Here is a 563,965-nt window from a genome sequence, read left to right on the forward strand (position 1 = left end):
CACCGCCCTCAACTCTTTCCTTGGCAGACTGTCTCCATTTCACTTAGTTCTTTCTTCTGAGGTTTTATTTTGTTCCTTCATTTGGAACATGCTCCTCTGTCGCTGCCTTTTGCCTGACTGGCTCTTTTGATGTATCTGGTGGTTTGGTTACATTTCCCGACCTTGGAGAAACGGCTTTTTGTAAGAGACACGTCTGTGAGCAGCGCACCCTTCTTTCATCACCAGACCTATCACCTCTGGGGGCTCCTCCTGTGAGGGCTGGTGGGGCCCTGTGCTGTAGGGCTACTGCAGTAAGTGTCTGGTAGACTTGGCTGCCAGGCCCTGCCTTGTGCAGAGGGGGCTGGGTAACAAGGAGGCTGACTGAAAAAGCCCGGAGAGACCTGGAGTTAGTGTCCAGGAGACCCCAGGGCTGCAGCCTGCCCACTGGTAGGTGAAGCCAGATCCTGGAACTCACGCACCTACTAGTGGCCAGAGCCAGGTCCTGGGGTCTCATTCCAGGGCCCAGGAGTCCCAGAGCTGGTGTTGGATTGCTGGTGGGTGGAGCTCGTTCCTGACACAGCCGGCCAAGGGTCTGGGATGGCCGGTAGCTTGTGCTGCTCTGATAGCAGGCGGGGCCAGGGCCCAGCCAGTCTCAGGGCAGGATCTGTCCTGCTAGTAGGTGGGCTGGTGTGTGAGGCTGGTCCTGAGGCCAGAGCAGACTGGCTGATGCACAGGGCCGGGGCCCAGGGTCTTTTCCTGGAGGGTCTAGCGCGTGGGGCTAGGTTTGGGAACTTCTGGGGGGTAGGGCCACGTCTAGGGGAACTGTGGGCTCACAGGTTCTTAAGGCAGCCTGTCTACCAGGAGGTGAGGCTGCGCCCATGCTCATTTAGCTGTTTGGCCTGAGGTGTCCTAGCAACGGTTGCCTGCAGGCTGTTGGCCTAGGGCAGGCACGGGTCCTGAGGATAACAAGGTGGAGGGCACTCACCAGCGTCCACATTGCAGAATGAGCTCCCCAAAATGGCCGTGTCCCCAGGGTGAACTGCAGCTACCCACTCCCTCTCCTGGAGACTCCAAGATCAGCAGGTAGGTCTGACCCAGGCTCCTTTCAAACTACTGCTTCTGCCCCAGGTCCGGGAACATGTGAGACTGTGTGCGCCCTTTACGAGAGAAGGCTCTGAGGCTCCTAAAAGGAAGCTCTGCTGACCTTCAAAGCCGAATGCTCTAGGGGCTCTTCTTCCCAGTGCGAGACTCCTGGGCTGGGGAGCCCACTACGAAGCTTGGACCCTCCACTCCAGAACTTCTGCAGTTATAACTGCTCCTCTGTTTGTGGGCTGCCCCCCTGGGGGTGCGGGACTTCACTATGTTGCTACTCCACCCCTCCTACCTGTCTTGTGGGTCCTTCTTTGTATCTTTAGTTGTAGAAGCTCTTTCCTGGTAGGTTCCAGTCTTTTCCATTGATGGTGGTGGTTCTGCAAATAGTTGTAGTTTTGTCGCCGTGAGAGGAGGTGAGCTCAGGTTCTTTCCACGCCGCCATCGTGGCCGATCTCCTCTGTGCTTCCAAGGCACCCGCGGGGCCCAGACTTCACTCCCAGAGTTGCGGGCCTTCTGGCAGGACATCTGACAACACTCGCTGAGGCAGCACAGACGTGAGCTAAGGTCAACTGTATTACTTTACATTTAACGTGATTACTGATTTTGTTGTGTTTAAATCTTCCATCTTGCTTTTTGTTTTCTATAGGTACCATCTGGTCTTCAAAACCGAATTACAGATAAAGTGTTCAGTATATAGATACAGAATATATTATTCTCTGAGATGTTTCCAATATGCTACTTAAACTGCTTTGTGGTTCAAGAAAACACCCTGTACTATGAGACTATGTCTGTCTCCTCTGAGATGTAATTTTGGTGGAAAAAACCTCACTTTATATTTTGGCATTTATAATATATAAAGATGATTCCTAAATTTAGATCTTTAATTGAGGTATTGTCTGAAATCCTGACCTCTGTATCCAAATACCTATTTCACAACTCTACCTGGAGGTTTCACAGGCAACTTCAAAGTATCCAAATTCACATGCCTTCAGCTTCAAATTTACATAGTTCAAGCTAAGAAACTGAAAATCGCTAAGGTTAGTTCTGCTACCTCGTGTACTGGTTCATCAGCCGAATCCCAGGGCCTTTCTTACCATTTAGCATGTACGCAGGGCGACTCACACCAGAGGCCCCAATAGAAGATGAGAGAGCAGACAAAAAAAACCCTAGTAAATAATCAAAAGGCTCCTTTATTGTAAATGTAGATAATACCATAATTCATCAAAATAATTTATAATAGCTAACTGCCTCTTAAATATAATCTTATAAATGATGCCTTCTGAAGTTAAAAGTAATGTGGATTCATTTGAATTAAAACTATTTAGAACATGGTAATAAAAATAAAAAAACTGTCACCTATGAAATGTTCTAAGAAAGGAAATCATGACAAGTTCCTGATGAGACAGACGCTACTCCATTATCAAAGAGGATTAAAAAGAAGCATAAATAACTTTGAGCAGACATGTCAATTTCCTGGGCTTTATCCTGTACAAACCTGACTCTTCAAAAAGTTAAAACTGTATTCTGGTTTCCTACCACAAGCAAGAAATTTCTTAACAGCAGCTCGGAGAGGACCTGAACGCCCTGGAGAAACATACTTCTTCACCTCCTGGTGGTCATCTGGTCCTCCAATCTCTACTGTGTATGCTGTCTCACCTCTGCTGATCTTCCTAGGCATCTCCACGTTGCAGGTGAGCAGGACAAATCACTCCAGACACGGCACCAACCTTAACCTTCCAAGTGCCACTGCTGCGAGGAGGAGCCATCACAGATTGCCATGGCAACAGACCCTCTGTGACTCAGCGGATCAACCACTCCCAGGCACTGTCCAACTGACACCTGGTACAGTCGATTATTCCTCTGAGAAAGAAGTGATACCAAGAAAAAAACACCAGTTATTTGCTTTCACTTAAAAAATGTATTGTCAGAATATGGTAAACAGACAGAAACCTAGAAGAGATGTGGGACATTTAAGATTGTTCACAGGACACTGCAAACTCAGGAGCACCATCCACAGGGCAGAGTGAGGCCCTCGGCCGGGCTCCCTCACTCAGCCTTCTCCACACGTCCTTGCATCACCACTGAACAAGCGCCTCACCCCAAAGGTCCACTGCTGGGATCCTCCTGACCCGTGGCACTTCATGAGCCGTGGTGGGTCCGATGAACGGGTTTCTGACATATCCAGGCAAAGGAGATTATTTAAAACCAACTCATGCTCTTCATTATAAATCCAGACCTAAGGAAGAAAATAAAAGATCAAACCCCAGGTTCTGCTTTAGATTCTGAAATTCAGACTGCACGACGCTTCACACATTTGTGGAACAGTGGATTTATTCTGTATGGCCTCATACAGCAGGAACAGACCAGTGTACTGGAGTCACCCGGAGGCGTATCAACTCAGTCATCTGAAATGGAATGAACTAATAACACAGGAGAAAGTGAGGCGCAGTCAGTCCCAGGAAGAGATGTAAGCAGTGGCTGAATTAACTGACTGAACTGAACTGAGCGTGTGACTCCCGATCTTTCCTAGTTCCAGGATTCCACAGTCATACAATGCTTTTAATTCCTGACTGCCTAAGACCTGAAGGAGCCCGAAACGAAGCTGCTGGTCTGACTTCTGTAGACAGAGCACACGTGAGGCTCTGGGTTTCGCGTCTTCTCACCTGCTGGGCGGTGGTGACGTGCGTGCGCTGTTACGCCACGTCCTCCTGCGGAATGTCACACGCTAACCTGCTACCCTGTGGGACTAGAGGTCACAGTATTTGGACTGAGATTATGATTTCATCCTGACAGCTCTGAAGCACAATTCTCCTTAGATGTACAAATGATCTTTCAGGATAGACTTCTTTACAGTCTCTCAGATTATTTTCAGGAACAAAGGCCTGAAATTAAGTGCAATGAATAAATTGATTCTCCCCAACATGCACCATCACTAAATCCAAAAGGAAACATTTTCTTCTACCCTCTGGATTATTTTATTCACTGCCACTTCTACCTACAGCCCCAAAACGTGTGTGCGCTACCCCTGGTAACAAGAAGGGAAGCCCAGCAGTGCCGTAACAGGGCCTCCTGTGACGACTCTAGCGCTTCGCAACCTGCGCTGGCCTAACACGGGAGCCACCGGCCCACGTGCGGCCACGGAGCGCTGGAAATGCGGCAAGTGTGACTGAGGGAATGATCTGTTTATTTCATTTCAATTACTTTAACTAGTTTAAACTTCAACAGCCACACGTGGCTAGTGGCCAGGGTGTTAGTACAGTTCTGTACGGTCACAACACAGTACAGACAGGAGAGTGTAACTCCATCTCCTCAAACTTCCTACATTTTCTGGAATGAATTTCAGCAATCTCATCCCACTACGACCTAAACCACCAGTTCTGTGTCTACAACACTGACACATCTCCTACCCACATACGGCATGGAAACCTTTTTAAACCATGTTTTCCAGCGTGTTAACATCTTAGTGTACACGAACTCTCCTAGAAGTAAAATGTGTTCTATGAAATTTCAAAGGACACACTATTCTAAAAAGGCCAAGTGTTCTTTACATCTTGAATGACCCCAGCCCACCCCTCAGAGGGAAACGTAAGCACATAACTGGAGCTTGCTTACTGGGGGCATCTGCACTGTAGGCCTGAGGCCCTGTGGCCCGAAGAGCAGGCCCCTGGGGGCTATGGTGTTTTACCAGACACAAAGCAGTCTGCAACAAGGTTTCTGCTTATTTTTAGGATCACTTAACACCACGGAAAGGACACATACAACCTGACAATAAATTATGTGAATGAAATGAACTGAAACTGTGTTGTGGTTCCTCTGATGAACTACTGATAATCAGTAAAACTTGATTGCGGAAAAACACTACAAAAGATATTCTGACTCTTCCAATGCAGATTTATATATGTATCTCATATATGATATATATGTTCTTGGCCAGAAAGAAGGTACACTTCCTTTGCCATTTCTAACAAATTCATATGGCTTTCAATTCATTCTACATAATTCAAATTCATTCTGTATAATTACAAAGTACAGATAATGCTCTAAAGAAATGTGACTATGACAGTGAGCAGAGGTAGGGGAAATAAACGAGACGAAAATAGTATTAGATGACCTTTAAAATCATTCCCAATAATATAATTTAGGAAAAGACAGTCCACCCATCCCTCCTCAAGGGGGGGGGGGTGCCAGCAGCTTCCCCTCACCGCAGGACCCCTCCCGAGGGCTGCTGTGAGCCCAGAGGCACACTCACCTGACTGGCGTCACGGTAGTCGCACGCCTTAAGCACTACCAGGCCTCCTTTCTGACTTGGGCGGCCCTGGGCCACCAGACACTTGTTGGTCTGGAGGTGATATAGCTGTAAAAGAAGAGACTGCTCTGGGCAACCTGGCACATTTAGAGAGACCCAAGTCAAAAGACACCTTAGCATCCCAGAAAAGGGGGTTTCAGATGAAACATGAATATTATTCCAGAGGTACGAATTCTAAAGGTAAAAAAATAACTATCTTTTACTACTGAATTCTAGCTTCAGTCCTAAGAGCATCACAACAGAGGCTTCAAGGTTTAGGCAGTTTTAACAACATACGCAGGCAGTGTCAAGGAGAAATTCTACCTAAAGGTACAAGTTTACTAATCTACTACAGGAGAGGAATGAAAATACCATCTCTGCACTAAAGCACCTTCAAATGAAGCTATGGAAATAAGAACAAAAGGTATAAACCAGACAGTACAAAATTAAATGTAATGTACATACTACACTGGACGTAAATATAGGTTATAAACGCCACAGGGTGAGACACATAAAGAAGCAAAGAGCATCTAGTCTGCATAAAAGGATCAGTTTATATTAAATGAGATCAGTTATGCAAGGCAGGAATAATCATGGTAAGGGATTTCAACTATGTGAACATACACAGGCACCTATTTTCACTCAAAGAGAAAACACCTAATTAATAAACATCTTGATGACATTTTTAACCTTACAAGGCAGAGACAAGAAAGGGGAAAGCTCTAGGCTTAGCTCAAGCTACTTAAGAATCACTGGCATTGTGAAGGAACCCTAAGAGGTGTGTCTCCGTAACACGAAAGAGAAATCCAGGCAACTATTAAATATCTACACTTAACTTTCAGAAAGCCAATTCTAAGAAATGATTTTAAGAAAAAGGTATGATTTTATGGCTAGACCCCTAAAATTGAAGTGTGATTATAACACTGAAGAAATTAAAAAAAAAAGGGGGGGGGACCATCTAAAGAATTATGGTTGATCAGCGTGTGCTCTGTGAAGCACAGATGACCGCTCGGAACATTGGGTGTAAAATCTGACTTCATGCCACCACGCAGACCCTACCACTGTCCTTCACTTCCTGTCTGCAGTCAGTGCCCAGAGCTGAGGCTAACACTGTGTGGCTGCCCCATTTCTCCTTTTGTTTTCCTTTTCACACTGGTCTCTGCCAAATGATATTTCCACTTGCTTATACTGCCAGATTTGTACATTCACATTGACATCTGCCCTCTCGGAGGCTAGCATATAATTTAGAGAAGTCATGTTCTCTTTAACACTGGCAGGTAAAGAATTTTAATATGAACAGCAAAGATACTAACATTTCTAAGGTCTTACACCTGAACAGAGGAAATTCTCATAAAAAGAATATAATGGAAGGCACGTGAAAGCCTATCCTTAAACATTCCGTTAAGTCTACGATGTCATTGATCACATCACACAGCACGTCATGAGATATTTTGATAAGATTACTTCCTTACCCTTCCACGCTGAAGGACTTTGGGGCGTTTTGGCCCTCTATTGACAAAAATGGGTTGCTGGGGTTTGGCATTGGGCCCAGATATCTGCATCTCTGGGTAAATATTATCCAAGTACCATTTAAATGATTTACAGTCTAGCTTCTTCCTCAGTTCAACACGCTCGCTGATATTTCCATAGCTTCTGGTCCTCAGATCAGGTCTTAAGGAAAAATATTGCTCCTGAGTTTAAAAAAGAAAAGTGAAAAATGAGAGGATTTTTTTGTTTAAGCCGAATATAATCAATTATACAAGAGGTTAAAAGAACGGAAATAAATGGATTAAGAGCAAAAACGTTTTTCATGCCAGTGTTTTCTTGATGTTGAATATGTGACTGCAAAGTTTTCACACAATTAGGTCCATCACTGACAACAAGAAGACATCTTAAATTGTACGATATGCCCCAATTTCAGAAATGGAAAAACATGTAAAAATGTGCATCGTGAACTCAGTGAGACAGACTACACTTGAGATCAGCAGTTCTCAAACTCCTTGGTCTCAGGACTCTATATTAGTAAAAACCGCTGAAGACTCCAAGGAGGCTCTGTTTCTAGGAGTTAAATCTCTTTAGATATTTACTGTATTCGAAGTTAAAGTTTAGAAACAATAAATTATTAAAAATAACAAACTCATTACCTATTAGCATAAATAACATGCTTTGAACAAAAACAAAATTACTGAGGACACTGACACTGCTTCATATTCTCAGAAATCTTTCCAATGTCTGAATGCCGTCTTCTGAATAGAAGTGAGCTGAGTTCTGGTACCTGCACTCAATCTGTCACTATATGTTGTTTGATTAAATGTGTTTTAAAAAATACGACTTCATGAAAATATGTAGTTTAAAATGGCAGAAATATTTTAATAACTGTCAAGTAATTATGGCTATTCTTTTCTGACACTATACCAAAACTCAGTAACTTTTAAGGTTGGAATAGCTTCCTATTGTTGCACAAAACTCCGTACTGCTCTTTAGATGGATCTTGCCCACACAAGATTTTTTAACATCACACATTAAGCATTTAGAAAGTACTGGCCCACTGGGTTGTGATGTTCTTCCAGATACCACCAGTGTCCAGAACAGGCCCATCTACGGAGCCAGAAGGCAGCTCAGTGGCTGTCCAGGGCTGCGGGATGCTGGGAAAGGATGATGGCTGAAGGACTCGGAGCTTCTTTTGGGGGCGACAAAATGTTCTAAAAATTATTTATGAATCATACCTCAATAAAGCTGTTACAAAGCTGCATACGGCAGAAGAGGACGCAGGAAGGAATAAGACCTGTGCAGAGTCTGAATGGGGAGGCAGTGGGACTGGGTCAGAGCGAAGCCCAGTGAACACAGGAGAGAAGCCAGGTTCTGTGGGAGTCACAGGAGAGGGACGGGAGGGATAAAGAAACAGAATTTCTTCTGATGTTGGGTATATTACCTCTTATAGACGGGTCACTTGGAAAATCAAAAGAAGAGTGAGAACCAAAAATGAGGGGAAAACTGGGTGAAGAGAAGGGAGAAAAGAAATCTGGAAAAGAGGTGGCTCTAGAGCAAATGTCATCAAACCGAAATTCCTAAACAGAAACAGGAAAGAGAAACCAAAGCCATCCCCAAAGGAGCGTCTGGCCTTATCACTCATCCTTCTCAACCAGAAACTGAATCTCACCTTGTATTCATCTAGCCAGACATGTGCCAGCCTCAAGGAGTTGTGTGTCATGGTGTCCTGGCCCTCAGGGGAACCATATGGTCGCCTTTTCCGGAAAATGTGTCCGACTCTAGAGCAAGGGATGATGAAGAGTTTCCCTCCACACATCCAAATCTGGCCAGAAGCAAAGTATGTGTTAACAGTCCCTCACAGCGCTGTGAGACCCATGTATGAATCACCATGAAATTAATCTTTCTTAAACAGGTGCTTGTGAAACCTTGAAAGATTTTTATCTTATAGTATATACCTATTCAAACATACTAAAGTCAAAGGGTATATTTTAAAAAATTATGTCTTTATGAATAAAAAGAAAACAAAACTCTAAAACGTAATACTCTTTTCCTACCTGTTGTCTAAAATTACACTTTACCAGACATTTGTTTTAACAGATAAAGGAAGTTGACCTTCAGAATTTAGGTACAAAGAATATTTACGAACTGGTCCTTTAATCTCACTTTTATGGGTACTTCCTCATAAAATACATATATGCACTGTCTTTTAGGGAAAAAATTTTAATAAAATATACAGAATAACTCTAAATTAAGATTCAAAAGATTTTAGTTCTGGTCTAAATTTTACCTTTTACTTTATACAGTTATTTTACTTTTTATGGGACTCAATTACTTTATCTACAAAGTAAGACTGAACTAAAAATATCTATTATACCTTTCAACTTTCAAATTGTTAAGATTATGTAGGAAAATTGCCTTTTAAAAACACAGTGGTCAGTACATTTGCAAAAACACAAAATGACATATTCACGTGGTATTACAGTATCTGCACAGGGGTTCGTAACACAGACCCGGCAATGGGAGGTGGGGAATGAGGACACCTGCTAAGAGGGAGAAACCTGAGTTCTCCCTTGCCCTCTTTCTGCCTTTTCCAAAGTCTGTCTTAACCACCACCACAGCAACCTGAGCCAGAGACCCCACCCCTAATTGTTATCTTTCCAATCTTAGCAATTAGAGAAGAAGAGACTATGAAAGGTGCATTTCTTCCTCAGGTTGGAGGCACCTGTATTTAAAGGGTTTGGTAAGCTATACATGGGGTGTTGATATAAGCTGTCAGATAAACTAGGCTACACCTGAAAGTGAAGTGGGGAGCTAGTAATAATTTCTCAAGGAGAACAGGTATGAACCAGGATGGTCTTGGGCCATCAGGAAAATCTGATGACCCTCAACTATAAGATTAATAAACAAAGAAAGAACAGAACTCTAGACTAAATGTACCCTAAATACGAATTTATACCCAAATATTCATTACAACTAGCCCTTTTAAATTCTTATAAGGTAAAGGAAAGCTTCTTATAGGCTTTTACTATTTTGAATGGGTTTTACCCACATCATAGATTATGATAAAGTAGTCTTCATTAAGGACAATTTGTTAATAAAGATAATCAAAGAGAATTTATTACAAAATATGGGATCATAGATAGAAATCATAATCTTACTGCACACAAAGCTAACAATTAAGCATGTAAAAAAAATTACCCGAAATGATATTTCTAAGTTTTCCCCTCCCCAGATATCCATGCCACTGTCATACTGTCCAAGTTCATTGAAATAGTTTCTGTTCATGGCAAACAATCCTCCAGCCATTGTCGGTGACCTAGGAAAAGAACACAATTACTGTACCAGTTCTATAGATTCAATTACCTACTGTTTTTGTTTTAAAAAAAATTCAGTGCTGCTTTGGAACATAACTAATAAAAACTAGATTAAATATTATGAAACATTTGATTTAATTTATTGGGAATGAGCTGGGCCACATAACTGAATCTTCTATACTACTAGATACCGGCAAATGAAGGCTACTTTTCTACGCATCAAAATTGCTTTTTAAATAGCTGTAACTACTGTTGACAGAAATTCACCTGAATTATTTAATTCCTTTTGAGTCTGTCTCGCAGAGCCACCGGGGTAAAAACTGGACTCTAGGGCCTGCCAAGGAGAGACCAGACAAACCCCACACTTTGAATGGGGCTCAACATGTGCTAGGCGAGTAGCTTTCAAGCAAACATTTCATGAACTGTCACATGGAGACATTTTCAGCTGTCACAATGGGTGGGGGGGTGTGCTACTGCATCTGAAGGGTTTAGGCCAAGTATGCTCCTAAATATGCTAAAATGCACAAGAGAGCCCCCACCATGAAGAACTGTCTGGCCCAGAAGGTTAACAATGCCGCATCTGAGGAACCCCGTGTCGGCGAGACTCTGATGCAGACCGGCCCTTGCAGCGACTCAGGCTCGGCTTCCGGTCACCTCACTTCCTGAAACTGCATCAGGTGGTCACAAATTCTAGTGTCCAGAATGAAGCAAAATTCTCTGCAGGGAGAAAACATCACCCCACCTATGAAAGTACGTCTATAATTTTTCATATACAATGTCTGGCATTGAACAAAACTAAGCAAGCCAACTAACAGATGACCAGGCAGTCAGGGTAAAGATAAACCACATGGAAGTAAAGAGAAAACAGTCTACAACAGTGACAGACGTGCAGGGTTTCAAGTAGTGGAGTTCTCAGGCAGAGACTTTAAAATAACTGCTCAATATATTCAAGCATAAAAGATAAGACTGAGAATTTGGCAAATAATTAGATGCTATCAATAAAGAAACCAAGTTTATGCATATCTGAAAAACACTTCTGACACAGAAAAAAAATGTAAGCAGCCAATAAGAGAGATTACCTTCAAAAGAAACAAAAGTAAGATAGTTGATGACTTCTCACCAGAAACAGTGGAAGCCAGAAGGTTCTTGAATGGTATCTTCAGTCCTGAAAGAATATGAACTGAAATCCAGAAATGAGTATCAATCTAGAACTGAGTATCTAGAATCTGAATATCACATAAAATCGATCTAGAACTGAGCACCAATCTAAAGCTGAGTATCAATCTAGAACTGAGTGTCGATCTAGAACTGAATAATAATTTAGGACTGAATTTCAAATCTAGAACTGAGTATCAAATAAAATGATTCTTCAGAATAATGGTGAAACAAAGGCATTTTCAGAAAAAGAGAGCAGTAATCACCTAAAGGTCCAACCAAAAGAAATACTAAAATGTGCTCTTTAGTAAGAATGAAAATAAATCCTAGGTGGAAGCTTGCAGATGCAGAAAGGATAAAGATAACATAAAAGGGGAAATGTATGTAAGAATCCATAATGTTTAATAATGAGGTGGCAGTTGGGAACAGAATAACTGGAACTCAGACCAAAAGAGAAGAGAAAAAAGAATATAACAGATACAAAGCAAATAGTACCACTGTAATCATAAACACAAAAATGTAAGTAATATGACTGAATATAATTAACTAAATGCCCTAGTTAAAAGACAAAGTTTTCCACATTGTTTTAAAAACAAAACAAAGGCAACTACATGCTGCTTACAAGGGACACATCTAAATATGAGACTATAGAAAGACTGACAGCAAAAGAAAAATTACACAACCAAATACTAATCAAAACGAAGCTGGAACAGCCATATTAACGTCAGCCTATAAAGCAGAAGTTTCACTACTCTGGAAGTATAGAATGAAAGATTCATAATGGTAAATGGTATCATTTACCAGAAGATTTAATAATTCTATATTGTCATGCATCTATTAATAAAGCCTCAAAATATATGAAGAAAACATATAAAGAAGTACAAGGAGAAACAGACACATAATTGCAGTGGGAAATTAATACACCATTTTCAATAACTGATATGTAAATTAAAAACTAATAAAAATGTAAAATATTTGAATAACACAATAAACTCGACCCAAATGATACAGAATCCCATCTTTAACTGCAGAAAATACAGATTCTGACCACAGTATAATTAAGCTAGGATTAAATAACAACTATAAAATTTCCATATGTCTATAAAATAATAAATGCACTGCTCGGATTTCAAAATGTAGAATAGATAAACAAGATTATACTGTACAGCACAGGGAAAGATATACAAGATCTTATGGTAGCTCACAGCAAAAAAAATGTGACAATGAATATATATATGTTCATGTATAACTGAAAAATTGTGCCCTACACTGGAATTAGACACAACATTGTAAAATGACTATAACTCAAGAAAAAAAAGTTAAAAAATAAATAAATGCACTGCTAAATAATCTACAGGTCAGAGAAGACATGACAATGACAATATTTTGAAAACAATGAAAATATTTTGAAATAAATGATAAAAAATGATGTATCATAATTTGTGGGAAGCCACTAAAGTCCTGATTAGAAGAAAATTTATCATCCTAAATGCCTATTAGAAAAAAGATGGGAAATTTACAAAATCTAAACACCCAACTCAAGAAGTTAGCAACCCTGATACCATGCAATAGCTTACCGAAGAAAAAGTGGGGAAAAAGTAGAAGGGGAAGGGGTACTCACATCCTCGTCATACAAGGAAGTGTCAAATGATGCTGTCAAAAGTCAACAGATAAAGAGTTTTTTTTAAGTACCAAAAGGAAGTAACACAGTAACTGAAAATGAGCCTCCTACAACACTAAGCAATAAAGAATACGCGGGAGTGATGTAAATGAGCCAAACCTTCACTTTTCCAATAGAGAGGGTTTAAAGTTGGCTAGACGTTGAAAAGAAGACTCTGCATATCAGAGAGCTCAGGAAGTAAGACCTGGAAGACCAAAACTAAAAACAGTTAAAAGAACTGGCCTCTGGGGAGAAAGACTGAGAACAGGGAAGAAAGGGGTAGAGTTGGCCACTTTTCACCCTAAGCTGTTATGTATGGTTTGACTTATCCCTGGATCCACGGAGAACACAGATAACAGTCTGAGGCCCTCTCCTCTCACACCAGCAAAGAAAAGCCCAAAGTGGAGTCAGCACTCCCGTCTGCCTCCCATGTGCGGTCGTGGGGACCAGAAACGCAGGCGGGCAGTCCCAGGGCAGCCCTCCTTCTCCTGAGAGACTTGCTCCAGCATCTACCTCCCACCTGTGGCACCGGGAGGGAAGCGAGACCCACACCAAAAGCCCCCGGAAGGTAACGAGGAGAGCTGCAAGTCTGTGAAGACAGGAAGGCGACTGGGAGCTGGGTGTGCCTTTTGCATGGAATCACAAAGAACTGCAACACAAAGCCTGAGAGCAGAAGGCGACCCTGCCCTGCCAGCAGATCGCCTGGCCGGGGCCGCCTGGTTTGGATGAAAGAAAGCAGGCAAACACCCAAAGACGAGCTGAGGAGCCAAAGCATTCTGGTCACCTGAGGTGCTGGGAAAATGTTTTTACGAAAGGTGAGGAGAGGTGTGCCTGTGCCTGGGCAGCTGCACTCATAAACTAAAAAACAGGAATAAAAATGCTGACAACGGCACCATGTGTAACGTTAAAACAGCAGCAGCTGAAAACAGCCCCACTGCCTCACCAACAGTAAACTGGATAAACTTAACGATACATTGACAGAGTATTATACAGCAATAAAAATGAACTGACTGCAGCAGGGGCCTTTAAGGCAGTGTTGAGTGAAGGAAGCAGGACAGTAATGAGTCCCACGGTGTCATTTATATGAAGTCCAAGAGCCAGGGAAACTGGACTACACTGTTTAGATCACACACAGTTGGTCAGACTCCTCAGGAAAGCAAGGCAATGGTGAGTGGGTCAGGGAACGACACCTCTAGGGACGAGGGCAGGGGCTGTGACCAGGGAGGGTGCACTGGGGGCATGCAGGTGCTGTTTCTTGACCTGGGTGGTAGTTTCACAGGTGTCCACATTATAACCATTTATTAAACTGTATGCATGTATACATACAAATGTGTACTTTTCATGTATGCTATTTTTCTAAAAAGAGTAGGTCCAAGAACTTTAAAAAGTAGAAACACAGACAAATCTCTCTGAAATCTGTATGAGAAATTTAAAAGAAAGCAAAAGCAAGAAAGGAGAAACAACACATAAGAGCAGGTTTCTAATACTAGACAACACGGATGAGACCTGAAAGCAATTCACACACTCTGACTTGGTCACTGTACTGGGAGGAACCCATCCTAAACATCCTAAACACAGAGGCGGCTTGTGTGTTACGTGTTCTTCACAGCATCACCCACATGAGCCAAGAACTGAAAATACGTCAGTGACCCATCAATAAGCCATGTTTTGACATAAACAACACACAGGGGGTCCTCCCTCTGCAACAATTATCCCAGGACACGGCTGACTTCTGCCTTTCCCACAAAGACATAAATCCTTGAGGGCAGGGACAATTTCTTATTCATAAATCTTTCTTTAGGACGTGGCAAAGCACATAAAATTCACTAAGCACTCAAGAATTTTTAATGGACAAACAAGTTAAGCCAACATTTCTGCTTCTTGCAAAGGAAAAGGAATTCTCTTTGAATGTGTTTCTCTTTTGAATACACACTGGCGGGAAGTTCCCAACACTCAGAGGATCTTACTTTATTGGCGTGGTAGCTCCTTCTGGCCCCCCGAGCTCAGCGAGTGGAACAAGATCCCACTTGAAGTGCAGCCCCCAGTTGAATCCTCCCCGCACCACAGGGGATGAGCTGTAGGCGAGCGTGTCAGCACTGATGATGTCGATCACCGGGCACACCACCGTCTGCCCGTCCTCCTGGATGGCGGCCAGCAGGGGCTGCAGCCACATCACGTTTACTTCACAGTGGCTGTCCAGGAACACCAGGACTTCTCCTGAGGAGGCAAACAGAGCTCCGAGAGCACCACAGCACTGGATTTAGGTCCGGCCGCCAGTTCGATCGGATGATGCATTTACAGGGTGTGAACATAACTGCCATCCTTTCAGCCCAAACAATTAAACCATTACTTCACTGCCAATCACAACCAGGGGGAGTCTTCTGGCCAGGAATTCTGCCTGGAGTGCACTGCTATGATTGAATATCAAATACAAACAATATGTACAACTCTTTAAAAAATTTACAGACAATTCATATCCTCCCCAATAAATAGATTCCAAGTCTCACAGAACAAGTCAGTCCTTTGGACAGCCAGGTGCAGAGTGCAGTGCAACGAAAGCGGCCAGCTGTGTGTAGATACTTCTATTGCAATTATTGTAATGGAAATGTTTATAAATTGAGTATCTATCTCCCTGCCTTAGTAAATAAACAGAGAACACAGCTCATCTTCACTGGTGACTCAGAACATGGCCTCATTTATCAATTACTGCTACGATGCAGGGATCCCCAGGAGGCAGAGAAGGTGGACACCTCTCATCAGCCACACAGCCCCACCCCCACCCCAGATTCACCACCTGACTGCCCCACGCTCAGTTCTGTTCTCCCATTTCCCACCTTTCCTAATTACCCCAGTCGTGCTGGCCACAGTGGCTCTCACCAGCCACGGGATACACTTTTCTTCTAGTTAGTAAAAAGACAAAAATCATAAAGACTTTATCACGCATTTTTAATTCCTCTTGATAAATGTGAGCAGGAATGAGGGACTGACAACAATGGCTGCTCTGAACAACTGAGAAACTTAGAATCTCATCATCAGGTAACATTATTATTCTAAAAGTTTAGCCATAAAATAAACTGACAGATTTTACATGAATTGCTTAAAGCACTGGATGCATCCTATTTCAACAGCAGAAATATCTCAAGCAAGAGAGTGACAGTGCCCGAGTCTTGCCTTTCAATATCTGTGAACAGGCCTTGGGAGGATGTAAAGAGTTTACAGCTCACCAGATGTCATTTAATGCAGAAAGGCAAACCATTCGACCTGTACACTATTCAATTCAATCAATGTTCCTTTGAGGAGAAAATGTATTAATAGCTTTTCTTAATTGTAAAAATGTTACTTTTTCAATTAAAGTCAAATTAACTAAGTGAGGTTAAGATTATACACAGTCGCTGAACCTCAGACTGATTTCCCAGAAGCTGGCTTACTTTTTTCATAGATTCTGAACTATATCTGAACAAGGACTGAAAGGTCTGAAAAGAAAAACTAAATGACTATTGTTATCTGGAAATAACAGACTCAGTAACACCACACTCTACCAGGACAATGTTCTGTGACATCATCTCACCATTCTCCACGAACACTCACAACCTTCTCTTTCTCTCACTCCTTCAGGAAGCCAAGTCAGTAAGTCTTTGACTAGACCTCTAGCGAAGGAAAATCATTAAGTCTGGAATTCAATTTGCATATGACTGCAGACTGGATGGAGGCGAGCTACTTCTCATTTTTTGTTAACTGCTCCTGTTCTGTGCAGGTTTAAGAGAATGGAGGGAAGAAGTAAAATTCTAAAAATTAAATCACAACTAACCCAGCAAATGGGACAGTGGGTGGTGACAGCAAGCGGTGCCAACCACCTTGTACCCCAGTGACTGGTTATCTTGAGGAGGGCAGTGTTCAGGAAGGTAGGAGAGTCTGTCTCTACTAGGGAACACCCCTCAAAGTTCTGGGATTCTCAGATGTGCTTCATGATTTTCTGTTATTTGCCACACCCAGGCACTACCTATAATATTAGATACCTAATATTTTCAAGCAAATTCATTTATTTTAAGTTAAATGCATTTTAAGGAAATTTTTAAAATCAAGATCATAAATGAAAATCAGGATCACCGACCTTCCATAGAGGTAACCATAAAAAGAAACACATCTGAACTGATACAATGTAACTGAGTAAAAACCAGATATATTTTCTGCAGAAGAGTCTAAATTTGATACTTGTTCTTTCTTTTTCAAAGGGAAGACTGTGTGTTGGCAAGGTTTTAAAAAGACACTAGCACTAATGGATACTTTGTCCTTGATGAAATCGGAAGGATTAAGAGGAAATTTTAAAATACTTTTATAGTCACGGATGTCAATTTATAATATTATGTCCATCTACCCAACTAAAACCATGATGCATATCACCAGTGGTATGCATTGATACATTAAGAAATGTTGGCAGAATTCAAATCAAACAGTTTGGGTACATATATTTTAAATTTTGTATTAAAAAAACCCCACAAAAGTTCAGTTATATTATGGTTTGGACTCTTCTCCTCATATAAGTGAACAAGATAAAAACCCATTTAAGAGGCAGCAGTTCACACTATCAGGGACCACTATGAAAACAGACCAGTGAGGACTCAAGAGTTTACCACCCTGGAGCCTGTGCTTTGGGACAACAGGGTCGGAGTTATGAAAAGTCCTTTCCCAAACTGAACAAGCTTCATGTCTCTTGTTGGGAATGCCCACTTAAGACACTACTTTTCACAGACCTCTGCAGAAATCAGGAACAGCTCCAAGGACAGAGAGAGCCCTCATCACTCAACACCCACCAAGAAAAATCAATGGGTGTTCTACCTGTTGCGTGGGCTGCTCCGATCATTCTTCCTCGAATCAATCCCTCACGCTTTGTATTTCTTATTATTTTAATTTTCCCAGGGATGTATTTTTGGATGTATTCATCTAGTTCTCCTTTCAAATCATCTGAAAATAAAGACTCCCATAACTGTTCAAATCACATGAGACTTAAGCACAGACATTTTATTTCTCAAGGTGTATCTGGTACTTGCAACAACAAACTATCAGGTAAATATTAGAATCTTCTGCTTTATTTTAAAAGAAGATCATAGCTTATCCTGGAAAGAGGGAAAAGGAAGAAAATTAGGGGTAAGAGCTGAAACAGCAGCCTAGAAAACAGTTACCTCAGTTATAGACTTACCTGTATTTCCACAGCAACTAGCACAACGCTTTGCCTGAACAATGTTTGAAATGAGTATCCTGAGTGAGTCAATGTCCAGCTGACTGCACATAAACCAGATTTAAAACAAAGAAAATGACAAGACATTTACATAAGTCTTACTCCATTTCAGAATAGCTGAAACAACTATGCTCCTACTAAGAACTATGTAATAGCAGCAGTAAATGTGACCTTTTATTAATTTAGCACCTTCCAAGGACATTAAGTATTTTTTTATAAATTCTAGCTCATTTACCTTTAAATTTCTTAAGAACTTCAAAGATCATGTAAGATAATAACAGTTCTTTCCATAGTTAGTATATAAACTATTGTAAATGATCATGAATTTCCCCTTTTAGATAAAATACCCACAAAGTAAAAACAAAATATAGGTTGACTTTAAAAAATTTCAACACCATAAATTCTCTTCTTCTTTTTTAATGGAAGTGCTGGGGACTGAACCCAGGACCTGGTGCATGCTATGCGTGCGCCCCAGCTCCTGAGCTACACCCTTACCACTTCAACACCATAAATTATAGAATTTAGTATTTAGCCAATCTTCTAATTGGTACAGACTCAAATTCATTTTTTTAATCATTCATTTTTCAAATTAAATTTTGTTTTCTATTTCTCCTGTGAGCTACAATACCCACACCAAGGTATGAGAACTTCCTGTGCACATTTCCTGACTATCGTGTATGTAAGTATACTGGCATACCAGTTCTGCCGCTGGTATTAGAGATGCTCAATAAATACCTGAGCTGTGAAAACTATGTGACTGACATACAGTTATCAGTGTGTCCCTGCAGCTGACTGTGCTGAAAAGAGAGGCAGGCTTGAGTTACGTGGACCAAGGGTCTAATGTCAACTCTACCGCTTCACAGGTATGGAATCTGGAGCAAATCACGTAGTATTTCCTCCTCTGTAAAATGGTGACACGACCTGTCTCACGAGATAGAGGAGAGCTGCATGAGTAGTGTAAATAAAAAAGCCCTCTATCCTGTTGTGTGTACACAGAATCATTCTTAGAAAGAGTCTACACTGAATTAAAGAAAGGTGTATCAAGTATGTATTGAATCATAAAATACTGGCCTTCAGAGATCATCTAAGAGCTTTCAGAAGGCAATCCACTTTTACCTGGGAACAGTGGATGTAACAGACTTACTAGATAAACCTAAGCCGAAGAATCACATCAAGTGAAAAAAGTCAGTCCTTACAGGTCACATGTGCATGATTCTGTTTATGTAACATTCTTGAAATGACAAAATCATAGACACAGAAACAAAATCATAGAGATTAGGGTCGCCAGGTATTAGAGACGGTGAGGGGAAGGAGGTGGGTATGAATATAAAGTGGTAGCACGTGGGAGATCTTCAGGGTAACAGAGGAGTCCAGCCTGTATCTTGATCGCAGTGGTGGTTACAGAAATCTACTCATGGAATAAAAGGACAAAGCACTGTACACGTAACACATTGTACCAATGTTAAATTCTTGGTTTTGAAGACGTAACCAAGAGGGGAAACTGGGTGAAAAAGTACACAGGAACTCCTTGTAACTTCCTGTCAATCTATAGTTGTTTCAAAATAAAACAATTTTTTTTAAAAGGTAAGCCAAGGAAAAAATTTCAAGGACCAAATCTGAGTAGCAGTTTGTAAACAGATTACAAAGATAAGGCAATTTCTTCAAAATAACCCTATAATCAGGCATTTAATTGTGGTTAGCCCTGTTGCAACTGCATGCAGGAGGGTCCTCCTAACCATTATGTACTGAATGGTCAGCTCTGCTGATGTGCTCAACACTCTACAACACTCCTCACCGAAGTCACTGTCATCGTCCACGAGGATAATTTCATGAAGAAGCCGGGCTGGCGTGCGGTCAAGGACGCTGTGCACCGTCCGGAGCAAGGCAGACAGGGCTTCATTGTAGAAACAAATAACGACACTAGCGACTGGCAGATCCGTCGGGTAAGACTTGTCTTTACATCTGTGAAGACAAATATGGGGACATTCTGACATTTTAAAAGCTCAAGTGTTCTGGGTTGTTCTTCACTAAATATTAACTGCCCCCTTGTGCAGACTTTCTTACATTTTACCAACGTTTAAAAAAGCATTTAAGAAACCAGTGTGGTTTCTTATTCAAGAGTTTTACATTTATTAATTTCTCCTTCCAATACCTACTACTTCGCTTATTGTTTAAGTCAACTTTTTAAAAGCTTGCATTTTTCTCTTTTTTGGTACAGAGGTTACATAAAAGTGTGTCTACTGAAATCTCTACAGTTTTTAATGCAGCACTCATTAAGCTGATGTTCAGTTTCTTCTCCTTGATGAGGCTTCAAAAGGAAGTAACAGAAGTATGAAATTTGGTATTTGAAAATTTTATTTTTTGCCCAATAATAGAAAAAGATATTAAGTAAACTATGACACGTATCAGGATAATGGAAGAGCTTCCATGTAAGCAACTTTTGATAAAAAGGGGTAAGTGGCTTTAAGCCATCACAATAAAAAACCCACTGATTAAAGAATCAAATCTGAAATTCCGCGCTCTTTTGAACAGCACACAAAGCCTTCCAAGGTCTGGGACCCGCCCACCTTCAGCCTCCTGCCATTCTTCCACCACAGCCCAAGTGAAGTGTCTCAGTCCCTTTGACAAACAATGCAACTTTATGCCTCAATCTGTTCCCTACGTGGGGAAATCCTCCCTGATCACTCTGGTCTGGAGGCCCCATTTCCTCAGTTCCCACCGCAGCCCTCACTCTTGTGGTACTGCATTCACTCATCTTCTTATCTACCGCCCCTTCCAGACTCCAAGCCCTGTGAACCAGGGACTGTGTCTTACTCTGGTCATTCCCTGGGCCTAACGGAGTGTCCAGCAAACAAGGAATGAACAGCTGATTGACCAGAGGAATGAAAGCCTCTGAAGAAACAAAAGCAATGAAAACAGAAAAGTGAGATAAATAGAATTCTTCACTGATTTTAATTTCTTTCTGTCATGAATCCAATAATAAACATTTATTTATGTGCGGAGGGTTATTTAATCACATGCAGTTAGCACCTCCATCCTTTCCCCCACATGATTTTAAATTTCAAAAGAAATACAGCAAGCTCTGGAACTTTGTTAGTACAATCTCAGACCACATGGCTTCAAACCTAAGGGTAAAAACCTGCCTTTAAGTGTTCTAGTATGCTGAATAATGAAGCCTAATTGCAAAATGTTAACACCATCCCCATGACTAATTACACTGGCACTAAAAGTACTGTTATTAAAATGATGAGCAGAAACTAATAAGGAACATACGCTGCATTCCTTGTATCCGGCACGTCTCTATGGTAGCCCAAGCGGTTACTAATAAGCATATTGAAGGCATGTTTCTGATACCCCAAGTCTCTCAACTCCTGATCACGTTCATTAAAAATCATACCTGCAAAAGAGTGTAGTTACAGTCAGTGCATTAAAACTGGAAAGGAATGCTGCAATTACTGTTATTATATTATGATCTTAAAAAAACATCTTGGCTCATGCAGGCATCTCTCATCTGTGTGGCCTGCTGTTGTCTATGACAGTGCACCCTAACAAACCCCTTTCTATTCCCATAATTTACCTCTGGTAAATTCTTTTACCAAACCCACATCACTATGTCCCCATACGGGCCGCGCCACTGTGGCCCACAACATTTGGTGGCCCATACGTGGCTAGGACTCCAGGGGAGCCCTTTGGGCTTCTATGGAAGTCTCCTCCTGGCTTGACTGAACGCTCCATTCTGGACACCAGAATCATCAGGGCAGGCTTCCCTCTTCTGCTTTCCTTTCCTCTCTCAGACCTTCCTGCTGCTCCCTAGCATTCGGAAATTCCCTGAAGTCTTGCCCAGGATTGACGAACCTTGGCTGGGCTACTCTCAGAGGGCCCTGAAACTCAATCTGACTGATGGAAATGACCCCAGCCCATAGTGGTGAATGTACATGAGAAAGGTGTCTGTTCTTTCCCAAATACTCTTCTCTCCATCTCCCCTTCCTCCATCTCTCCCTTCTTCTGGCTCTGGCCCAACCACATGGTGCACCTCTGTGCCTTCTCTATGCTCTTTGCAGAGCACGCCTCCAGACTGGCCGTGCCTCCTGCCTTCCATCACCGCACCAGGTAGAAGTCGCCAGTGGAAGAGTCCCCCACTTTTTCCCTTTTTGGCCTCTTGTGCCAGCTTTTTAGCCCTTGCGCCGGCTGGCTTCTCCTTCCTAGGGGACACCCAAAGTGTTAGAGCAGGCAGATAGCTAGATATGAGCAGAGAAAGGGGGACACAGACCAAATGGCAGGAATTAGGCAGAAAGGAGGGGCACAGGCCAAATGCAGGAAACCACACATCATGTGAGCAGCAGGGATCCTTGGGCAGAGAAAGAAAAGCTGGAATCTTTGGGCTGATAAGGGACCACACCTTTCGGCTTGAAGACCAACAAAGAAAGGTCAGAAAAGTTAGGAATTTCCAGTGTCTGAATGTAACCTTTTACTCATTACGCCCTCATTTCAATAAAATTAGCCTTGCAGATCAGAAGTACCCATCATGCACCGACGCCATGACACTTCCGATCCAGACTAAATAAGGACAAAAATCCCTCCTCCCTTTGGGAAGGTGGAGTTGGGATGATAATCAGGGAATACGACCCCAAACCCTTCCCTCCCCAGTGACTATTCTGCTCATTCATTTTTATACCCTATGTAACCAACTTGCCAAAGAAACTCAGGGCAGCCGCTCACCTGAGCCTGCCCGCTCTCCCCTGAGAGTGTACTATCCATCCTTTAATAAAATCCTCACCTTTACCTTTTTAACCTCTAAGTCTTGTCTCTGAATTCTTTCTGGGACGGGACAAGAACCTGGAACACCAGTTGCACCTATTGGCGACAAAAGTAAGAGGATGCCGGGGGTTTAGACTTTCTCTTTCTGGGCAATACTCCAGAGCAGAGTCTGCGCTGATTTCCTTCTCTTTGCTTCTTCTATTCCTTGGGGCTCACCTTTGGGTTGCATTTTAAAACACTGGTTTAAGTTTAATTCCCAGACGTTAAAGAAAAGCAGCTTATCTTTTTCTGTAAGGTTGCCTGGCCCTAATACCAACTTCCATATCAGGAGACCTGGCCCCTTCATGGGACTCTGAGCTATAATCACCATCTTCCAGCTTGATTCTTTCTGTCGCAAACTGGGCAAATGGTCTGAGGTCTCTTATGTCCAAGGCTTTACGGCTCTCTCTCAAAACTCAGATCTGGTTCTAGAAGGGACTGTCTGATGAGAACTCATACTGGTCAGTCTGTGGCGGCCATGCATGTATGTGTTTTGTACCTTGTGTTCTGTCTTGTGAAATGGCAAATTCTGGTTCTGTTCCACCACGGAGACCTCTTGGGCAAATTCTTGTCTGACTGGAAAGATTTTAGTTAATAGCTTATGACTAAGAAAAAGATGGTATTAAAACAATATTTAGACACCAGAAAAAACTGGTGTAGGGAAAACTCTTAAACTGGTTCTTTTTGCATATGCAATTAGAAAAAACTAGATACTTTTTCAAAATTCTGACCCTGAGAGAAAATCTCCTAGGAGAGAAGAGATGAGAAAAGAGACAACAGGCAAGCCAGATAAGTGGCCACCACTGTTGCTCATTGTGACAGGACCAGAGGTGTGGCTCCAGAAATAATCCAAAACCCACCAAACCTTTTACCACTCCAAAAACCTCCCCTACTTATCTTAAAGAGACTTGTAAGTATCTTAAAAAAAACCAACCAAACAAAAAAACCTTCCTGATCCTGAGGGAAAACTCATTCTAGGAGGAACTTGCCTTTGAGATGCAAATATTCTACCTGGTCTTCTCCAGGAACCCTTATCTCACCATCTTCTTAAAATGCAAATTTTGAGAAAGAGGGCAAGGCACAGCTAACAAGTAGCTGTCCTGCCCTTGGGGATTTTTACAAAGTTTAATTAAATTATTACAAAACTACTGTAGGTTAGTTTCTAAAGCTCAGTAAACTAAATGTATTTCATGATCCTGTACAGAGTTAAGTTAATCTCACTGTTAGGTTTATGGTCAACTGCCTCTACCTAGTACTTCTGAGTTACCTTTCTCCACTCTAAGGGTCTGTTCAGGCCCCTAGTGATAATACTAGCTGGGATTCCTTCACCAGGTCAATTATTACCTGCTCTAATTTTGACCATAAGTATGAATTTTCTTCTAAAGTAACCAGATATACAGTTCTATAGAAGATTTGTGATATAATGGTGTAACTCTAGATATGGGAAGAAGCAACAAGAGGGATATTTTCCTGGGAACAGACTAGTAAGACAGGTGGTCTGCTGTTAATAAGGCCTAGTCCAGTAACAGCACATTGAGTGGTCTATCAATGAAATCCTCGCCTGCCCTAGGAATGAGCACTCCTAGCACCATGGGTCAAAATGGTCATGAAATGCCTCCCAAGCCATGGTCGCCAATTTATGACCATGAGGACACCTTCCATCTGCCTCTACAAGGATTAAGTTGCAAGCCACTGAAGTGGCACCGTACTGAGCTCAGGGCGGAGATCAGGAATGAGGCACTCTGCTCTGGGGAAACTAGCAAAACAGGCCTTCAGACAGTTAGATATTTTCAGGAGATTCTATGAACTCAAATTCTAGCATCTCCTCATATCTAGAAAAGCACTAAGATCATTAATGGTGACATCTACTTTGGCCATTAAGGAAAGCTGTCTTACAAAACCACATGGTTCTTAACATCCCACCCAAGGTGCCCGTTCACAGTAATACAGACTGAGTGCTGTACTTTTATCCCCAATGAGTCAGGTATGTCAATGCTTACAGGAAAGTAGTCACTGAACAGGTCTCTGACATTTTCTCCAATGCCTTTTCCTAGATCTATGAAGGGATAAGGTCCTTTTAAGACATTCTCAAATTTTTTGTTTTTACTGGGTTTAGCTATTTATCTTGGTATCCGCCTACTTTTGTGTTGTATTCCTCTCTTACAAAAACAATTGTCTCTGAGCTCCAAGATCTGTGATCTTAGGAACAAATACACACCACCTACCAAAACTGCTGCCACAAACCAAGCCAACATCCCTGTGATGCAGCCCTTGGACACTGCCAGGGTCTCCTTCCACTCCCACCTCTAAGGCTGCAGGGATGTGTGGGCCCCATAACCCTGGACAAATTAGCACGCAGGCAGGAAGTAGATATGGAAGAGACCTTTGCCCCTGTCCCAAAGACTTGTCACTGCCAATCTGTCAGGGGGAATGTTGGACCAACTGACATCCTTCAAAGTCCAATGACCCCCATTTCTGGGCTCTCAAATAAAGTACATTCTTTACTGGGCGTGTTTCCCCTAACAAACTGATAGCCCCAGGTAATGTCTACCTTATCAGAGTCAAATCCCTTGGCCCTTCGTAGACCCTAAACTTGTCACCTACAAACAATCAGAGATTTGTGCACAAGCCAATCAGGAACCTTGTGACCCGAACTTATAAAACACCCCAACAGCCGGCCCCTGCAACAGCAGGCCCTCAGTGCTCATGCAGGTACCTCTCGCCTATGTGGCCAGATGTTGTCTGTAGCAGTGTGCCCTAATAAACTCCTTTCTGTTTCCATTTTAAAAAAAAAAAATCTTGACTTTTAACTTCTTATAACCAATTAGCCATGTTTCTCAAATCTAGTTTGTCAAAAAAAAGTAAACTGAGGTTAAAGTCAAATTTTTATCAGTCTAGCTCAAAAAGCAAGTGTGCCTTAGCCATAAATGACACCTGCTCACTAGCCATAATCTTAAGAATATTTTCAGGAGAAAAATTTAACTATGATCAAGAAAAAAGAGACAATGATGATTTTTTTCCACGAAAGCAATAGATTATAGAACCCATATGAACAATAGGCCCCAATTAAAGGCAAGGTTTTTTGCTTTGTTTTTATTGAAGTATATAGTTGTTTTACAATGTTGTGTTGATTTCTGGTGTACAGCATAGTGATTCAGTTACATATATATATATATATTCCTTTTCATATTCTTTTTCAATAGGCCATTACAAGGTATTGAATATAGTTCTCTGTGCTATACAGTAGGACCTTGCTATTTATAAAGGCAGGTTTTTATATAAACTCCTCCCCTAAAAAATTAGAATACTGGTAAACCTTTCTATAAAAAGTCTCTCGTTCCAGACTTTAATCAGCTTCAGTCAAGAAAGTCTTCCACAGAGCTAATCAAAATCACTGTAATTTAACATCCTTGCTCTAATATCATCAGAAACCTCACCTTTATCTAGAACAATAAAATCTCCTTTTGCTCTTTCCCATATCAGAACTTTATAGCCTCTCCTCACAGAATGACTCCCTTGTAACAGCATTTCCCAAAGTCTGGTCATGGAAAACTAATTCCACTGGACATTAACAGATGTCAAAAAGAAAAAAAAAAAAAGACTTCATGGTCAAACAATTCACAGGAACACTGGCTTTTAAAAGTCGAGTAGGGTTTTTTAAATGATAGGGTAACTCCGACCCTTTAATAATGCTGGGTGTGAGGGGATGGGATACAGAATACAGTGTCTCCCCAATTCATTATTTGATTTATTCCTATGATTTCTTCTAAGGGTTTTAGGGTTTTAGCTCTTACATATAGGTCTTTGATCCATTCTGAGTTAATTTTAATATATGATATGAGGGAAGGGTTCAACTTCATTTCTCTGCATGTGGGTATCCAGCTATCCCAACACCATTTGTTGAAAAGACCATTCTTTCCACATTAACTGCTCTTGGCACCCTTTACGAAAATCAAATGACCACAAACGTTACTTGCCCATAGATGTTACCTGACCACAGATGTCACAGGTTTATTTTTGGACTCTCAGACTATCCTCTGATCTACATACCTGTTCTTATGCCAGTACCACATTGTTTTGAATACTGCAGATCCATAGGAAGTTCTGAAATAGAAGTTCTCCAACTCTGTTATTTTTCAAGTTTGTTTAGGCAATTCAGAGCCCCTTGGAATTCCGTATTAATTTTAGAATTAGTTTTTCCATCTTTTCAACAAAGGCCATTGGGATTCTGATAAGGTTTACATTCAATCCATGGATTGCTTTGGGTGTTACTGACATCGTAATAGTATTTAGCATTCCAATCCATGAACCTAGGATATATTTTTCATTTATTTAAGTCTACTTTTATTTCTTTCAATAGTATTTTATAGTTTTCACAATGTCGAAATCTGACACCTCCTTGGCTAAATTTATTCCTATGTATTTTATTCTTTCTGATGCCACTGTAAATGGAATTGTTCTTCCAATTTTATCTTCAAACTGTTCATTGTTAGTGTACAGAAAGACAACTGGTTTTTGTGTTGATTCCCTGCAACTTTGATGAATTAATTTATTAGCTATAATCATTTTTTGCATATTCTTTAGGATCTTTTTATAAAGAATTTAGCTTTTCTCTTGGCCATTTAGGTTTGGCACTTCAAATACCTATAATTCTCTTAAGGCTTCTTTCAAAGGCAAACACAAAGTCCATTCAAAATGGTAAACCCAATGTTACTTCTTTATAAAAGTTTTATCAAAATAATTGAACAAAAATCTAGAAATTTGGCATTAATGTTTCTTAAAATGTCCAAATGGCTGTTTGAAAAATATTAGATGGTATTTTTTTACAAAAACTAAAGGAAGCACTAGCTCTCATTTCCTCATATAATTATAAGTACTTTTGACCTCATGTATTAGAAAATGATTAAGTCCTAAAAATTGATTTTATTTCTTTGAAACTATGATGAAATGAAAAAAAAAATCTGTTTTAACATTTCCTTTATAGTCTGTGGATCTTTCAATCTCTCAAAATCTCTTACTATAGGCTTTTACTCCTAAATTACTTACTATTTGATGTTTCAATGAGGATCAAATTTTTTTTTAAGTTTTAAAGATAACCAACATGGCTCATTTACCTCTTAAAATTGCTGAAATCAGGACTCTACAACTATAGCATTTGAAGATTCTTGCTTTGAAATTCAATAAAATACAATTTTTGAAGAATAAATGTTTCTGTTTTATAAACTATATTTAATACATAGTCCAGCACCTTAATAATTCTTATAAGTAGAAATCTTATTAGATATAAGTAATCTCAGCTTATTTCTAAACCCAATGGTTTGTGTTCTGTTTTAATTAACTGCCTTTCAGAATATATTAAATATAGTCATCTTTCAACCATTCTTTCCCTAATTAAATAATACTTGCAATTAAAATCTTCCCCCATAGGTTCCATTTTTTTTTCCAGCCACTTAATTTTTCATTTTTTTTTTTTTCTATTCTGGACCTTATGAGTTTCTCTCAAGTCTTCATGAAATATTGAAGTCAGAACTGGACAAAATAGAATACAACTCCCCACTGAGTCTGCAAAAGTCAGAGGACCTCAGCTAGCCCATGAATAAAATAAATTGCTGTGGGGAAAAAAGTCACATTTCTAATCCTCTGAGCAATACATGATTTAAAAAACAATTAAATTTAAGCTTCCAATGATTAAACACTTTGAAATGCTGCTAGCAAAAATCAAATACACTTACCCAATTCAGAAGAGAATTTCATGTTGCCTTTTTCTGGATCTTCAATATGATTATCTACCACATCATCAATTTTGTTTGCTTTGAATTGTGATTCTAATACTTGACTTGGACTTCGAGTGAAACGGGGATAAAATTTTTTGGGGAATGGTCCGTGGGGTCCAGACCCCTTGATGGGCACATTCTTAAGTGGCTGAGTCACTTCACTGAAGTTGAAATAAACAAAAAGCAAAACTGTCCAGGTTGCAGACGTAAAAAGGCATCCATAACAGAAATACCGAACTGTGACACTTCCCATTATAGACCTAGCATAGCTGAAGGGCCATTTTCAGTTTCCTAAAAGAGAAGGACAGATATGTTAGACACTTCAATACACTTATAAATCAACTACCAAGTTTGTATTCACTGTTGTCCACACCATCAAGTGGCACTTTAAACTATTTACTTAGGACCCCTGTGCATACCGTTAACCAAGAGTCAAGCATAAGAAGATACATGGATAGCACTGAATGAAAAAAATAAAAGGATTCAACGGTTAAAACTGCAGGCCAATGTGTTAGTGTTCAGAAAACAAAACGGCAGCAAAATAGCTGACTTATTCATTTGCTCATGTTAATGGATACTTCTTCACCTCTGTTCTGGATTGTTTTCAGTTTGGTAATTTTTTTTAGGTTCTAACTTTTCTTGATGAAAATACAAGTACCACACATGTCATGACAGTACCTCTAAGGTTCCATCTAACTGTAAAACTACAAGACTATATCTTTTAGTCCAAGGATATTAAAATTTGTTATTAAAAACCAGCAACTTGAAAAAACAATTTTACTTTCCAAAGATTAAACTTGCCCTACTACCCACTCTAGATTCAAGAGTTACATTTCAAATTTAAACTGAAAGAGTTCAAATAATTCTACGTTCCCTCTCCTTATGTCTTATAAACAATATGAGATTGAACAGCATTTTTTCCCTAAGCTTTCTGGTAATATCTAGTTTTCATGGAGGCCCCTCACAACTTCCAGAGGAATTATTTGTAAAGAGCCCAAAGCACATCTGAAATACTTCACTGAACATTAGGGCAGAGAAACCCTATTTAAGTAATGTACACAAAGAAGAAATCTACAAAGCAATACTACTTACACACTACTTCTTTATTTCTACAGTATGAAATAATATAAAAACTATTATCATGCTCCCCAAATCAGGACAAAGCAAATCAGCATCAGTAGGCTCCAACATTCAGCTGTTTTGTACAATGTTATGCCATATGCCCAGAAGACAGTAAACAGCTCAATTTCCTAACTATCTGCCAACCAAGAACTGTTAGTTATTACACTACATGTCAATTCAAAAGCTTAAAAAAAAAAAAGAAAACAACACCCAAACAAACAAAACTCCCAATACTGTAATACCAAAGGAAATGACTACAGCACAAAAGGCAAGTCAGTACCAATGACAACGTGGTCATGTCAGCTGTCAGCACTTTTTAAATTAAAGACATGTACAGAGAAACAACCACTTTATTTAGAAGTGGAAGAAAATGTTCTCTAAGCAAGGTGAATGGAGCCATCAGGACAAATGAAAAGACAAAAAAGGTGCAAATTTGCAACCCTGCAACAAAAATGTTGAGAATAGGGTAGGAACATTTAGGTGAAACATTAGGTTTCAACTAAAACAATCACTGTAACTTCCTAAAACATTTGCTTAGGCATAGGTAAAAAGCAAGCAGACAAATATCAAAAATTAAAGGACTAATTCCTCAAAAGGCCATGAAATTCTGAAGTTCAAGACTAACTGCACAGGCTGCTCTGATTCCATAAAGGACTCTGCATCCACGGAGCCAATCCGTTCTTCAACTGTATAAGGAGATTTATATTTAGATTGTTTTCCTCAAGCCACTCCAGGCCTTCCCGCTTACACCTTAGCCTCCTGGACCCTGAACCCAGAAGGGAGCCACGCAAAAGCGGCCAAGAGGGAAAGCCAGCTAATCCCTTCTCCAATCACAAGGAGCCAGAGGGCACTAATCAAGGCCTGTTCCGTAAAGCAGCTCTAGACAATGGGAGACACTCTGACATGTGGTCCGCATCCTTTTCTTTATCCCAAATCCCACCAGCATGTTGGGCAATGTCCAGAATCCTTCAAAACCACAGCTCAAAATGCCTTGATTTGTAACCTTCCCCCACATTCTACCTAAGTGACCCTGCCCCCACCCTTGATCTCATCATCATCCAGAACAGATCAATGAATCTCTTAAACATTAAATTAAAAACTCACTCTGACAGAATCTTAACTCCCCAGCTGTGCTGTTCTTACCTATACTAGCAGCCATCCCTTGGCATAAAGCAGTGAGCGCAGCAAGTATCTGAGGAAGAGCTACCCATGAGAGGGCAGAGCAAAAGCAAGTCTTCAAGAAGTGTGCCTAGTGGGGTCAGAGTTTGCATCTTATAGACCACATGCTCTGACCACAAGGCAACTAAGTTAAAAACTAATCAATGACAAAAAGGTAACTAGGAAACTTCGAAAATGTCTAAATGAAAATTAGAAACTATCTAGAACAAAACAGTAAAAATACTACTTTTCATAATCTGTGGGATATAGCAAAAGCCAAATTTATAGCCTGGGATGCTAATGTTGGAAAATACAGACCACAAAACAATGAATTTTGAAAAATAGAATAAGCCCAACAAAAATAAAAGGAAACAAAAAGAGTTATATAAGGAATTCACAGAAAATGAAAAGGAAACTAGGTAACAAAGCCAAAAATTGATTGTTTAAAAGATCAATAAAATTAACAAAGCACTGGCAAGACTAATCAAGTAAATAGAGAGAAAGCAGAAAAAATTACACAGAAAATGAAAGAGGGCATAAATACAGATGTAGACTAAAAATAAAAGTACTGTTCATAAATTCTGGTGAAATGGATAAATTCTTAGAAAAGTATAAATGCACAACAGACTGGAAAATCAGGAAATCTGGATGGCTGTAATAGTCCTTTTGAGTATTAAACCATTGCAGAAACACTGCTAGACTAAAAAGACAGTTCTAGCAAACATGTGAGGAGCAGATGAATATAGTCTTATGTAACAACCTCCAAAGAACAGGAAAAGAGGAAAAGTTCTCTACTCACTTTCTGAGGCTATTATCCTGGTAACAAAACAAGGACAGTATAAGAAAGGACATTAAACACAATTTCAGATTACAAAAATCTTAAAGAAAACATTAAAACTGGAATCAATAACATTCTAAAAAATGAATACATTTTTTACAAGGCTGGTTCAATATTTGAAAACCTATTATCATTATCTACTACCTTAAAAAAATGAAGGGAAAAATGCACATAATTTGGTCAGTTGAGTTTGTAGAGATTACTAAACTTCAACACTCAATTCTTAGCAAACTAGGAATTAGGAAATCCTTAACCTGACCAAGAACACCTCCAGATACCTTACAGCAAAAATGATACTCAATGGTGAAATGATGACAACCATTTTCTTTAAAAATAGAAACAAGATAAGGATGCCCACATCACCACCATAAATATAGTATTGACAGCAACAGTGCCAAACTACAGGAAACTCTAGAATGCTTATTAAAAATATAGATTCCTGGGGCTCTGTGCCAAATATGGTAAACCAGAATTTGCAGAGGTAATGTTAAGGAATCTACAGCTTTTAATAAGCTTCCTAGTTAACTAGGATGCATGACCAGATTTGGGAACCAAACAACAGTGTAACAAAAAGACAAGATTAAATTCTAATCCCATTCTGTCATACTTGTTATGCAACTTTAGAAAAATTACCAAATTTTCTTATTCTCATTTTCATCAACCAGATTCCAAGTTAACAATACTCTCTATTTTACTGGATACTTGGAATTAAATGAAGTAATAAGAATTATAAGAGATAATATATGTCATCAGGCACAACGATTAACGCACAAACACTATGATTCACACTAGACCAAGATAATCTCCATAAAAACTGTGACTACTTTTTCTTGTTTCTTTGTTCACTGTATTCCCTTCACCTAGCACAATAAATGGCACATAGAAGATGTGGGAAAATATCTACAGAATGAAAGAATAGAGTATAAATTCAATGAATGTTAACTTTTTCCTCTTTCTCATTAGGTCTAAATTTAAAATATGATATGGAAAGGTATTTGTGACCATTTGTTCCCTATAATGACCTACAAGCCCCTACCTGATGGTCTGACTGTATTTCCCACTACTTCCCTCCTCATTCATTCTGTCCTAGACACAGGGCTCCTTCTGGGTCACTAAGTATGTCAATCGCACTCCCACTTAGGGATTACGCATTGGTTCTCCCCTCTGCCTAGAATACTCTTCATCCCAGCTAACTTCACCTCTATTGAATCTTTGCTCAAATATGACCTTCTCAATAAAGCTCTATCTAGACTATTGTATTTAAAACTGCAACTCAACCACCGAAGACTAGCACTTCCAATCTTCCCTACTCCATGTAATTTACCACTTTTATTACATAATTCCTTATTCATTATGCTTATTATTTATCTATCTCCCCCTGCTAGAATGTAAGCTTCATCAGAGCAGGAGCTTTCTGTCTACCTCCTGAAGTATCCCGAGATTATAACAAAACCTGGCACAAAGCAAACATTTAATAAATATTTGTTGAAATTAATGAAAAAATTACTGTAATATGGTTAACAATATGCTTGCAAAATGCTGGGATTTCAAAACAAAGGTATCATTATCCTGTATGAGTCAAGCAACACCTTATTACTATGCATGGAGAGCATGATTACCTTATTTCAACAACAGTATGAAAACTAGGTATTAAAAAACAGCAGGCTCTCATTTTCCAGTTTCATAAATTAACTAAAAGGTCATTGTGATAAAAACAGGAGGCTACTTTCCATTTTGTTTGCTGCATGATTTTAGGCTACCTCTTGGCTGTCAGCACTTAATGGCAAAATGAAAAAGGTCTTTCCTAAAAGTCTCACCCATAGGATCTGGGTAACGCTGTCCAGATTCTTCACAGAACACCTCACACTCATCCTCTTCACAACAGCTCAACATCAACAATCTTTGTCCTGAACCATAAAATGTAGTAATTCTCAACAATCCCATCAGATAAATATTATTTTTTCAAGCTATATTATGATAATTTTTAGAGAAAAATTTTAATGTAATGAATCATCATACTAAATTAAAGAACCTATAGAAATGAGAGGAATTTACAGAGTTAGGTCACTTTCTTTTAAATAATTAATCACAAATCTTCAGAAGCAAAAGACTTTAGAAGTCTTTTAGACAGGTCAAAAAGTTAACACCCAACTATAAAGAAGTGGAAACTTAATCAAGTGTCTGTAATACAATAAAATAACAGTTCCTTAACTGCTTAAGGAAAGAAATTAAAACATCCAAACAAAAATCAAAAGCTGAAAATTTAATCTAATCTATGCTAACAAGTAATGAATCCAGCATCTATACAATGAAGGCTTTTTGCTTCGTATTCTTTGCTATCCCTTCTATACACTCATGGCTTCAATTTCCAAGGCTGAAAGCTTTTAAAATGAAGGTCAAAGCAAACATTAAAGGTTAGTTAATAAAGAAAATAGCTAGTGACCAAATGCTTTCAATCATAAACTTGAATAGTTAAGAAAACTAAAACTTCAGCAGTTAGGTATCAAAGTAACACATTTTGCAAAAGTTAAATGAATAAAAGGCTAACCACCTGTGTACATGAATTTTCTGTGAGACTAGAGAGATGGTTTCATGCTTTCCTCTAGTCGTGGTCTGGTAGCTGCTCAGGAACAGGTGCCTTTAGTAAGCTGAGAGTCAGGCTTTAGCCAGGGACATACCAAAGAAGAATGGGGAAAGGTACGTGCAATGTGCTGATTAGAATGACAGACCACAGATTTAAGACAGACAAGGAGAAATGGGAGGATGTGGAAGAATGAGGCAGGATGAAAAAATGTGGATGGGCCAATGGTGGGGCTCAATGATTGTTGGTGTCATGTTACCGGAGAGTGACCTGGAAAGACTGAATGTTATGGTTGGAAAATCAGATGTCAATACTCAGACTTTGGAGACACAGTTAATGAGAAGGATCCTTCCTAGATACACAGCTGGAGCTATCCCAATAAGCAATTTGCCTGTAGTATAAGCACTGCTATACTTACTGTAAGCAAACCCCGAGGACAGGATCACTTCCATCTTTTCAAATCCTTTATGTTTAATAAAGTATCTAGTGTTAACAAGTAACAAATAATTGTTTGTATGATTTTTTAAAGTGCATTTGTGCTTCAAAAGAAGTTACAGGACATTGTTTAGATTCTGTGCAATGTGAAATCTTAGAGTATAATATGTGAGCAGAGCACATCCTGGGAAACAAATGTTTACTGTGAAGGAGGAGGAGGAGAGGAAGAAGACATCTAAACAGTTTAAATGGATAGTTTCATTAGACACTGTCATTATTATTATTATCTTCTTTTTTACTGAATTATAATTGACTTACAATATTATATTAGTTTCAGGTGTACAACATAGTGATTCACTATTTTTATACACTATAAAATGATCACCACGATAAGTCCAGTTACCATCTGTCACCATCTAAAGTTATTACATTACTGACTATATTTTTTTCTTTTTTTTTTTTCCTGGTTCAAAGTAATGGTTTATCTCCACCTGTAACACTAGCGGAGTCCAAAACAGACTCACATACATAGACATAGTTTAAATGTAACAAAGAAAGATTTGGACTATGTACACAGAAGAAGGGAAGGGGATTTTTCACGTCAATCTTTTCCTATTTTGCAATGCCTGAGTAGTAGAAACTAAACATTTTTTCCCAATTCAATTCAGTATAACTGACTGTATTTTCTATTCTGTATATCACATCCCCATGACTTCTTTTCTAACTGGAAGTTTGTGCCTCTAAATCTCCTTACCTATTTCATGCATCCCCCACCCCATCCCCTCTGGCAACTACCAGTTTGTTTTATGTGTCTATGAGAGTCTGTTTCTATTTTGTGTTTGTTTGGTTTTTTAGATTCCACATATAAGTGAGATCTTTCTCTGACTTATTTCACTTAGCATAATACCCTCTAGGTCCATCCATGTTGTCACAAAGAGCAAAATTTCATTATTTTTTAAAGGCTGAATACTATTTCATTGTATTATACAAATATATATGTCACATCTTCTTTATCTTTTTAACTATCAGTGGACACATACATTGTGTCCCATATCTTGGCTATTGTAAATAATGCTGCAACGAACATACGGGTGCATAAATCTTTCTGAATTGACGTTTTTTTGTTTTCTTTGGAAAAATACCCAGCAGCATATTTGCTGGATTGTATGGTGGTTCTATTTTTAATTTTTTGAGGAATCTCCATAGTGTCTTCCACAGTTGCTGTTCAAAAACCAAGCTTGTTTTTGCTACCATCAGCACCCACTGTTGTTATATCAAAAGTGCTTTGTGGCAAACTACTTAGGTCACAAAGGTCTAAAATCTCATGAGATCTCAATTTAAATTCCGGCACCATTATCAGATTACAGTGAAGGGAATTTCTAAATAGCACAAAAGCTGTCGCTAAGAAGACCCATTTTGAGATGCTTTTCATAGTCATCTTCCAGTAACAAAGAACACAGTACATACCCACTACTAAATTATGCTCAAAAAAGTAGTTAATATATAAAGTTCCCTAAGACAATGCCTGTTATACACTGTCACGCTACAGATGGATACTTAAAATCATTCCAGTAATTTTCTAGTCACAAACTATCAAATGTACTAAACAATCTGACATTTTTCTTCTGAAAATCACTAAACAATCCTAAAGTAAAGGCTAACACTGGGAACACAGTAGGAGCTCTATATGCTAGACAAGGTGCTGGGGATTCATATTTTAAGCTCTGCTATTATGCATAAAAATCAGAAAATCTTTGTTGAGCAGCCTGAGCTGGTGTGCTGAATTAAGAATGCTGAATAAGGAAGCACAACCACCCACACGGGGGCAGCAGGCAGCTCCTCTCAGCAACCCAACTCCCTTTGGAGAAGTGAAACCCACAGGGTTTCTCTGATTGAAGGTGCTGGTTCAATACACCCACGCAAAGGATGGAGTCACGGTATCTACATGGATCCCAGAACTGGGGTTGGGGGCACGGGCACAATGGGCCGGGCTCTGCCCCAGGTCATGAGCAGGAGACAGAAAGTCAGATTGGGGTGGCCGTTACTAACTTAATGCATGCTTAACTCTAAGTGGCTATTCTAAAAGATGCCCTGGGAAAAGAAAAGTGGGAACTTATGGAGGGCACCCTAAACTCAAGTCCTTATCCAAATGTCCAGATTCTGGGTGTGAGTAGAATTATCAAAGTTATAAAATGCTTAGGCAACAACTCAGAAAAATAGTTATTGTCCTCAAAAGTTGTATTTCTCATCACAATACAGATGAGCCGAAGTTAAAAATTAAAAACCACCTGAAATATCACCTTTATTAATTTTCTTTTGTAAATTCTACCAGTTATTTTTAATCATTCTACATTAGCTGTAAAATGTTATACTGCTATTAGCAATTACTGAAAAATACATTTAATAGACTCAGGTTAGTGGCATTATGGATAATGTTCTACTTATTTTATTAAAAAGAAATACAAAGATATGTATTACTTTAGCAATCAGGGTAAAATTCTTCTTACAAAGTTTTCTTAGAAAAAAACTGAAAAATATGAACAAATTTGGAGAGGATTAAATATTTGAAGGTTTCAAACGAAATATATGGTCTTTTAACCTCAAGAACAAAGGAATTTTAGCATACTTAAAGGAAGAAATACTTTAATTCCATTAATTTGTCAAAAGTTTGAGAATAAAATTTAGACGCTAAATCTAAAAGCATGATTTGAAAAACTTTTTCCTCTATGAACCATTATCTAGTCTAAAATTCACATGCCTCTTTAATGTCCATCTTTTCTTTCTTTTACTACAGACTAATGAGACAATTCTATTTAACTAAACAAGACAGCTTTCATTTTCCTTCAGTACAAAATAATTCTCATAATATTTAATGAAGTTTAAAACGTCTATCTTTAAATGTTAGGTATTTTCCTGTCAGTAGATTCCAGCTATTTTCTCATCAGTATACTCTATATTCCAAAGGGTCAAACAGCAAACATTTGTTAGCTTTTTCCATAAAAGAGACACATTCATATTTTAACTGAGCTACAGTCATGTAAGTACAAATACTGATTTACAACAGTGCCCTTCCTACATACCCTGTGAAATTACCAGGTGATGACAACACAAAAATACACATTATTCTCATTCCTTACCTACCCTGCAGACGAGAAGAAAACACTGCCACCAACATATTTCGTAATTACAAATAAGATTATTGAGTTAGGAAAGGTTCAGAGCAAATTCCAGACATCATATGCTCCCTGAGAACAATCCTTTGATATCCCTCTGATACTTACAAATTGATGGAAGAAAGAAGAAAATTTAATTAAACACTAAAGAAAAGGAAACTAAAAGGACAGACAAAATGACAAAGTAGCTAAAATAACCACACTTAAGACGCTGGCTTGGTCAGTGAATATGGGCTGGTAGAGGCTATTTTTTTTTTGTAATCCTTAGAGTTTTTATTTGGTTTGTTAATTAGCATGCATACTTGAATAATTATATCTACTGTCAACGGGTGGAGGCTGACTATATTCTTAATATCCTCTCTGATCAAATGCCCCAGTAGAAAGGAGCATCTCTTCCCGGTTAAGATCTATGGACAAAGGACCACAGCCTCACAAGGGCCTGTACAACAAACATTTACTTCATGAAATCATTACATTCAAGGTCACTCTAACTGTATATTCCACTGTATGTATTAAACCTTCATTATTATGATCTGTCATATTTTAATTAATTCATTTCTGACCCCAGGTGTCTATTCAAGATTGCCAGGCATATTCAGGAAATGCCCTGACTGCAGTTGCTATTCTCTTGGTCAAAAAAAAAAAACCCCAGCTCATATCATGTCAACACAGGGGCCAAAAAATCAAATATAGACATAAGCCAAGCAGATAACAGAGGAAAGAGAAAACATAAGCGTGGTGCTCCCCCACCTAAAGCAATCCAAAAATTACAAAAGCTGTTGATCAGCCTCAAGACTGCAACTTCTGACAGAGGTGCATAAAATGAATAGTACGCCACCACTTGCAACCCCCAAAACTATAAAAACTGTTATCTCTTGTTCCCCTTCTGACCCTAAAAAGGGATAGTAAACCAAAAGTACATCAGATAAAGATGAAATAAATGAACAAGAAAAAAATGGTTGCTAGAAATGTCCTAAGATTTACAAATAACTGAGCAACTAAAATGGCTTTAAGCGCAGCCAACATGTACAAGCATATGTACATCCATGGTCAACATGGTCTTCTATAGCCAGCTTTGTCCTAGGGTCCAAAGACATACTAGTGGAGCTGACCACACTTAATCATGGCTATTGAGTGTTTTATTCTGCTGGCATGTCATGAGTCTCTTGGGGTAAACAGTGCTGACAGTGCTGGTTTATGTACATTAGTCAAGTATGCAAGGTAAGACTAATCAAACAAGAACAAAATACTAGTCTCCAGGGTGCAAAATAGACAAGGAAAGAATGAGGTTTCTATCTTTTTCCCTCTTGATTTTAGAGAAATTAAGTAACCTGCTTTAAGGACACAGCTAGGAAGGAGAGAAACTAGATTCAAATCCTGGTGATCCGATGTCATCCCTACGTCCTTAATCACTCTGTCATACCACCTGGCAAGGGAGAGACCAATTATTTCCTGTTTGCCGCTCTTTGAAAAATGTAAGTCATCTAGTGCTTTTCTTAAACATAAATTTGTTTCCCACAAGATTCAAGGTATCAGTAGTTCTCCTCCCAAGCAAGATGTTTGCCTCTCTGGATTTCTATCATCTCCTAACATCTTGGCCCAGTAATTTTTTACAACTTTGTAAATTCTCAGGCTTTTCAGGAGCACCAATGAGCTTGAATTAAGTTACCCCGTCTGCCACTACCAGAAGCACAAGGCCAAGGTTACATTCCAAACTGTTGCTTTTGTATTTCAAAGTGAACAGGTTAGGTATTCCCAAAAAGAGACCATCAGCAAATCATAATGTGACAGAATTTTTGAGCCTTTTTCAGAAAACTCATTTCTGAACGCAATCTACAACCTCAAAGGTTTAGAAAGGTAATCGAATTGATGTGGCAAATGGCCAATTTCTATCCTAGCTCATCCTGCTGAATCAAGCTGTAGGAAATCAATATAGCAGACGGTGCCATCTGCACATCTTCTCAAGCCTCACTGTCCTACACAGTCTGACTTCCAACTGCCGGCACCTGCATTTCCAGCCTCTGGAGCCCATCTGCCAATGTGCAGGGCAGGCCCACAAACATGGGGGAATGTGTCCCTCCCTAAAGGCAGCCCTCAGTAGTGGACTGGTAAAAATACCAGCTCCTGCACACCCTCCCCATCCAGGATAACTCTGACACCTGTGTTCTGCACTGGCTCCCAGCACTCCCCAGCACAATTAAGCTTTAAATTGCCCACAGTGGAAAATGACTTGAAAATATACCCTTTATTGGCTAGCTTTCCCACCTCTCACCTCCTCATTCTCCGACTGATAAGTTCTGGGATTACTCAAAAATGAACAATTTGGATATGAATTTATATCTCAGGGTTTGCTTCAGGAGAAACTCAAACTGATAAAATCAGGTTTCAGCAGCAAAGGGACAGCTTGACAAATTCTTACATGTACTAATTTTTTATTTCTAAATAGAAAATTTAATAAAGACTGAACTACTATAGCCTTTGTTGCCTATAAAATGCAAAACAATGCATACAAAAAGTTTTTCTGACAAGTTACAAGATATTTTCACATTTGCAAAAATTGAACATTTCAAAGTGATATGCTTTTCTAAAGAAAGCAAAAGCTATGAGACAACATACCTTGAAATCATTATTAATCTGCTGATAAATACGAAATATCAGCTTTAGCCTACATAATCAACTAGATACAAAAGCACAGTCCCGAACCTATGCACCTAGCTCAAAATGGCAAGAAGTCATAAAATCTAAGTTAAAAAACAGGGGGTGACTTCTGCTTTCAACTCCAACATGAAAAGAGCTTAGAAACCATCACTTCCATCCTTACAAGGACAAACTGAAAATCAACGACACTTTAGAACCAATCAGGGAACTAAGGTTACAGGACAAACTGCCACCCCAAACCCGGAGACCCACAGCTGGTATCTGTTTACCTAGAGCAGAAGCTGCTCAAGCCATAAACCACTGCTGAACCGGCATGAGTGAGAAACTGCAGGGATAGTCTCCTTTTGGAGAAGGGGTGGGGTCACACCTCTCCAGGCTTTACCTCCAGGAATTCTACCTAGTACGCACTATGAAGATGAAGATCCCAGAAAGATCCCCTATGACAGAGTAATCACTGCAAAACATGTTAACAGGCCCAGAGCCTTCTTCATAACAAAGACATATGCTTCAGGGGAAAAGACACTGCCAGAGCTTTCTCCAGATAAAGGGCATTCCTTCCACTCCAGCCCCTCCTCGCCTTCAGCCACACCCAAGGGGGAAAAGTAATCAACAAGGGTGAAGGCGTCCAGAAAATAGACTAGGAACCCTGCATCTAAGGAAAGAGGAGGTTGCAGGGAGGATAAAAACTACACCACTGAAGAACACATGGGAAGGTCACAGCTCCCAGACCCAAAGTGAGATTCAGCTGAAAGATTACAGAACTCTCACCCTCCCTCACACGTTACATCACACCAACAGGGCTCCAAATTGAACACCTGTGGGTTACAGCTGAAAGCGCTGCAGGACACGGACTCTCTTTAGGGAAGAGCACTTAGAAAACCCCAAAGTCAAGAGAGCAGATAGAACAACGAGGCCACTAGAAGAATTTGAAGCCTTTGGCACGTGTAGCTACAGCAAATATCAAACACAGCCAAAACCCTATTGGTTCCTATTTCCTAATATAACATGTCAGCCTTCCAAAAACAACATCAACAAAATACAAGGAATAATAAAAGATGAGAGAAAATACAGTCCAAAGAGATAAAGCAATCATCAGAACCAGACTCAGATGACACAAATTTTGGATTATCAGACAGGGAATTTAAAATATCTATAATTAACATGTTAAAGGCTCTAATGGGAAAAAAGATAATATGCAAGATGGATTATGTAAAGAGAGGCGGAAACAAAAAGACAATGCTAAAAATCAAGAGTGCTGTAAAGGCTGAGAAGAATGCTTTCCATGGCCTCAACAGGAGACTCCACGCAGCCAAAGAAAGAAGCTGTGAGCTCGAATATAGGTCAAAAAACATTTCGCAAATTAAAATGCAAAGAGGAAAAAGAATGGAAAAAACAGACCATCCAAGAACTGTTTGACAATTTCAGAAAAGTGTGACACATACACATTACTGGAATATCAGAAAGAGAAGTAGAAGAAATATTTGAAATAATACCAAGAACTCTCCAGAATTAATGACAGACCCCAGGAAGCTGAGAGAATACTAAACAGATTAAATACCCTCAAAAACCCTCACCTAGGTATACCATATTCAGAAAATCAAAAGACAAAATCTTTAAAGAATCCACAGGGAGGGAAAAACACCTTATTCATGGAGGAAAAAGGGTAAGAATTGCAGTGAACATCTCATCAGAAATCATGCAAGCAAGAAGAGAGCAAAGTGAAATATTTATAAAGTATAAAAGAAACCCCACCACCACCTTAAAATTTCATATTCATTGATATTATCATTCAGAAGTGAAGGAGGAATAATGCTTTTCTCATACAAAAAACTAAGAATTCATCGCCAGCAGACCTGCCTTGCAAGAAATGTTAAAAAAAAAAACTTCAAGCAGAAGGAAAGTGGTATAGTCAGAAACTTGGATATCCATGAAGAGCATCAGAGAAGGAATGAATAAAATGAAAATAAAGTCTTTTATTTTTCTTATTCTTAAGTGACCCAAAAGACAACTATTTGTTTAAAATAATAATAGTAACAATGTATTGGGTGATCGTAGCATACTGGTAAGTGAATGAATGATAGCAATGAGGGATGGGAGGGAGAAATTGGGACTACTCTATTAATAAGGTACCTATGTAACACATCAAGCAACAGAGTGTTACTTTAAGGCAGAATCAGGTTAGTTCAAAATGTATATTGTAAACTCTGGGGCAACCATAAAAAATGCTTTAAAGAAGTATAACTGATACGCTATGTGGTAGGCAGAATCATGATCTCCCAGAAATATCCACATCCTAATTCTCAGATTAAGGCAGCAGATAGAATTAAGGCTGCTAATCACCTGACCTTAAAATACAGAGATTATTCTGGATTATCTGGGTGTGTGTAATGTAATCACAGGGTCTTTAAGTGTGGAAGAGGAAGACAAAAGAGGATATAAGAATGATGCAATATAAGAGAAACGTGACCCACTATTACTGGCTTCTAAGACACAGAAAAAAAAGGGGAAGACACAGTAAAGGATTGTGGATGGCTTCTAGAAACTTAAGAGCAAGGAAATGGATTCTCCCCTAGAACCTCCTGAAAGCAAAACAGCTCAGCCAATACCTTAAGTTTAGCCCACTGAGACCCATTTCAAACCTCTGACCCACAGAACTGTAAGATAATAAATTGTGTTGTTCTGTATCACTGAGTTTGTGTTCCTTTGTCATAGCAGCAATAGAAAACTAATACAGGCTGAGGGAGGAGACAGAGTTCATAAAACCCTATAAATGAATCACGTAAAATGCTCAATTAAAAGGAAACAAACAAAAAAGCAATAAACATAAAACAGTAACAAACAAGGAAGATCAACAATCACTTCAAATGTGAATGGTCTCAATACAGTAATTAAAAGAGGGATTATCACAGTGGACAAAACAAGATCCAACTATATGTTGTTTACAACCAACTAACCTTAAACATAAAAACTCAGATATGTTAAAAGTAAAAGGATGGAAAGCTATACCATGCTAACCCTAATCAAAAGAAAGCTGGAGATTTTACATTAATTTCAGACAAAGCAAACTCTGTCTGATAATTAGGGACAAAAAGGGTCATTATATAACAAAGTCAATTCTCCAAGAAGGCGTAACAATCTTAAACATGTGTACACCTAACAAGAGGGTATCAAAACACATGGAACAAAAACTGAGAAAAATGACAAGAGAAAGACACAAATTCACTAATATAGTTGAGGACTTCAACAACACTGTCAGTAACTGACAGATTGAGCAGACAAAAAACCGAAGAAAATAGATGACCTGAGCAACACTATCAATCAAGTTGATCTAACTGACATTTATAGAAAACTCCATCCAACAAAAGTTAAAAATACATTCTTCTCTACCTGCATTCATCAATGTAGACCACATTCTGGTTCATAAAACAAACTTGAACAGATTTAAAAAGAGGAGAAATCATACAAAGTATGTTCTTAGACACAGTAGAATTAAACTAGAAATCAGTAACAGAAAGGTTTTTAAAAAAATCTTCAGATATCTGGAAATTAAAGGCTCAAAAGAAATTTGAAAATATTTAGAACTAAATAAAAATAAAACTCATCAAAACTTCTGGAATGCAGCAAAAGCAGTGCTTAGAGGGAAATTTATAGCATTAAATGGATCAGAATTCAAGACATCAGTATGAACATGTTTAGCTTAACATGTTAGCTTTAGATACAGATGGTTATATATATATTTGCACGTATGTACATACAAGGATTAGTATGTACACATATATGTCCTTATCTGTCAGTTGAAAGGGTCTAGAAGAATGACACCCCAGTGACAGCAATCACACCTAGTGCCCAAATATTGGTTTCCAACAGTATTCTCCAATAAAAGGAACCAAGGCTCCTTGGAGAAATGACTTATTCTAGGATTGGGACAGGAAATACACAAGATGAGCCTGAAGTATCTTGTAGTACCAGAAGGTAAGGAAACACCACAAAAAACCCCAAAAATCAAAATCCCACAATGATGGGGGTATGTCAAAGGAACAGATGAAACCAACTGAGAGAGCTTACAACAGCCAAAGCTAAAATAATTTGAGCAACAAAATAAAGTGGTATTGCATTATAGCCCAAAGTGCAAGATAAATATCCATGAGTTCATACTGATATAAACGACTGAATAAATAAGCAGGGTAGAGTATAACAGATCTCCCTGCAGAATTCCAAATAATTTGTTTAGATACTTTGCCCTCAAGAAAGTAGAGCAAAACTTCCACTCCTTAAGTGTACGCTGTGCATAGGGATTCCCTTTCAAAGAATATGGGAGAAAAAGTGTAACTTTACAGTGGAGAAACCTGACAAACACCACCTCAGCCAAGAGGTCAAGATTAATATCACAATGATAGTATGTACCCTTTATGTGGTGAGATAAAAATACAAGGCTTCAACCTTTACGTAAGGTTTCAACCTCTGTGGTCTTCCTCCCCAAAATCCATATTCCCAATACAACTGTGAGAAAAACATCAGACTAATTCCCAATTGACAGACGTTCTACAAAATACCTGACCACTACTCCTCAAAACTGTGAAGGTCATCAAACACAAGGAGAATCTGTAAAACTGCTAAGAAGCCATGACTAAATGCAATGTGGTATCCTGGGTGAGACCCTTAGTTTTCATCTAATGTCCTGAGGACAGAAAAAGGACATTAGGTAAAAATTAAGGAACTCTGAATAAAGTATGGATGTTAGTCATAATGCATAAATATTGGTTCATTAACTACGATAAACGTATCATATTAATGTAAGTTGTTAATAACAGGATAAACTTGGTATATATAAGAACACTCCACTATCGTCACAATTTTCTGTAAATCTAAAGCTGTTCCCTAAAACAGTTTATAAAAAAAATCAGAGTTCAGAAGGAAATTTGTTTTACACTGTTAATATCATCTAATCATGTAATATCTGAGACTTGCTTCAAGTTAACCAATAGGAGGTAAGATAGGGAGGGTTACAGAAGAAAAACCATTGACCATTAATAGGTTTTTAAAAATCTATTAATTTTTAAATGTCTGAAATTTTCCATAATAAAACCTCCTTTGACTCTGACCTTTATGTGACCTTGCTGGGTTCTGTATGTATGTTGGTTTCTATCGTGCTTACATGACTTAGCTATCAACGAATTCTTGTCCATGGAGTCATAGGGCATCAATTCTAGCAGTCTGTCATTGTGGGTTTTATGTGTATTTGTATATATTTTCTCCTCACTTCTGCTTCCTCCTTATTATTTAATACAAGTTTTACTGGAGATTAACTTTACAATTTAGTCTTTAGATGACAGAATGTTCACATGGACATGCATGTTGTAGGGTGTGTATAGATGCAGAGTCTCAGAAGGGTGAATTGTACCAGTGAAGTTACAGTCTCCTAGCTCCAAGTTCACGCCATAAGCCAGTGGTTCTCAGCCAGAGCCTGAGATATCTGGCAATATCTGGGAAAATTTGGCCACCCCCAGGGTCTTTTGGTAATGTCTGGAAATATTTTTGTTTGTCACAAATGGGGGGATCCTACTAGCATATGGTGGGGAGAAGCCAGGGATGCTGCTAAACATCCTTCAATGCATAGGACAGCCCCCAGCAATGAAGAATTATCTGGCCAAAATGTCAACAGTGCCAAGTTTGAGAAACCCTGTACTATTCTGTGATGCTAGGGCTGGGACTCTACGTACAGCATTTTTCGAACTACAGTTGACCCTTGAACAACGAGGAGGGTGGGAATGCCAACCATACACACAGTTGAAAATCTGCCTATAATTTATGAGGCCTTCCGTATCCTCAGTTTCTCTGTATCCGAGGATCTCATAGTACTAGTACTTACTATTGAAAAAAATCTGCACATAAGTGGGCCTGCGCAGTTCGAATCTGTGTTGTTCTATAGTCAACTGTACTGATAAATGGAACAACTTGGATGAATCTTGGAAATACATCTTAGAAAAATCTTCAGTCTCAATAATTAGTAAAGACATGCAAATAAAAATAAGATACTATCTTCTAACTCTTAAATCAGCAACATTTTCAGTACTCACTGAAATACATGTAAATGATACATTTATCAGTGATGAAAATTATAAATTGCAGGACCTTTTAAAAAAGCAGTCTGACACACAGAATACAAACTTACGGTTGCCAGTGGGGAGGGGGTGGGGACAGACTGGGAGTTCGAGATTTGTAGATACTGACAGGTGTATATATAGAATAGATAAACAAGTTTATACAGTATAGCACAGGGAAATATATACAACATCTTGTAGTAGCTCACGGTGAAAAATATGAAAATGAATATATGTATATTCATGTATGACTGAAGAATTGTGCTGTACACCAGAAACTGACACAACATTGTAAACTGACTAAAACTCAATAAAATTTTAATAAATAAATAAATAAAAAGCAGTCTGACAGTGGCACAGGAGCTTTAAAAATGTTTATATCCTTTGGTCAGCAATCTCAATTTCTCAAAGAATAAAAATCCTAAAGAAATAATAAATCAGGTGAAAAACTTGGGCATATCCTAAAGCAAATTCTAAAAAATACTACAATAAAGGTATAAATAAACTACAGTATATAGAAACAAGCATGAAGAAATTAATTTTGTATGAAAAACTGGAAGGAAATCCCTTACAGAAGCTGAGATTTAAGTTTGACTTTAAAGATTAAAATTAAGATGGCTGCAATAGCCAAATACTGAAATATTTCAAGCAGAACACTAGAGTTTGAGAAATTGCAACGTGTATTTATTTTTAGTTTTCCAAACAGATCAATAGCAAGTAGAATGGCTAGCTACAATGAATACACCTGAGCGGGTTAAGACTAGTGGGAGGTGATTAATTCTATCAGAACAGGCTGGGGCTCTGACCCAGAGGATAACAATTAACTTGTTCTGCATGCAAAAGGAAGCTAACTAGTGTTTTTAAGCAAATATATCTTGGGACGAAAATTCTAGGAACAGTGTGTAAAATGCTTCGTGACAGACGAAAAAAAATCTAGAATCAGAGAGTGCAGTTAGAAAAACCAGTAAGAGGCAACTGTAGCTTGATCTAGAGCTGTGGAAGTGAGTGGAAAGCAGGATGGGAGGCAAAAGTGTCTGCACCTGTCAACCTGACCTGACATGGGACCCTGAGGAAGAAAGGAGGAATTAAAACACCCAGTTTTCAAGTCTTAGCGACACTTAAGAGCAGAGAGAACAGGTATGGGAGGATTAAGAGAAGATAAATTTTGTTCTGGACATGCTGCATCAGAGAGAACACTCATATGGAAGTGCATAGCTTGAAATTCAAATCTAAGCCTCAGAGAGAAGTTAAAAATAAACATTAAAATTACAGTTTAAGTTACTTGGAAAGGAAGGTTTAAGTCATGAAGAGTACAAAATAGATTAGGGAGCAAACACTGAACCTCTGGGTATTTAAGGCTCTTGTGTAGAGGCAGAGCCTATGAAGGACCTGAAAAGAACCACAAAGTCGGAGAACCTCAAAACGATGTCCTGACCAGCAACACAAGGTGTCACAAAGACTAATAAAGAAGTCAAATCAAGCCAGCAAAAGCTTGAGGGGGGCATCAGATTTAGCAATTTGTAAGGTATGAGGGCATTTAAAAAAAGCAATTTTAAAAATGTGAAGTTTGTTAGTTTCTCAAAAAGTTAAACAGATTTACCTAGGTATGTACCCCAAAGAATCAAAAACAGAGACTCACACAAACACATGTAAACACACGTTCACAGCAGCGTTCGTTATTCACGGTAGCCAAGAGGTGGAAACAGCTAGATGTACATCGAAGGATGACTGGATAAACAAACTGAGATACAGCCATTCAACGGGCTATTATCCAGCCATACAAAAGAACGAAGTCTGAGATACGCTACAGCATGGATGAACCTTGAAAACATTAGGTGAAATAAGCCAGACACAGAAGAGGCAAATATTGTATGATTCCAATTCTGTGAGGCATCGAGAATAAGCAAATTCACAGAGATAGAAAGTGCTGGGGGAGGGGAAATGCTTAATGCTTAGTTTCTGTTTTGGGTGATGAAAAACTTTTGGAGATAGTGGTGATGGTGACACAAAACTGTGAATGTACTTAATACCTCTGAAGTGTACACTTAAAACGGTTAAAACAATAAACTTCATATTATGTATATTTTACCACAATTATTTTTAAAAAGGTTTAAAAAGTGAAGATAGACCCCAAATTGCTTCTCTTGACAGAAATTGTCAAGAGAAGGCATGAGAAGTGTGGACTACTCTTCCATGACGTTTAACTTGAAAGCTCAACTGGTAAATATTGAGGGGAGGGAGAGGATTGTTTTTGATTTTTCTGAAGGCCGAGTCCATCTCAACATAGGCATATTTAGGTAAAAGGGAGGAGCTGAGTGGTTTAAAAAAAAAAAATCTAGCTTAAACCTGTGACTTGGGGGATGAAAATAGCACCACCATATTTTACTGGTGCACAGCCGTATGAGAAGCATTTTCAAAGTCGTAATTTCACGTTATACTTGGAAAACCAACCAACCAACCAACCAACCAGCCAACCGTTTTCCTAACAGAGAGTAAAAAGGAATGCTGGACCGAATCTTCTTCGATGATGAAAATAAAGCTCTTCCCTCGTAAGCATATTAATATTCCTCAAGCAGTGAAGTCTACCAGCACTGGAGGGTGGGGGCTTGAAGTTTTTACTTTATCCAAACGGCAAGTATTCTAAGAGCGTGGGAAATTATACAGGACAAAGAACCCAATTTCTTCAACAAGTAAGTACACTGCAAAGAAAAAGAAAAAGGAAACCTAAGATGTTCATCAACCAAATGCCTTGAGAGGACCTGGTCAAATCCTGCGTGACAGAAATCAACCATTTTTTAAAACTGTGTTTTTCTTTTAAATTATTATTCTTTCAAACAAGCGTGAACACTGAATACTGTGGCCACTGAGGGGGGAATAACAGGAGGTGCATTATTCAATTCGCTCCACTGCGAGATGTTTCCAGGGCACTATTTTCTTTTAGAGGCTGAGCCGCCCTGCCGGGACTGCAGGGTAGGAAACGCCGGCGGGGCCGCGGCGCGGGGCCTCCTCCGCCGCCCCCGCGGGCCCGGGCGCCCAGGGCTGGTCTGCGGCGTCTCCTCGGCCCACCCTCCCGCCTCAAGAGCCCAGTCCTGCTTTGCAAACGCCGGACACGCGACGGACGCCGGGCCTGCGGCCACAGACCCCGCAGGGAGCGGCGGTCGCCCCCGGCGCCCCGGGCCGTCTGGACCCTGAGGCGGGGGCCGCGCGCCCGAGCCGCTCGCCTGAGGCACTGAGGGGACGGACGGAGGCCGCGCGGGCTCAGTCCCCACCGGCGTCGCCGCCAGGCCCCTCGCTACTCACCTCGACGCCCGTAGCGCAGGACCCCGGCCTTCCGAGACGCGGGCTGTGGCATCGTCTCTCCGGCCACAGCCCGGGTCCGAGCCGTTTCGCCGCAACGGGCGGAGCTGCCGCGAGCACACGCAGCACGGGGCGCACTGGCGCCCAGTGGCCGCGCCGCAGCCTCGGCCCGAGCGCGCGCCCGGGGAACGACGTGACGGCGGCCCCGCCCCGCGCGCCGCGGGTGACGTCACCGTCCGAGGCGGGCGCGCCGCGGCCCTGGCGTCGCCCAGCCCGCTGTTGACCCCGCTGTTGACCCTGGGCGCGGGGGTGGGTCGCGGACGGCCTTTGCGTTTTTCACTTTTATTAAAATGCCCTCATTAAAGATAAATGCCCTTAAGCCTATTAAGAGATGTGCAGCCGCACTCTTGAAAACGGGAGCGGAGTTAGGATGTCAGGGCTTGGGAATATGTGGTCTTCAGAGAAGCCATAGAGAAACCTCGTATGTTGATCGTGAAAGCGGGACAGTATGGCGCTCCGGAAAGCGAATTAAAAGTTTGAAATCGGTGTTCTAGGGCACCGTCAGTGCCAGAGACCTGCACTTGCGCCGCCTTCTCCCGGCCCTAGAAGGTGTCAGATAACTTAAATATTTGACATTCTGATGGGAATGGGACAGATCTGTTTCTAGCTGTTATTTTATTGATATTTTTATGGGGGGAGGTAGTTAGGTTTACTTATTTAATTATATATTTGGTTTTTCAATGCAGGTACTGGGGAATGAGCCCAGGACCTCGTGCATGCTAAGCATGCGCTCTACCACTCGAACTATACCTTCCCCATTCTGTTACTTTAAATGGGTTCATCCTGTTGCACCAAATTAATGTACAACTGTATAAATTTCAGAAATTGATGTTTTGAGTTAGGTTCAGGTTTTTACTACTACTAAGAATGACACTAAACTGCTCCTTGCAGTGTAGTATGTGGTTAAACCCACCGTCTTTGAGGCTGGGCAGATTTAGACTAGCGTAGGGGCTGTGTTCATTTGTCCCTAGATACAGTTGTCAGAGGAAATACAGGATGGCCTAAAATTTGAATTTCAAGTAAAAAAAAAAGTCCCATGAAATATGTGGAAATTACTTACACTAAAATTCAAATTTACCAGGGCATCTTGTACTTTTATTGGCCTGATCTGGCAACCCCAGCCCTGGATGAGTCCTCACCTTACTTCTCTCCGCTATAAAATGGCAATAACAGTAGGAACTGTCTTGTAGTTGTGTGGATGAAATGAGATAATCTACGCAGAGTACTTACTGGGGGTATGAAACATGAAGAGAGCTTAGTGTTAGGTCTTGTTTCATATCAGTGTGTTTTAGGACAAATTCTTCAAAGTATGCTTTCTTTACAGAATTCCCAGGCTAATTTAAGGCTTGTTTGAGCTTTTGGTCATAACAAAAACTGTGTTTTGTGAAAAGCCTTGAGCAGGTGAGCAGATACTTTTCAACTAGCTTGAGAACATAAGTCAGATTTTAAAATTTCTGTACAAAAACAAAAAATTGCCATCTACAGGCAAGTGTGGACTTCTTTTCTATCACACCAAATACTTGGATGTTGATTCTGATTTGTTTTCTATTCAAGTCAACTGAAACAATATTCAAGAGGAGATTGTTTAAGCAACGTTCTACATCATTTCTAAGACTTATTCATGTTATCTCATGCCTGAGCTAAATTACATTTTTAAAAAAAAAAGGAAACCTAAGACTTAATATTAGACCCATGGCTCCAAGGAAAAGAACACTTCTTTTTCCTTTGGCAGAGCTCATATTTACAACATCCTTCTTTATGCTTACCAAAAAATATGTATGTATAGCCTCAGATTTGAAAACCAGGAAAAAGTTAACTTCAAGAAGATTCTCTGTATTTATACTACAATTCTTTTTCCCTTGGCTACAGAATTTTCTATTTTATATTTTACTCTAATTTTAATAGGTTCATGGGTTTATTACAATCAGTTTCTTATTATTTTCTAGAAGCAGGTAAGGTATAAATATGGGCCAAGAATATAATCATAATGTGGCAATTATTTTGTGTTGCCAGATTGACTTTCAAAGGCCCATTCAAGTTACCCTGGCCATCTGTAATATGAGCACATTTTTTCCCAGGTCTTTCTAAGAACAGGTTTTATAGAGTATTTTGCCCAATACATGGGTATAAAGAAATGATAAATGGGTTCTTTTTTTCTTTACGTTGTATATATTAGCCCAAGAACACAAGTTCCATGAAAGGAGGGATTTTGCCTGTTCCATTGTCTGCTGTATCCCAGCACCCAGAAGGACACCTGGCCTGAGGTGACTGTTCAGTTGTTGATTGAATGAGCATAACAGACGAGTTAAGTTGTTTCCTGTTGTCACAAGTGAGCTGGTATTTTCTCCAGCAGAGGCTCTGTTTAGTGATCCTACCTAAAGCACCCTCCTTTTTACTCCTTGCAGTGTGCTCCTTCCCTCATTTTCTCATTCTTTTCCTTTGGTGAATTAGTTCTATTTCATCTTTCCAGCCACCTTCACCAGGATGAACCCCTCTAACCTGAAAGGAGTACGTTAGCCATCTGGGAGTGTGTCCACACAGGAAACAGGTCCCCACATAGATGCTGGTGGTACAGATACAGATCCACGAAGTGTCAGGAGAGCTGCAGGCCAGAGCCACGGGAGGGAGCAGACATGAGAAAGACACAAATCAGAAGCAGGGAAGAGGGGAATGTCTCCGGTTAACTGAAGGGCCGACAAGAACAAACAGGGAGGCTGGTTTTGAGACCTGGACGGGGACACCCAGGCAAGTGACTGGACATCAGGAACCAGGAACCCAACCAAGCAGTGTGTCAGGGCCAGAATCTACCCTGGCGGCAAGAAAGGAGCTCAGTACAGCTGAGCCGAAGTTGGTATGGACCAACCAAGGCTCTCTGAGAACGTCTTTCTGGGGAGATCACCAGCCCAGGTCACCTCACCGGCCCAGGTCACCTGTCTGGCATAGGAACTGAGTCGGCAAAGAGAGGAGCAGCCCTTATGTTACCGAACAAAAGTTCACATGCCCAACGCGCAGTGAGGCCAAACAAACCAAAACGTCAGCGTTTGGAGCAGGGAAAGGCTTATTGCAGGGCCGAGCAAGGAGGACTGGCGGCTCATGCTTGAAGAACCCGAACTCCCCAGTGGTTTGGGGGGTTTTTATAGGCAAAATTTGGGGTGGACTGGGGGTCTGCAGGGTGTGTGTTTCTCTTCTAATTGGTTGGTAACAAGGCAGCATTCCAGAAACCTTGTGCTCAGCCTGAAGTTAGCACCCACCACCTGGGTGGGGGTCTTAGTCCTTGCAGAAGAACCCAAAGATATTATTATGTCTATTCCTTGAGGAGGAACCAGGACCCTGCCCCAAGGCTGCAGTAGGTTTTCCTGACTGTTCCTCCCGGTCTCTGCATTCCCTCCCTTCTCTGATTAGCAAGTCTTTGAATCTACCCTTTGGAACTCAGGGGAGGTCACAGAGGTTGAATGAAGTCTATTTCTTATAAACAAGAAACAGGGGACACAGAAAGGATTTGTACCAGGGAGGACCCCACAGGGTCCTGCTGTGTTAGTAGGACCAAGCGAGTTTGGGAAATAATTGGAGATAACACACTTTATCTCCATCAACTGCATGATAATCTTAACTGTGTGACAGCATTAATGTCAAGGTCTTGCCACCCTAGAAATTTAGTGGCAGATGAATAACAGAGTCCTCAGAGCTGTCATTAAAGGAGGAAAGAAAAGGCGCTTGTGTTGTAGACCCGTTCTGGTTGTATTTTTTACTGTATTTCACGATGTTCCAAACTTGTCCTCTTCTCTATATTGAAGGACTAGGGGACTTTTTAACCCTTTATTAATGACGATTGGTTTTCCTTTCATCAGTTTTACTCAGCTATCTCCAATTCTGGGAAGACAGTATCCAAATACCACTGAAATGACTTGCAACCCAATCGTTTCCTTAATTCAACACGCTCACTAATGTTTCCATAGTCAAGAGATTTTAGATCAGGTCTTCGTAAAAAAAACTGCTCCTAAATGGAAATAAAGAGTCATTTCATTAAAACAAGCAAATATTTGGAGATCAAATCATGACATCTAACGTAGCAGTATATATTTTCATCATCTGATCCACAACAAAACAACAACAGCAAAAAAAAAACCTTTCCTTTGTTCAGGGAGGGCAGACACGTAGGACCTGGGACTCACTCCCCCACACATATTCACAGTATGTGCTGTGACAGACATGATGAAAGTACTGCGGAGGTGAAGCCAGAAGGAAGGGGGCAGGACACTGCCGTGAAAGGAATGACACAGCACTTAGCACCAAGATGGCAGAAGAGTCAACTCCCAGTAGGCCCAAGATGGTGGGAGATTCGACCTCCAGTGGACCTTGAATTTCATTACACACGTTGTAATGTATTAGCATAGTAAATGACCCAGAGCTAACCATGAGAGATCAAAGAGAGGGCAATGGCCCAACTCCTAGGAATCCCAGCCCCTTCCCCAAAGTAGTTGGAATAATCCTCTCACTTGTTAGCATGTAAAAACTAGCAACACCGAGTCACGCTCTCTCTCTTGCCTTCAGAGACAGCCCGAACTCTGTCTGTGGAGTGTGTATCTGCCTTTACTTCAACCCCTCTCCTCCTCAGTGTGCATCTCTAAATAAATCTACTTTTACTCAACTATGGCCCACTCTTGAATTCTTTTCTGCGAGAAGCCAAGGACCCTCTCTTGGTGGGGTGCGTCCCAGGGACTTGCCTGGGACCTGGGACATGGCCATTTTCTCGCCCCACAGTCTTTCCTGTATCGGAGGGACTTAGGAAGTCTAGATTCTTCTTCTCAAGAGCCCAAGAATCACAGCCATGCATTGTAGTCTGTCCCCTTTCTCCTACTCTTAGTGGTACTCAAGGACAGGATCCCTGTCTCCCAGGTCCCAATAGACACGCCCATGGTTTCAGAAATGGGGGGATGGTTGGTGGCCAAGGGCAAATAGACTCTGGAGAAAGACAGTCTGGCTTCAATTTCTGACCCTGCTATTTATTGATAACATGACCTTGGCCCCTAGCCTTGTGAGATGGTTGTGAGGACTGAACACTTCATATGTGCAAAGCTCTTAGGAGATTAAGGCTGGATCATAGTGTCATGTCAGTGTCAGCCATTACTTTCCTTGATGTTGCCAAACTGTTTTCCAAGGTGAGTTTGTAACAGTTAACACTCCCACCCACGGTGTCTGAGAATTCCTGTGCTTGCCAATTTGGTCCTATCAGATGTTAAAAATTTTTGCCAATTTAGGTGGCTTTGTAGAAAGCTCCTATTGAGGTTTTAATTCATATTGTCCTGATTACTAAAGAAATTGAGTATTACTACTTTTATAATTTAAATTAATAAAGAAATATTAGAGCAAGACCAAGACATACAATATCACAGAGAGCTTCTTACATATTTCTACCCATGTATCTGAAATGAGGTCTTGTTGTGACTGTCATTGTTTGTTTGAACATGGATTCTGGATGGACAACTTTCAAATTAAAATGGAGCCACAGCTATATGTTCTCTGTGCATTCTTTTTTTTTTTTTAATGGAGGTACTAGGACCCGAACCCAGGACCTTGTACATGCGTTCTACCACTGAGCTGTACCCAACCCCCTCTCTGTGCTTTCTAAAGGTCCTGGCAAGGGGCTTAAACCACAGGGAGCTACGCAAATAGGCCTGGCTTTGATGTAGAAATGCCTGCCTGTTAGAGAAAAAAGGTACTGGAGAGTCTTGTGTGGTCCCCAGAGCAGTAGAAGGCACATCACTTGGGACCTTAGTAGTGAAAGAAGAGAATCTAAAAATTTGTCTATGGGAGCAGGGGCTGTGAGAGGTGTTTGCTGCAGAGGGGCAATCTTTGGAGGAGGGAAATAGATCTGGGAAAACCAAAAAAAAACCTTGTGTTGGTTGATTTCCTTCTGAAAAACCTGAGTTTTCCTAGAGACTAAAATAGAAGACTAAGGTGTAAGTAGAGCCGCTCGGAATGAACTCACTGAGAAGAGGGTCTGGGAAGGGGTGGAGGAGTGGGCGAAGGGGTACCCCATTTCAAGGACAACTGAGAAAAGGATAAAAACTGGTATCTGGAAAGGCAGTACATGGCTTCTTTTGAGCCAGTTCCTCTCTGTACTCCCACTCATCTTTCCAAACCAGGGACACATCCTTCACCTTGTAGTCATCCAGCCAAACGTGCACCACCCTGAGGTTGTTAAATGCCAAGGCTTTTGCAACTTCAGTTTGATTTGTGATGTGTTGCTTAACCACATGTCCTACTCGAGAGCAGGGGATTATTAAGAGCTGGCCTCCACACATCCAGATCTAGACAGAAGAAAAACAGAAAACTTATTCATGTCTGTTTGCTAGGAACAGGCAACTGCTGAATTTTTTTGCTGCAATCATACTTGCATGACTCTTTCGGTTACTCCAATTCAGTGATTCTCGCAGGGGCCCCAGACCGGCAGCATCAGCATCACTCAGGAACTTAGAAAAGTAAATCCCTGGGCTGCCCAGACCTACTGAATTGGGAACTGCGGGCGTGAAGACCCAGTAATCGGTATTTTAACTAACTCTTTAGGTGGCCCTGATCATTCTGGTACACGCTTCACTTTGGGAACTGCTGTCCTGATAGAACAAAGTCATAGATCCCAGTTTTGTAGATGTTATTATTATTGTTGTTGCTATTGTTGTTGTTGTTCCTGGAGGAGGAGGAAGAGGCGGAGTAGCCCACCTAGAGTGGGTACAACGCAGTGGTTCAGAGCGCTGACTCTGGGGCTGCTACGAGCTGTGTGATCTGGGGCAAGTTAGTGAAGTTACTTCACCTATTTGTGTCTCAGTTTCCTCACCCATGAAATGAGAATAATAACGGTACCTACCCACAGGATTGTTGGGAGCGTGAGATAATCTGATGCATGTAAAGTGCTTAGTTCATGTTCTGTAAACTGAGAGTGTGTCTGTGCTGCAGTGGAGTGCAGTGGACTGCAGGCCTGCCCACGCATGCTTCTCATTCCTATATGCACACTTCTGTGCAATTAACTCTGTACTTCATTCCATTGAAAAGTGAGGTTTACTTCTTCATTCCTTGAATCTCTTGGCCTTGTGATTTGCTTTGGCCAATAGGACATTAACAAATGTGATGCAGACAGATGCTTGAAAAGTGCCTGCAGCACTTTGGACTTGCCTTCTCTTGCTGCTCTTGGGAACCTGGTGACCAGTCGCTGTTAATAAGCCTCCCTAGCCTCCCTGATAATGAGAGATAAATGGCCTAGTGGTCACCACTGCCCCGGCTACCATTGGGCCAACGTCCAGGCATGTGATGAGACCATTCTAGACCAGCCAGCACCAGCTGAGACTCTAGATGAACACAGATGTGTAAGCAACACAGTAGAAATCAGCCATCCTGGCTATGACCAGCAGAAACACTTTAGCAACACAGTGAATTACAAGGAATAACACTTATCTGTTGTTTTAAGACACAATGAGAATAGTCTGTTACACAGCAAAAGCTAACTGATACATGAGGGAACATTTTTCTCTTAACCAGTTTTACTCATTAAGTAAATAAGACCTCCATCCACTTAGTTGATCATTCCAGAAACTTGGCGTGACATATTGACTCAGCAAATTTTATCTCACTTACTATCCCTCATCATGGGGCAGAGGACATTTCTCTGATACTCTGACTTTGGGCTTGTCCATTCCACATGCTTTGGTCCATGGAATGTGAGTGGGCAAGAGGCATGCAGAGGCTTCCAACAAGCCGTGTGGTTTGGCTTGACTTTTGTGTCCTTGCCCATCAACATGAGAAGCATACACCCTGAGTTGCTACTAGAATGACAAGTAGAACTGACCAAACTCAGAGAGCAGAGCCCAGCCCCGCCAGTGTAAATTCCAGGGCAGAGCCACTCCAGCCACCTACAGACATATGAAAGAAAAGATACATGCTGATTGTCCTAGGCTCCTCAGTTTTGAGCTGGTTGGTAACAAGCATCATTGTGGCATTAGCTGGCTGATAACTGGATGACAATGCCACCCCTTCCCTCAACATCCACCTAGCTGGCCAGTCTCCAGGTTCTGTCCATTCTACTTGTAAATATGCCTGGAATCTGTCCTGTTCTTTCCATCTCCATTGTCACCCTTTGTCCCTGTTATTGCAAGAAACTCCTGGTCTGCCCACTTACCCTCCACTGTGTCAGTCTCCACACACTGCCCTACCTAAGCTGTACCTGTGGCATTCCACTGCACGTAAGATACACCTAAATCCTTACAGGGCCCTGCAGAGTCCCGCCCTGTCTCTCTCTCCAGCCTTTTCTTGCCATTCTCTCTTCACTCACTGGGGTCCAGACTCACTGGCCTTCTCCATTGGCACATATGGGTGGGGAGGCTGTCTACTTTCTGATTCGGGGGCAGAAACAGGGGCATTACTGAGTAGCTCTTTACTCTTTTTCTGGAATCTGCATTTGTGAGGGGGAAGCAGGGATGCGTCTTGCAACAAAGCCGGGGTTTCTCAGTCCCTTCCACTGGCCTCAGTTTTGGGGGTGCCTCCCAGATTTAAGCTGCCTATTTAACTTAATTTCTAGTGCAGTCTCATCTTTTCCAGTCTCTATTAATAAATCTATTACTAGAAAGCTGGGAGAGGCTGCTGGCCAGATGCCATTTGAAATTAGAACTCCAGGGCAGCTGCAGGGTAAACAGAAGGGAACAAACACTGGCTGAAGGCATTGTGCACATGGCCTCAGTGACAGCACACAGCAACATGGGAGGGTATGCATTGCTCTGATCATTTACACAAGAGGCCTCTTAGTCCTGAGTGGTTCAACCACTCAGCGAATAGTTTTCAACCACTTCTTACCGAGTCAACGTACTAGGTGCTGAGGACACATTTTGAATGAATCAGACCCTGTCCCAGCCCTCACAGAGCTTAGAGCTGATGGGAACATGCAATTGGCAGGGCTCAGCACAAAATAAAAGTGGAGTCTCAGGTTCAAAAATTATCAAAAATTTCAAGACGGCAAGAGCAGAGCATTAAACCATGTCGGGGGTGGGGGAATCCTTCTAAACGTGGTACCACGTGCAACCACACAGGCTGCATATCTACACAGCCTGCCCTGCACAAACAGACAAGAGACAGCTGCAATATAGCACAGTAAGTGCTGTAACAGGTGAAGCACGCACAGGAGGAGAACGGACCCCAGACGTGTGTGTGCGTGGGGGGGGGGGGCACACGCGCGCGTGTACGCAGAGAGGAAAGGAGGACGAGGTCAAGAAAATCTTCCTGAATAAATTACATCAAAGCTTTAACTATGGACTATGGCGGTGGGGGAAGAGGAAAGTGGACAGAGACAAGCAGTGATTTAGGGGTAGAACTGACCAGATACGGTGAGGTGAACGTGGGGCATGAGAGGGAAAGGGAGCCCGAGGAGGTTCTCAGCGGTGGTTGAGTGGGGTGTGTGCAGGTGAGTGGCGGGGCAGGGAGGGGGTGCACATCGTCCACTCAGAGAGGGAATGTGGGTTTAGCACACCTGTGGGACATTCAAACGACGGTAACTTGTAGGCAATTGGACACACAAGTTTACGACTCAGGGGAAGGATTGGGGAAGGTGCCAGAACTGGTGTCATCAGCGTCCATTAAGTCACTAGAATGCGACGGAGGTAAGGTTATTGAGAAGGTGGAACGAGATGAGAAAGCAACTTGGAGAAACTTCTTAGGGGTGGAAATTCTGAGCAGATGGGCCAAGAAAAGTAACCCTGTGAGGCAGCGGAGACACATGGTCCGAGCAGGGGGCCGGATGCTGAGGAGCTTGGCTAATTCTTCATTGTGCAGACAGAGGAGAATCTAATTCACCCTTTGTCTCTTGCCAGCAATGTGGTTTGCTTTCAAATCACAGCATCTAAGGGGATTCAGCAACCTTGGACCAAATCTAAGCTGGCATCAATGTCCTCTAAGAGTAGGGCAGGGACCTGGCTCCTGGAGCAGTGATCTTGCCCCTTTCGGGGACACCAGGATGAAACACAGGTCCTGGGCAATGGAGCTAGCCACAGCACAGCTGTCTGCTGTCTCAGGGAAATGGAAATGCCAATCTGAAGCCTGGTCATGAGATGTAATCTGAGGTCAGGAGTGAGGCTGTAGCTCCATGGGCACCTAGCAAATCACCACTTTCCATGAGCAATGATAACACTGAGCTCAGGGCAACTAAAATTCAGAGCCTTGGAGGCTTCCAATAGATTGCCAGCCTCAGAGAAAAGTGACTTAGAAACAGGGTAAACCCGAGCTGGTGGGGTGGGGAATCACGTGACCTGAAGGTGAGTAGAACATATGAGGCAGGAAGCGATGGGTTTGGGGCACACTACGCATGAGGTCTGTGAATTTGGACAAGTTACTCTACCTCTCTGTGCCTCAGCTTCCCCATTAAAAAAAGGAGATGATGGTGGTCGCTACCTCACAGGTTTATTGTGAGGATTAAATGAGTTCATGCCTGTTCATGCAGATGACTTCAGAGAGTATAAAACACAGATGGCAAAATTTAAAGTAGAACAGTATTGGCTGTCATTTATTTAGTCAAACATAAAATGCTATTTATGATAAACGTCTGAATAGTTCTACCTCAGTATTTTCTTCAGGCTCCTCCTCCAGGAATATCTGCTTTGTACCTGGTTCTCTAACCCAATTATTCCATTAAGTCTTTATAAAATCCAGAGAATGTGTGTGTGTGTGTGTGTGTGTATTTATTCCTATTTAACAGGTGAGAAAACTGAGAACTAGAAAAATGAATGACTTGCCAAGGATCACGCAGCAAGGAAGTGGTAGAGCTGGGACTCAACTTAACGTCTAATGTGCAGTGTTCTAGTATCATAGGATTTTCTAAAAAGCTAATAAATCTGTTCCTTTTGTTGAGATATAATTTATACACCATGAGAAATTCACCCTTGTAACATCTACAACACAGTGATTTTCAGTATTCTCACAAGGTTGTGCAACCATCACCACCATCTACTTCTAGAACATTTTTCTCACCCCCCAAAAAACCTGGTACCCGTTAGCAGTCGCTCTTCTCCCCTAGCCCCTGGCAACTACTCATTTACTTTCTGGTTCTATGGATTTGCTTAGTCTAGACATTTCATATGACTGGACTCACATAAGTATATGGCCTTTTGTGTCTGGCTTCTTTCATTTACCATAACGTTTTCAAGTTTTACACACGCTGTAGCAAGTATCTCAGGATTTAAGAGTTAGGAAGGGGGAAGATATGCTTAGCATACACAAGGTCCTGGGCTCAAGCCCCAGTACCTCCATTACAAAAGATGAATAAATAAACCTAATTATCTCCCCGTCCCTAAATAAATAAATAAATAAATAGGTAGATAGATAGATAGATAGATAGGCAGATAAATTTTAAGAAAAGAGTTAGACATCTTCAACCCAATCCTCTCACTTTATGGATGGAAACACTGAGACCTAAGATAGCCCATATACTTAGTGGCACCCAAGACCCCTACCTCCTAATCCTGTTTTTTTCCCCATCTTGTTACAACTACCAAGACAATCAGTATAATAAAAAAAAAAGATCCCACAAATAGATTAAAAATATTATATTAATCTGACATACCATATATTAGAAATAACATATGGTAAGAAAATCTGAAATTTTATTAAAGGTTTTCAATTTCTGCAAGGAGTCCCGTAAATCATTTATTTCACGTGGCACGTGAATGAACCAGAGGCTTGTGTGGGAAACAGGGAAGAATTGCCACAGCAAATTACATGACTTAAAGTTAGATTTTACTTTCTATGCACAAAGTTAATGATTTAAAACACAAAGTTTGAATTACCCGGAGTGAAATTTCCATGTTTTCGCCTCCCCAGAGATTCATGCCCTTGTCATACTGTCCAAGTTCATAAAAATAATGCCTATTTATAGCAAAAATTCCTCCAGCCATTGCTGGTGACCTAAAAAGGACGCACAAATATTTAATTGATTCCACTAATTCAGTCATTACAGATTTTTGCCAAAATTAGACTTAATATACTCAAAGACTTAACATTCTTAAAAGCTAGAAAACACCCATATTAACTAATACTAACATTATCTTAATAGACTGTAAGTATGTAAAATTACTAAGTTAAAACCATAACTACCAAAAAGTAGGCAGCAATAGCTTTTTCTAAGCTCTCACCAAATTTTGTAAGCAATCAATTCTAAATGTTGTCTTGGTGATAGGGAAAATTATTTTCAGTACATGAGTTTCCTGTGGGAGTGGTGATTGAATCGGGTAGCGGAGTTTAGAGATCTTCCTTTCTAAAGGCATTAAGTGAATTGTCATTTTTACTTCTGGGAAAACCATCATGTTAGAAAGCATCTTTCTTTTGTCCACCAATAAATAACAGGGTCCAATAATACCAAACTAAGTAGCTTGAAAAGAATTATATATTCATTCATTCATTTGTTTCAAATAGTATATATAAAGCAACTATGATGTGTTAGGGATAAGTTAGTTAATCAAAAGGCCAAGGTGGAAGTAGCGACCCTAGTTAGAGGTTGTTGCAGTGGTCCCAGAGAAACACAATAGAATCTTGGATTAAGGAGAGAGCCATGAAGGAGGTAAGATGTGGCTAAATTCCATATATATTTTGAAGATGGAAACAGCAGATTTACTACAGATAGGCTGCAGGGAGTCAGAGGAAGAGAAGGGTCAAGGCTGACTCCCAAGTTTTTGACCTGGGTAGCCTGGAAGATAGAGTTACCATGCACTGCAGTGGGGGATGCCATGCTTGGAATTACTTTTGGTGGAAGATTCAGTTTGGGACATATTTGAGACGTCTACTCAGCATCCAAGAGGAGATGCGAGTGGGCAGTCAGATAGATGAGTCTGGTGTCCTGAGAGAGGTCATAGCTGGAAGTATAGATCTGGGGGTCATCGGTATAAGATGGATGAGAATCACTCTGAGAGGGAAGAGGGGTGAGGAGGACAAAGAGACCTCGGAACGTCAACCATGAGAGGTCAGGGAGAGGAGGAAGAATCAGCAAAGGGAATGGGAGGGAACAACCCATGAGGTAGGAGGAAGACCAGGGGGCTGGGGTGGTCTGGAGGCAAGGGAAGAACACATGTCAAAGAGAAGGGAGAAGCCAGCAGCATGGAACGTTATCCTAAAGGCAATGGAAAAACAGTGAGTGAGATTTGGGACATGTGCAAAGTGAGGTTTCAAGAAAATGTAGCAAAAGAGAGATTGGAATGAGGGGGAGGGGCCTGTAGGCCAGACTGTCCTTCATGGTGTAGCGTCTAAGCCTGAGGCAGTGACAGCCTGGGCCATGAAGACTGTCAGAAAGATGGACAGATGTGATGTGAGAGTCATCACAAAAAATGGATCTCCTGGAATTGGTTAATCACCAGATTAGAGAAGGCAATGGGAAAGTTGGAAAATGGCGATACAGCGTTCACATGGGGTCATGCTTGATGGCTGCATAATATTCCATCATGGTTGTAGCATAAAGTATCACCTAACGTCCCAATTATTCCTTCCAATTCTTAGACAGTGTTCATTTCTTCCTTGAATTAGGAGGCCAGGTTGCTTACTAAACGTAGGGGTTCAGGGCAGGGGCAGACATCAGGACTAAGGGAAATAATAAAGTTTTAGAGTATGCACTTCAGGGAATGAGCGCAAAGGGGATGCTGAGCAGCATGAGCCTGGAGACCACCAACGTGCAGAAGCACCAGTTCACATCTCTTAAAGGAACAAAGGAAATGGCTGGTGGAACTGAGCCAGAGGTGGAGAATTGCAGGGCTCCTGTGGCAGCAGCACAGCACGTCGGGGAGTTGACGGGACTGGTGGGAAGAGAATTCACAGATGAGAGTCTAGACCACAGGAGCAGAAAGAAAACCACGAAGGGGTAAAAGGAGAAATCAAAGAACTGGAGATATTGATGATATCCAAGGGTGGGGGTGGGGGAGCAGAGCAGGCAAAAGCTAGGAGGGTCCTAGGATGTGACCAGAAAAAGGGATACCTGGTCATTTGGAAGATAAAAGATCCAGGATATGGCTGTAGAAATAACATCAAATAGCTAACATTTATGTACACTTATTATAGACCGATATTGCCCTAAGCTCTGAAATAGGGCATTGAATCCTCATTAACATCCCTGTGAAGCATTGCCATTTTCCAGACTTACAGATAAAGAACAAGGTGCAGAGAGGTTAAGTAAGTCATGAGAGATCACACAGCTCTAGCTAAATTAGAAGAGAGGCAAAGATCAAGGACTTGCTAGGCGATGGTGTTAGAAAATATACTCAGGTGCTTGGTGAAACAAAGCGGTTAACAGTCAAAGAAGAGAAGTGAGCCTGGTGTCAAAGTTATCAGTAAATGTGGGGAGTGACCTGGAGGGAGTCTCTTGAGAAACAACCTCATAAAAGCAGTTAGAAGTCACAACATTCAAATTGTTCTCACATTTAGAAACACATTTTCCAAGACTAATAATCTAGGAAAATCACATTCATCTCAACCTATAAAATTGTAGATGGAAGACTTGAATAAATATACGAATTTGGCAAAGACATCTACTTCTCGGCTATCCACAGTGCCAGTGTTTTGTTCATTGATCAACATGCCACTTGTAACTTGAGAACCAAGTCCACATTCTAAAGACGGACCTCTGAAATCAGAGGGATACTGACCACGGTGGGACCCTGAACTGAGGTGATATGCTCATTTTCAACTGAAGAAACAAAGCCTACCAAATTCGATTATTATAGACTTTTAGAAACAAGATAAATAATTAACAATTTCCCTTCATTAAGCTCGAGAAATCGAAGTAATAATCTCTGGAAGCTTCTCCCCTCCCCCTCCCAATACATACATGCTATTTTCCATTACGAAGAAATCTCACCGGATAGGTCTAGTAGGTCCTTCTGGTCCATTCAGCTCGTAAGAGAAAATAAGATCCCACTTAAATTGCAGGTGCCAGTTGAAAGCTCCCCTCACTACAGGAGAGGGCTTGTATTCCAGGGTCATATCGTCAATGACATCGATCAGAGGACACACGACCACTTTGGGGTCCTTGTCAATGGCATGCAGCAAGGGCTCCAGCCATGCTTTGTTCACCTCGCAGTGGCTGTCCAGGAACACCAGAACGTCCCCTGGGGAGGCAAGAACAGGTCCATGTCAGCGCACGAGGATGAAACACCGGGTAACGCAAGTCAAAGTTCAATGCAGCAAGCAGCTGTTCAGCACTTACTGTGTGTTTGGCTATAAGGTGCTTTCAGCTTCACTGGGAGGAGACAAGAAACACATACTTTATTTTGCACCAAAAATACAGGACATCATGTGCCACCAATATTCAGAAGAAACTGGTGAACTGTGGGCTGGAGAGTAGTTTGGGGAAGACTCTAAAGAAGCAGATGGAACTGAGCTGGCCTTCAGTTTAAAAGCATCATTTTACGTCAGCCTTGATTGATCAAGTCAATTTAGCAAACGTTACTGCAAGAAAACCTTCTTTGGTATTTAGTTTGGTGCTTGGGATGTGAAGATGTATAATTATTTTTGCTCTTGAGTTCAAGATTTAATGAGGGTCCATTCTGCTTAGAGAACACAGGAACCCTTGGCATGGCCAAAAGGAAACATACATGTTATTAAACTACAGTAGTTGGTCTCAATTGGGAGGGACCTCAAAGTGCAGGTGCAGAGTTTAGACTTTTTCTTGTAGCCAACATATATAGGGAAATTATAGGAAAAGTGTGAGAAACATCCTATGTTGATATCAGAAGACTTAGTATTGTTAAAATGGTAATAATCTGCCAAATTGATCTACAGGTTCAACTCAATCCTTACCAAAATCCTAGCTGGCTCTTTTTACAGAAATTGATCCTAAAACTCATATGGAAAGGCCAGGGGCCCAAATTAGCTCAAACAATTTTGATAAAGGACAAAGTTGAAGGACTTCTTGATGTCAAAGCTTACTAAAAGGCTATGATAATCAAGACAGGATGATATTGGCAGAACGGTAGATATAGACCAAATGTATAGAATCGAGGATATAGAGATTAACCAAGCATCTATGGTTAATTGATTTTCAACAAGGGTGCCAAGACCACTCAATGAGGCAAGAATCATTTCTTCAGTAAATATTCTGAGACAACCAGATGTCAGCATGAAAATAATGAAGTTGGACCCCTTATCTCACACCAAACACAAATATTAAATCAAAAGAATCACAGACCTAAAATGGCAAGAGGTGAAATTATAAAACTCTGGACCTTGGGTTAGGTAATGGTTTCTTAGGTATGACACCAAAACTACAAGCAACAAAAGAAAAAAGTAGATAAACTGGACTGCAGCAAAACTAAAAACTTCTGTGCTTAAACGAACACCATCAAGAAAGTGAAAATAAAATTCACAAAATGGGAGAAATTATTTACAAGTCACATGTTGGATCAAGGACTTGTACCCAGAATATATAATGAACCCTTACAACTCAATAATAAAAAAAACTTAATTTAAAAAATGGGTAATAGACATTTGAATAGACATTTCTCCAAACAAGATATAGAAATGGCCTAAGCACGTGAAAAGGTGCTCAACATCACTTGTCGTTAGGGAAATGCTAATCAAAATCACAATGACATATCACTTCACACCCACTAGGGTGGCAATAATCAAAAAGACAATGGCAAGCGTTGGTGAGACTGTGGAGAAATTGGAACCCTTGTTCATCATTGATGGGAATATAAAATGTTACAGCCACTTGCAAAAATTACTTGGCAGTTCCTCAACAATTAAACATAAAGTTACCAAATGCCCCAACAATTCTACTTCTAGGTGTACACATACCCAGGAGAAACGAAACCCAGGTTCACACAAAATCTTGTACATTAATGTTCACAGCAGCATTATTCCTAATAGTAAAAAAGTGGCAACAACTCAAATGTCCATCAATGGATGAATGGATAAACAAAATGTGGCATAACCACACAATGGAATATTATTTGGCTATAAAATAGTTACACAACCTTGGAATATACTAAAAAAACATTGCATTGTACACTTTCAGTGAGTGAATTGTGTGATGTGTGAATTGTGACTCAATAAAACTGTTAAAATCATTAGGAAAGAAAGAGTCATATTGGAAAGAAAGAGTACATCTTCCAAATCTTACTATAAAATACAACTAGTATTCTTATATACAATTCACAACAGAATTTTAAATCATTAAAAATGACATAACCTTTATCCCTCAGCTCAAATCACTGGTTTCTTATCTATCCATCCAAAACCATGTGCACAGGTCTCAGCAAATGTTCACATGTATTTGTTCTACCAATTCCTAGAATAAGCAGGACTGGGGGAAAGCAACTTAATTTTTGCTCCTTTAAATCTGTAGGGAGGAATGGTCCTTTCCCTGCCGTGGGTTACAAACCAGAGCAGGCCCCAAGACTTCTCTGCTAACTCTTAGGTTAAGTGAAAAGTCTTACAGACACTTGAAGTTTAAAACAGTCTTCAGTTCAGCAATTAGAATTTCCAGTCCCATGTTGCAGTCAAAACTTCCCTGACTGCAGAACAGGCCATCATCCCTTCCCCACAACTAGGTCACCCTGTGGGACCATCACTTGCCTTTGGATTAAGCCTTCTTATCTCTTGTTTACTGGTCTCCTTCCCCAGATTACTCCGTGTGGTTTCTGACTTCACTGAAGCCAAAGTAGAGTGAGAGGAAAGCTGTGAATGGGGCAGGGAGGTTCTTCCTTGGTAAGATAGCAGGGTGCTCTCTGAGCTGACTCCTTCTTTTAGGGTGTGGCTGCCACAGCAATTTTGAGGACCCCTCCTCCCATCCTCGGTTGTCTCTTACCTGCAGTTCCCCAAAACTGGGCAAATGCATTCTATTCCACTGGTCCAGACTCCCACCTCAGCAGTTTAGGAACCTGTGTCCTACCTCTGGCTCCTCCTCTCCTGACACCTGTCCATCCTTCTAGATAGTCCCAATGATCAAAGACGATCTTTATCACTGTCTTATCGCCCATTGCCTGAGCAAGTTCCCTCACCAGCACAGATGCTAACACAGAAGCAAGCATCCTTGGTTGTGCCCCTAGCCACAGCCCTTCTTTCGCCCTTTTGATTCCCAGGCAAGAAGCCAACTTCAGTTCACTTCTCCTCACCCCCAGGATGCTTTTGGTTTTGTTGTATTGATATCTGACAACTAGCTGAGCCCCCAGTATAGGAAATTCGTATCAAGTCCCTCTCATCAGGCTTTTAGCAAGCAGCTTTCTCCAAAAACCATCTCTAATTCTAACAATCTAACTCAGTGTAGCTGAGTTCTTTTATTGCTTCTCAGAGATCTCTTTTGAAATTTCTTTATGGCAGTGTGTCTGACAACTCACTTTGGAATATAACATCTGTTGTCTTCGTGCCTCAACCAAAACTGAGCTAAAAAGAGTCCCATTTTTTAAAACCACATATAGTTTTTCTTACTGTTGGCAGCACACACGCTGTTCAACACTTTGCATTTTTCACTTAAAATAGCTTCTACAATATTACATAACATCAACATTTTAAGATCATGTTGGCTAATTTGATAGGTGAAAAATAACATCTGGTTCTCCAAAGAAGATATACAAATGGCCAGCAAGCATAGGAAAAGATGCTCGACATCATTAGTCATTAAGGAAATGCAATTAAAAACACAGTGACTTACCGCTTCCTATCTACCAGGATGGCTGGAATTAAAACAAAAAAGGCAGGAAAGTGGTGGAGGGGATAGCTCAGTGGTAGAGGGCATGCTCAGCACACACGAGTTCATGGGTTCAATCCCCAGTACCTCCATTAATAAAGATAAAGATCCTGTTGTTTATGGATATAGTTCAGTGGATATAGCCAAGCATGCACAAGGTCCTGGGTTCAATCCTCAGTGCCCCCTTTAAGGGAAAAATTTTTTTTAAGAAGAGGCATTTATTTTTCAATGGAGGTACTGGGGGTTGAACCCAGAGACCTCTACATGCTAAGCATGTGCGCTACCACTGAGCTAGGTCCTCCCTCCGATCATCTGTAGCTTATCTGCTTATCTCAACCATGTCTTCCCAGATTAAACCAATTTCTCAGAGCCTAAAATAAGTGAAGGGCTTGAGGTCCAATCTGCCTGATGAAGGATCTCTCCCATTCTTCCTTCCCCAAAATATCTGTGGAATGTTCAAATGGGTTGCTCACTGAAGTTAAGAGTCAGGAGCTACATTCTCCATCTTTCCCTGAGTAGAAGCTTGCTTTCTGCTTGCCTGTAGCAATATTTTTGCACATTTCTCTGGGGATTGTGGTTTGCAAGTTTTGTTACTCTATTTTTAAGAAACAACAAATGCTGTATCAATCTCACTCAATATATTCAGTCTCTTTCTCCTCTTACTTTATTTTCTGCTTTTCTTTAGCTTCTACACTTTTAAATATAGCTCATTCTATTTTAATTTATTTTAAATAACTTATTAAAATATTCTTGATTTGGTCTCCAAAGCAATCATGTTTCCTTTCTTAAAAAAAAAATTTATTGAAGTGTAATTGACCTACAACACTATGTTAGTTCCAGGTGCACAGAATAGTTATTTGCTATTTCTATGCATTACAAAATAATCACCATGATAAATCTAGTTACCATTTTTTACCATGCAAGATATTTACAATGTTATTGACTATATTCCCCATGCTGTACATTTCATTTCCGTGACTAATTTATTTTGTGTAAAGCAATCACTTTTTAAGGTCTTAAATATTTTTATTTCTGTTCACCTATATATTAAACCTATATATTATGTTATTGCTGTATCTTTTAAATTTTTTGTATTGATGTTTCAGAATGTAGTCTGCAAAATCTAGTTTGGGGGGATTTATAGAGAATCTCTTTGTGCTTAAGTGTATGATCAACTTTTGTAAAATATCCAAGCACTTCCATTTAATTCACACTATAAATCTGTCAAACATAGCCATTTGGATCTTGTAAAAAAACAATTCAAGCGACTATGCTATTTGAATTTCTCATTTTTGTTGGTTGCTACATTTCCACGACCTGGTGGTGTGAAGATACTGTTTAACTGCAATGGAAATAAGAAGGCGTGGGTTTGAGTCCTGAATTATGTGACCTGGAGCAGGTCTCCGATCTCTGGGGGAGATTAGCTTCTTTAACTGGGAAGTAAGGATGGTGAGTTCTAAAATCTCCAAGAGACTTCCCACCATGAATGCTCTAAATTTTCATGACTTTTGCCCTGTATTTCTCCTAGTTTCATTTTATGTATTTTATCATTTTGAAGCCTATAAATTAAATATTTGTTTTACTTATTTATCTGTACTAATTGTTTTATACTAAGCATTTGTTTAATGCGTTAAAAAGTGTTCATAATTATCTCATTCTCCCCGATGGAATTTTCCACCCAGTAGCAGTCATTTTCCGTCCCGTCCAAGGGCACAGCACACAGTCCATCACAACTGTCTCAGCTACTGCAGGTTAATGGTGACTTCACTAGTCACGTGGGCAGTACCGCCAACACAGTCCAGTTGACAGGTAGCAAACATTATGAAAAAAATCAATCTGAGTAAGGATGATAGTGAGGGGCTTGCTATTTTGAACAGGGTGATTTCGAAAGGCCTCTCTGATACAGGGACATTTAAACAGAGCGCTGAACAAGGTGAAGTAACCAGCCATGCAGGTATCTGGAAGACCATTCCCAGGGAGGGGGGTAAGCATGTGCAAAGGCTCTGAGACAGGAGTACAGCTGGTGTGTTAAAGCTGGCTGCTATTATAATAAAACTCCAAAATTTATCAAGGCTCAAATGCAGTGGAAGTTTATTTCTACTCATTTAGTAGCCCAAGGCAGGTGTTCCTGACCAAAGAGAAGCTCTCCCCTACGGGGCCACTCAGGGACACAGGTGGAGGGAGTGTGCCGCTGGGACCTCCCATCAAGGGAACCTGCTGAGGGATCTCAGGCAGCACTCACGCCAAGGCCACGCCCTCCCTGGGCTCCTGGACAATGACTAGGCACATTGTGTGTGTGTAGGGGGCCCGAGATGGGGGAGAACTCAAGCTGGGCCATTTGGGCCCAATACTGGACTTCTCCAATGGGAGGGTCTTTGCTCTGGAGCTCCCCACCAGCCCAAACGAGTCCTTCTCGGGGCCACACAGCAGGCTGGAGGGCTTTCAACCTTCCCTTCCTTCCCTCTCTCCCTCCAGAGATGTCAGGCCAGAAGCTTCTGGTCCACACTCCTTCCTCTTCCCTGTGTCCTTCACAGACATTTCTCTGTCAACACTCCTCCAGTTTCATCTGCCTCTGCTTCCCATCCTGGCTTCAGAGTCCCCCCCCAGGGTAGGCAGCTGCACCCCAGTGCCACTCTCTCCATAAAGTCTTGCTTGCCTAGCTCCTTTACAGGCATGGTCCCAGGAGCACCCCAGGGGGTTCCCTGCATGTTCAACTCCATCCCAGAGTCTGTAGCTGGGAGAACTTATCCCATAACAGGAGGCTGACATTACAGTCCCTGCCAAAGAATATCTTCTATTTGAAATAACAAATTGACGTTTTGAAGCAGAATACCTTCAGCGTCAAAAGCGGATTAAAGACTTGTATGGCTGAAATATATTCTTTTGCTTCTGCCAGTGGAGACACGGAGGGTCCCCGTGAGGATGACTTCTGCAAGGGCAGGAAGCTCTCTGACACAGACGCAGGGTCAGGTCCCAAAGGAAACGTTCGTACCTGAAGCATGTGACGCTCCAACCAGCCTTGCTCGCATCAATCCCTCTCTCTTTTTGTTTCGTATTATTTTAATCTTTCCCCGAAAAATTTCCAGGTGGTAGTCTAGTTTCTCCTTCAGATCATCTGGAAAAACAAAAAAACCATCACTGGACAATTTAGAACTATAACTACATAAACTAAAACAATGTCTCATGATTTTGACTGACTCCTAAAAACTATGCTTATTCCACAGAAGTTTTCTAACTTTAAAAGAAAATGTTATCCTATGTAAGGAAGGAAGAGAATGAAAAGTGATTCAGCATTGACATCAACCGTAAATATTCTTCTCTTTCTAGTGAGATGCCTCTATTTTAACTCATCACTGTTAAAATTTTAATAGAAAAAGCATGAGTTATGTTGCTTTGTTAGTTTATTACCAACAACTGTGCTAATTTGGTAGTAACTACCAGGCAGGTCATCACACCCACTTGAGTCTCAGTTTCCTCATTGGCGAGAATGGAGACCCACCGTATTCCTTGCAGCACTGCAGGGAGAGGAAGAAATACATCACTCGGCACAGAGCCTGGTACCTAGCAGCCACTCAATCTTCGGAGGTTAACATGATGGTGATAAATGAGGCTAGACTCCGGTGAGACGGATACAGGTGCCTCAGAGGTTCCTAAATCCTAGGAGTCTGGATGAGGAAGCTGGGGATCCTTGGCAGAAGGAGAGATCTCCTTCCTTGTCTTTAAAGAGTGCCAGAGCCCTGCTCAGAGGCAGACCGCAGGCTGCACAGCCTCCCTTGCAGGGCAGGGGCAGCATCCCAGCTCAGATGTCTGCCAACACCTCCCTCACATCCAGGATACAGAGGAGCTCTGCGAGGCAGACCTGGGAGGAGACAGGCACGCCAGAGGCAGGCATCGCTGACGTCAAGTGGAGGGTTGGGGTTTTTCGGAAGGTGGTCAGGTTGTTGGCTTGTAGTCGAGAGGGATCAGGGATGTGAGGAGGGTGGACAGTAGCAGGTCGGCTCTGGACATGCTTCTGCTGCAACTCAGCGGGGGCCCCCGACCCCTGCGATCCCAAGTTGAGGGATTTCATCAGTGATGCCTACTGGTGTCACCTGGAAAAGACTAGCTACAGTTCAAAAAAGTCCTCCTTAGTTTGAGATTTACAAATATAAACTGCTATATGTAAAAATAGATAAAAAAACAGATTTTTTCTGTACAGCACAGGGAACTGTACTCAGTATCCTGTAATAACCATTAATGAAAAAGAATATGAAAAGGAATATATGTATGTATAGGTATGACCGGGACATTACTCTGTACACCAGAAACTGACACACTGTAACTGATTGTACTTCAATTAAAAATAAATAAATAAACAAAAAAGTCTTCCTAGAGCCTACACGAAATCACCGTGGATTAAAGCAGAAATCTATCGGTCCTGAGCTCCATCAGAACACAGAACACCCATTTCCGGCGTTTCCTGTGTCCGAGGCTCTGTGTGGGAGGGACCAAGACTAAGCTCCTTGGTGGGGCAGGTGAAAGCGCCACCGCCCAGGGGGCCGTGGGTCGAGGAGAGGTGGAGGGTCTGGGCCGGCAACACACTCGTATCTCAGCCATCAGCAGTGATTCCCCTGATGCCTAAAGGACCTATGAACAAGTGACCAGGTATGTCTCTGAACTCAGTGGCATAGTTCTGAAAGGCCGGGGGGAGGTGTCCTCTGGTCATCCTGGAACTGCATCTTCACAGCAGGATTCCTTATCCTTCCACGTGAGAAGTTAGAATTCCACAGTCTAGCAAAGATCCCACCGGTTCCCTGCTCATGGCTTTGCTGGGGACTTCGTGCCTCACGTGTGGCCAGATGTGTTGCTCAGTGTACTGATCAGACAAGGAAACTGACCATTCCTCCATACCCCCTCTAGTGCACAAGACTAGAAATAAACAGGACTGTATCCCTCTGATTGGGGGGGCTCCCGTGGAAATGACATATGCAATAGTGCCTGGCCAGTGAGTAAAATTCCTAAATGGAGCTGGCATTACAGTGAGTTACACTATACTGTTTTTTTGGTGGTAGTATAGTCTGGTTACAATGTTGGGCCAATTTCTGGTGTACGGCACAATGTTTCAGTCATACATGTACATACGTACATTCCTTCTCATGTTCTTTTTCATTATAGGTCACTACAAGATATTGAATATGGTTCCTTGTGCTATATAGAAGAAACTTGTTGTGTATCTATTTTATATACAGTAGTCAGCATCTGCAAATCTTGAACTCCCAATTTATCCCTCCCCACCCCTCTTCCCCCCTGGTAACCATAAGTTTGTTTTCTATGTCTGTGAGTCTGCTTCTGTTTTGTAAATAAGTTCGTGTCTTTTTTTTTTTTCTTCAGATTCCACATATGAGTGATCTCAGATGGTATTTTTCTTCCTCTTTGTCTTACTTCACTCAGAATGACATTCTCCAGGTCCATCCACGTTGCTGCAAATGGCATTATTTTATTCTTTTTTATGGCTGTACACGCCACTTTTGAGTTGATGCACCTCCAGTCAATTCCCCGAGGGTGAATCTCCCGGGACGTCTTCTTGTCTTCCCCTGCCCATTCTCCTTCCTACTGTTTCTCCTCCTCTTTTTCTGTCCCAGACAATGGTGGGCAGACCCACAGTGGACTAGGTACACAGTTAGATACCTATCCAATATGGATACATTGCTTCCGTGAGAAATGGACCCCTCAGGGACCTGCAGGCTCCAAAGATCTTATCCCTAATCTGGGTCCTTCAGGTTTGTAATTAAGTTGTAAAATAGACAACTAATTTCAAGTGCTAAATATAGTTAATCAGATTTTGTACCAGTGTCACAGTTCTTTAGAGCCAGTGAACATGGGTGAATAAGCCTTTAAGTGTAGCCGGTCTGATGAGAATTCTTTCATGTAAAGCATCTGGATTGTGTCATTCCTCTGCATTAAGCCTTAAAATTATTCCCCGTTTTCTCCAAATAAAATTCAAACAATGCCTGCATGAGCGGTTGCCGTTTTATGTCTCTGGTTTCATGTGCACCCTCTCCTTCCTAAATGCTGTTCTCATACACAATCTACATAAAGAACTCTTCCAAACACACCATGTTTTCTCTTGCCTCTGGGTCTTTATAATGCCATTTCCTCAGCTTCCTTATAATACTATTTCCTGCCTCTCCATCTTTAGGAACCCAACTCACCCTGCAGACTTCAATTTATGTATGTATGTATCTACGTATGTATGCATGTATGTATGTATGTATACTCATATAAACTTTATTTATTTACATTTTTTAAATTTATTTTTTTTTATTGAAGTACCATCAGTTACAATGTGTCAGTTTCTGGTGTACAGCACAATGTCCCAGGCGTGCTTATACATACATATATTCATTTTAGTATTTTCTTCATTAAAGGTTATTACAAGATATTGAACATAGTTCCTTGTGCTATACAGCAGAAACTTTTTTAAAATCTATTTTTATACATAGTGGCTAACATTTACAAATCTCAAACTCCCAACTTTATCCCTTCCCACCCCCTTTTCCCCCATAACCATGATTGTTACTACCAGACTTCAATTTAAAGATGTCAGTTCTTGAATATCATCTATGATCTCTAAAGACCAGCTTGCCCCTACATTTATCTTATCAAAGCATTTGCCACACCCCATGAGGACAGGGACCAGCTCTCACACCTCCACCAGTGCACCTAGCACCTGGTACAGTGCCTGCCTCAACACCCACCAAAAATGTTCTTTGTATAAAATAACTCAAGTGCCGTCAGAGATAGCACTGCCTTGGAAGTAGATTAACTGGATACTGGCATTTGGGGAACTTACCATATTCACTCATGTCATCTACCAGGATAATTTCTTCAAGGATATGATGTGGAGTGAGGCTCATAACACTGGACACTGTCCGCATCAAGGCATTAAATTCTTCATTGTGGAAGCAAATGATGATGCTGGCAGTGGGGAGGGTGACTGGGTACTGTTTTCGATGACACCTGCAGGCAGAAGTAAGGGAAGAAAATGATTGGTCTAAAAGCCTTAGATGTTCTGGGGGCTCATTCAGATACCTTTCCTTATTCACATTTCTTCCTCTCCATTTCTTTGATGATCATAACAAGCTGACAGCTACACATAAAAAACAAACATTGAGATACAAAAATGTCTTCAAACTTCTTACATTGTTCTAATATTTTCTAAATCATTCCCTTCTTAATACCAGTAAAGAGTAGTAGTAATTGCTTTTTCCTGAGAGCCCATTTTGGTACTAGTTCTATTTTGAACATAGTATAAACACAAATTATACCTATATTTTTGTTTTTATTATAAAAATGAGTTCATAAACTTATACATATCGAAAGGTTCAAATTAACTTGACTGTACTATCTTCAAAGAAAATCCATGTGCTATTCTTACATTTGTGTAGTCTGTTGCAACAAAGAAATGTAGTGGATATGGTGTAATTAAATTTCTTCCAAGGATTTGACAAAAATGTCTTTTTTTTTGTGCACTTGAGAGAAAAATAGACCCTGAATTCCAGTGACATTAGTTTTTAGCTGTTGAGTATTATTTGGATTGCTATATTATTTGGTTGTATTTTGAAATATTTTGGTTGTAAATGACAAACCCTGTGGAACAGACTTAAGCATCAGTAAGCATATCCAAATGTCCCTATAGGACCTAGTGACAGGCATACAGCTGGAGCCTCCAAGAGTGATTCTAACTAGAGGCTTGAAAGCCTCCTGGACACTCTCCATTTCTGCTTTTGTCTTTATATCTGGGAATAATATTAAAAATATAACTACATCAACCTACCTCATAGGTTGTGAGGAGTCAATGAATTAATATATGTAAAATGCTCAGGACAGTGCCTTGCAGGTAGTAAGTATTATATGAGGCTCATTCTATCTCTGCAGCCTGGCTTGTTTCAGCTTCTTTACCCCACAGAGTAGGAGAGCTGTCCGACATTAGCATGCCTTAGAGTCCAGCACCCACGGAGAAACTGGTAAGACTTCTCCTTCCCCCAAATTCACAGGACAGGATTCACTGGCCCAGTTTGGCTCAGGTGCCCATCCTTGAGGTGCTGGACAGGCAGCCCTACAGGGATCCTGGACAGACCCTGGGGATATTCGTGGATTGATGTCACTTTGGAAGAAGAGGTCCTTGTCTGGATTAACGTTTTTATCCAAGACACAAGGAAGATACAGAAGGCATGCCTGCTGGGTGGAAGCTGACATTGTGCTTGAAGGAATGAGAATGGGAAACGACAGGGCCAAGAAGAGACATGAGAGGATGGGAAAGGGAGTGAATGCCACAGGCTGCACATGGCCTCTGTCATGTGGGAAAATGTGGCGTCAGAAACAGGTAGCATAGAAAGGCTTTGTCTCATAAGATCACCAAGTTATCAAAGCACAAGTAGATGAGAGAGAGAGGATAATGCCAAGAATGAGCAAGACAGTGGTCCAGGGTGAGCTCGAGCTACTCAGGTCGCATCTCTAGCCTCATGCTTGGTCCTGGGTGTATCATTCAGAGAAAACCACAGGTAGAGTGCATCCCTTCAGAGGAACAGGACAATGATACTGAAGGAGTGGAAAACCACGTCACACAGGTCTAGAGCCCTAAGAGAAGCCTGATGTGTATAGGTTTCTCTGAAATTACTTGATAAATGTTGCTGTGGTCTCTCTATGTAGAAATACTTTTCAGACCTAAATAAGCTGTTTTTAAGGGTTAGTGTAATTTGCTAAGGCCTGTGTTTGGCTGTCCACGGTTAGCTGATCTAGTCTTTGCTAACGTGATTCCCAACAGTATAGTACAAGACAGGACTATTATGGGTTGAATTGTGTCCCCCTGCCCCCAGATTTCATATGTTGGAGTCCCAACCGCCAGGACCTCAGAATGTGACCTTATTTGGAAATGGATGGTAGATGTAATGAGTGAGATGTCATTAGGGTGGCTCGTCTAGTAAGACTGGGGTCCTTACAAAAAGGGGACATCAGGACACAGAGACAGACACAGAGTGGTATGAAGAGACACAGGGAGAGAACGGCCGTCTACAAGCCAAGGAGAGGGGCCTGGAACCTACAGCCCTAAACGGAATCAACCAAAGTTGGTTTTCTGAAAGGTGACTAACACAGACCAACCCCTCTCAAGCTGATGAAAGAAGAAAAATGTACAACAGTAAGAACGTGAAACGAGGTATATTACAGGAAGAGATAAAAAGTATGAAAACAGGATGTGTGACTTTAAGCCAATAAATTTGAAAATAGATGAAACAGATTCTTATTAAAATAGAGTGTCCTAAATAGACCCTAGAAATAGGAAGTCTGAGCAGAACAATAACTGACTGTAGTAGAAACTAAAATTTTTTCACTGGCTGACACCAGAAAATGGAGCAGTGATTCATAATTACCAGACAAGTTCTAGTTTAACATAAGAAATAATGATATTATTTCAACGATTTTAGAGCATAGAGATGGAGGGAAAACATCCAAATTCATTTTATGAAGCTAGAATAAATTTGATATTAAAATCTGAAGATGGTAACTCAAAGAAGAAAAACATAAGACAGGATTTCTTAAACTTGAGTTGCGCATAGACCCAAGGGAAAATAAGCCATCAGCCTCCAGAGTTGACTTTAATTACTTTAATGTTTCCTACATACGTTTATACAAACAAAATTAAGCAGAATCTCCTTGTGTTTATAAGCTTTTATATAGCTATGACAGACAGTGAAAAATAGTGAAATACAGCTAAAAACAGTTAAATTCCAATTAATAAAATAATTTTAATTTTGGGTTATGTTTTGCTGAAATGAAGTTAACAATAATTTGAAGGAGGAAGCCATAATACTCATGCTAAGAAATACTTGACAGAATTCAGTTGTCTTTTCTGATTAAAATAAAATCCCAAATCAAAATAAACCCAATGCCATCTGATGCAGCTTTGGCCAGTCACTGCCATGCCGAAAGTGGACTTTGCTACCAACAGAGCAATTCTGTTGTTTGGCGGGAACCCTCTGGTATGTGATACACCCATGAGAAGAAATATTCTTGAGGGGGAAGGTAATGAGATGTATTTATTTATTCATGTTTAATGCTAGCGATTGAACCCAGGACCTTGTGCATGCTAGGTATGTACTCTACCACTGAGCTGTACCCTCCCCCCAGAGAAGAATGTTTTCAAAGAAAGGAAAGGAAAATGAATGTTAATAAAATAAATAAGGGAGAAAACCTCAAGTGAAAGAATTGAAAGAAATGCCTTCAGTGTAATCAAAAAGTATTTAGTGGAAGTCAACAACAAAAATTAAAAATTAAACTCTAAAAGAATAATTCCTAGGGCGGGAGGGTATAGCTCAGTGGTAGAATACGTGCTTAGCATGCACAGGGTCCTGGGTTCAATCCCCAGTGCCTCCATTAAATAAATAAATAAATAAATAAATAACCTAATTACCTCCTCCCTTAACAAAAAATTTGAAAAAATTTTTAAAAAGAATAATTCCCAACTCATTCTACAAAGCCAACATGGCTCTGAAAACAAAACCAGGCAAGGATGTTAAAGACAAATACAGAGCAATTGCCTTCACGAACACTGATATAAAATTTCAAAAACAATTTCAGCAAATGAAATTCAACAACATATAAAAAGGATAATGCATCATGGCCATGTGGGGGATATCCCAGAAATACAAGCTCAGTTTAACGTTAGAAAATCGACATAATTTACCACCTTCACAAACTAAAGATACACACATCTCAAACTACACAGAAAGGGGTATTGACAAAATTCAACACCCACCTGATGAAAACCTCTCAGCAAACTGGGAATACAAGAGAATTTCCTCAACATGAGAAAGAACATCTATGAAAAGCCTAAAGAGAACATCATACTTACTGTGGAAAACTGGGTGTAAAGATCAAGAACACAACAAGGCTTTTCAATTTCACCCCTTCTGTTCAACACTGTATTGGAGGTTTTAGCCAGTGCGAAAAGTTAAGAAAGAGAGAAGCATCCAGATTGGAAAGGAAGAAGTGAAAGTGCAGATTGTTATGCTGTATACCTGAAACTAACATGCTATATGTCAATAAAAATGTATCAGGAGGAACATACAGTTTATCCCTGGTATCCGGCACATCTCTGTAGCTGCCCAATCTTTTACTGATAATGGAATTTAATCCATATTTTAAAAATCCATGAAAAAGCTCTGGGTCCGAATAGTTAAAATCGTCACCTGCAAGAAAAGGTATTAGTCACATAAGTAGAGGTTTACTGCCATCACTTTGATAAAGGACAATAACAACTATATCCTGAATATACTCCTTTTATAACATGTCAGAGTAGTTTTCTTGGAACCTAAACTACTCCCAGATCACAAAGTTAAAATCAAAGTATTTACACAAATCAGAGCAGATTCCTTAGAAAAGTGTGAACAAGGAGCTATTCTTCAGTCACGCAGTTTCTCTGGGGAAGGAAGTCCTCAGCCCCCTTGGTCTCATCATGATTCACAACTGTTGTGCGAAATTATTTTAACTGAGGGATTTAGGGAAAGTGGGAGAATGGGAACTGAAACTCCTCTCTTAACATTGTGTTTGAGAGAATAAAACAAGATGACAGAGGACAACCCAAACATATCAGTCATAACAATAAATGAAGTTGGCATAAATTTCCCATTAAAAGATAAAAGCTCTTAGGTGGTAATAAAAAAACAAAATGTAACCATAAAAGATAGGTAAGATTAACTAAAATGGTTAAAAGTGAAAAAACAGTCAAAGAATACAGGAATCAAAGTATTTTTAAAAATACAGAATTCATTGGAAGGGCAATCCAGAAAGTCATTTTATAGTCACAATAAATCACAATAAAGATTTAATAGTAATAAGCTTGTAGACATCAAATAATGCCGCAACAAAATACTTCAAGAAAAATTCTTAGAAATATCAATATATGTTGTCACAAACAAATAGTAATGGAATATTTTAAGAACAACTCTGAATCAGAGAAAAAGTTAGAAAAAACTTGAATACTGCAATTAGTTTTCTTAGTCGATTTTTATTGCGCTTTGCTTTTGAGAGAATAAACTTTCTTTTCCAATGCCAAAGTAGTGTCTTCCAAAGTTGAGATAAATTTTATACTATATACAAAGAAGATTCTCATCAAAAAGCAGTAGCCCCTAGGTCCTCTTTCTTACACCTAAAAAATCCTTGGCCTAATGCAGCAGATAAGCATAGGGAGAGCTCTGAAAGGTGGATGTAAGGAGGCAGATTGCTTAGGAGCCTCTGAATGGGACTAAGGTGAGCTCCTGATTTTTTTGTTGCCTCCCATAAATCCCAGCAGCCTCCAAGTGGAACCACTAGTAGACATAGACAAACACGCTCCAAGATAAGCCTGCTCCCCTTAGCTACCGCGTCAGGACAAAGGACGCCTAGCCACGGAAAACTTTTGGGAGCATCTACTCTCATCCAATCAAGCACCAGTGGGAGAAGAACACTGCCCCCTATGGTTTCAGTGGGGAGAGCAGGGAACAAGAGGCCATGTTCCTCTCCCCACCAGTGGTGTCAGTGGGGCTGAGAAAAACCTACCCTTCCATCCTCCTTCTTGGCAGAAGAAGGCAGTGTTCTGATTACCTGTCTGGCTGGTGTGAGTGGGCTGAGCAGGGAGGTGGTCTTCCATAACCCTGCCTGGTGGAAGCCAGTGGTACTCTGATTCTCCTTAAGGTAGTTCCTGCTAGGGGTGTGCTGAGCCTCCAACCCCACCTGGCACCTACAAGGATTTAAGCAGTGGTGCAAGGTGGGGCTTGTCACTACTCCATGCACCCTGCCCCTTATATCTTGGGGGCCCAGAGGAAAGCTGAACCTCCACCTCCACAGGCAGCAGGGGGTACAAAGCAGGATAGCTGATACCCTGCTTGCCCCATCTCCTAACCCTGGTGTCAGAGAGCTCCCCTGGGGAGCTGAACTCAGAGACAACGATGTTATGCAAGTCAGCGCCCTGTTTCACCAAAGGGGGTGCTGAAGGTCCCCTCCGCCATCCACAGTGAGGCATGTACCTGCTCCACCGTTGCCGGTGCGGGAGTCAGCGGGTCCAGCAAGAAGCAAACATACCGCCCACCTGGCCCTCGTGCTGCATCTCAACAGGAGTCGGCTTAACAAAGAAGCTTAAATAGGACCTAGAGTTTCATAATAGCCCAAATGCCCAAGATATGGTTGAAAATCATTTGTCATTCCAAGAACCTGGGAGATCTCAAATTGAATGAAAAAAGACAACAGATGCCAATACAAGATGAATCAGAGGTCAGAGTGGTCTGACCTGGATGTTAAAACACCCATCATAAAAATGCCCAGAAACAAATGGAAAAGAACAGAACTTAACCAAAAACAAACAAACAAACAAACAAACAAAAACAAAAAACCCAACAGAGCCAAATGGAAATTATAGGACTAAAAACAATCTAATAAAGACTCACTAGCTGGGCTTATTAGTAGAACAGTGACAACAGAAACCACCTAATCCAAGCATCAGAGAAAATAGACTGAAAAGAATAAAGAGTCTCAGGTACCTGTAACAGAAAAGAGCTAATGTGTGTATTATTGGAGTCCCAAAGGGATAGGAGAGAAAGTGAGGAATGAAAAAGTACTCTAAGACTTAATAGTCGAAAAGTTCACAAATTTGGTGAAAGATAGACATCGACAGATTTAAGAGGCTGAGCAAACCCCCAGGTTGGATAAACCAAAGAAATCCATGTTACATCAGTCAGACTTCCGAAAACTCAAGACAACAAACAAGTCTTGAAAGCTGCAGAGAGAAAGGACACAGTACTCCCGGAGGAATGATCCGAATACCTGTGGATTTCTCCTCTGAAGTCTTGGAGGAGAGAAGGAAGTGGGAAGACAGTTTTGAGTGCTGATAAAAAGAACTGTCAATGGCAAATTCTGTATCAGCAAAAAATATCCTTTGGGAATTAGGAGAAAAATAAAGATATGCTCAGATGAAGAAAAACTAAGACTTTGTGACTAGCAAACCCATCCTCAAAGAATCAAAAAAGAAAGTTCTCGAAACAAAAGAACTCACAACAGAAGGGTTGCAACCTCAAAAAAGAAAAAAGGACATCAAAATGGGTTAAAAAAATATAACAGACTTTCTTTCTCATGAGTTTCTTAAACCTTATTTAGTGGCTGAGGCAAAAATTATAACACCATCTGATGTGGTACTCAACGTATGTAGAGGAGATACTGAAGATAATTATATTTTTTAATTGAGGCTGCTAAAGGACTTTGCTTTTTATACTATACTTGAAGTGGCAAAACACAGATTCAAGGAGATATCAATAACTTACATATGCATCATGCAGTACCTAGAGCAACCACGAATAAAACTACACAAAGCTATATATTAGAAGAGCGCTATAAGTAAGTCAAGATGGGATTCTAAAACATACTCAATGAACCACAGGAAGGTAAGAAAAGAGAAAGGAGAACGAGAAACCAGCAGAAACAAACAAAAAACAAATAATAAAATGGCTGGCTTAAACCTTAACATATCAATAATTGTATTAAATGCAAATGATCTAAATATACCAGTTAAAGACAGAGATTGGCAGAATGCATTAAAAAATATGTTCTAATGATATGCTGTCTACAGGAAACTCACTTCAATGTGATGTAGGTGGACTGCAAGTGAAAGGACAGAAAAAGATACATCTTGCAAATAATTTCAAAAGCAGGACTGGCTATATTAATAGATAAAATAGACTTCAGAACATAGAAAATTACTAGAGACAAAGAGGGACAGTGTACAATGATAAAAGGACCAATCTACCAGTAACGCAAAATGATCCTAAAAAGAAAACACCGAAAAAGTCTCAAAATATATGAAACAAAACCCAATAGAATTCAAAGGAGAAACAGACAATTGTAGTTGGGATCTTCAGCACCTACTCTTAGTGGGGGTGTGGGTATAGCTCAGGGGTAGAGCGCACGCTTGGCATGCACAAGTCCTGGGTTCAGTCCCCAGTGCCTCCATCAAAAAAATAATAAACAAACAAATAAATAAACCTAATTACCTCCCCCCACCAAAAAAAAAAAAGAACAAATACTTACTCTCAGCAACTGTCAGAACTACTAGCAAAAACTCAGCAAGCATATGGAAGAATTGAACAATACAATCAACCAACCAGATCTAACTGAGATGATATATATAAAACACTCTACCTAACAATACTGGAATAACACATTTTTTTCAAGGGTCCATGGAGCATTCTCCAAAGTAGACCATATCCTGGATCATACAACAAATCTCAAAAAAACCTAAAAGAATCAAAATCATAGAGTATATTGTGTGACTCTAATGGAATCCAACTGGATGTCAATTCTAAAAGACAGAAAATTATTCAAAATACTTGGAAATTAAACAATCTATTTCCAAATAATCCAAGAAGAAAGTCTCAAAGAGAATAGAAAAATACATAGAACTGAATGAAAATGAAAATTCAACATACTAAAATAAGTGGGATGCAGCTAAAGCAATATTATTAAGATATCAACTCTCTCCAAATTGACTATAGACTCAATGCAGTTCTAATTTCATTATTCCTATAGACTTAATGCAGTTTCATTTGAAATACCAGTAGGCTTTTTGTAGAAATTGACAAGCTCTTTCTAAAATATACATGAACAGGCGAAAGACCTAGAATAACCAAAATAGGTTTTAAAAAGAACGAGAATAGAGTTCAGAAATAGATCCAAAAAAAAAAAAAAACCCAAAAAAACCGGTCAACTGATTTTTGACAAAGGGGCCAAGACAGGACAAGGGAAGTGTTTCCACAAATGCTGTTGGATCCACATGGAAAAAATGAACATTGTCACCTCCCAGTATCACAGAAATTAACTTAAACTGAAGTTAATGTAAAACCAAAAACCTTAAAATTTCTAAAAGAAAACATAGGAGGAAATGTTTGTGAGCTTGAGGTAGGCAAAGCTGTCTTAGATAAAACGTAAAAGCATGAGCCATACAAGAAAGCGTGATGAATCGACCGCCAAAATTGAAAATTTTGCTTCGTGAATGAAGCCATTCAAAAGACAATGAAAATGTACAGCATGATAACTTAGTTAGCATCCTGTATGATATACTTGAAAGTTGCTAAGAGAGTAGATCTTAAAAGTTCTCGTCACAAGAAAAAAAATTAACTACGTGTGATGATGGATGTTAATTTAACTTATTGTGGTAACCATTTTGCAATATGTACATGTATAAAATCATTGTGTTGTACGCCTACAATGAATACAATGTTATATATCAGTTATATCACAATTTTAAAAAAAGAATGAAAAGGCAAGGTACAGACTTGTGGGAAATACTGCAACTCACATACCAAAGGATTTGAATCCAAAATATATTTTAAAAGTCTTAGAAATCAGAAGACAAATATCCCAATTGAAAAATGGACAAAAGACTACAAAAGAAGAGGGATGTGTGGCCATTAAGCACATGAAAAGGTGTGCAAAGTCCTTAGTCAGAGGGAAATGCAAATTAAGGCCACAATGACACCATTACTCACCCACTGGAATGGCTAAAATCTAAAAATCTGACCATGTTAAGTGTTGGCCAAGATGTGGAGAAAATGGAATTGTCATACACTGCTGAAGGGAACATAAAGTGTCACCCTTACTTTGGAAGAGGGTTTGTCATTTTCTTTAAAATTAAGCATTCACCTACCACATGACCCAGCCACCCCATACCTAGGTATTTACCAAAGAGGAACGAAGTGTGTTTGTGCAGAGAGCTGCACATTCATATTCACGGCAGCACTGCAGTTCATTGCAGAATATCTACAAATACATTAAAGTACATAATACATTTTGCTTAAAGAAAACACATAAAGGGAATGAGGCAGATATCCATCAACTCAGCTTAACTACCACCTCTGAGGGGGGAGAGGGGACAGGGAATGAGGGTGAAGTTTTTACTGTACCCATTAAAATTTATTTCTTTGAAAAACAGCAAACTACATAAAAATTGTTAAATGTAGGTGGTCAATATAAGCCTGTTTTGTTATTTTCTCTGTGTGTATATACACACATATATATGTGAAATATTTCATAACTTAAAATTGAATTGCTCTGAAAAGAACATTCTCTTACTCTTCCAAATGTTAAATTTATGGTATATTTTCCCCTCAAAGTGGCTAGCAGAGGAAGTAAAAATACTTACGTAGTTTCAAAATTGGCTTCTGTTCTTTAATTTCATCTTTACTAGAACTGCCAGTGCTTACATGTGGCCTTGGTATTTGCTCTGAGCCTTGGAAGGTTTGCTCGTGCAATTCTTCTCCAAGGGACCAAATAAATGGATCTTCTTTCTTCAAGGGTATCTTCTCCTGGTTCCCCACATGATTATTGGGAAAATATATAGTAAAGACAGCTGTCCAGATGCCAAATGTAAAGGATCCACAGAGTAAACATTTAATTATAACATTTCTCATTGTAAACCTAGCATTTTTGAAGGTCCATTTAAATATTTCCTAAACCAAAAGGAGTTAAGAGAAGCTGTATTAGATATTCCGATGGTTTGTAGATCATCTACCTGGCTTAAATTCAATCTTCAGTGTTTGAAAAACAGAATTATTTGGTATCAGTGCTCATTATGTACGTTCATAAAGTGTATCCTTTTAAGAACTTTAGCAAAAACTCTTAAAACTGATAGTCATAATATTACTTAACATCAAAATGTATAACATAATATATCACTTAAGTCCTTACCCACACTCTTGAGTTAAAGCTACAGGCAATAATGCAAAAGAAGGCTTACGCATCCCTCATACACGCTTCTGGGAGTGACAGCACAGGTCTTCATTTTAAAAAGCTGCTTTGACACTAATCAGACTGTTAGAAATGTAAAAAACATACAATGTCACATGCTGGAAAGAAAGCGGGCAATAAAAGTGTGGTCCTCCGCCGATGGGGCCGTGCAATGGCACAACCATTCTGCAACGTCCAGTCTTGCTGAGTCTAGCCATGGGTCTGCTGGAACGGTCCCATACCCAGGAACATACCCTGACGAGACCCCCGTCAGCAGACACTGACTAGAGTCACATTTGTAATAGAAACTGGACACAACTTAAGTTTCCCTCAATAAAAGAACTGATAAACTGAGGCTCCTCGTTCAACACTGGAAACAAATCCACTGGAGGGGCATGTATTAATATCATAAAATCTAGAAAATATAATGTTGTGCAAAAAATCAAGTAGTGTTTGATGCTACCGATATAAATTTGGAAAACAGGAAAAGCAGGACAATGGTTTGTGGATACACCTGAAGGTAGCAAATGCTGGGGGTTGGGGGGCTACGCTTGTAAATGATCTAAACAGAGTCGCAATGGTGCTCGTCTGTAAATGGGCTACACAGAGTCACCACGGTGATCGTCTCCATGTGGGCGGGCCGGGGGAGGAGAAGAAAGAGCTCCCACTGCGTCCTTAATGCTTACTTTTAGGAAAGCTCTGAAAAAATACGGTGAAATGATGAGGTCTGATGAAGCTTGGTGATGTGTATGCAGCGTGTTCCTGGTATCTTTTTGTATACTTCCCTTACGTTTGAAATATTTCATAATTTATCAAAAAAAAAAAAAAACAGTCTTGAGAGCTTCCTGCAAAGATGGTTGGTTGAATATATGCGTCCGTGTCCTCTCCCTCTTGACTCAAGCATGAAAACAATAAAGCTGAACACTCTTCCGGGAGAAGAGTGGTCAGGGGAACAGTGCATGTGAGGTTTCATCATAGGTTTGGAAGACAGAATGCTACTGGATGTGTGACCGACTCGGGAGGACAGAGCAAGTCACAACTCCAGGTGTGTGGTGACAGGACTCTGAGGCCAGCAGACCCCAGGGCAGCTCAGGGCTGGGAGGCCCAGGCCTGTCAGGGGCTGTGCGGGGAGGCTTTGGGAAAGGCTCCGTGCTTACATGCACAGCAGGCAGCTCTCGACACCCTTCTCTGCACAGAAGTCAGAAGGAGCCCGGCAATGTCTTCTCTGGAGAAACGAGGAAAACTTGGGGCTGAGGTGGCAGAGAATCGGGGGGGGGCACCTGGACATGGAATGTTTGGATCCCTCGGCCTCTGTCCTGCCTCACACACAGGACCTGGCAGCCAAGCTGCTCTACCTGAGGTGGGAGAGGGGAGAATGACTCTGTGCTGGGAACACAGGACCCCAGAGAGAAGCCCTCTGTGCAAGGGAAGCGGGGCGCCAGCAAAGCAGCCAGCTCCCCACGTGTCAACACGAAGACAGGACACTGGTCGTGGGGGAGCAGAACACCCAGGGGCCCCATCAGCAGGCTAGTGCCTGCTTTTCAACTGGGATGGAATCTCTTACGGACTGAATTGTGGCCCCCGAAATTTGTATGTTGAAGTCCTCACTCCTAACATGACTGTACTTGGAGATGGGGTCTTTAAAGATGTTATTATGTTTTAATGAGGCCATTAGGGTGGGCCCTGATCCAACAGGACTGGTGTTCTTCTAAAAGAGGAAGAGACACTGGGGCACACGCACAGAGGAGAGGCCATGTGAGGACACAGTGAGGAGGTGGCCGTCTGCGAGCCAAGGAGGGAGGCCTCAGAAGACACCAAACCTGCTGACGCCTTGACCTCGGATGTCCAGGCTCCGGACTGTGAGAAAATAAGTGTCCCACCCAGTCTGTGGGATTTTGTTATGGCCACCCTAGCAAACTAATATAAATGCCAAAGATTGACAGAGGCACCTGAGGAAAGCCTCTAGAAAGAAAGAAAATACAAATAGAACCAGAAAAGGGGAACCGCTAGTGAGAGCTTTCAAAAAATCAAAACACTGATTTTGACTGTTCAGAGACAGGTAAGAAGACAAGACATCCACAAAACCAGAGGAGCAGGCTTGAAAGAGGAACACTTAGAAAACAAAAAAAGGCTGCTGAAACCTAAAACATGATTGCTAAAATTAAAAATCATTAGAAGGTCGGAAAATAGCATGAAAGGAATACTCTGGAAAGCACAACAAAATGAAAGAGGGAGGGGAAACCTAAGACCGAGAGAGGTGCTATTTCATTCTAAGAGGTTTACCGTCCAATTGTAAAAAGGGTTCCAAAAGACGGTCAGAGAGAAACAGGGCAGGGGCGGGGTGGGAGGCGATTATCAAATAATACAAACATTTCTCCCAGAACAGCCAATGCGATGAATGTAAAGGATCCTAAAAGCTTCCAGAGGCAGGAGAAACAGTTGACAAGTAAAGAAGGAAGAGATCAAATTCCTCAGCAGCAACACTAGGTTCTGTAAGACTTCAGATAAATGGCTTCAAAATTCTAAGTTAAACGGTATTTCACCTTGAAGTCTATACCTCCTCAAAACTTATTAACGCATGAGCATGGAATGAAGATGTTTTCAGGTCTGTAAAGGACTCAAAAAATTACATGTCTTTGTATTCTTTTTTGGGAAACTACATGTGGATTGTAAATGTGTAAATGCCAACAAAACCAAGAGTAAACCAAGAAGACAAGGACCCAGGAGAGGGGATTCAACCCAGGAGAGAGGCAGAGAAGTCTCGGAGGACAGCTGTGCAGGGGCCCAGAGATGCGAGGGGAGGCTGGCCTTGAGTTCTGGATGCTCCACTCCCACCCCACAAAGGAGAGAGGTCAAAAGAATATCATATTTGATGGACTGTTTGCGATGGGGAAGTATAGGTAGATGTAAAAATTAAGGAATGGTTTTTATAGAGTGATGAAGATGTAAGCCCTGATAACTGTATTATGCCCCCCCCAAAATCATAGATTTATTGGGAAAATAAGCTAAAAAAAAAAAAAAAAGAGCCATGTAAGAAAATTTAAGTTCTTGTATAACATAAATAAACCAAAAAATAGAAGTCTGAAAATATTATTTAGAATGTCAAGGTCACTGTCATAAGAAACAGATGAAAGGGTCTATTGCTTTTAGGGAGTTGAACTGGGAGTTAGGGTGGGAATTGGGCAGGGCCTGCTAGCCTTCTTTTAAGATTTTTAAAATTTTATTTTTATATATATATATGCATTACGTTGATAAATGTTCTTAAAGCAAAGATTTAAAAAAGAGATTGAAAATGAAAAAAACCCTGCCTATCAAACAGCAACAACGCTGGCAAATACCTGAACCTAGAACGCTGGTCTCACCCATCCCAGTCCTTTCAAGTCCCATGACGCCTCCCGGCTCCTGGGACAGGAACTCAATGAAATGAGCCTCCAACGCCCCAGCTCCAGCCTTTGCAACCCTGGTCTAGGTCCCTGTGCCGTGGGTCTTCCTTCTCAAGCTCTGATTCTTCCCAGGTGTCTTCCTGGCACCCGAACATTTAGTATTATCTCCCACTTTTTTTAACTGAAGTATAGTTGACTTACAATGTTGTCTTAGTTTCTGGTGTACAGCATAGTGATTCAGCTATATATATATATATATATATATATATATGTATATATATATTATATTTTCCTTTGCAGATTCTTCATTTTTTTATTACAGTTCGACTGCACATATACATTACATTGCATGTAAATACATATATACAGTATACTGCACTTTTTTTTAGTTTACACATATGTACTAATTATTGTTTCTAAGAACAGATTAGATCTTTAGCTTTTTAAACCTAGTTATCAAAGGAATAAAGCCAACTACAAAGTAAAAATCAACAGAATGCGGTAATCCAGTCACAAAGGACAGTCAGATGTGCTTACACATATTCAAGAAATCAAAATTATCGTTAGTTCATTTGTGTCCTTATTATTCAGATTCTTTATTGTTACAGGCTGTCACAAGGTATTGAATACAGTCCCCTGTGCTCTACGCAGGACCTTGCTGTTCACCTAGTTCATATACAGCAGCCTGCACCCGCCAATCACGAACTCCTAATCCCCCTCCCCAACCCCATCTCTCACTTTCATCCGTTCTCGGAAGCGAGGAAGGAACCGGCTCCCGCGGCTCTGGCCGCGGGCCCTCCCGAGAGCCGGCCTGCACAGCCACGCTAGCTCGTACCGCCCCTGTTCACGCAGGAGACCGACCTGCTGGGCAGAAACCAGTACTCGTAACAATTCCGTGGCGTCAAACCACCAGAAAGAGCCTGAGCACACCTGGGTCCGCTGTCTTGGGCAGCAGTGTGGGTGGTTCACGGCATCACCCCCCCCCCCCGGACTGGGACCCCCACTCCCCTTACCTCTGGGGGGCTGGCTGCCGCCGGCTCACAGCCGAGCCCCTTCCCCAGAGCGTCCTTTGGCTGAGGCTTGCTGCTTTGCCCAAGGCTCGCCCTCGCTCAGGGAACTCACCTTCAAAGACTGATCCGGGGGCGGAAACCTCTTGTCTCAGTCTGGGAGGACTCTGAAGGCCCCAGCCCAGAGCTGCCCATGGGACTGGCAGAGGTCCCTCTTGCAAACACATCCCAGTCCAACCTCTTCCTCTGCTGGACCCGCTTTCCTCACTTTGGAAACCCAAACCCACATCAATAAAGCGCTTACATGCAAATCTCAGTCTCTGAGTCTGTTTTCTGGGAAACCCAACCTCCCACAGTTGGTAGTGGAGGTGGTCCTGGGAAACAGAGTCTGAAATGGGATTTGGGGGTTGAATCCCCCCTCGCTGGCTTCCCTGAGGACCCCGCTGCTGGTGGACAGGTGGCATTCTGAAAGCCCCTGGCCAGCTGAAGCAGTGCACTCATTAGAACTCCACCGCGGTGGCCTGGGTGGAACACTGGAAGGCGGGAGTGCTCTGGTTGGCACGCTGAGAGATGAGGGCAGGGAGGGGCAATTATAAATATCATGGAGTCAACATGGCTGTCGTCCGATGCTGTGGAAGCATCTGAGAAAAGTAATGAAAGGCTGAGGGCTGTTAGTCACCAAGTTAGGCCAAAATACCTGAGTCAGAGGGCCCCCTTAGCCGCGTATAGACTCATCCCTGCAACCGAAGGGCAGAGAGCAGGGCTTGATGACAAGGGCGGGGAGCTGCAGGCAAGGGAAGGCTGATTCTCACCTGCCTCGCCTGCAGTCCCGGGAAGGAGGGAGACTCTGAGCCTCAGGGTGGAGTGTGAGCCCCAGAACCACGGGGAGCCTCTGGGCCTACAGCGATGGCTACTCCTCCCACCAAAGATCAGCCCTCCCCCTCTGCTTGAGGGGACGAAGGGGCCTCCACTTCAAAAGGCAGCACCTGCCCTCCTTCAGGTCACCTCCCAAATCCCCTCCTGACCCCCAGGTCAACAGCTAGGGCCAAGTTACCACATAGCTGGGCCGGGAAGGCGCTAGGTGAGCTCAGGGAGGAAAGTGAGTGCCCCAAGGAACTGCAGGACCTGGGCATCCCACCCAGCGAGGTCAGGGGGCCGTGCCTGGGCTGAGTCCTGAGCACGATGGATTCTGGAGGTTGATTCACATGGGAGCATCCTCCCAGGACGCAGGATTAACACCCTGACAATGATCCCAGTTGCACAACAAGGGCTCATTGAGTGGATGAGTAACACTTGAAAAGTGACATATCTGGTTACGCAAAGAAACAGTCTCAATTGTATAAATATAAATATATTTGTATTTATGAACTATAAATTTATAAATATACAATTGACGCTTTTTCTCAAGAAAAAATAAAAATACCATATGATATCACTCATATGTGGAACCTAAAAAAAAAAAAGAACAAAAAAGGACACTGAACTCATTTACAAAACAGAAACAGACTCACAGACATAGTAAACAATCTTATAGTTATCGGGAAAAGGGGGTCAGAAGGGATAAATCTAGGAGTTTGAGATTTACAAATGTTAGCCACTATATATAAAAATAGATTTTAAAAAACTTTCTTCTGTATAGCACAGGGGACTATGTTCAATATCTTGTAATAACCTTTAATGAAAAAGAATCTGAAAACAAATACATGTATGTACATGCATGACTGGGACACTGTGCTGTACACTGGAAATGGACACATTGTAACTGATTGTACCTTAATTTAAAAAAAAGAAAAAGAAAAAGCCTCAAATGTATAAGAGAAGATAACATCTAACTAGGGGAAATGGTGGGTTGAAACAACTGAAAAGAGAATGAAGCTGTTTTAACTTATGTTATCACCACGTCTTCCTAGTAAACGTCTCAATTTTGAGAGATTCTGTTTGACTTTCTCCAAACCCCCAAAGCAATCAGAAACCAGTTAAAGGAGAAAATAGGTGAGGGGAGGCAAGCACACTTAATATACAAAATAAACACATGAATTCATACGATAGAATTATTGCTGAGAAATAAACACAGTAGTAATATTTTGTTGTTAATAATAATAATATTAGTAGTAATAATAAATCCATATTCTCTGGAAGGATTCTACTATATTTAAAAAATTGAGGGGAAATTTTCTTTAGAGGTGAACTCTTATGAAAATAACCCTCCCTCCAATTTTCTTATGTGACTAATATAAGTTTTCTTATATTACATTTTCTTAAAGCAGAGCTCACCCCAGTTCTCCAGAATACACACCTCACCCTCCTCCCTCCTCACACCTTGCTCCAGACCCCCACAAAACACAGAAGGCTTCTCCTACCGAGACCTGTGCGTCTGTGATTAGCTTTTCAACTCTGTATCCTCAGAAGGAAATCATGTTCAATTGTTTTCTTCACTAAAATACGTGGAACTCACATGCTAGAAAAACACAGAATTAATTTGTAAAACATATTTCAATGATAATTTGTATGTATAGCAAATAAAATTTTAAATGCATTAAAAAAAAGAACAACCCTGAGAGTTAATGAAAAGAATCCATTAAACCAAAAAAGAATGTTGCCAATAATCACTAATATACGCACACACTGAGAAACCAAAACCCCACACAAAATCTGGATTTACAGTCACTGAGTTTTAAAATGTAAGATTTTAGAGTCAGGAACACATGACCATGCTTTAGATAATGTCACAACAAATTTTTCTGCAAATAATCAGTATTTGTAACCCTTTGCTTTCCTAGGACAATCTCAAGACAAGATCTATGACTTTCTTTCTTTTAAAAAATTTTTTTTAAACCCAGGATCTCATGCATGCTAAGCACATGCTCTACCACTGAGTCACACCCTCCCCCAAGACCTATGATTTTCTGAAACTATGAAGAGATTTTTTTTTTCTATTTAGTTTTTTGAATAAGTAATACATTCATGATGGATAAATCTTAGGAAGCGCACGGGGTGTTCCTTGATGGTCTACAATGAGACCTGGCCCGGATGCTCAAGAACTAAGGTTATGATGATGCCCGGTGGGACTCCAGGGTGGCATAACCCAGGCTGAAAAATCTTCTTAATCCTAATCTGCAGAGCCAGCATCCCGCTCAAGACTCAGTGATCTCATGCTTTGCTCCCACTGATTCTAGGTGGAAGGAACCGCACCCCTCACTTCTTCCTTCCCACTTTTCAGCACTGACCTCACCCACCTACCACTGAATCGCCTGCACTGGCTGCTTTGAGGTGATGTGTTCTGCAGGTTGAGCTTCAGGAGGAATCAGGCAAGGGTCTACACTGAAGGATCGCAAAGATGGAATTTTTTTCCCAGTGGCTGACTGTATGGTGCTTGGATTCTGAGCAACTACTTGATTGTGCTGGGTGCCCTGCCTACATGGTCGTGCTCAAACCAGCCTCAGGCTGCCTCACAAAGCCCCGTGACATCACACAGGGCCTCCCAGCCCCAGGCCTCTGCCTGGGAGAACTAATCAGCAGGCAGAAGCCAGGAATTCCAAAATTCAAGGGGTCTTTCCAGAAAGTCTTAGAATCCTCCTTCCTCAGCTGAGGAAACAGGAAAAGCCTCATATTCTCAAGTCGAAATCCTTGTCTTTTCCAGGGCAAGCCTCACTGCGGCTCTTCTGAAATACACTTAAGAAAATGAAGATGCACTCAGAAAACACCTGAAGAGACTTAAGGATGAACCAGACGGTTACTTGGCTGCCTTTTAATTTTTTTACTCAATATTAGTCAACATTTAGATGTGAGTCTGTGAATTCAGCCCAATGCTTATGAAATTTCTTCTTTCTTACATCCTGAGCAGATCCGACCCTTCTCCCCCACCGGGGAGGCTGACTCGTGTTCTGCTGGGACCAGCCTCTGCTTCAAAGTACGTGAGACGCCAGGGGCTGGGCTGGGCTTCTGCTACCTCTCCTGGGGCAGATCTGATGGCCAAAGTGACTTGCAAGCATGACTTCGAATCTCCTTTGGACAGGCTCGAGGGGAAGGTCCTTCTCTGTCCTTTTATACTAATATTAGTATTAAAAAGGAAGCTTTTATTCATAGTAGCCCCCAGCTGGGAACAACCCAAATGCCACCAGCAGGAGAATGGATAAATTGTGCTTGTACACATAACAGAATGAAAAGCAGTGAAATGACTGAGCGACATGAAGGAGGAAAAGGTGAGCTGGCCCCATTTGTGGACAAATTTATCATGGGAGGTTTGCAAGCATTACATGGTTGGTTCGTTGTAATAAAGTCAAATCTTTCTGAGACAGGTGCGTATACAACAGTTAGAATTTTATTTTATTTTAATTTATTTTTTATTAGGATATAATTCTCATACCACAAAATTCATCCTTTTAAAGTAGACTGTCGAGTGTTTTTTTTTAAGTATACTCACAAAGCTGTGTGACCATCACCACTATGTAATTTCAGAACATCTTCATCAACTTAAAAAGAAACCCCATGGCGGGGAGGATATAGTTCAGTGGTTAGACAATGGTTAGAGCACATGCTTAGCATGCACGAGGTCCTGAGTTCAATCCCCAGTACCTCCACTAAAATAACTAAATAAATTAACCCAATTACCTCCCCCTCAAAAAAACAAACAAAAAACCCTACAAACCAAATAAATAAAATTAAAAAAAAAAGAAAGAAACCCTATAACGCCCAGCAGTCATTCCCGTTTCCCCTCCTCCCCTGCCTCCATCAACCACATCCACTCTCTGTCCCGGCGAATTCGCGTATCCTGGACATTTCACGTAAACAGAATCATACAACACACGGTTTTTGTATCTGGTTTCTTTCACTGAGCACCATGTTTTCAAGGTGCCTCCACACTGCAGCACGTGTCAGTACTTCATTCCTTTCTAATGCCCGAGTCATAATCCACTGTATGAAAACACCACTTTTTGTTTATCCATTCATCAGTCGATAATCATTTGGGTTGTTTCCACTCAGAATGGATCAAAGACCTAAGTGTTAGGAGACAAAACTACAAAAATGCTTAGAACAGGGAGAAAGCTTCATGACATTAGGTTTGGTGATGATTTCTTGGATATGACCTCAAAGTACAGGCAATGAAAGAAAAAAACAGGTAACTCGGACCACATCACAAATTAAAACTTCCATGCATCAAAGGACACAATCAACAGTGAAAAGGCAACCCACAGAATGGGAGAACATATATGAACACCTAGAAACCATGGTCAGGACTGTCTGCAGGAGTAGAAGAAGGAGGCGTATTTCTCCAGGAGATCTGGTTTTCCAGCGGGGGAAGGTTTGTCAGCTCTGCCACAATTCTGAGTTGGGTATTCATAGCACTAAGGGGACTCACCAGGCCAGGAGACAAGATGGACAAAAGGGATCAGAGACGAGGTCTGTCAGTCATGAACCAGTTGGACCTCATCACAGAACCAGTCACCCCGATGACAGCAAGGACAAGACCGGGCGAGGCCAAGAGTATCTGAAGTGAGGCAGAAGAGGGGTCCCAGACAGAAGCCTGTTTGGAATTATGAGCAGGCAGAGGTGTGCCAGCCACCCTTCACCTTTCTTCTCTGACCTCCAGCCTCCCCGCCCTCCCTCATTCTCAGCTGGTGATGGCTGAGAACCGGGAAGCACTCAGATGAGAACTACATCATTTTTTCCAACTGCCTATTCCACCAACTACCAATATCTGTACGTACACACTCTGCCTTCCCTCTGTTAGAAAAGAAAAAACATCCCTGCTCCTCCTGGAGGCAAACCTCCTCTTATGCTCAGAGCCCCACCCTCTTGCTTTTTTGAGGGCTGACCTCAGGTCTACATTTACCTCGTCTCCCTGCATCATCAATTTCTCCCTCTCCACGGATCCTTTTCCAGGAGCAACTCTAAAATACCCTCCCTTGACACTTTGTACCCTTCCAGCCACTGTTCTCTTTGAAAATCTTGGAAGAGGTCTCCACGGTCACCGTCTCCATCCCTCACATCCATTACTCCCTGTGGTGAAAGTTACAGGGGGTCTCCGGGGCTGGCTCTCCCCTCACTCCTGGGCTCACAGGAAGATGTGCAGCCTTTTCACGTTAGATGGAGCCAGGCTCCTAGCTCTGGTCCGAAGGCTGTGGTCCAGGGGATTTAAGAGTGAAAAAGAGGTCCCCCCTCCTCGCCTGTCCTGCAGAGAGTGACCTGGCATGGTTACAAGACACCAGATGCACAGGAGGCTTATTTAAACAACAAATAAACTTTTGTTTTGTTAAGCCCTTGGGATTTCAAGGGTGATTCGTTATCCCTGCGTAATCTAATAATACTCCAACTCTACACTCTTCAGATCAGTCTGATCTTCACTTCACTGGACTGCACTCAACAAAGTCATCAGTGAACACCTGCCGAATCCAACTGTCACTATTATGTCCTCGTCTGTTGCCTCTCAGCAGACAGGGCACAGTGGATCACCTCCTCCTTTTTGAAGCAGTCTCTCAGCTTGGCTTGCCTGAAGCTTACTCTCCTTTGAGTCTTCTTTGCTGGATCTCCCTCATTTTCTCAACATCTACAGTCAGAGTGCTGTGTGGTTCAGTCCTGGATCCTCCATCAGCCTTTATTTACACTTTCTCCCGGGTCATCTCAATGATCCCAAGAGAGTCAAATATTATTTGGTTGCCACTGACACCCAAATTCATATCTCCAAGTCCTACCTCTCCACTGATTTCCAAACTCATTTATCCAACTGTCTAAGCATCTCAAACTTAACAAATCCAGTTAAACATGAAACTTCTAAAATATTATAGTTTTTGTTTAGCCCATGGCCACCCAGCTGGGGGCTACATTCCAACTTCTTTTGGGTTCTTTGGGACTTACCCTAGGTGCTTCTGGATCCTGGGAGGGGTGTGGGTCGAAGGGAAAATATTTCTCCTTCAATGAGAACATCTCTGCCTTTATTCTGATTTACATAATCAGCTTCCACTTAAGACTTAGGAGAAAAGAATTCCTCATCTCAGAAGCCATCTGCAGCAACCAAGATGTCCTTCAGCAGGTGAATGGACTGATAACCTGCAGTACACACAGACAATGGAATATTACTCAGCACTAAAGAAACTAGCTATTAGGCCATGAAAAATCATAGAGGAAACTTAAATGCATATTAAGTGAAAGAAGCCAACTTGAATAAGCTACCTACTGTATGATTACAACTCTGACATTATGGAAAAGGCAAAACTATAGAGGCAATAGAGAGATCCCTGGTTTCCAGCAGCTGAGGGTGGAGGAGACGGGTGAAGCACAGAGGATGTTTAGGTCAATGAAAATACTCTGTATAATCTAGTGATGGATACATGTCATTACACAGGTGTCCAAACCTATGGGATGCACAACACCAAGAGTGAACCCTAATGTAAACTACATGCTTTGAGTGGTTATGATGTGTCTTCAACTGCTCTAAAAAACAGAACTTCCCAACACATGACTTAACTATAAGCTGCTCCATACGCTATTGGTCAAACCTACCAGCCTAGACTCTTCCTTGTCTTAAAAACCCTGCAGAAGACTCCAGTTCCCACCCTTTTAGCGCCATCTGCTGGCAGTGCCACCTCCCCTCCTCCCACTGTTGCCCCGAGTCACACCTGGGCAGCTCCCCGTGCTAGTTGCGGGTATTTGGTGTTTGTACATACAACATGGCAGATACTGGCAACAAAGAACGGTCTCAACTTGATCAAGGTCTGGATGATGCTAGAGAAGTAGAGGAGGGAGAAACTGGTGAAGAAACAAAAATCAAAGTGCTGACTGTTCAGATGATGCTAAATTCTCAGACGCCCACAGCCGTTCAAGAAAGACTTGATGGCCTGGCAGAAACACCAGCAGGATCCATCGAAAGCTTGCCTAGGATAGTTAAAACACGAGTGAATGCTCTCAAAAACCTCCACGTTAAATGTGCACAGACAGAAGCCAAATTCCGTGAGGAAGTTCATGATCTTGAAAGAAAGGATGCTGGTCTCTATCAGTCTCTATTTGATGAGCGATTTGAGATTATTAATGCAATTTATGGACCTATGGAAGAACGTGAATGGAAACCAGATGAGGAAAATGAAATTTCAGAGGAGCTGAAAGAAAAGGCCAAGATTGAAGATGAGAAAAAAGATGACGAAAAAGATGACCCCAAGGGAATTCCTGAATTTTTAGTTGACTGTTTTTAAGAATGTTGACTTGCTCAATGATCTGGTTCAGGAACTCAATGAATCTATTCTGAAGCACTTGAAAGATACTAAAGTGAAGTTCTCAGATGCCAGCCAGCCTGCGAGTTTTGTCTTAGAATTTCACTTTGAACCCAATGACTATTTCACAAATGAAGTGTTGACAAAGATATATAGGATGAGGTTGAACCAGATAATTCTGATCCCTTTTCTTTGGATGGACCAGAAATTATGGGTTGTACAGGGTGCCAGATAGATTGGAAAAAAGGGAAGAATGTCACTCTAAAAACCATTGAGAAGTAGAAATACAAGGGACATGGGACACTTTGCACTGTGACCAAAACAGTTTCTAAAGACTCTAATTTTTCTGCACTCCCCCCCAGAAGTTCCTGAGAGTGGAGATCTGGATGCTGCTGCTGAAGCTGTCCTTGCTGCGGACTTTGAAATTGGTCACTTTTTACGCAAGCATATAACCCCAAGGTCAGTGTTACACTTTTACTGGAGAAGCTACTGAAGATGATGATGATGATGATGATGATGATGGTGATGCTGAAGGTGAAGAAGCCGATGGAGAGGGGAAAGAAGGAGATGAGGAAAATGGCCCAGATTATGACCCAAAGAAGGATCGAAACGCAGCAGAGTACAAGCAGCAGTGAAGCAAGATGTGCATGGACTGGAAGATAACCTGCCCTGGTCTGCCTTCTGCTTCCCTGGACAGGATGAATTTACATCACTTGACAAGCCTACTTCAAGCTTTTTGTTGTTTGCTTCTTTTTGTTTTTGCAGCCTAAAATTAAAATGTCAAAAAAAAAAAAAAAAAAAAGAATTCAATCCCAGTCCACTCTGGTTCCAAATTCACTGCCACCATCATTCTGGATCTGAGCATCTCAGGGTACCAGCAGCACTTCTCCCAACAGCCACGTGGTAAGCTTTTCCCACATAAGGCAGCTGTCTTAGGAAACTCACAAGCTGGGCTGTAATTTGAGAGATTCCCACTAGAGATTAATGGCCTCCTGTCTTGAAGCATGGGGGATTATTGTGGGCCCAAGGCTGGGGTATGAGGTTGGGGAGGAGGTTGAATCTGGTAGTAAATCTGGCAGTCAGGCGGTGGCCTTCCCTTGGCTAAGATCCAAGGAGGACCTCCTTATTTGATAGACCATGAGCTGGCTGCTTCTATTCTAAACCAGTGTTTTGTTTATTTGACTCAAGGTTGTAACACTTAGTACAAGACAAAGGAATTTGTAAGCCAAGGCAAAACGTGAATGTTTGGTGGAGAAGATACTGTTTTTTGTCTTTAGGAACCTCCTGGTTGAAGCAGCTACAGGGTCTGCATCCTGAGATCTGTGCCAGGCTACACCAGAGACACACCAAAAGAATCCATTGTCCCTATCCTAGAGTGGCTCACGTCTTCAGCAGGGACAAAGACATTGTTCAAGATATGGGTTCAAATCCCATGAGTAAATTTGGTCAAATGAGGCTAGTTCCCCTGGATAAGTAATATCAAAACTGCTTTTGGTAGATGTGAATCAGTGGCCTCTTGGGTGACCGACCACTTTTGTCTTCAATTAATAAAAAAGCAGAAAACTTTGGTTCTGAGCTGCCAAAAACATCTGCTGGACAAAGATGCTCTAAAGATGAGAATTTCATAAACTCTAGGGCCCTACATCAGTTATTCAAAGTATTAATGACTTCATTAAAAGGAGTCTGTTTGGAGACTTCTGATGTTGGTAACTTGGTTCACATGCCAAATAGTAATCTTTCACGCAGCATTATTCACAATAGCTAAAACATGGAAGTAACTTGAGTGTCCATCAATGGATGAGGGGACAAGCTAGCTATGACATGTCCATCCAATGAAATATGATTCAGCCTAAAAAGGAAGGACATTCTGACAGATGATACAACATGGGTGAATCTTGAGGTTAAAATGCTAAACAAAATAAGCCAATCACAAAAAGACAAATACCATATGACTCCACTTACAATATTTAGAGTAGTCAAAATCATAGAAGGAGAAAGTAGAATGCTTGCCAGTAGAAGCCGGCAGGGACGGGAGTGGGAAGTTATTGTTCAGTTTTACAAAATGACAAGAGTTAGAGAGATGGACGGTGGTGACGGTTGTAAACTTTGTGAATATATGTTATATCCCTGAACTGCACATTTAAAAATGGTTAAAATGAAACACGTTGCTCTAGGTACTTCACCACAAATGAAATTGGGAGAACGAGTACCCGAGATGGTTGATACCCCCGGACTCCTGCTAAGAAGGCTTCCTCCCTCATCCACTGGGTTCTCGATGTGCTTTTTAACAAGTGGCTTCACTTCCACGCCAAACTTCGTGCTTCCTGTCGACTTCCTGTAACACGTATTAACTTTCACTTCTGGTTTGCTTTGGCTGCTCTGTTTTGGATGTCACTTTCTTTTGAAGTCAACATTAACAACTCGGGTAGGGAGCCTGTATCTTTTTGTCTCAGTAAAAGCAAAAGCAATCAAACACCCTTGCGCTTTTCTCCTTTAATTCCAGTAGACGTCCAACACGAGCTATGTCGGGCTCTGTTGGTTTTTGGATTACTTAACTCCTTCTTTTACTTAAAAATAAAAGGGGAGAATTTTATTAGAAACTGTGCAGAGCCACAGGCCCCAAAGGACTGGGTCAAAACCTAGCCAGTGCAGACAGACAGCTCCACAGGGACAGAAGCAATTTGTAGCTCCTTTGGGGGCTGAGCAGAGAACGGCTATAGACTGCATTTCCTTTTTCCTCTTCTTTTCTTCCACTCAACTCTTCTGTTTTTCTGTTGTTTCCAGTCCACACTGAAGTCATCTTCATCCTGCCACGTGACAACATTCAGATCAGCAGCTCCAAGTAGACAGTGAGCCAGGGTGAGGTTCTCGTACTGTCCTAAAATGATTGCTGTTTCTTAGTAATTGAAAGGAAAGCTAATATGTGGGGTTTTTTTTTTTTTTTAGATTTTTTTAAAGACAGCTTTTTTGGACTATAAGTAACATGAAATAAAGTGTACAATCTGATAAGTTTTGACCTATAGACCCAAGAAACCATTAACACAATCAAGAAACTGAACACATTCATCACCCCCAGGTTTTCTCATGCATCTTAGTTAATTCCCCCTCTTGCCCTCCTCATCTGTGGTCTACAGGCACCTGCTCTCTGCCACTACAGATTAGTTTGTGTTTTCCAAAAATGTATGAAATCTCATGGAATCAGCGTGTGTACTCTCAACTGTTTTCTTTCAGCCAGTATAATTATTCTGAGATTGGTTAATTTTGTTGCATGTCTCATTGCTGAATAGTGCTCCATTGTATGGCTATACCACAATTTGTTTATTCATCACCAAGCGGTGGACATTTGGGCTGTTTCCAGTTCTTGGCTGACAAGCAAAGGTGCTATGAACATTTATGTACAAATCTTTGATGGGATATAGGCTTTTATTTCCTGTGGGTAAATACTGAGAAGTGGAATGGCTGAACTGTATGGTAGGTATATGGTAAACTTTTTAAGAAGCTGCTAAACTATTTTCCAAAGTGGTGTACTATTTTGCACCGCCAGCAGCATTGTATAAGAACTAACATGTGATTTTTAAACATAAACTTTTCCAACGTTATTTCCTAACAGCAAGGGCTTTTTCCTAGGGGATCTAGGTGCTGTTCATTTTCATTTTTCTCACTCCCTTCTCACTACCTGTTCATCTTATTGTTTCCCCCTATTTATACATTCATGCTAAATATACACTTTTATCTGTATGATGACCTTCATACATTAAAAAAATTAAATGGCCTGTCCCTTCTCTCTTCCTGTCTCTCTCAGCTCTCAGCCACCTGGCTAACGGGCTTCAGTGGAAGGGACCCCTCCCTCCATCCCCCTGGTGTCCTGCCCGGTGAGTCTTTAAGGACTTCTGCAGTTCAGCTCTGGGGTCAGACAGGAGAGGCTGTGTCGGGTTCAGTGCTTCTTTGCTCATTGCGTTGGTGGCCTTAGGAAGATTCCCACACCGCTGATTCCCTGTTAAACTGGTGAGGTTGTTGCTATTCATGCTGAGGCTTGAACACAGAGCTCAGTTAATAGTGGGGATGGTGGGGATCTCCTCCTCCCGCTGCCCGCCGGGAGGGCAGATGGGAAAGAGGACCAAAAAGAGCTCCGGGTGATGGTGGAATGGAAAGTGGTACAATTCTTCCCTGACCAATTTGGCAACATGCAGAAAAGTTGAAGAAACTGAATACAATGCCCCAGCAATTCCTCCTAGAGGAATTCACAGAAATACACAGGAGGCGAGTATAAGAATCTTTGGTACCTCATTGCTTGTCGTGAGGAAAACTCAGGGCAGCCTGAATACTTCATAAGAGAACCGGTAAATATATTGTGGTCCTCATACAATCGGCAGAATACAGAAGAGAATGACTGAGTTGGAGCCACAAAGACAAACTTGAACAGCATAATATTGAGGGAGAAAAGCGGGATAGCAAAAGAAAATATCCAGCATCATAACATCTGTATAAAGTTTAAAAAAAGTAAAATAATAGTTTGTATTGCCTTGATACATGTATATGTAGAGAAGTATAAAAATAAGTTTGGGAGTAATAAATACAAATTCAGAATAATGGTTACCTTATTCTTTGTGTGTGCAGAAAGGGAGATATACAGGGGACCTCAAAAGTATCTATTTTATTTTTTTAAAGGTCTAAAGTAAATATGGGGCAAAATGTTAAGATTTGATGAAGCTGGTGTGCAGGTACCTGGGTATTTTTATATATTTTCTATACACTTATTATGTTGGTGATATTTTGTAATGAAAAGTTAAAGGTCCTAATCAACCCACAGGATTCACAGAAATCAATTCCTTATAATCTGTAAGATTCTCCATCATATCTATTAAAAATAATTGATGTGTTTTATTTCACAGATGGCCCACAAGAGGGAGACCTAGAACAATTCAGTCACCAGATGTATAGATGTCTGTAAGGAGGCAAGGCATCTTGGGGGGCTTTGCCCAAACCCCGCTGAAACTAGGGACCACTGAGGCTCCTGTCTGGCCTCTGTCTAAGGCAGAGCATTTTTGACACGTTCAGAAATCTCCAGGGCAACCACTCATGGTAAAGAAGACACGTCTCAGGATGCAGTGAGAAACTGAACAGGGTTTAAAAAATGCCATTTCACGAGATGTTTGCAGAGCAAAGGGCACGTGGTGACAAGAGGAAAGAGGATTAACAGAGCGCAGGCAAACGTGTCTACTGGAGCCTGCGGCCAGGCGCTTGGGGTCTGCCCCCTGGGACAGCACAGAAAACCAGACACTTCCGCCGCTGATCCAGGGAACACGGAGAAATACTGGTCTAGCCATTCCTACCACGGCAGCTAGAAACAATATAGTCAGCGATGAGCACTGCCGTCTACAGCTGTAATTTGCCTTTACTATTAGGAGGACCCTCTCAAAGGTTTAAAGTGTGTATGGAGATTTGCAAGCTTTTCCAGTCATGCTGCCTCTTATTTTATTCCTTTTTCATCAGGTGCCAAACGGTTTTAGTAAAAATTGTGAAGGATACATTAATTGAGTATAGTCTCTTCATTGGAGTCTTCGTGAACCAGGAAGAAACTGCCATCACTTTGGGCCATTACTATTTAGAGCCTCCTCCCCTCTGGGAAGGCAGGGAGCCCCTACCTCGGCAGCAATCTTATCTCCAGTAGCAACCCTTGTGCGTGGAACTCAAAAAACGTTTGTGAAATGAATGCTATAGCCAGGTGTCCATCGACCAATGAGTGGATAAGCAAAATGCAGTGTATACACGAATGGAATGCTTTTCAGCTTCCACAAGGAAGGTGTCCTTGTTACAAGCTACAACGTGGATGAATCCTGAGGATATGTGACATGAAATAAGGCCATCATAAAGACACAAATACTATGTTTCCACCTATATGAGGTCCTAGAGTCACCAAATTCATAGAGACAAAGTAGAATGGAGGTCATCAGGGGCTGGTGGTGGGAGGAGGAACAGGGAGTTCGTGTTTAATGGGGTCAGAATTTCAGTTTTAGGGAGATGAAAACGTTCTGGAGGTGACGGTGGTGATGGTCGCACAACGTGCTGAACACTGCTGAACTATGCACTTAAAAATGGTTAAAACGGGAAATTTCATGTTATGTATGTTTACCACAACTTTAAAAATAAGGAAAGAAATTCATGCAATAGAACACTGGAGAGAGTAAACTTCCCTCTGTGCAGGCTGGAAAGGCTCTGGATGGTTCTAAGTTAGGTAAGTGGGCCCCCCCACTGGCTGCACGGTGGGCGTGTAGGGATTGGGGACAGTCCGGTGCTCGCTGACCCCACACTCAGGAGGCTGAGTCTGGTTCCGGGTCCAGCACATGGGTCTTGCTCCCCCCAAACATGGCCCCCAGGGGTCATGTTTCAGTTGAATGCCAAGAGAAGCTGGGACCAACAGAAGCCAAGGGAGAGACGTGAGAAACCACCCCACCTGGTGAGTTGTATCACAGGTAAGTGGGATCACGGAAACCACCAAGCAGCGCCGGGGTAGTGAGGGAAGACCTGAAAGGTCTTTGTGCCGAAAATACACTTTGTTGTGTCCTTCCCCCCCACCACACCCACCAGGGCAAGGTTCCTGGGTGCACAGGATCACTGGTCACAGCCGACGAAGAATGGGGAAAAGGCAGGAGACAACAAAAAGAGCACCTGCAGGAAGAGTGAAACCCTAGCACATCTTCAATTTCAGAGACAGAAGGTGGATTCTGCAACCCACGCATCTGGGACGTGGAAGTCGCTCCAGGCAAGGTCCTGGGTTCTAGGACCCAGAACAAAGGGCATCCTTGGAGGGAAATTTGTCACCTGGAGAATTATGGTCCTCCAGAATTCTCAGAAAAAGGCTGCCACTAACCCAATTCATGAGTAAAGGGTTTTCACTACACAATCAAGTAACAACTACGACCAGATCTTGGCTTTAACCCACGTGTCAGGCTGTTGCTCTATGAGGTAACAGAAAATATACATGTTTATTGGTCTCTGCCAGGGTTCCTGGCACAGAGCTCTGAAATCATCTGGAATTCCCTGGCTGATAGTAGTGATCAGACGCTCAGAATATCCGGCCCCTGTACCTGCCTTGCCCCCTACCCATTCTCCTGAGAGGGGAGGGGGGATGGGCATGGAGTTAACCATCTATCATGCCTCAGTGATGAAGCCTCCATAAAAATCTCCAAAAAACGGGTTCATTCTCTCCCTCTCCCTCCCTCCCCCTCCCCTTCTCTCTCTCTCTCCCTCCCTCTATGATTGATTAGCAATGCCTACTGCAGGCACAGAGAGGCGGTGGGGGGTCTGCATGCTACACATTTGCCACCTTTGTTCTACTTTACCCTTGATAACCCCCAACCCATTCTCCCTCCTGCCCTGGAAGCTTCTCCCTCTAGAGCAGAGCTGCTCAGAGGTACCTGCTCATGTGGGTGTGGCATCTCTCTGCCACCTTCCTGACACCGACCTCTGGGTGCTGCAGCTCAGAAATGTACAGCCTCCATTCAAGGGGCAAAGTACGTGAGAACCTCTAGCGTAGAGTCAGATTCTCTTTGTTTTAATAGCTCTTTAACGACACAAATATAAAGTGCTCCACCTTTATGGAAGTTTGAACTCTTACACCTTCTCAACAATTTTACAAACTAAATCCCCAAACACCATAAAGCCACACTAATTTAATGCAGGGGATGATGCTAGTTGGCTGAAAGCAAACCTCTTATGTTTGTTTTAATAGCAGGAAAAAAAGAAGGCAGCCTTAGATCTGGTTTAATATTTGATCTGCTTTAGTATTTCTGGCTCTAATCCTAATGTGGAGAAGGTCTTTTTGTATCAGTATATTGTGCAAATGTCATTATTAACTTAAAGGCTTTGGGAGCTGGTTCAGAATGGTCATACCTTGTATTTAACCAAGTTCTGCCAGGCAGCGATCTGAAACACCAACTTTTTAAAATCTTTTTTTTATTGTATTATTTATTTTATTCTGATGGGGGTTGGGGGAGGTAATTATGTTTATTTTGGGGGTAGGTGGTGGGGATTGAACCCAGGACCTCATGCATGCTAAGCAGGCACTCTACCACTGAGCTCTACCCTCCCCACCGAAACGCCAATTTAAATGGGATGTTATTAGAAACTATAAAGCTGTTGCTCAGTAACAATAGGGTTAGCATGAGGTGATACTGAACTGTATGTTCAAGAGATATCCAGTTTAAGATTGGTGGAACCAGGTAGGAATTAATCACTAAAACTGGTTATTAATGGCCATGGAAAGGAAAAGAAAAAACAGTTCAGGTGTCAGCACAGGCTGTTGAAAGAAATCAGTGAATGCCGAAATGAAGTATTCATGCAGTTTCCAGAATGATCTGACCATAACTCATGTTTCTCATTGTCGCAACCACTTTTTCTTCTCGTTAAAGTATCCAAACTGCGCGGAACCCCCGGCTTGCTCAGACACACTGGGCTTCACACTGGGGGTGCCTTTACATGTCAGGACCCCGCTGATCTTTTCTCAGGAGCCCGGTCCCTCAGCCACACGCACCCAAGTCTCAATGGATTCAAAACTCAGGAAAATGATACCTTAAGTATGAAAATGGCTTTCACCTGCAAATCATCACTGCCAAAGAAGAGCGTTAGCATATGAACTATAACACAATTTAACAGGACGGCAATATGATTTACCCCAAGTCCTGCGTGTCAGGGACATAACACAGGCTCATGATCAAATCTGATCCAACGTCCCCCCATGGAGGACAGCACCCCAGGGCCCTCCTTGGGGTGTGCTAAAGACTGTGCCCCCCTCAAATCCATATGTTGAAACTACATCTGGCAATATTAAGTTAGATGTCTCTTGCATGTAGATTTCAACATTGCCTGGTAGTAACTTTATCCCAGTTGTGATGATATTTGGGGGGGGGTTGGCTTTGGGAGGTGATTAGGTCATGAGGACGCCCTTGTAAAGAGACCCCAGAGAGCCCCCCTTACCCTCAGCCATGTGAGGACACCACAAGAAGACAGCTGTCTGTGAACCAGGAAGTGGGCTCTCACCAGACCCCAAATCTGCCAGCACCCTGATCCGATGAGAAATAAATGTCTGTCACTCCTCCTTGAGTGGCCCTGGCTGAGCTGGCTCAGGCCTCCCGGTCACCACTCCCTTGCCCAGACCTGTGGGACAGGGAACAATTAACCTGCTGATGGAGGTGGGGATGCTTCGTGAGGCAAAGGGACAGCTTGAACAGTGTAGAGCCCCCACCTCAGTCTCCCTGCACAGGTAAGGCCAGCTGCATCTTCCCAGGTCCCGTGGAAGAGGACTGTCTGTCCCACAAGACAGGGTCCCCTTCCCAGTGGCTCAGGGCCTACAAGAAGCTCCCAGCTCCAGGACACTAAGTTCACTGCCCCTCCACTAGTTAACAGTATTTCAAGGTCTGCTGTGTACAAACCACCCAACTCTCAGTGGTTTAGAACCACAGCCACTCAATTAGCTTGTTTGATTCTGTGACTCAGTTAGCTTGACGAGACTCTGTTGGGTGCTCAGTTCCCCGTGCTCTCCATCAAGGCTGAGGCCACCTCAGGGCTGGCCTGCACTGGAGCCTCCAGATGTTGGTGGCTCAGCTGGGAGCCGGGCTGAGCGGGGGCTCTGGGTGGCTCTTCCCCAGCCTCTCCACGTGGGTTTGCTAACGGACTTCTTCCGTGATGGCCTGGAGCTCCCTGGAGCACAAAAGAGCGGCCCCAGGTCTTCCCAAGGCCTAGAGCTGGAATAGTACATCACTCCTCGGTCTCAGGACCGGCCCAGGTGTGCAGTGGGCAGGACTACACAGGGCATGGAAGATGGGAGGGGCCGTGTTCACCGGAGGAAACTGAGGCATGGAGAGAGGGGGTCACTCAGGCTCAGAGCTGGAAAGAGCTGGTATCTTGCCAAGATTCAACACCAAAACTCAAGTCAGCCTAACTACAAACCACTTTCTCAAATACTGCTTGGTAATCCAGGACACAGTAAGTGAAGGGCAGAGGCTAAACCAGTTGTCAGGACTAACGGCCACCTTGCACTGAGGCTCACACATTTTTTTTTAACTGGAGGTACTGGGGATTGAACCCAGAACCTCGTGCTTGCTAAGCATGCACTCTACCCCTGAGCTGTCCCCACCCACCCCCGGTCAGTTTTTAAAACAGCTTTCAGCTATGCTCAGAGAAACAGGAACGAGAAGGAGGCCCCCTGCCTGGGACAGATGGTGAAATTTAACAGATGAAAACCACAGAGCTGCTGAAGCCTTATTTGGCTTCTGTTCTATCAGGGACCACGGTCTTCAAACCACGAAAGGCAGAACACATGCCAGCCCAAGGAAGGCTGGGCGATACATCAGACTTTGAGTCAGAAAGACCTGGGGTTTGCCAAGCTGTCCGCACACCAGCTGCTCTAATGGGAGCAAGCCACACCCACTCTCTGAGACTGCGGTCTGACCTCTAAGAGGGGATAATACGAACGGCGCTCAGGTGATCTGAGGGTTAAACAGGATGATGTGAGGATGCACAGGACAACCTGGACCTACCCCAGAGCTAGGCTCACCAACATTAACTTTTACTGGGGAGATCGCGTGCCTGTTGGCGTTGAACAAATTATATTGCAGAGAACTAGGAGACACTGATGAATTTGTGACGTGCTTTAAAGAATTCTGGGAAACAGCAGAAGTGCAAGAGGATTAAAGAGAAGCAACTGCCATCCTGAGTTCCAAAAAACGAGAAATATTTCTGTTACTGTATGCAAGTTCATGTGTCCAATGCACTGTGGGCCAAAAAGCACTGGAACATCGGAGCTCGGAGGAGGGAAAGTTTATTGCTGGACAAGCAAGGAGAACTGGTGGCTCACGCCCCCAAGCCCCCAACTCCCCGAAGTTTCAGCTGAATGTTTTTAAGGGCCATGAGGGAAGGGTGTCCCAGGATCTGTGATCAGCTCATGCACAATTCTCCGATTGGTTGATGGTGATCAATCTTTAGGTGCCCAGAGATCTGGGGGCCACATGCTCATGATCACCAAGTAGTTGATTTCTTCCATTTGGTGGTGATTTTTAGCATCTGAAAAACTCAGCAAATATGCATGAGCTACTATTACCTGGGACTTCCAGAAAGGGTCTGTGGATATAGGGGAGTGGCCTGTCCCGGGAAGGCCCCATACAGTCCTGCTTGGTTACATTTCCATAAAATATAGACCAGTACATTTGACTTTGATCTTGGCCAAAGTTCTGGGAGAAACTTTGTTTTTACTTAAGTATAGTTGATTTACAATGTTGTGTTAGTTTCTGTGTATAACATAGTAAGTCAGTTATACATATATTTCTTTTTCATTATAGGCTATTACAAGCTATTTGAATACAGTTCCCTGTGCTGTACAGCAGGACCTTGTTGTTTATCTATTTTGTATATAGTAGTTGGTATTTGCTAATCCCAAACTCCTAATTTATCCCTCCCCTGCTTCCCCCTTTGGTAACCATATGTTTGTTTTCTGTGTCTGTGAGTCTGTTTCTGTTTTGTAAATAAGTTCACTTGTGTTATTTTTGTTTTTAGATTCCACATACAAGTGATATCAAATGATATTTATCTTTCCCTGTCTGACTTACTTAGTATGGTAAATCTCTAGGTCCATCCATGCTGCTGCAAATTATTTCATCTTTTTTACGGCTGAGTATATATATACACACCACATCTTCCTCATCCAATCATTTGTCCATGGACATTTAGGTTGTTTCCACGTCTTGGCTATGGTAAATAGTGCTGCTGTGAACATTGGGGTGCGTATATCTTTTAGAATTAGAGTTTTCTCCAGATATATGCCCTAGCGTGGGACTGCTAGATTATATGGTGAGTCTATTTTTAGTTTTCTAAGGAATTTTCCATACTATTTTCCACAGTGGCTACACCAAGTTACATTCCCACCAATAGTGTAGGAGGGTTTCCTTTATTAAAAATTTTTTTTCAAATGTGTGGCACTTTTTATTTATTTATTTTAGGGGGAGAGGTAATTAGGTTTACTTATTTTTAGAGGAGGTACTGGGGATTGAACCCAGGACCTTGTATATGCTAAGCATGCACCCTACCACTTGAGCTATACCCTCCCCACTGGAGGGTTCCCTTTTTCCATACTCTCTCCAGCATTTACCATTTGTGGACCTTTTGATGACAGCCATTTTGACCAGTGTGAGGTGATATCTCACTGTAGTTCTGATTTGCATTTCTCTGATAATTAGTGATATTGAGCATCTTTTCATGTGCCTGTTGGCCATCTGTATGACTTCACTGGAGAAATGTCTGTTTAGGTCTGCTGCCCATTTTTTGATTGGGTTGCTTGTTTTTGTTTTTGTTTTTGTTATTGAGTTGTATGAGCTGTTTGTGTATTCTGCAAGTTAAGGGCTTGTCAGTCACATCATTTGCAAATACGTTTTCTCCCAGTCTGTAAGTTGTTTTTGTTTGGCTTATGATTTCCTTTGCTGTGCAAAAGCTTATAAGTTTAATTAGGTCCCATTTGTTTATTTTTGCTTTCATTTCTATTGCCTTGGGAGACTGACCTAGGAAAACATTGCTATGATGTATGTCAGAGAATGATGTCCTGTTTTATTTTAAGTCTTTGAGCCATTTTGAATTTATTTTTGTGTATGGAGTGAGGGCGTGTTCTAACTTCATTGATTTACACGTGGCTGTCTCGCTTTCCCAGCACCACTTGCTGAAGAGACTGTCTTTTCTCCTTTGACTTCACCTCCTTTGTCAAAGATTAATTGACTGTAGGTCTGTGGGTTTATTTCTGGGCTCTCAATCTGTTCCATTAATCCATATGTCTATTTTTGTGCCAATACCATATTGTTTTGATTACAGTAGCTCTGTGGTATTGTCTGAAGCCTGGAAGGGTTATTTCTCCAGCTTCGTTCTTTTTCTTCAAGGAGAAACTTTTAAAAGACGTAAATCATAATATATCCATGCAATGAAAAAGGATACAATCATTAAACTCATGTGAGAGCATATTTAATGACTAGGAAGAATATTCTCCACAAGGCAATTTGTACAATTGATGGCAGAAGAGGATGTATATCCTATTACCTTAATTTGGTTGGAAACATTCTAAGCGTGTCTCTAATGAAACACAGAGGGGATCCCCCCTGCACCCTGGGGGCTCCTCCTGCAGGCTGCTGCTGGCCCCTCCTCTGCTCCCCAACAGGGCCATGTGTTTCACTCAGGGCCCGTCTTGAGGCTTCTTCTCTCTCCTTGGGTGGCCTCATCTTTCCCATGATTTTAAACACCATCCGGATGCCGAGGGCACCCCGTGCACAGCCAGAGCCACACTCTCATCTGCTCTCCGGGCGCCACACCCAACTGCCTGCGCCCTAATTGCGTCTCCACTCAGCTATCCTCCGGTCTTCAAAAACACTAGAGATAAAATAAAACAGGATTCTAAAAAACTGTAAGTGGCCCCCTAGAAGGCCAAAGAAGGGAAACAGAGGAATAAGAAATCAGATCTCTTATCCATCAATGGTGGGGATGCAACGTGGCCAATCTGGAAACGCATTTGGCGGTTTCTTACAAAACTAAACATGCATTTACCATATGATCCAGTCATCACCCTGGGGCATTTATCCCTGAGATACAGCATTTATGCTCACCTAAAAACCTGTGCACGAAGGTTCCTGGTAGCTTAATTCATAACAGCAAAATACTGGAAACAACCCAAATGTCCTTTTACGGCTGAATGGTTGAACAAACTCGGATACATTCACATATTGGGATATTACTCTGTAGAAGAAGAACTGAGCTGTTGGTACGTGCAAGTTGGATGGATCTCGAAGGTGTTTTGCTTAGTAAAAAAAAAAAAAGTCAACCTCTAAAGGGTACATACTGTGTAATTCAATTATGCCAACATTCTCAAGATTGAAGTGCAGACATGGAGAAGAGATCAGTGGTTTCGAGGAGAGGCTATGGGAGTTGGGTGCGAATACAAAAAGGCAGCTTCAGGGGGTCTTTTTTGAAGACAGGACAGTTCCGTGTCTTGGTTATGGTGGTGGATACATGAATCTGTTCTTGGTATACAGCTGCATAGGACCGGACACACATACAAATGAGTGCGTGTTTAAGACAGCACTGATTAAGTGTCTGTAGTCTAGTTAACAATCATGCAGCTGCGTAAGTCTGCTGCTCCTGATTCTGTCCTTTTGAAGCCATTAGGGGGATGCTAGGTGAAGAGAACATGAGCTGCTTTGTACTATTTTTGCTACTTCCTGTGAGTCGATAATTACCTCAAAGTAAAAAGTTATAGAAAATAAAAATACGTCTTTTGTAGGTATTTTATAATCATGAAAGTAATTCATGGTTGCAGTATTCGGGAGTTTTTTGGTTCCAAGTGACAGAAGTTAATTCAAGCTGACTTATACTTAAAAAAAAGGGGGTTATTACAAGGCTATAGGGCTGGGGTCAAGGACTTTGATGCCAGGTATTCCGAAGGACTGGAACTGGGGTCTGCCAGGACGTTAGGGTCCAGGGCCATCCCTTGACCCACTTATCTCTCTCATCCCTCTTTCCTCGTCCCCAGGATGTCTGTCCACAGGATCGGCCAGCCTTTCTCTAGTCCCGCCTGGGCATTCTGGTACAGAGCATCTGCTGGCCCAGCTGCCCTTGGTCTCCACTCCAGTGCACTCAGCTGTGGGTCACCCCTGGGGAGTCCTGAGTTGACAGGTGCCCCAGAAGGTGCCTATTATAGAAAACTAGCAAAACATGAGAGAAGAACAAAGATGACCTGCAAACCAGTTGGCTCCCACAATGTGGGTCATGTGAGGAGAGATTAATCATGGCCCGTTTACAAGTGTGTGAAGCCCCAAAAGAGGTGCGGGGCCCTGGAGTGGGTGACCCAAGGCACCTTTACTCCCCGGCCTGATGAGGTGCAGGGTGGCCATTAGCAGAATCTGTAGGAGCTGGGGGTGGGGGTCCCAGCCAGGCTGGGTGGCACATCCCCCCAACTTCGCTCTCCTCCTTCCACCCAATCGCCTTCCACTGGGCAAAGCCAACTGAAGTCAGAGGCCAAGGGGCCCACACAGGTCAGCCTCCGGGCACAGAGCAGGTGGAGAGAGGATCTGGGGGCCAATGGAAGGTGTTCAGCGCATCAGATAACCTCCAGCAGAACTGTGGTTTACAAAACCCAGCACTGCTATCAGACCTTAGGTTCAGTTTTTGCAGCTGCCCTTTTTCACCGAGCATCATGGCGTGAACATTTTTTTCCTGCCTCCAGGAACGTCACTTTAAATGGCTACTGTTCTGTGATCTGGCCGTGACAGTGAGCTCTTCTCTTAGGCGGCATCTGGGCTGTTCCAGGGCTTCTCCTGCTGCCCTTAGGTGTGGTGACGAGTCTGCTGCCAAGCCCCAGGGTTCCTTCCTCCGGCTGTCTGTCCTCCTTCCGAGACCGTGACCTCGTTTGTCCCTTTCTCTCTGAAGTTCCCAGCTCCCAGCACAGAACAGTCCTCAATAAGTTTTTGCTGGACAGAAAGTGAGTGAATGACAAGCCAGTGGAGGGAAGGCTGGACCCCAGCTCAGTGCTGGGAATCCCTGTCTCTGTCGGCCGCACCAGCCCAGCATGAGGGTGAGGCAGCCAGGGGGCGGGAAAGGGCCCAGGTTTGCCTCTTGGCTCCCAAACTTCCAGGATTTAAAAGCAAGTCACTGCATATCTTTGTGCCTCAGTTCCCTCCTTGCAGAATGGGCACACTGGGCTTCTTACAGGGTTTTACTGCCCCCAGGGGTTCTAATCCTTGCAACCCCGTAAGTACTAACAGCGTCTCCTTCTCAATGGCTGTTATTACCCGAGAATCTGTCAGGCAATTGCATGGAGGTAGAAAAAGAGAGAAACAAAAAAGGAAAAAAAAGAGGTCAACAAAGTTCTCGATAAAGGAAAGGCTAAGATTACAAGTGGGAAGAAACCAAAGGACAGAGTGGCCAGGAGGGGACGGGAGCTGAGTTGTGACTGGAGCTGCCCTTTGCCAAGACAAACATTTTGTCACTTTCGCCTCTAATTTCTACAGATAATTTATTGTTCAATGTTTAACCAATCCACCTCTTGGAGAGCCTTGATTCACCTGAGGAAGTCTTATCCAGTGAAACATTTTTATATTGCAAGCTGAACAATCAAATAAAACAAGAGAAAATTTGCTCCCAGCTTCAAATGAAGAGTTGGCAGGGCCTGAGAAATTTTAAGCTGGGAGCACACTCTCACCGGTTATATTAGGACAGTTAGAGGATTACTGGGCCCCCTGTTCTGTTGACCATTTCCTTCTGTTAATGTCTGACCCCTTCAATGCTCACCTCATTCTCATCTCAAATTGCATTTCAAACATTAGCGGGATGGGCTATTTCCGCTGGTCCTTTCTCCAAGCCAGCCTGAGTGCTTCCTGGGCCCTCCTGCCCGGTGGGCACAGGATTTAGCTTCCATCGTAACCCCCACCTGTTCCCCCCCAAGTCCTGAAGCTGGAAGACAGGACCAAACGTCAGGCTCACTTCCCTACAGACCCCTTTTCTCTGGGTCCTTGGCTCCTCAGATCCTCGCAATGAAGATTGGCTTTCTTTCCTTTGGCTTTTATTTCCTACCTTTTAGGGGTAAAAAATCAACTAAGCCATGTTTTTCCTGCACTAATACAACCCCATTGGGTGCCTATGCGCTGCCCTGGCCTCCCAGGTCCTTCACCTCCTCAGTACATCCCACCTCGGCCACCCACTCACCCAGCTGAACACCCGACTTAACCAAACACCCCACCACTTTGGAAACTTCAGTCTCACACTCACACCGACCGCCACCTGCTAGCATAGCCTGCTGGCCTGGACCCGGGTCAACAACCCCCGCCTCCCCACATGAGACCTCTATCTCCGCAGCCCTCGTCTCCCCGCTTCCTGCACCCCATCCTTCTCCTTCCAGCCTCCCGGGGCCTAGATTTCACTATAACAGCTCCTTCGAGAACTCCCAATTCCCCTTGCTCATTTCTCTCTGCAGAAGCCCAGCTAGGATCAGACCCAACCACCCCTCACGGACATCTGCTGCTAGACGTCGTGGGAGAGGCCGCTGGTGGTCGATTTCCACCAGGCACCGGAGCAGCCTGACCCCTGCTGGTGCGCGCACTCCCGTCTCTCCCAGCCGGCTGCTTCACCACCACCGAGCCTCCTAAGACCTGCAGAGGCCTTCCCCCACCCCCACCTCTCACCGAAATTGAAATTGACCGATGAGATAGGGGTAATCAGATGAGAACCTGTCATCTTCCGGACACCAGTCCCATGAGGTCCCTGTGTCTGCACCAGAAACATCCTGTCACAGTGATTGGCCTGTCCCTGCTCCACTCTGAAGCCACCCCTCCCCAAGTGTACCGGATACCTGTCCCTCACAAGCTCAGGGACGTCCCTCCTGGCGGCACCCCTTCCCTCCTGCACCGCCTACCCGCCCTCCTGACCCCTAGACTCTGCTGCACCATCTTCACACGAACACCCCGCAACCTCACATCCTTCCAAACCCCCCGACCCCATCTCCACAGCCCACTTCCAAGTCTCCAAGAAAAAGATGTCTCTGCTTGCTGTTTCTATTTGTTGCCACCCCGACTTTGCCTTCAATCCAATCTACTCGTGCTTTTGCCCTACCATTTCAAAGAAAAGAGCTTTTATTTTTTAAAATTGTTCATTACTTCCACATTTCCAAAACTGAAAAGCCAATCTGTTGTTCACCTCTCAGCAGTTGTGGCGCGGCTGGTCCTTCCTTCACGAGAGCAGCATCTCCCCTGACCAGAGACAGCCCTTGCCAGGCTCTCCCCTCCCTCCTCTCCACGCAGCATCTCCTCCTCTCCATCCTCCCAGCATCTGGACCCAAAGCTCTGTATCCATCAGGCTTCTTCTCTGTCTACACTCTTTCCCTGGGTAACTATCCATACAATTTCTAAGCCTGAGCTCACTAAGTTTTCTCCTATCTTAGCTCTACCATCTTTAACGCTAAAACCTTAACCCAGGCCACCATTATCCCTCAAGTGACCCATCATCCTTCGTGTGGATCATCACCCCTCCCCTGCACCATCACCCCTCCCCTGGACCATCACCCCTCCCCTGGATCATCACCCCTTCCCTGCACCATCACCACTCCCCTGCACCATCACCCCTTGCCTGGACCATCACCCCTTGCCTAGACCATCAGTCCTCCCCTGGACCATCACTCCTCCCCTGGACCATGGGCGTGTCTGAAATGCTCCTCTTTACTTGTTTATTTCCCTCAGCTCTTCTCCCTCTACTGAATGATGCTTCTTGAGGACAGACTCAGGTTTTTTCTGTGGCATCTCCACCCCCTAGACCAGATCTGGGCTCTGTTACATAGAAGGTTCTCAACGTGTATTTGGACACCAATGGAAAGAGTCCACTCAGAATAGATACTATGGAACCACCAGACTTACCCTTGAGTGTACAGTTCCATTTGAAGAACAAGAAAGAAAAAACCGCTTGTATGGTGTTTTCCCTGGACTCTGACCTCAAGAAGTGCTTTCTCTGAGAGCCTCCAAAACCAACACGATAAAACCCAGGGCTGGATACCATCCAGGGCACCACTGCCACGTCTGGTGGCCAGCTCTGCCCACGGCACGCCCAGCCCACCCCCTGCCCACAGCATCAGCGATGGCTGTGGAATCTCTCCACAAGGATACTCCGCTCCCGTGAATAAACCCTCTCTCCTGGGTCACTGCCTAGAGTGTACGGGGTTCGTAACAGGTACACAGTACTCTGTTCTGTTTTATCGACAGCGCCAAGGGCTACAGCAAATATACACCCTTCTATTTAAATGTCGAATCAGGGAACCTTGGATTTATTCCCAGGTTTGCTTCTGACTTACGTAATTTTTATAAAGGTCATTTTACTTCTCAATGGGTAGAGAGTAAAGCTTGCCCTTGCTTTACTATATGGGAAGGCTGCAAAACCGAATGAGGTTGTTTATGAAATGTCTCAGATACTTACAATAACAGGATGGATTTTTAGTCTCCGGTATATTATCGCCAGAGATGTCAGGATCACTGAAAGCACTTTATGTATGAGAAAACTATGGCAACCGTAATAGGATTCAGCCTGGAGTGGCCATGGGCGCCTTGTCACCAGGTAAGTGCGGGCTTTCTTTTGTTCTGATCAAGAAGGCTGGTGGCGAGAAATAGGGCCTCAGGAGTCCCTTACTCTGTTTTGTATTTTTTGTTTGTTTGGTTTTTTTTTGGGGGGGGGTTATTTATTTATTTACTTTAGTGGAGGCACTGGGGATGGAACCCAGGACCTCGCGCTCTACTGCTGAGCTATGCCCTCCCCGCCAGGAGTCCCTTACTCTGCACCTTCACATCCACACCCAAAGTCTGGGACACAGTCCTCTTCCCAAGCAAGTCCTGCTCGTTTATTTTTCTGTACGACTTTCCCTTCATTCCTTCCTTTTCACTGCACACAGCTGTTCATCTCTCCACTGCGTGCCTGCTGGACTTCTGACGTTGTCTCTGAAACCGGTCCCCTGCCTGCACCCTATCCTTCCACGTATCCTGCCAGATCCCCACAGGACTGCTCAGTGTGGCCCTCCCCTGCTCTAAAACTGTCTCTGGCTTCCCACGGCTTAAAGGATGAACCCTAAACTCCTCAGGGATGACCATCATCTGGAAGTGAGGCTCCCTTCCCACTTTATCGTTTCCGTTCCTCTGTCTCGGACACCTTCCTACCTTCACGCCGCTGCTCTGCCTGAGTCTGCACCTCTCCTCTCTTCTCAGTGGCCCTCCTCAGCTCCACCTGGATGGTACTGGTCCAACCCAGACTTCAAGACCCAACCACCAACAACCACTTCTAGCCTCAGCAAGCATCTAAATCCCTGCCCTTCCTCTGAGAGTCACCAGGTTGTGAGTGTGTGTTTGTGTTGTTTCTTTCCGAGAGGATTATAGTTCTTTAAAAGGAGACCTGGTGCCTTGTGTAATATTTCATCACAGCTTCTCTTGGCATTTTAACAACCCTGAAATCAGGACACATCTTACAATCGATAAACGTCAGTTTAACCATCAGGGCATTTCTTTCTCGCCAGTAAATAAGACAATGATGTGCACACAATCCATCATGTCTTGGGTTCCATGAAAGGCAATGCTTCCTTAGATTCCCCTCAGCTCCTCCCATGGGCCTTGCACACAGACGTGCTTTCCACGAGTCTTGCTGACTGTCTGATGCGTGCGTGCGCCTTCAGACAACCAGAGCGGGTGCGGGTTCTGGATACACGCAAGCCCACACCAGAGCACTGTGAACCACTGGACCAGAGACACGAGCAGGGGCCGAAGGGAGCCGGATTTGGGCTGTGGCTGCTCCCAGCCTCGCAGGGACATGACAGTCCTCGGACCAGGCACCCGCCATGGAGGGCATCACAGAACAATGGGGACACCCTGGTGGACTGTGTCATGCCGGATGGGATGACAGAGTGGACGCAGCTGAGGGCTGCCCGAGGAGTCCCTGGGAGGTGGGCCAACGTCCTCTAGATTCCCTGGTCCAGGAAGGCTGGAGGAGTGTGTCGGCAAGACAGCCGTTGCTGCTGGGTGACCCAGGACCTTGTGCAGGCTAACCACGCGCTCCACCACCGAGCTACACCCTCCCCACCGTGGTAAGATTTTGTGATCTCCATTTTACGGATTAAGAAACTGAGGCTCAGAGAGGGAGCAGGGGAGAAAGGCAATACAGTTTATGAAGCCCTCCCAGGGCTGGGCACACTGGGAACCTCATTTATTTCATTCTCCCAGAAAGTGGTTTTGATGCTTCTTCTCTGCATGGTTTAGGGGCCGATGCTGAGGCCCGTGTGTCTGGCTCGGATGATGGAACCAGGGCCTGTACCCTGGTATCCAGACTCCTTCAGATTCCTTGCTTTTTCCACTAACACGCTAGGTGCCATACACAGTTCTAAGCACACAGAGGCACAGGAAAGGGCTGGGACATGCTCTCCGGCCAGTGGGCATGGCCTTCAGACCCAGCGCGCTCTGTGGCTTTCTGGCTGCGGTTGATCCAGGGCACCAGGCGAGAGTGACCACTTCCATCTCAAGCACCATGCGGCCCCTCCCCTTCTGGGACCTTGCTACCTCCCTGGCCACGCTGCTCAGGAAATTACCTCTTTCAACTCTGGAGGGAAGCCCTTGTGTGCTCTCTGCTTCTGGCCAAGACATCCTATCGCATCCTAACCATTCCAAGTTTTCTCTTCCCGCACTCTTCCATTCCTCCCTTGACACACAAAGTGAAAAGACAGGTCCTCTCCCTAGTGGGCGGAAGGAAAGGCGGAAGGAGAGTGTTGTGGGGTGAATCGTGCCCCTCAAAAGATATGCTGCAGTCCTAACCCCCTACCTCAGAACGTGACCTTATTCAGAAACAGGGTTACGGCAGACGTGATTAGTTAAGATGCCACCCTGGGGTAAGGCTGGCCCCTGATCCAATGTGACTCGTGTCCTTATGAGAAGACGGCCACGTAAAGACAAGGACTAGGGGTGACGCACCCACAAGCCAAGATCTCTAGAAAGCCCCAGAGGCCGGGGAGAAGCGAGGAGGGCTCCCCTGCGGGCGTCAGAGGGAGCACAGCCCTGCCAGCGTGCCAGTCTCAGACTTCGAGGCTTCACAGCTGTGAGGCAATAAACGTCTGTTATTTTAAGCCACCTGGTTTGTGGCAGTTTCATAAAACAAACACAAGGAGGTACAGAAAAGCACAGGTTGATGCCTCCAAATACCACTGCTGACGGACGCAAGTTCGTGTGCCCCACGCACAGTGGGGTCAAAAACAGCAAAACGGAGCCTGGAGCAGAGGAAGGTTTGTTGCTGGGCTGAGCAAGGAGAGTGGGTGGCTCGTGGCCCCTAAACCGCAAACTCCCTGACAGGTTTCAGCTGAGCATTTTCAGAGGCCAGCTGAGGGAGAGGCGGCCGGAGCATGTGACCAGCTGTGCGCAGTTCCCTGACTGGTTGATGGTGACCGATCCTTAGGCGCCAGAAGGTCTGGGGGCCACGTGCTCATGATCATCAAATAGTTGATTTCTTCCATTTGGTGGTGACTTTTAGCATCTGAAAAACTCAGGAAACAGGCATGTGCTACTATGATCTGAGCCCTTCAGAGAGGGGCTGCAGCAGGGGGCATGGGGACGGGTCTGCCCAGGAAGGCCCCATACGGTCCTGCTCGGTCACACCACCTCCAAAATCGTGAATAAAACACCAGAAACTACTAGAGTCACTAGCAGCTGATTAGAGGGGCAGTTAACCTGGACTTTGAAGACAAGGTAAAAAACGAGTAAGACGAACAGATCGGGAGGGAATGGAGTTGCCTTTCTGGGCCAGACCAGGGGCTGCGCTTCAGGGAGCAGAGCCGGGCGGCTGCGCACGCAGGGCAGAGCCTTGGATGCTGGCGGGCTCCAGGCTGGTTGCTTTAGGTGACGGGAAACCCAGTTAGGTTTTAAAGCTGGGAGCTGCTACAGTAAAAGTGGTTTTTAAACAAAATGTGATGGGAAAAAAAATAAGGGCTCTGAAATTAGAAGCGGGTTCAAATGCTGGCTTCTGCACTCACTAGCCGTGTGCCTAACACAGATTAGTTACCCGCTCTGGGAATCCAGTTTTCCCAGGCTATAAAAAGGAGATAGCGGGAGAATTCTTGGGAGAGGTGTGTCTTTGGATCTCCCCAAATTCCCAAGTAACTACAGCTGGATCAGAAACACAAACCCCCATGCACAACATTCATCAGATAATTAGGTGCCCAGGTATCTCCGTAAACCCCTAAACACAAGCAGCCAGGACAAACGACTAAAGCCGTGAGGCCTGGACGGTATGAGCGTCCGCGTAGGAGAGCGCAGAGGAGTGATGGGGCGCCTAACAGAACAGCAGGTAGAAGCCCACAGACCTGTCTGCAGACAGTGGCTGAAAGTAGAAGTTTTGCCCATTTTAGCAGAGAATGTGAGTGTCCTGCAGTAAAGCCTCAAAGGGCTGGATCAGTCCAATCCCGTGCACTCTTGAAACTGGCCCACCTGGACTCCCTTCCTGGATAGGGCCCCACATGGAGGAGAAATTGCTTGGAGTAAAATCAAGATTGAGAAGCACAGGGTAACAGAAATGAAGAAAAGAAAGCATCCAGATAATCGAGAACTAAGCCAATAAATGCCATTAGCAGGCTGCTACATGAAAACAACAGAAGGGTCTCTGGTATGATTTTTTTTTTGTGGGGAGGGTATAGGTCAGTGGTAGAGTGCATGCTTAGCATGCACAAGGTCCTGGGTTCAATCTCCCGTACCTCCTCCAAAAAATAAATACATAAAACTTAATCACCTCTTGCCCCCAAAAATTAAAAAAAAATTTTTTAAAGCTACTAGCACAAAGCTTTCTCATAAAATTTCAGGAAAACTGACTTCATATAAAAATTAACAGCAGAAAAATATCAAAGTCAAATCTCATACAAAGTTACTATTTAGAGAAAGAAGAAAAGGACTAGAAAAACATCCACACACAGTGAAAGAGCATCGGAAAGACACGCCCATGGAACGGGGCAAAACTGCAACGTGCTGTGTTTGTTTTCTACTGACGCGAGACCAGACCGAGCAGCTTAGGACATGTTTGTTATCTGCCAGTTTCCGTGGGCCAGGAGTCCAAGCACAGGTCAGCTGGTCCTCTGCTCAGGGCCTTATGAGGCTGAAATCAAGGTACTGGCTGGGGCTGTGATCTTAACTGAGGCTTAGGGTCTTTCTCCACGCTCACTGCTTGCTAGTGGGATTCAGTTCCTTAGGGTTGTAAAACTAAGACCTTTGGCTCCTAGAGTCTGCCTGTTGTTCCCAGCTACTGGTCTCCACAAGGCTGCAGTATGCTTTTTCAAGGACAATAGGAGAGTGTCTCTACCTCTTTGAATCTCTCTGATTTTTCTGACTCTGACCTCTAAATTCGCATTTAAATAGTCTCCTGATTAGGTCAGGCCCACCCAGAATACTCTCTCTCTTCACTAACTTAAAGCCAACTCATTAGGGATCTGAATTATATCTGAAAAATATTCTAACCTGTGCCATGTAATGTAACCTAATCAGGGGGAACAATATCCCTTTATATTCACAGGTTCTGCCACACTCAAGGGAAGGGGACTATACAAGACATATGGCCATGTGGCCAGACTCTTGGGGGCTATATTTGGTTATTCCAAAAAAGCTAAAAGATGTCAAGAAAGTGAAACAAGATGAAAAACAATAACACACATCAAAACTGGAAAATCTCAGATATGAGCTGACAGAAATTTTAAAAAGGACTAGAAATAAAAGAAAAAAACCTTAGAAATGAAGCTTAAACAACAAATAAAGGCAACAATGTCAAAAATAAAAGTAGAAGGGAAAAGAAGGGAAATTTAAAAATTGAAAAAGGATCAAGAAAAAAGTAAAAAGATCCAACATTGTGACCAATATTGAAGATAGACAAAGACGATCCAACACATGACTAACGGAAGTCCCTGAAGAAGAAAAACAAAGCAAGGGATCAGGACAAATATTAGAAACTATAATTCAAGAAAAACGTTTCTAAAATAACAAAGATTAAAAACCATATGTTGAAAGAGAACATAGTGTATCTGGGAATCCTGACCCACAAAGATCAACACCAAAGCACACTCTAGTGAAATTACAAACTTTCAGGAAAAAGAAGAAATAAACCTGGAGTCTCTAGATAAGAAAGAGAAAGTGACTTGTAGAGAATTCTGAGTTATCATCAGGCTCTTTAGTAGCAATACTTTATGCAACAAGAGTAATATACTTGCAGTATTCAAGGAAAGATGGAAGCCACAGATTTTATACTGAGCAAAAAGACTTTTACATGTAAAGAGAAACATTCTTATCAGCGTGTAAGAACTCAGGAAATATGATCCCTTTGAAGTCTTTCTAAGGAATCTACCAGAGAATGAGTTTTAGACAATTAAACGTCTGCAAACATCAACATAAGAACTAGTGATCATCATTAGTGTACAGTTATTTGTAAAACTAAGATAAATGAGTGTTAAAAAGGAGAGACTAGAGAATGTGATGACTATATGAATGTAGTATAATCATAATAAATGGAGAGTTGAGAGAGCAAATGCAGACAGTGTTTTTGATAATCGTAATTAATACGTAGTTCTGAAACTATAGTAAGTGTAATGTGGCATAAGGCAAAGAGTTATGGGAGATTTAAATTCTATCACTGCCCATGATGCTGAGAACCAGGATTCTCAGTGTGGGAGAAAGAAGGCAGAGATGGAATATAGAAGTGGTTAAGTGAAAATCTTGTCCTCATTTTGAACTGAAAATTCTGTATGAATTCAAGATAGATGAGAGAGAGAGAAATCTCCTTAAGGAAATGCAGATTTATAAATATGTGTCGAAAAGTTCTCTTCATTGATAAAATCTGAATCCAACGAGCAACCAACATGCAACGGTCATCCCGAGCCTCCAGGTGATAGCCTTGACATATGGTTTCCCCACTGAAAGGGACCAGAGATTTTAGGAGAAATGGCTGATTCTGGATTGGAGGTAGAAAATGTACTAGAAGAGTCTGGAACATCTTGATATACCAAACAGCAAGGAATTATCGAAGATTATTAAGGCCGTGCTAGAATGACTCAGGAGTTCCCACTGGCCAGAGATCGGACAACTTAAGACCTAATAAAGACAGGAATTGCAGTGGACTGAAACACATGCAAAATGTTTGTCCAAAGATTCATAATCATATTTACATAAAAATTAATTGATCACCTTCAATGACAGTTGACAGGCTACTAATGCATTATCTTGAAGATTGAGCTAACAAAAGGAAAGACTCCAGCAATTATTCCATCTTCCATACATGGACAGAACCACTGGGCAGCCAAATAGTAAACAGAGGGATGACGCCCCTTGTAAATTATTATATTTAATAAAATTGACTAAACCGTAGAATTAGAATACCACTATTTTGCAACCCCAAATGGAGGACAGGACTCACTAAATTATAGCCATTTTTTTTCCCCATTCAACTTCTGAACCACATAAGAGCTGGACAGCCAGCAGAGTGAATCCAAACCACCTTTATTAATAATACTCTGTGATGCTGTGATTTAATAAGAAACATATACATATATTTTGAACACACAGCAATTTTATCGATCCATTAGAAAAAACTAAAAGCTACAAGACAACTCGCATTTTCCCCTTGTTCTCCTCAACGTCTAAAGTTAACTTTCTTTTTCCTGCATGCAGCCTCCCTCACATGTCGTCAAAGCCTGGGACACTTTAATGAGAGGCTACTTACTGTTTTTGGCTCAGTCAAGCAGCTTAATTTCCTTCTGACACTAAAGGTCAAAATTATTCTTCTGGTCAGCCTAACGCAGAGATAATTGTGTTGATCACATTTTCCAAGGTTAACTTTACCAGTGATTTCTCCTGGAAATAAGATTTAAAATTTTAGTTAAAGGTAAGTTCAAGGGCATACACTTCCAGCTGTAAGATGAATAATGTCTGAGGAGCTAGTGCAAAACAGGATGACTATCGTCAACAACGCTGGATTGCACAACTGAAACTTGCTAAGAGAGCAGAAGCTGAAAGTTTTCACACACACGATAAATGTGAGGCGATGGACTGTGTATTAATTAACCAAATGAGGGAGTCCTTTCACAATGTACATGTATATCAATTCATCATGATGTACATTTTTATTATCTTACAATTTCATTTGTCAACTATGTCTCAATAAAGCTGAAATTAAAAAAAAAAAAAAGAAATCCACATTTGGATATAGAAGTTCCAGCATGGAGGACCAGGGCAGGAAGAATGTCCTGTCAGAAGGGGAGGCGGGAAGCGCTGAGCTGGGGCTGCTGCTGGTGGCAGTGACCAAAAAGCAACCCCAAAACTGGGAGGTGGGAGGCCACAAGTGGGAAAATGAGGCCCTATGGGGGTTTTATTCAGCTTTTATTTTTACCATAATTATAGGCGAAAATAGTTTCCAATCAGTTAAAAAGTCAAATAGAATAAAAACTTAAAAATTGGACAAAGAAAATTTTTAAAAACTGTCTGCTCCCATCTTTCTCTAGACAGCAACTACTTCAAATTGTTTTTTTCCCTGATTCTTAGGCTTTGCCTCCATGGGGCATATCTCTGTGGGCGTTTAAGGTTAAGATGCCCTACTTCTCGAACTGATCCAATTCCCAGGGTTGGATATTCAGCGATTGTTGAAAGAGGGAAGGATCTGGCACCACAGTCTTTAAAGCGCTAAATGTGGAGACCAGCGAGTTCACATTAGCAAGGCACTTGACATTTATCTAACCGATGGCGGTTCATTGCTCAAAGCTTTCAGAGCAGGTTTCCCTGGAGCAGACCTGAAACATTAGAGGCAATTTACGGGAAATGTGTTTTTAGAATTCTTTCTGAAAATGCTGATACTTGTGGTAGTATTACAATACTTAGAATACTATCTGCAGTAGTATTTGCAGTATCTGGCCTGGGAACACCTCTGGGAGACAGTCTTCGAAACACTACAGCAAAGCAGGGAAGATGGCACCGTGGGGCTGGGGCAGAGACCCTACCCCGCAAAGTGCTCCGTATCCTTTACAGACTCCCCACACTGCAGGTGCAGGCTTATTAAAACGCAGACCCTTCCGGGAGGCAGGGATGCCGTTCACGCGGAGCGCGGAGCTGATGATGCCTTTCAGTGGTCCTCCCGCAGGTTAATTTTAATGGAAGAGAGGGTGTGAGTTCCCTCCGGGATGTCTCTTTCATCTTCCTGGGACCCACAGGTTTCCTGCGCTCTCCTTCCTTCCCAGTCCCACAACCCGCTTTGGACGGAACGGGAGAAGCAGCGTTAGCCTGTGCACGTCGTTCAGTGACAGCAGCCAGGGCGCCCTTCCCAACCACGGGGTTACACGAATTATGTAAATACTCGTCCATGATTGAAAGCGTCACAATCATCACCCGACATGATTATTTTCGTTTTTTCCTCAAGTCTTGTGCTGAGGTTTTGTCAGCTCCTTTATGCAGGAGCTGCACATTGATTGCTTGCCAGTCGCATCTTTCTTCCCTTTCATTTCCCAGCTGGTCACTGTTACATGAGAAAAGCATTAAGTCTTGAGAATTTATTTTCCAGTCAGTCACTTTGTGGCATTACCTTACTAGTTCTAAGCATTTTTTCAGTCGATTTTAATTTGTTTTCTAGGTAGGTGATAATATTATCAAACAAATTCTTGTCTGCTTTTCAATATTTGTCATTCTTGGTCCATTCAGAATTGAATGAGAATGCTTCTCTTGTTTCAGTGATTTTGTTAGGTATTTTTTTATTATGTTAAAGAAATAACATTTGATGACTATTTTACTATGGATTTTTTTTTTTAATATCAGGGAAGAATGCTGGATTTTTCTCAGATGAAGACTCTGTAGCCAGACTTTGGGGTCAGGTCTCACCAAGCAAGTGGAACATAAAATGCTGTGCATTGGGAAGACAGAGCTGATACTGCTGCATGAAAAGGGCTGATATTTAAACTTCCAGGAAATTTCAACATTTTATGGGGACAACAGGACAGTGTATTTGAAGTTATACGATTCTGGATAACCCAGGACTACTCCAGGTGGGATTAATGCTGTGCCTCTCAGTCACCATTTACTCCCACCCATCTTGCTGTCCCTGTGCTTCTGAGTTGTAGGGACTACATTCCCCAGGCCCCCTTGAGTCCCAGCTCTGCACTGGCCTGGCCAGTGGAGGCAATGGAGGTGGAGTAGAGGCTGGAGGCCTGCGGAGGCCAGAGTGTTTCTCACCCTCTTTCTCTGCCTCCTGGGGTGTCCCTGGAAGAAGCTGCATGGCCTCCTTGGCTCCACTCCTCAGATGGCTGAGCTACAGTCAGATGGGCCTGGTTTGGGGGCTCTTGGCAGGACCACCTCCAATCACCCCTCCTGCGTTTGGAGCCCAGCCCTAAAGGAAGCAGCAGCTAGGGTGGGCTTCGTGGGCCTTCCGGCTGTGTGGCTCTGTGGGGACTGTGCTGGGTGTGAAGCTCTGTATTAAATTCTCTGGCTTAAACTCGTGCAGGGCCATAAGCTGGTCACCACTGTCTGTGTGGCTGCTGGGGACCCCCGCCCTCCAGCCCAGGTCCCTGACCTCCGTGGTCGGCTTTCGGTGCACACTTCTCTGCTGGATGTGTGTGAGTCAGCAGTCTTTGAGTCCCGATGCCAGGCCCGCTCCTTTCCAGAGCTGCCTGCTTCTCTCACCAGCGGCCTGGGACGGTCCCCCTCCTCCAAGCTCCGTGGCCTGCTGGTTGGCCTGGCACACAGCTGGGCTTTGGACAGGCCTCTTCACAAAGTGCTTGGCCCAGGAAGAGGTGCCGGGCTTTGCAGTGAGCGGACAGGGCCAGCCTTGTCCAGAAGTCGTGCTGATGAATGTGCTGATCACTTAAGTTCTTTTCTCAGCAGTCAGTCTGCTATGCTGGAAGCAAAGCCAAGTCCAGTTTTTCTCTGGGTATCAATCAGTTCTTTTCTCCAGTCCCTGACATTGTCTTTGTCTCCCAGGCCTTTCCTCTCCCTCTCTGTTCAGCTGGAGGAAGAATAACCACAACAGTGGTTAAGAGCTTGGGTTTAAATCCAGCTCTGCCTCCTACTAACTGGGTGGCCTCGAGCAAGTTACTTAACCTCTCTGTGCCCTACTTTTGCCACCTGTAAAACAGGATTAATAGCAGCACCAACTCTTCCCCAGCTTCGAATCTCTCTTCAACTCCTCACCAACCACCAGACAAAACCCAACCTCGGTCTGGAGCACAGAAGCCCCCTTCCTGCCTCCCCACCTCCGCAGTGTTTGGAGCACTGGGCTGCTTCCGTGCTAGGCCCCTGGACACCCTCCACCTCACTCAGTTCCCAGCACGGTTGTGCAGGGCAGTAATACTGCCTCTATTTACAGACGAGGAAAGCGAGCTTAGGTGGTTTAGGAGCTTGCCCAAAAGTGAGCAGGAGAGTTGGGTCAGCAGTCTGCATGACCCCAAAGTCCTTCTTTTGCAGCCTGGTCCCTGATGTCTCCATGTGCTCCAGTCCAAAGTGAACTTGTTGCAGTTTCCAGAACATTCCATGCTGTTTCATTCCTGTTTCTTTGCCTACACACTGTTCTCCTCCCCAGTGCGTTTAGAGAATTATGAGCAAGCAAATTTGGCAAAAGCAAGTGGTGTGGATGTGAGGGGGTAGGGAGAACAGGCGAACAGGCGGGAGGGGTGGAAGTGAGGGATGGAGTGAAGCAATCCAAGCTGCCTCTGGGATTTTTAGAGCAGAGGTGTGGACACGCCCCTGTGCTCTCCATTTCCTGAAGGGGGCGCTGTGGCTTTCTACTTAGGATGCTGACACCAAAACACGCCGTTGCAACACTTCAGGCTGAAGTTCAAAAGTGCACACAGCATGTCTGAATCTGATTGACTTAAACTCAGCTTAGTCTGAAACCGAGCGGTTGTCATGGTGATGCATAATGACCACAGTGCCACTGGGAATGGGACTTGACCCACACATCTTTTTTTCCTTCCCCTACAAAAGACTGTCCTTCAAGACAGGTACCCCTTCAGGCTAGGAGAAGTCAGAACCCTCAGTGTAAGTCACTATCTTCTCAGCTGGGGCCAAGGGAAGAAATGGGAGAGAACCCGTTACCATAGGTGGCCTATGACAAGGGCCTAACAATTAGTTGCAGTGCCCAGACATCCCAGGAGCCTGTGCCCCTACCCAGGGGCTCAGTTGCAAATCCCAGTCACTGATACTCCTGCTTCACATCCCAAATTCCTGACCCTACCTCAGGTTTGCCTCCTCTGGGGTTTGTCCTCATTCTACCTGAGACTAGAGCTCTGAAGAAATAGTTCCTAAGATTTCACAAGTCTTCTAGTTTATCCCAACCATATTATTATTATTATTATTATTATTATTATTATTATTATTATTATTATTAAAATTTTACCCTTCCTTCAAGGCTCAACTCCACTCTTCATGAAACATTCCCAGGACCAAAAATTAATAATACTTGTGGAACCAAATGTAGGCCTTCTTCCTCCCTCCCTGATCCCCCATTGCTCTTAGTTTGAATCACATTCATTCATTCAACAAACATTTATTGACCATCTACAGAGTGCCGGGCACTGAACTAGGTTCTGCACACTGAAAAAAACAAACATCTGTTTGCATACAGTAGACACAACCTATAAGTAAATTATGCAGTGTATGAGGAGGTGACATGTGCCAAGGAGAAAAGAGAACAAAGAAGGGAGGTAGGGAGTGCTGGAAAAGGGAGTTTCAGTGTTCAAGGGTGGTCTGGGAAGCACTTGCTGAGTGCACTTGCGTGGTGAGCTGGAGGAAAGGGGAAGTAGATCAGTGGGATATCAGGGAAAAGGACCCTGCAGGCAGGGGGTAGCCAGTGCAAAGGCCCTGAGGTAAGAAGTCAGCTGGCATGTTGGAGCAACAGCTGGGAGCACAGCTGACTGGAGCAGGTCAAGGAGAAGATAAGTGGCGGGAGACGAGACCAGAGAGGAATGGAGGCCTTGAAGGTCACGGCAGGGATGTGGGCTTTCACGTGAGTGAGATCAGAGCCTTTGGGCGTTTTTGGTAGAGGATGACTGGAACTGTGGTTTTGAGAGCAGACCATGGGGCTGGGGGTGGAAGTAGAAACCAGTTACCAGGTGACAGATGATCTGATTTGGAGCAGACTGGCACTGAGGAGGTGGTGAGAATGGGGTTCTGGCTGTGCTCTGACAGGAGGACCACCTGGATATGCTGATGGGTTGGAAGTGTGTGGGAGGAAAACAGGCTATGGCAGCTTGGTTTCTGGCTGGAGGAACAGGCAGGCTGGCAAGGCTGTGAGGAGAAGGAAGACTGTGGGGAAGAGCAGCTCTGGAAGGGGGTGGACGAGCAGGACTTCAGCAGGGGGATGTGTTCAGTTGGAGACCTGCGTCTCTGAGCCACCCCAGAGGAGATGTCAAGTAGGCATTCGGATCCATGAGTCTGGAGCACACGGAAACAGGTCCAGCCCAGAGGCCTCATCTTAGGTCTCATTAGGGAACAGGTAATTTCTGAAGCCACAAGACTGGAGGAACACACAAAGGAGTGAGAAGAGATCCCAGGACGGAGCCCTGGGCCATCAGCGTGAGTGGATCAGGAGGAACCAGCAGCGGAGACTGGAAATAACGGCCAGCGAGGTAGAAGGGAAGCCACAGCGTGATGTCAGCAGGTGGAGGAAGCGCTTCGAGGAAGAGGGAGAGATGGAAGATCAGTGCTGCTGGAAGATGCATAAGATGGGGCTGGGAACCCACCCGGGGTCCAGCCATGCAGCAGCACGCGCTTTAAAGCAACGTCACCTCAGAGGCCAAATGGAGGAGAGTTGGAAGAGGGAAATCTGGGGATAAAGGAGAGACACTATGCTAGACAGCTCCTTGAAGGCATCTGGTTGGGAAGGGGAGCAGGGAAGCCAGCAGCTGGAGGGGTTGCAGTGGGGAAGAGCGGCCGTCGCTGCGCAGGTGGGAGCGGCCCTGAAAGTGTGCTCAGGGCACTGCACAGTCAGACTCCCCGTAGCTGCAGGTCTCCGGGTGTCTGGGTAGAATCCAGGCCAGGGAAGCCAGGATCCTGGGGGCCCCTTGTTTGTTTGTTTTTTTAAAGCTTGTCAGGTGATTTCAACCTGGAGCCAAGACTGAGAAGCACTGCAGGGGAGAAACGCTGATGGAGCAGAAAGAGCGGGAACAATTGCTGGGGTGGGGGGTGAAGGGAGATCTGGTGAAAAGGAGGAGTGTCTTTGATGGGGAGCGTGTAGGGTCTCCCTCTGTTGATGGGTGAGACAGCAGTGTGGGTGTCACTGCACAAGGGACCCTGGGGAGGGTGAGCCTGGTGGGAGTTCCCTTCTGATTGTCCCTTTGTCAGAGAAACAGGTGAGAGGTGGTCATGCAGAGGGAGGGAGGGGAGAGTGTTGAAGGTGGAGGGAGGTGAAGAGAGCCTGACACGCTTCCCCAGCTGAGTGGGAGAAGGTCCTGTGGTCCCAGGCTGTACCTTTCAGGGCCTCTTAAGCTTGTGGTCAGGAATTCAAAGTGAGCCCACTCAGCCTGGCGCCCTTCTCCCTGCAGCCCCACTGGGCGCCTGCTTTGGGGTCAGCAGACCCCGTTGAAGTCCTGGCTCTGCCCCTCGTTGCTGTGTTACTGAATCTCCTAGAGTCTCCATTTCTTTGTCTGTGACCATAACCTACCAGCAAGGAGCGTGGTAAAGGTGAGGGCTGAGCTGCAGGCACTGAGCATGGCCATCCTCCCGTCGGCCCCCGACGAGTGTCAGCTCCTGTTGTAATTACTGATTCATGAGGGGCTGGCTGTATTCTAGCCAAAGAGCCCGTTTTATCTCCTCTTTGTGGGGTGGGGCCTGTGCTTTCTTCTTCGTGTCCTTCAGAGAACACGGTACACACTGGCCACAGGGAAATGATTCTGTCAATAATGGCCTCTGGCTGAAAAATTAACTACTTCATGAGCATCTGTCTTGGTAGAAGCTCTGAGATCAGCAAAACCAAGGAGATGGCAAAAGCAAGGTGCAAACATCAGCCTGTTTCCCCAGGACAGGAAGACCTCGGCGGTATGGTGGGCTGGGTTCCAGACAATAAATCCAGGGACGCCTGTGTTTCCTCCTCTACAGTCCTCCCCGTCTTAAACACTGGGGTGCTGGTCTTCACTGCAGAGTTAGAAACAAAATGCATGGCTTGTACCTCTTCTACTTCAAGGAAAAACATCTCCAGGATCACGTACAATAAAAGCACACATACAACAGAGCTCTTAAGAGAAGGAGGAGAAACACGACTGGACAGCCCAGCGGGCGCAGGACCGGAGCCCCCACAGGGAGCCGTGCGTTCTTAACTCTGGACGCCCCGAGGTTGAGGGGGTTTGCCTATCTGAGGACGGCACTCTTGACTCTAGAGGCATACTTCATCCAGCTGAACTGTGACTTTTGTCTCTGTGTTTCAGAAAACGGTATGCTTTATGAGCCCTTTAAGACACAGCTTCCTCTGGGATGGGAGGTGGTCGCTGGTACAGCCCTGGAGATCCTGGGTGTTTCCACTCTCTGCCCTCAAAGCCCACTCACAGTGAAATCAAGAAGGGCGGGGGGAAACGTGGGAAAGGGGCACCACCACCCTTTACCAAAGGGTAGGGACGAGGCAGGGGTCAGCTGTTGGGGCCCTGCCAGCAAATGTCCAGGTCTGTCTGGAGTGGAGGCCAGTCTCTCGTCAGGAGCCCCAGAAACGTACAGGGAGAAGATGGCCTGGCACCACTCGACGGCTGTGATGACATCGACTGCAGATTCTGTGATCAGAGGGTCACAGGGGACCCAGGTGCCCCGGGCTGAGCCCCCTACCTGCTCCCACACCGTCAGCTCGTGGGACTTCACTGCTGCCCGACTTGACCTTCCAGCAGGCACCACAAAGCAAACTGTGACGTCCTCCATGGAGGAATGTGGGTACTTTGGGGCACAGGCTGCTCTGATCCGTGGGACCTTGCGGTGATAATAAAACCCTCATATTTAGAGAGGGCTTCACGGTTTACGAACAGCTGTCACATACACATTCTCCTTCAAGTCTCAGAATAAAGCGGCAGGTGGGGAGGAGGCCCACTGTCCGGATGAGGGAGCCGAGGTGGGTGCAGCCCCTGGCGCGGGGGGGGTGGGGGGTGACTTCAACCCAGGACCCACCTGTCATGAGGAGAGGGGCCCAGGGTGGCTCAGAGTCTCCGTCATTGAAAGGGGTGATTAAGGCAGAGGGTCTCTGAGCTCCCCTAAGTCCTGACACCCGGGATCCTGGGATGAGGATTATTCCTACTTGCTCAGCTCACATCACAGGTCAGGGTGAGTCCTCGGGAGGTACCGTGCAGCCATCAGGCCCAGGAGAGCACCCCCGGCCCCACCAGACCGCGCTGTGTCGTGAGAACGTGGCTCGTTCTCTGGCCTTGACGGGAGACGAGCCACTCTCTGCCTTGATTCAAACTGACGCTCACGGTATGAATTCGGCTGCTGCAGTGCTGGAGGCCCACTGTCCCCGATTTACCCTTGGAATGGTCCTCCCGTCCTCTGTGCATTCACATTCATGCGGCAGGGCCTAGAATCTTTTTTTTTTCCCTACTGAGAGCTACCAGAGGACTTGGGGAGTTTGAGGCTCAGGTGGGTTTAAATTAGGGGCTCTGCTCAAATCCCCAGCTGTCTTCTCATAGCTTCAGCTTTAGTCCGTGTGACACTGTGGTTGGTCAAATCACGGAGCATCAAGGCCTTTAAGACAGAGAGACTCTGGGACTCACGACCGACTGCAGCAGAGTGCTGTACACCGAGAGCCCGGAGGTGGTCACGGCTGGGCCCCAGGTGGCGGGGTTTGTCCGAGGCCTGCACCCAGACATCTGGCTGCCCTCCATGTAGGCCGGCTGTGTGCTTGACTGACCACACGCTTCCTCAGAACTGTGCTGGTGGACTGAGGTGGAAGGTCGGTGACCACTGGGCCCAGAAAAGTTAAGTCAGTCTTGAAGAAATATGACAAACAGACCTTTGGGCAAACAACAGGAAGCAGCAGTCGCCTAAAATCCTCTTATGCAAGGTTAGATACAAAAATAAGCCAAAGAAGGCAGTTTATAAGAGGTGTGGCCCATAAGTGAGGGCCTGAGCTGCATGACAGGGCTCCAACGTGCCTCTCTGGGGACACAATTCAACCCACACAGCTTGCTTATGGGTCACAAGGCCGGTGAGAAGAGCCCACTGTGGCCCAAGACCAGCTGCGGCAACAGGGGCTACAGGCATCCCAGCCTCCCTCCTCCAAGCCCCCCTCACGGTGAGAAGCCCGAGGAGCCATGGAGGAGCTGCTCCCCAGACACGCACAGAGAGGTGGGCTTGTTGGTACAAGAGGGGACGTGGTGGCCATGGAGGTGACACCCAGCTCTGCTTCCAAAGGACCCACAGCAGAGGCACCCTTGACTGATGGCTCTAGGACCTCCCCCTGGGGGTCTCCCTGCACCGGCACCGAGGCTACCCTTTCCCCGGGCTGTCCCCGCACTGACAGAATACGTGGGGTTCCCAGCGGCCCCTCCTGCCTTCGAGCTTTTCCTGTGATGACTTTGCTGGGTGACTCCCCATGGGTCCGGCGAGACTTTCTCAGAACTGTGCTGGTCTGAGGCTTTTCCAACCCAATCCTTCCTTCTCACCCTCCGTCCATGGGTATCAGTCCTGGACCTGGTCCGAGGCTCCCCCTGGCAACCCCTGCTTGTTCCCCTTCATCCTTCACAGGCATCCCCACCATGGACTCTCTCTCATGTTGAATCCCACCTTGGCATCTACCTCCCAAGGATCCCAATGGACACAGACATGGGAGGAAATGGGAGCCTTTGAAGTCGACCGTTTCTTTGCACCATTAGGGAGGGAGCAACGAACTGAGTGATCTCCAGGATGCTAGTGGTTATGCCTGAAACAGATCCCATTTTTCATTAATAAGGGTCAGTGAGAGCAAAATTCAGAGGCTGGTGAGATGTGGGCGGAGACCGGGATAAAGGAACTTCATTGTGACCTGCACAGAAATGTCCACGGGGTCCTTCATGTGCCTCTTCTGTGCCAAGGATTTTGCTTGGCACTTTCACAAATATGACATCGTAAATTTACTGACACTGAGATTTTTTTGTTTGTTTGCTTTTTTGCATCTCACAAACTGGCTCTAAATTAATTTTAAAAATAGTTCCAAAATATTTTGAGTGATGAGAAAATCATTAGAATAATTGTAGATCTTCCCAATGCACTATTATAATACCATTATCTGCATCTGTTACTTCCTCTCAAGAGAGCAGAACAGTGACAGAAGTATTTTGCTATTTCACGTAGCCCTAGGACCAGCCATTTTGTGACTCTGAATTTAAAAACAGAAAGAGATACTAGGGTCAAAAAAAATGAGGATGTGGTAAGACTAAACCAGAAGAAAGTGGCTCTTTTACATCAGATCTTAGTAATTCTCTGCACCAGCAATCTGCCATTTATATCAACCCAGCAATCTTGTTTTCCCCTCATTACTTAGTTCATCCTCCAGCCTGGAGGTATCTGGTTACAGAGCCACGGGAATTTAACCAAAAATAAAGAGCACTGAATCATGCCTGTCAAAGTAAGTGGCCAGCACACATTTGATGATGCTGGCTCCAGGCTTCTGTAATCACTCCTTTTTCCTTGCTCAGGTAACTTGAAAAATTACTAATGGACACTGATAATCCCAGTCATTAGTAAACCTTAATCAGGCTTTCTCCAGTTACAAAGGGAAACATTCTTTTCTTATAGAAGATTTACACGCTCCAGTTCCATAAACACCCACCAGAGACACTCACCTGCATCCCCAGAAGAACAAGAATGCCCAGCGCCTCTGCTTGACCTGAGCCTCTGAAATGGCCCTGGCAGCCCACAGGCACTGTTTGGAGTGTGACAACCCTGAGCCTCCAATTCCTGCAGATGCACAGGGTAGGCTTGGGGACATACACCCTAGGGCTTCAGGCCCTCAGAGGTCCCTGGTCACGAGGGCCAAGGTGACCTGACCAGAACGAAGAACATGTCAGGGGTGGCTGAGGGGCAGGGAGGTCAGACTCTGACAGTTAAGTAACAGATACTGAGATAATGACAAATGCTGCCTACATACTGTTCCTTTGCTTCTCTCCTCCCTTCCTGCACCCCTTTTTCCCCTCCTGACCTTGTTCTAGAAAGAATACAGGGGGACAAGAAAATACAACAAGATTAAGTTAATTAAAAGTTTATCAGTGAGGACTCCTGCCTTGCAAGAGACAGATATCCAACTGTACCTTAAGATAAGACACGGGAAGAGAAAGGGGTAAACTGGTCTTAGGGACAATGGGGACCAAGTGTCTATGTTCTCCCCACCCCTGCTTCTCTCTGGGTGCTGTGCCCAGTCTCTCAGGCTACTGTCCCCCAAGCTGGGGCAGCTCCAGGAGGAAGCCTTCCAGCCTTGCGTTCAGCACATGAGAATCCCAGGGAAGGGCTCTGATTGGCTGCCCAGGACCACTCCCGGGACAGGGTGGTTATGATTGGCTGAGCTGGTGGGCAGGGGCCAGAGCACTGACTCAGAGGGTCAGCTTCCACCAGTGTGGGAGGCAATTCCCTAAAAGGAAGACAAAGAATACGTGTGGACACCACATGCATGGGTGGCTTGCAGCTTTGATGCTCTGTGTTCTGGCCGTCTGTGAAGAAGACTCAAGGGTCAGTTCCAGTGCCCACAAGGAACAAACCCAAGAGTTCAGGGGAAAGACAACTGTCCTTGGTTTTAAGACCAAACAGGAATTTCTCTCTGGGGATCTTAACATATGTCTTTTTTACATTTCAAACCATCAAATCCCCAAGTTGGCTAGCCACACACAGCCCTGGCCCTAAAAAAACGGGGTCTTCTCTGACAGAGTTTTAGACACAGCTCTGGTTGGAACAGTTCTGAGTAGAGACAGATTTCTCTACTGGGTCTCATGCCCTCCTTCTTGGAACTCTTCCCCAGACAACTCTCAATAATCCCAGTCATTAGTAAACCTGGAGTCCCCCATGCAAAGCCCACCACGTTTTCCAAAAGTCAGTGCGATCTCTCTTCTGCCTTAATAAAAATTCCTCTTTCCATCTGGTCCTGAAGTAGTACCCCAGTCCTGGGCTGCTAACTCCGTCCCCTGTCCTTCAGTAATCTCCACAAAGACTCACAGAGAATCAGTAACCCTAAACCCACATTTGCACCTCCTACAACACAACCTTTCTCCAGCAAAGGTCTGGCGCAGACATCACATACATAAAATGGAAAAGGGGACACATGGGGGCCTCCCCTTCTCCACATCCTCCCATGTTGGAAGCAGGGACTCTAGGTGGCTCGGCTGCCAGCTCCCTGCATGGCTGTCCTGCCTGGAGATCTGAGGGGGATGGTGGGCTGTTCTCCAAGGGCACCCTCCACAGCCACACACCTTCTGGTGGGTGACAGGCAGGCATGGCACCTGCAATTCCCTTGGCAGGAAAGACAAGTGTGAAGCCATTTTGGTCTTAAAATACATCCCTGAGAAAGGAGGCTGGGAAACTCCCAAGTCATTATGAAGCCAGTTCCCAAGGACCACTCCGTGAGGAAGAGGAAGGAGGCTCCACCTCCGAGATGCCAGGCCCTCAGCTGCCCCTGGACCCATGGCAACTTTGGGACAGTGCTTCCCGGAAATGAGCTCTCCTCTGGGGTGAACGTCACCTCTAAGGGCCAGCCGGATGGACTTCAGAGGGTCACAGAGCATGTGCCCAGGAAAATTATTTGCAATTTTCTAGAAGAATTCTGGAATGCAAACAGCACTGACCTTGCTACTGCCGTGGGCCTGCTTTAGGGACTGACATCGAGGAAAAGAAAACCACTTACGAGCATCTCCCACGCACGCATGCTCATGTTCTCCAGGCATCCTTATCCCCACGTTGCCAAAGTGGTTCTGAAGCTGCCTGCAGACGCCCCACCAGGGCCTGTGCTCCTCCCACAGCCCTTCTAAATGTGACGGAAAACCCCAGGAGCCATAAAAACAAATCGATAAAACAAACTGTACCAAAAATGGCAAGAAAAATAAAGCCAAAGGACAAACACACTGGGAAAAAAATGTTTGCAACCCACAGTACTGGCAAGGGGCTAATTTTTTTCAACACCTAGAAAGAGCACCTATAATTAGATAAGAAAAAGACCTACCACCTAATCGGAGAATGGGCAAAGAACACAGACAGAAAATCACAGAAAGGAAACTGTAAAGGAAATACAGGAGCACACAAGGTCTTCGTCCTCATTCATTGCACGAAGAAAGTAAAAAAGTAGAATGAGACACTATTTTCACCTAACAGATTGGAAAATACCGAAACATTAGGAAACATACTGCATCAGAGAGGGCCCGGCGTGTGCATACACTGTGCTGGGAGCAAGGACCGCCAGCCTCTAAGAGGGACCAATTTCCTGTCTGCCGAAATGAACCACATCCACACGCTGTTCCAGTAATTCCCGCCTGAGCACGTGCTTGCACACTGCAAAACGTGTGAAAAGACACACGTGACGTGCGAGCATTCCAGCCCTGGAAGCAGCCTAGGTTTTCACCTGGAGGGGACGGCTTCAATATGCATAATGTAATAAATGATAAATCATGACTGTGACAAGTTATGTGATGTTTACACCACGGAATACTGTGCAGCTGCTCCCAAGGACAGCAGAGCTCTGTAAACCGGGATGCACAATCTTCCAGACAGGTCGCTGAGTTAGAAGAAGCACACGGCGTCCATCCATCTGCAGGGGAACCGCCTGCACGTGCGCACGCCACCCTCCCACCTCCTGCAGGACACTCACACCTTTCCTCTCTCCTCAGACCTCCCACACCTCTCCCTCCATCCGTGGGGGGGCATTGCTCCCTCTTCAAGAGAAAACTAGAAGCGGCTAGGAAAGACCCCTTTCCCCCTGCCCGCGTCTGCTGTCCCCACTTCCTCCCGTCACACAATGGGCGGTGGCTCTGTGGGGACACCTCACCCCTCTTGCCTGCTCCAGGATTTTGCTCCTGCAGCTCTTCCTTCTTTTTCTGCATCGTCGATTCCCTCCCCTGACAGTGACAGGGTCATGATCTCAGCACATGAACATGAGTAACATCCCCCTCACAAATGAGACAGGCCTCTCCGGACCCATGTTCCTCTCTTCCTGCCATCTATTTCTCTGCCCCCCTGTACGGAAGCTCCTGGACACAGCTGTCCACCCTGTGCCGGGTCCACGGCTCTATCCCACCACTCCCCGCCCCGCCAAGGCTGCCGGTGGCCTCCACGTCACCGAACCCCACAGCCATCCTGAGTCGTCTTGTGGCTGACAGCGCACCTGCCGCTCCTCCCTCCCCAGATGCTCTGTCTTGTGGGCTCTGGATCCAGCTCTCCAGTTCTGCTCCTGCTCTTCTGCTGCTTCCTCCTCATCTTCCCAACCTCTAACCCAGGAGTGCTCAGGTGAGGTCCTGACCTCCTCCTCTCTTTGCTGTTTACACTCGCGCCTGAATCTCTTCCCACTTCATGGCTTGAAATGCTCTCCATTGGCTGGTTGGTGACTTTCAAATGCACGTTGCCAGCCAGACCCCACATCCAGACTATCCGCAAATTCTGGGGATTCTGTCTTCAAATACATTCAGAAGCAACTGCTTCTCATGATTCTGCTGCTCCCGTCAGGGTCCGAGCCATGGTCATCTCCTGCCTGAATGACACAGAGAAGTCCTATGTGCCAGGCTTCCTCCTGTTACTCTTGACAACTTGTTGACATGACGTCCAGGCTGATCCTCAAAATTCAGACCCAACCCTGTCCTTCTCGCTGACGTTCTCCAACATTGTCCCATCTCACTCGGATGAAAGTCCCCAAACACTAGCTCACCTGTCCTTTGGCCACCTCGGGCCACACTGCCCTTCTAACCCCTCCCGGTATCCTCCTCAGCTGCCCACATCGTTTCCTTCCTCACGTCCTCCAGATTCCTGCTCCAACATCCAGGGTCAGAGCCGGAGTCAGGGACGCCTGCCTGGCGGTAGCATCCTACATTCTAGACTCCAGCTGCCTCCCATTGCCTTCCACTGGCCAAACACCAGAGATCCTGGGACTGTAGTTTCTGGCAACACAAAGCAGCAGATTGGAGAATAGATCTAAGAGCAGAGGCAATGACCCCACAAAACACAGCCTCATGCGAAAGAGCAAGTCTCCAGACAGGCTGAAAAATCAGATCAGGCTTAAGAAGGAAGTAAATAAAGGACATAATTCTCTAGGTGTATCAGTTCTTAAACTTGTAAAGATAAACTTGCAACGTGCGATACTGTCCCATGGAAATGTAGGCTCTCCTTGAAACTCTGATCGAAAAGAGCTGCTCTCCTGGCCTCTTACAACCACAAGAGCCACGGACAGTGTGCCGGCCCGTGTGTGAGCCCTGGTGTATCCGCAGTGTGCCCCGTGCTCGACCCTGTCCTCTACCTGAGTACCCTGGGCGCCCAGAGCAGCCTGCGTACCAACTCCATCAGCTGCTGGAAAGCCCTGGGCCATGGGGGAATAAGCTACAAGGGCAGAAAAACGTTCTCTCAGGCTGGTCAAAGAACAATGAACACTGTAATTATGCTTTATGTTTTGACCCAGAGGGTAAAGAGCCACAATGAGCGGGGACAGGAAAAACAAGTCAGGCCCTTGGCGCAACGGCGCTGTCAGCAGTGCGTGTTGCAATGACCTAAAATGAGCTGATGCACGCCCACGGCACCGAGTTTTACTTGGAAAGTCTCTCTCCATTCTCTCCCAAGACTTCACGCAACTCCGAGGAGTTATATTTAGGAACATCTTACAATATACCTTTCTGCCCCACGTGGTGTCAGGAGGGCTGTCAAAACCACGCTGTCCTTGAGAGCACTTGACTTGAGCCTCTTGTGGGCTCTGTCCCAGCACCAAATGGGTGCTTACTGATTACGGGGTAAAGGGCTAAGGTACAAGGACAGGGGTAGACGCTGGGGAGGTCATGCATGGTTTAACCCCGGGTGTGGCTAGGCCCTCGTGGCAGGGGCACAGCTCTCTCTGAGAGTCAGGATGGTAATTATGCACCTGCAAGGGGGCTTGGAGGTCCGCAGCCCAGGTCTGTAACCATCTGAAAATCCAGACCACGGCCTGGTGCTCTCCAAATGCTGCCAATCCCAAGGGACTGTATTTTTTTCTGGAATCTTGAAAAGCTGAAAACTAGCATATCCTTTTTTCCTTTGCCTTTTTTTTTTTTTTTTTTCTTGTAACTGGCATTCTGAAGGCCAGGTGTGGAGATCACCTGCAAGTCACATGAAGGGACAGTAACACTGGTGCTGATGATCACCCTCCTGTACAAGTTCATGTTCAGACCTGAACGGCAATGTGTGAACTCTGGGGCCAGTATAATTACCAAGGTAATGTGATTTTCTCTGGAAATTATTACAATTAATTTGCACAATTTAATCATGTTCAAAATAGATGGGTGAGCAAGCAGACAGAAATTGGTCACGAGCCATGTTCAGATTAAGGCATCTACCCCTGTCCTTGTACCTTAGCCGTATTTCCCAGTTTCCCAGGGTTCATTTGTATGCTAATAGTGTGTTCAAGGCTCAGAACTAAGTTGAGGACCGATGCATGCAGACCTTTCGTCAAATTCTGCAGCCCCAGGAGCCCAAACCCACTATCCCCATGGGAGGCAATGCTGGATCACCAGGGCAAATGTCACAGGGGAAACTGTAAAAAGACAGCAGTTGGCTAATGCTGTTTACGTGATGACTGCCCTTAGTCAAGGACGGGAGCGTAATTGCTGGGATTACCTATCCTTTTATTTAGCAGACACCACCCCCTGCACAGCGCTGCGTGGTCACAGCGCACGCCTCGCTTGCTGAATCTGCCATTCTTCAGAATGGCCGGGTGTGTGGTCAGGCACAGAGCTGGTCAAGGCAGCAGGCTATTCTCCAGAGAAAAGATGTGAACAGCAGATCTGTCCTTGGAGGATACCACCACAGAGTTTACCCTTACCTTAATCCAAAGTACTTCTTGGATTCCATGACCTGGGTGGCCTTATGGTTAACTGGCATCATGGGTGAGGAGGAATCTGGAAGACAGGTAAAGGAGTGGCTTGCATGGGTCCCCAGGAAAAATCAAAAGGGACCTGGGAAAGGGCTGTCAGGAGAGGTGCTGTCTCAAGACAGCCCCGTCCGCGGGTCCTGAGCGCCTGCCTCCACTTCTATCTGTGGGTGGAGAGAATGGTCCCGTTTGCACCAGGGAGCAACAGCTATCACAAGGTTACACAATCAGTGGCCACGTTTAAAGGAAAATAAAGACTGGAATGTGCCACTTGGCCTGGTTTTCACAATTAGCTGACACTCCCTTCGCTTGGTGTCCAGTGAGTTATCAGAGCATTGACGGAGTCCTCTGTCCAGACCTTGTGGTTTCATTTTCCCAAGAGCTGCTTTTTGCACAGAATTGAGTCGCTGGTCTCCTGAGTGTATAGACCACTGCTCTCCCTGCAGCTCTATGTCACAGGCACAGAGACCAAGGCAGATGAGATGTTGAATCGTTCGTCCAAGGTCATCCCGAAGGAGCTTCCTCAATAGTATTGTTGGCCTCGTGCAAAGCTTTGAAAAGAAGAGGGGCCTCATTTTTTAATGTCCTTCCAGAGGTCACAGCAAACGAAGATCAACAGACAGGAGTTAAATGAACCTCCAAGCACTCTAACAGCTGGTCTCAGTTTCCCTCGTCTGCAAAATGCCTATGAGAGTTTTCTTAGGGGATTCTAACAGAAATCAGATAAGACAGTTAATATGAACTACCTAACAGAATGCCTGGCATGTAATAGGTAGTGAAAAAGTTAACTCCTTTTGCAAAAATTCTCTCCCATTCCGTAGGTTGTCTTCTTGTTTTACTTATGGTTTCCTTTGCTGTGCAGAAGCTTGTAAGTTTCATAAGGTCCCATTTGTTTATTCTTGCTTTTATTTCTTCTAGGAGAAAATTTTTGAGATGTATGTCTAATAATGTTTTGCCTAAGTTTTCCTCTAGGAGGTTTATTGTATCTTGTCTTATGTTTAAGTCTTTGATCCATTTTGTGTTGATTTTTGTGTATGGTGTAAGGGAGTGTTCTAGCTTCATTGTTTTACACCCAATCCAAAAATGGGCAGAAGACCTAAACAAGCAATTCTCCAAGGAAGACATACAAATGATCAAAAGGCACATGAAAAAATGCTCAATATCACTAATTATCAGAGAAATGCAAATCAAAACTACAATGAGGTATCACCTCACACCAGTCAGAATGGCCGTCATTCAAAAATCCACAAATGACAAATGCTGGAGAGGCTGTGGAGAAAGGGGAACCCTCCTACACTGCTGGTGGGAATGCAGTTTGGTGCAGCCACTGTGGAAAACAGTATGGAGAGTCCTCAAAAGATCAGGAATAGACTTACCGTATGACCCAGGGATCCCACTCCTGGGCTTATATCCAGAAGGAACCCTACTTCAGGATGACACCTGCACCCCAATGTTCATAGCAGCACTATTTACAATAGCCAAAACATGAGAACAGCCTAAATGTCCATCAACAGGTGACTGGATAAAGAAGAGGTGGTATATTTATACAATGGAATACTACTCAGCCGTAAAAACCGACAACATAACGCCATTTGCAGCAACATGGAATGACATCCTCCATGGATGCTCCTGGAGGATGTCATTCTAAGTGAAGTAAGCCAGAAAGAGAAAGAAAAATACCATATGAGATCGCTCATATGTGGAATCTAAAAAACAAAAACAAAAACAAAACAAAACAAAAAAACAAAGCATAAATACAAAACAGAAATAGACTCATAGACATAGAATACAAACTTGTGGTTGCCAAGGGGGCAGAGGGTGGGAGGGCATAGACGGGATTTCAAAATTGTAGAATAGATAAACAAGATTATACTGTATAGCACGGGGAAATATACACAAGATCTTATGGTAGCTCACAGAGAAAAAAATGTGACAATGAATATATATATGTTCATGTATAACTGAAAAATTGTGCTGAACACTGGAATTTGACACAACATTGTAAAATGATTATAAATTAATAAAAAATGTTAAAAAAGTTAATTCCTTTCTTCTTTCTGACAGTGGAACATGTAGCCACCGAATATAGGAATTCACCAGACACAGATGTCTGTCTATGGGACCCTTGAACTAAATGATCATCAAGATTTCTTCTAACTGGAATATTCCAATTTTACAGGAAAAGTCTGGACTTTAAATCCATGAGTACACCATCAATTCTAAGATTTTGTAAGTTGTCAATGCTCTACAAAGATGACTCATGGTTTCCAAAGTCATTTCATTTCTATGGGATATTAATAGACAAAACGGAAAAAAAAAAAGCTGGTGTTGGGGGGTGGATGGGTAGGGACCAGTCAGTCTAGAACACTAGGTTAAGCAAAATTAAACATCCCGTAAGCTCTTAATCAAGGGTGTCTTTTACACTACTTGTTGTATTCTGTGTATTTCACTTCTCACTTACAGTGCAGGTCCTTGGTGTAGCATTTTAAATGATCTTCTCTGAATGAAATGCTGCCCTGGCTGGAGAAGAGGTGGCACCATGGTGGTGGGCCAGTGTGATGACCTGGAGCCCTGGAGATACATCAAATATTCAGGTGATGTTAGTCTGGGGTGTTAGTGGTGGTACAGTAATTATACCAACGCATATGTGCGATATAAAACAGGGTTAATAACATCCCCTCCCATAGGTGGACTAAACCTGTGAAACACCCCAGCAATGGCACAGAGTAGGTACCATGTATCAGTAACTTGCACCATTAGCCACCTAGGCAAATAATGCCCCCAGTGGACCCGTCATCAACATGCATCCTTCTCCTGAGAAGCTCTGTCTTAAACCACCTGCGGGGAAGGACCAGGGCTCTTTTGCTTCCTTGTTGGTTTTAAATTTTCAATTCATTGTACAATGAGACTTTTGAAAAATTCAATAAAAAAGGGATTACTAGAGCAATAAAATTAACAAGACATACAAAATACAATCAGGACAAATACAAGCCCCCCTTAATGAGGCCTTAGGAATCTTCTAAAGGCCACCCCCTCCCTTCCAGACTCACGGCTGCACCACAGGTCAGTGGCAGTGCTGGGAGAGGCCTCAACTCGCCCTCTTGGAACTTGCAAGCTGGTTCCCATGACTGCCCACGGTCCTGGCCCACCTCTGCTTCTCGCCCTTCTGTCAATCAGAAGAAGGACAGGGTCACACTAGGGTGAGGCAAATGAGGCCCCTGCCCTGGGTATGAAATGGAAGGGGGTGCCCCAAACTCAGTCATGAAGATAAATAATATTTCAATGAAATATTTTTTAATAGGCAAAACTATGCTGTGATAACAAATAATTATCAAAATCTCAGAGGCCTAACCCAATTCAACCAAGTCCAACGCCAGTTGAGTTGCACTCGTCCATCTTACTGGGCACCATCTGGATCGTGTGGCTTCCAAGATCATGGCAGGGAAGGGGGAACACAGGGGGAGACAAAGCAACTCTTCACTGCTCGACCCTGAAGTGCTACTACTAATTCTACTCACGTGGCAGTGGCCAGAGTTCGTCACACATTCCAGTCCTAACTACCAGGGCACGAGAAAATGCAGACAGTCTCACTGATACCTGGTGACCACTAAGAGGCTCTGCTTGAATTTTGGGGGAAAAAATGCATCTATAAACTTCATTTTATACCAAAAAAATCAAAATTTTACATAAAGACAGGATCACTGGAGCCTGAGGTAAGAGGCAACATCATACCACTGCCTTTATTTAAGATTTTTATATTTTGTTCAGCATCTATTTTATGATTAATTTTTCAAAAGAGGTCATAGGTCAGGATGTTCAGAAACAATCAGATGCCAGGGTCATTACTAGACACTGTGGCTTGGGCATGCCACATTGAGCTGCTGACCAAAATAACTGTGTGCAGCAAGTTGCAGGGAGACAAGGTTCCCCAGGGCACCCCAGTGCAAAACAGTCACTGTGTTCCCTCCATTCTAAGACTCCACTGATTGGAAGATATATGATCAATTTATTAATATATTTTCAGAAGAAAAAAAGGGGCTGGTAAGTGTCTTCTGATGCCATCTATAAGAAACACTCAGATTTCAGAAAAATTAACGTGTGGAACAACAACAACAACAAAAAGCTCTTAAGATTCAGGCAATCAGGTAAAATGTTTTCATTTAGGATTCTCAGGGGGTAAAGTCTGTACTCCAACAAAACAAACTCAGGGAACAAACGAATTTTACTAATGAATGCTTTGGCATATATTTACTCAAGTCAACTGACAACAGTACGTATTCTAACAATCGCCAGACATGGCCCAGCAACCATGACAGGCTTCAGGCGAAGCCTTCAGTATGAGAAGTAACCCAGTGGCTTCCTTACTGTGAATCCATCCCAGCAGGGACCTCCTCTCCAGTGGCTCTCCTGACTTCCCTTACCAACTCTCCATCTCTCCTTTCCAAACCACTTCTCAGCAAATGGAGTGATTTGCATGCCTTGGCAAATTATCATTGTGACAGGGGTTAAAATATTAAACCAAAGAGGTGAAATGCAAATGGCAGTGGGGGGTCATTTTGAGTGGGTAAGGGTAGGCTTTATACCACGTCATCGTAGGCTGAAAGCCCACTGTTTCCCACTTCTAACCAGTGTTCCCAGCATTTAGTGGAATAGTGCAGTCTCCCTAAGTCTCTGGAAATCCTCTGCAGGCAGCCAGTCAAAAAATGGTCAAAGCGAGAAATTCCACACCTGTGGGGTGGGGTGGCCACTTGGGTTTTGAACCCAGGTGTGGTCCCCTCCAGAGCACTGCACTTTCTGTCCAGAAAGCACTTCTCCAGGACGGAGGGTCTTCAGTCTGGCTCCATTCTGGACTGGAGAGCAGGAAGGGGAAGGAAGACAAACCCACCAGAAACCCACCCCTCTGAACCACCGCACACCCGGACTGCAGGAGATTTTACACAAGCGGGTGGAACTCGGACTGGAAAGGGAAATGGGAAAGATGGCTGAACCAGGGTTGTTCTGGGTCGGTGGGAGGCACGGCCTATGGGGCGTCCCTCAAGGGGTCTCACCCCTCCTCCCCAGAGGAGAGAACTCTACGAATCTCTGCACCTGGACGGGAGTGAAAGCCATCTCCTCACCGCCCCCATGGCGTTCCCAAAGCGACTTTCTCGGGTGGCCTCCAGCATCATTGACTACGGGGAGCAGCTGAGGTGACGCCAGCTTTCAGGGCCCTCCGGTGACTTTTGGGGACCACCCTGTCCTCAGAACCTAGAGCAGGCGGGGAGGTGACTCCTGACGGAGCACTCACCTTAATTCTAGCCAGTGCCAGGGTCGCGACATCCTGGGGCACACCTAGGGGTGCCATACCGCCACCCCAGAGAACGCCCACTGGCCCTCGCCTACGGGCGATGCTAGAGGAGTAACGCGGTGGCTCGGACCGTGGCAGCACGTTGGGACACTCCCGGGGCTTCCAGCCCTCTCCCCCAGCATTTCTTCCACAGTCTTAGAAACCCGCGGTTTCCGCGGCGCCGGGCGGCTGATACCTCGCCCGACACTTACCGTGGATCCCTCGGTGAACCTGAAAGAAGCCGGGTGGGGTTGGTACGGTGCGGTGGGGGTGAAAACCCGCACTCCGCCCGCGACACCGGCAGCTCAGTGCGCATTCGAGTCCGCATGCCGGCTGGGGGCCCCCTGGGGCCGCGGTTCCCCGAGAGGCACGTGCGGGTCGACGCGCATCCCACGGAAACTCGTGCTTCCGCCGCTGCCGGGTCTGCGGGGCCCAGCGCGCGTGTGCGTGTTTTAGGGGGGCAGGGGTAAACAGACGCTGGGGAACGAGGTGAGTCGGAAATCATCTGTGTGCGAGTCCCGCGCCGCCGCGGCCACGGGGAAGGAGAGGGGAGAGGAGGGGAGAGGAGAGGAGAGGAGCCCCCGCCCGCCCGGCGGGCGGCGGTGCGCGGCGGCCCGGGGGCGGCGTGGGGCGGAGGGGGGAGCGGGAGAGCGGCGCTGCACGCCGTGCACTTCCTGTTCGATGCACGCCGCCTTCCACCGCCCCGCGCTCCCCCAGCCTGAGTCGGTGCCAGGCCCGGCCCTTCACTGACCCGCTCAGGCCCGGGCGCTGGGACGGAGCGACCGCCTGCCCCCTCTCCCCCGCCGGGCTCCCGCGCGCCCTCCCACCCGCAGGGCCGCCGCCAGAACTGCTCGCAGCGGAGCATTAGCCCAATTGCGAAGAGTATTCGCGTTTGCACCTCCTCTTCCCCTCCTCCCCCCTCCCTCTCGCCCAGAAAGGAGGACGGACCTAGTTCCAGGCTGCGGGCTGGTTTATTCTGCGGCCGAGGATTATATTAATATACAGACCGTCTCACTCTCGCCAGATTTCACAACCAGGCACAGGCACAGGCGGGTTGTTTTCCAAATTACCGCTTTTAATTGCACCTGCCTTTCAGATTACCTCTGGGAATCTGTGGGAGGAGCCGAGAGGGTGGAAAATGTTGCTTCGCTTTGCAAAAGGAAGAAAACTTTGTCACCCAGCAGGAGACCTCTGCCACGCGTAACTCGGCGAAAGACCAGAACCAGGACAGCCTTTGGCTTTGATTTTGCACCCAATGGGCCCGTAGGAGGAAGAGGACACGTTAACTCAGCGCTCCCGCCGACTGCCACCGCTGGCGTGTGGCGGCGGCCTGAGGTACCTGCTCCACCTTCCCTCCCCGCGGAAGCCCCCACGCGGTGTCTTCAGGGTGGAAGGACAGTAACACGGAGCGCGCGGGTCGAGGACGACGGCAGGGGCCAGGCTGGGAAAGAGAGGACCGAATTCCAGGAACAAGTCACCCGGAATTAACTTCTGGTTAAAGTTATGGGAAGCGCGGCCATGGACACCAAGAAGAAGAAAGATGTTTCCAGCCCCGGCGGGAGCAGCGGCAAGAAAAATACCAGCCAGAAGAGGCGTTCGCTGCGAGTGCACATTCCGGTGAGTCCCAGTCCCGCGGTCCCCGGGTCCCCGCCCTCGCTTCGCTGCCGACCCGGCGCGGAAGCGGTTAACGCGGGACGCCCCGCGCGCCGCCGTGCGTGCCCCTCCTGTCACTTCGCGCAGCTCGGGGAAGGGTGGAGGCGCAGGGCCGAGCTGGGCCGCCGTGCCCGGGCTCCATCCCTCTCCCTACCCGCGTGCCGCCAGGTCTCGGTGACTGTCTGCGGCGGGGACCGGGGACGCGGGGCGGGAGTCGCGGCCGGTGGCGGGCTGGGCGTAGCCCGGGATCCTGCCCGGTGCGGGTGCGGGGGGCGGCGCGTAGTGTTGTTTTGTTGAAAAAGGACAGTGTGGACTGCGCTCTGGGGAGGTGGAGCCGCGCGCCGCTGCCCGGGACTGAGGGGAGGGGCAGTGGGTGGGGACAGCGGGTGGTGGGGCGGGATGCGTTGGCTGTGTAGCTGCGCCCTCACATGGACCCCCCCTACTCCTTAAGTTTTCCTCGGCTGTTTATGGGCCCGGCCCGGAGGCTCCTCTGCAGCCGGTACCTTTGCCTGATCCTGGGAACTCATTTCAGGCGTTGGTGGGAGGTGGGTTCGGGGCTCCCGAAGGCGTGCAGGACCTTCGCGAACTTCAGCCCTGGCTGGCCACGCCGGCGGCCGGGCTCGGACTTTAGCAACGTCGATCGGTGTGCGCCTTGACTTTGTCCAGCTAGAGGGAGCGTCAGGAGGGGTCGTATGCCTGCCCAGCGGTTTGCCTGCCCAGGTGGTTCGTGCCCCACCCCCTACCCCCTGTAGCCTTCCCCAGCCTCCCGGTCGGCGGTCAGGTGCTGGGACTTGCGGCGGCGCAGCCCTTACCTGCACCCGAAGGAAACCCCCAACTGGGTCACAGCCCTGGCTCCACTGACCAAGTAAATTTGTGCGCGCGCGCGCGTACACACACACACACACACACACACACACACACAAACACAGTAGAGGGCTCCTTGGAGAACCTAATTTTGTTCTCCTGATGACGGGTCTTGGGCACAGAGTGGGAGTGCGCAGTGAGTCCTACCCTCTAGGGCTGCCTCTGAAGGCACCTCATTAAAGACACCTCGTCAACGCTAATCCTCCCTGACCTGCAGCGGGAGGGAGGGACTGGGGTGGGGCTGCTGGCCGGCACTTTCGCACTTTGTGCTGTGAACCCCCTTAGGCACTTCACTCCTGTGTTTGCTGATCGCAACTCCTCCTTCCCACTCCGTTGCGTGCGTAACACCGGCCAGGAACGGTGAGTACCCGGAGCCCTAGACATCTGCTGGGTACTTCGGGGAGTAGCCCGAAGTTAGGAAGGGTGGCCAGCCCTCCCTGGCAGGGGGAAGTACAGGTTACTGGACCCCTGCCTGCTGTGTGGCCACCAGGGTGATGAACCAAATATGCAGGAATAAGCATTCCTTTGAGTAAACATTCTATTTGAAAATGAGAGGTTCCTGTTTACATTGCTAACGTGAGACATTTTTAGCTACCCTTGTAAAAGAAAAGTTAGACACAAACCTCCCTCCTGCAGCCATCAGTTGGGTGAGCCATTTAACCACTCAGCTTCTCCCATTTCTCAAACAGATAATAATTCTGCGTTGCCTACCTTGCAGGGATGTGGAAATAAAATAATTCACGGGAAAGCTCTTACTAATGGAAAGTGTTATGTGAATGTGTGGCTGGGACATCTACATCAGAGCACCTAATTTTAAAAAGAGAGAGAGAAAAGAAAATGACACTGTCTAGTGCCCAGGCCATATAGTATTCAGGCTGATTGGTGAGGCGGGTCCCAAGTGGGAGTGTGGGAGGGGGTACACTCCAGGGGGTGGTGCTAGTGGTAGCATAGGATAAAATCCAGGACCCAGAAAAGGACTGAGAGGCCAGGCTGTGAAAGTGGAAAAGCCACAGTATAATTGGAATACTCTGACCAGCCTTCCTGCAGGTGGTGATGACTTTGGCTGCTTTGGACAACATCCTTGGCCTGACACAGCCCTTACAGAAACTACTATTCACTTGGTTATTCCACGATGTATATGCAGCACTCTGGTTGACGGTGAGGTCCAGGAGGAACAAGGGGGGCTCTCACAGGGCTTACATTTGCTCAGGGGACCCGGGAGTCTTCTCACTCACCAACTAGTAATTACCTGTCGATCCTTGTGCCAGGCTAGGTGAGAGTCACGCTCTAGCTGGGAAGACACAGCGTTCAGACAGATGTTAGCAGATGACCCAAGGGCACAAGATGACAGTACCTGCTTTCAGAGGGGAGAGGTGGCAGCACATTGACATTTCAGAGAGACATTGGACCCAGAGGTGGCAGGCAGGACAGAGATGTGTCTCGGACATGTCTGGGGCTACCACTGCCAGGGAACCAGCTTGAGTACCCCCACAGAGTCAGGGAGTTGGAAGACTGCTTCCAGGTATAGTGGAGCGCCCCTTTTCTTGGAGAAAAGGGTTTGAAAAATCAGGGAAGTCAGAAATGGACTGAGGCCAGATCAAGGAGAGCCTTGATGACTAGCAAATAAAACTAGTAAATGCCCAGTTAAACTAGAATTTTAGATAAACAATGAACAACTTTTTAGCATGTGAATGTCCCAGGCACCATTTGGGATAAGCTTACCCTCAAAAACTATCCATCGTTATCTGAAATACCAGTTGAACTGGGCGTCCTGTATCTTCTCTGGCAGTCCTCACTGGAAGGTAGGCCCGAGGATGGAGGACTGCCTCCTGAAACCCCTGAGAAGCTGCAGCAGACACTGCTGCTGCCCTGCCCGGCATGCCGGTAGCCCAGCCGGTGCTCGCCACAGCCCTGCTGGACAGTTCCACTCCAGACCCTGAAGGAATCCTCCTGAGCAGTGGCAGTTTGCTTGGCCCCAGCGCAGGCCGGACTGGAAGTGCTGGGATTGGGGTTGTGCCCTCAGGGGGAACCCTCAGCCAAGGAGGGGTGCAGGTGGGACAGTCCCCCAGCCTCCTTGTTCCCGGAAGGATGCTTCTGATGTGTGTTCTGCGGGAACCCCCAGAGGGTCCAGCAGGGTCCAGCCGCAATTTACCCTCTGGTAGTCCAGTCGTTAATGCAGCCTTCCTGGCTGGTCTGGCTTCCCTGCCTCACTTTCCCCACTCCCTGAGATAACCCACTGAACCTGAGTCATTGTCTCGTTGTCTGTTTGGGGGGGAATCTAAACCAAGAGGCAATAAAGGTGATGAAAACAACACTGTGTGAGGACTAGCCTGGTAGAAGCGTCCAAAGTAGAGTCATGGAAAGAGGGGCTGTAGTCAAGGAAACCGATCAAATGCTCTGGTGAAAGTCCAGAGATAAGGGTTTGAGGGCTTGGACTACAGTAAAGATAAAAGAAAGCAAATGAAGGTGAGACGTGGGATGGGTGAGCCTTGGTGTCTGATGAATGGCAAGGGAGATGGAAATTGAGTCGACCTTATGGTTTCAAGATATTTAGTGTAAGGAGTGGTTCTTGGGGAAAGATGGTGAGTCGGTCACAGCCACGGCGGTTTGAGCAGAGAGCAGCAAATCCAGGGGGGGTCACATCCGTTTCCCCACCCCAGCACCAGGTGATCACTGGTGCCGTTTCCCAGAACATTCGGGATTCTAAGAAGTGGCTCCTGGAAGGCACTGCTGCTTCAGCAGCCCTGTGGGTGGGGTCATTCAGTGGTGTCCAGTGGGGCACACAGTGATGAGGCCTCCTGGGAACTCTAGAGTCCAAGCGACTTGTCTTTTTACTGAATTGGGTTGTGTCCTTTCGGACACGAGGGGATTCCGCCTCCACCCCCATATCTGGTGCATGAACAGAACCATGACCAAGGATGTTGGCGAAAATCACAGCAAACCGTCATCCTAGGCTCTGCTTCTCTTCAATCGTCTTTACCTTGCCTTCCTACCAATCGTGCCTGCAGTGCCCTGAGATATGAAAAAGAGGAGTCAGTTTTACAGGATACACTAGGGGCTTAGGTAACAGCAGCTAATGGGGACCTACAGTAACTGACTAAGGTCACTTATAAATTGCGTTCTGTTGAAGGGAGAATGGCCCTTGGATCTAATGGAGGACGTAGCCTTGCTTGATTTTAGCCTCTGCTTGGATCACCTTTATGGGAAACCTTCTTGGATCTTGTCAGGGGAAAGAGAGGGAGAGAGAGGATGAGAAGAAGGAGAAAGCCCGTGTGCAGACGCCTTTGGGGCTGCGCTGGGCCTTTTCAAGTAGCAGGATGGGCATAGCGTTCGGAGTCCTGGTGAGCCGGCCCTCGCCTTGGTTCCCTTCTCTCAGCTGCCATTCCCAGCATAAAGCGGGAACAGCAGTGAAAGCGGTGGGAACGCTTTTAGAAAATCCCTCGTTAGATGCCTCGCTGTGCGTGGCGATCTGCCAGAACCGTGCCCGAGAAGCTGTTGCTGCGAGCAGTGTGGTCTTTCCTTCTTTTTGTCCTGGAAAAAGTGGTTTCCCTATTAAGGTGGAAATTTATATATGTCATACGTATTTTAACTGATGGCCGTTGGCTGGGTCTTTGATCGTATTGTGGGTCTTTGGACCTGTTCTCAGGCCAATGACAGAGCAGGAGGCCAAGGGGTCAGAGAGGGCTTTGGGGAGAAGTACCCACACAGGAGCCTGTGGGGACACTGAAGCAGGCCTGGAGGAGTTCAGACTCCATTTGAGGCCGTGGCCCAATATTTACTGCTGACAGAATGCCCGTATCCCTGGGCCCCTTGGGAGAGTTCCTCCAGAAATCCTCACTCACTGTAGACAGTCTAAAAATAGAGGCAGGAGCAGCTGGCGGGTCGCAGAAGCTTGTGGAGACACGATTCAGCCTAGGCCCGTCGCTAGGGATGCCTTTGCTTGCAGTGTCTCCAGGGTGAGCCTCACCCTACTTGAGGCCAGGTGCCCTTCCCCGTGGCCATGAGCCTGCAACCAGTAGCCCCCATGCAACCAGAGCTGCTCTGCTGGGGCAGTGCGAGAAAGGTGGAGGCATGGCTGGGATGTGGGTGGGAATGGGAGCTGCCCTTCTACCCCGGGGTCTGGAGGGCCCAGTGATTGCAGTGCTCACTGCCCATCATACCATCGAAACACCCCAGACTAAAGCCTCAGGGAAGGGGAAAGGGGCCCCCTGCAGCACAGTGAGGGAGGTGTGTGTCTCAGTTTTGATCTTGGCCTTGACCTTGGTCAGGACCACCCTGAATAAGAGTTAGGGTTTAAACTTTTGTGTGTGTGTGTGTGTGTGTGTGTGTTGGGGTGGGTGGTGGATAATGAGGTTTGTTTATTTTTAATACCGGAGGTACTGGGGATTGAACCCAGGTCTTCGTGCATGTTAGGCGTGCAGTCTACTACTGAGCTACCCTGTACATTAGGCTTTGGCAGTGTTTTTCAATATGTGGTCCCTGGACCAGCTTAAGTAGAATCACTCAGTGTTTGTTTAAAATATGAAATCCTAGGTCTCAGCCTAGAACTGCTGAATCAGAATCTCTGGGGGGTGGGACCCATGGGTCTGCATTTCTGATAAATTCTCCAGGTGACTCTTCTGCCTACAGGGGCTTAAAAACAATTGGTTTCCAACTTCCTCAGTGTAATACTGATCCCTTCTGCTCCCATGAATGATCCTATCAATCTGTCCATCCATCCGTCTCTGCATCCATGTATCTACCCATCTGTCCATCTGTCTATCTGTCATCTGTGCTTTTCAACTGTCATTGAGAAGAGAGAGCCTTAGCTGCTGACTGTTGAACAAAGGCAGAGTATTCCTCATTCCCAAATAAAGAGGAATGCCCAGAACAACCCCCAGCCCGAGTAGCCCAATGTGGTCCAGCCTGTTAGTCCACTCAGTATTTCTTGACTGGGCTCTTCTGTGGTTTGGCGCATCTTGGGTGCCTTGAGTGAATGTAGGCTCTTAAAGGGCCCAGAGCATGAGATCAGGACCTTTAGGAGTCAAGCTACTCAGTAATGGGGCCCCTAGAACTGTCCTATGGCTCAAGGGTTTATACACAAGGTCTAGATGCCTCTCCGCAGCTTGCAGGGTATGAGCACAGCTGAGTGATGCCTGGGCTTCCTGCAGCGTGGGCATTGCACGTTGGCTGAATGCCAGTTAAGCACAGTCCAGTGCTGGGCCTGTGGAGGGAATGGGCAGGCAGAGGACAGATATAGGGGTCCCCTTCTCTGAAGACTCTACCCTGCAGACCGTGCACGGACCGCCAGGGACCAGGTCCCCTAGTGATCTAAGCCGAGCACGCACAAAACCCGTGGATTGGCAGAGTCACAGTGACTTAGGGTCTACACTAGGGCTGGGTTCCCTGGCTCATCCTCTTGTCCCCACTTTACAACCAGCCCAGCTGAGAACAAGGACATTCCCCATCCCATGGCTGGAGGACACTTCATTTGCGTCTAGCCTCTGCTGCCCTGTTCTCACTCCTTCTTAGACCCTATGTGGAGGGTTCAGGATCCTTGTGTAAACCGGGTTCTGAATACTGCAGAGTGGCCTAGTGCTAAACGCGACCGTTCACATCCTGGATCATTATTGCACCAGAAGGACAGCCCCAGTACTGAGGTTACAGAAGCAGAAGCGGCAGCCCCCTGTCTTGAATTCAGTTTTGCGTCTTTCCGCATGTCGTCAACGTGTTCCCGTTCTCCATGCTTTCCAAGTGTCTTTCCCTGCCTGTCTTCCCTGAACTGCCCTCCGCAATAAAACCCAGCAAACCTACATTCCACTGCTGGTCTACACTCGGGGGTTTCCCTCTGGACTAGAGTTTGACTAAAGAGAGCTGGGAAGCACGTTTTACTTGCCAAGGGCTTCTCTCGTGCTCAGGCTTTGTCCACGTGACTTCTGGATCAGTTCGTGTCCGCTGAAACCACCCAGACGAATAAATGCGCTCTTAAAGGGTGCTGTTTCTTGCTGCCTCTTTTCTTCTACTTTTCCCATTTCCTGTATGGATTTACTCAGCTCGCTGCCAGTGACGTTCTGCGTCTGGTCACCATTTCACTTCTCTGGGGGCTACTTAAGTTACCAAGCTGGCCGCAGACCCTCGGAAGGCCTGAGTTAGAATCCTGCCCCCTTTCTCCCCATCCTCCTCCATCCACCCTCCCTCTGACCCAGAACAGTGAGTAGGTGCACACGTGAACGCCCATGTCTTCACTTCTTTTCAGACAGTGGACCAGCCCATCTTGAGATTCCAGGACAGCGACCCAAATGTCAGGATGTGGTCAGCATCTCTAACATGTGGGACAAAGGCCAATGAAGTGCTGAGCAGCTGAGTTGAAACATTCCTTAATTTGCTTAGTCAATTGACCACGACCTTGCTATACCACGGGCAGAGGAGCCACATGGGAGAAAGGCTACGTCCCCAAGACTTAACCACTGGGAATTCTCAGACCCCAGTGCGCAGTGTGTGCAGCTAAACCAGATAAACAGTTGAACGTTAATCCGTGGAGGACAGTTTCTCACGTGTGGAACGGGGAACCTTAGCAAACTCAGGACCCTATGCCAGAGCCCACCTACTGAGGGGAACTCGGGCTGGGAGTCAGTCCCTGGGAGGGGACGGAGTCGGGCAGCAGCATGGCCAAAGGCCAACCACAGGACCAAGTCCCAAGTACTAAGAACCTACTCTTTCCCCCTTCTTGGGACCCAGAACAGATTAAGAGGGTGGCCCGTGGAAAGAACCTCTCGGACCCTGGCAAGAAGAAAGGCCTCAGTGTCCCTCCCATTTATCACCTGTGTCTCTGGAGGGCAGTAAGTCCTGGAGTCATTGGGTGCTGACAATGACACAGCCCGGGGAGGGGGTGGAGGGACGGAGGCAGGGAAGCCCCAGCAGGTCTGGACCCCATGGCTGGTCTAGCCCTGGGTTGGAGTGGTTAACCCAAATCTCACTCATCTCTTTCTTCCTTTCTTCCTCTCCCTACTTTGAAAATAATTTGATCCCCATCCTTTCCTTCCTGTGGACAGGAAGCTCCTTCTCTGCCAACTCATGGCTTGTCCCAGACCAATCAGATAGCAGCCGGGCTGTGGGGCTGGTGCCAGGCCTCTTGTGTTTTGATATACTCTGGTCTGGCAGTGAAGTTGCTGATGAATGTGCAACAAAGACCAATTTGCTCTTGGTAACCCCAGGAGTCCGGCCTTTTTTCCCCCGACGCTGAGGCCCGGTCCTGGCTATGGGAGCCATTCAACCCTGCCCGCCTCCTGCAGGGGCCCAGCGGGGGCTCAGAGCAGAGCCAGGTGCAGGTGGCACTGGAGTGGCCTCCACTAGTGCTGGAGGCTGGGCAGGAGGAAGGACGCAACGAAGCTGGAATTTTAGAAAGTGAGGCACCAGCTTCTCAGTTTGTAAAGAAATGGAGAGTTGGGTTGCTGGGACCATGTTCACAGTCACGCATCATTCAAATGGGACTGGGACACCTGTCAGCTCCCTTGTATCTGTTTCCCAGGTACTGGTGCTAGGTACTGAGGACGCAGAGGGTTGGGGTCATAGGTTGAATCGTGTCCCCAAAAAGATAAGCTGAAGTCCTAACCTCTGGTACCTGTGAATGTGACCTTATTTGGAAATAGGGTCTTTGCAGATGGAATAACTAAGTTAAGATGAACTCAGTCTGGACCCCTAATCCAACATGACTGGTGTCCTTATAAAAAGAGGGAATTTTGGATACAGAAACTCAGAGGGAAGATCGTGTGAAGACGGAGGCAGAGATTGGAGTGATGTTGTCATGAGTTAAGGAACCCTGGGGCTGCTGGAAGCTGGAAGGAGCCAGGAAGGACCCTCCCCTGGAGGTTTCAGAGGGAGTGTGGCCCTGCCGACACCTTGGCTTCGGGCTCTAACCTCCAGACTGTGAGAGAACCCATCTGTGTAGTTTTAAGTCCCCGCTGTTTGTTTGGGGTACTGTGATATGGCAGTCCCAGGGGACTCCTGCAACAGGGTCCCTGCCTTCACAGCACAGCTGGGGACAGTGAGCACTCAGCCCCGAGAGGGTGGGCCTGGGCCCAGGAATGGAGCATCCGAGGAGGCCGGTGTGGCAGCGCCAGGGCCCAGGCCTGCTCTGCTGGGCAGAAGCCACCCTGCTCGCCCTTCTGTTAACCGCTCACCCAGACTCAGTCCTGGGCCAGGGTGTGAGAGGTGGGGAGCCGGCAGTCCTGCTCAGTCCCCCGTTCGGTCTCCAGAAGACAGGCAGGCTGCTTCCAGGCAGCCGCCGGTCTGACGGGGAACCTCCACCTCGTTCCACTGGTCTCGCGGCGACGTCCAGCCAGAAAGCCGCTGGCTGTGGGCATGAAGCCGTCGTCCCCCGGCCCCATTCCTGTCCACAGCATGTGGTGTAACGAGCACCCCAGAGGACTTCCTTCCTCTTAGCACGTCAGACGCTGTGTGATGCGTACCTTCATCCACGGTGGCTGTGACTGATCAATATTATCAGAGACTCTCTGGGAAGGCACGGTTGTCATCAGATTTAGCTAATACTGATGGAGCAGTGCTGTGCACCAGGTGAGCACTTTTATGTACGCTGTCTCTCTCTCTCTTTTTTTTAATTGAGGTATAGTCAGTTACAATGTGTCCATTTCTGGTGTACAGCGTGATGTCCCAGTCATTAAGCTGTCTCTCTTTATCTCCCAAATAACCTTGTGAAATATTATAATTGTTGTTATCAGTGTTATTAGCCTTGCCATAGAGAAAGATGTTTCGGCCATCCGCAGCTCACAACTATTCTGATTCAAAGAAAACGCTGTGGGGTTTAATTGGGTTTTGAGGTCCCTGCTCTGCCCCAGCCCCAGAGTTTGGATGCCCTAATGCCTGTGAATGGTCCAGGCAGCCTGGGGTGGGAGGCAGGACTACTGGGTAGCCCAGACACCTGCCCCAGGTGGGGCACATGGAAGACTGCTGGTCTGGGAGACTACCTTCCAGGGCTCCGCCCTTGGGGTTGACCAGATCTCTGGACTCTTTATTTGCTCCCTTTTATATGAAGGTTATTGAAGGCTGTTATTTATGCTTCTCATCTCAAAAATAAATGATCCACCTTCTATAATTTCATAGGTCTTATTCCCTAGTATTTTCTCAGTTTGGGGTTTTTTAAATAACTGAATATTAAACACCAAACTGGGAATCAAGAAATCTTGTGCTGGGTCCTCTGTCAAATAACTGCAGGGCTTCTTCTGGTTGAGTTACCAAACATTTACCAAAAGCCCTTTGTGTGCCAGGCCCGGAGCAAGGCGCGAGTGAAACTGTAACCAGGATGGGCACGGCCCCCACCCTCCCAAGGCTTACAGTCTACGGGGGGACCATGGGCGCATGGGGGTTCACATTTGCTACTACCAAACACCCAAAAACACAGTGACCTAAAACAGCAAACATTTATCTTTCTCACGTGTATATAACATATACAATATGTAATTATATAATGATTATATATACTGATTATAATTATATAATAATTAACATTATATATGGTAATCAATATGCTAATCTCATTGTATAATTATACACTATAATTAAGTTGTATAGTAATATCATGAACCCATGAGTAATAATTGTTAATTAAGTATTACTTTATAATAGATGCTTATTAATATACCAAGATCTTAAACAGGTTGATATATTATATAATTGATGTCATTTAATAATAAATACATTATCGGTAATCATATAATAACCATATAGTAATAATCTATGTTGTGTATGTGAAAAAGAGGATTGCAGTCTAAGGTCTCCATCCGACTCAGGCACCATGCTTGTATGGACACTGCATGGTCCCAGGACAGGTGGGCTTCGAGGGGCCGTGAGGGTGAGAGAGAATCCAGGGGGGCGTGGAGCCCGGGTCCTCCTGAAGCTGGTGTTTGATAGCTCCCCCTCCATCTCATCACTGAGGACGGGTGAGTGTCAGAGGAGCCGTTTGGCCCTTGGGGAGAGGCCAGGACCAGGAGAACAGAGAGGTCACTTTTCATCACTCTTCTATGCTTGTTAGCTGTATTTTGAAATTTCTGAAATGACTCTGGGGCACAGGTAACAGGATATCCTTGGCTCACAGACAAAGAAGTGCTGGGCGGCAGTACTGGCCTGGCAGGAGACCCCTCTGCCAGGGGCAGAAGTGGCCTGGAGCACACATGGTGGCCCCCGAAGCATAGAGAGGGCAGCTCGAGAGGTCACATGATTGGCCAGTGGTGAAGCAAGTGGGAAAACTCAGGTTTTCTCCTGGAGGAATGTTGGGAGGAGAGGAAACCCTGCCTGGCAGGTGGACATTCATGGCATAATGTGAGGAAGGTGAGGAAGGCTTCTGGGGAGCCCTGTCCCATCTGCCTGGCCCGCCGTGGCGCTCTGCAGAGACGTCTGCACCTCAGGTTAGATCAGAAGACAATTTCAAAGCAGCTCTGTTTTTCAATGGCTCAAAATCAAGGCTGTGGGCAGTGGTGCGTGATCCCCGAGTCCTTTCAGCAGGGACCCAGGTTCCAGGCTCGCCCTGCCATCCGCTCTGCATCCACCCTTCCTTCTCAGGTGTGGTGACGTGAGATCAGGCAAGGCTCAGAGCACAGGCTTGGGGTGCGGGCTCTGCATTTATCACCACAATAAAACCCGACTTCAAGTCCTATGGACATATTTGGTTACATCCCTTGTTTAGTGATGATTTACCTCTCAAATGATCTTTCTTACCTTCACCTAAAAATTATTAGCCGTTGATTCTGTGCCTCTAGCTTTGGTCCTTGAATGGCGGGGGAAGGAGAGAAAGCCGGATGGGGCAGGGGAGAAGCTGGACTTTGGAGCAGTTACAACAGAGGCCTCAGCTGACCCCCAGGAACCGGGATGGTTCTTCAGAGGTGTCGCAGATTGGGGGAAGGGAAGGGCCAGACTTTCGTCTCCTTAATTGGACCACGTGCTCCTTTGAGGATGGTGTACAGCCACACCTTCATGTCCCAGCGCCAAGGAAACCACCTCCCACACGGCTACTGATGATGGGGAGAAAATGCAGAAGCCGAACAAGATAGTGGGGAAGGAAAAAAAAGTGAGTTTCTGGAAATCCAAATGCTTAGTTAACTCTGCGAACTAATTCTGAGAAGGATGGGCAATTCAATTATTTACAAATCTTACTGGAGCCGAATACCGTAAAGAGAAAGGTTTCAGATAAACCATGTGTTGTTGGTTCAGTAAAAGGGCAAATTCCAGGAGCATTATGGTGTTAGTTGTTTTTTCCCTCCGTCTCCTACCTGGGAAAGTTATCTGGGCTTTTTGCTCAGGCTAATTGACTAGTTAAGAGCATCGTAAATCTGCCAGGAGGTATCTAGATGGCGTGATAACCCTGTGGTTGGAAACCGGTTTGGCACCTAGACTGACAGAGGATGCCGAGCCCAAGCAGAGGGGAGGGGGTGATGGGCCCACGGCCAGGCGCCCCACCTCGAACCACAGGAGGTGGGAGCATCCACCCACCGCTGTGACAGGCTGCACCCAGCTGTCGTTTGTGCCAGATTCTCGGGGACAGAGTCATTTGTGTGAGCAGGGAGACCGTGAGGGTTTTCATCCGCTCTGTGGAATGAGGTGAGGAGGGGTGTGCATCTGGGCGTCAGAGACCAAGGTTGCGATTCTCGTGCCATCACTGCTCCCGTGTTCTCTTGGGCAGTTTACTGATACTTCCTGAGCCTCAGTTTCCTCACCTGTCAAGTGTGGCTCATAGTCCTCACCTTCCCCACAGAGCTTGGGGGAGAATGAGATGAGATTTGTCTGTAGAAGCAAGAAGGTGGTACCCCAGGAATACTGGTTTCCTCGCCCTATAAAGGGGCCCATGGGGAAGACATCTAAGAATATAGCAGCGGCCCCCATACCACCCCAGGTTTCCTGGGGTGGTCCCACAGTAACGTAATTTTATTCTTTTCAGTGGAAGTGATTCTTTAATTGTCAGTTCAGACATAAATTCATTTTTATCCCTTGTAATGCTTTGGGTAAATACATTTACAAATGTGTTTCACAGACGTCCTCACTTACAGTGGGATAGTCCAAATGGCCAAGGCCTTGACTCCACAGTGAAAGCCAGTGTGTGCCCCGGGGAGTGAGAGGCTGAGCCTTTAACTGACCGTGGTTGGAAATGGCCTTTGCCAGGAACTTGAAGGCCAAGTCTGGGGAGGGGGCTGCGGAGAGTTGGGGTGGCAGGTGTGCACATGGGAGCTGGCGCGCCCCACCCAGGAGCGAACCCTCCTGCGGGGCTCCCGCGGACTCTCCCGCTGCCCCTCCCCGTCGAGGGCCTGCGGGGCCCCAGTGGAGTCTTGTGCACAGAAGGCAGGCCTGCGGGCTCTGGGCGCAGTGTGCCCCCTGTGTTGGAACGTGGCAGAATGGAGGAGGGTGATCAGCAGCTGGTGTTCTGGGGTTAATGTGTCTGTCCTCGTCTCCTTGGGGCACCTGTCATTGAATAGGGCTCTCAGGGGTTTGCTCCTCAGCTCTGGAGAGTGAGCACTGGGGACCTTTGGGGGGCACTCGGGCCTCAGGTGGGCCGGCGGGGCTCCCTTTTGTGTCCCCCTCATTCCCGTATGACATGGGACCTACCCCATCTTCCACAGTCAAGGCCTTGGGCGCCGTGTGCCACTCCCAGGTGGAGTCTGTTTGTGCTTCTGTTTCTGACCCCCCACCGGGGCAAGGGTGGACGAGAACATGCTTCAGGAAGGAGAGGCGGTGACAGAGCCTGGCGAGGGCGGGAAGCTGGGGGGATGGGGGGCCCCGTGGAAGTGCAGGCAGGGAGTGGAGCTGGAGGAATAAAGTGTGTTTCAGCAAGTTCTGGTTGTCTCTGTCACAAAGAATGGAGGTGAGACACTTTTCCGCCTGTGTTTTTGCCCTCCTAGCTCCGCAAGACTCTACCGAGAGCTGCTGGCAGTGCCGGCTTTCTGCCCCCTGCCTGCCTCTGGGCTGGGGTGCCTCACAGGCTGCTAATTAATAGTCGTTAATTAAGGGAGGGATGAAAGCATCTGATGGGGAGACGGAGCCTCATTAGGGTCCTCCTGGGTCTAGCATGTCATGATTTTGTGATACCTGCTGACACTGCTGGTACCCACCCGCCTCCTGTCCCTCCCAGCACGCGGTCCTGGCAGGCAGGGCTGGGAGCCCCTGTGGAAAGAGACTTGGACGGTGTGGCAGAAGGGGCGTTCTAATCCCAACCCCACGTCCCCCAGCATCACTGCCTTGGGCAAGTCCTGGAAACTCAGATTCCCATCTGCAATGGTGAGATGACTGCTGTCTAAGTGGGCTGGTCATTCAACACACTGAGCCCTGGACAGAGCTGGCCGCATTCCCGGTGTGTTAGCCCATGGCTCTCACCCAGAACGGAAGAGGTGGGGACAGTGTCGTTTGGAAGGCTCAGAGGATTTCGTACAGATCCCAAGGAAACAGGAGGATTCCTTCACCAGATGGCATCTCTCTCCCATGATCCTGAGAAGGAATCTGCGAGCAGGAGGCTGGGGTTCTCACAGATCCATGCAGCAGAGTGTGATCCCTGAACAAGAGGGGATGTGGTTTCTGAAAGGGGAGGCCACTCAGCTGGTTAGTGGCTGAGCAGTGCAGAAGAGAAGCACAAAGTGTCACAAGCCCTCAGCTTGGACGGAGCAAGGACAGCTCCGGGGTTGGCAGCCCTTCTGGGCATGAAGCTGGAGCATCTGGGGTCACTCACTTTCCTGTCCCCCAGGCCTCTCCCTGCAAGCTCAGCCAGAGGACCCCAGAAGCGTGCTTTAGTCATGTGGGTGAAGATCCCGGAGAAGGGCTTGCCTCCACTCCACCTTCAAGGTCGAGACCAAGGTCAAGATTGGCCACTGCTGCTCTGTCTTCTTTTCTTTAGAGAACCACAGGTTTCCAAGGGGAGTGGGAAGCGAGGGGATCACACCCCCTCTACCTGTAGCTCCTCCTGCTGAGAGGCCAGGGGGTGGGGCTGGTCCTGTGGGGGGCTGCATTCTGGGTTCCCTGCCCAGTGCAGCTCAGGACCATTTTGTCACCGGGTCCCAAGTGAGCGTTCGTTGGTACCAGAGCTGCCGGCGCTGGGAAGTACATCCCCGGGTGGCGTAGTGATGCTGTCCCCTGACCCGACGTCCTCGCCACACTGGAAGCCTCAGGGGCCTGCTTTTCCTGAATCTGTTCTGTGACCGATGTCAGAGATGCTGGCCAGTGTCCAGCCCCTCCTCAGAGGACACTAGTTCTCCGAGCTTTCTGTGGTCTGAGAGCTTTTGAAAACACCTCTGGACTGATGAGGCCAGAGATGGGCTGGACCTGCTGTTTGTGCCCCAGTCTTGCAGGAAGAGGGGCTCTCGGGGGGAAAGGGAGGCTGGGCCCCTCTTGCTCTCCCCTGGACGCCCTGGGTAGAATTTCTATTCCATTAGCCTTTCCTCAAAGCGCCAGTGTGTCCCACACAGCAGGCACTCCCTAAACACTATTTTAGCTTCCACCGAGGCGCTTTTGGTTTTGAAGGTCAAACCAAACCCTTCTTATCTTTAGAAAACCCTCAAATCACAGGATGGATGCCCAGAAATGGCCAAAATGAGTTACAACATCACCTGGTCTCCCAGTGGCCGTGGTGTCAGGGGGTCGTCCTGGTCCAGGACTACTGAGGAGGCAGGACCTCAGTGCCCCCAAATCTCCCCTCCCCTCCACATTCGCAGGAAGGAGAGTGGAAGAGTCATTTAGAATTTCAAAGTTGGGAGAGATGCAGGTATTTAAATGTCCATCAAGGACCGCCTAGTCCCATCCTGAGAAAGTGTCATTAAAATACTTGGACTGAAAGGACAGGAGGCTCTGGGCACACACACACGAATGTAAGATACTCTCCCTGTTTCTTGAAGGTACGAGAAGCTTTAGCTTCAACCTCCTTCTTGCCAAGTGTCCTGGGCTCTTGCACGGACAGACGCAGGGGTGGAGACGTGCATCTGGGGTGTGTGTCGGCACTCGGGAGCTTGGCTCAGCTCCTGGGGAGGGCAGTTCGCACGGTCAGGTGGAGGGAGAGGCCGAGTGGGGATGCGGTCTCTGCAGAGGCCTCGGGCGACACCTCCAAGCTGTGCTGGGTTGGTCAGTCCCGCATCAGATGAGGGCGGCTAGGTCCTGGATGCGGTGGCTGCCTTGAAAGGGCGGCGGTAGGGGCCGTCTTCCCACAGCAGTGCTGGCAGCTGGGAGCAAGCCCCTCGTTCCCTAGGGTGGTCTGGGAGGCACACCCAGCATGGACCCTCTGTGGAACGGCTGGAGGAGGCCCCTGCTACTCTTGGTCTCCATCCCATCCCTGCCCGGGGACCGGAAACAGGTCAGAGCTGTGCTGCAGGTGGAAGAGGCGGCCGTGTCTGCCCTCTGCTGCTCCCTCCCTCGAGGTGGCATCTGGTGCCTGTGACTCTCAAGGTCAGCCTTGAGGGGAAAGGAAGAGAAATGGCCACTAATGAAAGCAGCCGATACTCACTGAGCCCGCACGGCCGGGCTGTGAATGCAGTGGCTGACCTGAGCCCTGAGTGAGAGGTGATGCTGGTATCGGCCCCATGCTCCAGGTGGGAAATCTGTGGTGCAGAGGCCAGACTCCCAAGCCCAAGCCATCTGGCATCTGATTCCAGACGCTGAACCATGGGGCCCGACAGCTGGATGGTGCTGGGAGGCTAAGGGGGCCCCAAGGACGAGCGTGGAAGGGACGAGGGTGTGTCCCTCCAGCCACGGTTATAGGCTGATTGTAGACACAGAAGTCTGAGGTCTTGGACCTCCAGCTGCCAATGGGTCCACCTTGGGCATAGTGGCCCTTTGGTGGGTAGACCCTCATTGTTGAGCTCTGTGAGCCTCCGTGCTGCAGGGAGCCAGCAGCAAGAGGAGCAGGATCCCGAATGCCACCAGCCAAGAGAAATGACTCTCCCCTCCTTCGAGTACTCACACTGACTTGCACGTGATGCTCTCAGCCAGGCCAGGCCCCGACTTACTCACCCTCGCAGCCTCCGCTCCTCCCCACCCGCCATCCTCAGCCGACACTCTTCCAACAGCCTCAGTCCTTGGCTAACTGAGAATCGGCGGGTCTATGGGTTTTTTTTTTTTCCCCTGATGTTGCTTTCCAAAAATCATGCTGGCTTGTGTCTTTGGATCCCTCAGGAAACCACCTTCCATGTAAAGCTGAGGAAATGGACTGATGCTTAAGACTCTGGGCTGAAAACCAGTGGTTTCCCTTGCCATGCATTTTCCTCCTTCGCGTGTCTTTTTTCATTTTTCGCCTTCTTCTGTCTCCCTGCCGCCTGCCTCTTCTCATCCTTTGTTTTGCTTCTTTAGAGCTAGATTTCACCCAGCTTGAAAAACCTGCCTTCTGACCCAATTCCCTTCCCTGTGGCTGCCACCCCAACCAGGGGTCACCAGCCGAGTCCCTATGGGGACACTGTCCCTGGGGCTTCAAGGTTCATCTGCTTCTGCTTAGATCATTGGTTGACCTTTGGGTGAAATCATGAAATCCACTTACCAAGCGTTAGGTTAGGTGCTCAGCTCCCCGACAGCCTCTTTCACTTCTTTGGTCATTTAACTCTTCATCAGCACTGCCTGGTTCATACTATTACCCCCATTTTTACAGCTGGGGAGACTGAGGCTCAGATAGACAGAGCAATTTGCCCAAAGGACGCAGCTGGTGAGGGGCAAGGCCAAGTTTGAAGCAGGTACGGTTGTCTCCCAAATCCATGCTCTTTCCCCTGCAAGATGTCTTCTCATCCTCCTCCACATCCTAATGGGGGTGTGGGAGGCAGAAATGCCCTCCCAGAAGCTGCCAACTCCGGGAGGCCCCTCTGCTTGCTGGCAGATGGAACGTCCTGTCACCTGTGCGTGCTCTGAGGACCTGGCCTCAGGTTACGGCCTTGTAAAGGCCGTCACCACGAGCTGGGGCTTTGAGACCTGGGTTTCCCACCTGCTCTGTCTCTGCCGGGACCAGCTCCTTGGCATCACTGAACCTAAGTTGCTTCATTTGTAAAATAGCAATGAGAATCCCCACCTGGGGCTGGTAAGAGAATTAAATGACATCACATAAAGCACCTGGCAATTAACAAACGAATGAATTATAAGTATTAAACTATCATCCTCCTCGTTTGTTGGCTACAGTGTTGGGGGAGCCCTGAGAACGTGTAGCCGGGCCTGCGGGCGGGAGGGCTGAGCACTGAGTGCAGCTTGGCCACCCTGCTTGCGTTTCCTGGGGCTGCTGGTTTGCCTTCCTGTATCTTCCATCTCACTGCATCGCAGCATCCTTTCGCTAACGAGGACCGGGTGTAAGTAAGAATCACTGGGACTCCATAAATTCTATTTAAGCAAACAAACAAATCTCTTTGGTCTGTATGTTGGGTGGGGGTGTGGAGCTGCGCCCGTTCCCAGTCCTTTTTAGTTCTGCCCTCACTTCTTCCTCTGCCCCAGCTGCCACCCCCCGCCTCCTGATGGCGCATCCCACACGCACCTGATCCTCCTGCTGTTTCCTGGGCAAGTACATCCTGCTGCCCACTGTGGACCTTGTGGGTGGTGGGGTGTGGGTGGTGAGAGTGGGATGTGTGGGCAGCGGGTGGCTGGGCCCCCAGTGCCCAGCCTCAGTCTGGGAGGAGCAGGGTCCTGCGGCCATGATGATCCGGGTGGAGAGGCCGTGTCCTGCTGGGACTCCATCCTTTCTCGCGGTGTGCCCTGCATGTCCCCCGGCTCTGTGGGCTCCTGTGCTCTTGGCTCTCCCTCAAGGCAGTGGTTTGGGAATCACAGGAGGTGGGACGGGAGGACAGACAGTCCTGGTGCACTGAGGGCAGGAGAGAGTGCTCTGGGTCCCAGGGGCCAAGACAGCTGAGTCTAGTCCCAGCTTGACTATACAAGCTGAGGTGGGGCCACCTATCCCCTGTGGGTCTCATTCCAGAAGGCCTTTAAGGCCCCATGAAGCCCTGGGGCTCGAGCATTGGGTGGCCGTCTTTCTTCCCCTGACAGAGGCTGGATTGCCCCTGCCGGGTGGAGGTGGAGGACCATGTCATCCCCAGCCTCACCACCAGCCCCCCGGGGGCATGTGCTTCTTGAGTGCTGGAGGGGTGTGTGTGGGTGGAGAGAGAGGGAGGGCGAGACTGAGAGAGCCGTGTAGACACAGAGATACATGTAGACTAGGAGTGGGGAATGGGCCAGGTTTAGTTTTCTGGAATCTGCAACTTGAATCAACTCCTTGTTGGTTCATATTTAAAAGGCTCTTTAAAGGAATAAATGACAGTGGCCACGGCGGAGGGTATGGGGAGGACCTCCTTTATGATCCAAGTTGGGTGCGGCATCGGGTGAGACGTGAACTGGGGTAAAAATAAGTGGCATCGGCTTCAGGTTTGTGGCCAATCACGCAGGCGTCCTTGGGCGGGTCGCGGGCCTGGGCCGAGATCCTGTCGCGGCTTGGCAGCAGGAAGCATCATGGTTTGGCGGAAGGGCTTGGGCTGGGACGGTCTGGGTTTGTGTCTATTCATCCTTTCTCATTTTTGTGTCCTATTTCCTCCATGGTAAAAGCAGATGATACTTTTAGGTCAAACCATAGGAAATATCCAGTATTTCACCATTAATTTAAACCTAGAAAGTGATAATCTTATGGAATTCAACCTAATATCTGACCCTTCCACCATGTAAAATTATTGAAATTATCACATGAAAAATGTTATCGGAGGCCCATTTTTAAGCAGCTAAGTTTCAAAAATGCAAAGTATTGGGGGTGGAGATAGCTCAGTGGTAGAGCACAGTTTAGCATGCACAAGGTCCTGGGTTCAACCTCCATCAAAAAAATGCCGATTATTTTATTGGCAACCCTGTCATTCTGATTTTTCCCCCTTTGCTGAGGCCGAGTGTTTCTCTTCCTCTTTCTGGGCTCTGCTGCAGCCCTTTGCCTCCCTTTCGTCAAGACGCAGGGCCCAGGGAACAGTGCGTCGCAAGCACCGAGCCCTTGTTGGCCTTGTCACAGCCGTCACCTATTTTTAAAAAGTTGTCACGTCAGCGTCTCTGGGTGCGGGCTCAGTAAGGGGTACTCAGGAGACGGCCTGTTTGCACACAGAGTTTCGGGAAGCCACTCGAGGCAGCCGCCCTCCCTCAGAGGGTGAGATTGAATCTCGTTCAGAGCTGGAACAAACGGTCCAGAGCCCCTGCGTTCTTGGGGTGCACACGGAGCCGCGGCCAGGCCTCCCCCATCCCATCCCATCCCTCTTCTGGTGACTGATGCTGAGAGGGGCCGTTTGTGGGTCCTGAGACGGAACAGAGGAAGAGCCGGGGCCCTGGCTTTCTGGGAAGAGGGGGTCACGATCTGAGCCACTTCTCTCTGATGACCGTGTGCCACACCTCCCCACTGCTCCCCATGCTCCTGTGGGGCGGGAGCACACCTAAGGGGATGGCATTCCTGGGGAGCCTCAGGCCCCCGGGGTTAGCATCTGCACTCCTGATGGAGCCCTCTATCACACAAGCTGGCTTCTCAGGACCCCGAGGCTCAGCCACCGTGATGCATCCCACAGCCTATGATGGAACGTTTCCCTTCGCCCGGGGAGGACGCTGGCTGGCTCCGGGGAGCAGCCATGGAGGAGGGAGCCTCAGCTTCTCCCCCCTGCCCCCGGGGTCCAGTCCTGACCAATGTCTTCTAGGAGCCTCAGTCAGCCGGACCTGGCCCCTCACAGTCCCGGGCCTGCATCCACTCCTCGTTCAGTATCATTTACCGATGGTTCTCTGCAAGGGAGGCATTCTTTTAGACACAGGTGGGGGGAGATGCAGGAGACTCGCGAAGCCCTGCCTCCCTTTGCCGTCTTGCCCCACGTGGAAGGCTCCTCTGAGCCGCCCTGCACCTGCTTCCCCTGCCCTCCAGCTGGGGAGAGGGGAGGTGAGCCCCCAACCTGGGCAGGTGCAGGCCCGGCCCCACCTCCCCTCCATGTCCACGCCCCCAGGGAAGCTGCGGGGTCTGGGGCATGATTGTGTTTTAGAGGGAACGGGGTTTGAGATGCACTCAGTTCACAGAAGATAATAATACAGAGCATTTGGATGTGAGGTGTGGAAGGGGAGCAATGAAAAGGAAGGCTTCCAATCCTTTTTTCCCAGAAGCAGCCACATCTGGTACTCCTGGCACACGAGACCTCCCGGCGTCCGCAGCCGTGAGCCCAGGAACGTGCTCCGAGCTGTCTCCTTTAGGGCTGCGCAGGGCGCTGAGGGTTCATGGTTAATGGTTTGACAGTGATGATGAAACCAAAAGCCTGTAATTTTTGCTAAACAGGGGAATACGGAAATTTCCATTTGTAGCGGACTCTGGAGAGAAACGTTAACAACAACATCAGGAAAAACAACTCGCCCACAACTGGAGGGCAGTTGGGATCACATCTCAGAGCCAGGCCGGGCGAGCCGAGGCAGGGAGCCGCGGCCATGGTCAGGGGCCGCTGACGGCAAGGGGGCGAGCAGTTTCCAGAAAAGGGGAAGCTGCTTGTTGGCAAAAGCAGAAGCGACTTGTTTTCCAGAGGCCTCGAACTCACTGGCCTCAAATGGGGAAAACTTGTTCTTAGCAAAATGCCCTAGTGAGTTATGACAGCAGGAACACTCCCTCTGGCTCCGGAAAGCTGTGGGCTGGCCTTTCACAGGAAGAGGCACGATTTATTGTCATAACCAAGCTGAGCGCCAGCATTTGCTGACTTTCTCTTCCTTTGCTTTGTGGCTGTGTGTTTTTCGGTATTTCCCTGCGGGGCCATCAGAAATCCATCTGACGACCGTTGTCCTAGGAGGCAGGGTCTCAGATAAAGACGTTCGGGCTCAGAGAAGACAAAGCATTTAACAAAACTCCTGGCTGTCATGGCTGGAGGGGCTTGGGGTTGATTTGGTCGCCCCTAACTTCTCGGAGTGCAAGCAGGTAGAGGTCATGCCCCGGGAGGCCGAGAAGCCGAGGTCGGATGGCGGTGGCTCGCTGAGGACTCCTGATGCGCTGATGTCAGGTGTGGCCTCAGTCAGACTGTCAGCAGCTGCGAGGGGAGGGGTGGGACCTCAAGCATCTTCCCTGTTCTCCTCGACACCAAAGTAGACGCTGACTCAAAGTGATCGCCAGCTCTGTGCTTTGCTGGCGGATGACCAGACAAGGTGGATAGATGGGGTGGGGGAGTGGAAGGAGCGCTTGTGGGGACACAGGCTGGTGGAGCAGGATGGGTGGGAGGGGCTCAGGACATCTTAGGGGTCCAGGAATCCGACACCTGGGTCCAAATCCAGGCTCAGGAGGCCCTCACTGAGCGCGGGCTTGCTGCTGTGCCCAGAGAGCCTGGTCACTTCCGGGCCTCAGCTCCCCTCCTCCAGGTGGAGGGGATGCCCACGTTAGGTGACTGCGCGCAGGACAAGTTATCTTCGGCCTCATCTTCCTTCTGCTCTTTCAAAGATGAAGGAATATCGTGTTCATTGATCATTCCCCTGCAATTTAAATAAACAGGCGAACTTGGTCCCTTCTTCCGGGACACACCTCCCACAGGGGCGCCTTTCAGTTACACACTCAGGAAGCTCCCGAGGTAAAGGGACTGTACCTGGTGTCCTGGATGTGCCTGGTTTACACCCACTGTCCGGGGCATGGGCGGTTAATAGCTTGGTTCCCAGGCCCCTGCCTACCTTGTTCTGCAGTCATGCAGCCGCCCGCATCCAGGGCCCCCTGGGTCTGTGGTGATGTAGGTTCTCAGCCTTACTGACACGGCCTATCCAGGACCTGCCCACTGCCCTCCAGATCCCGGGCTCCCCTGATGGGTGCCCTGCAGCCCAGCAGTGCCCTGCAGCTACCTTGGAAAACAACAGGGTGCTGGGAGAGGAGTCTGGAGCGGGTTCCCCGGACCAGAGCACACTCAGCCATAGTAGCGTAGGGAGGGCAGGGTCCTGCCCCCCACCCCAATACGTCCATGACCTCACCCTCTGTGAATGTGGCCTTGTTTGGAAATAGGGTTGTTGTAGATGGAATTAGTCACGGTGAAGTCACATTGGAGCCCGTGATCCAAGTGACTGCTGTCCTTCTGAGAAGAGGAGACAGATATCCAGGAAGGAGAGGCCACTTGAGGAAGGAGGCAGAGACTGGAGTGAAGGAGTGATGCGGCCACAGCCCAGAGACCGAAAGAGGCAAGGGAGGAGTCTCCCCCCAGGTTTCAGGGGGGCTCTGCCGACACCTTGAGGATGGCCTTTTAGCCCTCAGAATGGGGAGAGAACATACTTCTGTTGTTTGAAGCTGCCCGTGTGTAGTGCTGGGTGACGGCAGCCCCGGGAGGCGAGTACAAGGCTCTGTGTCCCTTTTTACCCTCCCTCTTCGCCACCCTATCCTTCTAGACAGAGACAGAGACATGGAGAAACTGAGGCACAGAGCGCCATGACCACTGGCTCCCCAACAGGCTCCTCGCATCCTGAGATCACTCAGCCTCTTGCGGACGGGAGGGGCCTTGTTCAAGGAAAATGGCACGGAGCGTGGGAGGGAGCTCTGGGCACCAGAGACTTACCCCAAAGAGGCTTCATCAGGAGACCCTCTCCCTAAGCAGCTTGTGTCTCCAGGCCTGAGAGCAGCCGGGTTGGCTCCTCCCTCTGTGCAGTTACAACTCTCACTTCCATCGTGGATCACAGACAACTTCCTAAACAGTAATTCACTTTCACTCGGAACTCCCCAAACAAGCTGCGGGAGGAGGGCCCGTGGGAGCAGGAAAGCTGGGCCCTGGGCCTGCCTGGACCAGCCCAGCACAGCCCTGCCCCTTCCTCACCTGCAACAAGGTGTGGAGATCAAAGGTGTGCAGACAAAATCTGAACTTACCCTTGAAAGTGACTTATTTTCCTTAGTTTTGTTTTCTCGTTTCTAGATCAAAACGTGGAAGGTGGGGTCCAAGCTGCCGTCTGAGCTGTCAGTGCAGCCTCGTCTCTGCAGCTGGGCTCCGCGGCTCAGGGTTGGGGGGCAGGTGAGCCCTGGGCAGCACCGTCTAAGGGCCGCCGGGCTGCCGGCAGTGGGCTGCGGACAGATGGATGGGTCGCTGCTGGCTCTCGGAGGGCAGCCCTGGCTGTAGTGCTCGTGGTGTAAATGCTCCTCCGGACCCGATCTCACCGTGACGTCTCCCGGAGCTGGGAATAGATGCTCCCAGCTGGCTCGGTGAGCCTGTGGGAGCCCCTTGCAGATGCCATTGTCAGAGAGCTGCACCCCTTTTTCTCTGGACCTGGAACCCCCAAGGAAGGAAGCCCTGGGTCCAGAAGGAAGAGCCATTTGAAAAGCCTCCCGGGGCCCAGGCGGGAGGAAGGGGTCTGTGGGGAGCGGCTGGGGGGCCGGGCCAGCTCTCGTGGAGCACTGGGCACTTTGCCACTTGCATTTACCGGATTAGCTCCTTGTCACTTTGGGATAAAAAGGGATCTGAGTCTTTAGAGGATGGGCGAGGCCTCGGAATGGGGGATGGAGATCAGAAGGGTCCAGGGAAGGGCAGAGCCTGAGCAGGGCCGCCACCAAGGCCTCAGGCTTCAAGGGCCTAAAAGGACCAGTTCCTTCTTCCAGAGAGGCTGGGAGAAGCGCTCAGAGCCCACCAAGCTGTAAGGATGTGGCTTGAAAAAAGGAACAGAGCTGATAGCGGAAATCACTGAAGACAGACGCCCCGAGTCACGTCTTCGCCCTGCAGGCCCCCTCGCCCTGATCAGTCACCCACACCCGACCCCTGGCCGGAGGGAGGTCGCCAGCAGCCCAGGGCTCCTTTGGGCTCTCTGTGGAGGAGCGTTCCCACCAGTCCCAGTGGGCCGCCCAGCAAAGCCGGCGTCCAGTGTGCAGGTTGCTGCTGTGGGCCCGAGAAGCCCCGCAGAGCTCCTTGCAAAACAACTGGCTCCCATTCCCCACTGTGGGCTCCAGTGGGCCCTTGTCATCTATGACCACAGACCGTCAGTCATGGGAAGATCCTAGGACCAAACTTTGGAAAAATATAAATGTGTAAAATGTATGAGAATGTGCTGTTTATTGCTACCTGTGGTGATTACAAGAATAGGTAACTGGGGAGCACTCACCTCATCACCCTCACACACACACACACACACACACGTGCATGCATACATGGGCTGCGGCACCATATCCCTCAGTGTCCTCAGGTACTTGCCCCGCAGGGAAGGAGAGGCAGCGTCTTGGGATAGGGCTGTCCAGAATTGCAGTCACTCACACCCGCACAATTTTTATCCCATCTTAGTGCTATTTAACCTTAATCTATTTTTGAAGAAAGATCCGAAGACTGGGCAGAAGTGGAAAACCAGCGTGGCTCACTATCAACTGTGAAAACAAACGTGTAAGCCCTGGGTGGACGGTGTCCATCGGGGAGTCACCGGGAGTCATCTCGTGGGCTTCGCTGCTGTGACCTGAGCTGGGGCCTCTCCCGAGAGCTGCTGGCCCTCTGAGCAGAGGGCGTCTGAAAGCCCTGAGCTGATGGGTCGCTTCACCTGGGTGGGAGCTCTTTTTACTCTCATTCTACCTGCCTCTCTGTCTAGTCCCATCCTGCCCCTCCATCAAATCACAGGTCCTCGCTGACTTCCAGCCCACTGGCTTCCCAGCATGACAGGCACTGAGAGCTGGAGGCCAGGTAACCTTGTACACTCTCTCCATTTTACAGAAAAGTAAGCTGAGGCCCAGGGGTCACCAGGAGGCCAGAACAGCTGGTCTCTGAGGTTCTGCCATAACTCCCAGACCCACTCTTTCCCCATGGCCCCACCCTGCCCCTTCGAGTCCCCATCCTACAGAGCATCAGACCCAAACCCTTAGGAAAGACCCGGGGAAGTGGAAGGGTTGAATTCTGGGCTCAGCCTTCCCTGACGTCCTCCACCTGCACCCCCCACCCTACAGACCCCCCCGCCCCCAGCAAGAGTCAGGAGGTGCAGGACAAGACCTTGGAATCCAAGTTGTTAAAAACCTTCCCATGATTGTGTTCATGGCCAGATTCTGGGGCCAAGGCCACAGGTTGGAGGGCTCGTGTGGTTGCTGCCACCCCTGCACAGTCTGCTCCCTGTGGTCACCGTGAGCCTTTCCGGACTGAGTCCCCTGCCTCCTCATCAGGCTCCCTGGCCCGGTTCTGAGGGTGTCTGCACCCTTGATCTCAACTTGGCAGTGGATGGGGATGTGAGGGGTGAATTTCCGTCCGCTCTTAACCCCCTAGGCTTCAGTCCAGGTGTTTGAATTGGATCCAGATCTTCCTGACCTTGAGTCTGCTGACTCCTAGTGAATTTATTTTGCTAGTTTGTTTGGTCATGAGCAGTTTCAAGTTCCAGTGTAAACTTGCTTGGGAGGCTCCGCCCCAGTGTGACTGGAGACGGGCTGTGTGATCCCAGATCCTGGGAGAAGGAAAAATCTGTTCACTCTCTTTGGAAGCACACCAGCCAGATACCACTTCAGCTCTGCTCCAGAAATGATTAAGTTTTTTGATGACAGAATTTATGAAACTTTTGGGAAAGCGACAACAGGGCAACACCTTTGAAAAACATAGCAACAGCTCAGCCACAGGATTGCTCGGCCTCACTTTGATGACTCTTCAGTGCCACGGTCCTTGGGGACAGTAGGCCCACCCATTCCTCTCAGAACTGGACTGAAGTGCCTGGAGCATCTAAGCTTCAGAACTTATATGAAGTGAAACCTGGCCCAGCTGCTGGGTTCTGTTTGCTTTTCTGTGCCAACCTGATGGTCTAGCTTAGGTTCTGGACACGTGGCCCATGCGTTCTGTCTGTGGACTGTGTGTGTCCATGCGCTCCCGGCACAACTGTAAGCTCCCCACGGCATTGGATCGCACACTTGCCTTCATGCGCAGAAGTGGGTGCAGACACAGGTAGGTATAGACGCCCGTGCATTTGCATGCACGTGAAAGCGTTTGCACACGTGTACGTGCGTATTTGAAACGCTGCTGTGTTGGCTCATGAGCCTGCACGGATGTGCGGAGACTCGTAAGCTGAGATGAGGCAGCTTGGCAGTTCTCTAAGAGTGGACCTCGAAGGGAACCCCCAAGTCTGCCTGTCCTGTCCTGAAGACGTGCTTCCAGCTGAATTCGGAAGATCAGGGAAGAGGGAAGTTTGCACATGCATGCTCTAGGCGAGGTCTAGGCAGTTTCTCTGTTAATAGTGCGTGTAGGCTGGACTTCATCTTCATCCCTGCTGGGACCCCCATCACTGCCCACTTCATACATCACTCCATGCTCACCCTCTCCGCTGGGAGAGTGTGCAGAGCTCTTACCCGAAATCTCTAACTCACACAGTCGTTTGCATTTATTAGGCACTTTATGTTCTTTAACTAACTTAATACATCTGACAGATGAGGAACTGAAGCTCAGAGAGGGAAGGCTCACCTAGCCTCTGCGTGCCTTATTAGGGGGCAGTCAGTCAAGTCTTCCTCTTGAACGCCCCCCCCATCATCCAAGTACCTCGCCCCCCTCCCCCGCACAGCCTCCCAGAGCTCCGAGGGCACCCCGCACAGCCCCGGCTGCCACGTGGCATCCCCAGGGAGGCCCCTTCCCAGCACAGGCTCCGCGCAGGCTTCTCCCTGGGTAACGGCCGCTTCCCACGCTCAGTGACAGGGCAGGTGTGACAGAGCCCCCAGCCAGGACGGGGTCGTCATCGCCTTCCCTCTCCAGGATGAGACAGCGTTTCTTTTACACCCTGATTCCCAGGCTGAAGGAGTAAGTTGCGTAGGGGAAGCATTTGACAAGCCACAAAGCAGGGTAAAATGTAAGACTTGAAAAGGTGTGTCAGAAGCTTTTGGAATTGCAAAGGCTACTATTCTTACACATAATGCACACAGGAGAAGGGTTTCCTGAATGAGAAGGAAGTAAGAGGTTCAGAGGCAGCCATCTTTTTTTTTTTTTTTTTTTTTTTTTTGTGCTGGGGGAGGAAACGGACACCCTGGTTACAAACCTGGGTGAGAATTCCCACCTGATGGCTTCGCAGGCCTCCTACCTCGCTGTCAGGTATCCTCTCATTTCGTCTTCCTTTATACTTTCTTTCCTTCCTCTGGTCACTCTCTGTAATTGGCTCATGACTGAAGAAAGTCATTACATTTTTGATTGTTAAAAAAAAAAGAATGTTTTTCTAGGTAGATTTTGGTCCAGTGAGCACTGGGTGGGGGGACTGAGCACAGCATGTTCCTGTCCTAGAAGATTAGGAAATGACCTGATTAATGCATCTGGCGGCTGCAAGTCTACAGACTTGGCATTGGAAGAACCCACTCTTTCTTGGTGACCTTGCCTCCAATTAAGTTGAAGGGGACGAGTCCAGAAAATGTGCTTGCCCGGGACCAAGTCCAGGGGACACCAGGCCCTGGGTGGTCTAGCAAACAGCACCCGTGGAGCTGTGGGACGCTGCGGCCATGCTGACCCCCGCCGGCACACCTCCTCTGCACCTAGCGCGTCACCTTCGTTGCTCCCAGAAGTAGAGGAACGGGAAGGTGAAGTTCAGATTACAGAATCTCCTGCTCCTCTAATCCCCTGGCCCAGTCCAAGCCTTCACAGAGCCCGTTTCTAATTCCCATTCTAGCCCTGCCCTCGAGAACGTCTCTTCTCCCATCTCGACTTTGCCGGGAGATGCACCGGTAACATCCTTTAAGTGCTGTTGCTGGGGATTGGCTGTGGGGCACGAGAATCCAGGGGCTCCGTCCACAGGAAAGTCTCGTATGGGTCAGCTTTACAGTTTTCGCACACCCCACCCCCCCATCTAGCCCAGAAAAAAACAGAAAAAGTATCCTCTCTGCTCAGGCCCTCGCGATGGGGGCCTTCTGAAGGCAGGAGGATAAAGGGAAGTTCGCTAGAAATAGCAATGAACAGATCAGCAGCATCATAAAGGGAAACCTCAAAGGGGTCAGTGCTTCAGAGCTCAGAGTCGGGGAAAGAGCAGCTTTAGCCCTCAGGACCTTCTCATCTCCCTTCTTCCCTCCTCCCTCCTCCCAGCTTTACAACTATCCCCTTCCCCAAATGGCTCTAATCTTTAAAAGAAGATATTGAATGCTTTCCTTATATGTTAATTTTCTGTGGACTACTTCTGTACTATTATTAATCACTTCTCCACTTCAATTGTGAAGCATGTAAACGCTTGGGGAAACTGGGTGCAGATGACGCGTGCCCGTCAGAAGCCTCGTCTGGGTACCACTGGCCGCTGACTCCCGACGAGCTGCCTTGTTTTCCTTGCCTTTTTCTTCCATCATCATCTCTTCCTGCCCACTTTGTCCCCCCGCATCACCCCGGAATTGGCTCTAACATGGAATTGAAGGCCATTGAAAAAGATGTGTGACGTTACTTGAGGAAATTCAGTGTTCTCCTTAATTAAAAAACAGTTAGTATGTGAGAAATCGACACATTGTAAACTGACTATACTTCAATAATACTAATAAAAAGACTATTAAAAAATCAGCATCTCACCCCCAGTTCTAAGGGGTGTGATCTCTCCTGTAACTGGGGAGGGGTGGAGGGGACCTGTGGTTGGACACAAACGCCTCCCACGTGGCCCTGGCTGGGAGCCACCGATGTCAGTCACCCTGAGGTCACGCAGTCTGCCTTTCTTACCCACATTCCCGAGGCCCTGGAGGGGTGCCCAGGGCAGGGCTGGGCTCAGAGTAAGGACGTTTGAGGCGAATCTACAAGCCTTCGATAAGCACTGGCTGCCGGCTGCGGCGCTGGTTCGAGGTGACCTTGTTTGGGGGCATCTTAGCAACCTGGCTGAGCTGGGCCCTTTCACATCAAAGAATCTATTCCTTTCACTTCCTGTGCAGTTTCCCCTGCGAGGAATCATCCAGCACCTGAACGCTCCGAGTCTCTTGTGGTCCCGAGGGAACTTGTCCCAGGACCTAACAGCAGAAAGCAGCCACCTGCCCGAGAAGTGCCCACTGCTGGGACTCAGCGCCTGCCTGCCTCAGGGCCCAAGGGGCTGGGAGGAGCCCAGGAGACCCACACATGTTCCCTCCAGCCCCCTCCTGGGGTGCAGGGCCGGGCCGGCCCTCTTTTTAGTTTTCCAATCCCGTGAACCCCACTGGCTTCTCTGGATCTGTTCCAGCGACCTCAGCCCCGTGGTGAGAAACATCTCTCTTCCCTGCTGATTTTGTTCAAAGGCACTGCCTTTCTCTCTGGGTGCCTGTCCACAAATGTCCCTTGTCTAGCAGGAAGTCGCAGTTCAGAAATACCCGTGGACGTGAGGTGTGGGGGGCGTCCCCTCCTGGATGTGGGTCTGAGGACATTTTGCATTTATTTTTAAAAGGGCTCCAGCTCCTGGACAAAACGTACTGCATAATTAGGAGTATTGTGGCTGCTGCCGTTGTGGACTGAAGGGTCTGGAATGAAATCTATTTTAGCTTCTACTGCTACAGTCAGGACAGCTTGATCTCAGGATGCACATGAAGTGTGTTTTGAACATTCTACAGACAAAGCTTTGGCACTCTAACTGGGCTTGCAGGCTTAGAACTAAGTGTGATAATATTAAGTGCCTCTGCTGCACGAGGCGGCAGAGCAGCAAAAGTAAAAGCTTTCTGAGGGCTACCTGCTAGGGGTGGGACTGAGCAGTGGGGTATGCTGACGTCCTAACCCCCAGGACCTCAGAACATGGCCTTATTTGGAAATAGGGTCTTTGCAGATGTAATTAGTTAAGATGAAGTCACGCTGGAGCAGGGGGCCCCTAATCCGATATGACTGTGTCCTGATAAACGGGAGATTCGCAGACAGGGAGAACGGTGTGTGAAGATAAAGGCAGAGATGGGGACGATGCAGCCGCAAAGCCAAGGAACGCCGAAGGTTGCCGGCAGCCACCAGGAGCTGGGGCGGAGCCTGGACCAGATTCCCCCTCAGAGCCTCAGAGGGAATCGGCCCTGTCGACACCTTGATCCTGGATTTCTGGCCTTCCGAGCTGTGACAAGTTACAGTTCTGTTGTTTGAAGCCACCCTGGGTGTGGTGCTTTGCCATGGCGGCCCGAGGAGGCTGACACTCAGCGATGGGGAAGGGGCTGCATCTGGGTCTGTGCTGCTGGGTTCAGTGCCTCCCCTTGGGCGCCACCTCCAGCCTCTCTGGGTCTCGGAGAGTTTGCTCAGGTCCCTTCTGGCCTCAGTATGTCTAAGTTCCAGGAAGTAGAGGTATGCTTACTGGTACCCTCCGTCCATGCTGCTTAGAGATGGATGTTCAACCTTGAAATCTTCCTGCCTCTGAGCATCGCATGATGCAGACAAGCTTGTGCAACTGCGTTGTGTCCACTCATGGGAAAAAGAAGATGGAAGTTCAGTCTCCTCCAGGTCCCGGAGCAGAAGGAATGAGTTGTAGGCCTGACTCAGGCCAGCCTCCTGGGGCTCTGGCAGTGACGTAGGTGGGGTTAGTGGCAGGTGGGGTGGGCAGGGTGCCCCTGGGACCTGCACTTGCCCCCTGGGAGTTGCTCACTTGCTCCCCAAATTCTCCATGATGTCGGGGGTTAGGGACCTGTGCTGGTGACAGGGAGAGGATTTCTACTCAGCTCACCACTGGAGACCAACAGGAGTCCCCAAGGATTGTCTCACCGTCAGCAAGGACGGTGCCCGAAAGGTTATGGGGAATCAAAACTTGTGTAGGGACCGGAAGAGTTCGCCCAGAAAACTCCTACCTTCTGTGCACAGGGTGTTGTGGTTGTTGAACCAGGAGGGAGCTGAGTACTGATGTGGTTTGACGGTGCCTACCTGCTGAGCGGGGCCCTGATGCTCACATCTTGGTGTCCTGTCCCAAGGAAGAGGTACTGGGCCAGCAGGATGTAGCTGCTCCTTACCAGCTCCACTGCCTCCACCTGGACCCAGCTGCCTCCATCTCTTGCATGGACTGTAGCAGTAGCCTCCTTGCCAGTCTCCCAGCTTCCTTCTTTGCTCCCCAACAGTCCACTCGCAACAGGGTGGCCAGAGTGGTCATGTTCAACTATATACGACCATGTCATCCCCTGCTAGGACCTTTCAGGGGCTCCCTGTCATTTTCAGAGTAGAAGTCCTAGGTCTTCCAGTGACCTAAAAGGTCCAGAAAAGTGGGGTTTCACTACCTTCTGACTTAACAGCTGCTTCAACCAGACAGACCCCTGTGCTCTGCCGTGGACAGGCCCGGCCTGCTGCCTCAGGGCCTTTGCGCTGGCAGTTCTCGCTGCTGGAAACCTCATTCCTGGAAGAATCCACATGATGAAGGAAGGAGGATTTTTTGCCAATCCGGTGGGTGACAGATGGTCTCAGTGTTGTTGCTGGTGTTGCAGTTGACTGGCTTTAATACACCTTCTCTCTCTTATAGAAAAGAAAAATGAGATACAACTCACATAGCAACAAGGTACCCATTTAAAGTGTGCAAGTCAGTGATTTTTAGTATATTCACAGGGTTGCGTAACCACCTCCACAGTCAATTCTAGAATAGTTTCATCTCCCCGCAGAGAAACCCCTTGCTCCAACCATCTCCTCTCTGTTCTCCTGTCCTGCACCTCCCACCCTCCCACCCCCAACCCCGGCCCTAAGCGACCACAGAGCAACTCTCTGTTTCTGTAGTTTCCTCTCCTGGACTTCCACATAAATGGAATTACATAACAACGCGTGGTCTCTTGGGACTGGCTTCCTTGACTTACTGTCATGTTTTCCAGGTTCACCCGTGTTGTATAGTCATCCCCCAGTTTCCATGGTGGGGACTGGTTCCAGGACCCCCTTCGGGTACCGAAGTCTGCAGATGCTCCAGTCCCTTATATAAAATGGCATAGTGTTTGCGTAACTTATGCACACCCTCCCGGATACTTTAAATCGTCTCTAGATGGTACTCATAACACCTAATACAGTGTAAATACGCTATCAGTAGTTGCGGCAAATTCACGTTGTGCTTTTTGGAACTTGCTTTTTTTTCTTTTCTTTCAATATTTTTGGTTCGCCACTGGTTGAATCTGTGGACATGTAGCTGGTGGGTACAGAAGGCCAACTGTGTGTCTCTATACTTCTTTCCTTTTTATGGAACAGTATTCCAGTGGATGAATGAATAGACCTCATTTCGTTTATGCATTCATCAGTTAAAGGACATTGGAGTTGTGTCCACCTTTGGCTCTAAATATTCATGTTCAAGTTTCTGTGCTAACTTATGTTTTCATTTTTCTTAGCTTTATACCCAGAAATGGAATTGCTGTTCATATAGTAATTCTGGGCTTACCCTCTTACATTCCCACCAGAGGTGGATGAGGGTTCCAACTTCTCCACATCCTCACTGACACTTACTATTGTCTGTCTTTTCATTCTAGCCATCCCAGTGGGTGTGCAGTGGCATCTCACTGTGGTTTTGATTTGCACTTCCCTAATGACTAGTGTTGTCAAGAATCTTTTCCTGTATTTTTTAGACATTTGTAAATCTTCCTTGGAGAAATGTCTGTTCATATCCTTTGCCTGTTTTTAAGTTGTGTTGTTATCTTATTACCAAGTTTAAGAATTCCTTATATATTTGTCAGATATATGATTTGCAAATATTTTCTTCCATTCTGTAGGTTGTCTCTTCATTTTTTTGGTGGTCTTTTGAAGCAGGCAATTTTTTAAAAATTGAGGTATAGTTGATTTACAGTGTTGTGTTAGTTTCTGGTGTACAGCATGGTGATTCAGTTGTACATACATATATTCTTTTTCATACTCTTTTTCATTATAGGTTATTACAACATATTGAATGTAGTTCTCTGTGCTTTACAGTAGGTCCTTGTTGTTTACCTATTTTATATATAATAGTTTGTATCTGCTAATCCCAAACTCCTAATTTATCCCTCTCCCTACTTTCCCCTTTGTTAACCATAATTTCATTTTCTATGTGTGTGAATCTCTTTCTGTTTTGTAAGTAAGTTCATTTGCATCATTTTTTTAAGATTCCACATATAAGTGATACATATTTGTCTTTCTCTGACTTAACTTCACTTAGTATGATAGTCTCTAGCTCCATGCATGTTGCTGCAAATGGCATGATTTTGCTTTTTAATGACTGAGTAGTATTCCACTGTATGTATGTATGTGTATGTATAAATATACACCACATCTTCCTTATCCAGTCATCTGTCGATGAACATTTATGTTGCTCTGTGTCTTGGCTATTGTAATAGAGCTGTGAAGTCAGCAAGTTTTTAATTCTGATGAAGTCCAATTCCATCCTTTCTTTTGTTGCCCACGCTTCTGGTGTCATGTCTACGAATCCTCAGAACACATCAGAACACACCAAGTGAACTCATGTATTGGCAGGTTCATAGTGGTATTTTAATGAAACCAAAGACCCTTAAAAGAGGGAGGAAGAGATGAGACAGGGTCATTGTCAGTTTGTAAGTTTCCTAAATCTGCAGAAATCCCTGTCTTTCTCTCACAGTTGCTTTACCAGTCTTTCTAGCATCGTCAGGTCAGTCGGATGGGCTTTTTGGGTCATTCTCTTTTTTCACAGATTAACTGAGTCACTCTCTCCTTCAACAAGTCTTGCTGAGCCTCTGCTGTTCATCAAGACCTGTACTAGGTCAGATGCATCAAATGTCAGCCCTGTTTTCAATGAGAGCCCCATCCCAACTGTTGGCTGGGATTTGATGTTCATCCCAATACCCTCTCAAGACCCCTGCACTGCCAGTCAGACCCGAGGGACCATCTCACGGCTCTGTGGGAAGGAAGCACCAGTCTTCCTCACAAAAGCAGGGAAACCCATGGGCAAGGAGTTACATTCATTCCAGGGCCAGGTGCTCACGACTCCTTGTTGAATGAATCGGTGGTGCCCAGAACCCCAGAGTCCACTGGAGATTCCTCCTCTGATCCAAGGTGAGCTCGACTCTCAGGCCCACGTTGACCCAGCGCGTGACGCTGGCATTTTCTGGACCGGATGCAAAGAGAGAGAAGCTGGGTAAGGCAGGTTAATCTCTTCTGCTGCCGAACTGGAACCCAGCACAGCCCGAGGCACGTCTGAGGAAATGCATTAGGGTTGCCTGAAGGGCATTTGAAACTCCCAGGACCTAGCTGCACCCTAAACCAATTCAGTTAGAAACTCTGAGACTGGTTGTTGGGGTTTTGTTGCTTTTTAATTCCCCAGGTGATACACATCTGAGGTTGGGAGCCGGTGGGCTCCAGGAAGTTTGGAAGCCAGTGTCCAACTTGACTTTAGTTCTCTCCTGCACACCTGCTCTCTCTGTTGCTCTGGATTCAGTTTTCCACCTTAAATTGTTTCTGATCCTTGTTTCTTTTGGCGGATAGGCAGTTAAGGTAGCCTTTAGCTGAAACATGGCCTTTCATGGCTACGATTTCTGCAATAATGTACTTTTGCAACATTAGGAAAACATCCTGCTGGATGAACGGATGAGTGCATACAGTAATTAAAAAGCAGGAGACAACATGGAGTTGCAGCGATGTTTTATTTATCTCCAAAGTCTCGTTTTATGAAAAGCAGGTTTGATAAGAGGAAGAAGAAGAGATAAGTGGAGAATGTTATAGAGATTCTAAAGGGGCCTTCTAGATATCCTCAATGTGTTTGGGGATGTGGTGACTCTGTATTTATGTTTAATTTCACTTTAAACGTTTTGTTTAAAAAAAGTTGTTTCAAGTTATAGTAATTACTTTTTTTTGATAAACACAAATCCCTGGCTTTCTTCTTATTCAGTGATTAGTATAAATTTTTACCTTCTATATGAAACACAGAGAGAGGAAGGGAAAGGTGGGAGGGAATTTCCTTAGCTACCAAAGAGCTGGCAAATGGAAGGAGGAAATGGGTGAGATTAATGGAACTGGAAGAGGGGAGACAGAGAAGGAGGGCGTGGACGGGTGTGGGAGGCTAGGCGGGGGGTGGTGATCACTGGTGTGCACACGATCTCCTGGGACAGGGGAGGAACGTGTGGGCAGCCGGAGAGACCCGCTGCCTTCTAGGGTGACCAGCTGTCCCGGTTCACCTGGGGCTGAGGGGCTGCTAGGGACGTGGTGCTGTTTTAACACCAGGACATTTCTGGGCGAACCAAGGCTAGTTTGTCACCCTAACTGTTGGCCGAGGACCAACTGGTTGCTTGGTCACTAATTTTCGTTTGGAGGCAGTTGGGGACAGGAAAGGGCAGTGCAGGAATCCCAGGTGGGGCAAGTGTGGCCAGGCCGTCAGTGACATGGATTTGAAGCTCAGTGTCTAGCATTTGGGGGATACCTTTACCTAATTCATTTGTCCCCAGTGGGGAGGGTGGGACGTGAGAGAACGGTGGGACGTGAGAGAACGGTGAGCCTGAAGAGACTCTTGAAGAGAGAACAGGGCAGAAAGCTTCCTCCTCCAAGGCATGTTGAGTGTATTCTGCCCCCAGACTAGGGCTTGCTTGAAGGGCGGGCTTCGTCCTTCCTCTCTGAGTGCTTATCACCTGTGCACCTGGTGCGCAGGCGTCCAGCACGTGTTTGCTGAGTTAAATCCAGCCAAGTGGAGGCCCATGTTGGGATGTCCGGCGTAAACGTTAAGGGTCATACGTATTTACCAAAAGATTGTCATAACCTTACTTACGATATCGTTGAGGATACAAAACACGCCAAGCAGCCATGCTTAGAGAATAATATGAAACGAACTTGTTGGAAAACCAAAGCACTGTGTCGTGTTTGGGTTCGGGGCTGACTCTCAGAGGGACACTTCAACCCAAATTGGTTCAAATAGCAAAGCAGGGCAAGTAAGCCAAGTAAACCACTCTTTAAATCACCATGAGTTGTACTGAGATTTTGTAGGGACGAGGAGAAGACTCAGGAGAAAGAAAGAGAGGACAGAGAGTGTCGGCTCTGTTATGCTGGAGTAAGCGAGGCCCCCAGTCCCAGCGGTGAGCAATGGCACGTGTGCGATTCTCTCATCTCTGTGTCCATCACGGGCAGCTGTGACGTCCTGTTTGTTCTGGGAGCCCAGGCTGAAGGAGCAGTTCCTGAGTCCTTGCAGTCAGAGGGATACGAGAGCGTGTCAGAACTCAGGACAGCTCCTAAAGCTTCCCCTGGAAGGGACACACATCACTTCTGGGAAAGGCAAGCCGCGCAGCTGGCCTAATGGCAGGGGTGGGGGCTCCACAGGGAGGCGGTTGTGATCTCCGCACAGTCTGATCACAATTTCAAGAACACCGGCTATGTTTTATGAGTTACCACTTTGCTTACCGTTAGCCACATCTTTTGACGTCACACGGTCATCTGCGATCTATTTTACACACCTGATGTTGACATAACCCACACAACCCAAGCACATACATATCTTCTCAGAATGTGGATGTCTGGAGACAGGCAGCATGACACGTAGGGGGAAATGAAATAGAACAAAATGCAGCCTGAATTGGGACCTTTGCCCTTAGTCAGTTACGAAGCTTTTAGCTAAGATGCTTTCTAAGTCATAGAATATTACAAATATTCAGGACGGAGGGCAGTTTACTGCCCTGCCTTTGAATAACCAAAGTCCAAGTGGCTGCTGCTTAGTTTGCATTAAATCAAAACCTGATCTTCTCTTAAAGGGAAAATAGATTTCTGACTTCATATTTCCCTTCTCCGGCACCTTATATTTTGACTCCACACATTACACAGTGAGTAAATGAGGGACCTCGAGCGGGCCATCCTCTCCCTGTGCTTGTTCCCCTGTGTCTACAGTGAGGTGCTGGGCTGTACCAGTGGTTAGGGTGCATTTCAGCCACTCCGTCCTGAGCCCCAGACATTCAGACTCAGGGGCATCTGGGCATCTGTGCATTGAAATGGTGCCCCGGGGACCCTGATGTCCCCACCGGGTTAGGAGCTGTTAGACCAGAGTCTTAGGAAGGGGTTGGCTTGACCTCCCTTCCAGCTCCCACCCACTGGGAGTGGCTCTGGCCCCATCTCTGGGCTTAGCCCTGGTGAGACCATAGGATCAGGCTGAGGAAGGCTCGAGACACAGACTGAGGGTGTCATTTCTTCCCACCCCCCTCTTAGCCTCCCACTTTACCGAGGTATGAAGTTTCCGGGGAGATGAGGCACCTGATGGTCTGAAAGTCAAGATTCCGTCTCCTCGGTTCTGCTTTCTTGTCAGCGTGGTGGTGGGGTCTGTGCCGCCACGGCACCTTGCACCAGGGGAGTAATCGTAGACGGAGGCCAAATTCGACTTGGTGGTTCACATCACAGACCTTCCAACTCCCCTCCTGGCTCCCACACCTGTCCCCATGGTACCTTCTTGTCCTTTGGGTGTCCCTGTCTCGATCACTAAACCCGATGAGGATGCTGGGCCCTTGATCAGTGACTGTCCTCTGCCTCATCAGCGGGGCCCGTCAGGTGGTGGGGAGACTGCGATGCGTTTCCCTCTCGCGGCAGCTGGCAGTTAGGTCCCCGTCCCCCCATTACAGCGAGCGGATGATGAGCTGGTTGGTCACAAACTGGAGGGTGCTGGTCGGGCTCCCTGACAGTTCACTGTGCTCCTTCCTAGAGAGGGCGGCAGGTGAGATGTCTCTGGAAACTAGGGCGTGTTTAGAAGCTGCCTGATCGTGAGGATGGGGCTAGAAGAATCCAATCAAAACTAATCATTTGTGCTGTTCGAGTTACAGAACCTCGCACTAGGCTATGTAATGTAACACTTCTTTCAGCAACTGCAAGGAAAGCGCAGCGGTTTGGGGACCTAGCGGCCCCCGTATCCCGCACACCACTTCCACCTTAAATGACGACTTGAGTAGGTGGCGACTCGTCTTCAAGGCATGACGAGAGACTCACAGCTAACATAGCCTGGGCGCCAGGCCCGCACACCTGTTGTCACTGAGTCATCCCACAGCCCTGAGGCTGCAGAGTCCCTTTACAGGTGGAGGGACGCTGGGTCCGCAGGTTAAGTAACTCACAGAAGCAGAGAGTGGGGAACAGGTGGGTGCCCCGCCCCCCTCCCCGTGTAGTGCTGACTCGTGTTTAAATAACTAGGCTCTATTCCGGTTGAGAAGACCACATGGTGAATGGTTCCGTTTATGAGAAATGTTCAGAATAGACGAGTCCACAGATAAAGGGAGTAGATCAGTGGTTGCCGGGGTTGGGGGGGCTGGGGGGGCCCGGGGAGGGGAGGGCGTGGGAAGTGACCACTTACAGACGCGGGTGATGAAATGCTCTAAACTTGACAGTGGGGGACAGTATAGCTCAGCAGTAGAGTCCTTGCTTAACATGCATGAGGCCCTGGGTTCAATCCCCAGCACCCCCATTAAATAAATAAATACATAAATAAATCTAATTACCTTCCTCCCCCAACTCCCCCCCCAAACCACTGTTAAAATCGATTGTGTTGATGGTTACACAGGTCTGTGAAATACTTAAATCAATTAAATGCATGTGCTTTAAATAGGTGAATTGTATGGTATGTGAATTCTATTGTCATCAAGCTGTTAAAAAATGAAAGCAAGTAGGTGAGTTTCCTGGGGCCACTGTAACAAAGCACCACAAACTGGGGGGCTTGAAACAACAGACATTTACTGTCTCCCAGCTCTGGAGTCAAAAGGCTGAAATCAAGGTGCGGCAGGGCTGTGCTAGGGAGGGTCCGTTCCCGGCCTCAGTTCCTGGCTTGTGGCTGGCGGCTTTCTCCCCCTCTGTGTCTGTGTCCAAATTCTCCTCTTTGTAAGGACACCACCTTACTGTAGGGCCCACACTCGTGCCCTTACTTTAACTTAATTACTTCTGTAAAGACCCTATTTGCAAATAAGGGCCTATTCCACAGGGCTGGGGGTTAGGGCTCCAAAACGTCTTCGGTGGGGAGGCACAATTCAGCCCATAGCAGCGAGGAAGGGTACCTGCATGCCACCTTCCAAGAGGTTTCGTTCCAAATTGTTAAATGTTTTATAAGTTTCAGCCTAAGTTTTAGTGTTTATTCAGTTTTTCAGAAAAATTAAAATTGATGGGGAATCTTTGTGGCCAACAAATCTGGACACTCAAGCCTGCCAGTTCTTGCATCTTTCGTAGGGATGTCTGCAGGCAGGGGTCCGAGGGGGCCCATACAAAAGCGGCATCAGTTTAAAAGGACAAGGGAAGACATCCTTCTCAGCAGGCGCAGGAAGATGAATCTAGCTTGTCAAAGAGAGGACATGCTTGGGGCCACTGTTAGAGACAGCAGCCTGGAGCCAAAAATTGTTTTGTGCCCCAGTGTGATTTGTGTTGGTTTCAATTAAATCGGGAAGCCTGGTGTCTGGTAGGCAACAGCCTGGCCTCCCACCACCTGGGCAGCCCAGAGCCTTCTGTTCAGCGGTGCCTTTGAGGCAGTTTTAGGTCAGACACTTTCAGAACTGGAGCACCTGCCTGAGCCTAGCCGGGCTCAGCCAGTCAGCACTCGGCTATGGATGAGTCAAGCCTGGCTTCCCACTTCAGTGGAAGACCTAGTTGCCCGGAGCCTTCCAGAGCCTTCTAGAGCCTTCCAGAGCCTTAGCAGCATGTCCAGGGACCAAAAGGGGAGCACGTACTAGGGAGTCTTACAAAATGCAAGGCCCCTCCCGTGCCTCTTTTTTTTTCCACTTGCTCCTTCTTATCTCTCAGACTCTCAGCGTCAACCTTACTCCTTTCATGAAGCTCTTTTTTTTTTTTTTTTTAATGACTTTCTTCCAAGGCGGCCACTTCCTTCTGGAAACTACTATGGGGGTTGCGGTCCACACCACACCAAGTACTGCACCGACGCTCTGCCTGCCTGTTCCTTGCCTCCACGACTCTCCTCTCGGCCAGGACTGAGGTCCCCGAGGTCAGGGGTCTCGTCTTCCACTTCTCTTGCGTCCCAGGACCCCGTGTGAGGCTGGCACATGGCTGGGGGTCCCGGGGATATTTGTTGTTAGGAGAGGGACCCCCGAGAGAGAGCAAGAGCTGCGGTGGGCGGCGGAGACGCCCGACAGACCGAGGGGGCCAGTGTGAAGGGAGGAGCCTATCCTGTTGTGTTTAACTACAACATGGAAGGGGGAAATGGGGGCTTCCCAAGTGCCAAACCGCTCCTACTGAGGGCAAGCATCCCTACCTCCCAGATGACGGGGCTCCCGCTTCCTAGGTCTGAGGCGCTCTCTCCTGGATGAGACTGTGCAGTGTTCACAAGCATTGTGCTCCGCCAGAGCTACAGGCTGCAGCCCAAAAGCTAACAGGATGGAAGCCAGAGGGGTGAGGGGGGGTCTTTGTGACCAGCGGGGCTGGTGATGGGCTCAGAGGGGACCCTGCGAGGAGGAGAGGCCCATGGAGGCTTTGACAAACCATGAGGGGTGCGTGTGTTATCTTCCCTGGGCATCAGTGTTCCTGTTGTGTGCGTCATCTTTTGGCTGCCAGCAGGAATGGCAAATCCTGCCCCTTCCTCCCCCTGTTCGCGGCCCCTTGCACACCTGGGCTGGTTTGGACTGAAGTTAGGGGAGAAGCCACTGCAGGGCCATGTGAACAAGCCCAGCCAGCTTTCCAGCAGGCAGGACTGAGCTCTTCCTTGTCATGTGCAGGCAGTCAAAGTCAAGAGCACGTGGCTCCAGCCCATGTGGCCTTGGGCAAGTCACTGTCTAATGGCCACATGTGAGTTAGAGCTTATATCCGTGTTAGTTCTTTGACAGCTGTAACTCCGTGATTGGGCAGGGGATGGCTCCAAACACAAATGTAGAAACACATGCACGTGCGGTCAGCGTGCTTCCTTGGAAGAGGCTCAAGGACCCGGCTCCACATTCACAGTTCAGGGGAGCTTGTGGCCTGAGAGCAGTCTCCACATGTGGGGCTTCAGACAGTAAGTCTCTTAAGACTTTTGAGAGTCCAGAACGTGGCTGTGAACGGAGGAGAAACTGTTACTCTGTGCAGGGGGTATGCGGGCGGGGAGGTTGGTTCCTCTTCATTAAAATCCGGGCATGAGATCCCACTGATTCCAAGTGGCTTTGCAGTCCAGGAGTTCTAGGACTGCCAGTTCTACCTGGATGGAGGTGTCCAGTGTGGCCTGCTGGCAAAGGAATCTTAGCCAGTTTGGCTGCTTAGCAAACACCTGAGTACTCTGGTAAATACCCATGGCCTCCGGGACTGGAGGGGGATAAGGCCGTGTGTCTCCCTGCCTCCCCCAGTCCCGACAGCCTCAGTACCAGGTGGCATGTTATCAGGAAAGCAAATCCTCGACCAGAGCTTGCTAAGCCCCTACAGATGATTTCGGGCAGCAGGTACCACCTATTCTTGTAGCTCAGAAGAAGTCTTGGCAGTTTCACTCTGAGCAGAACCCAGAGGTATTTTGGGGGCAGGACCGGCCGATCTAACAACAGAGCTCAGCATCAGGTCCTGTGAGCTGGAGGATGCAGGAGCAGAAGGCGCCCAGCCTCCAGGGTGGCAGTGGGGGCACTGCCGGGCCAGCTGGATTCTCTGGTTGCTTTTTTCCAGGGTGCGGCAGCCCGTGCAGTCCTCCTGACCCAGCACTTATCTTGACACCACTCATTTTGCCAATGAAAAGGAGCTTTAACATTTCTGGAGCTGATTAATAAGCCCTCTGCCAAAGATTTCAATAAGGAGGTTCGAGGTGCCAAGTAGCCCTCTTCGGAGGCTGATTCCCACCTGTGATATTTTGGAAGCCACCAGACTGCCCCAACATATTGCGTAGGACGCAGGAGCATTGGCCTCAAGCTGTTTGTAGGAATGGACTCCAAAGTCAATTGCCACACCACCCACGTCCCTGCTTGACCCGGTACCTCTCAGGTGCTATTGCCAGTGGATGGCCATGTTGATGCATGCCCCCTCTCCTGGGCTGCCCAGTTTTCGAGTGAAATACAAGCACAGCCAGTGCAGGCAGGAGCCAGGTCCTGGGCCCAGGGGCCCCTCTCGTTTCAGTGTCTCACCACCTGCACTGGCCAGCCTCTGGCTTTCCTATGCACAGAGCTGGCAGCCCCAGGATGGCTGACTGTGAGTGCAGGGACAGCATCACCACCTATGAAGAGGGAGGAAAAAGGCTTTACTTAGCAGCCGCTGTCAGTCTGCAAGGTCCTTGAGGGCGAGACCCGTGGGCCAGGCGCCGTGGCGGATCTGGACGCGGGGCTAGGGGTCCCTGTGCTTTCAGGGCTGGGGCTGCCTTCCTGCAGCGGCGGCTCATCACAGGGATGAGTTTGGCGCACAGCGTTGGAGTTTGGGGCTCCCGGCTGAGGATGGCATGGAATTGGGCAAAGGAGTTGTGCTAAATTCCTAGAATGTGAGGGATCTAACCCCGGTCTGTCACACGGGGTCGCGGTGGGGGCAGTCTTACTGGTGTGTGATGTGTGTTTCGTTTTCTGTGTCACTTACACAGCGGGGTGATACTGTGCATGGTTTATGGTTTCCCCGCCACGCCTCCCATGTCATTTGAATTCTTCGAAGTCGTCGCTGCCATTTCCTGCCAGCACGTGTGTGGCTCTGTGAGCGTGTTGACAGACTCCCCTCCTTGTACCCTCGCGTGGCACCTGGTCCTCCCATTGCTGCAGAGACTCTCCTAGTGCAGAAAGCTTTGTGTGCCGTTCAGATTGTCTTTGGGCTGGACCCCTGACGGGAATTGCCTACCGAGAGCGTGAGCCTCTTCCTCTTATTTTTAATTACAAAAATAATAAGCCTGTGCCACAGAAAAACCAGAAGATACAAATAAACAAAAATCAATCAGTCAAAGGGGGTGAGGCGCACCCCTGCTAGAACGGCGGGGACACACCAGCCAGGCTCTGGAGGGAAACGTGCCTGGGGTTGAGTCCCAGCATCGCAGGTGGTTTGTCTGTCACCTTGGGCCTCAGCCTCTCTGAACTACAATTTCCTTCCTAGCAAAATGGATGGGAATTTACCTGTCTCTCTCCTGTGCAGGTTGAGAGAACATATGTAAATGCCAGCACTCAGAATACACTCAAGAATCCAATTCCAGGAAGAAGGCTGGGGCGTAACCTGCAGAGGCCAGCGAAGCCTGTTGGGGGTGGCGGGGCCCTTGAGGACTCAGGGAACCGCTTAACGAAAGCCGGAGAGATTGGAAGGCTGGGTGGCTGTGGGCCCAGCTCTTGTGCACCTGGTACAACATTTGGCTTTGTTTTGTAGGTGGGAGGGCACTCGTGTTATGGGTTTTGTTTTATTTTGGTTTTACTTGGTCTTTTTTGATATGGTGAGGGTGCTGAGAGTGATGTTCAGAAAGCAGTGTTTAGGAAAATTAATTGAGGGCGAGTGATTGGGGGGGTTGTGTCACAGGCAGGCATCTCCCCAAGACCGGCAGTGGGGCCAGCAATGATCTTTGCCATTATCTTTGACCTACTGGGGCCCCTCCTTCAGGAGCGCTGAGCTCTACCCTCTAAGGAGAGTAGATGGGAAAGCTCAGAGCCTGAAGAGGAAGCATGAGCCTCAGGCTCAGTGGAGGTTTTGGAAGCGAGAATAAATGCAGGTGAAGATGATGACACGTGGTGGTCGCTTGCCAGCCGGAGCAGAATGCTGTGTGCTTCTCTATCTCTCATGAATAATACCAAGTACCTGAGACCTGGGGTGGCCGGTGGTCAGAACTGCAGAATGTCACTCACACCCCGTAAGTCATTCACAGGTGCTTGTCTCCAAGTGTAGCCAACCTTGGAACACTTTGGATGGGAGAGCCCACTGGCGTTTCCAGCTATTCCAAGCAAAACTAAGTAGGCTTTTGGCCTCCAGCCTGTTTGTATGCTTTGGAATAAAGCACACAGAAAATAAAACAGGCCCAGCTAACCCAGCGAGGCTAGTTCCAGAACCAGCTGGAGAAAATATTGTGATTGGCTGGGTCTCCGGTGGCCCCATCGTCCGCGTGCCCGGGGCGGGGTGGGGGGCTGGCTGCAGGCGGCCTTCCACTCATCCCCAGAAGGCACTAGCCCTTTGCACTTCCCTCTGGTTCCAGAATAATCCCTCACATCCCAAGCAGATGCTTGTTTTTATCCAACTGCCTGCTCATCCATTATCCCCACAGCAGTGCTGGGAGATACACAGAGCCAGCGTGTTCATTCAGGCTCTTTCCTCAGAGGGAAGACTGAGGTTCAGAGACATGGGCCTGCGCTGCTGTCCCAGAACGCTCGTGTTGAGGTCTCTACCTGGAGGGGCTTTGGGTAGCACCATGCTGACTGCCACAGAGAAGTTTATTACACTCGTGGTGCTTAGAACCAGGAGGCTCCTACGCCACGCAGGGCCACACAGAGAAGCACAGGGTGGGTCAGGAGGCAGGAGGAGCTGGGGGAGATGTGGGCAGGCGCCTGGACTGGGGTTTCTGTGGAAACAGGTGAGGCAGGGTGAACAGGCACAGGTTGGTGAGTTTGAAGAATTTCAGCAGGCTCTGGGTGCAGGGGTCTCATGCCTGTCCCGAGGGGGAGAGCCCCCGGGAAGAGGGGAGGGCGGTGTGGGCTCTGCATCCATTGGTCTTCATGTGAAGCTGTGCTCCTGGGTGAGCAGTGTCCCGTCCCCAGGGATTGCAAACCCTGGGAGGGCAGTTTCTCTACAGTCAGCAAGGTCTCAGATACCAGAGCATCAGAATTACAGGAAAGAAGGTATGCTTAGTAAAAAGGACCAAAAAATACATTTTACAAAGAGCTAGCCACTTGGCCATGTTGAATGTCATTGTTAACCTGCGCTGTGTCTCCCTCCGGGTGTTTGCAGGCTGTCTGGTCGGGGTTGGGGGTCTGTGGTTTCAAGTGGGAATTTCACTAGCAGAGTCTTCTGGAAGGGCCTTAGGCATCATTCTTGCCAGTGGGAAAATGGCATTCTCTCTATCCCAAGGCCGGGGGCCCCCAGGGAGTCCAGGTTTCTGAAGCCAACGTGCTGTTTTCCTCTGAAGCCAACCGGCCTTTGCCTGAAGGGAGACAGGGACAGTGCAGGGGGCTGTGCTGGCCGAGGACTTGGAGCTCAGATGCCACGGACTGCGGCACCGTTAGCCTCTCCTGCCTCCATTTGTCCTGCTGCCTGTCTTTTTAAAAGCGCTCGCTCGGCCCTCCCTCCCCCTCACTTGCCCGTGTAGTAAGGAGGTGCCTCCCCCGCAGCCCCTGACTTGAGAGGTAATGACAGTTTGCTGCAGTCCCGTCAATGAGGGGGTCTGGCGTGCGTGGCACAGCAGCTCCAGCCGGCAGACTGCCGGCTGCGCTGTCTCCGGCCAGCTCGTGCTGTCTGCCATCGCTTGCTGGGCTGCTCTGGGGACCGGGAACACACCCAGCCCGGTGCCCATCTGTTGCAGGCGTGCCGCGGAGCCGCCCGGAGAGCAGCTGAACCCTAGAAATTACCTTGGCGGGGTGGGGGGGGCAGAGAACCCCCGTCTCGGGGATCTTTCCAGCGAGTGAGGCTGCAGGATTTTCTCAGAGCCGGGGGGCGCTGTCTCCCCCATCACTCGTCTCGTCAGCCAGCGCTCTCCAGCCCTGCACTTCTGACGAGCGCCCGGGCGGGCCGAGGAGACCTCCAGGACCACCTGCGGCTGAGCAAGCAGACCTTCCCTCCGGAGCTGCATTTCTGAATGCGTGGTGAGGTCCGTCCCCGGGCGTGTGGCGCTTCTCTCTGATGGTGCTTCGTCTGCTTTGCATGCAAGACGGATGCTGAATTCTCGCTTTGTTCCGCAGGAGCCTCTTATTAAATTAAACACCTCCAGGCCGAACCAGTGTTCCCTCCCCACCTTGGAGCCGGGTGTTTTCTCCTTACATAACTTTTTCTCCGTGATTTAGAGAATAGCTAGTGAAGGTGGTAGGTATGTGTGTGGGCGAATTCATCTCTGTTCCTTCTCTGAGTTCGGTCCCTCCTCCCGCCGCTGGCCTGAGTGCAGGCCCCCGCCCCAACCCTCCCACCCGCCCTAAAGTTCCCTTGCTGAAAGCTTAGCAGAGTCGACATTCCCTGCCTTTCCTCTCCCTTCCCTGAGTCATCCTTTATTGAATCTGTCCCAAATGGAAAGGACTGGGGATGACGTGAGGGTCCCTGGGCACAGCCCCGTTGTCCCTTGGAAGGCTCTTGACCACCTGGTCTCCTGCCAGTGGAGGGTGAGCCGTAGAAAGCAGACTTGTTGCTTTTAACTTACGGGGAATATGCATTGAAGAAACGGAAGGCAGGAGGGCAGTAGGGGCAGAGGGAGCGGTGAGGGAGACAGGAAGGGAAAGAAGGGAGGATGGAGACGTCCTCACCCAGGACTGGGCTCAGGCTGGTCTGTTCTCTGTGGGAAGGAGAAGGGTGCAGGCTGAGAACGAGAAGCCTTAACTGTTGACCGCGTTCGCAGAGCAACAAGTAGAGCTGCGGGCTGGGGAGGGCTTGATCCCGGGACGGCGCGGCCTTGCCTTGGCCTCCGCTGGCACCGATGGGCCAGGTGCTGCTCTAGTTACATGTGGAGAGAACCTGGGCTTGGAGTCCGTGATTGCTGGTACTGAGTCCTGGTGGTGGGGAGAGACGAAGAGGGGGTTATAAAAGAAGAAGGAAGATTGATTCTGTGCTTCTGAATCTGCAGTCTAGCTGCGAGAAGAGTGACTGAGATGATTCAAGACTCGGGGGCCAGTAGATAATCAAGCATTCTAGGTCATGAAAGGCAGGCCCATGGGGTGGTCTGGAGCAGTTGGGAGAGGGCTGCATGGAGGAGCTGGGCTCAGCAGGTCCCCCCTGGGCCTGGGGGGGCGATGGGAGGCAGACAGGAGGATTCCCCCCAGAGGCGTCCATCTGAGTGCAGGGGAGACCCCAAAGCATAAACAGGGGAGACTTTGAGGTACTGTTAGGTGTGGCCAGGGAGGAGACCTGCAGGAGCAGAGGGGGCAGCTCTGGGGGCAGCTCGTGAAGCTTCCTAGGAGTGGGATGGACCCCCGCAGTGAGGCTGAACCAGCTCCATTGGGCTCCGTCGACCTCTCAGCCAGGCTGATTCCTCACTCTGAAAACAGCCCAGTTCCCTCCACTGGCCCAGGAGGCATCGTAACACGGCCTCTGAGGACCAGGACTTCTCACGTCTCCAACAGCTTCCCCAGTTGGCGTGGAAACTTCCAAGGGCTACATAAATCTAAGGTGGGGTGTTCTGTCTGATTTTGGTTTTCTTTTAATCCTGATATTAGGCCTATGAGACAGGTGTAACTCCTTTCTATTGAAGAGGAGACTGAAGGTTAAAAGGTTAAATTCATTCAGGGAAGATCACTTGAAAATCTAGGAGATTAAAGGTACTTAATCTTCTCACCACACCTAAGCTCCCAAGGGTTGAACTGGGAAGAGAAGCCAGGTGTCCTGAGGCCCAGCCCGTCTTTATTGAGGAGTTGGGTGGGGCGGTGAGGAGGGGGCTGGTGGACTGAGAAAAGGTGGGGAGACCTCATCCCAGGCTGTGGTCTCCTCTTCAGGTCGGGTCCCCAGGCTGGTGTTAAAGTCAGCTCTTCAGTGCAACCATCTCTTGACTCCTGTGTGCCAAGTGCTGGCTGTTCCAAGATGAGTAACCCCTTTGGTCTTGACCTCAGCAGGGAATGGTGCTGAATAGCTGGGGATCCCTGGAAATGGAGGTGCAAATTGGGAGTTCTCATTTCAGCTCAGGTGTTAATTAATGGAATCCTTCTTGGATTTTCCCAACCCCCTCACTGCCCTCCTTCAAACGACAGACCTTGTTCTTCCTTTAAAAGTATCCCAGGCTCTCCTCCGGCAAGACGCCCATCCCCTCCTGGCAGACCCCGTTAGCATCCCGGCACCCCGCCTGTGGGCTGACACCTATCCTTTTGCTTTACGTGTTATTTTGTATTAAGTTGTGTTCCGTTAGCTCCTGTAGATTGATTCCATTGGTAACTCCCTCAGCTCAGTTGGGGTTTTCATGTCTGAGAAGGGCTGTCTCCCTGTCACCTCTTAAACTGCTCATAGCTTTTTACATCTGGGGAAATATTTATTGACTGTGCACGAGGCACCCGGCACCGTGTTTGGCGTTTTCGTGGATGTTCGTAATTTTAATTCTCATGACAATCTTAAGAGGTTTGCCTCATTTTACACACGAGGAAATGGAGGCTCCGTGGACTTGATCATCTGTGGAGATTGCATAGCCAGTATTTGGCAAACCAGGGTCAAACTCAGGCTCTCTGACTCCAAAGTTGCCCCTGCCCCGTCCCCACTGTCGCACTATATAGACCCTGTGGCCAATGTCTGGCGGGAGCACTGGCATCTCGGCTCGCATCATGGTGTGATAGTGTGATGGTGTGATGACAGCCAGAAACCAGGGTAGGACCTCAGGCGGGTGACTTGCTGCGAAGGTTCTGGCTTCCCCACCTCCTTCAGGTGGGGACCAAACTTCCTTCCCATAAGCGTGACTTGAGACGCTCAAGTCCTAAAGGGGATTAATGACAGATGGCAGAGCTCTTACCTCAGTGACCACATCTTCAGTTGTGAGAAGGATGTAATCAAGTCACAAGGTTTCCTTCTTTAACCCCGAGCCCTTTGGCGCTGGACTTGGGAGTCAGACTTGAGTTGAGGTCTGTGTCCTACTCCTTACCAGCTGGGGACCCAGGCCAATTATTTCATTTTTCTGAGCTTGATTTTTCTTCTAAAAATGGAGATAAAAGTAACACAATAGCCACCGGGTTGGATGAAACCAGTTGACCAAGGCTGAGTTCCGGGCACATAATAGATGCTCGGTAGACAACAGAGCCCCTCCCTTTAGGAGGCGGTCAGTTGTGGAGTTTCCCCCACTGAGTCCAGCAGGGCCTTTCCAAGCAGGGCCTTAAAGTGACGCGTTTTCTGATGGAGTTCTCTGGGTTTTACCACTTGCATTATTCATCCAGCAGTCGAGGCGGGAGGGCTTTGGGTTCTGTTGGGTTCACATAGTTCCCCTGCAGCTCCATGCCGGCCACTTCGCATCTGTCCTTAGTGACGGACATGTCCGCTCCCTCCCTCCTCCCCGACTGTCCCACGCCGACAGTTTGCACTCTCTGGTGGGTCATCTGCTGTCTCCATGCAGCTCCCCCAGTACAACCAACCCCTGAAGGTCACAGTGGCCTGGGTTCACTATCTTCCTCGAATCATCAATTCCTGTCTTGATTTCCTTTGGCATCTTTCACCCTAAGATACAGCAGAGTAGGAGGTAGCAGGGAAGAAGAAGAAACGCTTTCTGTTTTGCTTTTACTTTGCAGGCAAGGTATGTGGTGGCATTTCACTGTCTAATGTCTGCTTTTAAGGGCGTCTGCCATCTGCCTGTGACAATGGCTCCAGCTCCTTAGTCCGTGTGCGTTAGAGCCTCACTGTGCAGGTCCCAGGAGATAGGAGAACGGAACTCAGCGAGGCAGCCAGAGTCTGCAGGCGGCGCTGCGACCACCCCCAGAGCGTCAGGGGGTCCGGGCAGCCCAGGGCTGTGGAGCCGGGGGTCAGAATTGTCTTCCAGCCGGTTCCTCCTTCTCTTCTGGGTCCAGGGCTCCCCGGACAGGGTCTCACCACTTCTTGGATTGAGAACCAGACGTAGAATCAGGGGCAGAAGGGAGGCAAGATGAAGCACCCCAGCAGACTTGTAACCCAAACAGCTTGTGTTTTCTGCCCTTAAACGCAGACATTCTCCTTAATTGGCAGCTGAGTTGGCTAAGTCACGTTCAGAGTCGCGTTTTCACGGCTGGAAGTAGAATCAGAGCCAACACGTGTGGGCATTTGGGGGTTTCTGAGACGTCCACGGTGTGGGGGGGGGGGACCCGGGAGGGCCTGTGTTTGGGAAAAGGTCATAAGGAAACAGACAGAGTGTCCACACTTAGAGCAGGGACGGTACACAACCCTCCAAATAACCAGGACCAACAAGCAGCATCTCCCATGAACCATAGTTGGTGTAGGACTCTCTCAGGAAGGAGAAAAGACGGCAGAACGTAAGGTATATGCATTAGGGCAAAAAGGCTCCTTCCGGGAGGGAGCGATTCTGGTCCTGGATGTGTGGCTGCAGCCCTGCGGCTGGTTGTCAGGGCTGGGGTGGGGGGAGGTGTCCTGCGCTTGGCACAAACTAGCCATCTGACAGGTAAACCCTGCCCGCCCCGTTCTTCTCAGCACATGTGAAAACATTTCTAGAAATATTTTCACCAGTAAGGATCAGAAAGGTGATTTTTCCTTATCCAAAAATTAAGTTAACTAAAATGCTTTAACTGCCATGACTAACCCTTTCCTACCCAGCTCGGCCAGAAAACAAGCGGGCGAGTTTCTGGATAATGGAAACTCCTCCCCAAAGCGAACACTTGCCCAGCCAGGTGAGCCTTCCTATCTCAGAGTCAAGACTGAGCTGGTAGGGAATCTGGACATGCCCCTGGTGGGGTGTCTGCACTTCATCGGAGAGCAGGACTGACATGCTTGTAAGGCCCGGAAGACAAAGATGGAAGGGAAGCTTCCAGTCCTCAGACACTGGGGACAGACCTCCAGCACAGGGGCAGGGCAGCAAAGGCTCCCAACCGAGGCCAGGCTGACTCCTGCCAGGAGTACTGAGGGCCTACTAGGACCCTCCCTGCGCTGTTCCTGCACTGATTTGGGGGAGGGTGGTGTGGGAAGGGGCTAGACCGGGCTGGGGGCTCATCCATTTTGAACGAATTTTCTGCTCAGATTCCCAGAGCCCTCTGGCCTCTGGTGGGATTTGCCCTTCACGTTAGACCAAGACCCAAGCCAGGCATTTACCCAGAACGGCCAGGCCTGGCTCAGAGCTCGCTGCAGGCATCTGTCACCACCCACTCGCTCTGAGTCATCCCACACTTATCTGCTCAAATCGCAGAGCCTTGAAATGCGCTTTCCAGTTGGCTTTCCAACACAAATCCGGGGGAACACTCGGAAAAAGGGAGGGTCCTGGGGACAGGAGGAGGGATACGCCCCAGTCGGACAGCCTGGGGTGGAGTCCAGGGGCTTGGAGTGCCCTGCTGGGGGCCGAGAGCCCCTCCCTTCCGTCTCCTGGGATAGTGTCAGGACGCCCCTCCTGGCCTTGCCCGGCCCCTTGTGGTCTCACTAGCGGCCACCTGGCAGCTCCTCTTCCAGGCAGGCTGCTGGCAGAGGGGGCACTGGGCTGGGCTGCTGGACTGGCCAGCTCTGTCCCCGGGAGAGACTTCTGAGGGAGGTGCCTTTGAGGCCGTGGGGCCTGGGAGAGGTGGAGGCAGAGCTGCTGCCTCCATTGCTTTCTCCTCCTCACCTCATCCCCTCTTCCCTTCAAAACCCCTGCTGGGTGCGGGAGCACCATCTCCCCCACTGCCACCTAAGTGAGGAGAAAAGCCTTCAGCCAGAGCCCCAGGTGTTTGCCCCCCACCCGCACTGGGAGCTCCTGGGTCCTACCAGCCCGCCAAATGGAGGTTGCCGGGAGCACCTTCTGTGCCCCGAGGACCAGCTTTGCAAGAGAGGAGTCATACTCAGGGTGTGTGAGTTGGGACCAACCTGTTCCCCTCCTGCCCGTTTACCTAAAAAGAAGGTCCCAAGTCTAGCAGTCTGGTACCGTGTCTAGCAGTTCTGCCCCCCAATCAGTTTTCTCTAATTTCACTCATGGAGAAAGATAAGGAGATCACTGTGCAGTTGCCCCCAAAAGAGGAAGATCCAGAGTATTTTTCAATAATCCCAGGTGGTCTATCCAGAGTTCAGACTGAGAGCAGCTGGCTGCGCCTGCCTCATCTGAAATGCTAACTGTCAAAAAACTGGAGTCCGGTAACATGTCCTTAACACCAAAGTCAGCCTGACATCACCCAGTCTCTGACACCGGAGGTACTTTGGGGTCTCAGTAACTGCCACTTGGACAAAATCTGGAATGCCAGTGAGTAATGATGTCCAGTGAGATAAGCTGGCTGTGGTCGATGTTTTTCATCATGTTTAAATATCCACTGTGTTCTTTGTGCTCGGTGATCCCTACACTTCCTACTTGGCAGGATCCTGGGGAAGGTGTGGCTGTGGAGTGGGCAGGGACTCGTGGCCTCAGCCCAGGAATGTCACTGAGCATCCCCTGCCCCCCTGCTAGGGCCCCAACTCCAGCGCTCCCAGAACTGGCCTCACTCAAGCACTTTTTCTTTTTCTTTTTTTAAATTGAAGTATAGTTGGTTTACAATGTTGTGTTGGTTTCAGGTGTACAACAAAGTGATTTCAGTTATACATTTATAGATATTCTTTTTCAGGTTCTTTTCTATTATAGGTTATTACAAGGTATCAACTATCTTGTAATATCTGTGTTATACAGTAGGTCCTTTTTGTTTATCTATTTTATATATAAAATAGTGTGTATCTGTTAATCCTAAGATCCTAATCTATCCCTCCCCACCTTTCCCCTTTGGTAACCATAAATTTGTTTTCTCTGTCTGTGAGTCTCTTTCTGTTTGTAAGTAAGTTCATTTGTATCATTTTTTAGATTCCATGTATTAGTGGTATCATATGATATATGTCTTTCTCTGTCTGACTTACTTCACTTAGTATGATAATCTCTGGGTCTATCCGTGTTGCTGCAAATGGCATGATTTCATTCTTTTTTAATGGCTGCATGGTATTCCATTGTATATAGCTAGTCATCCGCTGATGGACACTGAGGTTGCTTCCATGTCGTGGCTATTGTAAATAGTGCTGCTATGAATCAGCACTTTTTCTGTCCAACCGTCTCCACCCCACCCAAATTTCTCTCCTCTCCCTCCTAGGCCTTCAGGGTCCTCTTCTGAGATTAGCTAATCCAATAACCTACCAAATCAGAGAAGGGGTTAGTTTAATGAGTTATCTCTCCCAGTTATTTAAATACTGCCTTGACCCAAATAAAGGGTCTTGGAATAGGAAGTGGAAGCCCCTTTGTAAGTTTTGTGACATCTCATTCTTGGGGATTTACCTTTGGGAGAAATTGGGCTTCTGGTGTCCAACAAATCTTTCCTCCTGGATCTGTAGCTACTGGGTGTCTAAACTGGCTTCTGGAAGGTGAAATGCTGGCCTTTCAGACCCCAAGTGAGGAAAGAAGGGACACCCATGCCCGATCTGAAATGTGTAACAAGTACTTTGGCACCAGGAGGCCAATAGAAACGAAAAGTTTTGCTAGAAAATAAAGTGTATAACTGGTCTGTAATACACAGTACAGATGCTCCCTGAAAATTCTGTTCCCCCAGCTTGAAAAAGAATATTCAATATCCCGGGATTAATGCCATGGGCATGTTCCCTGGGGTCTATAGGCTGCTTGCTTTTCCTTTTCTCCCCTGTGGTATAGGGATGGGTGGTGGCTGAGCAGTCACTTTGGGGTCAGCTTTATTGGCATATAGTTTACATACAATAAAATTCACCAGCTTTAAGTATGCAGTTAGATGGGTTGTGATCCGTGCACACGTCACGTGACCACTAACACAGTCATGATACAAACATTTCCATTCCCCCCAAAATGTCCCTTGTGTCCCTTTGCAGTCTGTCCCCTCCCCACCCCCATCTTGAGAACAAGGGTGGGTCTGTGTCTTTCCTGTGAATGTCTTACCTGTGTGTCCAGCACAAGCCCAGATGCACAGGGACTACTTCACAGATGTTTAAATAGATAAATACATTTTTCAGATCCCCTTGAGGCTCCTTCTGGTTCCTCCCATTTGTCCTCAGTTCTGAAAGATTGTCTGACAAGCGTTTGTTCTTAAATAATTTCTGCAGTTAGTCATTCCTGATACCAGCCTTCTCATCAGCATTAGATAATCATCATTACCAGAGGTGATGACATTCCAGCTAAAAGCAGAGACGCGACGTCCTTATCGCTTATGGGGTCACGGGCAAGCGTGCGATCTCCTTTCCACTTTTCAGAAGACTGGAAACACTGCCGAACATCCATTGCCACTTTCTGTTCTCTCTCACCCTAGACCAGAAATCACCCACCTACGTCACCCCACCCTCTTCGGTTTGGGGAATTTTGCTTTCTCTTGGTAATTAATGAGGAAGTCAGCACTTGAGCAGTTTAGGAGCACACCTGGAGAGTGCTCCCAAAGGTGTTCTTAGTTCACAGGGACTTTCTTTCTCCCTAACTCTTCAGCAAGGGTTCAGAGCCCCTGCGTTGTGCCTCTCTGAACTGGCCTTTCTCCTGTAAGTTTGGGACGGATCTTGGCAGATATGAGGGTGCCACCGAATCTGCCTCTTTCCCCTAATCAAAGCTCTGAGAGAGAAGATTCTATGGTCTTCCTGCTGGGCTCAATAATCATACCATTTTGCCTCTATGTGATGGCATCTTGCCCATAAAATCAGTCCTTTATTTTAAAGTAATAGCCAACATTTTCCAAATGATTGTCATGCATCACTGTAATCTCTTCATATTTTAGTTCAGCTGTATTGTGTGTTTACATATTTATACGTTAACCCATAATCTAATGGGAACTCCTATGACACCCATTTTATAGATTAAAAAACTGAGGCACAGAGAAATTAAGTTTTGCAAGATTCCATGGTTTTCTGGTCATCTATTGCTATGTCACAAACCACCCCAAATCGTAAAGCTGCAGCTGGGGCTCATCACGGGTCTGAGGGCTGCCAGGCTCAGCCCAGAGTTCTCCCTCGGGTTCCGCATACAGTTTCAGTCCGTTGGCGCGTGAGGCCAGAGTTCTCAAGGCTCCTTCACCCTCGCAGCTTCTGCCTGGACTGATTCACATCCCTTTCTCTGTGCTTCCACTCCACGTGGCTGGCTTGAGCTTTTCCGTAGCATGGTGGATTTTTAACACAGCAGCCGGTTTCCCCTGGGGGAGATTCCAGGAGATCCAGGCATAAGCTGCAAGGCTCCTCATCACCTCACTTGGAAGTCTAAGTCACTCAAGTAGTTATTCTGTCCTCTGATGTTGCACCAAAGATTAAATAGACGCAAATGTATGTTGCACAGATGCCGTTTCTCACTGCTCCGGCAAAACTCGGTGGTGTGACAGTGTAGTCTGCTGGTGAGGCTGTGGGGCAGATAGACACTGCCCTGCACCATAGTTAGGAGAGCAGAATGGTCCAATCCTCAGGGGGGCACGTGGCAATATCTGTCGGAAATCATGATGCCTTGCCCTCTGAGCAGCGATCACACTATCCTAGAAACGTGGAGAACATACCGAGTTCTCATTGCAATGGCCCATGACGTCGATAGGGGGCTGGTAAAACTAGAGGATTCCATGCAAAGGAGCACACCTTAGACACCAAAACCCTAAGTGTGATGCTGACAGAGCTCCTGGAGCATAATGTATAACAGGGAGCCGTCTGTACTTAGAGGGAAAATACTTGATGTCTGCCTTTGCGTAAAGAAACCCCGACTGGACATGCGGCTGACAGTGGCCCCTTTGGGGGCGCGGCAGAAGAGCCCAACTTTTCAATTGTGCATCACTTTACACTTTTGAATCCTATGAATTTATTTTTTATCCACACAAACAAAAATCAGTTGGATGAGGTCACCGTTGCCCTCAGAGTGCTCACAGCCTCGACAGAGAGGAAATTTATACTTTAACAGCAAAAGGACAGTGTTTGGGTGGATTGATTTCAAAGGCAGTGGAGTGAGAGATCGTTTCCAGCAGACTCGACAGCAAAGGCATCGTGCATCTGTGAGACCCGAGCTAGTTCTGGAGGACGAGGAGGATATGGGTGGGGAGGGGAAGGGCAGATCAACCCAACCCCACAGTATGGTGCTGGCCGCTGCCTCTCAAACCGTCAGACGAGGAGGCAGGCCAACCTGCTGGCCCTGCCTACGGATCCTTGAACTCCAGTGAGAACCACTGGCTTACGTCTGTATGCAGTCAAAGTGTTTTTGATTGCAGATTGTCACAACAAAGGAGTTCTGGCTTCCTGACTGCTACCTTTAAGATGATTTGTGCGTAATAACCTTGAACTTGTGGCAGTTGTGAGCCCCGGTCTGGAGTGGGGGAGGGCTAGAGGTTGGGGGGCCAGTGTACAGGCAGCAGAGTAATGCAGGGGAAGCAGGGGTAATGCCCCATGGAAGGTTTCAGCCAACAGGGCCCCTGCTCAGCACTGCTTTTTTCTCCAGGCTAGGCACACAGGCAGGAGAGGACCAGTTCACGTGATCTTCTGTGTCCTTTGAACCATGAAAGTGAGGCTGTGTGCAAACCAAGAGGGGACCACGTGGGCCACTGGGAGTGACCCTGGCAGCTCTGGTTTCCCCTCCGCCTGTGAGATCTCCTTTTCTTCTTCATGGCCCTCCCCAGGGATGCACCAGTCTCCTAGGTCAGCTTAGAATAGACCTTCGGTAGTGTCGGCTCCCCACAGCTGTCCTGGAAGGTCAGGGTCCGCTCACTCTGGGCACAAGGACCTGGTGTGTGGGGACCTGGCATGTGGAGCCCCAGGTTTTGCAAGCAGGAGGAGGTGTCCCAAGACCTTGTAGGGGCAAAGGGCAGAGATACATGGTCCAGAGGCTCCCAGGACCAAGTGACCAAGAGTAAAAGCAGAGTAGCTGGTGATGACAGGGGACAGATAATCCCCCGGGGTCCTCTGACCCTGGGAATGTCCCCACAGGACCTGACCTAGAATCCTCTGTAGTTTTTTCAATGAGAAATAAAGATCCCAAACCAGTGTAGCAGGGAGTAGATGAGAAATGGCGAGGACACGCTCAGGGAAGTGTTTCTAGTCCCACCCCGGCCCAAAGGGAGGCACGGGTGGCATGGGGACACGTTGTGCACGTGAGGACACCCAGTGGCCAGGTCTTCCTAAGAGATGATGGCTTTTAACCCAGTTCCTAGAATATGAGAAGCAGGCTTTTTTTCCTCTTCCTTGAGAAAGCAAAGCTACAAACAACCCCTGTGTTTTGTACCTGACTCCCTGCTGTGGCGGCCGCTGATCTAGAAGTTTCTGCTCTTCTGGTGACTTTGGCCTCACATCCAGCATTTTTCCTCCCTCCTCTCCTTATGTAACAAGCCCCGCTCCCCCAGAATAGAATAGGTTTGTTGGTAGAAAAAACAAAACCAAAAACACTAGCAAATTCCTTGTTTGGATTAGTTAACACCATGGTCTGTGGCCTTGAGCTTCTGACCAGGAACCACTAGTTACTCTGTGCCCCTTGGGTCTCCAGCCAGGCCCTGGAATCTGTCCACCCGCTCCAGACATTCTGGGGCTGCCGGCTGACTCCACCCAGCACGCGAGTCCATCTGGATTGTGAAGGCCGGAGCCCTGGCTCCAGGGTCCACACTGGCAGGCCTGTCCTGAGAGAGGGGACGCGGGCTGGCAGGCCCTCCTGCTGGCCCTCCTGCCACCCAACCCCAGCTAGTTGTTTCATTTCCGAGTTCCACTTGCCTTGTTTGTCGTCTCTGCCCGAGACCCCCTTGACCTCAGTACCCCGAGTCTGGCACGTGCAATGCACCTGCTCCCCTGTATTTGGGAAGGACTCAGAGCTGTGCGTGCGGGAAAATGTGACCACTCCAGCTCCTGTCCCTACATGGACTGATGACCGTGGGCCTCGTGGGGGCGCCCCAGGCAGCCCCTTAGCTGGATTGCAGGCTCCCCTCTGTCTCCTGTAGTAACGACAGGAGGCGGGTGGTTGAGGCCATGTGACGGGTGGTTGGTTGGCTGATGGAGCTGCGGCCTCCTTGCCTGTTTGCTGCTATTACTTTCTTTTTGTTGTTTAATAGACCTTTTTTGGGGGGGGAGCGGTTTTAGATTTACAGGACAAGTGAGCAGAAAACACAGAGAGCTCCCATGCACCCCCTCCCCTCCCCACCAGTGCCCCCCAGTATTACTGGGGTACCTTTGTCACAGTGCATGAAACTCTATTTTTTTTGTAAGTCTGATACATTTATTTATTTATTATTTTAAAAATTGAAGTGTAATTGACCTACAAAACTTTGTTAATTCCAGGTGCACAACATAGTGATTCACTATTTCTATGTATTACAGAATGATCACCAGCAAGTTTGATGTTTTACATTAAAATGGTCACATCACTCTTTTAAATGTATCACCTGGAATCCAAAGGCTATACCACTTTGATATCTGTCATAAACCATTAAAAAAAATACAAACATCTTCTTTAACGTAGGAGTTTTACAGTGTCACCTTCTTGAGCTTATTTCTGTGTGCTCCCCCACATAATTATATCCTAATATATTGTATTTTAATGTTCGAAAATCTTTAGTAGGTAATCCTGTTACTGAACGCAAATTCCTGTGCCCAGCACACAGTACGGCAAAATAAACTAAAACGTTGAAGTTTGGAACAGAGAAAGGTTTATTGCAGGGCCGAGCGAGGAAAACGGGAGGCTCATGCTCGAAAACCCCAAACTCCACGAGCCTCTATTAATACATTATTATCACTAGAAGTCATAGTGTACGTTGGGTTCACTCTTGGTTTTGTACATTTTATAGGTTTTGACAAATGTGTAGTAACATGTATCCATCATTACAGCATCAGAGTAGTTTTATTATGGCCCTAAAAGTCCCCAGTGCTTGGCCTGTCCATCCCTTCTACGCCCATCCCCAGGCCACTACCACTTAGAAATGTCTATCCTGCCACCTCTGGTCCTCACCCCAAGGTGCACCACCAGGGGGCAGTGTGACCTGTCGCCGCCTTGGGGTTCAGCCTGGGTATGTGGAAGGGAGCCCTGTCATTTCAGTACAGGATGGACGAAATTTGAGAGTCGGAGGGACTTTGGAGGAGCTCCAGGGTTCAGACCCAAACACCTCCCGTCTCAGATGAAGAAACCGAGGACCAAAGATGGAAAGTGAGTTTCCAGTCAGCGCAGCTGTTGGAACAGGAATCGGTGTTCAGGCCTACCTTAGAGAGGGCATAGGCTCAGTTCAGCTTCTTTGTTTTAACAGCAGGAGCTAAATTAGTAAAAAGGACCAAAAAATACATTTTACAAAGAGCTAGCCACTTCGCCATGTTGAATGTCATTGTTAACCTGCGCTGTGGGGGACTGTGGCCCAAAATGGGGTCCCTGCAACCCTCAGTGGCCCCTGGGCTCTGAGGGAGGATGCTGTGTACCCCCATTGCATTCCTGTTCTATCTGAGAACTCTGATTTCCCACGCGGAGCTGCCCAGCATGTGCCCGACATGTGCTCGATGTGCCCTCAGTGCCCTGCCCTGGAAGGACAGGGAAGTGGGCAGATACTGTCTCTTGGACCCGCTGGTCTCCCTGGACCTGCCGCATACGCCTTTGGCCAGGGGCACCTGGAGCCCTTCTGTGCAGAGCACCCACCAGCCTTCAGTTGGCAGCAGGACTCTGAGGTTTTTGTGGTTCCCGAAAGTTCCCAGGGCAGCTGCTCACCCTCATGGCCAGTCCCACAAGTGTGGAGGAATCCCAGGAAGTAACAAATTCACACAAAGCCAAAGGATGACAAAGGGCAAACTGGAACAAGAGCTTTGTCACTGGATGCAAAGATGCCAGCAGAACCTAAATTAGAGGATGGCCGTGTACAGCAATCATAGCCGACACTCACTGTGTGCCCAGGACGGCCAGGCCCATCGCACTGTGACTCTGCAGGACAGTGGTCAGCATCGAATATGATGGAAACATGAGCTGCAAGGTCAAAGTCAGCTAGAGAGAGTATGGTGTGATAGAAAGAGATCTTGGCTAGAAGCTGCAAGGCCAGGATAGGTTATGACTCTACCATGTAGCTTGGAGCAACTCGCTCAGATCTCTCTGGACACCTGTGACCCCACCTGTAATGGATGGTTTCTGACTTTTTCCATCTGCAACATCCTCTGACTGCACTGTTTCCCTGGATTAGGTATCAGGAGACCAGGGGGTCTGCAGCAGGCCTGGGCCAGCGGGGTACAGGTGCTGGCAGATGCCATGCTGGAGGCATCTGGGTGGGCAGTTGCCCCCCAGGCACAACTGCTGTTCTGGGTCTGGGGTGGCCCAGGGCTGCTGGGGTTGGCAGGACCCATGGTGGGTCAGAGCTGCAGTCCCACTGTTCAGAGGGCCAGGGGAGGGACGGATAGGGTTGGATGAAAGGGGAGGAGGTAAGGAATTGCCCACCTCCCATGACAGTGAAGAGATGTGATTCTCTGTCTCTTTTCTTTGTGCAAATTTCTGGGCTCAAAGTACAAAGAGAGGTCAGAGGACTTCAGCCAGGACAGAGGAAAACAGATGGTGCTTGTCCCTGTCCACTCTTGTGATGTCTAGGAGGACAGGGCGTCACCTCCTCTCTGAAGTCTACCTGCCCTGCTTCAGAGTGCATGCACTACACAGTTGTTCAGACATTTTTGCCCACAACGCAGTAAGATGGATATCTTAGTCAGAGTTTGTGTGTGTGTGCGTGTGTGTGTGAATACCTAAAACAAAAATTTTGGGGAACAGTGAGATGCAGCCTTGTTTTATTCTAATTTATATTTCGGTGGTTATATAATCCATTAAATCGACTTCAGGATCCGTTGACAGGTTGGGACCATTAGTTAGAAGATTGTGGCCAAATGCTTTGGGGGGAGCAGGCTTAGTCCAGGATGAAAGTAGGGGTGAGCCAATAGAACCGCCCCCTTCGGAGTGCCTCCTCAGTGCGGGAACCCTCGGTTCTTTCTAGGTCCGTGGTGTTTGCGTCTTTCCCTGAGCTCCTTGTGCTGCAGGCGGGGGCCCAACAGGTAGGGATGGAAGAATCCCCAGGCACCTGCTGAAATGTTTAGGAAGAATCTTTTGAGAAACGGTTTTATAAACATGGACGTTGGCTGCTCTGAAGATGCTGAGCTGGAAGCCGTGTGGACTTTGGCTCCTGGGCCAAGTCCCAGAGCCACACTGGGTAGGTGGCTGAGAGCAGAAATCAGGTCTCCAAGCCCTGACTCTTGCATAAGACCCCCTGTGTGGAGGAGGGCGTTATCTTGGAGCTGCCAGCAGCGCTGTGACCTTATAAACATGTTCCCTGGGGCCCAGTTTTATTCTCGTTCGAGGTGCCCCTCCTGCAGTTTGTCTTGAGGCTCAGACCAAAACCATGTGATTCTTTTCCCTGTGGAACCCACGCTGCCTGTGGGGCGCCAGGCAGGCGGTGGGGAGGCAGCTTTCGGGGGCCGTTTGGGTCTGGGGGCAGACCCAGCAGCATCTCCCCGTTCCCTCGTGGCTGCTTTTTTTCCTTCCTGGAGACGACTTAACATACAGGAGGCCCGACGACCCGCGTCACCTGGCTGGCCGGGCAGCGCGTGGCACCCACGGAGGGTCAGCACCAAAGCTGCCACAGTCTTGGGGTGGGGCGAGGGCTGGCATTTTATCTGTGGGTAAATAGACCCTCTCCAGAAACCCAGCGCTGGTCTTTGCAGACCCTGTCTTAAGGCCTGTCTCAGTAAAATCGTGGAATTTCAGAGTTGAAAACAGCCTAGAAATTAAGGGCCGGCTGTCCCCTCACACACGGCCGCTTCTCCGTCTACCCTTGCCTTGAGAAGGCCCGAGCGCCCGCGAGACCCCATTAGGACGGCGTTCCCTGACCGGAAGGTCTTGGTGCTTCATTTGTGGTTTGTGCTTTGGGGAACGACCTTATTAGCACCGTTTCCAGCGTCAGTGTTGTTCGGGGAAAGACAGACTCCCATCTGAGTCCAGCCGCGTGTCTGGGGGTGGAGGAGCACAGCGCTGCCTGAACCAGCTGCGGTCCTTGCTGCCCTGACCGTGGTGGGCGGGGCGGGCAGGCGCGGGTTCGCCCCGCGTCACCACCCCTGGAGGAAACTCACACCGCTTCCCCAGCGAGCACCCGGGAACAGGCCCTGCCGGCACAGGGGGGACACTGCAGCGGGAGCGCGAGACTTTCCCAGCCTGCGCCTCTCCTCACACGTTGTAAATCTTCTTCCATGACGGTAAAAGTAGGCCAATTTGGGCTGTTTCCTGTTTTTCTCTGAACCTGCAGGAGAGAAGACCTTGCACACCCGTCTTTTCCTCTCATCCAGCCATTTCCTTCGGGGTTTTCGAGGCCCTTGACAAAGTGAGGGCTCCATGTGTGCAGAGACCCTCTCCCCCGCCGACCCAGTGGGCCCCACTCATCCTCCCAGGGACAGCTGAATGTCTGTCAGCTGCTGCCTTCCTGCAGCCAGACTGCCACCCACGGGCAGTGCCCACCAGCCCCAGGGTGAAGGGGTCTGGGTTTCTGCGTCAGTCAGGGCTCCAGAGACAGAACCAAGGGGAGAGTGAGAGACACATGCTCTGTGCTACGTATTTGCTCTTAACACACACGTGTGTGTTATATAGATCTTTAGTATCTATTATCGCATATTAGTACATTAAGTATACATACTGTATACTTAATATACATATTAACCAACAGCATAATTGCACATACTGCATACTTAATATAGATATTAACCAATAGCATCAATTATATATTATACTAACTTGTCATTAAATTATACATCACTATATTATATTAATTGATACGTTATTTATATTATAAATATAATTATAATATTAAAATAATATTATGTGGTAAGGGATTTGTTTTAAGGAATTGGCTTATGCATCTGTGGGAGCTGGTAAGTCCTAAATCCACAGGTCAGGCTGGCAGGCGGAAACTCAGGCCGGAGATGCTGCTGAGATCTTGAGGCAGAGTTTCTTCTTCTTTTGGAAACCTCAGTTTGTGCTCTGAGGCCTTCAGCTGAGTGGACGAGGCCCAGCCGCAGCACGAAGGCATCTCCTGCACTTAAACTCAGCGGATTACAGGTGCCGCCCTCGTCCACAGGTACCTTCACAGCAGCGTGTAGGTTAGTGCTGGTTAAGCCACCCGGTGCTGTGTGCTGGCCAAACTGACACATAAAATTAACCATCACAGGTTCTCTGATGGGACTCAGTCCGTGGAGCCCAAGGCTCTCTCCCCTATAACATCACCCTCCTCCCATCACCAGACCTGGGCCCAAAGTGCCACCTGTGGAGATGGATTGTCCTGGACTGAGGCAGCACCTGCAGCCTAGGCCGTGTGTGACGGGAGCTGAGGACACGCCTGCTGGTGGGCTCTGGGGTGGTGGCTGACACGGACCAGGCCACCTGGCTCCTCACTCGTGTCCCCTGGGCACACACCTCCCTGCTGACCATGTGCTGACCCAGGGCCCCTGCAGCCTCCACCCAGGCTGTTCCCCCCCAACTCCCTCCTTCCAAGACAGACAGGCTGGAAGACGACAAGAACCTTGGTGCATCCAGGTTTCTGATCCTCAGTGGTCAGCAGAGGCTGGACTCGGCCTGGCCTGGGAACAATTGCCTTTAAGCGGTGCCTTTGGGGCCTAAGCTGGGAGGGCATGGAGAAGGGACCTGGGGATGTGAATTGGGGCCCCCAGGCATCTCTCAGCACAAGGCCCACTTCCCCTCTGCACAGCGTCCTCAGCCGTTGAGCCAGGAGGCCGCGGGGACCTTCCAGGTTTCCATTTATCTCTGGTCAAGCAAAGGCTGCCCGCAAGGCCAGGCCCAGCCGCGGCCTCTCGGCGAGGAGAGCCCCTGGGAGTGGCCTGCGCTGTATGATCCCGCCTCAGCCCGCCGGGCACCGCTCATTAACCAGCCTGCCTTCTGCTTGGGGAAGGGATAAAGACCGCTCTCTAATTATGAGGAGGGGCAGCTGGTGTCTTTGCAGAAGCTCTTCACCTGATCTCAGGCCCAGGTGGAGCGGGAGCGACTGCCTGGCTTCCCAAGTTGGCAGCTGCCCCGCGGGACGCCCTGAGCCTTCTCCACGGCCGTGATGGGTGCGTTCTCGGCCGGTGCTCCTCCCAGTCCCTGAGCCTGTGTGAGGGCTCACACTCTGGGAAGGGCCTTCTTTTGCATCATCCGATCTGGTCTTCACCACACTGCCTGCGATACAGGAGGCACTGTAGCCTCATTTCACAGATTGAGAAACTGAGGCCTGTGGAGGCTGGAATGATTTGCTACACGCCAGAAGTCAGGGGAGAGCTGTGGGAGGATGGGGGCTTCTTGACCACTCTGGTCTAGGGATTCTGAGGCCACTGGTGTTGAGAAAAGGGTTTTCTGTCTGGAGCTGCTATGGAGCCGGAGAGGCCGCTGTGTGAGGCGCTGGGAACGGCGGTGGGACAGGGCGCTTCCTGGAGGCCGGCGAGGGTCAGGCTGCCAGACTCCTGCCTTCCTCTCGGAGAAAGGCCTGCTCACCACGGGGGCTGAAGCACCTTCCTTCCTGCGGTTGGTCAGTAACATCACATCAGACAGAGTCCTGAGGTCATGGCCGTCGGGCGCAGGGAAGGAGCCCGCAGGCAGCTGCACGAATCGGCTGGGACCGCCAGGTGAAGGAAGGCAGGAGGGGGCCACGGGAGAGAAAAAGAGTGGTTTTCTTTTCTTGTTTTATACCAGGGCGACTCTCAGACTGCCGTCAGAAACCCTGATGTCCTCTGTGGAAAATAAAGAATTCTGGAACTTCTCTGGGAGCTAAGTTGAGGCCTTCCCTCATTTGGCCCCTGTCCCTCCCCTGTCACCGAGTTCCAGTGATTCAGGGTTGGTTCCTTATTTTTCCGAGAGTGGTTACATAATGTGCCTGTTCTCAAAGGCCCAACTGACCGTGGCTCTGGTCACCACCCCCCGCATTGGTAGCAAGAATTGCCCGTGTGGCAGTTTTGAGGGGCTGAGCAAAAGCCATTCCACCTGGAGATGCCTCACTCGTGCCTCCTCCCTGAGGGGCTCACCGAGGCCCTCGAGACGGGGTGAGGGGGTGCGAGCTGCTCCCCTGTGCTGGGGGCCAGAAGCCGGGGAGTGGCAGGGGCTCCATGTGTGAACCTGAGGGCTCAGGCCCAGGGCTCACGGCTTTCTGGAATCACGCTGGACACCTGCAGGATGCACCTGGCGTGGTGCTAATGAGCCAGGTGCTTAGTTAGGATTGAGGGACCTGAGAAATCAATTGAGAAACTAGCGGGTTAGTACTTAAGAAGCAGATCAGGACCTGTGTTAGGGTAGGAAGCCAGCTGTGCGTCTGGGTCACAAGCTCCTCACCTATGAAGCATCACCAAGAAGCAAAGGGCTCAGCCTCGTCCCCCCCGTCGGTGGAGCCTCTGTTTCTGGAGACTCTGCCCAGAGCTGTGAGAGCAATGGAGAGTATTCGGTTGTTTGAGAGAAGGAGAAAGTCGTTTTTATTATGACTAACACAGGAGGCGAGAAGAAGCATTTTCTTCTCCATCCAGTGGTAGTCCTTTAAAACGCTCCTGGCCCTGCCTGCTGCTCAGTTCTACAGAGACTGTGTGAGCTAAAGGCATCTTCTGAAATTATCTAGTTAAACCCTCTCATTTGACAGATGGAAAACTGGATTCAGACGTGCCCATGATTCCCCCTAGATCTCCAGAGAGTAAACCACAGCGCTGGGACTGGAGCCTGGGCTTCTGGCTCCGTCTCTGTGACCAGGTCATGTTCTTACGTGCCGGAGGAATGCGGGCTCGTGGTGCCCAGGCCATGCCTGGGGTCAGCTGTCTGCAGCCCCGGCAGCACTGGGTGCCACGGACACCCTGTCGGCTCAGGTCCGCACAGCGGGAGCGGAGCGTGAAACCATCCTCGACGTGTTCCTTCTTTGGTGGGAGTCAAGCCGCTGGTAATTGCACAGGAATGTTCTGTGGTGACCCTGGCATCTAAAAGCCCTAGCTGGCCCTCCAGTGCAGGCCGTGGGCCCGTGACATTGGCGGCCTCTGTGTTTGCACTTTTGTCAGGACTCTGTCTGGGGTGTTCCAGCTGCAACAACAAAGGAGTTCTGTAAGACAAAGCATCAGAAATGCTGAAAGGGCAGAATGATATCTGATCGACACATCTGCTACCAAGACGGAAACAGGAGAAAACAGCCCCCGTCCTTCAAGAATTCACAAATCAGTTAGTTGTAAACAGTATAAAGTCCATCGTCCTATGGAAAAATGGGATGAGGGGAGTCAGAGAGCTGTGGATAAGACCCCAACCTGTTCAAAGTGTGGAGCGACTGCATTTGGTGGTGGGGTACTTGGTGCTTTTCTGTCCCTTGCAACATCAACATGAATTGCTTGTAATTAAGAAGCAGCCCTTAAAGAGAACATATCGCAAGCCGCCTTGGGAGTCAGTGACTGAGCTGTGCAAGCCCTCCATCCTCCCCCTTCCCCTGAGATGTCACTGTGCCGAGGATTCGCACTTTGCATGAAGAGCCCTGTATCACCACAGCCTCTGATACCGAGTGGTTTTTTGTCCCTGGAGCTGAGTCATCCGAGGAGGTGGGAGTGGGTGGACCTGGGCTATAGGGCCTGCTTGGTGCTGGTTGGCCTTGGGCAAGTGGCTTAACCTCTCTGACCCTCAGTATCTTCATCTGTAGGTCTGGATGATGCCACTCGCCTTTCCTACTTGGAGGGGCTGCTCTGAGGACCAAATGAAGCAACGACTGGGAGTTTTAAGGACATGAGTGGCAAGTTACTGACAGCTCTGCTGCTGCTACCTGACTTTTTTGTGTTAGACTTTTGGCTTTCGCCTGAAGTTCTGAACAGGGGCGGGGATGGGGGCTTGAATGAGCTACTTTTAAGGTCGGCTCATATCTTGGGGATTTTCTCAAACCTGGGGCTTTTCTCTTCAGTCCTGTTGCTTTCCTGACAGGGGACAGGGGACCATCAGCCCAAACCCTGAAATTCACTTTCCCCAGCGACCCTGCTACTCCTCTGCAGAGCACGTGGTCGAGGTCGGAAATACAGCGTGTGCTGCTGAGGACAATTCCAGAGGACAAAGCTGTCTCTTAGCAGAAATCACGTCTTGAACATCTCTTGGCACCTCAACATGGCCCAGTGAAATGCTCACCCAGGGCTCAGGGAGGGCCTGCCTGTCTGCCGACGGGGAGAGGAAGTCCAGGGGCAGCGAGTTGTGGACAGAGCAGTGAGGGAGACCTGGAGCTCCGGTGGGAGTTTAAACTTTAGAAATCCTGTGAGCAGGGCAAGCTCCCAGAGACTGGCCTTCTGGAACGCCAGCCCAGCTAAGAGGCCAGGCCCCAATTATGCTCCCTGCTAATAGTCTCGTGGTCACAGCTGCAGTTGGAGAGTTTCCCACACCCCACCTCCAAGGTGCACAGGTTCCCGGTGAGCTCAGGGAGGTGAGAGCCGAGATTAGCATCGTGGAATGTGGGGTGGGGGAGCCTTCCAGCAACGCCTGCTGCTGGTGCCAAAGGACTTCGCTATGGGGATGCTTGACTGAGCGAAACACACTGCGCGGCGATCCTCCGTGAGCTCGCTCTGGGCGGGATGAGCTGCGGGGGACCAGCCGTGGGCTGGCCCGGGGCCTCGGGCAGCCTGGGATGGGGGTGAGACCTGCGTCCTGGTCTGACCGTCTTGGCCTGAGTCACTTAACCACCAGGGTGAAGTCGCTAGAGCATGATGGTTCCGTGAGGAACAAACGAGTGTGTGTGAAAGGGCTTTCGCGTGCAGAAACTGCTGTGCTGAACAAATGTTCGAGGGTAATGACTATTTGAAACCAGAGAGGAATGTACTCATTAAAAAGGGAGATAAGCGCCCACACCTGGTTCCTCCTCCCCTAGTGAACTGCAGCCATGCGGGGCCTGCCCGTTCGCTGGCCCATCAGCACAGACCCTGTGCCCAAACACGTGCTGCCCAGGCCAGGGGTGCTCCATCCACGTGCGAATTCAAACACTTTTGCACACCTGCTGCATGCACACCAGGCAGAGAAGAGCAAGGTGGATACTTCCCCTGGCCCTTGACCGGTGCACAGTCCACTTAGGGAAAGAGGCTGATAAATGACTGTAACACAGCACGATAAGTCCTGTAATAAAGGTACATCTAAGGTGCTGTAGGAATATGGATAAGATAATTAATTCTTCCTGGGGTGGGGGTGGGGGTTCCCAGTCAGAGATAATATCTGAATGGGGCTTTGCAAGAGGGTGGGAGTTTGCCCCATGAACCAGGATTGAGGGCTGGGGAGTGGGGGTGGATGGGCAGGAGGAGCAGCCCGACCCAGCGGGAGGAGAGGGCTTGGAACTTTGGAGACGGGGGCCAGCAGCCAAGTCATATCCTGCCTGGGCCAGGTTCCGAGCTAGAGGCTGGTGCAGCCCTGCAGGGGCCAAAGGGAAGCAGGGTCTGTTTTCCCCAGGAGGGGGTTGGACGGGTAGCAAAGAGGGGCCTTGAACTGACGTGTTTGAAGAGTTGAGACGGCATTCCAGGCAAAGTGTCCACAGACATGGCTGTGTTTTAAAAACTGTAAAGAGCGGGGAGGGTGTACCTCAGTGGTAGAGTGCGTGCTTAGCACGCACAAGATCCTGGGTTCAATCCCGAGTACCTCCATTAAAAAAAATTTTTTTTTAATAAATAAACCAAATTACACCCCCCCCCCAAAAAAAGCTTAAAAAAAAAAGAAAGAAAACAAAAAGAAGAGGGAAAAGAAGATTAAAAAGAAAAAAATAAAAACAGAACAAAAAATGTTGAAAAATAACAACAAAAAAGTTTTAAAAGTTAAAAACAAGAAAAAGAAACCTGTAAAGAGTCTGCCTGGGCTCTTGCTAAAAGAAGGAGATGGGCGCAGAGCACATCAGAAATAAGGCTGCGGGGGTTGGCAAACCCACAGGGCCTGGATGGGACCCGCAGGGCCCAGCCGAGAGCTCCTGACTGTGACTCCTCCCAAGACTAACCCATCTGGGCTGCCTCCTGAACCGCCATGAGGCCTGCACCGCATGGCAGACCCATCAGCTCACCTCTGCAGTGGGACCCAAGTTCCCCAGGTGATTCCAAAGTGCAGCCAGCCTGAGCGGCTGAGTTTGGGATCTGCATCCGGAAGAGCTCACCAGCATGTCCCGGTCGACAAGGTGTGGGAGCCGTTGCCTAGGCCACGGTGGAATCCCCAGGACTCTGGGGGAGGGGCTGGCATAGTGAGGCCACGGTTTTGGGGATCACTCTCCAAGCAGAGGTTTGCAGATGGCTGGAAACAAGCCAGGTTGAAAGGCTCAGGGAACAACCAGGAAACCCAAAGAGGGCAGGACAAAGGACAGCGCAGACCTGGACCCCAGCAGCAGAGGGGTGGGGGGGATGGAGTGGGTTGAAAAAAAGGTTAGACACACAGAAAACTACAAAATGTTGCTGAAAGAAATTAGAGAAGACACAAACAAATGGAGTGACATCCCGTGTACATGGATTGGTAGGCTTAATATTGTTAAGATATCAGTAATACCCAAAGGCATCTACAAGTTCAGTGCAATTCCTATCAAAATCCCAATGGCATATTTTTGCAGACATAGAAAAAAATCCATGTTAAAATTTGTATGAACCCTCAAGGGACCCCAAGTAGCCAAAACATTCTTGGGGGAAAACAAAAGAACAAAGAGTTCTCACACTTCCTAATCTCAAAGCTTATTACAAAGCTGCAATCATCAAAACAATGTGGTATTGGCATAAAAAGACATATAGACCAATGAAATAGAATCAAGAGCCCAAATAGACACCCTCCCACGTGAATATGGCCAACTGATCTTCAACAAGAGTGCCAAGACCATTCACTGGGGAAAGACAGTCTTTTTGGAATTTGGATAGCCACATGTGAAAGAATAAAGTTGGACCCTTACTTTATTATACCATATACAAAATTTGCAGTAGTTCCCCCTTATGCACAGGGGATACGTTCCAGGACCCCCAGAGGATGCCTAAAACCATGGATAGTACTGAACCCTATATATGCAATGCTTCTTCCTGTCTATAGTACTTACGATAAAGCTGAGTATATAAAGCAGGCAGAGTAAGACAGTGTCCAAATTGCCAGCATCACCACTCTTGCACTTTGGGGCCATTATTAAGCAGAATAAGGGTTACTTGAAAACAGGCACTGTGATACTGCAGCAGTCGAACTGATAATGGAGAAAGCTACTAATAGATGGGGGGGTAGCACATATGCAGCGTGGGATACCCTGGTCACAGGGATGGTTCACGTCCCGGGGGGACAGAGCGGCACGGCACAAGATTTCATCAAGTCACTCAGAATGGTGCAAAATTTAAAATTTGTGAATTGTTTATTTCTGGAATTTTCCATTAAATATTTTCAGACCCGAATTGACCTTAAGTAACTGAAACCTTGGAAAGCAAAACTGCTGATAAGGGGGGAACTACTGTAACTCAAAATGGATCAAAGACTTAAGTATTGAGCTAAAACTCTGAAACTCAGAAAAAACATAGGGGGAAAGCTCTGTCACATTAAATTTGACAAAGATTTCTTGGATATGACACTAAAAGCATAGGCAGTGAAGTAAAAATAGATCAACTGGACAACTTCAAAATTAAAACCTTCTGTGGGCCAAAAGACACTGTCAGAGTCAAAGGCAACATACAGAAGAGGAAAAAAAATATTTACAAATAAAAGGTTAATATCCATATTCTATAAAGAACTACCAATTCAACAACAAACAACCTGGTTAAAAAATGGTCAAAGGATTTCTTGAATAGACATTCTTCCAGAGAAGTTATACAAGTAGTTAACATTAGGAAAAGGCAAATGGAAACCACAGTGCGATACCGTCGCACACCCACTGGGACGGCCACCATAAAAACAAAAACGGAAACCAAACAGAAAATGACAAGTGTCGGTGAGGATGTGGAGAAAATGGAGACCTCATGCACGATTGGTGGGAATGTAAAAAGTGCAGCTGCTGTAGGAAACAGTATGGTGGTACCTCAAAAATATTAAAAATAGAATTACTATAGGATCCAGCAACTCCACATCTGGGTAGATACCCAGGAGAATTGAAAGCAGGGTCTGAGAGAGATTTGTACACCTATTATATTAGTTTTCTGGGGCTGCCATAGCAAAGTATCACAAACTGGGTGGTTTAAACAACAAAAGTGTATTTTCTCACAATTCTGGAGGCTGGAAGTCCAAGGTCAAGGCGTTGGCAGGGTGAGTTTCTTCTGAGACCTCTCTCCTTGGCTTATCAATGGCCACCTTCTCCCTGTTTCCACATGGTCTTCCTCTGTGTCTGCCTCCCAGTCTTCTCTCTTATAAGGACACCAGTCACTGGACTGAAGTCATTTTAAAGTAATCACTTCAACCTGTGAATTTGCTGGGGGGCACACAAGTCAACCTTAGCACCTCCATTCATAGCAGCATTATTCACAGTGGCCAGAAGGTGGAAGCAACACAAGTGTCCCTTGATGGATGAACAGATAAACGAATGTGGTCCATCCATACAATGGAACATTACTCAGCCTTTAAAAGGAAGGGAACCTTGACACGGGCTACAGCCTGGATGAACCTGAGGACATGGTGCTCAGTGAAATAAGCCAGTCACCAGAAGACAAATAGCGTACGATTCCACTTACGTGAGGTCCCTAGGGTCATCACATTCACAGAGCCAGGGAGCAGAACTGCGGGGGGCGGGGGGGGGTGTCAGGGGCTTGGGGAAGGGGCTGGGGAGTCACTGTTGACTGAGTGCAGAGTTTCAGCTTGCAGAATGGAAAGGGCTCCGGAGGTTGGCTGCACAACCGTGCGAATGTGCTTAACGCCACTGAGCTGCACCCTTAAAATGGTTAAGATGGTAAATCTTGTGTTACATGTATTTTACTACAATTTAAAAAAAAAGGAAAAAAGAGAAGGAAAAAAGGGATACAGTAGGTTCTCCAGTCCAGGTGCGGTTTGTTCCTGGGATGTGGAGCTGTTCACTGGCCAGGATACTGGAGGACGGAGGGTGACATGATGACTTCATTTCAGACATGACGAGTTTGCAGCGAGCTACTCCCCCAAGGCCACTCCTCTGGACCACAGTGTCATCAGGCTTTACTGACCACTTTGCCCCAGCTGTCAGCACCCCCACTCGACACCCCCACCCCCATCCCACGCCGCCCACGCCGCCGGCCCTGTCATCTGTCCCAGGAGGACGCGCATCCTTGCACCAGGTTCAGGTCATGAGATGAAGTCCTGCCCGTCGGTCATTCCCCGAAGCCCCGAGACGGGCTCTGTTCTCCCCTCCCCTGCTTTCCTCTCCTGCTCTTTCCCTTCCTGCCTCTAGTCCTGGCCTCCTTCATCTCGCTGCTCCTTCCCTGGGGCGACGGGAGGAAGGGAATGTGCAGAGAGGTCAGGATCTGCGAGCAGCTGGCGTCTCTACCCCTTCTGTTACCTTCTTGGCCATCCTCGTTCCTCCCCAGTGGTTGACACTGGAGGGAGACTCAGGAGGGGGTGGTGATGCACACGCAGGGCCGTGTGGGCCCCTGGATGAGGCCCAGCGGGCACTGGAGGGCCCAGGTCATTGACCTCGTGCTCTCTTTCTGTCCTAGGACCTGAGTGCCTTTGCCATGCCGCTCCTGGATGGAGACCTGGAGAGTTCAGAAAAGCATTCTTCTCGCAAGGTAAGGCCACTTCCTCACAGCTTCTCACGGCTCACCAGAGTTGCCACTGAGGCAAGACTCCCTCAGCACGAGTCCTAGTGGGGACCCTCACCTGCCTTTTTGTCCCTGGCTGGAACGAACGTCAGCACCTGCTCAGCAAATCTCCCTCCTCCCCAGGCGGAGCTCACAGTGCGGGATGAAGAGGATGTCTGTTGGGTTAGCCTAGCATCGTGACTCCCTACCTCTGCCCTCAGACTTGACCTTGACTCCTCTTCCCTTTCACCTGTGCAGGCTGCTTCCTCTCCCAGCTGTTTTTGCTGCTGTTAGGAGACGTATGGAATGAGGGTTAAAGCCACGGGCCTGAGGTCCCATCCCCCACTTCCAGCTCCGTGACCCTCAGAGGGTGATGCCGAGAGGCTCCTAGAATGTCTGCCCTAATTAGGTCTCACTGCACCATCCCCTTGCTGAAGAGCCTCCGTGCATCCCCTTAAAGGAGGATAAGGGGTTTGTGTGTGTGCGTGCGCGCGTGCGCATTTTTATAATAAAACTGAAAATACTGTAAAAATGTTCATCTTTAAAATTATACTTATAGTGATAATTTGGAAAAGTGTGTTGTTTCAATATAATTTCTTAGAGCACAGAGATCTACCATTCGCCATGGTGGTCTTATCCTTTCAAAGTTTGACACAGTAGTTGATATTTACCAGTATATATGTTCATTTTCTTTTCTTTAGGACTTGCAAGTCTCTGTTAAGTCTTATAAATATATCTGTTCAAAGTATTTTTATTAGGAGCATTTTAATCACGAAGCCAGCACAGGGAGTCTTTCTGTGAATCGGCCCTGCCTCCCACACGCCCCATGGGTAACGAGGACCTATTGGTACCAAATTCGTGATGATGAGAGCTGACCAGATAGCACGGAGTACTTACTGCGTGCCTGGAGCTGTGCAGGGTGCTTCCCCTGTGGCATGTCCATCATCCGCACCGCGCCGGGGTGGGGCAGGCAGCCTAAGGGTCCCGTTGGATAGATGACACTGCCTCCAGTCACTTGTCACTGCTGGAAGCCCAGCTGGGATTCAAACTCCTGTGTCTTTGTCCAGAGTCTTCCTTGTCGCACCTGCTGTGGGGTCGTCTCCGTCCCTGTGTCTGCTGCTCACTCCCCATGTTCACAGGCAGACCCCGCCCACAACTGCAAAACCTTCCCCGTGTCAGCCATTCTTAGGATTCAGAAAATCTCCAGAAAGCCTGAGTCTCAGAGGTAGATGAATGGTGGCTGAACCAAATGCTCTGGAAATGGAGACTCTAAATGCTTTTCCCATCAAATGGTTAGAGAAAGAGGAATGTGAACTTTGCTGTCTGCTTGAGTTACAAGGCTCTGGTGGAGCTCAGCCTCTCTGCCTCAGAAGGCCCCTGGGCAAGGAGATTATTGTGCATCCTCTATCTCCCACCCCCACGGCCACACTGGTCCCTTAGGGTCCAGCGAGGAGGAGGGGACATGTGGTTGAGGGTCACTGAAGGTGGCGCCCCCGCGAGGGCATCACTTCCTTTAAGGAACTGCGAGCCCAGCGCGGGGCGCCCTCTAGTGGTGGGAGAGCTCACAGGGGTCCCGGGTCTGGCAGGCCCCCCAAAGGGACAGATCCCTTCCCCACACACCGGTGGTCACCAGCCACATGGACCCAGGGTCTCAGCGTGCTGGAAACTCTTGCCAGGCCGCGTCCTTGCCCAGAGCCCAGTGGATGAGTCGTTTTTCTCTCGTGCTGCAGAGCTGGGTGGGCCTGTCTGGCTCCTACGTTGAAGGTTTCCCAATGAGGCGGCAGCTGTTTAACGCTCAGAGCATGATTCCCATGCATCACGTCTGTGCTGATGCGCCTTCAGACGGCCCTGAAGGGCGGGTACGCCCCTGATTTCACATACGAGGAGACTGAGGCTTAGTGAGTCTAAGAATGCCCAGGATGGCCCAGTGATGGACAAGCCGGCGTCAGACCCAGGCACTCAGATGCTCCTAAGCCCACCAGCAGGATACATTTGAAATTCCTCGAGTCTATGAGTTGTGTGCCTTGGCTTAAATACGGAGTCCAGCCATTTTTCAAACCATATCTACAATTTTAAGTCATCACTGAAGTGAGCCTCAGATATTCTCGGTCTCATTAACTTCCTGCCCGACCTCTGTCACCCCCACCCCACCCCCCGCCATTCCACTGCCGGGGCAGCTTGGAGGTGAAAAACTCATCATTTCCCACGCCAGGGCCCCTCTGGATGGAGCCCCAGTCCTACTGCCTTTAGAGCATAGAGATTTGTGTTTCCTCCTTTGAAGGGGGGCAGGAGAGCATTATTCCAGTGTAGTCAGACCTCGAGAAGGACAAATGTCTTGAGAAGTGAAGGCCAGAAAGGGGAGGGTATAGCTCAGGGGTAGAGTACATGCTTAGCAGGCATGAGGTCCTGAGTTCAACCCCTAGTACCTCCATCAAAAATAAATGAATAAACCTAATTACCCCCCTCAAATAAGTAAAGGTTTAAAATGTTTTTAAGGTTTTTTTTAAAAAAGCTAGTTAAAAAAAAAAACAAACAAGAAGTGAAGGCCAGGAGACAGACCCGCAAACAGGATAAAGGGGGAAGGAGCTGACGTGAGCGCTCTCGCTGCCCTGCCCAGCCTCCCTGGCCTCCCGGAAGCCCCTTCTAGAGAGCGAGACGCAGGCCAGTGGGCCTGCGGGTGGTGCTGACCGGCCTGGGACGGGCCGGCCTCGGGTCTGTGCTCCCGGCAGGCCGCCTCTGTCCACGGAAGACCACAAGGATGCTCTCGGGCTGGGCATGTGGACGGTGGGAGCGCAGGTGCCGAGTGACCTCACCGTCTGTCCGTCTCTCCGCAGGTGGACAGCCCCTTTGGCTCCGGCAGCCCCTCCAAAGGGTTCTTCTCCAGGGGCCCCCAGCACCGGCCCTCCAGCCCCGTGTCTGCACCCGTGAGGCCCAAGACCAGCCCCGGCTCCCCCAAAACCGTGTTCCCATTCTCCTACCAGGAGTCTCCGCCGCGCTCCCCGCGCCGCATGAGCTTCAGCGGGATCTTCCGCTCCTCGTCCAAAGAGTCTTCCCCCAACTCGAACCCGTCTACCTCGCCCGGGGGCATCAGGTTCTTCTCCCGCTCCAGAAAAAGTAAGACATTAATGCTACTGTTGCAGGTGGATGCAGGGCTGCCGGGGACCTTCTCACGGCCACGTGGCCGCTGGGCCGCCTGCGGGGGCTCCAGGGCTGGCCTGGTGGCTGTTGGTGATGGTGCCGAGTGTGTACGTTTGTGCCCATCCCCCAAGAACAGATTTAGCTCCAGAACAATGTCAGTTTCCACTGTCACTTTCTTCCTGCACTGATCCACCCGGTGTAGCATGGCTTGTGGGGTTCATGTGAACACCCCGATACTCACAGTGTGTATTGTCAGGACAGCCACATGAAATGCTGGCCTCCAGCCTTCCCTGAAAACACTGGTGGTGTGAGGATAACACCGGACCCGTGCCCAGGGCCAGAGCCCAGGCCCTGCTTTGCTCTGCCCAGTGCGGCGCCCTGTGCTCGTGGCTTGGTATTTGGGGGATTTGAATGCACCTGTTTCTGGCAGATCCTGAGTTTTTCTGCTTTAGAACCTCTGTAGCGTGGATTGATTTGTTAGCGAAACAAGGGAAGGAAATGTGTGATTAAGAGGGTTCTTGATGCTCCTGGGTTCTTGTGATCTAAGGATAAAATATTCTCAGTTGAGTGCTGTTGATCACAACTGGAAATGGACAATCGAACCAGCAAGTAGGTGGAGCTTATCTTCTCCTGGCCTGTGTCTCAGTGCGTCTCCCTAGTCTTTACGGCTCCTTCCGATGACGTAGGAGGTTCCTGTGCAGGAAGACAGTGATTTGGAAAACATTCTTGCCCTCGGGTGTCAGAGGTCTGGGCTGGTCCTCCCCTCTCTCCGGGTTGGATCTGCATCAAGACCTGCAGGTTGGAGCTTTCCTTGATCTGTGAGGCCGGGACAGAGTGCAGGTTTGGTCTCCGGGACCTAAAAGGAAAGGTCGGGGGACTGTCTTCTTTCTTTTCTTTTTATTTTCTTTTTTGGTGGCTTGGGGTTTTGTTCCTAGCACCCCTAACGTCATCCCCAATGATAACCGAACTTACATGGATGGAGTGGTCCTCACGCAGACATTACGGGAGACACGCATTTGGGAACTACATGTATGAAGCCGGATCAGGAGTGTGTTCTACACCAATGTCTGGATGCCCGAAGGGGCACCCCCAGCTTCCCGGACAGGGATCCTGAAATTCTCAAATGTTCCATCAGGCACCACCTCTAAGGGGAAGGAACGTCAGACCAGACCTACACCAGGGTGTCCTGTTTCTCTAAAGGTGGCATCATGTATGGGTTGCTTACATCAGAACAAGGTTGTCTTAATTTCCTGGGACAGCCATAACAAAGAACCCCAAGCTGGGTGGTTTAAACAACAGAAACGTATCCTCTCACAGTTCCGGAGGCCAGAAACCCCAAATCAAGACGTCACAGGCCTGTGGCCCCTCTGAAGGGCCCAGGGAAGGATCTGTTCCGCGCCTTTCTCTTAGCTTCCTGTGTTGCCGGCAGTACTTGGTGTTCCTTGGCTTATAGAAGCAACACTCCAGTCTCTGCCTCCACCTGCGTCGTCACGCGGTCTTCTCCGTCCATGTGTCTGTCTGTGCGCTTTCCCGTTTCTTCTAGGGACACCAGCCACATTGGGTGAAGGGCCCACCCTACTCCAGGGTGACCTCATCTTAATGAATTACATGTGCAATGACCCAATAAGATTGCAGTCTGAGGTTCCTGGAGAGACATGAATCTTGGGGGGCACCCCCCCCCCAGTACACAGGTTACATCAGAAAAACCAAGATCTACAATCCATGTCACTGGCTGGGGAGGGGGAAGACTTGTGGGTGTTAAGACCAGGGTCATTTCTGAAGGCAGAAAGAAGCAGCCAAGATGCAAGGTCTGGGAGGTCCGGGGGGTCCTGCAGGTGGGATGCTGGGTACCGAAGGTGGGCCGGGCGGTCAGCTCCCCAGCAAGCAGGAGTCCATGCTGTCTTTTCCCGTTCAGTGTTTTTAAAGGCCATTCAGTGTTCTTGACCAGAAAACACCCAGTTGCAAAGGTGTTGTTGTGAGATGCTGCACGGTGAGCGTAGCTTTGTGAGGCTCATCTCTGCCTGGCTAGGCAGCGGCCGGTGGGGCCCAAGAGGTCTGTGGAGTGGCTGGGGCTGCTTGTAGAGACAGACATCAATTAGGGTGGGTTGGGGGCTCGGCTTCTTCAGGGAAGCTTTCTGAGTTGGGTTGGGGGGTGTCCAGACCAGGAAGAACCTGGTTCCAGGAAATCTGCCTGTGCTGCTGCCCTTGAACCCCCGAGCCCAGATCCCTGGCCCTCCCCAACCGGAAGCCAGTGCCACCTCGCCGGTCGATGAAGCAGGAAGGTCCGGGTCCACGTGTGGGCAGAGTCCAGGCACCACTTGTTCCCTGGCAGGGTCGTCAGGCTCCTTCCCGCTTGATTTTTCACTTGTGCTGGTGTGAGGCTTGCATGGAGGATATACAGTCTATCTGCTTCTCCGCCTACTTGACTCTCCTCCTGGATCAAGGTGCCTAGGCGATGTGTTGCTCCCACTGCCCCAGAACCAACTGCTCAAAGTTGAGCTTGAGGGTAATGCCATCGGCCCTGAATGGAGGGTCTTGGTAAGAAGCAGCCCCTGAAACCTACCAGATCCACTGGAAGGATGTCACGAAGACATCGTTTGCTACGCAAGGCCCGTGGGAGAAATTTCCTGACTTGGTACCGAGAGTAGCTGTACTCCTGAGCAACCGGATTGTTTTCTGTCTATAATGGACACTGATCATGTAAGGGCCCAGTTCTCCCTGTCTGCCTTGCCTGCTGGAAATGTGTGAACCAAATTTGTACAAGGGGCATTAAGGGGTACATTTCTAGCCTGATTTTTTTTTTTTTTGAAGTCTAGTCAGTTTACAATGTTGTGTCAATTTCTGGTGCACAGCGTGTTTCAGTCATCCATGCACATACATATATTTGTTTTCATGTTCTTTTTCACTATCGGTTACTACAGGACATTGAATATAGTTCCCTGTGTATATAAGCCTGATTTTTGAATCCATCTTCGGTCCCCATCCTTTTACTCTTACCCCACTCTTTTATTTAACAAGGAAAACAATTTATCAGAAGGATCTGGGTGTGTTTACAGAATTCAAAGAAGAGCTGAGTGCTTGGGGCTTAGGAAGGGAAGGAGCCAGGCTGGTTCTGGGGGGCTTGGCAGCAGGACTTCATGGATCTTTCTGTGCGATCCAGAGAATTCGTAGTCTTTGTATCTCTCTACTTACCATTCTAAATCCCTCATCACAGGTTGTCTGATTAGCCCAGTTGGGATCTCTGAGCCAATCAGTTATTGGGGGGCTGGGGGGTCACACAGCAAGAGCAGAATAACCAGGAACCCACCCAGGAGGTGGGCGGGAAGTTCCTGGAGAAGAGGCCCACTTGGCAGCCCAGGAGGCACCTGTACCCCGGCCTTGTCCTCTGCGCAGCTCATGTGCACGCACGCAGCCTCCCATTTGTACGAAGGGGCCCTCGTTGAACTCGGCCCGTCACCCTGCGCACAGCGGCACGTGTGCGCGCTGCTTCCTGCGCACCACCAGCATCGTGTCCAGCCATCACAACTAAGGATGTCGGCGCGAGGGGAGCCCTCGTTCCCAACGTGATGAAAGGCCCGCTTCTCCTCCAGTTCTGTCTGTACCCCCTCCTGTCCTGTGACTTACAGCCTATGTGATGACCTAGACTCTAACGGTGCTGCAGACTCCCCGGGTGACACTCCAGCTTGGTAAACGCTGTTGTCTGTTATCAGGAGACAGAAAGAGGGAAGTTAGGGATTCTGAGCACAGACGTCTTCGAAGGGGGCATAAAGGAGAAGGAGGCAATTCCATCCTCAGGCCCCTCAGGAAGGAAAGAGGCAATGCAGATGGAGGCTTCAGTTCCAGGTGCTGCAGCTGGTCTGGGACCTGTGGGTGTGCAGGCGGGCGGGCGGGTGCGCGTCGCCCAGCGAGGACACCCGGACCTTTGTTGCAGACGGACCCTACCTCTTGGAGGGGCTGCTTGAATGGCTGTAGTCTTCCTGCGGTCTCCTGGCTCAGAGGTGTTGATCCACCTCCTGGGGACGTGAGTTTTCACCCTGCTCCTCCCAGGCCCGCTGTCAGTAGCAAACCTACTTCCCTTGCATTATTGGGGTCAGTCACCCCAAGCAGCCAAGCAATAACTCACTTTTCTGCATCTTCCTCTAATACAGTGGTGGCATATTATGCCCCAGGACAAGATCCAACCTGTCACCTTTAGTAATTTTTGTAAATGAATCATCCAGACACAGTCATGCCCTTGTTTCTTTCATCGGCTTTCCCGCCGCGACAGCAGACCCGAGCTGTGCGTCGGAGACCACGTGGCCCACAAAGTGGAAAATGTTTACACCTTGTCTAGTTCCTCAAGAATCCTAAGTGGCCAGGTAGCAGTAGAAGCTTCCGGAAAGCAGTGAATCTTATCTTCAGAAGACTTTTTACAACTTAATTGAGGGTGATCTGGCCGTTGGAGATGAGGAAAGGGAGTGCAGGTCGGTATGTTCATGAACTGCAAATAACAAGGTTAAAGTCTTTTTAAAAGCCAAACGATCTTGCACAGCCAGCAAGGCAGGACTTCAGGAAGGACTGAATTTCATGTTCCTAAACTTTGCTCCCTAATCACTGATAACAGCTATAAACATCTGCCACGCACGTTCTAGATGCATCATATGTGACCGTTGTTTTAGTCTCCATAAAAACTCCATGAAGTGGTGCTTTTACCATTTTCATCATCGTAGACACTGAGGCACTGAGGGGCCAAGTCCCTGAGCAAAGGCCACGCCGCCGATAACCGGCAGAACCAAGATGTGAACACAGGCGGTCCAACTCCCGAATCCACTTTGAACCCAGGTGCTCAGACTCTGCTCTGCAGGAATGGGTTTCTAGGAATAAATAAGCCAGTGACAGGACGACTGACTAGCCATTTAGGAGGAGGAAGACTAGAGGTCATTCCTTGCACCAAAACCATTTCTATACGGAACAAGTGGTTTTTCAGTATTCCCCAAAGCGAGTGAATATCTTAAACTTGGGGTGTCAGGCCTTTCTAAAGGGTGCAGACATTTATAACTGTGATGTCAGTATTCACAGTCCTTCTCGCCGCCCCTGGAGGTTGGCAGGCTTGAGACTCGGAGCTTTGGTGTACTGATCGGGCCGAGAGCCGGATGGGCTCCTGCTGGAAAGGGCAGAGGGGGTCAGGGTGAGTGAAGGGAAGGCTCTGCAAGGTGGACTGAGTTGGGGAGGATTGAGGAGAGTTCTGGAAAGTGAGACCAAGGAGAGAAGCCCACCCAGTTCCTGTGCTGAGTAGGGCAGGGGAGAGGGGGGCGGACAGCTCGACGGCACTTTTAAGGAAACATTACTGGGTTTGGGGATCCAGCTGCACCCTTGCTCCCACCTTGCCCCTAACACCTCCCCAAAGGACTGCCATTGTGGGCGGCTGCAGGGGCCGGGCCGCCTGCTTGCCTCCACCCCAAGTTCCGCCTATTCGCTGTCGGGGGCGGCGGTACCGGCTGATGACTTGATGGCCACAGCGTCCTTTGTTTACTGATACGGCTGCAGTATATTTCATTCACAGGGGTCTCAGGTCAGTTCCCGCCTCCTTTTAACTTAGAGTATCCAGGTGTGTCCTGTATCTCCTTGCACCTCAAGTCCTTTGTGGAACGAGGCCAGCTGTGAATTACAAGAACATACACTGGCTTTCTTGAATAGGCTTTTGGAACTGGGCAGGATACGGCCACCCAGGGTCCGGGGACCGCTCCACTTGACGGGGGTGGTAGAGGAAGATGGTTCTCTCGCCCGAGGAACACTTAGAGGTCAGTTCTTCTGGCTTAGAGAGCCCAGATCTCATCTCCCCTGACATTTGTAGAACTCCCCCTCTTTCTAGGAGTCAAGGTTTTCTCTCCAAGGCTTGTACCCACACCTTCGGGAGGACGGGGAAAAGTACACATCTTGCTCAAAGGGAGTGTTTCTCTCGGGAGCTTTTACACGCCCCTCGGAAGCAAAGACTGTGTTTTGGCTGAATTCCAAAGACTGACTTTTCCGGCTGTGAAACAGCGTCGGCAGCCCTGTGGCTCAGGCTCTGAATGAGCACCCGTCTCCAGGGGGACGGGCGCTGCCTGCTTCCCACCAGAAGGAGCGCCGGGTGCGTGGCCAGGCGAGGGCAGCTCACCTCCCCACCCTGCTGGCACCGTCGTGCAGGGCGGGCGGGGGCATGGCTGGTGCCAAGGAGGACGAGTCCTGATAGCCTCTGCGGGCTCCTGGGCCTGGCGAGCGGGGGAGGGAGCTAGTCTTCATGCTAACTCTGGACCGTTTCTTCTTCCTTCCACAACGAGGAACAGTAATTCCTCACATTTTTGGAAGCCTTCTTTGAGAACTGCCTTCAAGCTGCATCTGTTCTTTTAATATTCTTGGTGATGGGCAGACTTTGTCTTTGGAAGACAGATTCTCTGTTTATAAAAGGATCTCCTTGGGCAAGTCAGGTTTGGGGTCAGAAGGTGAGGCAAAGGGGAAACGCACCCTGCGAGCGCGGGCAGGGCCGTGGCACAGACTCGCCTCTGCAGCCCTGGGACCAACGGCGCTCCGGGTGGACAGTCTGGTGGCGGCTCCGCGCTCAGCCCAGCTCCCCGTTCTGGCTGCCCTGCTCCTGCCTCGCCCCCCTCTGCCCCCCGAACTTAGGAGTGTTCTTCTGACGTGACCCCACCACCCACAGGTTTGGGGACAGTAAATGGGCTTTCTGCTGCCCCACTACTGTACTGTCTTGCAGAGTAAAATACTCCTTTTATAGAGAGTATTTTTCAACTTGAATCCTTCCTCCTTTTTCTTTCCCTTTGGGTCCCAGGGAGCAAAGCTGGGCGAGGCCCGGAGGACACGCCGCGTAGCCGATGCAGCGCCATCCGGGTTGACCCTGACTTGCTAAAGGTTTTGCGATGTCACAAGCCAGCACTGCGACATCGGTGCCAACGCAGTGTCTGTCCCTCTCCGTCGCCCCGCTCAGTGGCGGTCTAATTGAGGATGATATTCAAAATGAGGCCACACCGGACCCCTGGCAACAGAAGGGAGCCCAGCCTTGGCACTAGAGGCAGCCTGTCCTGCGGTTACCTCTTGGGGTAGCCGTTTTGCCGGGTAGTGGGGTTGGACGTCCCAGGAGGGGCAGGAAGTCCCTGGACGTGGCTGTTCACCACCAGAAACACTTCCATCTTTCTAACGGGCCCAGCCATCCTGTGGCACCGACGGCTGAACACGAGCTTTCCTTAGCCTGGTCCACCAGCGCTCTTGTTAGCCTGAGGTTCTCAGGGACATCCTGGGCCCTTTCTTTGCCCTCTGAATGGTGTGGCTCAGAGACTTCGTGTCCAGCGGAGTCTCGGCTCATCCCACCTCCTGGGATGCTGCAGCTGACGCGGAGGAGCACGTGGGCTGCGGCCGCTCTGACTCCCGGTCCTCAGACAACCCGCAGAGACCTGGCTTGGAAGAGAATCAAGAGCAAACCACCCGAGGCAGGGAGATGCTGAGAGACCGTCTCTGACACTGGGGGGAGGAGGCAGTCTCCTGGAAAGTGCATTTCGTTTAGGCCTCACTTCCCAACTCCACACCACCTCCCGGTTCCCACCTGCCATCACTGACTCCAAATGTCTCCTTTTAACAAGAGCCTCCCTGCCAGCCCCTCCCACCCCTGCCCCCAGGAAAGGGAGGTGGATTTTGATGCTTGCGTTGTCTGCGCGACTGACGGTGGGAGAACAAAGCCTTCAGAGGAGCAGCCAGCCGCCGCCCCGCCCTCCCCGAGCCCGGGTGAGGGGGATGACGCATCCCTGTCCTTTCTAGAAGGCGCTGGTGGGGGCCGGCTGCCCTGGTGGAGCTCCGTTGTTCGATTACTCATGTGACATCGCAGAACAAGAAGATGAAGCTGAGTCCGAAGTTGCTGTTTTGTACAGTCCCTGGAGGGGCGTGAACGCCCTGTGGGCTCTGCACACAGTAGACACAACAAGGTCCTGCTGCACAGCACAGCGAATTATACTCAATGCCTTATAATAACCTAGAGCGAAGGAAAGCAAGTACGCGTAGCCGAGTCACTGCTGCGCACCGGGGACGGACACGACGCTGTCAGCCAGCCGCGCTTCAATTAAAGAAAAAACGTTTTTGTAGGCACAGTCCACCAATTTTAGGAAGGCATCTAATCCAGTCACACAAGGTCACAGTGTCTGGTTGGCGGGTCAGAAAGGCAAGGGTCATATGGGAATTGCAGTTAGGTTATCAGGCCCAGGGCTAGCTGAGGGATTAGGCAAGATAAAGGGCTTATTTCAGACACTGTTAGGTGGATTATAAAGATATACAATGTCATTGAATCCGTATAATAAGTGTTACAGGTTTAATTGTGTCCCCTCTACAAAGACATGTTGAAGTCCTAACCGCCAGCATCTCCGAATGTGACCTTATCCAGAAACAAATTCATTGAAGGTGTAATTAGTTAAGACAAAGTCCTACCAGAGCAGGTGGGCACCTAGTCCCACAGGACTGGTATTTTATAAGAAGGTGGTGATGGAAGACAGAGACACACAGGGAGAAGGCACAGGACAGCCAGGGTAAAGACAGGAGTGATGTGTCTGCAAGCCAAGGGTTGCCGGCAGCCACCAGAAGCCGGAAGAGGCCGGGAAGGAGTGTGGTCCTGCCGACTTACACCTTGATTTCAGGCTCCGGCCTCCAGGCTGAGAGAGAAGACTTTCCCATGTCCCTGGTTTGGGCACCCTGGTCCAGGCAGCTGCAGAAACAGCGACCTGCCCCAGGAAGCTGGTGCCGAGTGACAGACGGACTGAGAGTCGCACGTCGAGTTTGACCTGCTATCTTTCCATCACAAGTACTTTCAGTGCCAGAAACTGCCACGTGGCTGAGACCCGTCCCTGATGGGGAGAGAAGGCTGGACGTGAGGCCATCTCGGCCGCTGCGAGTTCCTTGTGACTTAACGTCAGAATCATTGGTGATCTTCAAGAGTGCAGTGTCGGTAGTCAGGAGGGAAAGGAAGCCGGGTTTGTGGGTCAAGAGTCGAGTGGGAGGCCGGGAGTGAGAGATGCTGGCCTTCTCTCGGGCATTTGGGTCAGAAGAGAAGGTGAACGAGGGCTCCCTGCACAGCCCAGGCTCCTCCGCTCCTCCCATCCCCTCCCAAGCCTGCGTTGGGACCACATGATGGGGTTTCCACCAAAAGGAGTGAGAGGATGTCACTTCTCAACCTAAGACAGTTAAGGGCAGATGTGAGTTCCTTCTTCTGTGTTTACACGGCTGGAGGCAAAGAAGGCGGAGGTGCTGAGGGGGCAGGAGGCAGGTGGCCAGGCCTGGTGCCTTGTCAGGGGAGCTGCCAGGCCAGCTGCCCTCCTGGTGTGGGACTGTGATGCCAGCGAGACGGAAACCCTTTTTAGGTCAAACTACCGAGAAGTCAGGGCGCAGTTCTCACTGTGGCACAGGAGAGCCTCTCCTGACGAAGGCGGGTGGACGGGCAGCAAGTGGGTGGACGGAGTCAGTGGAAGCTGAGGGCTGGCTTGTTTGCTTCAGGACAGGGGAGACTTGAGCACGCTCAGAGGCGGACAGGAGATGCCGGGACAGGTCGTGACGGGGCAGTGTGTGTCCATCTCTGTGCTGCTTTTGTTCTCCACTACATTGCTGGGTTTTAGTCTGGGTGACACCTCTCATGTGTCCTCATGGCCCCAAGGAGACCGTCTGTCCCCCAGAACTGCCTGCCCCGAGTCAGCCTCCAGCCCCTCTGGCATGTCCAGGGACGTGTACCTGTGTCAGTCTCCTGTTCGTGCAGTAAAGCGAGTTCCCTAAGGCAGCACCTCCTCGCAGCTCCCGCAGCATCCGCCCAGGGCTCCGAGTCGGGTGCAGGTTTGCTCCTCCAGCCCAGAGCGGGCGTTGGCCTCCAGGCCACCCTGCAAGGCAGCTGTTTATCCCCAAGGCAGGCGCGCCACCTGCTCCGGGCCCCTAGCTCAGCAGCGCAGTCATCGCCCGTGAGCTGCAGCGGGGGCTCAGCAAAGCCTGACTCACCCTCTTGGCGAGGACACCCGGGAGTTTGCTCCTATGAAGAATTAACCTGCAGTCTCGGGTGGCTCCCTCGCGGGGCCGAGAGCCACCAGTACCATCTTTCTGTGTCTGCTTGGCCCCTGCGTATTCGCGCGTCCTTTACAGCGCGCCGCCCCTCTGTGTGCGAGCTGTCAGAGGGCGGAGCCCTCGTCTACTGGGCACATCCTAGGGGTGCCTCCTGCCGCGGAGGGGATGCGGGCAGGTGGCCATGCTGCCCTCGGCTGCCGTGTGCAGCAACCCCCTCTTTTCTTGCCTGTACCCCGTCCTTGGCCTTCATTCCCCAAGTTCATTACACGCACCAGGTGAGCTGGCCAACTCCAGTGGCCACCTGGCAGCCGCCATTCCCCACCCCCGTCTTTCTTCATAACAGAACCTGGTTTTACCCAGGGCCCAGCCCCAGGGCATGAGTGCAGATGGTCTAATACCCTTTCCCATGGGGAGTGTGTCTGGCTTCCAGGTCACCGGCCTCAGGGTGAACCAACAAAACGTAAGGAGGACTCTGTAAAAGAGCAAAGAAAAGATGCCGCTGCCCCCCCCCCCCGACAAAGAGATACCCAAGGACTGAGGCCCTCTCCTCCCTCTGACTGTGGTGTGAGGACACGGTGTCTGGACACACTGGCCATCTTGTGACCAGGCCAGCACAGAGGGTGGCGGGGCAGACGGGTGGGAAGGAATCTTGACACAGTTTGCATCACAGGGCTTAGTGTTTTAGATAATAAACGTCCTGGTACTTTAGTCTCTTTTAAGTGATATGGTTCTGTAGATGCCATTAAACTATCCTAACTAACTCATACACCTCCTTGGTGGCAGAGGTGACGCTCGTTCAGATGGTGATGAAGACAAAGCTGGAAGAGCTTATCTGGGCTCGGTGGGGGAGAACTGGAGTGCAGACAGATTTTAATCCCCCTGCCGCTGTGTTGTGAGGGGAAACAGAGCAGGTAAACGGACAGGTGGGGGCGGTCGGTTTTGTGTAGGGACGTCTTCTCTGCTACGTGACCACAACTGAGCCAGAGAAGGAGGAAATGCTAAGAGCCAATTAGCAAAAGCCTCATTATATGTCAGTCCCCAGTCTTTTTCCTCCAAAACTCTCCCGCAACAAAGTAAATAGCAAGCAAGCTTATCAGGCCAGCTTTGGCGAGGTCTTTAGTTAGGTCTGCTTTCTGCCTTCTGTAAATTCACTTTTTCTACATGTTCTCTGTATCACTCCTTCCACTTGGTTTCTTTTTAAAAGAGAAGTTTACTTTAGGAAAGCTCCCATGTAGCTCTCGATGACCTGGGGCTCTGAAGGGGCAGCCACCCCCACTGTGTGCAAGGGCACCTGGAACCACAGAGCAGAAGGAAGGATGCCCATGCTCAGTCTCTCCCACATTCGAGACAAGACGGGCTAAATGTGTGTCCCCCTTCTATTCTGAATGCTTGCTTGAATCTGATTTCCCACAGGAAATTGTGGGGGTGAGAGAGCCGCCCTGGGTCCCAGGGGCCCTGGGAGCAGCCCCGACAGATTCTGCGGAACTCCAGGGTCCTTTCTGGCTTTGCCACTGAGTGACCACTAGAGGGCGATATAACCTCACAGGGACAGAGGCAGGACCCAGTCTCCACGTGCTTTTCCAAGGTTGGGATGTTCACCTTCAGATGCACCTCCTAAACAGAAGAAAGCTGGCATTACAGAGCAGCAAGCGGGCCCCACCCCTGACCAGCCTGACCAGTCGTTTTAAAGGGGAGCCGTCTCACGTTGCATACCCGTTCAGTCAATATTCAGTGAGAACCTGCTGTGATACTGGGCACTGGGGACACAGCCACGAACAAGTGAGCCCCTGGCCCTGTGGGGACTGCGTTCTAGGGAGGGGAGGCGAAAAATGTCGCACGGCTCCAAGAAAAACAAGGGTAAAGTGGTAAAGGATGGAGGGGTCTTTAATGTAGGACCGTCAGGAAAGTGATAACGGAGGCATTCGAGCAGAGACAGGATGGAGCCGGGAAGTGGCTGGGCAGCTGTGTGGGGCAGGGCATGCCTGGCAGAGGGAAGAGCAGTGCAAATGTCCTGGGGCAGAGTGTGGCTAGAACCAAGTGGGGAGGGAGAGGGAGGTGTTCTGGGAGAGGTGGGGTGGGGCTCCCAGGCCAGGGCAGGATTCCAGACTAAGTGATCCAGGGAGCCACCGGCAGGGATTGCTAAGGGAATGACTTGGCCCTTGGAGGGGACTAGTCTGGCTACTGCTCAGAGAGAATGTGGACACGGAAGTGGGGGGACCAGCCGGCAGCCCCTAAAATAGACCTAGAGATCGGATATGATGGCCTCCCGCCTCCTCTGAGACCTCCTCTCTCCCTGCCTTCTCCGTAAACCCTCGCCTGGTTATTCTTGCCTTGAGCAATCTGCCAGAGCTCTCGATATGACTTATTTTAAGTTTCTGCGCAGTCTGTGTTCCCTTGTGATACACTCCTGTTACCTTCTGTCTTTGGGAAAATCATGTGTTTGGCTTTTCCCATGCTTGTCTCTTATTTCCTGTGCTCTTCTGGGGCCCAGCCCCTCCTTCCCCCTCCCCTCCAAGCAACACGAGAACCCAGATTGTCTCCCTACCTGGGAAGGGCACTGGGTCTGGGCTGAGGATGTGTCTGGATGTGCATGTGGGTCTAGATGAAGGATGGACACCATCCTCACTTGTTAAAAAGAGGGCTGCCCACGTCACGTGGGAAAGGGGCAGGGTTATTCCGAGGATCCTGGGGCTCTCTTTTCTGTCCTCTTCCTTCGTAGGCTCCTGGTCTGCCACCCTCAGACCAAAACCAGCTCTCAGGGCAGGTTCTGGCAAAGGCATTGCACCACAGAAGTGAAAGGTGACGTGCTGTGGGGGTAGTTGACACATTTAGCATGTAACTGAGAAGGGGTTTCTAGCATCAAAACCAACATGCTTTTTTTTGCAAGTGGTCGTCTTCCCAGAACCCCCGATCATGCGGTGACAGCTCTTGGGGTGAGAAGGTGACATTTCACTAGCTGGTCCCCCACTAAGCAAGAAATGGCATCCTGTGCTTCATGGGCAGCGGTCCACCCCAAGTGACTGCTGTGGATGGAAGTTGCCCCCTGGGCACTGGGACTTTATTGTTGTCCTACTAGAAAAAAAGCATTGAAAATCGCCGACCTGGACAGCCCCCTACTCTGATGACCTCGAGGGCTACTCTCGTCCATGACTGGTATCTGTAGACGGACGGAGAGGAGAGGGTGGAGCGCACGCCCTGGGACCCGGGGAGTTGGCAGCAGCCTGGTGAAGGAAATGTGCAGCACAGGGCATTCAGGTGAGGCCCCGAAGCATCGTCGCAGCAGTGGTCTGAAACCCCCATGACTGCCGCCCACAGTCACAAACGTGTTTTATGCCGTAATCCAGCATGTGCACGTACACGACTGGAAACCGCTTCTGGTGAAGCAGTGCGTAGCCTGGCCTGTGTGTGCTCTTTTCAGTTCGACTCTCCTTCGGAGTAAAAGCGCTGTATCTGCCGCACGCAGCTGGCTGCACGAGGGAGCAGGGGTGGGGGATGTGATCGCACTTTGGCAAATACCACCCTAGATGGTCATGAACAGCAGGATGGGTTTGGAATGCCTGTGAAGTGAGTCCTGCGGGGAACTTCAGGGCACAAAGAGTCAGTGGGGTGGAAGGAAGCATTGAGGTTTTGCCAGAAATGTGGACAGGCAGACGTTTGAACTGTTTCTGAGACCAGCTCATAACTGTGACCAAGGTTATGTGTGTCCAACACCCAAAATAAATTTAATTTTCTGTTTGTAGTTAAAATACTAGCATGCCATCACAGATGACTGTGATTCTGGGGCGGAGTCTTTAGACCCAGCCCCTGGTCTGTGGATCTGTGTCTGAGGCTGTCGGGAGATGCTAGTGAGCTTCCCAGAGAAGTTGATTTAACTTGTGGAACTTCTGTCTTTCACACGTCTCTGTGTGGGATCCCAGACAGCCCTTCTTTTCTCTCCCAGAAACTCCAGTTTATTTTTCAAATAAAAGTCTGTTTTCCCTTCAAATGCCAAGGGTTTTGTACTCTGTGTGGAGGAATGAACTTGGGCCTTTAAGACTTTAACTTGGAGTCTCCAAGTCTCCGATTCACATGCCAAGGACCTCCCAGTGCTGAGAACCTCCCTGCCTCCGCTCACCCGCGGACACAGACGCAAAACCAGCTGACCCCAGGCTGCTTGACAGCCCATGAGCATCGACCGGGCCTGTTCGCCTGAATCTAGATCCGGGTCAGACTCAGTGACTTAGTCCCCGGGACATGGGTCTGGAGCTGGAGGCCGGTTACCCTGCAGAACCTCCACGCCAACCCCATCCCAGTCTTTTCTTAAGGACGTAAGCCATTGCATTACCTGTCAGTCCGCCTCCTACCAGCAGGATGGAACCACGCTGAGTCTTTAAAACAGATGTCTTTTCCTCTTTCTTCTGGTGGATTCAGTTGTTTTTTTTTAATGGAAGTCTAGTCAGTTTACAATGTTGTGTCAGTTTCTTGTGCACAGCATCACGTTTCAGTCATCCATAGACATACATACATTTGTTTTCGTATTCTTTTTCATTAAATGTAGTATAAGATAATATAAATGTGTAGGTATATATATATATATTTATAATAAATGTAAACAGATTAAATTAAAAAAAAAAAGAAGAGATCTCATCCAACATCTTGGTTTTCAGTTTAGGTAACCAGACGCTGGAATTCTTGCAAATTGATCAGTGTTGGGATGGGAGCCGTGTGTTATTTGGCTTAGTTTTGAGAGTTTTTCAGAACTGATTAATGTAGGTACATAAAATATCCATAATTGATTGTTAATGTCAAATAAATTAGTTAAATAAATAAATAAATAAAATAATAAATAAGTAAATAAATAAGTAAATAAGATGGAACATAAAGATGACATAGTTATAAAGGTGAGGGAGGAGCTGAGAAGCCAGGTAAGAGTAGGGGGCCAACCTGGGTTACTGACGACCCCTCTACGTCCCTGGGGAAGGGGCAGGGAGGAGAGCAATGCAGTGTGGGACAGGGACACATGGAGGTGACCTTCTGGCAGGACCAGGGCCAGAGGTGCTACCCAAGGCGTCCCCCTCCCCGCAGCCAGAGGCCGGCCAGGAGGGGAGCCTGGGCATCATGGCGGCAGGGCCAGCCCCCTGTGTGCCAGCAGAGCAGGGGAGCAGCGGGGAGTGGGAATGGGGGCCAATGGCCAGGTGCCAGCACCTGGGTGTACCCCGCTGGGTGACACATGCGCCAGTGCCTGGGATGTGACGGCAGATCCGTCCAGGCACCGCCCCCAGCACCGCGGTGACAGGAAACCTCTTTCAGTGCAGCAGAAGCAGACATTCTTAGTAATTCGGTGCCACCTCCATCCAAAGGAATCACTCTAGAAGGGCGTCCCCGACACCCAGGCTACCCCACTGCGTCCTTCCCTGTGTCTGATGCCCACTGAGCACCGACTTCAGGCTTTCGTTCCGAGAAGCTGCACATAGGTAGCCAGCAGGGAATTTCACCCTAGGACACGCATGGGACCCCCTAACTCCCCTCCAAGTTCCATGCGAGGACGGGCAGCCTCCTGCTTCCCCCCCCCCATCAGAAGTCACTCAGCTTTTTCACTCCCCAACTTTCCACCCTTCCTCTGGCCTCCTGGACCTGACTTTGTTTCCTTCGAACATTTCCTTCTCCGATAAATCAGCCTGTCTTTGGGACTCGGTCTGTGGGGCTCTCCTCCTGCCCCCGAGGAACGGTGTTGTGCAGAGATGGAGCAGTACTTGCGGGATCCCCGTGCGGAGTTCTTCCGGCCAACGCTGTGGGGTGGGGGTGGGGGCTGGGATGCTGCTCCTGACATCGGCAGAGACCTGGAGGCCGGCCACTCTGGTCCTCAGGGGCCCCACTTCTTCCTGGGGGCCTGGCAGCCGCCTGGAGCAGCCTCTTGGCAGAGACAGGTGATATAGGTACATTTATCACTGGTGCCAGAGAGTGTGTGCTCAACCATTAAGTGGAATGCTGTAAACATGGGGGTGAGAACTGGGTCTCGGGCTCTTAGACCCCGTGAGAACCACCTTGCTGTCTGGGAGATGATGCAGGGAGGGGGTCTTTTAAAGCAGGGTTGGCAAACTTTCTGTAAAAGGCCAGATGGCAAGTGTTTTAGGTGTTTGGAGCCACCTGGTCTCTGTTGCCACGACTCGGCCACAGATAAAATGTTAACTGTGTCCCAATAAATCTTTATTTATAAAAGCAGGTGGCCGACAGGATTGGCCCCGTTTTAACAAATCTGGTCATTTCATTACCTCTTCCGTCCCCTCTTCTGTCCCCAATGCCTCCCAAACACACTCAAGTTAAAATCTGAAGTCTTGCCACGTCCTCTGCATACTGGCCCTCGGTGGCTCTGTAACATGCTTGCCTGGCCTCCTGCACTCCTGGTCCTTGAAGATGCCGAGCTCACTCCACCCCAGGCCCTCTGCTCCGAAGACCTAGTGATTGATGCTGTGCAGCCTCCCAGATTCTCCTCCAGGAATGAGGGACTCAGTTCCCAAGCTCCTGGCCATGCCGCCAGCAGAGCTGCCACCCACACAGGGCGGTGACCCTTCCTGAGCCGGCCTGCGTGGATGTAAAGGACCCACCCCTCACCCTACTCTGAGGGTTGTTCCAGTTCTGGAGCTTTCCATCGGGGCCTCGCTGGGTCTGCATGGCCCCTCAGCTTAGTCCAGGGCCCAGTCCTTCTCCTTCCCTTGTTGTGGAAGTTGATCCCAAGAGCATCCCTAAAACCCATGCTGCCAGATCCCATCCCGGGTGGGCCTCTGGGGAGCCTGCAACAGCTCCTCTCGCAGGTGGCTCAGGCGTGGCCCCTCCGCTCAGTCCTCGCTCGGATGTCCCAGTGTCAGTGGCCCTTTGAGTGAAGGCAGGAAGGACTGGGTGAACAGATGAAGGTGTGCACGAGCTTGGAGGACAGGTTACGTGCCCTGAGAGAGGCTGCACAGGAGGTGGGAGAGGAGGCAGGCCCAGCTCTCCCTGGGGCCACTCGTGGCCATTTGTACCAATAGCCCTGGGTATGTCCCCAAATGTGACAGAATCCAGAGTCGCGTGAGTTCTACCCTGAGCCTGGCTGAGCGAGGTTCTCCCTGCTTGCCCATGCTCCACGGCACGGTCCTGAGGCTGAAGGTGCCGTGCCCATCCTCAGACCTCCTGGGAGCTGCCTGGTCCTGCTGGAGCTGAGGCCCTGGGCCCTGCACTTCCTGGCCCAGGCCAGCGCCCTCTGGATCTGGGCAGCTGGTGACATCTGAATCCTGGGGCTGAAAAACTTCAGTGACTCATCTTGCCTGTCCGCAAAGAAAGGAAAAGTATGTATGGCATCCAAGTTTCCTGAAAAGTTCAGCCAACACATTGCAGAGCTATGTGGCCTGGTACCCAATGTGGGTCCCCTGGGAGGGTGCCCTCTGCTGGCCATCGTGCAGATGTCCCCGAAGGAGCCCGTGTGGTCGCCAGCCTGGGCTGGGCTGCAGGGGTTGACAATTATTATTATTTGGGAGAAGCCAAGGAAAACTCTCCTTTCCCTCAGCGAACTGGAGAGCTCTCTAGTCCTCTGAGGGCTGCGTGGGTGATGAGTCTATCATAGGACACAGTAAAAGGAGATGCTAGCGAACACTGCATCCTTGCCCTGACCGTGTTACTTCTTAATTCCTCCTTAAAAATAACATTTTATTTTGACAACTTCAAACTTACATAAAAGTTGCAAAAGTAGTGCAAAGAATTCTCATATACCTTTCATCCAGATTCCCCAATGTTAACTTTTTGTTACCATATTTACTTATATCCCCCACCCCTTTCTCAATACATATATGTATTTGTATGTGTTTATATGAAATCTAAACCATCAAGAATAAGTTGCAGTCGGCTGGGGGTAGACTATAGCTCAGTGGTAGAGCGCATGCTTAGCATGCACGAGGTCCTGGGTGTAATCCCCAGTACCTCCATTAAATAAATTAATTAATAAACCTAATTACCTCCCCCCTAAACAAATTAAATTTTTTAAACAAATTTTAAATTAGATAAATTTTTTAAAAAAACCAAACATTGAAAAAAAAGTAAGTTTCAATCATAATGTCCCCTTACCCCTAAATATTTCAGTGTACCTTTTATAAAAACAGGGACATTCTCCTAACTACAGTTTACTCATCCAAAATGGGAAATTAACATTAATACAACCAATTAATACAACTAACATTAATACAACTAACTAATGTTAGCCAAGCTGCAGGCTCTATTCTCTGCTCACAAATTGTCTTGATAACATTTTTGGAAGAGGAAGCCCCCATCACGCACTGCATTTGGCTGTTTTTCTTCCTCCTCGGCCCCATTGAACTGGAGCTGCCCTCAACCTTGTCTTCATGACCTCAGCATTTTTCAAGATTGTACAGGCCGGTTACTGTGTGGACTGTCCTTTGCTCTGGGTTTGCCTGATGTTTCCTCAGCTTAGATTAGATCCAGGTCTGACGTCCTGTCCTGGCTTCACAGCAGGGAACACCTGAGGTCACACGGGCCCATTCCTGGTGATACTAACTGATGGCTTGGTTAAGGGAGGTGTCTGCCATGGTTAAGTTCTCCACTCTCATCCAGTCATTACTTCTCCCTTTGTAAGCAGTAAGTATGTCATGGGGAGCTACTTTAGCATTTTGTAAACATCTTCTTTCTCATCAAACGTTCACGTGCTAGTTCTAGCCTCAGCTGGTTAATCTTGCCTGAATTATCACTACAGTGGTTGCCAAGGTGATTTTCTGATATCACTAATTCTACATTGATCAGTTGGAATTCTGCTAAGGAAGAAATTTTCCTTTTCTCCTTACATATATATGTAGGTATAGACTCATGGACTCATATTTTATTCAACAGGTTTTGGTTTGTCTTGACCATATTTTGATGCTCAGATGGACCTATTGGCCACAGGAGCCCCTTCAGGCTGGTCCCTGTGTCCCATGACCACCCTCAGATTGTTGTAAGCACTTACTACTTTCTGGTGCAACAAAATGGTCCAGCCTCATCTGCTTTCCCTGCCCCAGTCCTGGAATCAGACTTTCTCCAAAGAGCCCTTGTTACTTTTAGTGATGGATTGTATTTAGAAATAAGATCCAAAGCATGCTTATTGCAACTGAGATGTCACTGTTTCTAAGCCTTATCAGCAGACATAAATGAAATATGCTTACATAGAGGAAAGTAGTTGGATCAAATAAAGAAGGTACATCCACTCAGTGGAGTATTATTATATAGCTGGAAAAATACATAAACGTGGTATCTTTGAGCCAATATGGCAAAGACATGAATAGACAATTCTCAAAAGATGTAAAAATAGCCCTTAGTGCAGTGGACATTTAGAAAGAAATCAGTAGAAAGCCTTTCCCTAAACCCAGATTGTAGAATTCACCTATATTTTCCTCTAGTATCTGTTATGGTTTAATTTCAGTCTTGTGGTTTTGTGGTAAAATACATGTAACATATAATTTCCCAGCTTAACCACTTTAAAGTGTATGGTTCAGTGGCATTAAGTGCATTCGCATTGTTGTGAATCCACCACCATCTAATTCTAGAACTTTCTTCATCACCCCAGACAGAAACCTCAGTCACAGAAGCCGTTACTCCCCATCCCTCTCTGCCGAGCTCTGGGCCAGCACTCATCCTTGTCTGCTTTCTGTCTCTGTGGATTTGCCCATTCTGAGTACTTCATATAAATGGACTCATACACAATGTGACCTCTTGTGCTTGGCTTCTTTCACTCAGGGTATCATTTTGAAGGTTTATCCACGTGTTAGCGTGTATCAGAGCTTCATTCCTTTTTATGGCTGAATAATATTCCACTGCGTAGATCCGCCACATTTTGTTTATCCATCCGTCTATTGATAGACATCTGGGTCATTTCCCTCTTTTGGCTATTGTAAATAGTACTGCTGTGAACATTCCTGTGCACATGTTTTTGTTTAAACACCTGTTTCCAGTTCTTTGGGGTAGATACCTAGGAGTGGAATTTCTGGGTCATTTGGTAACCTTCTCTTTAACTTGATGAGGAATAGCCAATCTGTTTTCCCCAGTGGCTGCACCATTTTACATTCCCACCAGCAATGTACAAGAGTTTTAATTTCTCCACACCTTCTACAACAGTTATCATTTTCCATTTGTTGTTATTATGATGATGATCATTGCCTCCTAGTGGATGCAAAGTGGTTATCTTATTGTGGTTTTGATTTGTTTCCCTAATGAACTGAGTATCTGTTCATGTACGTATTGGCCATCTGTGTATCTTCTCTGGAATAATGTCTATTCACTTTTAACTGGGCTGTCTTTTGTTGTTGTTGAGTTGTAGGAATTCTTTATATACTCTGGACCAGGCCCTTAGGAGATACATGACTGGCAGATATTTTTTCCCTTTCTGAGGGCTGTCTTTTCACTCTCAGCAGTGTCCTTTGATACACAAAAATTTTTTATTTTGATGACCAAAAGTACTTAATGCATTGCTCCTTAGTACCTGGCCCATGGAGAAACACAGACTTGTTAAAATGAAGGATGGGGATTGGGGCACAGGGAGGTGGAGGCCAGGGACCCGCGGATCACAGCTTCTGAGGAATGAGCCCCATCCTGGGAGGATGAGACCCCAGGACAGGCCTGTGGAGGAGGGGACTGCTTCATTGTCACTCACCACATCGTGAAAGGCTATCACGGAGTCTAACTGTCCCTTTACAGCCTCTGGTGAGAAGGGAGAAAAGACAGAAAATTCTCTGGAACCACTGTTTCTGAGTTTCATCTCCTGGCCACCAGGAAGTTCTCCTGCTCAGCTGCAGTCAGTCTAGTTTCTTCCAAGCACACCCCGAAAGGCCTCATAGACCTGTGTGAGAACTTCCCACCTTCTCCCTCAGCCTCAGCCTCTCCTAGGACCCTCAACCAGCCCAAGTCACCTGAAGCCCAGGAGGCTGGGTTCTCACAGCTTGGTGAGTTAGCAGTCTCTGAGTCGTCCCCGAGGGAAGGCTGGGATAAAGGTTCCCAGCTCACCTTCTGGGACAGGAACGGGAGGCGAGAGCCGGATGTCTGGAAGAGGCTGCTGGTTCTGATTCTGTTTCTCAACTTTTTCTTTCTTTTTTTTTTTTTTTTTAATGTTTACTAAAGCAACTTACTGAGAATGTACCTTGCTGTTTTTTTCTGCTCTAGGCACCAGTCACCATTTACTAGATTCTTTTGTTGTTTGTGTTTTTGTTTTCTCCTTTTTACATTTTGGTTTCCTGTGAAGTAGTTCAATCACATGGTTTAAATTTTAAAGATCAAGCAATACAAAATGATAAATATCGAAAGGCCCCTGCCTTACTCCCCCCAAACGAGAAAGGGACCTCTTTAAACTATGTGCATCTTCAACTACTTTATGGCTTATCCATGATAAACCTGGCGTATGATCTTATCCAATGTCGTCCTCAATTTCCCCCTGCTCTTTTTTTAAATTAATCAACCTTTTCTTTTTGTCACCCCCTAAAGAGTCTTTTTAGGCAGTTTTTTCTAACCACCCCCTTGCACTTTTAATAAAACAGATATCCCATATATTATTTATGTGCTGTGTGTATCTGCTTTATATATAAAAAGAATATGGTCCCCCCTCCCCAAGAGCCAATCTTCACTTGCTTAGGGGAGCTGTCACCCCCATGGAGAATGATGCCTGACACAGAATGTGAAGGGAGTGAGGTCAGTGAGTATGGTCACATCTGATTAATTGGGGAATAAGGCCAAGCTGAATTAGCAAACGATCTGAATTATAGAATATCTTTTTTATATTTTATCAGCCTTGGGAGATGAACCAGCCACATAAGTTAACTTTCTAGATATCTGAAACTGAAGCCAGTAAGCCTCAATACATGCACTTCTCCAGCATCAGAAGCATTAAATACTTGGCAATTTTCTTATTCGAAAGATACTAAATATAATGTCGTTCATCATAGATGATTCAGAGTCCTTCCCACATTGCCCTGGGAGGTACAGGAACACATCCAGCCGCCACTGAGATGGGATGACTGTTCGTAGACTTAAGGGATGCTTGACCACCCTGCTCCTGCGTCTTCCCTGCTTCCTGCCCCCTCCCATACCGGCTGCACATTCTCCAGCAGTGTCTTGCCTTGAATAGCACCCAGGCTCTCCCCCTCAGAACTTGCTGCTAAGAAACCAGCATTCTTGTGTGTGTGTGGTTGAAAAGAATAAATTATTAGGAGGAAAGTACCCTTGGCTCCTCATTCGAGGAGTGCACCACTTGGGTGTTGGGTGTTTTGACCAAGGAGCAGGGTTCTGTCCGAGTCCCTCTGATTTCTCAGTTGGCATCTGCAGCAGGAATTGCAAATATGTGGTGCTCCCGGTTCAAGTCCAAGTGTCCCTGCGCCCCCCGATGCAGAGCCCAGGCAGCCAGCCCTGCGCCAGCCCCCGCAGGGGAGGAGACCCGGGCCCTCTGGGTGACGCCCGTTCAGGCACATGGAGTCTGACCTGGGGAGCTTTTTCCGGGCTGCTTTGGCTCAAAATGGCTCAAAATCAGCTGCCTATCAGTGAACCTACCTAGCCTCGAGATGCTACATCTGATTCAAGTCTTTTAAACCTTCCTGTCTCATCTTGTTGGATAATTCATTTCACTATTCAGAAGAAACAGATCGCAGGCAACTTCCAGCTTAGGCCTCAGATTCTAAACTAGTGGTTTCCAAAGGAAGGAAGTGCCAGAGCATTTGGGTTCCTCCTGGGAGCCCCGGATTCCAGAAACTGGTGATAGTGCTTGGGTGCCCGGGAGCTGAGGGCCCGGGTGGACCACAGGTGGACTTTCTGCCGAGCCTGTGAGTTAACAGGGTCTTCACCTTTGCCAAGGGCTTTGCACTTTCCTCTGTCACTCTGACCTCTCTAGGACATAACTGAGAGAAGTGAACAGAACAGCCAGCGCTTGGCCGAGCCCCTCTGGGACCCAGTGTCTGGAAGCAGTTGCTCCATGGCCCTCGGATCCAGGGCTGTCTCTGGGACTTCCCTGGAAGCTGGAGTCAGGAGCAAATCTTGTCAACTCTTGCCTCTGGTGCCTTCAGGGTCCTTGGCCTGGGTGGAGACCCCGGGGACACCAGGACTCACGAGAAGGGATTAAAAAGACTCCCACTGGGTCCTTCCTTGGGGTGTATAATGCCCCTGTAGGATGTTAAGGGTATCTGGGGATTCTGTAATTTTGGAGGTTCTGCACTTTGGCATGCTAAAAATAATTATTGCCATCGATTTTTGCTTTTTCTGTACTATTCTGTATCTTTAAAATTAAGATACCCCTGTTGTCCCTGGGTTTGGATGTAACTGGTATGAGTTGAACTGTTGTGGTTTGTCTTTGCCCCCCCAAAATCAACCTCTTGCCACTCAAAGCGTCTCTGCACTTGAGCTCCTGGAGGAGCCCGGGGGCCTGTGTGACCTCACGTGAGTGTGTCGGGCTGACGTGGAGGGGCGGGCACGAGTGCCTGAGTCAGGGCAAGGGAGGGGCGGGGGGTCACCCTCAGAGCCACAGCCTCATAAAAATCTCTGGGGAAGAGGAGCGGAAGGCCCTGATGAGGTGACACACAATCCCACTCAGAGTCAAGTGCCACGGTGACCTTTAGAACTTTCCATGAAACATGACACAGTATTTTGCAACCAGCAGGAGAGCGCCAGCAAATCTGTGCTGGCGGGTGTGCGGCTCCGAGGGGCCCCCCGCGGCCTCTTACATAACGGGGTTTTGTTTGGCTCCAAGCCTTTCAGGGATCTGGTGCCTTTCAGGTACTGTCACGTGACCTGCAGTGGTTACCGAGTGCCTTTTCAGTTGATGTGTCTTCATGCATGTTTTCAACATCCCAGCCGAGGAGAGGCGCCCAGGGTCCTGAGTGTCCCTGGATGGGGGGCCGGCAGACCCAGAGCATGACCCCAGCCCTGCCGCTGCCTGCCGTGGGGGATCTTGGGCGAATTAGTTCACCGCTCTGAACCTCCATTTCTTTTATTTCTTAAACTGAACAATGAGGGCTGACCTCCCAACCTCCCGGCATGGCTGAGCAGCACAGGTCACTCGGATGCACCCTCCTGACGCCAGGGCGCTGTTGAGGGGTGTGCCTGGCCCGGGGCTGGGAGTCAGGAAGGTCTGCACTGAGTCTCATCCGGGCCTCCAGCAACCATTTCCATGAGATTCTTTGCAGCTGCACATAATCCAGCACTCCAAGAGGCTCCGATGATAAGGGAGGTTTTTTCATTGTTATTTTTGTTACTATATTAAAACTGGGAGTCCCAAGGAAGGGTGGCCTTGAAGGACTTGTTCCTCAGGGCGCTCTGTGGACCACCCGGCCTGGGCCTCTGACAGGAGGGCAGAGGGACGGTCCCCCAGGCTGCTGGGCCCTCGGAGTCAGGGCCTCCTGCTGCACATGCTGGGGACGGGGAGGGTGCGATGACTGACGGAAGCTGGGCACCCACCGTGGTGTCCACGCAGACCGACGACAAGTCCCAGCAGGTTGGAAAAGGGACAAAGATACCGCCTGCCTTAGCACCTCTCCCTGTGCTGTGGGAACAGGGCCTCCGGGCTCACCAGCCAAGAACGTCCAGTGGTTGACCTGGTTTACCCACATCTGGGGTCCCCAGGGTCTCCCGCGAGGCCCGGCACATGAGAACTGTGAGCTCGTGGGGAAACGCAGCGGCCGTGCAGAGGAGAGGGGGCGAGCACCCGATTCTCGCACATCTGAAGCGGAGGTGAGCGAGCGCCCGCCCTGCTTACCTGTCTGCAGCCCCCTCAACGCCCCTCCTGCTCTGCCTTTCCTGTCCCCAGCAGTGCCATCCGTTAGACAGTCACCTCCACATCTGGCTCTTGGCCAGGTTGCTGTACCCAGATGTGCAGGGGCCAACACACCTGGAAAATCTGACAGCTGGGGTACCTGAGCCCCTTCCCCATCGTCACGCTGTGGGCCTGCTCCTGGCAGATCTGCCTTGGGGTCAGTGCAGAACTCTGGCTGACGGAGGTCAGAGCCTGCAGAGGGCAGGAAGCCATCAGCACAGCCTCCCCTGACTCTGGGACAGTCAGCTAATGCCCCCGGGGACAGGATGCACTGCCCCCAAGGTGACCAGAGAGCACAGAGCACAGCCTGCTCCTGCCCCGGCACACCTGCCTGCTGGAGAGCCATCTCTCAGAACTGGTTCCGAAAGCACAGGGTATATTTCTCCCATCAGATCAGAGCCCTGCTGTCAGGACGCCTTCCCTCTGGGTGGGGAGATAAGAAGCACACAAAGCAGAAGATCGAAGCAAGCTCACAAGATGAAGTGTGTCCAGGAAGTGTTCTTCAATGCCATTTTATTTTTCTAGTTCTCAAGGTGGGCTTATAATTGAAAAACTAGAAGGCCAACGCAACAAAACCAACGCAGGACGCAATTTGAATTACCTGCACTTCTGCCCCTCCCTGGATCCTGTGGACCGAGCGTCAGGGTGGTGGTCTGGGAAGCCCGTTGCCTCTTCCCCGGGGCAAAGTGCTAGGACATAAAGGCGCCTGCTACCCATTACTTGGTCCTATTCCAGGCTTCCAGGTGTAGCACTAACCAAGAGTGTGATTTGTAAAGAATGGTCCAGGAATACATTTTAAAACAGTTCCATCTTGGAAGCCACTAGTTCCTCCTTTTTTTAGCCCTTCCCTTAAAAAATAATCCCCAAGCATGGAAAGCATTCCATGAGGATGTATTCCTGCCCGCTGAATCACAGTCACCTGATGGAGTTTCACCTCTTGCTCATCTGCGACCATCAGCTGGTGGAAACCGCGAAGAAGGGACAGGTTAGTGCCCCTGAGAGTGGCCACCGCTCCCCAGCCCATTGGCCAGACGTGCTGAAGGAAGTGTCCTCGGTCACCCCACCTGCAGCATGAGTGTCACCTCGCCCAGTGCCTCCGCATACATCTCAATTGTGCAATCAAAGGTGTTGTCCCAAGTTAAAGAATGTCCGGCATGTGTGACTCAAACGGGGAGACCCCAGGGGTAGCAGAGCCAATTGGAAACTTTTCAGGAACTTTGCAAGCCCATCCATGCCACGTTAGAGCCCTGAAGTGGACCAGGGTTGGAGTATTTGCACCACGCAAAGGCGCAGACCCTACAAATCAGCCCTCCCTGTCCCTGCCTCCCGGGGAGCTGCCTGTTGGACATTTTCCAGCATGTCGCTGCGTCTACACTTCTGCAGTCCAGTGACACCACGGCAGCCTTCTTCTCTGCTCTTGGGTAAACATTTCGAGTGAGGCCAAAAGTACATGTTGATGAAGTTGGGGTCTCTTTAGGGACTTGCACTCACTGTCAAGGTCGTTGTGTTTGTAAGTCTCGTGGCTTGTCTTAAAGCTGCACTTCCTCCCCCTCCACCAACTCCTTCCACCCAAAGCTTCCCAGGATCCATCCAGTGGGACAGGGAACTATTTTGGGCCCAAAACAACTTTTTGCTCAGTTAGGCCAACTCTACCATCTCCTTTCAGAATATTCTGCTACCAGCTCAGTAACAACCGTGACGCTGAATGACCTGGATAATTCTTTTCTTCTCTCTGCCTGAGTGGCCGTGTCCTTACTCCCCTCTACAAAGGCGCCAGGTGTTCCTATTAAGCAAATTCACAGAGCAAGGAGCCCAGAGCTGTGAGCTCTGGCCCGCAGGGTGGAGTTGACAAGAGTGTCTTCCTACTTCTGTTCTCAGAAACCAGGACGTGGCCTTAGAGGAGGCAAGCAGATCTGCTTTGTTTTTCGTTTTTACTGGAGTATAGTTGATTTACAATGTTGTGTTAGTTTCTGGTGTGTGGCACAGTAATTCAGCTCTACATACATACACATATATGCACTTTGTCATACTCCTTTTCTTTACAGGTTGTTACAGGCTGTTGAATGTAGCTCCCTGAGCTATACAGTAGGACCTTGTTGTTTCTCTAGTTTATATATAGTAGTCTGTATCTGCTAATCCCAGACTCCTCATTTATTCCCCCGGTTTCCCCTTTGGTAACCATAGTCTGTGAGTCTGTTTGTGTTTCCAAAGCACGATGCATTCCCTCTTCAAGTCACAACCTCCGGCATGGTGGGTCTGTGTCCCAAAGTGGACCGCAAGGGGAGTCAAGACTCCCGAACATGGTTCTTCCCTCTCTTGCCTTTAAATTCCATAGCCCGAAGATCAAAAATTACAAGTGAGAATGGAGGGAGAAACTTTTCAAATCACTCCAGTCATAATGGCTCTCTAGCATCCTGTCGGAGTCAACATAGGGCGTTGCCCACACCCTTGTCTCACTGTCAGTAAGTTTTTCTGTGCATGGGGTGGGAAAATGTAAATTTTGGAATCGAATGAATGAGGGTTCAAGTCCAAGTCCTCCCAGCTGGTTAGCTGTGTGATTCTGGTCAAGCTACTTACCTGCCTTTCAGTCATTCAACTTTAAATAAAACGGCATTAATACCACCTGTCCCATAGGTTTGAGGGAAGGATGAAATAAAATAATCCTTGTGAGGTGATCAGCACTGCAGCTGGCATATGGTAGGCACTCAACAAATGGGACTTACTATTCTACTAATTAAAATATAGTTCTTATGGACAAGAATGTCTTCAAATTATTCGTAGCACTAATCCTCTCCATCAACAAGTGTCCTGTACATTTGACAGAGGTTTAATAGCTCCTCGATGAGTGATTGACCATATGAACTACGTACAGAACTGGCAGACAAGCCTAAGTTGCTGTTTATTTCTCATAGGAATTTAAACTTACTCACTTTTAGTTGCTAAACTTTGAAATGTTACCTCTTTCCACCTACTTCATCATATAGTACAAGAATATTGCATTGGCTTAGGCAAAAATCCTTCATTCTTCCTTTTAATCAAATCTGGCCCTTTCTTACTGGAATGCTTGCTTAGTGATCTCTCCTAAATAAATTCTGCTTTATTTTAACTTATTTTATTTAATTTATTCTTTTCATTGAAGTATAGTTGACTTATAATGTTGTGTTAGTTTCTGGTGTACAGCATAGTGATTCAGTTACACACACATATATATACTTTTTCATGTTCTTTTCCACTGTAGGTTATTACAAGGTACTGAATACAGTTCCTGTGCTGTACCGGAGGACCTCGTTGTCTCTCTATTTTATATATAGTAGTTTGTATCTGCTAATCCCAAATTCCTACTTTATCTTATTTTTAAATCAGGAGAACATTTCCGTTTCTGTTAAGAGCTGAATTGATTTTTTTAAAAAAGGAAATCGAAATGTGAAACTCCAAAACCTACCTCCTTGGTCTTTTTCAGAGCCTAACCACAGTAAGTGTGGGCTACCATATTTAACACAGATACAATCCACCAGTCTATTGCAGGACCCAACTGGAGGTGGGTTTTGTGACTTGTTTTGGAAAACTAGGTTCTCCTACAGGTGCAGTGTTGGCTAGGCCTCTCTCCTTTTCTCTGAACCCTCCAACCCTCAAGGCCAACTCAAGCTTTCCTTTCCAAGCAGGGCCATGTGGTCACCTCTCCATCCATTTGTGCTGATGACACTTGTCCATTCTGGCCACTTGCCATCACACAAGTGATGCTGATCACACGTAGCTGTTTTATGAAGTTAGTATTATAACATGTATGTAAATTTACCTTTCTCTCTCCAAGTTGTTTCCAAATTCCTTGAGGGTAAGACCTATTTTGTTCGTTCCTGTGTCCTTGCTACAAAGATTTGGTCACTGTGTCTCTGTCAGTCCCACCAGGCAGGAAAAGCCATGGCAAACAGCCATGAGAGGTTCAGCCTTCTGGAAGTAGACTAACTCCTAACATGAGCAAGTCTTGTCTCAGTTTAGTGGGGGAAACTGGGGCCCAGAGACCAGAAGTCACTTTCTCAAGGTCACAAAGCTTAGTTAATAGCAGATCTTGCAACTTCCCTTTAGTGAAGATATTAGCGAATGAAATGGAAAGAATTTCCCCTATCTTGTATTTTTAAAGTTTGGTTTTTAGTTGCAAAACACATACAGACTAAAAGTTTTTTGTTCTGTTTTATTAGATCAGGTGTTTGGCTGAGGAGCCAAAGAGATTAGAATTCTGGTCCTGGTTCTGCCACTCGTTACAGGACTTTGGGCAAGTCACTCCCCTGCCTGAGCCTCAGTTTCCCCATCTCATGGAAGAGGGTTGGGCTAGACCTTCTCTAAAATCTCTTTGAGTTCTGTCATTCTACATTTCTTAGCAGGTCCAGGACTCAAATTGGACATTTGCTCAACACCCTTGCATTGAATTCCAGGGACCCCCATGTCCCCTCCTTAAAGGTGGACTTGCTTCTTCTTTCATCTCAAAGAGCAAGGAGCTGAAATAGATCCTGAGGTTTCCAGCCCAGGGACTTGTGGCTTCTCCACAAAGAAGCAGCCGGAGCCTCCTGACCCCGCCGAGCCCTGGAACACATGAATCAAAATAGTTGTGTGATGTCATGTCAAGATGGGAATGTGCTCTGGCCAATTGGTGCCAAGAATTGTCTGGACAGGGTGGTTTCCTTTTACAGTCTTTTTAAAGAGACATCTGCAGATCCGCACATGACTGGCAGGCCTACGCTCCGTTTGCCTAGCTAGTCTTCCCTCCCTTTTTAATTGTAAGGAGGAAAGAGCCCTGAGAGTCTGAGTGCGTGGCTGACCTTAGCTGCATAAACAAACCCACAGCAAGGCTCTGCCTGTGCTTCCGGCAGCCTCTTGCCTACTTAAGGGCAGCGGCTGCTCCCACTGCAGCGGCCGGAGGTGCAGACCGGGAGGACGCTCCGTGGGAGGAGGCACCGCTGCGTGTCCCGTGGCTGCTGGTCCCGGGGGTGACCCATCCTGCCGTAGCACGAGGCCACGGGGCGGACGCCTGGACTCCCGGGCTGTGGCCGGAGCTCTTGGTGGCCGAGGCTGCCGGGCGCCCCACACCTGCCGGCCGATGCGGTGCGTCTCCCGGCCCGCGGCCACCTGCGGCTGACACCGGTTCCGTGCATCCTGCTATGTTCACCTGCGCGCTCCTGTGGCCACGGCTCCTCATGAAGCGGTTCGGCAGCCTCAGGGGAAACAAGAAGCACAAGGACCCAAACCGCAGCACCGCGAGGCGGCAGTCAGAGCCCCATGGCCTGTTCGGTAGGATGCTGCCCTCTGCCCGGTTGTCTGCTGGTCCCCACGTGTGTGTGTGTGTGCGTGTGTGTGTTACAGCCTCCCAGGTGACAGCTGTGTGCTGCCTCTTCCTTCTAGCTGTGGCTGTGATGCTTGGGCAGTAGTTGGAGGAATGATGAGTGTGTCCTTGGTGGTGGTGGTGCTGCTGTCATAATCACCCAGCGTTACTTTTTCTGAGGCCATTTTCTCTCTCTCACCCACCCTGGCCTGATGAGGTTAGTAATCAACTGGATTGTCATTCATTTAGGCAAAACCAGCGGCGTGGGGAAAAGCAAGGATGGATGGGAACTGTTAGGGGCTGTTAAGAATGAGATGTAGAGAAAACTAGTGGTGGGGGGTCAGGGAGGAGGCATTCTCCGCAGCCTTTGCCCCGGGGCTGCATGATCAGGCAGATCAAGGGTCAAGGTGGGGGGAGCAGTGAGCGCCTGCCGGGCGTGTGTCCCTGGAGGGAAACTTGCTTTGTGGTCTCCCTGGCCTCTGGGACCTTCTACAGTTTCTCCCCTGCAGGGGGTTGGGACTATTGTGGCTGTAATGTGGGGTGAGGCGTCTGTGAATCATACTTCCAGTGACCTGTGGATTAGGGGGGTGCCCCTGTCTAGCTGGAGTCAGGCAGGTAGATTCCAAAGCACTGAGCTTCCTGGGGGCCTAGCCAAGGCCTGCCCAGGCCTAGTTGGTGGTAGGCTTCATTGTGTTAACAAAGTTGGCCCGTCCCTGGGCGGTGCTGCTCGTGTGCCATGGGGCATTTCTGAAGGCTCCATTGTATGACAGAACCACAGGGCCCCCTCACACAACCCAGCGGTAGCAAAGATGGGGAAAGCTGATGGGTGTGTGAAATTGTATCCCTTGAGTAGAATGTGACATGGTAAGTGGCAAAAAAAAAAAAACCAAAACACTCACCATATGTAGTAGGGAAATGATTTTAGCAAAACATCTGAGCAGTACCTGATAACTGGAATAGAGGCAGACCTCATTTTATTGTGTTTTTAACAAATTGAGGGTTTGGGGCAACCCTGTGTTCTCAGATGATGATTAGCACTTTTTGGCAGTAAAGCATTTTTTAAATTAAGGTATGTGCATTGTTTTTAAGACACAATGCAGTTGCGCGCTTAGCAGACATTATATGTAAACATGACTTTAGATGCACAGGGAAACTGAAAAATTCAAGCAGCATGCTTTATCGCAATGTTTGCTTTTTTGCGATGGTTGGACCTGAACCCGCAACGCCTCCGAGGTCTGTCTGTAGCAAGACAAGAAAAAGATAAATGTAAAACTTGCCTACGTCTCTTGCTAAATCCAGTTTAACCAATTACTTCAGGACAGCCTCTAGCGGCCCGAGTGAGACACTGACGACCCTCGGGAGGACAAGCAGAGGAGACAGCAGCTCGGAACTCAGGGAGTTTTCAGTCTTGTGAAGGACTAGAGAGGAGTACCCAACCGCGTGGCGTGCACAGATGAGTTTGTGTAGGAGCACGATGCCTCGTCCCAGCCGACCAGGGGGCCGGGGTGGGGGTTGATGACAGACATCCTGGACTTGATTCACAGACATGGTTTAAAAAGAAGACGCTTATTTTAAATAATAAAGTAATCAACATTCATTTACTATAGAATTAAATCTAAACCTATGATTTAACTAAAAGTCTGGTTTTGCTAATGGGGATGGGCAAGCCCATTATTAAAAGCCTATTATTTGCCAGACAGTGGTTTCTCCCCTTGTATTTAAAATTTGGCTGTCATCCTGTCTCCTGTGCTTCTGAGATCAAAAATAATATTTGCATGTCGACTAGGTTTCACAAGTGCTCACATGCAAATATCAGCTCTGACCACAGGGTCAAGAAAACCAGGGCTCCATCCAGAACCTTCCTCTGGGATTTGGGAAGCAGCCCAGGTATCCAGGTTGATGCTGGGTCGTGGTTCTCCTTTTGTGGGAGTCCCAGTGTGAGAGGGGCCAAGAGCAGGGCCCCGTGGCCCCTCAGTCAGTGCCGGGCGTGGATCCGCTGAATGAAGGAAGAACGGTCAGGGATCAGGGTCCATGCATTCTCCCAACTCCCTGCCTTCCATTTAAACCTTACCCACCATCAGACCCATTTTAACCATCCCTCACCAAAGCCATCCCAACTGCCTATTCAGTGTCCTCTGGGCTTCTTGGGGATGGGGACCTTGTTCCAAAAGGAGTGTTCCATCCAACCTTCTAACCCTGACACCTCGAAGCATCACAGGGTCTTACTGTAGAATTGCCAATTATGGGGTAGATCGAAAAGGTGCCCCTCCGAGGTTATTTCTGGTTCTCCAGCAAGCATTGTTCCAGGGTTGTTTTTTGTTTTTTGTTTTTTGTTTTTTGTTTTAATTCCCTTCCAGCCGCTCCCTCTCCTTCCTACAGTTATTCCTGCTGCCAAAAGAATTTCAGAGGAGACCTCTTCCTGCCCCTAAGAAAAGTTTTCATAGGGGCTGTGAAAATGTCTGTCTTTTACTTATCCTTCATCTTCTGCAAATCAAGGGTCCTTAGGTTGTCGGTGTGATTCCATGTGCTCCGGCTGCTTCTCTGTCCGTCTCTTCCAGGAATCTCGCACTGTGTCCTCTGCTCCCATCGAAGGTGGAGCCATTCCTCATGGAACAAGGTGCACTATGTTTCATCAGCTGGTTTCCCTGCAGTCCCTTAGGTCAAGAAGCACATCTTTGTTAGACGCATTTGCGCACACACAGGTGTCCCCATAGCCTCTTTTTTGGAGGGGGAGGTTGTTAGGTTTATCTATTTTTTATTCATTTATTTATTTTTTAAATGAAGGTACTGGGGATTGAAGCCAAGACCTCACACATGCTAAGCAGGCACTCTACCACTGGGCTATCTCCCTCCATAACCTCTTGATCAGCCAGGACAACCGAAAAAGAGAATTAAGGCCGGGCAGTTACCAAGTCTACCTGTGTTTGCCTGTGGCTGGCATTTTCATCTGGAAGTCCGTGGCTCTGGCTGGAATTTTGAGCATTTCAAGCCTTGTGATAAAATGTCCTTGAAAGCTGTAATTCATGAAAAGCTCTTTCCTTTCCGCCCCAGAGTTTGGCGCCTGCCGGGCTCCCCCTGCAAAGCTAGGTAAGTGTGACCTGCCACGGGTTTTCTTGCTCCCTGAGATAAACAAGAGATGCTTTTGACTTAAGTCTTTCCTTTCTCAGCCGCTTTGGTCAACAGAAATGTAGAGATGCAAAGAGCATGTGGTAATAGTAATAAAAATGTAAGAGGAAGATTAGGAAAGGATTTGGCTAATCAGATAAACGAGAATTGACTGTAGCAACCTTTCTACCCTCTGAAATTAGAGGCGACTTTGTAACAAAAGTGATCAGAGTCTTAAGAAATCCCTTCTGAGGACTACACTAGAGCCAAGAAGCCCCCAGGTGCATCAGGAGGCTGGCACTCTGTCCCTGTGCCACTGGGGTTGGGGTGACACTGGGGACCAGAACCTCTGGTGAGTCTCTTTGCATCCAGCCTCCTTGGGATGAATGTACAATTACTTCTGGAACAAAACTCCAGAGTTCCTTGTGCCCAGGTACACTTGTCACCCCAACACTGCCTGTCCCAGCTCTCTTGTCCCCTCTTAACACCAGCAGAGCCCTCGGCTGGCTGTGCGGCTGGGGAAGAATTGACCATTCTTTGCCTCAAGCAGTGGTCAAGGCTGTTGTCCACCCTGCCTCCCCGACTATGTCCCCCCTCCGTGGTCCTCTGCTCCCTACCTGTCCCCTCACGGTCTTCATGCTGCTTCTGAATGTCCACCTGCCCACCTGGCTCCTGGAGCCCAGATTAGGGTTGACTTGAAAGATCTCAATATTCGTTATATTCCTTCAGTCACTCGTGTGAATATATGCATTTAGCCTTTTTTTTTTTTTTTTTTTTTTTTGGTGGGAGGAGGTTATTAGGTTTATTTATTTATCCTTGGAGGAGATGCTGGGGATTGAACCTAGCCAAGTGTGCCAAGCAGGTGCTCTACCACTTGAGCTATACCCTCCCCACAGTTAGCTTTTTATGATGGAAATGTTCAAGCATACGAAGAAGTAGGGAGAATGGGGTAACGGTGCTCATCTCCAGGCTCGGCAGTGATCTGCCGCCCACATGCATCTGAGCTGCTGCTCTGTGCCAGCCCTGAGGACGCAGGCCGGGCGGGCGGGGGCGCTGTGGAGGAAGAGACCAGACGAGGGTCCACCAGACAGGCAGAGGGCTTCTCTGCTTGGACTTGAGTGACAGGAGGGAGTGTGGGCCATGCAGACACCCGTGGTAGGTCTTCCAGAGAGACGGAAGGCCCAGGCCCTGTGGAGAGAGACTCCTGATGTGGTCCAGGAGCACTGAGAGGCGAGGGCTTGACGGCAGGAAGAAGAGCTAAGCACTCAGTCGGGGACACAGTGGGAGGGGGACGCAGAGGCCGGCTTACTCACCGTCTTGTGGGCGTAGGGCGGATGTGGATTGTTCCTGCGTGAGATGAAGCCCCTGGGGCTCCTGGGACGAGCACTGCTGGGCTCTGAGGGCTGGGGCCGTGCCCAAGGCCACAGCATGGTGAGGACAGCACTGTCACTAGAGCCGGGGCCCCCTGGCCTCTCGGCCCACCCAGAACTGCCCAGGCCCGGCGCCTGTTCTCTCTGCTGGTCAGTGCAACACCAAAGACCCCTGGACATGTGGCATCTCATTTGCAAGGTGGGGGCGGATTTCAGACTCTGTGAAGTCGGTGGTGGAGGCGTTTGGGATTAGTGGAGAGCGTTCCCCGTGCTCCTGGGAGAGGCACACAGTTCAGGAACGGTCATTAGGGCTAGAAATCAAATGCAGCCTGGCTCACCACCCCACGTCCATCCCACCCTAAGCCAAGCTGGAAGGGCTCATCCTTCCTCCGCCCGGGTTTCCTCTACGTGGCCGTCACCACATGCTGCGTGGCTGGCCCTGGACCAGCCCCCGCAGACAACAGGTGGAAGGAGGGGCCCAGGCAAGGGCTTCCCGGGGAAGATCTCAGTTAAGCACTTGCGGATTCGTCCTCTCCCAAAGGACGCCCTGGATCGCCAGTGAGTCAGCTAGCCACCACCTGACGGGCAGGCGGCAGAGCGGCTGGGCTGTGCGTGTCTTGGCTGATAACTCACCGCTCTGTGCCTCAGCCCCCAACCTGTGCTCCGACGCCCCAAGGGCGGAGGTGAGGATGGAGGGGACGGTGGTAGCTGGGGCTGTCCCTCTTGGTGCCCATTCCCTTTCCCGCCCCCAGCAGAATAGACTAGGAATGTTCTAGCAACAAGGCCCAGTGGTGATGGAGACAGTCAGTGAAGCTGACTGTGGGCTGCATGGAAGAGGCGTGGTTTTAGAATTTCCTTCCTCTGGGGAGTCCCAGTTGTGGGCGGAGAAGCTTGATACTGGACACGTGATTCCGGGACTGAGCGTGTCTGAAAGTGTCTGAAGACAGTGGGTCACGATCGCAGAGCCTGGTGGAAGGAATAGAGAAGTGAGGGAGAGCGAAGACTGGTGGGGGGGGGGGTGTCCTCACACAGGGACCCTGATGGTAATGGAGATGCCTCAGGTGCTCGGGGGCTCGGGAACCTCAGAGGAAGTGGGTTTAGGATGAGCTTGTTTGAGTGATTTCAGCAGGCTCTGGGGTCTCCAGGGGCCTGATGTTCCCCGCCGGCCAAGGCACTTCCCGTATACTGCGGCGCTTGGCCCTGGCACTGCTGACCCCACAGGTGTCCTGACGGTGACGGTGGCCCAGGGTGTAACCCCCAGGAGGCAGCGTGTCCCCTCGCAGTGAGGCCCCTGGTCAGGCCTGGGCGTGGCCTGTGGAGTCCGGGGCGAACGGCGCCCCCAGAGCCGCACAACGCTGGGCGGGAGGGCTTGCGGCAAAGCCAGGCTGGCGGGTGGGGACACAGAGGCCACCTGGGGCTCCCGGGCCAAGAACACCACTCAAAAGTTAGAGGTGGACGGCTCAGGGCAGATTCAGAGGGAGTTCTGGCGGCTCAAATAAAGATGCTTTGCTGAAAGAGGTAACACAAATCAGCTAACGCTGGTGATTTCACAGACGCACAGCAAATAGGTGATGAAAGCAGCAGGGCTCAGCTCACCCTGCGTCCCACCTTCCTCTTGCTTCCCTGTCTGTAATCCAAATCCCAGAGCCACGTCCCTTCCTCCCAGGAACATCCAGCTTTGCTGCGGAGGCCGGGCTGAAACGAGCAGAGATCAAGACCCTGGCGGCTGAATTCGAGCCCCCGACCTCAGGCTGGTGATCTTCCTCCGTGCTCGGCTCCCGGGGAACCAGAGGCCTGGGGACATCATTCCAGTACAGGTGCACTTCAGCAAAGGGCTTCTGAGAAATTCTCTCTTAGTCAGAATCAGATGCATGGTTCCCTTGAAGCCTTTCTGTTGACGAATACTTTACTGTGTATGTATTCGGAAACCTTTTCGCGTCTGCCTGTGCAGAGAAGGAGAAAGGAAGAGGCCTGGTAGAGACCATGCTCGGGAGGTGCACTTTTAAATGTTGATTTTCTTGTTATTCAGGGGCGGTGAGGCCAACAGTTCAGGAGAGGACGGCCCCTGAACAGGCAGTGTGTTACACCCAGTTCCCAAGAGGAGGGGGCCCAGCCGGCCCCGCAGGGACGCCCCAGGGCCGTCAGGCGCAGGAGGAGTGAGGGGAGGGCGTGGGCAGGAGCCTTTGCTGTGGTTTGCATGGGAAAGGCAGGACCAGGCGGAGCGCGTGGGGTTAGGGGGGCCCCTGGGACGAGCAGGTGGGAACAGCGCTTCCTGAAGTGTAAGGACCTGCTGGACGAGTTTGCGTCCCTGTCCGGGCTCGGGATCGGTCTGTTTGCAGGTGGAAGGCACAGTCTCTCTAAGAACCAGCCAAGCCTGGAGGGGCGGGCTCTCCCCAGTCAGGAGGCCCCAGGTGCCAGAACTCGGAGAACACAGACAGTAAGACAGTGAAGTCAGTACAAGATGATCCACCCACAGGCCCCACTTGCTCTCTTTACCTTTAACTTCCAAGTGTTTCCAGTTCCACTGGGGGGCAGTCTGCCTGCCTTGAGAGCCCCTCCCCTGGCACGGAGGGGTGGCAGGAGGGGCTGACATCCCCAAGCCCAGCCACCCGGGACTCCAGGCCTTACCCGCCCAGCAGCTCACGCACCTGAGTGTGATGGGTTGTCTGCTCCTGAGGGGTCTCCTTCAGGTCCCGCATCCCATCTCCAGGCCACGGAAAATGCCTTGTGAGTGACCACAGACCAGCCCACGGGGTGCATGGAGTCTGGGACTCGCCTCGTCATGGCCTTATTCCTGGATGGAAGTGGCAGGAGGGGTGGCTAGACCAACACGAGGGCCCATCAGGACGCGGCATCACCTGTGGGCCCTCGGGAGGCGCACAAGTCACTCCCCATCAAGGCTTCCTTGGAGTCAGAGCTCCACTCACCGTCCCGACCCCCGCTAGGCCTGGCCCCCGCAGCCCTGTCTGTCCTCTCTCCCTGGTTCTCCACCCGCCTCAGCCTCAGACCTGAACCTCATGGGCTCGTGGTCCCCGCCTCCTGCTCTGTCTCTGTGGCTCTCTTTAATGAAGCCACTGAACCCATCTGTTAAGCTCCCACCTTGGGGTGTGGGTCTAGCTGCTGGGGCTACAGTGATGAACCATGTAGATGCTGAGAAAACACACATAAGTAGAATTAAAAGGTATGACAAAATATTCAAGAGTAAATAGCAACTTTGTCCGAAGGATCTGCTTTCGACGGGCAGGATGGGGGTCAGTGAGGAAGAAGGCTGCTCTGGACAAGATCAGGCCCTGGAGGGCGAGATCGCCAGTCAGCAGGGAGGGGAGAAGCCGTATGGGAAGGTCTGGGGCAGGCCTGGCCTGGCTCATGGAGGGACCTAAAGGGGATCCCAGGGCCTGGGGGGCTCACAGCTGTTTCCAGTGCCTGGAAGTCATCCTTAGGGGTTCAATACATCATGCCTCGTGGATGTTCAGGGAAGGTTTTGGCCACTCTTATTCCTGTTCCTCCTCTTCCTCAGTAACAGGACTCCAGTTTCCTTTCGTGGCAATGCGTATGGCTCAACAGGGTGTGTGACAGACTTATTCAGTGAGCTATCCTGGGAGTGTTGTTTACCCTTAGGGGAAAGACTCTTAAAAAGGGGAAGAGGTGAATCCCCCTTTGTTCCTTTTACCATTTCCCCTGCCCTGGGTGTAGATGTGATGGTTGATGCTCTGGCAGCCATCTTGGATGCTGGGATGGAAGGCACAGAATGAGGTTAGTGGAGAGTAAAAATTGAAGCCTGGGTTAACATTATGAAGCTGCCACAGTAGCTCTGGACTGCCTTTCAGGTATCTTTTGTGTGAAAGAAGAAAAAATATTTCTCACTTAAACCACTGTTATTTTGGATTTTTCTGTTAAACGAGGACAAGCTTAGCCCCAACTGACATAGCGTAACATGAAGCTGGACCCGTCCCAGGCACTCAGTAGTTAGTTGAGGACTGAGCGAGGGATCTGTGAGCGTCTCCGTGTATAGGTGTCGCTCCTTCAAACCGAAGATACCAAGACACAGGTGGGTGAGGGCTGCCCAGACTAGGATGAGGGTCCTGTCCCTGAGATCATCCCACCCACCTCTGTCCAGCTCCCTCCTCCCTAGAGCTCTGTGTTCACGATAATGCAAGCAGACTCAGTTTAAGAAAACTCTGATATTCTCAATTTAGACTAAAAACATTAAGCCTGTGGATGCTTTCTACCAATAGATCGTTTTCTTGAAATTGCTGTGTCTCTTCATGTGGATTTGAAAATATGACTTAGTCTGAGAGAGATGGATGTGCTGTTTCAGCCAAGGGTGTGAAGGCAAACTTCACATCCACTTTTTGGAAGTAGACTGTGAAGTCTGGACTCTGTGCTAACTTTTCAAAAACATTATTACAGTTAATCACAGACATTTTTTTCTTTCCAGTTTTGCTGAGCTAAAACTGACATACAGCACTATACACGTTTAAGGCGTACACCATAATGACTCGGTGTACGTACGTCTTGAAGTGATGACCACAGTAAGCTTAGTGAGCATTCCTCATCACATAGAAACAGAATAAAAGGAAGACACTTTTCTCTTGTGGTGAAAACTCCTAGATTTACTCCCCTAAGGGCTCTCACGTGTAGCACACAGCGGTGTTCGTCGTGTTAATCGTGCTGTGCACTGCGTCGCTAGTACTTGTGTGTCTCATAACCGGAGGTTTGTACATTCGACCACCTTCATCCAGTTCCCTCACCCCACCCCCTGCCTCTAGTAACCATAACTCTGATCTCTTTTTCTATGAGTTTATGTGTTTTTGAAGTATAATAGGCCTACAACACTGTGTTAATTCCTGGTGTACAGTGATTCACTATTTCCGTACACTTCAAAGTGATCACCACTGGACCACCTGGGCCTCGATGTTCCTTTCCAGGGTGTGTATCTGGTGCACATCACTGGATAAGCCAGACACCAGCAAGTTAGTCCATCTGATAAGTGTGTTTATTGTACGTGTGTCATGCTGGCGCTGAGAACGACGTGGACACACGGGGTGGCGCAGCAGCTCTCTGTGTGCACGGGGGGAGGAGCACTTGCTGGAGAGAGGCCCCAGGACGGGCGCTGGTGCCAAATGCTCTGGGGTTCGGGTGAGAGTTGGGGTGGCGTCTGCTCTGGACCCAGGGGTGAGGCTGGATTGGTGGAGACGTGGCGGGGGAGGGAAGTCAAGGAAGAGTCTAGAAAGAGAAGATGGGGCCAGGTTTTAGAAAACTTAGAATGCCAGGCTGGAGGGGGAACAGTGAGCTGGGACTCCTGGTGGTGTGGGCAGGGAGCGTGTTGGGGGGAGGGCCTGTGAGGGAGCTGGTGAGCTGGAGGCTTCACCAAGGGGAGCTGGTTCTGCAAGGGCAGAGCCTCCCTCCCAAGGCTTCAGCCGCAGCTTCCCCCAGCATCCCTCGGTTGGGGGGCTGCAGGGGTGTCAAGCCCCGAGGCAGCCCCCTCACCTCCCTGTGATCACCTGTTGTCAGCCCTGTGCCTCTGAGCCTGGTGTTGTCCAGCCAGGTGTCCCCCAGCGCTGGCCAGGTGTGGGCCCGGATCACCAGACTTGAGAAACAGACCTGAGAGGCCAGAGGCTGTCATAGGACCAGGAGAAAGAGGAAGGCCAAGTTGAGGGGCGGGGGTCTGTGGCCAGGGAGTGGGAGGACCTTGAAAGTTGGCCTGGGTGGTTGGGACATCACCGTTAGGTATCAATGCTGATGTCACATGCATGGCTTCCTGCACATTTGATGTTCGATGATTCTCTTAGGGCAGGTAGAGTAAATGGTGGAGGTGGGGGAACTGAGGCCCAGAGAGGCTGAGAGAGGTGGCAGTCACAGGTAGCAACTTGCTGAAGAAGAGATGAGTGTCCAGCGCCTCCACCGCCTCCAGGCAGTGCAGGGCCCTGGTGTCCACAGGGCTTCCTGCTACTGGGCGCGCGTGGGGTGGCCATGCTCTCCCTCCCTCTCTTGCAGTAGCATCAAGGCATCCCCCTCCAGGCCGCAGCCTTCAGCACACTCGCTGCTGCCCTGGCTGGCTGTGACCCGCAGGGGACACTGCGTGAGACGTCCCCTGTCCTCCCTGCTTCTCACTTCTGATCACAGAATAGTCAAAGCTGATTGAAAGGGACAACAGACGTGGCCGAGCCTAGAGGTGGCCTCTAAGCAGCTGTGGCCATGACCCTGAAGTACCAGAGAGGTGAGTGCTGTGCCTTCAGGCCGGCACCTGTGGGCCAGGCATCCTGGGGTGCGCTGAGCCTGGGTGATTGCCCTCCCCTCCATGACTCTTCTAGGGTCTTCGTTCTCGGGGTCTCCTGCTGCACCAGCCTCTGTCCTCCAGGCTCATCCCCCAGCAGGGCCCTGTGGCAGTGGACGAGCACTTGGAGTCCACCCGCCCTGATGACCACGTCTGGGCGCTTCTGCCTCTGGACTTGCTGCAGACACGTGGGTGGGTGCACCCCTCCTGGCAGGTCCCTGCTACCAGGGACAGATGGATCTACCTCAGACTCCTCCAGCGCCTTTTGTCGCCACCTTGTTGATTCCTGACTAACAGCTCAGCACTAACATTAACTTGCAAAACCTTGTTAATGTAAATTTTACTAAGGTGGAAGCTTACCAAAATGCATACAAATCGTAGGTGGTGAATTTGCACAATTTGAACATACTCGTATGACCGACATGCAGATTGAGAAACAGATCACAGCACGCCCAGAGCCCTCTCCCAGGTCCCCTAAGCCCCTTCCCCTCCAGATTAGCGTTGTCTGGTTCTGAACTCTGTATGAGTTATATGAGACGCAGCCCTGCCGACGCTGTGGCTGAAGTTCACCCCCTTCATTGCTGGCTCCACATCGACCACACCCACTCCGTCCACCCAGCTGCGGGGGGCACCGCGGGTCTCACGTCTGGGGCTCTGACAGTTCCCGGGGCTGCTGTGAACGTTCTTGCACACCCTAATGCGTTTCTGTCGGACACATCACGGGTCTGCTGGTCGGAGGGGACGCCTGCGTGCAGGGAGAGGTTGCGGCGTTAGCTGATGGGTGTGCCCCACCGCCCAGGCTGCTCTGTGAGCAGGTGCCACGGCTCTGTTTCCCGGTGCTCCTAACCTAGTGCCTTGTGCTGCACAGCCTGCTTCCTTCTGCCCATCGCCCGGCTCTGCACAAATGCAGGTGTTCTTCCTCACCTGGTAGCATCTCCCAGGAAGCCCCCCAGGATCCTCTGAAGGGCAGTGCCCAGCGTCCCATGTCCTGATTTGCTTCCCCACTAGCCAGGACTCAGGCTCAGCCTGTCAGCTGCAAACGGCGAGGACAGCAGACGGGGACTCAGTGAATCGGGGAGGAGCTCGGTTCTCTAAGGCTGCATTCTTCCTGGGGCTCGGCCTTTGGGATTTATTTATGAGGGGGAACTGTAGCAGGACCTGGTTTGTAACCACCAGCTGTCGCTATAGCAACTCCTCACTTACAGCACTAAAAATAGAACATCTTCATCCCTGGAATAGAAAAATCAAAGAAAATCAAAGTGGGGGGAGGGCCTATCTGCCCAGCTGTGTGTTCCCGGACTGATTTTGAGGTGCAGCTTCTTGGGCCTCTTTAACTGGCCACCTAAGAGCAGAATGGGCTTGGGTGGGATGGCGCGTCAGCGCGGCAGGCACTCTCCAAGCTGCAGGGACCCCGAGTCTCCCCTGCTCCAACCCCATCTGTCTTCTCCTTCATAGGCTGAACCACAGAATGTAATACTTCACTATAAAGTCATTTCATTTGGGCTTTATTCAGTCTCTTAATCTTAAATCTTAAGTCTTCTGTGGGATTGTAAATATTTTTCAAGGTCAAGGACTTAATTAGTAGGGTGGGACGAGAACTCAAAATCCTATTATATGAGAAAGAGTTGAAAGAACTGGTAGTGTTGACGTGGGCAGGCGTGAGCTTGGGGCCAGGTGGGAACGGTCTCCAGAAATCTGAAGGCCGGTCCTAAGTGAGGAGGGGTCCTCCTGCCCTGCGGCCCTCAGCAACGTGGGAGAAGAAACATTTTCCCCCATGAAAATACATGTATTGCTTTTTATTGTGTTTTTAAAATCACAACAGTGACATAACACTTCAAAATGTTTGAAAGCTGGAAAAAGTCCCCTATAATGACAAGCATCCACAGCACACTGACTAGCCTGCGGGTCTCTGAAGAGCCCAGCGGCCTGGAGGTGGCCGCTCTGGGAAGGGGGAGCCCCATGTGGACAGGGCGGGGTGGAAGCCAGCTCCGCTCTGTCAGCCTAGAGGGGGTGGCCGTCCTCCGAAGGTGGCTGTGCCGACTAGGGTGATGCCCTGACACCCTGCACCGCTCGCTCTCAGCATGGTTTGTTGTTCCCACTGTGGGTATTCCAGCCCTGGGTGTGTTTTTAAACATAAGATGGGAGATTTCCTGAGACGCTCTCTGAGGTCCTGGCTCTGAGGTTCTGGCTGGAGTAGAACCCAGAAGTGGGTGTGAATGAGAACTAAGGCTGAAACGTGGAGTGCACCAGCCAACGGCAGGCAGGGGCCCCGGGGGTCCTTGGACTCAGCCATTCCTAGGGAGGCCCCCTCTGCTCCAGGGCAGCCCTCACTGCCCGTCAGTGACATACCCATCCCTTTTCTTCATCTTTTGATTGTAGTAAATTATACATAACATAGAATTTACCATTGTAACCATTTTTCCCAGTTGTATGCAACAATTTATTTACTTTTATTTATTTATGTAACTTTTTTATTGAAGTGTAGTTGGTTTACAATGTTGTGTTAGTTCCCGGTGTACAACATAGTGCTTTAATTATATATGTATATATCTTTTCATACTCTTTTTCATCATAGGTCATTTTAACCATTTTTAAGTGTCTAGTTCAGTGGCATTAAGTACATTCACATTGTTGTGCAACCATCATCACTATCCATCTCGAGAACTTTGTCACCTTGCAAAACTGAAACTGTGTCCCCCATTAAACGACTCTCCGTCCCCCCCCCCCACCCGCCCCTGGCAGCCGCCGGTCTGCTTGCTGCCCCTGAGACTCTGACGACTCTAGGAACCTCACCTAAGTGGGATCATACAGTAGGTGTGCTTTTGTGGCTGGTGCTGTAGCGTGTGTCAGAGTCCCCTTCCTTCTTAAGACTGAACAGTATTCCCTTGTACGTGGCTGCCACGTTTGCTTACCCATCCATCCATCAGTAGACGTGGTCTCCCGGCCTAGGTGTCAGGCCCTTGGAGGCAGTGATGGGCCCCGCTCCTCCCATCCTGGGACCAGACTCATGTTGTTGGGGAGGGGAGCGAGCCCACTGTGGCCTGGCTCTCCCAGGGTGTGCCATGGGCCCGGGGCAGAGAGGGCCTCGTGACTGCCTGCTGTGTGACGAGGAGGTGCCGAGAGCCTAGGGGCCTCTCTGAGTTGCTTCCAGGTACCAGACCCAGACAGTGTCTGTGGAGGCAGCCACCTGCAGTGTGACCAAACAGGTGAGCAGCTCGATCAAGGTTCAAGTTTTGGCTTTGGGTCCTGGCGTCATCCTCTGTACAGTGTCCCTCCCAGAGGCCTCTGCGCGTCTTTATCCTGCTCGAATCAGCCCCTGACGCCTGAGCAGGAATTAGCCTATCGCATAGAGCAACGGAGATGTGTGAGGACTGGTGACTCTGGGTTAGGAAACGCGCGGGGGTCTGGAATACTGGGCCAGGGAGGTGGTCTGAGGGCAAGTTCTTAGAAAAGATGGCAGCGAGGGCCCAGGAAGCCAGGAGGGCTTCTGGGAGGAGGCTGTGGGCCTTGGAGACAGGCCTGGCATTCGTCACAAGTGAGTGAGGACCAGCTTTGCCTTCTGAGGGATTTAAAGGGTTTCCCGGGCCAGGAGGCTTCGCGCAGGTACCTGCGGCCTTTACCAGGGTGAGTGCATTGGCAAAAAGTGATAATTAGACTCTTCAGAGATTACTGGACACTGACTCTAAACTGATGCCACTCCCAGGAGACCCAGAGCCCTGCTGCGGTCCACCCATCCCAGCAGGCGCTCCCAGAAGCAGGAGGGGCTGATGACCCCAGCGTAGAATTTCCCCAGCTCCCTCAGTGGAGGGCGGAAGTCTTTCCTGTCTATGGTCCTCAGTTTCCCTGTTTCTGGAGGCAGAAACTTCAGCAGGGAGGAGGAGGAAGCGGGCTGGGGCTGCCAGAGGCTCAGAAGTGGGGAGCTAGTCAGAGGGTTCAAAGGCATTTGGGGAAGTGAGGAATGTCACTTAATCAGAACCTGCAGGGCCGCGTCTATCTAATCAGTTTGGGTGTGTGTTAGCCGCACATCCAGAATAAGAACGTGCCGGGTGACATGACAGCCCATGAGCGGGGACTGGTGTTGAGCTGTTGGCTGATGGGCAGGCAGGGGTGTAGGCTCTGTGCTCCGGCACGGAGCCCCTAGAGCGGCAGAACCCTGCTGGTTTCAGGAGAAAAGACTGAATTCTACCCTCTTCCACCCTGTTAATGACCAGTATTCCTTTATAAGCCCCCAAGAGGGGCCACTGGGAAGGAGAGGGTACGAGTGACTGAGAACAGATGTTGTCCTGGAGCAGGTGTGATGCCCGGGGGAGGAAAGGAGCCCAAGGGCATCGTGTCCTGGAGTCTGGGGAGGGGCCATCTGGCAGGGGTGGGGCTGAAGGAGAAGGAGGAACTTTCAAACAGTCCCACAACCTTACAGCTCCGCCCAGCAGAGCCCTTTCAGGCCCCACAGGCCACAGGGAGGGCGCAGCGTTTAGCTTTGCTCAGAGAGGACTCACGTAAGGGACCGTCGCGGGACCCCCAGCTAGGATACGCAGCCTCTGTGCCGCACCCACGGGGGGTTACAGCTCTTAGAGCGGAAGGAATCTCACAGGCCCCCATCCCAGCCTCCTGCTTCCACTGAGGTGAACTGTCATTGCACCTGTTTCACAGGTGAGGCACCTGGGGTGCAGATTATTTGCACATCACCAAGTAGCTAAATGTGCTGGGGGTTCCCAGGCCAACCTCAATCCCTAGAATAATGTTGTTATGGTTAAATACATACGCAATTGAATAGCTAATACACATGCATGTTAAAACATTCCAAAAGTACAAAAAGGTATGTGGTAAAAACATAAGCATCCTTCCACCCTGGCCCCCAGCCTCCCGGTTCCTCTGCCCAGAGGCAGCGGTTTTTACTTCATATCCCTCAGGGATCGTCTCTGCACTTCTGAGCTTTTTATTTTTTCATACAAGTGGCCTTGTATTGTACATGCTGCTCTACAACTTGGTTTTAACCCCTTGGCAGTTCACACTGGCACATACGTAAGGAGATGCCCTGTTCCCTTTCGTGGCTGTGTAGTGCTCCATCGTGCACAGTCCCTGGGTTGCTGAAACAATCCTCTATTGATGGAGCTGTTCTCAAACCTCGGCTGTAAAAAATGTTGCAACAAATATCGTTGTCCCTACTTTTTTGTGCGTGTGTGTAAATATATCTGTGATTTAAACTCTAGGAGTAAAATCACTGGGTCAAAGAGTGCATGTATTTCTATTTTGATGGCTATTGGAAATTGCCCCACGGAGGTTGTACCACGTCTACTCTCTGAATAAGAGCTCCGTTCCCCCACGTCCTCACTACACACTGAGATCAAAGCTTTAGGATCTTTGTCATGGAGATGGTTTCAGAACTGAGCTAAGAGAGAAAACCTTGATGCATGTATTTTTAAGAGAGTGGAAATTTGGGGCATCAGGCCCAATGGGGACACATGGAGGAGAGACCAGTGGGGGCTTAGGGGCCTGAACTTGGGGGGACACTGAGATGTGTCGGAATCGGGGATACAAGAGATAACCAGCTAATCAAAATAGTATGAAAAGCTCACTGCGTTCCAGGCGCTAGGTCTGACTGTAGGAGATACGCCAGCAGGAATTTGGAACGTAGGTAAAATTAACATGCAGGGAACAGCAGCCAGCTCCCCGCCAAGTGCTCCAGCCAGCGCTTGAGGAATTCTGCAAGGGCGACAGGTGGGAAGGAATAGTCAAGGCAGGATGCGAGGAGGAGGTGGCCCTTGAGCTGGACCTTTGAAGGGGCAGCAGGGCCGGTCAGCAGACGAGGGAAAGAATTCATAGCCATGGTATGTGTGGTGTTTGTACAGGGTTGTCATGGAGACAAGAGGGACATGAGCCACAGAGGTTCGGTCGGGCCAGACAACAGCTATGAAAGCAGTTGAAGGCAAACACAGTCGCTTGTAAGTGTGTGATGAGGCACTGGCCTGTGGTTGTGGATGCTCCACATCTGTCAACTCCGGACAAACTCAGCTTCTCCTTGGATCTTAGAGACGCCCACCCTGCTGCGTGCTGGCCACCAGGGCAGGTCATTCTTGATGCCCCTAGATGGTCGCGGGACCAGTGGCCAAGGGGACATGGAGCATGCAGCACGGTGGTAGCACCACTCCTGGGGGGCCGGCCGGTCACTCTGGGCTCCTGGATGGGAGGGAGTACTCCCGGGAACAAGGTCCAAGGTCACCCCCCAGCCACATGGCCACACTCCATCACTCTGCTGGTCTCTGGTGCCTGCCCTTTCTTCGCTTTGAGCACAGTCCTACATGAAAAGCAGATCCTAAAAAAGATGAGATGGTGGAGGAGGCAGGAAGGAGGCATTTCTGCACCATGGAGAGGGGAGAGGGCAACTCCAAGAGATGCCAGCTCCGCAGGACGGCTGGCTGAATTGGTGTGAGGCAGGACAGCGCCGAGTCCAGGGCTCTGCTGCTGTGCCCGGCGGGGGCGGGTGATGCTGAGGGCTGGGAGGGAGGACACCCAGGCTCGGGAAAGGGCCGGGGAGTGGCAGATGCCAAGGAGCTGGGACCCAGGGGTGGTGAGGGCCCAGTCCTGTGGGCACACAGGGACACACGGCCCCCTGGGCTCCCACCCCTGCCTGGAACAGTTTAACAGCCTGGGAGTCTTCCAGATGTTCTTGAGCTGTTTGTTCTCCGCACAACTTATGTGCCTGGTGTGGTATGTTTCCAGCTGTTTCTTTAATGAGCATACCCCCTGCTGAGAACAATAAAAGCCAGATACCACTTCTCTTGCTCTGGAAAACAAGACCAAGACTTGGGGGCAGGCTTTTCATTCGGAAGGTGATCCCAGCAAGCAGGAGGGGCCGCATGGGTGCGTTGCCATGGTTACTGTGTAGGTCCAGGCTGGCTGAAGGTCACCCCGGGGCGTTAATGCCCCTGTGTTTCAGGCCTGGGCTCAGCTGTTGACTCAGCGGGCACTAGTGGCTTCAAGGGGACCCTGTCCGCATGGGGGACTGTCCATCATAGCCGCCCTGGAATCAGAGGTGGCCCAGGAATGAGCCCTGGGTCCACAAACCATACTCCACATCTGTCTATTCCGGACACACTCAGCTTGTGCTTGGATCTTAGAGACGCCCACCCTGTTGCATGCTGGAGAGGCAGCCTTTGCTGTCCCCCTCTGCCCTCCTCTGCCAGTCTCTGTGCCCCTCTGTCACCTCTGTCCTCCTCTGATCCAGGTTCCTGGACCTTTCTTGCCCAGCACACATCTTCTAGAGCTTGACAGAGATTTATTTTAAAAAACAGACGTTCTGAATGCTTGACTTCAGGGTGGCAAGGTCTGTTCTGAGTTATCTATTTTAAGAAAATTGTTTTCCACAAATAGCAGTAAGAACACAGTTTGTGTCACACACACACAAAGCTTTAGTTGTCTGTAGACCAGACCCCTTGGCTTACTCTGGGAGGCCCAGTGTGTCGTTGCATTAGACAGAATCTCCTGTTTAGGGTGCTGATGGGCTGTGAGTGACAGAAAGTCTAGGCCAGACTCTCTTGAATAATTGTAATGTTTATCTGGGGACAGGAAGTCCGGGATGGGGCTGTGTTCTTTCTGTGTCCATCTGGTCAGCAGCTACCTTTCCTCGTGGTCACAGATGCTGCCAGCAGCTGGAGCAGTTTCTGTGTCCCTGTCCTGGGAGGAGGGCAAGAAGAAAGAGTACCTCCCCCACCTTGGAACAGAGGCCCAGCCCTCAGCAGCACTCACCCTGCGCCAGGATTTGTTGCCAGGCCTTCCCAGCTCCCAGTGGGTCAACGAAGCCGGCCGGCCAGGAGTGACCCCTGAGTGGCCCCGGGCGGAGCAAGTCCAGCTGGCAGGGAGGGTTCTGAGAGTGCAGCACAGACTGACAGTGGGGACCCCTCGGGAAGTGCATCCCAAGGGGTCCCCACTGCGTCACAGGCAAGGGAGCCAGTGGAGTGCAGGATAGGGGGCGGGCCTCCAGTTCCTGGGTGGGGACAAAGCAAAGTCCCAGGAGGTTCTGGTCACCAAGGCAGGAGTGACGGCATGGAGAACGGATCCTGTTGGCAGGACCTGGGTCCGAAGTGGAACCTTAATATGTTGTGAGGATGGAGGGATGGGGAGGATGGGTAATGAGAGCCCAGACGCCTGCTGGGTTCAGAGAAGGTTCTGGCCAGGTGGATGGGCATTGCTGCTTCAAGTCCACATCCAGACCCGCAGGCATAGGCCTGTGCTAGCACACCCACCTAGCGTGGCTGGGGGCAGCCTGCGGGAGGGGGCGTGGCTTCTGTATGAGGCGGAGGTGGGGGGGACAATTGGAGCAGGGAGGTCCCTGCTCCCCAGCAGGGGAGCTGAGGGATGCATTCTCCTGACCTTCGCATTCCTGGAATCGCTCCTGCCCAGGGTTGCAGCTTGTACAAGACATTGGACCCGGACTGGGCCTGCGCCCCCATCTTGGGGACGGGGTGCAAGGGCCTCTCTGTGCTGGGGAACTTGGCCTCCTGGCACTGGCACTGCCTCCACTGCTAGCTCCTCATGAGATACCTGTTGTCTCTGAGCAGCCGTGGCAGGGGCGGCTTTCATGCACCTCTCTCAATACCATCCATTTCCCAGGTTTGGTGCCTTATGCTTAATCGGGCCTGAGTGACTATTTGTTGATGGATCAATATGTCCTTGCATGGAGAGAGCAGGAATCCCTGGGTCACCTGGTGGGCTCAGAGCTTTGGAAAGCAGAGTGGAACAGGCAGCCCTTTTGGACTCAAGAGGCCAATGTGGAAAAGAGAGAGGATGGAAGTTCTTAAATATAAAGGAGTGGGGGCAGGGGGCAGGCCTGCGCTCGGATCTGGTGAGCAAAAACTGGAGAATCCCATTTGGAAGTTCAGAGAAGTCAGCTTTGAACTCCGTGGAAAGGGGCCCCCATTTGGCCTGGCATCAGTTGGAGTTTCTAGCCACAGGCCCAGAAATTAGTTCTAGCTTGTTTCAGCGGACCCCCAAATATGTATTAAAGGATATTGAGTAGCTCACAGAATCCTCAGGGTGCAAAGAACCAGGCTCTGTGTTCCCAAATAGTGCCCAAAGTCACTTCCAGAGCAAGGACACTGGACTCCCACACAGCTGGACGTGGATACCATGAGCCAGTGCCAGGCCCTGGGTACACCAGGAGGACTTCTGCCCCTGCTGTGGACTGAATTGTGTCCCAAATTCCTATGTGCCCTAACGCTTAATGTAATTGTATTTGGAGAGTAAAGCTTTTAGGAGATAATTAAGGTTAAATGAGGTCATAGCGTGGGAACCTAATCCGATAGGATTGGTGGCCTTATAAAGAGGAAGAGAGAGAGAGATTTCTCCCTTTCTCTCTCTCTCTCTCTCTCTCAGAGAGAAGGCCGCCACCTGTGAGCCAGGAAGAGAGATCTCACCAGAACTTGACCATGTTGGTACCTTGATCTTGGACTTTCCAGCCTCAAGAACTGTGGGAAAACAAATTTCTGTTGCTTAATCCTTGCAGTCTGGGGTGTTATGTTACGGCAACCCAAGCGGCTGAGACAGCCGGTCATCTCTGGGAACCAGGCATCCTGCGTTGCACCTGCTTCTGTGCAGCCGTGCTGAGTCTGGCCCACAGCGGGGCTGGGAAGTGAGTCCTGAGGGGGTCCCCCCTGGAGTCCCCTTCTCCCAGTCTAGAGACCACCCGTAGGGAAGATGTAATTGGTGCTGGGAAGATGGGCAGAAGAGCTGACAAATGCCCTCCCAACATGGGGACAGTGGAATTGAGGGAGGTCCCCAGCAAGGTTGAAACCAACTGCCAAGAGACATCTCCCACGTGGTAATACTTCCTCAGTGGGTCACCACGTCTCGGGAGGGGCAATGAGCTTTGTTAGCTCAAAAAGCCCACTGTTTTCAGCACACCAAGGACAGATCTATTTCTCAGTTCATAGAAACTTTGCAGAGCTAAGGTCTCCTCATCTCTGTGGCACAGATCCTGGGCGCACACGTGGACCAGTGTATGTACACCAGTGCTGGGCCATGCGGGAGCCACTCCAGCAGCTGCTGAGTGATTGCGAGTATGACCTGGAAAGGGTCCGGAGCCCGGCCACCCTTCCCATCGGCTGTGGGTGGGAGGGCGTTTGGAGCGTCCTGCTCTGGGCCCTTGGATGACCATTTTCCACCCTTCTGTTCTCCTGGAGTTTCTCCAAAAAGTTTCTTCTTACTAAATTACGGTAAAATATTATTTCTGTCTCCCTGCAGGTGACCCAGGTCACTTGAAAGGGAGTTATGGGTCCTCCCAAATTCTTAAGCCATATCATCACAGCCTCCTGGGTAACTCTCATCAATGGCTAATTAGGTCTTTTTATGTGTTTCTCAAAACTACTTTATAAGGGCAACCTCGTTCCTTCTTTTGTTTCCTCAGATTCTTCTGGTCTTTGCTGTTCTTGCTTCCTGCCAACACTCACTTCCCTAAAAGGTTATAGAAGCTAAAGGTGTGACAGCTGTCCCTCCCCCAGGTCAGTGTGTGCCCTCACCTGCCCTGTAGAAGCTCACATCTTGGAATCAGTTGCTTGCCTCAGATCTATGTGTTTTCTGAAGTGCTCTGGGTTTTAGAAGCTGTTTTCCTTGAGGAATTCAGACCCCTAACTGATAGAATTTTATTAATCTGTATGCTTTGCAGAATGAATTTCTGTGAAGCCACATTAAAGGTTCGGTTATATCTAAGCCACAGTTTCCACATCTACCTAATGGGACATGTGCCCCGTCTGCCTTTGTAAGTGATTAGTATGCACCTGTTATGAGCAAGGCTGGGCTGCACTCCAGGCATGATGAGCACTGTGACAAGGTTGTCTCTGGTGGGCTCTAGTGGTTTGAGCCCTGAGATGATGATACCACGCCTGGTGGGTTTAATTTCCACCTGGACAAGGTGGGCTTGCTCTGCCCAGCCCCCTGCTTCTTTTAATAAACACCCTAGGTCACAAAGGGGTAGGGAAAGACATGGCATTCTTACCAGATAAATGTCTCTATCTGTCCCTTGGCAAACGTACTCAATATCTAACAGCTTCCACACATAACCTCCTTTGATCTCTGAGTTTTCTTACTAAAGGACAAGGGAAGCTTGAGTTTAGTGCCACATCTGACCCCTGGGGCTTAATATCAGCCTGGTTTGTAATACACAATACATTTTCTTCTCTGTTGGCTAATGACCCTAAACAGAAATGCATATGGCGCTACTTTAGTGTCAAGAGATGGCAGGGCTCATGGATTTGGATGCAGGCTCCCCTCTGGAAGCCCTTGCAAAATCTCCATCTCGGTGTCCATTTTCCTTAGCGCTTGGAAGCTAAACGCAAGTGAAGAATGTTAATAAGAGCGCTGGGCGTTTAATGAGCATTTACTGTGTGTCAGGCACTTTTCATACACTATCTTGTTTATTCCTTACGACACCACTAGAATATCTCTCTGGACACGTGAGCTGAGGAAGCGTAAGAAACTTGTTCAAGTGACCCAAGTAGTTAATGGCGACACAGGGACCCGAGGCCAGGCTTCTCTACCCACACCTGTAAACCCTTCTCTGTCGTCGAGACTCCTTTGGCGGTTGTATGGGAAAAGGACAGATTCTTGGACTTTACTTGCTACGCTGTGCTGTATTTGGTCTGGGGTGGGGTCCAGGAGTTTGCATGTTTGACTTCCAAGTGATCCCAATGTAGGCATTAGAGTGACAACACTTATATATCACTTCTCAAGTTGACAATTTTTGATGCTGGGTGATGGGAAAACGGAAGGTCGTGATTCTGTTCTACTTGTACGTGTGTTTATATTTTTCCACACTTAAAAAGTAAGAAAAGGGGGGAGGGTATAGCTCTGTGGTAGAGTGTCTGCCTAGTATACAGGAGGTCCTGGGTTCAATCTCCAGTACCTCCATTAAATAAACAAACAAACAAACCTAATTACACCTCCCCCCAAAAAACAAAACAATACAAAAGTTAAAAAAAAAAAAAAAAGAAAGAAAAGAGAAAAAAAAAGAAAAAAACGATACTGCATTACATACATGCAAGAGATCTGGCACTGTGTCCTTTAAAAAACTGCTGATTCACAGCCCGGCCCCCAAGCCAGGGGTGTGCCTACAAGACCAGAATTAAAGGATTGAGTCTGCCCTGGTGATGGAGGGCTAGAACAAAGGACAACGAAGTCTGCAGTTCCCTCCACTCCCCGAAGACAGTTTAAGGCATTCAGATTTGTAAACTAGCCTATCTGGTTTCTGAGATGCCAGGCTCAGAATTCTTTCTTCACTGACCACCCCTCCCCAACCCTTCTGGGATTTTTGCCCTTGAGTCTTCCTTCTCTGTGTTCAACATATTCTGATCTCCTGCCTTGATTTAATTATCCAGCCACAGACAGGAGCAATGGGAAACTCTTCATCTCCAAACGAAGGTCCATCCACCGGGGTGAAGGGTTATTTGTAGAGGGAACACCCAAAGCAGTTTGCCCCCCAATCCTCCGTGGCACGAACACAAGAGTGCCCCATAAATGCAATCTGCTTTGGATGCTGGGAGTCTGCTGAAAATACCCTATACCCAAACGAGTGCTGAAAAATGTAAATGCAAGTGGAATGAATTTGCATAAATAGAGTGTCTTCCTCTTCTGAATCGTCGTCAAGCTGTGTGTAAATCTCCACGGAAGGTAAAGACTGAGGTGGGAGAAGGCGAGCACATCTCCCTTTGGCAGCTGGGCTCCCAGTGAGAACGTGGCTGACGCTAGTGTTTGTTACCCGCCATCAACTCCCTTTTTTGGTGACAGGAGCCTCATTTCCCCCAAGCTCCCCTCCTGTAGCCGGCAGCCCTAGGAGCCATCTCCTCAGTCAGGCCAGCTGGCACCTCCCACCCCAGCCCTCGGGTTGGTTCATCAGGGGGAACGGGGACTTTCTCCCAGCAGACAGAACAAGCCATTTGCAGGAATGAGGAGAGAGATCCCATCGTGGGCACCTCATTTGCTCCCTGGAGGCAACCACACAGGAGGTCCAGGCTCAGGCACAAGCGTCCCCTCTTGTTCATTCAGGGCAGAGCCAGGGGGCACATGAGTCCCTGCCGGGCTGCCGGGTCCTGTTACACCATGTGACAGGCAGGCTGCAGAGGAGGGCCGGGTCCCAGGTGACCAGTCACACCCTGACACTGGATCTGCCCAGCTGCCTGTCACCTGAGAGGCAGCCCGGCCCCTGGGTGGGGGTGGGCATCACTCCAGGAGGCAGCACTGGAAGTCTCAAGGCTGCGGCCACCCTGGGTCCCCTCAGGGAAAGTGGGGCTTCGGGGTGAGGGTGCCAAACCCAACTGGTGGTACGTACTCCACCAACACTTGGTCTGTGTCCCATGTTCACTGGGTCACCGTGGGGCTGAGGCAAGGAGGAGTCCTCGGATGTGAGGATTTCTAGAATGTAGAATACAGTCCACAGACAGGCCAGCGGCTCTCATGAAAATTGCATCGGATGTTTTAATCTCCTCTCAGTCACCCTAACAAGTAGTCTTGGGTTCCTGTTTAAACATTTGTAGTGATGGGTTACTTGTCCACTTACTCGTTCAGCAAAGATGGATTAAATAAATATCTGCAGCTTACTTAGCCTTCCGGTGCCTCAATTTTATCATCTATAAAATGGAGATAATAATATCTACCTCATCGGTTTGGGGGATTAAATGAATAATCTTAAAGTGTTGAAATATATTAACCCATTGAATATTAATGCAAATATTTCCTGGAGCACGTATACTAAAGTGCTCAGTAATTACTAGCCGGGAAATTGATGTCAAAATGTCATTCTAATTTCTACTCTCTGGCTTGGGTTCATCCTTCGAGTCTCTTGACTGCTCTTCAGGGCTCCAAGGTAAATGCTTTTCCTCCTGAAAGCCCTTCTGAGATGGGGAGCGGCTGTCAAGTCCCCCACGTGCTCGGTGTCACGTGTCTCAGCCCCCGGGGCCCAGAGCCGAGCATCACTCGCCGGAGGGGCTGGGAGGGAGCCGTGAAGTGCTGTGGCAGCTCTCCCGTGGGGCGCCGGGTTTAGTCAGTGCCGCCCAGGGCTACGCGCTGCCTGGGCGGCCGCGTCTCACATCCGGCTCTCGGGAACGTGAGTTGCCGGCATCACTGAGGACTTTCCATAGGTGTCGTTTCGAGCCATCGCTGCCCTGTCCTTCGCCAGTTACTTTTGCATTCTCAGTTTCCCTGTAGAATTTGCCAGGATATGCAGACATTTCACCTCTCTTCTGCTTGTTGGCAGCACTTCCTGGATGATATTGGTGAAAAAGAGGGAAATGTATTCCTTGTGAGAAGTGTCCTCTCACTGCCGGGGCATCAGTCAGAGCTAACTCCGCGCTGAGGTAGACATGGGATGTATGGGGCCCCGGGAGCTTTACCTGGCTGACTCAGCACCTTAAAACCTGTCATTGCAAACGCACTGCTCTGCTAAAAAGGGACGGTTGTAGAATTAAAATGTTCATGCCTCTTAGCAGATACGTGCTTCATTTTCCATTTCCTCAACTCTCCTCGAGGGCAGGCAGGCCTCAGGTTGGCATAGGAGGCCAGAGGGAATGGAACGCCTCGCTGAACAGGTTTTGCTGCGGGTTAACCTAGATGCCACCAGTTACTAGAATTCTGAATTCATGAGTTAGGCCTCTCTGAACCTAGTTTTTAAAAAATTAAGAGTGAGAATATCCGTCATGCTTTCCCATCACAATCCTGAACGGTAGCCAGCTATGCGGAGAGTGTGAGCAGAAAAACCACTTGAGTTGTGGAGCCAGGTCGCCCAGGGCTCGGGTCCAACTCAGCCAGTGACCTGGAGTCAGGAACTCCATCGCTTCCTGCTGCGGTTTCCCAACTTTACAACAGAGGCGGCGCCACGCCCTGCGACAGGTGCTGACTAGAGTCACGTCCGAGGGCGCGTCTACGGTGCCTCGAGGTCGAGGCACGGTACATGGTCCCGCCACGCCCTTACCCTACCCTTTTGGGGTATGGTGAGAGTTTTATGGCTTAATAATAACCCTGTTGGTTGCTGGGGCTCCTGTGCCCCTGGACCAGTGCTGCCCTGAGCCTGGACTTTGCCGTGGCCCCTGGCCATCCCGTTTGGAGCCCTCTGTGGCCCTGGGCCCAGCTTGCTGGCTGGCTTTGTCTAACCTGCTTTCTGGTCCTTTGTGGGCCCTGTGTTTGCTACTGTGGGGGAGCGGGAACCTGTTTGGGGCCCATTCCAGCCCCACCGGCTCACAGGGCACGGGGCTGGGGAGCGCAGGAGGGCTGTGTTTGTTCACATGGCCTCTCAGCAACCCCACAGAGACGAGAGCATTGGCCTTGGCATCTCCGTTGCTCTCCCCCAGAGGGAGCAACCCCATCCACGCAGGCAGGCTCGGGGGTGTGAGCAAGTTTCTCGGAATGTCACTCAGTGGTTCCGTGAAGAAGCAGAGGCTTCTCGGCCGCTGGTTAGAACAGGAGACCCTGGAAATGTAGCAGCAGCACCCCCACTACGCTGCCCCGCAGCTCCCTACGGATGGCCACCGAGGACGGCCCCATCGGGGTCTCCAGCCAATCTGCCAAACCAGGAGACGTTGCCGTTACTCCCCGGACAAAGCCCCTCCCGTCTGGGGAAGGTCTGAGAGAGGGGACTGGGTGTTAATGACATGACCCAGCTGTCACCCAGGTGCGTGAGCACGGCCTCAGACCAGGCGCTGAACGTTCTGGGTGAGTGAACAGCTCTCGGTCCCTCCCTGAGGTTTTCCTTGTGAGACGGAGCACTTGCAGGGCTGGGTAAGGCTGGAGCTCCGGGGCGGCTGCAGCGGGGAACGCCCTCCTCCAGGTGTCCTCTGTCCAGGTAGACACCCCTGGGGCGTGTCTCCAAGGGCTCTGTTCCTCCCACTCCTGGACCAGGCTCCCCCCACCCCCAGGAGGAGCGGCCTCGGGGTCAGGTCTGAGAAACAGAAGCCTCTGCCAGAGCCCACTCTGGAGGCAGCCTGGCTGAGCGGTGGCCTGAGCTGCTGTCCCTGCCACAGCCAGCGCTCGGCCTGGAGGCGGCCAAACAGGTTTGCATCTTTCTTGTAAACGCATTCTTTGGAACCAAGTCGGGAAGACTTCAGCCAGTGACATTGTGAAACCGTAGTTTGCTCTCCAGGGTGCGTCTCAGCGAAGCAGATCTCTGCCTGTTGCACACACTCTGGCCTCCTCCCTCCCCTCGGTTGGAGAGCTTGGTGTCTTCCAAGGATTCACCTCTCCGTGCATCACTGTCCCTCAGGGGGAGATGCTCCGACCCTTTCAGAACCTGTTTCGTGGCCTGAGGAGCCTAGTGAAGGGGACACTTTGAGAATCTCACTGGTTAAAGGCAGGGCAGGCCAGGAGCCCGACTTCCCAGTCCAGGGCTATGAGCGGCTTTCCCGGCACCCTCACTTCTAACTAGTCATTACCTCCTGCACGGAAGGCGTGATTTCTCCTTCGGTGCTCTGGGGCCAAGAGGCAGGAGAGGCCAGTGGCTCGGAGCCTGGACGCTGGAGCCAGACTGCATGGGGCGACCCCAGCTCTGACTCCCACCAGCTGTGTGGCCTCAGGAATCTCCTCATCACATGATCTCCTGGAGCCTGAGTTTCCCCGCCTGTCAGGGGCCACAAAGCCTCCCCAAGGGGTGCAATGAGATTAAATTAGCTGCTGTTTGTAAATCTCCCCAAACCCTGCCTGGTACAGAATAACCACTTACTGTGAGGGCCCCTTCTGAAACTTACCCTTCGAGTGCACCATTCTAATAGCATCTTTCTAGAATATGCCCAGTGCATCCGCCACCTCCCTGGCCACAAAACCCCCCGCTCACTGCCACGAGCCTTCTTTTCACGCTGGGGCAGCACTGCTGAGTGGTGAGGCTGAGTCCACTGCTGGCCTGGGTTTCTGCAGGCAGCCTCCCGCCAGCGTCCACAGGGTCCCTCTGGCTTTTGCTTCTCATACACCGTGGCTGGGACACCAGCTGGAACAGGCCAGGTGGCCCTCTGTGACAAAAGCGGACATGCTGCACAGGCCCAAGGACTCCGGTCGTGCCGGGCGCACTGCAGCCTCATAATCTGCAGTCTGTCGATGCTGTGGCTGTGGAACGGAAAAGGGGCCCAGGGTGTGACCACTGGGGAGGTTGCTAGGTCACACCATGTCCCTGGTCCCCTACTGGTGGCATAGGTCGTTTTCAGCGATTTGTAGTTTCCTCTGTTGGTTGTATCCCTGGAGGTGGTCAAAGAAAGGTCAGCACTGGGGAGGGCTTTACTTGACTTGGAGAAGTGGGGCCCTTGACCAGGCTTGGTGGCTCAAAGCCACCTGTTTTTAGGGGCTCCCCTGCCCCACCCAAACCCGGCTGGGCTGGTTTTCCCTGTGACGCAGACCTGCTGCACGGGGTCTCACTGATGCTGCGTGAAGAGTCAGTGTCTCACCTTCCGCTCCAGGGAAGGATGCTGTCTGTCTCTGACCTGCCTTACGTCCTACAGATCCACGAACATTGTCGTTTCATTGTTGCCCTGGTCAGCAGGACTCAGGAGACCCACTTGGAGTCCCACCTCAATGACACTGACCTTGGGAGTTTGGGGCGGGGGGAGTCCTAAAGCTGGTGTGTGGGACTGTCCAGCAAAAAGGCAATAGTTGAGGTGGAAGTGGCCAGGAAGCACCGCCTGGAGGCCAGCCCTGTGCCTGAGACCCCTGTGGGCCGGATACTGACTTTACACCTGGGCCGCACAGGCAGACCCGTGGCTCTTGCTTTAGCTCAGGGGGGCCCCAGAGCCTGGGCCCTCAGACAGAGGCTGACATTCACTCCAGTCCTTAGAAGCTCCAGGAGGACCTTAAGGAGCTGATGTGTTGGACCAAGAGGACTGTTCCCTTTGTGGGCCCTTGTGAAAACTGTACGGACTGTCACATCCCTTCCCTCTGAGGAGTCCTGGTTTCCCTCCCTGCCGCCCACAGCTGCTCCGCTGGCCGGGGACGACCGCATCCCATGTCCCCTTACGTAAGAGAGAAGTCAGGAGCTGGCCCGGCAGGGACACGTGCCTCCTAAGTCAGGCTCCCAGATGGGCTGAGTGCGGGAACCTTGGACGGCTTCCCCCAGTCCCTCCCGGGCGGAGAGACCCTGCCTCACCCGCTGACAGCCCAGTGCAGCACAAAAAAGCCGCAAAACAATGCTTTCCTGCATTCAGTTCATAACATCTTGTTATGTACCCACGCGAGCTGACTCAGCCCCTCCACTGCCTGTGTCCCTGAAGAGAGTCTCTCACAAACGGCTTGGCTGTGGCAGGAACCACACCCAGCGGTCCCCAAGGCCAGGGCTGTGTGACGGACAATGGGGACAGTGTTGACAGACAGTGCAGCCTGCTCGACTAATCCTGTTTGGGGTTTAGTGCTCGACAACCAACTTTACCACCAGGATTAACGTCCGATTCTTGGACACGTGTGTGTGTTATGACAAGATTAAAGAAAGGGAACAAACGCAGTCGTCCACGGTTTTCTTGGTGTTGTCCAGAAGGAGGCGGGCCCTTCTCTTATCAGCAGGAATGAAAAGGAAACCTGATGACATCCTCTGTGGACTCCGATACCAGCAGCCTGATAACAGGCCATTTCATCAGGTATTTCGGACTCCAGTGACCTCTGTTCAGGGCAGCTGAAAGCACGGCCCGACTGCATTTACATTTTATCAGAACCTTGAGAAATTCTCATTAAACAGCTCACTGTCAAATATGCATTTGGCATTTGGCTGGTCAATCCAGTGGTAAAGCTTACAGTTCATAGTATATGATACTCAAAAAAAGTTAAATTAAATTTAAAAAACCCTCATTCAGCTCAGGGTGCTTTGTTTCCTGTGGCCAAGGCTGCCAGGGGTAGGACTGTCGAGCTCCAACTTTTTGGGACAAGCTCTGTCCGCTTAATCATAGGTTTTGGGGTTGGTCACGTGGGTTCAAGACCTGGTCCGCCACTTCGCAGCCTTACTCCTGCTGTGCGTTCCTGACCAGTAAGCTCCCCTCCCCCCCGCACCCCCAAGCCTTGGCGTCCCTGGGTACAGAGAGGTAAGCACCTCTGTCACAGGTGGTGCGGGGCCTCCACAGATGAGGTGTGTAGGCTAGCACATGACATGTGCCCCAAATGCTCCTCCCCTCCTCTCCTCTCCTGTGACATTATCGAGCTGAGTGAAGACGTCAAAGAAAGGCAAGCAGCACCCCCAGAGAACGTGTACGCGCCTTTGGCGAACACGTGTAGGAATGTTCAGATGGCATCATTGGTCAGAGCCCCGGCATAGAGCCCCGCCAGGTGCCGGTAGCGGTAGAAATGATAAAGGCGCTGCAGGAAGTTCGCACGATGGAACGTTCGCCTGCAACGTGAATAAACCGTCTGCTGCCACGTGCAGCAGGTATGGCTGAAAGTCAGAAATAGTACGAGCAAGAGAAGCCTGATGTAAGAGAATGTAAAACACAAAACAGGCAAGACTCGTCTATGATGTTAGAATTACGATGGTGATTATCTTCAAGGTGGTTCCTCCGAGGGGCTCCTGGGAGGTGGTAACGTTCTGTCCCTTATCTGAGAGCTGCTTACGAGGATGGGCTCACTTTGTGCAAATTTGTCCAGTCGTACACTCAAGATTTGCACATTTTTCTGGATTGTGCTCTAATAAAGCATTAAAAAAATACAAACAGCAAGAAGATGTGGGAGGAGGAAAGCTTTCAAGTTCATTTCGTCCATAACACAGATTGGGGGCAGGGGTGCGGGGAGCGGTCAAGACCTCGGGACAGAGCTGAGCGTGGAACTGCTGCTGTCCAGGCAGGACGTGCCAGCGGGTGGAAACACTGACTTAGTTGCCCGTTGGTAATATAAGGTGGAAACACTTTGGAAGAGCAGGCAGGGCAGTTCTGCAGTTTCTTTGCCTGCTGAGTGCTTCATTCGCTCAACTTAAAAGATTTGGGTGCCAGAGAGGGGGCTGCTAAAAGTCACCTCATAGTCCCCTTGTGGGGGAAGAAAATATTTTGCGATGACCTCTTTCCTACTAAATATTAAGACAGAAGCCACACTGCTCCCGACTGCATTGCACGATTTCAGTGGGACTGTTTCATTCATCTGGGACGCCACAGCACATGGGCAGGTGTGGACGTCTCCTACTGGGGCTTCTTGTTTTTGCAGTTTGGGGGCCCGACTTTGTGACAGTCTAGGGCCGCGAGCCACTAGCCCCCTCCACCGCCCTCCCTACCCTCTAGGGAGCCTCATCCAAGAACCACTCCCCGGCCCCACCGCCGACCGCCTGCAGCACTTTGCTCTGCCGGGTACCAGGCTCCTTATCTTACTTGATTTATGAGCACCTTCTCTTTCTCCAAGAAGGGCTTATGCAGACTTGATCGTGCCCTTCCTTGTACTGTGGCTTAATGGACTCAGACATTTCCTCCTGTCCCCTCAGTTCATTCCAGTATCCCAAGCACAGGAGCTACGGCTCTTGCCTTTTTAATCCCCCTCCAAACACCTCACTGTGCAGTAAATCCTCATCGTCTCATCGACTGATTATTTCAAAGCAAAAATATACTGAAAGGCCCCGTTGCCGTGTCTTACCTAGAGATAAACATCTCCAGTGGGAAGAGGGGAGCTCTTTATATCGGCCTCCCTCATGATAAAGGTTGTTGGACAATAGAAGGGAAATGCTCCTCCCGCCTCAACCCCAGTGAATCTGGGGCGCCGCCCGTCTCCCCGGCCTCCCCATGGTAACCCCAAGTCCTCTGTCACAGCAGGAGGCTGAGACTGTAACCCTGACCGTCACCACCCAGGCCAACCTCCCTGAGGTCTGTTGGGACTCAGCCCGCAGCAGCCTCACCCAAGGGAGGAAGGCGACCTTCGTGGGGGATTTTCTCTAGTCACCGGGCGGGACTTCTGCCTGGAGATCTGCAGCCATGCCCTAGGGATAGCCTTTCACTTGGCTTCTCAGGCGTCCCCTACTGAAGCGCGGGTGGGCTTTCAAAGCTGACACCGCAGCGACCCAGTGGGGCCAGCTCGGCCTCCAGGGAGGAGGAGATCAAGGTCAGAGAAGGGGTGGCCTCAGACATCATCAGGGAGTCTGGGGGTCCTGCCCAGAGCTGCTGGGAAAGCTGCTGGCCTACAGGTTGTTTCCATCTGACTGAAACTCTGACTGGTGGCCATTTAAGCTCGGCAGTCATTGCACTGGAGTGTGACTGATTGCAGGACCTCCCACGGAGGTGGGTTTTCACAAGGACACACTGCATCTCTGGGTGCCTGGGGTGCAGGGGGTGATGCCAGTGGTCACTGCACCCATCCTCCTGCTCAGAATGTGGGTTCCCTTAAAAGCGGTCTCAGAGACAGGGGCTCAGGGACAGGACTGTGCGTGGATTCACCTTGACCCTCTGCACCCACCCTCCTCTATCCTAGTGTTCTCGGGCCTCTGTGTCGAGGAAGTGGAAAGGCCAGGAGGAGAGTGGGTCCAGTTTCCTGCCATTTCAGTGGCTCTGATGTTCTGATCCGTCAAGTCGCCGACACCTGCCTTGGCCCCGCCTACCCCCGGGTCCAGTCCTTGCTTTGCTATGCCTGCCTCACCCCTGCCCACAGTGGGGTCAAGGGTCATGCTGTCCTTTGAGGAGCCCGTAGTGTTGGGCATCATTATCTGCCCGTCTGTCTAAGCCAGAAGCCTGGGGTTCCTAGGCTGTCTTCTCCCTTGACCCTCACATCCAGAGGGTCCCCTCCCTCCTGCATCATCTGCTGCCCTCCCCCGCGGACCCTGGCGCTCTTCAGGCTCTTATTACTTCTCCACCAAGTTCCTGATGCAGCCTCCTAGAAAGAGGTCTCCTCGGCCTTTTCCACCCTCTGCCCACACACGAGAGTGACGGCGGGGCCCATCGGCTCACAGCTTGCCCGCCTGCAGGGCTCCCAGTGGCTCAGAGGAAAGTCCACTTCAGTCAAGGCCCTCCGCGAGCCACGGGTGCAGTGCCTACAGTTTCCATCTGTCTGCAGAGGACCAAAGCCCCCACATGCGCCTACTTTGGAGGCCTGCAGGTCAGGGGTGCCCTGCACGCTGGGCTGAGGGCTAGGCCAGCACCCAGCCTTGCAGATTCTGCTCAGACCACCATGAAGAAAGCCAGCTTTTGGCACGCTTTGGGAGCTGAGTTCGTCTGCTCCCCGGTGGAGATATCCCATGCAAGAGTTCACATTTGATTTGCCCATTCCACTGATGGCTAAACTGAGGCTCAGAGTATCAGTGAGCAGCCCTGTGGGCAGCAGAGCTTGCGTTTGCACTAAGTCTTTGCAGAATGAGTTGAAAGAGGGCAGGGCCCGTCTTCCTATGGCGCATTCCAAGCTCCCAGCACAGCATCCAGCTCGATGCTGGCCCCCGGGGAGCTCCCAGGGAGCACGGGCGTGAGCGAACTCACAGAATGGCCTGTCACCAGCACCCGCTGGGAAGGGCTCATCCTCTCCAGGGGTCTCTCAGATACTCGCGCCGGGGCACCTGCCTCACCCTCTCCCAGGAAGGAGATGGGCATTTTCTCTAATGGCTTTCTGGGGGAAAGGAAGTCTGAAGATCACCCAAGGGGACAGACTTCATGGTTCCATGGTCACGTCAGAGAGAGCAGGTGACCAGTGCTTTAATTTACACAACACCAAGTCACCGGACTGCCCAGCTGCCGGCTCTGTGCCCGGGGACACACCCCCCACCCTCCCTCTTCCAGTTATGTCACCGCGGCAGCCTCACCAGGTGTCATGTAAATGTCACATTACCCTTGGCAGCGCTGCCCAGATAGCACATCGGAAACTTGGCCGCGGGAGGCAAGGACTGTCTGACGCCTCCCTGGGCCGCTCCTGCCGGCAGCCTGGTGACCCCGTCGGGGTCCTGTGACTGTGGCCCTGCACCCCCACACCCAGGGCCCAGAAGAAGGGACAGGCACCAGCACGGGCTAAGACCGACGGGCTCCGACCAAGACGGGCAGTAGGGGCGTCCATGGGAAATCTTAGGAACAGTGTGTGCATCAGACACCCTGGCTCCCTGTGCTGGGCCTTCGCATCCCGCAGGAGGGGGTGCACGGAAGCTGGGCGGTGGGGCCATCAGAGACCTAGGAGGAGAAGCAGAGCTATCCCAAGCCGCAGCAAAGCTGGGAGGGAATTTAAAAAAAAGCGCTCCGTGGTCTGGCCAAACACTGAAATCTGAATCAGCCTTAAAAAGGAGTAAATTCTGATGCCAGCTACGACGTGGAAGGAACTTGGGAGCTTTATGCACAGTGAAAGAAGCCAGTCACAAAAGGGCAAACCCTGGATGATCCCCTTGCATGAGGGACTAGAGGAGTCAGATTCACAGAGACGGAAAGTAGGTGGTGGTGCCAGGGGCTGGGGGAGGGGAACGGGAGACAGCGTTAAACGGAGACAGAGTTTCAGCTTCAGGAGATGAAGAGCTCATGGGCATGGATGGTGGAGAAGGTTGCACAACACGTGAATGTGTTTAATGCCATGGAACTGAACCCTTCAAAATGGTTAAGAGGGCAGATTGTATGCTCTGTATCTTTTACCACATTTACAAGTAAAAATTTTTAAAAGGTGAGGGAGATCAACAAATTAGCTGAGGCAGGAAGTTTTACTAACATGTCTGTCAGCTCTTCATAAGTATCCAGGTACTCAGCATATAGGTCTCTAAACACAATAAAAGAGAACCACGAGTTTTACAATGGAAAGAAGTAACAAGGCCAGCCCTGCAGGTGTGCGGGTGCTCGGGCGCCGTGTGGACCGAGCAGGCCAAGGGGAGAAGGCGTGCGCCTGGGACCAGAGGTGGGCATTTCCATCCTGCAGAAGCTGCTGTGGGACAGCAGACACCTGGCGAGGGCCTCGCCCTTGCACCTTTGCTCTGGAACCCCCGTGCACCCCTAGGAGAGCCCCGGGGCCTCCTGCACAGCCCCTGGCTTCTCTGTGAGCCCAGTCCTAACAGGAGCCTGTGAAGCTGGAGGGCATAGGCTGGCGAGCAGGGGGCTCCCAGCGCCAAGACCTCACTCCTTCCCCTGCTCAGCTGTGGTGGCTCCAGCCTGTCTCCTGAGATGACCTTCAGGCCAAAGGGAGGGGATTCCAGCTGCTATTCTTAATTGAGCAGGTCTTGGGCCCCGGGCCGAGGTGGTGCTTCTGTTGGAATGCTTAGGAGCGGCCCTCAGAACCTACCTGTCATCCTTTGAGACCCCAGGGAAATGGCATCAGGGCCCCCCCACCCCACCCCTGTTAGCCCAGGCCACACAGACAGCCCCTCACCTTTTTTTAACCGTCAGGTTTACTGGTGTAGGATCTACATACAGTAAAATCCCCCCTTTTTAGTGCACAGTCCTGTGAGTTTTGACAAACACATGTGATTGTATGATCACCACCATCAAGACAGGGACCAAGTCCGTCACCCCCAGATATTCCCTCAGGCCCCTTTGTAATCAGCTTCTCCCCCTCAACTCATCCTCAACCCCTGACATCCCATCATTTCCCCCCTCCCCCATCATCTTGTTTTTTCCCAGAATGTCATGTAAATGGGGAAATCCAGCATAGAGCCTTTGGGGTCTGGCTTCCTTCACTTAGCAAAGAGCATTTGTGAACCATCCATGTTGTTTCATATATCAGTGGTTCTTCCCTTTTCATTACTGAGTAGTGTTCCATCGTGTGGATGCACCGATTTGGTTATTAATTCACCAGTTGAAGGACATTCAGGTGGCTTCCATTTTGGAACTAGGAATAAAGCCACTATAAATATTTGCATCAGGCTGTTGTGTGACTGTAAGTTTTCCTTTCTCCTGTGAGTGGTGTTGCTATGCTATATGGTAAATGTATATTTGATTTAATAAAAAATTGTCAAACTGCTTCCCAAACGGGCCTACCATTTTGCATTCCCACCAGCAGTGTGTGGGAGTGCCTGTTGTTCCACGTCTTCACCAGCACTGAGTACTGGCAGTTTTTAAACCATCTTCAGCTGGTCTAAAAGGTGTGTAGGGGTCTCTCACTGCAGTTCCAGGGTCAGACCCCTGACGATTAATGATGCTGAGCATCTTTTAATGTGCTTGCCGTCTGTGTGTCTTCTTTGTTGAAGTATCTGTTTAATCTTCTGTCCACTATTCTTTTTATTGAACTCTTTGTTCTCTTACTGAGTCTTGAGAGTTCTGGATACAAGTCCTTTAATATAGAAGTGTTTCACAGCTGTTTTCTCCCTGTTACTTGTCTTTTTTCATTTTCTTAACGGTGTCCTTTAAAAAGCTTAAGTTTTAAATTTTGATGAAGCCCAATTTAACCATTTGTTCTTTTATGGACTGTGCTTGTTGGGCATTTTGTTGAGCAAAATTGTGCCACGTCAGTCCTGTGAATAATTATCGAAGAGGGGCTGTGTGCTGGGGGCCCGGCGATAAATAAGACTTAATACCGCTCACGCTTAGTGGAGGAGACAGGATCTGTAAAGACGGAACTACAGAATACTATGACTTGATGTTGGCATGTGCACGGTACGTAAAAAGGAGAATAAAAATCTCTAGAAACCATTGAAGACTCCAGAAGAGAAAAACTTAGCCAGCAACAGGTGCTGAAGCTGTGGAGTGAATCTGAAATTAAGTGGGGGGAAACCCACTTCCCTAAGCTCGGCATATGGGGATCGTTTCTCACACTGATTCTGGAAACCCAGAGAGAAGCCACCGCGGAGGCAGAGGGTACTCACTGGGTAGGTGGACTGCAGGGGTCCAGCTCTGCACGTGCTCCACGTCCCTGCGCCTTCCCACTGGCCTCCTCCTTGAGTTGTGTGTGGGCCACGAGTAACAGGGATGGCAACTGTCAGGTACAAATGACGTGGAGGAAGGGGAGCCTGGGGCATCAAAGAGACTGATCAAGTAGGTGGGGTACTTGGAAGGGGGCAGGGGACCTTCTAAACCCAGACAACGTGCACACAGGCCTAACTTCTCCCTACCTGTAAAGCAGGCTCTGACAGTGACAGGCACTGTAGGTCAATTCCAGGCTCCCTAGAAAGACAGTCCGTGTCCCAGTTCCCTCTAGTGGAGCTGTTACCTCTCTTCTGAGAGCACAAGGGAAAATTCAGGAGTGATGCTGTGATCTTTTATTATAGCCTGAACTCCCAGAGCTGCTCTTATGCTGTGTCGTTGGTAGAGGTTCTGGCTTGTCTTTAAAGGACGCAGCCAGGGCATGCGTTTCCACCATGAGCTGCTTAGTTCCCTTGATTTCTTCCCTCCTCTCTTCCTCCTCCATGGAGAGTCTCCCCATTCATCCCCGGGGGAGACAGCCACCAGGGCTCTCAGACCCTCTTCATGAGATGAATGAGGAGCACGGGGAGCTCAGACCGGCACCATGGAAACAGCGCCAGTGGCAGAAGCCCGGTCTGGATGCCCGCCCGGCCTGAGGCCGCCTGGCCCCGCGCACACCCCGCTTACCCCGCCGGCCCGCCTTACCGGCACCTCACACCCAGAAGGCCTGGCGGGTGGTGTCAGGTGATGTGTTGAGTCAACAGAGCTGTAGGAGAGCCCTGGTCGGAGTCCCGTGGCAGCCGCCGCCGCCGCCAGCACCCCAGGGAGAGGAGGGGATGCCCCCACTGGCCGGCAGCCACCTGGCCTGCTAGGCGCCCAGCAGGACGATGAGAGCCGGGCTCACACTCACCCACAAACCAGCTCCCCAGTTCCCAGCCTCTGCCTCCTCCTCCTGCTGTGTTGAAGGAGGTTTTCCAAAGTGGTGGTTTGCAAACTGCTCCTGGGCCCACAGCCCTTCGTGCTTAATAGGGCTGTGTGTTGCCGACACGTCCGAGTGCTGCATATCCCGAGATAACCAAGTGTACCTCCCGGAGGGGATGGTGGCTCACAGCCCCTCCTAGGTACCCCCAGCCCCTCCTCCCCCGTACTGAGTCCAGTATCTGGAGAGGGGCATCTGAGAGCCCCCAGGGTAGGGCCAAACAAGCCCCAAAACCACCTAAATAGGGGCCACCAAGTACAGCTGGAGGGGCCATGTGCCACGAGCCGCGGGCACTGCAGTCTGCGCTGGGGGAGCGAGCATCAAGGATTCTGAGTGGTTCCAAGTGACAAACTGCAGGAAGTGTAGGAGTAACTCAAGGTACAATTTCAGATTTTAAATTTTCTGCCCTGGGAGCTTCCGTGCAGCCGGGTCCTAGTGAGGCATGCTCACTGCCTTCTCTTGTTTTGGTTAGCACACTGATTTTCCACCCAGTCTTCAGGCCCCGTCTTCTCCTATGGAGGGTCCCTCAGAGATGTCTGGCTTTGGGGTTCAGACTGCAGAGTGGATACAGCTACTGTTAGGAGCTGAATCAGTGAGCGTCTGGCCACCCTGAAGGATCAGGGACTGTGACAACGTTGTGAGACCTCTTGAAACTCAAATTCTTAAAACATGGTTTTTGGAGACTTAAAACTGCCCGGAGATTATTCCAGAAAAAAAGAGAGAAATTTGTCTACTCATGCTTAATGTAGTGATTTCATCAAATTATCAAAGAGTCCTGGAACCCCAGAACCTTTAAAAAGCACTCCTTCCCAGTTTCTGGAGAAGTTTCCCCATTAGCTGGAATAATAAGCAGGTGCTGGACGATGAACAGCCAGGAATTCCAAGAAGGGCTGGAGACAGAGCAAGGACAGCCACGGAGGGTCCGTGTCCTGGGCACAGGGAGGGGAGGCCCGTCACCGAGTCTCTGGCAGCATGGGGCATTTGCAGAAGCGGGGCTGACGGAGATCTCTCTTGGAGAGGCCTCACTCTGGGGACCTGGCGGTCTCGACCCTCCCTGTACAGTAAGTACAGTCGTCTCATCTCAGCAGGGCGAATTCCAAGCGTATCCTCTGCCGATTTACATCACAGTGAAATCTACCAGTACCAGGCAGGCTGACTTTGCCAGAACAATTTGCCTGGACGATGCTGTGTTGTAAACAGGCATCTCAGTGAGATCAAGATTAGGAAGACTTGTCTGAACTTGTATAGAAATCTAGTCCGGACCGAAGGGCACACCTGAGCAGGGCAGGACACTGGGAGGGCTCCTGCCTGGAAATATTCCGGCCCCACCCGTGGCCAGTGTCAGAAAGCCTTTCCCCTGTCCCTGGGCTTCTCAGCACCAGCCGGTGACTGTGAACCTCCGTGGCCTCCTACTTAGTGTCCTTCCCTGTGTCCTCTCGGGAGATGTCAGTCATCACACTGACCCAGGATGGACCCTTCTCCTCCTGTCCCATCCACTACCCCCTCCACCCTGTGCAGCCCATGGGGGTATTTCGGGCAGCTGGTGGACCCGAAGAAAGGAGCCTGGGGCAAGCTAGTGCCCTGAGTGCCATCCTCCCCACTCTGAGTCCAGGGACCTGCCGCCACCCCCAACCCCCGCCACCATGAGAACGTGTGTTCTTTTGTCTGACCTGCGCAGCCTGTCTCCTCCCCTGACACTCATGCTGGTGAATCAGAGTCTGAACCCTCTCATCGCACAGGGAAAGCCCCCACCCGGGGGCCTGAAGACTCGTGTCATTGCCGAGTGTGGCTCAGCTTCCATCCTAACCGTTGCCCGTGGGCCTGACACATCACCTCCCAGGGCCTGCGTTTCCTCCTCTGTAAAATGAGGTCATGAGATGTTTATTGGCTAAGGTCACCCACCGCCGTGGCCACCCACTATGCGTCCCTCAGTGGGGACCATCCTGGTTCTGTCACATTCAGCTGAGTTCATCTGGGCAGCAGCCGTTGGTGTCTGTTGCTGTTGTGATGCCTCCACCTTTGAATTTGCTGGGCTCCCGTGGGTTATTCTAGAAGGCACCACAAGGAGGAGAGACACAGAGATTTCATTTCTTTCCAGAGTTCCACCTCAGGTTATTGCCTGTGCTGGAACCCCGCCCCCTTGGCCATTCTGCCCTGTTGACTCATTCAGCAGCTCGGGGCTAATTTTCATTCCATCGAGCACTAAGCAGGCAGTTTGGCATGCTGGGCGGACACAGTGATGACCTGTGGTCTGAGAGTTCACAAACAAGGCGCAGGTGCCCATCACGGGCCTCGGTACCTCCACCTGTAATATAACTGCATGTGTGGTGTGTTGCAGGCTTGCCTCCCACACAGGGCCTGGCTTGGGCCAGTCACCGCTCTGTTCTTGCCCCATCCTGTCTGTACCTGAGTGATGGTCGTGTGGACCGAGGCTGGTGAGAACGGGATCTGCTGACCAGCTCCAGGGCACTGATTCTGCACCTTTGGTCTCACTGACATCAGCCCTCGGTGGGAACACACTGGGGTCTGATTGGACGTCAGCAGTGCACCTTTATGCAAAGACCGCTGCTCATGGGGGAGACCAGGCCCCAGCATGTGCACACTCCACTTGTCTTTCTTCTATTGCCTGGAGCCTTCTGTCCCTTCTAATATCCCTGTCTGTGGCATGGTTCCTTAGCAGCAAGGGTCCCTGCCTCTTCCTGGCTGTGGCGTTTTGTTTACCACACTCTGTCTGTGTCACCATCCCCCCATGACCCTTGTCACCATCCCTTCAAAGTTAGGAACAGCACCAAGCCCCTTCATCCCTTCTTATAAAAGCTGAATGTAAGCAAAACCCCCTTCCAGTGTAAACTGAAAATTTGCTCATCTCACTCCATGCTGTTGGAACAGTGGTCAGCAAGGACAAGGATGGTTAAGATGAGGAACAAAATGAGTTTTTCCTTCTTTCTTGGTATTTCAGATCATGTACATGAAAAAGCCCGGTGCCCCCACAAAGGGAAGAGGGGGGAGGGGAGCACGTGCAAGCACACCACACGGCCGTCTGGTCTACCTGGTTTATGTTTATCAAGGCAAGGGGTTGGTCTTCTCAAGGGCCCATGGCTAGTTAGTGGTTAAAACTAGGCCTGGAACGTGAGGCTCCTGAAGTCCAGGCCTCTCCTTTGCATCCTTCCGCTGGCCCCTGTCCACTTTCCTCCAGTGGCACCCTTTTCTCCGGACGTAGCTCCCGCCAGCACGGCCAGCCCTGTGACGTCACCAGCTCATGGCTCCCTGGTGTCTGGAGCCACTGGCCTGTGTGTCTGGTGTGGCTGCCAGGAGCTGGTTCTGTCACTCGCTGAGCCTATTCACTTGCCCTGGCTGCGGCCCCAGGAGGCTCAGAGGCATTGTCCCCTCTCAGGCTGATAGTGGTCCTAAACAAAGTCCTCAAGGAGCGGAGGAAGGAGGGAGTGGCTTCTAAGAAGAACAAAACGGGGGAACCTGCCTGTCCTTCTTGGGGATGTTGCCACAGCCCAGTCCTGTCTGGGCCCATCAGAAAGTCACCTTAACTGGGGGCAGATCTGTTTCATTCTTCAGAATCCAGGCCCAGCCTGCCCACTGTTTCAAGTGGAGCCTTCCCACCCCTGCGGCCCCAAGGCTGTCTCCTGTCCTCTGAGCTCCCCCTGCTTCTGTGTTACAGGCATCTGACTCTCAGTGCTCATCTCGGGGTACATCTGCTGTGGTTTTGGGGTTTGCCCCGTTTCCCGCAGCCAGATTGAACAGTGGAAGTCTTGTCTGCTTCACCTGAACTTGGCCCATAGCAGCCGGCTGATCAGACACAGGGTTCTCCAGAAAGACAGTTTGGCAGTTTGCCTGATGATTAAGAAAGAAATTGGTCTATTTAAAAGTAGTGGGGGGTTGCATCAGCATTGCCCCATTTTTCTCTTTATTTATGAATTGTGACACCACTATTCCGAACATTCAGTCACTAAGAACCAGCCAGGAATTCCAGCAGCTCTGAGCGTCCCTTACACGACGACCACTGGGCTACATCCTAAAAACTGTCCTGAGAGGGACAGCCTCTCGCAGAGAGAAGTCGAAGTGGGGAGAGTTGGGGGGTGGAGGGCATGTGCTGTGGACGACAGTGGCTCCCGAAGAGCCAGCCCTGCCCTCCGGCCAGTGGGAGCTGGCGGGCCGCTGGGATCGGGGCAGGAGGTGTTTACGCGCAGTGTTACCAGCCTTGTGCCTCAGCAGCAGAACAGTAGCTGAGAAAAGTAATTGTCTGAATAATTTCTGATAGTACATCATTCATATGGTATAAAAGCTGAAAAACCGAAAAGGGTTTGTGATGAACGTCTTCCCGGCCAGACGCTCCCGTCAGCGGACACAGCCAGGGCTCGCAGACCCTCCCGGGGGGCCTGCCAGTGCTCCGGGCGTCTGCGCACAGGCAGGGTCTCGGGGTGGAGATTCCACCCCCGTCTTTGGAACTGTAAATGTGTTGTTCCATGCAGATGGCTCTGTGGTTTGCTCTCTTCACTTACCGCTCTATCTGGGAGATGAGAACAGCGGGGCTGGTTGTGTTCTGTAGCGAAGCAGGCTGTGTGGACGTTCGGAATTTATGTAACCTCTTCCTGCTGACGAGCATCTGTCTCCAGGCTCTGCTTTGAAAGCACCAGGGAAATGAATGGCCCCACACACTGACTGTTTAGCACAGACAGTAGCAGGTCTGCAGCACAAATGCCCAGAAGCGGAATTGCCGGGGTGGAACTTGTGTCTGTAGTTGAGAGAAGTACTGTCAAAATGCCACCCCTCCTCCCCAGAGGCACTGATTTCCTCCTGGCTTCTGAGAACTGCCCCGCAGGCATGGACTCAGGCAGAAGCCTGAGCTGGGCCTGCTGTGGGGGTCACAGCTGAGATGGGGGGCGGGTTTAGACTGAGCCCTACAGGAGGGAGTAGGGTCCACCCTGGGCTTTTCACAGCCTGCTGAGGGTTCGAGAGATCGCTGGGGCCTCCTGCCCCCTTTATGTGAAGAATCGAGGCCCCAGGGAGGCTCTGCCTCGGTTGGGGGGAGTCCCCACAGGTTGTCAGGATGTGGTCAGTGGCACAGGCTTTTGAACCTAAAATGCCCCTACCCCGTCCTGCTCTGTTTCCCCCTCTGTCAGGTCTACAGCACACACCCCAGGATGCAGGGAACACTCCCAAAGTAAGCACAGGAAGGGCCTCTGTGCCCAGTGGCCAGGCCGAGTCGGGACCAGGGACCGTGTAATTTCCCACTGGACTGTGGTGCTGGGAGCCAGCCTATTCTGGGCCGTGCTCCCAGGAGCCAGCCCGCCGGCGCTTGGGCAGGCTCTCACTGGAAGAGCCACCACCCCTGGGGCCAGAGGCCCACGAGGCGCCCAGTCCACAAACAAAGCAGCACAAGGGCTTCCTTCTCCTGGTCCCGGCGCAGCCCTCTGAGAGGCCCGGACCCGCCCCTGAGCCTTGGCTGGCAGCCTCATTCCTCGCCGGTCTGTGGGCATCACTGGGGAGCATTGGTGCCACAACGCTGGAGCCTGGCCTGCCTGCCAGACCATCCCTTTCTCCCCGCAAAGAGCTGCTGGATCATCAGATCTCTTCCTGCTCGTGGTCGCCACTCTCCTTCCTCCCTCCTCTACCCCAGCCCCACCCCTAGGTGGGCCTTGCTCCCCAAAGCCTTTGGGGGAAAACTATTTTTCAAGAGTTTGGAATTTTGCTGTTAGAGGCCTTTCATGTTGTACGTCTGGAGACCTTCAGAACCGTGGTGACCGCCTTCACCTCCTGCTTGCACCTAGCACTGCCTCCCAGATCAGCCCAGGGCCCTGGCGCAGGGATTCCCACTTGGCGTGGCTCTGTGGGATAAGGGTTCCCTGGAAAATGACATTCCTTTAACTGGTTACTTCCAGCACTCCCGCCTGGGAGAGATGAGAGGGAAGATTCCAACTGAGCTGAGCCTTGGGCCAACCCCGCTTCCTTCTCTCCCCCTTGCTTTAACCAAGCACCTTCCCCTTGCCCAGGATGGCTCAAGGCACATGATGGGTTTTTAGAGAGGGGACAGATTTACATACGTTACTTTTGGCTTCAGTGTGAAGCAGATTGTTGTGAACCGGTAGCTCACGGGGCAGATGAAATCGCTGAATTCGGGGGAGGGAGGCTTACGGGGCAGTTGAGTCACGAGGAAGGAGAGGGAATGAACTGACACCTGAGGAATAGGAGGACGCTCTGGGGAGCGAGGATGGGAGGGGAAGAGGGAACACGCATGTGCAAGGGACGACGAGGAGAGGAGTCTGGAAGAGGCACAGAGCAGCACGGAGAAGGAGAGCCAGGCTTGTGGCCTGGAGGCCGAGCAGTCTCTGTCGAGGTCAGAAGGAGCAAGACGGTGGCCTTTGGGCTGTGTCTACTGACACCTTTGCTTTGACTTGCATGATTTAATATTTGTAAATAACCAATTTAAAATTAAAAAATTATGTAGTTACCCATCAATGAGAGAGACAAGACGCACATCCAGAGACTGCCTCTCTTGGAAAAAACAAATCAGCATCAGGCAACATGACTGTGTTCGTTCCCTGGGGCCGCCATGAGAAACCAGGGGTGGCGTGAAACAACAGTTTATTCTGTCACAGTTACAGAGGCTGGAAGCCTGAAACCAAGGCGTTAGCAGGGCCCTGCTCCCTCTGAGATTCTGGATAGAATCCTTCCTCATCTTCCCCCCGCCTTTTCCCACTTTTATTGAGAAATCATTGATACGCATCGCTGTGTGAGTTTAGGGCGGGCAGCGTGATGCTTTGGTTTGCATGCACTGTGAGGTGATGATCTCAGAGGTTCAGCTAACACCTGTCATCTCTGTAGAAACAAGAAAAAGAAGAAAAGGAAAAGAACTCTTCTCCTTACGATGAGAACTCAGGAGTTACTCTCTTAACAACTTCCCTGCATATCGTACGGCAGTGTTAACTATAGCCGTCGTGTTGTTCGTGACATCCCTGGTACTTATGTATCTTCTAACTGGAAATTTGTGCTTTTGATCACCTCCCTTCAGTCTTCTAGCTTCTGATGCTTGCCAGCAGAGCTTGGCATTTCTTGGCTCATAGATACATCGTTCCAGTCTCTGCCTCCGTTATCACGTGGCCTTCTCCTCTGTGTATGTCTGTCTGTGTCTCCTCCTCTTATAAAGACACTAGTCACATGGGGTTAAGCGCCCAGCCCTTCTTAGCTTGATCCCATCTGTAAAGACCTTATTTCCAAATAAGGTTACATTCACAGGTGCTGGGGGTTAGGACTTTAACGTATCTCTTTGGGAGACACAGTTCGACCCTTGACAATTACCTGATGGCGTCATCAGCTAGGTATGAGTGACGACCACCGACCGGTGACAGGGCCCCGGGATTGCGCAGACCCGGTCGGAGTGGTCAGGCTCCCACTGCTGGCAGATTCATGTCCCAAGCCTCCTGGAAACTCTTTGGCCTCCACTCCCCATCTGCCTCCTTCTGGTTCCCATCCACCTAAGTCTTCACTCTGCAAGGCCCCTTCCTCCCCGAAGCTTCCCGCAGCCCTCAGCCCCACGTGACTCCTCACTCCTGCAAACCCACCGTGGTGACATTACATAGCACATTTTGACAATAATGGCCTCTCATCTGGTCCTTGGTGTCTGTTGTCATGTGACTTTTGCAACACTGACCTTGAGCTCTGCTGGACACTCTGTGCACTTTCTTATGTCTCATCTCGAGTAACTCAGGTTCCACTCCGTGTGCTCTCGGCACTGTGCTTTGTAGGGGAGGAGAGGAGATCAAACGGGATCTGACTAAATGGAGGAAAACAGCGTCTGATGTGTGTGCGTAAGAAGTCTTCCCCCTGCCCCCCTCATAGCAAGGGGCTCCGCCCACGGCTCAGTTGGCTGATGAGGGCATTTTTGGACACAGCTGATTCTAAGGGATTAGAAGTAGTTTTATAAAAGCTTGTCCCAGAATTGAATCACTTCGAGTCTTGCCAGGTGGGTTTTTTGGCACCTGCAGACAGAAGTGCCTTTCTCTTCCTCCCTCCATCTCAGCCAGACTTCTAACAGCGCTTGTGGTTTCCTCCTCGACTCCAGGCCTGTCTTCCTCTCCATCGACACCCACCCAAGTGGCCAAGCAGCACACGTTTCCCCTCGAGTCCTACAAGCATGAGCCTGAGCGACTGGAAAATCGCATCTATGCCTCCTCTTCCCCTCCGGACACAGGCCAGAGGTTCTGCCCGTCCTCCTTCCAGAGTTCAGCCAGGCCTCCGCCAGCCTCGCCCACACACCTCGCTCCATCCAGATCCGTAAGTCCAGGCCTTCCCCTGGGGGCCGGCCGCCGGGCGTGGGGGGGACGGCAGTCTGCTTGAATTCAGCTGATGCTAAGGCCATGCCCTCCGGACGCTTTTGGTATATTTTATCATAAATCACGAACTGAGCGGAAAGTGGTGAGGGCACCGTGAGCAAAATCAAGCGATAACTGCTAACATCTGGAGCACGGCCCGAAAAGCTTTTGCTTCCTCAGCTTCTTTTTAAAAATGATGAAAAGCTTTATTTGAGTTTATCTTGTTTGGGATACTAATGTAAAAAGCCATAGGCAAAGAAAAGGAGTGGGTTTTTTATGGACATTTTATTCTAGATTTTTAAGATTTGACATCATTTGACTTGGGAAGCATTCTGGAAAGGTGAGCCTTTCAAAGTAGAAACGGATGGTGACACAGGGGTCTCTGGTCCTTCAGAGGACTGGGACTGATGCAGATGGATGGAGGAGGCTGGTTTAGCACCAGCACGTAAGCATCCTCTGTTTGAGTGCAGTGGGCTCTGTGTCACCGCCTGCCTGGTTCAGGTCAGTACTGCACGCACCTCAGTATTACTCCTGTGCTCAGCAAGGATGTAAGAGCCATATCACTGAAGTCTACCCCTGTGCGTGTAACCGTTTTACTCAGGCGTGGTACTAGTTCCGTGGGGCTGCTGTAACAAACTGGGGGGCTTAAAAACAACAGGACGCCCTTATCTCAAGGCTCTGGAGGCTGGAAGTTTGACATTAGGGTTTGGGCAGGACCATGTTCCCTCCGAAGTCTCCTTCTTTGCCTCTCCCAGCTTCTGGTAGCCCCAGGCTTTTCTTGGTCTGTGGCAGCTTCCCTCCAATCTCTGCCTCCATCTTCACCTGGCTGTCTTCCTCTGTACGTGTCCAAATTTTCCACTTCTTAGAAGAACACCAGTCATACAGGATTAGGGCCCAACCAAACCCAGCACAACCTCATCTTAGCTTGATTCCATCTGCAAAGATCTGATTTCCAAATAAGGTCACGTTCACAGGTCTCAGTGGTTCGGACCTCAACATAGCTTTTGCGGGGGACACTATCCAACCAGAGCAATTCCTGTCTTTGGGGAGAAAGAAGATGTTTGTCATGCAGAGAATGTACTGTGACAATCCTCCCTCTTCATCCGATGATGATTTTGTTGGCTGTCGGCTTAGCAGGGTGTTGTTTTAAGTGCTGAAGGGTAAAATGCAAGGTATTGCTCCGCCTTCCAGGGCTTACAGTCTCTCTGGGAATAGAATAATACTCAGATAAAACAGTTAAATGAAAGCGGAAAGTAGGTCGGGTGGGGTTCGGGAGTGAAACAAACAGTCGGCACTACAGGGGGTGGAAAGGGGGAAACACTGCAGTCTGATAAGGGCAAGGAAGCCTTGGGGATTGGTAGGGCTTCAGTAAGGGGAGAGGTGGGGGGCGCCTTCTGGAAGAGAAAATTGGCCAGGACTAGGGTGGGAAGGAGTGTGATGCGTACGCGGGGAAGGAAGAGTACGTGGTGGGCATTTGTCTCTGGGGGTGAGAGGGGGGCACCTGGCAGCAGACTCTGAGATGGACTCCAGGCAGGAGGACCACTAAGAGGCGGTGAGTAGACCAGAAGTGGAGCCGTCCCTGGGCCTGGAAGGAAGGTCATCTGTGTTCTTGGGCGTGAATGAGAAAAGATCTAGAGGTTTCTGTTCTCCTGGGCATTTAACAAACAGACTTGGTCATAGAGATAATGGAGCCCCCCCAAAAAAAAATCAAAAAAGAAATGATGAGGCCACCCAAAGATTATCAAAAGCGGGAAGCCACTCCTTCCCTAGGGCTGAGGGGTGTGCAGGGGGGGGCAGGGGTACGGGAGCCCATCAGAGGGGAGGTGGAACCACGCGTGTCTGCCGGGCAGGAGCCGCTGGCCAGAGATGCCATTGGAGGCAGAGGGATGGAAATCCAGGTCTCCGCCTCTTCCCGCCCTCCAGCCTCGTGCCAGATCTGCCGAGGGGCCAGCGGGCCGGGAGATCTGGGACCCACAGACCCTGTGGGAGCAGGGAGAGGACCGAGGAGGGGAGCAAGGAGAGGGGCTCCCAGCAGAGAGGCTTGGACGGATCAAGTCTTCTCATGGACTAGGGATGACTGGCAGAGTAACCCCATTTCGGAAGAGACACTGATGTGAAGAGAAAACAGTTATTTTGACTTTAGACCATTTGAAGTGAGACACAGATGCAGGGTTTTCCATGATCACAGAAGTTCTGTGCTCAGGACAAGCTTGTAGCCTTTCCCAGTTTAAATGAGAGAGAACCCAGAGGATGTTCTAGGTCCACCTTCAGCTTTTCCCCAGTTGCGACTAGAAAGTGATGTTCTTCCCTGTTTATACCGCACAACTATGAGCTCTTGTCCAGGCCAGCAAGCCTGGGTCCTTCCAGGCTCTCAGAGGTGGTTCTGGGGCCAGAGAGAAAGTGTTCTTGGCTGTACCCCATCCCCAGCGGTGGGCCCGGACCCCGCGCCCTGGTCAGAGCCTGCGATTCCACACATACAACTGAGTGAAATTTTAACAACGATCCAAACGTCATGGGTGAATAGACTACATGGGTAGTCTTTCCATGCAATGGAATATTATTCAGCCTTAAAAAGGAAGGAAATCCTGACAGATGCTACAACGTGAATGAACCTTGAGGACATTCTGCTCAGTGAAATAACCTGGTCACCAAAGGACAAATGCTTTATGAGTCCACTTACATGAGGTCCCTAGAGCTATCAGCTGCATAGAAACAAAAACCAGGGGCTGGATGGGGAGGAACAGGAAGTCAGTGCTTAAATGGGGACAGGGTTTCAGTTTGGGAAGATGAAAAAAGTTCTAGAGATGATGGTGGTGATGGTTGCACAAAAAAATGAATGTACTTAATACCGCTGGATTGTACTCTTAAAAATGATTTCAATGACCAATTTTATGTATATTTTACCACATTTTAAAAAATGATCCAGCTGACACTACAGTGTTTATATAGTTTGAGCTTCAGAAAATCAGAGTGCTCACTGGAGGCTCCCCACTTACGTTTGGAAATATGTTTCAAAATTGGGAGACGGCGTCCCCACAGGCTGCGGACATTAAACCAGGCTTTAATCCCTCGTGTGAGTTTTATCCCCCAAGGCCTCCAGGGGCTGCCTTAGAGGATGTTCCAGCCTCTGCAGCTGTAGTCTGGCCCAGGTTTCTTCTGTTTCCAGCAGCCCTTGGCAGCAGGGCTTGGTGGTAGCTTCAAGTTCATATAAAGTGTTTCTTTATAATTGGATTCCACTGAATGTCTTTATGTGCTAAGGTCCTTAAGAGCTTGGCCAATTTCATTCATTTGGTCACCAGCATAATCTTCACAGAGGAGTGTGGGTTGCTCAAAGGCTTCCGTCAGCCTGAAAGTATTTAGATGTAATTTACCTCTGCCTTTTGGAATAAAACAACATTCTCTGTAAACATTTGCCATGGAGATCACTTTTATAAACTTTTATTCTAAAATTGGAAAGGGGATGAGGGTAACTAACTAGTCTTTAGTAGACAGCACTCATTTTATCATCTCTTTACCCAGCAAATAATTTTTAGCAACTGCTGGGTGCTGGACCCTGTGCTTGGAAAGGCTGACGGAATGATAGATGCGTGGAGGCTGTCATGAGGCAGGGTCAGTATTCGTTCTGTTCACCACTTATTAACAGCACATGATGCATAGGAGGGTTCTGAGAAATAGCTCATAACTAATTGAACAAAGGAAGGAGCTTCTGTCTCTTTGAGGATACAGGCAGGTAAATACGTTACAGTGGAATCTGATGAAACCTGTGTAGTTATTATGGGAGAGGACAGCCAGGCCAGTCTTATGAGTGGAAAAGCCAATCCTGGAGGAAGGAAGTGGACATGTTTTGCAACAGCAGAGAGCAATAATCAGTTTTGCATTTTAGGGTGATCCCTCTGGCAGGACATGGAAATTAGATTGGATTTGGGCACAACCAGGGCTCTGATGAGATGCAGTGTGAGGCGATCTGGGCCAGGTGGCAGCTGCAGGTGGAAAGAAGGAGACTGGTATGGAGAAGTAAAGAGCTGTGTAAGAGGTCGGATTGAGAGGAATTAGCGGTGTCGTGACTGATTCGTGGAGGGAGAATAAGAGAAGAATCAAGAATGACTCTGAAGAGTTTGCCCTGGGAAACTGGATGGATGGTACTTGCATCTGCTGGGGTCGGGGCACAGGCTGTGCGTGTGCAAGTGGTGGCGGGGGGCGTGCCTAAGTGCACACACGTGTGTATTTAGGTGATACAGTAAGGTGCCCGTTGGGGTAACCAGGTGGAGGTGTCCAAGGGGCAACTGGACATGTGAGTCTGGAGCTAGAAATTAAGGTTTTAAAATCGTCAGAATGTAAGTGGTAATTTATACCATGATAGTAGATGAAATAATCCAGAAAAACATAGGGTAGATGAGAAGAGAGCTAGAAAAACATGGGCATTTGAAGGACAAAAAAAGGAAAAGGATTCTGCATTGCCTGGAAAGTAAGAGGAAAACCAGGCAAACCCAGTATCACAGAAGCAAAAGGACTGTGTTTCATCGTGTTTCACATGTTCGGAGGGAGTGATGGGTGATGTCACACGCAGCAGACTGGCCATGGGACAGAAGGACTGTGGTCATCGGTAACCTTGGCGGGAGCACTTTCAATGGCACGGTCAGAAGCAGAAGCCAGGTAACGTGGGGTGAATGATTCAGAGGTAAAGAAGTGGAATTTCTAGTGTAGAGAATTCTTTCAAGGATCCTGACTCTGAAGGGGAGAAGATGGGGCTCTAGCTGGAAAAATCAAGGTGATGATTTCTTCCCATGAGGGGAATCCATTTAAACCCTAATGAGAACAGAGCTAGTCAGAAGGGAGTAGTTAAAGATAGAAGGGGGAAAGCAGGCAGCACACTTGTTCTTGTAAAGGAAGTGAATGAGCTTCCTTAGGAGGTGGGAGCACAAAGAGGGGGCATTTGTCTTGGACCCGTGGAAGAATCACCTTGTGTGGGGTCGAAAACCTAATCCAAAATACAAGAATGATGGTACTGGTCTGATTTCCTTTCCACACCAGCCACTCGTTTTCTCCCTCGTTTTCTCCCAGGAATTTCACTCTTGACCTGCGTCTTGAATCAGAGCTCCTAGCGGGAGTTTGGGTACAAGTCTGTTCAGTATGGAGTGCTCTCAGAGGAAAGCTGTAAGGGGCAAGGGGAGGGAAGAAGCCAAGCAAGGGTGTGGTTTCAGATGCGATTTAGTTCCAGCCTTTTGACAACGGAGCTCTGGAGCATAAACTGCACCAGAATTTGTTCTGCCTGAAGGCGCGGGAGCGGGACTTTTGTCCCCTCCTACGGAGCAGCCATTCATTATGGGATGCCTCCAGTGAGAGAGACACGCCTGCAGCCGGGGTGGCACCTGTCACCCAGAGACAGCCCTGTAAGGAGGGCGCAGGTTTGGGCCATTAGCAGCAGCCGCTGCAGCAGCTTGGCGTCCCAGAGCCAGTGACAGGGAACCCAGGACACCCGCCGCAGTCTGGAGTCTCCCTTCTCCTCCTCTCTTGCCTGCTTGATTCCTGTAGCCAGCAGGGTTGGGTACTGTGTCAGTTTTTCTATTGCTGTAGAACAAACCTCCCCGAATTACTTAGCTCACAATTCCGTGGGTCAGCAGTTTGGGCTGGACCTTCTTCTGGCCTTGGCTATGCTTACTCATACATCTGTGGTCACTTAGCAGGTTGCTTGGGGACTGGCTGGGCCAGCATGGCCTGAGCCAAACAGCTTGTCTCTGTTGCATGCGGTCTCTCCTCCTCCAGCCGGCCAGCCTGGGTGTGTCTTATGACAGTGAAGGGGTTCCAAGAGACATGGAGATATACTCAAGGCCTCCTGATGGCCAGGCTCAGGACTGGCGCCCTGTAGCTCCCCCTACCCCAGGTAGAAACTGCTTCCTCTCCCCTTGGATCTGGGTTGGACTTATGACTTGCTGTGGCCGAGAGAAGGAAGTGTAAGTGACAGTCACACTGCAGAGGGTGCGGACGCAGGGAGAGGCGGAGGGCGCGGCTGGTTTTGAAGTCTACCTCCTGTCTTATCACTTGAGTCCAGCAGCTGGGTCTCAGTTGAACACACAACGAACTAGAGTCCAGAGGCTCACTTATCTATACTTAAGGAGTCTAATTTAGATGGTTAACTTCTCCGGAGTGACTTCCTGTTAAGCAGACTGCTGCAGTTTATGTTTCCTGAGAAATTAAGAACCTAAGACAGAGATTAGTGTGCAGGATGTTTATTAGGAAGGGCTGTTAGGATCAATCCCTGTGGGAGAAGGGAAGGAGGCAGGGTGAGCAGAGGGAGGAGCTGCAGTACAGTGCAGTCTCAGCCAAGTCCTCAGCAGACCCACAGGGCACTCCTCACAGTGGTCCCAAGTGGGGCCCAAGGAGCCAGGCCTTCATGCCGTCATCACCAGTCACTAGATGACAGCTGTCCTGGCAAGGGCTTGACCTTGGGCAGGGCAGCTCTCTTCAAGCAAGGGCAGTCCTAGCTGGTAGCTGCGGATCGTCCTTTGGCAGGTTCCCAACAGCTGGGGGGAAATCCTTCATTGTTGAAAGGGGGTCAGAGGAGTACAGTTGACTCTTAAATGACACAGGTTGGAACTGCACAGGTCCATGTAAATGCAGATTTTTTTCACTAGTACATACTGCAGTACTACATGATCCAAGGTTGGCTGCATACCCACAGAGATGGAGGAACCACGTCTGAGGTGCACTGCCTGTAAGTTATACTGGATTTTCCAGTGCGAAGGGTCGGCACCTCTAACCCTCACATTGTTAAGGGTCAACTATACACCACAACCTCTAATACATGGACTTCTTCTCCACTCTATTTTAGCAATTTATGATACCAAAATTCTGACGGGTGAAAATAAGGGCTATATTTCTTCTTATGATATACTTAATATGTAACTAAACTGAAAAAAAGAGTTCAGGATGGTTGGTTGGGACCAAATTAAAAAGGCCTCATTAGGCCAGGGAGAGAGGAACAAAAGCCCCCAACCAACAAAACAACGTCACCAGCGTCCCAGCCACCATGGAACTGGGTCCTTCAGCCCCAGTCAGGCCTTCAGATGAGACTGCAGCCCCCGCCACTACCTGCCTGGGGACCTAGTGAGCGCTCCTGCGCCAGGATCACCCTGCTGAACTGACCCACAGAAACCATGAGATATAACGTATTAGTCGCCTCAGGCGGCCATAACAAAACATCAAAGTCTGGTGACTTAAACAACAGAAACTTATTCCTCGCAGTTCTGGAGGCTGGAAGTCCAGGATCGAGGTGCTGGCAGGTTAGTTTTCTCCTGAGGGCTCCCTGCTGGGCTGCAGATGGCCACTGTCCTGCTTTGTCCTCACAGGGCCTTTCTTTCACGCACACACGTCCCTAGTGTCTCTTCTGCCTCTGACAAAGACACCTGTCTTGTTGGATTAGAGCCCCACCCTTATGACCTCATTTAGCCTTAATTACTTCTTTAAAGGTCCTATCTCCAAATATAGTCCCTTTGGGGGTTAGGACTCCAACATATGAATTTGCTGGGGCGGGACACAACTCAGTCATCACAGATAACGTATCATTGTTGTCTTAAGCTGCTGAGTTTTGGGATGATCTGTTATGTATCAAAAGATAACTAATACTTGTTTCATCATATGTGTGGGGAGAAAACAGCTCAGTGGATTCAGAAATGATAATAAACTCAGAAACTTTGGGTTCTTTTTAAAAACAGATTGTCTTGCCATTGAATCAATCTCTAAGATCCCTAGTTTTCCTGGTATGAATGTTTGGAAAGAAGTCACTAACGAATCTTTCAAAATTGTTATTTGGAACAATTAGCCCTTTTGAAGCGAGAAAAGCACTTTAAAAATCTAAAAATATTTCAAATCATTTGACGTTAAGGAGCAGTTAAAGATTTAATATGCACCCGTTTAGTTTTATATTCCTGTAAACATTTTAAATATCAAGTTACAACCCAGTAAGGTCTCGGTGTTAAGACTATCCACCCAGGAATGGCAAACTAGCAATTTCATCATCTGTTACTCACAACAGATTAGATATTTTTTAAATAGTTTGAAAAAATTCACATTGGGTCACTGAGTAGGGACTGCAGAGTGAGCTGATGTGTAGTGGGCTTGGTTATCATGAGTGTGGAAGCCTGGATGGGTGTTGCCTGCGTGTTGAAGAGACAGGCAGAGAATATCTATTCTCCTAGCTGTCAAAAAAAGATGCTATGATGACATCCTCCCTGTGTTCCTGCCCTGTTGGAATCATAACTTGAAGAGCAGAAAGAGGCAGGGACCAGATAAGAGAGATGCGCTTGGCAGAGAGCTTGGCCCGTTTTTCTGAGCAGTGCCCTGGGTCTGTGGGATTCTCATTTACTTTGTGCCCCAGGGTAGCTGAGCTCCAAGGAGAGGATGTTGGATCTTTTTACCTCAACATTTTTTCTAAGCTTGATAGATGCCCTGCCCGTCACCTCCCCTGGGATCCAGGAGGGAAATCATACCTTCACCTGTTATTTCTTAAGACCGTGTCATTTGCCTGGCACTGAACTAGGTGCTGAGTACTCAAAGATGGCTGAGATCGTTCCTGCCCTCAAGAGTCTCCCAGCAAGGGCTAAGTCCCGCAGAGCCAGGACCCTGAGCTCAAGCTTTGAGGGGCCCCTCTTCCCTCATGGTCATGACCTAACAGATAGGGGGTTAGCTTCTAAAGATTCACAAGTCCCGTGGCCATGCACTCAGCGGTGATGGGACCCCAGAGATGCAGATGTGGGGTTAAAAATGTGTACGTTTCCAGTGGTGGGTTTATTTTGCTGTCTTGGCTCTTGGAGTCTACCCTTCTTGTGGTTAAATCTGCCATCACAAGGGTGGCCACGTTAGGATTCACCTTGTAGTTTCTACCCTAGAGGAGCAACCCTGCCTTCCCCTGGCAGAGGCCGTATTAAAATATTGGCGTCACACAGAGTCAGGATGCTTGCTGCAGTTTATCACGAGTATCTGCAAATAGTGCCTCTCGCAGGAGGCAGACTCCATCGCAGTCATCTTTTCCCCTCACCTGGGCTGGTGTGAAGGATGTCACCTAAACAGATAACAGGCTGAACGTATCTCTGTTGAAGAAAGCGTCTTGATCACCGATTTCTCTCAGCAAGGGGCAGAAGCTGTCTGACAGAGGGTGGCGGAGGGAGTGTGAGATGACAGAGTATGGCTGGAGGATGGGGACAGCTTTATCAAGAAGTTTGATGTGCAGAGGGAACTTGAGCAAAGGCTGTAGCTGGAGAGTGCAGAAGGGCGTTTCTTTGAAAAGACAGGTGTGATTTGAGCATGTGAATACGCTGGTGAAAGGAACTTCAACTTTCTGAACCTTCAGTGCCTTTCCACCCACGCCTCTTTTCCATAGAAAGGTACCTCACAAGATGATCAAATGAGGATCAAATGAGATAATCTGTGTAAAGTTACCCAAAGGCTCCCGAGCTAGCGAACGCTGAAGTCAAGGATTGAACCGAGGCACCTACACTCCAAAACCCACGTTCTTGGTGTGGTTTTTCACTACCTCTGGAGAAATCCAAGATTCTCCGCCTATCCCCTGCACCCTGACTCAGCACCTTAGCCTGTATCCCGAACTCACGGGTTGGCACGCTGTGGCGCGTGGGCCAAATCTGGCCCACCGCCTGTTTTTGTAATTAAAGTCTTACTAGCATGTGGCCACAGCGAGTCATTTATGCCCTTCCTTTGGCTGCTTTCACGCTGCAGTGGCGCCTGGGGAGCCTGCGAAGCCCTAAAATACTTAGTACCTGGCCTTTTTTCAGAAAAAAAAATTGCCAGCTCCTCACTGATCTGTGCCAGATCTTCCCTTTACTGCCATCCAGTTAATTGCTAAGACATCCTGTGCAAAGCAGCAGAGTGAGACTTGTCCCCAGAAAGGCAAGAGGTGAACCATAGAGCTTTGTCCACCCAAGATGCGGGGCCTGTCCCACTGCGGAGGGCAAGAGGATGGGTCACCAGTCCCGCCCACAAGAGGTCCAGGAATCAGACTGGCTGAAAAGATGGCAAACTGGTGAGATAGTCCTGTAGAGTTAGGACTGAAGGATTTGCATTCTCCTCACCCTCGGTGCATTCTAAGATTATACAATCTGCTTTTGGACTGGACTGGGGACATTTGGAATAACATGAGTTTAAGGTGGAAGGACCCTTATTCTTCCCCTTAATCTCCTTGAGGAAGGAAGGGATGCAAATTTGATGCAAGCTGCATGAATGAGCATCATAAACTTTTCATTGGCTACCCTGGCAGTGGTTGTCAGAGGAGCGCGTTGGTCAGACTTGTATCATAATAAAAAGATGGCTCCAGTAACGAGCTAGAGGTTGGACTTTATAGGGGAAAGACTAGGCCAGCAGACCACCTAAGAAAGTACTGTAGTAGTCCAGTAAGAGACGACAAAGAGCTGAATTAAGGCCACAGGAGTGGAGGTTTGGAGGAAGGGGTTAATTGTAAAAGCACGTAAGAGATGAAATAGGCTGGCCCCAGTGATGCCCAAATAGGTGGTAGTGGAAGGAGGAGTCTAGGGTGACTCTCCAGCTTCTGGCAGGAAAGGATGGGTGGCGCATCGTTAACTGAGGAAGGGGAAGTAGATCTGGGGACGAGGGGCAGGTTCCACTGGGGGCACATTCTCTCTGAGTCTTTCAGGACATCAGATAGAGGTATTCGGGGCCTGAATCTGTAAGTCTGGAGCGGAGAAGCAGAGGTTGGACAGATGATTCTCTTAGTCCATTTTATTTACCATTTATGAAGTCAAAGAAATCAAGTCTCTGAACACATTTGCCTGTACAACCGCCGGTGCTGGGAAGAGAACACAGTTTAAACCCGAGAAGGGACACTTCACCAACATGGTCGCATGAAAATGCATTTTAGGGGCTGAACATTAAATGGTGGAAAAATGACTGTACCTAATCATGCATTCTCGATGGGCTTGTCTTGATTTGCATTTAGATGGGAATTCCTCCAGCTCAGAACCAGGATTGTCCCTGAACTCAACAGCACTTAGAAAAGCATTAACTATGGCTGGTGGAGTATCACGGGTACCAGTGACACAAACTGTAACACCGGTGTTAATGGTGTTCCCTTAACAAGTCAGCAGAAATTAACTGTTGGAATGGTGGAAAAGTTTAGAACAAGCTTCCTTTGGCATCTCTCTAAGAACGGAGTGCCTGCTCTGTTAATGAATGACGCTCAAATTCTCAGCGGTGCTGGAGTAAACCTGTTTTGGGGTTGGGGGGTGCATGTTGTAACATTTTTTCCCACTATTTTTGAGTCCTGAGTAAGAATGACATCCACCTATCTTGAGCCTGATTAGAAAAAAGGTCTATTTTATTCAGAAAAAGGGAAATTGAAGCCGGTAGTTCAGTAATTAACCCTCTAAGGAACTACCCAGAGGAAACCCTAGTATGCTCTCTGCCAGCGTTGCCCTCTCCTCACACTGTCTCAGAAGCAAATTAAAAGCCCATTGCTTAGACTGTGTTCACTCACAAATTGGTCAGGCTATTCAATTATCTTGGTTTATCCCGATTAAGCCATTCCATTTACTTCCTTTGCATTTAATTTTAAAAATTAGACACATCTGGAGGAGTATTTCATCATCTCTTTTAAAAATAGCACTCCTCTAAGATGAAAAGTTCAGGTAATTGGCTGCACAACAGTATAAATGTACTTGATACTACAACTATGTACTTTAAAATGGCTAAGGAGGTAAATTTTATGTATGTGTATTTTACCATGATTATAATTTTAAAAAATCATTCCTCTAATTATGTAAAGAGAAGCAGAAAGAAGAGAATAAAGACTTCCTGTAGTCCCATCGCCTCGAGACAGGGAAACCGAGGTGCAGCGTTCCTGGCTGGGCCTTGGTTGTTCCTTCATACACAGATACAGAAACAGACATATCAGACATGTAGACAATGGGCTGGATGGTCTGGCAACATAGCTTTTCCCTTAATATTATAATCAGGCCCCTGTCTTCAATTTACATCATTTGGTTGTTAGGAGAATGTTATTTTTAAAAGTCTCCTGTTCAGAAAATGTCGCGGTCACACAGTTACTAACTAACTTTATATTATGCGAATGACAGAGCACACTGCTGGGTCTAATACAGTAAACAGCAAATATCACATCTAGCCTGGAGCACATGTTTAACATACCAAAGCCATCAGATAGAGACCATGTTGATATTTGGATTAAAAAAAATAGTGCAGTTTCGATGGATTTACTCACTAATGATCAGATTCTTGTAAGACATGAGCATATATAATACTTCAGTACCCGGAGGTCATAAGGGTCTTAAGCTGTTTGCCTGCCTGAGCCTCGGCTGCCAGTTTAAGGGGTCAGGTGAGCAGGAGAATGAAAGGAATACGTTTTACCTTAAGATCTGTCCTCGGTCTTGGACTTGAATCTGACCTTTTACTTTTATTATGTCTAGCAATTAAAGCTTGGCTTGGGTGGATCCCCAAATACCAAGTTACATGTTCGTTACCCATCCTTAATGATACTCGGACTGGGTCATGATATCAGTATGACTTGTCCTTTTGCAGGATGTAAGAATGAATTTCAGAAACAACTGTCCTCTAGCTGTGTTTGATGTATTAGAACATCTACTTAATAGATTTAGGATTTTTCCTAGGATGCCCCTGCCCCCCCCCCCCAAGAGGCTGCACATAGCCCTACATGCTGAAATAATCAAAGAAATTATCTTCAAAATAGAGGCCTGGTCTTAGTGGTTCAAGGCCTTGTGCTTCTTGCGGCTGTCAGGACACGGTGCCACAAATGGGGCTATGTTTCCACCCTGCCTGCCCCCTCACTCACTCTCACAAATGGACGATTAAAGAAAACAGCTATTTCCCACGAGGCATAAACTGTAGACTGCATTCAATGTGTGCATCAGGTTTGCAAACACCTGGTCAGTGACCGTGCAAGGACCCCGAGTGTTAAGGTATCTGTGTGATGAGAGAGGAAAGCCTTAAAGTCAACATAAATACTCATCCATTGCCTTTTATAACATGGTAAAAGCAAATATAAAGGCTTTTAGAGCCAGTCGCTCCAGGGACTTAGGGTGTAGTCAGCATTTAGCTTGTTGGCCTGACTTAAATGGAAGGGTGTCCACATCACGGACTCCCCTGAACAAAGCAAAGCCACTTTTAATTTATTTTTCTGAGAAATAGGGGGAGGGGGAATATATTGCTTGGATAAAACAAACACAAATAATAAAAGAAGCTCTATTTAAAACAAACTTAGAGGTAAAGAGACTGCTTTTTAAATTTATTTATTTATTTTTTTATTTTTTATTGCAGTATGGTCAGTTACAATGTGTCAGTTTCTGGTGTACAGCACATTTGCAAATGTTAGCCACTATAAATATAAATAGACTTTTTAAAAACAAGTTTCTTCTTATAGCACAGGGTACAATATTCAATATCTTGTAATAACCTTTAATGAAAAAGAATATGAAACTATATGTATGTGTGTACAAAGAGACTGCTTTTTAAGTAAACCACCAAAGCCAACCTGAGAAGATCAAGTTGTATTTACACATATATTTGGTGGAGCGCATAGAATAAGGTCCAATTTTATTTCCGTTCAAACAGCACTGCACCAGGTTAGTTGGGACCGTGGTTGCTTGCTGGGTCACCAGATTCTTTCACTACATAAAGAGTCAAGCAAGAATATGAAAATGAATATAGGTATATATATGCATGACTGGGATATTACGCTGTACACCAGAAACTGACACATTGTAGCTAACTACTTCAATTAAAAAAAAAAAAAAGAGTCAAGCAGAACTTTCAGGCAGCCCATTATGGGACTAGAAATTCTGTAACTATCTGTTCTATCTCATTCTCTTCCCCTCCAGTCTTACTGAATTAAGTTCTGAGTTGACTTAGAAGATCAGTAGCAGCTATTAGGAGATTCTGTGCCTTATTTCCAGCTTGGTCCTTTAACACAATAGAGCAGCAGTTGACATAGTATAAACCAGCTCCTTAGTCATCTATATCAGAAAGAACTATGATGATTACAACGCACACTATTCTAGCTGCTTAGTGATATTAGCTGTGGGTTAAAACCATCTTATCACACGTCCCTCACTGACACTGTCCAAAATATTGGCTTCCCTTTACTCAGATCTGTACAAGTGGATCTGATCTGTATGCTTAGCTAAATATATATTGTTGGACTAAAGATACTTGCATATGAAATAAACTGTTTTCCTCGTTGTCACGAAGTGCATTTTGCACTGTCCTCCATTTTAAACTTTTAGATATTTCTAGTTTTTCGTGATTCATCAGACAACACATTTCTTTCTGTGGTCATGATAAACAGTGATGTACTTAAAATTTTTTAAACTGAACCGCAGAGATGAAGCACAGTACGGTACTCCCTAAAATTTTAGGCTTAGCCTGAGTTTTCAGTCTTTCTAGTTTATTCACTGAAGAACTCCCAGGGTTTAAAAATGCAACATCGTCATTGACTCAGTGCTGTTAACTGGATTTATAACGTTGTGTTTGTTGGTCTGACTGTTACCAAATCACAGAGCACTGGGAGGATGTATGTTCATCACATTTGGGTAGGATGTCTGAGCTGGTCTGACGTGACGTATGGTCTGAGTGGGGATGTGATAATAATTCCCTGGGCTCTCACTAACTGCTGGTACAGGTGCTTTATGTGCCGTTAACTCACGCATTCCTTACAGCCCGATGAGGCAGGCACAGCTCTGATCCCCACTTGACAGATGGGGACATTGAGGCATGGACACTTCATGGTTGTGACCCACACCGTCACACAGGGCCCTTGCTTAGAGGGGCCCGCTCTGGGTTTCATGCTCTGTTGTTGTCGCATCATCTTGAAATTCTTTATTCTGGAGCCCGGGGCCCCTGTTCTTCATTTCGCTCTGGGCCTGGCAAACAGCAGAGCCAGTGCTGGAGTTTAAAACCGAGTTCAGGTGAGAGAGGCAGGCTGAGGCCCAGGTGGCCTGCTCCAGGATGCACCCTCCTCGCTCTTGCTGGCCCGCCTCCCAGGGGAGGCTCTCGTCCAGGAGAGGCTGCCCAGCTGCCCCAGCAGTCAGTGTCTCCCCCTCAGTTCCACGTCCACACACGCAGTTCCCTGAGAGGCACGGGAGGCCGCAGCCGTGGGGACTGAAGACTTAGGGACGGCTAAGGCCTCTTGGGAGGAACCAGCTGGTAGCTGACAGGTTATTTTCAAGAGGAAAATGGAAAGGACAGTGCCTGGCAGCATCCTTGTGGACTCGAGTCCTCCCACTGGCAGGGCACGGCTGCCCAGAGACGGGGCCCTCTGAGTCTCTGTATTTTGAGCCCTTTACGAGTATAAAACTATTGCTGTTCTTTTCTGAAGGATGCCCAAGGAAACAACGCGTAAGGAGAAAAATAAATATAATTACCTGTTCACGTATTTCCTCAGTGATTCCTAGAATTGGGGCAATGCTCCTGAGGTTAATTGTGGGAATAATTTCCTTTACAAGAGTGAACTCGCGAAGGAGGGTGTAGCTCAGTGGCAGTGTGCTTCGCGTGCACGAGGTCCGGAGTTCAATCCCCAGCACCTCCATGTAAAATACATAAATAAATAAAATAAGTAAATAAATGCACCTAATTATCCCCTCCCCAAACAAACAACAAATAGAAAGAGTACTTTAAAAAAAAAAAAAGGAATTCAACAACAGCAGTAACCCAGCCCGAGCTCCTCCTCCTCCTTGGCCCTCATTTGTCTCAGTTCTCTGTCCTGGACACTGTCCCAGATGCCAGACCAAGGACAGGAAAAGTTTGGGAGAAGAAACCAAGCTGCCCCTTGAAACCCCAGATGCTGGGAGCGAATTCCTCTTTGTTCAGCTCTCGATCATTCTTCTGCTGGTAAAACCTAAAATGCTGCATGTGTCCTCGGGTCCTCGGGTCCTCAGAGTCCGTCCTGTTTGAGCCGCTCTGTCCTCCCGGCCCCTCCCAAGCCTGATCTGGGACGAGCCTTCACCAGCAGCCGGAGAGCAGGCGCCGTAATCCTTTGACGAGCGGCCGATAATGTTTAGGGCAGGCAGAGAGGGGAGGAAAGGTTCTGAGCTGCTGGGGATGATGAAGCTTTTAAAAAAAAATCTTGTAAATAATGACTGTTTAAAAAACAACTTTAAACACTCTTTAGGACACTAGAGGAGAACAGTGCTAATCAAAACTTAATTTTCAAGCTGCATTCTTTTGAGGAGAGTTATAAACAAAACAAAACGCTAAGACTAAGCCGCAGTTTCCAAAACCTAGGCACTAAAAAGGCCTTGGCCAAGGCCTTAGATAAATAAGCTCGTAACCTCGAGAAACTTTTGAACGATATTTACAACCACACTGTGTGGCTTTTGTGATCCTGTCCACTTCCTTTATTGGCTTTGTTTTGCTTCCATAAAGACTTCACTGCTGTATTTAAATGCTTCTTCTGATGACTGCTTCTAGTTTTAATTATAGCTCTTCTTGAAAAACTCACCTTCAGCTGAAACAGGGACATGGGGACTCTGGCTCGAAGACGCAGGAAACTCTGAAGGCAAGGGTGTGAGTTTGTTTGAAAGTTACCATACAGACGACCCAGATTCTCACCCTCACAAGAAGATGAGTCTGCTTTTTGAATATTTGCACGGGAGTACAAGTTCTGAAAACAGAGATCAAGTAAAAGCCTCTATACAGACTGGTGACCCCCACTGCCAGCTCCTGTCCCCCTGCTTGACTCCCAAAATGTTGGCACTGGGCGGCCCCCTTGTTCACCCACCCAAGCAGGAAAATGGATTTGTCTTGAGAGGAAAGACCTGCAGAAATGGAAACTTTGGCTTGCCACTGGTACTTCTCAACAGGGAAGCCCACCAGTCAATGGTTCCCACCCACGCGTGCAGCCCCCACCCAGCCCTTCAGAACATCGCTATTAAATAAGCATCCAAAGAAAATCAGGCATTTGAGGGAAACTTCTATTGTGAAAGACAGAGACCAAAGAAATAGAAAAAAGGAACTTGGAGGAAGCATTTAAAGGGAATAAAAGGTACTACAGCCATGAAATAAGAACAGGATGCTATAAAAAAGGGCAGGGGGCAGAGGGAGGAGTATTCTATGATCAAGAGATCTAGGAATATAAAACTATGCAAACATATGCATAGAGATTCACACACACCTGCACTGGAAGGTGGAAGTTGAGCACATCTTCCAGAATGTAGACAGAAGGCCAACATAAACATTTATTGTAAAAAAGAGAAAATGAGGGTATCAGTTCAGGAGGTTCATCTGCTAAATACCTGGAGTCCAGAGAGGAAGAACCAAGAAGACAGAAGAGAAAAAGATTATCTCCTGTCCGTGAAGGGCCTGGGTTCCAGACTGACACCCAGCACAAAATGAAACAAAACAAACAAAAGGGAAAAAAAAAAAGACTTACACCAAGACACAGCATCATGAAGTTTCAAAACATCAGAGAGAAAGACATTATCTTAAAATTAAAAAAAAATAAATAAAAATTAAAAACAAGAATTGTGAGTCAGAATGGTGTCAGACTGCAGAACAGCAGGAGCTAGAAGGCAGTGTGGTGATACGTTCAAAATGGAGGGGAAATGATTTCAAAATTGGTAATTTGGCAGGACATCAAATTGAAAGCCATTATCAGATATGCAAGTTCTCAAGAAATTACCTACCCACGTACCTTTCCTCAGGGAGATACTGGGGCATCTGGTCCTTCTCGATGAGGATGTAAATTAAGACCCAGGCATCAGGAGTGATGCCCAGGCTGCTGGGGAAGGGAAGTGGCTGTGGGACCACCGTGTGGAGTGTCCAGGTTTTGCCTGGAACCTGGAAAGCCTGGGAAGATGTCTCCAAGAAAAGAACAAAACCCACAGATCCCCTCATGCGTCTGATCGTACTGGTCGCCTGAGGTTATGCAGCGCTGTCGTGTTGGTGGGTGGGTGTAACTAAATTATCCCTGTCTGCTAATTATCCAGAACTCATTTTATAAGGATCATTTTTATCCTGTTTTCAAACTGAAGGTGATTCAAGCTATGTTAGTCAACACTAAAATAGCTAAAAATGCTTTGTATTTAAAATATATATGTTGAAAGCATTTAGGCAAACCCCTTTTTTTTTTTCCAACAAGTGAATTTCATAGTGGTTTTCTTTTTTTCTTTTTTCTTTTTAATTCTTCTTTTTTTTTTAACCCTAACCCCCAAAGATGATAGTATTAGGAGGTGGGTCTTTGGTTTTTGTTTGTTTGTTTTTATATGTTTTTGTGTTTTGGGGTGTTTTTTTCGATGGGGAGGTAATTAGGTTTAACTGAGCTGTATCTTCCCCCAATGGTGGTTTTCTAACAATGAAAAAAAAATCAATGAATGAATGACGTGAATGGGATAAAGAGAACAAGACTTCTTGGTTTATAAAAGGCAATATAAATTTCCGGGGGTTTTGGGTTTTTTTAATGAAGTATAGTTGATTTATAATATTATATTAGTTTCAGGTGTACAATATAGTGTTCCAGTGTTTTTCAGTTTATACTCCAAAGATAACGGCTATAATTCCCTGTGCTGTACAGTATATCCTTGTTGCTTTCTGTTTTATACATAGTAGTTTGTGTCTCTTAATCCCACACCCCTAACTTGCCCCGCTCCTAATCTGTCTCCCCACTGGGAACCACTGGTTCGTTTTCCATATCTGTGAGTCTGTGTCTCTTTTGCTATATACGTTCATTTGTATTATTTTTAGATTCCACATATAAGTGATATCATACAGTATTTGTCTTTCTCTGTCCGACTTACTTCACTATGCATAATACTCTCCAGGTCCATCCTGCAAATGGCAGAATTTCATTCTTTTTATGGCTGAGTAGTATTCTATTACAAACATATACACCACATCTTCTTAATCCATTTATCTGTTGATGGACGCTTACGTTGCTTCCATATCTTGGCCATTGTAAATAGTGCTGCTGTGAACATTGGGGTGCATGTATCTTTTCAAATTAGTGTTTTTTGTTTTGTAACTGTACTGGGCTCTACTATGATCATTAAGATTTTCTCTTAATCAAAGTAAGTTTCTCAATAAACATGGAAAGAAATGCCTACCTAAACAATCCAAGGTCATTAAACCCAGAAGAGAGGATGAAGGGGCATCTCTTTTAACTTGTACTAGACAGTGAGTTGTTTTGAGTTTTGAGTTTTGCTCCCATGCAGTTCAGTGGTTCTCAGCTCTGTTGGTCTCAAGACCCCTTTTATACTCATGATTATTGAGGACCCCAAGGGCTTATTTTCTGTGGGTTTCATATATTGATATTTACCATATTAGAATTAAAACAGAAAATTTAAAATATTTATTTTAAAAGATCAATAGTAAACTTACGTATTATCGTAAATATATTTATAATAAATAATAGTGAGAAGAGTGGCATTGCTTTACATTATTGCAAATCTTTTTAATGTCTTAGTTAAAGGACAGTGGAATTCTCATATCTGCTTCTGCATTCATTCTGTTGCCATATGTTGTTTTGGTTGAGGTACATGAAGAAAACCCAGCCTCACACAGAAATGTGGTTGGAAAAGGGAGGAGTATTTTAATAGCCTCTTCAGAAAACTGGTGGTAGTCTTCTTGACAAGTGGTAGTTTTTTTTAAAGGTTAGTTGCAGTGTGCAATCTGAAACCATATTAATGAATTTTCATTGTCTACTTAATAGAGTCTGCTCTATTACATTAAAACCCATCACTCTGTTTTGCACTTTGAGTGCACAATTTTATAACATCACTTATTGGTCACTCAGAAAACATCAAGCCAATGATTTATGCAGATCGTCCAAAGGTAGCCCATTTCATGCCACAATATCCAAAAAGCAAAATCGCGTCTGTTAATAACCCTACCAGTCTCTCCTGGAGACGCCTCTAAGTATTGGGGAGCTGTCAGGCTCATTGTGGCAGATACAGCTTCTCCAAAATTCTAATTTTACTTGAAAACGCGAATGTTATCATTGGCAACAAGTCTGGTCAGTTGTTTTCCTTGAAGTGACAGACTCACTTTGTTCAGTTTGGAAAAATATCTGCCAGGTACCCAGGTCTGAGTAACCACAGTTCTTCAGCTTCTCAATGTTTCACTTAAAAAAGGCATCTCAGTCCCCAAGAGCCTTACCTCAAGAACACTGTCATCAGTCAGCACCCCACGGAAGTGTTTTATGTAGACTTCTTGTTTCATCATGCAGAACATTAAAAAGACATGTATCCAAGGGTTGAGATTTAATAAGATGAATAAATTTTGCTGCGCTATCAAGGACACTTTTAGGTGAAACTGGCTTTTGCCCCTGGAGCAGAAGTCTGGGATGGTTTGCCAGGGCCATGATGTGAGCTTGGGGGCTGGGGCTTCCCAGCGTGCCGACAGTGACAAGTACAGGCAGCAGTGGGTGGAAAGCAGATGATGCCCCAGCGTTGCTATGAAACAGCTTGACCGTAGGCTCCCTGAAAAGGTTGCCGGGACGCTCGGGCGTCCTCTGACCACACTTGGAGACTGCTAGTGTAGCTCCCAGGTACGCTGCTGTTGCAAGGCACTGATCCACAGATCCTTAGGAATGCTAAGTGACAGACGTGGGCTGCTGAGTGTCACAGGATTTATGACCGTCACCTCATCCCCACATCTGGTCCCAATCCTAGCCCACAGATCATTCCCTGGAGGGAAAGTTTTCTTAACCACCCACTTCCCAGCAGGAGAATAATAAACCATTACCACTTTTCTTTTAAATGTTTGTTGTTTGGGAAAAAAAGTAGAAGTACCAAGTAATACCAAGTAGTACCAAGTAGTCGTTATTCTTTGCCCCTCCCGTGTGTGTGTGTGTGTGTGTGTGTGTGTGTGTGTGTGTGAGCATGTCCTCCCAGACATGGAGGTCTACAGACCTGAAAATACCATGAAAAACACCAACCAGCATGTCAAGGCAGTTTAGTGTAGACTAAGTTTTCATTATATTATTTGCAACTTAAACATGAAGGAGTTGAGATCAAGCCATACTTCAATTTTAAAAAATGAAAATTTAAAAAAAAAATGAGGGGGGAGGGTATAGCTCAGGGGTAGAGCGCATGCTTAGCGTGCACGTGGTCCTGGGTTCCATCCCCAGTACCTCCAATAAATAAATAAAAATAAATAAATAACACCCCCTGCCACCAGTCCCAAATACACACACACACACAAACGAATGAGTTGAAAGCATTCTTCTTGCTTCAGGCCTGCCTTAGTTCCTCCGGACACTGCCTGCTTCTTCGGGTGAAGGGAGACTTGAGTGGTGAGCGACAAGCTTCACGTTTCCCGTAGCCAGTGTCCCACATGTAGGACTAAATCATTCAGCCGAGAGGTGTCAGAAGATGTAGACATCTTTCTTTATTATCTAGTCTATGGCCATAAACTACGATTAAAGAAAAACAACTTGGCCATCTACTCACATACACGGACACATGATTAAAACAGCTTTCTGGAAACAATAATTACCCTCAGCAACCTACCGAGCAAAGTGGTATTTCTAGGACACTTCATTTTGAACGAAGGTAATTCCAACCCATTAAACTGCTTTCATGAGTCATGAATGGGTCACTGCTGACAGCTTTCAAAACACTGGCTTAGACTTGCCTACTCACAGCCCGCCTTCTCCTCTTCCAGTGCCAGGGCTCGTGGGCAGTTTCCGGGGGCTGCTTCTCTTTCATGCCATCGACTCTCCTTACTGCCCCCATGAGAGGCCCCTGTCGCCCCGCTGGAAGTCTCCTCCCTTCGCCCTGCAAACACCAGCCTTTCGCGTCTGGCTCTGGGCACCACCTTCTCTTGCCCTCCTAGACTGGTTTTCCTGAAGTGTAGGGTGAACCACCGTGCTGTGCAAGATGACTTGAGGCCATACGAGGATGAACATTTTAACAGCAATGTATTTGTGTATCGGGAAAAAATATTTAGAATCTTCAAACCTATGATTTCATGGAATTTTGCCTAAAGACTAGGTTTTTTTAAAAGTCAATTTAAATAACTGTATAGATTGTATGTGGGGGTTGTATTGTAGCCCCATTGTATATGGGGCTATGACATAAAAAAATGACACCTGACTAAAGTTTGGGAAGCACAGCTGATAAATCAAAAACCTCTGTCACCCCACCCTCTCCTCCTTTGCTGTAGAGCCACAAAGGTTACAGCTTCCCTGGTTACAGCCCAAAGGTGCACTCGGACAATCGCCATCTGAAGTTTAACAGCTTTATCATAGCGTTTCCCATTTCTTCTTACCTCAAACAAGCTCATCCTGCCAATTTTCTGTGATATTCTAGCCTCTTTTCTATTTATTCCCTAATCCACTGAAATACCAAGTCCAAACTATTTTTATCTCCGTGATACTTCTCAGCCTTGCTTCATTTCTACATTCATTGTAAAGACATGTGAGATATTCTCCCTGACTCCAGGCCCTCCCATATCCAACCATTTCCACTCCACACAGACATTAAGGTCTTTTTATATGGCCAAAAACAGTTGGAGACAACTGCCATTCACTCCTTACAGCCTACGCATGAAATCTCATTCCATTCCCTTATCTTCCAGTGGTCTCTACCAATCTTTCTTTAACTTCTCTGCAAGGACACTGCACTCTCAGATAAAGGCCATCTGCCCTCTGTGTCCTGCAAGTGTCTTTACCTTCAGAGACTGTCCTCTGCCCTCGCCATGAGCTCGGATGCCCTCCTTCACAGTCTTGCTTCCTTCAAAATCTGCCTCGATACATCTCTTTAGGAAGCCTTCCTCTCAAAGTACCTTAGCATTTGTATCCACTATGCAGTTGCTATCGTTTTTTTAATTTAAACTACTTTGTAAGTGTTACATATGCAGAAATGTAGTTTCCACAATTATAGACTATAATCCGCACCAAATTAGAATATCATCTCCTAAGGGCAGGGCCTGTATCTGATATAATACCCAAATATCACTTAGGATGTTCTGACAGTGTATATTCAAAGCAACAGAAAACTCCAACTCAAACTGACTTGCAGGGCGAAGGCATCTAATGTGTCCTATTGCTGGTCCAGAGGTAGGACAGGCCGCCGGCAAGGTGAGATACAGGTCTACTCAGTGACGTCACCAAGAGCCCAAGTCCTTTCTCTCAGCACTGGCTTCATCTGAAGACTGGTCCTCAATAGTACTCAGGGTGACTGCTGTCTGTGGCAAGAACAGGGGGCAGGTGGGGACATGCACACGTGAGTGTGGGCGCTGGCTCCCTCCAGCTATGAGTCTTTCCCTTTAGTCCAGGATAACCTAAGAAAGATTGTCACCATCAAGACTTGTGTAAGAAAAGGGTACATGCTGTGACAAAATTAGGAGGTTATTTGAGGAAGGAAGATGGTGGGAGAGGAACAGATGCCAAGTGGACAATCAACAGTATCCACTACAATTTAGTACAGTGTGCCACACACTGAGGGGCACACATTGCTAATGACTGAGTCTAAAGTGGGGAATATATACATTTATATTTATACATATTATTGTATATGATAATACATAATATTACACATACACATTTATATATGCTATGTATATAATATGCAGAGTAACAGAAATATCTTTTCAGAACAAAGAAACAAATAAAATGATATATTTAGGTAAGAATCAGAGCATACATGTAATACACTAAACACATAAATATAGGTAAGATTATGCAGTATCAGGGAACCACAAAGTAAAGAACTAAAGGTAAGAGGTACTAAATGACATGATTACTTATGTAGGAAATCCCAAGTAATCAACACAACAGTCACTAAAACTTACAAGTAGATTCATCAAGGTCACAGGATACAAGGCTAATATATAAAAAATCAGTTTCATCTTTCTATGGTAGCAGCAAACAATTGGGGAATGAAATTTTAAAAATAGCTTGATTTACAAGAGCATCAAAAATAATAATAATAATAAGATGCCTAGGAATAAATTTAACAAAAGACATGCAAGATCTCTACACTGAAAATTACAAAAGATTGCTGAGAGAAATCAGAGATAATTAAACAGAAAGATATAACATGATCATGAATTAGAAGACTCAACTTTGTTAAGATGTGAATTCTTCCCAAATTGACCTACAGATTGAATGCAATCCCAACCAAAATTCCAGCGGCCTTTTTTTTTTTTTTTAAATTCCTAAGTGTGCGTGGAAATCAAAAGACTTAGAGGAGCCAAAGCAATTTTTTAAATGAAGGACAAAATTAGAGTATGTTCACTACCGGATTTTAGGACTTGCTGTAGAGCTATAAGAATCAGGACAGGATGGTCATGATGAAAGTACAGAGATAAAAATACAGTCTTTTCAACAAAAAACATGGGGACCAACTGGATATCAGCGTGGGAAAAAGGACCCTGAACCTTTAACACACATCATAATAAAAAATTAAACCAAAATGGATCATAAGCCTAATGTAAAAGTCAAAATATAAAGAAGGAAACATTGGAAAAAAATCTTCACAGTCTTAGGGGAGGTAGAGATGTCTTAGATAGGACACAAAAAGCATGATTCATAAAAGGATGGATTGGAGCACATCAAAAATTTTAAATTTTGCTCTTTGTAAAACATGGTTAAGAGTTTGAAAACACAAGCCACAGAATGGGATAAAATGTTTGCAATACATGTATCTGACAAAGAACTTGAATCTTAACTATATATATAAAAGGTTTTTTTGGTGGGAAGGAGGTAATTAGTTTTATCTACTTAATATTTGTTTTTCTTTTTAATGAAGCTACTGGGGGTTGGACCCAGGACCTCATGCATGCTAAGCATGTGCTCTGCCACTTGAGCTATACCCTCTCCCCCTTAACTATATATTTTTAAAACATTGTATTATCGATTACTGTGTAACAGATTACCACACACTTAGCAGCTGAAAGCATGTACTTAAGATCTCACACTTTCTGTGGATCAGAAGTCCAGGCACAGCTTAGTTGGGTCCTCTGCTTAAGGGTCTTTTATGAAGCCACAGTCAAGACATCAGGCAGGGCTGAGTGTCATCTGAAGGCTTGACTGGGGAAGGACCCATTTCTGAGATCATGTGGTTGATGGCAGGAGTCAGTACTTTGCAGACTATTGGACTGAGGGCCTTGGGTCCTTGTCACATGGGCATCTCCAATATGGTAGCTTGCTTCAGCAAAGCCATGAACGGAGAGAGTCTGCTAGTATGACAGAAGCCACAGTCTTATGTAGCCTAATCTTGGAAGGGATAGCCCATCACCTTTGTGTGTTCTGTCAATTAGAAACAAGTCACTAGGTCCAGCTCACACTCAAGGAGAAGAACCAGGAGGTGGGGGCCTCAGGAGCTGTCTTAGCATTTGTTGGCCACATTTATACTACTCAAAAAGGACAAAAAAATCCAATCGATAATGGGCAAAAGATTTGTATAGTCACTTCACTGAAGAAGATCTAAGAATGGCCAATAAACACATTAAAAGATATAATTAGTCCTCAAGGAAATGCAAATTAAAACCACAATGAGAAACCATTATATACCCACTAGAAAAACTTTAAAAAAAAAAAAGCTAATTAAATGACCCAGTCATTCCACTCTTTGCTGTTTATCCAAGAGACATGAAAAATGTGTCCATACAAAGACTTGGCAATGTATATTTACAGGAGCTTTATTCACAATGGTCAAAAATTAGAAATTTCCCAAATGTCCATCAACAGGTGAATGGTGACAAAATGTGGCATATTCATACAGTGGAATACTACTCAGTAATAAAAACAAACAAACAACTGATATACTGAACCATCATTACGCTGAGTGAAATAATCCAGGTGCAAAGGAGTGGATACTGTATGATTCCATGTATATAAAATTCTAGAAAATATCTGTAGTAACAAAAAGTAGATCACTGGTGGCCTGAGACAGTGAAGAGAAAGTAGGAATGAACTGCAGAGTGGCATAAGGAAACTTTTTGGGGTAAGAAAAATGTGTTATATCTTGATTGGAATAGTGGTTTCCAGTTGATACAGCAAATTGTATGCTTGAAATGGATACAGTTTATCGTAGGGAAATTATATCACAATAAAAAAAAAGATACACTAAACATCTTTCTTGAAAGATTTACATTTTGAGGTAGGCAAGTCCTACACCTGCAGTTAGTTGGCTCTGTGTCCTGAGTTCACCCTCATCCATCCTCCAGAACACCACAGATAGTGAATGATGATCACAGAATTCCCCAAAGCCAAGTGCAGACAGTGAAACGGAAGCATTAACAGGTCCCTTCAATTTCAGCTTGACTACTGTACTTCCTTTTGATCGCTGTCTGTAGAACAAAACAGAACAAAAATGGAAATAGTCTGTCTCCATCATTTCTGGAAATTTTCACCAGTTTCTGGACAAAATTTCCATTAGTGAAGGGGTAAAAAGGGCTGAAAATACTATTACCAGTGGTCTGTTCTGGGAAGGGTTAATGAGTCCGCCAGTTATAGAGAGTAGAGAACAGTGAAGAAAGATTTGTGTCCTTGTGACTTTATATCATGTTTTGTGTTGCTTTGTGGTAGGAAGAAATACAACACATTTCAAAGTTTATGGCTCGATGCAGTAAGAATTGAAAGGTTAATTGAACTGGTTGAGCAATACTTATCTTTTCATTTGCAAAGTATTATGGGTTAATAAGAATTGTCAACATAATAGCATGTATTCAGTTCCGCAGTAAGTCATGTTAAACACAAACCTGATAATAAAATATTTCAAGTAGCAAAAAAATAAAGACTAATTTGGATTTATTTGTGAAAGGCAAGAGAAATACAAATTCCAGATCCTGAGCAATGAGCTCCACAGAATCAGAATTTGAAGAGTAACAAACTAACCTCTAATAGTAGGAACTAACTAATGTTTAGAGTTCCTACTTCATGTCTTTTATGTGAATTTCAAACCATACCAGATATTTAATTGACTCACCTTTCACAGTTCCTGCCACATAGTAAATATTCCATAGCAGATAGTAAATATTTGTGGAATGATTGTTTTCAAAATCTTACCATTGTCTATTTTTTGGAAGTTAGAAGATAATTTAACAGAAGGAAGCCAAACAAAAAGGATTTTTTTTTTGGTTTAGTCCATTTTCTTCATCTCTTATTTAATAAAACCGCCTTTGAAACAGATCTCAACTGACATTGAATTGTAGAAATTGGTTGCCATACCCTCTGAAAAGATCCTGTGGAATAAATACTCTTTAAAGGAAATCAAAAATGAATGTTAGGAAGGAACTAACTTTATTTTATACTATCTGAAATTGTTATTTAGAAAAGTATCAAAATGAACTAAAACTTTCCCCCAAATATAATGATTAAAATCAATCAGAAAGAATTCCTAGTTATGGTGTTAAATGTCTTATATTTTCGAGTTTTTATCAAATTTCTACACCAATTTTTTTAAAAAAATCAACTGTCTTTACTTAACAGAAACTACAATTGTAGGGTCACAGCAAGCGCTGGCAAGGCTCCCTGCCGACGTCCAAACAGTCCAAACCGGGGCGGGACGTGCTGTCGACAGCCTCTGTCCTCAGAGAGAGTCTGTTAAAATGGAAATGTTTGTTGTTGTTACTCCTTAGCACAGTCGCTTTCTTTTTTTGCTTCAAGACACCAGTTCCAACGCTCAAAGGAGAGTGGGTATAATTATTTCTACATAGGAATGAGGTCCAGGAGAAGCTTGAGTAGATGAGTTGAAATCATCTCTGAACCCATTTATGCAGTTGAAAGTCAGCCGCTTACCCACCATGTTTTTAACTGATTTGCTAATAACAAACAATTCATTTCACTCAAATATCTTTGGTATCCCTACTATGTGTCAGCACAGGCAATACAATGATAATCAAACAGAGTCGTTCTTCCCCTTCCAAGAGTTTATGGGATTTGCGGGAGACAGAAAAGTAAATCCCAATCCTGTGTTAAGTGCCTTGTAGACTTTTGTGGGGTAAGAGAAGCAGCTAACCAGGTGAGCTGTGAAAAGAGGTCAAGAATCAGGAAAGGCTTCCTGGTGAAGACTGAGCCTTCTTCTTAAGACTCATTCTTTTTATTTTTATTTTATAGTTGATTTACAGTGTTGTGTTAGTTTCAGGTGTACAGCAAGGTGATTCAGTCATATAAATATATTCTTTTTCATATTCCTTATTATTATAGGTTACTACAAGATATTGAATATAGTTCCCTGTGCTATATGTTAGGACCTTGTTGTTTATCTATTTTATATATAATAGTATCTACTAATTCCAAACTCTTAATCTATCCCTCCCCTCTATATATCAAAGGGGAAACTTTGATAACCATAAGTTTGTTTCTATGTCTGTGAGTCTGTTTCTGTTTTGTAAATAAGTTCATTTGTGTCTTTTTTTAAGATTCCACATATAAGTGATATCATATTGTATTTTTCTTTCTCTTTTCTGACTTACTTCACTTAGAATGGCAATCTCTAGGTCCATTCTTGTTGCTGCAAAAGGCATTACTTTATTCTTTTTTATGGCAGAGTAGTATTCCATTGTATAAAGATACCACAGCTTCTTTATCCAGTCATCTGTCGATGGACATTTAGGTTGCTTTCATGTCCTGGCTACTGTAATAGTGCTGCCGTGAACACTGAGTGCATATATCTTTTCACACTAGAGTTCTCTCCAGATATATACCTAGACGTGGGATTGCTGGATCATATGGTAAGTCTATTTTTAATTTTTAGAGGAATCTCAGTACTGTTTTCCGTAATGGCTACACCAAACTACATTGTCACCAACAGGGTTGGAGTGTTCCTCTTTCTCCACAGCCTCTCTAGCATTTACCATTTATAGACTTTTTAATGGTGGTCATTCTGACTGGTCTGAGGTGATACCTCATTGTAGTTTTGATTTGCATTTCTCTGATAATTAGCGATGTTGAGCATCTTTTCATGTGCCTCTTGGCCATTTATATGTTTAAAACTTATTCTTAAAGGAATGGGCAGAAACTAGTCAAGTGGCAGAAGTAGGGAATCTTCAGACCCCAAGTGCAGGGAGCAGAGTGTATTCCGAACAAAGCATCAAGACTCAAGTGTAGGGGAAACAGAGGGGGTTGGCAAGAGAAGGTGAAGAAATGAAACGATCAGGTCCTGCTCGGAGCTGAGGAGTTTGCAGGACATTCCTACAGGTTCCTAAGAGTCATTGGATAGTTCTGAACAGAGTAACAAGAACAAGTGTGTTTTCAAAAGGAGGTCTGGCTCCCGGGTAGGGAAGGGATTGGAGCTGTTCCAGCAACAAGCCTAGCTGCAGAGCATTGTGGAGACAAACGGGCGGCCTCAAAGGATGCTGAGACAAACGCGAGGACCCAGGGGCCATCTGAGATGGATGAGTTTGAGTTGTCTGTAGAAAATTCAAATGGAGATGACCAGGAGGTGGTCTGGAGCTCAGGAAAGCTGTGGGCTTGTGACAAGCTTGGAGGAGGCCGTCAGCACAGGGGTGGGTGTAGAAGCCGCTGGGGTTGGGGGCAGGCACATCTCCAGCCCCCACTGCTGGGAGTTTCCCATCCTACCACGCGGGAGGAGGACACCTTTGCAGAGAGAGCCAGAGCTCACGGAAGACAGCAGGGAAACATTGAAGCTGCGGGTTTCGATATGCTAAATTATTCAGGAGCCCCTTATCTGGTATTTAAGGTTGATTTATTTCTTTCAGTAGCTATTTAAGATTTAAAATCAAAAAGGCAAAGTGAACACAGAGCCGACCTCACGGCATAAAGGAAAGCTTTTTTGGCAGCCATTTTATGATTAAGTTTTCAGGCTGAAGTTTCTTCTTCTGATGGTCATTCAAAGCTGGTTTCCCCCTAATGGTAGCATCTTGCAAAACTAGAGCACAGGAGAAATTGGAGCCCTCATACATTTCTGGTGAAAATGTAAAAAGGTGCAGCCTCTGTGGAAAACAGTTGGGCAGTTTGTCAAAATGTTAAATATGACCCAGACTTTTCATTCCTGAATCCATACCTAACAGAAATGAAAACATACGTCCACACAAACCCTTGTACATGAATGTTTATAGCAGCAATATTTATATTCACAACAGGCAAAAGTGGAAACTACCCAAATATCTATCAACTGATGAATGGATGAAACAAAATGTGGTGTATCCATGCAACAGAATATTATTCAGCAATTTTTAAAAAATGAAGTACTGATAAATGTTACAACATGGATGAACCTTGAATATATGATACTGAGTGAAAGAAGCCAGAGGCAAAAGACCACACATTATATGGTTCCATTGATATGAAATGTCCAGAATAGGCATAAATCCGTAGGATCAGAAAATAGGTTAGTGGTTGCCTGAGGCTGGGCATGAGGGTTAGGGAGTAATAGTGACTGCTAATGGGCATGGGGTTTGTCTCTGGGATAATGAAAATGTTGTGAACACGGGTGGTTGCACAACCATGTGACTATACTAAAAATCATATTTTATAGTATGTGAATTATATCTCAATAAAGTTTTTTTTCTAAATTAACCCACATTGTTATTTCCTCAACACAATTAAGTCAGCTTAGCTTGACTTATGGGGAAAAAATATGGTATGATCCCACAGGCAGGATACTGACTTGATACAGTCAAGATACAGAACAGTCCCACCACAAGGATCCCACTGTTGCCCTTTTATAACCACAGGCACCTCTGTTCCCCCACTTCATCCCTGACCCCTAGCCCCCACTAATCTGTTCTCCATTTCTATAATTTTTGTCATTTCAAGAATGTTCTATAGTGGAATCATACCACATATAACCTTTTGGGATGGGCTTTTTTCACTTGGCATTATTCCCTGGATATCCATGCATGTGGCTGTATGTATCAATAGTTCATTGCTTTTTATTGCTGAGTAGCATTCCATAGTATAGATGTAACATAGTTTGTTGAATGATGTGTTATTTCCAGTTTTTAACTATTAAAAATTAAGCTGCTATACACATTCATATACAGGTTTTCGTGTCAACATGTTTCGTTTTACCTGGGATAAATGCCCCAGAGTGCAACTGATGTGTCATGTAGCCGTTGGGTGTTTAGTTTCGTAAGAAACCTCCATGCTGTTTCACAGAGTGGTGGTAGGATTTTGCATCCCCACAGCAGTGCACGAGTGATTCTGTTTCTCTGCGTCCTCACCAGCATTTGGTGTGGTCACTATCTTTCTGTTGCCCATTCCAATGGGTGTGTAGTGACAGCTTATTGTGGCTTTGATTTGCATTGCTCTAATGGCTAATGATGTCGAGCATATTTTCATGTTCTTATTTGCCATCTGTGTATCTTTTTCAGTGAAATGTCTCTTCATTTCTTTTACTGGATGGTTTCCTTTTTCTATTATCGAGTTTTGAGGGTTCTTTACATATTCCAGAGACTGGTCATTTGTTGGCTTTGTGGTCTGCAAGTATTTTTCTACCACTGTATAGCTTGTCTTTTTATCTTCTCAATAGGGTCTGTCACAGGGAAAACATTTTTAATTTTAATGAGGCCTAATTTATTAATTTTCCTTCTATGGATCATGCTAACTCTTTGCTTATCAACAGATCCCGAAGATTTTCTCCCATTTTTTTCTAAAAGTTTCATAGTTTTGTTTTATTTATAAGTCCATGACACAATTTGAGCTCATTTTTGTATACAGTGTGAGGCTTAATATTGAGTTTTTTTGCCTGTTGACATCCAATTGCTCCAGCATTATTTTTGCGCCTTTATCATATATTGGTTTGACATACTTTTGTGGGTCTATTTCTAGATTCTTTACTTGTTTCTGTTGATCATTGTGTCAACCCCCCTTCCCCCCTTGACTACTGAAGCTCTATATTGAATCAAGTGATTCCTCCCACTTTGTTCTTCTTTTTCAAGATTGTTTTAGCTATTCTAGAGCCTGTGCCTTTCCACATAAATTTTAGAATAAGCTTATCTTGTCCATGAAATACCTTGTTAGGATTTTGATATGAATGGCATTAAACCTAGAGATAAGTCTAGGGGAGAACTGACATCTTTACTACATTGAGTATTCCAATCCATGAACATGGAATGCCTCTCCATTTATTTAAGTCTTCTATCATTTCATCCACATTTTGTAATTTTCAGCATACAGATCTTGTACATGTTCTCTTAAGTGAATACCTAAGTAATTTTCTTCGTGGTAATTGTAAATAATACTGTCTTTAATATCAGTTTCCACATGTTCATTGTTAGTATACACAAATGTAAGTGATTTTTGTGTGTTGTTTTTGTATCCTGTGACCTTGTGGAACTTGCTAGTTCTAGTTTTGGTGTTTTGGGGTTTTTTGTTTTTGTTTTTGTTCTTTTAAGTAGTCCTTGGAACTTCCTATGCAGACACTATGTCATCTGCAAATAGGGATGGTTTTATTTCTTCCTTTGCAATTTGCATGCCTTTTATTTATTTATTTTTCTTGCCTTATTGCAGCGGCTAGAACTTCCAGTACTATGTTGAATAAGTATAGGGTGAAAGCTGACATCCTTGCTTCCTTCCTGAACTTAGAAAGCATTCAGTGTTTTGTTGTTAAGCATGACATAGGTGAGGGGTTTTACCACCGATGTCTTACAAAATCAGTTTTGCCTTCTTTTCCTCCCTCCCACACATTTAATTAAGACTAAGACAACGGGGATTGGTCCAACTGAGATGACAGAGCAAAAAGCACAAAGGAGATTTCTGTACTTCCTCCTTCCAGGCTAGGTTTTGCTAGACTGACAGAACCAAGTTCCTTTCAAGAGGTGGAGGCCCCTTTACAGCTGGAATCAGCGCTAGAGAGCTAATCTCCCTATTAGGGCCCTTGCACGCTGCAGTGAGCTAAGGGCCTCCTTGCACAGGGTGCAGACACTGGCTGTCACACAGGAGAGCCTCACGAAATGGGGTGCCTGTCCCCTCTCCAGCTACCCTACTCTTCCAGGAAGCTTTCGGATGCCAGCCTCACTGCCTGCCAACCTGAGTTGGTGATAGGAGAGTCTCAGATACCCAGATCCAGAGTGACAGCAGTGGCCAGGGCCAGATTTTGATTCGTGTGTGTTTCGGGCAGTGGCTCACTAAAGAAGAGAATCGGTTATGAAGAGGAGAAGCAAATTAAGAGTTATATGGCTGGGTAAAACTGATAGCAAAGTAGTGCATCTACAATACGTGTAACCTACGGAACAAAAATTTTAATAGGGGAAAGGGATGAGCAGTCTAATCTAAAATTTGGAAAGCAAGCAATCACTCCTCCCCACCCCGCCACCCCCGCCCCGTCTGCGGTGTCGTCTCCCTCTGGGGTCTCTGCAGCTCCATCCCCCTCTCCCTGGCACGTCGCCCCGCCCACTCCACCCCCACCTGGTGGCGTTCCCCTCGTGCCCCACCCCCGGACTGGCAGAGACCACACCTGCGCAGGTTAAACCTGCAGGGACGCGCTGCCGTGGGTGGCCGGGGAAGGTGAGTCGATGTGTGCAGTGGGGTGGGAAGATGAGGCGAGAATGAGAAAACGGGCCTCCGCTAATGGCCGGTCCGCAGCCCCGGCGGAAAGGAGGCCGCGGCCGGAGAGGGGCGCCCCGGCGGCCCTCGCGCGAGCCAGCCCCTGGCTTCTCGGGGTCCTCTTCCCACGCTTCCTTCTCGCCGGTCCATACCAAAGCCCGGGGCGGGGGGAGCGGAAAGCGGACCGTTCCACTCGAGGAGGGGCGGCAGGTTAGGCCGCGGCCCGCGCCACCTGCGGCCTGGGGCGGGGGAGGGCCGGGGACTGGCTGAGCCGCCCATTCTGTTCTGTGCCGGCGCGCTGGCCGCGCCGCGCCGCCCCCCGCCCCGCCAGCCGCCCGGGAGGCCCCTCCTCCCGGCGACTCGGCGCGGAGCGAGGCCGGAGCGCTAGGCGGGGCCGCGGAGCCCGCCCCCGCGCCCCGCCCCACCCCCACGCACTCCCGCCAGCCCCCCTGCGTCCTCCTCCGCCCCCTCGCTCCCCCTGGCCCCCGCCCTTCGCCCCGCCCCCCCGCCCCTAACCTCCGCCCCGCGTGCCCGCCCTCCCCCGGCCCCGCCCCCGCGTCCGCACCGCGGTACCCCGGCCCTCGGCCCTCCGCCCCCCGCGTCCCCGCGCCGCGCCCCTGTACCCCCGGCACCCCCGCCCTTCGCCCCCGCGCCGCCTCCCCGCGTCCCCGCGTCCCCGCGCCCCCGCCCGCGCGGCCGGGGACGAGCGCCGCCGAGCGCATGCTGATCCCTGTCCTCCTCCTCCTCAGGCGGCGCTGGCGGCGGCCCCGGGACCCGCGGAAGCCGGCATGCTGGAGAAATTCGAATTGGAAGAAGAAGGTGAGTGCCCCCCGCTGGAACACGCCTCCGTTTCTACGCCGGGGCCCCGAGGGGCCGGGGCGCGGGGAGCATCGGTGTTCACGCCCCGGAGGCCGCGGGACCCCGCCGCCCACTGCCTGACCAGCTTCGGGCGGCGCGCCCTGCGGGGTCGGATTTGGAGACGCGGAGCCGGCAGAGCGTGTCCGCAGTGGCGCGCTGGTGCCTTTCGGAGGGCGAGAGCTAGCTGGGCTCCGAGGGGAGCCCCGCAACCCGGCCATCAACACGGATAGTCGGTCCTTTTGTCCTTACTAGCCGAACTCGAATGAGAGCAAGGTGACATGCAGTAGTAGTTGTTTGTAATGCCACCATACACGTAGAGGTAACCCCCGAATTATGTCTGTGGTCCATAGCGTTAAATAACACATGCTGCTTCCCTCATCTGTACTTGTGAAAATACCACCGGCAGGGTGTAGGGTGTGTCTTCTGGTCTTAATAGGGAAAGTTCAATGGGAAAACCAGAAGCGGCTTAGTGAATTGGTTTTGAGTTCAGGTGACCCTGTCATTCCATCGTTTCTGTCGCCTCTTCTCTCAGTCGTTTTTTTTTTTTTTTCCATTTTCGATTTTCCTGCCCCGTTTTATTCTTACTTACCTGGGTCATATTTTGAAGCTGTTAAAAATGGAGTGGGGGATGAGTTTGTTTTTCGGCAAAATTAATATTTAACATGGAAAATGATGAGCTTTTACCAGGATCTTATTTTGAAAGTTAAAATTTGAAGGGGATGAGCTTGTTCTTTGGCAAAATTAGTACTTAAAATGGAATACAAGGAGCTCAAAGTCAGAAAAGAACTTTAAGATGCTTGACAATTTGAGGAATTTAAAAGACCTTCACACTATCTTGTGTACTTCCATTATTCATTTAGTGAGTTCTCTATTTTCCAAGTATTGATGGAATAAAGCTCTGGGAACAAAGAATGCGCCATGTGGATGCTGTGCCTTGTGCCAACTTTACTTTAATACCTCTGTTCATTTACAGTCAGGCAATTACTTAAATACGCATGTACAACCAATGTGAGAATGCTACCAGACTGCAGCAGGCCAGTCAACGTTCATTTTATGTTTAGAGTCCCTGCATTTCACATACATGTTAGCCAAGAGATAATATATTCATAGTCATTATCGTTAAAAGTTTGCATCCGTATTTATTATTAACAAGCAGTTACAGGATACATTTCAGAATTTTACCGGGACTTAATTTGCATTTTATCCTACTGAAAAATAATCCAGTGTCTTCAGTCAAATCCACTTCATTATTCCTTGGTTGTATTATATTGCAGGTCGAATTTTGGGCACTGTCCATGGACCAATATGGTATGTCCTCCTTTCCATGAAGACTTTGAATGTCTAAATCATAGAGTTTTCTTTATCCCTGATTTTTGTAACATTGAAAGCCCATTACATTTAAACATTTTGCAGATTCACGTAGGAACAAGAGGAAAGCAGAAAGTACATACTATTAGAGAGGTACCATAGTTCTGGTTAAGAGTATAGGCCCAGTGTCAAATCTTATCTCCACTTCTTATTGAGCTGTGTGACCTTGGACAAGTTACTTAAACTGTGCCTTGGTTTTTCCCATTCATAAACTGGAACTCATATTGGGGTGTTTTGAGGATTGGATGAGATAATCCACATAATAGTATTTAGCACATTACTGTAAATCCACAGTAAGCATTCTCTAAATGTTAAATTACTGTTACTTTTTAAGTGCCGTTCACCAGTTGTACTGAACTCATGGACTTTTTAAGGATTTTATTAATGAATCTTCCGTAGAACTTCTTCTCAATACAGGTTTGATGGGTTTTTTCCTTACTTGAGATTAATTTAATTATGTTGCATTTCTCAAAGTAGATATGCAAGCCTTATTTCTTTTGCGTTGTTTCTGCCACTGGGATGAAAGTACAGTATTAAACCTAAGCATCTAAGAAAAGGAATTCCCCATTTTTACCCATCTGTTTTTATCTGTATTGCTGTCATTAAGGCATTCTGAATCCCACAAATAACCCGGTCAAACTTTTCTAGATTCTTAAGGAGGCGAAATGCTAGGCAATTGCTTGGAGGCCGTTAGCCAGGCTGGAAGGAGCAGTGTTGGCGTGCAGTCTAAGGTGCTCCTTTGTTTCTTTTGAACTTCAGGTTGCTTATTCATCCAGACTACGGAAAAACTGAGTATCAAGCAGAATCTTACATGTATTTGACGGGGGGCGAATGTCTTAACAGGAAGACAGTACACCTTAAATATCCTGTGAACTGATGTGTTAGCAGCCTACATGATAGCTATTGAATAGATCCTCATTGAGTCACTAGACTTTTCTTATTCATGTAATAGCATTTGTGCCTTGCAGTCTGGAGGCGTTACTTAGATGGAGATACATTTGGTATACATGGAAACACACGGTCACTGATATTTTTGTTACCAAGTACTTTTCTATTTCTTCATAAATTACAACAGATACTATACTTATTAGAAACAATTTGGGGGCATTAGTGAAGTTAGAGTAATCTTGTATTTACTTCTGGGAAGAAAGAAAAAATTATGCCTGTCTCCCCTGTCGTGTTCAGGTCCCCTTTCAGGTTCTGCCACCAGCTGCCCACCCACTTCTTACCATCGCACCCTGACAGAGGGACCCCCCCCCCCCAGAGCGAGAATTGATGGCACGGCTCCCTGACGGGAAAATCTTTACCACTTTCCCGTGTCTATATATAGAACACATGCAGACGCACTTCATCTGCAGCCTCACTGCCTCTTCCTGGCCAGCCACACACGCCAGTGATCGGAGAGCTTTCTATGCATAAGAACCACCGGACATCTTTTTAAAGGGCAGGTTCTCGCTCTTTGGGTCTGGGATGGGGCCTGGGAGTCTGCATTTCTGCCAGCCTCCCTAGTGCTGCTGCTTTGCAGACCCTACCCTGAATAATAAGGCTCTCCAGCGGGCCTCGGCAAACTTTTTCTGTAAAGAGCCAGATGGTCTCGGGCTCTGGCTCTGTCACGACTCCTCAGCTGGCCCGGGCAGCAGCAGAGCAGAAGGCAGCTCAGGACCAGCTCAATCCGACTGGCAGTCAAACTTTATTTACCAAAAGAGGCCAAATCTGGCTCACGAGCAGTTAGCCTGACCCCTGTTCTGTGTGTCCCTCGTGGTCCCTTAGGGCATTACGTCATTTGGAGGGTAAGACTTTCTCCTGCTCCATCTCTCCGCCCTGTCCCTCTTCCTGGCACGGCACAGCTCCACCCGGGTCTCCTCCTCCCAGGGTCCCTCCCGCATTCCTCTCACAGTCCGTCCTTCCCTGCCCGACACTTGGCACATGGTGGGTGCTCAGCGGTGCTTTGGCATCTCAGTGAGTACATTACACACTTCTCATTCCTTTTTGGGAAGGTTGGGAGGATGAAATGATTCAGTGTCTGCAGAGTGACGGGGACAGTGCCTAGCCCAAGGCAGTCACTTGATGTGTTTGCTTTTCAGATTCTTTTGTTACAGCAGTCATCCCTATTTGTTTTTATCAAGATTAAACTGTCTTGAACTTATTTAATGGCAGGGCCAAGTGCAAGGACTTTGTAAGCACTGAGACACCGCCCATGACTGCTTTTTGAAGGAGATAAGCACCCAGAAATTTATTCATGACTAATAACTCTATCATTCTGGCGCTGCTCTGCCCCTGGAAACTATCTGTGTGGTATCTCCTCACGTCCCTCTTATCATCTCAGCTGTCGCAGACTCTTCAGCTGTTTCAGGCTTTCACTAACTCCCGCTTCTTAGCCGTCTTTCCAACCGGCCTGCCCCCCTGTCCCTCACCATCTGCCTGCTTCCTTCATCCCTGGCGGTCCTTTCTGTCCTCACTGTCCCTTCTTCACCTGCAAGGCATCTCCCAAAGGGTAATCTTTTCAGAACTTAACCTCCAAACTCATTTTTCTAGCAAGACTGGCCCACCTAGTCTGCACTGATCAAAAATAGGTAAGAAGTGGACATAAGAAGTAAAAGTGAAAGGGAAGCATTATTTTTCAGTCAAGAATCTCAGAATTTTAGCCCAGTCCTGTAGTGCAGTAGCTGTGTTCTTGGATAAGCCTTGTCTCTTGGGGCGTTGCTTTCTTGTTTTGTTTGTTGTTGTCATTGTGGGTTTTCTCTGTAAGGCAAAGCCCAGCACTTGGTGACTTGTACTTTTCCTTCCAGCTTGAAAATATGGCTTAAAGGTACCAGCAGCTGCTCTACATAGACTAGCAAAACCAAAAATGTGCTTTCACTCAAACTCATCCATTCTCAACTGGAGGATATGGCTCTGCAGTGAGCAAAGATTGGGTCTTGTCAGGGGACAGAAAATCTTAGGACAGTGGTTTGTGGCTCTCCAAGGGGCCCCTGCTCAGACCCGCCGTGTTGCTCATGGGGGCCGGACAGTTGGAGGGAAGGGCCGGGGGTGCAGGGGGTATAGAAAAACTAGGGAAGGGGGGGATGATGGGGAAAAAAGGTTGAGAAACACTTTAACTTACTTAAGGGAGGATGTCTTCCCATGTATTTGTGGAACTTTTCAAAGTACCCCCTTATCACCTTGAGAGCGGCTTCCTGTGAGACTCTGCTGGGGCCACCTGGCCATGTGTTGACTCTAATGCGAGGGGTGCTGACCCCTGGTGGTGACAGGTTTGTGATCACAGCTGGGTTGCTCATGGTCCTGTCGGAGCATTAGAAGGCGCTGATGATCTGCTGTCCAGGCTCCACCCTCCCTCCTGTATTTGCATCCTTAGCTTAGACTAGAGACTCACTGTTTCTTGATTATAAAAATAGTTTTAGCTTTATGAAATATTTGCAGTTAAAATTCTTCTTTAGCTGGCCGCATATTTGAAAGCTTGCCATATTGAGTAGATTTGAGGTACACATTTTAAAGTCTGTAAAGTCAGGCTGTAGCTTCACGTTTGATGGGATCTTAGACTTGACGAGCTAGAGTAGTTGTTTTACAGACTGTGGAGGTTTGGTCGTCTGAAATGGTAAGACCCTGACTGCTGTATGCGAGAAGAGCGTGCTCAGGAGGGTCTGGGAACATCCACAGGTGGGAGCTGTCCCCATTCACAAGTAACAAAATCGTCAGGAGCCAAGGCAGCGCTGAGTCATCTCCACAATGAAGGGCTTTCCACGACCTTCCCTCTGAGACCGCCTCTCTCTGCTCCTCCTTGGGCGCCCGGCAACCCCGCCAGTTGCTGGCCGGCGTCCAGAACATGCTTCAGGCTGCTCAGTGGCAGGGGATGGTTCCGTCCTACGAGGGTGCACATGACCCTTGCAAAGCCGTTATCCCAGGACCCCGGTGACTTTGTATTTTCCCTTTGGATTTTAAAGTGGGAAAACTTTGATACCGCAAAGCATTTGGAATTTACGTGAAAAAACGGGAAGAATTTTGATGTCCTTTTCCTGTGATGATAACATCCTGGCGTATATGAAGTAGGGTGAGGCACTGTTGTAAGTCCTTTACATCTGTCTCTTCTAATCCTCAAAATAAGTGTAAGAGGTAAATGTTTTATCTTTCTTGATTTAGTGAGGAGGATTTGAAGGAAGTGAGAGGATAAGTAAGTTACCTCCAGAGTACGTGTCTGGGAAGGTGGGGTCACCAGGTTTCAAACATAGTCATTAGGCGCAGAGCCCAGGCTCCGAGCCAGGCCGCATCACTGATCAGAAATAATCCTTTATTCGGAGACCCTCTTTCCATTTTCTCCCCTCCTGTTCATCCTTCAGCCCATTCCCACCACCCACCCAGGCCCACTGAGGGGGCTGCTCATGGCTTCGTTGTGCCACTCCAGGGGGCACTTAGCAGCCCTCTTCTCATCTGAGCCCTTGTCCCCAGCGATGACCACCGCCCTCCTCCCACGCAGCCGGCACCGCTGGGGTCCTCCTCATACCTGTCGGCCTGCTTGTTTCCTCCATGCTGCTTACCTTTCCCTCTTTTTCCTTTTTTTTTTTTTTTTTTTTTTTTGGTGGGAAAGGGGGAGTGGAGTAGCAGGTTTAATGAGTCTAATTCACGTACCACACACTTGCTTCTCTTTCTTGAACATTAGGCACTGGGCTTCCTCTTGGCTCTGCCAAAGCCCACTGTGTTCTCCTGGACTCTCTGAATAGTCGTGCTGCCGTGGCTTTAGTTACCATATAGCTGTTGCCCAGGGCCTTAATCCCAGGTATTTAATTACCACGATGCTTTAGTAACTGATGACGCCCAAGTAGCTGTCTCCAGCCGGATGGCCCTTTTCAGTATTCGGTTGTCTGTTGGATGTCTCTGCCCCAGTCATTCCACTCTGTCTGTGTTCTGTCCTCCTCTCCTCCCTCCTTCCCTCTCCCCCCTCTTTTCTTTTCGCCAGCCTGATTCAGTAAATCTCACCATGTTCACCTAGTTGTTCGTTTATTTCCGTTTTTTGTTTGTTTGTTTTTTAGCAAGAATGATGTTTAGCGGCGGCTCTCACACTCCCCCACATCCCGGTAGTCAGTCCTCTCACTCTGGCCTCCTGACTTCCTGCCCTGCTCTGTGACTTCTGCCATCACTCTGGGCCAGGCCGGCAGCATCTTTCTGTTGACTGTTAAAGAGCCCAAGCCCTCCGGCATCCACTCTGGCCCCTCCAATCCACTTCACAGGCTGCAATTAGAGATGTTTTCTAAAAACGTGCATCTAATCATGTCACTTCCAGGCTTAAAAGCCTTGGCTGACTTTCCTCTGCCTCTGCTGCAGCCCACACCTCCTCCCTGCCCTCTGCGCGCCCCGCCGGCCCCTCCGTCTGCCCACCTCACCTCACACCTCCCTTCCCCTGGCCTTCTTGAAGGTCCTCAAACTGCCTTGTTCCTCCATGCCTTCTGGACTTCACACAGGCTGTTCCCTCTCCTTGGGTTGTTCTTCCCTGTCCTCTTGGCCACCTGCTAATCTTCTTCAGATCTCAGCCTAAATGTCACTTCCTTGGGGACAGTGACTTTCTGGAAGCCCCAGGCAGGCCTTCACATGTTCTCATCTCTCACAGTTGGTGGGGGCTGTTAAGGAGAGTTGCGTTTATTCATGTTTCAAGGCAATGAGAGAAAATCATTTGCCAGGTTACTGAGTGTTAATCAGAGAGCAGTGACGAGGTGTAAGATGACTCGAGGGTACCTCCCAGATGTGCCAAGGCTTCTGCTCCTAAGCGTGAAGTCAGAATAGACTCTGCGCAGTAACCTGACAGCTCAGGGGCAGCAGCCGCAGCTTGAAAAGTGATGTTAGGGGGAAGGAAACCCGCTGAAGTCGGATACTCAAAGAGGAGAGTCATTTGGGGGGAGGAAACTAACTTGGGAACCTTTTGGTCAAATTTTAGTCACTTTTTAACCTTTTCAATTTGCTGTTTCCATCCCACTTTGTGCTGTTTTCTACGTCCCTGAATTTATGTAGCATTATTGAGGTTTGTGAACTTTGTAGTACCTGATTCACTTTATCTTACCTTATACTTTGGTCACTTGTTTCTAACAGTAAGTTGCTACCAATAAATTGTTATTGTATAGATCATGTACTGTGGAATGCTGTTATTCCCTTAAGACCTCCTCAAGAATACAGACATCCACATTCTCATGTGTTTTTCACCTTTGGCTCTTACTTTTCACATTGATTCCCTAGCTTGGATGCTTGCACATATGGCATGCCCCCCCCCTTTAAGTTGCGTAATGTAATTAGTGTCACGTAATTAAGAGCATGAGTCAGACCCAGATTGAGTCCCATTTCTTCTGCTTAATAGCTGTGAGACCTTAGGCAAGTTATTTCAAGCTCCTGTTTCTTCCTGTGTAAGTAGGAAATAATACCACCTAGCTAATAGGGTCATATGTGCGTTAAATAACGCAAACTTCACACTCCCCTCAGTACCTGCTGTGTGTACAGTCTCCACAAATATAACTATGATGAAGACCTGGAAAGGACCAAAAAGGCAACTGAGCAAAAATTTTAAATCAGAGCCACCCTTAGTGCCTCGTCCAGTGACAGCTGTCTGTCCAGTGATGGCTTCGGTGTCTGTACGTCAGACTGTTCCCCGTGTGACTGCTGTTCATCCTGTCCAGCTGGCAGCGTTTGTGATTGCGTGTTTGGGTTTACTTACCCCCATTCCTCAGAGTCACTCTTCAAGAAAGATGGTGTAGTCCCCATTTTACAGATGAAGATGTTCTAGCTAAAGGGATGAAGTCATTTGCTCAAGGTCACACAGAAAGTGATGGCAGGTCTGATACGGGTTTGGTCAAGATCTGCCCTGTTCTTTCTTCTACACTCACTCCCACTGGAACCTGGATTCCCTGGAGTCCCCGTTGGAGAAGACTGGCCTGCTCCCTGACACACTGGAGGAAAGGACCTGAGGCCTGTGAGCTTATGAACGAATCTTCTGTTGTTCCTGCCTTACTCTGCAAATCATTTTTTCATATTTTGATTTGAAATCATAATTCTGAACACACACGTGTAGGAAGGATGATTGCTGTACTGGAGGCAGCCAGAGGGCCCAGCAGCAGAAGGATTCCTTGTGGCACTAAGCCCCAAAGACGTGCATGCAGTTGTGGGCATATGTCTGAGCTCTGGTAAACTGAATGCGTCAAGGTGTGTCAGAAGAGCATTCTGTCTGAAAGTCACACTGCAGCATGCCGGTGGGGACATGGTGACAAGCCAGTCTTAATTCACCTACTGACTCACTGGGCTGGGCTGCCATGCTGGGATTCAAGACAGTTTGCTGAATATATTCATTTCTCTCTCTTCCTCCCCCCCCCCAAAATTCTACTGAAATGACAGCAGCCAGTGAAATTGAACCAAGAAGTAGTCTTGCTCAACAAAAGCAAAGGCTTAATTCTTGGAAAAGACCAGTGAAGTGGATAAACCTGTGTGAGGTCTGTTCAAGAAAAAAAAGTGGAAATGCAAAGCATTAGAAATTATACAGACTCCTTAATTATGAACTTGGAGGTTCAGAAAATAATATTAAAAGAAATCTGAACATATCAAATTATATCAATACATTTAAAACTCTTCAGTCACTTTTGAATAAGTTTTGTCATTTCATATTTTCCTGGTTAGTTACCTCTTTCATCAATCACCATAAAATAAATTAAAAAGTAATTAACTGAATTGTACACTTTAAATGGGTGGACTGTATGGATGTGAATTCTATCTCAATAAAGGTTTTTTTGTTTTTGTTTTTAAGTAGTTAAAGTTCCTCGCCCTTCCTCTGCCCTAGGCCTGGTATTCAGCCTGTTGATGGATGAATTCTGTAAAACTTTCAGGGAGCAGGTCATTTGAATTACTTTAGGGCATAGGAAAGGATGGCCGCTTCCTGGCCCATTCTGTGGTGTTAGCTTGATCCTGATATCAGAGCCAGATGACAGCACACAGAGAAGAAAACAAATGATTAACCTGGCATTGGAAATATGGGCAGAGCTCCTACATAAACATCAGCAGTGAGCCGTGCGGTCTGCTGTGACCAAACAAGGTTTTGTCCTGGAAACGCAAGAAGACTGCAGTTTGTTAAGAAATCCACCGAGGAATTAATGTCAACAGATTAAAGGAGAGAAGCTTCTGGTCATCTCAGTAGATACTGAAAAAGCAACTGATAGAATTCAACATATGTCCCTTAACAAAATCCTTAGTGAGCCAGAGAGAGAAGGGAGCGCCTTTCAGCTCCTGGAAGCACATCGGCCGGGCGTCATCTTGTTGTTCCTGCATCACCATTAAGGTGTCCCTTCCTCTGCTGACCTGCGGGCGCCTGGGGCTGGATCCCTGGAAGCTGACCTGGGTCCTCACTGTTGCTTCAGCTCAGTAACTGGGTTCTGCTTCCTGAGAAAGAGGAAGCATTGGCCGTCGTATATGTTTCAGCCATGTGGTTCCCAGAATTAAACGTAAAGTCATTTTAACACTGGTGGGAATCACAATCGTTTCAAAGTCACTGCTTTGTCTGTCTGTGACATTCTTTAAACATTTACTGCAACTCACTTTGAACCATCTAATTAGGGAGACTGTGCCTTTGCTTACCTACATTTTCCTTCTTAATAAGCCTTTGCCCCTTATCTAGACAACCACGTGCCTCTCCCTCTTCAGCGGATGCTTTTGCCCCCAACACACACAAAACTATAATGCCGAAAGTGTGGAAAGGGAAAAAAATCTAATGCATTTCATTTATTCTGCTACCTTATAAGTCCTGTAAAATTAGATTCAAGCCTTTACTTTGTTAATATTCATGTTTCTAAGCACTTTAGGACAACTTGTACAAGAGTTTAATCTTTTCATATATTTTTAACTTCCACATTTCCCTTTTTGCTTATTTCTTGCTCAACTATTTTCAATGGTTTTCTAAAAAGAAAAGATACTATATGAATATAGCAAACTTGCGTTTCTAAATGTAGAATAAAGTATAAAAGACACATTTTAAAGTAGCTAACCTATTGATAATCTTTTTCTCTGTGGAATTACAATGAAATGTCTACATTAAGTTAAAATGGGGATTGGAAATAAGTCAGGTGTTTATGTCTTGGGTCTTTTTTTTTTAACATTTTTTATTGATTTATAATCATTTTACAATGTTGTGTCAAATTCCAGTGTAGAGCACAACTTTTCAGTTATACATGAACATATATATATTCATTGTCACATTTTTTTCCTCTGTGAGCTACCATAAGATCTTGTATATATTTCCCCATGCTATACAGTATAATCTTGTTTATCTGTTCTACAATTTTGAAATCCCAGTCTATCCCTTCCCGCCCCCCACCCCCTTGGCAACCACAAGTTTGTATTCTATGTCTATGAGTCTTTCTGTTTTGTATTTATGCTTTGTTTGTTTGTTTAGATTCCACATATGAGCAATCTCATGTGGTATTTTTCTTTCTCTTTGTGGCTTATTTCATTTAGAATGACATTCTCCAGGAGCATCCATGTTGCTGCAAATGGCATTATGTTGTCAGTTTTTATGGCTGAACAGTATTCCATTGTATAAATATACCACATCTTCTTTATCCAGTCATCTGTTGATGGACATTTAGGCTGTTTCCATGTCTTGGCTATTGTAAATAGTGCTGCTATGAACACTGGGGTGCAGGTGTTATTTTGAAGTAGGGTTCTTTCTGGATATATGCCCAGGAGCAGGATTCCGGGGTCATATGGTAAGTCTATTCCTAGTCTTTTGAGGAATCTCCGTACTGTTTTCCACAGTGGCTGCACCAAACTGCATTCCCACCAGCAGTGTGGGAGGGTGGGGTTTTCCTTTTAGTGGCATTAGAGCAATGTGTAAATTTTGCTTTAAAATGCCTTTCATCCTTGCACGCTCAAGTCAGGGTTTGAATCATTACGATGACCTGTGATCATGACTTAAAATAAGGCATTCAGTTGTGGTAAATAAAACAGATGGGGGATTAACAGATATGTACTACGGTATATAAAATAGATAAACAACAAGGACCTCCTGTAGAGCACAGGGAAGTATATTCCATATCTTGTAATAACCTATAATGGAAAAGAATCTGGAAAAGAATGTATATACATATAACTGAATCACTTTTCTGTACGCCTGAAACTAACACAACATTGTAAATCAACTGCACTTTGATAAAAAGAAAACTTTAAAAAGAATTTTAGGGGGCTTTGGCTCTGGGGTGGGGTGGTGTTTCCTCCCACACTTACTGCCTGTGTTGGCCAAGAGCCTCTTTCAGGTGGTGACTGGACAGTAGTTGCTTTTTCTGGCCCCGACGAGAGGCCACTGTCCCTTCAGGCTTCCCCCCACCCATCGTCCTGTGAGCCGCCTGCCCCGTGGCTGGCCGTGGAGGACACGGAGCTGGTGTGATGTGTCAGCACGCCGGCGGGGGCTGGGCAGCCGGCCGCCCTTCCCTTTCATCCCCGAGGCTGTAGTTGCGCTTCTGACTGAGCGCTCTAGGGTTAGAGTGGTTTACGGGGGCGTCTGGCCCAGAGCAAGCAGAGATAATTCTGCGAGCCGCAGAAGCGGGAGGGGCAGCGTTAGAGAATCCGGGGCGGCTCCCTGAACCAGCCCGTGGCATTCTCTTTCCGTCCTGCTCTGAGCAGCATCCCCGCCTGGGGCTCTGAGACACTGGCGGGGGTCCTTGGGCCCTCACCGCGTCTCGCTGTCTGTGTCGAGCCCCGTCCTTCTTAGACTCACAGATTACCAGTGACAGTCTGTCCCCTTCGCTTTCACGTAATTAAGACAAGATACACTGAAGAATCACACCTTCTTAGAATAATTTTTTTTACGAAATCTAGGTTAAAATTATATGTAAATAGGTTTTAGAAAATAGTATATGACCAGGGATATATGACATTTATCTCTGAAATGTGATTTCATCAAGTTTTTTGCTGTGTTTTCAGGTTTTTAAAATATGTATACAATAAAGTGAACACTTTGACATTGTCTGCAGTTTTATCCAATTGCATTACTTTTTTCAGTCCAGTAGAATTAGAAAATGGCTTCAACATAAAATGCACTTGCAAACACTTTTAAACTTAAGATCAGTGCTCTTTCACTTAAAAAAAATTACGAGGCACCTTCTCAGGTGCATTATCTCTCTGACTAAAGCATCCTTTTCCAGTCCTTCAGTTTTACAAAGACATGTATACAAATTGCTTCTTTACTGATCATTAAATTTAGAGTCACCAGCATTCTTTTAAGTTTGTGTGCTTTGTTATAATTTTTCTCTCCGCGGATAGAAATGTTACATAGTCATCTCAGATTCGTCTTTGGTCCCTCCCTCTGACCTGCGTGTCTTTCAGTGACACACAGTTAAGAGGCACGAGCTTGTCCTGACACCTTTGAGGAACTAGCTGGCGCCCGTCTGCCACCTCGGGAAGCTGCGGTCTAAGGCAGACCTGGAGCTGGTACAGGGCACGTGGCAGCCGGAGGGGGAGTTACTCACGGAGTGCCAGGGGTGTCAACCTGGAGCCGGTGCTTGTGACTCAAGGGCCTTAAGGAAGGTGCACGGGGCCCGGGTACTGAACTCGAAGGTGGCAGAGGCTCCTGAGCCGCTGTGACAAAGTGCCACAAACCTGGTGACTTAGAACAGCAGAACTTTGTTCTCCCACAGTAGGGAGGCCAGACGTCTGAGATCCGGTGTCAGTAGGGCTGGGCCCTTCTGGAGGCTCGAGGAGTCTGCCCCAGGCCTCTGTCCTGGTTCCCGCCGTCTGTGGCGGCATCACTCTCATCTCTGCCTCCATTCTGCACAGCCTTCTCCTCTGTGTCCATGTCTCCTCTCTTCAGTAAGGACATTGGTCATTGGATTTAGGACCCAACCTAATAATCCAAGATGATCTCATCTCAAGATCCTTACCTTAATTACACCCGCAAAGACCCCGTTCCAACTAAGGTCTTCTGACGCTCCAGGTGGACATATCTTTTGGGGACCACTATTCAGCCCACCTCAGAAAGGCAGGTGGGATCTCAGTGGGACACATGGGACGGGTCGAGAGCACCTGTGCGCAGAGCAGAGGCAGACACAAGGACAGGTTCCCAGAGTTCCAGGCTTCCTTTGAGAAGGAAGTATCCTAGGACATGAAATAATTCCTAGGGGGTGTGGTAGCGCGAGGTGGCCGTGAGTGACGTGGTGTGCTGTGCCTAGTGAGGACTTGTCAAGGGTGGTGTGTAATCACACCTGCTTTTTAGAGAGAGAAACACTTACTGCCACCCTTTCCTATTGAATGTGTAGAATTGTCGGCATGTAAACTTAGATGTTGCATTTTCCAGATTGTTTTGTTAACCTTCACTAATCAAACGCCTTAACATATACGTTCTACTTCCCAGCGGTGCTTACTAACAGCTCCCGCAGAGAATGATGCGTGTTATTGGAAGATGTGACATCATTCCACGGACGGGCTGCTTTCATGGACCAGTGACCCAGATGCCAGTGTGAGACTAGGGACGGACACAGTCACCAGAGAGTGGGACAGTGTCTTACTCTCTTAACCCCAGCTGCCTTTGAATAGTGAGAGTTGGAACTTGCCTGCTCAGGAATTTTAAGAATTTATTCCGAATAATCTGTTATCGTTGAATGGTTTGGAGTGTCTGGTTTTTTCCCTTTTGGTTCAACTCCAAATTACTCTTACTTTGTACTTCAATGCATTTCGTCCTTCAAGTTCAATTTGAGACTTCGTCATAATATAAATAACACCAAGGTGCCATTTAATCAGGAAGTTTATCCTAGATGTGGAGAAGCAATGGTATTTTATATTTTATTTTCTTTTCCTAACTTAAAACACCAACACTTTTGTCACCAACGTTATTACCTCAGTAATAATCTAGCCTTATTACAAACCACAGTGCGTTTTAATGTCATCTGTTTTACATATTCAGCTTCTTGCTTTTTTTGGTCACGCTTTTTACATTTAAAAAATAATGTTATAGATCCTTCTCATAACCCAAAGCCCCCGGAGAAAAACATCAACGCCAGGCGAGGGGCATCCTCGGAAGTGCCTGCCCAGTGCTCCTCAGAACTGCCGAGGCCGTCAGATCCGGGTGTGAGGAACTGTCACAGCCAGAGGAGCCTAAGGAGCTGGGCTGCGTGTGATGCGCTGTCCTGGAGGGATAAAAACTAAGGAAATTGCATGATTGTAACAAACATACCACACTTGAAAGACTCTAGTGACCGAGGAGACATGTCTTACCACCTGGGGGCTGGTGATGCTCCGGAGAGAACTGAGGGACCCTCTGCTCCCAGGGGACCCCAAGGGCCCCGCTCTCCACACCCCACCCGCATGGGGGCCACAGGTGTGAGCACAGACATCCTGGGAGGGCTGAGGCCACACCACGGTGGACGGGAGAGGACACGTGCCGGCTGGAGCGCAGCCTCCGACCAGTCCTGACGTGGCGTGGCCTGTATGTGACTCAGAGTATGTGAGAGAGACAGCGAGTCTGTGCTGAGACAGACAGACAGCTCTCCTGCACAGAAGAGGTCCAGATGGTTTATGTAGCTGCTTTGCCCTCAGGGAGGTGGGGCGGACCTTCCTGCAAAGACTGCAGCACGGGAGAAGGGAAAGAGGAACTGTGGTAGGGAAACCGACAGAGCCTACCTGGGCCGGGTGATCGTGTTGGTGGCAGGTACCCTCGAACTGTGGGATGAGAAAGCACTTCACTCTCCGGTCTTCCTCTCAGAACACATAACCCCACGACTGAGATCACGAGAAAAACAATACAGATCCACGATACACGAGAAATACAGATCCAAAATGAGGGCCAGTCCGCAGAACACCTGCCCAGCACCCCTGGAAACTGTCCGGGTCATCGAGAAAAGGAAGGGCTGAGAAGCCGTCCTGTCCCAGGCAGGCTGAGGTGCGCAGTGACTAAATGCGCCACAGCAGCGTCAGCTGTTGCCTTCAGGGGACCCCGTGTGGGGTGCACAGGAGCCTGCTTTGTCTCCACAGCCTTCCTGGAAAGCAAAAACTATTCCAAATGAAATGTTTAAATATTTTTAAAAATCGACAGGAATTTAAGTTGGTGCCCCCCAAATATGTTTAACCCAAAACTTTGAGTTTTAAAAATTCTAAAAGTTTGAATATTTGTTTTCATAGCATTTTAAGATTTTATTTCAGATAGTTCTGTCGTGATATTAATATCTATGAGACATGCACGTCTCTTACGAAAATTCTTGATTTAATTAATGGACAAAATATCTTGTAAGGGTTCCTTTCTGGGAGATGGGCTGTTACATTTTATTACTTTCCCTCTTGACTCATTCATTTGAATTTTAGGGGTATAGATATGACCGGCAGTTTGTAACTTCAGCGCTAGTTAAGCGTGTGCTTGACGGCACTGCCCTTTGAGCCCCGTGTCTGCATAAATCCCCCGCTGAACACGCTCCTGGGAAACGACTCGTTCAGCAGCATGGTAATCAGCATCCTGGCAGTGTGGGAGCAGTGACGGCAGTGTTCTGGTTCTTATCTGCAAGACGCCTACTTTCCGGTGGATAAATGTTTCGAGAAAAATGGAAGCACACCGACTTAAATTCCATCCATCCATTCATAAGCCCGGAGTTGTCCTGTGGTAGCACTCATGACGGTGTAATGACCGTCAAGTTGATGTCTCTCCTCCACTTGTCGGTGGCGTCTGCAGGGCAGCAGCGTGTGTGCTGGGCCCCCAGGGACCCCAGCCTCTAGCACAGCAGAAGCTCTTGGGAGCAGATGCTTTCAGTGCCTCCCCTGCATCCCAGTTCTCTTATTTGAACACCTCTGCCCGAGGGTGTTCTTTGGAGCAGGGCTTGTGGGTGCAGGGCAGGAATGCCAGAGGTAACCCCCAGGGTAGCCTCTAATCAGAGGGCGGGGCGGTCCTGACAAGGAGCCAGTTCAGAGGCCAGGCACAGTCTCTCTGGGTGCCCGGCAGCTGTGGCTCATTCCAGGGGCCGGTGGCCTGCTTACGGGGGCTCCCTTTTGGACTTTTTCCTTCCCTGTCTCAGTTCCCCTGGTCTCAGGGTCGGCTTTGGGAGAACCCACACTAAAACCATGGTCAATAAATAGGAATTGACAATTAATTAACCTAATAAATAAGGAAGATCCTGGTCAAAGAAATTATCATCCAGGAAGAAGAAGACCATCAGAGCTGCACCGGTGGCGCGTTCGTTTTCAGAGGAAGAGGTCACTGCAGACCTGCTTCCTCACCTTCCCAGCTCAGGGTTGGTTCCTGCCTTGTGCCTCTGCCATCCAGGACCTCTCCTGTCATGTGGTACATCCTGGTGCCCTAGTTCTCCAACTCGTGAGCTCGGAGCACAGAGACCGTGTCTGTGTTCACCTCGTGTCTGGTCTGGGGACAGTGTCAAGCAGACAGTAGCCCCACAGGTGTCTGTGGGACACATGTGTCCAAGACTGGGTACACTGGCAGAGGTTTTGTGAGGGGAGGGTTGGAGTTGTGGACATGGATTCAGTCCCACTCTGGTCACTTCCCAAGTCTGACTTCAGGCGAGTCACTTAGTCGGGTCCTATGGAAAGTGAAGAAATGGAGGCCCACCCCGCAAGGTTGCCACAGAAATTAACTGAGGAAATTTACAGTACAACCTGCTGTCACAGTCCAGGAGTGTCTGGTCCGTGGCAAGCACCTCGGTGTTCGCTGCTTTTGTGGAGAAGATGGCACTTGAGGTTGGGTTGAAATTGAGCAAGAAGAAGTAGAGAAGGAAGTTTAAATTAAAGCAGGACAAACCAATGCAGCAAAGTGAGATTCGAGACAGGAGGGAACGCAGCCGGGAGCTGTGTGCCTGGGCACGAGAACCCAAGTGGGAGAAGGAGGTGGCGGAGGAGCCAGACCACGGAGGTTCGTGAAGGCCAGACCTGGTTGTCCGACTTTATCCCACGAGCAGCAGGGGAGGTATGCGAGAAGGGCGCTGTCCAGGAGGTGAGGGGAATGATGGAATTATGAATTACAGTTCCCTGAACAGAGGTCAGAATGAAAGTAGAGATTTGGAAGCGGTTCACATGGTGTGTCATGAAATTGGCAAACCAGTCAGCAGACACGGAGTGTTGACCGCTGTGGGAAGTGGAGTAACGAGGAACGTGGTGGTACCGTGCTGTTTAACACTTATTTTGCTAACAGTTATTTAGCATGTATAATAAAGTAATATTTTTTCTTGGGTATTTCCCGGGTAATGTAAATCTTCCCCAGTGTGCAGGCTGGTGTGGGCGAAGCGGAGCTGTCAGTCTCTTGGACACGTGTTCTTTGCACCCGGAGGGTGGGGGGCAGATCCTTGCAGGCAGTGGGTGCTGGTCCATCCTCCAGCTACACACAGCTCCGGGGTCACAGTACATTGGCATTGCTCCAGCCAACTGTCCACTAACCTCTACAGAAATTTAAATAATAAAGGCGACATCATATATATTTGTTCACATAGTTACTGCTTTGAAGGCTCTTTTCCTCTTTGTGTGAATCCATATTCCACTTCACGTTTATGTAAATGATGCCTTTAAACTTCCACTTGTTCGTTGCTAGTATATAGAAATACAATAGCATGGTTTTTTTTTCTTTTTTATTAACTGTATTCTGTGACCTTGCTAAACTCTTTTTTTAGATCTGGAAACTTTTTTGTAGATTCTTTGGTGTTTTCCATGTAGCAAATCATACAGTCTACAAATAAAGACAGTTTTGCTCTTTCCTTTTCCATCCACATGCCTTCGTTTCTTCCTTGCCTTCCTGCACCAGCGAGGACAGTGCAGTGCTGAATGGAACGGCTTCTCGCTCTTACAGGGAAAGCATTTCTTATTTTCCATTAAGTCTGTTAGGTTTTCCATGCATTCTCTTCATCTGATAGAGGAAGTTCTCTATGACCACTGATATTTGCCTTTTTCCTTTCCTTTTTAGCAGAAGACTCAGAAAGTGGCGTTTACATGCGATTCATGAGGTCTCACAAGTGTTATGACATCGTTCCAACCAGCTCAAAGCTTGTTGTCTTTGACACCACGTTACAAGTGAGTGTGCCCAGTTTTCCTGAATTTGGGATGTGATTTGGATGGTGCTCCATAAGGTGATTTGAATCCAGCAGCCCCCGCAGTCGGTGTCAGGTCCTCTCTGCACGTCGGGCATCGTGCCAAGGTTTGGTCTGAACTCTCGGCCGTCGTGGCAGCCTGCTAAGGGGTGTGCTGTTGCCGCCCTCTATTACAGATAAAGAAACACAAGTTCTGTAGTTAAAGAACTTAAATTACAAAGCTGAATCCACAAATTCTAGAATTTAAGAACTTAATCTGCAGAGCTGGTGAGCGACGGGGTCTGGAATTTGAACACAGGTCTGTCTCATGCGTGTAGACCCTGAGCCTGTAGCCGTTAAGCTGTGCCACCTCCCACAGCATATCCTGATGGTCTTTCCTAGTTATTTAGTAGAAAAATAAAGTTGAAATAATACTGGTTAAGAAGAAAAAATTACTGAAGTGGATAATCTCTTGATGGAGAGAACTTTATTGAGCTCTCTTCACAGAAAATTTGAACCTGATTATTTTGGTATTGCAGCTCATTTTATACCAGTATGACTTACACAAATCATATATGAGAAGTCCTAAATAATACATTCAATGTAACGGTCAGAGTATATCCAGTGTAATGAAATATGTGTGCATACACATGTATACATGTGTGCATTTAGTGTGTAAATTTACACATAGATCTTTACCAAGCAAAATTGCGTTCACTTGGGTTCCCCAAAAGTAGCTGCTGAGCCAGGAATTCACGGGAAGTCAGTGTTTTATTAGGGTGTACTCCCAGGAGAGCCCCTAAGGGACCAGGGGAGGAGGGGGGCAGAGGCCCTGCAGGGGTGGATCTCAGGCAACAGCCGGGAGGGTGGCCTCCATCCATCCCTCAGCAGAACTCTGGGGGCAGAGTGCCCTTGTGAGTTCACCCCACCCTCTTTCAGCTTCATCCAGGGCTGTCCTGGGAGATGTGTGCCCAGCTCTGCCCAGCGCTCTGGGACCCCTCCCTGCCCTCCCCCTCCTGGTCTGCTGGCGCCCCCAGCAGCCCGCCCCTGCAGCTCTTCCTCACAGGACACTTGGGCTCTTGGGGCCACTTTGCTGCATTGTGTCTGCTACACAGGATTCTTGGGAATATAAAAATAGCTTTATTCTTAATTTTATTTTCCAACTGTTTTTGATTTTTGTAAACTGACCTTGTATCCTGTGACTTTACTAAATCCACTTTGGACCAGGTAACCTTCAAGGTCCCTTCTGCAACTCTTGACTCTTTGACACAAAGAAGACAGAGAAGCAACCAAATACGATTTCAGAGGGAAAGTGGCCAACAGTGACTTTAAGAAATTTAGTCTCTACCGCTGTAACTACAGATTTCAACAGTAAAATAATTAGAAATTCTGAATTCCCAAAAAAAGAACTAGGTCAGCCCATCTCACCCTCACTCCCATCCCCCTAAAGGCCTGACCATTGGTTTTCCACCAACAGAAAAGCAAGTGACAGCTGGTACAACCTATGTCCGCTTTCACTCTTACTCAGCTTTTCCCTTGCCATGAAATTGACTTTTTTCTGAATTTAGAAATTTGCCAAAGTGAGTAATACATGAAAAATGGGATGCTTTGTGGATCATCGGAGGTCACCACGCCAGTAAATATCACTTCCCTGATTAACAGAAGCTGTGCGCATCGTCTCCTGCATGCCAGGAATCCTGTGAGGCTCTAGGCTTTAAAAGAGCTAAAGTTTGTTACCATGGAAGTAGGGGGGGTTGGCATTGGTTACAGCAAAGTGAACGATGTATTTGAAAGGGGTGCGTGGACCGTTCTGTAGACACGGCTGCAGTAGGAGCCGTGGAAACGTCTCAAGGGTGAGGGAAGCAAGCGGGAGACAGAGCGCAGCCCAGAAACGGCCGGAACACCCTCAGTGAGAGGTTGCCTGATCAGATTCTGTGTGTGTGATAGGATATCACGGGGCCTCTAAGAATGAAAAAAATGTTGAGAATATACTTATTTTTAAGTTAAAAAAAAAAAGCAAGTTGCGGAACAACATTTATATACCGACCAGGTTATTCTGAGGGTACAAAGTAGCAAAGACACAACTGGTCTGGGGAACCGGAGTAACCATTTGCAAGTAAACTGAAAATGGAGGTCCAGACGTCCAGAGGCGACTCGGACAGCGGGGAGGAGCGGTGTGCTGGCCACCCGCCCCAATACACCCAGGCGGGACTGTGACACTGCGCTGTGCCGTGTCTGCCGTGCATGGGGCCTCGGGCCTGACGACCTGGGCGCCTGATGCATGTCCGGATCCTATCCACTGTGGCCGCCCTGTCCCTGCTGTCCCCGCCCCTGGCCACCTGGGTGAGGGGCGTCTGCAGCGCCGGCCCGGGCATTCTCATCGGTCAGGGTCGTGGGAGCCCAGGCTGTGGTGTGACTGAGGGGGACGAGGTGCTGCCTGGCCCGAGCGGGCACCTCCCTTCAGACACCTCCACTGAGGCCGATGCCGTGGAGCCCAGTGCTGGGGCTGGACGGCCCGATGCCACCCAGTCGGAATGGGGCACAGGTGCCTGGTCACTTGGCATCTCAAGCCAAGTTGTTCTCAGGGTTGGTGGTGAGCCAGAAACTGTTTCTCAGAAGGAAAAGAATTAACTGCAGAAGGCATGGTGTTTTGCTATTTGTTTTCTTCCCCAGAATCCAGTGGCTCACCTATTTGTGCCTGCCAACATTCGTTCAGCGCCCCCAGCACCGCCTTCGTCAGTCGCAGGCCAGTGGGGACAAGGAGCCTGGCCTTGCTGCAGGGCCTTTGCTCTGGGCCCCCCTGAAAACAGCTTTCACAGGTCACTCAGTAAACGTGTCAGAGAAGCACTCAACACGTTGTATGTGTTGCTTCCAAAAGACCTCCCAAGAGTGGCCTGGGGGGCAGGGGCAGGCAAGTCTCACTGGGCAGGGGGATCTCTACTGCACCAGGCCGTGACCTCCCGCCAGCAGAGTGGATGTGGTTGTCTGGGGAACGGATGACCCCTGGCAAGGCATCTGCCCGGGAACACTTGTTACTGGGCTTCCAAGCAAAGGACAGTGCTGACCCCACAGAGACAGCAGTTTCCACTGCCAAGGGAGGCTGGGAGCATCCAGGAATCTCGGCTTGTCTTGAGTCCAGCCACTGTCCCTGTGCTGGGCTCCAGGGTGGCACTCACGTCAGAGACGGCGAGGCTGTGGACTGAATGGCGGTGATGCGGCTGCAGGGTTACAGTTTGTGTTGGAGCGAGGAAGCAGTTCAGTAGCTACAGGACAGGGGCTTTTAGGGCTGCCGTACAGACTGTCGGGTTCTCAGTGACTGAGGGTCCCGGTCTGAGCGTGCCTTCCCCTCTGCCCGAGCCCCGGCACCCTGGCAGGACTGCCCACACCACACCCTGTGTTCCTTTTGCTGCAGTGATAGCTGGTGCAGCAGCCGCCTGGACCCTGTACTGTGGTGGTGACAGGGGTGGGGACAACACACTCACAGGTGATGCTTATTCCATCTTGATGTCACTGCCTGCCCAGGGCCGCGGGGATCTGCTTCTCTGATGACCAAGAGCTCAGCACTGTGTTCAGGCCCAAAGACATGAGCCCAGTCCCAAACCCTCTGTCCCCAGAACCCTGCCTGGTGCATTTCTATGTCAGTCAGAAGCCGCACCAGCCATTGATCAGAAAATTAATGTGAACAGATGTTAGTTGGATACAAGTTAACAGGGTAACTGACAGGATAAATACTGACCTCTAAGGTGACATTCTCAAAGTGTGTTCCCAGACCTACAGCTTCAACACAAACTAGGAATTTATGGCAAACACAAATTATCAGGCCATCTCAGACCCACTATGTCAGGAAGTCATGGTGAGGCCCCGTGGTCCGTGTCATACTGAGTCCTTGTAGTGATTCCGGTTGTCTGGACCGCGAGTGGGCGCTGGTGCTTCTCTTCTACAGCCCTCTGAGGCTGGACCACCACTGCGCCGAGGCCTCATGGAGGTAAGGGAGGTCCTGTGGCGCCTCCTGTAGAGGGCACCCCATCTGGCTGGCACTGTGTCGGGGCGGAAGCAGGGGCGCCAGGGGGCTTGTCCTGCACATGACGGGAAGGTGACAGACCGGACACAGCGGCCACTGCGGGAAGGGGCAGGTGCCCAGGTGGAGCGGCAGTGTGGGGTGAGGCCCACAAGGCGTGCTGTGGTTGGCCCACGTCCTCTCCCCCAAGTTCCTGTGTCAGAGCCCTAAGCTCCAGGTGCTGCAGAATGTGGCCTTATTTGGAAATAGGGCCATTGCAGGTGTAATTAGTTCAGCAGGCATGGGTCCTAGTCCAGAATGATTGACGTCTTTATAGAAAGGGAGACATGGACACAGAATCGTGCGCACGGTGGGGGGAGGCGCACTAAAGTGACAGTGACGGTGGAAATCAGTGTGATGCTTCCATAAGCCAAGGGTGGCTGACACACCAGCAGCTGGGCCAGAGCCTAGAACAGTTTCCTGCACAGAAACTGAACCAACCTGCCAGCGCCTCGGCCTCAGTGCCCACCTCCAGGACTGCGAGACGGAAGATCTCTGTTGTTTGTGCCCAGTTGCTGGTGCTCTGACGTGGCGTCCTCGCCGACTGGCACAGGTGGCGAGCAGCGAGGCGACCCCTTCTTCCCGCCCCCGCCCTCACTCCCCCCGGCAGAGGCGGCGGCAGAGCCAGGGCAGAGCTGAGACGGGGCCACGGGGACCCAGTGCCACGAAGTGGAGCTGAAAGGGAGGCTCGGAGCCGAGTGCCAGCTGCGCTTGCATTAGTTTGATGGTGTCCCTGCTGAGCCCACTGGTTTACTGTGGTTATATTTCCTGTTTGTACAGTTCCGTGTTATCCCTGGAGCTTAGAATTCTTCCATTTTTTATTTTATTTGACTATCTCAGGCTTTTCACAGCGACTAACTGCCTAATAGGATTTTCTGTGCAGTCAGACCCGTCCCACACGTTTTCAGAGACCACTCCCACCGGCCTGCGTCCTCCTGCTCATCCCTGTCACCTGAGGCTTTCTTTGGTTTATCCCGAGAATTACCTCCACCCTCTCCTGATCCTTGAACAGATGCTTTTCTGCTTTCTTGATTTAGTCCCTGTTGGCGGAGCACTTTCTCCAGTCCACTCAGACTCCCAGAACAAAACCCCACCGACTGGGGAGTTTAACAGGAATTTCTCGCTCACAGTTCTAGGTCAGGCGCCGGCGGATTCAGTTCCTGGTGAGGCCTCTCTTCCTGGCTTGCAGGCGGTTGTCTGGACCGCGAGTGGGCGCTGGTCCTTCTCTTCTTCTACGGACACTAATCCCATCGCAGGGGCCCACCCATGCCATCCCCTAACCCTAACCAGCTCCCAAGGCCCCACCTCCAGATACCTTCATATTGGGGGTTCAGGGGATGCACACATTGTCCATGGTGCATCCTAAGAAAAGATTCTTGAGAGGTAGTTACTTGAACAGTTAAACATTCCTTCTACTCAGTCAATAGATGGCTGTGTATAGCGGTCCGTCATTTTTGTTTAGAATTTTGAAGGCATTGTTCCATTCCTTCTAGCCGCCAGTGGTGCTGAAGAGAAAGCTGTTGATTTTTTTTCATTTTTAATCTTCCATCTTTTATATGTGATTTTCCCCCTCTGAAGCTTTTGGGGTTTCTCTTAATCTCTGGTGCTCCCAAATTCCGTACGATGCATCTGGTTGTGGTCTTTTCCGTCGGACAGCTGGGCACCTGATGGGCCTGCGGCCCTGACGCACACGTCACTGGGGCTGTGTTCCTTGTGCTGACCCCTCCGTGATTCTCCTCCTGTTTCCTTTCTTCTGGAACTTCAATCAGGAGATCTTGGGCCCCCTGAATGGATCCTTAAATATTCTTATGCTGTCTCCTCTCACTACCTTTTTTCCCTACTTCTCAGAAGTTTCCTTGTTTTCTTAACCCATCTAGTGAGAGCTACACAAAACTACAATTTCTGTGGCTTCAACATTCAAGATTGTGCTGAGTGGCTCATAATCAAACATGAACACCAACAACTGGAGGAGCTTCTGCCCGCGGGTTTCACTGAAGTGTTAGGCCATCTTTTTCATTGGAAGCCACCAAATGTTCATCTCTGTTTTATTTCTGAAGCAGTTTCTACAGAAAAATAATCCTTTGATGGTGATGGGAGGTGGCTGTGGTTATTACCTATTTGAAACAATCTTCCTGTTTGTTTTCAGACCTGCCCCTCCCCACGAGCTTCTGGTCTTGGGTCTCCTGGGTCCAGCGAAAGGCCAGGCTGCTGCTCCCAACACCGGACTCTCCCCAGCTCCTGACAGGCTCCTCTAGGCTACGTGTTAACCTGCTCTGCCTGCTTTTTGTCCTGAGTATGTCCTTCTGGGCTATACTCCCTGCAGTGTGAGGATAACTTTTTAAGCAAAGATGTCAGAGACGTTCTTACTCTGCCACTTTTAAACCTGAGGAGCCATAAGGGAAACCCCAGAAAGGGGATAAAGTAGGTGCTGTGGGGGGAGAGGAGGCAGTCTCAACTTTGATTGGAGTGATCTGGGTACGTTTTGTAATGGAGTAAAAAGTTACAGGTGAGCTGGGTTTTAATAAGTGGAGTTGAAGGTAAGTTAATTAGAAGTAGAAGGAACACTGTGATATAGAGGCAAAAAAACAAAAAAAAATGAAGATAAGTTCCCAGACTAAGGAGTCTGCTGACCTACAGCGGTCAGGCCGGGGCTGGACGGCGGAGGGTCCAGGACCCCATACCTAAGAAGCTGGACCTTCTTTACGCAGTGGAGAGCCATCGAAGACAAGGAGAGAGGCCGTCAGATACTGTTAAATTCATTTGACAAACTCTGATGTAAAAATTTAGTAAGCTGTATCAGTTTTAAAGAGCTTTAGCTATTCATCAGTATTAATTTTAAAAGCCCCACAATCAACTTAATTACTTAGAATCAGGGTGAATCTGTGTGTAGAAAGCAGTGACGCATGCCAGGAACCAGATTCCCATTTTTTGGAAACATCGATATGCTATTTGGCAGTAGTGCCAGAGTCCCTTAGCACAACTAAGGCCTGCTTAGTATTGTAAAAATCATTTCATTTAAAAATTTTATTTTCCATCTTTACTTATCTAATTATCCTATTTTGTTGTTTGAAAATCCTATTAAAATCTAAGTTTTAAATTAGTAACAGTTTGAGCAAATTGCATATCAATTGAGAGGAAATTTACAAAGGTACTCAAGACCCATGGAGTTTTTTCCTGAAATTAGAACTAGATGGTGCCAGTCCTCTTTTTATCCTGTTTATTGGTTAATTGGTAACACCCTGCACCTCCTATAATTGTGAAGAATTTTCTAAGTGTAGTTTTAAATTGCTCCTCAAACAACTCCTTGCATGTGGTGTTAAGAAAGCCAGCTTTCAAGTTTTGTGATTGTGCGGAAGCTGAAGCCAAACCACAGGCGCTGCAAGCAGGGCTACGATGGGGGACTTAGTCACGTCCCCGTTAAGATACCGTGAGTGTGTCCTGTCCGCTCCAGTGTTCCCGTGGGCCCGGAGGACAGAGTTGTGCCTCCCTCCTGCTGTGTGGACATGTCAGCAGTTCGTGTGGGTGAAATTGAAACCGCACATCATTCACTGTCTGCCTGTGGTTTGGTCAGTACAGAGTGGAAAATTAAAGCTTTTATTCTTTTTGGCACTTAATTTCAAACATCTTCATGCCAAGTCCCGTTTGTAACTAAGACTGTCAAGGCTCAGAGAGGGTGAAGGTACGAGCCGAAGAGAAGTCGAGGTCCGTCTGGTTGGTCTTTGACTTCACCCCGCGGCCCCGCCCTGGCAGTGGATTGGTTCCCCTCTGGCAGACACGACGGCACTTCTCACACTGAATCCCCAGTGTGCCCTTTGGGGTTGCGCTGCTGCCTCACTGTCCACCTGGCCAGTGACCCGTCCAGTATCGCAGCGTATCGGCAGAGTGACCGGAAGTCGGCGCACGTTGCCAGCCCCTCCCTAGTGTCACCGGCCTGTCCCCCGCCGCACACGTGAGCGTCAGTGCCGTGCAGTCGTCCCTGTCTGTTTTCTCCGCAGTGGCCTTGAGCCTCACTTGGTGACGCTGAAGCGTGTGGGGCTGCTGGGGAGCTCTTCGGCAGCGGAGCAGTCGGAGGCAGTCCTGCGTTTCTGAGGGAACAGCCATTATATGGAGTGTTGAAGTCAGACCCCTGCTTCTGTTGGTGTCCCCGTCGGTCCCATTGCCGCTGCTTTGAAAGTCTGTTTTTCCTCTAGTTGATCTTCTCTTTGCCTTTGATTGTTAGCATCTTGTCCATGATGTGCCGGGTGTGATTTTCTTTGTATTTTTCCTGCCTGGGTTTTATTTGATTCTTTTGATAGACTCCAATTTTCTACTGAAATTCACCTATTTGAAGATGATTTGGAAAATACCTTCAGAAAAATTCCAGAGTGACTTTGGCACTGAGTTCATATCTTTCTTTTCTCTCATGAACTGTAGCTCCTGAGTCCTGCCTGTGTGATGCCCCTGCCCCCGGCTCTGCTTTCGAATCACGACTTGTACGTTTATCCAACTTCTGTAGTTTTCAGCTGTTTCATCAGGGCCGAACCAGAACTTTCTGGAATGGCTTTCTAACAGCTGCGGTCACTTAGGGTTCCATGAATGATCCTGATGAATGATTTTAATACTGGTTTTCTCTGCTAAATCTGTTATTTTGGAGAAAACAGTAAGCACTTTGTGGTTTTAAAAGTGCCCCCACTCCCTGCCTACTCCAGCAGGTTTAGAAAAACAAGTTAAGTAGATATTTAACGTGTTTCAAAATCTGTTTATCTGTGCCTTTCCCGCATATCCTTTCATAATGTTTCCTAGGATCACAGGCAAGGGTTCCAAGCACGTCGCCCAGGTAGAAGTAGCACCGCCACTGCACAGCCCTGGGTGCTGTTCAGTGACACAGACAGTAGGAGTATTTTTGTGATTCTTGATAATAAGCTGTGGTTCAAAAACTATTTTACCAGTTGATGGACTCCATTTAGTTACTGTTTCTCTCATGTGGTTGGGTTTTCTCTGCTCACCTCCTCTTCCCCGTTCTCTGCTGGTTCCTCCATCTGATGGACGGGGTCCCTGCTGTACTCAGGGTGCGGCGCCGGACTCGGCTGAGACAAGGGTGGAAGGTAACTAGTGAGAGGCCCCCTTTCCCACCAGTCGTCCTTCTCCTGTGTAGGTGAACCAGGCACCTGCGTGAGTCATTCTAAATTAGGGCAGGATGTGTCACAATAAAGGCAGAAACAGGTGCTGAATTATTCATCCTACTCTGGTTTGAAGCTCTGGGTTCCTGTAATTCTCTCATTTTTTTCACTGTTAAGTAACAAGGGGCTTGGGAATATAGTGAGTAAGAAAATAATCTTTCTTTCTTAGTTAAAAAGATAACTATACCACAGCATAAAAAGAAACTTTTAAGAAATTTACTGCCTTGGCTCCTTAGTATAGAAGTTTAAATTTTTTTGCTTATTTCTCTTTGATCTTTTCCATTTAAACACACGTTTTGTATCATTGTAATGCATAATTTGATAGTGTGCATTTTCACTGCCATAAACCTTTTTTTACTTCAATATAGTCCTTATAATTATACTGTTTGATTTTTTTTTCTCATTGGTATGCCAGTATTTAACAAGTTTTCTTTTGTTGGAGGCAGTTCTTTTTCCAGTTTTTCAGTTTTAGAAATAATGTCACATTGAACATCTTTAATTTAGGGATCCTACTGCTAAAATTTTTTTATGGGTAAATAATTTGACAGAGAAAAAGCTAGTACACAAACAGCGTGAATATCTTTGTGACACAAGCTGTGGCTCAAAAACTGTTCTGACAATTTATGATGCCACCGGTGGTTTTACAGCTGCACTTGGATTAGGTGCTGTAACTAAAAAATAGTGGCTTATTTAGAAGCTATAAATGATACTTTAAATTCAGTTTTAATTTTCACTTCTTTAATTATCAGTACAGTTGAGCCATTTTCCATACGTTTATTAGTTCTCTGTATTTAGAGGTTGTTTTCAGCACCGAGCTTTTGACTTTTATTAAATCACCTCTGGTGCCGTCTTTCACTGTCTTGGTGTCCCAGAGGGTGTGTGTCCTGAGGGCTCAGCGAGGTACCATGTGTGAGCCCCTCTGAACAGGGCCCAACCCACAGCAGGCGTGCGGTGAATGTTTGTAGAAGGTATAAAATTACGAGTACATTACATTTTCATACCGTCTCTTTCTCAAACTCAAGGACATGAGGAGGCATGCTTGTTTTGTTATTGAACTTATGAAAAACATTTTCATTTCAAGTAATTTGATATAACTTCAGTGTTTTCAGATGAACTAATAACCACATATAGGAGAGATTAAACTCTGAAATTTTAATTCTCTAATATGGTTTTAATTATTTAAAGTCTGTATTCAAGAGTCTTTAGATACAATAAGAAAAAATTTTTGAAGTTAATTGCATTGTTTCGGATTCTAAAAATAATCTTCAATTCCTCTATACCTTTCGATATAATACAAAAGCATATTGCTCATGCTAATAACTTCATTTATTTCTTAGCTTATCAAACCTTAATGTTGAAGGTAAGGTTTGGCAGGCTGTTTTAGTTGAAGGCATTTTCTTCCCTGCACATGCGTGGACTTTAGAAGTGTGTGTGTTGTTTCTCTCGTTTGTCTTAGGTTAAAAAGGCCTTCTTTGCCTTAGTAGCCAATGGTGTGCGAGCAGCGCCTCTATGGGAGAGTAAGAAGCAGAGCTTTGTAGGTAAGCAGCGCGACCCCGGGAAGAATCTGAGAACCTGAGGCATTTTAATAGGTGCTGGTTTGGAAAGCAGCTTAGTCAACATGTTACCAAGTTAAAGAACATTCTTGCTTTTACATCCTGGGTGAGGTGGGGCTGCTAAGTAAACTCAAAACAGTGATATACTTATATTGATTTTTTTAAAAAAAATATTTCTTTCCTGAGTTTCTTTTGATTCAGCGCCTTCTTGGCTCCAAAGGCTGCTCCGTGCTTTGCCAGCACCGGAAGCCCAGGGAACGCGGCCCCCAGGCTGTGGTCTGACATCCACCTGTCGGCCACCTTTGCTCACATTCCCACCTGGGGGCATCCCTGCCTCCTCTCTCTCATTTGCCTTTCTCACACGGCAAATGAAGTGATGAAAACGTGATTGATACCTTTCCTAGATCGTTGTTAAGCTGTTGAAAATATTGTGTAACTAACTTACAGTCTCCAAGCCCCATAATTTCTCATCTTATGGATCGTAGTGGACAATGGATAGTGTCCCTCTTAGTAGGCATCACTTTATTTTGAAATTACTGCTTCATGTCTGCCTTTCCTGAATTTCCAGCGTCCTCAGGGGGAAGGTTCGTGTCTTCATCTCTGCAGTTCTGGTGTCTGGCACAGAGTGGGCACTTAATAAACAGTGCCTAGGAAAGCCCGTTTTTAGAATGCTTCTCAGAAAACAATCCAAGTGCCATCACAAGCGTCATGTTTCTCAAACTTACGGGATGTTTTATTTTATTTTAAACGATCTTAAATTAGTTACATGTAGCTGCCAGTCTTTTGTGATGTTTTGTAACACTGGGAAAGTTTTCTCAGCGAATTGCCAAATACTGTGATTAATTCCATTAATTACCATCAGATTTAATTTCAGCTAAATTTGTGTATCTTAGTTTGGTGTAGATAATTAACAGAGTAATAGTTTTAAGTAATATGTTAAGCTGTGCTTACAATCCCTAAAGTGTATTTTAGAAGGTTTTCTAGTAACTATTCCAGGTTTGCTTGTCCTTTGACATTTTTCTTTGATGTTTTGATAGTTTCATATTTAACATATAATTCTTTGTTCCAGGAATGCTAACAATTACAGATTTCATTAATATACTACATAGATACTATAAATCACCCATGGTAAGTGCCAGAAATCCTTGTGTCAGTAAGTGGAGCTGTGTATTTCTACCTGTGTGTATAGGGCTGCGTGTGTGTGTGTGTGTGTGTGTGTGTGTGTGTTCAGATTTTGTGTTTTTTTCCTTTTTTGGTTGAAGACTGGTGGTGCTGTTGGTTGATTTTTGCAGATACATATAATGTTCAGGAAACCTCAGCATAAATCAGTCTGATGTTTGAAGCTTGAAGAAGGTAGTCTCAGGAAAAATGAAAGGCAATAATAGCTTTTTTATTCAGCTTTCAGAAATCCTCAGATTAGTGGAACTCTTAGGGTGTGGATTTCATCAAATTTCAGATCTTTGGCGGCATTAAGGGCAGGTTGTAGTGTCGGGGCTCCGCCTGGGGCCCCTCGGGGCGGGAGGCTGAACGACACGGCTTGTCCTCCCGGCTTGCGCATCGGGTGCGGCTTCATGCAGTTACCCCGAAATTTTATAACAAGAACTGTAAGTACTCTGTGGTTTTAAAGAAGTAAAAATTAAAATTGGAGAAACTCAACTTTGACATTTTTCTGCCAGTTAAGAAATGACTGCTGCTGGCTGATTTTAGTGGCAGAACTCCCTGGTCCCTGGTCCCGCTGTTGTGTAAGAGCATAGCGAGAAGAAGGCACATGGCCCCTCTGTCTGACGCTGTGATTTTTGTGATTCTATCAGCTTATTTGGTTTCTGGTTTTGGTTTTGGTTGTTTTGGGTTTTGTTTTTGTTTTTTTGGCAACAGTGGGAAAGACAGAATTATATACTTTGTTTAACTAGTACTGTTTTGAGTATCTAATAGGTAAAAGATCCAATTAATACTGTTTTTACACATAATGGTCAGAATTGCCCAATAATTAAATTCCTAGTAAAACGGGAAAATAAGTTTCTTCATAAGACATACTCTTAAAAGGAAGTTTCACCTAAGACTTAGTAAGTATTCCGTATTTATGTCACATGACGCATCTGATTTCTTAATACTACCAGTGCAGCTGAATATTGGTTTTCCTTATATTGGTCATATCTCTGCTTTTGAACTAGCAAAATCAACACAAATATGATTACTAAGTGGATATATTTTGATAAAATGTAGCTAAATCCCATAGAGTAAGTCTCAGCGGTAGCTAATTAAATCAGAATTTCTGAAGAGCATTTATAACTAAATATGCAGTCCTAAGTTTTTCTTAATTCTTGAGGATACACTTTTTTCTCCACGTTTTTCCTCATTTTAAAATTAGAAACAGAAAAGTGCTATTGTGAAAACTATGGCTTATTTCATTTTTAAGCATTTATCATTAGTATATAAAACAATTGACTTATATATTAACCTTTTATTTTAAAAGATTCACTTATTCTAGTAGTTTTTTTTAACATTTGTTAGGATTTTCTGTGTACATAATGATGTTACCTGCGAATACAGTCAGTTGTACCTACACCGTTTTTTTTCTTTTCTTTTTTCTTTTTTTTTAATGGAGATACTGGGGATTGAACCCAGGACCTCATGCATGCTAAGCACACACTCTACCACTGAGATGTACTCCAAACCCACACACACCATTTATTGAAAAGACATTCTTTTTGTCATAGAATTGTTTTACTGCCTTAAATGTGGGTCTGTTGCTGGGTTCTGTCCTGTTCCGTTGTTCTGCCTGTCTGTCTCTGTGCCAGTACCATAGTCTCTTGGTAACTACTGAAAAAAGAAAAAAGAAAAAAAAAAGCCTGTTGGTACCACTGGGAGTCTGCAGATCAGTTGGGGAGGAACTGGCATCTTAGCAGCATTGAGTCTTGCAGTCTGTGGACACGGTGCTTCCTTTCCTGCTTTGTTTCATTGGCTGAGGCCTCCAGTGCAGCACTGAGTCACAAGAGCAGACCTCCCTGCTGTGTCCGTCTCAGAGGGCAAGCACTCGGTTTCCACTGACACGAGTGGCTCAGCTGTGGTTTTCCGCAGATGCCCTTTCTCGTGCTGACAGTGTTCCTCCTTTCCCAGGTTTGCCGGACGTTTGCATCATGAGTGGATGTTGAATTGTGTTTGGTGCTTTCTCTGTGGCTATTGAGATCATATTTTTTTCCTCCATTCTGTTAGATATTATTTCTTCAAATATTTTTCTGTCCCCTCCCCTACTTTCTGGGATTCTAGTTACTCAACTGAGACTCTCTTGTTCTGTGGTGTTTTTCCCAGTATTTTTTTCTCTGTGCTTCATTTCAAATATATTTTATTGCTATGTCTTCAGTTTCACTGTTCTTTTCCTCCATAATATCTAATCTTCTATTATTTTTTTTCCTTTCAGATATAGTATAATGTCTGTTCTAGAAATTCCATTTGGTTCTTTTTTATATTTTCCTTTTCTCTCCTTGTTATGTTCACGTTTTCCTTTAAATCCCTGACATATTGCTTCAGTTGTTGTATGTCTGAGATATCTGCCATGTATTATCAGATGCTTTTTCCATCATCTCTGTTCTGGGTCTGATTCTAGTGACTAGTTTTTCTCCTGTTACAGGTCACATTTTCCTGCTTTTTGCAAATATAATCATTTCTAGTGGATGCTGGACATTGTTAATGTTATGTAGTTGAACATCTGTATTGTCTTCCTAGGCAGACAAACTGCTTGCAGATCCTTTTTTAAAAAGTTTTATTGAGATGTGATTCATATATCTTATATTTCCCCCATTTAGAGTATACAATTCAGTGACTTTCAGTATATTCAGAGTTGTGCAGCCATCCCTTAGAATCAATTCTGGAACATTCTCATTACCCTCAAAAGAAACGTCACACCATTTTAGCTGCGACATGCTACGAGTCTGCCATCACCTCCAGCCCTAGACAACCACTGATCTACTTTGTCGCTATAGATTTGCCTGTACTGGACATCTCATATAAATGGAATTATACAACATGTGGTCCTTTGTGACTGGCTTCTTTCACTTAACATAGTGTTTTCAAGGTGCCTCCATGTTGCAGCATATATCGGTGCTTCATTTTTTTTTATTGCCGAATAATATTCCATTGTATGGCTATCCCACGTTTTACTTATCCATTCATCAGTTGACGGACATTTGAATGGTTTCCACTTTTTTAGCTATTGTGAATAATGCTGCTATGAACATTCATGTACAAGTATTTAATGTGGATATATGTTTTCATTTCTCTTGGGTACAGACCTCGGAGTAGAACTTCTGGATCACGTGGTAACCTTTGTTTAACTATGTGAGGAATTGCCAGACTTTTCCACAGCAGCTGCATCATTTTGCATTGCCCCCAGCCGTGGATGTGGGTTTCAGTTTCTCCACATCCTCACTGACACATGTCACTGTCTCTTTTTGATGATAGCCATTCTAGTGGATGACAATTGGTTATCTCATTGTTACTTTGATTTCCTTTTCCATGGTGGCAAGGGATGTTGAGTATCTTTTTCCATGCTTATTTAGAGGCTTGGTTTTAAGCTTTGTTGGGGCGTTAATCTTTGCTAGCTGGTTTAGTTCTACTAATACTTCTGGGACCTCCGTGGAATTCCCTGGTTGTTCAGCAAGGACTCTCCACTCTGCCTGGTCAGAAGGCAACTGTCTTTCGGTGTTTGCCGGGTCTCACGTCGTGTCATCCATGCGTGCCCCGCTTAGTGATCAGTCAGGACCTCTAGGAGCTCTCTTTGTGGTCTTCTCTTTTTCTGGACAGCTCCCTCCCGTCTGCTGGTACTCTGCCCTGCAAGTTCCATTCGGCTCAGTCTGCCCAGGCTTTGATTTCTGCCTCCTCATCTCTGAGACTGTCACCCTCAGCATCACAGTCCAGGAAGCGCCTCTGGAGAGAGACGCAGCGGCCACGGGGCTCAGCGTGCTTGCTTCCCTTCCCTCGGGGATGACGGGCCTGCCGAGCATGTTGTCTCATGTCTGAGAACAGCTGTTTCACAGATTCCGTCCCGTTTTCTAGTTGTTCTCTGCTTCTGCAGGAGACTAAGTGTGGTCCCATGGGCTCCCTCATGGCCGATAGAGAGAGCTCCATTAATATTTTAGCCATGCCTTTTTGCACTGTTCTGTTGTTTTGTGGTTGCTGTATGAGTTTCAGTATCAATTTTAACTCACCAAAACCTATTTAGCGTTAATATTGGAATTATATGAAAAGTATAGTTCTATTTAATCTACCCCTGTCGTTTTTATTTTAAACAAAATGAAGGGTAAAAGGAAAAAAGTTCATTTTTTGTATTTACCCCAGTAGGTGCCATTTGCTCCTCCTCTGTGGATCTGAGTCACCCTCTGATAGCGTTCCCTTCCCCTGAAGGACTCCCACCTGCATCCGTGTAGTCCGCATCTTGCTGGTAATAAATTCTCTCCGTTTTTGTTCATCTGACAATGTCATTATTTCATCTTGATTTTTAAAGGCCAGTTTTGCTGTTTCATAGAGACTGAGAAGTCAGTAGAAACTGCCACCCTCATGTCCTCTGTGTGATGCACCATTCCTTTCTGGCTCAAGACTTTTCTCTTTAACTTTGAATTTCAGCTGTTACCTGTGATGTGTCTTTGTATTTATCTTGCTCCAGGTGTGTTGAGTTTCCATGATCTTCTAAGTTGGTTTTCTGCCTAATTGGGGAAGTTTTGGCTGCTGTCTCCTCAGATACTTTATCCCATTCTTTCTCTCCTCTCCTGGGACGCTGCCTGCTTGTGTGTTAGACCACTTGCCGCTGTCCCCTGGGCCTCTGAGACTGTTCGTTTTCCAGTCTTTATTTTGTCATTGATCTTCAGATTGGGTGATTTCTGTTGCTCTGTCTTAAACTCACCAGTTCTTCCTTGGTGATTGCCTATCTTATTTTCAAACCTTATTCCTATTAAACATTTCTTTTCAGTGAGATTAGGAGCTTAAACATGAAAGAATTTGTAGCTTCTTTATTTTTCTCTGGCTGATTTTCTACAAGATGGAAGTGGAACGTTTGAACTGGAATGTTCATGTGTGTTTTGGAAAGAACTGCTCTTTATGAGGACAGCCAAGGGTGCTGCTTCTCCCGTCAGCCCCTGCATTTACACACGTGTAGGGACTGGACAGCTTGGGGTTTTTTAACTATTAAATTTTGTGCTCGAGCAGTGGCTGTGCCCTCCCCTCCCTCTGCAGAGCCCGGGGGGGCGTTCATTTCCACTTGGTGGTGGTGGGCTCCTGCTTCTCCTCCCCTAACCTGGGCCATTCAGCTCTTTCTCTTCTCTAGCTCCTCTGCTCTTTCTGAGTGGCTTCTCTTCTTTGGAAATCAGAGTCCAGTTCCTCAACCCTTGGTCCTTGGTGTCCTTGGCCCTTGCCGGTTGACATTGTCGGCCGTCAGAGTCCTGCTCAGCAGTCACCTTAGTGACAGAGCTCCCTGTGTTGGTCTCCCTCGAGCAGAATCAGTCACTGTTTCGGTGTTCCTGTCACCTAACCTTACGGCACCTTTCACGTTGTATTCTGCTTGGTTGTAGGGCCGTGTTTCCCAACGGGGAGTGATTTTGCCTCAGGAGACATTTGTCAGTGTCTGGAGACATTTTTTCATCACAGCTGGAGAAGGATGGCATGGTTCTACTGGTGTCCAGCGGGCAGGGGCCGGGGGTGCTGCTGGACACCCTGCAGTGCACAGGAGGCCCCACGGCAGAGAACCGTCCGGCCTAAAACGTCAGCAGCGCCAAGGCTGAGAAATGCTGTTGTGGGGTGTCGGACGTTCTCTGAGATGGAGCCTGAGTCTTACTCATGTTTGTACCTTTTGCACTCACATACACGCACACGCTCACACTCTCTCTCACACACACACAGCTTCCCCTGTGCCAGGCCCAAACAGCCCTGCTACATAATGGTCCCCCGTGTTAGCTGTCTTGTCCGCGCTGACGGCTGCAGCTGGAGGTCTGAGGGGCTGTGCGGGAGGAGGGCAGGGAGGCCTGCGCGCTGCCGAGCACTGGCATCTCAGAACTGCCTGAGTCAGGTGTAGACCAGGATGTTCCACTTGAAACTGAAAATCACAGCCTCACCTTCCTCAGTTAGGCGTCTTCTCTGTCCTGGATAATATCAGTCAGTCACCTAGCATCAGAATTGGGGTTCTTACTATTCATTCATCTCTCTCTCCCCTACTTAATTATTCTCTGAACCTTCTGGCTCTTCCTTCCAGCTCCCCCCACATTCCCACAGTCACCATTCAGGACCTAACTCACCTGACACTCAGTTTTGCACCTGGTCCCGGAGCTCATGCCCATCGGTGCCAGCCCGGCCTCCGCTCCGACATGGAGCCGCTGTCGGGTCGTCCCCAGACCCTCACTCCTGTCCTTCAGTGCGGTCTTCTGTCTGTGATTCAGGATTGTGAGGAAGTCTTTTTTTGCTCTCCAGGCCCCTCCTTGAATTTTTCTTCTTTATGTAAAGTCCACTCCGCACGCGGAGCTTGGCTGAAATCTGCCTCCTCGACGTTTTCCTTGCTGACCTCTGCTCACCCCCGCTTCTCCCGCGTCCCTGTCCTGAACCTGGTAGGGTATGAGCTGATCCATATGCTTTCTTCACTTGCTGTTGGCATTTTTATATTGGACTGTCTCAATGTCGCCAGCTGGATTTTAAGCTCCAAGAAGAGGCCAGGTTTTCCTGTCGCAGGCACCCCCGGAAGTCCCGAGTAGTAATGCTGCAGATGGCGGAGTGACTGTCTTAAGCTGAGCCAGGCGTGGAGGCGCTCTGTGCCAGGCTCCCTCCCGCAGTCCTCACGGAAGCTGGATGTGGGGCCTTTTATCCCCTTGTTTAGGAAGGGAAACAGATTCAGAGACACTGAGTGCTTTAGCCGAGAGCAGCAGCTCAGCCGCGGTGAGACACGTGCCAGCGACTTGCGGGTGACTCCGGCTGCAGCCGCTGTCCAGCCTCCAGGCCTTGCACCCCGTCTGCCTTTGTGAAGACCACCCCTGTGGTCCAGGCACAGCCTGATCCAGCAGCTTAACTGTAGGACATGATTTAACCAACTGCCCTCTTTAAATTAAAGATGCCAAACATCTTCTGTGGGAGTGTGTGTGTGTGTGTGTTCGTACATATATATGTCGGTGTGTGTTTTAAAGTTCAAGTGTATCAGAAGCTTTAAGTTAATGAAAATAATGTTTATTTATTATGTTTTAAATTTATAAAACATCTTCAAATAAATGTAGAGCATTTTATGTTTCTCATTTATATTTCCAGTATTTTGGAATTACCTTATTTCCATCTGCTAAATTATGGGACTCAGCAGTAGTTATGCAGTAATTTTTTTTTCTTGTGTTGTATATGTAAACATTTTTAAACAGGAATTTTTCTTATTTCCAGGTACAGATTTATGAATTAGAGGAACATAAGATTGAAACATGGAGGGGTAAGCTCGATTGGGTGTTAAAAATCTTTTAGTATCAGGAAAAAAAATGTTGTACTTATGGGTAAAATGTTTTAATTTCACAGGTCCTCTTCTCTCTGCTTAATAATCTACTACATTAATTAAAACATTAACTTTTATCTTAATTTTGATAGTATGGTATACTACTATAAATATTACCCACTCTGTTTAATAGACAAATGTAGAGAACCTGTAGCAAGTGTTTATACTAAGGCTGGGATACGGGTAAGTACCCAGTGCCTGAGTCTCTGCCCCCAGCAGAGCCACCACTCACTACTAAGTATCACCTCCCAAATGTTAGTCTTTGCAGAGAAAATGTACTAAAGGAGTGCCTGAAATTAACAAAATCAAGCATCTCTTCCTATTTAAATTTAATCATTATTTCTTTACAAATTATGGAAAAACAGAGAAAAAGTGAACTTTAAACTAGATGATTTGGATTCAAGCATGTGAAAATCACTCCAAGATTGCTTAATTTTGTTTGTAACGTTGAAATTCACCCTTTACAATCAAATACCCTTTCCTAAAATGTAGCCATTTTAAAATTGTAATTTCACGATTATAAAATTGTTCTGTCTTAATGACAGTCGTCCTGCTGGGCTGGTGGAAAGGGGGCAGGGGACCTGTCAGTAGGAGTATCAGAGAGAGGCCTGGGGTGGTGTCGCTGAGGAGGGAGTGAGCCTTCACAGGGTATTCCGGGAGAAACCTGGATAGGAATGGAGGGAGAACTGAAGGATTTTTTTTTTTTAAATAGCTCGACAGTGGTTTTTTGTTTTTTGTTTTTTTTTTAATTAAAGTATGAAGGAAATTTTTTTAATTTATAACTGAAAATTATCTTTGTACTTCCCATTACCTGCTTGGTATGATAAGTAACCTTTGTGACTGGCTGCAAAATCTGAACATCTGTTAGAATTCTCTAAAGGGCTGGGTGTCTTTCAATCTCATATATTTAGAAGTTTCCTTGAGTGATAGCCTTGATTTATGATGCTTTATCAAGTCAAACCGTAGTATGTCAACTTGGGATCCACTGCCTATTATGAAGTGAATGTATATTTTAACACCAAGACAGATAACTTCTTATCAAATTCTACTGTATAAATAATGATAGACCAAGGTGTATTTACATTTTGACTTTACATGGTATTTGGTAGTAGAAGTAATAATAATGTTGAGATACTCTTGAATGCCTTCTGTATAGAAACCTTGGTGGAGCAAATTAATTACAGTTTATCTTTACAAAGATAATTTCTGCATACTAGAAAGGTCCCCAGCTGTAGTATATTCAGCTCCGGTATGGTCAAGTAAAACTTAATAACGTTTAAAGAACAAAGTTGTTATAACTATTTTGTTTTAACTTAAGAAAATTCGTTTTAAAGGATTTCATAAATGCTTCGTTTCTTGAGGGTGATAGTGACCTGGTAGCATTCTAGTGACCTCTGCTGGTATTGCTTTTTTATCAGATTTCTTGACTTTTCTTTTGATTTTTACAACATCTATTATAATACTGTTTTTAAATACTTAACCTTTCCACAAAGGCAACAACCTGAAAACAGTTTGGAAGTTGTTTAAAATAGCTGTAACTATAATTAACACAATAGTTTTCAGTAAATTAATTTGATTTGGTTTTTCAATCCCATTTGGGTTAAATAATGCTAATTATTACCTGTAAATTGAAGGGTACTTTATGTAATAATTGTAAACAGCAAATATGTTACTAATTACATATTTTCTTTCCATAAATACAGAGCTTTATTTACAAGAAACATTTAAGCCTTTAGTGAATATTTCTCCAGATGCAAGGTAAACTTGTGAAGTTTTTCTCCTTTGAAAGCATTCATTCATTCAGATTCATCTGTTTCATTACTATGGTTGATAGATTTTTTTCTAGATAGGGGCCAGCCTCCTTAATTCCAAATATTAAATTTAGGAAACTTAGAGACAATAGAAATCACAGCCATTGCTGGTCCAAAGGACTGATAATGGACTAGGAAGATGGCCATACTAAGTATTTTTAAAATCCAGATCACCTGCAGCAGAAACCAACTAGGGAGGTTGGTAAAATGGCAGATTCCTGGGTTCTTCCAACATATTAAATCAGTCTTTGGAAGGTTTTAGTCCCCAGGAATGTACATTAAAACAATTCCCCCAGGGATTCTGACATGCACTGAAATTGAAAAATCAGTCTTATTAGACATTGGTCCAGAGGTGGTCAGAGGAATGGGCCACCCTCTCGGTAGTCTTCCAACCTGCAGGTCTTCATCCAAGCCTCTGGACGGCTCGGATACACTCCCACACTGGTATAAAAGCATTCTTAAAACACTAGTGCACTAGTGCATGAGAAAAGGTGGAATACTGCCTTTTATTACTGTATTTCCAAGTCCTAACGAACAGCCACACCTGGCATGCCTCCTTGTCAGCAGTCACAGGCGAGGCCAGAGCAGCCAAAGTAGGCTGGCCAAGGGAGGAAGCAGCCAGTCTAGGCCACAGGTCCCCTCGGGTGCCAGGGTCATCCTTCAGCTTCCCTGAGGTCAGCCTCTGTCATTTCTCAAATAAAAGCATTAAACGTGCTATTAAAAAACTGCTCTCCTAGAGATTTGTAGCTCACACTTGGATTTGAGGTTTATTGTCAACACAGATTGGAAAACCAAAACTTCTGCTGAGATCTCCAGTTTAAAACTTGTCCTTTTAGGTCAACCTTTTAATACTGTAATTTAAAGACCCTGAAAATACTTTTAAGGCAGGGGTGGTCCAAAGTTTTCTAATTCTTCTTTAAAGCCTCCTAACAACTTTAATGGCTTTTCCCGCAGCCTCTTCGATGCTGTACACTCGTTGATCAAAAATAAAATCCACAGATTGCCAGTTATTGACCCTATCAGTGGGAATGCACTTTATATACTTACCCACAAAAGAATCCTCAAGTTCCTCCAGCTTTTTGTAAGTAGTTTTTAGTGTTTCTAAAGACATAGTTGCATCTACTTTAACTAACATACTTCAAGTAAATTGGCTCCTGTTACCCTCATAGAAAAATTGTCAGTTTTGAGATCTCCATTTCTACACTTCAGTTTCTCAGCTTACTGCTATTTGAATTGTACATTCTCAAAGTTGATTCCAGTTAACAAGTAATCGCCTTTCAGTGCAAGTATCAAAATAAATTTTCTTAAACTTGGAATTTTCTATTTAAATTAGAATATTTTATCACCTAAAATGAGGGGAAATAAAGCAATTTGTAAGTCAGTCTAATTAAGGAAATGCCATACAAGATAACTTGAGCCAAATTGCCTTATGATGCTTTATAGGTATCATGGTTTTGGAAACATAAATTCAAAAACTCCTGTCCCCAGGATTATTTTATTGTTAACTACATCAGTGATAGAAAAACCCACAGCAAATAAAATTTTGACAAGCGAACATACCATGTTGGTCCAAATTAGGGCTGTATTGTCTGTAGGTTTTCTCAGCTGCATTTGAAATGAGATGGCTCCATAATCATCCAAAACTTAGAACCTCTTTGGTAGGCAGTATTAAAAAGAGGCTCAGAAGGACCAGTGTGCTTACAAGAGGGCTTTAATTTTTTTCCTTTTAAATACATGCACTGACTTTGAGGTTACAATTGGTCAACTAGAACCCATAGGAGGCCTCATTCATGGTCCAGAAGGGATCATATGAACAGTCGTTTTTTAAAAAGAATTTCGTAGACATTAAAAATCTACATCGTGAGCTTTCCTGTCTTGTCCACAGCCTCCGATGAGATAAAGTCGCGTTCTAGTGCGACGTGAAGGAGCCCAGGCTCCTCCTGGCACCTGCCTCACTCTTGCCAGACAGCAACACAGAGGTTTAGTGATTCAGAAAAATGCCCTGTCCATCAAACCAGTCCTATGTTTTAATAGTTTATGTGTAAATGTAACACTCTTCATGTTTGAATAAATGCTAAGAAAGAATGTAGGAAGGAGAGGAGTAATTTACAGAAAAGCATGAAGGTCGGTAAAGAGACGGGCTAGGGAAGAAGAACTAGGGACGCGTAGATGTTGCTGGTCGGCCTTCCGTCTGTCGTGCACGGGCCCTTGTCTGCCGTGGGCCGTACGCAGGCCCGTAGGCGCCAGGCTCAGAGCCCGTGTACCCCTCAGAGTCGTTTTAAATAATGAGTCATGAGAGCTAAACACCATTAAGCTAAACACCATTTATGATTATGTCAAGCACTTCACAGGATCAATCTCATCCTCACCACCACCCTCTCAGGTAGGTATTTTTATTAATCTGATTTGTAAATGATAAAATTAAGCGAGGCTGAGTAACTCTGCCACGTTACTGCTGGTGGTGGTGGAGTGGCCTCTGACCCGAGCAGCCCTCCCTCCAGCAGCCCTGTCGGGAGGCGTCTGGCCCAGAAGGTCAACTGTTCCGTGAAGTCCCAGAATTTAAGCAGTGGGGTGCGGTCTGTCTCCACACCGTGCCACAGAGGAGTGACAGCCAGAGCCAGGCCTTTGGCGAGTCCTCTTCTGTACAGAAAGCAGGAGTGGTTGTCTCTGCCAGTACTGCCTTGTATTTGGGCCAATATGGTAATTAGGCTCATTCTATTAGAATATTCAGCTAGGGGTTTTCAGATAAAAATGATTTGAAATAAATTCCAGAACTTGCTTTTTGCTGAGTTGAGATCATTTTCTGAAAGTAGTGTTGCCCTTGGAGACACGCGGCAGTTAGCTGAGCGTGCAGCGAGGAACGGGTTGTCCTGCATCGAGATGGGCTAGGTGGCCTAATAGGTCTTTCTTTTTTTTCTCTAAATTTCTAGGATTCTCATGATTTGAATATTGATGAACTCTTTGACTTGAACATTTTGTTTCTTCTAATTGTTCATCTTTTCCTGATAATTGTAAGGTACACCAGGAGGATGGAATCGACTGTACCCTTTATAAAAGGTGGATTTTTGAAACCATAGACCTTGTTTTGTTTTAGTCAAACATGATCCTAGACTTCTCTCTTCTGACTTCTCCCTCCTCCTTTAAAACAGCCCGTGAAAAGAAAAGTTAACTTTTAAATGTTCTTTTAATTCTGCTCGGTTGGCTTGTTCTTGTTCCTAGTAGACAAAATTGGAGTCCTCCAAAGGAGAATTCAGGATGTAGAGGTGGGTGGTGTGAGAACTAGCTTAGCAGTTCCGACCACCACCATCACATGCTTTGGTTTGGAAATGTGTGGGTTCTTAATAAATATTACTTAATAATGACAGCAGGCCCACAAATCTAACATGAATAATTACAGAAAAAAGATTCTTCATGGCCGATAGGTCCTAATTTCCAAATAGACCTGTAGTTCCCCTCTTCTGTCCACTTTTCCAGTGGGTGGAGAGGAGAGAATGTTACAATGTTAGTGCTTTGCAGTGTTTCACTGAGTAGTTAAATATAAACATAGACGTGTAAGCTGGTTTGAACAAAAGACAATTATACGTAACGTTTTCATATTAATTCATATATCCGGGTAGATTGTTAGAAAAGACTAACTTTAATTTGTTGCACATAGTCTTTCATTCAAGTGTGGACATGTGAACATTGAAAAGGTCTCCCTTGGCCCTAGAGCATGTGTGTCTGCCTTCCCGTGCAGATGTCCGACATGCCAAAGCCTGCCTTCATGAAGCAGAACCTGGACGCCCTGGGAATCGGGACGTACCACGACATCGCCTTCATCCACCCGGACACGCCCATCATCAAAGCCCTGAATGTCTTCGTGGAAAGACGCGTGTCCGCCCTGCCCGTGGTGGACGAGTCAGGTCTGTGTGCTGGGCCGTGCCAGTTGAGCAGAAGCAGCGGTTTATCTCCAGAGGGTGAAATTATCGATAAATGACCTGGCATATCAGATATGTGGGGAAAATGAAAACTCAGGCCGGGGAGCACTCAGGAGGACAAGAACAAGAATTTTAAACAGGCTTATTTTCACATTTTCCACTAAGATGTGATTTTCACGTCCCTTTAAAAGTAGACAAGCTTATTTTATTTAACAGTATTTAATTCCTAGTAATTGTCTAGTTAAGGTTGATATTAAATGCTGCTTTTGGTTTCTAAGACATTTTTCTAACATATATTTTTATTTTTAGGAAAAGTTGTAGATATTTATTCCAAATTTGATGTAATTGTAAGTATTTTTAATTTTATTAAACCTGTCATCTAAAATGCATTTAAAGTGTAGTCATCAGTTTCTTTTTATGATTTTCCTAACTTAGTAATTCCTAGCTTTTTTGAGGATGAGGCTCTTATCAGAGAACTCCATAGACTCCCCAGTCATTGTGCTTTTCATATGCACTGGTTTAGCAGTGAATAATGTATTGGTGGCACTCTGTGATTTCTGTCTTTTCAGTACGTGTCACTTACCGATTATCACAGCGTGTGTATATTTTAAATCGTGACATTTCCGTATGGGAGACATCTGTTCATTCTGCCAGCAGGCACGTGCTTAGTCCACACGTGAATTCGTGGATCCCTGGTCCTGTCTATCCCACAGCTTGCTGATTGGGAACAACTGCTCTAAAGAGGACCACAAATAAACAATCATAGAAAGTCCTATTTTTTAATCCCTGGTTTAAATTTATTAGGTTGATTCTGGTGCTGCGTCTTACCAGTCAATGCTTTTTACCCCTGTTCAAGTGCACTTCCTTAGAGTTTTACATTATTTCTAAGAAAGGGAACTGAAAATTTGATAGGCCCAAACCTGCACGTCTTTTGTCATAACATTGACCCCAGCGTTAAATATTCTTTTGCAGCTGTCTCAGACTCTCTTGTTTCATCCTATTCTGTTTAATATAAAGACACTAAAAAATAGGCTTGTTGGAGTTTGGTTGGTGGGACCCTGTGAGGTCACTCAGAACCCTGAGAAGCATTCGGATGCACAGGGAGGGCTTCCTGCATGACTTTATCCCCACGGGTCCCCAAGCCTCCCTCGCAGAGCCCTTGTTCCACAGCCCTGGGTTCTTCTCAGCCTTTGCAAATGTCAGTCTACTTCTTGTAAGACTTTATTCACTCAGGGAGCAGAACCCAGCAGGGTAGGGATGGGGGAATCCTCCGTACGACATACAGTCAGAATGTAACATGGTTCTTCATGACTAACATGCACCTTGTAAGCTTTAAATTATTGATAAGACGATGGAACAGTCGTACTCATGGCACGTCATGAGCGCGTGTGGTGGTACTAAATTAAGATAAACATTAACCTTTTTAAAAATCAGGTTGCTCTGAACTTACTAATTTGGGTCATTAATGTGAATTGAAATGAAGGACATAATTCTCTGGTACTTTGTTACAGAACCTCGCTGCTGAAAAGACATATAACAACCTAGACATCACAGTGACGCAGGCCCTGCAGCATCGGTCACAGTATTTCGAAGGTGTTGTGAAGTGCAGTAAGCTGGAGATACTGGAGACCATCGTGGACAGAATAGTGAGAGCTGAGGTGAGCTGGCTGCACCCGTCCCTCCGTCCTCCTGTCCCCCTGAGCCCAGCTGCCACAAGTACGAGCTAGTAAAGAGCACCCCAGGGACTGAGCCATGGGAGCGGCCCGGAAGCCACCTTCCCGTTCAGTCAAATGACGTGGCTTCCCTGCCCCAGAACCCAGCACGTTCCTTGGCACATAGTAGGTCATCTGTTAATGTTCACTGAAGTGAACTTGTAAGTCTTGCTATCGTAGTTGAATCAAATAAACTGGTAAGAAACTTTCATGGTTTTAAAACATACCCGAGAAAACAGAACTTTGTTTCATTAGAGTATGAATGAATTTAAAGCTAAAAATGTGTCATTATTTGGTTTTAACAAAGTGAATGATAAAAAGATCAGAGTACATTTTATTGATTTAAGTTAAAGTAATTGTCTCTCTTCCCACCAGTATTTAGATAAGTAGTAAATAGTCCGTTCCTCTCCTGACCCCTCAGCACTTGTGGCCCCCGTACTTGTGCCTGTAGGATGTTTTTTTGCATGCTTTGCATAAAGATGAGTGAAATCATTTTATAGTGCATCTTAATTCAGTACAGCCATGCCCCAAATAATTTCTCTCCTTTCTTGTTAAAGAGGACAACATTCCTACCCCTTTCTGTCACTCCTTATCACTTTAGGACTGAAGGATGCAATTGCATTCCTTCTGGAACAACCTCTAATTAGGCGAAATTAATTCATAGTGAGTCTGCTTTGATACTTTTTATTATAAATGCAACAGTACAGTCCAAGAAGAAAAGCACCTGGTTATTTTTAGGCTAATCACAGCAACCTTAGCCCGCTTTCTGGAAGTTACCTGTCAAGTGGTTTGTTCGACAGCGCACAGAGCCCCCTTTCAGGCGCCATCGCGGCAGAAGCCCGCCGGCCCTGCTCCCATCACATGCGTCGAAGAGGTCCGCCCTGCTCCGTCCTCTCCCGGACTGACTCACTTCAGCAGCCGTGATTTTTAACCTGTTTCACTAGATTCTCAACATGAAGTCTTTCCTTTTTCTACTTAAATTTAACATCCATCACTAGTTTTCCAGCGGGTTTTAGCTGACTTAGGAATACATCTAAACTTTTTATTGTCCTTAGAATTATATGCCTTTTGAAGATCACAAGCAGAAATAGGAAAGGCGTCCCTCCCTAATTACAAGGACAGTGGACATCCATCTGATGGAATCCTTGATAACAATTAAAAATCATGTTTAAGAATACTGTTGATATGGAAAAACAATATATTGCTAAGAGAAAAAGCCAATACTATACGTAGTATGATTCTTCGTGTTAACACACGTGCACATGCATGGAAGAGGCTAGACAGACTCGCGCCACAGCGTTAGCACGGCTGGGCCCAGCGGCCTGGGAGGTGGAGGGACCAGCACTGCTCCGCGTTCCCAAGGCCCCCGCGAGCGTGTGTGACTGGCAGGCAAAGGAAGCGACTGGCTCGTGTTAGGCTCATCTGGGAGCAGCACAGAGCCCACTGTAGTGTGAGCGAGGTCGCTGAGGAGAATGAAGGGGTCGTTAAAGTTTTCTCAAGTTATCCATCGTGACCTTTTTCCTCATTAAAATAATTTCTTTCATCAGCTGACTCCTTAATGGGGGACAAAGGCCAGTTTTTAGCTTCAGCATATTTTGTTAGGAGAAAGGTATCAGTGATGATTTGGTTTATTTATATGACCACTAACTTTTAGACAGGGAACTAAACTTCAAGGGCAAGAAAATATTTTGGGTAGTCATTTCTGTCTGGCAGAACTACTTCAGAGTGAAACAGCTCCCCCTGACCTTTAATGCTTCATAGGTGGTTAATTATCAGTATTGCATGTCAGGAGTAAAATGTGTCTGGTATAGAATATAAAGCAGTCTCTGGCCCTGGATGTAAATCATCAACGTATACTTATAGTTAATAGATAACTGTGTGATAGCACAGGGTTACTGAAGAGCCTGTGTTTTTCTAGAGAAGCTTTTAAAAGACGTTTAGGTTGATTGGCATGAGAAAGATGACACTGATTTCTTTATGAACCTAAAAGCAAGCTATGATGTCAGAAGCGGCACCAACACAGTCTCAGAGACAAAAATATAAAAACAGTTTCCCCCTCCTTCCATCTCCTTTCTGTGCCCCTCGTTCTGTACCACTGGGGGGCCTAACTGTTCAGTAAGGAGAGGAGGATCTCCAGGGTAACCGACTGGCATGTGGTTGCCTTGGGCCTAAATTCTAAAGCCTTTCAGTCAGAGGAGCACGATGCTTTCTCCCTTCCTTCCTGTTTTAAGGACGCTTTGTTGTAGTAATACCTCAGAACTTACCCACTCATTTATAAAAGATTTTCAAGTAGAAGGTAAGACATGAATATAATCTGTTTTGTTTTATTATAGTTCATTATCCTCTGAATGTTATTCTTAATATATGAACTTCATAGAGAAAAAATTAAAAACCTACGAGCAGTGACCTGTTACTTTCACTGCTCATTTGGACTTCTCTCCCATGTGACACAGTTAACAGATAATTATTAGAAACTGAAATATAACTTTAAAAAATCAAAAACCACTTAAGAGAATATTATAGTTACATAAAGTAGCTACTGTTACACTTCATGTTTTGAGTTGTATCTATCATATATTAATAATTTTGAAATTTGAAAACTCAGCAGGACCTAGCTGGCTGATTTTTCTTAAAAGTAGTTAAGCAAACCAGCGTTGCATTTTAACAGAGCCAAGACCACTGCATGGTTCTGTGCGCTGTTCCTTCCTCTCGTTTGTGGGATCTATTCATTGTATAGTACATGAAAGATTTTTTCCTAATGTCCATTTTAAAACCATTCATTTAAGCTTCCACACGTGGCCTCCTTTTCTCTTGCTGCAGGTCCATCGGCTGGTGGTAGTAAATGAAGCAGATAGCATCGTGGGCATTATTTCCCTGTCAGATATTCTGCAAGCCCTGATACTCACACCTGCAGGTACAGATGCCAGTGTCTGACCTTTCCTATACATGGATGGGGGTGGGGGGTGAAAAAGCAGGTGCATCAAGCCCAGCTTCCCCCCGCCCTGCTGCAGCCAACAGCTTTCTGTGCATTACTTTGTAAACCATTTTCATTTTCTCTGTGGTTTTGAAGTTTTACTGTTCTGCTTGAGGGAGAAAAGTTTACACAAAGTATTCTGACTTAGCATCCTCTTGACGCCCAGAAGTGCCTGAATTATCGAGGATTCACTGCCGTGCTCATAACCTTTCCCGTTAAAAAGTTAAGATCTTCTGCGGGGGAGGATATAGGTCAGCGGTAGAGCGCATGCTTAGCATGCTCGAGAGTCATGGGTCCGATCCCCGGTCCCTCCTCTAGAAATAAATAAATAAATACCTAATTACTTTCCTCCCCCATCCCCCTCCAAAAAAAAAAAAAGAATTTTGCTGTATTTTTAGAACTACTAACCGGAAAACAGGAGGGAGATTCTTTGGGATCTTTTTATTGAAACCATCTATCCAAAAAAAAAAAAAAAACCTTACTAGTGTTCTGAGTGTATAAATCAAATGCCCTAAACAAACTTCTTTCCAACAGAAGTGTATGGAAGCTATATTCACTGCCAAACAACACTGGTGACTGAACTCATTTTCTGCCAGATTCACTCTAAGCAAACCCTCAAGTCACAGTCAAGGATGAGCGTGTGAAGGTGGAGGAGGGGCTTTAGAAAGGAGGAGTTGGTGTTCCTTGTGTCATGTGTTTAATAGTGTAATGGCTGAAGGGGTCCTAAAACCACCAGCCCTCGCCCCCCCCCCCCCCCCACAGCACTAAGTACAAACAACCCAGATTGGGCCTCAGAGATCAAGGCCAAGATGAGAGACTAACTCATGTGCACTTTGAACTCTTAGAAGGTAAACATTAAAATGTACACTTACGAGGGTATTGATTTTTCTTTAGTTCAGAAATCAGTCAAATTAGCTAAGACTGGTTTTCATAGCTGGTCTGTAACTGAAGATACCCGCCCTGAAGGAATCCCCCCGCCAGCGAGAAGCAGGCGGCACTGAGCACTGGGTGTGGTTCCAGCCGAGCAGGGACTCACAGCAAGCCCTGGAAATGGTTAGAAGCCCATGTCTACTGATCAGAAAGTCTAGAGATGGCATTTGCTGCAATCATTTTCAAACTTCAGATATTAGACCCTGAAACTCATGATAATCTTTTTTTAATTATTGTAAGTTTCAGGGGTACAGCATTGCAACTCAGCATGTGTATGCACTACAGAGTGACCACCACAGGGCTCGCCACCATCCGTCAACATACAGTTGACCCCTTCACTCACTTCACCCATCCTCAGCCCACTTCGCCTCTGGTAACCACTAACCTGACCTCTGTATCTATGTGTTGTTTTGTTTGTTCACTGGTTTCGGGTGTGGGGTTTTTTTAGATTCCATTTATGAACAAAATCATATGGTACTTAGCTTTTCTCTGTCTAACTTCTTTTATTTATTAGTAATAATATCCTCAAAGTCCATCCGTGTTGTTGAAAATGGCAGGATTTCATTTTTTTGCATGGCTCATGATAATCTCTACAATCATGAAATGATCAAATGACATAAGAATGTGAGCTTGTTCATAGCATTACTTGTAATAACCTAAAACTGGAAGTAACCCAGATATCTTTGAGCAGGAGAATCAGTAGATTGCACTCTGTTCATCTGCTGGACTGCATTGACAGTGAACATGCAGCTGTATTTGACCCTGGACGAGCCTCACAGTCAGGCATGGAGCACGGAAGCAGGACCAGTGCAGGAAGTGTGGTTACATTATAGACACTTAACCCTTGAACAACACGGGTCCACTTATACGCAGACTTTTTTCAGTAGTAAACACTGCAGTACTACACGGTCCATGGTTGAATCCACAGCTGTGGGACCTCGGATACGGAGAGGAATCGGGCCATAGAGGGCCAACTATACACTGTATGCAGTGCCCTAACCCTGTGTTGTCCAAGGATCAATTGTACAACCATATGGCTCCTCTGTGCACCTTAGGACGAGGAACCATCTCCAGGCAGGCTTATCCCCACAGGCACATAACTTGGCACCTTCAGAAGGACACCCCCTTTTCCAGTCGGCTGGCCCTGGGCCAAGGCACACAGCTCGTCCAATGGAGTCAGGCCAAATGTCAGCTCTCTTCTGTCCCTGTGGCCGAGATTCTTTGTGCATTGCAAATTCAGGGTAAAGAATTCTTTATCCTCTCTATGCCTTGGTGTCACAGCCATAAGAATGAGACTGTTCATCTGGATGAGTTTAAATTTCCATCCAGATTTGATATTTCAAAAATTCTAAGTCATTAATGCAAGTCAGCATTAGTGAAAATGCAGGGAGGAAACCTATTCCACAGCTGGATTTGAAATGTATGTTACCATAGAAATAATGTTATAAAGACAGGGACAGTTGCTTAAAGACTTGAATATAAGACAAGACACAATAAACCTCCTAGAAGAAAACATAGAACATTCTCTGACATAAATCTCAGCAGTGTTCTCCTAGGGCAGTCTACCCAGGCACTAGAAATAAAAGCAAAAGTAAACAAATGGGATCTAATTAAACTTACAAGCTTTTGCACAGTAAAGGAAACCATAAGCAGAATAAGACAACAACCTACAGAATGGGAGAAAATATTTGCAAATGATGCAACTGACACAGGTTTAATTTTCAGAATATATAAACAGCTCATACAATTTAATAACAAAAAAACAAACAACCCAATCCAAAAATAGGCAGAAGACCTAAACAAGCAATTCTCCAAGGAGGACATACAGATGGCCAATAGGCACATGAAAAAATGCTCAATATCACTATCAGAGAAATACAAATCAAAACTACAATGAGGTATCACCTCACACCAGTCAGAATGGCCATGATTCAAAACTCTGAACAATAAATGCTGAAGAGGGTGTGGAGAAAAGGGAACCCTCCTACACTATTGGTGGGAATGTAGTTTGGTGCCGCCATTATGGAAAACAGTACGGAGATTCCTAAAAAAACTAAAAATAGACTTACCATATGATCCAGCAATCCCATTTCTGGGTACATATCTGGAGGGAACTCTAATGAGAAAAGATACTTGCATCCCAATGTTCATAGCAGCACTGTTTACAGTAGTCAAGACACAGAAGCAACCTAAATGTCCATCGACAAATGACTGGATAAAGAAGTTGTGGTATATTTCTAAAATGGAATACTACTCTGCCATAAAAAAGAATAAAATAATGCCATTTGTAACAACACAGATAGACCTAGAGATCATCATCCTAAGTGAAGTAACCCAGAAAGAGAAAAAAAATTTATCACTCATATGTGGAATCTTAAAAAAAAAAAAAAAAAAGAGGAAAAAGACTATGAACTCATCTGCAAAACAGAAACAGACTTGCAGACACAGTAAACAATCATGGTTACCAGGGAAAGGGGGTGGGAAGAGATGAATTTAGGAGTTTGAGATTTGCAAAGGTTAGTCACTATATATCAAAATAGGTTTTTTTAAAAAGGTTTTTCTGTATAGCATGGGCAACTATGTTCAATATCTTGTAATAACCTTTAATGAAAAAGAATATATGTGTATATATGCATGACTGGGACATTGTGCTGTACACCAGAAATTGACACATTGTAACTGGCTGTACTTTAAAATAAAAAAGGGGTAGTTGAATTAGAATTCTTTGTGATACAGTGTGTATAATGCTATTTATTTAGGAAAATGCTCAGTGTTCCTAATAACTGGATTTACTAGTGAACATCTAGAGCAGAACCCGCTTGCAGCCATCAGATCAGATGCTCGCATACAAGGACGATGGTGTGGTATTAGCAGCAAACTAGAGGTCCAGCCCTGTTAGCCCAATCCCACTATCCCCTAAGAGCTGAGAGGAGCCAGCCAGCTGCTTAACTTCATTCAGCCTCCATTCCTTCAGCAATAGAATGAACAGCCTGATACAGGCCACTGTCCCTCCAAAGGTACTTTGAGCTGAAACCAAAACCATATGTGAACAATGTTTATGCACCAGGAAGCTGCACACCCAGGACGAGCACTGCTGGGTGGACATTTATAGAATAATCAGTAAGAGACCCTTTTTAAAGCCATTCACTGTTATGTGGATAAAAGATACCAATGGTTCTTCTTTTCACCAGATAATGCACACTGATTCAATATAGTAAGATTTTCTCTTTTTCAAAGTTTTTAGCAGTAGTTCATTGTCAAACTTAACTCAAGACTCCAAACGAACCTAAGTGTCTACACATGCAGCCAATGAATAAGCAGTCTGATGGCAGTAGCTACAATTTTTTTAGCCCCTTAACTTTCAAAGAGATTAACAGTCTTTAAAAGTGTTAGATTTAAAAATCTAGTTTCTGATGAGAAGACAGAGAAACTACTGTAATAAAAAAAATGGTAGCTGCCCTCTCAACCCACGTTGAAGTATCTGGGCCAGATGAGAGTAGGTGCTATGTGCAGTTTTCCTTAAACTTGTTACAGTGCTTTACATGTTTATAAGTATGTTCAACAGAAATACTCTGCACCTTCACTAAAACTTAAGTACATATTTCTTTGAAAAATTTTTAACAGAACCCTCTTTTCCAAATTAAACCGTGTGTGTTTAGAATTACAACATGTAACAGGGGTTAAAAGTGTGTGGCAGTGATGGTAGGTGGGGGTGGGCAGCCTGGCGCCCACCTGCTCACTGACCACATCTCAGGCCCCTGCAGCCTCTGGGACTTTCTCCTAAGGCACTGCAGGGACAGGCAGAAGCCACGGGGTGGGGAGCCACCACTGCACTCCTGTGGGACCTGCACAGCTGCAGCGTGTTTTTGTGTTACTTTCAAACTTCCCATTTTCCGTGTCCTGACAGGTGCCAAACAGAAGGAGACGGAAAGCGAATGACGGCCGTGAGTGGAGGGGCCCTGCAGGAGAACTTGAACACAGATGCTGGTCGCGCTTTGCCTCACGAACACCGACCGCGAGAGAACAGAGTAAAATGGCTGAGAATGTGGATCAGGGTTTAGTGATGGGTACTTTTTCCAGTGATGTTGAAACTAAACATAAAAAAGAAAGATCTTGTGTGTCTGAAGATTCAACCTAGCATTAAAAGACTGTTTTCAGACCACTGTCTGAAAGAGTTCAAATGCTGTAAGTCATTAAAGTGCACTGTCCTGAATTTCTATTATTTTTCATTTTAAAGAAGTCACTGGTACCTAACAGGTAATATGACATAAGGCGAGTGTATGGCATATTCAGATCTAGTGCCTTATGTCGGAACAGCGATATGTCATCACTACTGCCCACCCATTGCAACTGGGGCGCATACTTGTGAAGTGACCCTGCTGGAGCGTGAATGGCTTTGAACCTTTACCAAATCAGTTTGTTTTCATTAGATTTGTTGAACAGCTATAATTTGAATATAAATAATTACTTTATAAAACTTTAATGACGGTTTTATGTTTAAGTGTTCCGTTCTGAACTATAGTGTAAACAAGACTGCTTTACAACAGCTTTATTTATTTTTACTTTCATGCAATTTTTTACACATCTTTTGTGGGTAAACTTCACTACCCATTAACAAATCATTGGTTGTTGTTTTAAAAGGGCAGATTTCTCATTATTTAAGTTTGGATCTGGAAAGGATATGACTTCTCAACAGCCACTGTTAGGTTTTAAAAGCTGAAGTTTCTAACAGCACACGTGGGAACCTGCTCTGCAGGGCTGCAGACAAAGTGCCGGGAAGATGTCTATTTTTTCTTGTGTTTTGACATGAAAATCATGATGTTTGTGTGACTGCTGACGCGATTGTTTTGTAAATTTTACTGTGGCATATACGGTATTGTCATATGGTTGAGGAGAAACACAAAGTTTCCTAATATAAGTGCTCTGAAAATGTTGACACTGTATATATATGAGTATAGTTTGGTTTTTTGTTTGGGTTTGGTTTTTTTTTTTTGCAGATTGAAAAATTAAAATAAATCTGACTATCTACCATCTTGTTCAAGAACTTCTTTAAAATATTATGTATTTCAACATACAGTGATTAAAATTCTTCAGGCTCCTAGAAAAGAACATAGAAAAAACATTCTCTGACATAAATCATAGCAATGTTTTCTTAGCTCAGCCTCCCAAGGCAAAGGAAATAAAAGCAAAAATAAACAAATGAGACCCAAACTTACAGGCTTTTGCACAGCAAAGGAAACCATGAACAAAACAAAAAGACAACCTATGGAATGGGAGAAAACATTTGTGAATGATGAGACTGACAAGGGCTTAATTTACAAAATATACAAACAATTCATACAACTCAATAACAACATCAACAACAAAAAAACCCAATCAAAAACTGGGCAGAAGACCTAAACAGACATTTCTGAATAGATGGCCAAGAGACACATGAAAAGATGCTCAACATCACTAATTATTAGAGAAATGCAAATCAAAACTACGAGGTATCACCTCACACCAGTCAGAATGGCCATCATCAAAAAGTCTACAAGTAATAAAGAGGGTGTGGAGAAAAGGGAACTCACTTACACTTGGTGGGAATATAAATTTGCACAGCCACTATGGATAACAATATGGATGTTTCCCTAAAAAAACCAGAGTTACCATATGATCCAGCAATCCCACTCCTGGGCATTTATCCAGAAGAAACTCTAATTCATAAAGATATACCACCCCAACATTCACAGCAGCACTATTTACAATAGCCAAGGCATGGAAGCAACCTAAGTGTCCAATGACAGATGAATGGATAAAGATGTGGTATATATACACAATGGAATACTACTCAACCATAAAAAAGAATGAAATAATGGCATTTGCAGCAACATGGATGGACCTAGAGATTATCATTCTAAGTAGGGTCAGAGAAAGACAAATCTTTAAAAAAAAATGATAGAAATGAACTTATTTACAAAACAGAAACAGTCACAGACATAGAAAACAAGTTTATGGTTACCAAAGGGGAAGAGGGGATAAATTAGGAGTTTGGTATTAACAGATGCACACTATTCTGTATAAAATAGATAAACAACAAGGACCTACTATCGGGCACAGGAAACTATATTCAATATCTTGTAATAACCTATAATGGAAAATAATCTGAAAAAGAATATGTGTAACTGAATCACTTTGCTGTACACCTGAAACTAGTACTGTAAATCAACCATACTTCAATTTAAAAAAAGGAAAAAAATACTTGGAAAAAGGGAACAAGTCTGCTAAAACAACACAATTTTGAAACTGTATCTGTTCTCAATCCACCCGTTTGTGCAGCTTACCCGAGTGCACAGACGATGGACGATGTATCGGAGTCATGCTGTGTATCTTCTGCTTCAGAAGACAGTTTGGGGCCACTTACAAAGAACCATGTTAACATTTTCTCTTCCCACAAGGCACACATGTCCTGCAGGTCCCTGACCCCGCCTCAGGCGTACTTTTTTTTTTTTTTTTTTTTAAGGGTTTTGAGTTGTGCAGACAGGTCAAGCACATCAGGGCATGGAGCAGACCTGTAAGTGTTGCACACGTTGGCTTAAGTGGAGTGGTCAGGGTACAAGTAACAAAGATCCGTTATCCTTTTGTTTCCATCTAAGAGTTGTTTCTGGCAAATGAAGAGGGCTGGGTTACAGTACACGTGCTTCTCTTGGCCTTCTAGGAATAAGGAAAAGTGGCACTTGAAGGCCAGGTGAAGGAAGGATTCTACGGGGAAACATCTATACGATTTGAGAGATAGAACCCACCTTGGAAACCCTTACTGGACAAGCCTCAAGTGCCTGTACTGCCCTCTCACCTTGACGCTCGCCAGGACCTTGCGGGCCATGGGGTCACCTCGGCACCCACTGTGACTCTGGCCCTCGCACCAAGAAGCTGACAGCACCTCCTAAGATTGTTACGAACAAAAGCGATGAATATGAAAGCAGAAACACCACATCCAGAAATGGAGGGCATCTGTTCTGTTTTGTATTCTAATCTCTAAGAAAAACTTATAAATGTATTGAGCTGATAACATTTCTCGTAACATTTTCTTAGAGAAACATTTGTGCATGAACAGTCCTCTTAAACCACTGGTTCTCAATACCAGGAGATTTTGATCCTAGAGGACAAGTGGCAGAGTGGAGACATCTTGGGTTGTCACCACTGAGGGGTGGAGAGGGAGTGTGTGCTATTGGCATCTGGTTGGTAGAGACCACAGATGCCGCAAAACACCCCACACTTCACAGGATGGCCCCCATGACAGAGTATCCAGACGGGGATGTGTTGAGCTTAGAAACTCTCCCCTTAATTAGAATCTTCTTAGTATTTTGGTTACATCTGTTACTTCCTAAATAAATCCACCTGTTTTTGGAAGAAAAACTCAGCAAGCAGCCTTTCTGGGAAAGGAAACAATTGAAATAATCCACGGGTGAATTCTATGGGTCCATTTGACCCTTGTCCCATTACCTTCCAGAGCATTTCTACCGAAAAGGGAATCCTGCTTTGCATAATAGCACTCTAAGGAGAAAATTCCTACCCATAGGGAAACACTTGGAAAGTCAATTTTATGGAATTATTTTATTATCACAAAGAAATCTAGAACAGGCTCCAAAATTGTTTTTCACATAAAATCACCTGCAAAGCTGGCACAGCTGCAAGTCCACACATGGAACATGCTTAACACACCTTCACAGGAGACCCTGAAAATTCCATCTCACTGTGGATCACCTTATCATTTATTTCTTGGGCTAAATAAACACTTGCATTAAAATTTACCTTTAGACATCAACTTAAGCACAGGCACAGTACAAATACTCAGCTCTCAAAGCAAGCTGAGGTTCCTTCCCGCAAGAAGGCTGAGGGAAAAAATCAGGTACCCTGTTCTCTAGACATCCCTGCGCCTGAACTGCTGACCTCCATCTCACAAATCAGACACAGGAAAACTCGCTGAAACACCAGCTCTGACTTCAACCTTGTGTCTCCCTCCCTGGAAAACCTGCATCCCAATCACCAGATGCCTTTTGCGACCAGAGCCCAAGGACACCTAGTTCTGGTACAATGAAGACGGAGGCTCGGTGTCATGGCCACTCCTAGGTGCCAACGTCAGATCGCATAGCATCTCGCCCTCTCCCGCTGTGCCCAGGCCTCAGCAGCTGGCTTCTTTCTGGTAGTTTATCTAAGCAGATCATCTTTTTTATTAAAACACCCAATCCATTTTGTAAGTTTCCTTTTTGACCCTGACTTCATGCTGACATCCGACTAACAAAGAAGACTTAAGAACCAAGCCTGGCTCTGCCCAGTTCAGGGGAGACCTCTGCACAGCACACTGAGGTCAGACCGCTTTCTTCCTCCAGCCAAGAGCTGCCTCTGTTTCACTGGTTTGTCTCCAGCTGGCTGTTCCTCTCTCCACTTAACTACTGTAGTTGGTTTTCTTTTCTTCAAGGATACCTCCTTCAAGGCTGAGCAGTAAGAGTCCTCCCAACTTTAGAGGTTCTGAGACAGGAACCTTTGAGTTCAGGGAAGCTTCTGATACTCCCTTCATGTTTGTGTTTTGTTGACTCGCTTTAATTTCTAAAGACTTGTGTAGCTAATCTTTCCTCAATCAAAATCAAAGGAAAGGTTGGCCTTTCCTTGGAAATAAAATCTTAAACCACGTTAAAGAACAAGTTGCAAGAAGTGAACTGCTATTATGAAAGAATTCAGGAAAAAGTAAACATCACAGAATAATTTGAAAAGAAGGTTAAAGGGAAACTTTATAGTCAGCGCTATACCATATATACTGTACGTCACAATGAGGACAGAATCAAGCATTTAAACCAATCCCAAAAGAGAAGAGAAGGCAGGCAAAGTAAAGGGACGAGATGGCTAAGCCTCCCCACGCGTTGGCTCAGCCAGCCTCGTCCATGGGCCCCGGAGGCACATGGCTTGTTCAGGGCTGTGCAGATTTTAGGAAGCAGTGCAGGAATTCAAACCTGCGGTGCTCATTCAGAACTCAAGTCCTTGCCTTGCTGATAGGCCATTTCTGGAATAAATCTGGCATACCTATCAACATTTCTTTTTTCATAATGATTTAAGATATGAACATCTCTTGCTATGGTATGAGAGTCTGAACCAACTGTATCTTATCCTCAAGCAAATAAACACCACACTTAACAGTGAAATTTGGACTGCTTGCCCCCAAAGATCAAGGACAAGACAGGGATATCTACTCTCACCAGTTCTATTCAGCATCATGGTGCAATAAGGCAAGAAAATTATATTAAGCGTCCAAAAATGAAAGCAACGAGTAAATACATGATTACCTACGTAGAAAAGCCAATGGAGTCTACAAAAAATCTACTAAAACTAGTGAGTTTAGCAATGTTTTAGGATAAGAAATCAATAAACAAAAATCAATTGTATTTCTGTATACAGGCAACAAGCAATCGAAAATTGAAAATTTTAAATCCCATTTATAATAGCATCAAAATATGAAATACTGAGAGTAAACTGAATAAAAGATTATGTATAGCCTGTACACTGAAAAGTATTAAATACTGCTGAGCAAATTAATGAAGACCTAAGGAAGGGGAGTGATACCTAGGGACAGAAGACTCAGTATGCCTAAAATGTAATTCCTCCCAAAATTGATTATAGACTGAAAACAATGCCAATCAGAATCCCAGCAGGCTTTTTGTAGAAACTGATGAAGTGATTCTAAAATGCATTTGAAAATGTAAAGGTCTTAGATTAGCCACAACTACTTTGAAAAAGAACAAGGGATAAAACTACCTGATGTCAAAATTATAAAGCTACAATAATCAAGACAATATAGTGTTGATGTAATGACATACAAACATATCAACAAAACAGAAGAGCGTCCAGAAATAGAACCACACACACGTGGGCAACTGAATTCTGACAAAGATGCAAAAGAAATTCTGTGGAGAAAGAAGAGTCTTTTCAACACATGGTGCTGGAACAACTGGATATTCATGTGCAAAAAATAATAGAAGCTTTGATCCATACCTTTCACCACATACAAATACAACTCAAAACTAAACTGGCTTCAAAAAAAGATACAGAATCCAGAACTTTTAAACATTTCATCCATAATTCCCATTATGAAATATAAACTACTAGATATGAAAAGAAAAAAATGACCTATAACCAAGAGAAAAGTCATTCAATAAAAGCAGACCTATGAATGACCAAGATATTACAACTAGGAGACAAAGATTTTAAAATAATTATAATATGTCTGGTAAAGAATCTATATGGGGATGTTTGGTAGAGATGGGAGGACTTCAGGAGAGAGATGGAAACTACAAAATAGAATCAAATGGGAATCCTAGAACTGAAAAACATGTTATCCAAATTTTTTTAATTATTAAACTAGAAATTGGAAAAATAGAGAAAAGAATAAAGAGACTTAGTGACTGGTAGAAAGCTATCAAACTGTCTAATATGTGTGAAATTGGAGTCTCAGAACCAAAGAAGAGAGAGAATGGGGCAGGAAAAAATACTTGAAGAAATGTTGGCTGGGAGGCTTTCCAAACTGGACAAAAACCAGTAACTCACAAATCGAAGCTCAGGAAACCCTAAACACCATAAAAGCAAAGGAAACTACACACATCATAGTCAAACTCTAAACACCAAAAATAAAGACAAAATCTTACAAGCAGATAGGTGGCAGGGAACATATTATATAAAGGAACTAACAAGATTATAGCTGATTTCTCATCAGAAAAAAACACAGGCAGAAGAAAATGGAACATCTTTACATACACACACACCACTGACTACCTAAAATTCTATATTCAGCAAAAAAAAAAAAAAAAAAACCTTTCAAAAATGAAGAGGAAAAGAAGAATAGCATGAGAAAGATCTTTGTGGTGGTGGGACAGCTCTGTATTTTGATGGTGGTTTGGTTATGTAAATCCACATGTGCAGTAAAACTGAATAGAACTACACACACACGCAAATGAGTGCATGTTAAATGGTGAACTCTTGAGTTCTGTGGATTGTGCCAATTTCAATTTCCCGGCTACATCTGAGACAGGCTATAGGACCTGGGGGACCCTTTGTTGCAGTGCTTACACCTGGTCAAATGTCTCCTCCAGCAACAGAATACAAAGAAACTATAAGGGACTAAAAATAACTGCACACATGCCCAGTTGGGGCAGATTAGGAACAACAGATACAAAAAAGCCAAAACCCAAATGCCACTTCTGAGGAGCAAAAGCAGGGTCCTGCGCGTGATCCCTGCGCACAGCACCACCAAGGGGGTGGGCAGGCCACCTAAGCTGCCCCTCCAGCCCGAACCACGGACCTGCCCCCACCATCACCCCATCTAAGGTACCGAGGAAGGGCACCTGTTTCTTGTTCTCACTCCCTCCTGCTGCAGCACGAACCCCAATAATGCCTTGCCTGAGTTCCTCATCTGGCCTCTTATCAATTTCTATTGATTAGAGTCCTAGAACCCAGGTCAGTAACACATTTATGTAAGATGTTACCATCAGGAGGATGGCAGGACCTCTGCACTATTTTTGATACTACCTGTTACTCAACAGTTATTTCAAAATCAAAAGTTAAATGAATAAAAACAATTTTCAGATAAATAAATGTTGAATTTGTTGCCAGGGGACTAAAAGAATTGCTCAGGGAAATTCTTCGGGCAGAAGGAAACCAGGGTAAAGCCTAGCGTTCTGGTCCGTGAGGGCTGCACACGGTGACCTCCTCCCAGAGCGGGCAGCCTGCAAAGGGAGCAACAAGAGCCACTGAGCAGCGGAGAAGCTAACAGCTGCCACCTCAGACAGGTGACCAAATCAACACCACAGCAGCAGGTGATGTCGACAGGAGGCACCTGATGTGATGTGATGAAAATGGCACTCTACCTCTGTGGTTTCCTCCCAAAAGCTCACATCCCAGCCTCAACCTGAGAAAAACATCAGACAAATCCCAACTGAGGAACAAACTACAAAACACCTGACCGGCACTCCTCAAACTTTCAACGTCATCAAAAACAAAAGAAGTCTGAGAAATGGTCACATCCAAGAAGAGCCTAAGGGGTCATGACGACTAAATGTAATGTGGTGTCCTGGATGGGACCCTGGGTCAGAAAAACGACGTTAGGGAAAACTGAGGAAATTTAAATAATGTATCAGCTTTAGCTAATTATAATGCATCAGTATTGGTTAATTAATTGTAACAAATAACACCACACTAATGTAGGGATGTTACCAGTGGGGGGAGCTGGGTACCGGGCATGTGGGAACTCTCTATAGTAGCATCTCAATTTTTCTGTACACCTAAAACTATTCTAAAAAATAAAATTTATTTTTTAAAAAAAGACTTAGGAGATACAGCAACCATATGCACTGCATCATATGGACTTTAGACACTGATATGAACAAAAAAAAACCCACAAAAGAAAATTATGAAGCATTAAGAGACATCTAAATAGTCTGGATATTTGGTGGTATTAAAGATTCCTTCATTGGTTATCTGTTTTCAGTAAAAATGGCATGTGCTATTTTTTAAAGAGTCATCCTTCAAAGAAGCTATTGAAATACTTATGAAATGGTATGATATCTAGAATTTACTTCAAAATAATCGCTGAGTAGGTGGGGAAATGGGTAGCAGGAAACAGGACTGCCCATGACTCTAAACACTGAATGAAGCAGGGAATGGGCCTGGGTTCACAGTACTTTGTACTCTGTTTTACATATACTTGAAATTTCCAAGAAAAAAAAAAGTTGCAGGAAAATTGGTAAAGTCTACCTTAGTGTTGTGGACACTTAGGTTTTAAAGTCTCACTCTTTGTTAAGGGATATTCAATACATTATTAGCTAATATCAAAGTGTAACTGCATTTAGTCATCATTAATGACAGTGGATGTGAATTTATATTTTAAAAGCTCTTGTCAATTTTTACCTTTCTGTAAAAAATGTTTGGTCATTTTCTAGTAAGACATGATTATATTATCACATTGTCCTTTTAATGCAGCTGGCCAAGAGCTCACGACAGAAAAGGTGGCAGCCGCGCTATTTTTCTTAGTGTCTGCTTACACTGCATTCTTATTCTCACCATTAATTCACGGTTTCTTTGAAGGAAATCTTTTAAGACCCATGACCATTTTGTGAGATTTAGTTTAGCAGAACTTAGTTAATACATTCTTTAATTCCTCAAAACCAGGCATGTGGATGGCAATGTAACATTCTGCACACTAACCAGTGACGGCAACAATGCGGCCTCTCCCTGGTGTGGACACCCAACCGGGACACCTCTTAGGACGCCTCTTGTCCCAGTCATGATGTGCCACCGCCTGTGACAAGGCCATGAGGCTGCCATAGTCAATCCATATAGTACAAATTAGCAAAGCTCAATTATTTTATTTTTAAAAACTGTAAAACACACACCCACACAAGAAGTTCTTTTTTGCCACTACACACCAATGGTTGAAACTCCCCAGATCCCAACATGCTGGATAAAAGCCAACACAGAACTCTTCACACAGCAGGAAGAACCAACAGTGACTATGCCCCTCAAATGGTAATTACAACTTCCAGTGGCTTATGAACACTGTGACTAAATGCCGCATCTAAGGCACATCTGAGGAGCATGTGTAATCAAAGCCTCATTGCCACAAGCCATCGCCCGTTTCATCTGGAGGAACTGGCCTCCTGATTCCCCTTCTGCTGAGCATCCCGCAGGTGCAGGCCCTCAGGAACAGGTATCCTGCGCCGGCCATCACGCCTGACGACCACCAGGGCCCCCAGGAGACTCACTCTGCTGGTGAGGTGTTGGGAAGAAGGCTAATTTGTTACCCAAAGCCCAGGAGAAACTAGATTCAAACTTTAAATGAAACTGGACTGACCATTTGAGGACAGTTGACGGGTTAGTCTCCTAGGGCTGCTGTTAACAAAGTACCACAGACTGAGTGGCTTTAAAAAGGTAAATTTATGTTCTCATAGTTCTGGGAGCCACAAGTCCAAAGTCCTCCCTGCAGAGGGCAGCAGGGCCAGGGTCCCTCGGAAGCCTCTGGGGAGGATGCTTCCTGGCCTCTTCCAGCTCCCCAGAGCCCAAGGTGCTCCTTGGCGTGTGGCAGCATCACTGTGGCTCTGCCTCCATCTTCACGTGGCGGAAGCCATGTGTGTCTGTGACTCCTCTTTTATGAAGACACCAGTCATACTGGAGTATATCCTCATCTTAACTAATGACATCAGCAACAGCTCTATTTCCAAATAAGATTACACTCTGAGAGGGCTGGGACTTCAACACATCTCTGTAGGGGACACGAATTCAACCCCTAACACTGAGAACAATCTGCAACTACTGCAGATGCCCAGACCTGTCCTCAGAGCTGAGCCAACATCCCCCTCACACACGGCCCACTCCACTTCCCGCTCCTGGGAGCACTCTGAAACTCCACACCTCAGAGTCTGGGCCAGGCTCACCCCTGGTGTCAGAAAGAAGTTCTTTCATCCCAGTGTAAGTCAGAGACATGCCTTCCGCAAGCATGGCCTCCTGCTAAGAATGCTGAGGACAGGCCTACCAAGGCCCTGGCCAGGAAATCGCCCTCTCATTCCTAAGACCACACAATGAAATGGCTTTGGCATGCCTCCCCAAATCTGCTTTTTTAACAATACGCTGTGTGAGGCATAACAGATCAGTCTGATTTGGCTTATGCCAAGATTAAGATGTTTCTTTTTTCATCTTCCTCCAATAACTATTTATAAAGCACCACAACAGCAAAACACTTTCATGCCTATTATCATTTTGGGTCATCCTTTCACAAGTAAAAAGGTAAAGTAATTTCACAAATGTGCTTTTAGCAAAAACAAGCATACCTGTGGTTTTCATTCTTCTCTAGTCTAACCCAATGTAGAAAAAAAGAGGTTTCGTGTATTACCTCCAGGAATTAGATCAAACTAGAAATCAGAAATGATATCCCACAATACAATCTCAAAGTAGCCAACAGTTCAAGTAAGTGCCATGAACAGCCATACCCAGCTACACAGGAGGTTTGGGTGAGCAGAGGCTAACCTGGCCAACCTGCAGGTTTGCATGAGCTCCTCAGTCAAGAGATGATGGTAATTAGCTTAACCCATCATGTCTTCTTTCTGGAATTTAAATGGAAGAGACAGAATTCTCTCCCCAGTTCCCAGGGAAACGGAAGGACACACAGAGAGAAAGCAGCATGCAGAGGCCATCAGACCAAGCAGTCATGAATAAACAGAATCCGCACAGGAGAAATTGATTGGTGGCAGAAGTCCCTGCTGCTTAAAAGGTTAACAAGTGTTCTCAATCAGCAGAACTACAATTGATCCCTGAGCAACCCAGGGGTTAGGGGCGTGGATGCTCTGCTTAGTGGAAAATCCAAGTATGACCCCCTGGAGATGTGAATCCTCCGTATGCATGACCTGGCATCCACAGATTCAACCACCCGTGGATTGTGTAGTACTACAGTATTTACTATTGAAAAAAAATCCGGGTAAAAGTCGACCTTGCAGTTCAAACTGGTGTTATTCAAGAGTCAAGTGTACTTTGAATTTAGAAGGAAGGACATTTCCTATAAGATCTGGCTGCAATCAGTTATTTCTATGTCAAGTCATACCATCAATCACAAGTATTTTAGGTAATCTGAGTCATTTCTTAAATCAAAGAAATTCTCCACATTCTTGAATAAAGGAATCTTCAAAACTCCTGGGTCTGGCCTTAAAGGGCTTTAATACAACCAGAACACTTCTCAAATGAATTTGTCAATTACAGCTGCGCTTCTCAGCCTGGACTCCTGAAATTCCCAGGCTGGGCAGTACTTTCAAAGTTTTTGAGGCAACCCACAGTAAGAAATGTATTTTATAATGGAACTCAGTACATCATATATATACACACACACATATATATATATATACACACACACACACATATATAGCATATCTGTAAACATGTACATACAGCAAGAGTGTCATGGAACAATAAATGGTACTATTTTCTATTCTACTCTTCTGTTTAAAAAAAGAAAAAAGGTTAACACTCAAGCTTATTTCACAAAACACCAGGGAGTCTAGAATCATCAGTTCAAAATACTGTGGTGAGGGCACACAAATCCACAGGATTAAAAGGATACGTTTTCCTGGAGAGTCCACTTTAAGATCTGAATTTTTTTTAAATTATTTCACCTAATTACAGAGTAGAATGCAAAAATCCATTAAGATAAAATTCAACTTTGAACACAGTTCTCACTTCCAGTTGGTGGCCTAGGGCTTCAATCTGTAGACCCCCAGGATACTCCCCCTCTCCTGTGAGTACGTCAGCGGGATAGTAGAAGGATTCTGTCTTAACATCAGTGTTCTCACTCAACAAGGCATATTTATGGGACTGTCACCTCTAAATCTTCATACCCAGAATCCAGTCCTGCTTCTTAGCTTCCTGGGGCTGCCTCCTCTGTGTTCACTGGGACAGGCTATGACCGGAGAGCGGTTGTCCCACTCAGTCACCCAGGTCAACACTATCAAATAGCCCGAAGACAACAGGGGACACTGGTAGGAGCAGTGGGTACCTGCTTCGCTAGCAACTACCCCTGGGCAAAAATACCTACCATGATGTAAGCCTCGCGTCTGAAAAGCCCCAACTGCATCCTCATTTCTCAGGCCTGGCTTTCACCTTGTTTTTGCACGACCCAAGCCTCCCGGGCTGGCGTCCCTGCCTGCACTCCAACACTGGTGCCACCTCAACGGCCCTTCACTGGTAAAGAGGGTTGTCAGTAAGTCTTTTGTGGGAAATAGAGCAGCATCCCCTCACCGGGGAGGTCAGCTCACACCGGAGCACGAGCGCATCGGTGTTAAATCCCCGCTGTAAGGACGGTTCTGGAACGTTCTCAGCCAGCAGCGGCTGGTGTTTGCCTAATTAACCACGCAAGTGTTGACAGTTATAGATGTGTTAACTTGCGCTATTTCCCATGAGGTGTGCGGGATCCCAAACTCCCAGGGTTGCAGAACGGGGAAGGCACACACTTTTTAATGAAATGCGTAGTATTTTGAAATAACGCATATTCCATTATTCCCACGGTCCTTCACCCATGCATGATACTTAGTCACAACCTACAGTCTCAAACCGAGACTTACTACTGCCAATATAGCAAAGGAGTTCAAAAAACAAAAACCAAACCACACCCGAAGAAGGAACCAGCCAACCAACAGCCCAGCGAGCAACCGCCACGCGCCTCGCGCCTTTTAAGGGCTCAGCGGGCGCGAGTCCACCAACCGCTCAGCGTTCCACCAATCACCACACCGTCTACATCTTGCCCCGCCCCACCACCCCGATCGAACCAATCACGGGGGAACCAAGCTTCTCCCGTCCGCCTCCAAACCCTACCACGTTCGAAGCCTTCAAACCTCACTGGCGCCCAACCGCGCGCTCCCAGTCGGAATTTATTTTTAGCTCCCGGGCAAGCAGCCCCACCTCTGGCTCCGCCTCTTTACCGCCCCCAATGGGAAAAGGAGTTTCCGTCGCGTCATCTCGCGGGCGGGTGGGAACTGTCCAATCAGCGCTTGGAGATAACTGGCGTAATTAAAAAGCGGCGGAAGACGGTGGGAGGGTCATGACGCAGCGAGTTTCAGTCGTGACTTTTCCAGGGGCATCTCAGCATCCCTTCTTTTTCCCTTTAAAGTAAAACGCCGCCCGACGCACCCCCGTGCGTTGCGAGGGCTTGGGCGGCCGCCGCGGCGAGGGGGCGGTGCTGACGCCAGCCGCTGGTGTGGGCGCCCGGCGGCGCGGCGCGGTCACGTGGGCGTGTTTGGGGGCGGGGCCGCGCGGCGGTTCCGGGCGGTTGGGCGCGCGAGCGAGGAGCCGAGGCAGCCGCGCCCGCCCGCCCCGCCCCTGGATGCCGCTTTGCCCCGGCGCGGCCGCCGCCGATCGCAGCACAGGAGCCACCGCCGCCGCCGCCGCCGCCGCGGTTGATGTGGTTGGCCCAGGGCTGAGGAGGCCGCCAAGATGCCGCAGTCCAAGTCCCGGAAGATCGCGATCCTGGGCTACCGGTCTGTGGGTGAGTGGCGGGCGCTTCGCGGCCTCCTCGCGCCCGGGCCGGGCCTCGCCTGGGCGCCGGGACGCCGCGGGCCAGGCCAAGTTTGGGGCCGGCGCGGCCATGTGGCGGCGGCGCGTTTCGTAACCAGCCGCCCTCCGCCGCCACCTCCATTTTGAGCGGAGGCGGTGGCGAGGCCGGGCCCGCGGGGCGGCGGCGGCGGCGGCGGGCGCCCCGGGCGCGGGGAGGACGTGTCGGGGAGGCCGCGGGCGGACGAGGAGCGCCAGGTGGGTCCGGGGCCGGGCAGACGGCGCGGGGTCTGCTGCTATGCCACACTGCCGCCGGGCACCCGCAAGGCAGAAGTCGCACCTGTCTCTATCTCTCCGCTGCTAGCTGCCCTCATCGTTGCTAGCCTTTCCGCCCCAAATTAAAGTCCATGGGATTTTAACAAAGGAAGTAGCACCTTGAGTTTTTTCTGTGTGTGAAGTTCAGCATTTTAAAGAAAGCCAGGGACCCAAAGGACGCTTGGCTACCTAGAATAAGAAACCCCCCCAAAACCCTCTTCGGAAGCCCCCTAGATGTTGCCAGCGGCCGAAGTAGGAAGGCGGAGAAAAAGAAATTCCCGATCTCTCAGTGTCCTATTTTTCTATGTGAAAAAATAAGGTCAGGGACTTGTAACCAGGCTATTGAAGTCATTCAAAAGTTTCCCTCCCCCCCCCCCGCAAAAAAAAAAAAAGGCTGACATGTATTTGAAACTCCCCCTGGCAATCGCGTTTTTGCCCAACTGGGGTGGTCTGCGGTGGGGTGGGGGTGGAGAGGGTGTCAGAAAACGAGTGAGGAAACAGAACCGTTGAACTTAACCATGCTTCAGGGTGAGGCTTTATTGTCTTTGACAACCGGAGCCCCGGAGGAATTACGATTATCTTTTCGTTTTGTTCTTAAGAAGTGACTGTCTAAAGAAAATGTGCGCTTGACCACAGTGGGGTAAAGGGGGTGAAAGCCGGGGTTTGGAGTCTATGGTGATTGCAGGAGGAGGTAGCACTGGCTGCCATAGGAAGGCTTATAACTGCCTGCTGCTCATTGGATGACTCCCCGACTTTGCTTTCTGTTCTGCTTCCTCACCCCCATTTTCCACCGCCGGTGCCAGGGTCTGTGCTCTTTGACCAAGACCTGCTACAGCGTGCTTACTCATCCTTTTATCATCTCTCTCCGTCAGAGCGCTGGGGGGGGGGGGAGCAAAATCAGAGGCTGAGAGACGCTCGTGTAGAGACCGGGGTGCCGAGAGTCAGGGGTAACTCTTGTATGATGCAGCGCCAAATCCTGTGGGGGAGGAATAGGTGACAGCCTTAGCAGCTGCAGCCGTAAAGGAACCGTGCATCAAATTGAGGGTTTGAAAGTCTCTAACAGTACCAGATGCCCATATGGAACCCGGCATCCAACGTTTATTGGCATTCTGAATCACCCAGCCCCTGCTTCTCTGTTCTCTTTATTTCTTCCTCTGCATTTTGAAGAGTGGGACCATGCTGTATCCTGGCACTTGAGTGAGTTCTACCTGCTCAGATACACGTGCCCACTAATTAAAGGTAGCAGTCTCTGAATAATCAAGTTACAGGTGACAGGTACTGGGCTACCTGATTTCAACTGAAGAGAATGTTCCAAAGATCCTGACTGACTTACCCCTTAAAAGTTCTTGAGATGGTGATTCTAGTCTTCAGTAAGCAGGTCTAGCATTTTATCATTGTTTTGCTAAAGAAGTTCCTTATGTCCCAACGAAACCCATTCTGTTTTATCTTCCTTCTAATCTTCATGCTCCTAAAGACCCAGATGTGGCATGTCACCCCTTTGCCTTCCCTTCGCATTTATTTTAAACTGCTGTTAAAGTGCTGTACTAAATTAGCCTCTAGTGGGCTACAGAGTAAGTTCAGTCCCTATTTTCTGTGCCTTCAGTATGTAATATTACTATACCTACTCCATTTCCTACATGTTTATTTTAATACAAGGTGATGATTAAAGTGAACTGTATTTACTCACAATCTTTGCATTTGATTTTACAGTTGTTTACCTTTGTTACGAACCAGGACATTTTGTAGTTTGGGGGGTCTTTTGTTTTGCTGGCATCAAAAGAAGTAATTCCCTAATTCCATGTACTAGCCACTTTTCAGAGAATTAGTCAGTGTTCAGACTTCTGAGTTTACTGACATGTTTGCTTGCAGATGGTGCTGTACTAGGGAGACTGGAGTATATGTGTTTCTAGGTTGTGTTATTTTGTGATGCTGGGTGGTTGTGTCATATTGACTTGGGGGGGGTAAAGAGTAGTGGAAAAGACTAAGCTAGAAACCACACCTTTCTTAGAATGTTCTCCTGAATAAGTATCTTATGCCAGGTTTACTAGTAGAATACTTGTAATTGTGACTTTATCATGGCATAAACTTTATTTTAAAAGTTTGCCTTGCCTTCAGTTAAAACTAAGTATAATGATCATTTTACTACTTGGCTTTCACATTTTGTGTTTTTAAAAAACACTGGTAAAAATACCAGTGAAGAAAATATAATTCTCAGGTAATTTATACAACTCTTTTTTTTTTTTTTTTCCCTGACGTGCTTTTCCTGTTATTTACAATGTTAAGCTTTTAAGGACACGTCACCTATAACTGCAGGCTGGCTTTCAGGGAGTGCTTTGTATTGTTTCATTGGTGGCCAAATGTGCCAGCTCCCTTACATCCATTGTTCCTAATACAAACGAGTAGTCCCATGATAGGGGGCAACTAAACCTAATCAAGTTAAAGTTACCGTGTCAGGTAACTATTTTCAAATAAAATCTGGTACATTTTTCACTGGAACGTTCTACAGAAAACTTTGATAATCTGATTTACCATTAGGCCGTAATCAAAAGATTGTCATATATAAGCCTCAGAGGTTAACAGAGAGTCGGGATCACAGGAATGTAAAAGATCTGAAGAGAGAAAATGAAAAAATTTGTGGTTTGGTAAAAGGCAGTTCAGCAAAAGTGACTCAAATTGTATTACCTACCTTGTCAAAATGTTTTAGGTTGTAAAGAATATGCATCCCTTGATTTGGATACTTCATAGGGGAAGATGTCATTACATTTGTTCCCAATAGAATATAATCCAGTCGTATTCTGATTGACTGTTTTTAAATTATCCTATCTTTTTCTGACACATTTCATTGAAAGATGTTAAGGTAAAACCTGCTTTGCCATGTAGAAAATATATTAGTATGTGAAATTGTATGTTCAGGTGCTTAATAGCATTTTGAAGTTGTGTGCTTTGGGGTGGGGATAGTCCTGTAGTGGCTACCTTGTGTTGAAGCTTGAAATTAACTTTTTTCTGTGTCATTCACTGTTCTATGCAAGAGAATGATTAGAGCTTACATTTGTGACTGTACCTTTCCAATGCTGAATGTTATTTTTTTGGACTTTTTTTTTTTGAAGTGTAGTTGATGAATAGTATTATATAAGTTACAGGTGTGCAATACAGTGATTCACAATTTTTAAAGGTTACACTCCATTTGTAGTTATTATAAAATACTGGCTATATTCCTGGTGTTGTAGGATATATCCTTGTAGCTTATTTATACATAATAGTTTGTACCTCTTCCTTCCTTACTCCTATATTGCCTCTCCCCACTGGTAACCACTAGATTGTTCTCTGTATCTGTGAGTCTGCTGCTTTTTTGTTATACCAAATGTTATTTTGATGTCCATGTGGGTTACAGTGATTCATCCTTACCTTCATCCCCCCAAAAAGAAACTATACTCATGAGCAGTCACTTACTTCCTGTCCTCACCTCAGCCCCCAACATCCAGTAATCTACTTTCTATTTCTATGAATTTACCTCTTCTGAACACTAAATATAAATGGAATCACATATACAGGAGCTTTTGTCACTAGCATTTTCATTTAACATATTTTTTAGGTTCATCCATGCTGTACCATGTATCAGTAATTTGTTCCTTTTGGTTGCCAAATAATTTGGATATACCACATTTTATTTATGCATTTGTCAACTGATAGACATGCAGGCTGTTATGAATAATACTGTTATGAGCATTCCTATTTCATATTTTTTGTGTAGACATGTTTTTACTTTTGGATAGACTCCTAGGAGAGTCACTGCTGGGTTATGTGGTAACCTTATGTTTAACATGTTTTCCGACCATTTTACATTCCAACCAACAATTGAAACTGGTTTCAGTTTCTCCACATCCTCACCAACACTTGTTATCATCTGTTTGTTTTATACTAGCCATCCTTAAGGGTGTGAGATGGTATCATATATGAACTGCAAATAATTTCCATTCTGTGGATTGTCTTTTCACTTTCTTGATAGTGGCCTTTGAAGTAAAAAGTTTCAAATTTTGACAAAGTCCAATTTGTTTTTTTCTTTTGTCACTTGTACTTTGGTGTCATATCTAAGAAATCACAGCCTAATCCAGGACCATGTAGATCTACATTATATTTTCTTCTAAATGTTTTATACTTTTATTTCTTACGTCTAGGTGTATGATCTATTCAGAGTTAAATTTTGTACATGGTGGGAGCTACGGGTACAACTTCATTCTTTTGCATGTGGATATCAAATTGTCCTAGCACCTTTTCTTGAAAGACTATTCTTTCCTCATTGGATTGTCTTGACATCCTTCTCAAAAATCAAGTGACCATAAATGTAAGGGTTTATTTCTGGACTCTCTTCCTTTGATCTGTATGTCAGTCCCTATGCCAGTATCACACTATCTTGATTACTGTAGTTTTATGGAAAGTTTCAAAATAGGGAAATGTGAGCCCTCTAGCTTTCTTCTTTTGCAAGATTGTTTGGCTGTTCTGAGTCCCTCGCATTTCCATATGAATTTTAGGACTGGGTTTTTAATTTCTGCAAAGAAAGCAACTGGGATTTTGATACAGTGTTTTACAGTTTTTCAGGTATCTTCCATGCCTGGTTTAAAAAATAGCTGAATCCTCCAACGTGCTTCTCAATTCATCCCATTGCAATACGTTACTTTAATAAAGTATGTGAGGGAAATCCAGCCTGCATAGCTATGTAGTTGGGAAAGGGAGGAGTATTTTAATACTGTTTCAGGTAATTGTGGGGGGTTTTTTGTTTTGTTTTGTTTTTGCTATTGACCAAGGCTCTGTAAGTGGTAGTGTCTTAGAGTTTAGTTGCAGCATCTAAAATCATATCGATGAATTTTTCTACTCTGTTACATTGAACTCTGTTGATTTGCTTTGCATTTTAAATGGATCTTCTACCCATGCCTGATTTGGGAACATCGTACATTAGTCATTTGGAAAATATTGGTTCACTGTTAGGCAGATTCTTCCCCATTTTGACACATTTCAATATACAGATATTTCTTTAAATGACATTTTTTAATATTGCCACCAATTCCAGAAGAAGCTAAATACTTGGAAGCTGTTAAGTTCACCATGAGTGATGCAAGTTTTGCAAAATTCTAATTCTTCTCGAAAGTTCGAATTTGTTCATTGACAAAACGCTACCAGTTTTACTTGTCGTGATAGTCTCATTGCTTTCATTTCCAAGAGAATGTCCGCCAAATACCCGCATTTGAAACAGTGATAGTTTGTTGGTCATTCTTACAAGTAAAAATGGTGTTCCGTGATAAAAGTGGCTGTTTCAGACCACTTCCCAGACCCCTGCACCCGGCTCTCCTCCCAGACGACGCCACACTTCAGCACGGAGCAGCCACACTTTGTGCACACGTCCCATTTGTCCTGCAGAATATTAAAAAGACATGTACTTAAAGGTCAAGATTTAATAAAATGAGCTATTTTGAGTGTCCTCAAGGACACTGTTAAGTGAAAATGGGTTTTCTTTTTTTTTTCTTTTCTACCCTGAGTGCATGGTAGTGAGGAATATGGTGACTGTCCACAACAGTTTGTGGCCACTGTCATTCGTGCTAAGGGACACCAAGCCAGCAGCTTTCCCCGCCATTGCTTTTGCACCATTGGTGCACATATGATCATAGTACAAAAGGCAAATAATGTTTCATGTAATGGAAATAGTTTTAACTTACAAGCCCCTTGAAAAAGTCCCAGTGGACCTCCAGAGTTGCGCGGACTGCACTTGGAGGACTGTTGAGCTGCCAGGTACAGGATCTTGCTAGAATGCTACTCACCCCTGTTCGTGGGGCTGTGCTGACCGCAGTCTTAGAGAAGCCTCCCGGGAGAGGCCCTGCAGCCTGGAACGAGACAAGGATGGTGAGGCGGGAAAGAACTCCGGGTGCTTGAGTATGGAAGGAACTGGGGGTAGCTTGGCATCACGAGGTGCGAGTCGGGAGTGAAGCTGGGAAGGCAGTCAGGAGCTGGACTGTGGGCCTCGCAGAAACTTGAGGTGCAGAGTAGTTAAGCAGTGAGGTACTGAAACCTGGGGAGAGCTGGGATGTCTAAATGCTAGTTGACTTGGCCTCTGACTGTTGCAGTTTGGAGTGAGTTGTTATCTTTTGACCTGGTAATAGTGAAGCTCCCAGAGTGATAAAAATTGCCAAGGGTGGCAGCAGCACATCAGGACCTATACACTAATAACGTGGTTTTCAAATACAGTATCAGCAACTTTGTCACAAAACAAGAAACAGCTCTCTCTGCCTGTGTTTGTGAAGTCAGAAAGGTACAACGCTTTCCTTAGCTTAGCGTCTGGAAGAGGAAGTTAACAACTTTAATATTGTCCATGAGTGGATTGTACTTATTTACTTGAATAAATCAGAACTGAACTTGGACATGGTTGTGCAAGTTAAAGCCTCATGAAATCTTAAGTGCTCACACTTGAGAGTACCTTTATTCTTAGTTCTCATTGATTTCAAAGTACCAAATTAAGTCTTAACAGTAGAATACTCACAGCCTTTCTTAAACTGATAACTTTCAGTGCAAATTGCTGGGTACCTTTAACATGAATTGCTTGATTAATTTAGAAATATAATTTAATACCTCAAACACAAAGGTCCTAGGATACTGTTTTAGTGTTTTGATACTCTTAAATATTTATTGGGCATCTCATAAAAGAGAGTTCCATGTAGGGTATCAGAATTTTAAGTCTAAATTGGTATTAGTTTAAAAACCTTGTATTGCACTCTCAGGCAAGTGAAAGCAGGGTGCTTTAAGGGTCCTAATAAAATTAACTCCTTCATGTCCTTGGTTCGTTGGTTGGCGTCCTGGCGGTAATATAATTGAGTTCCCCCTTACCTCCCTGCTGCTCCTCCCCCATTTCTCTTTTTGTTGTGCTTACTGCAGAAAAGGTCCTCCGGGGCTTTTGAAACAGAAATTGGTATTTTAACAAGCTATGTTACGATCCTGCTTTTGGCAAGATTAAAAGTTGAATGTTAGCTCCATGACGGCGTGGTGAATAATTTGTGAAAATGGAGATGAAAATACTGGCTTCTACAGTTAATACAGTTTTAGGAAATGAAAATGCTTTTCTGACATTTCTATGTCTTACGTATAAATGCACCTGGTCAGTTTTCACAACTGAATCACATTTGGAATTTATTTTAAAGAGAATATTTAGAAATATAGGTTCTCTTCAGTCTTGTTCATGATCTGTAATGAGTGACTGAATGAAAAACATAATTGGTAAAATTCAGCTATGGTGTCAGGATGGAGGAGGGTTCAGAGTGACCTTAGCAAGCTGGACACACCATGCTAAAAAATGACACTTTATGGCAGGAGTGGAAGGGAGGAAACGGGATGGGGTTCCCAGTCCGCCTGCTAGGAAGAAAGTAGATGTGGAGATGGTGAATTTCTGGCCTGACGTGTATGGCCTTGAGTACAGCAGGGGGTGGGAGTGCCTGACACACAGGGAGAACTCCGCAGGAGTTTAGAGCAGAACATCGCTGAGGTGGCTCCCGGAGGGAGGGAGGACCACAGAACCGCCAGCCACAAAATGTAAAGCCTCCTGCTTACATTTCAGGAGCAATCGCCCGTGGGCATACAGGCTAGAGACCTGGCTTAACTTTCTGAGCATTTTAGTTGACTGGGTTCTCATTGGAAACCAGCTCAGCTGGACTCTGAACCCCAGCTAGAGCATTCTCTCCAGTTCTGGTGTCACGTGTGTTCAGACGCCCACTCCCAGGAGTGGTGCTTAACTTGGAGTTCCTCAGCTTTGCCTGAGACTGTGCCTGATTTCTGGGGAAAGAATCCAGGGCTTTTATCAGCTCTCCAGAGGATTTCAGTCCCCCAAAGGATTGAATTGCTAAAAATGACTGGTTGAAGGGGACCGTGTGTGGGTTAAGTGTATCACATGCTATTCAAATAGGTGTTCATTAAATGTTTGAATAAACTGAGTCCCTACTGTGTACCAGGCACTGTGTACTTAGTCACCAAGGCTAGGGCGGCCCGATCTCTGCCCCCAGGGAGCTTCAGTCTATCGAGGGAGCCACAGTAAACAGTTATTACTACTACTGCTAATAATTGGTTGGTGTTTTTAATGCATTTACTCATGTGGGGTGCCCTTAAACTCCATGAGGTAGCACAGGTAGAGTTGGGGAATGGATTGGTGTTAGTACATGGGGTCACTGCAGATTTTTAGAGAACTTTTGACAAAATAGTTTTATTAATAATCATTCTTGCTATTGATGACTATGCTTTATTTTATGTCTCATTTTATTTTCCTAATTTTTTTTGTTGTTACTAATTTTGATCAATCTTAAAGTTAATTGCTCTTAAATATGTTGAAGATTGTGGTATAATTTAGGAATTTATCTCTTGTTGCTTTTCTCTAGCTCTTTCCCACTCTGACCCCCCAGCCTTCTCCCCAGTTTTGGATACAAATCCAACAAAATTCATTCTTTATTGTTGCCGGACTGTTTGATTGACTGCAGTTTATCGGGTCTCTCCACGTGCCTTCCAACTTGGCTTTATCTGTAAGTCATCCGACAGAGATGAATATCCTGTTTTTTACATCTTTAGGGAAGCAGTGCCATGACCTTTCTTGGCAGCACTTTTTTTTTTCCTTTGATTTTAATAGCCCTGACAGTTAATAAAATTCTTTATGTAACTTATATCTCCATGTTATAGTACAAACTTATTTCTGTTATTTTCCTCCGTGGAGTGTGTCCGGTAGCACAGTGCTTGGCAGTGGTAAGAACCCAATAACTATTTGGATGAGCAATAATTTTATGAACTAGTTTTACTTGGTTATTCTGTCTTGTCTTTGTCATATAATCATTGTACCTTAATTTTTTTTTCTCTCCTAGTGTCTATTTTTTGAAAATTGGTATAAGAGAATAAGATGATGTCAACCCTACTTAATTCGTAGGAACAAGTGAGATAATTCATGTGAAAATGTTTTGTAAACTCTTAAAACAGTGTCTCACTTGTAGGTGCTGGTGAACAATTAAAATTTGGATTATCTGCATCACGTGCCCTCATCTGACTGTGATGGGAGAGTGGGGGTGGGTATGCATATTAGAATCACAGGGAGCACTTCTGCAGAACACACAGGAACTCCTCATGCACCCTTTTTAAAATTAGAATGGTGAGGTAAGTATTTTTTCAAAAAGCTTCCTTGGTGACTGATATATATATATCTCACCTTGGCCCTTCAGAAAAGCAGCAGTAACCAATGCTACTATTGACAGAACTACACATTTTTTACTAAAATGGGTGCAGTCCTTTAGCCAGCATGTAATTGAAATTGTGTGCTGTGTAAGGAACACATTGTTAAAGAAACTTGCATATAGCTCCTTGTTACTCTAGCCCTTTAAACAATGATGATAGGTTCAGGTTGCGGTCCATTTACAACCCCAGGTGATTCTACAGTCTTTCTCTGCTGTTTGCAAACCTGGGCCATTTTATCCATGGCCTTCTGTCCGTGACTCCTAGAGAAACACCTTTGTGGTACTTAGTCGTGTCCCGGCCCTGCGGCACTCTTTTGACCAGCAGGATACTGCAGAGATGATGATGGGCCGGTGCCAGGCTTCAAGCCTTCAGAAGTCGGCAGCTTCTGCTTTTGTATTCTCTGGAGCTTTGAGTCACATGGGGGAGAGACCTTAGGAGAAGACGCATGGGAAGGGAGAGGGTCCAGCCCTCCTGGCTGAGTTGCCACTCTCCGCCCTCACCCCCACCAGCTAATAAGGTAGCGAAAGGTGACTTTAAGACCAGCAGCGGAGCCAGCCAAGCCCAGCTGTGATTGTAGAAACAAGAACAAATGAAATGGTTGTTGATTTCAGCCCCTAAATTTTGAGCTAGTTTGTATGCAGCAGTTTATAACTGAAACAGTTGGTAATTTTCTGTAATTAGGGAAATGTGGATGTGTTTTTTTATTAGTATTTTTTCATGTGAGTTGGAGAATTTAGTTTAAGTAGTTGTTACTATATAAAATTTTCTTAGATTTCAGATTAATATATTAGATACAATTACTAGAATGTAGAATAGGATTCAGTGAAATTATATCTAGAATCTGTGGTTGTGTAATAAATCCTCAGTAAGTGTCATTATTATGGCATACCAGATATTCTGCATGTATTTTCATTTAATCCTCCCAAACACCTATAAAGTAGGTACTATTATAATCTCTATTTTACATATGAGGCAACAGACCCAGGAGAACTGCCTAGAGTCTCAAAGCTAATAATCACCACCCTATTCTTCTTAGTGAAAAAGAGTAAATGTCTTGTCTTCCCTTTTTTATATTTTTTTAAAATCAAGTTTTGTTTGTCTTTCTCTGTCTGACTTATTTTACTTGGCATAATACCCTCCAAGACAAATACTGTGTGATATTACTTATATGTGGAATCTAAAAAATACAACAAACTAATGAATATAACATAAAAGAAGCAGACTCACAGAGACCAAACCAATGGTTACTGGTAGGAAGAGGGAAGGGCAACATAGGGAATTAAGAGGTACAAACTATTACGGATAAAATAAGCTACAAGGATATGTTGTACAACACAGGGATATAGCCAATATTTTATACTAATTGTAAATGGAGTATAATCTTTAAAAATTGTGAATCACTATTGTACACCTGTAACTTACATTACATCAACTATACTTCAATAAAAAAAAGGAGTCAAGTTTTACTGAGGTATAATTTATACATAATAAAGTATCCATTTTAAATGTAAAGTTAGATGTGTTTTGATAGATTTATTCACCACGTAACCATTACTCCAATCAAAATATAAAACAATTTTATCATCCCCAGAAGTTCCCTCATACCCCACCCCACTCCCAGGCAAACACTGGTCTGCTTTTCCATTACTACCAATTAGTTTTTCTTGTTCTAAAAATTCATATAAATAGACCCATACGATAAATATCCTTTTTGTTTGACTTCCTTCAATAAGTGTAATGTTTTTGAGATCCATCGTGTTGTCACATGTATCAATAGCTTCTTTAAATTGCTAAGTACTGTTTTGTTGTATGGATGTACTGTAATTTGTTTCTCCCATCATGTGTCGTTTCCAGTATTTCACTGCTAAGAATAAAGTTGAGTTGAGCATTTGTTGTGTCTTTGTCGGCATATAGTTATTTCTCTTTGGTAAGCACCTTGGAATGAGGCCACTGGGTCACATGGATGTTAAGTGCATCATTTTCTGAGAAACTACCGCTGTTTCCCAAGCATGTGTACCATCTGACACCTCCACCAGCAACAGATTAGGCCCATCCTCACTGATACTTGGTGTTGCCATCCTTTTTAACTTGAGCTGTGCTAATGTGGTAGGCTGTGGAAATTTGAATTTTCCCAATGACTAATGACACTGAGCCTCTTTTCATACACCTCTTGGTGGTTCGTGTTTCTTTTATGAAGTGTGTTCAAGTCTCTTGCCTTTGTTTTGGGGTTCTTTTTATTCAGTTAATATATTCTGAATAATAGTTCCATTTCATACATATAAAGTACTTTCTCCTAATTCATGGATTCCTTTTCATCTTCTTGTGTTTCAAACAGAAATTTGTAACTTTGTTTTGTTTGTCTTAGGAGGGGGTGGTAAATTGGGTTTATTCATTTATTTCTATTTGGAGGAGGTGCTGGGACGTCATGCGTGTCAAGCATGCATGCTACCACTTGGGCTATACCTTCCCCCCAGAAATTTGTGAGTTTGATAAAGCCAAGTTTATCAGTTTTTTTGTTTAGGGTTTATTCATTTCTCATCATGTAAGAAACCTTTGCCTACCGGATATCATAAAGATTTTTCTCGTGTTTACTTCTAGAAGTTTGATAGTTTTAGCTCTTAAGTTTAGGTCTGTGATCTATTTCTAGCTAATTTGTGTGTGTGAGGTAAAGGTTGAGATTATTTTTCAAACCTGAGGCACAATTTACATACAGTAAAATTTATCCCTTTTGGCATATGGCTCAGTTTTAGCAAACAGGACATAGAACAGTTCTGTCAGTCCCCAAAAATGTCCTGGTGCCCCCTCTGCAGTCAGCCCTTACCCTCCTTCTGTTTTCTGTCCCTATAGTTTTGTCTTTTCCGTAAGTGGAATCACATTTGAGATTTATCCATGTTGTTATGTGTATCAGTAGTCATTCCTTTTTATTGCTGAGTAGTGTTTTTTTTTGGTGTAGATTTAAAAATTTGTTTATCTAGTCACCTGTTGAAGGACGTGAAGGATAGTGTTTCCATTTTAGGGCAGCTGGTATAAAGCTGTTACAGATATATGCATGCAAGTTCTGTGACCTTGGTTTTCATTTCTCTTTGAAAAATACCTAGGAATGGGATTGCTGGGTCATCTGATAACATGTGTGTTTAATTTTTAAAAAACTGTGTTTCCAAAGTGGCTGTGCCATTTTGCATTCCCATCAAAGAGATCGGTTGCTCCACATCCTCTCCGGTACTGGTACCGTCAGTATTTTTTGTGTTTTATTAGGTGTGTTTCATTAGGTGTGTCGTATGCCACTGATTTTATTTGCATTTTCCTAATGAATGTAAGCATCATTTCCTGTGCGTACTTGCCATTTGAATATTTTCTTTGCCAAAGTGTTCCAATCTTTTGCTCAGTTGCTTAATTGGGTTATTTGTTTTCTTATTGTTGAATTTTGAGAATTTGTTGTATATTCTGATACATGCCCTTTTCAAATACGTTTTTTCACACATTTTTCTCCAGATGTATGGTTTGTCTTTTCATTCCCTTAACAAGAATCTTTCACTGACCAGTATTAATTTTGATAAAGTCCAATGTATCCTTTTTTTCTTTATGGATTGCACTTTTGAAATCTTTCTTAAGTCAAGATCGCAAAGATTTTCTCCTGTGTTTTCTTCTAGAAGTTTCAGAGTTTAGGTTTACATTTTTGTCTGTGATCCATTTTTTATCCTATACTTTTATATGGGATATCGCAGGATATAGTCAGGTTCTTTTCTCTCTTTTTTAATGTTGACATCCATTTGTGTCCGCACCATTTGTTGAAAAAGACTGTTCTTTCTCCCTTGAATTGCCTTTCTACCTTTATCCAGAATCAGTCGGTCATTTATACATGTGGATCTATTTCTGGAGCCTGTATTTTGTTCCGTTAATCTATATGTCTGTCTTTGTGCCAATACCACGCTGTCTTGATAACTGTAGTCTTCTAGTTAAGTCTTGAAATCAAGTACTTGTTTCTTAAAATTTTCTGAGATTCCTTTTTCCTTTACAGATTATTTTTTCCATTTTCTTCCTTTTTTGGTTTTGTAACAGCCACCTATTTTGAAATAGATGCCCATTTTTCATCCATTTTTCCGGATTTCATCTTGATGGTCCTAGTGTTTCATCCTCTCACGTAACTTTCCTGAGTGGAAATTCTCCAGTGAATTTTATTGTAGGATAAAATGGAAAAGTCTTTGGTGGTTCTTTTTAACAAAAACAAAAACACTTTCCAGTCGTGTGGGAGTAGTGTGTGTGGACTTGACTTTTCACATAGATGTCTTTCTCTCTCATACGATTACAGGGTAGGTGACAGGTATGTTGTACTGACATTTTCTGCAGAATTCAGATTATCATAGAATCTTTTTGTGGAATAGGATTAGTCGATGTGTGTGGACTCGGGGTGTACTGTGTTGATCATAATCTGGGAAAAGTGTTACTGACTTTGGAATGCTGTACTAGAATTGAATAACCATTTCTAGGAGCCAGGTGCTGTGCTGTATGTTTACGGTTTCATTTAGTCATTACACACATGAGGAGTCCAAGGAATTAACTTTTCCAGAGACACAGGTGGGGTTCACAGCATAATCTGAATTCAAATCCTGAACTTTAACCCACAATCCTGTTTCTACTAATTATATTTCCTCAGTGCCAGGCGGTATTGTGAGTTTCATTTACTAGTGTACTCCCATCAACCCCTGCCCCCCAGAGCTGCCATTAATAGGTGATGTTTCTTCGAATAAATGGAGTCCTGGAAATGGGAAACGATGATTACTATGTGGTGAATACTTGTTGCCCCTGGAGATTACAGTAGTTATTCCATTATTTATTTGAACTGTATTTTACGTGGAATAGTAAGAACTTATTTCAAAAGATGTTACGTGGGGTTTTTTCCCCCCAGTATTAGAGAGTTTGTGAAAAGGCGATTTCATGTTCACTTGATCCTGTTTAATCTGTTTTTTCATCAAGTTTTAAAAGTAGAAGTGATGCCTTGGGTAATCTATGGAAATTCTTGACGTTTTGTTAGTTTTTGGCAGACCTTTATGAGATTAATTTCACCTGTTCCTATTATTCTCTTGGCTGTTTTTTCTTAGTAATAAGTTTTGTGTGTGGTTGGGAATTTGGGGTGGCAGGTTGGTGTTTGAATTGTTTTCCTCTTACTTCCTCTGCCCTCTTCCCATCTTGACCCCCTCCTTTCTTTTGGTTTTTTTCATTGACTTTCATCTGGCTCCTCTTGTGAGGAGCTTGCTTGGTTTCTGGTAGGGAATCTGACAGCATCCTGTCCCATTTGCCACCTCCATCCCAACCAAACGCACAAAAAATACAGCCCCAGTGTTTGGTCAGCAGCTTTCTTTAAGTTTCTGGCTCTGGCATCTTAACGAGGACCACTCAAGTCAGCCACTAGAAGTCATCACTGATGTTTGTTTCTTTTACAAGAACCTGAATTTCTTGAGAAATTTTACTTCTAGATTCTGTCAGTTAAGAATTGGTGTTGAGTCAAGTGATAAGTAACGTTCCTTAAAGCAGAAAAGATTCCTATCACTCAAATACAAATGTATCAAATAGAAGAGGAGTGATTTGAGTGATCCCCATAAGAAGTTACTAAAATTTTCAGTTCTATTTTAATAATACAATATAATCACTTAGGTTGCTTTTGACTGCGAAATAATTTATCTCATACTGGCTTAAAGAAGAAGGAAAGGGAATTCACTGACATAAATGAAAGACTAGTGGGGGACTGAGTGGTCAGTCGGCTCAGGAACAGAGGTTCTTCCATCTCTTTTTTCTTTTTTCTGCCATCCTTGACCTTGGCTTTAAGGCAATGGTTCTCAGACTTGTGGCATATTAGAATCACTTGGGGGGCTTTTAAAAATTCCCGGTGCCCTAACTGTGCTTTGTATTAATTAAATCAGAGCTACTTGAGAGTGAGGCCCAGGCAGGAGTTTTTGGAATTCCCTAGGTAATTCCGGAGTGCAGCTATGCTGGAGAACCAGTGTTCTGAACTTTAAAACTTGGTTTGGAGATCAGTATCACCAGGGAACTTAGTGGAAATGGAAAATCCCACCTCCCAGCCCAGATCAAATGGGTTAACAATCTGCGCTTCAGCAAGATCCCTTGGTGAAACTGCTTATTCTTCAACATGAGGGAAGCACTGCTTTATAACGCAGGTTTTCAAGCTTCCAAACACACTGGAATCACTGGAGGAATTAAAAAAAACACTGAAGCATGGGCCCCATCCCTAGAAGTTCTGATTTCCATGTCGGTCCTGAAGTGTCGCTCAGAATCCAAGTTGTGCTCTTGCATCCCATAATATTTAAGATGTTCATTTGTCCCCTGTTGTTTCCTGTAAATTAGTAGTTAAATCTAGCAGTTTGGTCAGATGTAGGTGGTTTCCTTCTCCTTTTCCTTCCCCAGCCTCCTTAAAATAAAACTACCTTCCAGCGTCTGTGTTTGCATCGGGGGCCCCACAGTATCTGATTGTTTCTCTGCCTGTTGTATTAATGCCCGTCATTGTAGCTTAAATCCATTCGTTCATTAGTTTAAAAAAATCAAAGTAATTGCTTGTTATATCCTTTTGTTTATAAGGAATAGATTCACAGTATTTCCTCCAATTTACTGCATTTAGTGTGTGTTTTCTCCTCCACGTATTTCTCTCTGTTGGAACTTAAGTACCAAGGAAGAGGTTTCTATCTATGTTTGCTGATACATCCTAGTGCCTCAAAGCGTGCCTGGAACATAATAGCTGCTTAATACGTATATGAGTAAGTTAATGGATTAATCCATAGTCAGGATTTTGGAAACTGGGGATTCAGAATGGAATGAAACGTTACCAAGCTTGACACTGTAAAAATATAGCTGCTAGGAGGCAGAACTGGGAGGAAGAGAGGTGTCTGGACAGGTTGAGGGGCGCATGTCCTTTTACAAGGTGAGTGGTCCGGCGGTTGTGTGTGGAGCTGACGGGACGGGGGCAGAGGCTGCAGCGCCCGTAGGAGCAGCCCTTGGCCCTGGGGAGTTGGCGGCAGAACGGCCCCGTGGCTCGGCGGCGGTGTCAGCATCTAGTCCCTGTGGAGGGGGACGTCCGGAAGTCACAGCGCGTTTCTGGCCAGTAGTTTCCAGAATTGCTGTTCTACCTCGCAGGCTTCACTGTTCTTTGATTTCTTTTGTAAAGTGGAAGAGCTGTTTCTCTTCTTTCTTAATTGTCTCCATAGCTTTAGCCTCCATAGACCTGACTTTCTACTTCAACCAGAGTAAAACCAAAGGACCTCAAACCAAAGGCTACACGCTTTTTTGTCAGATCTTATAGTCAGATTACAGCAGAACACGTGCAGATCGCATGCATCCGCATGGTTGCATTTAGCTTGGGTTAGCAGAGTAGAGCTTTAAGTGACTGAGGTTAACTTTCTGTATCGTGCACCTGACTTCATGGTCAAGCCGGTGGCACCCAGCAGCTGCAGCACTCAGCGGAAGTCTTTCTGTAGCCCTGGGAGCGAAGGAGACCATGAGTCGGTATATAGCGCCTTGGTTTTTAAATGTATTATTTCAGAGGCACTTTGAACAAACCAGGTGGATTGGAGTAAACCAGTAAGGAAACTAAAAATGTGTCTGTAATATTTCAGGAGGAGGAGAGTTTAGAGGAGACCAGGAAGGGGATCTGGAACACAGAGTCTAGAACAGCTTTTGTGGGAGGGGTGTGCTGACCTCTTCCTCTGACCTGTAGTGATAATGTGAAGAGGGCCAGGAAGAGGCCAGGCAGACCCGGCTGCCTTGCACACCCCAGGGGCTCCCTTCACCCTGTCTGATACGCACAGGAGGGTGAGTGGAAGATGGTGTCACAGCAGGTGACCTCTAAGGCTGGGCCCCACCTCATAATGGTGACTGTATCCCAGTCCCTGGCCTTATTGTGTGTTCTTTAAATGCTTACAGTCTGAGCTTCTGGGAGGAACTGAAGAGTTTGGGAACACCCTGCAGGCTGGAGGAGACAGGTGACTTAGAATGGTTGGTTAAATTTGAACTTGTCGCCTGAGGTGCAACTTTCAGGTGTGGCAAATGAATGGGAAGCTTGTTAATCCCCCTATCCAGGAGGTTTGGTGGGGCTCAAGAATTTGCATTTGTCTTAAGTTACCCTGTGATGCTGCTGGGACCACACTTCACTGCTTTGGTGAGAAAGGGATACCCATGCAAAGGATTCCTAAAGAGAGAGGACAGAACAGGGAAAGGCCACAGCTTGAGCATGGTTGTCAACCCACATGGTTACGGAGTTTTTCTGCATCTGAGCTCAGCAGACTCACAAAGAGGCAAAAGATTAGATTAAGATCTTAGGATCTATCAGAGCCCAGAGAAAGGAAATTGGCGGGTTCTGATAAAAGAGTGGTGCACAGTGATTTATCTCAGGGCTTAAACTGATAGGGAAAGAAGTGAAACGTGGTAGAGATTGGAGATTGAGGAGAATCGTTTAGAGAGTGAGTAGTGTGTTTCTAACTTTTTTGACTTTAGCCTGTAGTGAGAAATACGTTTTACATTGTGACCCAGTTATAAGCGTTTATATGACTGAAAAGTTTCATGACAGCTTTATTATTTGCAGTCCATTCTGGTGTTCCAATTTCTTTAAAAACAGTTATGGTCATAGCTCAGTATATTGATCTCATGATCTGGTGGGTTACAACTCCTGGTTTGAAAACACTGCTTCCAGAAACAATCTGGATTAGGCGATGGGAGTCAGAAAGCGAGGGCGCTGGGAGAACACACGTCCTGCTTATTGCTCAGTCCGTGGGAGGTGCAGATGTTGGAGATGGGGTCGTCTGGGTGTTTGATGTTGTCCTCAGGAGAGGTGGGTCACTGAACTGTGTGGAGATGGTTACCAGTGGCAAGACCAGTGAGCTTTGAAGCTAAACTGTTAGATAGTTAGATGGACATCGAAGTCCCATGAGGTGATCTTAAGAACTGAGGTGAGAATGAAAGGAGTCCTTGGAATCGATTGTGTTCCAGATAGTGAATTGAAACCTTCTCCCCATTTTACCCTAGTGAGCAAGTAACTTGTCTGTTCCAGAGAATGCTGGCTTGGGGCTGGGGGTGGGGTAGGGGATGATGTATAAGTAATTATTTTTCTTTTTGGAGAAGCATGAAAAGTTGTTCAAAATTAACCTGAAAACTATTAAAATACTTGTATAATAAATAGTGCCTGTTTTGCAACAGTCGTGAAGTGTGAGAGATTCAGTTTTAACAACCTTGAAGGTATTCTCTGTAGTGAAAATACTGGGGGGGAAGCTTACCGTGCTGAATTGCCGTTGCTAAAAATACGTATAACAGTGCTATTTTTACCTGGTAAAAGTTTAGAAGAAACTTCTTAAAAAATAATTTTTAGGATTTTTTAAATTAAGGTGGTTTTTCTTTTGGAGGAAGAATGTTTGGAAGTTAATTGTGGGATATTGAGATATATTATTTTCGACCCTTTTATATTAGTTACATCAAAATGAGTGGTGCATGTCTCTCTGTATGTTGATAAACACGCATCTGGGCATGTGCTGGTTTTCTGTTTCAGATCATTCCTGTATTGTTTTCATATAACAAAATTGATGTACCTTCTGAGAGCATGATCATTGTTGACACATCTTTAGGAAATAGTGTTTCAGAACCTGAATTTGATAAGGACAAAAGCCAAAGTAAATATATGAAGTTATTATGACAGGAAAATTTAAAAGGTGATCAAGTAAAGAACATAATTTGCTGTAGATCAGCAAAGCCTTTTGTAGCTGCAAGCAAACTGCATGCAAACCTTGAGCAAAGAGCTGAATTGCTGCTTTAGAGGATGAAGATGAGGACATCCCTAAAGGCAGAATGACTAGAACCAGGACTGAGAACACTATGAGCAGTGGGATTTATTTACTAAGAATGTCATTTAGTGCTGACTTGTAAAGATTTCAACACTGGTTGTCTTATAATTCTGCCTTTTAATGGAAACAGCAGAAAACCGCTGTGTCAAGCCTGCAAATGCAGCCTTCCTGTCCCTTGTTAATTTAAACAATTAATGATCTCCCCTTAGGGGAGAGTCCAAGGATGAGCGCCCCCAGGGAGACCTAGCTTTTCTTCAGTCCCACTTCTGCTAATGAATGATCCCTTTTTCTGAGGACCAGTCTGATTGAGAAATCCAGCTTGCTCCCTGAGGAACTGGAGTTTTAAATCTGGTGTCCCAGTTACTGATGAAGATGATAGTTTCTGTCAACCTGCGTTGTGGTTCGGGTTGAGCTACATTGTCTGTATTTGCCAGAATAGTTACTTGTGTTTTCAAGTTAAATGTTAATGTAGGCTATGAAATAATTTATGTCCTTTATAAAGATACAGATGAGGGACTCTTCTTTGGATATAACCACTAATTGTATTTTTTAATGTGGTCCACTATTCTCTCAGACACCATTTTTGCACTTTATTTCATGCTATCTTGTTTAATAACTTTCTTCTCAGTTTGGTTGTGGCTTATGCAGTTGCATGAGATGATTCCTGAGGCTGTTCTCCCCACCTTCTCCCCTGCCAGTAAGGCTGTGAGACGTAGCTGGTGTCGCACAGACAACTGTCTAATCCCAGGTTTCCTACTGGTTTCCCTCCACTTCGGGGGAAATAAGCATATATATCATACCTGCTTTGTTTCACTCTTTTTAATCCAGTTCTACTTTTAAGTTTATTTTTTTAAGTCATTTTTAATTCCTTTCTTTTGTATTCTTCAAAAGCTCCAAAGAAGTTTCTGATTTTCCTTCTAAAATTTTTCGGTTTTGCTAACTTATGAAAGGGGTTTTTTCTTGCTGTTTTCATTACAAAAAATAGTTCTGCTGTACTTTGAGCTAAATGCTCCTTTATGGGCTGGCATATATAACATGGTTTCTTTTGAATGCAATCCATTTGAAGTGTGTGGAGTCCCTGGACCACCACTGTATCCCTGGATCACAGGCAGCAGGCCCATGCTTGGGCACCAACAAATACTAGATACGTGTTTCTTAATTTCCGTTGAACTGTGTTTCCTAGTTACGTGTATAAAATTGAGATCTGTTGTAGAATCTGAATGTATGGAGGTGCCCTGTGGAGGTCTGAGCCCAGGCGTCTACAGCGTGTCAGGCACTGCACTGGTCTTGGCAGACTAATTAGTGAAAGAAGATAATTTCGGTTAACTTCAAGCACTTTAAAAAGAATAAAACAAGATGGCTATGGAGAGTGGCTATTAAGGAGTGGTGCCACCAAGGCGGGCAGGCACTTGGCAGGGACAGAAGGATGTGACTGGAAGGGGGTGGAGGCCCTCGGAGGAGGGGATGGCAGCAGATGAGGTCAGGGAAGTGGGGAGGAGGGGGAGCCTGGTGTCGTGGACCACGGTGAGGGTGAGGAGTTGGGGATTTATTCCGGTTGCAATGAGGATTTTAAGCAGGGAAGTATCATCTGATTTTCAAAAGCTCTTGTAGGCTGCTTTGTAGAGAATGATTTGACTTTTTAGTAATTCTGGAGCTACTTTGAGCTGTGCTTAGCTTCTTATGACAAGTAAACAGGCCTGCCAGCTCAGAGGTTTTCTGTTTGTCTCCGAGAAGCCCCCACTTTTAAGCTCATTTATTAATTAATTTCTGAGTGTTTGGGGGCTGCCTCTGGTGAGAAAACATTTTGCCACCTGTGAACTGCACGTCTCCGTGGTCTGGAGGAGAACAGGCGCAACCCCGACCTCAGGAGTATGAAGCTCATTTTATCAAACTTCTGTCCGTGCCTCTCCCTGGACATCCTTTGAGATGAGGGTTTGGTGAGAAACGGCAGGAGTGGAGTGTGTTTAATTGTGCTCTGAGGATGTCTTAGAGGAGGAGGGTTTGGGGTGAAATTAGGGAGGGACCACTTCCTATTTCCTGGTGATAAAATCAGTCTCCCCTCTATATTCACAGGTTCCACATCCAGGGGTTCAACCAACCTTGGGTGGAAAATACTGGCGGGGGAGGGAGCGGGCAGATTCCAGAAAATACTGAAAAGCAGAACTTGAATTTGCCGCACGCTGGGAACTATTTACATAGAATTTGCATAGTATTAGGTATTGTAAGTAATCTAGAGATGATTTTAAAGTATATGGGAGGATATGCTAGGTTATATGCAAATACTATACCATTTTATATAAGGGACTTGAGTATCCTTGGGTTGTGGTGTCTGAGGAACCAGTCTTCCAGGATACAGAGGGATGGCTCTATGCGTACTCTGTTCTTGCACTGTTTCTTCACAGGGTACCCTGTTCCAAAGTCCTCCCTTAGAAATTTAGCTGACAATAGAGGGAGTGAGAATTTAGGGCTCTGGTTCTTGATCTGTTAATATAGGTTCAGTTATTACTGGTGGTTTTGTGCTGTCAGAGCATTTCTGTCTTGTCTTCTGCGTGCCAGACATTGCAAGGCCTTCGGTACTGAATGACTCGGAGAGGATTTCTACCTTCAAGAAGTTTTAAAATAGACTTTTATCACATATTTTCAGATTATCCTCTTTAAAAACTACTTGGTAAAGAACACTTTACAGCAGCCATAAAAGGAGCCCAAACTAATTATTATTTATTAATTATTTATTTATTTAATTCCAAGTTCAAAATTAACAGTCAGATTTCAGGGACACAAGAGGAAATTAGCTTAGATCTTATTTGAGAGTTTGTTTACTTTTAACAGAATTCATAATGTGGTTATTGGTCACTACTGTTTCTTAATGTCACAGCAGTGTTTCATTCATAACAGTTCAATTGCTTAAATTCCTATAGTATAGAGCAAATTAATGGAATTTATTTCCTTTTAGGGTATTTTTTGGTAAAATAGTAGGATTTTTTTTTTCTTACTTTAATGTGCCAGTACATACTGAGCTGTTGTTCTCTTTTATAGGGAAATCCTCATTGACGATTCAGTTTGTTGAAGGCCAATTTGTTGACTCCTACGATCCAACCATAGAAAACAGTAAGTATTGTTTTCAAGGTTTTATAAACTAAGAAGCCTGGTTTTTGCATACAAACAGCCACTGTGTGTTTCTGGAGGCTTTGACTGCAGGGGGTATTCAGTGAAACCTGTAGATCTCCAACTGGGGTCCAAAGAAAGCTTCTAAAAAGCTTTACCCACTCTACGTTCAATGAATATATATGTTCAGTGTCCAGACCCCAACATCTAGAAATTGATGTTCATTTCCATAGGAATCCAGTCCTATGTTGGAACCTCATATTAGAGATGCTGCTTTAAGAAAACAAATAGTGCGGGTTTCTTCTCTTTCTTTTTTTTTTTTTTTCCTTCTCAACAGTAGGAAGATTTTTGGGGATTCCAAGCTTGAAAAGAAAGGGTGAAAACACTCCAGATCCTTTGTGCCTTACTCTTGTAGAAGCACTCATCCCCGCCACCCCTTCCAGTCCTAAAGACTTGAGAAGAAGGCTGTGGGGAAATGAGCTGTCCTGAGCTTGGAGAGAGCCCTGGCAGCAGGTTTTGAAAAGTTGGCTCGACGGCCTGTTGGCATTTCAGGCCATGTGCAGGAAAAGCACCAGAGACCAAAACCAGCCACAACCTGTACCTTGTCCAGTTGCAGTCTATGGTTTTAGGATCTTCCTGAAGCCTTCTAGGACCATGGCACAAGTTTTGGTTCCGGGGATCATGGAAGACCCTGAACCACTTCTACCCAGGGAAGCTGGTCTCGTTCCAGGCTCTCAGAGACCCTAGATAGGCCCTGGAACCAGTCTCCATAGATTCTTGACGCTAAGACTCACCCAGGGCTGAGCACCAGGAACAGGCAGATGGGGAGGCTTACAGCAGGGGGTGGGCAAACTGCAGCCTGTGAGTCAAAAAGGCCCCGCTGCCTTTTGTACATCCCACAAGCAAAGAATGGTTTTTACATGTTTTAATATTTGAAAAAGTCAGAAGAAGAATGATGTTTGTGCCATGTGCGTGTTCTATACAATTCTGACTTCAGCGTCCATAAAGTTGTATTGGAACATAGGCACGCTCATCTGCTGTGTCGTATGTGGCTGTTTCTGCTCTGTGACAGTGGGGGCCGCCGAGTGGCTGCCGCAGGGACCATGTGGTCTGCAAAGCCTGAAATCAGCACTGTCTGGCCCTCTACAGGAGGAGTTTGCCAACCTCTGGCTTAAAGTATTCAGCTGCCCTTCGTGTCCCAGTATGCTTGTGGCAGGGCAGAAAACCTTTTTGGTTGCTAAACTAACTCTGGGAAGACCCGTGTTTGAGAGTAACCCCTGCCAGAACCTGGAGGAGGAGTCCTGACTGCATCCTGCGATTTGTTTAGCTTTCACAGAATACTGTGCCAGTGTGAAGAGCAGGTTAATTTGAAAGCTACGTGAGCAAGTTTGGTTATCTCGCCATTGGAATGAGAACATAAAAAAGCCGTGATCGTGCCCTTAATATTTGCTGTAATAGCAATTTCAGAGTTTGTGTCTTTAAAGAGATAAGGCTCATTGAGAATTTCATTCATAGAACAGTAGAAGATAGTTTTCATGGTAAGCTCTGCCCATAAAAGTGGTTTTTATAATTGTGTATCTTTGTGCCATTTAAAATTGAGTTGGAAGGAAAGTCATGGTGTTGTATATAAATACATTTTCATTATATATAAGGAATGGACCTGATGGAAGTCCAACTTTCTTAACCGTGATTTATCTCAGAAACAGAATATGACCCTACTTTGAAGGCCATCAGCATCATCTTTAATCATGTTTTTAATATTTTCCTAATACTTAGTATTCAGTAATAAGGAATAAATCCACAGTATTTATTAATAAATCTTTAGGCAAAAGCAGAAATGAATATCAGAGGTTGTGAATCCCTTAAAAGTTCTTGAGGTGTGTACAGACATATTCCATATACCATGCTTCTGACCATCTAACGGGGCAGAAGCCCTCCACCCCTTCCCCCACAATTTAGTAGAAAAACATTGTTCAGTGCTAACAAGGAATAAGAAAGGGAATGGTTATCATAAACTTGTTGCTAGCAACATAAATGAACGAGTGGTTTTATGATTTTAAAAAACACAGTACTCTGTAAATCTGGGAATCGCATGATGATTTTACACTTAACTTTATAATGGAGGACAGGTTGTTTCCAGCAAATACTCAGTGGTAACACATCTCTATAAAGTATCACTACAAAGGCAGATGTTCTGGGACTATGTCATCTTCCTTTAAAATAAGGGTATAGGAGAATAGCATCCATAAAACCATAGTAGTATTTTCTTGTTTGAGGGAATTCCTAGACCAAAGCCTGCTCATGTAAATGTGCTTTCTTATATAAGTGTTAATCTGGCAACTCAGTAGAAACTAAATTGATATGATGAAATTTAACTAGTGGTGGTTTATCATTTAGAGGAAGAATAACAGCAATTTACAATTTCTGCTGGCCGCAGGGTAGCACTGTTGATGAATTAATAAAGCTCCTCTCAGAAAGTTGGGAAATTCTGATTGGAAGTTTTCAAGCATTGCATGGTGGTAGACTTCTCAGCAGGGTATGAATTAGGAGTTCTCAGTACACTTTAGTAACACAGATCTTACTTTGTGAATACCTAGTTTTATAAATCTCTTATTATCTTATTAGTTGGTTTTACTAGTAAGTGGCTATTAGTCTGCTTAGGGCAATTTCAGGGTTTTAGGTTGGAAATTGGATTAATTTCTCCAGTGATTGTAAAGGGAGGGAGAGAGGAGAGTTCAGAGGAAATGATCTCAGGAGCGAGCCAGCTTTCCCTTCTTCTATGAGGTTGAAGGTGGAGGGTGTGCAAGAATTTGTTCCTAGTCTCTGGAGCTGACAGACACACTTCTCATTACAGTTCCCAGTTCTCTGTAGTAACAAGAGGCAGTTTTCCCAAGACAGATGGAAGGTCTTCAGTTTCATTTCTCTGCTGTGTGTAGGAGGATTTACATCCTTTTTATATGCAAGGAAATACTAAAACGTTTATTAATATCTTATTTCTTTTATATCTCTTCCCTGTTTACTGTCACCTCCCTGGCCGATACTTCCCCAGGCTCCCTGGCCGAATCTTCCTCATTTTTCTGACCTGGCATCATAGGTCCCCCTGGGCTGCAGCCTCAGGCTCTCTCTGCACTTGCTCCCTCGTGGGCTCCTCTCTTCAAGAATTTGCTTGGGGGGAGGGTATAGCACATGCTTAGCATGCGTGAAGTCCTGGGTTCAATCCCTAGTACCTCCTCTAAAAAATAAATAAATAAACCTTATTACCTCTCCCCACACCCCCACCCCCTCCAACAACAACAAAAAACCTGCTTGTCTTACGACACCCCCAGCCTCACCTGAACTCTGAACTCTGGGTTTTTTTCTTTAGCTGCTCTCGTTCCCCCTTGGGTATTTAATAGGCTCTCAAACTGAATATACCTAAACCCAGCTCGCTCCCCTCCCCTCCCCTCCCCGGTGCTCCTTCGCCAGGCTTTCCTTCAGTTATAGATGGTAACTCACGCGTTGTGTTGCTCAGGCCAAAAACTTGGGGGTCATCCTGACTGTTCTTTCACACCTGCTTCCAGTCAGCCAGAAAATCCTTCTGGTTTTACCTTTGAAATACTCCCAGAATCCACCATTTCTCACACCTCCATCTCTGCCTCTCCTCCAGGCCACCGTCACCTTTGGATCATGATAGTCTGTGTGACTGCCATGTTGTGGGCTCCCACCAATGGTGCTCATCCATTTTTGTCCATTTGTGTTATTCACAGTGCAGCCACAGTCATGTTTTCAAAATGTAAATTAGGTCAGGGTACTCCCCTGCTAAAAATCCTTGGTTTTCCCATCACATTCTGAATGAAAATCTGCAGTCCTTCCCATGTTCGATAGGGCCTTCTGCCTCGTCCTCGGCCTAACGACCCACCCCCGTTCTGTCTGTCTCAGCTGCCTTGACTGTCTTCACGTTTCCTCACTGAGCTTTGTCACTTGCTCTTTAGCTTCTGCCTGGCTGCTTCTCACAGAGAAGATAATCTGCCTGTCTCGCTGTGTCTTCCTTCCTTTACTGGAATGTCAGCTCACAGAGGTCAGGGACTGCAGTATCTATCTCGAGCACCTAGAACAGTGCTAGTGGTGATGACAGACGCTCAAGAAATAGTTCTTGAGTGAAGGACTGTTTTGTTTCAGTAATTTTTCCATAATAATTACATTATACTTCATAACCGCAATCACTTAGTTCTAATCGAAGGTTATGGCTTATTGCTCACCAGTGTTTCTTACATAATTTTTATAAAGTCTAAGATGCACTTTGTGATCTTACCTGACTGAGGTGTCAGTGGGCAGGTCTTTGCACAGCACCACGACTGCCCCTTGGCTGACAGTGATCAGAAGCACAGTCGGTACAAGATGCTTCCCAAATTCAGAGAGGTTATGATGTGGGCAAAAAATACAGTAGAACATTTTCTTAGAAATACTGAAGCAGGTTATATTGGGTACTCCCTATCTTGGTACATTGTGATTCAGTTTTCATCTAGTTTGACTACTTCATTGAAGTGATAATTTCCAGAAAGGGCACAACAATAATACAAAGTCTGGCAGTTGGCTTGAATGGTCTGGTCTGTAATTTTCACTCACCTGATTCTAGCATTCCTACTTGCATCAGAAAAACGGTGCTGCTGCAACTCTCCTAGATGCTTGCTTCTCTCTCCCTGTGGAATTAATCATTCAGATGAGATCTCCTGTCTCTCCTCCTTGTCATGGTTTTCTCTCATAATTTTCATGTCTCTTGCTTTCTCTTTTGGCTGTGGGACAAAATGGGCAAAAAGTGAGTCTCTTCTCAGCAGTGCAAGGGATAGGTTCTGTTGCCCGGTTCCAGTGATGCTGAATGGCCAGCCGGGAGACTGCAGGACTCATTATGAGTCAGGATGGCTGAAACAGGGTATGCAGAAGAAATCTCTTCTGTTTAGTTATGGAGGTTCCAGATGGTTACTTTTTAATATCCTGTTACTATTAATAGTTCTTTCTTCTTTTGTCTGCATCTGTTTGAAGTCTGTCTCCTTAGAATTCTGAATTGCCTTTTCCGGAAGTTATTTCAGTCTTGATTTTTTTTCCCCCTTGATAGGGAAAAGGAGTTGTGACAAATTGCTCGTATCCTTAAGCTAAGTGGGAACGCTGGCTTCACACAGAAATTTTATCTGTCAATAAAATTAAGTTTTTATGTACTGAAAGTTCTTAGCACTTCAATTAATATTAGCTCTGTGCTCTGACACCAGACTTGCTATAAATTAATGAAAAGTTCTGTGCTTTTGGTTCATTTTAGACTCAAACTTTATATATTTCACTTTTTCACACGAGGAAAGACTGTCCACAGACAGCATTCATGTTACTTTTATAAGATACAAATTGTTGCCTACTTTCTTTGCCTAGTTTCTTTGAACAAGGCACAAGGTTTATCCAGCATTGGTTTTAGTCAACATTTCTTAGTTAAATAGAAGTGACACAAATCTGTAAACTCAGATATTCTTTTTTGTTTTGAGGAACCTTTTTATGAGATCGTTAAGGATTCCACTTAATTGGTTGTCATTGTTTGAGTTTTAAGTGATCTAAAGTTCACTTTGTCTTTTTTTTTCAGCCAACTAATACTTAATTCTTTTTTCATTGTAGCTTTCACAAAATTGATCACAGTAAATGGACAAGAATATCATCTTCAACTTGTAGACACAGCTGGGCAGGTCAGTATGTCAGAATCCCATACAGTATGTCCAGCAGTCCTGGCCCTGCCACTGATGCTTAAACAGAGCAGTAATGCCAGGAAACCCCTCGTGATTTATGTGTGTTTGGATATTAATAGGCTGTCTACTTTGTCTTTTCTGAGATATTTACGAAAATTTTTCCAATAATTAAGTTGTTTTTCCACTTTAGAATTATTTTAAGTTTATTCATCACAAGTATTGTGAAGGTTTGTATTTACTACAAGATAGTGGTTTTCTATTTTCTAAATGTAAATTTCATATCAGAATCACATTAGTGCTTTTCCTCCCTTTGTAACATGTATTCTCCTACATTAAGAACATAAATAGATCTTTTCTAGGGGAAAGGCATGGGAAATGTATAGGGCAGAATGGATGTATTATATGATTATGTATTAATTATTATGGATGTATTATATGATTACTAGATTAAGGAGTGTTGGTTTGATTTGCTAAACAATAGGTAATTGCCAAGGTAAGTAACCCAAAAAAGATATTCACAGGTCAGTGTGGCGGTGATGTGGAGAATGGATGGCCAGAGGAATTGACTGGAAGCAAAGGGTGAAAGAAATTAAGAGAACCTGAAGGGAGCAAAGGAAAGTTTTGACAGTCATCTTCCCCGTTACCATGTCACCCAGTCCTGCTTTTACTAGAAACCATCTTGTTAGGCTGAATTGATGACTGTTCACTGGAGGGTGGGGTGTGTAGAGAAGCTGGGATGTCAGTTTCTAACCCCTCACCTTGTATCTTATAATCCACAAAGGATCAGGCTAGCAGGCGGGTGGGTGCTGTGCCATGTCTGCCGCGGTGAATGGAGGCTTCTTTCTGGAACCCGGGGAAACTGGGATAGACCTAGCAAGATGGGGCCTGTCCTGCGAGTTTGGAATGAATACCTTCTGCTTTATATTTTGAAGCGAGCATAGCAGGAAAGTGTAACCCCTCCCACCCCAGTAAAGCAAGACAGTAGCTATATTAGGGGGGAAGGTCTAGCTGTGTGGTAGGACCTCGTAGCATGCACAAGGTCCTGGGTTCAATCCCCAGTATCTCCATTAAAAAAAAATTTTTTAATACATAAATAAACACATAAACCTAAATTGCCCGCCCCCCAAAAAGACAGTGACTGTGTTGAGTTGTCTTAGCCCTGGAGGAGCCCTGGAATTTCAGTTCTGGAAGCTTCAAATAAAATCAGTGAACTGTGTATGTCACAGAGCTATGCCGTGTAACTCACTCACTCCACACACTCCATCTGTGGTGGGCGTGCTCGGCTTCCGTCACCAGACCCCATGGCTCTTAGAGCAGAGCCATCCTAGGCTTTTACTCTACAGGGACCTGTCCGCTGACAGAAGGAGAAACAACAGAAGTCTCCGTCAGCGCCTGATGATGTGGAGGAGGCAGCTTATCTTAGAAATCAGTGTAGAAGAGCCCCTGGGTAGGCCCTTGTTCTGGATTCTTGGTGTTAGTTTTCTTCATAATTCTAATGGATATGCAATTTATTACCTAAAATGAGACACTTCTAAGAGTTAAGGGGACACGGGTAAGAATTACGCTGGGACAGCAGGTATAAACTGAGAGTGTCCTGGCTGAAGAAATACGGGGCTCTGATGATCCAGATTTTGGTGTGCTTTTATATCTTTGTTTTGAATTTTTATTAAGCTCATGGAAAATGAGGGTAAGGGTAAATTGATAAGTCACTTTTGTGCAGTGATACTTTAGAAATAAATTTCATAGCGGGCCAGAAGGAGAACCAGTATTTCCTAGTTGTTTGGAGCATGGGCTTTGCAGTCACACTGCCTGGGTTTGAATCCTGGCTTTTCTTACTAACTCAGTGACCTTGAGAAACGTAATGAACTTTTCTGTGCCTCAGACTCATCTGTCCGATGGTGGTAACGGTGGTGCCTGCCTTCGCAGGATTGTTGCCTGCTTCAGAGCAGGCTTATGAGCCTGAAGAGAACTTGTTCCCCATTATCCCCGTCTGCAGCTCTTTGATGCTGCGGAGGCTGGAGCAGGGCCTAGCATGGGAATGCAGTGGGTGTTCACAGCTCGAACGGGAGGAGTGCAGAGGTCTCTGCTCAGAGGAGACCTGTCCTTGAAGGCATTTCTCTGGAGAGACAATGTGTTTATATTGACTCCTTATCAACATAGAAGGTGTGTTCCTCTGAGGTTGTTTTACTCTAGAGCGTGAAGGTACAGGTGAACATCACGCGCGTCTAACTGGGAGGTGTGGCGAGGGCACAGGTTAATTCCTAGCCGGGCTGTCTTGCTCCTTTGGGTTTTGTTACCACCCGATAAGAATATTTAGAGGATTTTTTCACAAAATATATTCAAATTTAGCTACTTTGAATAATTTTGTTCTCATTGCAGCTGATAGTTCCTAAAGGCTGTCCTCACAGTGGGGAACTATAAAAGGTTATGCTTAAAAAAAAAAAAACCCACAGTAAATTAAGAAAGAAAAAAAAGGTTATGCTAGTGTTTACCGTTCATGATGGTGCCACAGGAGCATTTCCTTATGTCACGGTCCCGCCCTCACTCTGTAGAAACTAGATAAGATGACATTTATTGCTCCAGGAACTGTTTTTAAATTGGATTATATGGCTGGGTCTGGGATTGAGACTGCTGATAGCAAGGGAAGATGATCAAGGGGCAGTTTCTTTAAAAGTGGTCTATGGTCAATTTGTTCACTAGCTCATACATCTGAGGAGCAAAATCACATGTAATAAATTGCTGTATAGCAATATATGATATTAAGTCCTATTTATTTATATTTTCTAACTAGTTTAATTGCCCGGCTAGGGATGATGATGAACGTAGTTAAATACAAGTTGATTATTTTTAGTTTGCATGAAATACTTTGTTTTGGCTTAATTTAAGTAAACTCAATGTCAGGTGAGTCAGAGACAGTCATTTATAGTGTCAAATTCCTTTTTTTTTAAGTGGTTTTTAAGTTCATTTTTTTAAATGATAATAAATGTACCTGTTATAGAAATAAAATAGCACAAATAGGTAAATAGTAGAACTTAAATCTTTCCCACTCTGACTGTCTTAGCTCCACTCCCACGACAGTAACCCCTTATCAGTTTCTAGTAAATGCTTCCAAGATGTTTTATACGTGAACATGCAGGTACAGCTTTAAAGTTTTTTTTATTTCTTTTTTACACAAAAAGTAACATATCTCTGTATCTCCGTCTTGGAGATTATTCCATATCAGTGCGTGCAGCCTCTTTTTCTCCCCATGGCTGCATATCATTCTGGTGTTTGGATGTATCATAATTAACTATTAAATGGACAACTAGGTTGTTTCCAGTCATGCTGCTACCGGCAGTGCTGTGATTAATATCTTGCGTTGTTTTAGGCAGATGATCTGCAGGTAAGAACGTTTCCTGGGTGTGGGTCACAGTGGACATTCTTGCCAGCAGTGATCAGGAATGCCTGTTTCCTCACCAGCACACTGTGTTACCAAATTTTTTGATATTTGCCAATCTGCGGTGTCATCTTAATAAACATTTTTCTTATGAAGGAACTTGACCGTATTTTCCTGTGTTTGAGGACATCTGTATTTCCTTTTCTTTGCATTTTCATGTGTATTTGTGTTCTTCACCCTTGTCTTTTGTCTGGTCTTTGCTTGATGATTTGAAAGACTCCTTAGTACGTGAAGAAAATTAGCATTTTGTATATGATCTGAGCTGGAAGGTTTTATTTTCAATTTGTCTTCTGTTTGTGGTTTTTATTTTTTATTTGGAAGATTTTCAGCCATGAAGAACTTTCTCATTTTCATATGTTCAATTTATTAATTTTTTTTAACTGATACTGGAATGCATCTTTGCTAAGGTGTGAGTTAGAGATCCAGCTTAGCCATTTACCCCCAGATGGCTCTGCATTTGTTCCCGCTGCATTTCGTTGAGGGTTACTTTAGCCTTACTGATTTGAAATGCCAGTATTATCATGTACCTAATTCCCATATCTATTTGAGTCTTTGTAGATTTCCTCGTTGGCTTCATTCATGAGCCAGTACTGCACTGTTTCAATTACCATAGCTTTCTGGTTTCCAACCACCTGCCTCTACAATTACTATTCTTTCCCAGAAAGTATACTTTTTATCAGGATCATGTTACATTTATATATTCGGATTAACTAGTGGATATCCTCAGGGTTCTGCATATTCTTTCTTGCTGAGGACTGTGGCGTACTCTCTGCTGATTTAAATCTTTTATCTCTTGGGGGTATTTTAAGATTTTCTTCAAATGGAAGAAATACTTTTATTTTCTTAACTTTTATTCCTAGGAATTTTGTCCTTTTTGGTTACTGTTATAGTAGAGAGTCTTTTTCCCTCCATTATACTTTCTAACTAGTTGTTTTTCACACTTGCATCATGAATATGATCATTCTTTTTGTCCCACATCTTCCCTTCAGGGAAAAGGTATTTGGTCTACTGTAGCTGAGCTGGTGACTCAGTCATTTGGAATTTTGTTTTTAATCTGGGTCAAAGGATCTGTCATTCCATTAATAACAATTTGTTTTTCAGCATTAACACTGAAATGAATTCAAAGTTGAACTAATAACTCAAAGTTTTTGTTTTGCATGTGTATTAATCTCTGTGATGTTGAAATGCTATTGTCTGATTGATGACTATTTATAATATCAAAGAATTGATAGTAAAACTTTTCTTTGATTTTTTTTTTTTAAGACATTTTAACGTAGGGCAGTGATTCAGGGTCATAATCGCAACCACACTATGGAATTGCAAAGTTAACAGAGACAGTTACTTGATATAACGGTGGCTTGCTGTAATTTTTCTGTAATAGTGCTTGAGATATGTGGTATATTAACAATAATGTTTCAACTGAGAATGAAATGTTTGTGCCAGACAGTGGCACTCTTGCATACTGCATTGACATTAGACACTCTTTTATGCTTTAATAATAATAATGTATCTAAAGCAGGAGAGTTTTTCATAAAGCTTTATAAAACTGGTACTAACATACTATTGCATAATGTGTACCTTTCTTTTTAATTCCTGAAGTTGCTCAATAAATAGTTCATTTGATCCTAAAAAGTCTGAGTATTCTGACCGGGTCTAGTGTTTTGTTTCTCTTCCCTCCTCTTCCTCTTTTTCAAGTGCTGGTAACAACCCACTGGTGACCCATAGATGGGCCTCAGGCCATACTGACTCACGTGCAGAGAACAGATGAAAATACAGATTTATGGTGTAAACCAAAAGCACTTACGAATTTCCTGTGAGGCTTGAGACTCTGGACTTCTTATCCATAGAATAGAGATGGTGGTGCTTTTCCCTTGATACAGGCTCACGGAACCAGCCATCTTTTCATTCCTTCCACCTTCTCCCAGAAACTACAGCAGACATTCGACTTCCCTCAAAAGTCTTAGAATGAGTCATTTTTCAATATTGGGTTAAAGCATATTATTTCCCCCACACCAAACTAGTCTTCACTAAATCTTGAGTGTGTAGGCTATGTTCCTAGAATAATATATTAATCCACTTTTTGTTTACTTTGATTCCTTTGACCACGTGATATGAGAAACATTGAGTAAATGGTTGCTCATTATGCTATATGAAGGCTTTACTCAAATGGAATTATTTTTTTCTCCCACAGGATGAATATTCCATCTTTCCTCAGACATACTCCATAGATATTAATGGTTATATTCTTGTGTATTCTGTTACATCAATCAAAAGGTAAGAAAGACTCACTGCTATTGCTACTTGATTGTGTTTCCTGTGCTTACATTAATCCTTCTGAAGCATTATGCTGGCATTGGCAGGAGTAGCAATGAAACTTCAGTGGTTTTTAGTGGTTGTCTTGTTGGGCAAGCAGGTTATTAAGGGGGGAAAATTATCCCAGTAGACATTCTTATACACCAATGGAATAAAAACTCTCTCTTACCTCAAGCTGCCTGGGTAGATAGTGATTGAACATGAGGTGAGCTTTTCTAATTGAAATGGGAAGTACATTAACTCATTTACTTTTTGTGTGTTTTCACCATGTTGGTGTGGAACACAGGCTGATTGCTAGGACCCTCTCGCTAAGGAAAATTCTGCAGATGTTCATTCGGAGATTAAATCCTCCCAGTTGTAGACTTTCCCATTTCCCATCTCTCACCTATTCCACTTTGAATATTCTCAGTAAGGGCGACTGGGTGTTGAGCACATGCACGTGTGAAATAGATTAGTAGGAAAAAATTAAGGAATCCTTGTGTTCTGTTTATTTTATATTAATATGGTGAGTCTGACATTTTCTATTTTTCCCACCGTGAACGTTCCATAACAGACATTTTAAAATATCACCATTAAAATGGATATCTGATCTCATGCTTTTTGTTTTGTTTTACAGTTTTGAAGTGATCAAAGTTATCCATGGCAAGTTGTTGGATATGGTGGGGAAAGTGCAGTAAGTAGTAATCATTTATCTCTTTTGTTAGGTAGACTCGTAATAGTATCTTCTGAACAATAAAGTCGGGCACTGACTAGTGTACTTTGGCTTTTTTTTCTTACGTTAATAGAATACCTATTATGTTGGTTGGAAATAAGAAAGACCTACATATGGAAAGGTATGTAGCTTCTAAGTAATTTCTGATTTATAAAATCAAGTCTAAATTGATTTAGTCACTGAAGTTCCATTTTTAATTATCATTCTTATAGCAAGAGTATTTTTAGCTGTAGCGTATCTGTTTCTGTGTTCAGAAATGTGGCAGTGATTGTGCATAGCAGAAGCAAAGCTGCGGTAAAAATCTCACCTACCTGGGAACATGTTTCCTGTAAAAAAGGGAGCAAACATTATAGAAACTTATCTTCAGGTTCTTCTGCTATTTTGCATAAAGCAGACTGAAAAGGTGATCAGAGCACTCATTTGTTCAACAAAAAGTTTTTTGAGTACCGGGCTCAAGATTTAGAGTGCAAACAAGGGAGCGAGGCCCCCGTTCCCACGGAGCCCAGCATCCGGAGAGGAAGAGACTCACGGGCTGGAGGCCTGCAGCCTGTGCACAGCAGGACTGCACTGCAGGCCCTTGCAGAACGGCCCTGTCTCTGAGCGCTCACAGCCTGGCCAGCTCTAAAATAGTCGATTGTTACAGATGTTGCAGCACTGGAGTCCTGTTCTCCAAGCTGTAAGAGCTTGCCAGAGCACGAGTAACCCCATAAGGCAGTGTCTGCTCTGTTCCTCAGATCAGGGGAAGCTAAAATGCTCCCCTGTGTTATATACGGGATGGTAAGGTTGAGTGGAGGAAGCTTCTGCTTCATGAGAGAAAAGTTGATTAAGGTGGAGCCTGTTTCATAATTCAATTACAGATGTTTTATAAGAGCCAAGTCCTTGAATTAGAATTTTTTTTTCCTTTAGGGTGATCAGTTATGAAGAAGGGAAAGCGTTAGCAGAATCTTGGAACGCAGCTTTTTTGGAATCTTCTGCTAAAGAAAATCAGGTACTTGTTTTTTGTTTGTTTGCTTTTTTAATGCATTTCGCCCCGCGTCCCGTCAGTCCTGGGCGTGTGTTCCTTAGCGCTTCACCGCCACCTCATCACTCCTGCTTGACAACCCCATCCTACCACCATTTCTATTACCAGTCTTTGGGTTGCTTTGGGAAGATACTATTGATGTTTAATTCAGTCAATATTCTACTTATAATGGGACCTAGAATACTTGTAGCATAAAAAGAAACTAATTAATAGTAAAGGAAATACTTCCTTTGAGAACATACAGTCTTATTTTTGTTTTATACTAAAGGTGACTACAGACGTGAGTCCAGACACAGAAAAGAAGAATGATCCTTAAATCACTTCGGAAATAATTTTATGCCCACAGCTCCCCCCTTTTTCTGTGGGATGAAACTGAGTTAGACGCATGTGTTATTGTTAACACAGAGACTAATAAGACCTATTTTACAAGCATTTGTTACCAGTTTCAGCCCTGCAGCTGTTCCTTTAAAGGCATAGGTGAGGAGGGATGTCAGTTCTATTTCAGAAGGCTTCACGGATCTTCTTTTTCCTGTTCCTTCCTTGGCTTTAATCTAGACCTCTAGCGTCCAGCCTTGTCTCCTGCCTCCACGTTCTCACCGTGTATTCCTGTTTGTTGCTGTTAACCTTCTAAAGCCACAGATCAGATCAGATCAGATGGGGGCACCCGCCACTGGAAAACCGCCAGTGCGCTGTCGCCGTCTGTAGAACAGGGCTCAGCTCCCTCGGCGGGGCACTAAGTGCAGGGCGTGATTTGTGCTTTTCCGGCTTCTCCTTTCACTGCATCCCTGTGCTTTTCAGTCACTCCGGCTACTCCCACTTCCTTAAACACAATGGGTGCTTTCAGACGCCTCCCCTTTACTCTCATTCTTCTCTAATTTGAAATAGTCCTTCTCTAACTAACTACATACTTAACATTCATATGGTGTTCTGTAGTTTTGAAAAGTATTTTCAACATGTTTTCTTGTTTGATCCTCAAATAAGATTAATCGGTTTTCATTTCTCTGACAAAACTCCTTCAGTGGGGGGTGTGGCTCATTGTGGGTGGGGATTGTCAGCTGTTGTTTCCCAGCTCTGCTGCTTTTCCACAGTAAGACCCCTGAGCCCTCAAGGTTCTGCTTGAATTCCATCTTCTCAGTGACCCACCTGCATGATTCATCCAGCTCAAATAGTAGTGGTTTTTTTCTCTTATCCCCTTTAACTCATTCGGAGACCCAAGACAGTATCAGTAACCTTCACGTGCTCCATAGTGTCCGGCACGGGGATTCTGTATCTAGTGTAGGTGCTTGGTCTGCCCATGTATCCCATATCTGTTTGTCCCTGTGTTAAGATGAAGGAGGTTAAATCTGTGTAATTGGTCCTGAGTTCCAGATGGGAAGAGCTTTATCTGCATCCGTTTAGTTCCCAAGTGCACATAGTGAGAATTCAGATAGCAAGAGGTGAGATAGTAAGAGGTTGTGCAATTGAATTAAATCAGACAGTTATTGGGTGTCTAATCTGCGCTTAAGATCATCTAGTTGAACTGTCTCATTTTAGAAGTGAGGAATTTAAGATCCAAAGAGGTAAATAACTTCTCTAAAGTCACTCTGTACTTCATATGGTATAGGAACTTGGACCAAATTTTAAGCTTAACCCAAATTTTAATCCTCTCTCCTCTTCACAATACTTTCTGATGGATGGGAAGAATGGGCCTTGTGCAGGACCAACGTGTAATAGAGATTAAAGTGTTCTTGACGGAGAAATAGGGACAGTTCTGTAATAAAAAGTCTATGTGAACCTTAACTGGAATTTGGTTCTAAAAACCCTAGTGTAAAAGACATTTTTGATCAGTGGGGGAGATTTGATTACGTTCTGGCTATATTAGGGAAGTAGTATTAATGGTTTTAGGTGTACGATGGTGTTGGGATTATGAAGTGAATGTTCTTATTCTTAGGAAATGCAAACCAAAATATTTAGGGGCCAAGTTTCATAATGTCTGCAACTTAGTTTCAGATGTGATAGATGGGTGGGTCAACAGAGGGGAGCACGCAGATACAGCAGAGATATTAACACGTGTTAAATTTGCATATGGGGCTCAGTGTTTATTGTACAGTTGTTCCCTTTTTTCTGTATGGTTGAAAATGTGCATAATAAAAATTTGAAGATGGCCAAAGGGTACAAATTCCAGTTATAAAATAAGTGAGTACTGGGGATCTGATGTAGAGCGTGGTGATGATAGTTAACAATATTGTACCTTTGAAAGTTTCTAAGAATAGATCTTAAAAGTTGTCATCACAAGAAAAAAAGTTTGTAACTGTAACAAATGGTGATCATTTTACAATATACTTAAGTATCAAATCATTCTGTTGTACACCTGAAACTAATACATGTTCTGTGTCAATTATATCTCAATTTAAAAAAAACTTTTGAGGTGGAGAAGTGCAGTTGAGTGGCCCCAAGCTGTCTTTGGTTCTGCTTGCTAACTTCACTGTTTTGTTTCTCTTTGGTGAAAATCTGAGGATCCTAAAATAGTTGTTCTGTTTGACTTTTAATCACGTAGGCATCTTCAGCATATTGTTTCACTACTCACATAGGTTCATGTAACCCGTGTGAGTGTGTGTGCGTTACTCTTGTAAGTGTGTGTTACTGTTTATTATTCCTTCCAGCGACCTCAACGGTGTAGATTCTTTATGGACCCTTCCTCCAGTGTAATTAAGAGGGATTGCTTAGTAAGGCGTATTGCCTCAGGTGAATTTATCTTTTGAAAGTGACCTCTAATGATTTGTTTAAGGTATGTAATTAACACACACACTATCTGGTCTCAGGACGCAGGCTTTTTCTTCATCTAGTTTATGTTACACTTTTCTACACCTTAAAATTTTTAATATATTTCTAGACAGATTCACTCTATAACCTTTTAGTTTCCTTTAAAAGGTCACATACTGCTTTTTGAATGCCTAGGTAAAACATAAATTGTGCTCAAGGCTTGAAGTTAAAATGAAAAAATTCCGATTGCTGTAATTCTCTTTAAGTTTTGATAAATAAAACTCTAAAAGAAGGCAAGGGTGGCCTCAAACATCTTCAGCCAGAAAGGCTTGAAGATCAGATGATCCAACTGTCTCAGTTGCTTTAGCATCTTCATCAGGTCAACAGATAACTTAGTAGACACGAAATAATCCTTTAAGGCGAAAAGATTCTTGTACCCAAATTAGGTTAATACATTGATGATACGCAGATCCTTGGAAAGCAGCGATCGTGACCAGTTACCTTAAATTGTCCAGATACTTCCCAGCTCTCAGTCGTGTCTCTTGCGACTCCTGATCATCCTTGCCTTTGAATGGGCTGAAGATAATTGGATCCTAAGTCTAGTGAGTTTCTCTAGTAATTAGCAGTTCTAATCCCTTATATAGGAGGTGTAAGTGATTCTTATCCACATGCACACGAGTATGCTTACTACTAATACCTCTTTAGTAGGAAGAGAGAGAATTTGTAAGTGAAAAGACACCCACGTCAGTAGTCACGTGATCAGAGACCAATCTGTGTGAACTGTTCAAATTTTTTTATTGATAAATTTTCAAGTGTAGCTTTGTATTGCTTACCAAAATCCAAAAATTTTTAAAGTGTCCTCAGTGGAGCTCAGTCAGATTTGTTGATAACAGAGTGCACGGTAGTGAAGATTACCCAGTCATTGAGACTCCTGCACTCGGACTGTCGCTGAACTCAGGGGTGTGTTTGCAGCTGTCTTTACTGTGGCAGCCTCACAGGTTGTATTTCAGTAATTTGATGAGAGAGAACGTTACCTTGACAGAGTCAGATCACACACATCATCACGGAGAGTGCTGAGATTTATGTAGAAAGCCAGATTCCAGGCATGCTGTATTTTCTTTGCAAGAGTTTGGCATCCGTCTTTCCACACGGTTTTCTGTGCATTTTTTAGGATGAAGTAAATAATGACTTGTTTGTATAATCATGGGGAAGGAGGGTAATTGATAATGCAGACAGCGGGGAGCTTGCTGAAGCCAGCGACCTTGATTGGACAGGAGAGGTGGGCTGGGGCTGCTTTAGCTTAATGTGGCGAGCCTCATTCATACCTGTAGGAAAGAGGGAGCCAGAGTAGAATAGCCCAGATTTCAGCGGATAGTCATTTGTGGACTGAGTGTGTGGAGTTCTCTTATGAAAGCTGCTTCTGTTTTCCCAGCTAGCGTAAAACACAGCTATCAGCTCTGAGTGTGGGAACGGGGGAGGGGTTTAGACATTTCAGCGAACGGGGGAGGCATGAAACCTTCATCTAGGGGAGTGACTGGACTCGGGAAATGTGGTTGGGCTGCTGGGGGACTGAGGATCCCCTTTGGATTCAGGGTCCTGGGGTAAAGTGGGACCAGTCAGCACATGTGTCCCTGGATCGTGTCTCCTTGTGGATGCAGACAGCGAGCAGGCGGACAGTTGGCCGAGGAGGAAGTTGAAGGACGGTGACTGATGGTGGGTTGTTGGCTCTCTGCTGGCCCAGGAGGATTAAGGGACAGGGAAGACATGTTTGGATCAAGGCAGCAGGTTGTGGGGTTGAGAATGGCTGCGTTTAGGGTGCCGGGAGAAAGTGAGGAGGCAGGGGTCTTGGCGGGGTACTTGACATTGGGGTACATGAGGGTTGGTAATGACAAGATCCAGGCACTGCCCTGCGAGGCTTTTGAAACGGGAGCATTTTTCAGTTATCACAGTGACCACATTCAAAGGACAGGCTCTGACATTCGGCCTGAGTGAGGATGTCCTGCCCTAAATGACAGTGACTTCTTATAAAGGGCTGGTCCATGGGGCTGAGAGGCTGCAGGCCGGAAAGAGAGAGGAGGTCGCGGGTGTGAGGGGCCGGGGCCTGAGCGGTGGTGGAGGCAGAGATGCTGCTGCGGAAGGCGGGCCAACTCGGGGTTTGTGTGTGGCTGGGAGCAGCAGGCTCGAGGGTCATGTGTATCAACTCACCGCCTGAGAGTCAAAGCTGGGAGTTTTAAAGAAGTGGGAGGGAAAGGGGCCTGAAGGACCCGGCCCTGCATTAGGTCCCAGAACACCAGGGGCCTGAGAACCATTGGGGGTTGAGGGGTGCTGATGGACCCTGGAGAAACAGAGACACCATGGGGGGCTGAGTGGGTGGGAGGAGGACCACAGCAGATGGTGGACAGAGCCCAGGGATGACGGCTCCTTGGGCTCCTGCAGTGACAAGTGAGAACACGGATCAGAAGCTTGTTTTGAGGTTAGTTCTGCTGGTCTTGAGTCCGGGAGTGATGTGGGGGGTGAGGTGGGGGAGGGCAGAACCCTAGGCTCCTGCAGCTCTGGGGCCACCTCTTTGGTCTCCACGCCTGAACCTCCACGTGCAGGAGGGGCAGTGGGCCTTATCCAGTCCTGCCAATAACATGTTTATCAGGCTCCCCTTCAGAATTAATACTGTAATTGCTTTTTCTCTTTGTTTCTCAGACTGCTGTTGATGTTTTTAGAAGGATAATTTTGGAGGCAGAAAAAATTGATGGGGCCGCTTCACAAGGGAAGTCTTCCTGCTCAGTGATGTGATTCTACTGCAGAACCTGAGGACACTGGGGATCCATCCTACCTGAGGAAGCAAACTGCCCATTACCCTTTAAGATAAACTCTGCTTCATTTTTCTTCTGTTAACCTGAAAGATTTCATTTGGGTCAGAGCTTCTCCCCCACCTGCCCCTTTCAGATTATGTTAAACTCTGACTGTCCAAATGAGTTCACTTCCATTTTCAAATTTTAAGCAATCATATTTTCAATTTATATATTGTATTTCTTAATAATATTATGACCAAGAATTTTATCGCATTAATTTTTCAGTGTAGTTTGTTGTTTAAAATAATGTAACCATCAAAATGATGCAGATTGTTACACTACTGCTAACTAGGCTTCATGTATCAGTGTTTATTTCATTGTGTTAAATGTACACTTGTAAATAAAATAGCTGCAAACCTTAATCCTGGTGCTTCTCAGTGTGGCTTTTAAAGAAGAAAACCTGTCCTCCTGAAGGCTTCTTGCCCCGCCTGCGAGATTGGATTCCAGGAGCTGGTGGAGGATGTAGCCGCAGGCAGGCGAGCCGGGCCCAGCAGACAGCGGCGGACATTGTGGGTGGTGTGCCTGGATTGGGGTGGGCGGGTCTCTATCAACTAAAGCTGATTGGTCTTGGGGGTCTGTGAGCGGAATTGCTCCCCTCCACCCTCAGAGGCCCCCACCATGGTTGGAATGTTTTGTGCAGGTAGGGCTGTGGGCTTCCTTAGATCCTTCTGGTCACCCTCTTGATTGTTGCTAGTTGCCAGGCAGGTGGTTACCGAATACTGCTGCCACCTCTAAGGCAGTTTCCTCATCTGTAAATAGGGCGGCACCCGCTACATGGGGGGACATGAAACACCAGAACCGGTACTGCCGCTGCCACCCACCACCACGCCGAGGTAACGTGCTCCCCGTCACTGCGAGTCCGGCTGCAACACCACACTCGGAACACATATAATCAAATCAACCATTTTGTGGATGGGATCACCACACTGGGAAGCAGAACTGACCCTGTGGTATTCAAGGGTCAAGGTCAGACATAACTCTCCAGAGTACAGAGTTCTGTTGTGTTCGTGGCACTGAGAACAGTGTCCAGCACACAGTAGGTGCTCAGAAAATATCTGAATGGACGGATGCACTGCACTATATAACAGCACCACCCCTTCCAAACAGGAGAGCCAGGCCTAGAGGACGCTCCGTGAAGAGCTGAGCTTCAGTTGCCAGGATGAATATGCTGCTCAAAGCTTCCATTTATACAAAAATAACTTTTCAGATGAAGGAGTTGCCTGGATGAACTGGATCCAGATTTACTGTGGTCTCATTCAGTGAGGACTAACCCATAATATTAGGCCTAAGGATAAACCCTGGTAACAAGTGATGATGCTATATTGTCCAAATTTATTTTCATTTAAAAAGTGAGTATTTCATAGAGGTCTTCTAAGGCTCAAATTTCATCCTGGAATGATGACACAAAAGTACTTAAAAGATCCAAACTACTGGGATATTCTAAAAACAATTTTTCATTAAAAAATCAGTTACAAAGCAAAATTATATTTTATCGTTAGCTCTGCTAATGATGTGTTATCTGAGCTTCTGAAGAAGTTCTTACAACTGCCAGGTTGGACTTGGATTTTGTTACACTGTATTTCATCACTCCTAAGACTCTTCCCTACATTTGAGCATTGTTCTTAGTGGGACGTAAATGCAGTCTTAGATTCATTGAAGGACAGTAAGTGCTCATACAAAACTAGGTATATATCCAGAGCTGTTTTGCGATTCATGATAAATACAAACTATAAAGTCACATTAAAAATTAAAATTAATGTGATGGAATTTTGCTAAAACGTCATTGTTCACTCAACCCTCTCTGGTCTGCAGTGTCTCCCCCCTGCCCGCTCCCGTGTCACTGACGGTGTTCTGGCCTAAACTGCCCATCACCTCCTTGTCACCAAATCCAGTAGGTGTTTCCTGGTCTCTTTCTTGACCCTCCAGCAGCACTGCATACAGTTGGTGACTTCTCTTTGGAAGTCTTCTGTTTCCGCCTCTGGTTTCCCTCCCAGTTCACCGTTGCTGCCCTAGTCTCCTTTGCTGTTTCCTCCTCCATTAGCCTCTCAGTGGACCCTTTTTCCTTCTCCCCTTCCTTGATTTCATCCAGGCACATAGCCTTCACTGCCACGTTTCCCAAAAACCAAAATTCCTTTCTGCCACCCTGACCCCTGTGGGTGCCAGGCTTACCTTGTCTTAGATATCTCGTAGGCATCTCAAATGTGTTATGCCCAAGACTGAATTCTTGATTTTCACTAAAAATGTGGTCTCCCCTAGACCCTGTTTCGAAATGGCACCATCATCCACTGGATACTGAAGCTAGGATTTGGAGAACCATCCTTACCTCTTCCCCCATATCCCCTCCCATCCTATCCTTCAGCAAATCCTAAGGCCCTGCCTTCAAAAACCTTACATTGTGCCCACTCTTCTCCACCTCCACTGCATACTGGTCTCTTCTAACAACACACTGTCCAAACCCTTTATGCTAGAGCCCAAGTCAACTTGTTCCAAACATAAATTGTTTTATGTTACTCCCTTGTTTAAAGTCCTTTCATGATGATTGTGCCTCCTTAGGGCCTCTTGGGCATCTCATTTTCCAGCTTTTCTTGTTACAAAAGAAAGGCTTTTTTGTTAGTTTGTTGTTGCCCAATGTCTAATAAGTTGCCACTGATGGTTTTTGACAAACACCCCCCAGAGAAAAGGCAGGTCAAATAAGGACAAGCCTCATGGGTGGGATTTTCCGGGGCCCTGCCAGGCAGGGCAGACTGATGGTCCTCTGCGGGGCTGAGGAAGTTCCAGCCCCTTCCTGACCCTGCAGCTCTAAGGAGGGGTCTGGCAGTAGGGCAGGCGACAGTGCCACAAAGCTCATTGTGCTACGATGCAGCGGTTTTCCTTAAACACCCCTGCTTGGTGCAAGCTTTTACTCTTCCAGGCCTATGAAAAAGTTGGTATTTTTGGACGATTTTTGTCAGTGTTCTCACTAGCAGGCATCTCCCAGGGCCTGCGCAGTAGCTGCTTGTCTGTAGAATGGAGTAGAAGAGCCCTTCACGGACTGCCTTCTAGACACGGCCCTTGGAGTTGGGCCTGTGCTGCCGTGTGGGTGAAATTCCTCGCCGTTCGTACCATGCACTGGGATGGACGTTACCTGCATCTTCGGTCGAGTCCTTGCACGCTCATAACCAGGGAAGGATGCTACCTGGTGGCACCGCCATCGCTAGCGCAGGATGTCTAGCTGAGATGTCAGACTGAGATGGCAGCAGTGCTCATGACCCAGAATATGCCGCTGCCCTTCAGATGATCGTCTGAACAGACACGAGGTTTAACAGTTCTTGGAGAACTCTGGACTTCCGAGAAAACATTTCGTGCATGTGGGCTGCGATCACATCTGAGAGGCACGCATGTTCCCGCCCAGAGCCTCATCCCTGCTGCCTGCGACATGTCGGGCGTGTCTGGGAGGGGTGGCCCTTGCAGGAGGCCCCCGACTGCCGTGTTTACTCCACTTGACCAAGACTGTCGTGCAGATTAACAAAGGCTGCCACGATGGCCGTGCCAGCAGGAAACCAGGAGCCCTTCAGAAGCATTCCTCAGAAAATTCCAGAACCACTCTTCTCCTGCACCTCCTCAAGAGGGGAGAGCTTTACATTAAGTAGAAAAACTTTACATTGAGTAAAATTGTGTTACCCATCCTTAACTACCTTTCTGTACCTTTGAAAGCTTCCTGAATGACCTGGAAAAGTCTGCTCTGGAGTTAAGAATGCAAAGACATTGAGAGCTAACTGAGCATCTTCACTTGCAGAGGAGGGACCTGATCCCAGAGAGACCTGTGTCTTTGGGCAACTCATGCATAGCCTCTGGTCTCAATTCCTGTATCTTGGAAACATCCCTTCACCAGAGATTGTTGTATTGGCTACAAGTATGAAAACCTTGGCTGTTCCCAAAGCCGTATACAAGTACAAACCACTGTCCTGTGGATGACAAGCTGGCCCAGACCCCGGCTTGAGCTCTTCCACCTGACGGCCTGGCCTCCTCTGCTTCCTGAAGCTCCCTGATGTTCCCAACAGTGCGTCTCCCACAGTTGGTGACTCCAGGTTCCTGCAGAGCTGCTGTGTTATCCCGGGGCTGCACATCCAAAAAGACAAGATAGAAAATCACAAATTACCTCTACAAGCAACTTTACCAAACTAAAAACAACATAACCAAACCAGTTTCATTCCAGTCTGGCCCGAGGTATCAAGAACACGTGATAATAAAAGAAATACGGGGCCACCACAGTTCACATGTCGGATGCACTGAAGGTCACTCTGGACCCACAGAGCTCAGTCCTGTACCCACCCCATCAAACCCTGTGGCAGTGCAGTGGTTGAACCCTGGTCCAGGGACAGACAGTTTGTCAGATTCTGAGTGGGGACCTCGGTCCTTCCTCTGAGGGTGTCATCACACTAAAAGGTCCCTCCAGCTCCCATGTTCTGTAACAACCTAAGAAATGGCCTTGGCTTATCTTTTGAGGGTATGAATGTTCTCGAGAAATAGAAAAGGAGTCTGGAAATATTATGCCCTCAGCAATCAAGACCTTTCACCCACTTCTTCCTGCTGCCCAAGAAAGGCCCGGGCGGAGCTTTGATTAATGACTTCCAAAAACAAAACAGCCCTGCACAGCTGCCACTCCCCTAGGAAGAGCTGCCTTCTGCATGAGTTGCTTGCTTCCTAGTGTTTTGTTTATCATTTTAGTCCCTCCTGCTCCAATCATTATCAGATCAAACAAAAAATCCAAGCAAATCAACACAGTGATCTCTGACTTTTATATGTGGCATCACTGTGAGGTTGATATGGCCTGAACTTTACCCTAAAAGGCTTAAGCAGAGGACCAGCCTGGTGTTGACAGCTGGCGCAGCTGGAAAGGTTACATTCCTCAGCTCTGACGTGTGGACTTTTGTCCCATAGCAGAAATCATTTGGAGGCACAGCCTTTTCTGTGCCTGTAACTGGAGCGTTGAGTGAAGTCGTAAAGCGATGGGAACAGCTCCAAGTCAGCCACCGACTCCCCTGCGATGCCTGCAGAGGCAGCTCATCAGCTGGCTGCTGGTTCCTGCCCCGGAGTCACCTGGAGGGCTCAGGAAACACACGGCGGGGCCTCGCCCCCAGAGTTTCTGATTCCACAAAGACATCTGGATTTCTGGCAAGTTCCAGGGCTGCTGCTACTGGTGGTTCAGGGACCACATTTTGAGAACCGCTGACTTAGGCAATGATACCTAAAAATAAGGGGGGCCGTAGGTGGGAGTTACATGACTGCAGGACTTCAGAGTGTGCGGGGTGACCAACGGCCTGGCCTGGGTTTGCCTGGGACTTGAGGGGCCATTATAGCTTGAATTCTGTCCTCCAAAAAGCTATGTTGTCCCGATCCCCAGCACCTGGAAATGTGACCTTATTTGGAAATACGGTCTTTGCAGATGTACTCAGGTAAGATGAGGTCACCCTGGAGTAAGGTGGGTCCTAATCCAATGACTAGTGTCCTTATAAAAAGGAAATGTGGACTCAGACAGACACACAAGGAAGAACAGCATATGAAGACAGAGGCAGAGATAGGAGTAATGCAGCTCTGTGCCAAGGGATGCCAGCAAGCCTCGCCCAGAAGCTGGGAGAACATGGAACAGATGCCCCTCGGAGCCTCCAGAGAGGAGCCAAGCCTGCCAACATCTGGTTTTTGGACTTCCAGCCTCCAGAACTGTGAGAGAATACTGCTATTGTTGTAAGCTGCCGCATTCGTGGTACTTGTGGTCGCCCTGAGGGGTCCTGCAATGTCGGGCTTTCACTTTGGAAACTAGTAGGACAGTCCCTGAAAAACCAGAACGAGTTAGTCATCGCGAGCTTAAGGAACTTAAATTGCACGTGGCCGAAACTCTCAAGTTTACAGAGGAGAAAACTGATGCTCAGAGAAGTTGTGACCTGCTATCCTGGTCCACTCGGGCTGCACTCACAGAACACCACAGACTGGGCAGCGCATAACCACAGAGGTTTATTTCTAACTGTTAGAGGCTGGGAAATCCATGATCAAGTTGCCGGCAGATTGGGTGCCAGTGAGGCCTGCTTCCTGGCTCACAGATAATGGTCGGAAGGGGCGAGGGAGCTCTCTGGGGTCCCTTTATAAAGTACCAGTCCCATTCGTGAGGCTCCACCTTCATAGCTTCGCACCTCCCAAGACCCTACCTCCTAACACCATCAGCTTGAGGGTTAGGATTTCAACACATGAATGTGGGGGACAAAAACATTCAGACTGTGATGCCTGCCAAGGGCCACGTAGCGTTTGTGTGAGAAACAAGATTAGAATACAAGCCTTCTAAGAGTAGGCCATTGTCCCCAGACGGTTCACATACACGTGAGTGCGCACACACATGTACACGTATATGATGGCTGAGCAGCGCTGCCATCTCAGGGTGGGGGTGGGGCTGCTTAATACAGATTCAGACTCAGTCGGTCACGGGTAGAGACCTAGATGTTGCATTTCTGAGGAGGGCAGGTTGATGCCGGCGCTGCCCAATCGGGGCCACACTGCCTTGATCATATAACCCGCTGGGGAAGATGCAGCCCTGATAAAGAAAAAACGAAGTTAGGCTCACTGCTGTGGAGGATGGGGGACCTCTTTCCTGCCCTGGCTCTCCCACTATGTTGATAATCCACATCTCTGGATTCACCCTTTTTTCCACCTGCAAAATGAAGAAACTTTTGAACTCAATTGGTTGTTTCCACTTATGCATGTTTTTTGAGCTGGATTCAAGCGTTTCACTAAAAATTAAAATTTCCCAATTTTTAGACAAAAATTTTTTAAATTTTGAGGTGGTTTTTCCCAACCATTTTTCTTAACTAGATAGCATCTTCGGCCAGTTTTCCATGTGATTTACCCCCAAATTACACATCTATTTAAAGTGCTGCCGGTATGTCCGGGTGCCACGACCTGGCTGTTAACTCGTGAGAGCAGCCCAGGCTGGAGCCTGGGGTCTGCCGTCGGGTTTGCTCTGTCGCCCCCTAGAGTCCGAGGAAGGCGCGGACATCTTTTTCTACGTTCTTGACCCGCTGCAGCCTGTACGGGATGTTGGTTCCCGAGGCCCCGCTCCTGTCTACGGGGACAAGTGACACGGCAGTGCAGGTCGGCTCCCCACGGCGCCCAGCGCGGCGCTCGCGGTCCTCACACTAGTGACCTAGTAGCCTCTGCATGGTTTCTTCTCTCACCTTCCGAGATTCCTTCCCGGGTTTTCGGGGTGAAAGGAGATCTGAAAGGAAAGGGAGGGGTGCTGTGGGGGCCGCTCCGTCCGGTGCTCCGCGAGTTAACGTCTCAAAGCTCCGCAAGGAAGGTGGGGTGACAGGTGTCCCGGGCTCCAAGTCCACGCGCATGCGCCACGGCTCCGGGAAAAGGCGCTCGGTGGATCCGAGGCGCCGGGATGGGAGGCCCTTCCTCCCTCCCCACAGGTCCGGGCTCTCAGTGCAGCCGCGGGGCTGCGTCTTCCTCTCAGCCTCCCCGCCCGCCCTGCCACCAGCATCCGACGGTGACTAGCCACCAATAGCTCACGTGTCACCCCTCCTGAGGCGCCATTGGTGCCTGGCCGGTGGGCTCCCCACCCTCTCGAGGTGCCGAAAGTGTCAGTCCCCAGGCGCCCGGAGCTGTGTCTGGCCTCTCAGGGGAGTGCAGTTCCATCCTTGCTGTGCGCTGTGATGAGCCGCCTGGGCGGAAGGTTCCCGAGCACGGGAGAAGCCGGGAGAAAGCTCTGTTTGGGACAGATTGCACAGATGGGCGCCTCAGCTTCCTTTTCTCAGATAAGGTGAAGGAGGCCAAGGAAACAGAAGGAACCATGGAGGAAGGAGAGTATGTGATCACCGCTTAAACTTCTTCACCCCCGCACCATGCCTGGCAGATGCTATGGACCAAGGGAAACTGGGTGGCACCAACTCTTCACATAAGAGAGACACACTCCAATCTTGGGAAGCCAGGAAAGGGCCCCCTGCCCACCAGTGCCAGAGACTGGCCCCCTCTCAGATAAGGGCACTCCTGGGGATGCAGGTTAGAGAGAGGAGCCGACAGGAGGAGGGGGACTCAGATTCAACACACACAGAAGGGACAGAGCCACATGCGAGTGTTCCATAAGCGCATATTGGAACATTAGCAGTGGCAAGAGGATATAACGGCAGATAAAACAGATTTTAAACTTCTGAACAGACACTATGAACATCTGTATGCCAGTAAATCTGAAAATTTTAGATGGATAGTCAATAGAACGGAAGAGTATAAATTACCAATAGTGACTCAAGACAAATAGAATGCCCAAACAGAACTATAACTGTTAAAGAAATTGAATCCGTGGTCAAAAATCTAATAAAAAGCACTTAGGCCTACACGTTTTTAAAAGCCAGTTTTACCAAAACCTCCCGGGAACAATAGAAATAGACAGAATAGAAATAGACAGTTCCCCTTTATCTTTTATGAAACCAGCATAACTTGATGCCCAAATCAGAGAAGGCCAACATGACAAAGAAAAATTACAGGTCAACCTCATGCAGAGGGGAAAGCACAAAGGAGAAAAGAATCTGGCACGGAAGGCAGGTGACAAAGACCGGAAGACACCCAGCAGCGGCCCAGCTGCCTCGTCCTCATCCCCAGGGGACGTGGCAGGAAAAGCCAGTAGGAGGTGCACTTGCCCCTTGGTGTCCCAGGGCCTGGGAGCGACAAAGCTGGTCCTCCTGCCCGAGGAGCAGCTCAGACCTTACCAACCCCAATAGCCAGAGGGTGCTGGCAAGGGCTCCACCGGGCCCCTGGGAAGTGACCCCTGCCCAGGGCCTCTGGGGGGATCTCTGCCGCTGCAGCCAGTCCCTGCGTCTGCCAAGGCTGCACCCTGGGCTCTCCAGTGAGCCCTCTGCTACCTACTTTCCTGTGACCAGTCACTCCGCTCTGCTGGGACCCAGCTTGCTCACCTGTAAAATGAAATAATTGTACAGAACTCTAGCGAGATGGAGGTTTGTCATGAGTGGTCACCAATTAATAAGAATTTATTAAACACCAAAAAAAAAAAAAACAGGAAAAAAGAGGAGAGAAGAGACGGCGGCCCAGCCTCGCTGCCCGCTCTGGCTCGCTGTTGAAACCTCACAGCAGGTCTGTGAGGAGGCCTTTCTTTGTCCCTTGCCCAGATGAGGTGACTAGGACTTGGGGCCAGGGGCCAGATCACCCCCAGTGTGCCTCGATGGGGTGCTCTCCCTGCCATCACAGCAAGCTTGGGGCTTGTGGATCCCAGGACACCTGAGCCCTCCTCTCGGGGGACAGTGGAGGGTGACACCGGGAGAGTTGAGCACAAGCTGCCCCTGCCTGGGGAGAAGACACCAGCCCTTTCCCGTCCCAAGTGACCAGGACATCCCCTTGGTGACATCCGTATGCGCCAGCTAACCAGAGGCAGCCAGCACTTCTCCCCTTGGACAGCACGCAGTAGCCAAATAACCAGTTCCTACCAGGTCAGGACCCCTTGTGTGGCAGCCAGCCTATTGACTCCTGTTGCATCTTCTCCACATCACCCCCACCCTTGTTGGGGCTCCCTGGCTGGTACTAAGAGGCCAGGAGGGACAGAGACAGGAGGGACAGTGAAGAAGGAGATTGGGGGAGTGAGGAGCCAGGTCTGCAGGGCCCTGAGTGTCTTGCGGTGAGGATGGTACCCAGGCTCCTGACTTGGGACCCTGGGCAGGGTATGGAGTGCGTTTCAGAGGAAGAAGATGGATCAGGTTTCAAATATCTTGATCTTAAAGGACTGTGGCATCTGAGTGGACAGAGCTGTCCAGGAGGCAGCTGGGTCCTCAGCTGTGGAGCTCAGGAGAGCAGTCTGGGTTAGAGACCCCGACTTGGGGGTCATGGGGGGCTGATACTCCCTAGGGAGAGGCTGTAGAAGGAGGAGGTGTGTGAGGGTGGGACCGAAATGGGAGGAGGGCAGCTGTCTGTGGAATGATAATAAAAATCTACTTTGCCGAGGGCAACTTGGACTATTCCCCATGGCCCCTCCCTGTCCTCTCTGAAGCCCCTGGGGTCACCCCTGCTTGAATAAGCTCTCTCCTTGGATCTCAGGGTTGGCCCCTTGCCCTAGCTAACCGCCTGGCATTGTTCTCTGCATACATGTCTCATCTTCCCAGCAATTTGGGGGCTGCTCATCTTGCGGCCACATTGTTGACTCTGTTCACTCCACAAACAATCTTTGAGCCTTTGTTATGTGCCAAGAACTTCTTATGTCCTGAGAAAGTCCCACGCTGGGGTGGAGCTGTGTGTTTCTGTAAACCCGTCCTTGCCATGTCCAGGGTGGTCTGAGCTCAGAGCACTGTGCCCACTGGCGAGGGGGTTCATGTTGGGGCAGGTGGAACCTCAAGGAATCAAGGGGGAGCATTGACCCTGGGAGGAGGGGTAGAAGGACAGTGTTCTGGGAGGCAAGACAGCAGGAGTAGAGTCTGCAGGACCGCAACCTCGCAGGGAGATATGGAGGGTAGACTAGGGCTTGGGTGCTGCTGGAGCAGAACGTTTAAGGTGGGGGTAGGAGCCCAGAGTGTAACCAGACAGAACCCTATGGGGTTTTCCTGGGGCAGGCCCCTCCCCCCATGACTTCTGTGTACCTCTTGATCATAGAAAAACTGTAATTTTCCAGGTTTCCCCTGAGTCACAAAAGCCTGGCCCTAGAATTAATGATTGAAAGGATGTGAACATGCAGTGATAAATACAGCAGTTGCGCCAGGAGAACTGGTAAGAATTTAAACAGTAAATCAACCATAAGGCAGTCACAGAATCCTTAGTTCCTCCCTGAAGTACCTAGGTAATGTATCCGATGCACACTTCCTGAGTAGTTTTACAGATGCTATATCCCCCACCAAAAGGAAGAAGCTAACTACTTGATGACCATGAGCCCATAGCCCCCAGACCTACTGGAGCCTGAGAATGGATAACATTAACCCCTGCGACACCCATCACCCTGTTACCTCACCATCAACCAATCAGAGACTTGTCCACCATCTAATCATATACCTTGCAACTCCCCTTCCTCACCTGGCCTGTAAAAACTCTTTCCTGAAACCCATCAGGAAGTTGGGGCCCTTTGAGCATGAACTGCCTGGTTCTCCTTGCATGGCCCTTGCAATAAACCTTTTTCTGATCCAAAGTTCAACATTTCAGTGTGTTTGGCCTCACTGTGGGGGCACATGAACTTGGGTTCCACGAGAAGAACAGCAGGCAGGGGTCTGTAGGTGGCTATCTCTCTGTCCTCCCGAGCAGGACTCCATCCTTCACGCAGAGAGAGAACTCAGGAGCAATGTGAGCCTGGATTAGGAGGTGAGAAAAGGAGTGGCGGGAGGTCGGGGAAGGCTCTGTGCTGAGGAGGGAGGGCCAGGGGAGCCCGGAGACCCCGCGGGCGGTCCTGACTCAGCAGGGACAGCAGTCGGGCTGGGGTCAGAGAGAGAGGACCCCTAGGGGGCTGCCTGGGCTCGCGGGGCACAGTGACCCCCGTGAGTCCCGGAGAGACCCCTGGCGGGGGTGGGTTGGGTCTCACCGGCAGGACGGCCCCTCCGGGCTTAGCGCGCCCGACAGCACGAACGCGCCGGCCAAGCAAATCTTTTGTCGGGGCGGCGCTGAGCCAGCAGGGCGCCGCCCGCTATAACTGGGGCCCCGCGGGCGGCAGGGCGGTGCACCATGGCGCAGCGATCGGGGAAGGTGAGTGCCGCCCTCCGCCCTCTCCTGTCCCGTCCATCTGCCGCCCAAGGTAACCGTGGGGCCCTGGGGGGAGGCGGAGACAACCCCTCCCATTGCTCTTTGGGCTCAGGGGCGGGGGCGGGGGTGGGGGTGGGGGTAGTGGCAGACTGTTGCTTGTTGCCTTTTGCATCCAAACCCAGGAAAGTTGGCTTAATTTCTTAAAAGGGAAGGCTGAGGGCCTCCCTGCTGTGGGAGGTGGGAAGAAGTGGGAAGGTCTCTGCCCCAGTCCCTCCAGCCCTGGCTCTGGGGCCCCACCCCTACCCCCACCCCCTAGAGTCAGGAGCAGGGAGGGTGGTCAGACCTGAGGGGCACCTTGGTTGGGGTGGGGGACCTTGGACTTCTCCTGCAGCTGTGGGTCCCACTTCTTTGCCTGAGGCTGTTCTAACGTGGCTGCTCCTTCCTCAGGATCTCCTCAGGGGCACTTGGGGCTGGTTCTCAGCAAAATGTTTAGATTTGAGGGACCTTTGAATTTTGTGGGTGATTAGGTGTCCTGAATATCTGGGGGACAGGGAGCCCTCACTCAGACCTGCCTTGTGCAGGGAGAGTGGCCAGTTTGGACCCCTCCCCCTTCTCTAGCTCCTTGTCTTAGCTAATCTGAGGCAGACTTTGGTCTCAAGAAGCTATGTTCAAGGTTAGTGGGTGAGAGCATTACTGTATCTGTCTGCGTGGGCTGGGTTATGCCTCAGTAACAAACAACCCCAAGAGCTCACCCGCACTGTGCTCATACACCCTCTTCTGTACTGCAGAGGGACACCTTGATATCAGCAGAGGGGAAAGGAGAGCTGAGAAACAGTGCCTGATCTGCAAGGCTTCCATGTCCGCACACATCCCTTTGGCCAAAGCATCTGGTCTCACCTAACTCCAGGGGGCCAGAAGGGCAGTTCTACCACCAGGAACAGTACACACAATGACCACAGTTCCTGGGCCCCAGGGTACATTACTTTGCCAGGGCTCTTCTAGGAGCACAATGCTTGAAACCCAGAGAGTTATTGAATGGTTAGAATCCTAGGTTCCTCTGCAGAAATTGAGTTTGGGGGTTCATATGGTTTATATTTTTTTGTTTTTGTTTTGTTTGTTTTTATCGAAGTACAATTGACTAACAAGACGGTATTAGTCTCAGGTGTATAACATAGTGATTCGATATTTTTCTACATTACCAGATGATCACCATGATAAATCTAGTTACCATCTGGTTCATATTGTTTAGTTTGGGGACAGGGAGTACCCGTCCCCAAAACATGGTGTCTGAACTGACCGCTGGGTTAGAAAAGCTCCGGGTCTGACACATGCCTGTCACCCAAAGGAGTGGCCTAGTAAACAAAGGGACGGGGTGACATTGAAAAAGCCCTCTTTTGAGCCATTAATCCTGCACCAGGCCCTGACTTGGCTTGGTTGGATCCAGTCCCTCCGGTTAAGGGGCCCCATCCCAGGAAACTGACTTTCTGAAAACTGAATATTGGGTCATAACGGTGGGTTGTGGGTGAAGCATTTTCTTTTGAAAACATTTCCTTGGATGTTATGTTTCACTGATAAACAAAAATTAAGTTTGAAAAGTGCAGTGCGAGTTTGAAAAGAGCCTGTTTTCAAATGGGCTCCTGGACAAAGGGGAAATCCCTGTCCCCATGCATCTTCTGCAATTTGTCTGTTCAACCGTGGGCTCCTGGAGGGGGTGGGCCGGGCGCTGGGCCTGACCTTGACCCTCCACCTGTGCGTTCTTTCACCCAGGCAACAGACAGCGTTGAGCACCCGGTGTATGCAGCGAGTCTAGGCTTCAGGGCCTGGGGGTCAGGGTTCAGTCCAGGGTGTTGGGCCCCATTCATCCATTTCCAAGACTGAAAGGAGAGAAGCCTCACCCCATGCCCTCTAACCTGGTCTTTCTAGATCACTCTCTACGAGGGCAAGCACTTCACAGGGCGGAAGCTGGAGGTCTTTGGGGACTGTGACAACTTCCAGGACCGAGGCTTTATGAACCGGGTGAACTCTGTCCGCGTGGAGAGTGGAGCCTGGGTCTGCTTCGACCACCCCGACTTCCGGGGCCAGCAGTTTGTCCTGGAGCATGGCGACTACCCTGACTTTTACCGCTGGAACAGTCACAACGACCACATGGGCTCCTGTCGGCCTGTGGGCATGGTGAGTGGGCCTGAGCCGCTCCAGCTGGCTGGGGTGGGGGCTTCCTGCCGGAGTGACCCTGGCCTGGTTAGGCCCGATCAGACGTGGGTTGAGTAATCAGGGGGCATGGCCCTCCCAGCTTTAAGAACGGATGAGACTGTGGGATCTCTAAGATGGAGAGCTGTCCCCACCCAGACCCAGCTACTCCTGTGTCTGAGGGATGGCCTGGGGACCCAACTGGAGAGCCCCTGGGAGTTTTCACGCCTGCATTTTCAGGCCTGTATCAGGAAACCACTTTCAATTTCTGATGCCAAAATCTTGCTGAATTTTCCACTTCAAATGCTGTTGGTAACATTAGAGTTTTGAATTTGCAACCAGATGGGGGAGCATTCAGCTAAAGTAAGGCTGATGTGGGCCTGGTGTGTCCACCAGGCAGGTCATCTTGTAGCACTTTTCAGGGGCCTTTGATGCTGGATCGTGGAGTGGCTGATGGAGGAGGCTTAGGTATCACTGGCTGGCCAGCGGGGATTTGGGGGCAGGAGCCAGCAGGTGGTACCAATTCACAGCGCAGCCCAGCGCATGTAGGAAAGCAAGTGAGGTGTGTCACCCCTGCCATGGCAAAGGACTGTGCGAGTCTAGTTGCTCCTAGGGTGGGATGTGAGGACTGGGCATTCACCTTCCTTAAGTTCTCTCAAGTTACACGTCCTAACTGACCCGCTGCGAGCCCCAGAGGGTAGGGTGGGAAGTGGCCAATTCCCGAAACCGTCCTAGAGTCTCTTATCAGAGAGTCTGCAGGAGGACCCTCCCCTGGACGAACATCTGAGGACTCCCAGGGGAGGAGGCCCCTCTCTTCTCTACAGGGGTTGCAAAACCAGCTGGGCTTTGGCCTCTCTGTGGCCTTTAAGAAGCCTTTCTGAGTATTTCCACCAGGTCACAGACATTTGGGAAAAGAAAGGAACGTGGCTGGCCCAGTGCTTGCATAATGCTATTTGTAAGGAAACTATCCTAGGTATCTTTTGAATGCTATTCTCGTAAGAGCTATCCTTGGGGCCAGCTGTGGCGCAGCCCCAGCCCCTGCCGGCGCCAGAGCCAATTGGGAGCTGGCCCACCTCTGTCTTCTGGAAATACAGGAAATCTTCTAGGGAGATATATGTCCTCGTCCCAGTGAGCCAGCAGGGATTTCAGCGCATAAGATCTCTGTTATTTGTTTTAAATTTTTGGCTTTGTGTTTTAATAAAAGGTTCTATTACAGTTTGTAAAATATTATCATTTAAAGGCTGCCTATGGCCTGCAGCCCAGGGGTGGGTGACCGGCAGAGGAATGTGTTGGCGTGTCTGGGCAGGAGCCCCCCCCCAACCGCCTGCACATCAGGAGGGAGCCCAGGGCCCCAGACCAGTTGGAGGGCACCGCTGTCCCAGTTGGTCTGGCCTTCTCTGGACCTTGGATTCTTTAGTTGAAGGAGGAGGAGATAGACTGGTTCGGGGGCTCTGAATCTTTAAAGTAATAGACTCTCTTATCCAACCAAATCTCACGTACAAGAAGGAGCAGAAGTTCTGGGCTGAGGTGCGTGTGTTGGGGGGGCACTCACCACCCCCTCCCCTGACCCAGGAACTCTTGGTGCTCCCAGCTCCTGCCCACATGGGCTTCTGTTCATGGGAGGAAACAGCCCAGTTCCCTTTCTTCCCTTCCCTTCTTCCACTCCCGGGGGGCCCGCAGCACGGGGAGCATTTCCGTCTAGAAGTCTTCGAGGGCTGCAACTTCACCGGCCAGTGCCTGGAGTTCGAGGACGACTGTCCCTTCCTGCAGAGTCGGGGCTGGACCCAGAACTGTGTCAACGCCGTCAAGGTGTACGGGGATGGAGCGTAAGTAGAGCCCGAGTGTCTTCACAGGTCCCTGCCTGCCAGGGTGGGTCAGACCCCAGCGGGTGGGCAGCCTGACCCCTGCCCGGAGGCCCTTTCCCTCCCTCAGCCGCCTCCCTGGCCCAGGAAGCCCCTCCTTGGCAGGGGCCGAGGCTGGAGGGCACTCTGCAAACCTGCCGTTCTCTCTGACTGGGCTGATCTCAGGGACTGCACTTTGGTTTTCTTGAGCAGGGGGAAGCCTGCTCTGGGAAGGGTGGCCCTGCCCACCTGCTCACCCCTTATTTACCCTGAACTGGACCTGTCCTACCAAGCGACAAGTCCTCCCCATGCCGATCTCCCTGGGGAGATGGGCGTCACAGTGGCTCACTTCTGGTGGACAGGGAGTGGCTGAGCGGGCTTCCCCCAGGCCCAGAGGGGCTTGTCTGCCCTGGTCCAAGAGAGCCCTCAGAACGTTGTGCTTCTGTTGATTGCTGCACGTGGTTCCTTCCATTGTATGCCCATTGTGTATGTATGGGCATTGTGTATGCCCATTGTGCACGCCTGTCATGCAAAGTTTCACAGCCCCTAAACACACCCAAGTTGGCCATCTCCTCCTCCTCCCATCCACCCAGCCGGCTGAACAGTGTTGTCCCATTTTACAGAGAAGCAAGCTGAGGCCCAGAGAGTTACCCCACCCCACTGTGAGTGGCACTGCTGGGATTGCAGCCAGGCCTTTGGTTTCAAGAGCTAGGTGTCCCCCCAGACCCCAGACCCATACCCCAGGAGAAGATCCCCAATGTGGCCTAAGGGATCCCTTTGCTGTCTTTGTGACTGAGGCAGGAACCAGGGAATGTCACGAGGGTGAAAGCAAGTGGTCATGAGAGGGACTGAAGGGGGACACGGCTGAGCTGGAGGAGGAACTGCTCCCCCAGCTTCCCCCCAGCAGCCTGATGTTGGCTGTTAGACCCCGGGCCCCCGACCCAGAGGCCTTTGGGAAATCCCAGGTTTGCCCTAAGTTGATGGCACCTGGGAATCCAGGGGTGGAATTCCAAAACAACCATTTGTCCTGGAAAATTGCTGGCTAAATTGTGTCTGGTGAGGCCAAAGTTATACCTTTGCATAGAAAGTGTCCTTCCCAGAGGCCCAGTCCCCTCTACCCACCCGGGGGCTCCAGAGGCTTGTTTAGAAAAAAAAGGTGGGAAGGTAAGAGCTAGGATTTGACTGTAGGGACTTCAGCCCTCACTTTACCTAAAAGAAGACAAGGCTCCGAGGGTGAGGAGTGCGCGGGAGGATGCCTGTGGTGGACCCCACTTTGGGGCCTAGGGATCTGCTCCCCTCACCATGGAGCCCTCATCCTTTGCCTCCTGTGACTTTAACTTATTAAAAAAATGTAAGCCCTTGGCAAGGAAAAGCTGCCCAGTGGTGCCTCCCTGGGTCCCCTGGTCTGGACCTGACCTCCTTCAAGGCCTTTCCTAGTGTCTGGGGGTGGGGTGCAAGGCAGGTCTCCCCACCACCTCCCACATGCCAGGAGTCATTTTCCTCTGGGTCCCCAAGTCAGCTCAGGAATGGCCTGTCCCCAGACACCTGAAGGGCACCTGGAGGAAACGAGCCGGCACCTCGCTAACCCCCTTCCCAAGGGCACAGTCCTTGCTCTGCTGTGGGCGTGCCCCTCCTCCCTCCCTCTGCCCGCCTTCTCCCAGCAGTCACAGCGGAAGCCGGCAGGTGGGGGTGGTAGTTCCTGCAGAGGCCTGGCTAGCCCTTTCCTCTTCTTCCTTTTGGGGACGCCCACACATGCTCCAGGGACAGCCCACGACACTGCCTGGGGTATTTCCCAGCTCTGCGAGGTAGGGGGGGATTGGCTGACTCCCTCGGAGGTGCCTCAGGCCACAGCCTCAGCATGCGGGTGGGTATGTGGGGAGGTCATGGGTAGGGCTGGGGGAAGGGGGGTAGATTCGGAGGCCCTAGTGAGGGGGTGTGGGGAGACCAGACTGCACCAGGCCTACCAGATGTGGGGTTGAGATGGGGGAGGAGAGGGCCCTTGGTGGCAGGTGAGTGGCCCCTGGGGAAGCTGTCCTGAGTGTCTGGGCTGATGAAGGGCTGCCATGTTCCCTCCGCCCTCACGCAGGCCCAGCCCTCCCAGCCAGGCGTTCAGAGACTAGTCCTTGTCCGTGTCCTTGTCTGCTGGAGGTGGGAGCTGTGGGACCTGTAGCCCAATGCAGCTGTGATGGGAGGGAGGAGGGGCCCCACTGGGACCTGAAGTCTGGAGGCCGGCTCCTCTGTGCAGCTGCCTCCCCATCTCCCATCGCCTGGCTGGGGCAGGAACCCATGGCTCTGCCTGACTTGGGAATCTCTGGGGCCCAAAGCAGGGCTCAGTACACACGTGGACACAGGAGCACATTTGTGGACTGAACGAACCAATAGGAATTGGTCCCCATTCTGTGCCAGGCCCCCTGCCAGGTACTGGGTGCTGTCTATGCAAACAGTCCTTTCTGGGAGCAGGAAGGAGTGGTGAGTGTGAGTGTGTGTGTGTTTGTGTGTTGGGGTGGAGTGGGGGGTGGGGAAATGAGAGTGGATGCGCATCCTGGAGTCACTCCTGGCCCTTGTGATGAACATTCTGGGCTGGTCAGTTTGAAATGTCGGCTTTTCCTGAGCACCCCTGGGCGCGCCACGTCTCACTCTGCACTGGTCCGGACACGGGACAACGAAGCGAAGTGGCGGGGCAGGCAGCGGGGGAGGAAAAGCCAAGAACAAGACCAGAGCCACAGCGTGAAGGGCTGGGCCGGGGCAGGGGTGGCCCGGTGTGGCGGCTGCAGGCCTGCTGGGCACCCGGCCGCTGACCCCCGCCGCCCTCCTGGCCTAGGTGGGTCCTGTACGAGGAGCCCAACTACCGCGGCCGCATGTACCTAGTGGAGCGGGGTGACTTTCGCAGCTTCTCCGACTGGGAGGCCCACAGCGCGCGCGTCCAGTCCCTCCGCAGGGTGGCCAACTTCTAGCCACCCGGCCGCCGGGGTCCTGCCAGGACCAGGAGGGGCCCCGGGAGAGGGTCGGTCCCCTCCGACCCCGCCCAGGACTCAGACCATCGGGAATAAAAGTCCTAAAAGCCAAGAGCTGAGCCGGCCTGTGTGATTTCTCTGCCCTTCGTGCGTGGTCAAAGGACAGCTGGGTGGGGGTGCCCCCGGCCCTGGGCAGGAGACTGGCTGGAGCACCCCCAGGACGGGAGGGAAGGGTGGAGCGAGTGGAGCGGTAACACTAGGGCTGGAAAGGACCTATAGGTCAAGGAGTCCAATCTTCACTGCACACGTGAAAAGCCAGTCCCAGAGCAGCTCCTGGTGGAACCAGGAAGGGACCAGGATGCTTCCTCCACCTGGAACCAGGCCAGATAGGGGACAATGGGAGGGAGACACGATGAGGGGAGGGGCAAGGCCTTGGGTTGTAATGGGGGTGGGTGGGGTGGGGCAGGGACCCAGGGGATCTGCAGCTGGGGCAGCCGCTCCCTTTGGGTGATGTCTCTCCCAGATCAGCGACAGGTGCTGCCAGCCCGTGTGGTCTGGTCCGCTGCACCACCAGAAGACTGACCCAGGGTTCCTGAGTCTGCATCTCTGAGTGATGTTGGCCTCGGAGGTTTACAGTGGAGGCACCTCTGAAAGGATAGGCTGGACCCCAGGAACACATCACCCCTTACATCCTGTAAGGAGAGAGAAATTGGGGTGTCTTGGAAGATGAAGGGGAGTTGTTGCATGAACAGGTGGGCTCTGCAGGGATGGAGCAGAAGGAGAAGTGGGATAGGCTTTCAAGGATGAAGTGGGCAGAGCCTGGAGCATCTCTCCAACCCCCCACTGCTCACAGGGCTGGGCAGACCCAGGGCCCAGGCTCTCTTCACCCCAAGGGTGAATCCACGGAACTTTGTGGCCTGGGCCTCCCCCAGGACACTGGGCCCACTTTGTTGGGGTGGGCTTGGTGGAGCAGGGCACAGCCTCTGGGGAGAGGGAAGGAAGAACCTGGCCTGGGAGGTGGTGGGATTTCTGGGAAGAGGCCCCCCACACCTCCCCGCCCACAATTCAGTGTCCAGCCTCTCATTCCCAGTAAGATAGGACATAACCTGCTGGACCCTGGGAGTGGCCCAGGTAGCTCCCATTCCCTGCCCACAGCACCCCAGCAGAATCCTGAACCACAGAGCCGCCTGGACTGACACTGGTTGTGCAGATGTAAATGACGTGCTCCTTTGAGTGGAAACGTTGGCTTATGTCCTCTCCTGTGCGCCAGGCTTCTGGGCAGAACACAAGGGCCCTGGACATCTGGACAGGGGGTCATGGAGATGGGAAACCCAAAGATGCCAACTCCCAACCTCACTGGACCAAGGCCTCTGGCTAGAAGAGGGATCTGGGCTGGAACAGCAGGCAGGGATCAGGTCCCCCCAAGACTTCTGACCATTGGGTCAAGCTCATGATCTAGCTTTCTAAAGCCCTGCATTCTGCCATCCCCGGCCGCTCCTCACTGGCCACGTCTCCCTCCCCCTCCTTCACAGCTTGCTTGTGCTCTTCTGAGTAGGTGAAGGGGAGTCCCGCTGGGAAGGACCCCCTTCCAGGCTGGCCACTAGCCTCAGGACCCTGTAAGAAAGTACTTGAACATGGAATTTAAAAAAAAAAAAAAAAAAATATATATATATATATATATATATATTTTTTTTTTTTTCGATTGAAGTATAGTCAGTTACAATGTGTCAATTTCTGGTGTACAGCACAATGTCCCAGTCATGCATACACATGCATATATTCGTTTTCATATTCTTTTTCATTAAAGGTTATTACAAGATGTTGAATATAGTTTCCTGTGCTGGAATTACTATTTACACTGGGATTGAAAGGTGCAGATAGGCTGGGTGGAAATAGGAATGATATCTGAAGTTTAGGGAGGAAAATTGGGTTCTTAAAAGAAAAACAAAAATCTCAAGAGTTGGATTCTGCTGCAGGCCTGAGTGTGGAAGAGGCTGGGGTGGCTGTTTCAGTGGAATGTGAGATGCCAGTTGTCCCAGGTCTCAGGGACCTCCCACCCCCACCCCACCCCCCACCCCCCACTGAGAGAGAAACAAGAGCAAGTGAATCACTCAGGGCAACACTCACCGAGAGTGGTTGCAAAGGTGGGGGTAGGGGCCCCCGGGAGTCTGCAGTGGGACCTCTCTAGGCAGAGAAGTTACAGCACAGGGTGACCGTCCATCCAGCCTGGGGAAAGGGGAGGGGCTGCCCTTCCTCCATCTGTAGATGGGTCCACAGAGGGTGTGCCCCCAGAGGATGGAGTCCTGGCAGCCCCTGGCCCCAGGTAACTGAGGGCTGCCAGGGCACTGGCTTTCTCCATCCAGACAAGGAACTTGAAGAAACCACCACAAAACTAACAGCAAACCAGTTCAAGTCTCTGAGCCCTGAATGAATCTGCATTCAAATGGACCCTCGCATTGTGTGAGTCGGGAAGAGGATTTGCTGGAAAATGTGCTCTTGTTTTCCCTTTCTCTGCCAGTTTGTTTAGGGAGGTGGCCCTTTCTGTGTGAGCCCAGCCACTCCTGTCTCCACATGTGGGAAGCCCCGTCCGCACCCACGACCCTGTCCCTATCTGACCCTCAAGGCTCCACACCAGGTCTGGGAGAGGAGGGTCGCAGGTCCGGCTGGCCCCAGGCCCCCAGGACCTCACACCTCTTTCCCATTGTTGATGAGGATGATGATACCACTGAGCTTTAATTTTATGCACTGACTTGATGCCAAGGTCTGTACTAGTGGAATCTGTATAATTTTACTTATTTTGCACAATAACACCAAGACTGTGATATCCTTATTATCATCACTACAAAGGCGAGCTACACACAGACAGGTTAAGCAACTTACCCAAGGTCACACAGCAGTCAGGATTCAAACTCAGGTCTGGCTGATACCTTTGCTCCCAACCACTCTACTGTACTGCACACACATTTGCATACATAGGTGTGTTGTACACTAGATAGAGTAATGGTAACCCACCCAATAGCAATCACACACTCAATAGAATTGTTTGCTGCATAGCAGCACTATTTACAACAGCCAAGACATGGAAGCAACCTAAATGTCCATCAACAGAGGGAGGGATAAAGAAGATGTGGTATATTTATACAATGGAATATTACCCGTAAAAAAGAATGAAATAATGCCATTTTCAGCAGTGTGGCAGATTATCATACTGAGTGAAATAAGTCAGAGAAAAACAAACATCATATGATATCATTTACATGTGGACTCTAAAAAAATAATGCAAATGAACTCATTTACAAAACAGAAACTGGCTCACAGACATAGAAAACAAACATAAGGGGGAGAAGGAGGTGGGAAGGGATAATTTGGGAGTCCTGGATTTGCAGGTACACACTACTATATATGAAATAGATAAACAACAAGGTCCTACTGTACAGCACAGGGAACTATATTCAATATCTTGTAATAACCTATAATGGAAAAAAATATAAAAAGTATATATATATGTATAACTGAATTACTATATACACCAGAAACTAACACAACATTGTAAATCAACTATACTTCAATTTAAAAACATTTAATTTTAATTTAAAAAAAAAAAGCATTGTCCCCTGTATCACCTCATTCAAACTCCCCATGACCCGTGGGAAGGGGAGCCAGGCGTCCTTACCCTGGTCTGCAAGCACCATGGGAAGAGGCAGGGCCTGCCTTCTCCACTGGCCTATGGTGTGAACTGGGAGCAAAGTGCGTTAAGTCAGCATGGGGCTTAGATACAACACTTTTCCTCTCATAGTTCTGGAGGCCAGCAGTCCAAGATCAAGGTGTTGGCAGGTCTGGTTTCTCCTGTGGCCTCTCTCCCTGGCCTGCAAGTGGCCGTCTTCTCCCTGTGTCCTCACACGGCCTTTCCTGTGTGTGTGTCTGTGTCCTGATCTGTTTGTATAAGGACACCCATCATATCAGATTAAGAGTCCAATGTAACAATCTCATTTTAACATAATCATCTCTTTAAAGACCCTATATCTTCAGTCACTCTGAGGTTCTGAGGGTTAGGATTTCAACATATGAATTTGAGAGGGACACATTTCAGCCTATAATATGAATCAGACAGCCTCTCCAGGCCTCCATCTCCCCCGCTCTGTGAAATGAGTGCAGTCGTATCTGCTGTTGCAACAGTATACGGCTGCAAAAGCCAAACTAACCCTGAGAAGGTACTGTATGAATATCGGTCGTTCATAGCAAGTGGTGCACTCAGTGGCACCTAGAAGGGGGCAGCGGGGCGGCGGCGGGGTTAAGGGCCAGCTCTGGGTTTCCACCCTCATCCTCTCTGTTACTCACTAGGATGTGTCCTTGGACCAGTCACTGCCCCGAGGCCCAGTTTCCCCAGCTGTACGGTGAGGAAAACCCTTTCCTGGGGAAGTAAGGGAGAATCACCGAGGAAGGAAGTCCTCCCACGGCTGAGGAGCTCGGGCCAGTCCCCGGGGAGGAGCCAGGCCTCGCAGCCCTTCCCCGCATTCCAGAGGTTTCCCCTGAACTTGTCCTGCTCCCCAGCTGAGGAAGAGCGGCACCTCATTAACTGGTGATTTAGGGCTTCACCGATGGGCTGGTGCTCCTGGGTGACCTCCCCCTCACCCCAGCCCCCTGCTCCCTAATCTGTCAGCAAATCTGCTTTTTGTCTGAAAGAAGAAAAACAAGATTGCCACCAAAGTGCTTGTGGGCAGGCTTGTAATTTGTCTGAAGTCGGTCCAGGGGGTCGGTGCACCGAGGGCAGCTCCGGCTGAAGCGAGTCACACATGCTTCACATACTTGTGTCTGCACTCTGCGGTCTGGAAAGCTGCGCTTCTCCCAGAGCCATCCTCCTGTCCTCAGCCCCCTACCCCGCCCGCACCCCCTGCCGACCAGGAGCCAGCAAGCGCTGTTTATCAGGCCCATCTGACACAGGAAAACGTTCCCTCTGAAACCCCCACAGATGTTCCCCCGCCAGCCTGGCCCCCGAGGGCTGTGTTAGTGGATCGTCCTTGCTGCCGCCCCTCCCCGTGAGCCTGGGGGTCCCCGGTACCCCTGGGGACCCTCCGCCTTCCCTGGGAAGGTCTCCTGTCTCCACTGTCCTACGTAGCTGTGTTCCCCTCAAGAAATCACATGGGTTTTCAGTTCAAACCAGTTGAATGAGAGACTTTCAAAAGGCAGCTGCAGAGTGTCAGTTTGGGAAGATGAGAAAGTTCTGGAGATGATGGTGGTGACGGCTGCACAACAGTGTGAAGGTGTCTAATGAGCTGTCCACTGGAAGACGGTTCGGAAGGTAAATCACCTTTTCCGTCTATTTTACCACAATGAAAATAAAAGTCTAGTTGCTGGGGTGCTGAGGGCTGTTGGGAGGTAATCTGGGTATGGAAGCGCCTCCCCTGATTCTGGAAGATACCGTGGGTTCTACCTCCCTGTGCCTCCCCCTTGGAGAACCTGACACCCTCTTAACAGACCTCACTTGGTGCCCCCACACCACCAGTGCTGGGCGATGCCTGCCGAGGAAATGGAAGCAGCACCGGGGGCGTTTCTCCCGCAGGGTGGCTCAAGGAGCTGGCGTGAGGACCTGGGCTGAACCCTGACCTCCAGTCCCAGCCCAGCCACGCATATGTCTGGTCAGCCCAGTGACACCAGAGGGAGTGACTTGCACTGAGCCCTGTGAAGCTGGACCTGTAAAATGAGCTTTTTTTTGTAAACAGGCCCTTGGCCTCTCTGCCGCCTGAGGCTAAGCCCCTCTTTGGAATCAGTGATTGAAAACATCCCGAAGAGTCCAGCTGACGCTGTTCCCTGGCACGGCTCTGCCCGAGAGGGGGCTGGGCGGAGGCTGCCCTGGGGGTGCTGTGGGTTTGGAGAGGGCCTCCCTGGACGCTGAGAGCAGCCCTTGGTCAGGGCGCGTGGGGAGAGGAGGCTGAGAGGTCGGAGGTGAGAACCCTGCTCCTGGCCCACGCAGCCCCCAGGACCGCACACTCCGGGTAGGGGGCGGGGGCCAGGTGAGTTCATGCTCCGCCGGCGGGGGTTTGGTGACTGTGCCGGCTGCTAGGTTTGGGATGGAAGTTCGGGGGTGGGCAGGAAGACCAAGCCACACCCTCCCTCCACCGGCCCTGCCTGTCCCCCAATACCCAGGGCAGGGAGCCCACCACTGGGGATTGAGAAGGTCCTTTTTCCTGGTCCCTTTTCCATAGAGGATTGGGGAGGCTGCTCCTGAGTGCCTGGCGCGAGGAACTGAGCAGTGTGTCCCCTTCACAACTGGGCCCAGGCCACTCCTGGACCGCACAGGCCCCACGATTCCCGGACCGCAGGGACAGAGAAGGCAGCGGGCACGGGGCCGCCCACCCAGCGGGGCTGCTGGCGGAAATCCTTTCCCGAGGCTGGCGTGAGAGGAGCCTCCAGAGACGGCAACAAGCCCTCCACACAGAGAGGGGGCGCTCAACTGCCAGGCACACCTCGGGGCGCGCTGCGTCTCACTCAAAAAGACGGAAAAGGTCCCTGAAGACATCTTTGGGCTTTGAAAAAGGTAGAAGAGAAAAGGTGAGGCCTGGGTACGGTGAGCGTCCACAATGTTATACACAGCACAGAGTCCTGCTTCTTTGCTGGAGAGGGACTCTTGATTGGGCCAAAGCACAGAGAAACGCGATCCTGCCCATGAGGCAGAGTCCAAAAGATAGAAAGAAACCAGTTTCCCAAGAGGAGCCCAGCTATTCCTGGGACTCCGGCCAGAGAGGAATTTCCTCCCGGGTCCTTGGGACCCATGCTGATAATCACACGCTGAGTCTTCAACAGATCCCTCCCGTTCAAAAAGAAGAACTAGTTTCTTGGGATTTTTTTTTTTTTTTTGCTAATCACATCCCATAGGGCTAGGCCGGTGGCATTACGCCAAAGTAAACTTGCTGTGGGGGAGATTTTAACATCACTTGTTTACATAGGAACATTTAGCAAATTCTAATCGAATTTAATTGGGCTGTTAAAGCAGGGCCTGGCCATACTTGGTTATGAGTAAATATTAACATCAACAACACAGCTGACATTTGTTGAGCAATTACTACGCCCAAAACACTGTGCTAAACCTTTTTTTTTTTTTTTTTAACATATAATGAGGTGAGTTTGTTACAGTTAGAGAAATAGACTTACAAGGTAATGGTAACTTGCTCAGACTTGCCCCAGAGGTAGCAAGAGGCAAAGTGCTCTGGCCATGCAACTCCTGAGCCAGCACCTAACTCCTACCCATCACCCACAGCAGAGGCTGGCCCAGCTTTCAGACTGAAACATATACAGTCTTCTCTTTTTAAGTGGTGTAGGGTTTTGGTGTCCGATTTATTATTTAATCCATAGGTTATAGACTCCTTTGCATATGTGTGTGTGTGTGTATACATATGTTTTATTGAAATACAGTCAGTTTACTATCTTGTGTCAGTTTCTGGTGTACAGCATAATGCTTGTCATACGTGTACATACATATATATTCCTCTTCATATTCTTTTTCACCATAAGTTACTATAAGATATTGAATATAGTTCCCTGTGCTATACAGTATGAACCTGTTTATTTTATATATATTATTATCTGCAAATCTCAAACTCCTCCTAATTTATCCTTCCCCACTGCCTTCCCCCCAGTAATCATAAGTTTGTTTTCTATGTCTGTGAGTCTGGTTTGGTTTTGTAAATAAGTTTGTCTTTTTTTTTTAATTTGACATATGAGTGATATATGGTATTTTGCTCTCTTTCTGGCTTACTTCACTTAGGATGACATTCTCCAGGTTCATCCATGTTGCTGCAAATGGCATTATTTTATTCTTTTTTATGCCTGAGTAGTATTCCATTGTATAAATATAACATAGCTTTATCCAATCATCTGTTGGTGGACATTTAGTTTGTTTCCATATCTTGGCTATTGTAAATAGTGCTGCTATGAACATTGGGGTGCAGGTGTCTTTTTGAATTAAGGTTCCCTCTGGATATATGCCAAGAGTGGGATTGCTGGATCATATGCTAAGTCTGTTTTTAGTCTTTTGAGGAATCTCCATACTGTTTTCCATAATGGCTGCACCAAACTACATTCCCACTAACAGTGTAGAGGGGTTCCCTTGTCTCCACACTATCTCCAGCATTTATCATTTGTGGGCTTTTTAATTATGGACATTCTGACTGGTGTCAGTCTCTTAAGATAGTATCTAGATGAGAAGTGAACATTACTCAGGCTTTTGGACTCAGAGACTGGCCAGCCCATCACACCACTTCTGGGCATGGTCAGTTGGGTGGGTCTTTGGATTGTTACTCACTGGGAGTGGGGCATTGCTTGTGTGGTTCACACTGGACAGTCCCTGGGAAGCGGGGCATTTTTCATCCGTGACAGTGGAGAGAAGGGTGTTTCTGTGTGGGCATTGTCGACGGCAGTGAGTGACTAGTTGGATCCACTACAACTGCTGTGATTCTGATGAGTCAGCAGTCATGGGGTCCTGCTCCCAACCAAATTAAACTCAAGGTAGGGCAGTGACATTCTCTCTCCTTGGAAGTGAGATCTGGTGCCAGATCACCGTGGGAGAGAAACAGGCTGGAGCCAAGTAAACTCATAGCCGCTTCCGAGACACACATTCCTCAAGTTCTGGCTGCTGAGAAGCTGGCCTTTCCCGAGTTCTTAACCTTCTTTAATCTGGGTGTTCATCGCTCCTTCACTTGATCTCCTTCCAATAAGTCCCTGTTTCTTGCTTAAACTCACCCAACTCATTTTCTTTTGCAGCAACCAAAAAATGCTGACTGACAGCCCAGTCGACCCCCCTTTCTGCTCCCAGCAGAATAAAGGCAGGTGTGGAGTTAGTGGTCAGCTGGCCCTGACCTCTAGTCCACAGGACCCGAAACTCATGTAAATACCCTTTGTAGGATTAACGCCCCGGTATGAATTATACTTGGCTTCAGAATCCATCCAGAGAACAAGCAAACGCAGGATTCTGCGGGCAGCTAGAAATCTTCCGGAATGAATGAAAACAGATGTTGCTACACCAGTCTCCCTCATTGTCCCTCCGAGTCACACACGCACACACACATGCACACACACTCTAACCAGAGTGACTTATTGCGTCCGGGGTGGTGGTGGGGGGCTTGAGAGCCGCTCACAAGAGGAGAGATGCGCGCAGTGAGTGAACGGCACTCCATTTGTGTGTGTCAGCAGAGGGTCCGCCTGTCCCTTTCAAGCCGCTGTCTGTCATTTGGTGGACATGTCATTAGACTTAGTGATAGCAGACCTGAAATCTCCACTCAACCAGCTGAGCGACTTTGTCTGCTTAACCTCTCGAGAACCTCAATTTCCTCATCAGTAAAATCAAGAATATAATACTTATCTTGAGAAGTTGTGGAAGTTGAAAGTTATTACCCAGTGTGTAATTGTGCCTGCCTTATGATTGTCACTTGACTACAGTGAAATAATATAGAATTTCCAAAAGCATAGGGGTTTCTGTTTGTTTACTGGTGTTTTTAGGGGGAAGAGGGTAAAATATGGAGGAAAGCTTAAATCGTCAGTTTCCAGAAGCCAATACAGCGACCTGGTTTTACCTCTTCATAAGCTGACGCAGGCAGGATGCTGGTGAAATGAGTAAATCGTGCCTTAGTTTCAGGGAATTACTGAAAGAGGAGTTGGCAGTGTTGGCTTGAAACCATTAACCAGAGATGGCTGCTACCTGCACAGGGAAAACTCTGGAAGCTTAGGAAGGTGTCTCTGTCCCAAATATTTCTCCTTCTGAAGCTGAAATCTGGAATGTAGGGGGAAGCTTTCTTCCACCTTTAACAGCAAATAGAAGCCTCTTTCAAGAAGAATTGTACAATATTTCCTTGTCGAGTTATGGGAAGGACCCTGTGCTGGGGTCCAAGAGGTAGAGATCAGACCAGGACCTGAAGGAAGAAGAGGCAGGTCCCCTGGAACAGCAGGAAGTTCCCTGCAGACTCCTTGGCCAGTGAAAGGATGCTGAGACAGCGATACCGTGAAGTAGCTCAGCTAGACTCTTGATGGGACATTTAGATGTTTCCAGTTTGTGACTATTGGAAATAAAGCCGTTATGAAAATGAACTTGTAAGTCTTCATGAGGACAGAAGCTTTCGTTTCCTTTGGGTAAAGAGAAATGGGTGAGTCACATGGTAGGTGTATGTTTAACTCTCTAAGAACCTGCCAAACTGTTTTCCAAAGTGGGTGCATTTTGTATTCTCATCAAGTGTGTTGCACACTTCAGAGATATTGTGGGCTCAATTCGAAACCAGTGCAATAAAGCAACTATCACAATAAAGTGAGTCATACAAATTTTTTGGTTTCCCAGTGCACATAAAAGTTATATTCACACTAAACTGTAGTAGTTAAGTGTGCAATAGCATTATGTCAAAAAAAATGTATATACCTTATTTAAAAAATACTTTATTGCTCAAAAATGCTAACCATAATCTGAGCCTTCAGCAAGTCACAGTAGTAAAATCAAAGATCATTGATGACGGATCAGCATAATAGATAAAATGACAGTGAAAAGGTTTGTGGTAAGAATTACCAAAATGTGATACAGAGACACGAAGTGAGCAAATGCGGGATGAAAATGACGCTGATCGACTTGCTGGATGCAGGGCTGCCACGAAACTTCAGTTTGAAACAGTATGTGTGAATCACAGTTAAGTGCAATGAAATGAGATGTGCCTTTATATGAAAGTTCTAGTTGCTCATATTCTTGCCAACAAGAATTCTTGGAATGATCAGACTTGTTCATTTTAACTATTCTAATAGGTGTGCAGTTTAAATTTGCTTTTTAATTGTGGTTTTAATTTCAATTTCTCTAATGATATCATGTTGATCATCTTTTCATGTGTTTATTGGTTACTTGTATTCCTCTTTGGAGAAATGTCTATTCAGATCCTTTCCTCATTTTTGAACTGGGTTATTTGTATTTTTATTGTTGAGTTGTAAGATTTTTTAAAAATATACTCTGAACACTAAACCCTTATCAGAGATGTGATTTGCAAATATTTTCTCCCATTCTATAGCCTGATTTTTCACTGTCTTGATAGTGTACTTTCAAGCACAAAAGTTTTAAATTTTGATGAAGTTCAATTTTTAAAAAAAAAAATTATTTGCTTATGCTTTAGGTGTCATATCTAAGAAATTATTTCCTAATCCAAGGTCATAAAAATTTACAGTAATATTTTCTTTCTTTTTTTTTAGTGGAGGTGCTGGGGATTCAACTCAGGACCTTGTGCATGCTGAGCATGTGCTCTGCCACTGACCTATACACCCCCCCCACCAATGTTTTCTTTTAAGAGTTTTATAGTTTTAGCTCTGACATTTAAGTCTTTAATTTTTGTATATGGTATGAGGTAGGGGTTCCAAATTCATTCTTTTGCATGTGGCTATCTAGTTGTCCTAGCATCATTTTGTTTTGAAAAGCTTGCTTTCATTGAATTGTCTTGGCACACTTTTGAAAATGAATTGACCATGCTTGTATGGATTTATTTCTAATCTCAGTTCTATTCCGCTGATCTATATGTATCCTTATGCCATGTATTGATTGATTTTTTTGAATGTTAAACCAATCTTGAATTCCTGGGGTTAATCTCACTTGGTCTTGATGTTTTATGGTTTTTATAAATTGTTAAACTCAATCACTAAAGTTTTGTTTAGAACTTTTACAACTACGCTCATGATGAATGTATGTGATTTTATTTTCTTAAAATGTTTTTGATTTTGATATCAGAATAACACTAGCCTCATGGAAGGCTGAGAAATATTCCCTCCTCTTCAGTTTTCTAGGAGCATGTGTAGAGAATTGATATTATTTCTTCCTTAAATATTTGGTACAATTCCCCAGTGAAGCCAGCTGGGTCTTGAGTTTTCTTTGTGGAAAGATTTCAACTACAAATTCAGTTTTAAAAGAAAACACAGGGCTATTCAGATTATATATTCTTCTTGATAGAGTTTATGTCTCCTGTGTTTCTTATGTGTGGGGTTTGGTGAGTTCCTTGACTTATGAATGTATAATTTTCCATCAAATTTGAACTTCAGCCATTATTTCTTCAAATATTCCTTCTGTCCCTCCTTTCTCCCCTCTACTTCGAAGACTCCAGTTACTCAGATCAGGCCGCTTGCAGCCGTCCCACAGCCTACTGATGCTTCTTCCATTTTTAAAATTCTTTTTTCTCTGCCTTTCATTTCGGATAGTTTCTACTGCTATGTCTTCAAGTTTCCTAATATTTTATTCTGAAATGCCTAATCTGCTACTAATTCCATCCAGTGTTGCTGTTGTTTAATTTCAGATGTTTTCATCTCTAGAAGTTCAGTTGGGACCCCATGCTTCTACATCGCCTTTTGAACGTATGGAATACAGTTATGGTAATTGTCTTCATGTCCTCACCTTCGCTGTTCTCAGCCCTGGTGGGGACTTCATTACCTTTTCCCTCCTTGGGTTGTTTCCTCCCATGCACTGTTGATCCATCCCCAGCTGCATACTGGAGAGGACCTTCCATAGATCTCCAGGGGTTTCTGCTCTCTGACACTCTAGCCAACCACCCCACCTCTAGGCACTTCGTTCATCCTGGTCACTTAGCTGTTTCTGAAACTCCCAGAGTCCACTGGGCTCCATTCAAGCTCCCCATTCCTGCTCCGAGCTCTCAGGGCAGTGAGCTGGGCCATTTGTTCCTGTCTCTCGGGCATTACTGTCCTTCATTGCCAGATGCCCAGTGTCTCAAAAACTGTTGTTTGACATATTTTGTGTGTTTGTTTTTTGGTTGGAGGGTGCAGGAGGGTAAATCCAATCCCTACTACCCCATGTGGGCCAGACTTGAAGTCAAAGCTAGTGGATTCTGAAAGCTGTTTAGAAACTGCCTTCCCCCTGTCTAGTTAACCTCTGATACGTCTCTGAGCCTGCCAGGAAGAGTCTGCGAGGGAGATAAAATGAAAATTTGGAGGGATGGGATGTTTACCAGCTGGCTTTTGTGCTACAGAATAGCCATGTCTTTAAACACAGCCCTGTTCAGACACCCAGGAAAAGCCCATACATTCCAGTGCCAGATTGGGGAACATGTGTCCAGACTCTGAGCCCTCTGGGCCAGTCTCTGTGTGACAACTCTCTTGCTCAGAGGACCTGGCTCCTGACTTTGGGGACCAGCAGCTAGAGGCAGTGGCCTGGAGCAGCCAGTACAAAGGAGAGTTTCTTGGCATGAGGGAGATTTGGTTTTCTAAGCCTGTGTCTTTTAAAATCTCGACCCTGACTGGAACAGACAGTGACCCCTTGGAGCAGATTGAGAGCATGTCATCCTGGGAATGATGGGGGTGCAGAGTGGGGTAGAACGGAGCTCTGTGGTCCAGAGCAGCCTGGCTCAGGACCCTTGTTCGGAGACTAGGGGTCTCTGATGTATGATGCTGGTCACATCCTCCTCTGGACCCTGGCAGCACTGACAGTCTGGGACATGTGTGTATACAGGGTTCGAAGGGCATATGGCCACATACTGTTCTCCAAACAGTAATTTTAATTCTCTGATAACTGTCCTCCAAACATTTATTATAGAGTAATAATATTGAGGCTTCACAAAGCCCTCTGTTTTTCAATGATACAATATGTTTTGTGTTTGTGTGTGGTTAAATACACCTAACATAAAATTTACCATTGCAACCATTTTAAAGTGTACAATTCAGTGACATTAAGTACATTCGCAGTGTTATACAACCATCTCCACTATCAAGTTACAGGCTTTCTTCATCACCCCAAATGGAAACCTGGTACCCATCTGCCTTTCTTGATACCCTGCAGAGAGGCCCCCACAGTCATTCTTTCTAGCAGGTGGAATTTTATGACTATTTGTGTGGCATCTGTCTGAGCCCTGGCACAAAATCATCTCCATTGGTGCTGGTGCCAGGAGGCACCCCCCCCCCACCTTCACTTGTTAAACATTGCCCTTTTCCTGTTTCTTCTGAAAACTTAACCATTTCCTCCCCCTTCCCACCTGGACCTCTTGCCATGGTGATTTCGTTTCCACACTGACAGGACAGCCCTGTGCACAGTGAGGGCTCTGGGCCCTTGGAGGGGGCTCTGGAAGAGTGTTAAGGGCAGGACGTGTGGAAGGGAGACCTTGCTGGCAGCCCGAGCTTGGCCCCTGGATCACTGCAGCTCCGTGTTCTCCAGGGGGATGTAGGAGAGTCCAGTTTCAGGGGACTTGGGCCTTGTTTTCCAATCTTCCCGTTGTCTGCACTCCTGTTAGATTTGGGCGAAGTTCATCAGAGCAGGGCCTGTCATGCTCGGCTTGTAAGAGAAAAGGGAAGAGAAGCAGGCTCAGGATGGCATCTTTACTGCACACGCACGCATCCAGACACCCCACACCATCACATCCACACACACAAGGAAACAGGCCGGCTGGCTCACTCCCCACCGGGGAACCACTCTGTGCCAAACCAATGAGGGAGAAAAGGAATAAAGGAGAAGGGCAAGAAGAGCAAAAAGTACATCAGCTTGGAAAGAGGAAGGTGGTGGAGGTGAGCGGTCCTGGACCTTGGATGGTTGATGTTGCCTTGACAGAGCGCTTCTGAATCTGCTGTGTGTGCTGGGAGCCAAGAGAAGGGGGTAGGGTTTGTGTTGGTGGTGACTGAGGAACAGAAAGGTGTGTCCCAACTTGCAAATATTGTGTGACCCCCTTGAAGGTTTAACTTTTCTCCTAATGTGGGTGTCTTGTCTCAAACACTAGTAGGCAGGCTCCTTGAGGGTGTGGCCGTGGTCATCTCATCGTGCCTTGGCCCTCCCCACTTCTTAAACACCCTCTCCTCTTAGAGTCCAAGATAATAGATGCCTGCTCAGAACATCTGGGTCTCCTCTAGCTCATCTTTATGTAAACTCTTCCCTGTCTTCTCACTCCTCACCTCACCTTCCCCAAGGGCTGCAGCCCCTCCATGCTCATGACTCCCACCCCCTCTGGCCTCACCTGTAGGCCACACCTGTAGGGCCAGATGCCCACCAGTCTTCATATCTGGATGTTGCAATGGCCCCTTTAAGTGCACAGGTCCTAAAATGAACTCATGATCAGCCTGTAGAAGCATCTCTGATCCTGTATCATGAGCCAGAGTCTGTCGGCACAACGGGGAACTCCCAGAGTCCTAGTTTCTGCAGAGTCCACCTCAGGAACACCCCTGCACTTTCTGCCTTCCTCTCTCCTGCTGGACCCCAGCAGCCTCCTCCTGCCTCCTTTCACCCCACCTCCACAAGTCTTTTTCCAGCGACTCCAAATCCCCACTTTAACGTGCCCTCCCAACCCTTCACTGGCCCCTGTTGCCTACGAAGTAATGCCCCCTTTCTCAATCCTTACGCAGAGCTGCAAGCTGATTCACAGGTTTGAGGAAAGAAAGAATGGATTTCTCTGGTTTAGACCACTTGGAGAATAAATGGCGCAGTGCCCCATAGGACCTCATCATGGGGTATTCATTCAGAGTCTGGGCATGGTCAACCATTGGGAGAAGGTCAGGTCGTCGTGCTGAGGGCTGACTTTCCAAAGCTATCCTGTTCCCGGCCCCGCTTTCCCCAAAACACACAAACACAAATCTGGTGTGAGATTTGCCCGGCTAGCTTTCCTCAGGAGCCCTCGAGGGTTCGGGAAATCCTGCTACCTTTAGGACCTGGAGGATCCGAATTGGGGGGGGGGGGGTCACCCCTCCCCGCCCCCCGCGAAGCCGGCACCGGAACTGCTCTAATGGGAACCAGCAGCCCCGCGCTCCAGGAGGGCTCGCGGCCCCGGGTGTGGGATTCCTGCGGAGACCTGGGCAGACGGTCCGAAGCGCGCGCCGAGGCTAGGGGCGCGGGGACGCTCCCCCTTCCCTCGAGGGACGTCTTTAGGATTCGGGGTGTGCACGTGATTTCCCAGCGAGGGCGGACTGAAGGCTCTCTCAGACCAGGGGAACCGACCCCGAGTTCCCCGAGAGGCCCTCCGAGAGGGTTCGTAGAACTGGGAGCCTGGAAGGAGCAGACTTGCCTGGTAGCGGCGCGCAGCCGCGGGACCCTAAGTTCCCGGCGTGCGCCTCTCCCCAGCCCTGAACTTGCCATCCACCTCCTCCTCCTCATCGTCCCGGCCTTTGGTCCTGGCGGGGGTGGCAGAGGGCGGAAGCCCAGAGGCGCAGGTCGGGTAACCGGGAGTGTCGCACGTGGAACCCTCCCCAGCGTCCCTGGGGCTGAGGTCCATCCCGAGGGACCCGAGGCCGGGGTGGGGCTGCGGGAGCGCAGGCCCGAAAAGTGGGAGGGGACAGGTTGAGGGGTGGTCTCTGAGGAGGAGCCAGGCTGGACTGTATTGTTCGCCACTCGGCCTCCCGGAGCGCGCGGCGCCGCCCGAGGAGGGCACCGAGGCGCTCCACTTCCCGGGTCCCTCCGCTCCCCGCGCCCCGCGAAGAGATTCGGACCTTTCAGCGCGCCCCGAGAAGGCTCTGCTTGGCTGGCGCGGGCCCAGAGGGAGGGGTCTGCTCAGGTGGGGTGCGGATCTTCCTTGGGGGCGCAGGGAAGGGAGGGTTCCAAGCGGTGGGGCTGGGACAGCTACACCCGGGGACCCAGAGTCTCGAGTGGGCCGCCCCCCGCAACGCAGCCCCCGGGCCGGGAGGCCAGGTGCGCTCACGGGAGCGAGGGTCCTCCGCCTCACCCCCGCCCTGCCCCGTGCCTCCGCAGGAGCCTGGCGCCGGGGCCCCCGCGATGGCCGCGGGACGCAGTCGCAGGGAGCCGCCGCGAGGATGCCGGGGCGCCCCTCCCTAGCGGGGCGCAGCCTCCTCCCGGTACTCCGCCCGACCAGCGGGATGGGGGGCGGAGGGTCTGCCCTGAAGGTCTGCGCGGACCACCGCGGGGGCATCAACTGGCTCAGCCTGAGCCCCGACGGGCAGCGCCTGCTGACGGGCAGCGAGGACGGCACAGCCCGGCTCTGGAGCACCGCGGACGGCCAGTGCTGCGCCCTCCTGCAAGGTAGACCCGCCTGGCCGCGCGCGTCCTCCGACCTCTCGCTCTGTCCCCTTCGCCTGCTCGCCTGCCTCAGCCCTCAGCTCTTCCGGCCGCAGACCCCTTCCCCAAAGTCCAGCCCGCGCCCATCGCGCACGCTCGTGGCAGAGCGCGCGGGGTTGGGTGGCGCGCAGAGAGGGCAGCGATCGGGGTCAGTGAGCCGTGGGATGCCGCTGCAAGGGCGAAAATCACTTGCCAACCGCAGCATAAAATCGTTTCCATCATAGCAGTTTTAAGAAACAAAGAAATCTCACCTCTGTCCCTGACTCACTCAGCAGCGCCTTCCCTTGTCTCTCACTGGCCTTGTGACTTGTGGCTGGACATTCCCTCTCTCGGGGCCACTGGGGTAACAACCGAGGCTCGTTAACTGCCCTGGGCGCTACAGAGTGCAGTCCTCACTCACACTGTAGTGCTCTTGTCCCACTCGTGCAGACAGGGCAACTGAGGCAGGGAATAAGTGGCTTGTTACGCAGCTGATGGGGCTTGTTGAAATTTGAACCCCCCTCCCCCACCCTGCCCTGTTCTCTCTCTGCTTCGTTCCATCTGCAATTTGGCGTGTTTGGAAACTCCATGAACTAGCAGGAGGTGTACGTATGGTTTTATAAGAGTTCTGCAGATGCACCCATGCCGATTTCTATTTGTGTGCTTCCTCGTGGAGAGGTGGCTGCTTTTCTTACCCCGGGTCCCTGTCACGTGCCTGCAGCACAGGACTGAGGTCCCGCCATTGGTGTCTGAGTGGCCTGCATAGCCCCTTGAGGAGGACCAGGCTTCCCGCACTGTGTGCTTGGTTGTTTCTCATGGTTGGTTTTTCCACCATAATCAGCAAATCCTGGGTGGCCTCCCCCAGGCCTCCCAGCTCCTGTAGGCACAGGGAGTAAATTATCTTCAGTATTGCCTGATCCTGACCCTGCTGGTTTTAAATAAAAGCAATTATGGGAGATACTTCAAAGCCCAATAGGAATGAGTTTTGGATTGCCTGCTCCTTGGGAGCTGGTGCGGATAATGGGGAGTTGGCCACCACACACAGATAGTCACACACACTGACGGCATAGATCTGTCAGAAAACTTAGATCCAACTTGTATTGCTTCCCAGACATGAGACTTTAATCTAGAGGGCTTTCAGAAATGCAGGTTCTCAGGTCCCAGTTTCCTACCACCCATGGCGTAGGTCTCTAGAATTGCATTTCTAACAAGCGGGAAGATGGCTCTGATGATCTGCTGGCCCAGGGAGCTCTGGGCTGGGACGCATTGTGGGAGCCCAGTTTGTAGGCCAGTTTCCACCCTAGGAAGCTCCAGTCCTTTCTAGAGTGGTTCTGGCCTGGTGGGCCCCTGGCTCTGCCCCCAGGACCACCCTCCTGCCCAGCACTGTGCCTGGCAAGCCCCCTTCACACTCATTTAGTGGCCCTCATGGTGGCTTGTCCCCCTCGAACACCAGCATCTGCTTCCTAGTGAGGCCACACTTGACCCTCTGGTGCCCTAGTTGTGGGCCACCCCACTCAACAGGATGACTCTGTCAAACTGAGAAACTGCTACCCGTTTCTGCCAGGATCGTTTCTTCTGTTCTAGGGTTCGCATTTCAAGAAGTTTCAAGGACAGAGGGGACAAAAATTACCTTTCCTTATTCTGAAATTGTACTAATAGACTTGACTTGTGAGTCATTTTGGGCATGTGATTATCCTTGTCTGGCCCCCAAAGAAAGCAAGGGCTTGCCAGCTCCCCCCCATAGGATTTCTTTTGTATCAGTGAAATATTAATAAAAGTCTTGACATTTTATAAATACTCTTTAATTAGTGCCTTATGTCTTATAAATACTCTTCTAAGTACGTATTTCTTTTTGTTTGTTTGGGTTTTTTGGGGGTGGGGGAAGTAATTAGATTTATTTATTTTTCGTGGAGGCACTGGGGATTGAACCCAGGACCTTGTGCATGCTAGGCACACACTCTATCGCTGAGCAATACCGTCCTCCTGTGTACATAGTTCTTATGTTATTAACCCTTGTCACTGTGAGGTGGATAGGGTTGATGCCAGTTTATAGATGAGAACAGAGAAGAGCAGATTATTTATCAACACACAGAGCATTCTAAGCGTTTTCTAGACATTGAGCTTGTGAGGCAGGTGCTGTGGTCAACATCCCTGACACACAGTGTGGTTGTGCGGCTTGTCCAGGGTCACATGGCTGGTCGGCGGCAGAAAGGGCTTCTTGACCACTGTGTGCCTCCTGCTCTTGCTGGGACAGAACAGGAGGGAGATGTGCTCTCCCGAGGCTACATGGCTGATCAGCGACAGCCCGAACCCTGGATGTCTCCTGACTCCAGATCCAGGCTCTTTCCATTCCCATTCGGGTGGAAACTGCCGCACGCAGGTGGGTGCTCCCTCCTTGTGCCGCTCTGGGCCCACAGACGGCTGCAAAGAAGAGCTGGTTGGTGGGTCAGGCCTGGATGTCTTGGGCAGAGTGGCTGTGGTTGGCAGCTCCCGCCTGCGTTTTCCTCCTGAGCTTCTTGCTCAGCTTGCAGCGGATGCTATAGTCAGGTTGCAATGTTGTGTCAGTTTCTGGTGTGCAGCAGAAGGTTTCAGTCATACGTATACATATATTCCTTTTCATGTTGTTTTTTCATTAGAAGTTACTACAAGATATTGAACGTAGTTCCCTATGCTATACAGTAGAAACTTGTTATTTTATATGTAGTAGTTTGTATCTGCAAATCTTGAACTCCCAATTTATCCCTTCCCACCCTCTTTACTCCTTGGTAACCATAAGTTTGTTTTCCATGTCTGTGAGTCTGTTTAGGTTTTGTAAATAAGTTCATTTATGTCTTTTTTTAAGATTCCAGGTATGAGTGATATCGTATGGTATTTTTCTTTCTCTTTCTGGCTTACTTCACTTAGAATGACAATCTCCAGGTCATTTTATTCTTTTTTTATGGCTGAATAGTATTCCATTGTGTAAATATACCACAGCTTCTTTATCCAGTCATCTGTTGATGGTCATTTAGGTTGTTTCCATGTCTCGGCTATTGTAAATAGTGCTGCTATAAACATTGGAGTACATGTATCTTTTTGAATTAAGGTTCCCTCTAGATATATGCCCAGGAGTGGGATTGCTAGATCATAGGGTAAGTCTAGTTTTAGTTTAGTTTTTTTTTTTTTTTTTGAGGAATCTCCGTACTGTTTTCCATAACAGCTGCACCAAACTACATTCCCACAAACAGTGTAGGAGGGCTCCCTTTTCTCCACACCCTCTCCAGCATTCGTTGGAACTGGCTTTCAAATGCAGTTGGTGAGCTGAGCTCACCATGAAAAAGCAGGTTTAATTGCCAGTTAGTCTGTAAAGGGAAGAATTGCTTTTAATGTGATTCTTCCCCTCCTCCTCTTTTTCTCTTCTAACCTTTGGGTATCCTTTGGTTTATTTGAGGCACTTCCCTACGTCAGTGGGATAAGCAGCCTTTCCCCAAATGGCAGTTCCTGTCCTGGTCTGTTCTCAAGGAGTGAGGGACCCAGCATGAGGTTCCCGCCCACTGTGGCTGTCCCCCAAAAGCCTCCTCATCTTCTCAAAGCATCTTCTAACATGGTGGGGCTGGTGCTTGTTTTCAGTTCCGTGTGGACAGGCTACACACTCGTATCCACTGCACACCTGGTGAGTGCCTGCTCGTCCGGATGACTCCTACTTACTACCGGGAAGCAGGAAGGGCCATTACTCGTCAAGAGCCTGGGCTCTGGGGCCAGGCTGCTTGGGCTCAAATCCCATTACATAACTTCTCATGCCTCAGTTACTTTATCTGTGAATTGGGGATGATAACAATAGTAACCCAGCCTCATAAGGTCTTGGTGGGCATTAAACCAGTTAATAAGCAGTTCCTAGCTCGTTGTATTAGTTGTCTTATCCTTTGAGCTTAAATGGAGTAACAGCATCCTGCTGGCCCCACGCCACCTCCAAAGCTTTTCCTCATTTGCTTCTCATGACCCATTATTGTCCCCATTTTGTAGATGAGGAAACTGAGTCTCTCTTGCCTGCTCTGCTCTTCCCTCCTGGTCCAGAGCCCTTTCTGCCTCGCCTGCCTGTTAGCTCAACTGTGCTGGGCGCCTGTGTCAGATTCAGAGGGGCAAGAGTCTCAGATCCCGCCCCAGGGAACTTGCAGGTAGGACTGAGAGAATGGTTGCTAAGCTGAGGGGCTGTGTGCACTTGAACTTCAGATGAGCAGGAACTCGGTGAGCTGGAGTAGTCAGGGTTCACCTCTTGGCCAGGTGAGTGGGACTGAACTGGGACAGTTTTTAATTATAATAAAAAAGAAAACCTCACATGACATACAATTGACCATCTTAGCCATTTTTAAGTGTTCTTCAGAGGTATTAAACATTCCTAATGTTGTGCAGCCGTCACCACCATCCGTCTCCGGGACTTCTTCATCTGGCGAAACTGAAACTGTCCCCAGTGAACAATAACCCCGTGCCTGTCTCCCCAGCCCGGGTACCCGCTGTTCTCCTTTCTGCCTCGATGAGTCTGACTCCTCTAGGTAGCTTGTGGACTCATGTATTCTTTGCCTTTTTGTGACTGGCTCATTTCACTTAGCACAACATCCCCAAGGTTGTAGCATGGGTCAGAATGCCCTTCTTTTTAAAGGCTGGATACTGTTCTGTCGCATGGATCTAATGTCTCTTCTTTATACATCATCCGTGGACACGTGGGCTGCTCCAACTTGTTGACCATTGTGAATGATGTGCTGTGAACATTCCAGGCCCTGCTTTCCATTCTTTGGGGTATGTACCCAGAAGTGAGACTGCTGAATCACCTCTTACATATTTTTAAAAGGGCGTGTGGGAGCACAGGGGAGGCTCTCAGCCATAAACAGATTGTTATTAGCTTTGTCCCGGTCAAGGGAGAATTCCATCAGTTTGTTTTAAATACGGATGTGAAGGAAGCCCACGCTGGCAATTCATTCTTCAGCTCTGCAGAGACCACTGTCTAGGGGAGGTGAGCACCCTTGTGAGTGCCGATTAGGGAGGATGAAGATGGAGGCAGGAAGGCAGTTTGGTCAAGGTCGTGGGGCCAGAGAAGCTGGGCTGAGGACAGGCCCTGTGGCAGCAGCAGTGACAAGAGCATCAGCCTCGGCTGGGAGCTGGGGGGCAGGTGGCCCAGGGCTGAGTCCTCAGTGGCTTTGTTGCACTCTGTCCACTCCAGCCAGAGCTTGCACACTCAGACTACAGCTCTAGCAGGTAGGCCCCAGTAGGAAACAGAACAGCACCTGGAAATGGTAACTGAGGAGAGTCTAACAAAGGGATGCTTGGAAAATGTGGGCAGAGTGCGGGGAACTGCAGTAGCTGTGGCCAGGACCAGCAGGGCTGTCGCCGTCCCCAGGCCTGAAGGAGGGAGGGTGGGGGCGGTCACTGCAGCCCAGAAACTGCTGTGCTGTGGGGAGGGCTCCCTCCTGGGAGGCGTGACTGTGGTTTGGGGGCCTCGGCCAACATTTCCTGACCCAGAGACTCCTTCTGGGGCTCTGACTGTCTGAACTCCGTGGGCAGTGGGGGTCAGGGAGCCTGCAGTGGGTTGGGGAGCTGCAGGGAGCAGGCTGGAGAAGAGGAGGGGGACCCCTGGGGCAGAGGGAGAGGAGGCCCCGCTTTTCATGCTGAGTGGAAGGGCGTGTGCAGCTGGCCAGGCGCACTCCAGGCCCCCGACCCCCGCAGACCAGGCTCTCCAGTGCTCCGAGCTGCTCCCTCAAGCGGAGGGGACACTTTGACTCTAAACCTCCAGCCAGTCCGAGGGTGCAGGAGCGGACAGGCGGGGAGGGCCGACTACCCTGGCAGGAAACCCTGAGCCTCAGCGTGTTCTTTTGAACATAATAACCACATTTTATCTGCATTTTTCATCCCTTCAAAAATATTTATTTTTAGTTTGGCTTTTTTGCTTATTCCGCATAATTCCAACAGCTCATGGCCGAGGCACTGTGGTCCCTGGAGACGTCCCGGGCCCTGCCTCCCCCAGCCCTCCCTCCTCCATCCCCATCTCTCGCTTGGGTTTTCAGGTGTGAGGTGGGTGTCTGGCGCTCAGGGGAAGGGGCTTGTAGAGGGCAGAGCCTTGCCCTATGCAGGGAGCCCCAGCCAGCTCAGGGCCAGACCCCTGGGAGCGCAGAGGGGCGGCTGGCCCTGCCTCAGGGAGGAGTTTTTTACATTGAAAAACAGCTTTTCGTTATCACCTCTTTCGTCCAGTTTTTGTTTCTATGTGTTTATATTTCTGTCGCTTCTCAATCAGTGTACCTACCCTTTTTTTTCCTGCTGCATGTCAGAAAAGCTGTCCCACTCTCATGTCTTTCGAGTCCCTGGTTAATGGCTACAGTGTCATCGAGTAGAGATGCCCGCTTTAGTTTTCAGTGCTTTCCGTGGCCTGATTGACACGTCCACTTGGTTCTCTGCCTTCCGTTGTCAGATGCTGTTGAGGTGGGACAGAAGCAGCCGGGGGGTTTCCCAGGAAGGAGCCCCTCCTGGCCTGGGTGGGTGCCAGGGACTGCAGGACGTGTGCCTGGTTGCCCTCGGGACACCCTGGCTACCTGTGGCCACCTGAGGAGGCCAGGTGCCCCTCACCCAGGGCTGAGCCCTCCTGGCAACAGATCTAGTCTCAGGGAAAGCTCGCTGACAATTTTCAAATATTTTACAAACATTTTGGGGTTGGCGAGGAGCTAGGCTGCATTTTGCCAAACACATTTTGCCCTCAACTTTTAAACTGACATGCACTTTCAGGGAAACACCCTGCTGTCTCTTCCAGTGTTCACTTAATTCACATAAACGTTGTTTTCCTACGGGCCTGGTATATGCTATCCAAGAAGATAGAAAAACGTTTCTTTCTTACTTTTTAAAAAAAATTCTGTTTCTTAGAACCCAGGAAGTTGGGTTCTTCCAAGAGTAATTAAGCTTATACCCAGGGCCAAAAAAAAAATTTGTGAATCAGCTTGAAACTGCCCAGGAGATTCTAAATCCCCATGTACCTGATACCAGACATCTAGATGAAATTTTTAAATCCAATCAAAATCCTTAACATAATAAATACATCCCTCACATGTGTTATTACTTGAATTCGTCAGTCTCCTCGTCTGTGAAATGGCTCTTAGGTTTAACATTCTTTTGATTCTTTTGATTTTCTGGTCCCTGAATTCTCCTTAGAGTCAGCTTGAGTTTTTCATCTAAAGTGGTTATCCGAGATGCAAACATCTTTACTTGAAAAATAGGCCCTGCTGTGTCGGGGACCCTTGGCCTTTATACTTTCTGCCTCTGTAACATGAGGTTTGTTGAATGACTGAGTGAATACAAACAGCTGAAAAGACTGAAGAAGATGATGAAGAAGGAGGAGCAAGGAGGAAGGAGTGCGTGGGAAGACGAAGGAACAGAAGGATTCCAGGGCAGGCTGAGTGCCCCTGGAATTGCTTCTGACTCCCCCACAATTCCTGAGACTCCCAGATTTAAATCATCATTTCCAAGTGCTGGTCGCTTCTGGACTTGCCTCCAACACTCCTGCTTTCTTCCCTTCCTCCCCATCTCAGACATTCTCTAAGAGAACTGGGAGCTGGCAGTTCCTGGGATGCTCACATCTCCCCTCGTCTGCAGGACACGAAAGCTATGTGACCTTCTGCCAGCTGGAGGACGAAGCCGCCTTCACGTGCAGCGCTGACTGCACCATCAGGAAGTGGGACGTGCTGACCGGGCAGTGTCTGCAGGTGTTTCGGGGACACACGTCCATTGTGAACAGGTCAGCGTGGCCTGGGGGCTCCGGGCTGCCGGGCAGTGAGGACTCGGCCTCTCCTCACAGTACCTGGCCGAGTGGGACCCCTGCTCTGGAGGAATTTAGCTTCTCTGGGGAACATTTGTGGACACTTAGGGAGGTGGTGCAGGTGGGGGAAGGGAGGCACCACCAACACCTTGACTAGCGCCAGGAAGCCCTCCCTTGGCCCTGGCAGCACACCTGCCCCCTACTGGGCACAGGGAAAGTCATTGGAGGCTGATGGGAACAAATTCCAGAGGAAATGGCTTAATTGGTACCCGATGGTGGACCAGGGGCTTGGAGGAGGAGCCAAATGGGGATTGTTCTGCAGAGGGAGTCAGGGTATTTTTAAACTTCCCCTTCCATGTGGCTGCTGAAAATCTCCCAGCCCCTCCTTCCCATGGAGTTTTGAGTTTTTCCTTTCCTTATTGAGTTTGGGTCTGAGCTGAGCCATGGAAGTTCCTTGCTGATCAGATCAACTTGACATTTCTGTAACTTGGGGCCGTCTCAGACTCCTGAGGGAGTGCCGGGTGTGGGCAGGAGTCTGGGCACCCCCCTCAACTCCAACCCCGTGGGGGCCTCGCGGCCTCCCTGGCTAGGAGGGGCACCTGCTGGGAAGTTAACTAAGCCAGGAAAGGGCCCATGGAGGTGAGGTGGGCGTTTGAGTGAGGGGTGGGGGAAGCAGAGAGGAAAGGATGTTCTCCGCCAGAGGGGATGCTGCCAACAGAGCTTTGTGATACCTGGGCCCAGGTGCGACCTATCTGGCCTAACGGTCCAGCGCACGGTGGGTGGAAGCGGTGGGCCAGACTGATGATCAACCCACTGTAGTACCAGCTGCCCCCCAGGTCAGAACGGGGCACCCACAGGGCAGGAACGAGGTCACATCCCTGTGCGGAAGTGCAGAAGTGTCCTGTTGGATGGTTCTAACTGGAGAAGCACCGCAGTGGGGATTCCTGTAGAGCTTGGCCGGCCCCATCTTCCTGGAGCTGAGCTTTTATCCACCCCCCAGCCCCACCCCCTTATCTAGAGCAGGTGAGGCCCGGGGACCTGGGAGACCAGGGCCAAGCAGGCAGGTGGTGGAGGAGGGCTGCGGTGAGGACTCGGGACTCAGCTCCTGCTGGCCTCTTCTCAGCACTCTTTCTTGAGAAAGTTTGTAACTATGGAAAGGTGTGGGCATGGGGGCGTCTCCTTTTGTGAGGCTGTGAGCGGCTGGAAGGGCTGACAGAGGATAGGGAGGTGGGAGAAAGCCCCATCTCAGGTGACCAGCTGGCCCTCAGGTTGCGGCTGGAAACTGATCAGCTGCTCCTCAAAACTAAATCTGGACAATTAGGGCTAGAAATTATGCTCTGCCAGGCTTAGACTCCCCTGAGCACACACACAGCATACACACGTGTTCACACTCAAGTGCACACTCACGTGTGCACACTCACACACACTACTTTTGAGCAGTTGACTGTTCTCAACAATAGCTCGGGGTAGACATTTGCATTATTAAGTAACTGTGCTCACAAATGTATGATGTCCCTGAGGTGAAGACGTGGCCTTCACTTCTCTTATCAGAGCAGGGCCAGGTGTGCGAGCTTCTGGGGGCCCTGGCCAGGCCTGGGGGGCCTTCTCATGCGAGGCCACACCCTGCAGGACTTAGGCCCCAAGAATGTCACCTGAGGTGCCAAGTTGTCACCTTCCTTTAGAAACACACATTTTGTGAAAACCACCCCTCCTGGGTATTGAGGCAGGAGCCGTCAGAAATAGAGAGTGTGCTACATTTAATGCACTGTGTCCTCAATTACTTGCGGGAAGTGAGAACGGCCCAGAGGTGTGAGGTGGGCAGAAGGTCTGCTTTGTTCCAGGTCCTTTCTCTCCTGCCCATGTTAGGCTCACAGGCAAGACCTTTTAAAAGAAGGTGCACGAGGTGCCTCTGACACTGAGATGGGGGTCCTGACCCCTCTGTCCCCACACTGATGACACACCCCATTCCAGATTTAGGCCTCTGCCCTTTGTGAGTGGATGTGTAAACAGGCCCTTTGAAGTTACACGCAGGGTTCTGTACTGAAGACAGATGAGGGGGTCGGGGGTGTAGCTCAGTGGTAGAGCGTGTGCTCGGCGTGCACAAGGGCCTGGGTTAAATCCCCAGTGCCTCCATTAAGGGGGTAAAAAGACAGATGAATATTTTCTGGGGAGAAATTCCTTGCATACGTCAAAATGAGAATAAGAATCATGAATATTTACTGCTTGGGAGGCTCTGCCCCCCCATGGATGAACATTTCTGCTCCTCCCTCCCGGAGATCCCTGGGGCCCTTGGCCCAGGCTGTGACCTGGAGCTGGAGGGTCGCCCCCAGACATCAGCCTGAATGATGGGAGGTGACAGTGCCTCCCCTCTGACTGTGCCTCCCCTGGGCCCTAACCTTATAGAAATCACCCAAGGGCGTGGCCGCCGGCCAGTGTTGTGAGTGACAGTGAGGGCTGGCTGGTGGGCCTGGAACCCCACATAACTCACCGGCTTCTCAGTGGGAAATGTCGCCCCACCTCTGGAGCCTGACCTGTCCTAGGGTGACTAGCATGTCCCACTCTGCCCAGGACTTCCCCAATTTTTAAACTGCAAGTCCTGCATCCCCAGAAACCTTTCAGGTCTGGGCACACCAGGTGGATCGGTCTCCTCCCCTGTCCCCCTCGCCCTCCTGCCCACCTGCTTCCCTGGCTGTGGAGCCGCTGCTGTGGGTGATGGCTCAGGACGGTGGAAGTACCCCATCCCCCGAGGGGAGGGCCAGGCAGACCCTGGGCTCAGACAGAAGAGTGACTGGGGGCTTCTGGGTGGCGTCCTAGAGAAGGGGCTGGACTTGGGTGGTGAGTGTGGCCAGGTGGGTGGGGAGGGGAGCGCTCCTCCAGTTGCTGCACTGAGGTGGTCAGGTGTCCACGCAGGGGCGGGTGCAGGTGTGGATGGCAGGGACAAGGACGCCGTCAGTCTGGGCTTTGTCCTGTGGGTGGTGGAAGCCCAGAGACTGAGCCCCGGCCTGAGGTCCTTGACATTTTCTTGGGGAGGCTTTCCTGGCCCCACTCTGTCCCCCTGAAGCAGGGGCCCAAGCATCCCCAACCTTGAGATTTTCTCAGACTCCCATCTCCCATTCCTTGGGAGCATTTTGTGCTTTTGCTCCATCCCCTGGGCTTGTTGAACATGTAAGACACCAGCCGAAGGGATCCTGGGATGGCCTGCCAGGCGGCCCTGTGAGGTCTGACCCCTGACCTTTCCCCTCTTCCCATCAGGATCCTGGTCGCCAACAATCAGCTCTTCAGCAGTTCCTACGACCGGACAGCTCGCGCCTGGAATGTGGACAAGGGGCAGGTGTCCTGGGAGTTTCGGGGCCACCGCAACTGTGTGCTGACTTTAGCCTACTTGGCCTCCTGGGACCTCCCTGGGGCTCCCTGCATGGAGGAGGCCATGGCCGGGGGGCTCCTGGTGACAGGCAGCACGGATGGCACGGCCAAGGTGTGGCAGGTGGCCAGTGGCTGCTGCCACCAGACGCTGCGGGGCCACACAGGTGCCGTGCTCTGCCTGGTGCTGGACACACCCAGCCACACAGCCTTCACTGGCAGCACTGATGCCACCATTCGAGCCTGGGACATCCTGAGTGGGGAACAGCTGCGTGTGTTCCGGGAGCACCAGGGCTCCGTCATCTGTCTGGAGGTGAGACCTGCCTGGCTCCCGCCTGTCTGCCAGGGAGGCCCCGGGGTCATCCTCTGAGCTGCTGCCCCACCCCAGTGTACTAGTCAGCTCAGGCTGTGTAACAAAACACCACAGCCTGGGCAGCTTAAACAGCAGAGACTGATTGTCTCACAATTCTGGAGGCTGAAGCCCAAGATCAAGGTGTCCTGAGGCCTCCCCTTGGTTGGTAGATGCCGTCTTCTCCCTGGGCAGCCAGATTTCCTCTTCTTATAAGGACACCAGTCATACTACGTGAGGTTCCAGCCTAATGACCTCATTTTAACTTAATTACCTCTTTAAAGATCCTCCTTCCAAATATAGTCACATTTGCAGATACCAGGATGAGGGCTGTTGTCAACACATGAATTTCGGTTTCCTTCCAGGTGAAGTGAGGATTATGTCTACCCACAACCCCATGGTCCATAATTCCTAAATCTAAAAGTTCCCCAAAATGAAGTTTTCTTAGGCTCAGCATCAAAACCCATTTGGTGGCAAAGCCTGGCCTGAACAGACTTGAGATGGTTGTAGTTCAGTTTCTCCCACTTCCTGGGGATATGAGTACCTTTGCTGTGGAATTGTGAGTGTCTTCCTAAAATCCCAAAATCCTGGAACCCATCTCGCCCCGAGGTTTGGATTAGGGATTACTGACGTGAAGCTGCACCCACCCCTGGGCGGTCGTGAGGGTTTAGTGAGTTAACAGCAGACATAGCGCCTGCTACAGAGCACGTTCTTGATGCCCGTCATCCAGGATGTTGCTGCTATTGAGCACCTAATGGATGTGCAGCCTGCATCTGCCCGGGCATGTCTGCTGGACACGGGCCCTCCCTCTATTTGGATGTTAGGATCTGGGTGTTCCTGGCCCCGGGCTTGGCCTGCTCTTCCCTTCTCCAGGTCAGTTCCCACACCTGAGATGAGCAGGTTGGGGTGCAGTGCTTGGTGGCACTGAGGTCTGGGAGCCACCAGTGAAGCAATGGAGATGGGATCCAGGCGGCAGGAAGCGGGGTGCAACGATCCCTGGGGAGTCAGGCCAGGAGGCCTGTTTTGGGTTCTGGGGGTGAAGGGCAGCCCTAGGGCCCCAGGACCAGTGGAAGAGAGAGAAGCTTCATTTCACTTGGACAGAGTGACCTCTGACCCCTGGTGCATTTTCTAACTCAAACCCTGCTTGAGGACATGGTGATGGAGAGGGTGGGGGGTGGGACTGAGCTGAGAGTTGGCCATCTGGTTTCTGATCTCGGGATTGGGGGAGCAGGGAGGGCCAAAGTTGGAGGACCACGGAGGCACCTGGGAGGCATCGTGCGTGATGGGAAGAGGTGTGCAGGGAGCAGTGGGGACTGCATCCTGGGCAGGGCATGGAGGGACGGGCTCTGGGTTCCTGAAGAGGGGCCAGGGGTTGGGGGTAGGTGTCTGGGCTCAGTCTTCTGGTACCAGCCAGGAACAAGTCTGTCTCCCGTGTTGGATTTAGCCTTGAGGACAAGTGCCCAGTGCCCTGGGCAGCAGCAGGGAGCAAATGAGCTTGGGAGCAGAGCTGGTGGGAGCTCAGCCCTCTGCAGGGTGCTCAGGAGATGGTGGGAAGCACCAGGGCAAGGCCAGCTCCTGGGGTGGGGTGTTCCCAGGGTGGGGTGCTCTTGGGGTGGGGGTTCCTAGTGTGGGATGCCACAGGGCTGGGTTCTCAGGAGGGATGGGGGCCTCCCAGGGTGGAGTCAGTCAGGCACACCCCAGGGTCTGTACAGGGTAGGTCCCAGTTGGAGTGAGGGGTAGGGTGGGAGAGGCATGTGGGGGGGTGGCCTTGCTGGACAGGGGAGTGGGACAGGATGAGGGTGGGCACAGTGGAGTGTGTGGGGGCCCCTGGGGGCAGAGGTGGAGGCAGGAGGGCCCACGCCACTGGCTCGGGCAGGGAGAGCACACCCAGTCGGAAGGGCCACGGGCACCATCATAAAGGCTGGTCCTAAAACAGAGTCTGAAGGGCCGGGCACAAGGCAGCCGCGCTCGATTCAGGAAACGCACGGTTATTTGGTTCGTTGGTTAGTTACTTAGTTAGCTATTAAGTCACAGCCGCTTCACCCCACGGTGGAGTTGAAGCAGAAAAGCCCCCAATTTCCAGAGTAGGGGATAAGGTTTTGCCTGACAGAGTCCAGGGCTACCATCTCTGTACCTGGCACCTCCAAGAAACAGAGGAGCTGCTGGTGCTCATCCAGGCTTCCTTTGCCTTATTTACTTATTTTTATTGAAATATAGTCGGTTTACAATGCTGAGTTAGTTTCTGATGCACAGCATAGTGATTCAGTTGTACATATATATCATTTTAGGCTATTACAAAACATTGACTATAGTTCCCTGTGCTTTAATATGATGTCCCCTCACTGGGGAGGGGATGGGCCCACAGGGGCCATCTCCCCTCAGGAGCAGACCACGGTACGGAGGGTGCGGACAGGAGAGCTGCTTCCCTGTGGTCTGGATGCTCCCTAAATGGGTCTCCCTGTCACGTTTCCCCCGGTGCAAAATCAAATCTAGTTGTACCACGACTTGGGAGATGCGGGTGTGGGCAACCTTCGGCTGTGCTGGCTTTGCCCATTTTCCAGAGCCCCTCCTCCCCATCACAGGGCCGGGGAAGGCTCCTTTCCCTCCTCTCTTGATCTGCCTCCTCGAACAGAAGGGCTCCCCCATGTCACCCCTGTGACCAGAACATTTCAGGGCCACTGGCCAGTCTCTCGGCCCCAGCCTGTGAGGCCCTGGCCATGCTGGGCTGTCGCCGGGACCCTGCTGTCATCCCCAGGCTGAGCATGAAGCACAGCGCAGAGTCGGGGACACCCCTCGCTCACCTACCCTTCTCCAAGCAGGCAGTGACCCTCAGTTCACAACTGTTGCCTTCCTCTGTCCCCTCCCTGCATGTCCACATGCAGGTTGAGCCACCTGAGACATGAAAATGATCTCTTCTTGGGGACCTTACAGAATCCTGACCCTCCCAGTGCGGCGAGGGGCAGGCTTCCTTCCCAGACACCCTGCAGAGACAGACAGGGTTCCCGGGTGTCTGGAAAGCCTGGGAGCATCCTGGGCCCCCGAGATGGTTTTGTGAGCCCTGCGGCCTGGCCTCCAGCAGTGTTCTGGGGAGGAAGCACTCCTGCTTGCAGATGGAGAGCTGAGGCAGTCGTCTGCGGTTTCCTGTTGGGATGCGTGGGAGGCATCTCCTGGGATCCCCAGGGAGCCTGTTCCGTGAAGCTGTAGTGTTGGCACTCTCCGTGGGAACCAGGCAGGCCCCTCTATGTGTTAAGATCAACTTGTGGGCTTCCTTTTCAGAGGTTGGAGAGAACAGAGGAAACTTACAGAGCAATACAACCTCCTATGTCCTGCCTCCGAACCACAGCCCCGGGGGATGAGGTACCCACTGCAGCATCCTCCTGCCTCCTTGCGGTCCTGCACCCACACTGAACCTTCTGAGAGCAGAGGCAAGGCCCAAGAGACCGGCCAAGCCCTGGGGGGCCTCTGCCTTCTCCCTTCATTGTGGGATGTGTATCCAGGGTCGAGCTCGCCAACTCCAGAGGGTTCCAGAAGCCTGGTTGGGGTAGAACCAGGAGGGCACAGGCCTCCTGTGGAGAAGATGGACCAGATCAGAGGCAAGGGCTCACTTCTAAGTAACAAACTCAAGGTCAAGCTGACCACCGAGGGGGGCTGCTCCCTCCCCTGCTTCTCTTCAGAGGAGCTCCCAGGATCTGGGCTCAACAGGTGGTCCTGGTGAAAAAAGAGAAGGTGGAGGCTCTTTCCTGTCCCTTCGTTTCTTTACGTTTGTGTTTTTAAAAAAATTTTAGTTATGAAACATTTCAAACATAAAGTGTAGCAAACAGTAAAGCAGACTCCACTGCACTCACTTTCGAAATGAAATACAAACATTGTGTCATGCTTACTTCATATCTCTTTGAAGAAATAAACCTTTCAAATACAGCCAGAGCGGGGCAGGAAAGGCCCGGCCAGGCATGGGCAGCCCGAGGTGCGGGGCCCACACCCGCCCGTAGGTGGCATTGTTTGGATGTTCTGGACTTTTCCAGCAAAAGCACTGTCCTGCTGAACCAGGGGGGCTGGGGCAGATTGCTGTTGCCTTTTAGGGCTGATTACTAGCTCCCGGGTAAGAGTAGGCTGTGTGCCTTATCAAATTTATTCTCCTTGCCACCTCCAAGGGAGATTGTTTTTCTCATTTTGCACAAAAGAAGACGGAGGCTCGGAGCGGGTAAGCACCGTGCCCAGGGTCTCACAACTGGTGAGGGGCACAGACAGAGTTTGAACCCAGGACTGAACATGTCACCTGTGCTTTTAACCTGCCGCTTTAAAGGTGTGACGGGGCCCACTCCATGCTGAAGTTGGGAGCCTCTTCCAACAGGAGGCGGGACGTTGGGCGCCTGGCCGTGCTCATAGGCTGGCGCCCCCCCCCCCCGGCTTCTCGCCCGCTGCCCTGGCACATGGCCTGCTGTGAGCTGAGGGGAGGGCGAGGCCGGCACCCCTGGGGCCTCGGCCTGCCTGCCTCATCCACCCTCTGCTTGGGTGGCTCCCGTGGCAGGGAGATGGTCCATGAGCCTGGTCCCCTCGGAGCTGCCTTGGCTGCTGGGAGCCCCGCAGGGCCCGGCCTTTGTGACTCGCTGTGTCCATCTGCCCTGAGCCTCTCTGGCCTCCTTGTGTCCTGTTAGGAGACCAGCCAGAGGGAGCAGTGAGGCCTCAGCCAGCCAAGGACAACACGCCTGGGCGTTTTCTCCGCCCCTAGGCTCAGGATTTGTACTTGGAAAGTGCGCTGCTTGGTGATTTCTCAGCACGGTGTGCCGGGCCTGCATTGCCAGGACACCCGCTGTGAGAGGGGCCCTCCTCCCTTTGCCTTGGTCGCTGTGGATGCTCAGTGCCTCCTTCATGGGGCCGAGCAGGCGTTCCACCGGGTTCTCAATCTCCTACGCTGTACTTACTGGCTTCCTTATTATAGGCCCGGGAGTCTCAGGGGGTAGTTTGGAAAGTGAGGCCACTGGAGGCCTGGGGCTGCCTCTGGGAGTGACAGTTGGTGCTGGTGGGGGGGACAGCCAGGAAACACTGGAGCCAGCAATGATGGGCCTGAGGGGAGGATGCAGACACAGTGCTAGGGCAGCACAAGGATAAGGGGGCATCAGCAAGGAGGCACTTTCTGGGCTGAGAGGACTTGTAAGAAATGTGGGGAGGCCAGAGTCCACCCAGGCTTCTTAGGAGACAGTGAGGGCACAGGTGAGCCTGGGGAAGTGGGGACACATCGAGGCTCCAGGCAGAGGGCTGAAAGGGCCCCAAAGCTGAGGGTGAGCGAGAGTGTGAAGCAGGTGCCCCCACCTTCATCAGTGGCCCAGAACCAAGCTCCTGAGGTTGGTGCAGATGGCGAGAGGACTAGGTGATGTTCTGGACCCTGCTGGAGCCCTTGGGTGTGCGGACATCACACGCATCCCTGTCCTGGGGAGAGGACCGCCAGGCTCCATTGGCTGGGCCCATCGTAAACCCATTAGGGCTGTAGGGTGGGGCCTAAGAGACGCAGGCCATGCCTGCCTCCCACTCGGTCCACAGGGGATCATCTGCAGCCTCTGCCTCCAGGAGGCCAGACATGTTCTCCAAGATTACACCCCTCTGCCATAGCATTGGCCCAAGGCCACGTTTGACCTGTGCTGTGGCCGAGCTAGAAAGATATGCTGGGCCAGTCTGAGTCCTGTTCTCCGGGATTGTAACTGGGAATAATCTGGGGAAACAGAGTCAGCTGTGGGAACTAGAGTGGAAAGTGGCTGAGATGGGCCATGTGTGCTTGAGCTAGAACACAAGATGTGTCAGTGCCAGGGATGACTGTCTCCTAGGCTCGTAGCCAGCCCTCATCTTCCTGGGCCCTGCAACATGGGAGGACGCCTGGTGCCTTCAGCTAGACACCTGCAGCCGAGGACCCCACCTTGCCAGCCTTTGGTTCTCATCCGTGTTCTCAGTAACCAAAGGTGCTGTGCTGGCTGGGAACTCTCAGGGCTGCATGGTGTTCTGTCTAGGGAAAGTTGCAGGATTATTTCAATAGTCTTTGGGCTTCCCTAGGGTTAGTACCCTCTTCTTGGCAAAGGGTGCTCCTGGGAGTGAGCCTCCCCAGGCCCTTCCCTTGCCTCCTGGGCCCTTTCCTTACCTCCTGTGACACCATTCACCTCCTGTGAATGCTGCTCCAGCTGGCTGGGGCTAGTGGGAAGTCGGGGAACCTGTCTCCAGGGGCAGGGGGGCAGGACCCCAGAGATGGCCCCTGGGTATCCAGCTCCTGTCTTAGCACAGGTCGACCTCACATACACTGGCTGGTCAGGTTACTTCTAGACCTTTCTCCCTCCTGTCTGCCTTTCCCCAAGCAGAAGTCCAGTGTGAAAGCAGGAGCCCTTTTCTCGGCTGGGACACCACCAGGGAACAGCCGTGGCCACAGGTGGATTCACATTGACCTTCCCAGCGGCCAAGCTGTTCTTCAGTAGGAAACTGCTAAAGAGAGACACGTGGCAGATGTAACAGCAATGCCAGCCAACATTTTCTGGTCCTTGCTTCTAGGGTGATGAGTGCTGTATGGTTGGGTCTGAGCCCCCCAAGGAAGGGAGGGGCTGGCAGGATCCGTATCTGCAGGTGAAGCAGCTGAGAGCGGAGTCAGTTATTTGGCCAAGGTCCAAGAGCCAGCCAGGCTCTAAAGCCAGATCTGCCTGACGGCCTGTGTGCCCACCTGACCCCACACTGCCCTGCAGAGAAGGCAGGAGCAGCGTGATCTTGGGTGCTGGAGTGGGCAGTCAGGTGGGACTCACAGGCAGGGTCATTTCTGGCTCCTCCACAGTTTCTCTGCTGAGACCTACATGTTCCCTCCCCCCCCCTTACACAGAGGTTTGGAGGGGCTGCTGAAACGCCCCCCTGCAGCCCACGGCACAAGTGTGCGGTGCTGACCCTCCATCCTCCTCCCCCAGCTGGTGAACCGGCACGTGTACTCAGGCAGCGCCGACAGGACGGTCAAGTGCTGGCTAGCAGACACCGGGGAGCGCGTGCGCACCTTCGCGGCCCACGGACACAGCGTGAGCGCCCTCAAGTACCACGCGGGTACCTGTAAGTGACCCCGCCCCCTGCCTCATAACCCCGCCCTCCGACCCCCTCTCAGTCCTCACTCCTCAGCATGGCCGCTTTTGTTCAGAGCCTGTCTGCTTCTTCTTACTCTATTCATCCCTCGGTGACCTCAACTGCCATTCAAGTTGGTCAGCGCCCATTCCTCCTTCGTGCACAAACATTTGTTCCTCCAGCGTTATTTACAAAAAAGATCCAAATGAGGGTGTAGGGACTCCTCCCCACCTTTACCCCACTAGGATGTGCAGAGACCTGCATGTCCAGAGGCCTGAGTGGCAAGAGCACATCTCAAGGACACATTCAAGTTCTCAAGTTAAACAGTGACACTAAACCCAGACTTGAGGGCCATGTGGGTTTGGCATCACTTGGCAGTAGGTTTGCATACAGATAAGAGAAAACCCAGATAACAGGGGTTTAAATGAGATGTTGTTTATTTTTCTCTCAGGTAGAAGAAATTCAGAGGCTGGCAGTCTAGGCTGGAATGGATTGCTCCACAGAGTTGTCAGGCACCCAGATTTCTTTATTTACTTTGCTTCATCATCCTTAGTACAAATCTCCTATCTTTAAGGGGGCCTCATGGTTTAAGATAGCTGCTGGAGCTCCAACCATCATGTCATGTTTCAGGCAGGCAGGAAGAAGAGGAAGGGAGGGCAAAAGGTTCTGTCTCCTAGTTGGTAGGCCCCTTTAAAGATTGGGATGCCCAGCAGCTACACTGCGTTGCTGGAGGGGAATGCAGGAGAGGAGCTGAAGAGCTCCGGAAAGGAAACTTCCTCTCCAGGGCCACATTCACTAGTAGCTTTAGCAGAAAGCCTGGGAATAGGCAGGTGACACAGGAATTGGGTAAAGAATAGACCCCCAAAGACCAGGAGGCCCCAAGGGAGTGCTTACTGTGGCTCACTCTGGCTGCTGCATGGCTGTAGTGGATGCTGTGGGTACCATGCTCAAGGGCACTTCTTCCTGCAGGTCCTCTGCCCAAGGGTGTTTTCCTGTGAGGCAGGTCAGAGGAGGGCTAGGAGATGATGGATAAGTAGCCCAGCATCCTTGTTTCCCGCCACCCGGCAGGGACAACTCAGACATGGGCTGTACCTTCTCCCAAGGGCCCTCAGCAGTCAGTCACCTGCTGGCTAACACACCTGTATGGGAGTCCTTCCTTCCTGTTTCCCTCCCTACTTCTGAGAAAGCCCTGCCAGATGAATTGTTTGCACTCAAATTCTAGTGTCAGGGTTGGCTTCCGGGAGAACCCAGGCTAAGACAATAAGTCAACGAGGGAGCTCCTCTGGCCAGTGTTCTCAGTGTGGTCCTGACCATGAGCATCAGCATCACTTGGAACTGGCTGGACATGTAGGTTTTCTGGTTCCACCCCAGACCTCCTTAAATCAGAAACTCAGGCAGGCCCAGCCATCTGTGTCTTTAAAAGCGCCCCACCCCGTGATTCTGATGCCTACTGCAGTTTGAGAACTCTTGGATTGTTATAATGTAGGAAAAAGCCTAAGGGAGGCAGAATTTGGGGGCTTCCCCCGGGATAGGTTGGGTGGGGGCACGCTAGTCAACCCCAGGGGGTCAGGAGCAGGGTCAAGCTCATTACTGAAGACGGGGAGGAGTGAGTTTTCTGGTTGGTCTTTGCCCCAAAAGGCCACTCAGATGGCAGAAGGGTGGGGTGGTGACCCCTGGAGGCAGGGGCTTCAGAGCTGCTGGAAACATCCAACAGAGAAGCCAGGCTTCACCAAAGGCTTCCACCAAATGGCCTGAGAGTGGGAACCTGGGCCCAGGTGGTACTCAGGAAGAACACCTGGAAGGGCAGGGCGGGCTGACCTGAAGCCCAAGGTGGGTGGGGCAGCCGCAGTCCGGCAAAGTGGGATGCAGACCTCAGAAGGCCTGGCCGCCGGCCCCCAGTCATCACCCTGAACACCCAGGAACGTACAAGATAATGAAAGTGCCGCCTCCTTCCTTCCAAGGGGTTTCTGCTCTTCTCCATTTGCCTTACGACATCCCTGTGAGACGGGCCGACAGGTCCCGGAGAGGGCTCCCAGAACTCACCCTGCCCTGCCCGCCTATGCCCCAACGCCCTGCAGCTTCCCGGGCAAGGCCGAGGGCTCTCGGGGCGGGAGGCCCAGTGGCGCCATGTGTTCACAGTGTTCACGGGCAGCGGGGACGCCCGCGCGCGCGCCTTCGACGCCCAGTCCGGAGCGCTGCGGAGGGTGTTCCGCGGCCACGCCTTCATCATCAACTGCATCCAGGTAGGCGCTCCCGCCCTCTCCCGGGCCCCGTGTCTGTTTACCGGAGCGAGGGCCAGCCCGGTTGCGTCCGCCTCGGAGGGGAAGTGGGAGGTACGCAGCAGAGCCTACCCCGGGGCCGAGAACCCCTTGGCTGAGACTTCCCCATCCGTCGGCCTCGGTAATCGCAGTTCACGCCGATGCTCCGGCCGGCGCCGGCCGGAGGCAGAGCGGGGCCCGTGCTGGGGTGGGGGGACGGCGGGGCGCGCCCTCCAGCGCCCGCCCCACGCCCCGCGCCCGCAGGTGCACGGCCAGGTGCTCTACACCGCCTCGCACGATGGCACCCTGCGCCTCTGGGGCGTGCGCGGCCTCCCGCGCTCCCCGCCGCCTCGCCCCGGCACCCCCAAGCGCAGCCTCTCGCGCCTCTTCAACAACAAGGTGGGCTGCGCCGCCGCCGCGCCCCTGCAGCCGACCTGAGACCGACCGGCCCGCCACCCCACCGCCCGCGGAGGGAGCGCGGCCCGCTGGCACCGAGGGGACGAGGGGGACTTCCGAAGCCCGGGGGGAAGGCTGTTCTCGTCCCCGGCCGCCTCCCTCCCTGCCCGCCCAGGCCACAGCCAGAGCCCCTGGGGAGCCCAGCCCTCAGCCTGCCTCCTCGCCCACCCGGGACCTTCCCGGGGTCTCCAGCCCCTCGGCCCGGGGCGCCTGACGCCCCCAGAAGCCCGGCCTTTCCTGCTGAGCGAAATAGACGCTTCGAAAAGCCGCTGAGCCACAGATTGTTGTTTTGGCAAATTGTACGCTTGTGAAGAACCGAAATACAGGTCCTTAAAAGTGCTCGGCAACATGTCATCTTTTGTTCTGCGAACTGAGTCTCAGGCTCCTCTCAGAGGGAGGAGGGGTGCCGGGAACCGGGGGCCTCACTCTCCGCCGGGGCCTGCCCTCCTGGGGGTGAAATGAGAGGCTGCAGCCTCATGGCTGCTCCAGTGTCACTCGAGTGTGGGGAGTGGCATGAAAGAGGCCAGGGAGCAAGGAACCGGCTCCTCAGCCTGCCTGGGTGACAGCGGGGATCCATCACCTGTGCTAGGGCGCGATCTTGCACAGATCGCGGAGAGCCTCCTCTCTCAGGGCTGGAGTAGAAAGGCCCCCGGCACCCAAGCCAGCTCTGCACCGACGCGATGGCCTGAGAGGTGTACACAGAAGGGCAGCTGGAGCACCTGTCGGCAGGGGGGTGAACGGGGGAAGTGGGGCTCGGGCTCTGGATAGGCCTTGAGCAGAGGGGCCCCCAGCAGCCTCTCTCACCAGCGGAAGGGGTGCTCTGCCAGCCCCTTGGTTGGTGCCCTCTTTCTGCATCCACCGTGCCCTCCCTGCCAGGCCCCAGCTGGCCCCTGGTGCAGAAAGAAGAAAAGTGCAGAAGACGGTGTCCACCCTGAGAGCCCAGCATCTGGCCGAGGACAGGTCTTGTTGGACAGAGGCAGCCCCTGATGGAGGGAAGTGGGTGCTCCACAGTCTTCACGCTAAAGGTGTTTCATCAGCAAGACGTGCTGCAGGACAGGCTTCACCTGCTCCCCGAGTGCCCAGGTCCATGCCTGATGGGTGGATTCCTGTCCCTCGGGCCAGATAAACAGGTAAGTATTGACACCTGGGGCGTAGAAAGAGTTGCAGACCTTTGTGATGTGCTCTAGGCCACCCCTCAAACCCTGAGAACCCAGGGGCCTCCCCAGGAAAACAGGCTGGTGGGAAGAACCTGCAGGAGCAGCATCACCCAGTACAGGTGCGGGGTTCCACATGTGCTGCCTGCCCTGGGCCCGCCCCCCAGGGGGCTTTCCAGAAAGCTGAAGTTCACTTCAGGGAGGGCAGGCAGAGAGAACCACCCGGAGTCCCGGCCCTGATATTTAGTCACCTTCTTAGACTGCTTTGCTGACAGAGGCAGCTTGGGGAGCCAGATACCCGATGGTTGATGCTGACAGCTGATGCTGCGATCCTGCCTCCACAGCTCTTGCTCATTCATCACCTTACCAATCACATCCATCTTCTCTCAAGTGGAGAATAAAAACCCAAAGCTACCACTGGATGCAGATCCTAGAACTGGCTGCTGCATTGGTTTTCTCCAGCCTGCCTCTCCCAGAGTAAGTAAGAAATGGAAAACCACTATTTTGCATTTATATAGCACAATATATTTGGGTAATTTTTATTTCAGCCACATAGAGGGCTTTGCTTGATGTTGAGGATGATATAAAGGCCAGATAACCACAAGGTGTTTCTTTGCCTTTGATAATATTGTATTCTTGCCCCTGATAAATACTTTCAGTTAGCTAGGGGAAGGACAGGAAGTACTTACAGGACATATGGGCAGGGAAACAGGGACAGGACCTGACAGTTACCAGGAGCAAGAGCAGGCAGAATTTCACAAGAAAGTGATGGACATCCGATCTGATCAAGTGCAGCCCATTCTGGCCACAGCCTCCCACAGTCTCTGGTTGACCCCACCTGCCTCACAGGCACTGCCTCTGCTCCCGCTTGGAGCTCTCCGATGGCCTGGAATTCTGCCCCTCGTGTCTAGACCCCCTGCCTGACCTTCAGGGTGCTCTGTAATTGGACTCGGCAGTCCTTCCAATCTCTTCCACCCACACACACCCTTTGGTGGGTCTAGAACATCCCCTGTGACCCCATCAACATGGCACACTCAGCCTGTCCTACCCCCATTGGTTATCTCATTTGTCCCAGGTCTGGAATGTTCTTTCTCCTCTGACTCTCCAAGGAGAACCCCTTGGACAGGGGCCCATCTCATCTGTGACTTCCAGGCTCAATACACTCTCTCCTGTTTATTTTTTGGGGGAAGGTAATTAGGTATTTATTTATTTAATGGAGGTACTGGGGATTGAACCCAGGACCCCATGCACGCTAAGCATGAGCTCTGCCACTGAGCTATACCCTCCCCTCCCCCTGTCTACTATAAACAGCATTTTCATCACAAATGTCCTTTGCTCCTTCTCTTCCATTTCAGAGCAGGGAGTAACACTTCCCGTCAAGCCAGGACCAAAGCCCATCTCCCAACTCATGGAGACGGGCAGCCCTGCTTGTGAGGAGTGTACACCCAGCACTGTCCCTAACTGAACTGGCGTCTTTGTATCTTCTTCACGAGAAAATGGAGCAAAGACTTGCTAGTGTGGCTTTGCTTCCCTGGCCTTTTCCATGATATTTAAGAAGCAATTTGAGAAGCTAGAAGCTGCACCTGGCCCAAGCCCAGGACGCTGGCTTGTTAGCCAAAAACTGCAACCGAGGCCTCAAATCTGAGTCTGACATGGTCTCAAATGAGGCTGAGAGACCCCTCATCACCTCAGGCATCAGCCACTTCCAACGCTGGGAGAGCAAGCCCTGCGTCTCCCCATCACTTAGTCTTACTGCCCCCGCTCCAGCCCCTTGCTAGCTGAGAGCCTTTGTACATTTCCTTTTGTTTTTTTAAATTTGTGGTGTCTCATATCTGATGTGATTCCTCTCAGTGTTTTTTTTAATTGAAGTATAGTCATTTACAATGGTGTGTTAATTTCTGGGTACAGCATAGTGATTCAGTTATACATATATATATATATATTCCTTTTCATATTCTTTTTCATTATAGGTTACTACAAGATGTTGAATATAGTTCCCTGTGCTATACAGTAGGACCTTGTTTATTTTATATATAGTACTTAGCATCTACAAATCCCAAACTTAAATCCCAATAAATCCCAATTTATTCCTCTCCACTCCCTTTTTACCCTGATAACCATGATTGTTTTCAATGTCTCTGAGTCTGTCTCTGTTCTGTGAATAAGTTCATGGTTTTTTTTTTTTTAGGTTCCACATATAAGTGATATCATACAGTATTTTTCTTTCTTTATGGTTTACTTCACCAGAATGATGATGAGCATAGTATGATGATCTTCAGGTCCATCCCTGTTGCTGCAAATGGCATTACTTTATTCTTTTTTATGGCTGAGTATTATTCCATTGTGTATTCCAACTTCACAACTTCTTTATATCCAGTCATCTGTCAATGGACATTTAGGTTTTTTCCATGTCTCAGCTATTGTAAATAGTGCTGCTATGAACATTAGGGTGCATGTATCTTTTCAAATTAGAGTTTCCTCCAGATATTTGCCCAGAAGGGGGATTGCTGGGTTATATGGTAAGTCTATTTTTAGTTGGTTTTGTTTGTTTTTTTTTTTTTTTTTGAGGAGTCTCCATACTGTTTTCCATAATGCCTGCACCAAACTACACTCCCACCAGCAGTGTAGGAGGGATCCCTTGTCTCCACACCCTCTGCAGCATTTATAATTTGTGGACTTTTTAATGATGGCTATTCTGACCCGTGTGAGGTGATTCCTCATTGTAGTATTGATCTTGCATTTCTTGGATTAATTAGTGATATGGGGCATTTTTTCATGTGCCTATCGGCCATTTGTATGTCTTCATTGGAGAAATGTTTTTTTAGGTCTTCTGCCCATTTTTTGATTGGATTGTTTTTTGTTATTGACTTGTATGAGCTGTTTGTATATTCTGGAAATTAAGCCCTTGTCAGTCACATCGTTTGCAGATACGTTTTCCCAGTCCGTAGGTTGTATTTTCATTTTACTTATGCTTTCCTTTGCTGTGCAAAAACTTCCAAGTTTAATTAGATCCCATTTGTCTACTTTTGCTTTTATTTCTATTGCCTGGTAGACTGCCCTAGGGGAACATTGCTGAGATTTGTGTTGGGAATGTTTTGCCTATGTTCTGTTCTAGGAGGTTTATGTGTAAGTCTTTAAGCCATTTTGAGTTTATTTTTGTGTCTGGTGTGAGGGAGTGTTCTAACTTCATTGATTTACATGCAGATATCCAGCTTTCCCTACACCATTTGTTGAAGAGACTGTCTTTTCTCCATATTCTTGCCTCCTTTGTCAAAGATCAATTGATTGTCTGGGTTTATTTCTGGGCTCTCTATTCTGATCCGTATGTCTGTTTTTGTGCCCACATCACACTGTTTTGATTACTGTAGCTTTGATTACTGAAGTCTGGGAGGGTTATTTCTCTACCTTCATTCTTTTTCTTCAGTATTGCTTTGGCAATTCTGGATCTTTTGTGATTCCATATAAATTTTAAGATTATTTGTTCTAGTTCTGTGAAAACTGTCTTGGGTAATTTGATAGAGATCGCATTAAATCTGTAGATTGCCTTGGGCAATATGACCATTTTAATACTGATTCTTCCAATCCAAGAGCATGGGCTATCTTTTCATTTCTTTGAAGTCATCTTTAATTTCCTTAATCAAGGTTTTGTAGGTTTCCATGTATAAGTCTTTCACTTCCTTGGTCAGAGTTATTCCTAAGTACCTTATTGTTTTGGATATGATTTTAAAAGGGTTTCTTTCTTTCCCTGCTATTTCATTGTTAAAGAAATGCAACTTATTTCTGTATGTTAATCTTGTATCCTACAACCTTGCCAAATTCTTTTATCAGCTCTAGTTTTGTGTGGAGTCTTTAGGGTTTTCTACATATAGCATCATGTCATCGCATTTAGTGACAATTCTGCCTCTTCTCTTCCAGTTTGGGTCCTTTTTATTTCTTGTCTAATTGCTGTGGCTAGGACTTCCAATACTATATTGACTAGAAGTGGTGAGAATGGGCATCCTTGTCTCATTCCGGATTTTAGCGGGAAGGCTTTCAACGTTTCACCATTGAGTACTATGCTGGCTGTACGTTTGTCATAAACAGCCTTTATTATGTTGAGAAATGTCTCCTCTATACCCACTTTGCTAGGAGTTTTTATCATAAATGGGTGTTGAATTTTATCAGATGCTTTTTCTGCCTCTATTGAGACGACCAGGTGATTTTTGCACTTCCTCTCATTGATGTGGTGAATCATGGGAATGCAACTGGCTTAATAACAGACCTCGATATTGCTTTTGAGGGCACGCATTTGACTTCCTCGCAGAAGTCAACGGAAGCAAACGTCTCAAAGCTCTACCACCCAGATTTTCAACACTCACAACAGTTTAGGGGTCTGAGTAACATTGCAAAGTTAGGTTGACAGTTTTTGAATATATTTTCCACCTTTTATTTCTGTCTGTATCATCCACTATAAAAGAATGACAAAAGACCTCCACCCATCCAAACTGGACTGCTGTCCAAGCTTTATGAAACGATCAGTGAAAAAGTTGAAGCATTTCAGCCAGCCCCTTGACGGCAGCAACGTGACCCATCTTCCCTCAGTCACAGGTCCTTCCAGAACTGGAAGGGCAGGAAGAGTCTTGGGAACACATCTGGCACTTGATTCATCCAGCCCAGGCTGCCGCCAGCTGCATCCTGGTGCTGGAGAGGCTGTTCATTTAGTACACATTCACAGAGGAACGCATGGTGCAGTGAGAACAGTTATTTGAGCCATTAAGAGGCCGACTACATACATACCTTTAGAAACAGTCATCTGTCATATACCCCAAAAGCCCCACAGAAACCTGGAGAAAATATATCTTAATCTCTGATAGGTATTTTAGCCAGCAGTCAGTTTAATATGACAGCATTGTGTCTAAAAATGCTAATTAAAAATAAGTTGCTTTGGTTAGCATTTAAGACTTTCCCATTTAATAAAAGACTTTATTTTTGTAAAGAATTTTGAATACATATAAATTGTGAATTTCAACCTTGAATTTCAAGTGCCTATTTTACTAAACTAAGAACAAAACATTGGCGTTACGGGTGGAGGGCATCAGCCACAATTTGGTATCGCTACTGAAGCTGAGGCCTCATCTTTAGGCCCCCAAAGCACTTGCAGTGGTTGAAGATCTAAAGGACATTTTTGGGGCAGGGCAGAGGCGGTGAAGCAGGAAGGCAGAGCTGCATCACGGGAAGCAGCAGCATCAGCAGCGGGCTCAGGAGGGCAGGAGAGCCTGGCAAGACGAAGAGGAGGAGACAGGTCCCGCTTTCCCTCCCCATTAGCGCTTCCGGAGACCCTGCCCAGGAGCCACCCTATTCTCCAGACCTTCCCATTTCCAGGAGGAAAAAGACAAACAAGAGGGCGGCATGAGGACTACAGCACCTGAAGGCAGCGGGACACAGCAAGGTCAGGCCAGCGGCAGCTCCTCGCAGCACCCCACTCCCACCTGACCACGTCTCCTCCTGGGCTCCACATCCCTGCTCACTGCCTGCCCCACCACCCCTCCACGCAGGGAGCACTCTGGAGCAAAATGAGATAAAAAATAAGGAAAAAAAAAGACCTGCGTTGCATTTTTCATAATGATAGAATTTATAAGCCGAAACTTAGTACTGATTTCTACTCATCACTTAGTTTTTCTTTGTTGCTGACTTTATATTTTCTACATAGGATAAGTACTCTGCAATAATAATTTCTTCATCTTCTAGAGTTGAGTCAAGATAATCTTCTTCATGTTCTGGAATATCTTCCAGTATCTCATTGACAGCCTCTGTCTCCATATCTTCATCAGTTGAGGCACTAGATGTACCTGCGATGGAGAAGTGTGGTAACAAGTGAGTTAAGGAAAAAGAAAGAAAATTCCACGGAAAGACTGAACTGACCCACAGGAGCCTCGGCTACACCTTGCCTGGCTACACCTTGCCTGGCCACGCCATCCGAGAAGCCGTGCCGTGGACATCTGGGAAGCCCGTCTGAATCCCCACATCAGCCTAGGAGAAGTCGTACCCTCCACCTGGCAGCTGCCACTTGAGCTGAACACTCTGCCCCACCTGGTATTCAGAGCCCTCAGACCTACCTGCAGAATCGGACGGGGACGTGGATGGTGATGGTGAAGAATCTTCCACCGAGAGCTGCAGGTCGGGAGGGAGACTTCCTCCATTGAGAGCGAGGGTCTGGGCTGCCAGCTGGACATTCCCCCTGAACACTTTCAGGGCCGCTCTGGCTGCCGCCGCGTCGAAGCCCATGTACACCAGCTGGGAGGGCACAGGGGGTGGGCACTGCCGACGGGTCTCAGCTACATGGAGCTGACACGCGTCCAACACTCCTGTCCCCTCCACGCAGAGCTGGGAGAGCCTTCTCTTAGAGGGAGTGTGTCTTAAAAACCCGCTGCACGCGTGCACCGCTGGCCTTCCTGCACTGTGTGCACGTGAGGCAACTTGGCAAGGAACGAGGCAGACTTGAGCCAGCTATGTCAGTGCCCAGGCAGCCCAGAAAGGCTGCCAGCTCATGGGCTGAGAGAAAGCGCTGTCTGTACAAACCCAGTGGCCAGTACCTTCAGTTCAGTGCCCCCGTGTAGCAGGTAGACTGCTGTGAAGGGGGGCAAACGTGGACAGAGTCACCATAGTGATGTCCTCTTGGGTCACGGGCAGGGAAAGGGACCGACAGGAACGGTAGCTGATGCGTGAAGTGGTGTGTGTGAAAGAGAGCCTGAAGAAAACCTTCCAGCCGCTTCCTTGTGTTTCCCACCCTGAAGGGAACACCTCGTGTTCTGCGTCCACCCGCTGTGGCCGCTGCACGCTAGGCCGCCCCCTGCGGTGGGCCGACGTCTCACCTGGAGTCCAGGGAACCAAGGCTCCGGCCCTGTCCTGCCGCCAGCCTCGTCACCCCAGCCAACCCCACACGAGGTTGCCCAGGCAGAGAGGACGCAAATGCACTTTCACTCACCTGGTCAATGTTCTCCTGAGAAGGACTTTCTTGATGCTTGTTGGTTTCAGGATCTGAGTCATTTAACAACCACATCCGAGGGTTACTGAGAAGAATCTGAAAACGTACAGGACGCGCCTTTACTCATCAGCAGCACCTGCTCGCTCACTCTGGCAGAGACCGAGCACCTGTATGTGCTGGGCAGACACAGCTGGAGGACACACAAACAGGTGGATATTGTGGGGAATCAGGCTGAGGGCACTAGGGGAGCAGAAAAAAGGGGACCCCTAACCAGGCCGGTGCCTGGGAGGCTGCTGTTCAAAGAAGGTTCCTGCCAAAGGTCATGTCCAAGTTGAGGTGTGAAGGATGTTGTTCATCCTTCAGGCAAAAAGATTGCTTCTGAGGAAGCAGGAAAGGATTCGGTAGAGTGGATAGGAGGAGGATTCCAAGAAAACAGGTTTGTTAGAGCTGAGCCTCTGGGGCGACAAGGTCATAAGAAGCTATAAACAGAAAGCTATAAGCTGTAAACAGCAATCCAGGGCTGTGCAGTGCAGTTTCTCTTTGGAAGGGTCATGTTGCAGACTTAAAACCTCAAGGAGAGCAGAGTTCTCTGGACCCTTGATTTTGCTGTCACATGATACTTAACCTTAAAAGCCCTGTTGGGGAATTTCCCTTTTAACATTAAATATTTCTGTATTGATCAAATGTATTTACGTATTATTTGTATAATTAAAAACTATTTTTGAGCTCCATCAGCCCCTTCACATATTCAGAATTTTCTGGTTCTTTATTTCTCCAAAAAACCAAATTAGATATTCAAATAACATTTTTGAACTAAAAATATATATATATACACACATATATGTGAAAATTCAGCTGACCCTTGAACAACACAGGCTGGGGGCGCTGACCCCCGTCGCAGTGAAAATCCACGTATAACTTACCACAGGCCCTCCCTCCGTATCCACGGTTGTTCCACATCCGTGGAATGAGCAATACTGTACAGCATTTACTGCTGAAAAAATCCATGTATAAATGGACCCACGTAGTTTGAACCCATGTTGTTCAAGGGTCAACTGCAGTGACAAATGGGGACTTTTGCAGAATGGGACGGGAGGTCCTGAGAATAAAAGGCAAAGGCAGGTCAGGCCCCGCTGCCAGCAGGATCCAGTGTGAACTCCCGAGCAGGGCCAACAGGATGACACTGCCCAGCTCGTTCCCGCCTACCCGTCCAGCCCCGTCTCTGGCCACTCCCCACCCCCCACGGCCCCACCTCCAGCAAGCACAGAACCAAGACCTCAGCAGGCCCGGGGCTCAACTTCCCCAGGGGCTCGTCTTCACCCTTCACGCTGCCCCTGCATCTGCCCAGAGCGCTTCTCCTCAGCCTGCAGTTCCCTCACGACTCAGCTTGCAGTCCCTGCTCCCCCATCTGCTGTGCTCCCATACGGCAGCCCTCACCCCATTGTGCTCTGTGTCTGTCTCCCCGCTAGCCCGTGGGCTCCCAGGGCAGACGTCACCTCCCGCTTCACCTGCTGAGATTCAGCACAGCACCTGCCTGGTTAGTATCCAATCTGCTCCCTGAACAAACACTGGAAAGCATGCAGACCCAGGCAGAGCTACTACTAATCTGGACTCCAACCTGTTTAGTCACCTCTGAGGATTTATTTAAAATACCCCTTTGCCAACAATATCCTGTTGACTAAGTAAAAGAATAAAAGTAGATAGTCAAATAAAATACTGTAATTCAAAAATATTGTACTAAAACTTTAATCACCTTTCTTTCCTTCCGTGTTACTGTTAAACTCCTCCTTTGCAAACAGAAACCTCACACAAAGTTCCTGCCCTGGGAGCCCTGCCGAACTGCGGGTGGGCACTGAGGTGGGGCTCATCCTTCTGGCTCTGCTACTGGGTTGGAGCAAGAGAGCTCTGACCCTCGGATCCACACCAGAAACGGGGAGGAAAGCCTGCAGCAGTGAGGCCCCGGGCTTCACCGAAGGACAAGGGAACATCGGAGCGGAGGGGGCCGGGGCCGGGGCGGGCTCACCTTCAGGGCCTCCTCCAGGTTCCCGACCGCCTGGTGGAGAGCCTGCTTGGCTGCATGCGTGGAGTAGCCCATTTCTTTCAAATAGTTTATGTTCTCCAGGCGGCGTCTCTTCTTCTCTCTCTCCTCCTTCCTTATTTGGTCCAATTCCTTAAGGAAAGTAGCAGAGTCACTGAGTTTGGAATTGAGAGTTTGTCAAAAGCCTTCTCAGTCTCTGGTCTGTAGGATTCTGGGGGGTCACCAGGCAAAGTGAAAACCAAGAGGTGAGGTGACCTCCACCTGCCCCGCCCAGCCAACAGCATGTGGGCCACCAGGGCAGAGACTGTGCACTGTGCCGCTCCTGGGGTGGCCCAGCGGGAGCCAGAGACCTGAGTCCAGCGAGGGAAGACAGCGTCACAGTTACCACCATGTGGTGCCAGAACAGGCCACTGGGAACTAGCGAGCGCACCACTGCCATCCCACAGACAGGTGGACGGACCTTCTCCTAGGGAGGGGGTGACAGAGCTTCCTGCGTGGGTGGGAGAGATTCTCAGCCTCTGAGGAATCACCTGGGATCTTGGTGAAATGTGACTGAATGTGGGGACCATGGAGGGGGTGAGGGGGATGAGTGGTTCCTGGGTGGCGCCAAAGCTGCTGATCCCACCTTTCTGGGTAGCAAGGACCTTAGGTGCCTCCTAGGGCCTATTAGTCCATTTAAAACCTCCAGAATGCTCGAGGTCAGGTGTCAAAGGTCACCTAATCCTGTGGTTCTTGACCCTGAATCTCTGAGGTGCCTGGTGTTGCTGCCAGAGCCTGAGAAAGGCCGCAGAAGGGTCGGTCTCCTCCCCTCCCTGCCCCAACCTAATGAGAGTTCTGAATTCATTCTGAAAACAAGTATCATTTTAAAAGGATTTTTGCTGCTTAAAAAAAACAAAAACAAAAAACACTAAAGTTCAAAAGCCACTAATTCAGTCCAACCTCATCATTTTGCCAATGACAAGACAGAACTCTCTCAAGACTGTTAAGTGACATGGTTAAGGTTGTCACCGACAGTGTAGCTGGGATGAAGGTTTCTGCACATTCTAGAGACGGTCAGCCCTCGCCCCAACACAGGGAGGACAGCACGAAAAACAGCCTTTTCTCCTCTGATGTGTCTACTCCTACCTCCGTGACTCCGCCCAGGGTCCCCTCTACACTCATCAGCAAGAACATGGCCTCGTCTCTCAGGAGAAGAAAGGAACCCTCACCATGGAACCAAACATTCCCAGTTGGTAGGACTAGGCAGATGGAATGACTGCCCAGAACATTTCCAAGCATGAAGACAACCTCAGGCTGTAATGTCTGTGGTTATTTACAACACTTACCTGTGAGCAACCTGGGCAGCTCTGCTGGCCAGCTCCCGGGCCCCTCGACTTCATCTGGCCCGCTGTCTGCACCCCCTGCATCTCTAACTGCCCCCTAGCGGCCAGTCTCCCCAACTCCAACCCCTTCTGCACATGTTGTGGGCTTTATCATCTCACCCACCTACTCACAAGCCACAGCGGCCGCTTCCCCCACCCAGTCAAGCTCCACCTCCCAGGCCCCAGCTCCATCAAGCTGACCTTACCTGCTTCACCACAAAAATCAGAGGTCAGCAAAACTATTCCGTATCACTCACATTTCGACTTTTATTCACATACACATCCCGTGTAAAATGCCTTTACCCTGTCCCATCCTCTGCTTTCAATTCCAGAAATTTCCAGTTTCTTCCACTTCTATTTCAAAAGGCTAAGACGCAGAAGTAACACTCAAGCAGAGAAAGATGCTGCCGGCCGGTAGACACAGGACTCAGGCACTATCTAACTCTGAGCTGACACAAAGCTGGGGCCTCAAAGAACACTTTTTCTTTGATTATAAATGTCTAAGTCAGTTTTCTTTTAATCATGTGTATATACATAAGGAAATTATTTTCTGACACTTCCCTTTATTCTAGAAAGAATTAGGAAAATAAATCAAAGAAACGACAGTGAGTATTGCACTGAAATATTTTATGGCCACAGTAGGGTCAAACCTCATGAGAGAGAACTGGGTTCCAAAGTCAGGGCTGATGGCTACATATGGTCAGAACAGGCAGTGAGCACCTCTCAGGAAGCTGCCACGCTGACTCTCACGACCCCTAAATACTTCAGCACTGTAAGTGACCCTGGTTTCTTTAGTCTGTTTCTTTCTGCCAGATGAGAGACTGGCCTGTGCTCAGGGCCATGATGTACAAAAAAGACAAACTTTCAGGATCACATATTACCCTTAGTCAGTGAGACGCTCAAACCCAGAGCGCTGGGAACTGAGAGGCAGCAGACTCCCCAGAGCCCATGTTCTGTGGGTCGTGGAGCTGGCCTTCCCACCGGCCACCAGCCCTCCCTAGGGTGTTGGAGGCCACCCAGCTCCCCGAGTAGGCCCTGGCCAGCCTAAGCTAAGGAGACAGACCCAGGCCTGTCGGGTCTTGCGTTCCTCTGGCCACAGAGACTGGCTCAAAGGCAGCCAATCAGTGAGCAGCTCAGACGTCTGAGGCTTCTGGGCCCCTGACTGTGCCCTCATTGCGATGGGATGACACCGATAACACAGAGGAGGCAGGAGACAGAAACCAGGAACTCAGGGACAGGGCGAAGCCCTACTGATCAACTAACCCAAGACCCAGCCCACCTCTGGGCTCTTTACAATTTAGGCCAGTAAATTCCTTCCCCACCCTTTTATTGGGTGTTTAAGCCAGTTTGATTGGACTTCTTGTTGCCTTCAACCAAAGGCATCCTAACTACACATCAACTGGGTCAAGAGTGAACAGGGTCAACTGCACTCCACACTGTTGTTTTTATTTTCTCTGAGGGCTTTTGGCTTAATTCATGAAATGCACATCTAATAGGACTCCACTGTTTTTTTTAAAAATTTACTTTTGCTGCTTATAAAGTAAGGAAGTGAAGTGGTAACTTTTACCACTTGTAACATCTCTTGACTTTACAGAAACTTCTGTAAAAACTCAGAATGCTATTCTCTGATGGAACACAGAAAATGGGACACAGAGAAAATCACAGTTCAGGTTTTACCACTGATTGAACTATGACCCCAGAGAAGCAACCTCTGAGCCTGTTTTCCTCATTTTAAAAACTAGCATATCAGATGTGGTACCTTTCCTTCCAACTCCAAAGCTCTGAAGTTTTTTTTAACTGTACTTATTTCTAATTGTTTTAAATGATTACAGTTTTGCACCTTTGCTTTCATAACATAATGTTAATTGTTCCTATGACCTGACTCCTGTTTCTAGGCTAGATGACATCCTGAGTGGTAACAATGGCCCCACGGAAAACACAGCCCCTTTAAAATGGTTTCCAGAAATATGCTATGGTAAGAGAGGAAATATCATTTGGATAATGGTACCTATGAGCTACCTGACACCAGAGCAAGAATAAAACTAAGGAAACTGCACTGTCTGAACACTGATGCAATTAAAAAAGACACGTTTTTCTCCTGACTTCCCAGTCCGAAGTGATAAAGCGCTCCTTGCTAATAATACGTACTGCGGAACTGTCTTTTTCTATTCTTTCAGATCCGAGAGCTAAGGCGCTTCTGAAAAACCTTACTATTGCCTCAAGTTTCACACCTACTCAAAAGTACAGGCCAAGCCCACATGAAGGTACCTCTCTGCGGTTGGTGATGTGGGCAGCTGCATGGTCCACGTTCCCGTCACATGCCCTCAGGCCCAGCCGAGCTTCCTGGGCAGTAAATCCCAGCTGCAACAAATTGTGAACTTTTGATGGATCAATATACAGCTCCTTAAAGAGCTGACGTGCCTACAGACAGGGAAAAAAAATACAAGAATCATGCAATGATAACAACATGAAAGCTTAACACAAAGCTAGTCTGAAGGAAACTGAACTGCATCCAATATGAATTAGGGTGTGTCAGATTTTAGATAAAAACTCTAAATGTGGCCTATCATCAACTAGGACAAGTGCGAACAGACAACACTCTGCTCACGTGACTTATATGAAACATAATATGAGAAAAACAGGGGCTGGTATCCATTACCACCTCCTTTTTTGTAATAAAATCCCCTGAATTTGAGCTGTGCACCTGGCATTTCTCACTCTCCCTCACAGCTGGATGTAGCCAGATGGTGAAGTCTAGGCCACTGGCATTTCCTGGAAATGATGGGCAACTCCTGGGTCATCTCTCTAAAGAGAGATGGATGCTCTCTCTTGCCCCCTCTGCCGGCTGGAAGAGGCAATGACAGGAGCTGCCTTGGCTGCCACACCAGCTGCTCCACTGCCCTGGCTGCTCACTTCTACAGCTCGATGAGAGAATCAGAAACTTCTAGCCAATGAAAGGCACTGCCTTTTTGAGGTTTCTTTATGACAGCATCTTGCCTGTACTCTAATAAATGCGAATATGTGTCTGGGATTTGTGAAGGAGAGGGAGATGTATGTATGTTCCTCACAAGTCACACATTATTGAGTTTTATAAGATACTTAACTTCCAGGGATAAAAAAAAGGAAGTGAGAATGCTTACAACTTTGGAGCATTCATTTTTCCTACCTTGTTGAGATATTCACAAGCCTCTTCACCATTTCCACTGTGATAATTTCGGATACCCTGAAGCAAGTAAAGTCTTAAAAACAAGACCTTCTCTTTTCCACAATTTCCCTAAAATTAGTGGAGGGGGGAAAAGGATAAAACTGTCTTATTTTCCATTACATGTCTATAATACTCACATTTGTAATTCCCTTTATCCCCAAGGGGTAAAATGGCATTACTAAAATGCTTTTAACTCCACTACTGCCAATGGTAAAAGCTAAGACCCCAGGGAACACTGACATCCCCTGCCCCAAACAGAACACCTGTCTCCAGACACCCAGGACAGTGGCTCTTCTGGTCAATGGGGAAGCCTGCAAAAACCCAAAGCAAGAACATCTTATGTTGTCCTGCAATCCCCAAGCAGAATTCTGATGACCTGTGGAAATCACCTGAGAAATCACCTCACTCATGTGAACTGTCAGTGTTCAAAATATCTGTGTTCTGCATTTAAATTGTTCATCAGAGTCTACTGAACACAGTCACCAGCTCTCTTGGTCAAGGTGATCAGTCGGATTCTGTGACTAGAAAACTGTGTTCCTCTGGGCCAAACACTGCACAGACCAGAGTAACAGCGTGACTTATAAAATGTTTAACAATCCCTTAGAACACAGCTTTTAAAAAGCACACTGCATGCTACTATCAAAACAAATTACCTTTTGGCAACAGCCTAAATACTTTAACAAGAATAAACCCAAATTCCAGGAATGGGCTCAATAATACATAAAACAAATTACAGCAACATACTTTTATGTGGACCAGTCTCTGATGATTTTCTCCATAGCAATTTTTAAAGCATTTCTGGGCCATGTTTAATTTTTTCTCTGCATCTTCAAGGCATTCCAGCTGTCCCAAGCGGAAGTAGCACCACACTATATCCAGCTGGAGCACTGCGTAGTTATCCACCGTATCCAGCAGTTCTCTGCAGCACTCGCTGCCGGAGACAGAGGAAATGACATCACTGACAAGCAGCATTAAAAACCTTTTTGTGAATGGCTGGAATTTTTTCCAGCTTTTGGTACATTTTGAAAGACTACTCTAAAACAGAGATCCCAATGTTTATGAAGGGAACTATACTTATAATCTGAATCCTTCTCATGGGAAAAAAAAAAAAGCAGTTAGGACTCAGGAATAGCAGCTCAACACCACCTGCCCTGTGAGGGGGAGAGACAGACACACTTGTGTGCGCACACACACTCACACACACCCTTGCTATGTTGGGATAGAGGCTTGGCAGGAAGTAAAATTGAGGTCACTGTGTCAGAATCCCTCAGGAAACATGGGGAGACCACGCTTTAATGTAGTGGTTTCCAACACCAACTGCAAATTAGAATCACCTGGATGTGAAGAATTTTTTTCCCCCCTTTTCCTTTTTTTTTTCTTTTTAAAGAAACAGTGATGCTGGGACTCCACTAGATCAATTACAACTGAAACCTTTGGGGGCAGGGCCTGGATGTTGTATTTCTAAAATCTCCCTAGGTGATTCTAATGGACAGTCAAAGTTGAGAACCAAGGCTTTTAAGGCACACCAAAAACAAAAAAGACCCCACTACTTACTATGAATGCCTCAATGATGCAGACTCTGACAAGGCATTCACATCCAATCACAGTCAAGCAGGGAGGAAAAGCAACCCAGGAAAGTGCCAGGCTCTGGGGCCTCGCTGATCTGGGGGCCCAGGTGCAGGCTGCACCCAGGTACAGAGAAAGGCAGAGGAAAGAAAAGGCAATGGAATGTCCACAGAGATGGACATCAAGATTATTTATCTTGATTTTAAACTGTAATTATGTTAGATATTCATAATGCAAATCCAGATCTGAAGTTCCAACTCTTCAATAAGAAAGTAAACGCCTGTAACTGTGCACTCCACATGAACTTTAAAGATCTCATCTGTGCGCTTTCACTTGGTAGTCTACTGAAAATAAGACCCTCTTGTATAAAACTATGAAACCTACATGCCTTCAAGCTTCCCATCTTTCCCATCAAAATCCATTTGGGGGAAGAAAAAAAGAAGAAAGAAAAACCAAAAGAGATCTGATTCTATCAGTCCCACTTTAGAGCAGAAGTCTCCCAAGTGGAGGAGTGCCTGACCCAGGGGATGCCACTGGGCACAAGAACAACCTATCAGAGCAGGACTTCCATTCTGTTTGTTGTAGATTTCCTTGAGCATTTCCAGTCTTTGTGAAGGTTTTATAACGTACACACCATATGTTACACACACAGGTGTCTGACCAGGCAAGGGGCACTTTCTCTGAATCTTCCGCTTAGCCTGAGAACTTGACACTGAGGGGAGAAGGAGAAGTTCGTGGACTGTAGTCCAGGTGAGATTTTCTGATCCACCTTTAGACACCTTCTGTTTCTGGGAGAGAAGACTACCCTGCCATTCCTGGGAAAGCGGTGGACGTCTCTGCCACGGTTCTCAGTCCTATACATGTGAATAGCCTCAAGGAACAAGAGCAAGGACAGAAACTGCCTCCTTTCACTCAAAAATAAAATCATACAATTCTAATCCTTAATTGACTGCCTGTGCAGCCAAAAACAAAAACATAGGCACAGGTTATTAAGAGGTCCATTTCATTCTTTCAGTGTCAAAAATTATATTTTTCATTCATATATATACCTATAAAAAAGATCATGAAACTACCTGTATATAATAATTTTGGAACTGTGGGACTATATTTGAATCTGATCGCGTCACTCAGGAAAAAAATGTAAAGCCTTGAATAAAACTGTGTCTAAGAGTGTATTTTTATTGATATTGCTTTAGTAGCTTTAATATTCAATAGCCAATAAATTTTCATGTTAAAAACAAATGTTAATGAAAATCAATGTACAGTTATTTAAACAAAATATGCTGAGCCTAGCTTTAGAAAAATTAAATCCCATTTGGGTTTAAGTCATTTATTTAACAGAAATTTACTATATTTGCCTGAGGAATTATAAATTTTTATATAAAATAAAGATATTAATTTCAAGAAAGGTAAGAGAAGCTTAGGTATCTGCTTTTTTTTTTTTTAAGAATGGTTGGCTAAAAAGCCATTTTTGGTTTTATTACTGGCCTTAAGACACTGGATTGTGTGTAGTTTTTTTCACATTTCTCGTACTTGGGCTTAAGAAATATTACTGAGCGCTGTTAAAAACACGTTACTTGAAAACAATGTAACCCTTTCAAGGCTTAATTTTAAGCTTTGTTAGGTAGGACCAGGGCAGCCTTTAAGACAAAATTAGCCCTACTACCTAGGCAATACCCCGCTGAACTCTGTCCGGCGCCCGGTGATCACACAGGTCTCCACTCTGGCTGTGGGAACACTCTGCTTCTCTCAGGTGGTGCCTTCCCAGCCTCGGGGGGCTTCCTCCCATAGCAGAGTGCAGGGCACCCTCTGAGGCTCCCTGAGGTAGCCTCTCCTTTCACCTCTTTGGCCTCCCTGGATTCCCCGGATTCCGAGTTCCATCTCCAACGCAGGGGGCTCTGCCTCGGTTTCTCTTCCCTGCACTGAGCCTGGAAACTGCATGCCATGAGCTAATGTAATTCACAGGGTTCCCCTCATTTGTTTCTCCACCTCTGGGATCACTGTCCTACATCGCCAGAAAAACCACTGTTTTCATACATTTTTGCCCAGTTTTTCAGCTGCTGCAGGTGAGAGGGTAAATCCAGTCCCTGTTACTCCATCTTGGCCAAAAGCAACACCCCCACTTCGAGTTTTAAATAGGTAGACAAACTACTCCCAGTCATACTGCACACCACACCCCAAGATGCACAGCAGAAAGCTGTGATACAGCCTTTAGCCTACGTGGAGAAGGCAGGAAAAACACCAAGTAGGAGAGGAGACAGAGCAACGGAAGTTTCCTCACCTCCACTGCTGACCTGCAGTAGAGATGACCTCCTTTATGAAGAGAGGGGACTCACACAAAAATTATGCTAGTAAACTGTCCTGAATAAACAGATCCCCAGGGGGGAGAAATCACTTTCTACTTAAAAAAGCACTGACAATTATTATTGGATTATTATGTCTACTACCCACTGAACAAGTGAACACACTGTGAACTGAAAATGTAGTTACTTTTATTCAGGGGTTCCAAGGCCTGAAAATGATTTCAAGCATTTGTCCAGGGTAATAAGATTGAGAAAGTTTTGAAAAAAATAAAATAAAATAAAATAAAAAGACTGAGAAAGGCTCATTCAGACAAATCAAGATCAACTGTGTCTTGATAACTGCTAAAGCTGGATTATAAGTATATGCATTAGTCTCTATTTTTATATAATTTTGAAATTTTCCATATTAAGAAATTAGAAGCAATTATGGAAAGGAATAAAAAATGTACCTGAATTTTAAGGACCTAACTTACAGCCTGCACTACGTGCAGCAGAAGAGAATAAAACTGACCCGCAGAAAGCAGAGACAAAGGGTCCGAAAACTGGAGCAGCATGAAGCCCTTGTTCTGGTTACTTCTGGCTTCACCCCCTCCTCTCAAATATTTTAGACAGTAAACCCCCCTTTCTGCTTTAATTTAATTTTGTTCACCTACAGGTGCTGCCAAACTATAAATACTTGCATTTACTTTCTTGAAGCATACAGTACATACTATTCCTCAAAATGGAAAAGAAAGTTAACACTAAAGGTTTGACCATTTTCAAATATCAAGTCTATTTTTCAAATATTTCATCTGCCTGAATCCGGAACCATTTCCTATTAAGAGGAACCTGGAGTCCTTGGGAAACTGCTGGCTGCTGCTCTGGGGCAGGAAATGTCCAGGATGAGTCTGGAACCTGGGCACCAGAGAGCAGAGACTACCACAACTACCCAGATCAGGTCACAGGGAGGCAGGACCACCTGCCAGCCGAAGATGCCGATTTAGGCACTGAGGTTTGAAACACATCAAATGTGTTAAAACCCATGAGCTCATACTGATACTTTAAAAAAAAAAAAGTAAGGGAAACCCCACCAGTGACATCATCTTTGGACGATGCTAGGGAAGCAACTCATTTATTCTGAAAACAAGAAAATAAGGAGAAAGACACAAGCATTTTATCTGTCTCTCTGTACAAATTGTACCTCAGGAGAACCAAACAGCTGATGGGGAAAAATATGCTTCAAAAGAATTTGATGGGGACTGTATAACGGCTAGTTCAGGCTGACAACACACCACAGGAAACACATATGACATTCTACACGACAATAAAACAAGTGCATATGTTTATAAAATTTCTTACAGGGAAGAGAGATCAATTACAAATATGATGGGAAGAAGAAGTTCACAAATTGTTCTACACTGTAACTACTCTTCGACATTAACCGCCTTAGGTGAAAACCTAAAGTCTGAAGCATACGGGGGTGGGGAGGGTGCTGTGTATAACTGCCTTCTTTCTTAAAACTGGCAGTCACCAAGTACAAAAGTGCCTACCAGAAATATTTGTCAGCATCCAACAGGCACGGCAGGGCTATTCCATATTCTTTTCTTTTCAGGAAAGCTCTGCCCTTCTCATGATATCCCATTGCTAACATAAGGGCCTAGGAAAAAATAAAGATTAAAAAAAAAATCACTTTAAACTATAAGACAAATTATATTAAAGTATATTACATCTACCTGCACCCCAATGTTCACAGCAGCACTATTTACAATAGCCAAGACATGGAAACAACCTAAATGTCTATTGACAGATGACTGGATAAAGAAACTGTGATATAGTTATACAATGGAATACTATTTAGCCATAAAATGACAACATAATGCCATTTGCAGCAACATGGATGTCCCTAGAGAATGTCATTCTAAGTGAAGTAAGCCAGAAAGAGAAAGAAAAATACCATATGAGATCGCTCATATGTGGAATCTAAAAAAAAAAAGACAACAAATGAGCTTAAATATAAAAGAGAAACAGACTCACAGACATAGAATACAAACTTATGGTTGCCAGGGGGGAGAGGGTGGGAAGGGACAGACTGGGAGTTCGAGATTTGTAGATACTGACCGGTATATACAGAATAGGTAAGTAAGTTTATACTGCATAGCACAGGGAAATACATTCAAGATCCTGTAGTGGCTCACAGTGAAAAAGAATATGAAAATGAATATATGTATATTTGTGTATGACTGAAAAATGGTGCTGTACACCAGAAACTGACACAACATTGTAAACTGACTATAACTTAATTTTAAAAAAAAAGTATATTAAGTCTAAAGAAATCAAATAATGTAAAAACAGACAAATGAACAAACAAGAACCCAAGATCACAGCTAAATCTAAAAGCCAAAATTAAGAAAAACAGAATTAAAGCTTCATTTCATTTAAACACTGAAACCAGTAACTCAATTTAACGTGGCTGATACGGTCATAACCAGCACCAGTCGCTTTGTTTTCATCAGTTTATTTCAGTATCTGCTGGTCTAGATCTATTGCTAGTATTCTGTAAGACTAACCACATAAAAACACAGCCAGTAATGACTGTATCTTTTTAAAAGAGCATTCATTTTACTTTCTAGTCTTAATTAGGTTTTCTCTCAAGTATTTGTCAACTGTAGTATTTCTAAAACAATTTTTTAAAGGTGATCCAAATTTTTTTGAAGTTCATTAGTATTTTTAGATTTGAATTTTTATGTAATTCAATTTGTAAAGGTTTTTCAAAAATATCTAAATGTCATCATTTAATCTAAGAATATGACATTTGCAGCAGGCAAATAACTGCCACTGAAAAAAAATCAACTGAATGACAATTACAAAGTTCGCTTATTACAAATTAACTTTAAATTCTTCATTTTAAACAATATAATTCATAAAGTAAAACCTACTCAGAAATGTCCTTTAAAGACCTAAAAATTAAAATTAACTTGGCCCACAGTCATTAGAGCTTCTGATGTAAGAAGCTATGGGGCTCTAGCTCAGAGACTGATTTCATGAGCCAAACTGTAGATGCTGCTAAAGACCCCCTCAGATACGTTCAAAGGTAAAACCACTTCCCCACTTATTCCAAATTAAAGAATGAGGCTGTGGGGAGACACGGAAGAGACGGCAGAATCACCTGTCATATTTTTCCCAAACTGCACAGACCCCTACCGTGCCCCCTGTTCTGAACCATCCCTTAGGGAACGCAGGCCTCGAGTAAAATGAGCTACACCAAAACAAGCACCGCCACAGGAAGCCTCTGCCACAGACAGCGAGGCCCTGCCGTCCTGAACTACTGCACTGAAAGCCGCAGGGTGAGCCGGCCGGACACAGCGTCCATCATATGGTGACACTCTCTGTTTATGAGCTAGAGACAGAAAACTCTTTCTAATCTAATATTTATATAACATTCGAAGACAAAGTAACTAGAAAACCACTTCTGTTCTGACAGCAAATAGAAGAACAAGCCATACATTTCTTACAGTACTTACTTTTCTTTCTGATGGAGGGATTCTGATTGATCTGCCTGTCTGGTTAGCTATGTCCAAGTACGGTGTGGTTTCTGGATCCACCACCATCTCAGCTGCAACAAAACCAAAAGGAACTCCATTAACTCAATGTTAAAAAGCCATGATGGTGACATTAAAAATATTAGACTGTTGGTGAAGAAGAGCCAACAAGAAATGTGATCCCTCCTCGCCCCGCCCCGTGTGAGTGATGCGCGGCCACCTCCAAGAACCTGCGCAAGGGAAGGAGTCTGAAGCCCTGTGTACCTCTCTCTGCCAGTATCTCCAGCCCTCTCTTAGTCCTCTGAATTCTTTTTTCTTTTAGTTTGGCTTCACATTGCTCTTCTTCTTCAACCTGGGTGTTTTTTCTCGCATCCTCTTCAGACTGCTTCAATTCGAGCACCATAGCTTTTACATTGTGAGTCACTCCTTGATCCTCGAGTGTTTCTCCTGTAAACATCAGAAACACATTATAAAAAGTTATTAAATTTACTGGGGAAGAGATCAACCTCTATGTTAAATGGCTTCCTTAAACCTGCATTAGCACTTGCAAACCACCATGCCACATAATTGGTAAGAATATGTTTGCTTTGTTGTTTTGGGGGGGGGGAATTAGGTTTTTATTTATTTATCCTTAATGGAGGTACTGGGGATTGAACTCAAGACCTTGCACATGCTAGGCATGCACTCTACAACTGAGCTATACCCTCCCCTCAAGAATATATTTAAACCTAGTTGTTTAACTATGATATTATTAAGTACTGGTTAAAATCAGACAGTGAAAATGGACTAAATTAATCCTTTCCAATATTCTTATTATAAGTTCAAATCAAAGCAATCATTGTTTCAGCATCTACTACAAAGGCACGGTGCTGGGTAATACAGAAGGAAAATGAGAAAGTCCCATACACAAACCCTCCCACCCTCTAGCTGGAGATGTGATAACCCAATTCCCAGCAATGGACTAGAAGTCAGAGAGCAGCAGTGCAGTGTGAGAGGTAATTTATTGAAGGAGGTGAAAACAAACACCTCGGATTCCACCCCTTTTTAACTCTGTGGCCCTGAGTAAACCATTTATCTTCCAGGACCCTGTGTCCTCATACATAAAATGGAAATAAAGACAGAGGCAGAAGTCAATGAAAGAGAATGAAAGAGAGTATTAACAAAATCAAAAGCTGGCTCTATGAAAAAATTAATCAAATATACAAACCGAACAAAAATTAGGTCAAAGATGAAAATAAACAACAAATAAAATGAAAAAGGGTAAACACAGATCACAAACATTATAAAATAACAAAATGATATTATGAGCTATAAACATAGTCTGAACACATTTCTGGAAATCTCTAGTTGGATATACGTACATATATATATATTTGAGAAACCTGACAACCATTCTAACATTTATACTGAAAAGTAAAGATCTTCCAATAGTCAGGCCACCTTGATAAAGAAAAGCCAACAAGGGGACTCATCTTACTAGATTTTAAAACTACAACAAAGACAGTAATTTTTAAAAATTAAAAAAAAAAAACTTCTATGGTTCTGGCTCAGGAATAAACCTACAAGTAAATGGAAAGAACAGAAAGTACAGAAACAGAGCCCTAATAAAAGGGACACCAAAAATCAAGGTGGAAAGTGCAAGTTTAGTAAGGGATATTGGAAGAAAAATAAAGCTGGATCCTATCTTCTATATTTAGAGGGGGTCTCTGAGTAGATTGAAGACCTCATACAAGAAAACTCAGAAGACTATGAGGTTGGGGAAAGAACTTAAAATACAAACAATAAAGTGAAGAACTGATGGATTTGATAACAAGAAAACCAATCGCTCATATGTGGAATCTAAAAAACAAACAAACAAACAAAGCATAAATACAGAACAGAAATAGACTCATAGACATAGAATACAGACTTGTGGTTGCCAAGGGGGTGGGGGGTGGGAAGAGATAGACTGGGATTTCAAAATTGTAGAATAGATAAACAAGATTATACTGTATAGCACAGGGAAATATATATAAGATCTTATGGTAGCTCACAGAGAAAGGAATGTGACAATGAATATATGTATGTTCATGTATAATTGAAAAATTGTGCTCTACACTGGAATTTGACACAACATTGTAAAATGATTATAAATCAATAAAAAATGTTAAAAAAAATAAATAAAGTTGGAACAATAACAACAAAAAAAAGCCAAGAAAATCAAGGACTTCTGCCCAATGAAGGACATCAGAAACAGAATTAACAGAGAGGAGATGGCAAACAGTGAAAAGGTATCTATGGTTTCTAAACAATAACAGGAAATGGCCAGAAGTGATGCTGGAACGGAAGACTGGGCTAGACTGTGAAGGCTGCATCACATCGGGCTGGGATGTGAACGTGATTCTCTGTAGGCCACTGGAACCTACTGGAAACCAGACTACAGAGCAGGCCTGAACTAGCTACCTAGCAGCTACCTAGCTACCTGGTCTCCCAAGTCCATTCATGTCTCTTTCAAATCCATTCCCCTACTGCAGCCAAAGTGATCTCTGAAACACAAATATAATTCTGTGCTGCTTCCCGGCATCAATGGCTTCCCACCTCTCTCAAGAACCACTGTAATACTGAGTAAGGCTCATCAATCCGGGGTTTCTCAGCAGCACTACTGACATCGTGGGCTGGGTATGTCTACTGCGGGGACTGTTCTGTGCCCTGCGTGATGGTCAGCAGTGCCCCTGGCCTCTTCCCATCAACTGTCAGGAGCTACCTCCCCGGCCTCCGGCAGCCAATTCCGCGTACTTCGCCATAACATACCTAGTTGAAGTTGTTTCTTATTTATGACAATTTTGATATAATTTTCTTGAAATCCAAAAGTTTCAGCTATTCTGTAAAAATAAACCAGAAAACTGTAGGTAAACAAATTTGTTACTTACTATCCACTAAATGGATTTTAATCATGATAGCTATTTTACACTTTTCTCTCAGAAACACCCAGTATTCCAGTTTAGTGTCTCACAAACATTACTTCGGATAACGCCAGCTTACTAGATGGTTGTTTTGAAACTGTGTCAGAGACAATGTCCTTTTGAAAACTATCTGTTTTACTACTTGATTCCTCACGAAGTGGAGACCACTGGTGCTGTGTATCCATTCCAACAGGGCCTAGCTGCACGGCAGAAGAAAATCCATTCTCTATACCTTCTGCGGTCCCCCTGGAGGAGCCCATAATAGGGGTGGGTGTGGCATACAGTCTTCTGCTCATTGTGTGTTGAATGAATGATGCTTCCTGAATCCATCCCTAACAGCCCTGATGTAGACCAAAGAAGAAAATGAGAAAAATCAGCTTAAGAAATACCAACTAGCTCGCCATGGAGGTACTCAAAACACTTACCATTTAAAAATATACAAGTAGATGAAATAACTGACCAAGGTCTCAAAAGTCAGATTGTCACTAGTATGTGACAGGCAGGTATTTTTTCTTTTTACAGATAGGTCAACAGCCGGAAATTGGCTGAAATACTTCACTGAACATCACAGTAAGCTATCAGCGCACTAAGGAATAAAATTCAAAATGAATGACTTGGCCTGTATCAGGCTGTCTCCCATTTATGGCACTCACTCATCAATTCAAACATGTATCAAGTACATGCATCCAGAGTTCCCACCTGATCTCCTGCTACACCAGGAAGTGAAGAAGACTGGTACAGGCTTGAGTTCTCACTCTGCCTTGAATGGCCAGCATGAGCCTGAAGAAGCCCTTTAGCCTCAAAGCTGCAATTTTCCCTTCGATACAGTGACGATGACCATACCTGCCCCTCCTCTCATAGGACAGCCAGGGAGGATCAAATAAGCAGGTGTAAAAGAGAACACTGGGGCACAGGGCACACAGATACTTACTTAGATCTCAGTTCTCTGCCAGTGATGTGCAGTCGGGTTTCCAACAAGTTTTTCCTATCCTAAAATAAGACAGACAAAATCCAGTTGAATGTGACACTTTTGGGAGCTGTTATTCTGCCCATAAAACCAGAACGGCTGATATCAGACGATGGAAATGGATAAGGACTGAAATGATGCCCACCTAGTGGAGAAGGTACTGAACCTACCCTGACACGTGCTGACCCTGTGACCCGGGAGTCCACAGCGGGCAGCAGTGCTGCGGCACCACAGGCAGGGTGTCAGCCTCTGGGGGGCAGTCAGCTGCTCCGGCGGGTTAGTCACCTGTCTACTCAAGGGAGCTGGCCTCTGCTCCACGAGGCCCTAGCCCACTACCTCCCGCACTAAGGCCCTCAGTGAGCAAGAGACAGTCCCTTCACCACCCCCACCGCACCCACTGAGGAAGGAGCGGCAAGACATGATTTTGGTACCTTTCTTTCTCCGTGGCTGCGCTTAAGAAAAATGTGTGGGATCACTAGGGACCATGAGACCACGCAAATCATCTGCTCGGATTCCATACTCACCAATCAGCTTTCTGACTGGTGGTCTGGTTTCCCAGGTACTTGATACTAGCAAAGAGGAGTCCTGTATATGTAAGGTCCTTTAAATTCATGAACTGGCATTCTGAGATAGATACATACATGCTTTTCTTTTATTCATAAAGCTCTTTATTTTTCCTAGGAATTTTTAACAGCTTTATAAAGATGGAATTTATACACCTTAAAGTTACCTGTTTAAAATGTAAGAGTCAATGGTTTCTAATGTATTTACAGTGTCATACAACCATTAGCATAATCAAATCTCAGAACGTTTTCACGACCTCCCCCGCAACCAAACATATCCACACCTTCTATTCCCCCTCCCTCCTCCCCAACCCCTGCCCATGAATCAACCATGAATCTATTTGCTCTCTATGGATTCGCCTAGTCTAGATATTTCATATTAAGTGGAACCATACTATGCAGCCTTCTGTGTCTCATTTCTTTCACGTTTTTGAGGTTCATTCACAGTGCGGAGTATCAGTACTTCATTCCTTTTTACGGCTGAATAATATTCACTGTCTGGGTGCCGCCCACTTACCCGCTGACAGACATATGGGTTGTTTTCACCTCAGGGCTGCTATAAACATTCAAGTTTTTGTGTAGACCTAGTTTTCATTTCTCCCGGAGTAAAGCTGCTGGGTCACATGGTAACTCTGATACACATATTTTAATTTCTTCTGAGAATAATTAACATTGATCAGTCCTAAGAGGCCAGCCCCCTCTGTGTGGCCTGCCTCAATAACATTTCTGGACTTCAGCTACCGAGGACGTGGCCCTGACACAAGGTGGCCCAGGTCACTGTGGCCCTGCTTGGGCACTCAGCTGACCACCCTCTGACCTCCACCAGCATAGGGAAAAAGACGAATTCCTTTGTGACACGTCCTACTGCACACAGTTTTGGGAAACCTGAAATCACCTTTTATTCCCTATTTCTGCTGAATGTTCATTCAAATTCGAGAAAAGGTAAGACTGCAATGCACAGCTCTATGAAGTCTGGAGGTCAGACCACCTTGTAAATGTTCCAGTTTAAGAATCCATAAAATTAACTTATAAGTTCATAAATATTCAACATGTAAAATAACTTAAAAGAATTTTACCTTTGGATTGTAACTTCAAAAAGAACCCACAATTTATCTGATCACATCACTAAATTAACTAAGCACTAGTAACTGTAAATTTGGTGAAGTTACTCACTCTTTTTAATCGCGAGGGTAAAAAGACTTCAATTGTAGCAATTCCTGTGGTTTTATAGTGTTCATTTCCTGTGCCACGCTCGATTGCTTTGCAACGTATTTCTTCTATTATCTTTTCTACTTCATTTTCACAACATTCTAGCTTGTCAGAGTACTTCTTAGCAAGGTCCTATGAAGAAAAATTTAAAAACATCAATATAGAAGCAACATACAGACCAGTGCTTGCAAGACTCTAAGGCAAAAAACCCTGATGGGGTGGTGATCACCCACATTATCGTGAAATCTAGACTGTGGCTTGACACCTTGAGAGGTGTAGAGTTTAAAGAGGATCCAGGAGAAAATAAAAACTATAAAGGACAGGAAAACAGGCCCAACAGAGAAAGTGAAACAACTGGGATTACTCTGGGGGAAAAGAAAGGTGGGCTATGACTTATGTGTTTGCAGTATATACAAAATTATTTTAAAGAATAGTGAACTGTTCAACACCCCTACAGGGTGGTGGCAAAAAACAAAAACCAAAAAACAAAAAAACACCAGAGAAAACATTCTAATTTTTCTAACTCGTGAGAACAAGTCAGGCTAGATGATGGTGGAAGTAAATATTTATAATAGAGGAGATGTTCATGATATATATAAAGTTACAAAGCAGATCAGAGTACTTTATTTTTAAAATGATATGATATTTTTAAAAAATAATCAATCACACATGAAAAGACTGAAAGAATACACCAAAAATACAAAATATGCATTTTTAAAAAGCCTTGTATCTTTTCATTAAGTATATAGTATTTTTTTAAACCCAAAAGTACATATTATTTTTATTTCCAGAAAACAAAAAAGTTTTTCAATAAAATACTTAAAAAAAACTTTCTATAATTCTCTAGGAAACACAGTTACCTAGTGAAGATTTTTTTATCCCCTCTCCTGACACCAACCAATTCTGATACCAACTGGATGTGCTACAACTCAGTTCAATTCTGCTACTAACGATCTGGAGTTAGCACATTTCAGGGACCAGATACCAGGTCCCTGAGTTACTCACACTTCCGTCTGACTTGGTTATAAAGTTGAGGATTCCTATAACCCCCGCCCCTCAGGTACAGGAATTTGCTAGAACAACTCAACAGAACTCAGAAAAATGCTCTTCTAATTGTTCATTATAAAGGACACAAGTGAACACCTAGATAAAGAGGTATGTATGGCCAAGTCTGGAAGGGTCCAGAGGGCAGGAGCTTCTGCCCCTGTGGAGCTGGGGTATGCCACTCTGGTGCATGGCTGTGTCTGCCAATCTGGAAGCTCCCGATAGCCATCATTTAAGGGTGTTTATGGAGGTTCCATTACGTAGGCATGACTGATTAAGTCACTGACAACTGGTAAGTAACTCAATCTCCAGCCCTCTGCCCTTCCCAGAGATTGGAGGATAGGGCTGAAAGTTCCAAGCTTCTAACCAAAGTTTGGTCTTTTAGGCAACCAGCCCCATCCTGAAGCAATCTCTGAGAGCTGCCTCATTAGGACAAAAGATGATTCTATCAACTTGCCACTCAGGAAGTTCCAAGGGTTTTAGGAGCCAGGAACTGGGGACAAAAAATAGCTTTATTATCCCACACCTAGCTTCTGAGCCAAGAGATTATAACCAGCAAATTAAGAAGAAAGGTCACAAGGTGGGTTGCAAAAACAAAAAGTGAGTCTTGTCAGGAACGGGAGAGACAGGAAAACTCTGCAGCTGATACAGCTGTCACCTCCCAAGTGTATCACTATGTCAAAACACGAGACAATTTGATGCCCTCGTGACAATCCTTAGTCCCTGATAAATGTTATACCATTTTATCTCAGTATACTCAGACTGAGAAAGCAGAGAAGTAGATTCTAGGATATTCCAATATAATAGATTTCTATCAAAAATGATTAATGTAATGTCCCTCTGCTTAGAAAGGCAGGCAAACTTCAATTTCTAGAAAATTCACTCATGTAAAATAATGCCATTTCTGACGATACCATAAAAAACTGAGATGTAATTACTAGGAAAATATTTTTGGAAAAATGAAGAGATAGCTGTAGTGTACACAAAGCTGGGGGAGGGCAGCAACTGTTTCATAGCAGACCACCCTAGCAAGGAGGGCTGAGAGCTGACCAGGATGCTAACCTTGAACATGTAACATACTAACCATCTGGCATTGGTACTGCTCCACCAGCAGGAACACCCTGATTAATAATTTTATGTAACACTGTGAAGGTATCAGAAATGGTATATGCCAAAATGATCAGATAACATTCTCATGTGAATAAAATCTTATTAAACAAAAATAAGCTTGCCAACTCCTAGTAAAATGTGAGAACCTACTTATCACTAATGTTTCAGGTTATGCCAAAAGTTTACATGATTGTGCCTGGCAATTTCTGGTGACTTCTCCTTATTTTCCAAGGAGACTTATAACACTGCTAGTTATTAATGTCTTAAAGGAAAAATACCTTCAGTGCCAAACCAACTTCTTTATTTTCATTTGTATATGGAGGTTTCCAAAGTTGAATTCTGTCTTCCCTTAAAAACTGAGTCAATTTTGCTTGGAGATACTTCTTTTGTGCCATCCTTGAAAGCAAAACAGTACATCAATGATAGCCCATGCCACATTTCAAAGAGTTTTACAACTCGCCTAACACACTGATGTATTTTGTAGAGTAAGCAGAGCTCTCCTCCACTCCTCCTTCTCTAGTTTAATCTAAATTACTTTTAGATTGGGTTTTATCCAGCTCCAGACTTCTCTAAAAGATACATATTTCATATAGACTGAAACATATTATACATCCAATTATATATATCACATAAAATATGTATTTCAAAGTTGCTAATAAGTACCAAAGTTTATTACTCTTTTCTATTTCTTAACGTGCTATTATTCTCTGACCTAGGAGAAAAGATAAAATAAGAGAAAGAGAAATCCCTAAAGTAGTGAACTTTTATATGCAACTCAACACAGAGCTTATCAATTCTCTTGCATGCTGGCTATTTTAACACAAAAGACCAATCACCCTGGTCAATAAACATAAAGAAAAGCTAGCTTGAACCATGAACTATCAATAATAAGTATTCTCTATATCTGAACTTTTAAAATTAAAAATTTAGCATTTATAATACTAGAAAAGTTTTGCATGACATTTTGTGATAAAAGCAGATCTACATACACTATTCAAATCAATGATGGTTGGATTATCATTTTATAGCTGGGAAAACAGAGGCCCAAGTTTGTAAAATGACTCAGCCACGTTCACACTACTAGGCAGCACTGTAACTAGCACTGGGACTGCTGCCTGCAGCATGGGACCACTGGATCCCGCATCCCATCACAAAACCCCTTGCTGCCCCTCTGTCCTGGGTACTAACTATTCTCTCCCAAAGAAGCACACACAGCGATGGAGCCATCTATTCATCCTTCACTAGCACAGCAACTCAAAGGGCTGAGTGAGGCTGCTAGGGACATAAAACAGCTGACAGGGGAGTGCAGCCAAATCAGACAAGCAGTAAGAAAAGGAAAAGGGTATTAGCTTCTGAAGGATGAAGACAAGTACCAGAGAGTGAAAAAATATGTAACAGTTAATATAACAAAGATAAGTAACTAACTTTCTTTTTTCTATTCAGGGCCCGTATTCCACATTCCCCAAAACTCAATTCACCTGATTTTCAAATCAAGTTTGATAACAAGTGTATTCCATAAGCAAGTGTTTTAAAAGTTCAAATCTATTTTATATCAATTTGGGGACAAGAAAGAGGGTAATCAGGATGGGGGGGGAGGGTAAGGGATAAAGTAATAAATACATCAAAGAGGGAGCTGTGTGCCTCCAGGTAACCTATGAAAGAAACCCAGATTTTCAAGCACTGCTTCTCACACAGGAAACAGTACTTATGGGCATTAGCTTTTCAAACACAAATAACTTACATGACCACTACACAAAGTTAGCTCCCTACTCATAAATGTTCAGAAACTCTGACTAAAGTACTACTTGAGGAGGGGGAGGAGGAGGGGTAACTATTTCATGGGCCATTTACTGAAGCCACGCTATCTGGAAGGCTGAATGCACAGCCCTCGGCCATTCCATCCAAGTAACTACCTGACCAAAGTCTCAGACGGTTTCCTAAACTTAGTGTGTGGCCCACACTCCACCCACCAGCAAATAAATAGCTAGGAGGGTCTATGTCCCACCACTTAATGTTTGAAAAAAAGATTAAACCACAGTCTTGAAACTTAACAAAACTTCAGTTACAGACAAAAAAAAATTGGCGAGGATACACACTTTAAATCAAATCAGAAGGGGAAAAGGTTTAATAAATCAATTTTCGATTTTAATTGGATAACTGAAAGGTTCATGCGTGCCATACAATGTTTAGCATCACAGCTCCCCCTTCTCCCCAAAGCAGAAATTCATTAATCCTACTGCTCTAAACTGAAAGTGAAAGGGTATAAACGACTCCTTTAAAATTTCGCTTTCACTTTTGTAAAGACTCGATCAACGCTACTTTTATCCAGGGCCTTTCAAATATATACATATATATTCAAAATACGTGAAATTCTCTTAGGCAGACTAATACAAGAATCTTGTACTAAAACATAAGTGTCTGGGAAGGAGCTGAGAAATACAGAATCAGACTGTCAAGGCTGGAGAAAATAAACAGTGATTTCTCATTAAACAGCAAAGAAAATCTGTCTTTGATTGCAAATAAATCCCAAATGGCATATCTGGAATAACAATGTTATGATTCAAGTTTTCTGTATGGCTAATTAGATTAATTTTAAAATATACACAAATTTTTCTGTCTCTCCTCAAAAACAATATTCAATGTTTTTAAAAAATACCCACCACCCCCGCCCAGCCCAGAGCAAACCTAGGGCCCGGCGAACGGCCGGCTTGTGCCGAAGTCCCGGCCCGCCGCCCCGGTCCCGGCCGAGCCTCCCCTCAGGGCGCCCATCGCCCGCCGCTGCGGTCGCGCCCGACCCGCGCGGGGTGGCGTCCGGGTCGCGCCGGAAGATCCAGGGGGCCGAGCCGCGCCGCTAAGACCCGGGTTAGGAACTGAACGCTCCGCCACTGCCTCCTCACCTGCGCCACCGCCGCGCCAGCCCCGACCCGCCGAGTGCCCGGATGCGGCGGCAGCCGCCGTTTATTTTCTTTCCGGGTGAGACCGGCCCCGCCCCCGCCGCCGCGGCCCCGCCCCGCCCCGCCCTGCCCCCGCGCGGCCCTGAAGGAGGGTTGTGGGCGGGACCAAGAAGAGAGCTGGCGGGGTGTGGATATATGGTCGGGGGAAAGCGGGGCGGGTGAGGGGCGGGGCCTTACGGACGAGGGCGGGGCTGGTGATGAGGGGCGTGGCCAGGAGGGAGGATAAGCTGAGCGAAGACCACCCCGTAGCCTGGGACTTATGAGGGATGTGGGTGGGCCTGGCGGGAGGACCCTGGCACGGGGCTGCAGAAGGATTCGGCCGGGAACTGTGAAGACCGCCGGCACGGCCCAGTTTGCCAAAATTCAGAGGAAACTGAGCCCGGCTTCGTTTCTCCAAAAGCCTCGAAAGAGGCCAGAGCACCTTGCAGGAAGCCACAGGTGCCTCGGAAGGGAGGGTCTGGACCTTCCACAGCCCGGTCGGCCTCAGCCCCCGCCCCGCCCTCGGCTCTAGGCCCGACCAAATGTGTTGTCCTCACTGCGCGTCCGGCTGTTCCTCAGCCCTCCATCACCCCACTAGGCCTCCCCTCGGTGAAATTAGGTTGCTTCTTCCGAACTTCCCGGCCCCGTGCCCTCGCGCTTCTCTCCTCGACGCTGGCCCTACTAACCGGGTCTCCACACACTATTAACGGCGAGGTCTGTGAAGGTCCGCCTGCCTCTGAAGCACTCTGCCCTCTTATGTGGTAAATACAAAAAAGCCTATGGCCTGGGCTATGTCGTATGTCTAGGTGGGTAAATAAGACAAGTGTGCCTAAAAACTAAGGGCAATTTGTGAAATGCTCTACCACCGGGCACAGAGCTCGGGTGGTTGAGCACAGGTCCTGGCAGAGCTTTGAGACATGGTTAGATTGGTCTTTCATAGGACTCGGGAATTGACCCCATCTCAGACCCCAGAAAGTTTGCTCGGATAAGGCTGTTGGCCCGTCCATTCCAAATCCCAAAGCCCATTCGCGGACCTGCTCAAGCACTGTCGTGGGGCAGAGCTTAAGAGCAGGGGTCCTGCACGCAGGCAGCCGCTCCAGGCCGGGATATCTGGGCAACTACCTAGCCCTGCCTCAACCAGGATAATAATACCACTGCCCACCAGGGCACGGTGGACAGAATCTTACACTAGGATCTGTCCCTCTCACTACACTGGGACAACCCCAGGGACACGATTAGCCCCAGCAGTACATTTCCCAAAATGGATGTATTAGGTCTAGAATAACACCAGGAGCCTCAGATGAAAGGGGCTTTGCACTCGCTCTGATACCCTCCAGCAGGAGAATGTGGCAGGACCCCTCCTCCTGGTGCCCTTCCACTCTCTAGGGGGAAGCCTTGGTGGGATGAGCACCAAAATCTGTTTTAGAGAAGAGAAGCATGTCCCCAAAGGTGTCCTGTGTGCCTGTGTTCCTGGCCCCCACCAGGAGAACTCTGCACATACCAGGCAAGCAACTTCTGTTCCCCTTTTTACCTCTGCTGACTTGCAGGTGTTGCCCAGGAGCCTAGTTGCGCATAGGAAGCTGGCAGATTTCTGTGTCTTTCCAAATAAGAGTCTTCCAGCTCCGTAGCCTCCTTTGAGTACAGAAAACACTTAGAAAATCTTTGAAGTTAAAGTTCTTTACCTTGGGCCAAATCTACTTCTAAGCCAAGGCAAAAGACAAGTGGCAAAATAGGGGAAAATATTGCCAATTCCCCCCAAAGACAAATCTCTTTAGTATATAAGGAACTCTTACAATTCGATATGGAGAAGACCAAAATAGAAAACTGGGCAAAGGCTACAAAAATATGATTCACTGAAAAAAAAAACTATAAATGTAAGCAGCTCTTTGCAGGAAACCGCCCTCGGCAGGAAATCCCTTTTTGACTTGTCACTAACCTTAAACCAGGCGCCCCCACGCCCTACTCCTCTGTGGCCCAAGCACAACTTTCACATCTTTTTTATCACACAATACGTAGCTTAACCTGTTGGTTCTTTCCATAGATCAAAAAAGTAGGAGTGAAGAAACTGACAGATGACCAGATCTCTTCCCGAGTGTAATCCTTCAGTAATCTCAAGAACAAAATGAGTGAACAAGACAGCATCCAAAGTGATCATGACACAGTGGAGGGTGGCAATGACTCTGAACCCCCATTTCAACCATTACTCACCATGTTTTTTAATCTTCTTATTTAATTTATTTTTTAATTTTTTTAATGGAGGTACTGGGGATTGGACCCCGGACCTCCTATATGCTAAGTATGTGCTCTGCCACTGAGCTATACCCTCCCTTCTCAATGATGAACTGAAATCATTTTACTTTTTCCCTTTAAAACTTTCATGGCTGAGCAGAATCTTTGGAGATGGTTTTTGGGAGACACTGAGTCCACCATCTCCCAAGATTGCCGGCATTCTGATTGAAAGCAAGTTTCTTTTCTACCAACATTTGTCTCTCTTGAGTATTGATTTTTGAATGGCGAGCAGCTGGACCCAAGTTCAGTGACAAAAATGGTTCATAAACATACAAAAAATTACTAACCTTATGCATGATGAGATACTAAATATAGATTAAAACTACACCAAAACACCACTTTTTACCTCTCAGCCTGAAAAAAGTTGATCCATTGCTATGAAGGCAAGGTTATGTAGACTGAGCACCCTTGTACCTTACATGTGGGAGGTTAAGTTGGTGCCACTCCTAGAGAGCAGTATAGCAGTATCTATCAAAATGAAAATACATATGCTCTTTGACCCAGTAATTCAACTTTTATTATTCTCACCGTATTTTATAACCTGCCTCCTTTCTGTTACTCCTAATACTGACATTTAGTGGCTTGGAGTGCAATGTTTTGAGATGAAGATTTCTTCTTAATTTGTGTTTGTGTTTTGGTTGCTACGGGTTTTGTGGTGATAAAGAATCATAGAATTTCTGCCTAACTGATTTTATTTCTGATGGAGTAAAACCAGAAAATTCTTAAACATCCATTGCATGATGGTGAAATTTAACACTGAATGTTATCAATTCTTACTAGAAAAATGAAAGGAAGTGGGAAGTGTGGGCAATTCAGCTTTATTTATTGCTGCTTGGATCAGAACAATATACATGCATTGGGTTAAGTTGTGTGGTAAACTAATTTTTTTATAGTTGGGGAAATGGATTTAAAAAGAAATCAATTTCTTTCTTGCTTTCCCTATTTATAATTGGGAATTTCTGGGGAGTGGTTATAAACTGGAAAGTTCGGGGAATTTGAATGATGACTCACATTCTCAGGCTGGTAGGTTTTCATCTTTACTGATATTTGGAGACATGGTCATTTTATTCAGCATCTTGGCTGAGTGAGAACATGGAAGAAACAGGAAACAAGCAGATGGAGAGGGAGCTTTGTTCCCATCTGACTGAGAATACAAAATTTCAGTCACACTTGAAGATGGTGGAAGCTGAAAGAAGTTATGAAAAGATCAGATAAGAGAGTTACTCTGATTCTCAGGAAACATGGGCTGGGAGGGTGGATCTCAGGTACTTGGCTGGCTCACCTGTGCCTCGGGTAGAATCATTCTAGGAGCATGTGGTCCTCATGTTTTGTATCCTGGTCTCAAATATTTAACATAAATATTCTATCTGTTGCCCAAAAGACGCACAGGCAATGTGCTAACTTTGAAAAGAAAAGAAAAAAAAATAAGGTTGGGATAATGAAGTAAATAAAACTGTGGTATTAATTCTGTTGGACTAAGGTCCAGATAATCTATCTGTGTTCTATTGTTTAACCCATTTTTAGTGCTGAAAAGAGTTCTATATATAATATTAGTATTGTGATTTTGAATTTAAGGGTGGGTGAAAACTAAGTTGAACATGGAGGTAAGAAAGTAGCTAACCATCACTGCAGGCTTATGGTTTGAGAAACTTCTATGGAACGCTAGAATGATTTACTGTTTTTCTAACTTAATTCTAGATAACTTATAAGTTGTGTATTATACAGGACAATAAAATGATAAAGTCAGAAATTTTCACAATCCCTGTTTTCTAAGTAAAACCTATTGCCTCAAACTTTGGGGAATGTTTAATTCAACAGGTTTATTTTCTTTCATCACATTAAAGATGCCATTCCACTGTTTTCTGGCTTTATGGCTTCTGAAGTCAGCTGACAATCTTCGAAGGTAATGTGTTTATATATATTCTTCTAGACCCTCAAGGTTTTATCTTTATCTCTCGTTTTCAGCAATCCTGTTGTGATGTGCTGGGTGTAGCTGGCTTTGTTTATCTTGCTTAAGAGTCATAGCACGTCTTGAATCTATGATTTGATGACTCTCATCAGTTTTGGGAAACTCTTGGCTGTTATCTGCTCCAGTATTGCCCCATTCTCTCCCTTTTTCTGGGAAACCGATTACACATATGTTTCATCTTTTCACAGCCTCTCACAAGTCTCTGATGCTTGTTTGCGTATTTTTCCGTTCTTTCCTTCTGTGCTTCAGTTTGGATGTTGATTTGTCCCCAGTTCACTAATCCTGTCTTCTGTGTCTAATATACTGAGTTCGTAATTTTATTTATTATACTTTTTAGCTCTGTGGTTTCCATTTGATTTATTTTTCCAGATTTCAATACTCAAGTAAAATTCTCCCCCTTTTCCTCTATTTTCTTGAACATGTTAATCATAGTCATTTTGAAGTCAGGTAACTTTAATATCTGGCTTAAGGGTGGCTCTGTTTCTATTGTCTTTTTTTTCTTATTTTTCATATATCTAGTCATTTTTTATTAGATGCCAAATTTTGCTTATAAAAAGTCTTCAAATGTTATCCTTCAGGGATGGTTTACCCTTTCCTCCACTAGGCCAAGGAGCAGAGAAGCCACTCTCCTGGATCTGACCAGGGACTGTACTGCATCAGGGCTGGGCCGAGGTTCTGGTAGGGCTCAGTCTACCCCATCTCTCCAACTTCCACCTGGGAGCCTGGGGTATTCTCTGCAGGACCCACCCCATCACCACCCCAACGGGTCACAAACACAAATCTTCATCTTGCATGTTTATCAAAAGCTTCCTCTGCTTTTCAGAGGCTTCCCACTTAAGTTTCAGTTTCTTGAAATACAGAGTTGCTCAGAATTTGACACATGTCCTTGGAGTTCCCCACTTAGTCTCTGCCAAAAGATCTGCCGTGTCTGTCCCCAGCAGTGGCCTTCTGTGGGTTCAAAATCTGGATTCTCAGCTTCGTGCCTACGTCTGCCTGTAGGACTGGCAGAGTCCCTCCAGGTCAAAGTGGCCGCAGGCATTAGCTCACCCTCTGGACTTCTCCGCTGTCCGAAGTTCCTGTTGCCTCCGCAGCTCTTCACTGCTTTCAGAGAGGATTTCTGACATTTCTTCCTGGCTATTCTGGTTGTTGTTAGTGGGAACCTTGGTCTGCTGCAGGCTAGCTCTCCATCACCCCTGGGAGTGGACGTTCAGTTTCTTGACAGACCACATGGTAAATTAAAAAAGTAAAAGTGAAACTAATTATCTTTGTTAATCATTTCAGAGAAAGACCTCGGAAAAGCTGTCCAAACGGACAGTCTGCCATCCCTCTGCTTTGCTGCAATTATTTAATATCCCCCGCAGCTCCCTAAGGCTTACAGTTCTTGACCTTTTACCAATAACTGATTGCTGAACACATACGGTTGAGTTTATACAAGTTAATTTTTTACACATGTGTCTCTAATAAGGAAAAACTGGAACTAAACTAAATGTCCATCAATAAAGACAAAGTCACATGAATGATAGTCTGTGCTGACTGTGGAACACTACGCAGGCACGGGGTGGATCTAAGCAGTTACATGGGCAGCTGTGCAGCTGTAAGAAGCGAGTTATAGAACCATGTGTCTGTGTACACAGTGAGCTTACCTACAAAACAGAGACAGACCCACAGACGTAGAGAACAAACATAGGGTTACCAACGGGTAAACGGGGTGGGAAGGGATAAACTGGCAGTTCAAGATTTGCAGATACAAACGACTACATATAAAATAGATAAACAACAAGTTTCTACTGTATAACACAGGGAACTATGTTCAATACCTTTTAGTAACCTATAATGAAAAAGAATATAAAAACGAATATATGTATGTACATGCATGACTGAAACATTATGCTGCACACCAGAAATTGACACAAGATTGCAAACTGACTAGACTTCAATTTAAAAAATTGAAAAAAAAAGTTTAGCACAGTCCCATGAACAACCTGGTGGATGTGGGTATTTGCATTTATAGATGCACGTATATTTATCTCTAAGAACACGGAGAACAGGGACTTTCACTTTTCCTCTTTATACTTCAAAATGGTTTTATTTTGACAACAAGCAAGTATCACTTCTTTGAGGGGAGAGAGATTATCTTACATTTCTGTTTCTCCCACCAGTGCCAAGTACATTGATGGACACAGAGGATGCTTAGTAAATATTGATTAATTTACAATAATTTTCCAGGAACACTTATTAGCAGTTTCTGTCCTCTGATTCCTCCATAAGTTTCAAGATGAATCTATTTCTGACACACTACTGGATCACAGAAATACCCAGTGTCTTTCCTGGAAACCACACAGGCCCTTCCCATAATATGCAGACAATGGCAGACAGGAAGGGCCCACGTCTCCTGGAGAGGGCCTGACCGAGAGGGACAGCCCCTTAGTCCAGAGAGGCTGCAACGTGGCAGATGAGCAGGTGAGCTAGGCGGGAGAGGCCACCAGCCCAGAAAGATTGGTGGAAGAGGGCAAGTCCTGGGGTTTTCAGAGGACAGAGAGGGTCACCCTGGACGACAGCCATAGAAGTTAGACTTCATATTCTAGGGGATCTGAAAGTTTATTTTGTTTTGTTTGCCAAAGAATGGCAAGATAGGAGAAGCGTAAGTAAGACCATTTTGATGACCACGTGCAGAAAGGACTAGAGAGAGGGGTCTGGGGTCACTGCAATGATTCAGGTAGAGAGAGATGCAGACCTGGTACCTGGTTTAGAGTAGTGAATGGAGAGAAAGAAATGGATGCAAATGCTTTGAATGGGGAAATAACGTGGTATTTGACAGCTACCTGGATGAAGGATAAAGGAGCAAGTCAAGTTTCACCTACTTAAAACTTTTGCCCTAGTGTAATTTCACGTGTAGGCCGTGTAACTGAAGTCGTGACGCGGACTGCAGGCTCTTACCCAGTCCCATGGCTTCAGTTAGCTCGACATTGATGACTCCTGTGCAGGGTCGTTAGTTGCAGAGCATAAAATCGATTCTCAGAATATTCTAGGAGGAGGTTTGTTACAGTGTATTTAGTAGCTCTTCGAACCTTCAAGAGGGTCAAAGAACAAGGCTTGGATGCAGAACAGCATCAGGAAAAAGCAGTCTGGGACAACACAAACAGGGACAGTGCCCAGCCACACCATGGAATTGTCCCACTAGGAACGCCCCTACCAGTGCCACCTGCCACTTAACCTCTGCAGCACTGGACAGCACAAATGCCACCACAGTCACCCAGAAGACCCCCATGTGTGTGCTGCCCTGCCCAAAGATTTAGTCGCCCCGTGCACACTGCCACCTTGTGCGGGTTACTGCCCATCTCCCAGGGATGCGTCTGCGTATGGGCCCCAGGTCACGCGCAGACACCCTAGCTGCAAGAGAGTCAAGAAGATGCCATCTTTCATTTCCAGCCTCCGTATCCTGAGCAGACCAGCTAAGAGGGTGGTTGGGGAAGGAGGAAGCGATGCTTGAGCAGAGGTCTGAAGAATGAGCAGAGATTAACCAGGCCGAGAAGGCGGTGCATTCCAGACAGTATTACCAAGGAAGGGTACAGAAAGCCAAACTCTCATAGTGGGTTTTGGGGAAGTAAGCATTTATTTGCAGGGCACCATGCTCAAAAGACCCAAACTCCCTGATGGCTTTCAAGCAAGTGTGTTTTTTTTAATGTTTCTTTTTTGTGTGTTGGGGGGAGGTAATTAAGTTTGTTTATTTATTTAATAGAGGTACAGGGAATTGAACCCAGGACCTCCTGCATGCCTAGCATGTACTCTACCACTGAGCTATACACTCCCCTCCACTAGGCAAGTGTTTTTAAAGCCAGTGTTAGGGACGACGGTTGTAGCATGTGTGATCAGCTCGTGGACCTTCTTCTGATTGGTTGGTGGTAAGGTAATAAGGTGACGTTTCAGGAATCTCAATCATCAACCAGTTCCAACCAGTTTGGGGTCTACTTACCTGCAGCCAGCATGTAGTCACCATCCTGCACTGGGTGCGGGGTCTTAGTTTCTGCAGAACAACTCAAAGATACGCATCAGATTGTTATCTGTGTCCCTTCAGAAGGACCTAGGAGTCCTGTGACTCTAGTGTCCTGGTCATTAGCTGCTTGAGAATGCTCTTTGGAACTTGGGGAAGGCCAGGGAGACTGAAAACTTTTTTTCTATAAATAAAAAATGGGGGACATAGAAGGGCTTTTGTACCTGGGAAGACACTGCAGGGTCCGGCTTGGTTTCAATCCCCCCTTTTCTTTGATACTCCTCTCTCCTGCAAAGGGGAAGATGGGTGGGACAAGGAAGGGAATAAAGTTTGGGATAGAGAGATTCGTCATAAACTCAGTAAGGGAACTCAGTTTTAGGAGGACTCCGTTTCAACAAGGGGGTTATCCTGTGTCAGGAGGGAGCTCCGTGACTAAGACAGTGAGGTCAGAGGAGGACAGAACAAAGGGAACGTGGAGATGCCGGACAAGGTTGGAGGGACATACCAAGCTTTGTGGGGCGCGGCAAGGACTGCTTTCTGGGAGCAAGAATCCGCTAAGATGATGAGAACCACTGGGTGTGGTAGGAAAGTGGAAAATCAGTCCAAACCAAGAAATAGCCAGAGATCAGAACTTCCAGGGCTCACGCTGGATGGGCTACAGGAAGTGGGCAGGAAGGAGGGACCAAGATTGCGCCCACGTTTCTGGCTGGGTGGACAGCAGTGCCATTCACTGAGAGGGAGGCCCTAGAGGAGAACTGGCCTGTTTCATTTTTGGGTTTTGGAGGGAGAGGCTTGAAAGGACTCAAAAGTTCAGTTTCGGAAATACTCAATTTAAGTTTAGAGTTGTATTTGAGACAGGTGAGAGGGATGTCTGGGACGAATAGGAATAAAAGACAAAAGATGTTGGTTAGAGATGTGACTCTCTGAGACACCTTTGCTAGTGCCCAGAAGTGGAGGATGCCTAGCACGGTGTGGATGTGTGGGGAAGCATAGGGCTCAGAGAAGAGAGTGCGGAGAGATGCAACACGGTGTGCAGGACTCGCCAGAGGTTCAGAGCTCTGACAACCACGGGGCCACTTTTTGTAGAAATAAGGAGAATGAGTTTGGGAAACTGCTCCAGCAAGTGTACCAGCCTGAATGGTCATCAACTGAGAACGAGAAAACATTCATAAGCGCTGAGCAGAAGCTAACTGACAGAACGAGGGTGTGTGGAGGAAGCACAGGGTGTCAAAATGGAAATGAGATTTGGCTGAAAGCCAGATGCCTGCACAGACATCCCCAGGAACCCACAGGCACAAGGTGCTTTGGTGACCGCTGAGCTTAGCCTTACCTGGAAGGGTGGGCTTGAGCACTTTGTCAGTTTTTTTTCTATGCATGATGTGAAGTTAATCAGTCTGCAGCACACACTGACTGTATGGTAGGAAGTATTTCCACCTCACGGTGGAGGAGAGCCACAAGCTGCCAGCATCAGTGCCCAGGGAAGACGATATTGATGCCTCGGGACCACACAGAATTGAGGGAGGACGCAAGAACTGATTGTATCGCCAGCTGATAGATCATTAAAAATCATTGCTCATGATGCCTCACTGCATGATTTCTGGCATATAACTCCTTCTGAAAACTTTCATGGCATTGCTGCAAAAAGCCCCTTCCTTTTCTTTCTATTTATCTATGTGGGAGTTTCTCAGTACCAGCATCTATAACAATAGAAAAAGGAACTGATTTGATGTGAATGTATCTTATTCCAGTAGAGAGATAACAAACTGATTGGAAGATTAAAAGCAATCGGGGTAACTTTGAAGACAGCATGCTGCCAAACTTTGGACCCATCCCGAGTTTAAGGCTCCCTCTTGTGGTGAGATTCAGAATTTGTCCCTGTCAGAGCTCAGGAGAAGCGTGGAGGAGCTAAGTGTCACATTCTGCAAGCCACACCCTCCGTGGTGTGTTTCCTTCAGTGGGGAGGGTATAGCTCAGTGGTAGAGCGCGTGCATGCACGAGTTCCTGGGTTCAATCCCTAGTATCTCCGTGAAAGATAAATAAATAAACAAATCTAATTTCCTATCCCCACTAAAAGAAAAAAAAAGATCCTAAGAGAACTCACTCAAGCTAGGGGAGGCACCTACTCACTAATGCACAGGGCTGTTCTTTAAAAAAAAGTTTCCTTCAGCTTCGGTACTGTGGATTTATCGCATCTCAGCTCCCAACCTCCCTTCATTGTCTTTTCTAAAATTAATTCAGCTGGACCCTGGAAATGTTTGTTCGCCAGCTGCTGTGTGTTAAGCTTCGCCAGGAGGGGGCGCTGCAGGGACACTGGAGGAGAAAGGGGTTTCTCTTCCTGGTTCAGGTGCCTTCCTGTTGGCGACTCCTGCCGCACAAGAAGCTCCTCCAGGACCGGGCTCCTGCAAGACCCGCGGCTTCTGCAGGGTCCGACGTCTCCAGCAGCCAAGGCAGCACTTAACTCCGATGATTCCCAGCACCCAGGAGCTCCCTCGGCACCCCCAGGGACAGCTTCACGGGGAGGGCACTGTCCTGTGAACAGCTCCCCCTGGCATTTTCTCCTGTGCCTTTGGGGCAAGTTCTAAGGCATGACACTTCCCCCTAGATGGTTCCTCTGGGCCCCCAGGGACAGATTTACAGCGAGGTCGGCCGACCTGGCACCTCGGTGACTCCTCTGCCGTGCAGCTAGCCGAGCTCTCTCCAATAACGTCGGATCTCAGCCCCGCAGAGGGACCTCTCCCGTGGGGGCTCTGTCTCACCGGGTGTGATGGCCACTCCCTGTATCTGCTGTACCTGCATTCTTCAAGTAAGAATCTTCTTTCTAGCCAATCCCTTATTACTCTGATTCTCTGTTAAAGTTAATTCTTTAAAAAAATTTTTTTAAATTGAAGTATAGTTGATATACAATATTATAAGTTACAGGGGTACAGTATAGTGAGTCACAATTTTTAAAGATTACACTCCACTTATAGTTATTATAAAATAGTGGCTATATTCCCTGTGTTGTACAATATACTCCTGTGGCTTATTTTATACATAATAGTTTGTACCTCTTAATCCCCTACCGCTAATCTTCCTCCTCCTCCTCCTCCCCTCTCCCTGCTGGTAACCACTGGTGTGTTCTCTATATCTGTGGATTTGTTTCTGTTTTGTTATAGACACTAGTTTGTTGTATTTTTTAGGTTCCGCATATAAGTGACATCATATGGTGTTTGTCTTTCTCTGACTTGTTTCACTTAGCATAATATCCTCCAAGTCCATCCATGTTGTTGCAAGTGGCAAATTTTCATTCTTCTTTATGGCTGAGTAGTATTCCATTGTGTGATATCTCATTGTGGTTTTAATTTGCATTTCCCTGATGATTAGTGATGAGCATCTTTTCATATGTCTGTGGTCATCTGCATGTTCTCTTTGGAGAAATGTCTATTCAGGTCTTCTGCTCATTTTTTGATTGGGTTGTTTGTCTTTCTGATGTTGAGTTGTATGATCTGTTGGTATATTTTGGATATTAACCTCTTATCAGTCACATCATTTGCAAATATTTTCTCCCAGTCCGTAGGTTGTCTTTTCATCTTGTCAATGGTTTCCTTTGCTATGCAAAAGCTTTTAAGTTAAATTAGGTCCCATTTGTTTATTTTTGTTTTTATTTCCTTTGCTTTAGGAGACAGATAAACAAAAATATTGTTATGATTTCTGTCAAAGAGTGTTCTGTCTATGTTTTTTGCTAGGAGTTTTATGGTTTCTGGTCTTAGACCTATTTTGACTTTGTTTTTTGTATACAGTGTAAGTAAAGTTAATTCTTTATGTTAAACTTTCTTGTTTAAATTGCTATGTGGTTTCTGTCTCCTGATTGGACCTTGACTAATACATCTTTACAACCCATTGTTGGTAATAACTAGTGTAACTTTTAAGGATTATTTTTGCATTTAAGGAACTCAAGTTTCACAAAAGAGTTGTAAGGTTTCAGGACATTTTGAGATTTTTTGCTCAGTGACTAATCTTAAAAACCCTTTGAAAAATGACATTTATTAACCAAGGTGTCATGGGTGGCCTCCCTGAAGTGGCAATCTGTGAGTTTGATTTTGTCTTTGTCATTGTTAGCATTTCATGTCAAATTAGCAAAGAAGTTACATTCTTTTTCCAATGTGTTCATGCAGTTCATTAACTAGATTATGAAACAACCCCAAAATCTATTCATTACTTCTATTCAAAATTTATATTTTCCCCTGAATCAATTACTGCTTTTTATGTGATTGGAAAGTTTATTGTTATGATTTGCTTCTCAATGTCAAAATAATTTATATTGAGTTTATTTTCATCTTTATTGCTTTTGTTTCAGACTCCACTAATTTTAAGTTGAATTTAAAGATGCCACAATCTAGAGTCTATCAGCGCTCACTCGTTTTATTAAAATGTTCCAAAACCATTTTTGAAATTGTGGTTAAAAGGCAGTATTCCAGCTTTATCGCACACACCATTCCCAATGAGAAACGGGGAAAGGTACACGACACTGAACTTATACTCAGCTGAAGGGCTGTGCAGAGGGCGCACCCCGGCATCACCTGCTGCAGATGAGGCAGAACTTAGAATTTTCTCTGGGCTGCAGGATGGACCCTTCCTCCCCTGGACTCAGCAGCCCCCCCAGCACCTGAAGTTCTTCATCTATTTTAATATACTATCTAGGGAGATCCTTTTATCAGGCAGCAGTCACCTCCCCCCATCCCCTGCAGAAGCAGACAATGCCCGACACTCACCCTCTCAGCCCCTCTGGCAGCTGCAGGTAAAGCTTCCACCAGTCGCCAGGTCCTCGCAGACCTCGTTGGGAAGCCGGTGACTGACGGAGGCCGGGGCTGTGCAGACTCATTCTGCCGCTGGTACAGCCACGTCCCGTCCCCAGAGGCAGCGGCAGGAGCACTTCTGGCTGCCAGGAACAGCAGGGTATGGGGGGTAACAGTGTGTGACTCTGAGTGAGACCATCAGGATGCTAGGACTCACTGGGCTCTCCGGGGTGCTCCCTCCCGGAACCCGGCCACCAGGCTGTGAGGACACCTCCCCGTGTTTCCAGCCCTGGGTTGTCGAGTCGCCCCAGCCTTCGGTCTTCCCAGCGGAGACCCAGACAAGGTGGAGCAGAGACTCCTTCCCTCTCTTTGCCCTGTCTGAGTTCCTAACCCACAAAACCCAGGTGTGTAAAAAAACGATCATGTCTATCAGTCGGGTTTGACATAAGGGTGATTTTGCAGCAGCCAGACAGAGGGGAACTTGCAGCGCTGCGGGCAGGGAAGGCAAGGAGCTGCCTGAGAGCAGACATAACAGACGGCTACCCCCAGGCCCGACGCAGGGAGGTTGTATCAGTGGGGCCCTGTGGGAGCTGCAGGCAGACCAGGGATCTGAGGGACAGTCATCCTAAGGCACCGGCATGCCTGGCCTCCTCTGTCCACCCCTGAGACCCAGCAGGACAGAAAGGATGGAGATTGAGTCTGGGGGTGCAGGGGGAAGCCAGCCTGCAGGGCTGGGTGCTGAGAAGTGTGGATGTGGGAAATCTCCCGTGAGTGACCGAGATGAGGGAGGGTAAGCTCTTCCACAAGGGGAGTTTTTACCAGCAGGTGAGGAGTTGCACGTTATGAGCAATCCTTGGACGAGACCCTCAGTACAGGTGATCCTGGTAGATCCCATGGAGCCGAGGCCGCCGGGCAGGAGGTGCAGTGCCCCTGGCCTCATGGTGCCTTCTGGCTGCCCTGATGACGGCTGCGCCCACACATGTCAGAGGAGGTGCATGGAATACTAAAAAATTTAAATGCTGCAATCAGGACTCTGAAAGTAATGTCGCTGGAATTATTGAGGGAAATTTACAAGTTAAATAACCTAAAAAGCTGCAAATGCAAATGACATTTAATTAGCAGGGACTCGGGGAGCCCAAGAACAACTCGTCCTTCCTGGAAAAAGAAAGCGGTCAGAGATCAGATCACAAGTCAGGAAGGAGGGGGACCTCTCCACAAACCCCACATTCCTGACACGGCGTCCTTGGACTCCAGTGGGACAGGTTCAGTGTCTGTCGTTTCTGGATGCTGAGCACCCCACCCTGCAAATGGTAGGCTCTCCCCAGTTCTTGTGACAACCAAAAATGCCCTCCACGCTTGGCCATACCCCTAGGGCCTATGGCCAAGACCCACAGGCCCTCGTGTCATAGGTGGGAGCCTGAGTGGTGGCAGCTTCTGCGGGTCTCGCCTCTGCTTTGCGACAAAACTGGACAGAGGCCCAAACTCTCCAGGCCCTGGGCCAGGCGCCCTCCTCCACCAGCTGTGCACCCCCCGTCCCCCTGCAAGGGGTTTGCTCGGGTCTCGGCTGAGCCAGTCCCCGGGGCCTCTCCTGATGCCCTTGTGCTGGTGGCCCACGGGGTGAAAGGCTGCCCAAGGGCCGCCGTCCCTTGTGCAGTCCATGGGTCGGCCACAGCCTGCTGATGCTGCCCCCTGGTGGCTGGTCTGGGAAACAGCCGTGGCAGGCAGGCAGGCAGGATAGCCAGGCAGGCAGGATGACAGCCTGGCAGGCAGGAGGCAGTACCCAGGTGATGCTCTTGGGTGATGAGTCCTGGGGCTGCCCTGACACAGGACCACCAACCCGAGTGGCTTAAACAACAGAGACTTATTGTCTCACAGTCTTGAGGCCAGAAGGCTGAGATCAAGGTGTCAGCAGGGCCACGCGCCCACTGAAGGCACTGGGGCAATCTGTTCCAGGCCTGCCGCTTAGCTCCTGGTGGTCCCTGGCTGTGGCAGCAGAACTCCAATCTTCAGACGCTGTCCTCTTCGTGTGCTTGTCTGTCTCCATGTCCAAGATCCCCCTTTTTATAAAGACACCTGTCGTACTGGACAGGGCCCACCCTCATGACTAACTCAATCGTCTGCAAAGAACCTATGTGCAAACAAGGTCACATTCCACACTCACCAGTCCTGGGGGTGAGGACTTCCGGGTCTTTGAGGAGCACACAATTCAACTCGTAACAGGTGGCATCTCTCTATGAATGTGTGTGGCCATTTCTGTGTCTGAAGCACCGGGCTGGCCACTGAGGGGTCCAGCCCTGCCTTTAAGGAGCTGACTCAACCTCAGAGGGTAGGTACCACAACACCTTGCTTACCAGCAACCTTTATGCAAAACCGAGCACCTGGGTCATTTCTGAACTGAACCCTGTTTTATTCAGTTCCTCTGGGAGCTGGCTGCTCGGGGCCCTCTGGGGCAGGGGGCCTCCTGAGGACCCTGACCTGGGGACTACAGCGGTGAACACGCAGAGCAGTGGTACATCATGTTGGGGCACATGTGAATGGACCTAACTTCCCTCAGCACTGACATCCTCAGCGTGAGCTGAAAACGTAGAGCCTTGAGTCACATTTTGCCACCAGCCACTTCTCTGCTCTGGTCCACTGGCCCCTCCTCCCGCAGCAGGGCACCCCATGATGCCCCCAGGGCTGGGCAGCTGAGTGCATGTGAGCTTTGGCTGAAGGGCCACCTCTCCTGATGTGGGCACCTGGGCACCGGCAGGGAGGAAAGAGCCCTGAGCGGGGGTTCCAGAGATGGGATTCTAACCCCAGCTCTGTCTCTAATGAACACATGACCTTGGGCAGATCTGGTCCCCTGTCTGGCCTCTGCTCAGTGTCTGGGTGGCTCTAAGTTCCCTCCTGATGCCAAGACTCTGACTCCATGGGGAGGGCAGGGAGGGTTGTGGAAATCCTCCCAAGGTGACTTTATATGCCCTTCTGTTCCGAGAGGAACCTTCACCTGCTTATCGGCCTCAGATGCCCGGGGCCTCTTTGGTGTGACTGGGCTCCGGCTGAACACAGCCAGGCCATTGTTCTCTCCGTGGAAAGTCTCAGATAAGGAGCAGGGCTCCACTACAGCCGGAGCAGGACTGGCCTCTGTGATAGGGTCCCACCTCCCCTTACCTTGATATCCCAGCCAACCTGGCCTCCTGACCCCAGGGCAAGGTCACAGGTGCACGCACATGTACACCCAGCGGGCTCAGTGCAAGCTCAGTGTTTCCCTGCTGTGGAACATCTAGCCTTCCTCTCTGCCCACCCATCCCTTACAAACCAGCCCAACTGTCACCTCCTCTGTGAAGCCTTCCTGGATACATCTTCATGCAGCCAAACAGCATCAGTTCTCCCCGCTTCAGCCATAGCACTTAGTGCCCGGACTGTGTGTTGAGGTCCGGATCATTTCTACACAATATTAAAATGCAGCTTCAAACATACAAGCCAAGAATTGTTACCAGCACATGGCTTGCTGGGGTCTTTTTCATTCGTCACATTGAGGACTTTCTAGGACTTTTCATCTGCCAACTTATGATACTCAGTTCTGGGAAACTTCCATGTATTTTTACAAACTAACTTCCATCCTATTATATTCTTTGTTCCCTATTTCCAAAACTGCAATTTGGACATTCTGGATTTATCTTCTAATTTTATGTTCTCTCCTAAATTCCCAGAATTGAAGGTCATGAAATACACACTGCAAAAGTGCCCCCAATGTCCCTACAGTGTAAAAACAGAACCCCTCCAAAGCTCATGATGAATTTTCAGGGTACTAAGGATGAAGAGAAGTCTGCAAAAACTTCCAAAAAGAAAAATAACAGATTTAAAAGCAGAGTCAAGGGTCAGAATGGCCTTAGACTTCTCATCAACACTAGGCAGTAGCCATGCCTTCAAACCACTGACAGAAAGCGATTCCCAAACATTTATATACCCAGTTCGGCTACCAAGTGTTGGGATGAACGAGACATATTCAGATCTCAATAGTTCACCTCTCACACACCCTTTTCTCAGAAAGCTACTGAAGGATGTACTCAATCAAAATGGGAGAAGAAAGCAAGAAATGAAAAGAAAGGGGATCAAGGAAATGGGCCACCGCCCAAGGGAGAGGAAGAGGGCACGTCCAGGATGCCGGCTGGGCCTCAGAAGCAGATACTGGCCCGTTTACATTGGAGCAGGGCAGGAGGCCCCAGCAAAGAGCTCTCCAACACACTGAAGTTAACAGAATATCTAACATGTATGAATTTATACAGCTTGTATATCAGTAAGAATCTGGTGATAAACTACTAATAAACCTGTGGAGCACTGTGCAGAAGACCATGCAAGGCAATTATTAAATCCAGAACAAAGAAAACATGGTGGCTGAAGGGAAAACATAATCATGGTTCACCTGTGAGTAGTCATCTAATCCATTACAGGGGAAAGTTGACCGAACCCAAAACAAGATGTACCTGGAAAAAATAGAATAAAATTAAAAATAAATTATAATTTCAAGAACTTAAAAAAAAAAAAAGATGTACCTGGAAATAAAATAAAAAATAAATTATAGCTTCAAGAACAACAACAATAACAACAAGAGGTACCCGGAAGGTGAGGAGACAGGCAGTGGAAGGCGGTGAAGCTCTAAGCCCTATCCTCCATCGTCCGTAGGAAACAAACACCTCAAATGTTAAAGCTGAGAATGTAAATCTGTGGGTTAGCCACGTGGCGGTAAATCATAAAAGAATCCGCTGAAAGCATGGGGGAGACGCCCCGCAAGGAGAACAGGAAGTGGCGGGTGGGGGTAGGAACTGCCCTTGCCATGCCAGTCTCCTATAACTGTTTGACTTTAATCTGCGTCACGTAAAATTACAAAGGGTGAGCCCCTGAAGAGCTGACTAAACGTGCGCGTAGGCCGGGCAATTCGACACCCCCGGGAGGTCCCCCGGTGTGTTTTGTTCACACCTCGGAGCTGCCTCCTCCAGCACCTCCGACGGGGAGTGGGGAGTGGTGTCAGAGGTGGGCCTTGGCAGGGCTTGGTTGGGTTGGGTTGGGTTGGGTTGGGTTGGGGTGCTGCAGGGGCTTCCGGAGGGGCCCTAGCCTGGCGTGGCGTGGGGGGCCAGCTCGGGTTGGAACGCCCCGTTTGCCGGGCGGATGCTCCTGAGAGCCCGGGGAGCATCGCAGCGTGTCGGTCCCGCGAGGGCCGCCAGGTGGCGCCAGAGCCCACGCGTCTCCACAGCCTCTTCCCCAGGCGCCCAGGTCAAACCCAGCGCGGGGAATGCAGCCAGGTCTCTGCATTGGCATCCTCCGGGGAAAATTGTTTTCAATGGAAAATTTCAAGTATATACAAAAGCCAACGGAATAGTATAACGAAAAGGCTAATCCAGTTTCTTCTATCTGTCCCACCCATGCCCCACCACCCAGTTTATTTTTAAATCCCAGACATCCAATCATTTCATTCTGTTAATGTCTCAGTAACTCTATAAAATAAGGACAGTTTATAAAGAATCATAGTCACAATATCATTACCCTACACGTTGAACAAATGCAGGTCCAGCATCAGGAATCGGAGGCCCGGGGATGGGGGCTGGAACATCCAGGATCAGGCTGAGAGAGCTGGGAGCTCCACACAGGACATGGGATGGTGGACAGATTGCCAGGAGAGGGAACCCCTCACAGTCCCCGGTGTGGATTCCTGCAAAGCTGGGTCAGATGGACAGCGGGGGACAGGCTGGGGAGCCCCGGTCCTGCCCACACCCTCCCTACCCTGGACCACTCTCTCCTGCTCCCAGAGCCAGGTCAGCTAACAGTAAGGGAGCAGGATGGATGACTAGTCCCTTCTGGGGTCTGTCTGGCCCCATAAATTCAGTGCAGTTTGTAAGGCTTAAATCTTGGGTCCCTTTCTCTGTCCCGCTGGTCCCGTGTGCCCAATGGACTGACCAGCCCAGCTCTCCTCCAAACAGCCCCTCCTGACTCCCTCCTGGGGCTACTCCTCCCCTGGACTGACCGCAGTGAAGAACCGAGGCCTGCTCTGCTCCTTCTTTCTGTCCCACCCTTCCACATCTTCCCCATTTTAGGGCCAGTCACTCCAAGGAAACAGGAAGGGTGACAATAAGCACATGCAGGCAGGTGTCAAAGGTTGTATTTGTCCCCAGTCTCCAGTGGCACACTGCACAAAGCTCCAAGGCCAGGCTGGGGGTCACAGACCCAGGCTGATGGCCAGCTCTGCCCAGCAAGCTGGCTTGCCTTGGGCAGGCTACCTCACCTTTCCTGGGCACAAATCGTCGATGGGGTGGAGACAGTGGCATCAAGAATAGTTCTGAAGCTTGGAGGGGACAATCCTAAATGCTAGATTCAGTGTATCCCGTGGTGATGTTCTTGTTAAATCGGTCTCTCCCAGACCTCATCCTAGGCTGGCTGCTCTCGTTCCTCCTCTCGACAAGTGCCTACTGTGTGCTCGGTGCTGCAGTGAGGAAGACAGAGGCCAGGTCTGCCCTGGAGGAGCTGGGGTTCTTGAGAGGATGCAATCCAACAAGGCCCGGGTGGGTTGTGGGCGGGCAGCGCAGGGTGTTCTGGGAACTAGAGGGTCAGTTTCAGGAGAAGCAGGGCTTCCCCAGGTGAGACGATCTGGCAGGTGGCCCCAAGGTGGGCTCACCTGACCCATTCAATGCCATCCCTTCCGACAAGGAGGCCCAGCTCCACTCCCTTCTCACTTCCCTTCCTCCGCTCCTCTCTCCCCTGGCCTCAGCTGCTCTCTCCTTGCAGGCGTCCTCTGAGCCTCTGTCCCACATTATGGAAAACAGGTCCGGGAGCCTGAGGATGCTTGTTGCAGCCCAGCCACCCGGAAAGGCCCTGCGTCAATCAGAAGAACCCGGATGCCCCGCCAGGACCAGCTCTGTGGGTTGGCTCACATGGTCCTGGAGGCCACAGGGCCCCCCACCCCCCACCCCGCAGCAGTGAAGATGCAGGGAGGTGGGCGGGCTGGACCCCAGGTAACCCCCACCTCCCAGCCTCCAGGAGAGTTTCTCTTCTCCCCTCCAGAGGGGCTCCCTATGCATTTTGTAGATGAGGAAACCAAGGCTCAGGAAGGTAGTTTTGTTTCCCTGGTGGCTTGCACAACAGAGACTTTTTCTCTCCCAGCTCTGGAGACCAGAGTGTGACATCCAGGTGGCAGGGCCATGCTTGCTCCCTCCAGGGCCCTAGGGGAGAAGCTGTTCCTTACTTCTTCCAGCTTCTGGTGGCTGTTCCTTGTGTCTTGGCCGTGTCACTGCCACCTTCCAGGCCAGCATCCTGACATCTCTCCGCCCTGTCCTCACAGCACCTTCTCCATGTCTCTTCAGACCTCCCCCCCACCTCTCTCTTACACAGATACTGTGATTACATTTAGGGCCTCCCAGATAATCCGGGATGGTCTCTCCACATCCACACCCTTAATCACATCTGCAAAGATCCTTTTCCTAACAAGGTAATAATTACAGCTTCTAGCAATTAGGACCTGATATTTTGGGAGCCATGATCAGGCCACCACTGGGAGATAAATAACTTACCCAATGTCACACAGCTGATTAAGTGGTGAATACTGTCGTTTAATAGTTTGTGTTTTTATAATTTTAATATATATAAAATATATTCTTTATCTCTTTCTTTAAAACATTTTTATTTATTTTTTACTTTTAGTTTTTCCCCTTAACGGAGGCATTGGGGATTGAACCCAGGACCTAGTTAAAACATTTTAACATTGTATATTAAAATATTTTAATAAAAAGAAGTCTTTGTCTCTTAGAGATACACACTGAAATATTTACAAATGAAATAACATGATGTCTGGGGTTTTCTTTAAGATAATACAGGAAAGAGGGAGAGGAGAATAAATGAAACAAGACTGTGAGGTGTTGAAGGGGGTGATGGGGGCACAGGGTTCATTAGACTAGTCAGCCAGCTTGTGTGTATGTTTCAATTTTTCATTAGAAATAGTTAAATTTTTTTTAAAAAGACGAATGACGTAGGGCCCATTTGAGGCTATTAGCTGCCTAAGTGAGATGTTTCTGTTCCTTCCTTTTCCTGGAAGATTTCTACTTCTGCCAGCTCCTCACATCAGAGCGCAAGGGCATCTTCCCACAGGGCCACTAGGGGGCATTTGGCGCCCTGAGCAGGGCTTGCTAAGGCCGGGCTTCAGGTAAAACCTGAGTCCTGGGGCCCAGCTGTGGGTGTTCTGCTCACTGAGAGGCTTGCTCTAGACTGAAGGGCAGGGAGGGGGATAAAGTCTCAGCCACTGGCCTTCCACCAGCACATCCCCCTTCCCTTCCCAGCCTCCTCTGGCATCTTCCTGGTAGGATTCTTACTGTTGGAAGAGCAAGGAACCCTGGGCACGGGCAAGATTTCCACTTCACGCTTCTCCCTGCCTGCTTGGACCAGAGAGGCTCCAGTGAGACCCAGCTCACCTCCACAGGTGCTTCTGAGGTGAGAGGCGGAGCTCCCACAGAGTCACCAGATTCACTAGAAAAACTTCCTAAAATTCCAGAGTCCAGGCCCAGGAGGAAAGATCATCATATCCTTGGGATGCTGGAGCTGAGAGGGGACCCCAGCCTGTGCCCACACCCAGGATGGCACCCCCAGTCTCCTTGCCTTCTGGAACAAGCTGGCAGAAATTAAACAGAAAGCATCTGTTTAGATGCTTAAAGGCAGTCCCTTCGGCAGGCTCAGCGCATAGGGGAGTCAGAACATCAGGCTCAGTGCCCACCAGGCGGAAAGAACATGGAAAGTGCCCCAGGTTTCCATCTGGGGATGCTGACGGCCCTGCTGCAGGAGATGGGATATACCAGAAACAGGCCAGCCTGCACAAAGCCAGAAGCCCATCCTTAACTGGTCCAAGGCAGTTTGACCACATCCATCGGTCTACAGGTAGAGAACTGGAACATAACATCATCTGTAGCCTCGTCTTCAAATACTATGCTCAGAATTCAATAAAAATTACCAGACACATGCAAAAAACAAATACAAAAGGTTTAGACAACACTTGACCAAAGAAGATATACAAATGGCAGATAAGCACATGAAAAGATGTTCACCATCAGGAGTCACTGAGAAAAATACAAATTAAAATGAGATATCACTGCACACCCACTGAAATGGCTAAAATTAAGAAGACTGACTATACCAAGTGTTGGCAAAGATGTCAAGCCGCTGGAACCCTCGTTCACTGCTGGTGGTGTAGCCTCCTTGGAATCCTGTTTGGTAGTTTATCTTCAAATGAAACAGATGTTTACCCAGGAGAAATGAAAACATACGTCCATTAAAAAGACTTGTGCATACGTACATAAAAAAGAATGTTCATAGCAGTTTTTAAAATAACCCCAAGCTGGAAACCACTCAAATGTTCATCAGCAGGTGTCTGTCCACGCCGTGCGATATGACTCAGCAGTAACAGGAACAAGCTGCTGGGACTCTCAGCTTCACAGGTGAACCTCAGAACGTGTCGGCCGAGAGGCCGGACCGAAAACGAGTACGTACTGTATGATTTGATTTATATAAAATTCTAGAAAATGCAAATTAATCTGAAGTGATAGATTGGTGGATGCCTGGGGATGGAGGGGAGAGACTGAGGGGGATGGATTACCAACGGACACAAGGAAACTTCGGGGGTGTGTTAGTCAGGGTTCTTCAGAGAAACAGAACCAACTGTGTGTTTGTGTGTGTGTGTGTGTGTGTGTGTATTTACTCATTCTACGGTTGGCAAGCTGGAGACCCAGGAGAGCCAGTGGTTCAGATCCAGTCTGAGTCCAAAGGCCTGAGCTTCAAGAAAGTCAGTGTGTAAGCTCCCAGTTCAGGAACAGGAGAAGGCCAGCATCCCAGCTCGCAGTCAGGCAGGGAGCACATCCCCGTTATCTTGCCTTTTGCTCTATTCCGGCTCCAACGACTGGATGAGGCCCGTCCATCCTGGGGAGGGCAATCTGCTTTACTCTGTCTCCTGGTTCAAATGTTAATCTCATCCCCAACACCCCGACACAAACACCCAGAGTAATGTTTACTCAGCTATCTGGCTGCCCCACAGCCTAGCCTGGCAGGGTTCTTAGCCTCTCAGTCATCACATTTCAGCCAGTCGTTCTGGTTGTCTGCTTGGCTTTGCAGGAGAGGTGGCTTGGGGGTGTGGGTCTGCGCTGACTAATGAGTGATTGGCAATAGATTGGCTGGCTGGTTGGGAACCTTGAATGGTCAAGACCAGGAAGTCTGGGAAAGAGGCATTGGAGGGAAGTTCCAGGATGAGCGTGTGAGATACCAAGGTGTCATGAAAGTCCCACTGCAGGGGAGGCCCTCGATAATCAGCTTGATGAAACGGTCAGTCTGCCCTACGAATGTCCGTCAGCCTCTTTCCCCTCTCACCCCAGAGCTTCTTCACTAGGGCTAATGTGGATTCATCTCCACTGGGACCCCAAACGGATGAATCCTAGCAAAGACCAACACTGAATCCCCAGCACGATGCCTCCCCCTGGGGGACCAGGCTAATAATTTGTATTGCTCCTTCATGGAGGGGGCTGGTAATTTGTTCCCTTAGGAATGAAGTCCTGTTCCAGATACAGAATTGCTTTCCCTCCTTGCTGAACTTCTGCCAGCACCAGATTTTCAGAATGCCCCATTCATTGTCATGGTAACCCACAGAACATCCTCTCCAACCAAGGAACTCATTATACAGTGAAAGGCGTGTGGCACTGAGTTCACGTCCGTGGAATTCGCCGGTCTGCGCACAGTTACCGAGATACTCAGTTGCGTCTGTTGGGATGAACTGGGGAATCGACGCTCAGAGGCTCAGTGTTGGCACCCACTGGAGGACAGCACCCTGCAAGGCGAGCTGCCCTCCTCGAGGGCGTGGTGTGTCCCCTAGGAGATAACCCCTTATACATGGCGCTATTTCCCCTGTAGCCAGAATGCAGAGGGCCTGTCCTATGACAAGGTGTCCCCAGAGACGCGAGTTGATCTCGAGTATAGCCTGGAAGATTTAGGAAAGAGAAGGCAGGAAGTGATCACCAGGAGTGCGAATGTGCAAAAGGACTAGGGTGAGGTGGACGTGCCTCTCTCACTGTTTCATGGAATAACCTTCTTACAGAACGCTCGCTTCTCCTCCGTAGCCTTGGGCTCAGTAGGCTTGGAGGTCCTAGCGCACAAGAAGGGACACTTTCCCCAGAGAACAGAATCTTGATCCTGTTAGACTGGAAGCTCAGGTTTGCTACTGGCCACATTGGGGCTTCTCGTGCTGCTGAACCAACAGACACCAAAGGAGCTCACTGTCCTGGCTGGGCTGATTAATGGGGAAGGGGGACAGAATATGAACCAGAGGATTTGTGGGAGCCACGCCCAGTCTCCCCTGTCCAAAAATATGGCCAGTGGGAAACTGCAGGGACTCGAGAAAGCCAAGACCATGGAGAACTTGGATCTTGTGGGAATGAATAATTGGGCCACCCCAACAGGTAAAACCAAACAATGAAAGTGCAGACAAAAGGCAAGGGAAATAGGGACTGGGCTGTGGAAGAAGGAAGCTAAGAGCATGAACTCAGGCCTTGTGATCAGCAACAAGTGCGCTTTTTATTTTCTTCCTTTTTCCCTTTTACTTTCTAGGAAGAGCAACGTTGGTCACTAATGCTGTTCTTTTGGCTCCTATTGGAAGGATGACCAAAGGACAGAACCTCACTGTGACGGATGGCTGATGGGACCTGGTGTTTCCCCTGGATGGGACCACGGGATTTACTCCCCTAAGCAAAGGACAGGGACCCTCTCCCTCTCCTGACCCACTCTCCATCTTCTCCTGCCTGCTTTGTGCCCCAGCAAGCTGACCTCAACAGACTGCATCACCCGGGCTCCCCCACCTTCTGGCTTCTAGTTGGTTGTGAACAGTGGAAGCACTGGCAGAAATCAGAGGTTTCTAGGAGAGGTAGGTCATGGTTGTGACAGTGGCTGCACGTCCCTAGAGTCCCTGCTAGGCAGGCTGTCTTCCACAGCCTTGACTCCATGTGGTCCTGCTCCCTGTGCCCTCGGTCTCCCTTGGGTGCTGGTATCCGGCGGCTTCATCATCATTGGTTCCCTTAGCCCCACCCACATCTCACAAAGAGGCCCTTCATTAACTTTCTTCAATTAAACCTTTTTTCTGTGTCATATACTTCCTGCTGGGAGCCTGACTGATCCTCGGACCTTTAAGTAATTCAGCTTCAGTGAAGCATTAAGTTGAAGGTGGGAGGAAATGGTAAGAACCAAAGTTGTGCAGGGAGGCCGATCTGTTACGAGAAACTTTCACAGCGTGATAATGTCGGCTTTACACGCTTGGGGCAAGCCATCGAACCCCTCTGTGCCTCAGTTTCATCCCCTGTAAAATACAGATAATGACAGGACACCCCTTCGGAGTGACTGTGAGGGTTAGAGTGAAGAATGCCCACGAGACACTAAAAGCCGTGCCTGGCGCAGCAAGAGAGCAGCATTGTTAGGGACAGTGAGTCACTGCAGGGTTTTCAGCAAGGAAGTAACAGATGTGGTGGTTCAAAAAGTTCTGGAGGAAATGTGGAGAAGAGGTGGGGTTTGTCAGTGAACAGGTGGAGTGGAGCGAGACTGGAAGTAGGAACACTGGTAAGGAGGCTCCTGCAATAGTCTTGGCAATAGTAGTAATAGTAATAAATTATGAAGACCTGTCACCCAGACAAGGAATTGAACTGCCACACAAATACGGCATTAAAGAAAGAGGATGCTATGGGACACAAGAAACAGGAATTCCAGCTCAGTATCTGGGGCGGTTAGGTAGTTCAGTTTGCTGAAGCATAAACAGCAGGATGAGGGGGCGGTAGAGCTGCCCCTCCCCCAGCCACACCCCTCCGGTGACTGGGGTCCAGAGGGAACCCTCCCAGCTCGCTGTCACACTCTCCACCGCTGCTCCCGTCTTAATTCCTGATAATTTGAATATCCGCGTAGAGGAGACTTCCAGAATCCTGCAGTTTCTTGAAGTCCTTTCCCCTGACAATCCTGTCCTCCGCCTCCCTTGGCCACTTGCTTCCACAGCCTCACCCTAGACCTCTTCTCACCAGTGACCGCAGCCTGCGCACCCCTAAGTCATCACCCATACCTCCTCCTCTCCTCGGTCCTCCCAAGTCTCCTCCCCATCCTCACACTCACTTGTAAGCTTGCTCCCGATTCACTAAGGAAACAGCCACCGTCAGAAGAGAGCTTCTCCCACAGTCACTCGGCCCATCCCGCTGCCTCTGTGCCCCAGAACCCTTCCTTCCCGCCTGTTCTCTGCCAAGTCATCCCAGCACCCCCGATTTAATGCGTTAGGGGTGTGGCCTGGGCATGGGGCTCTTTAAATGCCCCCAGATGATTTCAACGCGCATCTGAGGTCGAAAACTGCTGCTGTAGGTGAAGGATCCATGCCCCCCCTCCACCTCCTCAAGGACATTGTTCCAGAAATTGTTCCCACCCTCCAGCTTCATTAATTTTTCCCTCCACTGGCTCTCTCATCACCTGCAAACATACTGTTAATTCTCTCAATTTAAAGAAACCTTTTCAGCCCCGTTTCTCCCTCTGGCTGCCGCCCCATTTTTTGCTCCCCTTCACTGCAAAACTTCCCTAAAGGGTCAGCTGTGCTTGCATCTGTAACTCCTCTTCTTCCCTTTGCCCCATGGACCCGCCAAGGCTGCTGCGATCAAGCACACCAACGGCCTCCTCACGGCTGTAGCCTGTGGCTTCTTCTTAGTCCTCTAGTTCAGTGGCCATTGGCAACATTTGACACAGTGGTCACTCCCTTCTCCCTCAGATGTTTTCTCAAACTGGCTTCCAGTATGCTACATTCTTCTGGTTTCCCTCCTTGTTCGTGATAGGTCCTTCTCCTCATCCTTTCCTGGCTTCTCTGTTTATCTGACCCCTTAATGCTGGGCTGCCCTGAGGCTCGGGGTTTGGATCTCTTCCCTACCCACGTTCATCCCCCTCAGGGCACTTATCTGGTCTCCTGGCATGAACACCACCTAAATGTTGACTCCTAAATATACACTTCCAGCCCAAAAGCCAGACTCCCGCATCCAAGTGCCAGCTGGACATCTCTTCTTGAATGTCTAACAAGCATCTCAGATGGATCGTGTTCAAAATGGAGCTTCTGACGTCTTCCCCAGACATGCTCCTCCCAGTCTTCACATGAGTGAATGGCAGCTCCATCCCCCGGGGCTCGGCTGCAGCCCTGTAACTGTCATGAACCTGCTTCCTGTCACCCCCATGGTCAACCTGAGAGCAAATCCCACCAGCTCTGCTTTCAAGATATACTCAGAATGCAACTATTTCTCACCATCTCTGTGGCTACCTTTTATTCAAACCTGCCCCGGTCTCTGTATCACCCGAGTGATTGGCTGGCCTCCTAGCTGGCCTCCCTGCTCTTGCCTCCGTTGGTGATTGCGCAGCATGGCCACCGTATTGGTCTGGTTGCATGGAAGTCAGATCGTGTCTGTTCTGCTCAAGTCCTCCAGCAGCTCCCATCTCACTCACCGGAAAGACAAAGTCCTCAAAATAGCCTGCAAGGCCCTGCATGGTCCCTCTTCCCCAGCTTTGGGTGACACACAGAGGCCATGGTCTCTGTGAGCTCAGAGCCCTCCCGCTACACTGCGGGTCCTTTGACACACCAGGCTGGTAACCCCTGTTTTATCTGGGGATAATTGTTGATTCACACACAGCTGTAAGAAATAATTAAGAGAGGCCCTGTTCATCCTTCAGTTTTTCCCAATGGTGACCTCTTGCAAAACTATTGTACAAAATACAGTTACTGTGTTGGTTTTCTGTGGTTTACTGTCAAAAATTACCACCAACTAGGCAATTTAAAACAACAGAAATCTATGCTCTCACAGTTCTGGAGCGAGAAGTGCTGCACCAGGGTGCAGGCAGGGCAGTGCCCCGCCCCAGGGCTCTGTGGGAGACTCTGTCCTCATTTCTCCCAGCTTCTGAGGCTGGCCCCCTGCATCTTTCTCTCCTCTGTCTTCACATCACCTTCTCCTGTGTGTGTGTGTGCACACCCACTTGTGTGTAATCTCTTTCCACCTCTCTCTTATAAGGACACTTATAATGACATTTGAAACTCAGACGGGTAATCCAGGATAATCTCCTCATCTCAAAATCCTTAATTTAATTACATCTGCAAAGATCTTTTTTCCAAAGAAGGCAGCATGTACAAGTTCCGGGCAGAAGGATGTGGACCTACCTTTGGGAGCCATTGGCAACTTAGCACAGCAGTGAAGATGAGGAGCATTTCCATCACCACAGAATTCCTCAAGGTGCCCTTTATAGTCACACCCACTTCCCTCCCATCTCCACCCCCTCCTTAAAGCCTGGAGACACTAATCTGTTCCCTATCTCTGTAATTTTGTCACTTCAAGAATGTTATTTAAATGGAATCATACACTATATAACATTTGAAACTGGCTTCTTTCACTCAGCATAATTATTTTGAGTGTCACCTGTGTAGCCGTGTGTATCAGTTGCTTATTCCTTGTCATTGCTCTGTGGCATCCCATAGTGTGGCTGTGCACATTTGTTTAACTCGCCACTCACCCACCCAAGGACGCTTGGGTGGCTTCCAGTTTGGATCTATTACGAATAAAGCTGCTATGAACATTCAGAGGCAGATTTGGGGGTGAACATAAGTTTTCGTTTCTCTGGGATAGATGCCCAAGAGTGCAATTACTGTGTTAAGTGCATGTTTAGTTTGATAAGACACTGCCAAGCTGTTTTCCAGAGGACCAGTTTGCGTTCCCAACAGTGATGTATGGGTGAGTCATTCAGTTTCTCTACATCTTCGCCAGCATTAGGTGTTGTGACTAGTTTCTAGTTTAGCCGTTCTGATAGGCATGTTGTCTGACGTCTAGAGATGCTGAACAGCCTTCCGTAGGCTTATCTGCTATCAGTATGTTCTCTTTGGTGAAGTGTCTGTTCATGTCTTTTGCTCATTTTCTAATTGGATTGCATCAGCTTTTTTTACCTCTGAGTTTTAACTTATGCATTCTTCATATGGTCTAAATACTGGTCATTTGTCTGACATGTGGGTCACACCTATTTTCTGCTGCCCTTTAGCTTTTATTGTCATCCCCTTAGCAGAATCTTTCAAGAGCAAAGTTTTAAAAATATTTATCCATTTTTCCTTTTATAGATTGTGTGTTTGGTGCCAAGTCAAAGAATTCTTCACCTAGCCCCAGAGCCCAAAGATTTTCTCTGGTATTTTTTCTAAGCATTGTATAATTTTATCTTTTACATTTAAATCTGTGGTCCATTTTGAGTTAGTGTTGTATAAGTTATGAGAAGTAAGAGGAGTTCATTTTTTTGTCTTTGAACGTCCAGTTGTTCCAGCAGCATTTGGTGAAAGGTTATCTTTTCTCCACTGAGTTGCTTTTGCATTGCTGTCAAAAATCAGTTGAGCATGGGGGGGAGGGTACAGTTCAAGTGGTAGAGAGTGTGCTTAGCATGCACGAGGCCCTGGGTTCAACTCCCAGTACCTCCACTAAAATAAATAAAATAAACTACCCCCCTAAAAAACCCAAAATTCAAAAAAAATCAGTTGAGCATATATGTGCGGCTGTGTGTTCTCTGTTCTGTTCCCTTAATGCACGTCTCATCCCTCTGCTGATACCACACTGTCTTGATTACCATAGCAACAGAATAAGCCTCAATATGGGGGAGAGTGACTCTCCCACTTTATTCTTTTTCAAAAACATGTTACGTATTCTAGTTCCTTCTCCTTTCCATGTAAATTTTTTTTGCAATGCTGTTTGGTAGCATTTTATTTTTTTTAATTTTATTTTTATTGATGTGTAGTTGATTTACAATGTTAGTTTCAGGTGTACAGCAAAGTAATTCAGTTATAGAGATCCATATGTATATATTTTTTCAGATTCTTTTCCATTATAGCTTATTAAAAGAAATTGAATATAGTTCCC

At 47.3% G+C, this 563,965-nt stretch overlaps 7 protein-coding genes, 1 long non-coding RNA gene, 1 other non-coding gene and 1 pseudogene across 33 annotated transcripts; 6 read left to right on the top strand and 4 right to left on the bottom strand.

The window, feature by feature from the left end:
• Positions 1-2,241: 2,241 nt before the first annotated feature.
• GALNT11 (polypeptide N-acetylgalactosaminyltransferase 11) lies at positions 2,242-50,346 on the bottom strand. Of its 4 annotated transcripts, none has more exons than XM_074366716.1 (12): positions 50,150-50,338; positions 28,742-29,074; positions 21,486-21,609; positions 20,008-20,174; positions 17,813-17,938; positions 14,944-15,193; positions 10,046-10,163; positions 8,517-8,669; positions 6,829-7,047; positions 5,321-5,425; positions 3,170-3,307; positions 2,242-2,931 (listed from the first exon to the last, which is right to left on the bottom strand). In XM_074366716.1, the coding sequence occupies exons 2-12, from the start codon at positions 29,034-29,036 to the stop codon at positions 2,800-2,802; spliced, it is 1,827 nt and encodes a 608-aa protein (XP_074222817.1). In that variant the 5' UTR covers positions 29,037-29,074; positions 50,150-50,338; the 3' UTR covers positions 2,242-2,799. The 4 variants fall into 4 exon arrangements, 3 of the variants coding, with proteins under 3 accessions (XP_074222817.1, XP_010950788.1, XP_074222818.1); XM_010952486.3 differs by lacking the exon at positions 50,150-50,338 and adding an exon at positions 29,203-29,326; XR_012507990.1 differs by lacking the exons at positions 2,242-2,931; positions 3,170-3,307; positions 5,321-5,425; ... (1 more) ...; positions 8,517-8,669; positions 10,046-10,163 and adding an exon at positions 18,174-18,256 and having other exon boundaries at positions 15,171-15,193; positions 50,150-50,346.
• Positions 50,347-53,936: 3,590 nt separating this feature from the next.
• On the bottom strand, positions 53,937-148,785 carry LOC105067031 (polypeptide N-acetylgalactosaminyltransferase like 5). Of its 2 annotated transcripts, XM_045514860.2 has the most exons (15): positions 148,380-148,785; positions 145,892-146,007; positions 145,303-145,412; positions 142,794-142,869; positions 125,565-125,695; positions 97,939-98,130; positions 93,444-96,571; positions 86,110-86,416; positions 80,014-80,134; positions 75,739-75,905; positions 71,899-72,021; positions 65,076-65,325; positions 62,026-62,143; positions 56,368-56,517; positions 53,937-54,203 (listed from the first exon to the last, which is right to left on the bottom strand). In XM_045514860.2, exons 8-15 carry the CDS (start codon positions 86,375-86,377, stop codon positions 54,057-54,059), a joined length of 1,344 nt encoding a protein of 447 aa, XP_045370816.1. In that variant the 5' UTR covers positions 86,378-86,416; positions 93,444-96,571; positions 97,939-98,130; positions 125,565-125,695; positions 142,794-142,869; positions 145,303-145,412; positions 145,892-146,007; positions 148,380-148,785; the 3' UTR covers positions 53,937-54,056. The 2 variants fall into 2 exon arrangements, with proteins under 2 accessions (XP_045370816.1, XP_045370818.1); XM_045514862.2 differs by lacking the exons at positions 75,739-75,905; positions 80,014-80,134; positions 86,110-86,416; ... (5 more) ...; positions 145,892-146,007; positions 148,380-148,785 and adding an exon at positions 72,406-72,957.
• Positions 98,145-102,088, top strand: LOC141578100 (nucleosome assembly protein 1-like 1 pseudogene; annotated as a pseudogene).
• Positions 148,786-149,046: 261 nt separating the features above from the next.
• Positions 149,047-389,923, top strand: PRKAG2 (protein kinase AMP-activated non-catalytic subunit gamma 2). 9 transcript variants are annotated; one of them, XM_074366726.1, is made up of 16 exons: positions 149,047-149,784; positions 222,492-222,563; positions 225,410-225,689; positions 301,362-301,573; positions 335,806-335,875; positions 354,177-354,283; positions 364,952-365,033; positions 366,118-366,176; positions 373,446-373,491; positions 375,255-375,309; positions 376,317-376,443; positions 379,072-379,264; positions 379,589-379,626; positions 380,791-380,937; positions 383,812-383,905; positions 388,803-389,923. In XM_074366726.1, exons 1-16 carry the CDS (start codon positions 149,671-149,673, stop codon positions 388,832-388,834), a joined length of 1,728 nt encoding a protein of 575 aa, XP_074222827.1. In that variant the 5' UTR covers positions 149,047-149,670; the 3' UTR covers positions 388,835-389,923. The 9 variants fall into 9 exon arrangements, with proteins under 9 accessions (XP_074222827.1, XP_074222829.1, XP_074222824.1 ...); XM_074366728.1 differs by having other exon boundaries at positions 379,099-379,264; XM_074366723.1 differs by lacking the exon at positions 388,803-389,923 and adding an exon at positions 385,136-388,796.
• On the bottom strand, positions 317,579-318,909 carry LOC123616151 (uncharacterized). The gene is made up of 3 exons (XR_006724038.2): positions 318,776-318,909; positions 318,104-318,265; positions 317,579-317,712 (listed from the first exon to the last, which is right to left on the bottom strand). It is a non-coding gene; the product is annotated as an uncharacterized LOC123616151 (long non-coding RNA).
• A 12,647-nt stretch (positions 389,924-402,570) lies between the features above and the next one.
• RHEB (Ras homolog, mTORC1 binding) lies at positions 402,571-444,576 on the top strand. Of its 2 annotated transcripts, XM_074366733.1 has the most exons (8): positions 402,734-402,938; positions 425,374-425,445; positions 431,077-431,144; positions 436,772-436,854; positions 437,510-437,566; positions 437,679-437,726; positions 438,512-438,593; positions 444,063-444,576. In XM_074366733.1, the coding sequence occupies exons 1-8, from the start codon at positions 402,887-402,889 to the stop codon at positions 444,153-444,155; spliced, it is 555 nt and encodes a 184-aa protein (XP_074222834.1). In that variant the 5' UTR covers positions 402,734-402,886; the 3' UTR covers positions 444,156-444,576. The 2 variants fall into 2 exon arrangements, with proteins under 2 accessions (XP_074222836.1, XP_074222834.1); XM_074366735.1 differs by lacking the exon at positions 437,679-437,726 and having other exon boundaries at positions 402,571-402,938.
• Positions 444,577-455,294: 10,718 nt separating this feature from the next.
• CRYGN (crystallin gamma N) lies at positions 455,295-462,998 on the top strand. Of its 5 annotated transcripts, none has more exons than XM_074366737.1 (4): positions 455,295-455,527; positions 457,826-458,074; positions 459,770-459,915; positions 462,752-462,998. In XM_074366737.1, the coding sequence occupies exons 2-4, from the start codon at positions 457,910-457,912 to the stop codon at positions 462,882-462,884; spliced, it is 444 nt and encodes a 147-aa protein (XP_074222838.1). In that variant the 5' UTR covers positions 455,295-455,527; positions 457,826-457,909; the 3' UTR covers positions 462,885-462,998. The 5 variants fall into 5 exon arrangements, 3 of the variants coding, with proteins under 3 accessions (XP_074222838.1, XP_074222837.1, XP_074222839.1); XM_074366736.1 differs by lacking the exon at positions 455,295-455,527 and adding an exon at positions 455,758-455,905; XM_074366738.1 differs by lacking the exon at positions 455,295-455,527 and adding an exon at positions 455,801-455,954.
• Positions 462,999-478,573: 15,575 nt separating this feature from the next.
• WDR86 (WD repeat domain 86) lies at positions 478,574-506,544 on the top strand. Of its 8 annotated transcripts, none has more exons than XR_012507998.1 (8): positions 479,032-479,362; positions 479,557-479,844; positions 487,468-487,609; positions 490,883-491,303; positions 498,269-498,404; positions 500,375-500,656; positions 502,004-502,257; positions 502,626-506,544. XR_012507998.1 is itself a non-coding variant. In XM_074366741.1 (7 exons), exons 2-7 carry the CDS (start codon positions 479,619-479,621, stop codon positions 501,436-501,438), a joined length of 1,710 nt encoding a protein of 569 aa, XP_074222842.1. In that variant the 5' UTR covers positions 478,574-478,839; positions 479,557-479,618; the 3' UTR covers positions 501,439-501,465. The 8 variants fall into 8 exon arrangements, 6 of the variants coding, with proteins under 6 accessions (XP_074222842.1, XP_074222843.1, XP_074222841.1 ...); XR_012507999.1 differs by having other exon boundaries at positions 479,034-479,362; positions 500,553-500,656; XM_074366741.1 differs by lacking the exons at positions 479,032-479,362; positions 502,004-502,257; positions 502,626-506,544 and adding exons at positions 478,574-478,839; positions 500,936-501,465.
• On the top strand, positions 489,692-489,763 carry TRNAA-GGC (transfer RNA alanine (anticodon GGC)). Its single transcript has one exon. It is a non-coding gene; the product is annotated as a tRNA-Ala (tRNA).
• A 147-nt stretch (positions 506,545-506,691) lies between the features above and the next one.
• NUB1 (negative regulator of ubiquitin like proteins 1) lies at positions 506,692-534,125 on the bottom strand. Its single transcript, XM_074366739.1, has 15 exons — positions 533,969-534,125; positions 531,350-531,467; positions 528,882-529,049; positions 527,110-527,168; positions 526,027-526,097; positions 523,501-523,683; positions 523,219-523,310; positions 521,248-521,354; positions 516,594-516,780; positions 515,811-515,918; positions 514,913-515,065; positions 511,269-511,415; positions 509,246-509,341; positions 508,377-508,554; positions 506,692-508,109 (listed from the first exon to the last, which is right to left on the bottom strand). The coding sequence occupies exons 2-15, from the start codon at positions 531,464-531,466 to the stop codon at positions 507,931-507,933; spliced, it is 1,845 nt and encodes a 614-aa protein (XP_074222840.1). The 5' UTR covers position 531,467; positions 533,969-534,125; the 3' UTR covers positions 506,692-507,930.
• Positions 534,126-563,965: the final 29,840 nt, after the last annotated feature.

This window comes from Camelus bactrianus, chromosome 7 (genome assembly GCF_048773025.1).
Source record: "Camelus bactrianus isolate YW-2024 breed Bactrian camel chromosome 7, ASM4877302v1, whole genome shotgun sequence".
NCBI lineage: Eukaryota > Metazoa > Chordata > Mammalia > Artiodactyla > Camelidae > Camelus > Camelus bactrianus.

What these genes read in the sequence shown, in the direction of transcription:
- GALNT11 (XM_074366716.1), bottom strand. Translation starts at nt 29,036, where the DNA reads ATGGGAAGTGTCACAGTTCGGTATTTCTGTTATGGATGCCTTTTTACG. An exon ending in GGAGCTACCACGCCAATAAA is followed by an intron (nt 10,164 to 14,943) that starts GTAAGATCCTCT and finishes TTCTTTTCCTAG; the next exon opens with GTCACCGACAATGGCTGGAG. An exon ending in TCTGGCTAGATGAATACAAG is followed by an intron (nt 7,048 to 8,516) that starts GTGAGATTCAGT and finishes TTTTAAACTCAG; the next exon opens with GAGCAATATTTTTCCTTAAG.
- LOC105067031 (XM_045514860.2), bottom strand. Translation starts at nt 86,377, where the DNA reads ATGAGAAATGTTATAATTAAATGTTTACTCTGTGGATCCTTTACATTT. An exon ending in AGATGACATGAGTGAATATG is followed by an intron (nt 72,022 to 75,738) that starts GTAAGTTCCCCA and finishes TTGTTTTTCCAG; the next exon opens with ATGATCTGAAGGAGAAACTA. An exon ending in ACATGGAAATTTCACTCCGG is followed by an intron (nt 56,518 to 62,025) that starts GTAATTCAAACT and finishes TCTTCTGTCTAG; the next exon opens with ATCTGGATGTGTGGAGGCCA.
- PRKAG2 (XM_074366723.1), top strand. Translation starts at nt 149,671, where the DNA reads ATGGGAAGCGCGGCCATGGACACCAAGAAGAAGAAAGATGTTTCCAGC. An exon ending in TAAGATTGAAACATGGAGGG is followed by an intron (nt 373,492 to 375,254) that starts GTAAGCTCGATT and finishes CCATAAATACAG; the next exon opens with AGCTTTATTTACAAGAAACA. An exon ending in CCTGATACTCACACCTGCAG is followed by an intron (nt 383,906 to 385,135) that starts GTACAGATGCCA and finishes AATTATTGTAAG; the next exon opens with TTTCAGGGGTACAGCATTGC.
- RHEB (XM_074366733.1), top strand. Translation starts at nt 402,887, where the DNA reads ATGCCGCAGTCCAAGTCCCGGAAGATCGCGATCCTGGGCTACCGGTCT. An exon ending in TCTGTTACATCAATCAAAAG is followed by an intron (nt 436,855 to 437,509) that starts GTAAGAAAGACT and finishes TTTGTTTTACAG; the next exon opens with TTTTGAAGTGATCAAAGTTA. An exon ending in CTTCTGCTAAAGAAAATCAG is followed by an intron (nt 438,594 to 444,062) that starts GTACTTGTTTTT and finishes TTTGTTTCTCAG; the next exon opens with ACTGCTGTTGATGTTTTTAG.
- CRYGN (XM_074366736.1), top strand. Translation starts at nt 455,885, where the DNA reads ATGGCGCAGCGATCGGGGAAG. An exon ending in TGGCGCAGCGATCGGGGAAG is followed by an intron (nt 455,906 to 457,825) that starts GTGAGTGCCGCC and finishes TGGTCTTTCTAG; the next exon opens with ATCACTCTCTACGAGGGCAA. An exon ending in CCTGTCGGCCTGTGGGCATG is followed by an intron (nt 458,075 to 459,769) that starts GTGAGTGGGCCT and finishes GGGGGCCCGCAG; the next exon opens with CACGGGGAGCATTTCCGTCT.
- WDR86 (XM_074366741.1), top strand. Translation starts at nt 479,619, where the DNA reads ATGCCGGGGCGCCCCTCCCTAGCGGGGCGCAGCCTCCTCCCGGTACTC. An exon ending in GCTCCGTCATCTGTCTGGAG is followed by an intron (nt 491,304 to 498,268) that starts GTGAGACCTGCC and finishes CTCCTCCCCCAG; the next exon opens with CTGGTGAACCGGCACGTGTA. An exon ending in TCATCATCAACTGCATCCAG is followed by an intron (nt 500,657 to 500,935) that starts GTAGGCGCTCCC and finishes CCGCGCCCGCAG; the next exon opens with GTGCACGGCCAGGTGCTCTA.
- NUB1 (XM_074366739.1), bottom strand. Translation starts at nt 531,466, where the DNA reads ATGGCACAAAAGAAGTATCTCCAAGCAAAATTGACTCAGTTTTTAAGG. An exon ending in AGAGACTGGTCCACATAAAA is followed by an intron (nt 515,919 to 516,593) that starts GTATGTTGCTGT and finishes CACTAATTTTAG; the next exon opens with GGAAATTGTGGAAAAGAGAA. An exon ending in CTTGTGAATATCTCAACAAG is followed by an intron (nt 515,066 to 515,810) that starts GTAGGAAAAATG and finishes CCCTGTCTGTAG; the next exon opens with GCACGTCAGCTCTTTAAGGA.